The sequence below is a fragment of the Bombyx mori genome, chromosome 6 (genome assembly GCF_030269925.1).
Source record: "Bombyx mori chromosome 6, ASM3026992v2".
Classification (NCBI taxonomy): domain Eukaryota; kingdom Metazoa; phylum Arthropoda; class Insecta; order Lepidoptera; family Bombycidae; genus Bombyx; species Bombyx mori.
In genome coordinates this window covers 11,693,285-12,270,000 of record NC_085112.1, presented here as the reverse complement: position 1 = coordinate 12,270,000, position 576,716 = coordinate 11,693,285, and the positions used below count along the sequence as shown (strand labels likewise).

Genomic DNA, 576,716 nt, shown 5'->3' with positions numbered 1-576,716 from the left:
AAATTCAGGTCTGGTCAAATACATACAGGTAGAGCCCACGAGCTCTTGGGCTATTGGCATTATTATTGTAGGTACCTGTTCATATTGAAAAATTACCTGACTGCATCGATATCATGGGTGCATATTTTGATTGATAGAAATAAATAAATAAAAATTGAAAAACTGCTAAAATTCTGTATACTAAACGACAATTACGTAATTAAATAACTAATATAATAACAACAATCGACACTGTATGCGATAAATAATATGTATGTATGTGTATGTACAACAATAGGTACATATTTCCTTCAAAGTTAACATTTTAATTTAGTTAACTGGAAAGTGGTAATTGTAAAATATTAGTTGTACAATTTTCAAATCTGAAACACTTACCTGTGAAAATACCTCCAAAAAGCGACCTTAATAACATTTTAAAGCAAAAAAACTAAAATACCTACATAGTTCATACCATGAGCTTAAGTCTTAATAAAATTGGCTTGTTAAAACTCTGTTAACGTCATGTGATCGTCGTATTTATAACAGTAATTGTTTTTACGGGATGAAATTATTGCGGGTTAACCTCAGACGTTTTCAACATCGAGCTCAACAAGGACGGGTGGTATTTACTGACAGCTGCCAACTACTGAACCAGGATCCTGACTTTCTGAAAAGGCCCTACGAGAAACTCATCGAACTGCTGTTATGAGCATTTTGACGATTTCGACCAGTAGAGTCACCTGTGTTATATCTACTCCTAGCTTTAGAATTAGAAGCGTTTAGTAAGGTAACATCCTTAAGGACGTGTTTAGGGCGTCGACGGTAAGTAACTGGCGCCTTTTTTTTTATTGCTTAGATGAGTGGACGAGCTCACAGCCCACCTGGTGTTAAGTGGTTACTGGAGCCCATGGACATCCACAACGTAAATGCGCCACCCACCTTGAGATATAAGTTCTAAGGTCTCAGTATAGTTACAGTTCGAGCGGGGGCCACAGAGGCGGATCTCGCCCAAGCCCTGGCCCTCTAAATGTTTCGGGTAGCCCTCATATGTCGGTCTAGGGCCCGGCGAAGGGGGCCTAAGAAGACGACGTGCAAGCTGCTCTGCACGCGTTTTACACAAGAGCATCCGGGTAACAGAAGGCTGGCTATCCTCGACCCACCACGCTAGTTCTGACCCAGCGGGTGTATTCCATACGATAACCCATTCTAACCGGTGCCATCTAGGCGGGCTTCGGATAGCCTGCCGACCGAAAAGTTGTTAATATTGTAAAGTGTTTGTTTTAAAACTTTTTATGGATATTTGGAGGAAGAGAGCTCCCGAGAACATCAGCGTGGGGTGGTGATGGTGTGCATCGATACGAAATGGAGTTAATAAATTTGAAAGATTAAATTAATTTTCCGATCAGGCAGATAGTGCGAATTTGGACTGCAACGGCCTTTTGGTAGAACCCGAAAAGTCTAGCTATTGTGCTTCAAAAAACCACACCTATGAAGATACTAAACATCTCATAAGCTGCAATTATTATGATTTTAAATGTCGAAGAAACATTCTCACTACATAGTATAAAACAAAGTCGCTTTCTCTGTCCCTATATCTGTCCCTCTGTATGCTTAAATCTTTAAAACTACGATACGGATTTTGATGCGGTTTTTTTAATAGATAGAGTGATTGAAGAGGAAGGTTTTTAAGTATAATAACATCCATTAAATAGTGGAGAAATCAATAATAAATTACAGTTTCCGAAGGGAAGCGAGGGCGATACAAAATAAAATAATTCACTTAACTTCACTCCACGCGTTCAAATCACCCACAACTACCATTCATTTTTCAGAACTAAAAACAACAGAAATAAAACAACATTTTTATTTTGTGCTGTTTATTCATTTTAACAGTTATAATATTTTACCACAGTCGTTATTAGTTCATGATGGTATATATTTTAACATTTCTCTAATGTTTTGTTTTTAGTATGATTTACGCTGTAACGAGACTATTGTTACTGCGATGGTGGTTTGCGTTTTTTTTTTGCAACTCAATTCTTGCGCGATACATTCAGCACGTACCTTTTAGGTTCTCCATCTAAATTTTAACATTTGTTATTTCTTATGAATTTGTTATTTAAACATTTTTATTATTATAATTTTAATATAATAATTTGGATATTAAGTTATTTTTCTTTCTAAACGGTTAAATATGAATGCAAAAGTTTGAGCATAAAAATTCGAGTGTTGAATTTAAAAAAAAAAACACTTTTAACTCCTATAAAACTTTTAAAAGATTAAAATATTTCCATAAATCTAATACGTTAAATATAACAAAAAAATGTTAATAATATTATATTTAAAATATAAATAACAATTTTGCAAACAATAAAACTAGTATTGGAATGTATGCATTGAGACGTTAACTTGTGTTATTCACAACATTAAAACACATTTAAAATAAAATCATTCAACATCAAAACTTAATAATATCCGAATATGTGCACTAGCTTTAAATCATCAAATAGTTTATAATACTTAAACCTAAAGGTGTAAGAACACCTTTGCACAAACATCAAAATCTATAGTCTATGACTACAGAAAAAATAAAACGATATTTACTACAAAAATGTATCAAGAAAAAACACTAAAATTTTTCATATTTATAACAAACAAATATTTTCATTTACATGGAAACTATTGAATAAATTTTGGATTTTAAAGTTTTTAAACTAGCAACATTCGTAGATAACATAAAGTGCTACTGAAAAGCACACCATTCGTACAATAAATAATCAATTTACGTACATAATCTTATTTATAGATTAATTTATCTAGGTTCCACCGTCTATAGGTTATAATTAGGAAAGCTTAATAAGAGATTACAAGTTAAAAGGAAAAAAAAGTAGTGGATAACAATTTCTTAAATTTGACTGTAATTTGAACTTATTTACTTAAATTAATAAAAAATAATATTAAAATGCAAATTTTCTAAAACGTCATTTTTAAATTAATAGTTAAATCATAGAATTTCAAAATTATTGCAACACCTTCATACCAGCATGTTGTCAAACATTTTAAAATTCTTTTTTATTTAAACATCAACCTTTTTAATAAATTTAGGGTTACCAGTGGCTCTTGAGTATTCTAACTACCAGAATAATTTTAAAATTCTATGAACATTAACTATACAATAAAAACAGAAGACGAATAGCATTCCGAAGTTTAAAACGATTTCTACTTATTCTAGATATAATTTATCATTTCAAAAGTAAAAACAGTGAAGTAGTTAAGTTTTATAATATTTGTATAGTAAACTTTTGCTACATAATATTATTATATACAGGAATGTAGTGCTCCAAGTGAAGGAAAGAAGAATTCCAGTGTTAGATACATTTATGTGTCTACTTTGTTTCGTCACTACTGAAATTCAACGTATTTTAATAATAAATATATTAAAAGGTGCCGTGAAAATACGTTCCCCAAAACGATTTACTTATAATAAATTCACTCGATCCCACCAATCCATTATCCACGATCCAGTAAATCAGAATTAAAATTGAATTCTGAATATTTCTCGTCACACGTTCAAAATCCTCAAAACTAAAGAAACTCAAAATAGGCACCTTCTAAATAACTTAAAGCGTTTTTAAGAAACATTTAAGCGGAATAGTACTGACTCTTTAGCGTTCGCAACCCTGTGATTTCTAATCGATAAACATGACTCGAGTCGATAAATGAAAATCCAACTATGGAGATGCGTCTAGTGATTACAAAATAAAATACCTGTTCAAAGAAAATAAAACTAATTAAATAAACAGTTTCAAATTATTTTCACTTATCCCTAAGATCGTTAATACACAGTATTATTAATTATAAAACTGAATTCAGGAGAACTCTTACAAGTCATGAGCCTGGGATACTTGTAGAGTGCAACAGTAATGATAACACACCACTGCTTTCAATGACAAAAAAAAAAAGATTCAAATGTCATCTAAATAAAAAGAATTGTAAGAAATAGCATAAACGATAACCATGAAATTTAAATGAAAAAATTACAACAAAAGCGGAGTAAGGTCGTGAGCCCGTTACAACGCTAGCTCCGATTTTGGTTTTATCTAGATTATTTAAACAAAATATATACAAAAAAAATATGAAGCGACTTATAGACGTACACCACATACGACCACAGTTCGACTTCATTGTCTACTGCGTATTCACGATCCCTAAACTAAACGCACAACACCGAATTTATCTAGACTACTATTTACAAATATTCAGATAATTTATTTAAAAAATTATAATATAAAAAAAAAATTATAATCACATACGAATCCGAACCAAAATTGTTAAAAAGCAAAAGGCGCCCCGATCTTGCTGACGACAAATTATTTGCGTGTGTTTATTTATCGATTCGTTGTACCTTAATATAATTTGCTACATAGAATTTATACCTAATGCAGCAAATCATATTTAGATTACCTTATACCTAACCTTAACTTGAGTAAGTACGCTAACGGGCTATAGCAGGGGAGAAGGTTCGTTCACTACTATTGGTAAGGTTGGACACAGATCTACTTTGGAAAAATCCAAAGAATTCGTCATCCTGGCATTCCTATATCGTACGAGAATTCTGTTGAATTTTGAAAGAGCAAATGTGCCCAACCTTGTGGGACAACTGCCGACGGAGGGTTCTGTACAGAATCGGCAGAAGGTGACTCGTCATCGCCGAGAGGAATACCGTTTTGTGGTGGAGAACGAAATTCGATTCGGTGATGACTAAGGATGGAAGCGGCTTTGAGCCTTAATACCTCCACTCCTTGGAGCAAAAAGCTCTTGCGTGTCCGCGTGACCCCGGAATGGGGGTCGGCAGGTTCTGAGGCCTCAAAGGCCTCACGCGGACGCATCGGGTCCGTGGTGTCGCCACTCACCAACAGCTCGCCACAAGCTGCCCTGCGGGCTGTAGTTGTCTTCGCGAATAAATATCCAGAGAATAATTTAATAACTTTTTTTTTTCAACTACTTTATTTTATATCCTACTAAAATTTGTTTGTTCTTCGTTTATGAATGAGTATTAACTATGTGTCCTTAACAATATTTTTTGTTCAAAATATCTTATATGATAGTAGTGAGTTATCAATGAGCATGCTAAATTGATTGCAAATGTGAAGACGCATTTCTATAGTTGGAATAAAAATAATAAATAGTAGACGTTAATAGTATATTATTATGTTAGAAATAGATCCTTAAATATTTATTTATCGAAGAAAACATTCTGAACTACAGTAATCTAAAATTTAAAATTATTTATATAAGATCTAATGTATATAATAGTTTATCATGTACATACATTGATCCAAAATTCATGATCCATTCGATTTCCGATGTTGGTTTTAGTCGATAATTTTTTTTTTCTAGTTGAGTTGTTATTTGGCACATTAATTGTATTTGAGCGTCGTACCAATATATTATTGCAAGCTTTTAAGACTTTTCAATACTAAACTAGTTGTTACTTTGTTATATTAATTAATCGATTGTTATATTCGAGTTTTTTTTATTATTTGAATTCTATCGATAAGAATCGATTATCGATTTAATAATCTTAATTATCAATTATTCGTTAACTTCAAACATGTTTCGTCGATACATTTAACAAAACAAAAAAAAAACCTAATTAAACTAATTTCGATAAATGATCACAACGATTTACTAACTCAATTAAGTAACGATGTCTTTTGAATTATTTTTTTGAATTTGAAACAGTTAAACGCTACGAAAAGTATTTTTTTATTCTATTTAATTAAATTCTATACAGTGCATTTAAATTCTTGATCTTTGTCCAAAGTTAGTGTCTTTTCGTAGGTAAATCTCATTTCTTTAGTGCTAGTATGAAATCCTACTTTCAAACGAAAAAAAAAAGCACTCTATAAACATAGTAATGTGGAAATAACAGCACCCACTCATGTAAATAATTCTAGTTAAATGTAATATTGTTTTTTTTTTTATAGCATTTCCTTCAGTATTCACGGGTCACACAATTTAAAACTAATTTCACGATGTAAAATCGCTTTTATTATCTCCCTGAACTTGTAAGCGCTCAGTGAACGTAACACCTATGTATTAAGTTGGTGTAATTATTCGAATCTTTGAAATTATTATTTCGAGGGGTGAAAGACATTTATATTTGTAACTAGCTGATCCGGCAGACTTCGTAGTGCCTCAATCGATAAATAAAATACCTAAGCTTTTGTATCAAAATAAACTTAAAACAAACAAAAGGAAAAACAGAATTATTATTTTTATTTAATTCCGAGCATTTTCATATTTATCTACCTTTTAAACCTTCTCGGGACTTACAATAATGATTCAAGAGCAAAATTAGCCAAATCGGTCCAGCCGTTCTCGAGTTTTAGCGAGACTAACGAACAGCAATTCATTTATGTTTTAGGATCAGCAGTTCGATGTTTTTAATTGAACTTCAATTATGTTTACTTCATTCAAATCGCTGAAGAAGTTTTAAGCTTTAAATGTCTCGCCTGTAAAGTTTCAAAAATATCTCTTAAAACCACTTTTCACCCCTCGATATAATATACTTAAAGGTTATATTAACAAAAGAGCTTACATCGTAAAATTAGTTACATTTATTTTTCATATATTCTTATGGCACTCAATATTACGATGTTATTAGCTGTGTCCTTACACACATCACATTTTCTTTCTTCTTCATACTCAACAAAACAGTATTTTTAAACGAACGAAAATAACGACACTAGAGGTCGCTACTAGTGATCGAAATCCTATTTTAGGTGAAGGTACATTCAATTTGATTTAATGCATTTCGAACATACATATATTCGCACATAAATCTTAATTTCCTGCACTACTTCTCTAAACTTGTTTTAACTATACCAAATTCTCACCCTTGTATGTGCGCGCAATGTACTTAAAAGTGGTACAAAGTTTTTTTTTTTTTTGACAATTTTCTTTTCTACATAAATACATTTCAAATTACAAAATTAATGTGAGTCGAGGTCGAGGAGGATAAAGAAACGAAATCACTTCGCGTTGAAGTCAGAGGCCGCGGTTCGAATATATCGTGGGTGTACGATGTACATTGCTGCGTGGGTACGTACGGACGAGGTACCCGACGCGTTCAGACGATATATTCGCGTTTGCTCTAAGCGCGGTCACGGGCCGGTCAGTAGACCCACGAGACGGGCACCCACTGCGGGTTGGAGCGCACGCGCGCGATCGCCGCCTCTAGTTGCGCGATGGTGTCGTCTATGTCGTGGTTCACGACCGTGAAGTCAACGTAGTGGCCGTAGTTCCGCCGCAGCTGTTCCGTCTCGCGGCCCAGAAGCTCTAGCGTGGTGCCGTCGTACATGGCGCGGACTTGCTGTTGACGCGGGAAACTTACTTTTTTTTCCTTACCTATACGCTGGTAGCCTAAGCTCACGGGCTCAACCCGAGAGAATTTGCTAGCACTAGCCCTAACAAGAGCAGTGCTACGCAGACTCTACCACCGGATCGGCAACGCGATCCACTGAGAAGATCCGGCGAGAAATTCAGTGGGCTGTGTCTGTGGGTTAATTTACTCGGCGAGCCCTTCGTCGCAAGCGACGGGTTCGGCGAGGACGGTAACCGGTGCTTGAGGTACGTAAAAGCACCGTTAATGGATCGGGAGGATCCGAAACGACGTGTTCAGGGTGACGTCGACTGTTTACCATTCGGTCCGCAGGATCGGGTATGTGCTAACACAACCCATCCGTTGCCATGGTAACGGCGATCATTACAGCATGTGCACCGACTGTGTCCACAAGAGTGCGCTAGCTACTTCTCAACCCATCTGTTGCCATGGTAACGACGATCATCACAACACGTGCACCGACTGTGTCCGCAACTAGCCATTGCACAACCTATATGTTGCCATGGTAACGACGATCATCACGACACGTGCGGCGACTGCGCGTGCACAAGGCGCTGTGGGGGTGCTCACCTCGCTGACAGTGTGCGGCTCCGGCGAGGCGACGAGCACGACGAAGGGCGCGAACTCGGCGGTGCGCAGGATCTTGAGGGCCTGCGGCTCGACGTCCAGTATGGCGACGCGGCGCTCGGCGTGGATCCGCCGGATCGTCTCGATCTTCGTGCCGTACATCGCGTCCTCGTGCGTGCCTGAACGAAGCGGACGGGTGCGTTCAGCGGCCGTCGGACCGTTGAAGCCGGTCGGAGCGTGATGCGTCAACGAAAGAAATGAGAAACGCAAAAAAAAAAACAACTATACCTACAAATAACGAACTCTCCGTTATACGAATACGAAATGTGTAAAATAAATGTATGAATCGAAGGCGAAGGAGAAAACTACGAAGAATTCTAATAGGGTTGTCACATTGGCAAATCAAATAAACAAAAACGAACAATTTTTTTTTATTTAATTTTTTTTTAAAAACTCATCACCGATTTCAATGTTACGATATTCGGGCTCACGCCGGCTCGCGGACACCAAACTGTCACAGGCATCGGTATTTATAATTATTAATCATTATAGCCAATTGTTTTGTTTTAAAATACATAAGCACAACATTGACTTGAAATATATCCATGAAATGTATACCTACCGATCTCTTCATCCGGGGTTGCTGTGAATGTTAAATTAGTGCATGAAAAAGCTTACATTAACATGAGATTCGCGCGACCCGGCTGTTTCTTAGCGCTTACGGTTTCGCTGTTTGTTGGCCCATTATTTACGGGATTCTAAAAAAATCTAGTCACGGCGACTTGTATATACATGGTTTACTCAATACCTATTGATCATAAATGAACTCGAGCGTTTGTTTGATTAGAAGCCGGACACGATTTTTTTTTACCGTATTCCAAATATTCGTTGGCCGCGATATCAGCCATCATCTCATCGTGGCTGATGAAGTAATACTGTCTGTTGCTCTCCTCGTCCGGACGCGGCGGTCTCGTGGTGTCTAGAACGAGGAGACAGCAAAAGAAGTTCATTTTTTTTTAAAAAAAAAACGTCATAGCAAAGCTTAGAGATTCTGATGTCGATAATTTTTCCAATGTAATTACGGGGGGTAGAAGTAATGAGAACTGTCTTATACGAGAGATAGATTGAAAGTCTTCTGCTGTGAAAAAACAAAAAAAAAAAACATCAATACACTTAGCGCGTTGCGGTATATAGCAGTTGTAAATCGAGTGAATATAAACTTTTAGGACGCCATCTTGGAAATTACATCACTCGCTGCTGTGGCGCCGCCCTGATCGGTCGCTTCTCGACGGATGATTTTCCATTCACAGATAATACGCTCCTTACCTCAATTACCTTCGCTAGGTGTAATACTCACGCGGTATAGGATAGGCGTACAGATCAGGATGTCGGGCGATTAAAGTGTTCTTGATGTGACGTCTGCCGACTCCGTGGGCGCCAAGCAGAACCAGCGTTTTTCTTTGGAACGCTGTAATTCAATAATCCATCTTTATTTATCTTTAGCTATCTTTTTTTTTAAGATACAAGTGACCGATAATTATCATGACAGGGCGTATTGTGAGTGCACAGACACTAAAAACTTAAATTACTAAAACTTAAGAACCGCCGTATATTTCATCTCTGTATGTCGCAGAGGTAATAATAAATACAAAAAAAACAATACAACCAAATTTTTCCCAACCAAAGCACAGATTAAGATGATCTTTAATTTCTGGTAGCAAAAGTTTGTTTCGATGCACCTGTAATATACTTTGGGCATATTTGAGAAAAATCGGAACCACGCAAGCAATATATTCAATTTAATTTACCTAACAATAAAATAAGAACAGTCGATATCAACCGATCAGTCACAAATTTTCCTTCTTTCGTTTCCCATTAAGTACCAAAGGAATACATAAATAGCAGCCGAAAAACATTACCTTAATTAAGAGTTGTCGATACACGAATCTGTATTACTTACAAGGCAGTTTGACGACTTCCTCGTATGTGACTACGTCCAGTTGATCGAACACCGCGTTGTGCTTAGCGAGATACTTGTCCTTGGACTGCTTCTTCTTGCGGCCGAATATAGAACAGTTGACTGTTGAACAAAACATTACGTCTATATCTAAAGATATCATTTTTTAAATTAAATCTAATTATCATTTGTTAGTTAGTTTCTACTTTGGAAATTGGCTTATTATCCAATCTTGCCAAAGACGTGTGAAATTTCCTTGATCTAGAAATGCAATTTTTTCTTCCAATTATTTAGGACTACGATTCCTTGTAGGTGGATGAGCGAAGTGAAAACCAGGTGTTGAGTAATTATCGAAATGCCGCCACCCAAGCTAATCCAAGAGGTGGAAGACTATCCGTGCGCCAATGCTTGTAGCCATGTAGCCATTTATAAAATTGTCGAGTTTGATTTTAATCAAAAATCAGATAAAAACCATGCTTGATTGCGAAAGTGACGTTGAAGTCATTCACGAAAACAATGCCGGTACATATTTAATTAAATAAAAATTGGAAGCTGTCTGCGGGGTTTGAACATCAAGATGCGACTGGATAGCTTGATACGAATCTACTGAGCGTATACTTTAGCTTTTGACGATTTTAACTTAGGTACATAATAGTTCTAATTAAAAAACCCAATATTATTTCGGGATCACGAATACATTACACATTCGAAACTTTCAAATATCTGGAAAATATTCTTAATATACTATATTATAATATTAGTAAGAACTTAATGGATTCTCAAACCTATTTACATAACACAACAAGAGCTATTTTTATCTAATACTATATACATGTAAATTTTTGTCACGACCTACCTGTATTCTCACATCCGTCGGTATGAGACACGCAGCCTTCTGCTCCGGCGGCAAAAAATTACAAAAAGTTTCATGCAAGCTCAAGGTATTGATTGGGTATCACTAAACGATGGCTGGGTTCGTGTGAACAGGGATTGTTCAGTCAAACATCGACAAACAGTCTTACGAATACCAATTATTCGGGAAATCATTAAGTAGTAGTAGTACCAAAGAGGAAGTGGGACGGCTTTATTAAGACAATCACTACGATTTTTCAAAGGGTTTTAAATGTGGTTATCGAAACAAAAAAAAAACAAAAAAACAATTTCACTGATCTATTAAAACTTTGAAAGTAATCTGAGATTTAACAAATTCTAAAAATACATATTATAATACATTTTTTTGGTTGCAAACTGTAATAGCCTCAGCGAACTGTATATTTTTACATATTAAAGGCGAGGATTTTCTCAATTACATTTACTAAAAAAAATACACTGGGACCGATCGGACGTTTAACTCTATCTCATGCTTAATGCATCAAAATCGGAAAGGGCAACTTTACATGTGAATTCACATTGGATTTCTGTGACTTTCGTCAAATTTTTTACGATAACAATAAAATAATATACGTACCAACAGCTGTTGTATCCGGATATTGTTGGCGATCGAAAAGAAAAGGTCAAATTAATTTTGAATGTTTTAAAAAAAAAACCTTTTTCCGTCACCAGCGAAGCTTTAATTGCGTTCTCTAGGACGATTGAATTAAGAGATCACATTCGAAAATTTATCGTCTCAAGACTCAAATTCATTTCATTTAGTACATGCTCTTTTTTTAATATTGTCATATTTTACTTTTTGTAAGCGCGAGAGAAGTTTATTTGAAAAACAATTTTAAAGTTTGTAAACAGATAAAGATAAATGAAATAAAAGATAAAAGAAATGATAAACAAGCAAAATGACATGTGAAATAATCGACTCTGAAGCTCTATTAATTACTAGCTTTTGCCCGCGACTTCGTCCGCGTGGGATAGTTCACAAATAATGCTTTATTTTAGAACAAATTTGGTTAGCATAAAAAACGTTATAGTGAGCCAACCTTAACATATATACATATGCTGTCGCGGACTTTTTTATATCTTTGAATGGGGAACAATTCTGTCATACATTATTTAGCGAAACTTTAACCGTTTCTGCAGCGCACGCAGCGGAAGCTCTCAAAACGGAAAAAAAACGGATTTTGAAACATTCTTTATTGGTGCTCCGCTTGTATTGGTCTTAGCGTGATGTTATAATATAGCCTATAGCCTTCCTCGATAAATGAGCTATCCAACACTGAATTTTTCAAATCGGACCAGTAGTTCCTGAGATTAGCGCGTTCAAACAAACAAACTCTTCAGCTTTATAATATTAATATAGAAGTATAGAACAATCTTCAGAGACTTAACTCACCTTGGTCGGTGCTAGATTTTTCTGCGGCAGCACACGCAGCCCTCCATTCCTGCAACTCAGGACTGGGTATGAGACCAGCCGAGCCGCCAGAAGCGTCTTTACGAGCTTGCCACCAGTGAGAGTCATCCTTGCTGATGATCTGAAAAAAAAGCATGTGTGCAATTCACACGTGGTAGAAGGGAAATCTTCAAAAATTTTGCCTTTTAGACGCATGTAAAATTTCGGGTAAAGAATAATTGTAGGTTTTAGTAATGATCATAGCGATACAAAGTTTGATACTTAATTATTTTACATTTTATTCGGATATACGAATATACTAGCCGTACTCGACCGCTTCACTGGGCATTTAAAATTAGCATTATTATTTATTGTCATTATTATTACGGAGTCCAACACTCATATAAATATTAGCCTATCCATTAAGTACATGTATTTTCTACATTGATACCAAGTTTCAAGTCAATCGGATGCATGGTTCAGTAGTTATAACGGAACATCCGTAAAAACCACTATAGATTTATATATTAGTATAGATTATATATATTTATTCAGAATTTATTAAGTACGAATATTACATACGAAACAGAGCACAAAGAGAACCACGAATATAAGAAACACTGTATAATGCTCCCTATCACATTTTCTCCCACGTTAAATCTTATAAATTTATGTGTGTGTCTCTTTTTATTGTCGCTTTTTCGTTTCATCGACTTATGAAACACAACGAGGCTAAAGAAGTTTCCCTTTAAAAAAAGACGTATTGAATTTACTGGTGGTAGGACCTCTTGTGAGTTCGCATGGGTAGGTACCACCACCCCGCCTATTTCTGCCGTGAAGCGTTTCGGTTTGAAGGGCGGGGCAGCCGTTGTAACTATACTGAGACCTTAGAACTTATATCTCAAGGTGGGTGGCGCATTTACGTCGTAGATGTCTATGGGCCCCAGTAACCACTTAACACCAGGTGGGCTGTGAGCACGTCCACCCATCTAAGCAATAAAAATAAATTTTGATCTCCAATATATTCGTGAATTTGCAACAATTATACCCATAATACACAACTAACCTGCAATATGTCGCCGGTGTTGAAGGCGATGCCTGCTTGAGCACACGGGATTAGTTCGTCTTCCAAGGGATCGTAATCAAACTGCGCTCGAACGAATATCTGAAATAGTTTTATCACGTAATGTATACATCTATATAGGACCGTTTATTTTGAAAGTGGTGTAAGTCCATTTTCTTTTGTTTCGAGAAAATTAAAGGTTACTACTATATTTGTTGATTTAAAAATACAGACAAATCATAATATGAGGTCTGGCTATGCCACCTACCTCTGTCAATTGGACTTACACCACTTTCATAATCGATGATTATGCAATTTCATTTACCGACCGATTTTAAGTTGTACAAAACATGGGATTTTTTTGAGAAATTAAACACGGACTAGTTATATAAAAAATTTACATTAAATTAAAGCATGAATTACGTGATAGCTCATTTTTCTCAAAAATTGACTTACACCACTTTCAAAATAAACGGTCCATATATTTTTTAAACTACGAATCTTTATTTTTTTAACAGCAAATTGTCTTTTCGCATTAAATGTGTACAATTTCCAAAAATATTCGAAATTGATTTAATATGCGGAATTATTTGGTATCACCAGTATTTTTCTCATAAATACTGACAAAAGAGCGTAGTTCAGTTTTAGTTTTTTTTTTTAGTTTACCTATGTTTTGTCTACTATTAACAAAATTAATACATAATTTTATCTTACTTTAAAAGACAGATAATGTAACTGTTAAAAAATTAAAAGTAAATGTTGCAAAGAATATTAATAAATAAAAATATCACATGTTAAACCTTTAAAACACTCTCCTGTAAAATTAGTAAGTTTTGAGATTATACAGTTTTAATGCGAGAAGACGAAATATGAATGCAGCCGCCCGCAGATAAATACTACAAGGGTCGATATAGCATTGAAACGTCTAGTCTAATCTTCGATTTGAAACTAATTATTGATTCGCGAAAGGAATACAAGGGCTGTTGATACCCGCCCGTGCAGACCTTCAACAGACTCTACCATTGAAATATTAAGAGGTTAGAGACTTAGACAGGAGAGTAAGGCTACTGGTGCCACGAGTGCCAAAAACGTAGGCACTGTTAGTATGGGGTCCAGTGTGCTTAGTGCGAGTTTTTTAACGTTCTCGATAGCGTAAAAGTTAACTCAAATTTGTATGCAGCTGGAATAGCGCCCCTAACGGAAAACGTAGGCAAACATTCTAGCTCCATACAAAGTTGAGTTAACTCTTACGCTGTCGAGAACGTTAAAAAATGTGTGCGTGTACTAGTGTACACACGTAAGAAGTGAAACTTCTTTATGGCCTTATTTTTCGAAAAATGATCTACATGCAACTTTCTAGAAATTGGTTAAATAAAGTTAAATTAGATAAAGTTTAAACAAAAGGATTTTATTATCATAGACATGAATACAAAAAAGTTAAATTAGATAAAGTTTAAACAAAAGGATTTTATTATCATAGACATGAATACAAAAAAGATGGCGCGTAACGGAAAAATGTGACGCGTAACCGAAAAATGTGACGGTAAATTTTTTTCCAACGCCGATAAAGAAGTTTCACTTCAAAAACTCGCACTGAGCACACAGGTTCGTCATATACTCGCTACAGACATGATTACATTCATAATTGATAATTGAAGAACAGATATGTAAATATTTAACCAGGAATAAAACAGTATACGGCAATAAATCACCAGTTGATTCACGTACGTTTCGACTGAACTAAATGATACAAATGATACAATATAGACAGGTGAAATGCTATTTGGTTAAAACGATATTAATGCAATTTTACAGGAGAGCCATCTAAAGATTATAAAATTAGGAAAAAATATCACCACCAAAAGAACTTCTTCAGTTATTCGAATTGAGTAAACTTATATGAAGTTCAATTAAAAACATCGAATTGTTGATGCTAATCACTACATAGTATAAAACAAAGTCGCTTTCTCTTTCCCTACATCCCTATGTATGCTTAAATCTTTAAAACTACGCAACGGATTTTGATGCGGTTTTTTTTAATAGATAGAGTGATTAAAGAGGAAGGTTTATATGTATAATAACATCCATTAAATAGTGGAGAAATCAATAATAAATTACAGTTTCCGAAGCGAAGCGAGGGCGGGTCGCTAGTATCAAATAAAACGGACCGTTAATGACAAAGTTAATATGGTGTATTAAGGCGAAATGTCGCTCCAACCAAATAGCATTTCGCCTCTCGATTTTATTTTAGTTTTTAATATAGACAGACGAAAGCGGAATTGTCGTAACTTGAAAAACCCAACTTTAAACCAGAGCCTTACATATAAAATAATATGGTACAAAGTGATTTAACCCAAAATGTTAGTTACGACATTAACGCTTTCTCCCTTCGATTATATACATACAATAAACAAAAACGGAGAACATAATTGCGGATGCGAAAAAGAATCGTGACAAAAGTGAGTGTGTGAAGCGATGACAAAAAGGACAACAAGCGCACAGAAACGGAGGAAAACCGCGGGGGATCCAGCCATGCCCAGGCGACGGTGTATACCAGCGGTCGGGGAGCCGGGGTAAATTATCCCAAATGAGGTAACATTAAATTTTGGGGGGTAAAAATTTACCCCAAATGGGGTAAAATGGAATTTTGAGGGGGGTAAAATTTTACCCCAAATGGGGTAAATGAAATTTTGGGGGGGATAAAAATGAAACTTTTGTAGGTAAAAAGTTGTGAATCGTTGTGATTTCACAAACTCGATGAAACGAAATGAAACTTCTCAACTGTATATTACTTAAATCACTATTATTACCGTTATGTATTACTAGGTATTACATTGATAAGTTCAATAAATGATGTTTAAATTAAATTTTTAGTTATTTTTTCTTTTCAAAATTATCATGGGGGCTATAATATGAAAGATGCTAAAAAGAAGCGATTTCGTCTTTTTTTTTTGTTCTTCGCCATGGGGTTAATATCAACTTACACAAAAATATTTTGGGGTAATAATTAAAAAAAGTTCCCCGATCGCCGGTGTATACAGACAGATACATAAACACAACATCGAACATAAAAAAAAACATAAATACATAAAGTAGCAACTGGATTCGCTACTTACTAGCACGGGCGAAGGCTTTATCCGGAAAAGCTATTAAGAACAACAAAAGAATAAAATTCAAATTTTAATTTTCTCTGTGTTAGATACCAATTTATGCATAGGGGACAAGCATTGAGAGTGATTTATGTGCGCTTGTCGACTTTACCGTTTTTAACAAGCGTTAGTATCACACTACCAAACTATAGTGTCAGTAACAAAAACTAGTCTTGTTCGAGTGTGGAACTTTACATGTCATTTAAAAAAATATATGCATTTAGTTAAACTAGCCACTACTGAAATCACACGGCTTGGAAATTAACAAGTTTAGAATGCAACCAACATTATTATTATTATTATTTGCATAATTTTAATTTGTTAAATACAGATTAGTAGTAGTAGTAGTAGTAAGTTATTTGTTTACCTCGCAGGGTGGTGGTGCCGAGCGGTAGGAAGGTACGATCTTGAAAGTGACGGAGCCGCGAGCCTCGCGCTGTGGTAACATTAATTTTTGACGTTTTAAAGTGAAAGTTTTGTTACATCGTCTCAAACTTTTTCGTCTGTGTGTTGCATGTCGCGTGACGGTCGGCCGCGATGTAGGGATAAAGTGAAAGGCGCTCGGACTCACTCGTCAGAGCAGCCAAGGCCAATATGGCGGCGCCTATAGTTCGCAGCAGCTGACCGTGTATTGTATAGGCTATTACTCATTTGAGACCAGTGCTCCACGCTATTTTGTTTGTTTTTGTCAGTGTTTAATGCAAATGTTGTTGTTTGCGAAAAAAAATCACTTTTACCGTGGTTTCATAAAACCACATAATCCTTGTTTTTATAACATCACAAACCATTGCTGAGTTTGAATCCATTTCAATTCAAAGAGAAAACACAAAGCGAGCAATGTAACGAAAAGAATACGTACCAGCATTCTTTGTAGTTGAGCGACAGATTGATTTGCGACAGGCGTTCCGTTAATCTCTTTAATCTCGTCACCGACATGCAGCGTCGCCTGGCGATGTATCATACCGCCGTGCATAATACGAGCAACGATGCAACGTCCGTCGTCCGCTAGTTTCAGAGTAATTCCCTGAAATGCGTCCAGAAGCATCTTTGTAGACAGCGCAGAATGAGGCACTAAAAAAGGTATGGCATGTCTAATTTTGACAAAGTATAAAATGCAATCCTCTATTATTATTATTTTTTGCTTAGATGGGTGGACGAGCTCACAGCCCAGTTAAGTGGTTACTGGCATAGACATCTACAACGCAAATGCGCCACCCACCTTGAGACATAAGTTCTAAGGTCTCAGTATAGTTACAACGGCTGCCCCACCCTTCAAACCGAAACGCAGCACTGCTTCACGGCAGAAATAGGCAGGGCGGTGGTACCCGTGCGGACTCACAAGAGGTCCTACCACCAGTAATTACGCAAATTATAATTTTGCGGGTTTGATTTTTATTACACGATGTTATTCCTTCACCATGGAAGTCAATCGTGAACAATTGTCAAGTACGTATTTCATCAGAAAAATTGGTACCCGCCTGCGGGATTCGAACACCGTTGCATCGCTATATACGAATGCACCGGACGTCATATCCTTTAGGCCACGACGACTTCTAAAATTGTATTGTCTTATTGCTTGGTTGTGGCTTTTGAAAGCTATGAAGAGATCTAAATATTTTTTTATAGAAACATAATTGATCAAACCATTGGCTCGTCGGTGTTTTTCTGGAACTGCACGAGGCGCACCCTGGTCACGTTCTCGAATTCGGGTTCGGCGTCGTCTTCCTCTTCGGGCGGCGGTGCCGTCGTGCGACCGTTGACCGGCGGCGGAGAGGCACGCAATGACTCCTCACCGTACACTTCTCTGGCGACCACATCATGCGCCTGTAGAAGGGCCTAAAACAAAGAAACAAATAAATTGTGTGGTGTCGTGGGATACCGGATAGGAACTTCGTTCCTTATTATAAAAATATTAATTTTAAGTTCTATTCGACGTATAAAGAAAATAAAACTGGAGGTTTCGCAACAACCCCCGGGCATTCGGTAACGTGCGAACTTATTGTGGTACACTTCATTCACGGTTGTTTGCATAAGAGTTAGTGTATTGCGCAAACGGACGCTCTGAGATCGTGGTCAATGAATGATAAAAAATATTTTATTTTTTGTACGTTATTACAAAGTTAAGTCGTACACTGTGTGCGTTACTAATAAAAATCTTACGTTACGGACGTTTTTTCCCGGTTAGGGTACCCCCCTCCGCATCGTCCCATAAGGAACTTCGTTCCAAAAAATTGTATTATCTACATACAATTCTCAATAATCAAAGTTTACATTTAAATTCAATATAACGTCCCGACTCAAAATCAATTGAAGCTAAAACGTTGAACAACCAGTCTTAATTCAATTAATTAGCAAATTAAACGTATCCACATTAATTTGGTAATTAAATTCGATTCACTGATCACAAGCATCGCAGAGGAAGAAAGATAATTTAAAATGTTCTCGTCCGATTCCATTTTCCCTTTCATTTAACGTCTGAGTGCTTTTGGCATCCGATTGTGAATGTAAAGTGGGATATACCCAGCGGCCGGGTCGTAATATTGCAACGATACGGTAATCCAGAAAGTGTACTGACGACCGCAACTGATCCTCGGATTTTTAGTTGCTACCGAGAGAAACAAAAAACTCATGGAATATCATGAACGCAGACTGATTTATGATGACTAACGCAATAAACTTGATCAATATTTAATTAATTTTATAGATTTAAGCTTACATACTTTAATTTACCACGAGAATATTTTCTACTACCCGTACTCGCCCGCTTCCCTGGGCATTTAAAATAAACATTATTATTACGGAGGCCAACACTCATATAAATATTAGCCTATCCATCAAGTACATGTATTTTATACATCGACACCAAGTTTCAAGTCAATCGGATACATTGTTCAGTAGTTATAACGGAACATCCGTAAAAACCGCGGTAGATTTATATATTAGTATAGAATAGATTAATCAGACAACGTTTGTATGTTTTTATACGTCATCAACCCAACTATCAAAAATAAGTTCACGGACTCATCAAGTCTGGATATCATTTTTAACCTCTATATGGTGTAACGATACAAAAACTCCAAAAGTCGTTTTGGTGGATTCAAGGGTGCCGGCGACTAAATGATAATAAACTGTTTCTTCGTTCGATTTCTTGTGCTTATGAAACTAAGTTACATACATTGATTGGGTTTCACTTGGGCGGAATTTTGTCTGTCCGTGCATTCAAAATATATATTGCATTACACAGAGTACAACAACCTCTACTATCGTCTACTTCCACACTAATTCCCGCAACGGAAATTTCCATTCAAATGATAATGCCAACTGCAACGGCACTCCCTCCATTGTTTCGCAAAGTCTGACATATCCTGAGTTTTCAACTGTAACACTGTTAATCCTCGTAAAGTGCTAACGTGTTTTGTTTACGCGCACGGGCTTCGTGGAACGCGTAATATATTCTGATGTCTGATTTTCGGATTTACAAACTGTAGTTGCGATGAGCGCGCACGGAAAGATAACAAGGAAATTTGCATAAAGATTGATATTTTCGCGCGTTGTGTATTCTCAATCAATTCATGTTTCGTTATAATTTTGTGACAAAGTTTAAATATAGTTCATTAATTTTTATATATTCATACGTGAAGCAAAAAAGTTGTACCCCTTTTTACGAAAATTGCGCGGACGGAGGAGTATGAAATTTCCCACACTTATAGAGAATACAGAGAAGGAGTGCACATGCTAATATTTTTTTATAATAATGCATAAAAGATACATTAAATCAATAAACAAACATTACACACACTGCCATGTATTTGACACACACACACACTTTGTTTATTGTCAAACTTTAGTTAATGCTTAAAGTCTGTGGTCAAATTGAAAATAGGTTAATATTGTTTATCTTTTATATTATTTGTCTCTAGTGTAGTGTTGGCGAAATCTGTGATTATAGAATTATAAGAAATAGTTTTTGACAATATAACCATAATAATGTTCAAACTTATGATTTCAATTAATTATAGTCGAATTTGGACTACTGCGGGACCACTACTTTTTATGAATATAATATATTTTCTTAGCAATTAAATATTTTTAACTCTATGGTTACTTGATTGTCTATCTAACATAACAAAATGTAACAAGACCAGAATCAAACAACTTTAATATGTGTTAAATAACAATACTATTTCTCAATTGTAAAAAAATAGAAATGCTTGACAATTACTTTAAATTTCCATTTATTTTCTAAAATATTATATTTACTTTCGACTGTTTTTTTTTTTAAATGATTCAGTTATAAATAAAATAAATTTTCTTCTTGCACGAATAAAATATTGGGCATACAAGTCCACAATATTAGGCACACAAACGATCGGAAAACACGGACACGAAATTCGTCGCTGTATCGATACATCGATATCATTTAATATCAGAAACATGCAATAGCTGTGTCGACAAGCAATTCGGTCGGCAGCAAACAAGATGCGCCGAATCGTAATAGAATCGATGACCGCAAATGCTTATCGAAACTTCAGATTAATATCGTTATCCCAGCGACATGGTGAGTCAGAATGTCGTCGTATAAAAATGATATATTTGTGCATATTAAAAAGGAGTTTTTGGTTGATATAACAAAAAAGAAAACAGAAGTTTTATATTATAGACAGTGCATTTGTATACATGATAAACATCAATTGCAATTGTCTATTTACATAATTATATATTATACAGTTATGATAATATTATTAGTAGCGTCCGTATTTACTCACTAGTGGTCCCCCGGTAGTCGAAATTCGCCTATAATTAATTGAAATTATAAGTTTGTACATTGTTATGATTTTATGGTTTCTTCTTCTTCTCAATCGTATCACTCTTGACAGAGTGGTCGTGATCGTCATGTAGTGTTGGAAGGGGCAGACTTGATGCGTCTCACGATGTCGCGCCATCTCTCCCTTTTATTTTACTATAAAAGACTATTATACTTCTATAATCACGGATTTCGCCAAGACTACACTATAAAAATATTTACAAAGACAAGCAATATTTCATGTATTCTCAATTTGACGATAATCTGCACAAGAAAAGTTTGACAATAAATAGTATGCATGCGTGTGTGCGTCAAATACATGGTATGTAGTGTGTGTAATGTTTTCTTTATTGATTTAATGTATATTTTATGCATTATTTAAAAAAAAATTGCATTGTGCACTTCTTCTTTATATTCTCTATAAGTGTGAAAAATTTCATACTGCTCCGTCCTCGCAATTTTCGTCAAAAGGGATACAAAGTTTTTGCTTCACGTATTAATAATATATAGATATGGCAAATCAAAAATAAACCGACAAATGCACTTTAGATCACAACATTTTACCGAAAATTTCGAAATATATTTGACCTAAGCTTAGGCCTTTGTCAATTTGTCGAATGTATTCGATGCAGTGCTATGTTAATTTCTACATGACAACAACCAGGTATCTCTGGTAGTGCAGGCGCTACGAATTCAACAGTAAGATCCTTCGTGTCTCACGTGACAACTTCGATTGAATTTGCATATAGTTTACTTAGCTAACAATGTTGATCTTGTGACGTGTGTTCGGGCATTAACGAATTAAATTGTGACATTATAACTTTATAGTTTAAGTTTGAAGTTATATTGTGCATCTAAATTTGAATGAAGGTCATAATGAAAATATTTGTGCTGTATTAAAAATAGTTAAAACAGATAGCATCTATAGTGAAAATAGATAATTTAATTTTATTGATTTTACCGTAACCTTAAGGAAACAGCGTTGTAGCAGTCAGTTTATTCCTATAATTTCCAAATAACATGATGAAAAGCGAACACTACTCGTAAATAACAGGACATGCTTAAAAACTTGTAGTGAAATCGATCAGAGATTTCCCCGAATGGGTGATAAATTAATTATTATTTCGTTAAATTATTTACTCGTGAGTAAAATAATTATCTGAGTTTTGATTCAAAGTTTAGTTCTTTAGTTTTCTTCTCTTGGTTAACAGTGATGTGGATAAGTTATATTATTTTTAGCTTTTAATGATCAGAGCCCCAGTTGACAGGTTCTTTGAAAACTCTATGACATTGAATAGTTATACGAAGACTTAATGAGAGGATTTTAATCGAAAAGTTATTTTCTTATGCATTTTTAGAGGAACGTTTAGTGCCTTAACTGAGCTTTAAAATATGAATATGTATTAACAAAATGAATGTATTATGGTTATAATATAATAACATTCTTTATTTTATCTTTATTCATTGGAGTATGTGTATTTACATATGAACTTAAATACTATACTAATACTATTGAAATCGTACAAAGCGTTGTTATTATAAACTACTAACAAAGATTTAAAGATGTTATAAATGTTTTATAATATAATATATATATTTCTTACCACCGCCCTGCCTATTTCTGCCGTGAAGTAGTAATTAGTTTCGGTTTAAAGGGTGGGGCAGTCGTTGTAACTATACTGAGACCTTAGAAATTACATTTCAAGGTGGATGGCGCGTTTACGTTGTGGATGGCTATGGGCTCCAGTAACCACTTAACACCAGGTGGGCTGTGAGCTCGTCCACCCATCTAAGCAATAAAAAAAAAATATAAGCATAGAATCGCCATGTACTCATTCAAGAAAGTTTTTCCCGCAAAGTAACATAATCGTATTTTATTCCCCGAGAATTCTTCAAGAAATCTACTTGTCAAAACAACCACGGACTATGTAGAAAAATCCTAAGTGGGATAAAGTAATGAATGTGTCGTATGGAATCCCGTAAGCTTTCCTGCTGTGATGAAAATGAAATTTATTTTCTTCGTCGTATTTCGTCTGTGATTCATTAGTGGCTCTTAAAGCAACATATCCTAGTCTCTACGGGCTAGATTTTTTCACACATATATTAAAATAATATCCATCCGTGTTGCTATTAGCTTGTTAAAGGCTTATAAAGTCTACAAAAAATGTTTTTTTTATTGCTTATATGGGTGGACGAGCTCACAGCCCATCTGGTGTTAAGTGGTTACTGGAGCCCATAGACATCTACAAGGTAAACGCGCCATCCACCTTGAAATGTAATTTCTAAGGTCTCAGTATAGTTACAACGACTGCCCCACCCTTTAAACCAAAACGCATAACTGCTTCACGGCAGAAATAGGTAAGTCAGTGGTACCTACCCGCGCGGACTCACAAGAGGTCCTACCACCAGTAATTACGCAAATTATAATTTTGAGGGTTTGATTTTTATCACACGATGTTATTCCTTCACCATTTTATTTTAGTTTTGTTTCTTTTTATTCCAGTTTATAGCTATTTCGGGGACACTGCAAAATCGAAACCATTATTTTCCCTATTCTATTTCCCTTTTGATCACCGCAGTTCCAAGATTTAAGTATTATATAAATATGAGATAAGCCACTTCGTTTTTTATATCGGCACTTAGGTTCAACCGAATTCTTTACGAGATATTTAAGTGTTTAAAAGTTCGGGTGTCTCTTTTATTACCAACTTATTTTACATATATATTCGTTACAACTTAATATATCGTGTTATTAAACATCCAATAAGCATTTCAAGCTATTGATTTTAATTTTTCGAATATTTAAGAAGATTTTTTTATTTCATTTTCTTTAAAAAAAAGATATGTATTTTGTAAAATATGAAACAATAAATAGTCCAGATATATAATCCCGACGACGTCAGGCCAGTCTCGCGGCTTGACGTCCGACATAACGTAATACCGACCTTTTAACGGCGAAAAACAACTAAAGCCTGCTCGTAAATGAAATTTGACTAAAATATTTGGTGTATATTTAAAAAATTGATTTTTTTTATTGCATATCTTGGTGGACGAGCTCACAGCCCACCTGGAGTGGTTATCGGAGCCCTCAAACATCTACAACGCAAATGCCGCCACCCACCTTGAGATATGAGTTCGAAGGTCTCAGTATAGTTACAACGGCTGCCCCACCCTTCAAACCGAAACGCATTACTGCTTCACGACAGAAATAGGCAGGGTGGTGGTACCTACCAGTGCGTACTCACAAGAGGTCATACCACCAGTAATCACGCAAATTATAGTTTTGCGGGTTTGATTTTTATTACACGATGTTATTCCTTCACTGTGGAAGTCAATCGTGAACATTTGTTAAGTACGTATTACACTAGAAAAATAGGTACCCACCTGGGGTTCGAACACCGGTGCATCCCTAAATACGAATACACCGGACGTCTTATCCTTTAGGCCACGACAACTTGACGAAATGAATTTATTTAATTTTTTTATTTATTTTAAATTTGAATTACAGTGAATCATTGGATTAAAGATATTTTGTCGATTATTTTCTTTAAGAAAAAATCACATCACATGAAATTCGAAAAATAAGAGTCATTTATAAATGAGAAACAGATTACGAAAGACATTGCTGACTGACTTAAAATATTCAAATATTTCTTAACTACCTTTACATTTTCCAAAACACAACCTTGAGTCCATTTTTAAATCACAGTTGATAAATTCGAAAAAAAAAAAAAACAATACTTTATATTAACTCCGGTACGAAATTAATTCTAATTTAGCATAAATTTTAAAACAAGTATAATATCACTTATGAAATAATTTATTAAGCGTTCGTGCTTCAGCAGTATCATGCGTATCTCGTACCATTGAATTTCAGATTTTCTGTAATAGACAGTAGGTATAGCGTGATTTGTGTTCACGACTATTCATTTTTGTTTGTCTCAGATTGTTAATGTCATGAATAACGAGAGCGTTTATGTCTTTTGAAGAAAGATAATAATAAACTTTAATCATATTTACTATCGTTATTATTCATTAGATACCTATACTAATAATCACTAGTAAAATAATCTGTTAAATTTTCACATGATTCTAAATATAAGCCAATTTTGAAAAACAGCAACCCAATAACTTTACAAATTATTAAATCGAAATAAAAAGCGTAGTTTTATTCGTGTAATCTCATAAACGACTCATTGAAGTTCCAAAATCGCTCAAACCAGATGTTGACGAAAATAAACTTCATCTTACACAAAGCAGACAATAAATAACAATATTTTCTTTCTTCGCGTTCGTGTACACTACTTGAACTGTTTGCATGAAAACATAGATTTGTATTCGTTGCCAACACCACAGAGCATACAACGATACTATTCGTATAGCCATCTGTACTCAAGCAAAAAGATGATGCTTACAAAAATATCCATCAAAATTCTCACTTCACTCACCGTCTGTGTTTATCACACACGAATAATAAATGAAGTTGTTTTGGTAGAGAATCATTATGGGGAGTACATTTATGAACAAAAAAATCACTTAGTCGAACAGATTAAGTTTTATCAGTTTATCGAGACAGTTTAATGCTATAATTACCGCATGGTGTTAATGAAAAAAAAAAAAATCGGTTGTCTGTAAAGTCGGTTTACTGACGATAGTTGAACGTGACAATGTCATAATAGAGCAAGAGCCCGCGACAGCCAGACCTTCGTTATTTTATAAAAGCTGAAAGTTTCTCTGTGTATGTCTCCAACACAGGTAAGAACGACTCGCGATTATAGAGTTTCGATTGTGGTTACTTGGGCAGGTAACAGGCAGTAAAGGTATATAAAATAGTACCTTAAATTCGTTAAAGTATAAAGGTTTTTTTTTTTAATATTTACTCCAGAATATCTTTAGAAATCATCATATCCGTTGCCGGACACTTTTTCCAGTTGCTACCCCCTGCCAGACACCCCTAAACTTTAAGAAATTTTAATTATACTTTCGTTATACTATAAAAGCTAAATTTTATATATGTTACTTAGGGACTTATAAAAATATGTTACCCCAATAGCCGGACAGTTTTAGTGGTTCTTACATCTTGCCAGACACATTGAGAGCCCGCTGTAGGTGCGAGCGCGAGGTAGCAACTGTTCAAGCGGGTGTGAGCGAGATAGAGTGCTTAGTCTATTGTGATCTTTTACTGCACATCAGCTGTCGTTTATAGGATTTATCCGTTCTAAGCAGTGATATCGCAAACACATATATCGATCCGCAAACACATGAAGTCAGTGTCGGAACGTTACTTCGATAAGGCTATGCGTCATGATAATCGCCTTATCGTAGCCGCCGCTGACTACTCCTCGAATCCTGATCATGCAGGAGTCAGTCACCGTCGACGCCCTAGACACGTCCTTACGGATCCATCAGATCCAATAACCTTTGCATTAGACGCCTTCAGCTCTAACACTAGGAGCAGGCTTAGGGACCCCGGTAACCGTACTCGTCGAACTCGACAAAGAGTTCGCCGTGCAACCTAACCCATGCATCAGCCCGCTGAGTTTCTCGCCGGATCTTCTCAGTGGGTCGCGATTCCGATCCGGTAGTAGATTCATTCGCGAAGCAATTGCTCTTGAGTTGTTAGGTCTCCTTCGGAGGCGCTCGGGCACTTGTTAGCAAATCCCACCCCTCCTGGCTGAGCCTTTGCTCGCCCACCTGTCCTGGTGAAGCTGGAAAGGCCTCCGGGCCACCAGTAATCTTTCAATCATAAAAAAAAGGATTTATCCTGCGTTCTTCAGGAAAGGAAAATTAAAACCATACAAAACATTTTAAAAATATCCAGAGTACCAGGAAGCTTTCAAAAATTTCCGTAACAGCGAATCAATTGAAAATTTAGATCAACAACAAAACATCTATAATAGAGGTCTATATGCAATGCTTACAATATCCGTAATGTAATTGATATTGATGCTGCTCGACTTCAATTATTCATCGACTCCTATACAGTCTCTAATGTAAACGAAGCTTGTGACCGAAAGAAATTGTGAAATTTTGACGTTAGCAATCTACCACCTTGTAAAAGCGAGCTATTGCAGCAATTTTTGAGATCAAATTCTGTAGTATATACAGGATACATTTGGAATAATGCTCATCTAAAAAATCCAACCTCATATGGAACCGGATAATGATGGCAGGGTATTGAAAGATGACAAACACCAAGATCTACTACCGAGTTATGTTAGAGATTCGCTCAAAACTCAATCAGGTATGTAATTATTATGACAAATTATTGTACATATTTTTTTTATTATTCAAATTGTATAATTTTTCTTAATTTTTTACAGAAACTGATGAATAAGGCGATATCAATATCGCCTTATTCATCAGTTCAATATCGACGACAATGAGGAAAATTATAAGAACAATTAAATATTTTTCTTTGACATGTAATATTTTGTTTGTACTTTATAATATTAAAATAACATTTTTTATTTTCTATAATATTGCTATGAACGTAATAAAATAATTTTTTTATTGGATATCTTAAAAGATCACAATAGACTAAGCACTATCGCGGCGCTATCTCGCTCACACCCGCTTGAACAGTTGCTACCTCGCGCTCGCACCTACAGCGGGCTCTCAATGTGTCTGGCAAGATGTAAGAACCACTAAAACTGTCCGGCTATTGGGGTAACATATTTTTATAAGTCCCTAAGTAACATATATAAAATTTAGCTTTTATAGTATAACGAAAGTATACTTAAAATTTCTTAAAGTTTAGGGGTGTCTGGCAGGGGGTAACAACTGGAAAAAGGGTCCGGCAACGGATATCATGATTTCTAAAGATATTCTGGAGTAAATATTTAAAAAAAAAACCTTTATACTTTAACGAATTTAAGGTACTATTTTATATACCTTTACTGCCTGTTACCTGCCCAAGTAACCACAATCGAAACTCTATAATCGCGAGTCGTTCTTACCTGTGTTGGAGACATACACAGAGAAACTTTCAGCTTTTATAAAATAACGAAGGTCTGGCTGTCGCGGGCTCTTGGGCTATAAGAAAATACGCCTCAGAGCGAGGTAACGCCGCATGAGTCATGTTTTTTCGTGCGTGCAGCCGGCTCCATCGAATTATAAGACGTTGTCACGTCAAAAACTATAAAAAATACACAGATGCTATAACTGATATTAGTATAATCCGTGTAATGTAAATGGTTGTGTTTAACGCTTACATGTACAAAAAGCGCCCATTTATTGTAGTAACTAAACGCTACTCCACCTGTCGTGATCGACATATTTCTTAATAAAAATTATACCAAATTTCATCATGATCCGATGAATGAATTAAAAATGTATAGAAACATACATTTTTATTTATATATGTAGATAGAAGCTGAGTATTTGTACTTACGAAAAAATCTGACTCACGAATTCGTGCAAATAAATCGGTGTAATTCGAAACAGTACACTAACATTTACTCTTCTAATAATCAACGAATTTTCTTTTTGTTTTGTAGACAGCTTTTGACTATATTTAGCGGAGAAACCAGTTTGTTCTTCAAAATGTCAATAGCATAGCAAAAGAAAATCTAAACAAAAATGGATCTTGAAGTATCAGTTATTATGGTCGACTTTCGAATGTTGGGCGAACAACCCAAAGACAATACGAAAGAAAATCTAAACAAAAATGGATCTTGAAGTATCAGTTATTATGGTCGACTTTCGAACGTTGGGCGAACAACCCAAAGACAATACGACCACCAAAGAGTTTACGTTGCAAAATTTCAGTGCGCGTTACATAATTTTGTAATTTCTTGGTAAACAACATCCCGGGAGAAACTGCTAAGCTACACTCGCTCAAATATTATGCACGAACACCGCAACCGAGCATGAGTGTTGCAATAATTTCTTTTTTTTCTTTCTTTTCTTTTATTGCCCTTGTAGGCAGACGAGCATACGGCCCACCTGATGGTGAGTGGTTACCGTCGCCCATGGACTTCAGCAATGCCAGAGGCAGAGCCAAGCCGCTGCCTAAAATTCACTAAAAACTTCCGAGATAAAGCTGGAAACAAATTATCGGACGCAGCTGATGGCCGTGATCTAGAATAAGAGTATATACTGAGCTGTGCAAACCCTTGGAGGAAAGTCGTGGACGTAACCTTTGACTGACCTTGAGCGTTCGGACGTCCGACAGAAATCTGGTTCGCCGGATGTTTTTGTCAGTCGAAAACGTCGGCGGACAGTAGGCGCGGGGTGCGCACACGGGGTACGTAACAGGGAATTACTTTATAATCATACATTAAAAAAGCTTCTTTTTATTTTCTTTCTGGGCAGACAACATAAAGCAGCTGCCACTAATTCTAGAAAGTTCTCACTTTCACTACTCGATATGTTTGCTCGTCTACACTTATTTGTAGAATAGACATTAGAACGCGTCCGCAAGCAGCGTCCCAAAAGATGCACAGTCTTTTGGGACGCACACTTATCAGTCGCGACTGTTAGCCGCGTCCGATAATTTGTTTCCTGCTTAAGACTCGGCACTAGGAAAAAGACGGAACGTTGTTCTTTATATTATTATAGTCAGCGAGCTACAAATTGACTGTTCAGTTCAGCAATTGTAGAAGTTTCTGTGTAGTTTGTTATTAGAGATATACGTTTATGTCAAGGAAAAGTTCTCTCAATGTAGATACGGTATAAGGTTGTATATTTTAAAATGAATAACTGGGGACAAATCACGCACGGCCCCATTAATCAGGATTCGCTGTGTTTATTTGTATGCAAGATTGATACACATACTTATATACATTTAAATATATAGATAATAAACACTCACTCAGACAAAGAGAAAAAATAACCTGTTCATTACACGAATGTTTGTCCGATGTGGGAATCGACACCACGACCCTTGGCACAACAGTCAGGGATTCTAAAAACTGCACCACTGAGTCAGTCGTAAAATAAACATAATAACATAAATATAAAAAAAAATGTGTGGTGTCGTGGGACACCGGATAGGAACGAAGTTCCTTATTATAAAAATATTAATTTTAAGTTCTATTCGAGGTATAAAGAAAATAATTATTCGGGTATACATTTTTTTATTTATAAAAATAAATAAAAATATGTTATTTTTTGTACGTCATTACAAAGTTAAGTCGTACCCTTACATTCGTCGTCGTACATTACTAATAAAAATCTTACGTTACGGACGTTTTTTCCCGGTTAGGGTACCCCTACGCATCGTCCCATAAGGAACTTCGTTCCAAAAAAATTTCCTTTTTGCATACCATTATTATGTACCTTCATTTTTATAAGCTGCCAAAATCGGCCTATTTTCTTAAAGTTTGAAACTCTTTTACACAAAATAATATATTATTTACTACCAAAGATATAAATCACAGGAAGGACGAAGAATAAAAAAAATGCCTGTTTAATATTTTTTTTACGGGATTTCATTTTGTACGGGTCTTAATATAGGGTCAGAGATACCAAGTTCAGTACAAACTTGTTGAAAATGTTTACAGCGAGGGGAGCTTTATAATGGCCTTATTCAGCTCATTCGATTTAACATTACAAAACTAGTTTACTAATGGTAAGAATTCTCATTTAATATTACATATTTTTAACCGACTTTAAAAATGGAGGATGGATATTAAAACACGTACAGTAGTTTTTTACAGACTAACTTTTATTAATATTTTAACACAGTAGGTAGGCACACATATTGTTTATAATTATGTTACCCTACAACAACACCACCACTTAACATAATAATACCAAAAAAAAAGTCAAACACAAATGCATCTTAAGCATGTAACATTACAACACCCATCTTGTTCATAAAATAATAATGTTTATTTTTACTTAAGCTTTTTGTCAATATATCAGCTGGCATTTCATTTGTTTCTAAATATTTTACAACAACTAATCTGTTACCTACTGCTTCCCTAATAAAATGAAATTTGACATCTATGTGTTTACTTCTTCTATGATACACACAGTTTTCAGTTAACCTTTTAGCGCTTTGACTATCATTATATAATTCAATAGGAATATTTCCTCTATCTATTAATTCAGTTAACAGTTTTTTTAAATAAATAGCTTCCTTACTTGCTTCACAAACAGCCATATATTCGGCCTCTGTGCTAGATAAGGCAACAGTTTGTTGCTTCCTACTTTCATGAGAAACTAAACAGCCTGAATAAATAAAACAATATCCAGTGTATGACTTACGATCTTGATTATCTGATGCCCAATCAGCGTCAGCATAACCAGCTATGTCTAAATGATTTTTAACATACAATAAACCATAATATTTAGTGCCACTCAAATATCTCAACACTCTTTTTGCATGTTTCCAATGTGTTTCAGTATTACAGTTATTAAATTGACTTAAGTAACTTATACAGTATGAGATATCGGGTCTAGTTAGAACAGAGAGATACATTAAGCTGCCTATAAGCTGCTGATAAGGGAACTTAGAATGTGTCTTATCTCCTTTCTCAAGCTTTAGATTAGTTTCCATAGGCGTCTCAACATTCTTGCAATTTTCTAAATTAAATTTACATAATAATCTTTCAATAAAGTTTTTCTGACTAACAAAAATTTTATTTTTATGTATCTTAATTTCCATGCCTAGACACTGTCTAAGCTGGCCTAAATCTTTTAACTTAAATTTTTGGCTTAGCTCAACTTTTAAATGTTCTACATCTTTTTCATAATTAGAAAAAATGAAAAAGTCGTCCACAAATAAAGCCACATATGTTTTATAATTTTTTGTTGATTTTATAAACAAACAATGTTCATACATAGACTTTTTATAGCCTAACTCCTGTAAATAATCATCAACTCGCTTATACCAGGCCCTCGCTGACTGTTTTAGTCCATAAATGGCCTTTTTCAATTTCAAGACTTTATCAGCATTAGGTTTACATTCAAAACTCTGAGGCAATTGCATAAAAACAGTTTCATCTAGGTGACCATTCAAAAAGGCCGTCGTTACATCCAAATGGGTTATGCTAAGATTCAAGTTAACACTAATAGCAAATAACAGTTTTAAAGTGGAATATTTTAGCACTGGGGAAAAAGTTTCTTTAAAGTCTATACCCTGTCTCTGGCTGAAACCCTTCGCAACCAACCGTGCCCTATATCTCACTGAGTTGTCACTGTTAAGTTTCTTTTTATACACCCATTTGCATGCCACAATATTTTCACCACTGGGTCTGTCTACTAACTCCCAAGCATCATTCTGATGGAAAGATTGTATTTCCTCTTTCATGGCTTTTGACCATTCTTCTTGTTCTGATCCTCTCATTACATCCTCATAAGTGAGAAGATTGTCGTCCACCTCCTCACTGCTCTGACATATGTTATTGTACCCATACCAGTCTGGTTTCTTCCTAGTCCTCTTTTCCACCTTAATTATTGGCTGCAGATTTTCTGACTTGTGATTCGATTTACTATCACAGAATTCATCTGAGCTGGTGGTACTGGTATCATCTGGTACATATGTAGCATCATCTGTCATGTATGTGCTATTTAGTGAGTCACAAGTGGAATCTTCACTTGTCACAGCACATTTTTGTATTCCTTCTTCACTTGGAATAGTTTCTTTTTCTTCCACTACTGCTTGTATCATATCTGTGTCGTTGATTTTCTCCATGATAACAACATCCCTGCTAGTGGTAATATTTTTTGTTTTTACATTGTACAGCCTGTATCCTTTGGTACTCTCTGAGTATCCAATCAGGATGTGTTCATTGGCCTTCTTGTTCCATTTAGTCCGCTTTGCTTTGGGGACATGGACCATTGCAGGACTACCAAATATCCGTATATGACTTAGATTTGGCTTTTTACCACTCCATATTTCATAAGGTGTTTTCTGAAGTCCTGCTGCCAATGTTCTATTTCGTAAATAGACTGCTGTGTTGATTGCTTCGGCCCAAAACTTTTTATCTAGGCCTGCTTCAAACAGAAGACACCGAGCTCTCTCCACGACAGTTCTATTAAGTCTTTCACACAGGCCATTCTGTTCTGGTGTATGAGGGTTTGTTGTTTGATGTACTATGCCATTTTTCTTCAAAAACTCATCAAATTCTAGCGAACAAAACTCTCCACCATTATCTGTCCTTAAGGCTTTTAGTTTTCTGCCTGTCTGTGTCTCAACCAGAGTTTTGAACTCTTTAAAATATTTGAAAACTTGGTTCTTGGCTTTGAGAAAAAACACAAATGCCATTCTACTGTAGTCATCTACAAAAAGCAAAAAATACTTTGATAGTCCAATAGAAGGTTGTTCCATGGGTCCACAGACATCTGCATGAACAAGTTCAAGCACATTTTCACTTCTCGTACCTTTATGTGAAAATGGCAACCTTGACTGTTTTCCTTCACAGCATATGATGCACTTGGACATATCAATTTCAGCTTTATCCATGTATGATATCCCATCCACAGCACCATTCTTCATAATATTCAAGCTTCTACTGTTAATGTGTCCTAATCTTCGATGCCATATCTCACTAGTCACAGTTGTGGCTGAGCACGCGAACAAACTGTCTGACTTAATGTCCAATTTATAGACTCCATTCACCAGGTTTGCTTTTCCTACCAGCACATTCTGTCGATTGCGTATGTAACAAACGTCTTCTTCGAAGCTCACTTTGTTTCCATTACGAATCATCTGACTTACTGATAATAGATTGGTAGATAAGTTAGGTACACATAACACATCATTAACAGGAATGTTAAATTCTGAATGACCGACAATCGTCGTTATCATCGTGTTTCCTGAGCATTCTACAGGTAATTTGTCTTTATTTGCAACTATTATTTCCCTTACTGTGTGGTTATAGGAAACATTCTGTAAGCAACTCTTTTCTGTTATCATATGTGAGCTTGCGCCTGAGTCTATATACCAATTATTCTTATGAAAACTTCCATTCAAAAATATTGCACTAAATGCATTGCTTTCACATCTATTTTGTATATTTTTACATTTATTCATATAATGCCCTAACTCTTTACATTTATAGCATCGGATTGCTTTATGATTAACAGAACTAGCAGCCGGCGATGACGTTTTTTGTTTAGACCCTTTTTTCTTGTTCCGGTGCTGCCAACCTTTCGACAAAAAGGCATTGTTAGTTGCAGTGTTGCCAACTTCTGAACTCATGTCCAGTAATTTTGACTTGATGGCATCCGTACTGATGGCTAATCCAGAATGTTCAATGGCCATTATCATAGGAGCAAATGTATCTGTTAGGCCCGCTAATAATAGTGAACCGATCCACTCATCAGTGATCTGAAAACCCGTACCTTTAAGTTTTTGTGCAGTGTCGACCATTTGCGTTACATATGCTTCCATTGATTCGCTATCTTCTAATCGAATTGATATTAGCTGACGAAGTAGACTGATGCGACGCGTAAAGCCACAGTCATCGTACAGGGCTTTTAAACGCTTCCACACACCTTGTACTGTTTGCTCGTTTTTAATGTGAACATAAATTGAAGAGTCAATTGTCATAATAAGTTTAGCTTTAGCTTTTCTTTCATCAATAGAACTAGCATCGGTTGATGATTCTAACTTATGAATATCGACACCTTCCAACATCAAAAAATGTTCAGCTGCAAACGCCCACTCGTCGAAGTTTTCGCGACCTTTCAATTTAGGCACGTTGACAATGTAACTTCCAGCCATTTTGTATTATCGTCAAACCACACACACGGTAACTGATTGTCACACACAAAAAAGATTAATTAGGAACGATTTTCACTCTTCTTATATAGTTTATCCAAAAACAGTTCACTGATAGTCCACCAGGGATAGTTTTAAACAAAAAGACTTTATTTAAACACGAAATATAACACTGGGCCCATAACCTATTAAAACACGTACAGTAGTTTTTTACAGACTAACTTTTATTAATATTTTAACACAGTAGGTAGGCACACATATTGTTTATAATTATGTTACCCTACAACAACAGTCCCCAATTCGCCTGTATTAACCCAGAACCTTTTTCTAGAACCGACTTTGATGATTCTTTTGTTAATTTATTTTAAAATTTTCAAGTTAAGGTCTGATCAATGGTTTTTATTTTATTTTTTATTGTCCTTGTAGGCAGAGGAGCATACGGCCCACCTGATCGTGAGTGGTTACCGTCGCATGTGAACTTCAGCAATGGGTAGAGCCAAGCCGCTGCCTACAGTTAAGTACTCTCCAGAAGCCTTTTTTCAAAGAAGAACATGTCATAGCGCCCAGGAAACCGTTTAAGCAAAATTAAGTTTTTGAATTAACCTTAATAATAGCATTTTAATTCACTTAGATTACTTTAATATTCTCCCTAAAGTTATACTCACTTGATTTTTGATGTCGATTTTATTTTTTGTTAATATTTTTTATGATTAGACGAAATCGAAATGTGAAATATCACAAACGACATGTTACCGTGCCCCGATCTATTCAAAATAATTTAAATAGTACAAATAAACTCCACGGCAGCGGTGCGGACCCTAGAACGGATAATACAAAAAGGTCTAAACTATTTGTAGTTCGTAATAAATCAGGGAAAGGATAAAAGGGAACAATAAGTTCAAAGGATTTATGTTATATATTCACTAGTGTAATATGTTAATTTCATTTTCGGAAAGGCATTAACTGCTTCGTCATGTTAAATACTGTAGAAAGAACGTTTTTCACGAAAATAAAAAAAAACATATTTTTATTTTATTTTTAAATATTTGTTCTTGAATTTGGAACATTGTGGAAGCCAAATTTTTATAATAATATACAAAAATTATCGAAGAAGAATAATTCGATCCAAAACCATTAAAAGCATTGTCAAGGGACACACACACATTTCCACGTAAACAAAATGGTGAGGTGAATTTATTTAAGGGTGTTCGTAACGTCCCCTAAGTAGGATAAGCGGTTACAACGTAACGTTATCGCTGTCACGACTCAGGGAAGCAATTGTACGGGTTTATGCTCATTGGGGATTTGCTTTTTCCACACATTCTGTTACAATAAACAAACTATTCGGGTCTTCCGGTCGATAAATTAACCTTGTAATTTTTCAAATTATATTTAACTTCTTATTTGATATTGAGCATCTGTCAATTTTAACATTGAATTCGACATTGCCTAAAAGATAGGATACCCGGTATATGCGTATCGAGCGATAAGATTATGTCGATTTTCAAGGCCTATAGGTCCAGTATCGTGAGAAAATACGTATGTACTTAACAGGTTCATGGTAAAAGAAAGTAATATCGTGTAATAAATATAATAGTAGTCCCCCAAAAACATAAATTTACATGGAACGTATCGTAAGCCCGCACGGGTGGTAGGCATCGGCATCCTTCTTATTTCTGTCGCGAAGCAGTCATGCGTTTCGCTTTGAAAGGTGAGACAGACGTCATACAATTTATTTGAGACTAACGCTTGTGCCTCAAGATGTGTGTCGTTTTTCACGCTATGCTATCTTTAGGCTCCGGCAGCCACCAAACACTAGATGCACTATGAGCCTGTTCACACACCTAAGTAATAGTAAAAAAAACAGATAAATTTATAACGATCTATAGTATAGACTATAAATAATATATCTATAGCACTATTGTTTTAGATTATATCCAGCATAGGAACTGTTCGATAGTGGCTATAGGAATAAAGGAGTATTACGAGTTGTTACGCCGGTAAGAGCAACGCAATTTATCGTCGAACAGCAGAAACGAATATTAAAAGAACTAGTAAAATCGAGGACGATCAAGAAGTGCAACGCCATCTATTATAAAATAGCGGAAACACATATAGAAACAAAGGCCTTAATGAGAATGTTCTCGATAATTGTGGAGGCGTCGTATCCACCATAAAAGCGTTGCAGAGATGACACGAGGGCAGTTAGTAATCGGATCTATTCGAAGCGAAACAACGAACGGATTATCTGAAGCGAGGTGGAAGAAGTGAATTACGAAGTGTAAAGTGTTCTGTAAGTGTTTTAAGTGTTAAATATAGTTTTAATCTGTACTTCAGTAGAGTTTTTATTTATGCCAAACCCCAGCCAGTAACAATATTATGCGTCATTTGATAGCATATCACTATTTATGCATTTCGTAACAAAATAAGATTGTTTTCCATTTGTTTTGTCGTTGTGAGGAATATTGGTAACAGCGTCTCAAAGCGGCTTCGGTAATAGTCCGTTGGTAATATAATTATCTTTTACGGCCTGAAAAGGCACTAGGCCCAATTGACGATGAGTAGTCATCGTCGCTCATTGTCAACAGTAATGTCAGCGACGAAGACAAGCTACTGCCAACAGCAGTGGACTCTTCAGGGCCAGATAGGTTTGTAAAAAAAATGATAAAAACTCTTTGAGAATGAATGCATTTATGCATCTATGCAATATAAATAAACTCAGCTTCGTGCGATAGCGCAGTAGTGGAATGGTATATACGTCGAATATACGGTATAAAACATAAACTCAACCGTCTTTCCAAATCCCCAGGGTTCCACACGATTTTAATTTATTGTTTTATTTAAATGCTCGCGATTGTAGACGTAATTAAACCTACTTTACTGTCATTATGTTTCCAACGTTTTGATACTTAACCTAATTCTCGTGGTGACGAACAAACCCTACCTCAATTTCAACTTACTTAAATTGGTTACTTAACTTAGTTGAAATTCCGGACTAAAGTAAAAAAATCAACATTAAATTAACAAAAAGTAATTAATGACTTGACTTAGTAGCACAAAGTAAGCCGAAGCGGTTCAACTCTGAGATAACATGCAAAGCCCACTTTTGCCAACAGAATGTGTCTGTTTAATAACTGTATCAGGAAGGCGCCTAATCATAAACTTTCGGAATGAGAAAGATCAAAACTGAATAACTCATGCAAATTCAAAAGTTAATATGAACGATGCTGTCAAAACTTCGGGAGTCCTCTAGTTTGTTTTGTGACATTCGATTTCTTTTGCAGAATTCTCGACTGGCGTGAAATAAACTCGTGAAATTCGCTAGTCCCGTGGTGGATTTATTGAACGGTTAAGTTTAATGCTGTCTTCGATAAGTTCGCCTAACATTTTTTTATGAGTTAGAATATTTATGAATTTAGTACTCGCAATAAAAAATCAACTTTGACTGTTACTATTTCTGTGTTGTTCCAAAACTAGGAATTCCCGTTAAAATTCTACGCGGAATAACCGAGTAGAATTTTGGTGTTAGATAGAACAAAGATATTGGATTTTTTTAAACAATGACCATAACTTACCATACTATATGGTAAGTAGATATTGTAGGTATTCAATAGTTTTTGCGGAATGAGCGCAACAGTCAACCTCTAGTATTTCATTTATATAGATTAGCTTAAGAATTTAACGCATGAATCGCTCGTGACCTGATGGGTAAAACGCTCAGCAAATTCGTATCGAATTATCGGGCTACGAGTAGATACTAATGGTCAGAATTTCGGAAGGCCCATACACGAAAGATTTCCAAACTGAAGGAATATTATCATGTATTAAAAATATACCAAGCAAAATTTTATAAGCTTTTGTAATTAATGACTGGAGATAGTATACGGATCACCACTGTTTTATATGCCGCGAAAAATTCATGCGTTCCAGTTCGAATAATATAACAGCCGTGTATAATATGGTCTCTGATTTTTACTTGCCTGGTTGGCCATGAGCTCCTTTGTCCGACTATAGCAAAAAAAAACAGAATACTTCTTTCAGTTAACTGCTAATAGAATACCGACCAAAACAATCGGCGAGGTACGAGAGTTCTGTAACATTTGCTAAGACAACTGGAAAATTACGTAAAACGAGAGACAAATACGCACATATTCATCGACATTCCGAAGATAGGGCGGATAAATATACGAAAAAGAGATTTTCTTTATCCGACAAATTATTCACAAGGTAAACAATCCGGACAGGGTCTATGCGGTAGTAAAATAACATCGGCTAAGCAAACAGCGAGTGTTTAGGCAACCAAAACATGTATTGATAGAAAAGCCCAAATGTTTGCTGTAGCTACTTAGGGTCGCATTTGTTTTTCGCTTCCCTCGGCTACATAAGTCTTGGCACAATGGAGCACTTGAGGCGCTTAGCTCGTTTCGAAAACGTGCCCAAGATCGTGGCCTGTATGTGGAGCACTTTGAATGTGGAACTGTTGAAGAGTGAAGAATTGTGTTAAGACAAACGCGGCGCGGAAAGTGGATTCCGAGCACAGACTGAAGTAGTTTTTACTGTTTCAAAGTTCAAAGTTAGAATGAACTATGTAGGTTGCAATAGTAACTCGTTCAATCCAAATAATTAAATTGATTTCAGAGTAAATGTATATCTAAATATCAAACTATTAAACCGCCATTTTAACAAAACAAAAAAAGGATTATAGAATTTCAGAATCACCAATGAACAATGAAGCATTCATAATAGCTGTCGCACATTGAAACACTGGTTTTGATGTCAAAAGGCATTCTATTGTCATTAATCTTTTGGAATTGCCTTCCCTGGCGCTGGCTCATCTAGAACTATGCGTTAAATAGAGTTACAATTTCATTTTATGAAGTAATTATAAAATAATGTTAGTCAGTAATTCAATGAGATAAAAAGAGTTACAAGAGATGAGAAATCTATTGTATGGGAAAATTCACAGGATCTTTAATGCGTGAATGTTTTCTATATGCGGCTGCTGAAGTATCTAAAGATTTGTTAGTAACTTAAATGTGATAAGGAATGGATAAAAAGTACCTAAATAAAACTTCCTAGCCCGAAGAATGTCAATTTTAAAAGCGACCACGAAAACTCACCGCTGTGTTCGTAGAAATGTTAAAAGATTCACCATCATTAGAAAAGTTATATTTTTAATAGCATTACTGTCAGAGTTATGACATCACAATTACATTGTTAGATTCAATAGTATAACGACTGTCTCAGCCTTCAATCCGAAGCACATTACAGTTTCACGGCAGAAGTCGGCAGGGTGGTAGTACTCACACGTGCAGACTCAAAAAACGTCTTACCACTAGTACACATAATTGTTATACATATAATGGTGTTCAAATTGTTTATCGGAACATTCTTTCGAAAGAGCATTGTTGGTCTGAACATAATATTATGTATTGATATTCTTATTTTGGATAGTTTTACAACATCAAGAAATAGTAGCTGACATAAACTCCATAAATTTTATAAAAAATCCTCGAAGAGCTTAAACTAAGAAGTAAAGCGCAAACCGCAAGAAAAAACAAGTTTCCTGAGCCAAATTCGATGCCGACATAACTTGTAGAGCTACGTTCAGCTTGTTCACAGAAGCAGTTGGTGATGCAGCTTATGCAAATTTTATTGGCAAGCATAACACGACTTAACTCCATGTGTACATGTTTGTTTTATGAAGAAAAAAGTGCAATATGGTACAGGTTAATTTAGACTAATCGAATTATCAAGGCGATACGAAGATATTTTATGAAAAAGGCTATAGCCCTTATACAAAAGTAGAAAACCAAGAGACGACCAAAGACTCCAGGGTAAACAACAGTTAAAAGTTACATGGCAACAGCCCGGAATTATCCTAGTGCCTACGAAAGAAGTTGACTGCGGTGCAAGACTAGGCAGAAAAAGAAATTACATTATTTAAAATACTAAGTACCTATCCAACATTGCGCAGAAAAATAAGAAAATAATTGCATGTTCCACAATTTGAAAAAAACAATCAATGCAATTGCAACGACAAAGTAATTTCAAATGACTTTGTTGCTCCGGACAGGTACTCAAATCTATGTAGTCATAGTTATAAATAGAATAAAAAAACCCAAGTCTAGGCGAAAATTAACACTGTTCAAACCAGAGGCAAAACGAACATTTGAAATTGTTACAACGGTGTCCGTAACGTATGGAATGGCCTTTTGTGGGAATGCAAACACGCTTTTGCGTTCACAAGTGCATACTGCGTTATTTGGTATTCCTGTATGCTATTTGTGTCCGATGCTTTCGGGATCTGTTATGTCATAATAAATATGCAAGACTAAAACTATTCGTCCATTTAAATTTTATCTATGTACATTATACACGTCCATTTATAAAATATAATTCCGTAAAACTTCTGGCAAGTTTAAACTTTCTAAACTTGGAGAGTTCGAGCCACAAATCATGTTTTGGAAACGCAGAAACATGGGCGTATTGCAAGAGACTAATTAACTAACTTAAGAAAGTATAGTTCGCAGCTGTCAAACTTGTAAAGCCTTCGAGGGTAACGACAAATATGATTAATACCTATGTAGTCACGATAATTAACACGAAAATGATAAAAATGATAACTTAACTTTAAGAAGATGAACGATGTTAATTAATTGGTAGCTAAGAAATCATTAGACAAATTATTCCGGCACAAATTTTGGTGGACCGTATTTTTAGAAGCAGCTCATTCAAAATACAACTGTAAGTGAATATTTTTAATTTTAAAATTACTTGTGAAATGTAATTTTTCGAATGAAAATGTTCGACATTAATTAAGGTCTTGAAAGATTTATTTTTATATCAGCTAAGAGTGTGATGTTGCTCGCATCAATTTGATGGTTTGGTGAGCACCCAGCTCAAGGAGGAAATTGAGGAAACCAAGCGGCAAAGTCAATGATGATCGATCGATACCTTCTATTAGCTTGGGGAAGCCGCCATACGTATATTACCTAATCCATTGGTTAGCTTTACTAGGAAGTAGCAAAATCGGAACAAAAAAATATTATTTGGCTATATTAGTGCTCTGAGGAATTGTTCGAGATGATACCGGCATCTCGTTTTTACCATCGCATCGTCCGCCACCGGAGTAGAGTTCATCCATACTACCTGGAGCGACTGCGGTCATCCATAGTGCGTTTCCAGAGATCTTTTTTGCCACGTACCATCCGGCTATGGAATGAGCTCCCTTCCACGGTATTTCCCGAGCGCTATGACATGTCCTTCTTCAAACGAGGCTTGGGGAGAGTATTAAGTGGTAGGCAGCGGCTTGGTTCTGCCCCTGGTATTGCTGAAGTCCATGGGCGACGGTAACCACTCACCATCAAGCGGGCCGTATGCTCGTCCGCCTACAAGGGCAATAAAACAAAAAAAAATACTCATTTGTATTATCATGATAGTATGCGTTCTTTTCTATTTTTATTTTTTTATTCTTTGTTTAAGATTAAGTAAACAATTTATATTAACTACAAAGGCCAACACACTAACCTTTGTTTATAAAATCATATATTTTTTTAAAACTTGAAAATTTGTACAGTTGTGATTGGCTCTTTTTCATTGCAGCTGATGGTAAAAAACAAAGCCGATCCGATGTAGACATTATTACTGTCGTACGCAAAATACACGTACCCCAGTTAAACTAGGGGAATGTAGATGTTTTAGTCGGTGTTGCAAGTACGCATCGGTTCACGGATTAGTCGAACAGATTATTCGCATGGTGTATTCGTTTCAGTAAACGATATTTAAATTTCAGCCATAATCGTCAGGCTGTAGGTCATATTTTCCTTTAATAAAATTTTCTATTCATGACTTCCATTTTGCCTATACACACTTTCGGTATGTAAAATTATATTACAATAGCTTTTAATATTGATTATGATTTTAATATTACTAGTGGTCCCCGGTAGTCGAAATTCGACTATAATTAATTGAAATTATAAGTTTGTACGCGTACACTATTATGGTTCTATTGTCAAAGACTATTATAATTTTTTAATCACAGATTTCGCCAATACTGCACTTCAGACATCTATACTAATATTATAAAGAGGAAAGATTTGTTTGTTTGTTTGTTTCGAATAGGCTCCGAAACTACTGGACCGATTTGAAAAATTCTTTTTCATTAGAAGCCGACATTGTCCTTGATGAACATAGGCTACTTTTTTAATTATTTTTTTATTTTATTTTTTTGGTTTCATGTGTGTTTTAATGTTTCCGAAGCGACGCGAGGGCGGGTCGCTAGTATATTAATAAAGACAAACAATATTAATTTCATATATTCTCAATTTGCATTAAATTTCAATCATTGCACAATTTCAGCAATAAGAAAAGTTTGATAATAAACAAATAGTATGCATGCGTGTGTGTGTGTCAAATACATGGTAGTGTGTGTAGTGTTCTTATTAATTAATTTAATGTATTTCTTGTGCATAATTTAAAAAAATATTAACATTCTGCACTCCTTCCGAAAATTTAATACTTCTCCGTCCGCGCAATTTTCGTAAAAAGGGAAACAAAGTTTTTGCTTCACGTATTAATATATAGATTATGATTTTAATATTATTAGAAATATGAAACAAGAGATTATAAAACAAATACCAAATTAAATATTTAGATCAAAAACTGAATATGTAGACCCCAATTCTCTCACTACATAATATACCCAATACTAAGTCAGGAAACTGGTTAAGACTTAAAGAAACATAACAAGTGGAGTCATCACATAAAATAGGTAATTTTAGTGAAAGCCCAAAATTCTTAGAGCTTAAAAACGCGAATGAGACAACTCAATGGATAACATCAGAGCGTGATTTAGTAGCTACAAGGACGTCGTCGACAGGAAAATTTGTTCGTGCAAAGTGACCAAACGCGAACACGAGAAAATATTTAAAGTCACATCATGAGGCGACATTCATGAAACTGGTACTATATGGATGAACTAAAACTTATTTTAGGTTACGTTTTATTGCAAATTATTGTTGATTAATTATTGTTGGCATCAGTTAAGCTTTTAAGCTAAATTATTATATATTATGGACTAGCTGATCCGGCAGACTTCGTAGTGTAGACTCAATCGATAAATAAAAGACCTAAACTTTTGTGTAAAATAAACTTAAAAAAAACAAAACAAATCCGTCCGACGGGGGACACATCAAAGAATTTTTTAAATTTAATTCCTAGCATTTTCATATTTATCTACCTTCTAAACCTTCTCTGGACTTCCACAAGTAATTCAAGACCAAAATTAGTCAAATCGGTCCAGCCGTTCTCGTTCGCTTTTATATAATACATATATATTACCATGTTTCGTTAAATAATAATTTTAAAATTATATATTAAGTAAATGTATTTTTGTGTATATATTTGTAATTTATTTTAAAATTCAATACACCTACGATTATTTACTCTGCACCATCTTTGGTTGACTGGTAGAGAATGCCTGAGGCATTAAGTTCGCCAGTGTAAATATTACATGAAGTGTAATAAATAAATAAATAAAATGGCTAACCTTTACACGCTGCTTTGCTCTAGTAAATTTTGAAAAAATATCCTTCGAAAACTGAACTTTTTGTCTCCTGATAGGTTGCCCTGTCCTGTTCCACACATATGATAACCATAACAATAACCCACTTGTCCTGGTGAAACTGGAAAGGCCTTCGGGCCACCAGTAATCCTTCCTTCATAAAAAAAAGCTGTTACACAATACGTGTGCAAAGTTTTGTAATGATCAGTTGAGTACTAGGAGAAAGCTTGACAAGCAAAATCATATTTACATTTATAACACATATTCATTATCGACAATTTATTGGTGGTAGGACCTCTTGTGAGTCCGCACGGGTAGGTACCACCGCCTTGCCTATTTTCGGCCGTGAAGCAGTATTGCGTTTCGGTTTGAAGGGTGGGGTAGCCGTTGTAACTATACTTGAGACCTTAGAACTTATACCTCAAGGTGGGTGGCGCATTTATGTTGTCGATGTCTATGGGCTTCAGTAACCACTTAACACCAGGTGGGCTGTGAGCTCGTCCACCCATCTAAGCAATAAAAAAAAACGTTCTATTAGACCCGGCGAGCCGTGTGGTTATAATATTATAGTGTGTTATCGACAAACACGCGGGCGGGGACTTAACTGTCAATGTCATCGTCTTAGTGATGTATCACTACGACTGAATAACTCAACTAAATCAAGCCTGAAATCTTGGCGAGGCCGGAAAATGTTCTTCGCGACTCCCAAAACAAAATTATTTACTATCACAAAGTCGTTTTATTAGCGTGGTAGCACACATTTAGATTTTTCCACGACGATATTTTTCAGAACGGCATATCTATACTAATATATACATCTACAGTGGTTTTTACGGATGTTCCGTTATAACTACTGAACCGATTGACTTGAAACTCGGTATCCATGTAGAAAATACATTTAATTAATGGATAGGCTAATATTTATATGAGTGTTGGGCTCCCTAATAATAATGACAATAAATAATAATGTTAATTTTAAATTCCCAGCGCAGCGGGCGATTACGGCTAGTTATTTATAAATGACGATATAGTTTTAAGTCATTTGATGAAAATAATAAGGTAATTTTTGTCATTACGAAAATGCAAATGATTTTCTCGCTGACGTACCAATATTACTTACGAGATACGATTTTTTTTCGAGACGCGAATGCTACTAATGTTCCTTTTGCTGTTTAAGTCTTCGTTCATCTTATAAAAATCACAGTTTCAGAAATTCCGAATACTAAAGGCACAAGTTTTTCCCTTGAGCCTTTCCGAATATTTCCAGCAAGAAATTTAAATCATATCATATTCATATTACTGTCCCCGCATATTAAGGTTTATTTATCAGCGGTCTCACATTACCTTGATCGATGAGTGGCTTTAATGGATAGCGTCGGTCAGATCACGTGACTAAAAGCAATGATCGACCTGTAATCGATATCTGGGGCGCATACGTAATACGGTGAAATAAGTTTTGCTAATAATAACCGAAATAAATCGGTAGCTTTCTACGCAGACCGTGGAGATCTTCAATAATTATTTTACATTTTGTATATCCAATATCCAATTTAGTAATTTGTTCAATCGATTAGTTATCTATGTTGTTTGATTAAAAGATCATCATTTTTTTATGGCATAGACGGGCGAACGATTTCACGACTCACATGATGTTAAGTGATTACCAGACTGCGCAGCCATCAACAACATGAATACCATCAACCCGCCGGTCATCGCTCTCGTCGAACCCGTCGCTTGCGACGAAGGGCTCGACCAGTAAATTAACCCACAGACACAGTCCACTGAGTTTCTCGCCGGATCTTCTCAGTGGGTCGCGTTTCCGATCCGGTGGTAGATTCTGTGAAGCACGGCGCTTGCTAGGGTTTGTGTTAGCAACGTCGTCAGGTTTGAGCTCCGTGAGCTCACCTACTAGTTAAGGTTACGCTGAAATAGCCTCTCAAGGCTATCAGCATAGGTAGGAAAAAAAAAACCGTCGCCCACCTTGAGACTTCAAGTATTTGGCTCAATTGTATAGATTTTGATCATCATCAGTCTGCATCTCTCCACTGCTGGATGTAGGCCTATCCTGTAGTCAGCCACAATGAACGATCCTCCGCCTTCCGCATCCAATCTTCTCCAGCCTATTGCCGCAAGTCATCGGTCCACCGGGCAGGGGGACGCCCAAAAATGCGCTGCGGACTGGGGACTACGTACCGGCAAGCGCAGATTTTGATAACACCATGTTATTCCTTCATGGTAAAAGTCATAAGTGAACATGAATTAACATCGCACTTCATTAGATAAGTTGATTATCGTCTGCTGTAGTATGATTTGTACTCTGACATAGGCACATCGCTCGGGTGTCTTATTCTTTAGAACACGACAACTTTTAAACATAACGATAAAAATTGTAACAAGGAACACTCAGTGCATAATGGGAGACACGCGAATCCTTTCTGTTTAATGACATACTATTAAGAATTAACAAAATACGCGGTGGGAAAGTTGTGGAAGTGTAATTTGTAGCTAAGCAATGTATATTCAGGATAAAAACTTATGCTTTCTTGTTCCTCCCGTATACTTACTATATTATACCTATGGTACATACATTAAATATTTAAACAAAAAACACAAGTTTAGATTGCCTTATCTTAGAATGCAGTAGCGCATGATGTTTTTTTTTTTTTTAATAATTATTTTTAAAAAATAAATAAATAAATAAATATTTACCAACAATCACGCCACGTTAACTGGTCCCGTGATAAGTTCGTAAAGAACTTGTGTTACAGGTACCACATAACGGATATAAATGTAAGATTTTTATTATACACATACATATATTTAATAGACATCCATAACCCTGGAAAAGACATTTATCACTACACCAGACGGCCGTTACTAGAGCCCATAGACATTCCAATGTGAATGTTTGCACCCACCCACTTTGAGACATGAGGTCGAGCTCATGTCTCAAAGTGGATCGGATTGACTGCGCCCCAGTCGAAATGGAGCATTTCAATTAAAATATTATTTTCAAACATTCTTATTAAAAAGCAAGTAAAAATATGTAACCATTACATTAGTATCTTTTTAGATTCAATACATAAACGTTATATTGAAATTGTCGAAACATTACACGTAGACGCGATAAATAGCCGGGGCCAAACTGGTTGTATTAATAGAATTAATGGCAAGGTTGCATTAGACCGTGAAGATCCAGTGAGCCCAATAAAAGTTAAGGGAAGTTAGGCTTCTTCCTCAACTGATCTAGCATCGATCAAGTTACGTTAACATTAGTCACGCTTCAGTCGACTTCAGCGAACCTACTGTTCTCCGTTATTTTTACTCGTGTTTTCGCTTTGTTTTACAGAGCTGTGGATCTAATTAGATTTGGTTTTGAAAAAAGAAAAAAGTGAAGTAAAGAAGTATAGTACAGTTTTGATTAGATTTTGCGCTAAACTAATTTAAATTAAAGAAGAAAAAGCGATCAGATAGTTTCACTTTAAAAGGAAAAAGAAACTACAGTGCGATTTGCACGTTTAGGTCAAAATTTCACGTCCGATGAGAATTTTAAACGATAGGCAGCGGCTTGGCTCTGCCCCTGGCATTGCTGACGTCCATGAGCGACGGTAACCACTCACCATTAGGTGGGCCATATGCTTGTCTGCCTATACAGCAATAAAAAAAAATTGATAGGAGCTGAACGAAGAGCGGCGCGACGGTATACAATAAATATTGTAATGTTTATTATGACAATAAATGTTGTAATATTTATTAATTAATGTAATAAATATTGTAATATTTTATTGTGGGCCGCTTAAATTTACTACAATGGATTCAAAATAATTTAGTCCGTTTGTTGATTAATTTCCCTCGTTGCGATGCCGTATTTTATTTAGATTGATACATCGTAAATCTTTCACAGTCCGAAACCTATTTCGAATCCGCAAAGCTATTTGAAGAAAAAATATTTACAATGGTAATAAGTTAAAGTTGTTTCGGATGGTAGTATCATAAGAATTCTTCTACAGAATACAAGCGAAACATTTATTATGAAATATTTTATTATTGAAAATTCCTTTATACAAAAGGATTACTGTTAACTTGTGACAAAGCAAACAAGAAAGGGGTATATTATAAATTCAGTTCGGAAATTACAGAATACGATTACTGAATATTCAATAACGAATTTAAGAAACAAGCGCCATAACAAAGACGTCTAAGAAAATGAAATGAAATGAGTTGGAACCAATTTAAAACGGTGATTTTTTTTTAAAACATTTATCGGACACAATTTACATTTTCAAAATATTTTTTAGATGTTTCCAGCATGATTGGCGTCGTGCTAGTCCAATTCCCGCCCACTGAGTTTCTCGCTGGATATTCTCAGTGGGTCGCGTTTCCGATCCGGTAGTAGATTCTGCGAAGCACGGCTCTTGCTAGGGTTCGTGTTAGCAACATCGTCAGGTTTGATCCCCGTGAGCTCAACTACTAGTTAAGGTTACGCTGAAATAGCCTCGCAAGGCTCTCAGCTTAGGTAGGAAAAAAAAACAATTCACAATATATTCAAACATTAACTCTCTTTCACTCTCTCTCTCTTTTCCAAGCCTCAGTGCTCTCACTTATAGTCGTAGTTTTCTTTCTCCCTAACTTTTCGCTGGTAGCCTAAGAGGCTATTTCAGCTACGCCCGGACGGGTGGGTGAGCTCACGGGCTCAACGTGAGAGAATTTGTTAACACTAGCCCTAAGCAAGAGCAGTGCGTCGCAGAATCAATTACCGGATCTACAAGCGTCTAAAGTTGTCCACGTTTATTTTCGAAATATTTATCTTCCAGTCAGAACCATATCGCTGGATAGAAAATTTAATAAAAAAGATATGTAGTGTCGTGGGACACCGGATAGGAATGAAGCTCCTTAAAAAATATTAATTTCAAGTTATATTCGAGGTATAAAGAAAATAAAACTGGAGGTTTCGCAACAACCCACGGTTATTCGGTAACGTGCGAACTTATTGTGGTACACTTCATTCACGGTTGTTTGCATAAGAGTTAGTGTATTGCGCAAACGAACGCTCTGAGATCGTGGTCAATCAATGATAAAAAAATATGATATTTTTTGTACGTTATTACAAAGTTAAGTCATACACTGTGTGCATTTTTTTTTTATTGCCCTTGTAGGCAGACGAGCATACGGCCCACCTGATGGTGAGTGGTTACCGTTGCCCATGGACTTCAGCAATGCCAGGGGCAGAGCCAAGCAGCTGCCTACCGCAATACTTACTGATAAAATACAATTACAATACAATTACTGATAAAAACCTTACGTTACGGACGTTTTTCCCCGGTTAGGGTATCCCTCTGCATCGTCCCATAAGGAACTTCGTTCCAATAATAACGCTGAACAAATCAAGCACAGTCTTCCGGCCGAAATTAAGCATTCCTTTTATTATGGGTACCAGAGACGTTCGTCAGTCTTACATACGTTTAAATATATACATATATATATAATAAACGCCCAGAAAAAGAGCAAACAAGCTTGTTCGTCACACAATATTTGCCCCAGTTAGGGGCGCTAATTACTGCATCACCGAGTCAGACTTTAATTTTATTATTGTAACTACAGCCACCACAAATTTAATAAAAACATTTTTTAAACGATCATGAACGCGACGCCAAAACGACAATTTGTGGAATGATAATGCACTTATGAATTGCCTTAAGTGTGATTCAAATCTAAAATTAGACTTATGAGATTCGTGTTCGAAAATATCAGGAATAGAGATCTCATTTGGTACAAGGAGTTCGAAGAGCATTAAAGTATTAAGGTTTAAAGGACGATGCTTCGAGGATCCCTCAAGTCGTAGGCTAGAGACGAAGCCAAGCCGGCTTTACAACTTAAACACTATGTTTAATTAAAACTAGACTTTCTGGTATTCGAAACTCAATACAATTGAGAATTGAAAGCCCACGAGAACGTATCATACAATTTTATGTAGTTATTGTTCTATATAGGACATTATTAAGATCAGTATCGAATTTACGTGATGTGTCATTTCTTAATTAGTTCAGTTAAAAGATTGGACAGTAAAAATATCTACTACTAGCGGCCCGCTCCGGCTCCGCTCGGGTCTTGAACAAACATTTTAGCGATATTTGACGTTGTTTTATTTTTTTAAATAAAAGAACACTTATTGCGGCATAACTATAATAGTTAGACATATACAGTCGCGACACTTTTTGTAAATAATAATGTGTTCTACAAAGTCGTAGTACATTATTTTATTCTATCATCAATAGTTTTCGCAGGGCACGCGATGTAAAGAATATTTTAGGTAATTTTTTTACCCCTTGGGTTACATTATTGGAGTTTTAGTAGGGATTCCTAATTTTTTTCAAAAAAGATTATAGCCTATGTCACTCGGGAATAGTGTAGCGTCCAAACAGTGAAAGAATTTTTCAAATCGGCTCAGTAGTTTCGGAGCCTATTCAATACAAACAAACAAACAAATCTTTCCTCTTTATAATATTAGTATAGACTAGCGATAATCGAAGAAGATACGAATACCAAAGGACTTTTCGCAAATTTTTCCACAAAATCTAATCGTTTTTCGAAAGCCCCACAATCACATTTATACTCTGGAACTTCTCAAAATAATTCGAAGCGTAGCTTCTTGATAACCAACCCCTGCTAAACTTCAACTTCATCCAGTCCCTCTCGAGTACAATTCTGATAAAGGTATATCGAATACAATGATCAAGTAATTTCAGTACACTACGATGATTTGTTTTATGCCTACGACAGATGGATTCAACGAATAAAACCGGTTCGTAAACCGATTTCAAATCCTTGTACCGACGTCGTGCCCGAAACAATCGGATTTGAATGTTCAACGGATTTAGTACAAGGCGAACGTTTAATCAACGGAATTAAGCGGTAAGATATTTAACCGGCATAGCTCTGTTTTGCTTGAGACCATTTATCAGAGGAAGCACAAGCAAATCCACCGACCAACCCTTGTTTACCGTACACTCGAACGTGAACTAGGAGTCGTGCAGTACAAACAGTGACAACAATAAATCTTGCAACATGACCGGATCCGGATTAAATACATCCGGTCGACAATATATTCCCAAGTGGAAATTTCATTTAGCTAACTAACATATCTACCTAGATACAAGTAATTCCTCATAACGAAATCATAAATTTAATATTCGGCAATTTTAGCCAATAAGTTTTATTGTCTTAATACAAGATCAAAAGATAAACAAATATTATCAAATGAACAAATATAATTTCAGTAACGGATGAAAGTTAAACAATCAAGCAGTAGTGATGTAGGATGAGTATGAGATGAGTAGTTGAAGGCGGCAGGATATCCGCTGAATGCAAACAACCTATTTCGAGCACAGGAGATCTGAGTGCTTAGTGAGAGTTTTTTTTACGTTCTCGATAACGTAAAAGTTAACTCGATAGCGTAAAAGTTAACTCAAATTTGTATACAGCTGGGACAGCGCTCCTAGCAGCAAACCGGGGCAAACGTTCCAACTCCATACAAATTTGAGTTAACTTTTACGCTATCGAGAACTTTAAAAAACTCGCACTCATCAAACTGGGGACTGAGACAGTCAAGCAGTAAGTAAGCAGCAGCAAGAACTCGAAGAACTTCTATTTGCTTAAATATTGCATTATATAATATTCACTTAGAAATATTGTATATCGAATAGTCTATAATTAAATACGCATAATTAAGCAGTCACAATAAACATTTTAGACATTAATAAAAAGTAAACTTGTAAAAATCATGATAACCTTAAATAAATTACCGAAGCAATATACCATATACATATTCACAAAAGCAGCAAAATCTGAAAAGCTTTAAAATACAAAGAACAAACATTGCTAAATATTCCCATCTAAGCCTATTATACGTTTGAGAGCAGACAGCCTTGTCTGTCAGAGTTCAGGTGGGCGTGCAGAATGATTAAATATTAAATAATACGTACGTTTATTCTATTGTAAACGTTACGAATTTCGGTAAACAATAACTTGAGAGCCACAATAAATCCCGGGATACCTATCTGGCCGGACAAAAAGAGAGTAATAGCGATTTTGTGAGTATTTATCGTGCTCAACACGGACAGTTTTTTTTTTTACTGAACGAATCTTATTTGATGATTTTAGTATGAAAATACTGTTACGCGCTGGGGTTCGGGATAAATTAAAAAATCTACCAAAGTACAACTTAAAACTGTATTCAACACTAAGAACACTTAAAACACTCAACAAACACTTTAAAACTCTCGATTCGCTTCTTCCGCTTCGCTTTAGGTGATCCGTTCGCTGTTTCGCTTCGAGTAGTTCCGATTACTAACCGACTGCGTGCCATCTCTGCAATGCTTTTATAGCCGATACCACATCCAGTTATCATACAACACCAGTTATCGAGAATATTCCACACATTTCGAGTATTGTTTTTCCGCTATATGATAATAGATGGCGTTGAACGCCTCGAGCGTTCTAGATGTTACTAGATCCTTCGATATTCGTTCGGCTATTCGGCGATAGATGGCGTTACTCTTACCGGCGTAACAATACCATTCAAAACTAAAATAGAAAAATAATAATATTTAATACATTCTTTTTCTCAATGTCACTCTTGACAGAATGGTCGTGATCGTCATGTTATGTTGGAGGGGGCAGACTTGATGCGTCTCACGATGTCTCGCCATCTCTCCCTGCTCGAGGCCATTCTACTGCACTCAGTTAATACATACATTAATAAAAATTTAAAGGAATTAGTGTGTCACTATAATTTGTAAAATACGCGAATAGGCAATAAAAAAAAACTGTTTAATTGGAAGTTTTAGCCAATAGTTATCTATCAGCTTTATTAATTTTATGTTTTAAGATACCAAAGGAAGTTCTTATCTGATTAAAAAATGATCTATTTCGTCTACCAACAAAACTAAAAAGAAGTATTTAATTCAATACACTAACTATTAGAATGAGTATACGTAGCATTCCTGTATGAAGAATTAACTTTAGTACGCAGTCGCCAAATTAGTCTAACTAACGGCAAGTTGTAAACTAACGAATGTGATATGCCAACGAATGAATAAGTAACCAGGCCCCCATACGCTATAGCGTATGGGGGCCTGGTTACTCTATAGAGTATTTTGTACAAGCACTTGTTTCAAATTTCTCGACTATGATAAGTTTAGTTATTTTATTTTTATTTATACTTATTGTACACACTAAGAAAATACAATAAAAAACAGATTTAAAGAATGTCTAAATACTATGTACAAAGGCGAGCTTAACTCATTCATGAGTTTTCTTCCAGCAAACCAATAGTAGAGTGAAATACGATGTATAAGAGGGGAATAGTGTACAATATAAAAGCTATTAAAGCATGATTTTTAAACTAAGCTTTAAAAAAAAAAAAAAAACTTATACTTAAAAAAGCTAAGCTTTAAAAAAAAAATAGTTAAATTGAATGTTAATAATATTTTAGTTGGATTGGTAGTTTAATGTACATTCCGTCAAAAAAGAATCGGAAATGAATGATTTCTTTATGGTGCGAAAGTAATTTTTTTGTTTTTTTGCTGTCGTTGTTAGATTTACACAACTGTTTTCCATTCTGGCGCGGGATTTGAATCTGTTATTTAGATTAAATACAGTGCTTGTTTTAGTTTTGTTTTATCTCATATCTAGTGTGTATTGCGAATTTTATAATGGATAAAAACATCAAAGATAGTTTGTTGCAAATTTTGCATCGCCAATGGAGTTTCTTGTTCGAAGTGACTGAAACTGTTACAGAAGGCTTACACGATGAGTCATCATCATCATCATCAGCCTTTATCTGCCCGCTGCTGGAATAAGGTCTTCCTCAATGCCTTTCACATAATGCGGTCCTCCGCCTTCCGCATCCAACGGCTTCCCGCCGGTCGCACTAAGTCATCAGTCCACCTGGTTGGAGGACGCCCCACGCTCCTTATGACATCCAAATTCGAGGACTTTCCTCCCACACCTGGCGTCGCTGGCTCGACAGATGTGACCGGCCCATTGCCACTTTAGCCTGCTAACTTTGAGAGCTATGTCGATGAGTCAACCTCATCAAAAACATTTGCTTGTGAGAGTGGTACAAAGCATTCAAAAGCTGTCGAGATGTGATGGAATATTTGCCTGGTAGGTCATCAATGTTTGCAATTCAAGTTAACATCGCAATAGTGACTGAAAATCTACATTCAAGCTTGAGAGCGATAGCCGCCAAATATCCTGTGTCTCCCGTATCGATCTGTAACATTTTAAATAATCAATAGGCGTATGAAACACATGGCCGTTCGGCTGGTTCCAAAAGAACTGAATATTCAGAGTAAACACAGTCGCTGAGGATATTGTTGGAACGAGCAAATTCCATCCCAACATTCATGAAACCGCATTGTTACTGATGGTTACTGGTTTGACATGCAAACTAGTCAAAAAGCTTCAAAATGGGGCCTTCCAACTGAGCCAAAACAGAAAAAACCACGCCAAAGTCGAGCAAACGTCAAAGCCATGTTGACTATTTTGTTTGACTAATCACAGTGTTTTTCTCTCAGAGTTCTTGCCAGAAGGTCAAACTCTGGATAAAGAATACTATATGAGCGTTATGCACCGTTTAAGAGAACAAATTCAAAGAAAGAGGTCAGATAAGAGTGATCGGTTGGTGGTGTGTCGCATCCCGACCTAGCAGGTGGGTTCAACCCAGCGGGGTATCCCGGAACATCAGTCCAGTTTCACATAAGCCATTGGAACCTGATAGAAGGTTCGGCGGCTCAGAAAAAAAAGCTCTTTTTTACTAATATGGATGGATGAGTTCACGGCACACCGGGTGTTTAATGGTCATCGGAGCCCATAGAAATCATCCACGTCAATGCCGCCACCCATCTTGAGGCATGAGTTCTAAGACTCAAGTCTCTTCAAACCAAAACGTATTGCTTCTTCACGGCAAAAACAGACAGGGTGGTGGTACTTAGTCGAGCGGGCTCACATAACGCTTTACTATCAAGGTATCAAGTATCAAAATTTTTAATGAAATACGTACTTAACATCGAATGACTTACACAATGAAGGAAAAACATCGTGGAATAAAAATCAAACTAGCAAATCTTTAAATGTACGTAATCACTACGTCGGCAGAGGGTAAGCTCGTCCCGGTAGGTATAATGATCCTGCCTATTTATACCACGAAGTAGTATATCGTTCCAGTTGAAGGATGGGGCGCCAGTTGTACAACTAAATTAAAATTCTGACGTGATATCTCTAAGCAGATGACAGTGTTCATGTTTTTTTTTATTTTTTATTTTTATTGCTTAGATGGGTTGACGAGCTCACAGCCCACCTGGTGTTAAGTGGTTACTGGAGCCCATAGACATCTACAACGTAAACGCGCCACCCACCTTGAGATATAAGTTCTAAGGTCTCAAGTACAGTTACAACGGCTACGCCCTTCGAACCGAAACGCATTACTGCTTCACGGCGGAAATAGGCGGGGTGGTGGTACCTACCCGTGTGGAATCCCAAGAGGTCCTACCACCAGTAATTCTGCCGTGACATCTCTAAGCAGATGACAGCGTTCATGTTTACTGTCTGCAGTATCCTATAATCACTTTACAGTATAAATAGAACTGCAGATCGTTTATCCATTTAGGGCAATAAATTTTGTATAGATTTTACTCTAGAGATGATAGCATCACTGAAAAATCATACATATAATACCCAGTTTCTAATTCCAATAATAAAACGGGACAAGTATTATAAATTTTAAGGTAAGCAATTCATTCACAAGGAGCACTGACGTCAGTGTCGACTGTCGCAAATTATGACATATTACGCTTTACACGAGCGTTATATCGAGATGAAATTATAATTTGTAATTAAAAGCAATTTGTATTGGAGTATTATTCAGCTTTGTGATAGAAATTGTTTACCCGTTTAATATTAATTAAATTCAACATAATAATGTCTATATTGAACATTATATTGAATTATTTGTCATTATATTTGCTACATGAGTATATCCTGATAGAAATGTAGGACAGTCTTTAAACATTAAAATTGAAACCTATACCTCGCGTATCGAGATGGGCTCCTCTACTTACGTTATTACGACCATTAACACGACCAATTGATGGTTTCGATAACCACATACCAGCTGGGGCGTTAGCTAGTCTGCCAATGAACGACGCTACAAACAAGCTACGACGATCGCAAGAGACCACTTTTTATTTGAAAGCAAAGAGCAATACAACGTTTCCCTCTATTTCATATGTTTCTATACAATGAATTAGTGAAGTGGCTATTAAAAACATTAATTATCTTTATATATTATACTAGCGGCCCGCTCTAGCTTCTCTGGGGTTTTTAACAAAAATTTCAAAACTAAAAAATAATAATACACACACATCAAACGCTCTATTTGCGTCAGGTTACTACAAAAAAATTATAAAGTTAGTTTGAATATTATTATTTTATAATGGACTTTTATTTTCATTTGAATATGTTTTTTTTATCTCTTTTATTGTTATTTTTATATTATTATTTTGCTAATATTCGTAAAAAGGTCTTACATACAAAATAAAAGCCATTGAGTTTATTGAGTCAGAGCTTCCCTGTAAACGATATTTGACGTTGTTTTTTTTTTTAAAGAACACTTATTGTGGCATAACTATAATAGTCTATACTAATATACTAATTATAACTATAAAAATGTGTTCTATGACTTTGTAGAACACATTACATTATTTATTATACATTATATTATTTTATTCTATCATCAAGCAGCGAACGCGATGTAAAGAATATTTTAGGTAATTTTTTTACACCTTGAGTTACATTATTAGTTTTAGTAAGAATCCCTAATTTTAAAAAAATAATAATATAACACTCAAGAATAGTGTGCTTCCAAACAGTGAAAGAATTCAAATTCAAGCTCATTCAGTAGTTTCGTAGTCTATTCAATACAAACAAACAATCTATAATACCTACTATATAGAATATATTATAGATATATCTTTTAAATTGTAATTAAGTGAAATTATATCGCACATACATCCCATAAAAATACAATGTTTATTACCCAGCTTCATTTATAATTGTTATTCGATAACCTGTCGTAATGGAATCAACTCATTCGTGCATTTGGTCTAATAGCCAAATTGTGGTATTTTATTCCTGTCGTTTGAAAGACAAACTTCTGGTCCATTCAGTTTTAAGTGCAGCTATTAGACACTACGGGTCGAATATCAAATGTATTGTTATAACTTTAATCTTAAGTCTTTAAGGTGGGTGGCGGCATTTACGTTGTAGATGAATGAAAGAATAAATTAATAAACTCCTATCCATCAAAACGTGTAGGTACTTCTGGGTTTGCGTGTGCAGACTCACATAACCAACAGTAATTTCTAATAACTAGAGGTCCCGCAGTAATCGAAATTCGACTATAATTAATTGGAATTGTAAGTTTGTACACTATTATGATTGTATTTTCAACGCCAAGACTACACTATAAAAAAATATTAATAAAGACAAACAATATTTAATCTATTCTCAATTTGAACACAGACGTCAAGAACAAAAGTTTGACAATAACTAGTATGCATGCGTGTGTGCGTCAAATACATGGTATGTAGTGTGTGTAATGTTTTCTTTATTGATTTAATGTATCTTTTATGCATTAGGTATTTTAAAAAAATATTAGCATTGTGCACTTCTTCTCTATATTCTCTATAAGTGTGGAAAATTTCATACTCCTCCGTCCGCGCAATTTTCGTAAAAAGGGATACAAAGTTTTTGCTTCACGCATTAATATATAGATAAGAGTTTCTATCAAAAGTATATACCTGTATATCTACAGTAGGCACGTACTGCCTGTCATCTATAAATCCTCCAACTACTATACCACTTTATTTTGGATTATTATTTTTTATTGCCCTTGTAGGCAGACGAGCATACGGCCCATCTGATGGTGAGTGGTTACCGTCGTCCATGGACCTCAGCAATTCCAGGGGCAGAGCCAAGCAGCTGCCTACCGATCTGTTGATCGATTGGGCGAAACGTGGATATTTTTTAAAAGCAAGCCACTACTTCAAGGAAACCGAAATCTACGTTATAAACACAAGATTCTCAACAATCTGCTGCTTTTTTTTTTTTTATGGCGTCACTCTGAAACTTTACCCACACCGAAGGCGCTACCCTCCCCGAAATTATTAAATTGTATTTTAATATTTCGCTACTTTGTTGCTAATAGTCTAGGTTAGCAAATACTATTATGGGTACTGCCATAAACTATACTATCAAGCGCGTTAATAAGTTATGACTATTCCAGGAAACTAACGTAAAAGAGATATGAAGTCGTTAAGATTACAATCAAACATAGTACGGCTTTTAAGCAATAATATAGTTTATAGTACATACTTTCTTCTTCAGAAATTAGTGAGACATTTTTAAAAAAATACTTATTTATTTTCTTTTTTTCCACTATCTATCAGCTCACATACGTCCACTACAGGACATAGGCCAAAGTTCGTAATGACGACCGGTCCGACCGATTCCTTATTCTTTCTCTAGATCGTAATTCCTATTAAAAATAAACTTCAACTACTAAACAAACGTAACAATGAACTTACATAACAAAGCATCTCGGTAGCAAATGCATTTATTTATCAATCGACATCAGTATTATGAATGTTCGGTTTGAAAATTCAAAACACGTATTAATCCGATAGTACGTGCTTAATTTTCTGTTTCGTTCTATATTTAAATTGGCTTCTTTATAACTATTCTGTGAAGTAAGACCTGATGTGTGACACGTATTTCGATAAAGCTTGGTATGCGTTAGCCGATCAAACGACTGAGACGTGCACGCGGCGCGGCGCCAGTATCTGACTGAATGAAACTTCGCACAGTTCTCACCCTAGCCCGGTTTACATTCTACACTGAAACATGGATAAGGCCTACATGGCATAAATATTTTCAGAACCTTCGTAAGCTTGGGGGTAGAACTTGGATTAAATTTGCGAACTTTGAACATGCTTTTAGATAAAATAAAAAATGTAATAAAAACATAAGAACGTAATAGGGTTTTATTGTAATAGAGCATTTTATCATTTACATACCAGTATCTAACTGAATGAAACTTTTCACCCTAGCCCGGTTTACATTCTACACTGAAACATGGATAAGGCCTACATGGCATAAATATTTTCAGAACCTTACTAAGGTTGGGGGTAGGACTTGGATTAAATTTGCGAACTTTGAACATGATTTTAGATAAAATAAAAAATGTAATAAAAAACATAAGAACGTAATAGGGTTTTATTGTAATAGAGCATTTTATCATTTACATACCAGTATCTAACTGAATGAAACTTTTCACCCTAGCCCGGTTTACATTCTACACTGAAACATGGATAAGGCCTACATGGCATAAATATTTTCAGAACCTTAGTAAGGTTGGGGGTAGGACTTGGATTAAATTTGCGAACATTGAAAAAGAACATGCTTTTAGATAAAATAAAAAATGTAATAAAAAACATAAGAACGTAATAGGGTTTTATTGTAATAGAGCATTTTATACATTTATATATATTTTGGCGTAGATGTTTATATATTTGGGGAGAACACGTTCATTTTGAACGGGAGCGATGAAGCCACCCATTGTACTTACTGCTTTTTTTTGTTATTTTTTGATAATAAATAATAATAATAAGCCTTTTATTTCATGCAAATAATAGGTTACATACACATTTCAAGTATGAAGAAGAAATTATAAAGAAGAAAAGAAAAAAAAAGAAAAAACCCTCTAAATTTATATTTATTTAACTTCACTGAAATAAATAGATAGATAGATAGATAAAGAACATTGCGGGAACAAAACGCACGATGTGTTAGCGCAAGTCGGATAACTACCTCGCAACTAGATGTTTTGGACGTGGAACCATTAACAATGGCCAAAGTTTTCCAATTGCTTTTACGTGACTGCACACCAACAGAGATACTGCATTTCAAGTTTCAATCATTTTCCCGTGAAAATATCGCACGTTTATTTTTTATATTATTTTACATAATGTATGATTCAAATTTTAGAATTGAACATGTCGTATCGTCCTGTAGGCCACACCCGAGGCGCTAACTAGAATTTTGTTTGGTAACTGTTCTAACATCATTATCGATTACTTTATGTTTTATTTATTATCAGTAACCAATGTGCTTTATGATAAATTAAATCAAAATTTTCTGATAAAAGTTTATTGGTAAATATTGGTATTGAGAGCATACTGCATAATATAAATTCATTTTCCAACCATATCCAGGCGGAGATATTATTTCATTAAAATCTGGGTCTACGTTACCTGTTTTATAAAGTTTATATGCGTATATTTTCGATTGAGCATGATAAATTTTTATATTTATTCAAATATTCGTGTATGGAGTTTTACTATTGAACGCCTGTTTACAATGAAAACGAATAATCTATTCGCTGTTACTTTGCTATTACCTTTCACGGTTTCTCTGTTAAACATTATGAAATAGTGTACCATCAGAATTACACTTAGGACTTTAAATGGCATGGCATGGCATGGCATATTGTAAGCCTGCATAGGTTGGTGCCACCATCCTTCCTATTGTTACGCCGGTAAGAGTAACGCCATCAATCGCGGAATAGTCGAACGAATATCGAAAGATCTAGTAGCACCTAGAACGCTCGAGAAGTACAACGCCATCTATTGGCAGATAGCGGAAATATAATACTAGAGCTATGTGGAATATTCTCGGTGATTCTAGGGATGTGATATCGACTGTAAAAGCGTTGCAAAGATGGCACGCAATCAATCAGTAATCGGAACTACTCGAAGCGAAACAGCGAACGGATCACCTGAAGCGAAGCGGAAGAAGCGAATTGAGAGTTTTAAAGTGTTTGTTGAGTGTTTTAAGTGTTCTGTGTTGAATACAGTTTTTAAGTTTTACTTCGGTGGAATTTTATTTATCCCGAACCCCAGCGCGTAACACCATTTTTACCGCGAAACCAAGTCTGAAGGGTATAACGGCCTTTATACAATACCTCATGGCTTAAGATCGGTGTGGCGGCATTCACTAAAAACCAAAGGTATTTTCACAAGACGCATCCTCGTGCGCCCTGCATTCCTTTGTATCGAAGATGAAAGAACCACGTTTAATCTTCCCCTCTAGCAGTCAGCACATTATCTTAGTATGCTTTACGCTGTTATTTCGATATTTTATGTTGGTATTATATTTCTCAAAAATTCATGTTACAATGTTATGAAGTCCTATTTTTATTTATTCACTGCATATTTGAGATAGCGAAGTTCTAAGCGTTGTAAAGCGATCATCGGAGACCATGGATATGACGACGAACTGTCAGTGACACATGAGTTTGACCTCATCATATTTATCTCAAATATATTTTATTATCACAATGGCTGTCCCCTATGAAAACAAAACCTACAAATACATTAATACTTCGAGGCAGCAAGTAAAACCCTCGATTAATATCTTTCAAGTCCTCGTGTATCGGAAAGATTATTCCTTCTTCTTTCTGTTAAGATTCAGCAATACGTTCCTATTTATTAAATGGAAAAGATAATAATACAAAGTAATGTTTTGTTCAATCATTCATGGTGAGGAAAAGTTACGGCCACTTTAATCTAGAGTTCCCATTTATCACTAGTCCATCTTAACTCCCATGTTCATTTGTAAAAAGATACGGAGAGATAAAACATAAAGGTCATAGAAAATTGACCGCAAAAACGAGGGTAAAAGTTGCCTTGAGACTTTTTTTATAATTATAACCGTGAATGTGCTAATGACGCTGAAAAATGATTTTACCTAAGTTCGTTAAGACGAAAAAATAACTAATTACAATTACCGAAAAACGTTGGTAAGTTATGTCCTAATTTTTTTGTAATGTTTATCCATAAAAACATTTTAGGTAATGGCTTATGGAAAATAGCATCAAAAATGTTTAGGAAATTTAAGTGAAATTAAATGCGAGTCAACGTGTTTGCGCGACAGATACGTCGCATTATGTTAGGAAGTGTGATATTATTGCATTCCGACTAGAGTCATCGAGAAAAGCAATAATAGAATAATTGTACCAGTTGCCAAGTGACATTTAGGTTGAATATTAAACAAATGTCGACTTAATTGTTTTACAGAATTACAAAACCTCGATGCTATTCAGATTTTAGTTTTTTTTTTTTTGCTTAGATGTGTGGACGAGCTCACAGCCCACCTGGTGTTAAGTGGTTACTGGAGCCCATAGACATCTACAACGTAAATGCGCCACCCACCTTGAGATATAAGTTGTAAGGTCTCAGTATAGTTACAACGGCTGCCCCACCCTTCAAACCGAAACGCATTACTGCTTCACGGCAGAAATAGACAGGGCGGTGGTACCTACCCGCGCGGACTCACAACAGGTCCTACCACCAGTAATTACGCAAATTATAATTTTGCGGGTTTCACTTTTATTACACGATGTTATTCCTTCACCGTGGAAGTCAATCGTGAACATTTCTTGAGTACGTATTTTATTAGAAAAATTGGTACCCGCCTGCGGGATTCGAACACTGGTGCATCGCGCTCAACGCGAATGCACCGGACGTCTTATCCGTTAGACCACGACGACTTCAACGATCAATGACATAAAAAATTTTATTGTTTGTTGTTGTTGATATTAGAAATATGGAACGTAATTTTTACATTCATCAATTGAAGAAACCACACAAATGTATCGTAATTACTTTTCCGACAGGTCCGTTTAGAAATACAACATGACATGAATACAAAGTGGTCTACAATTTTTTATATCAAACAATGTATACGTTTTTGGAGTGTTTCACAAAATCATGGGAGTATACTCTCGAAATGATTAATTAAGTGGACATTATAATTCATTGTGTCAACTGTGAAAAATAATGTAACGGGAGGCGAGCGTTTTAGACGAATTATAATACAAAAGAAAACAAAAATTAAGATTTTGTCTTTTAGATCTTGTGGATTTCATTTAATCTATATATAAGTATATGTCAGCGTTAAGCCAGGATTTACACACATAAGTTCTTTTACAATGAAAATACAATACAATTCTATAAAACTTTAACATTACTTGTTTACAACAAAAAGCCACGCCTGAGTTATTCAGTGGTTTTTACACAATTGGCCATTTTGTGTTGGTTATAGCAACTACAACTTCTTTTATACAAACAAATGTAATTACTGCGAATAAATTCACAAAACATAGCTTAATATTCAAAATACATATTTTAGTGATTTTACATGACTCACATTTAATTTATTTTACATGAATTACTTTTAAGTAATATTAACTAACATTATTATTATCCAGCCTGATAATAGATGGCGCCAACAACATCATTGCATAACAATTACAATACTTAATTAAATTATTAGTACTGTTAATTATAATATAAATTATTATTAATATTTATGCTTTATTCATATTTAATCATTTATACAGTAATTTGTGTTTTTAAACAATAACATAAACATTAAACATATTCTGAACATTTTCACATCAAAACAGTGTCTGCTAATTATTAAATATGGTAGAATAACAGTTTTGTTGCTAATAATTAATAAATATTAACATATAATAAACTAAACTATATATTATTATGTTAATTATTGCCAACAGTGGCGTTTGCGCCCATACGGCCATACTGATTCCAGCGCGTCCCTTGCGCTGTTTTAGAATTTCACATAACAGTAAACAAGGCATATCCCCTACTGGGATCTACCCAACACACAAGGCACCATTCACCCTTACGAGATCTAGCTAACACACAAGAGGATTACCCAACACACAAAGCATCACCCATACGGGTCTAGTTAACTCGCAAGCCATCACCCTTACGGGATCTAGCCAACTTACCAGGCATCACCCTTACGGGATCTAGCCAACACACTCGGCATCACCCATTCGGGATCTAGCCAACTCACAAGGCATCACCCACTTGGGATCTAGCCAACCCACAAGGCATCACCCATTCGGGATCTAGCCAACTCATAAGGCATCACCCATTCGGGATCTAGCCAACTCATAAGGCATCACCCATTCGGGATCTAGCCAACTCATAAGGCATCACCCATGCGGGATCTAGCCAACTCATAAGGCATCACCCATTCGGGATCTAGCCAACTCATAAGGCATCACCCATACGGGATCTAGCCAACTCTCAAGGCATCACCCATTCGGGATCTAGCCAACTCATAAGGCATCACCCATACGGGATCTAGCCAACTCTCAAGGCATCACCCATACGAGATCTAGCCAACTCATAAGGCATCACCCATACGGGATCTAGCCAACAAGACCAGGATTAAGGATTCGCATGGTGGCCCGCCAGCGTTTTAGGAAGGATAATTGGATAGGAAAATAAAAGTAGCCACTTTAACAAATTATCAATCATTTTACAGCAGAACAAATCTCTCTGCCCATACGGTCAATTTTTCAGTTATCAGAATCCTCTGACATTAAGAGGATAGATTTACCTGTATCAAACCTTTACCTTTACCTTTATCAAAACACATTGGATGGTAGAGACCGCTCGTCCATCCATTTCTCACCAGCTGATTCAACTTCCCCTAATTCATCATTCAGCGGACCATTTCCAATTTGCTTTATTTTAATGGCAGGTAGGGAACATCATCCTCCTAATGCCTCTGCATTTTTGTTTTATTTTTGTGCTGTAGCTTTTAATCAACTGTAATTCTTAAAGCTGCCTGTTAGAGCTTATTAAATTATATTTTATAAACATGTGACATTTATGACCCATCAATAGTTCAGCATGCCTGTTGACCATGCTCTCTCTCTTTGCAATAATGTGGTAATGAATTTCATACTGTTCACAAGTTTTTGAAACTTCTGAATTATCTTTTATCTTGGTGATTTTTATAAAAGTGACAGGGTTCCAAAAATGTAACTAAGATTTTTAAAGCAGAAATCAATACAGAGATCTGTGCAATCCTTTTTCTTGACTAATAATAAATTGGCATCCCCACTAGAAACCTAGGGTGCAGAGAGTTAATCACCCACTCATCCAAAAATAAATAATTATGAAAGGAAAAGTAATAATATGGAGCTACTGAACAGGGATGAGCTGTCTCTTATTATGACATTTTATTAAAAGTTTATTTGTATTGTAATATGCTTGAACTCCTCACAATAAACAGGAGACATACAGTATGTACAGCGTTGTACTATCCTATCCAAATTAATTATTTCAAATCCAACTTTTATCTGCCTGATCACCATCTATGAGACATGATTTGCAAAAGTTACATGATGATTGAATAATGACTCCAAACTTGAGCGTTCACTGGATAGAAACTTATAAAAATAGATAAGTTCTCTTCAAAGAGTGCAACACTGAGAAGTTATTTTTTAAAAGATTAAAACCTATTAGGATGTCAGCAAGACTGTCAGTATTACCATATGAAACTCTATAATAGTTCTAGTATTTTTCTCCATTAAAAGTCACAATGCTTTGTTTTGAAATCAGTTGACCCCTTATGCTCAAAAACTTTACATGAAGTTGTTTAGCTTACTAAACTAGATCTGCAATGATTTAAGTCTTATTAGTTGACCCCTTATGCTCAAAAACTTTACATGAAGTTGTTTAGCCTGCTAAACTAGATCTGCAATGGCTTAAGTCTTATTAGTTGACCCTTTATGCTCAAAAACTTTACATGAAGTTGTTTAGCTTACTAAACTAGATCTGCAATGATTTAAGTCTTATTAGTTGACCCTTTATGCTCAAAAACTTTACATGAAGTTGTTTAGCCTGCTAAACTAGATCTGCAATGGCTTAAGTCTTATTAGTTGACCCTTTATGCTCAAAAACTTTACATGAAGTTGTTTAGCTTACTAAACTAGATCTGCAATGATTTAAGTCTTATTAGTTGACCCTTTATGCTCAAAAACTTTACATGAAGTTGTTTAGCCTGCTAAACTAGATCTGCAATGGCTTAAGTCTTATTAGTTGACCCTTTATGCTCAAAAACTTTACATGAAGTTGTTTAGCCTGCTAAACTAGATCTGCAATGGCTTAAGTCTTATTAGTTGACCCTTTATGCTCAAAAACTTTACATGAAGTTGTTTAGCTTACTAAACTAGATCTGCAATGATTTAAGTCTTATTTGTGGTGATACCAGGTGATACGTTTGTCCTCTTGACGGCGGTAACAAGTTTTCTCGAAATGACGCAAGTGACGCAGTAACCACATTTAAAACCTTAGTGTTACTAAAAGTGCCACGAAAACTGAAGGAATCATTATGTGATTGTGATAAAACTGAGTTATGTTTAGATTATTAACATTATATTTACAGTATATTTTCAATTTGACGCTTTCGGAACGTTTTTAGAATCGATATTATTTAGGAAGCGAAATACATACCACAGCGTATTTCTCAATAACTTGGATCGAATAAATTTAAGATAAATACCTGAAATCAGTATTTTTACCATCTCAGCGTCAGTAGTTTTTCCAAAACATCCACGGTCTAGAACTCATTTTAAATATCCACATCCTTACTGAATGCATGGATCAGTTCTTCCCTCGCTTGCTCCAATGCGGTTCAATACAAAGACCAGATATCGGCTTATGTCTTGCTTGCTCTTTTGAACTCGATGTTCATGCGATGAAACAATTAGCTTCATGATAGTTTCGTCCACATTTCCGCATCGGTATTGATGTCACGCCCTCATCGGAGTTGAACGGCGGCAAATAAAAGTTATAATGCCACCACAAGGGTACAGCATTTGCAGCTATCATCACTTTTCGCCTTTTTAATACAGGTTGAGAGACCCATCACTTCTTCAACAGTGGGTTACTTCATTCGGGGGCTTACGATTAATTTTGGGGCTGTGATCCCACTTCTGATGTCAGCGTTAAGCCAGGATTTACACACATAAGTTCTTTTACAATGAAAATACAATACAATTCTATAAAACTTTAACATTACTTGTTTACAACAAAAAGCCACGCCTGAGTTATTCAGTGGTTTTTACACAATTGGCCATTTTGTGTTGGTTATAGCAACTACAACTTCTTTTATACAAACAAATGTAATTACTGCGAATAAATTCACAAAACATAGCTTAATATTCAAAATACATATTTTAGTGATTTTACATGACTCACATTTAATTTATTTTACATGAATTACTTTTAAGTAATATTAACTAACATTATTATTATCCAGCCTGATAATAGATGGCGCCAACAACATCATTGCATAACAATTACAATACTTAATTAAATTATTAGTACTGTTAATTATAATATAAATTATTATTAATATTTATGCTTTATTCATATTTAATCATTTATACAGTAATTTGTGTTTTTAAACAATAACATAAACATTAAACATATTCTGAACATTTTCACATCAAAACAGTGTCTGCTAATTATTAAATATGGTAGAATAACAGTTTTGTTGCTAATAATTAATAAATATTAACATATAATAAACTAAACTATATATTATTATGTTAATTATTGCCAACAGTGGCGTTTGCGCCCATATATATAAATGAATGCTGTTCGTTAGTCTCGCTAAAACTCGAGAGCAGCTGGACCGATTTGGCTAATTTTGGTGAATTATTTGTGGAAGCCCAGAAGGTTTAAAAGGTAGATAAATATGAAAATGCTCGAAATAAAAATAACAATTTTGTTTTCCCTTTGATGTGTATCCCGTCGGACAGATTCCTTTTGTTTGTTTTAAGTTTATTTTACACAAAAGTTTAGGTCTTTTATTTATCGATTGAGGCACCACGAAGTCTGCCGGGTCAGCTAATTCATTTCATAAATAATTTAGTTAAAAAAAATTGTAAATAAATTTTATGACACGGAAAATTTATTTTCCCGATATCTACTACAATATGAAATACGTGTCTTTCAATGTATTGAATATTAATTTCCTTTTATTACGCAAAAACCTTTTTCTCTTTCAATTTAGTGGAAAGAACAGACTAAATTTCCGGGATTGTGAATCCTTTTCATAACAGATACCAACTTGAGTTGTCGCTGTTTGTCCTAGTTGTGGCACCAACTTGGACGTTACAGTTTAACTCGTAACCCCTGTAGGTCAGTGGCGGAGTTGTGTAATTAACAATTCATAAATGCGAACCGGAGAGAAATTAAATTCATTAACGATGCGTGGAATTCTGTCTGTGTGTGTGTGGTTTGAACAACATAATATTAAATAAAGCACATAGATTGAAGCGTTGTCACGTAATATAAATTTTGTACGTGACGTTACTATTAAACGTCGGGCAAAGCTGGAATTTACATTTGCTGCAAAAGGAACGCTCACTAATATAATTCGGCTTTCAGGATTCGAACATGGCTTAAGCAATAGCTGTTTGAATTTTAACCTTAGAAGCGTCTCTAAAATGTCAGACTAACAAAGCTATTGTTAAAATATTTATTTATTTATTTATTTAATAAGTTGCACCAACAAAGTGATCATCAATACAAAACATTGACAGATTGACAAAAGTTCATGGCAGATGTCACCTCAATTATAGGTGCAATCGACATTGCATTAACATCAAAAATAAAAATAAAATATACAGCTAAGATTTGGATACATTTCATTCATTGCTTAAGATTAATTTAATTGGGAGATGATCCGCGACAGATTTTTCCTGTAAGTAGTGAGACAATTTGAAAAAACATCTATTTCACTTAAAATAAGTTCAGCGCAATCGGACAACTCCGAAGGAACATTGACGGAGACCGCGCTACCGTGGACATTATTGTAGTCCCAAAGGATTCTGTATTGTTACAATTAAGCTGTGTGATGTCGATCTAGAGTAGTACAAACCTCATCAGCAGACAGTAACATTGTCCGAGCATTATACCAACATACCGCGATCGCAAATCGGCATTTATGAGTGGTAGGATGGTATTGTAAACCCGGACGGATACGTTTACTACCATTCTATTTCTAGCACTAAGCATCTATACGTCACCGTTTGAAAGATGGGAAAAGCGTTTTACAGTACAATTGAAACTTCGACCTACCTGAAGGTTTATTATTCATAAGGTCTATTATTTATTTATTCTACAACCTTATTTTCTTAACAATTGGTTTATTCGTGATTCCATGAATTTTAACCTATTCACATACTTTCAGTCTACTGCATACTGATTACTGTTTCTTGTTATTGATGTTAAGAAATATGTCCAGGCTAATTAAATGAGTACAGTTATTGTAACGTAGTTCCTTATGGGACGATGCGGAGGGGTACTCTAACCGTCCGGAAAAAACGTCCGTAACGTAAGATTTTGATTATTTATGTATAGTCTTAGTATGATGGCTATACAGTGTCTAATGTATAGTCTACGTGATGACGGTTATTATTATTATTCATATAAATAGCTGTTTCTTTGTATATTATTATTATATAATATATTTATTATAAATCATTGTCAATAAAATAAAGTTGATAGCTTTGTAAAGTAGCTTTTTTATTTTTTTTATCAATAAAAAAAATCATAATAAAAAATGTATACCCAAATAATTATTTTCTTTATACCTCGAATAGAACTTAAAATTCATATTTTTTATAATAAGGAACTTCGTTCCTTTCCGGTGTCCCACGACACCACAAATCATTTTTTTCTTATATATATATATATTTTTATATATAGTATATATTTCGTGACGTGCTACTTCCTTTAGAGCACGTGCTTTATGACTCACGGCTCAAACAACTTCAGCTCGTAAAATGCTGCTAGAATTTCAAAGCTTAAATACACTGAGAAAATCCTTTCGAGGACACGCATCGGAATGTGTACTTTTCTTGTTGGCATCCCGATAATTTGCGCTGCGGTTCGGTCGTCTTTGAATACCCGAGTTGAGAGAGCATGTTACGAAAACCACTTCAGTGTTTGTAAACTAATATCGAACGGGTTATTTGTGTACGCTTCGCAAAAGGACACGTGTATATATATATACGATATACGAAGTGTACTTTGATTCAATTCAACGTAATATATTTTTTATCTCGTCCCTTCCCTCGTTAGTGTACCGGTGCGAAAACTTATTTTAACGATGCCTTTTTTTTTAAACGTATTTTACGTGTTGTTATTATTGAAAATGTTTTGATTTTAATTTAACAAAAATAACATTGCCGAGGCTTTTAGTTTTACCATAAAAATCTATAAAATTAAACAAAGTTGGGGCGCTCAAATTTCCGTTTCTCATTTTCCGTTTTCGATTACAAAATGATTATTAAAGAAAAAATTATTTACAAAGTATCTTTCTAAAGAGTCCCAATAGACCCACCCAAAACAAGAATTAGAAAACTTTACTAACAAGGTTATTAACGCCGTCTGGAGCACGATTCCCACTATTTCCCACAGATGCGAAACATGCCGAAAGCCTAACTAAGAAGTATGTACATATATACACGTACCACACATTTAAAGTTAATAAGACATATACAAAATGTAAGAAACGGTCATGTTAGAGAAGCTTAAGTAATCACCCACTACAGCAACCCTTAATGGTTGTGTAATAGGCAAAGACTTCCGAAGTAGTTATTAGTAAGCCTGTGAGGTGAAGATGAAAAGTTTAGTCGAGTAGTAAGATGAGGATAAGGATTTGAATAAAGTCCTTAAATACTTTTTTAATTAACTAAAGATGAAAACTCAGCATTCAAAATTCTGGAAAGCGGTTTTAGCTTGGCAAATAAATTGAAATGGCCTTTAGCAATAAAATTTGTATTTCATCAGCAATATAACAGATAATAAGTAAAAATAATCATAATCATTGTAAAGGGTTATTATTTTTTATTGTTCTACAATTATTTTCTTTATTTTCGTACTTATTGAAAAGTAAAACAAATTCTATGTTACAGACCGACCTGAACACTTCATTAGAGAATTCAGAATCGTTCTTCCAAATCGTTGATCCAATACCGTGTTAACTCCGAATTAATCGGATAAAAGTTTCAGCAAAGAGAAACTCGATAAACGAGCCGTTTTTAGGTTGATAAGCGTAATCATTACATTTAAATAACTAAATTTTAATTAATTTACAATTACATTTAAATGGTGTTTAGTTGTAAGGTTAGATTTAAATAGTTAAAGTTCATTGTTTGTCAAAATAAAATAAAATAAAATAAAATAAAATAAAATAAAATAAAATAAACCTACCTAATATCGCTAAGTGTTGTAACTATGAATGTAAATGTTTATGTCGTTTTAGATAACTAAGACGCACCATAATTTTTTGACACGAGGATCGTTTCTACTTTTGTTGGTATACATATGTACTTGTAATTCATTAGTTGACGCAAGATCAAATCAGCTCTCTAATGTCTGTCGATACCTTTTTTTTTTTTTTTATTGCTTAGATGTGTGGACGAGCTCACAGCCCACCTGGTGTTAAGTGGTTACTGGAGCCCATAAACATCTACAACGTAAATGCGCCACACACCTTGAGATATAGTTCTAAGGTCTCAGTATAGTCACAACGGCTGCCCCACCCTTCAAACCGAAACGCATTACTGCTTCACGGCAGAAATAGGCGGGGCGGTGGTACCTACCCGTGCGGACTCACAAGAGGTCCTACCACCAGTAATTACGCAAGTTATAATTTTGCGGGTTTGATTTTTATTGCACGGTGTTATTCCTTCACCGTCGAAGTCAATCGTGAACATTGCTAGTTTTGTTAGCGACCTCAAATGTAGTCAGTCCATAAACAATATCGGAACAAGCGTTTTGTTACGATTTCCTTTCATAAATTTATAAACGCAAAATATAATATATGGTGTTAGAACGACTTGTGAGTCCGCACGGGTAGGTAGTACCGTAGTTAGTACCACCCCGTCTATTTTCTGCCGTGAAGCAGTAATGCGTTTCGGTTGTAACTATGCTGAGACCTTAGAACCCATATCTCAAGGTGGGTGGCGGCATTTACGTTGTAGATGTCTATGGGCTCCAGTAACCACTTAACACCAGGTGGGCCGTGCGCTCATTCATCTAAGCAACAAAAAAGATATTTCAATGTTATTGCACGATCGTATTTACTGTAAACAAAAAAACGAATGTCATAAACGTCTACTAAAAAGACAGTATATTCAGTTCCTCCTTGTCAGCAGTGTTTTACATACGCATAAGCTACAACAAACAAAAAAAAAAAAAGCCCAAACACATCCCGCATCTCGACACATTTAAACATTGATCTTGGCTCCCTCGTCTCCATACATTCCTCCCAAACATAACAAAGATATAAATTGGCCGTAAATCCACGACCTTATTACCGGGTCGAGAGTCTCGAAAAAAACTCTTTACACTTGATAAAACTTCGTTACTCCAACTCGGCTACCTTCTTTCTGTCTGATATATCTTAGATACGATGTGACTTCACCTTTTATATGTACAACGAAAACCCTGCGATAGACCGTTCTATTCGTTCTGAATTACTGGATAATAGTTGTGCAAATTATCGTTTCGCTTCTGATAACTAATAACGTTGACATAGTTTACTATTAAGCATTAAAAACATTTTCTTAAAGCCAGACTTATTATAATTCATTTTAAAACGAACAAAGGTTAAATGTAAAAATAGTAAAAAAAATCCTACCAAATCGATTTTCAGCTTAAATCAAATGAAAAAATTGAGTTAAGAACGAAAAACGTAGAAGTAGATGAGAGTTAATAATTCATAAAACCAAAGAGTTTTAATGTACGCACTAAATATAACTTTTGTAAATGACGTATTATTTGGCGATATTATAATCGGATATACATTATTTTAACTTTCCAAAATGTAATTAATTGGTTCCAAAACATACATGTGGTGCATCCATACATGTGCGATCATTCAATATTAATATCAGAAAAACAATCTTCATATATCGAGTGAAAGGCTTTTTATTATTTTGTTAAGTTGTTACCGGAGCCCATAGACATCTAAAACGTATATATATACGGCAGAAATAGGCAGGATGGCCCAGCGTGGACACGCAAGATGTTCTACCATCAGTAAAAGTAATTAATGGGTATTAGCATCAACAGTTCGATGTTTTTAATTGAAGTTCAATTAAGTTTACTCCTTTCAAATAGCTGAAGAAGTTTTTTTTGTTGTTATGATATATATTTTTAATTGCAATTAAAAAAGCAATAAAAAAAAGTCGGTTGACGGACGAGTTTTACGTGATGACGTCATAAAGGAACATTGATGAAAAATTGCATACTTTTATGAACTAATTGAATTATTACAGTTAATTATACATTTGTGTAAGTCTAGTTTTTTACTTTTGGAACGAAGTTCCTTACGGGACGATGTGGAGGGGTACCCTAACCGGGAAAAACGTCCGTACCGTAAGATTTTTATTAGTAATGCACTCAGTGTACGACTTAACTTTGTAATAACGTACAAAAAATAACATATTTATCATTCATTGACCACAATATCAGGCCGTTCGTTTGCGCAATACACTAACTCTTATGCAAACAACCGTGAATGAAGTGTACCACAATAAGTTCGCACGTTACCGAATGAGCGTGGGTTGTTGCGAAACCTCCAGTTTAATTTTCTTTATACCTCGAATAGAACTTAAAATTAATATTTTTATAATAAGGAACTTCGTTCCTATCCGGTGTCCCACGGCACCACATTTTTTTTTTTTTGGTAGACAGCGGTTTGACTGCGTCCCTGTGTGGCATTGCTGAGTAATAAACAGAGTATTACATTAGAGTCCAATTAAGGAAGATCATAGTGTTCAATAGCAGTGTCGTGAGTTTTCTTGTAACGTATTGATAAAGCACAAATACTTGTTCGTTTTTTATGTCAGGGGTATTCCAATTACAAGCCTTCACATTTTCATCGCGGACGGGTTTGCGAACTCAAAGTCTCAGCTGGAAATTCTCATTACGTGAACTCAAATTGGAGTGCAAAGTAAGCCCGGCAGATGTCACTGAAATATAATTCTTCGAACTTTTGTTTGAGATGTTTTAGTGTCATAGCTTTCAGGTTCAGATTGAATGTATGAAAATAAAAATATTAATGCACGAAAAAAAACCCCGGAAAAATAGATTTTCACGAGTAAATTTAATTACGATATAACGACAGAGATTGTTCCAGCTTTCGGGTTAAAATAGTGACGATTATTTAAGCCAGGGGTCGGGGAACTTTTTAAATTATTACCCCAAAATATTTTTGTGTAAGTTGATATTACCCCATGGCGAAGAACAAAAAAACGAAATATGTAGCTTCTTTTTAGCATCTTTCATATAATAGCCCCCCTGATAATTTATTCAATATATCAATGTCATACCTAGTAATGCATAACGGTAATAATAGTAATATGTGTAATATACAGTTGAGAAAATGATAATTTCTTGGTATTTTATAATTCATATGATATTTTTTTGTATTATTAGACGAAAAAACTAGTTTAAATTTTATACATATATAGCCCCATAAAAAAGCTTTTTGAATTTAAATGATTTTTTTTGGGAAAATATAAGAATAGATTATAAATCAAACAGAAATGATTTTTTAAGAATAAAGCTTTAAAATTATATAATATGTATTTTATTCATTTTATAGCTATTCGATTTTAAAGAAAATATCAGGGCATCATTTTCGTCATAAAAGCGAATTTACTTTTTACTTACAATAGTTTCATTTTTACCCCCCAAAATTTATTTTTACCCCATTTGGGGTAATTTACCCCGGTTCCCCGACCGCTGATTTAAGCCAACAACGATTATCAACTTCAGACTGCAAGTACCTATGTAATAATCGGACCCTTTGCGTATGATAGTGACGAGACTGTCAGTCGTTTCCGAATGGTATTAATTCATGCATTGCATGCTAGATGGCGCTGTCATTAATTTTTGTATCTTTATTATTCTTGATCCTAAGCTCTTGTCACCTTTCGCCAACCCACTATATAAGACATACAAACAAATTTTAATACAGTTACTGTATTACACATTTGTTATATGTACAGAAAAGTATTAGACAATAATAGATCAGTTGAATTAATATAACATACCTAGCTACCTACATGGTACAGTAAATTATTAATTCTTTACATTATAAGATTTTTTAATTTTTTTATTGCTTAGATGTGTGGACGAGCTCACGGTCCACCTAATGTTAAGTGGTTACTGGAGCCCATAGACATCTACAACGTAAATACCGCCACTCACCTTGAGACATTTTTACTGGTGGTAGGGCGTCTTGTGAGTCCACACGGGTAGGTACCACCACCCCGCCTATTTCTGCCGTGAAGCAGTAATGCGTTTCGGTTTGAAGTGTGGGGCAGCCGTTGTAACTATACTTGAGACCTTAGAACTTATATCTCAAGGTGGGTGGCGCATTTACGTTGTAGATGTTTATGGGCTCCAGTAACCACTTAACACCAGGTGAGCTGTGAGCTCGTCCACCCATCTAAGCAATAAAAAAAAAGTTCAATATTTATGTGTGCAGATTTTATCCAGTTGTGTGAACCTAATAAAAAAGTGTTTACGAAACAGAAGAAATGATATCGCGACACCTGTCGTCAAATTATTGTACGGAAAATAAGCCCTGAGGATAAGCTCGTCAAAATATACTTTAACTATTCTCTCCCCTGTAGATGGCGCTGTTAGGATTGGGACGCCTACCGGTTTCAAAGTTACTTAAGAGATGGCGTTTAAGCTTTTCCGGGATTCGTAGTTGCTCCGAAAGACGGAACATTGAAATTTAATTTAATTTTCATTTCAGAGATAGATGGCGCTCCTCTTGTTATAATGATGAAATTCTCTATTCGGGTCGCACGTGTTCTGATTACGTTATATCTATTGTATTTTTTCTTGATAATAACATTCTCTTATTTAAACATCTCAAAAATTCACATCGGATTCCGCTTTGAAACGGAGCCAACTTCAAGCACAGATTTTGACTATTTTAGTTTTACTTTTTAAGTGCCATAAAGAAATTTTAGAGAACGCTTTGTTAGTGCTGTTAGTACAATACATAAGTTATGTGCCTCGTACAATCTCGTTTACTTTGATTTTCATTGCGAATTTTTACCGTACAAACAAAAGAATACCAGTCTATAAATCAGGCACATACTAAAAACAAAATAGTAGAAGCAATGAAGGTAGGAAAGGTGAGGTACGATTTTGTGTTCGTTGTTGTTGTACCTTCGTTTCCCGAGATAGCTAGCTGATTTTTTTATCCCTACCTATTCTCTGGTTGCGTGAGTGGCTATTCTAGCTACGCCTGGACGGGTAAGTGAGTTGGCGGGCTCAACCTGACAGAATTTGCTAACACTAGCCCTAGGAAGAGCAGTGCTTCGCAGAATCTACCACCGGATCGGAATCGCGACCCACTGAGAAGATCCGTGTACTTAGTGTGAGTTTCTTAGCGTTCTCGAGAGCGTAAAAGTTAACTGTTCTAAGTACATACAAATTTGAGTTAACTTTTAGGCTATCGAGAACGTTAAAAAACTCGCACTAAGCATACCGGCGAGAAACTCAGTGGGCTGTGTTTATGAGTTAGTTCTTTCGTCGAACTCTTGGTTGTAATCAACGAGTTCGATGAGGATGGTGACCGGTGCTTGAGATGCCTAAAAGCACCGAGAGTGAATCTGGGAGATCCGATAAGACATGTTTCGGGCGACGGCGGCTTTGCGTTGCCCCGTCGCGATCGGATAAATAATTTGTGGCAGCCACGACAAGAGAGCTTTCGTGTCGCACCGCTTTGTCGAAGTAGCGTTCTGACGTTTCCTTAAGGTACTTACGTATCGGTACTAGATTTAGGTCGTCGTGAAGATCTACATTTCTCACCACCACTACGGTTCAAAAACCAGATCCTGCAGAAACGGGATTGGATGGCCTGGAGTGAATTAATGTGTGTACAGGCCGCGGCACTACACTTGCATACCTTGTTATGAAGGGACTTACGAATTTACTTCGCTTACAGATCATGGGATAGAGTCGATCAAGTAGGAACGCGGCTCGGTTGCCTACTGGTTTAATGTAGGGCCCGAATGTCATCCTTCGAAACCCACGGTATGGCCTGGCCAAAGATTTTAATGGCGGGATTGGAGTTACCGCGCCAAATCCGTGACGTGATACTAGCAGTAGTGTCGGGAGAACTAGCTGATTGAAAAACTTGCGACGGCCTTCACTTTTTACTTAAAAATGTACTTTTCACTCGGATTGGAGGACTTGCGGAATTATCGGTTAAAAGTTTGAGCGCAAATGGCGGGTGAACTTTTGTATTTACTTTTTGTAAAGAGCTGTGCACCGATGAGACTATCTTTAGCAGTGTCTTACATATATGCACATTCACTGACTATTTATCACCTATTGGTGGGTACCCGTATCGGTTTGTTACCTGAAACAAAAAAAAAAAAACAAATTAGTATTTTTATTTTTGTAGACTTGTCCTTTGTTTGGCTACAAAATTCGTAATTTGACATCTGATACCGTATTCGCAATACGTTTGAACGAGATCTAAGATGAAAATGATAAACACTGAAAATAATCGTGGAAAATTTAATAATCTCCGGATTTAGTCCCCAGATTAAACGAGTGTCCAGGGACCAAGACGAATGAAAGTGGGCTTGTTATAATCCCCCTGAACTAAAACGATCAAACGATATTCAAAACAAACGCAAACAACAGGCAATCATCGGAAAACTCGCTCTCCTTTTCTTATAGAAATAATTAATGGAAAATTTTGTGAAATGCACGCGGTATTATTTAGCAAAGGAATTTTATAAATTTAGCTGTTGCCAAAATTGGTCATAAAGCTTCTTTGTTTTTTGGTGTTGATTTAAAAATACTAGAGGTCCCGCAGTAGTCGTAATTCGACTATAATTAATTGGAATTGAAAGTTTGTACACTATTATGATTGTATTGTATACTTCTATAATCACAGTTTTCGCCAAGGCTACACTATAAAAATATTAATAAAGACAAACAATATTTAATCTATTCTCAATATGACAACAGACGTCAAGAACAAAAGTTGACAATAAATAGTATGCATGCGTGTGTGCGTCAAACTCATCGTATGTAGTGTGTGTAATGTTTTCTTTATTAATTTAATGTATCTTTTATGCATTATTTTAAAAAAATATTAGCATTGTGCACTTCTTCTCTATATTCTCTATAAGCGTGGGAAATTTCATACTCCTCCGTCCGCGCAATTTTCGTAAAAAGGGATACAAAGTTTTTGCTTCACGTATTAATATATAGATAAACAATTAAAACGGGTTAGGACAAAACTATCGTCTTACACTTTTCCAGTTTACTTTTCAATACAAAACGTTAAATAGGCCACAACGAATCCCGTGAGGCGTTCTTGTTTTGTGCCCTTATACGATATTGAGGAAACGGGTACAAATATCAAAACAACGACCATTATTGTTAACCCTTGCTCCCCATGTAGTACCGTACTTAAAACGTATGGTACTATAGTTTCCGTGCGATAGCATCATGGATGACCTCTCGGAGACCGTTCATAACATTCAGTGGGTTCTTTATAACTTTTCTACAAAAAATCTAAGTGTACAGATTCTTGATACGAGAATTCGGAAGGATATATTCATTTACGTCTAAGTGAGTTATGTTTGCATGATTTTGTAACATTTTCAACAAGAAAACAATCGCAGAACATTACAGTTGTTGAACGTTTAATACGGATTGTACATTATCAATTACCAAAAACTTGAGTGTAAATGCTACTAGTTGCTCCACTTCAGAGAAGAATGGCGACTACTAATAATTTATTGAATATCGGCCAATTATTAATACGCTTTTACTATCCTGTGGTTGTTGAAAGCGATAATCGTACGAATAGGTTTTTAAACGCATACCACACCTCACCGGTCGCATTTGTGAAAATAGTCACGTGTCAACAAACCCATACTGTTACGCGCTGGGGTTCGGGATAAATAAAAATTCTATCGAAGTATAAATCAGAACTGTATTCAACACCTAGAATACTTAACGAACACTTTAAAAGTCTCAATTCACTTCTTCCGCTTCGCTTCAGGTGATCCGTTCGCTGTTTCGTTTCGAGTAGCTCCGATTACTAACTGATTGCGTGCCATATCTGCAACGCTTTTATAGTCGATACGACATCCCTAGATTTATCGAGAACATTCTGGGCAAGTCGAGTAGCTTCGATGTGTGTTTCCGCTATCTGACAATAAATGGCGTTGTACTTCTCGAGCTTTCTTGACGTTACTAGTTCCTTTGATATTCGTTTCGGCTATTCGGCGATAGATGCCGTTACTCTTACCGGCGTAACAATACGTTATCCACATGGCAAATATTCATGTCATAGTGCTCTTAAGGATTGTGTCTTTGACTTTTGATAGATAGATAGGCTTCAGAGTGTTTCTTATTTAAAAGAAAGTATTCTGAAATTTCATTTGACCTAGTACAAAGGAATTTAAGAGCACGTATTAAACGGACCACCGGCTGTGTTTAATTCGATTATGAACGTCACATAAACTCGTGTATTGTGATTTATAGACTCACGAAGCATGGTGTAATTAATGACGGAGGCTGCGAGTAGGCTGTTTTCGCGACCTCCGATGTCTTTTGTTAAGTCGACCACGCCCCCTTTTACATTAATTTGGATTGCAAATGGGAAAGCAACAGATACTCTCTTAATTAAATGTTTTATATTTTGCTCCTTCGATATTTCATGTAGCTCGCATAGTTTTAAAATATGCTAAGAATAAAGTTGGGCATTGATCAAAGTAATTTTTAAATTTTTGAACATCGGCGCTTACTTTGAATGTTATCTTTTACAAATTTTCAAGAATGTATAAAAGGAAAATTACCATTAATTCGACCCGATCAATTAACTGACTTTGAAATTTTAAATTATGAAATTCTAACCGATGTCTCAAATGTAATCTAAACTATGGTGGCATCTACGCTGTAGATGTCTGAGGGCTCCGGTAACCACTTAACACCAGGTGGGCCGTGACTGCCGTGAGCTCGTCCACGCATCTAGGCAATAAATTATTTTTTGTTCATTCTTTGTATATAGGAAAATCAATTATGAATATTGATTTAGATTCGATTCAGTACTTTAGTATTTATAGTACTTTACTTTCTATGGAAGTCATAACGGTCGTTTAATAAAAAAAAACTGGCCGGTATTTCTGTTTTTTTTTAAATTTTCGCCTTTTATTTTCAAATACACGCATTCAAAAGAAAAGCTAGAAAGGATCACCGTTCCATGTCGATCGGTACCATGCATTTCGAAATATACACAACCACCACCGTGTTTAGTGCTGATTGTCTCTCATACAGGCAACACAATGCGGCTTTTATCATTTGTTCCGTACGTTTCTGAAACACATTCTGAAAGTTTGTACACACGGAGTGCTTTCCGAATTATTGCGTTCGAAGAATACAATATTTCATATAAAAAAATTAACCGAATCATGTGATGGCAAAGGAATATTAGAAAAAAATTAACACATGTCTGTAAAGTCGGTTTACTGATGATAGTTGAACGTGACAACGTCATAAGAAAATACTGATGGAATGGTTACATTTTTCAAAAGAATATTTTAATTTTTAGTTACCTTTATTTGTACGCATAAATACAATTATGTCGCTGTGAACGCTGCCGAACGCGGAGGCCGATTGTGCCTCTTTGTCGCTCGTTACGCGCTCTGGCTTGCACTTCATGCCTAAAATGGAACGTCTCAGAGCGAGGTAACGCCGCATGAGTCATGCTTTTTCGTGCGTGCAGCCGGCTCCATCGAATTATAAGACGTTGTCACGTCAAAAATGTGTGACTTAGGTGAATATTAAGACATAATTTTGATAGCCCCTATTCTCGGAAGTGTGTGACAGTTCGCTCACAACAGATTCTATTACAACTTAATAGAGATTTATTATAAAACGATAATCGTTGCCCCTGAATCTTTTAATCATTAATTAGAGTTTCCGAGTCAATAAATTAAAATTTATTAGAGAATACAAAAACACTGAAAACGCGTAGTCATCTTTTGCGATAATAAAAAAAAAAAACAATACAAAATGTTAATACAACGATTCAAACTGTTTTCCGAATGGGCGTAGCCGTACCGCACTTTTTTTAAAAGGATAAGATAAATGACTATTTTATCCCGAGCAATCTTTTCTTATCCACAGGAGAAAAATAAGGCTTATCGTGGACATTCTATGCTAAACAAAGCTATCCCCGACATCATGATGGATGGAGCAGTTTTGAATTGTAATACGTCAAACGTTACGTCGTGATGCTAGTGTCCATATCTGAAATTCACGATGAGTATCTCAGACAACAAAAAAACTTATAGGTTTTAGTTTAAAACTATTTTTGTTGTAGAATTTTGATAAAATTCGTAATACCTAATTAAATATTATGATGTATTTTCCCCTAATTTTGATTAATTGTTCATGAGATATAATAAGCTCTGAGAAATCACAACATATTTAAAAATTAATACTTCCGAGCAGACTACGAATGATTCGAACGAATTTCAATTTGCATAACATTTCGTACAGCAAATAAAAATGCAAACTTGAGTGAATCCGAAGAGAGCGGCAGTAAATTCGCTGGAGATTGCGCCATTCAGCTCCATAGTGCCGAATCGGCCTCTCGGTCACGTCTCAGCAATTTCTAGCCATCGTTGAGTCATCAGAGTCTCGTGTGGATTGTCGGACCATGATGCAATCTATTCATGATATATCACATAACAGGAATGAAATATTTTCCTTTACAAATTAAAATATGCCACTGAGATTTGTTTTCTATTATTGCTAACCGTTTATGGTTGGACGAGCTTCCGGCCCACTTAGCGTTAAGTGGTACTAGAAATCAATAACGTAAATTTCGTTATCCATCTTGAAATGTGAGTTTCACAGTACAACGGTATAGTTTATCGTAATCCTGTGACTAGCGTCAGACACAAGCGATTTCATCTTGGTAGACCATCATGATATTGTTTATTAAATACTAGTCAATTTTACTTATCAAACAATTATGTATTTGTCATACCTACTTTTATAGGAGACTGGCTTGACACTTTTATAATAACCAGTGGTCGCCCAGTAGTTGATATTCAACCAAGTTATTAATTTAAATTATACGTTTGAATATTATTATGGTTCTATTGTCAAAGACTTTACTCCTATAATCACAACCTTCGCCAAGGCTACACTTTAGACAAATAATATTATATACTAACAATATTCATCTATTCTGAATTTGACCACAGACTTTAACAATAAACAAAAGAGTATATATGCGTGTATGTGTGTGTGTCAAATACATAGTAGTGTGTGTAATGTTTTTTTTATTGAGTTAATGTATTTTTTATGCATAATAAAATAATAAAATAATCTGCACTTCTTCTCTATATTCTTTATAAGTGTGTGAAATTTCATACTCCTCCGTTCGCGCAATTTTCGTAAAAAAGGGGTACAATGTTTTTGCTTCACGTATTAATATATAGATATTACGATCGACGTTGAAGGATAATGAAATTATAATTTAACATATATTTGTAGACAAAGACAAAGTATATATTATTTTAATCTATTTAGACTTATTTGAACTTTCCGACAATGTTATAATAAATAAATAAACAATTAATAATCTCTATATCCTATGCCATTTCCTTGTTCAAATGAGGTTCTTTGAAATGCCGATATCAGTGGAATCTGTTACTAACAAACAAGTCGTTTGAAGCTGATCTAATATTATGTGGATACAAATATTACAAAAGTCTCTGACAACATCCACTACAAACTTCAATGCGGTGTTTAGTTGGACGACATTAATGACCACGTGGTCTACTAGAATTTGGCTCAGCCGCCAGATATACCCCGAACGATGCGTTTCAATTTGTGTTGCCAAGGTCGGGTTACATCATGTCGGAACCAAACACAAGTTAGATAGAACCAAAAACAAGATAGATAGAATTCGAAAACATGAAACATTTGAATAAGGAAGCTATAAGGTGATTGATAAAAAGAAAAAAACCTTTAGTACATTAATATCTAAGCGAGAGTGTAAGTTGATCGCATTATGATGACTTTCGTTACTGAAGAAGCAAAAGAAGTAGCCAATTTGTATAGAGAAGTAAACGAATGTGATAACGATATAGAAAATGCTTCTTGCCTCGTTCTATCAATCGCCAACACCATAAAACAAATGCAATATAACTAAACGGTCCGCTATTTACGATACCAACGCCTGTGAAGATCATTAATGACAACTTAACATTAAACGTCAAACTATCTCCAAGTATACGCGAGGTTCGTATTCTGATTGTTCAATAACCGGAATGTCATCAATTTGCCTGACATCAAACTATCGAAAATCCTATAAAACTTACCCCGGAACGAGTTAAGGAAACAGTCGTTTATCTCGAGGGTGTGGTCGGGAGCCACTAAATGCAAAGGTCAAGAGGTCCGGTTACAATAAAGTATCAACCGATTTGTTCCAAAAACAGGCCGGAGAGCCGTGGTCGGACTGAAGTCATTTATCTTCCGTTTAGACAGTTTTAATTTATCGTCAATTTATGTTAACAGGAGTCGATTGCAATTTGTACAGTGTCGTGAGCTATATGTTATTTCCTAGCAGACTGCGCCAAATTTATTCTAGAAAACCACCGGTATGTTAAGATTAAAATAACAATGATTTTAACAACTATATATTGTATATCGTGCCTGTGTCTAAGGGTGCCCCTGGTATGATGACGTTACATGAGACCCAGTCGCGTCACTCCCCAAAAGGTGGTCTATGGGTCGAGAGACACGGGGCCGAGTCGCACCACTTCTACTTCGGAACGCCACTTCATTAGGTGTGACGTTCTTTTTGTTCAAAATGTATGAACAAACTATAGATCCGATACACATTTGCCTTACGATTCGCTATATATGATTTCATGCGTTGTGGTTGGTGTTTCAAAGGTGAGAATTTTACGATCTTTTTCATAACTAAAATCATAATCTAAAACTTTTTTTAGAATTTATTATTTAATATGTATTTATTTATATTTTGCAAGTAGTTCAAGCATAGATATTAACATAGTATGTGTAGATATTAACTTTTAACAATCATTCAGTGTAGCGACGTAATGTTTTCAGTTTTACTCCTATTGGAATTGATAATTATGTATATATATGGGATCAATTATCAGTTAACGCCAAAGTGCCACCAGTAAATGTTGATTGGCGAAGGCAGTAGGCTGGTATACTTACTTAGAAAACGCTGCTACTCTTTCCCCGGTGAATCATTTAAACGCGATGTCCCTAGAATTTCTTCAAAATTACGTTCGCAATGAAATACTCAAGATTAATTATGTTCCAATTCCCAAATTGGATGTTCCACTTTTGTTTTACCACATCCAGTCGTTTCATTTCCGTTGACAGCTCATTTGTCTGGAGGGTGGTCTCGAGTAGCATTGGAATATGACGTGACTAATAGCATTACACGGAAGATTTATTGGATGGAGTACTCGGTGATGGTGCAGTCTAAGGGGACTTCAGTTGATTACTATCTGCCAGTTTTGACGGACTTTCTTCTCAAGTTTTAGACATCATTTCGTTTCGTAGGTATGCGTACCTTTGTGTCAATTCTGTGAACACTACTGTTTCGGAATTTTTCAGTTTTCTGACTTTACAAGAGTACGAATACCTACTTTATTTTTCGTTCCAGTGGTTATGAAAGACAAAGAATTGCGCTGTTATTATTCCAATAAGTAAAACTTTGACATTTACGTTTCTTTGCATGCAGATAATCTTGATTATCTTCCAGTCTGGTAGTTCTTTTTTTTTTACTAAGCTGAATAAGAGCTTACATGGTTTTGTAGTTACCGGAGCCTATAGAGATCATAATCACAGCGTGAATGCCTTCCCCCAGCTTAAGATATGAGGTCGAAGCATGAATTGAAATTGTGTGACCAATATTTGTACCATCAATAGGCAAGATGGTGTTATCAGTAAACATAATTAAACGCACTGCGTACATATATTGTTTGTCAATCAGTGTTTTATTAGATGATTAGACAGGTTAATTTAACATTTAATATTTTATTTTCCTACTTTAATTAAGGTGGTCTTAAACTTTTGGCCTGCAGTGTATGTCGTGGGTTTTGGTAGATCAGATTATTTCTCCGGGTTGCCACCAGTGCGGGTATTCGGACGATGACGCTCAGCACGCACTCGAAGCGTGCCCGCGTTGGGAGCACTCGCGGCGGGACCTCATCGCGGTGCTGGGGAGAGACCTCTCCTTGCGGGCTGTCATCGCCCGCATGCTAGAGTACCAGAATTCTTGGGACGCCACGACCAGTTTTTGCGACCTGGTCATGGCGTTCCGTGAGGCTGAGGAGCGAGAAAGGGAGTAGGATCCCTCTTCGGCTTCTCAGCGAAGAAGGCGGCGTGGGCTGCACGGGCGCGAAGCTCCCGTTCATCTCCCGTAGGGGCTGTCGGGTGCCGGGTGCGGGGGCGCCCGGTACTCAGTTGTCGGTCCGATGATGAGACGGTGAGAGGTGGCTCCTGTGCACCGCTCACGGTGTGTCTCCCGAGACGACGTCCTGCGGGATCTTCCCGGGGATGGAATCCCATCCCACTGTCAGGTTGAGTACCGGCGACGTCGAACCTTGGGCGCGCACTGTGCGGTACCGTGAGTTTCGTGGAGTCGGATTGGTGGAGCTCGATGAGGTTTAGTCGGTAGTCGGTTTTGCGGGGTAGCTCTTGCGTGCCTGATACCGTGCAGCGTCTCGCACGCCTTTCTCAAGGCGTAGTCTCCCGGCAGGAATTGGAAGAAGAGGAGAACCCCGGTCTTCTTCTTCTCCCTCTTCTTTTCTGGAGGCGCCGGGGTCGGAAATAACCAGGTCTGTTACCACCCTCGACCGGGTATCCGTAAATGGATTCCCCAGCGTATATTTACAATTGAAGACTTTTTTCCAATAGGTCATTACACTACCTAGTTCTCTTTAAGAAATATTTAAATTTTATCAATTTCTACCAAGTAATGGTAACATCTACCCTTGAAGACTTACATTATGGTTGATGAACGAAGAAAATCAACTACTCAAAACAAAATAGGCCCACTCTAAGTTAATCTCGAATTTCGTCTAAAAAAAATTGTTTGGTAGTAAATAGTGAAGTTAAACATTTCGAAGTATTGTTGACATGTTTATCTAACGTTATCAATGTTTTAAGTCAGGAATTTAATGGTGTGTAGACAAAAAAAGTGAAATACTCCAAAAAACGTCTATTACTCAAATTCTCAGTCGTTTGTACCTTCAGTCACGTTCTGAATGTTAAAGTCGCACGTGTACTTTTTTTCATTTTGACTTGATTTCGGTGTTGCTCGCGATCATTATGCCTGGTTCTCGGCGCCATATGGATGTGGAAACAGCAACAAGACCAGTGTTCATGCTTCAGGAGGGAGAATCTCAGAGATCAGTGGCAAGACGTCTTGGTGTGTCGCGACGAGCTATTCGAAACGCGTGGGAACACTTTCTAGAGTCAGGTAGGGTCACGAGGAGATCTGGATCAGGAAAAGCACGAGCTGCAACCGTCCAGGAAGACCGGTATATCAGATTGACTGCACGTCGAGAGCGTACGATTTTCTCCCGTGTCTTACAAAATCGACTGCGGCAATCGACTGGCACACGAATTGGTGATCAAACCATTCGAAATCAGCTCCATGAAGACGGACAACGTTCCAGATTTCATGTAATTCGTCTAAAATTGACAAGAGCGCATTGTGCAGCACGTTTGAGGTATGCTCGCGAGCACGCGGAGTGGACAACGGACAACTGGAGAAATGTACTCTTTATGGACGAAAGTAAAGTGAAGTTTTTCAGCGATGATCGTCGAGTGCGTGTGTGGAGAAGAGAAGGAGAACGTTTTTCAGAACCTTGCATACGTGAAAGGGATCGTTTTGGGGGTCCAAATGTTATGGTGTGGGCTGGAATAAGCTTGCTCGGTAAAACTGAGCTTGTAATTCTGGAAGAAGGCCCCATAACTGCCTCCCGGTATGTCGATCGAATAATTCGGCCCCATATCATCCCATTTTCACAAAGAGTGGGTGAAAACTTCGTTTTTATGCAAGACAATGCTCGCCCACATACAGCGCGAACAACCCAGAGAGCTTACTTCGTCTTTATGCAAGACAATGCTCGCCCACATACAGCGCGAACAACCCAGAGAGCTTTCTCTGAGGCCAATATTACGGTTTTACCGTGACCGGCCATGAGTCCCAATCTTAACCCCATTGAAAATTTATGGGACCAACTGAAAAGAAGCCTTAAATCGAACTTCAGTAATGTGACTAATCGACAAGAGCTCATAAACGCCTAAAATTGTGTTGGGGCCGAATACCCAAAGAAAACATCACCCACTTGATTGAAAGTGTCCCAGATAGGGTCAGAGAGTGCATACGGAACAGAGGAGGACCTACTCGCTATTAAGCACCATCAAACTCATTGATTTAGTCAATAATAAAAATCAAAATGAAACTTTACTTAAATCAATAATTTCTGTCAACTTTCCTAAAAACTGTAAATTTTGACTAAATTCCATAAAATTGGCAAAACTTACTCTTGTTAATGTTTACACACTTTCAAAAACCTTAATTTATTCATTCTTAATCATAAAAACTGAAAAAAGAAAAATAATCTGTAAAATTCATTTAAAAAACATGGTGGGCCCTATTTTGTTTTGAGTAGTTTACTTAAACTTTGGATCAATATTCAACAATTATTTGGGCAGTTATCTTTCGCATTAAGTTCGGTTTTTAGCACTTGTGCTTTTTATACGCTATTATTAATAAAAACAAAAATGACATAGCGTCACCTTAAAATTGTGCGAAACAAACAAAAATCAATTTGATTTGATGAATAACCGAAATTCGATAACAAAACAGCATCTTCAATAAATCGATTCCTACAAATTGAATTCACGGAATGTTCGAAAAACAAAAGCAATAATACTGTTTCCTTTTTCGTTTGTTTTCACAAAAAAGCTCCGAAATTTTCAGTAGAAACATGAAAGATCGTCTAGAGATTCCTTACTTTATAACGCGGCCTTCGAGATTTTAATTATGAAGTTGCGTTAACTTTAATAATTTTCCGGAGAATTAGTCAAAAGGAAACTTTAATTAGGTTATGTGCCGAAAAAGGATGCTAATTAACGTGGTTAATTTGAAGTTATAAATAAGCGAATACAAGATTTAAAAAAAAATATATTTCATTGTTCTGAATTTCTTTTGTGTTCATAAATTTTAACATAACGCATTTTGTTTCAAAATATTTCACTATTGTGGACTATTCAATAACTAAGAAGCCAAGTTAAGCCGAGAAGCTCGACAAATTTCATGAATTAGATCTAATTTTCTTGTAACAAATAGTTCTAATAGTTCGATTGCTTCTAGAAAAATCTTTTTTTTTTATTGTTTAGATGGGTGGAAGTTCTAAGGTCTCAAGTATAGTTACAAGTATCTCAAGGTGGGTGGCGCATTTACGTTGTAGATGTCTATGGGCTCCAGTAACCACTTATCTCCAGGTGGGCTGTGAGATCGTCCATCCATCTAAGCAATAAAAAAAAAAAAAGATACAAGTTCTAAGGTCTCAGTATAGTTACAACGGCTGCCCCGTCCTTCAAACCGAAACGCATTACTGCTTCACGACAGAAATAGGCAGGGTTGTGGTGCCTACCCGCGAGGATTCTATCTATACGACTAGAAAATACATTTTGAGACCATTCATTCGGCTTCGAAACGATACGTGACCGCACACAAGATACGTGTAGAAACGGTTGACCTACATCCTCTCCTACAATATCAGAGCGATTGAATGGGACGATCTTAAATTATTGTCCTCACACATATGACAGCTCCGACTCGTCCCACAATACATGTCAGGTATTGATATACCCAGAAATATTGTTATACAATTTATGTTTACCTACATCGGTATTTGAGAAACTTATTGAAGTCCGTCATTTCGATTTTCCATTAGATTATATATGGCTCTGTCGGACGTGTTTAATGTTTAAGAAATACACACATATTATGAACATGTGTAAAAATTGCTTACATTAAGTTAAAACTCTTAACACGTTTTAACGGTAGGCAGCGGCTTGGCTCTGCCCCTGCCATTGCTGAAGTCCATGGACGACGGTAACCACTCACCACATCAGATGGGCCGTATGCTCGTCTGCCTACAAGGCCGATAACAAAATGTGGTGTCGTGGGACACCGGATAGGAACGAAGTTCCTTATTATAAAAACACAAATTTATAATAGTTATTACAAAATTAAGTCGTACACTGTGTGCATTACCAATAAAAATCTTACGTTACGGACGTTTTTTCCCGGTTAGGGTACCCCTCCGCATCGTCCCATTAGGAACTTCGTTCCAAAAACGTAATTCAGAATTCGTAATACCAATAAGTTTCATTCAAACAACCGGAATGTTTGAAGTCAATGAATCAAAAAAACATAAGTTAAGTCGTACACTGTGGGCATTACCAATAAAAATCTTACGTTACGGACGTTTTTTCCCGGTTAGGGTACCCCTCCGCATCGTCCATAAGGAACTTCGTTCCAAAAACGTAATTCAGAATTCGTAATACCAATAAGTTTCATTTAAACAACCGGAATGTTCGAAGTCAATGAATCAAAAAAACATATAAGAACAAAATAGCGCGTTGACTATTTGTTTAGGCAACTGTAAACGCCGAATGCGAGGAAGACAGGCGTTAGTTAAAGCGACAGCGACATGAAGGAAACGACCGTGAACAGCAACGGTCCTTGTGAACGGGGAACGTGAATCTAACATATTTTGTGTGTATGTAGTTATTCTGAAGAACGAATCGCGGTGGGTAAAACAAAGTTGGTCCATATTTACTGTTTTCCATCCAAACACGAAAATGTACTTATTAAATTCGTTTTTCTTCATGTGGTTTACCTAAGTGTCTTTCGGGAATACGACTGCTGCACTATTAGTTCGCTTAGATTAAATATATTTTTCATTAGATAATAAAGCAACCCAACAAATGCTCAAGATTGACTTCCGCGCTGAAGGAATAATATCGTGTGATAAAAATCAAACCCGCAAAATTATAATTTGCGTAATAACTGGTGGTAGGACCTCTTGTGAGTCCGCATGGGTAGGTAGCACCGCCTCTGCCTATTTCTGCCGTGAGGCAGTAATGCGTTTCGGTCTGAAGGGTGGGGCAGCCGTTGTAACTATACTTAGACCTTAGAACTTGTATCTCAAAGTGGGTGGCGCATTTACGTTATACCCGTAGATGTCTATGGGCTCCAGTAACCACTTAATACCAGGTGGGCTGTGAGCTCGTCCACCCACCTAAGCAATAAAATAAAAACTCGAGCAAAACATTTTTATCAGTTTCATCTTTACCTAGAATTTCATCGAGTCATCATCCTTAAAATAAATAAAAATAATCATTGACCAAGCAGTGCCAAGCCAAAATCATTTTCGTTTTAGGGAACGACGGTCGTATATTCTAAGTAATTTTCAATAATATTTCGATGACAGAAGGCTTTGACCGTTAAAATGCAACAGAAGTGCCATTTGTCCTTATCTAAGTGCCATTAGGCAGCGACGATGAAAGTTTATGACCCGTCGGTATACGATATTTCGTGTTGCAACTCGCTGAGATCCAAGAAAGTAAATGGATATTAAATGTTGGGACATTAACGTTGTTTCAATAAAATTATAGAATAAACATAAAATACGAATGCATCATTTATTATTATTCAATTGTTTTTGTTCATACTCGTAGTGGGATCGAAAAGAAATATCCAGTGACGTGCTCCACATGACAAAGCCATTGTCCCGATGCATTAGCGCATTATTTCATGATTACGAATAAAATTCGACCCATCATCAAAACACATTTTCGTGAAACAGTTTACTGATATCGTGTTTTGGATCAATTAACGAACGGTTTTTCTTATTGAAAAACAAATAGAAGCTGTAATTATATGCCATCTCTGCAACGCTTTTATAGTCGATATCACATCCCTAGAATTATCAAGAATATTTCACACATCTCTAATATTGTTTCCGCTATCTGACAATAGATGACGTTGTACTTCTCTAGCGTTCTAGGTGCTACTAGATCCTTCGATATTCGTTCGACTATTCGGCGATTGATGGCGTTACTCTTACCGGTGTAACACTATCAAACCTTTTTCACTCAGTGATTCGATTTTTTTTTATACTCAAACGGTATCGAGTATTGTAGAGAATAGCGTAAAAATACTAAAACGAATTCTCAATTCTCTCTCGATTTTCATCAACAACACTAAACGTTCTCTATAAAGAAATAGTGGCAGAAAGTTTGTATGAGTTAGAAAACATTTTCGGGGAATTATTCAAAGGGAAATATTCAAAGAGTTACCGATGAGCGCGGGTACAATATATTCGAGTTTCGCATCGATTATGTTAAGTTTCTTTTTCATATTCAAATGTGCGGTCGAAATGAAAATCCCAAAAATACACACATGAACGCATTTGATTCTGCGCATTTTTTACACTTTCATAATATTGTCTCAAATAGACGATATGTTACATGATGAATAGTTGGCTAATGTATGATAATTTAGCCATGTTATAAACACAGGTGGGCATTAATTAAGTAAGGATTCAAGTTAACATGTCAATTGACGGTAAGCTTTCCGATTTTGCCCCACCAACCAAGAGTTGTCGAACATTTTCTATTAAAATAGGAATACTTAGTTATGTCCAACGTGGTCAGGTAGTTGTGCCTAATAGTACTATTATTAAAACGTAAGAGATTTTTTCTATTATGCTAATGAAGATATTTGTAAATCCCGAAATTAGTTTTTGTTTTTGCACATTTTCAATTTGTTAAGCGTATTTCGAAATTATAAATGCTATTATAATAAGCGCCCTTGGCCTTAAGTTCGTCATTATATTCGAGAACACGCAGTGTGAAGTTTACAGTTGTCTTCATAAAAACTGTGCATGATTCATAAAACAGGGTATAACGTCATTTATGAAACATTAATTAATCAATCAAGACACCAGAAAGCAGTATTGATCGACCTTAGCACTGTGACATTCAACGAAGGGTCACATTCATCTTGTGGATTTAATATATTAATAACTGCACCCTCACAGCGGTCCGACGTTGACACGCTTCACGACAAACTAATGTTCGATCAGACAATAAAACTGCGATGTAAAAATATTTCATAAAGTTTACAAGGAGAATGACAAGGTACACGTGATTTTCTATTTATATTTGATATCTTATTTAGCGTATATAATAATTTATTTAACAATAAACCCCTGAAAATACTACCAAGTAACTTGTTTACTCCACTTTTTTTTTTTTTTTTTTTTTCTTCCTTGCACACACCAGAAGACAGGGGCGACCAAAAACGAGATGGAGTGATGATATACGCCTAACCCTAGGACCATACTGGACCAGAGTTGCAGAGGACCGAGCCCAATGGAGAGAGCTGGAGGAGGCCTATGCCACGAGGCACGCCGAACTCCGAGATATACTACAAGAAATAAAATGTAAAAAAAAAAAAAACACAAAAATGTTAAATTTCATGGTTGTAGTTCGGAATTAAAGGGCTTTATTATTATTATTATTTATTATTAAATACTACCAAGCTTTTGCTATTGATATTTAAAAAATTCGAAAATAAATACAAAAATCAAGATAGACAAATCTACGAGTAGGTACATACAAATAAGCCTATAAAACTACAAAAATATTACCAATTTTAGATGTACGACACAACGATAACATGGTAAAGGACAAAATTGTCAAAAATACAATCTCTGCGATAACGCTAAAACAATGTCGAAATCAACCAAACAACGGAGCGTAAAGTTTTTATGAAATTCCAAACTCGACAGGAAAAAATGTTTCAGTAGCCCATCGATTTATGAACGCCGGAACTTTAGACGACACGGGGCCTACTTAATCGAATTCTGTCGAGGCTTCGGTCCGGCTAATCAAATCACGGAAGCCACCGTCCGATTTGGAGCAAGTCCAAAATTTTCGACTGTGTACGTACGTTACCTACGCTACTTATGTACCACGATTAACAACACACAATGACATCTTGCTTAAACGACTACAGCACGTACGTGAAATGAGTTTACAAAACAAACAAGAAAAGACGTTGTTTACTATAATGAACTCAGTGCGATTTGAGTGAGTTCTGCTTTATATTCGCACGAGATTTGAGAAACTTGCACTCTCAATAATACTCTCCTTCGTACAGAGTAATTGCTTTACCGTAAGAACTAAAAGTCCTACCCATTTATTATTTCTTGTTACTTGTTCGTTTAGTCGCAAATGCTTGTATTGTGCCGAATGTGTGACTGAAACAAATTTTACAATAAACTAGCAGACCCGGCCACATGCTGCTGTGGCTAAGGTTTTTGTTTCTAAATAACACGTGGCCGACTATGCTAATACCAAAAATTAGCAAAGTAAGAACAATTGGATTTCACTGTATTGCGTTTACTACAAAATATATTTCACTTAATACTTTAGCCTCAGCAACACGTGGTGTTTAGGCAATTAAATTGTAGCTTATGTGAAACGTTGGTATTTTTAACACAGCTCCATCTTTGAGATATTAATGTCAGACAGCATTACAATTGTCTGTGAAAACTGATTTAAGGCGCCATCTGTTTTAGTCTTATGAAACTTACAATTAATAACAATAATCAACATAAGAAATAATTTTATTATTAATTAGTAAATATTGCGACCATTAATCGAAATAAAAATCATCCTATGGCATAAGTTGGAACAAAATACATAATTTAGAAAAAAGTTAAAATCGGTTAAGTAGGTAGTTTAGGTGTCTATCGCGGACAAACAACGTGACACGTAATTTATATATATTAAGATTACATTACGCTCCAAGGCATGTATAATGCAGGTATGTATTAACAGACCACCTTTTCTATTGAGGAATAATCAAATTAATATGAACTGTTTTAAATTTGTCTCTTTTTTTCACATTCTCCTAATAGATCTCTTTTTAAATTTGTAATCAGAACACGAGCGGACAAAGGCTTAAAACGGGTAAAACAAAGGCTATCCGCTTTACACAAAGCTGGTTGACCAAACTTACTGTTCGGAACTACCCATTTAAGCTATTACATATTACGAACAACATGTTTCTAAACTGTTCAGCGAGAAAAATTATCGATCTAATTGATTGCTTTTCTACGGCAATAGTTCTTCATACTCTTGGATGATAAATAGGAAGTCTTCAATAAGTGAAAAATAACACAACATAATATAGTCGAATTATATTTTTCCCTGTTCTCCATACATTTTTCCGCCCCAATACTACCTTCTATTCTTATCTTAGCTCTACACATTAACGAGGCGACCTCTCAGTTTACACGGGTTATCACCACTGTCCTGAAGAATATCGTGGGTTTTATTTAGTACGTCGAGCAAAAAGCCGATTTGAATACTTTTGTTTCACTTCCCAATACTGGCCTGATAGAAAGTTTACACAAAGTAGCAATGGAATTTTAATTAAAACCATTACACAGCCAAAGGGGCGACTTTAATGTCTCGATACATTGTTGCAACAAACAACGGGCAGGCAGGGCTTACGTGAAATAAAATTTATTGACTTTTAAAAGAACATGAAACTGTCCAAGTTACTTTGTTATTATTTATTTAATGAAGTTCACGTGTAATATAATTTATTATTAAATATTCTGCTTGACGTACCTATCATAAGATAATTAGTTAGCCTTTAAATAACCCTTAGACCCAGTTTTGAAATGATAGAAAAAGTCATTCATTCTCCTGCCCTTCTCCCTGTCACCTAGGTTCGGCGTAACATGTTTTCTCCTTCCATACTCCTCTATCATATACCAGTTCTTCGCTCACTCCTCTCTTACACATATCGCCTTTCACGCAATCCATCCATTTCTTCTTAGGTCTACCTCTTCCTCTATATCGCACTTCTCAACTTCTCTGTCACAGGTGCCACTTTCAGACTTTCTCTAACATATTCATCGCGTATTCTATCCATTCTCGTTACTCCACACATCCATCGCAACATTTGCATCTCTGCTGCATGCAATCGCCTTTCATGAATTTCAAATGAAAGTTCTTCTTCTTCTCAGTCGTGTCACTCTTGACAGAGTGGTCGTGATCGTCATGTAGTGTTGGATAGGGGAAGACTTGATGCGTCTCACGATGTCGCGCCATCTCTCCCTGCTCGAGGCCATTCTACTGCACTCATTTAGGGGACCTCCCACTGCAGTTTTAATTTGGTCGGTCCACCGCATTGAAATGAAAGTATTTAATTAAAATTAAAAGTCCCTTGACCGCAACTTGTGGAAGAATTAGGTGACACTGACTATTTGTTTCAACGGATCCCCGACCATGTCGTTCGTGATCGAATGAACTGTCAGCGGTATCTATTAATTATAAGAATTGTGAAATGAGGGATTAAAAGATTTTTTTATTGCCTCTATAGTGAGTGGGCCGCCGGCAATTCTCGGAGACGGAAAGGATCGCTAAGCACAATGCGGTTAACGATTACGTAGCTCGCTTTTGAACATGCAAAAGTACTTAGTTGTGTATTAATCATTCATTTAATACAGTGAGTTTTCATTTCAATTCACTTCTTATTTTTGCGGTTATTCTGATGTTGTCACAGATTGTATGTTATTATGCGGCGGTCTCGGATAAGGATTTATATAGGTCTGTAGCCTTTTTGCAATATTGTAACCTAATTGCGTTACCACCACTATGCTCTATTATCTATTAAAAAGAAGTAGTAGTAGTAGCTTACGACGGGTTAGATAAAAATAAATAAAAAAATAGTTTTAATGTCACTAATGGCCGAAAGTATTTGGAGTGATTACTCAGAACGACAGTCCGACAAGGTGGTTCAAACAAATCCGCACCACACTAGGGATCCCATTCCACGAAGCCCTTCATGCAGCCAATGATCGGAGGCGCTGGAGGGACATTGCAAGAAGTAAAATCCTGTCAAAATATGATGGCCACGACCCTCAGCAGTGTCAAAATGACGCGAGCAGGACTCTGAATGAATTCTACGCGTTTTCGCATACTTCTTGGAATATACAATAAGTGCAACATATAGAGTAAGGTAAATATTGCTTAAAGTCAAGTAGATACTACGCTTCACTATATTCTTTCTTGCGAGTTCCTAATTTTGTCTTAATCAGAATGTTAATGAGAAATGAGTATAATGAATACATTTTCAGATGAGATAATTCCGTAGCTGAGTTACATTATTATTTATTATAAATTACATAGACATTGGTTATACTTGAGAATGATTCGTAGTGTTACGCCGGTAAGAGTAACGCCATCTATCGCCGAATAGTTGAACTAATATCGAAGGATCTAGTAGCACCTAGGACGATCGAGGAGTACAACGCCACCTATTGTCAGATAGCGGAAACACAATACTAGAGATGTGTGAAATATTCTCGATAATTCTGGGGATGAGGTATCAACTATAAAAGCGTTCAGGGATGGCACGCAGTCAGTCAGTAATCGGAACTACTCGAAGCGAAACAGCGAACGGATCACCTGAAGCGAAGCGGATTGAGAGTTTTAAAGTGTTTGTTGAGTGTTTTAAGTGTTCTAAATGTTGAATACTGTTTATAAGTTTTACTTCGGTGAAATTTTATTTATCCCGAAACTCAGCGCGTAACAGTAGCAAATTATCTATTTGTGTGTTTGTTATTTTATTAATAAAAAAATATATCATTAAATGATGTTCTTGTGAAAAATGTTATAACATTTATGAAATTCTCATAATGGTATAAAAATACTTACATTAAACATGACAATATTCGCATTATGCACCTTTATTGAAATACAATTCCGTGATCGTTTTTAAAGCATTCAAACGTTTACAGCTGAATCATCTCAGTAAATAAATTTCGAAATTGTTCAAATGTATCTCGAGATCCTTCACCAAATCCTATTATTACAAGACCTTCTCACACATAACGGAAAGTGGAAATTTATATTTTTTCGACGAACTTCTCTAGCACAATGTATTACCGTTTCTATACATATAAATAAAATTAGAGTGTCTGTTTGTAGTATTGAAATAACCGCTTTTTACTACACGTATATGAATATACACACACACACACCAAAATAACATTTTTTACATTTATTGTCTGTCTGTCTGTTTGTTCCGGCTAATCTCTGGAACGTTTGGACCGATTTTGATGAAACTTTCACTAATAGGTAGCTGATGATATAAGGAGTAACTACTACTAGCTTCGCCCCGCGGCGTCACCAATCAATAATAAACTTTAATGTTTCCGAAGTGAAGCGAGGGCGGGTCGCTAGTCGTAACTAAATACAGACGAGTACATACCTATGTTTTGTTTTGTTTTAATTTTTCGGTTTTGAAATTATAGTAGAAATGTTGATTTGATAATTAAAGTTCGGAAAGAAAACGTCATGAAAGCTGACAGACAACTTAAATCAGTATAATATTCAAACTGAACCGAAAACACTATTAATATTTAGTATTTAGATTATTCAATCAAGCCGAAGGTATCTGGACAATGCTCCCTCACGTTCCACAAAAAATACATACAAGCGGTTTCAGTGTATGTATTAGACTAAATGCGTTGCAAAACCAATTCTCGATATTGAGCACTTATTTGCTCGAGTTTCGAAGGTAGAAGGGTCTTTTAAAAAAACAGCACACACTTCGATCTCGTGTATCAAGGTGGATGACAATTCAGGTGAGCCGTGAGTTCGTTCACCAGTCTATATAATATTTAAACATAATTGTTCCACCCGGATGTGTTAAAATTATGTTTTAAGCATAATCATTACTAATAAATCCGTGCTTGTGTAATGTTTCTTTTAGTAGCTACGACAGGACTTTAGTATTTAAAAATAATCGGTGAACCAATTAGAAAATACATTACATAAAACGAATCGAGTACTTACTGTCGAACTTCGATTATTGGACGAACACTATTTTTAGTAATAAGTCTTATTGCTGTGTGGTAAATTAAACTCTTTGCTCCGAGTGTCGGATATAGATAGCGTTCACGTGATATGGTTTGACCATGACCTCCGCGATATTTTTGTTTAAGCATACTGCACATTTCAAGCCTAAATTATATTTTCATTTATTATAAGTGCAAAATCTACAAATATGTCGTTCAGTGGTGCTACTCTGAAGAAGCACACTGCTATTGTTATTTATTATTTTGAACAGCAACAGTTTATCAATGATGAGCTGGAGATTGACTCAGTCAATAAGTATCTACAGTCGGCATCATTGCGCCACTTTGAAAAGGCGGCACGACATGAAAACCTTCTTGTCTTGGGAATTACATACCCGATCCTGTAGACCGAATGGTAAACAGTCGACATCGCCCTAAGCACGTCATTACGGATCCTCCCGATCCATTAACGGTGCTTTTAGGTACTACAAGTACCGGTCACGGTTCTCAGGGCTCGACGAGTGAATTAATCCATAGACACAGCCCACTGAGTTTCTCGCCGGATCTTTTCAGTGAGTCGCGTTTCCGATCCGGTGGTAGATTCAGCGAAGCACTGCTCTTGCTAGGACCAGTTTAAGCAACACTCCCGGTTTGAGCCCCGTGAGCTCACCTACACGTCAAGGAGAAGCTGAAATAGCCTCTCAAGGCTATCAGCATAGGTAGGGAAAAAAAACAGTTTAGAAACAACTAGAATTAATTTGTCAAGAAATACGCATAGCAGCATTATCATTTTTAGAGGACACAAATCATTTATAGATGATAATCAATTGAATTATTCAATCCAATAAATATTACGTCTTCTGTATGACCGGTTTGAACAAGGCATTAACAACGGTTATATCTCTCAGGTATAATTATTATTGTACACTAAAATAATCACAATGTTGTTTTGCTATTCTTCAAATTCAAATTATCTCCGCATCGGCGACTCGATATTTTCAACGAGTGTTTCTGTTGTGTAAGCGATCGCATTCGAGTACGCCGCTACACACGCCTTCTCGTATTTCATCCGTAAAATTACAATAAGCCCATTATTGTATTCTCAGATAAATCAAAATTTAAATCTGCCGACTTAAGTCTTAAACGTAAAATCCGCTAACTACTTTGAGACAGGATATTGATTTCTCAACTGAATTTTCATGTCATTCACCAACGCGTGACCGCTTAGTGCAAAAATACTTCAAACGGTGGTCAACAAATATTCACGATTGACTTCCACGGTGAAAGGATAACATAGTGTAATAAAAATCAAACCCGCAAAATTATTATTTGCCTAATTACTGGTGGTAGGACCAGCCCTGCCTATTTCTGTCGTGAAGCAGTACCTAATGCGTTTCGGTTTGAAGGGTGGGGCGGCCGTTGTAACTATACTTGAGACCATAGAACTTATATCTCAATGTGGGTGGCGCATTTATGTTGTAGATGTCTATGGGCTCCAGTAACCGCTAAACACCAGGTGGGCTGTGAGCTCGTCCACCCACCTAAGCAATGAAAAAAAAATGGCACACTACTGTTCATTCTTGTTGAAAGTTGTTTATGAACCCATCTATATATATATTTGGCTATTTGGTATCTGCTTCTGTTATCCGTATCCGAGTTTAGTCGTTTCACTCGACAACGGAAGATTCTAAGAACTAACGTAAAATTTAGTTGCTAAAACTTAGGTACATTTAAATCTGAATTTTAGTTTACACAAAAAAAAAATTTGAGGAATTTCATTATTGCCTTAGTTAGTAGTGCACACAAAATGAAATTTCGTATTCATCGAAATATAAGGAAACGTTCGGTAGCTGCGATCTTCTCATTACATCGAACAGGATGTAATAAGAGAGCACAAGAACGACCGCTTTCATCGAACTGTTTGTTCCAATGGCAAAATCTATTTGGTTCCGCCATGTAAACAGAGCGAACTGTTCTTGCGACCTACAGCGATTGAATAGTTAATAAATGTCTTCATCTATTTTCACTAAAGCCTAGGCCCAATCTAAGCTTCGAGCAAATTTTCAAACTACCCTCAGCTATAATTGAACAGAAATGAAAAAAAATAATTGAAAACATATTTTCTATTTTTTAGTTGGATTTTCTATAAAAGCTTATTAAGCTATTTTTCATTTTTCTTTAATAAGTATACCAAATTTTCGAGTTAATCCGACATTTTGAAGGGGGTCAAAATCATGTTCAAAGATTCCGTTACATACATACGTCTGAAGCTAATAAAAGCGTATTAAAAAATATGTGCCGTTCATTCCAAGGTGACTATTTCGGTGGATCATATTGCTACCTAAATATTGATCATACGAAAGGTAAATTTGTATTTAATCAAGCAACACCAAATCGTGATTTATGATAAATCTGGTACATGAAAGGGTTCCATTTATTTTACATTCCCAACATAAATATATATTTTATATAATGTATATACGCGGTGCTTCAAACAAATTTCAGCGTAAAAGGAGGCCTCCTCCCAGGCACTCCGGCAATCACGACACTTGACTTTTTCGTTGAAGTGAGAAAATCACAAAAGCGTCGTCGTCTGAGCAAAACGTAGACTACAAATAAGAAATATTTTATACTCAAAGCGACTTTGAAACGTAGCGTCACACAGTTTGAAAAGAGTCTCACATTTTTATTTGGTACACGAATACGCCACGATGTTTCGTGACTAGATCTTAGAATGTGAACTAATACAATTTGTATCTACTTCCAGTGGGAAGTAGTACCACATACGTACAGAATATAAAACAGTAACACATTGAAAATAACGAGTGAAAGGTTACATGTTTAGTTCAAAACTAGTTCAAACTTACCGCAGTGTTGGATTAGAAGTTTTTACACTGTAACCTTTATGCTCTGCAAAGCGGTTGTAGCTGCACAAATTAATTTAGTTGCAAACCAAGTGAAATCGTGGTGAAGTTTTTCATCATTAATCTTTTGGAACGAAGTTGCTTATAGGACGATGCGGAGGGGTACCCTAACCGGAAAAAAACGTCCGTAACGTAAGATTTTTATTATTTATGTTTAGTCTTAGTATGATGGCTATACAGTGTTCTAATGTATAGTTTACGTGATGACGGTTAATATTATTATTCATATAAATATCTGTTTCTTTGTATATTATTTTTAAGTATATATTTTTTATAAATCACTGTAAAAAAAATAAGGTTGATAACTTTGTAAAGTAGTTTTTTTTATCAATAAAAAAATCATAATAAAAAATTTATACCCGAATAATTATTTTGTTTATACCTCGAATATAACTAAAAGTAATATTTTTATAATAAGGAACTTCATTCCTATCCGGTGTCCCACGACATCACACAACTTTTTTTTTATTACTCTTGTAGGAAGACGAGCATACGACCCTCCTGAGGATGAGTGGTTACCGTCGCCCACAGACATCAGCAATTCCAGGGACACGGCCAAGCTCCTGTCTACCGTTGTGTACTCTGCGTAAGCCTCGTTTGAAGAAGGACATGTCGTAGCGCACGGGAAACACCGCAGAGGCGAGTTCATTCTAAAGCTAGATGGTACGTGGTAGAAAAGATCTGGGGAAACGAACTGTCAGCGTTAGCCAAAAATCTTGATATTCAAACCCTCGACAGTAATTCATTAATTAACCTATATAACGAAATCAAACTATGAGCATATTTTGAACGATTTTAAATGGAATCATACCTTTTTTTTATTGCTTAGACGGGTGGACGAGCTCACAGCCCACCTGTTATGTGGTTACCCACCTTGAGATATAAGTTCTAAGGTCTCAAATATAGTTACAACGGCTGCCCCACCCTTCAAACCGAAACGCATTACTGCTTCACGGCAAAAATAGGCAGGTTGATGGAACCCGCGCGGATTTAAAAGAGGTCCTTTTTTTTTATTGCCCTTGTAGGCAGACGAGCATACGGCCCACCTGATGGTGAGTGGTTACCGTCGCCCATGGACTTCAGCAATGCCAGGGGCAGAGCCAAGCCGCTGCCTACCAAAAGTCCTACCACCAGTAATAAGTCAAGAATACGTACTGTACAAATTATAAGGCAGTTTTCTAACATACAAATTAGGAATCGCAAGCTTGTACATTTAATGTGACATTAGGTAAAACCATTGTGTTTCGAAATAGGCACTCACACAACAATTTGTGTCAGGCATCCGCATTGCGCTTGAAACTATTGACTTCCCCTTTTGTACAGAAATGTGTAAGTGCGCGTATTTTATTTGGCTAGCAGTCAGAAGTTATGTCAGCGAAGGAAATTTAGTCTCGTCTCTCAAGTATGCTGTATCAACATTTTAAAGAATTTTAACCTTTGTTTTTTCGTATTTATTACAAAGAAAATCGGTTGTTGGTTGTGTAAAGTCGATCATATGTTATTGCCTTTCAAATGTAATAAATTTTATGAAAGAAAAAGTATATAGTCATAAGTTGCAGTGGAACAAAACTATTAGTAATAAAAATGTGGGTGTCAGCTCCGACGCGTGACTGGAGTTTTCTACTTGAGTGCGATTCTCTTTGAATTTACAATAGGATATACAATAGTTTATTCGGTAAAATACGATACATTTCAATTTGAAGGGTATGGCAGCTATTGTACTGTAAAAACGGAGATCTTAAAACTCAAATCTCAAAGGCGGAATATACGTTATAAATGTCTATGGGCTTCAGTAACCACTTAGCACCAGCTGAGTCGTTAGTTTGTGCACCCATCAAAGTAATGAAAAAAAAACTCTCACTCGACACCAACCTAAGGAACCCTAATTTTCCCAATCGAATGTCGGTTCAGTGGTCATACTTCGTTCCAAGTGTACAACATCCAAAGGTCTCATTTAGAGGCTCGCTCCGAAAGAGTCCCTTACTTTATACAGGGGTTTAAATCACATAGTTCCACAACATTTTAGGAGAAGGTCTACTGGTCTTCGTATTCTCATTCACATAACATAGCCCACAGTAAAAAAAATATATTCTTCTTTTCCTCTACCTTGTCCCACTGGATGGGGTCGGCATAGCTAATTTTTCTCTTCCATTCTCTTCTATCAGCCATCATCTCAACACTCACTCCTCTCTCTCTCATATCGTCATTCACACGCTCCATCCATGTCTTCTTCGGTCGACCTCTTCCCCCTCTACCTTGCACTACCATTTTCATACATTTCCTAGTCACATGCATCTTCTCTCTACCCATCACATGTCCATACCACGCTAACAGTCCGCTCTTTAATTTTTTGCTTACCGGGGCTACTTTCACACTTCCTCTGATATACTCATTCTTTATCTTGTCCATTCTTGTCACTCCACACATCCATCTCAACATTCGCATCTCTGCCGCATGCACTCCTCTTTCATGCTTCCACGGTCACAGTAAAAAAGTTCATTATGAAAAAATCAGAGATATTGAAATAGTCGTGCTTTATTTTCAAATTAAAAACTCATTTTAAATTAGAACCATAAATATTATTAATCATATTCTAAAACATGTCAGGCTTAGAGTTTAATTCCGGTGTGCGAGAGGGAAAAGCGCCAAAAGCGAGGCCCGGTAGTGGCATCGCGCCAGCCGGGACTGCGACGACACTCACAAAACGGGTCGCCTTCAGGAATTTCATTATTAAAACTATTCCATTCACGAAGGTAGTCGTATGATTTGTGGGGACGATATTTGCGTGCGTGCGTGGCTCGAGCTATGACATTTCATATGATTGAGGATATTTTAGTTTCCTTTACGCTTTTCCGACCAAAGAGTATTTTACGAACTATTAATATTTACGATTCATGAATGTTGATGAAAATAAATGTGAATGATTATGATACTTGCAATGAGATACATCATACCTTTTTAATTACTAGTTAGTTTTTTCATACAATTTCATAGCGATCGTTCAGTTTTCGAAGTTATCCGTAAGTAATGAAAGAAACCCATTAGAAGTTGGGAGTTCCGAAATTAAGTTCGCCGAATGCTAAATCCAGTAAACGACAATGGAACAAAAGATTTAACTCGACGACAGAGGCGTGGCAGATCGTAGTTAGCGAGACTTTACTGTATTGGAAAACGATAGTTCTCTTTAAGACGAACTGTAGAATGTTCTTGAAGATTCGAGTAAAACAGTTTCTCTTGATGGATTATTTATTGTCGTCTGCGATTTATAAATTTTTTTATTACACTTAAATAGTGGTATAATTTTTGTATTGAAAGTGACACTAGTGATCTGGGTGGGCACAATCAACTCTCTTATTTGGATCGTGAAAAGCAGTTCTGGTTTGAAATGTACAGATATTGCATAATACAATTTGGGATATCAACCTCATGTCTCAAGGTAAAATACATCATTTTAATTGGCAGTACCTACCTGGCCACGCAGACTAGTTAAGTAGGTTGCGAATTTTTACCACGAAGTAGTAATGCGTTCGGATTAAAGCGTCGAAGAGCCCTTATAGCTATATAATTACTGTATTAATTATATATATTGGTATAATTTTGATGGGTCACAAACGGCATTCACGTAGTAATTAATGTCTATAGGCTTCAGTAACCCACTTAACAACTGGGGGATCGGAAGCTAATACAACCACCTTTATTAATTATAAAAAAATACAAATTATGGCGGCCCTGTTCTCGACCACACACAAATAATATATTTTAAATTGAGTGACAAGCAAAGTAGCGATGGTATTCTTACCATTTTATATTGAGATTAATACAAATACATACACATCGAATCAAAGAGTCTAATAATGGAGCATTCTGTGATGACATAAATCCAAATGATTTGGTGTCAGATATTGCTCAGAGCAGTGATGTTATTGTGAACACAATAATATTAATATGCATAATTAGCGCGTGTACCGCTGAAGCTTACTCCTTTGAGATGTAAACACAGAATAATTACGTCAGTACAATTGTAGCCTAGTTTGCAACTGACAGTAGTATTTGTTACATACTGAGACTCCTTTCATACCTTATTCGAAAACGCACATGTCGTAGCGCATAGGGAGAAACCACGGAGAAAAATTAAGTCAAGAGCCGGATCATGCATGGCAAAAATGATATGCACTAAGAATAAACTCATTTACGTAATTCTGAAGTTATAGTCAAAGTTTAAACTCCCCAAATACTCATGTTACTACGGTACTGCTACTGTGATTTTAATCAGAATAGATCCCTTTTTAATCGAGTTAAAACAGGCTACAATCGTATCGTAATCAAGGTTTTTTATTCAACTCCGCCTATGACTCGACTAATACAATGGAATAATTATGATTACTACGAAAGAAAATAAACTTGAATTCCGTAAAAATATCGAATATACGTCCAGACGAAAAGTTCACGAAGTCATCGCTCGCATCGACGACTTTTCAATTTGTTTTTATGCAGCACGATCGAGCATCGACATCGGGATCGATATTTAGATATTGCGCTACGTATACAAATTGAAATTTTAACCTAGTTTCTTACCTTACTAGAGTAATACGAGGAAAAATTGTGTTAGTTTTTTTCTTATTCATAAAACATATTTTTTCGATAAGCAGGCAGAAATGAAGTAATTTATTTCTTTAATCTTTAATTTAATAATTATCTGTTAAACTATTGCCATAAATAGCATTATTTAATATCAATAACATAATCGCCAGAAAGTAGTAAGTATATCTGTCATTCATTAAACTCTATTCATACTTATTCATAACAAAGACTTAAATTTTAATTAAGCGATAGTGGTTTTTTATAAATTCAGGTACATTCTAGAAACATCGTAGAGCAAAACTCTGATTCTCATTTAAATACATTTTCTTTTGTTTCTGACGTTGAAGAATCTTTCTCATATACGAATGTTGGACGCACACTTGTATCTTGTTAATTAAGTTCATTAGTGGCTCTTTTGTTTCTTGGCTCTGGTGCGATTCTAAAACAATAGATTAGGGTTCAGGGGTTGTGAAATATAATTTAAAAAACTTTTTTTTATTCCTAACCTAATCGTTAGTAGCCCTGGGGACCATTCTAACTACGCGCGGATGGTTACTAAGTTGTTCTACTATTCCTATTTTGTTTAGTGGTTACCGGAGTCCGTATACATCAACAACGTGAATTTCGTCACTCAGCTTGACACATGACACTCGAAGTCTGAACGGTATTATATAACGGCTATTCCACTCTAAAATTGGTTCCTACGCATAAGACTGTTTTGCGGCAAAAATAATCAGTATAGTGCTTGCTACCTACCCTTGCGTCCTTACAAAAAACGGCCCATCATAATTAAATGCCGATTGACGGTCGCGGTACGCCGCTATAATGCTCGGAGAACCCTGTTTCTCGTTGATAACTCTTTTGCGAGCCCCAGGGAAAGACATGAGGTGGTACTAGACAGACATTACACAGCCAATTAGCATATTCTTGTAATATGAACTGAAACTACAACGTAAGATTGAGATTACAACTAGTTGACGTTTTTAACTACCTTCAAATATATATATATTAATATGTGAAGCAAAAACTTTGTATCCCTTTTTACGAAAATTGCGCGGACGGAGGAGTATGAAATTTTCTACACTTATAGAGAATACTGAGAAGAAGTGCACAATGCTAATATTTTTTTTAAATAATGCATAAAAGATACATTAAATCAATAAAGAAAACATTACACACACTACATACCATGTATTTGACGCACACACGCATGCATAATGCATACTATTTATTGTCAAACTTTTGTTCTTGACGTCTGTTGTCAAATTTTTGTTAATATTTTTTATAGTGTAGTCTTGGCGAAATTTATGATTATAGAAGTATAAAATACAATCATAATAGTATACAAACTTACAATTCCAATTAATTATAGTCGAATTTCGACTACTGCGGGACCTCTAGTTAATAATAAAACAAAAGTAAGAATGTAATGTATCGACTTAATCTGAAACTTGAGTGATTATGGTCGAATTACGACTACTATTGTTTAAATATTATTTATTACATAGAAATCAACCAACTCATGATACGTTAAAATGAAATCAAATACTTTTGATAACATTTTACATCAAACATTACGTACGTGACCTGAATGTAAATCGTGAAACAAAATGCGAAAGCAATTTTAAAAACATTTTCATTCAATGTAAAATCCATCAATGTTCCTCCTCCCCTTTAATAATTGAAAATGTCAATGGCATGTGTCGCACGTCAGGATCGAGGAATATTAAAAATATAACTTTTCGAATATCACGATTTCACATGAATTATTCACGATATCTACCGATACCTAACGTTACCTTCAAAAATACACGATGTGATTCCGTTATTTTTAACGCAATTTTACCTTATCTAAATTTATTATTCAAACAAGAAACACCTGCCATTTTCCCGGATCAAAAGTTGCTTGTCATTCTTCGTTCTATAATAGGCACTATCTCTTTGTAATAAATCGACACGATCGTTAAATTGCTGTGCAAAAGAATTACTAAACAATAAAGTATATTTATATACTCTCGAATGCATATAATTGTTTTAATTTTAAAATTTGAACAAACCAATAATTAACTCTGAATTGTGTTTAAGCGCAACGATTTTTTTATTGCTTAGATGGCTGGACGAGCTCACAGCCCACCTGGTGTTAAGTGGTTACAGGAGGAGCCCATAGACATCTACAACGTAAATGCGCCACCCACCTTGAGATATAAGTTCTAAAGTATCAGTATAGTTACAACGGCTGCCCCACCCTTCAAACCGAAACGCATTACAGCTTCACGGCAGAAAAGGCAGGGTGGTGGTACCTACCCGTGCGGACTCACATGAGGTCCTACAGCCAGTAATTCAGTTTTCACAAAGTTTTTCATTTTAATTTTAATAAATACCTATAATCATATTATATGTAGTAACTATAAACACCTCATCAACTCTGTTATACACTGAAATATAAACTTATCATAAATATCGATTGATTAAAATGTTTTATTATCTGAAAATTGAGTTTGCCGAGCCTATTACCCCCATGCGGCCTCTCAATAAATGAAGGAACACACTTTGTGGCGACAAAATGTTACCGGTATGGTTACTTCATTATATAGAAGTAAGCTACAAAACCGAATGTTTTTTTTTTAATTAATTTCCTTTGCAACAAATTACAAATTGATGCCAAAATGTTAGTGGCACACCTATTAGATCGAATCTGGTCCAATCTAATATTCGTCTCAATTATATTTTTTGATCATTATTCTTATCTTGAATTTGTTCTCAAATTATTGCTTTTAATGGGTACATATGCGAATACTATTAAATTTTGAACTGTGTAAATATTATTCAGTTGATTTTGAAATAAGAAGCTAATAATGTCTTCATTTAAAATAAACGCTTTAAAAATTCTTGGTTAATTACTCAATGAGAAAACTAAGTAGTCTAGACTTGAGTAATGGAGCTTCTTGCTGGCAACGAAATCCAAGAAAAAAAAACTAGAAAAACTAAATTAGTATCTTCTAAAATAAATGAGTATTATAATATCAACTCAGCCCTTTAAAATTGTGAAATTTCGAAACTCAAATGCTGAAAGACATTATTAAAATTTAATATTTATGCAAAACTTTAATTAAAAAAGCAATCATCAAAGCTGAAATTTACTTAGCCGTGGTTAAGACTACTTTTACGATTTAATTTCGCGTTTATTGTCCACGCTTCAAAAAAAATATCTAATTACACAATGAAGTATAACATTGCGTAAAAGAATGTTATGATACTATATATGATATATATATACAACGTGTTACAAAATACTCCGTAAAAATCAATTATCAAAGCCAAAAATTTTGTCAAAACTAGTAAGCTGTCATGTCAGGGACCCAGATTATTTAACACCTACGTACCTATTTTACCTAATAATTGTCTACTTTAGTAATAGTTTTTCTACTTTTCATTCAATAAATGTTTGCTACCTCAATACCAGGATGTCGCTCAAGTACTGGCTGCAGAAAATGTCAAGTTGGGAAAACAAAACCCGTCATTTTCAAATCTTTTAAAATTTTTGTCGTTCCGCGAATCAGGTAGAAATGTAGGTACATTCTGCGTAGTTTACTCTTTAATTTTACTGAAATAGAGTTTGCACATCGGTGAAAATAATAACATTTTTTATTTTTTTTTGTGTTTGTTATACAGCGTTACTACGGTTCTTAAATAGTGGGAATTGACTCGTTATAAGGCCCCATTTAATCTCCTTTCGACTTTACGGGTAGCTATGTATCACCATATATAATAATATAATGTTTCGGATACTAACATCTCATCATACGTATCATTGAGAAGTAGTTTGGCATCAATTCATCAATTCATAGCAATTGAGACCTATTTCTAGTACATGAACGTCGACGGACTAACCCTCAGACAGCCCACTGAGTTTCTCGCTCCGATCCGGTGGTAGATTCTGCGAAGCACGGCTCTTGCTAGGGTTCGTGGTAGCATCGTCGTCAGGTTTGAGCCCCGTGAGCTCACCTACTAGTTAAGGTTACGCTGAAATAGCCTCTCAAGGCTCTCAGCTGGGTAGAAAAAAAAAGAAAAAAATGTCGACGGGTTGGACAAACATTGTGAAATCTATAGGGTCCCGTAACCACTAATTATATAAACATGTGCTCGGTTTCGCAAGTTTGCTCGTTGTTGTAATAATTTATTATTTTGAACCATCAAAATGATTTGTTTGGTCGTCGATATGTATCCTCTTCGTTTTATTTGATTTCGCAATGTATGTCCTTGTCATTCTCTGATTCGTAGTCGAAAGGGTGACAGTGTTAATTAAACAGCTTCAATAGCACATTCCTGTCTAGATTGTCAATCAGCCGACGGAGGGAGAACATCAAATGTATTGTAATCTAGCAATAAGCTCGGATCACTTGTTTTTATCTTGATTGGAAATCAAAGTGGAGTAGCGGTATGTCGTCTCGGAATTTCATGAAAACTTATAGCTATTTACGGATATTCCCGTTAAAGAAGAAAAGTTACAAGTGGAAAATTATTCGAAGAGTACCCACTGAAATGAAACCATACATATGTAGACTGTATTATATTACGAAAATCTACCACGATTATTGGAAGAGTAGAAAAATCCAAGGAAATGAAATTCTCATATTCCAACTCAAGTAAATGACGTACTGGATCAACGAATTTTTAGCTTTCACTATTTTATTAAGGATATTAAACAAATCTACATTTAAAAACCGAAATTTATAAAAAAAAAGAGGATCCCTCATGTCTATTTCATACGAGGTAGTAAATAATAATCTAAGAGAAAAGTATTTTCCAAAAATATAAAAATATATACAACAAACATAGCCGTTTGCTAATAAACAACAAACATTCACCCACGTACGTGTAGTAAATAAATTAAAAACTTCCACTTTATGTAGAGCTATACCAGAAACCGAAACAGGCAGTACACTGGCTTGCACAGGATTAGTCTGGTGTTGCCAGTTACGTACTTAACGAGCACAGAAATACTTGTCCCCAATCATTTTCATAGCTTGCACGCGAGCTTGCCTTGTTGGATGTTGGTTGTTTTTTTTCCGACAATACTTTTTTGTATGTGAACGCAAATCTAAAATTTCACGAAAATGCCTGAACAAGAGCCCAGTCTTCTCAAGATACTATTACGGCTTCACCATTCATAATGTTATCGGCACTGATAGCTCCTAATGTTTTACGTCGTCGTGGCCTAAAGGATAAGACGTCCGGAGCATTCGTATATAGCGATGCAACGGTGTTCGAATCCCGCAGGTGGGTACCAATTTTTCTTATTGAAATACGTACTTAACAATTGTTCACGATTGACTTTCACACATTCCGATAGAGGCACCCGTCACGTGCGGACGTGCTCATCGTCCACTCGATCGCCCGGTCTTTGTTCGCCCGGCTTTTGTTAGCCCGGCCATTGTTCGCGCGGCCTGTGTTTGTGGTACATCTGCCGACTAAGTGCTCTTTCTGGAAGTTTTTATTTGTTTTGTTTCCTTTTGTTGTTTCTGTGTTCGTGGTACATCTGCCGACAAAGTGGTTTCCTGCAAGTATTTATTTGTTTTGTTTCTTTTCGTAATTTCTGTTTTGTTGTGCTTTTTCTTTGTCCTGTAGTAATCGCGCCGCATTGCCACCTGTGTTCAATAGAACCGCTCAGGTCCGAGTAGTTGGGGCCTCGCCGCAAGGCGAGTGTTTTCAAGACCCGGGGCCGCCCCACCTGGGTACTCAGCGATCATGGACGCTGTATTCGCGGAATTCCTCCGACTTCGCCATCCACAGCTCGCCTCGGAGTTTTTGGCCTTCAAGGCCAATCACACTGCGAGCCCTCTCGAGGACTCCGCCGCGCTCGCTGCTCCTGCGTCGCCTGTACCTGCGTGCAGAGCTTCTGCATTGAGCACCGCAGCCTCTGTCGTGCCTGCCGCTCCCGTGTCGCCTATACTGGCGAGAAAAGCTGCTGCGTCGTCCGCCGTGACCATCGTTTCAGCTGAGCGATCATCCGCGGCCTCCGTCGCGCCCTCTAAAACACCTACACTTGCTCGTAGGTCGCCTGCACCCGCCTCCTCGTGCTCCGACTCTGACTCGGACATGGAGGTCGACCTCGCCCCCGCCTCATCGACGGATGGATTCACCCTGGTACAGAAGGGTAAGAAGCGTGCCGCGGAGTCTCGAGCTCCCGCGGCCGCTAAAATTAGCAAAGCCGTGAACGCGTCGCGCCCCCGCCCTCAGACTCCCGTTGCGCCCCCAGCCCGTGCCACTCCGTCGCCGCGTCCGGTGGCACAAAATAAAACCCAGACCCCTCCCCCGGTTATCCTTCAGGAGAAGGCAGCTTGGGATCGAGTTTGCCTGGCCCTTAAGGCCAAAAATATAAATTTCACGAATGCCCGTAACCTCGCGAACGGCATTCAAATTAAGGTTCAAACACCCGACGACCATAGGGCCCTCTCTTCTTACCTCCGTAAGGAGCGTATAAGTTTCCATACGTATACGCTCCAGGAGGAGCGCGAACTCCGCGTTGTAATACGCGGAATCCCTAAAGAGTTAGATGTAGAGCTCGTAAAAGCCGACCTGTTAGAACAAGGCCTACCAGTGAATTCTGTGCACCGTATGCACACCGGTCGCGGTAGGGAGCCATATAATATGGCTCTAGTCGCTCTCCAGCCTACCCCCGAGGGTAAGAAAATCTTTAACACACAGACCGTCTGTAGGCTCTCTGGTATCGCTGTCGAAGCCCCCCATAAAAAAGGCACTCCTAGCCAGTGCCATAACTGTCAATTGTACGGGCACTCTTCCCGTAACTGTCACGCGCGCCCCCGATGTGTTAAGTGTTTGGGCGATCACGCCACGGCCCTCTGCGCTCGCGACCAAAAAACCGCGACGGAACCGCCTAGCTGCGTCCTGTGTCGAACACAGGGTCACCCCGCGAATTACCGTGGTTGCCCCCGAGCCCCTAAAATAAATCGCCGCGTCGCCCGCCAAAACCGCCTCCGAGCTTCCGGCCCAGACATCAAAGCCTCGGCACCCTCTGCGTCGCAGGCTAAGCCAGCGTTCGTTCCGGCGGCGGTGCCCAGTGTCTCGGCCTGGGCAAAACCGCTGCCGTACACGAACACGGCTACAACTCCCTCCTCCGCGATTCGTCCCGCCCCCGCGACTCGTCCCTCTCCCGCGACCTGCCCTCCGACCGCGTCCGACAATCTCGCTTTAGCGATCGACTTCTTTCAGTCGATCAACTTTGAGCGCGTTAACGCTTTGGGCGACGCCATTCGCGCTGCCTCCACTGCACAACACTTTATCGCCGTTGTGCAGGAATACGCCGACGTATACGCGTCATTAAATACGTACGTCCTCCCCTCACTCCGCCGGTAATCAATGGCGTATATAAGTAGAATATAAGTAGAATAAAGCCCCTATCCGTAACGATAGGATTTTTTAACGCTTACGGTCTCGCAAATCAACGTGATCAGGTTTCTGACTTTTTGCGTGACCACCAAATTGATATCTTTTTAGTGCAGGAGACCCTACTTAAGCCCGCGCGCCGTGACCCTAAAATCGCGAACTATAACATGGTCAGGAACGACAGGCTCTCAGCCCGTGGTGGTGGTACCGTCATTTACTATAGAAGAGCCCTGCATTGCGTCCCGCTCGATCCTCCCGCGCTCGCTAATATCGAAGCATCAGTGTGCCGAATCTCACTGACGGGACACGCGCCGATCGTTATCGCGTCTGTTTATCTTCCACCGGATAAGATCGTTCTAAGCAGTGATATCGAGGCGCTGCTCGGTATGGGGAGCTCTGTCATTCTGGCGGGCGACCTAAATTGTAAACACATCAGGTGGAACTCACACACCACAACCCCGAATGGCAGGCGGCTTGACGCGTTAGTCGATGATCTCGCCTTCGATATCGTCGCTCCGCTAACCCTGACTCACTACCCGCTAAATATCGCGCATCGCCCGGATATACTCGACATAGCGTTATTAAAAAACGTAACTCTGCGCTTACACTCGATCGAAGTAGTTTCAGAGTTAGATTCAGACCACCGTCCCGTCGTTATGAAGCTCGGTCGCGCTCCCGATTCCGTTCCCGTCACGAGGACTGTGGTGGATTGGCACACGCTGGGCATCAGCCTGGCTGAATCTGATCCACCATCGCTCCCGCTTAACCCGGACTCTATCCCGTCTCCTCAGGATACCGCTGAAGCCATAGACATCTTAACGTCACACATCACCTCGACATTAGATAGGTCATCGAAACAAGTTGTAGCGGAGGACTTCCTTCACCGCTTCAAATTGTCCGACGATATTAGGGAACTCCTTAGAGCTAAGAACGCCTCGATACGCACCTACGACAGGTATCCTACCGCGGAAAATCGTATTCGAATGCGTGCCCTCCAACGCGACGTAAAGTCTCGCATCGCCGAAGTCCGAGATGCCAGATGGTCTGATTTCTTAGAAGGACTCGCGCCCTCCCAAAGGTCTTACTACCGCTTAGCTCGTACTCTCAAATCGGATACGGTAGTAAGTATGCCCCCCCTCGTAGGCCCCTCAGGCCGACTCGCGGCGTTCGATGATGACGAAAAAGCAGAGCTGCTGGCCGATACATTGCAAACCCAGTGCACGCCCAGCACTCAATCCGTGGACCCTGTTCATGTAGAATTAGTAGACAGTGAGGTAGAACGCAGAGCCTCCTTGCCACCCTCTGATGCGTTACCACCCGTCACCCCGATGGAAGTTAAAGACTTGATCAAAGACCTACGTCCTCGCAAGGCTCCCGGTTCCGACGGTATATCCAACCGCGTTATTAAACTTCTACCCGTCCAACTCATCGTGATGTTGGCATCTATTTTCAATGCCGCTATGGCGAACTGTATCTTTCCCGCGGTGTGGAAAGAAGCGGACGTTATCGGCATACATAAACCCGGTAAACCAAAAAATCATCCGACGAGCTACCGCCCGATTAGCCTCCTCATGTCTCTAGGCAAACTGTATGAGCGTCTGCTCTACAAACGCCTCAGAGACTTCGTCTCATCCAAGGGCATTCTTATCGATGAACAATTCGGATTCCGTACAAATCACTCATGCGTTCAACAGGTGCACCGCCTCACGGAGCACATTCTTGTGGGGCTTAATCGACCAAAACCGTTATACACGGGAGCTCTCTTCTTCGACGTCGCAAAAGCGTTCGACAAAGTCTGGCACAATGGTTTGATTTTCAAACTATTCAACATGGGCGTGCCGGATAGTCTCGTGCTCATCATACGGGACTTCTTGTCGAACCGCTCTTTTCGATATCGAGTCGAGGGAACCCGCTCCTCCCCACGACCTCTCACAGCTGGAGTCCCGCAAGGCTCTGTCCTCTCACCCCTCCTATTTAGCTTATTCGTCAACGATGTTCCCCGGTCGCCGCCGACCCATTTAGCTTTATTCGCCGACGACACGACTGTTTACTATTCTAGTAGAAATAAGTCCCTAATCGCGAAGAAGCTTCAGAGCGCAGCCCTAGCCCTAGGACAGTGGTTCCGAAAATGGCGCATAGACATCAACCCAGCGAAAAGTACTGCGGTGCTATTTCAGAGGGGAAGCTCCACACGGATTTCCTCCCGGATTAGGAGGAGGAATCTCACACCCCCGATTACTCTCTTTAGACAACCCATACCCTGGGCTAGGAAGGTCAAGTACCTGGGCGTTACCCTGGATGCATCGATGACATTCCGCCCGCATATAAAATCAGTCCGTGACCGTGCCGCGTTTATTCTCGGTAGACTCTACCCCATGATCTGTAAGCGGAGTAAAATGTCCCTTCGGAACAAGGTGACACTTTACAAAACTTGCATAAGGCCCGTCATGACTTACGCGAGTGTGGTGTTCGCTCACGCGGCCCGCACACACATAGACACCCTCCAATCCCTACAATCCCGCTTTTGCAGGTTAGCTGTCGGGGCTCCGTGGTTCGTGAGGAACGTTGACCTACACGACGACCTGGGCCTCGAATCAATTCGGAAATACATGAAGTCAGCGTCGGAACGATACTTCGATAAGGCTATGCGTCATGATAATCGCCTTATCGTTGCCGCCGCTGACTACTCCCCGAATCCTGATCATGCAGGAGCCAGTCACCGTCGACGCCCTAGACACGTCCTTACGGATCCATCAGATCCAATAACCTTTGCATTAGATGCCTTCAGCTCTAATACTAGGGGCAGGCTTAGGGACCCCGGTAACCGTACTCGTCGAACTCGACAAAGAGGTCGACGTGCAACCTAACCCATGCATCAGCCCGCTGAGTTTCTCGCCGGATCTTCTCAGCGGGTCGCGATTCCGATCCGGTAGTAGATTCATTCGCGAAACAATTGCTCTTGAGTTGTTAGGTCTCCTTCGGAGGCGCTCGGGCAGTTCTTAGCAAATCCCACCCCTCTTGGCTGAGCCTTTGCTCGCCCACCTGTCCTGGTGAAACTGGAAAGGCCTTCGGGCCACCAGTAAACTTTCAATCATAAAAAAAAAAAAAAAAAAAAAAAAAAAAAAAAAAAAAAAAAAAAAAAAAAAAAAAAAAAAAAAAAAACCCGTAAAATTATAATTTGCGTAATTACTGGTGGTAGGACCTCTTGTAAGTCCGCACGGGTAGGTACCACGGCCCCGCCTATTTCTGCCGTGAAGCAGTAATGCGTTTCGGTTTGAAGGGTGGGGCAACCGTTGTAACTATACTGAGACCTTAGAACTTATATCTCAAGGTGTGTGGCGCATTTACGTTGTAGATGTCTATGGGTTCCAGTAACCACTTAACACCAAGTGGGCTGTGAGCTCGTCCACACATCTATGCAATAAAAAATTTAAAAAAACTCTTCTTCTACGTTTATATCAATTAAAGTATTGTTTTGATAACGACTAAAGTTCAAGATTTGCTGACTCATCCAATTGTTGATTGCCTAAATTGTTCTCATCGTCAAGGTGAATTTCGACGCATAGTTTTGTACAGAATAGCCATGTTCCATAACGAATTGACTTGCGATCCTCCCCGTGGAACGCACACTAAATTTATCATTCTCGCGACACCAGATAAACGACACGACAAACTCCAAACAAGACTGAAGAATGGACATTTCAAAAGTTTCGAGTTTAAAAATCTTTCAACTTATCAAACAAGTTACAAACTCCATCGCGGATGCACGTTTCCTTTGCATATAAAAAAATAACTTTAAAAATACAGACGATCTTTCGTCAGATCATTGTGCGATGAATAAACAAAGTTTAAGTAAGCGTTTGAAAGATAAAAGTTAGATCACTTGCTGTATACGAATTATAGTTTTTAACTTATTTTCACCATCGACACTTTCTATTATTATTACTAATACGCTAGTTCGTCTGTCGTTAGCTAGTTAAACTATATATTTGACTAGCGACCCGCCCTCGCTTCGCTTCGGAAACATTAAATTTTATTATTGAGATAGTTGAGTCCCGCGATGTTACCCGCGGTTATTATCGTACCGTGGGTGACGCCGCGGGGCGAAGCTAGTCTAAAAAAGTTACTAGTAGCCTAAGTTACTCCTTATATCATCAGCTACCTGTCAGTGAAAGTCCCGTCAAAATCGGTCCAGCCGTTCCAGAGATTAGCCGGAACAAACAGACAGACAGACAGATGGACCGACAGACAGACAGACAAAAATTGTAAAAAATGTTATTTTGGTGTATGTACCGTATAAATATTCATATGCATGTAGTATAAAGCGGCTATTTTAATATTAAAAACAGACACTCCAATTTTATTTATATGTATAGATTAATTGCCTTGTTGTCAGACAAATGTTAATGTTTTCACTTTTTTATTTGATTGAAACAGTGAGCTAGCGGGTCAAATTATGTTAGATAGTAGTGAAATCCAGACTTTTCCACGTAAACGCCACCATCAACTTTGAGACATAAGGTATACATACATACATACGTAGTCGCAATTGGTTTTATCACTTTACCAACAGAAAGGCCCGACTTCTTCGCGGTAGAAATAAGCAGGATAGTATTAGTTGGGTAAAGTAAGGTTAGGGTAAAACTCTAGTATGCTCACGCTCCGTACGCCTTACTAACAATACCTTTATATTATACTAGCGACCCGCCCTCGCTTCGCTTCGGAAACATTAAAACACACATGAAACAAAACAAAAAATTTTTTTTTTTAAAAGTAGCCTATGTTCCTCATGGACAATGTCGGCTTCTAATGGAAAAAGAATTTTTCCAATCGGTCCAGTAGTTTTGGAGCCTATTCGAAACAAACAAACAAACAAACAAATCTTTCCTCTTTATAATATTAGTATAGATACATTCGTTCATCTTTACTTAAGTACTGAAATTCCATCAACGTAATAAAATACTATTTACCAAAATGACAGTATTCATTCGCGATTGTTGTATTACAATAAGGTATTTTTTTCAAGTTTACTATCAATTTAATCCCTAAAAAATTAACAATCTTGTAATTTGATCCATTATGTGCAATAAATAGAATAACTGTCAGAAATATTTACTTTCTTCGCTCATATGAAACTATAAAAATAAATAAAATTGGAGTGTCTGTTTGTGATAATAAAATAACCACTTTTTACTAAATGCGTTAGTATGTATACACAGTACCTTTTTTTTTTTTTTTTTTTCGGGTAGAGGGCCGAACCTCCTACGAGGTCCCCGCGCAAGAGGGGCGCGCGGGGTATGTGAGACTCAACGATCTGCATGGTGTTGTGAGCAGACCGCGGGCCCAAGGATTTTAGAGCCCACCCACTAAACGACTCCTCTGCACTCTTACACCCGACGTCCGATCCCCTCCGAGGTCAGAACCCGGATGAGGTAGGGGGGCTACCGCGGTCAACACTACAACCAGACGGCGCGGCTCACCCCAAGGACGCCCAGCCGACGGAGCCTTCGAGGCGAATCGAAGGCTCTGAAACGTCGGCCGTCTCGGTACGGCAGCCCGTCGGGCCGCCCAGACGGTGCCGCTGGTGTCCCGGAATACCCCGCTGGACCAGAACCAGCCTGCCGGGTCGGGACGCGATACACCGTCGACCGGTCGCTCTATTCACTCCACGGCAGCGCGCTAGAGTGCTGGTAGCGCGCCGCGCGGCCTCACCCCCTCAGGTCGCCCCTTGACCTTCACCGGGGGGAGGCCGCCACCTACAGGATGTATACACAGTACCTACACATACAAAAATATCATTTTTTTTTACTTTGTCTGTCTTTTTGTCTTTCTGTCTGTTTGTTCCGGCTAATCTCTGGAACGGCTGGACCGATTTTGACGGGATTTTCACTGATAGGTAGCTGATGATATAAGGAGTAACTCACCCGCGGTACGACAATATGAGCGAGTAACATCGCAGGATTCAGCTAGTATTAAATAAAATACGTTAAATAATCGGTTTATACATAAATTCAACGGTTATCTCAATAAAACAGGCGTCGATGAGAGCAAAAATTATTCATTTTCGCACTTCAATCGGTACATAAAGCGGAAGGGTAAGCCGGATAAATATTGGACTGGTGTGGGTAAAATTACCAATGAAAACGGAGGTCAAGGAAAATCACCTCTTTACAGAAGTAGACTGCATAGTTCTAGCGTTCGGACGTATTATACGGTATAGCTTTTTTATATTGCTAAAGCGGGTGGACGAGCTTACAGTCCACCTGGTATTAAGTGGTCACCGGAGCCCACAGACATCAACCACGTCAATGCCGCCGCCCATCTTGAGACACGTGTTCTAAGTCTCAGTTTTTACAGTATAACAGCTGCCCCATCTTTCAAGCCGAAACGCATTGCTACTTTACGGCAGAAAGACTCTGGGTGGTGTTACCCCTCCCCTGAGGATTCACAAGACGTGCTGTCACCAGTTATAAGGCAAATTATAGTTATTTCGGCTTTAATTTTTAATAAAAGAGAGAGAAAAGGAGAGAGAGAGAGTATTCTTTATTGTACACAAAAAAAAAACAATGCGAAACATTAAATACAAAAAAGTATAATTGGCCGTTAAAAAAAGTGAAGATGTTATTCTTGGGATGAAATTTGGGAGGGAATTTGTCAAATTTCATTTGGAAAATTGGTACAAGCTGCGTGATTCAAGCACCGGCATCGCCTGATACGAATTCACGGGCCGTCTTGTTTCCTTACGCTTTCTTCACTATAACTAAACAAATTTAATCAAAGTATCAATCGTTTTGATATCAATTTTATAAGATTATTATTAATTACAGTTACACGTTATAAAGGCAAAATTTTACCAGATTCCAACAAAAAACAGAAGGACATTTATAAAACGGTATTTATCGATCATATATTAAAACTTTGCTTCCCCCGGGAAGAGTTACAGTGAAAACAAAATCCTTTTAGCTTTAGTGCCGCGAGTTTCGCCACACATTTCGTTACTCGGAATCTGTATTGTGAGCAGTTACATAAAGGAAAACTTTGGATACTGGTTATGACAATGTCCGCCAAGATATGTTTCAGTTGACGAAACATTTGTGATTGCGAATATTATGTTTTAGGTATTAGTTTCCTCCAAAGATTTTTGAATTTGTTTATTGTCATTCTCTCGTGCCTTCGTGTAGGTGAGCACAGCGGCCATATTGTTTATCATGCTAGTCAAGCTGTGCCTAAATTCTCCTTTTTTTAAATGTGTTTTTCTATCAACATAAGTTGTATTTTATTGTTCCAGAAAATGAAAGCAGGTTGTAGTTTTGGTAATGCTTTGATACAATTTTATACTTAATCTAGCTTTTGCCCGCGACTTCGTCCGCGTGAACTATTGTTCACAAATAATGCTTTATTTTAGAACTAATTTGGTTAGCATAAAAAACCTTATAGTGAGCCAACCTTAATATATTATCGACATATGCTGTCGCGGACTTTTTTTAGATCTTTTAAAGGGAAACCAATTCTCTCATACATTATTTTATCGAAACTTTAACCGTTTCTGCAGCGCACGCAGCGGAAGCTCTCAAAAGGTAAAAATAGCCCCGATTTTGAAACATTATTTATTAGTGCTCCGCTTGTATTGGTCTTAGCGTGATGTTATATAGCCTATCCTCGATAAATGGGCTATCTAACACTGAAATATTTTTTTAAATCGGACCAGTAGTTTCTGAGATTAGCGCGTTCAAACAAACAAACTCTTCAGTTGTATAATATGTATAGTGTAGATTTCAGGCTTAGAAAAATTCAGATAGTCATACATTGTACCAGCTGCTACAAGAGAACGGCGAATGTCATCCGCCTACCGCAAACACTTTATGTTACCAGATATACAATATATTAAATTACTTAAACGACACGCCCTCATGCTTGACTGTGTCAATAGCACTGAAACTAAATTCGTTAAGCACATGTTTGAACATTCACTTTTTTTTTTCACACTACATTTTTTACAAAACTTAAGCTATTGTAAGTTTTTTTTTTTCATCGCAGGACTGTTCTAAAGTAAGTGTGAATAATTTGGGCGAATGCTAACCCTAATGAATATTAGTGATGTGTGGCGCGACGCTATAGTGGGAGAACTTCAACGAGTACTGTATAATGAGAGTGGATTCTCAGTGATGTGAGATATAACCATCGACATGTCTTAGAATTATAATTTATTATGAAATACTATCCGTGGTAAGCCCTTTGTAACTTATAAAAGGACATTTTCTCTGAGACACAAGTAGGCAGACTAAATAAATAGAAAGCTAGATTGTAGTAATGAGAATACACTGCTTGATTACGGTTTCTATTAGATGTTTTTAGTAAATTTATTACTATTCTTTATTTTGCGAATGTATCGATGAGGTGTTTTTTTTAATATATTTCAACGGAATATAAGAAATACAATTCGTGAAATAGTGAAATAAAAAAAGACCATCAAATTTTCCTTTTTATAGTATATTTTGTCAATTGATATACAAAGCAAAAGTACAACATCACTACTAGCAACCCTTAAAGCGTCGAATGAGACCTCATTTGCAATCACTACATGTAAGTCGGTGTTACTCAGCGCGCCATCCTCACCTTTGTAATTTTGATTCCCGGCGGACCCCCCCTTAATTACGGAGAGGAATTCCAACAATTGTCCGTCTATTGCTTAACTTCGACCCTGTAATTTCGTCGTCCCGAAATAAACTTAATATGCTAAATAGTGTAAATTTTGTTCTCAAATCCCTGGAGGGTTTAAGTGTTATTTACTGTTACGCGACACCGAGGGTGCGTTAGATAAACAGCTACAAACTCTCGTTGAATGTTTTTGGAATTAATCACAGTCACTTTCCTATCTGAATACCAGATAAGCTGGAGATGCTCCATATTATCAGTGGATAGGGAGTCCGGATGTAAATTAATTTATGTTAGTGTCAGCTCAGTGATCGAAATTCGACCCTAATTACGGACACCTCTAGATTTAGATTCATTCATGGATAGTTAAAACTAATTTTACAATTTAATCTCGTGTTTACTTATTTTTATTTTATTATTATATCCGACGTCTCCAACACTTTAAAGTTTCCGTACTCCCGGACAATTCGTTAATGTATTTACATCCTATCTTTTGTATTGTTTTGACTATTGAAAAATACAAAAATTCAACTATAATTATAATTATTATAACAAAAAATTGCAAAAACACTAGCATAAAAAATATCAAGTCAAAACGACAATTGACCAAAAGAGGATAAATAAGTACTTAACTATTTTCTCTTTGCTTATTTATATACATCCATACATTCGTGTATATACATTTATATACATGAACAAATTACTGTAAGAGTTGTAAGACGAATGGCAGCATTTACAATGTCTATGAGCTCCGGCAATCGGTATATACAATGATTAACAAAAAACTGAAAAACCAAAAGAGATTGGTCCCACCTGATTGGTGTGATAAAAAAAACAGTCGAAATAGTTCTCCGATAGAAAACCGATGACAGCAATTTCAATTAGCGTCTGTACTATGACGAGTATAGTAGAATAACTCAACGTGCAAAGGAATTTTAATTTGCAGTTCACGAGATCGAGGTTTCGAGTGTAACAAACACAACTTGCGGTCAACGAGTTGACGTGTTTTCCAGCATCTAGCTTCTGTAGCAACCCGATTTAATTAAGAGTCACTTGTGGAAATCGAATTGTGAAAGGAACGCGAGCTACGTATTGTTATATCGTTATAATAAAGCTAAGACTATAACAATTTTTTTTTATTTCCCTTGTAGGCAAACGAGCATACGGCCCACCTGATGGCGAGTGGTTACCGTCGCCCATGGACTTCAGCAACGCCAGGGGCAGAGCCAAGCCGCTGCCTACCGTAATTATCGTAATAATTAAACTAAAAAAATAATAATTATATTTAAAAAAAAAACTGTAATAATTATTATCCATTATTACATACGTTACAGTACGTACGTGCGGCCTATGTGATGTTGAGTCGCCCCGTCGCTTATGGATCATCAGCGATTCCATGTGTACAGTTCAAAAGATAAGCCGCTTCTTTTTAAAATTCGTTTAAAGAATTAAATACCAAAGAAAAACTACGGAGGAAGCTTTATTAAAAATTACAAATGCTAGTCACAAAACGGCACATAATTTAAATTCTGCAGATTTAATTTTTTGTACACGGTTATTCGGAATCACTCGCAAAGATGTATTAGACACATAATGCCTACTACACATAATACAAAATATACGTATGCGTGCAACACGCCTGCCTTGCTCGCTAGACAATGCACAATGGAGTGATCGTCGACCACATATCTGTAGCTTGAAAATACAATGAAAATAGTTTTTGAGTATAATTTTTTTAATTAATGATACATGCGGTAACCAACCACCCTGTCTATTTCAGCCGTTAAACAATCGTTCTTTACGGTTTGAAGAAATGGGACTGCCGTTATACTTTACACTTGAGACCCATTTCAAGGTCTGTGCTATTGCTAGACCCATTGCAAGGTTCGGGATAAATAAAATTCCACCAAAGTACAACTAAAAACTGTATTCAACATTTTGAACACTTAAAACACTCAACAAACGCTTTAAATTCTCAATTCGCTTGTTCCACTTCGCTTCAGGTAATCCGTTCGCTGTTTCGCTTCGAGTAGTTCCAATTACTGACTGACTGCGTGCCATCCCTGTAACGCTTTTATAGTGGATACCTTATTCCTAGAATTATCGAGAATATTCCACACATATCTAGTAGTAGTTTCCGCTATCTGTCCATAGATGGCGTTGTCCTTCTCGAGCATTCTAGGTCCTTCGATATTCGTTCGACTATTCGGCGATAGATGGTGTTACTCTTACCGGCGTAACAATATTTATAAAAAACCAGCAAACACAGCCTGTTCTGTTCGGTGAGACAGGGCGACCACAGTCCGGGCAGATGGGGTTGGTCCAAGGACCGAACCCGTAAGGGATCACGAGGACCAGACGAAATCGATGATCCAGCTTTTCATTAGAAGAAAAACAATAACTACGGGGCGATACATAAAGCGCGATAAGATATTCTCTCTCGAGGAATTTTGTTATTAGGATTTGCATGAAACATTGTCTAACGTGTTGACATACAATTATACAAACAAACACGCCAGGTTAATTAAGAAAACCAGGGTAACGTGTATACGTAACCTTGTGTGCTGTATTCATAAGATGTAAGGCTTTCTTCACAAAGCCTGATTTCGACGTTGATTATACACATCTGTGTGCCTGAAATTTCAACGATAAGGCTGTTTATACATATATTTTTAATAAATATAAAAATATCATGTTTCAGGAGCATGTTACTTTACGTAGATAGGTTTTAATAAAGCCTAACATAATCCTTCCTATCATTTTTAATTGGATTTTGAAACAAATAACATTTTACACATTTCAAGCATTATCTGCTGACATAGTCAATTACTAGTCATAGGTTGATACCGCGTCATTTTCATATGAACAATTAACACTGATATAAATTGCATGATGTTTGTTTTTATTAAAAAATTGGACACGAAGTTATTTAGTCTTTATTGTATACGAAACGATGCCCATAATGTAGAGACGGGAATTACGAGTTTTCTTTTTGCAATTTTTAAATGAAAACACAATGCGGGAAGCCTACAAACTTTTGGTCAATTTAATTAATGATCAAACGAATGGGCCTTGTACAGCCCCACGTAAAGTACAGAGAGAAACTCGACCCTGAGGGGATTGGGAAAACAATCTTATTATAGGCCTCATGCTTATCACTTCATATACGGTGGGCTTTCGGCTTTCGGTACAAGAATTATGGTGTTTTCGGATATCATGTTTATTATGTTTCAGGAAAATAAGCTAAGGGTTCTCGCATTCGAGAAGATAATTAAGGGATAAACGCTTGTTTTCGTTATGTGTTCAGCTTCTGTCCTTAATATATTTAATATCATGTTTATTATTTCGGATCTTTCGAATTATTTGATTTTTTTCGTGGTCACGAACTAAAAACATACAACACTTAAAGATAAAACAGTTTTCTATCCTTTTCACGTCTCTTTGTGAAACATTTAAGAAAATTTCTAGCCCAACAAGAGAAGAAAACAAATAAATAATAGTTTAAAAAAACTAACAAACACGCTTTATATAAAATTCAACTAAAAATAGAAAATAAATTTTTATAAATTTAAATTGAAAATAGTGTAAAAAAAATATGTTTTATTGTAAAAAAAGCGTGGGGTGCTTTTTAAGATATATTTTTTTTTTATTGCCTTTGTAGGCAGACGGGCATACGGCCCACCTGATGGTGAGTGGTTACCGTCGCCCATGGACTTCAGCAATGCCAGGGGCAGAGCCAAGCCGCTGCCTACCGCTAAAATTGAAACCTATCGAAAAAATAATTCTTGTACTCATATCTGTCAGAAAAGTATTTATAACTAATAACACCATGCACCCCACGCTTTTTTTACAATAAAATATATTTTAGTTCAATTTTATATAAAGCGTGTTTTTTAGTTTTTTTAAACTATTATTATTTTTCATTTTTTAGTTGAATTTCACTTCTTTTTTTTTATATTGAATTGTCATCGGTCCTCGATAAATCTACAAAGTTTGAATGAAATCTGGCCGTTTAAAGTGGGTCAAAATCGCGTCTAAAGGACTCAGTTACAAACATACATACAAGTGACGCTAATATAAAGAGTGTAAAAATAGGATCATTACCGCACAAAATGGTCGGTGATTGTTGTTGAATTTATAGTGGGCAAACAGTACCAAATAAAAACTAGTCTTAAACCAGTATGCTGATTTTGATGTATTTATTTGAAGAAAAGTTTATAATTCAGTAGAGTATATATTATAATAGTACTATTTTTCCTAATTCTGACTACAACCACTAATAGTAATATCTGTATTACTATCTTACTCGTGCCGTGATCACTGAACAGCGAGATAACCATTTTTCAAAGCAACATTTAATATTTCAAATTTTATCAATGACAGTGGCACGGTCTGGTATCTGCATAACATCAGATAGAATCTGTCTTTGGCGGCCCTATATACCTATATAAAAATAGAAATCGAAATATTTTCGTATTTATTAGAAATAATATAAAATATTGAGTACATTAGAAAGAAACCTATTAATATTATGGGTTAATATTACTAATGGGATCATAGCACAGCATATACCGTTCGGTCACTCCTGACACTAAAATTTTCCACTAACTTGACACCGAAATCTGAATAAGCTTCCTGGCATAGCAATTTTGTTTTATTTTGACTTAAGTTTCAAAGCGAAAAGGAAACGAATTCAATTAGTTCAATGAAGTTACAATAAGAAGAACCAAAAATAATAGAGCAGTAAGTGTAGGTGTTTCTACTATGTTTATGTATATTAGTTCATATTATTTATTTACATTACACACCTACTCAATATTTTATATTATATCATATTTATTTACGTATTCTATAACACACTCTCATACAGTACACCAGTACAGTACATTACCACTATACAGGTCTGTCTCTAGATATACATAGATCAACAATACACAAATATAGTCGATGTATTTGAGGACGCTCGCATTTGGAATGCAATATGTAAATTCAACTACAACCTCGGTCTGTGGGATAGTTACGTACGGAATGTAAACCTCGCAGGTTGTGTGAGACCGTATATAGCTAGCGAAACATTTAGTCGAGACGAGCTAGAAATTTAGTTCTAATAGTAGGAGAGCTGGCACCAATTTTTGCCATTTTTTATAATTTTTTGCAAAAAATTTTTGCACGCGTCTGGTAATGTTACAACCCCGATTAAATTGTCTGGCTATTTTTTTTCGTATTTATTAAGTATTACAATGCAACATATATAAATTGCGTATTGCCTCAAATATATTTTTGGGGAAAAAAAAAATATATTTTAAAAAATGTAGGGGTTGATTTAGCCCCGCTACTCACCAGCCAGGTCTGCAATTCCGTGTTGGAATATAATAGGTATGTGACAAGTTTTCAGCTTGCCTCAAATACCTACCCAAAAATTGGTACCAGCTCTCGGACTATAACTTAATGTTGGTTTAGTAGAAATATCGAATAATGTATTTGAGAATTTGCCTCGTGTTCCGAAAACGATAAAGTTATGCTGACTTTTATTAGTTCGAGAAAAAAGGGTCGACTATGGCTTAAATATTAATACGGAATTTATTTATGTACTATAAGCGAATGGATTTAGAAGAAACAATCCTTATTCTTGTTAACAAAAATAAATGTATGAACGTCTAGTTCGAGTAATTTGCTACGCCGTAGAGACTCGCTGCTGCGTAGCACCTATAAATATAGGCTACGCGCCTACGAAATAAAAGTGCAGTCTGTGTTTGTTCGGAAGGATCTTTTGTTTTATGTTGGCAACCAAAAATAACTATTGGAATTTTATGCCTCTATTATGTAAATATATCTTACGGCATTCAGAAATGTATTTAATCTATAAATCTTCAATTTACTAAACATTCTATTTCTTTTGTTAGGTAAACTAAATATCATATATCAAGATAATCAAGATATTGATTAGTAACTACTCGTAATTGAAATAAAAAAATCCATTCGAATTAAAATGCGTGTATTTTTCATCGACATCAGAACAAAAAGAAAATAATATCCATTGTGGCAAACCCGAGCTTGTAATAACGAAGTCATTATAACCAGCAGGAAGTCAGCCAGCTCGGTAATTGCTTTGTTCACTGTCAATAACAGACTGGATGGAGGTAAAAATCAATATTAGATAAAAGTACTTCAAAAGTTCAATGACATATAAATAATTATTGTTACCATTTTTAGCGTAGATGTGTCGATATTATTGCTCACCTGGTGTTAAGTTATTAATAAATTTTACAAAGTCAAGACGTGATCGTCTACCTTGAGATAAGAAGTCGACGTCTGAATTCTATCAAAATAGCGTCTATACCTACTCCCCTTCGGATAGGAAGCGTTATTGATATCAATCATCAGCTCCGGCGCCGGTACACCTGGTTAGATAAGGAAAAACCAACCAGAAAGAGGAGGGAAACTCTTTTTTTCATGCTATGTTACTGCCGAACCTTATCGACGGAAATATGGTCATGGTATAGTCGCTATAGTGTATTTTCGTGGTGGTAAATAATATTTATCCAGTTTTAATAGAACAATACTACACCTTGTGCTGAATAAGACCTTGTACAATGATATTTACATTTGATATAGTCACCAGAGATCTAAGTTGGTCTCACTGTGGGGTAAGGTTTTATTCTCAACACCTCCTCATTTCAATAAATGTTGTATAAAACAAGAATGATTGGTAAAATGAAGATACTACTACGGAGAAATGATGAGTAAGTAACAATGACAATAGGATTACGGAATGGGGATCATAATTCCATACTTTTTGATTAATAACCAGATGGAGTATTAATTTTTTTATTTACTATAGCCTTACTTTACTATATCTGAGGTTTACTATATCTTTTAAGTTACAATGATGGAATTTTTAAATGCAATCTTAAAATGCAGGCGTTTCATATAAGATACCGCGGGGTACATTTACTAATGTTTGAATAGAACTCAAACATTGTTGTTCTTGATTTAGCATTTATTTTAAAGTGCAGGAAATCTACTCTCAAGTTTTACCTGCCTTTGTATACTATCCTACCATCATTAAAAACGAAACTTGTTGCAATAACACAAATGCAATATGGATTAATGAACACCACAAAGAACTTAACCAGATTTGACGAAGTGATAAGTGGATCAGTTTTGAAACGATATTGCTCACTCCGTGAGTACCCACCCTATTGTCAGCAAAATCTTATAAGCTCATATATGTCAGAATGACAACGTTGCGTTTTAATCGACGACTATCAAAAAGGATAACTGGAATTAATAAAATTAATATTTTTCGATCCAGAATTCCTGATCAGGTAAACATTTTATATAACCAACATAATAATACATAATTTCTTGCACTTTTCAATACATTTTAGCTTACTTCAATTTAATAGAAAGAGATAGACGAACTGTTCAATTCTTAGTTAGTCTGCGAACGTATTGTAAATCCTAACGACGTGTATGTGCCAATCGCAGTCAGGAAATAATCTATCGCTCGAGTCAGGCAATTGGATCCCATAACGTTTATTCAACACAGAAGACACAGGCTGAATAATTTGTGGATTACGTGAATCAAAAATTCTCATTGCTTTTAAGTTGTGAGGAATGTGCATTTTTTTTTGTCGGTATGGCACTAAAAACTTATAGAACGGTATCTAGTAGGATCATGATAAAGGTATCATGTAACTACTATAATCGACAGACGTCATTATTGTCTTGTTAGGTTCAGAAGATTTTTACTGCCTTAACCATGTTTTTATAGAGTTTTTCTAAGATATCGGTTACTTAAATAACCTGTTTCTAATACAAATTTCTACATATTTCTTCTTATGTGACTCAAGAATACACAAGAAACATTTAACTTTCGAATATCAATCTCTAGTATATGTGTTAATATTATAATATACCATATACGTATATATACAAATTTAACAATTAATTTAGGATTCTAATGTGGTTTTTAATACCTTTGTAATTGCCTAAATGAAATTCTATTTTAATATCTAACAAATGTAAATTTTAACCAAAATTAATTAGATCCACTTTTTTTTTACAACTTATTTCATCGAAAACAATTAACGGTACAATATTAATCAAAGCTTTATTTTACTTTCATCGCAGAACAAATATTGAATGAGGCTCGTTTTATAAAATCGGTTTAAATCCGATTTGGCAATGTATTTAATCCTATTCACAGAATATTAATTTACATCCGAAATAACGGTATGTTTTAATTGTATGAATGTTAAACAATTCAACGTTATAATTAATAAAACCAATTTAGCCGCAAAGGTACCGCTAAGGTAGGTATTGTACTACATCGTATGTTTGGCACGGTGCTGACGGATTTTGCGACAAAGCAACTGCATTAACGTACGATAGTTAGTCTTATTATTATTTGGATGTAATTTAGACATTATTTAAAATGGTAGGTGGTGATTAGCGAGGACAGTCAATTTATCAGTTCTTACGATTTTTTTACTAGCATGAAGTGAGTTTATCTGTACCCAGTAAATGTTGTGACTGTCAGCAATTTCCTGTATAAAGTTGACGAAAATTTCGTTTTTTTTTATTGCTTGCTTAGATGGGTGGACGAGCTCACAGCCCACCTGGTGTTAAGTGGTTACTGGAGCCCATAGACATCTACAACGTAAATGCGCCACCCACCTCGAGATATAAGTTCTACGGTCTCAGTATAGTTACAACGGCTACCCCACCCTTCGAACCGAAACGCATTTCTGCTTCACGGCGGAAATAGGCGGGGTGGTGGTACCTACCCGTGCGGACTCCCAAGAGGTCCTACCACCAGTGAAAGTACCAGTACACCAGCTGCAACATATTAGTCTGCCAGTATATCCGAGATGTAAAACAGAAGTGTATTTACTGGTGCTGGTACGTGAAGAGCCTGATTTAATCTTACGTATCAAACGTATTTCGCTTAATTATCCGTTGTTGTACCTATGAGCTTCAGTGATCGCGTAACATTAGGTGAGCAGGATGCCTTTCTATTTTCTAACAAAAAGTCAAACTCTCATTAAATATTCGAGTAGAATCACGTTAATTAATGGCGAAGTACCGTGCCAAATCATGGTGGACCAGCTGTTCTCTACATATTTTATGGTCGCTGCCTCCAAGTACAGTGCTATTTCTTTGGCGAAACTTTATCGTGTTTTAATTAAACGAGAATTAGTTCCATTAAATTTACTGAATGGGTGGTATCGACCTAGAATAGCAGTGTCCCATTTCTTCACGCGAGTGTCGTAAAAGGCGATTTAGGGATTCACCGGTGAATGAGCAGCTCAGCGTTCTCTCAGTAATATACCAATATTATTATTTCCAGCCGGCATTTAGCAGTGATAGCGCGTACTGTAAGTCTGCGCGGCTAAGTTGTGTACTGCCATACTGCTTCTTTCTAACGCCAAGCAATCATACTTTCCGGTTCGAAGGGTCGGAAAGCTGCTATGACTATACAGTTGAGGCTTCAACCTCATGTCTCAAGCTAGGTAGCTGTATTGAAGTTGTAATATCCACGGACTCTAGTTATCAATGAATACCCAAAAGGTCTCTCAAACAAAGTCCCAATTAAATTGTATTTCAAACTAACTGACCCGGCAGACTTCGTAGTGCCTCAGCGATAAATAAAAGACCTAAACTTTTGTATAAAATAAACTTAAAGCATACGCAACAAAGAAATAACAAAATTGTTATTTTTATTTAATTTCGGGTATTTTCATATTTATCTACCTTTTAAACCTTCTCTGGACTTCGACAAATAATTCAAGACCAAAATTAGCCAAATCGGTCCAGCCGTTCTCGATTTTGAGCGAGACTAAAAAACAGCAATACATACATATATATATATATATATATATATATATAGATGACACACACCTTTACGTCGAATCGCATAACTAGTTCACGGCAGAAATAATCAGGGCGGTGGTACACAACCTACACAATACGCCCCACCAACAAACCATACCATAAAGTAGCTATATTTTCTGAAAACAAATTCGACAAAACAAGCCTTCATTTTTATAAATAAACTAAACCAGCCTACATTACAGGAATAAAGCGAGCAGGTGCGACCAATATTTTTGTCGTGAGTGTAAATTCCCAAATTGAATACGAATGGCTGTTTCGCGTTCAATTTCGGCTCGAGTCCCATTCGAGCTTTAATTGTTTGTTTCCCATCAAATTTTATACCTTCAATATTTATATTAATCAACATACGAATAAACAATCATCCAAAAATAATCTAGTCTAAATGGTGTATTCAATGTAAAATTCCCTTTGCCTGCCGTAGAGCGACTATGGTAATTTTTGGCTAGAGATATATTTGTTTTTAAAATGATGTTGCTGATTAAACAAACGCATTAAAAAAAACTGCATTTCTGCCGTGAAGCAGTAATGCGTTTCGGTTTGAAAGGGTGGGGCAGCCGTTGTAACTATACTTGAGACCTTAGAACTTATATCTCAAGGTGGAGATGTCTATGAGCTCCAGTAACTACTTAACACCAGGTGGGCTGTGAGATCGTCCACCCATCTAAACAATAAAAAAAACATTTTTAACAGGCCATTTATAACGAAAAAATTCAAATAATATTCCAGAGGAGCTAGAATATATTCCGTAGCAGCTGTGACAATGACTACAGATTATATTATTATAATGAGCATTCAAATTAAAATGACGTTAGCGCGAACTTGAATTATTTCAGCTTACACACACGGAACAGATTATGAGTGAAGCATTGTCTTCACTGAATATTGTCAATCTCCTATTAGCTACGTGTAAGGTTCTCTGGATTTCGTATGTGATACGCTTATCTGTTATCATCTTACAAGTACCCACCCACACAACCTATATATCATTAATTCCGAGTTAAGACCGTAAAAGGTACCTACCAATCACTAAAGCGCAAATCCATACGACCGTCCTGGCAGGTGTCAGTCCAATCGCCACACGATCAGTTTTTATTAACGTCGCTCCGTGGATTTTAGCGGTCAGCTTTGCGATTAAGGAAGGACAGGATTTCCTTCAACGTGTTTTTAGGTCTATGTATTTTTAGCAAAAGAAAATCAAAGTATTCGACTAGTAAAATAACCCTTTATTAGAATAATTTACTGGTGGTAGAACCTCTTCTGAGTCCGCGCGGGTGGGTAGGTACCACCACCCTGCCTATTTCTGCCGTGAAGCAGTAATGCGTTTCGGTTTGAAAGGTGGGGCAGCCATTGTAACTATACTTGAGACCTTACAACTTATATCTCAAGGTAGGTGGCGCATTTACGTCGTAGATATCTATGGGCTCCAGTAATCACTTAACACCAGGTGGGCTGTGAGCTCATCCACCCATCTAAGCAATAAAAAGAAGCTTTTTTCTTCAAGTTTTAAGTTATCAATGTACTAAATAATGTCGGTAAAATTATTATGTAATTTCTGAATTAGAATAAATTTTAGACTAAATTTCTGCGTGGACTAGCTAAAAATTCGAAGCAATCTTCTCTCAAAACGAATTCCCAAAACTTAATTATCGTACTAGATATTCTAGTCAGTTCCAAGTAAGTTTCGTTTAGAAATTCCTAGCTGAAAACGAAATTTCCGAGAACAAAGTATGTACCTATTACGGATTTCAAATAAGTGTAAATCAAATTTGGGCTTACGCGTCGATCGTTGATGTTGTTTTGTACAACTTTAAATTGTGTATCGATGTCACTCTCTTTAAAAACGAGCGATTTTATGAATTCTGTGCACTGGTTTAAAAATTGTACATTGTATTATAAAAAAACAAGAAAACATGTGACGTGGATCACGCAGGTATTTTCAAATATAATATGCAATGCTAAAGCCTTCGTCAAACAGAACGCGTAATTACCGCGCGTCAGAGCGCTAAGCAGACGCCGCGCTATGACGCCGAGATGTGTTGTACTACTATGGTAACATACCGTCAAGCAGAGCCCCAGCGCTATATGTACGCAGCGCTCTGTCGCGGCGTTAGGACGCTTTGACGTCAGGCGTTGTAATTTTTTACAAATTTTATTTTAGCGTCCGAGTGAATGTGTATTAAAATACTAGATAATGCCCGAAAAAATTATATAAATAGTTAGAAAATACTCATGCTTATACAATGCCACATCTGAATCACTCGATTTCTTATTACTTTTAAAATTTCACACTGCTATTGAAAGGCACTATGATTTGGCGAATGCGTTGCGTCAAGGAGCGTTAGACTCATCTAGTCAATTAGAAGAGCGCGACGTTAAGTACGCGGCGCTAAGTACGCGTTCTGTTTGACGAAGGCTTAAGACAACGCACCTTAGCATTCACTTTAAATTAACTTTTTTTAACTAATTTAACTATTTTTTTTAGTATTATATACTTCGAAAACCTCTCCCGGCATTCCACGTTCAACGCACGATAAACTTGCTTTTGTGAAATAACGACTAATGCATAAATGAGAAAGGACTAAAAGCATCTAGGCTATTTACGTCTGAAGGTTCTTCAGAGGGTAATGTTGAAACTCATGAACTCGGTTTCATTTCCATTCAAAGAAAGTCGGGAAACCGACTGCGAAAATCTCCGACTGGAGAAAGAGCGTGACATTGGGAAAAAAGGCTTTACTTATTTGCAGAGCAAGGGAAGGAAGGCTCTGGAATAATTTGTCATGCACCTTGACCTACTTTCCCGAGCCGTTACGTACAAAAGAGGGGAATAATTTAGTGAATCGCCTTTACCTGTTTGCGTTGAGATTTCGGAATTATGCGGCTGAATTGAAGGTAAAATTGGCTTCGTTCATTAACTTCCTCAATTTAATTCTATAAAGTATACGGATTCAGCTACAAGTCGGATAATAGACAGGAAAGCGGTAATATGCTTTTGTAGTAGTTAGCGGCGTTAGTCTTTTGTAAGTGGGTATTTAGCTACTGCTACTTTACTGGTGGTAGGACATCTTGGGTGTCCGTGCGGTTACCACCCTTTTTTTTTTTTTTTTATTTCGGCTAGAGGGCCGAACCTCCTACGAGGTCCCCGCGCAAAAGGGGCGCGCGGGGTATGTGAGACTCAACGATCTGCATGGTGTTGTGAGCAGACCGCGGGCCCAAGGATTTTAGAGCCCACCCACTAAACGACTCCCCTGCACTCTTACACCCGACGTCCGATCCCCTCCGAGGTCAGAACCCGGATGAGGTAGGGGGGCTACCGCGGTCAACACTACAACCAGACGGCGCGGCTCACCCCAAGGACGCCCAGCCGACGGAGCCTTCGAGGCGAATCGAAGGCTCTGAAACGTCGGCCGTCTCGGTAGGGCAGCCCGTCGGGCCGCCCAGACGGTGCCGCTGGTGTCCCGGAATACCCCGCTGGACCAGAACCAGCCTGCCGGGTCGGGACGCGATACACCGTCGACCGGTCGCTCTAATCACTCCACGGCAGCGCGCTAGAGTGCTGGTAGCGCGCCGCGCGGCCTCACCCCCTCAGGTCGCCCCTTGACCTTCCTTCGACCGGGGGGAGGCCGCCACCTACAGGGGCCGGGACGTACGGGCGTATTCCCGCCTCCGGCCCCCGGCTCGACGGCGACGGATCGGTGCGGAAAGGGAAGAGCTCTCCCTCTCTCGCTCCGCCGCCTCCTTCTGCGATATGGTGGACTCGCAGAAGTCGAGCATCGCCTTCCAGGACGCGTCGCTGCCGAGCATCGTAGCCACGACGCGCGGCAGCGAGAGGTCCTCTCCTATGACCGCGACGAGGGCGGCGCGTTGCTCGTCAAATCCAGAGCAACGCGCCAATGTGTGTTCCGCTGTGTCTTCCTCGTCGCGGTCCGCGCAGTGGTGGCACTGCGCCGTCGGTTCCCTTCCGGCTATCTTGTGCAAGTACCGGCCGAAACAACCATGGCCGGTAAGCATCTGCGTTAGCCGGAAGGTGAGGCATCCGCGGTCGCGGCCCACCCAGTCCGCGAGAACCGGGCGGACCGCCTCGACGGTTCGGAGGCCGGCCGACGGGTCCGCCAAGCGGCGAGACCACGCCTCCAGCACGGACCGCCGAGATTGGAGCCTCCGCGCTCGAACTACTCCTTCGCCGGGGCGCCCTTCCCTCCTAGAGCGGAGGTCGCTACGCCACCGGTAATCGGCAGCGAGCGCCTCCGCCTCCAGGTCCCAGGGTGGCGCCCCGGCGAGCAAGCACGCCGCCTCGAAGGAGACGGTGCGGTATCCTCGGATCGCCCTGACCGCGATCGCGCGCTGCGGACGTCGCAGCGCGGCGACGTTCTGGCGGGTCAGGGCGTGGCACCATACGGGCGCGCCGTATAGTGCCATCGACCGCACCACCCCCATGTAGAGGCGGCGCGCCACCTGATCGGGACCCCGACGTTTGGAAGGAGCCGGCTCAAAGAGCCGGCCGTTGCCATCAGCCGAGGGCCCAACTTCTCAAAGTGAGCGCGGAAGTTCCACCGACCGTCCAGTTCGAGGCCGAGATACCGAAGACCGGTCACCCCGACCCCGACGCGGACGCCTCCGATCACGAGGTGGGCACCCACAGGCGGCGCTCGTCCCGGCCCGTGAAACATCAGGGCCTGGGTTTTGTCGAGCGCCACCTCGAGCCCCAACCGTCGGATCCTAGTGACGACGTGTGCCACGCCTGCGCACGCCAGACGGGCAGACTCCCGGTAGTCCCTCCCCGGAGCCACGACCAACGTGTCGTCGGCGTAACAGATTACGCTCAGCCCGGGGAGGGGTCCCCGAATGACGCCCCGCAGGACCCAGTCGTAGCCGATGTTCCACAGCAGGGGGCCCAGGACGGACCCCTGCGGAACACCGCGCTCGACGGGGAAGCGGTACATCGCCCCACCGTGTCCGATGCACTGGATCGACCTGCCCTCGAGATAGGAGCCGATCAGTCGGCGGAGGTATGCGGGGACGCCGTGATACTCCAGCGCCCCCGCGATCACCGACCAGGGCAGGGTGTTGAAGGCGTTCCTTACATCTAAGGATAACGCCATCGCCACCCCGCCCCGGGATACGGCTTCATCGGAGAGGGCCCGCACGCGCAGAATTGCGTCGATAGTCGAGCGGCCCTCTCTGAAGCCGTATTGCTCCGCCGAAAGATCGGGACCCGTCTCGGTCAGGTGCCGGACGATGCGGGCCGCGACGATCCTCTCGAGCATCTTGCCCGCTTCGTCTAGCAACACGATGGGGCGATAGCCCGCGGGTGAGTCCGCGGGGCGCCCGTCCTTCCGCAGAAGGACCAGTCTGCCCGTCTTCCATTTCGACGGGAACCGTCCCGACTCGAGGCACGCTTCGAAAAGCCCCCCGAGCCGGTCCCCTAGGGCCTCGAAGGCCAAGCTGCAGACCCGGCCGTGAACGCCGTCAGGGCCGGGGGCCGTGTCCTTCGCTCTCATTTTGGACACGGCCGCATGGATCTCCGCCCCCGTGATAGGGGGAGGGGGCTCCTCGGCAGCGGGAACGCTGGGGCGACGCGAAGGCGTGCCCCACGTGGCGTCCATCTGGGGGGGCTCAAAGTCCCCCCCCGCTGCCGGCGGGAAAAGCGCAGAAACTATTTCCCGCAGCTGCCGAGGCTGGAGCCGCTCGGTCACCGGGAGCGCCCACGGCTGCAGTTTCCTGCGAACCATCTTGTATGGGCGCCCCCAGGGATCTTCGTCGAGCGACTCCAGGAGAGTCTTCATGCTCTGCTTCTTGGCCTCGCCGATGGCCAGCTGCAGCGCCGTCTGCTTTTGACGACAGTCAGCGTGCAGCCGGGCCGCCGTCTCCGCGAACGTAGCGTCGCGACGACGGCGGCGGCGGTGGCGTGCGCTCCGGCGGCGCGCCCTCACGCACTCCTCGCGGAGTCTTGCGATCTCGGGCGACCACCAGAACGCACCCCCACGTGGTGCTCGGGGGCCGACCCGGGGCATGGCGGCATCACAAATGTTTGCCATGGTGCCCCGGAACCAGTCGACCTCCGCATCCACGTCCGCGAGCCGCACGGGTTTTGGCGCCCACGCAGCAACAGCGGCCGCCTCCATCAGCAACTCCTTGTTCATTCGTTTCAAGGCCCACCTGGGGAACGAACGGGGCGCACCTTGCGGGAGCTCTTCCTCACCGCGGGCGCCCGCGGCTGACGACGACGACAAGGAGGAGGCGGAGAGCTCAAATCGGACATATCGGTGGTCCGAGAGCGTCTCCGCCCCCTCAAGTACGCGCCAGCCGCGGGTGCGGCGCACGGCGGACGGGGACGCGAACGTCACGTCCACGTGAGATTCCCCGTTCCACCGCACGCAAGTCGCGACCGTGCCTCTGTTTAGGAGACAGAGGCCGGTCGCAATCGCCCACTCCGAAAGGGCCTCGCCTCGCGCATCCGTGCGGGGGGAACCCCAAGCCGTGCACTTGGCATTGAAGTCCCCCGCGACGATGACAGGGCGGGACCCGAGGCGGTGTAAAAGCGCCTCGAGCCCGCCCAGAAACCGCTCGAACTCGGCGAGGCTCCTGTTCGGAGAAAAGTACGCCCCGATCACGACGGTCCCGTCGATCCTAGCCGCGACGTACCCGGGTCCCCTGGCCACCATATCCAAGGGGGGTAACGCCGCGGACTGTCTTAGTACGATGGCCACGGAGCCGTCGACGTCCCCGATCCAGCAGTCCTGGTCGGTGGGGACGAAGTACGGCTCCGCGGCGACAGCGGCGTCGATTGACCACTCCGCCATGGTGTGGACGAGGAGATCCTGTGCCCTGGCGGAGTGGTTCAAATTACATTGGAGGAAGCGATGGACGCAACCCATTACGGGGCTACGTCCATCGCTCCCTCGTCTGTCCCGCTCTGCGGCTCGACAACAGCCGCGGCGGGAACTGACTCGCCGGCTGCCCTTATTGCAGCCGGCTCTCTCCTCTTTTTATTTTGCTTTCCGCCCCTCCTCGTTTTGGTAGAGGAGGGGGCGGATTTACACGCCGGGCCCCCGGCCCGGTGGTCGGCCTTCCTTTTAGCCGCGTCGCACAAGACGCAGTGCGGCGCGGCTGAGGTGCAGGAGGCTGCCTTGTGCCCCGGTTGGCCGCAGCGGAAACACAGGTTGCTGCGGTCCACGGTCGAGGGGCACTTGGCGAGGCCATGGCCGGTGCCGAAGCACCGAAGACAACGCCACGGCCTGCTCTCCTGCAGTTGCACGTGGGCCACTACCCAGCCCACGCGCAGCCATCCTGGGCTGTCCGAAGGCCGACCCTGTGGAGGGGTGGCCAGGAGGTTCGCCGTTGCGATGGGGCAACGCGCCCACGCCGTCCGGGTTCCGGAGTACGTCACCCGGAGCTCTCCGACTTTGACGTCGGCGAGGGCGCAGTTGCCCTGCGACGCGATGGCCGCGGCGACCTCCTCCTTCGTGGCGCATTCGTCGAGGCCCGTAATCTTCACCTCCGCCATTTTTACGGGCCGCGCGATGCGCACCACCTCGGGGTCCGGCAAGATTTCCCGCAAACGGACCGCCAGCTTTTCTGCCGCGGCGCTGGAATTCGCGCCGGGACATTCCACTAGGCGGGCCCCGTTGGCCGTCTGCCGGACCCTCAGGCCACCCTCCACGCCGAGGGCGTCCACATTTACGCCGCCGCGCGCCTGGGTCATCACCTCGTGGTAGGTGATGCCCTTTTCTTTGCCGGCCGGCAGCAGCTCCACTACCACTGCAGCCGACCGCGGGGCGCGCGGCCTCCTTCGTCCAGTTCGGCCCCTAGGCTCCGCTCGACCCTCTTGGCGGGGAGCGGTGGCCGCAGGGGCGGGCTTGGGGCGCGGCGCGGTAGGCGCCGCTACCTTTTTGGGCCCTCGCCGCACCACCGTCGTCCAGGCCTCATTCATGTTGGCCGGGGCGGGGGGCAGTGGGCGGGGCTGGGGGGTCAGTGCCGGTTTGGCGGCGTTGACGCCTCCCTTCTTCTTTGTCCGGCTCCTGCCGGGCCCTGCTTTCGCAGGCTGGGGCGGGGCAGGAGCGGACGCCGGTTTTCTTGTAGGGGCCGTGGGTGCCGGCACCCCCGCAGCCGCAGGTGTAGGTCTAGCCGCAGCGGAAGTTCGCGCGGGTGTTGTTTTTATCTTCTGGCTGGGCTGCACCCTCCTGCGGGGCGCCGGCACAGGCGCACTGCTTTTCGCTTCATGGGCGAGGGGCGGTCTCGCGCGCTCCACGTTGGAGCTACGTGCCTCCTGTATTAGGAGCTGCCGCCTCAGCTCCTCGGCCTCATTGGCCTCTTCGGTCTCGAGCGGAGTAGGTACAGGGGCCGAGTTGCACTGCTTCTCGATTAGGTCGTTGACCAGTGTGCGCAACTCGGCCAAGTCCACCTTCATCTGCCCGTTCTCAGCGCGAAGATGACCGTTCTCCGCGCTGATTTGGGCCAGTCGGACGTGCAGCAGATCCACCGATTTGCGCAGACCTTCCGTCTCCCCATCCTTGGTGCGCTCCAACACCTCCACCATTACTTCCTCCATGGAGGAGGCGGCCGATTTTAGGGCCCGCACATAGTCGCCCTTTAGGCCTGCACTCGACTTCGTCGCCACCGTAGAAACAATTTTTTGGCTGATGCCATATCTACGGAGGGGGTCATAGGGACCCACCTCTGTCAGGGAGCGCTCCAGTCGCTCGACCTCTCCAACCGTTGCCAACCGTTTATGTGCCTCACGGCACGCGGCCCTGGACTGCGCCGAGGAGGCAGCATCCAGTCCGCAAGATGCTCTTTTGTCAAAGCCGGTGGCGGGCGACGCCGCAGCAGTCGCCGGCCCTTCCGCCAACGCCAAGTACTTTGCGCTGGTAGGCTCTCCTTCCGAGGAGTCGGACGGAGGGACAGATGCCGGCTGACGAGCCGACTTCCTCTTCCGTCTAGTGCGCTGTCGAGCACTGTCCACGAACAGCGCTGGCGTCTCCCGCCCACTGGACGCGTCGCCCCTTGCGGAGCTCCGCGCCGAGTAGAGCGAGATCAGGCTCTCACATCATCAGGTCCTCTTGTCCGCACTGGTAGGTACCACCACCCTGCCTATATCTGCCGTGAAGCAGTAATGCGTTTCGGTTTGTAGGATGGAGCAGCCGTTGTAACTGTACCTGAGACTTTTTAGAACTTATGTCTCAAGGTGGGTGGCGCATTTACGCCGTAGATGTCTATGGGCTCTAGTAACCACTTAATATCAGGTGGGCTGTGAGCTCGTACACCCATTTAAGCAATAAAAAAAAAAAGCTACTTGTTAAAAAAAATTAAAGTGCATCTAAGCAGAAATACAGCTGAACGTGGTTGATAATTGCAACTGCAAACAATGACCATCACAAAGCTCGGTTCTAAACGCAGCTGCCACATAAGATGTTGTTAATATCGAAAGCTTGGCGCTAACAGTTGTTTCCAGAAAACTTGTAATTAACTTTTCGAATAGTTCAAGTTCTTCAGGAGATGTTTAAATTTTAAGACCAGAATTACTTAATGAAAAAGTTCATATCACGATGTTCATTTAAGGCAGCATATGTACAGTTTCAAAAAGGAAAATAGTGGTCGTCCGAAATAGTTTTTGTTTTTTTTTTTTTTTTGCTTGATATTTGTTTCAATCTTGAGATTAAACTATATAGGGCACTATTACGTAAAAAACTTCGAACATAAAACTATGTAGAGAAAAGCTAGTCATTTAATTCTGTAAACTTTTTGGTGAAAACTTAGCGTAGAAGTAATTGATTTAAAAATAGAAGTCACAGACACACGACCGTACGCCGCAATGTTTTATAGGTGAGATATTTGAGCAGAAAAATTCATTACCAACAATTGAACAACACGTACAAATTTAGGCTTGTAAATAATTGTAAGTACCACGATTCCTAAAAAATGAGTGTCGAAGAACAAACGTAACGTTTTGACAGTCCCACCGAGGTCATTAATCAACCCAACGTTATTACTGGTTTGGGAATCCGTCTTAGGGTGCCGCTCCTTCTTCGAACACGACAGAAATCTTCAATAATTTCGAAATCGAATTTTAGCTGTCGACATGTCTCGGATAATTTACGTAGCCTGAGTAAATTTATATGCATATAACTTTGGTATAGGTGTTTGGTATTGTTCATTTTGTTTCAAAGGCCTTATCTATTTCACTTCCTACACTAGAAAACAATCATAAGCTGGCGATCATACTGCTTATACCGTTGAGATTCTATTACTTATACAGTTCCTCTACTTATTTATAACGGTAAACTTACCGAATTTATGAAACAGTATGTCAATTTGTAACTTCAAATTTTAGTTAAAATACCTTTTTGGTTGGATTTACTTTATTTTTATTAAACTATTTATTACAACATACTATAGATATAGACTTATTATTAAACATAAGTGATTTTTTGTTGGTCAGTGATTTCAGAACATTTTTTAAGCGATTTGAAAAAATGCACTACCAATAAATTAAGACAGCTATATCTAATCCGTAAGAAAATCAACCTAAGAACGAACAAAACACCGCATTGCTTATTTTCTCTGAAGCTCGTGTAATTTTATCAGATTAGCGGAGAAGTTAGCTATTAACTATTTTATATTAATTATCGCGTCGTTCTGAGGGACCAAAACGATTTAGAGGTTACGTGACAGAGAAAATGAAAGATTTAATATATACTCAATACGGGTATGTGCAAAGAGCAATTAACGTGGATATAACAATAGAATAATAAATTAGGACCGATACGATAGTGTGCTGTGAGAACGATTGAACTACTAATAAGAGGAATAATCCTTTCGTTAAGAACTCGTCAACTACTTTTAATTACCTGATACCGAAATAACATGGTCAGTTTTTTACATTTTTGCAAATATGCAACTATCGCCTAAGTATAATGAAGTGAATTACATTATTGACACATTACAATAACGCAAGGATAGGCGCTAAGCAAGGTTCAATAATTGTGTATTTTTATTTAACTTTTATGATGGTCACAATAAAGTGCAGCCGCGTAATTTATTAGTGCGTAAATAATTATATTTTTAGCTATTTAAATAATTCAAGTTCGAATGAAGGATCAAATTTGTTTGTTCGCATTTTTTGCTCTTTTCACATTTTAATAATTATTTAAGGGCGTAAATAAGTCCTTATTTTATTCTAATATGAAAAATACGCTTGGAAATGTATTGCAAAATACATCGTAAAGTATCAAAGATCAAAGGATTAAAACGGCTCGTAACATGACATAATAATCTTTGAAGGGTAAAAATTATTCACTGAGCACACAAAATGGACAAAAAGTAGCGTAATGAATTAAACAAAGCATCGTTGCTTAATTTGGGGGCTATCAAAATGCTGTAAGTATTAAAAAATATACCCTCATCTGGCACCTGCCCTTTAGAATTTGTAAAGATGACGACGGGACGTGCCATTTCAGATTCCATTAAGGACTGAGCTTTGTTTGCAACTAGGTTTGTCTAATTAGCGTTATCTACAGACCGGCAGGCTCTTTTGACAGAAAACGAAAGTATCCCCGACGAAATAATTCATTTAATTAGTACTTTTACTGACAAACATTTGAGTTTGATGGCGTATTTAAATAATACGCTCGACTTGCTCAGCGGACTAACTCGAGCTATACAATTAGTCAGTGAAAAACGAAACGTTAATGGTTACTCATTTGTGGATTACAGCTCTTAGTCTCACGAACGAACCGAGTCAATTTATAATATATTTTGTTTCTTATCGTAAGAATTTAGGCTCGAATTTCCTTTGTTCCATAACTGATGTTAATAAATATTATAACGAATTTGCTTTTCTGCGAATGTCTTCAATTTTATCAGCTTTCAGAAATATTTAATAAGTAGAACCTTAAATGAAGGCTTACTTAATTACACTGATTTTAAAGGAGATTCCTGGTAAGAAATTTCGTTCGTAAATGTTAAATTAATATTCGTTTTCTTTTTTAAAAATCGACTGGAGTTTTTCTTTGTGATCGTATAAGCTGTTGTAATTTGTAAGCAATCTTTAAAAAGATTTGCAAAACAACAAGAAATAGTTATTTTTATAAATACAGAACACTACAGAAGATACTTGTATTTGATAAGCTCATACGGATAACCGATACTAATATTATAATTTGAGAGTTTGTATGTATGTTTGTTATTTAATGACGTAAAAGCGATTGAACTGCGTTGAATACCCAGACCCGGGTAAAGTCAGGTATATTTGCTATAGTAAACATGACAGGGGGTGTTCGCTGGTTCGTGATATTATGTACAAGTCGATCTGTAGATCGCAAAATAGACTGGAACACAGAGTAATAGAAGCAACTTTTTATTCAAAGAAAATGGAACGGTTTTTATTATATTTGGCTCACAAAAAGCCGGTGCAATCGCGACACTCATTGTGTGCATCAATTACAAAATTTTATTAGTTCCTGATTATTGTTTTCATTAGATGTGGAGATGCCTTTAATGAACACATTGAATCAAACGCAAACAGCATCTTAAGACACGAAGGTCTGAATATATTAGAGTAAAACGGCCACCCAACACATTTCGACAAGAAGGCACGAATGCTTCACTGTAAGTTAAATTACATGCTTGCAATACAGGCTGGCTTACCATCAATAAATAAAGGGATGGGGATGTAAATGACGGGGCTAATGCTACTACGGACATATCAGTAGTGACTAGACGGTCGTTGTCTCGTATCCGTATCTACACACAAACACCCGACCCGAATATCATTCATATTATTATTAAGTGATTGAAAAAATCGTCATCCGAGATATCTATTGATCGTATCCCAATCCATTATATTAGACGCGAATACACTACCTCATCAAGTCGTTGGGTTGAGCGGACACGAACGGAAAGGGGACGACCTTAAAAATAATTGGGAGATAGCGTTACATACAAAGTCGGACACTACACGAGTTTATTGGTATTGTTATGTTTCCATTTGCGTGAAATTGTCTTGTGTATGAAGATAATATGATGTCTTCAAGTATTCGATTGCTTCAGCAAATCCGTAATAATGTTATTTCAAACCTAATACTGTATTATTTTAAATAGAAAACGGACATTTTGTCTCAGATACTTTTATTATACTTCTATGGATCACCCGGGCATTTTTTAATCCGTAACTCAAATTCCCTTTCTACACAACTACGCAAATTGTGTAGAAATTGAACGATCAATGTGTTGAAAAATCAAATACAGACAAATTATCACAAGGAACACTTACAAAAGGAATTTTCTTTGAAATTTATTGAGCAAAACCAACTCTTTTTTTGCGAGTTAAAACAACACGAATTAAACATACAAAAAGGAACAACTAAACAATGAAACTCGTCAAGCTACCGCTCGTAAATAAAAAAAAGTACAAAGGGCACAAAATTTATATTGTTACTGAAGCCGGTGTTGATGCAAAGTGAATTCAGAGTGTTTCTTGAATTTCGAAACAGGACAAAAATTCATATTTAGTGTAGTAGCATTCAAAACGACTTCTTCTGGTGTGCAAAGATGAGTGCTTTTGAGAGCCTTCAACTTATCTCATTTGACAAAGGATAATATATCTATACGCTTAGTACACATTTAGAAGGAGAGATCGTTTTCGGAATGGTAGTTGTTTTAGCTAACAGGAAAGAGTTCTTCTGCAGAGGCGGCAACAATGAATCAAGCTATTCCTTGGAGAGATTATTAAAAGAATTGAATTCTATCTGATCTTCTTTATCATGTACCACAAAGCTATTTGTTTAGGAAGAACAAAACACTAAATCTTCAGTTTCCAACGACACCTTTGTATCATTTCGCTACACGCACAGGTTTCGTTAAGGCCAGAACAATTAACGTTTAAAATACTGTTCACTATATTTCACAAACGATTTAATTACTGTTTGAAATCGTATTTCCTCTTAAACGCCCTAGACATTTAAATTACTGTCGTGGTATTGTTACGTACGAAAATGTACGTTTTAGATGGGGCGTTATTGTGAGTTGTCAGGTACCTAGTTGGTGCAAATTGTGTCTGCGAAATTGGGTCGAGGCAACCCTGGAGAGGTACACTGCGGGGACACACTCAATCGATTCTCACCTCAAATAATTGTACGCGTCGAATATACGTAGGTACATATGTATTGAAAGCGAATTGTTGAATTACGATCGGCTTCTCGATCACGTTCAATCTGATTGGAGTTACAATTATAGAATGAATTTGACTTTTAATTTAGACACAATATTTTTATGTCTCGGAATACGAAATTCCGAACGAATATACTATTTACTACCTTTGAAATAATAACTCAAATTAACATTTCTCGCACAATTCCTAGGATTTCAAAATCCTATTCTCATTTGAATTTCATTGAAAAGGAGGTCACATCTACAGCGTTGCTCGCTTTAGTAGAAAGAGAAATGGATACAGTTGTTTATTCGTGAATAAGCAAAGTTGAACTCGAAGAGAAACTTTTTGTTTCAACAGCTGCTCAGTTCCCATTAGTCTCATGTACTCTATAGTTTAATATCTATTATAATAGTTTCAAAACCTATAATCCTCTAATCCTAAAATCCTCCCCGTATTTACGGAGTAGACCATAAGCAGTAGGTTTTAATCGTATTAAGATTCTTCAGGGATATAGAGAATCTAATATTTTGTATTTAAAGTATAAGTCGTTTTTTTAATTAATTACATTCTTTACTTTATAAATGTTTCTATTTTACTATATTTTTAATGTATTTTTTTATCAGTGGTGGGCATACCTAGCCCGTACAATTTGATATCACCGTTCTATTTAGGTATTAATATACTTTCGATATCTTTCTCGAAATCGATAGCTTTCTTTTTCGAATACACACAGTGACGTACAGGACGTTTTCAGAAATAAGATTAAAAATCAAATTTCATACTTTACAAATTTTAAAGGTGCTTTAATCAAGCATGATTTCGTTTAAATATAACGAATCACATTATAAGGCCCGGGCGGATCGTTGTACACAGTTGTTAAATTAACATTTTATTACAGAATTTGATTACAAGTAATTCAAAACTTTAATCAAGCGCGAAATTACGTTAGCAATAAATTAATTTGGGATTTATTCACAAGAACGGCTCATATTAACAAGATCTTTTTTAATTGATAAGTAAATTTACCTAATATAAAATAATCGAGAGGGTGTCTAGAGCTGTCGTCGATGTGAGTTTGGGGTCGCTCCGAACACTGGTATCTCGGCGTTTACGTATTGGTATGTTACGTATTGGTGTTAGCGAAAGCTGGAGATTTTATTCTGAGGAGCGGCCGACAATTACAGTAAACCGTCCCCGTCAGTAAGTATCTACAGTCGGCACCGCTGCGCCACTTTGAAAAGACGGCACAAACCCTCTTGTCGTGGCCGCTGGAAACTACATACCCGATCTGTAGACCGAATGGTAAACCGTCGACGTCGCCCAAAGCACGTCATCACGGATCCTCCTGATCCATTAACGGTGCTTTTAGGCATTACAAGCGCCGGTCACCGCCCTCGTCGAACCCGTCGCTTGCGACGAAGGGCTCGACGAGTGAATTAACCCACAGACACAGCCCACTGAGTTTCTCACCGGATCTTCTCAGTGGGTCGCGTTTCCGATCCGTTGGTAGATTCTGCGAAGCACTGCTCTTGCTAGGGTCAGTGTTAGCAACTCTCCGGTTTGAGCCCCGTGAGCTCACCTACACACGCTAGGGTAAGCTGAAATAGCCTCTCAAGGCTATCAGCATAGGTAGAAAAAATGGCGCTACCGTAATTCTTCCCCAGTGAACCTAGTAAGCACCAAAGTTAACAGAAGAGAAAAGAAGACGTTTATGGACCCTATGAACGCCCACTAAAAACACTATTATTCACTAGGCCGCAGTCGTGATCTATCGAAAAATCGGCAACCATCGTATATAACTCAATATCAATTCTGCACTATAAACAAATTAACCAGCTGCATTTGTTAAATTGCATCAGCAATTGAAGTAAAACGTTCAAACAAGCCCGGATAACCGCTGCTTTCTGTGCTCAATACGCGATAAAATCTCGAAAACGAGATTCCAGACGATTAAAATCCAGTCCTCGCCCAGAAAATACTTGTAAATCACGGACTGCACAACAGTTCTATTTGAGGGAGAGGAAAGCTAGATTAAAAAGGTCACAAGAACAATCTCTCGATATCTTCTCGATAATTAAGTGTTAAGACACTTATGACTTGAGATCATATGAATACCAAAAAGTTGGTTGGAAATTTAAGAGTAACGATCTACTTTATAAATTCATAACAACTTATGTAGTATAATAAGTTTAATTACTATTTAACTATGGTACGAAAGTACTACCGACGTACTGTTTAAAACCACACAGTTCAGAAATCGTAAAATTATTAGTGATTTTATGAGACTAGGTCGCAAAAGTACGTGAACACCAACACGAATTCATTCTCGCTTAAGTCTAATTCGGATCTAAGTAAACATAATCGCGCCCTAGAGCAAGTTGTTCACTTAGATTTAGATTTTCCATTCAACTATATCAATGACGATTGCCATCCCATTATGTCAAAACGACTAAGGGTACCTGCTTTGAAATATCAACATTTCATAATGAAAATCTTAAATCTTAATGATCTCATATAATGCTAATTCTTTAAAACACATAATATAAAAATATACATATATTAAAAGCGACAGTTTATCGTTGATTTCTTTTTACGGTTCTCACTTCTTTTAAGTATATTTAATTAAAAAAGTCATAAAAGAAAATTCGAAGCGTATAATTCCAACGAATATCTTTAGGACAGCTGAAGTGTTTTTATTCGAATCGTCTTCTGCTCGGAATTTAAATGCGTATTTTTAATTTTCTTAGTTGAAAAAGTCTATTTGTCGCTCGTTATTTCGCCGTAAAGGAGAGAGCGCATTGCAACGGGTTCGGACCGTGAATCAGAATTATTAAAGAAGATGTGTGGTGTCGTGGGACACCGGATAGGAACGAAGTACCTTTATATGAAAATAATAATTTTAAGTTCTATTCTAGGTATAAAGAAAATAATTATTTGTTAGGATATAGGTTAGGATACCCCTCCGCATCGTCCCATAAGGAACTTCGTTCCAATAAAATGTGTTTCTCTTGTCGATTTATGTGTCATATTGAACAATGCAATGCAGTGCCAAATGAATGGTTAACGAACTACCAAGGAGCGTACGATTCTAATTTGAAATTCACTTGAAAATGTATTGGAATTTGAGCGTAAATTCTAAATATTATGTAGACTACGCGCAGTTAGCTGATATCATTGCTCTAGTTATATAATATGTACATATGTCGGGAGCTATTGGAGCTCTATTTCAACTTGATAATATCTTGGTTCTTGAAATAACAGGGACGAATGATAACTATATCTAAGTCGGGTAGACTGAGCATTCATGCTTGTTCATTTTATAATATTCATCAAAACTAGTTTTAGTTTTTATCAGTTTTGATCAGTACAATTTAAATGCCTACTGTTTAGGTAAAAAAAATTAATATGGTCATGTAAAAAGTTTTGTTGTCTAAAAAAATAATATTAATGGTTAATGTTCCTAAATGAAAAGACATCAATGATGAAGATTTACTAAACCTATAACGAAATATTATGTGTAATTAAAAAAGTTGTTCTATACTACACTAGTTAATACAAACGTTTTCCTAATAACTTTACTGAAAAGAAAATTCCCCAATATAATTGCGTGGTATATTGTTGCCACAATAACAAAGCTAGTAATAGGAAGATCTTAAAGATGTACCTAAAAGATTAACAATTATTTTCATACTAAATATGGTTAATGCTTTTGCAATGGTTTGGTTTGCAACGTTTTTAATATTGTGTATTTGTATGTATATTTACAGATATATGTATGTATGTTTATGTGTATGTATATCTATCTATTTCACTGGATTGGTACATCGCGCATAATTCGTTTCCAAATGATTCTTGTCCACCTGATGGTGGTCTGAAAGAGATCGCTCTTAGCGATAAGACCGCCAATTGTACTTTTTTGTATTTAATGTATCGCATTGTTTATTCATTTTTTGGTGTACAATAAAGAATACTCTCTCTCTCTCTCTCTTTGGTCTACTAGAAAACTGTTTCTTTTTTTTTTATTGTTTAGATGGATGGACGAGCTTACAGCCCACCTGGTGTTAAGTGGTTACTGGAGCCCATAGACATCTGCAACGTAAATGCGCCACCCACCTCGAGATATAAGTTCTAAGGTCTCAGTATAGTTACAACGGCTACCCCACCCTTCGAACCGAAATGCATTACTGCTTCACGGCGGAAAATAGGCGGGGTGGTGGTACCTACCCGTGCGGACTCACAAGAGGTCCTACCACCAGTGATTACGCAAATTATAATTTTGCGGGTTTCACTTTTATTACACGATGTTATTCCTTCACCGTGGAAGTCAATCGTGAACATTCGTTGAGTACGTAATTCATTAGAAAAATTGGTACCCCGCCCGGGATTCGAACACAGGTGCATCGCTCAACACGAATGCAGTTTTCCACAGTGAATCAAGTGTAGACACGGCCATCAATATTCCGAAGCGATATTTCAACGCTCGTTGCTTTTTACGGTTACTTCGCTAGATGTTCATCCCGTGTTCGGTGGTTGTAGACGACGGAAGCGAATAATTTATGGATCTTGGTATCGGTAGGTAAATCCTGTTTAAGGTGTGACTTCATTTTACGTTTTAATAACTATGTTTTCGTAAAAAATATTTTAACATAATCAATGAAGTATTTATTACATACTAGCTGACCCGGCAGACTTCGTAGTGCCTCAATCGATAAATAAAATACCTAAACTTTTGTATAAAATAAACTTAAAACCAAACAAAAGGAATCCGTGCGACGGGGGACACATCAAAGGAAAAACAAAATTGTTATTTTTATTTAATTCCGAGCATTTTCATATTTATTTACCTTTTAAGCCTTCTCTGGACTTCCACAAATAATTTAAGACCAAAATTAGCCAAATCGGTCCAGCCGTTTTCGAGTTTTAGCGAGACTAACGAACAGCAATTGATTTATATATATATATATAGACTACATATAAAAGTTTATGTACCTTGTTGAATTTTTAAGTAATATAATCTAAATAATATAAATTAGCTGATTCTTCTTCTTCTTCTCGCTTCGATTTTCTCAATATTGAGGGTCGTGACCACCTCACCGCAACAAGAGTTTATTCTGGATCATTCTACGCCATTTGCTCTTATCTGCCGCCGAGTGTGAACTGTGATGTCAAGAGTAGTGCGGATCTGGTCATTCCAACGCGTCGGGCCTCTACCTCGTGATCTTTTTCGGTCCAGCTTGTCAGTGACCATTAGCTTATTCCAGCTGCCGTCATCCATTCTGGCAATGTGGCCTAAGTATTCCAAAACTCTTCTTAGGCAGATGGTAGAAAGCCTCGTCCTTATCTGGTCGTATCTGGAATTCTTGGAGGAACCACACATTGTGCGACGTGCTGTCCAGGGAATTCCTAGCATCTTTCGCCAGCACCACATCTCAAATGCATCAATTCGGTCGCGATCGGCTTTCTTTAGCTGATAAAGGATGGGGAATTGTCGTTTCGATGACAAACCTAACTTTAGCTCGGAAGAATATCTGATGGTCACTATTACGAAAGTACTAAGCACTCGTCAGATGCCATCCAGAAGGTAACTGCGAATATAATTTATTTTTAATTTTTCGTTGTTAAACCCAAAACATCAAGCCGGCTCAACAGTTGCTCAAGAAATATTTAGTTAGCTTGGACTTACAAACTTTTGCATCCGAGTTTGTTTTCTTTGCTACGTAAGTTTACTCATGTTTCGGAAAGTACGTTCACTGGGAGGTCTATGTCCAGCAGTCGACGTCTGTGGGATGATAAGAAGAAGCAGGACGAATGATGAAATATAAATTTATAAAATTTTGTTTGTGACCGACATTAGCCGGACGGCATGTATGTAACCTAACCTTTTTTTTTTTTTTTTTTCGGGCCGGGGCCGAACCTCCTACGAGGTCCCCGCGCCTAGGGGGCGCGCGGGGTATGTGAGACTCAACGATCTGCAGGTGTTGAGAGCAGATCGCGGGCCCAAGGATTTTAGGGCCCACCCACTAAACGACTCCCCTGCACTCTTACACCCGACGTCCGATCTCCGTCCGGGGTCAGAACCCGTTCAGAGTAGGGGGGTTCCCGCGGTCAACACTACAACCAGACACGCGGCGCCACCCCGAGGACGCCCGACCGACGGGTCGTCGAGGCGATAGTCGACGACCAACGACGTCAGTCTCCGCGGTACGGCGGCCCTACCAGGCCGCCCGGGCGGTGCCGCTGGTGTTCCGGGATACCCCGCTGGGCCAGAACCAGCCTGCCGGGTCGGAACGCCGACCGGGTTGCTCTTCAACAGTATGTTCGGCGACGACAGCGACGACGAAAATGCGGACCGCATCGCAGTCCGCAGCCGCCGACGCGCCGTCCCGTCCTCCTGGTGCCAGCGCGCTAGAGTGACGGTAGCGTGCGGCGCAGCCTCAACCCCCTTAGGTCGCCCCGTGACCATCACCGGGAGGAGACTGCCTCCTCATATGTAACCTATCCTAACCTAACCTTAACAATGGGTAAAAAAGTAAAAAGTTTGTTCTCCTAATAAATAAACTTCAACTAACTCGGTGGTGCAGTAGTTAGAAACCCTGACTGTTGTCGAGGGTGGTGGGTTCGATTCTCGCTTCGGACAATAAATTCGTGTGATGAACAGGTTTGTTTGCTCTTTTTCTCGGTTTTTATTATCTATATATGTCTATATTTAATCTCATATAGGTATGTATGTCAATCTCTGGTACCCATAACACAGGGGATCCTGAATTGGAACCGGATGACCGAGCGTGATTTGTTTCCAGTTATAAGCCATGATGTATTCGAAATTCAGATTCAGCGCTCAGAAGAGTCCAAAAGATACTAAGGGCTTCCTCATTTCCAAAACAATTGTCTAGCATTACCGTTGATATTGGACGCTCATCAGTAAAGGAACTAAAAAGAGCAGATACAGATCTGGATTATTGAGCAAATTGTTTCCGTCTAGAAACTATTATTTTCTTATGTTAAAAGTTGTGATACTTGAATTACAGTTATCTAAACCAGATATCCACACGTTTTAGACTTTAGATTATTCGTCAATACGCAATATGCAAGGGTTAAAAGAACAAACAATAATCAATAGATTGGTTTGTTGTCACAATTTTAACAGGTTTATGTGATTGAATAGATTGAGCGTGAAAAGCCATTTTTTATTTATCCGTTTCCAGAGCTCGCCCATTGTTTGCGATTGTTTCATTGTTTTTTTAAAACACACGCATAAATCTCAAACGTTTTGATGACAATCAATCGCGACTGGTACTAAAATAATATATTTTCACGTACAGTACGTATTCAGATTATGCTTTCCGTTAAATGTAGATATTAATTAAGCGAAGATGGTGAATAGGCATTCAAAGATTGAAATTGATATTAAATTTATTATAATACTAGCCGTACTCGCCCGCTTCGCTGGACATTTAAAATTAATATTATTATTTATTTTCATTACTATTAGGGAGTCCAACACTATAAATATTAGCCTATCCATTAAGTACATGTATTTTCTACATGGATACCAAGTTTCAAGTCAATCGGATGCATGGTTCAGTAGTTATAACGGAACATCCGTAAGAACCACTGTAGATTTATATATTAGTATAGACAGAACGCTAGGAACGTTGTGAAATCATCAAGATTAATAAAACAAGGTTTTTTTTATGATTGAAGGATTACTGGTGGCCCGGAGGCCTTTCCAGTTTCACCAGGACAGGTGAGCGAGCAAAGGCTCAGCCAGGAGGGGTGGGATTTGCTAACAGCTGCCCGAGCGCCTCCGAAGGAGACCTAACTACTCAAGAGCAATTGCTTCGTGAATTAATCTACTACCGGATCGGAATCGCGACTCGCTGAGAAGATCCGACGAGAATCTCAGTGGGCTGATGCATGGGTTAGGTTGCTCGTTGACCTCTTTGTCGAGTTCGACGAGTACGGTTACCGGGGTCCTTAAGCCTGCTCCTAGTGTTAGAGCTGAAGGCAAAGGTTATTGGATCTGATGGGTTCGTAAGGACGTGATAAGACAAGGAATGGACAAATGACTTCCACGATGAGTCCCTTAATGACATCATATAAAAGATAATGCTGCAAAATTTAAAAAATTGCGTAATGTACTGTGAGCTCACTTGGGACACACTTGATATAAAAACCAAACGAATTAACATAATTACAATCTTCTAAATATCACTTAATAGCATAAGTGGCTACACTGAAAATCGGATTGCTTTTAACTCGTGCGAGTGAGTGACTCACACAATTTCAATCATAATTACGCATAACGTTATCTAGAGATTTCGCAAAAATAAGGCGAAACGACATGTTTTACAGCTGCCTCAAAATCCTATTTATTCGAAAGCAAAAAAAGGAGATCGTCTCGAGGTTTGCTGTATAAAACGTATGCATATCAGGAAATTAGAATATATACAGCCTATGTGTAAATTTATTTTTGTTTGAAAGTTCCATCTTTCAAATCTATCTAATCTATCTAATGCATTCGGTCTATACATTTTGATATCAACAGACACCAATTCCAATTAGATGCCAAAAAAATTTAAGGAATCCTCATAGCTTTAAGGACATTTTTTTCAATTCTGCGTAGTCGCAGTAAAAATCAACGAAACCCATCAGTCGAAATCCAATAGGCTTAACCCGATATGCAATTTGGGCTCCACTTTAAAAAAATGAAGAATTTCAAATTCAAGTTCTATAACTTTGCCACACCTCAAATTCATTCCCCGTCCTCCAATTAAAACATTTCCACGTATGCGAGTATCTTAGAGCACGAGTTATAGAAATCAATAAATGCATCTTGCATTAAATATTAATGATTTAATTGAGAATGGAGAACGCTAAGCAGTATATCAACAAACGGCTGTAAAAGACATTGCTTTTATTGAGAACCAAATCAAAACAAGGCCAGTCGACAACCTTTCAAAAAATAAACCAAATATCACGAATACATGCCCTACCATTATAACCAGGACAATGCTAGCGTTGAAACACATTTCAGGCCGCCTAAAATGCTAACTTTTCATCAACTACCATAATATTTAACGAGGTAAAGTTATCTGTATGTCACAGCCGGGTAACAGGCCACTGTTTATACGCCCCTTCATATCACACTCGACCATAAAAGCGGAGGTTCCCCAAATGAGGACTAAAAGGTTATGACCCCGCCATGAATAAGGAACTCGATATTTTAGTGCCTTCCGCACTTTAAGAGTGAGAATATTCATTGTTGTCTAAATTTTATATCTGACATCAGAAAAATAATATACGATTTCTAATGTTCATTAATGATGGTGATTTACATTAAACATTAAATTAAAATCAAAGCCTACATAACTGGCTATTTTTTAAAAAAAATTTATTGCTTAGATGGGTGGACGAGCTCACAGCCCACCTGGAGTTAAGTAGTTACTGGAGCCCATAGACATCTACAACGCAAATGCGCCACCCATCTTGAGATATAAGTTCTAAGGTCTCAACTATAGTTACAACGGCTGCCCCACCCTTCAAACCGAAACGCATTACTGCTTCACGGCAGAAATAGGCGGGGCGGTGGTCGCTACCCGCGCAGACTCACAAGTGATCCTACCACCAGTAAGAAAAATAAATAAAAAAATAAATAAACAAAATGATACCAGACTGAATTCCGTATCGAAATGATTTATCGAGATTCGCACCACTCACATATGAATTCGTAAATACATAATATAAAGAAACGTATTTTCCTGCGGCGGAAAACAAACGCACCGCTTATATGGCAGTCCCGCACAGGAAATTAAGCAGCAATACGTACGTACATAAATCAAGCGAAGTGAGACTTTTCATGCGCCATTACCTGTAACAAGCAAAAATGTGTGTTATATTTTTAATACTATATTTTTATGGCGCGGTATTCGTTACGTTGCCGTTCGCAATACAATGCATTTCGACAAAGAAACTCTATAAAAGATATATCTTTTAAGAAACCACCGATGTTAGTGATTTAGATAAAAATACATATTGACATTTTCGTTGCCTGGGGACATGTGTGGAATTATTATACGTATACAACAACTATGATCCGAATTCTAGGGCAGATATCGTTTTAAAGTAAATATGTACTATTATTATTATATTTTCAACTTTTTTTCCACGATGAATAAACAGCATCTCGAATAAGAAGCAAATGCACAGATTTTTAAGGAAACATTTTGTGAATCTGCATGTATTATTAATTACTATCGCGATTTTATTTTTATTTTATTGTCATTGCATCACACGTGCATACGGCCTACCTGATAGCGAATGGTTACCGTCACTCATGGACGCTGACAATGTCAGCGGCAACGTTAAGCCGCTGCCTATAAAGCCTGCGTCGCAAGATCCACGCATTTCAGTTCGAAAGTAAGGAGAATGAAATGATCATTAGAATTAATTATCAACCTTATTCATTAGAGCAGGCGTACCTACGTTATGTTGTTTATGCCTTCCACTTAGTCAGATTCCAAATCCATATAATTTTATCAGATATTTTTCTGTTTGTTTGTGACTTTTAGAAGCCGAGCGTTTAGAACGTTATGTAAAAACTAGTGCAGTATGTTTGGATTTAAACTTTTATTATGATTGTCTACAAGCCCATGCTACGGTGACTGATATTTTTAAAAATCATTTAATAAAATCATACAATAATCCAAAAAAACTTCCGCTATCTGGATAGAAGTATTTCAACTATCATTTTAATCCCCAACTTGCAAAAAAACTATTAGATTTTGCTTGGCAAAACTTCGTCATATCAGAAATGCATAGTTCGTTTTCAACGTAAAACTCGCTGAGCTTGCACTGAATAATAACTAAAGCAATTGCATCGAGTCCGGCGCGACGTGGTCACACGTTAATGAGCTTGGAGCAGAACAACGACCCGTGACACGGTAACCGTTTTATGTTATCATCATCATTCACTATTCGTCATAAAAGTGACTCGTAAAATTTAAAAAAGAAGCAAAATGACAATAATAACAAATTTAAATTGATGATGAAATACGATGATGATAAATATTATGTGAGAATGGATCTTCCATAATACTATTCTGGTGAGTTAAAAGATTAGGTATACTAGCAAGTAATAACTATAATAATAATTATCCAGCTGGGTTAGGGGCTTAATACAGAAAGCAGTTATCCTCGATACTGTGCGCATTGTCAGGAGGTTTCTCACTCTAGTTGGCTTGTGTCGTAGACACCGCCATCAGCTGCAATCTATTTGTACGTAGTATTTTTTTAAAACAGTATATATAATCTTTTTAAAAAAATATTGTGTATTTTTTTTTATTGCCCTTGTAGGCAGACGAGCATACGGCCCACTTGATGGTGAGTGGTTACCGTCGCCCATGGACTTCAGCGGCTTGGCTCTGCCCCTGGCATTGCCGCTAATAAGATTTTAAATAAATATAAATAAATAATAATAAAAATTACTATATAAACTACTAATACTGTTAGTGATTTCGTGAAAAAATAGTCTGCGGCGTCCGATAGCCTACTTTTTAGATTTAGAAGAAAAAAAAACAACGAATCGGATAAACAACCGATTCAGCAGTTTCACAAACTAAAAAATCTCATAGATGGCGCTGTATTAAAATTTTTCGACACTTCCGTTGCATGCCTGCGTGACGTTACACCTGTAAAAAATTTACCCTCATGCGCCTAAAGAAGTTTCACTTCAAAAATGTGAATTTAAATTTGAATTTCTATTTTTATTCTAAGTCTTATTGTGTTTATCGATGGATTTTGAAGAGAATAAACTAATTTTCACTTCCAGTTTTATATTAAGTTCCTATTATATTGAAAATCAGCATAACAAATATGATATTCAATATACGTGTAGTATAGAGACAGTACTGGTAATATAAGTGAACGAAAACAAAAACTGCCAAGAGAATACCAATGTAACAAGATGTCAGAAGAGTTTAGTTCATTCGAAATAGAGCGAGATACGATCTTGAGCTTCGAACATTCGATTCTCTAAGTCCCCAATGACATAATACAATGACGTGAGAAATGAAGTTTTCGAATTGATTTGAGCTTATTATTTATCTTGATGATGTACCGATGTAGTAATGTCTTAAAATGAATTCGTTTTTTTATTGTTGTTGTTTTTTGGTGTTTTTTTTTGTTGTCCCCTCGCTGTTACATACCAATTCAATTATAGACATAATAAATATCGGTTTGAAGGGTGTGGCAACCGTTGTAACTATACTGAGACCTTAGAACTTATATCTCAAAGTGGGTGGTGCATTTACGTCGTAGATGTCTATGGGCTCCAGTAACCACTTAACGCTAGGTGGGCTGTGAGCTCGTACACCCATCTAAGCAATAAAAAAAGGTGGTACCGCTGCGGCATTGATAATGTAAATTGTAAATAAATAAACCAACTTCGATTCGTAAGTCAATAAAATTGGCGTGCCTTTACGAACCAATCTCTTTGAACAGGTAAATAAACTTTCATTAAAACACACATCACGAGAAGCCACCTAATATTAATTTCTAACGCTCCGAGATTTACATATCATATTTGTCTATCCGTCTGTCACGGACGTTCAACTTTACTTTTACTCACTTTTAGCTGGGTGTGTGTGTATGGGTGTGTGTTTTTTTTAAATTGAAAAAGTAGCATCTTCTGAATGTTAACACCTCAATTTTGGACGAAAAAAACATTAGTCAATTGCTTAAAAAAATGGTAATTTTTAACATTAATTAAAATCCTTCAATTAAAGTTTATTTGTAATACAAAGAAAACATTTAGCTAAAGATTAAATTATTATTTTTTTAATTCAGATGATCCAGAAGGCTGTTCTGATGGTCACCCCAAAGTACTTACGACTCGTGGAAAATTTTCGATATATTGTTTTAGTAAAAACATTAATAACAACCTCTGTATAATTAGTTTTATAAAATATAATCTACTATTTTTTTTAAAATAATTGAAATTGGTGTCTTTTTACGCTTACAACTGCAACTACCTCCTTAAATCACATATTAATAGACTCAAATAATTTAAGAGAAACTAAAGTACGAACTTAATCAGGAAATGGCACGATTCCTACAAACTATCTGTTCGAACATCAAGTGCCCTTGGTAACACAGAGGGCGATTCAAAGTGATATGCAATTAAGCGAAAGCGGCAGAGCCGCTGTCGCTTGAAAATGCTTCACATCGATCTGACTACGGAATGTGATTAATCAAAAACTGCAAAACGATTTGATGTGCGATCGCATAAATCTATTGACGCAAGGCAAAGCTTATGACGTCAATTTTATCAAGATGATCCATTACAAATACTCATCATCATCATCAACAGCCCACAGTCGTCCACTGCTGGACATAGGCCTCTCCCAATCCACACCACTGAGCCCGGTCTGCGGCTCTCCTCATCCACTTCTTGCCGGCCACCGTGCGGAGGTCATCGCACCATCTAGCCAAGGGGCAAAATATAATATAATACAAATACTCAATTACTTCCTTATAATTACCGATTTCTCAACTGTACACACTAACCTACTTCGCTATGCGTTTGGCTAAGTAAAACTAAAATCTTGTTACAGTGTCAATTATAGAACTTTAAATATTTTCAGGAAACATGAAAATGAATAAACTAGATGTACGTGTTGGATAAACACACAGTCAAGTGCTCATAGTTGGTATTTATGTTTTGGCTAAAATTTCAACGTGAGCAATAGAAGATTCATGGCAAATGATTACTGAAAATAAGTCCTTTGTATTATTTTGAAAGCACTTGAACAATTATACTTTAATTGTCTGTATATGTATTATTATTAGCGGCTATTAATTGTGTATAGCTCTTGATCTCTAATTTATTTGCTATTACAGTCAAAATCTGTTATAACGACATCGAAGGGACTGCTCATATTCAGTCGTAAAAACCGATAGTCGTAACAACCGGTGATGTTTAATGTGTATCGTGCAAGTACAAACAAATCGATAGGGAATTATTGGAAAAATATATTTACATAATACGCGATTTTTCTTCAATATTAATTTGTTTTCCTTTTCTTTGCGACATTTTGAATGTTTCACGAATAACTCCACAAAGTTTTGGTGCGTCTTGTGTATAGATAAGTAACAAACTAACTGAAGAGATATGAAGAGCGGGCTTTGACTCCCGCATGCACGTGTTTTGTTTCTAAGAATTAGAAAAGACCCTACACTAAACTAAATCCTATTGTTTTCTTTCTTGATTTTAATAGCCATTGAAGACAAATGTGGATACCTATTCAAATTGTTTACAATACAGCTTAGCCGGTCGTTCTAACAGATCTAATTCTCCGAAATATTAGTTAAATGTGGTCGTTTTATGGGGTATGTCGTTATTACCAATGTCGTAGAAAGCAATATTTTTAATAAGGCGGTCATATGGCATTCAGCCGGGACCTTTGTTCTTGGTTATTATAACCGGCATGTTGTTCTAAACGATGTCGCAGTAAACGGTTTTGACTGTATATATTATTATCTTGCAAATTCGATACAATATTTCTAAATAATCGAATTCCTAAATAATGAATTGTAACATTCTCCTTATTAAGATCTCAATTGTTATAATAAACTTTTGTGATCTCATTCTTAAATCAAATCAAATCAAATCAAATCTTAAATTAAATTTATCTTAATACCTAGTTTAAATTAGCTGTAAGTTTCTCCTTAAAATTTGTATGCTAATAGGCAGAATGTAGTGGGATTGAATATATTTTATACTTAGACCATACTTATACCTTATACAAATAAATGAATTAAATGAATACTTAGAGAGGGCCTATGAAAAATTGGTGTTTCAATATAGGAACAGATGAGCATATTGATATTATTGCGACTCCAATTGTTGTCACTTGGCAATGGAACTCCAAAAATTAATATACTAGGCAGCAAAAAGGGCGACTTTCAAACTTGGAACGAACCGTAGAATATTTTCACAAATGCGAGAGGCAAACAGGTGCGTTATGAAAGTTTTACGTTGGTGTTTGTAAAGCGAGCAGAGGTAGGGCGACTCCGTGCTTATGGATATAAAAGTACGTTCATACCTTCAGACTTGATCGTACCATCATGTGAAAGTTTCCTAAAAATTAAATGTTAGACAGAACATAGCAAATACGGCTCTTTCCTATGTTTCATTAGATATCATTGTGAGGATACTGTTTTGGGAAAATGACAAAATGAAGTACATATTATTATTTTTTGAATGAGAAGCAGTGCGCGTGCCTGAAGACAACGTTTCACTTCCAAATTTTTTTTTTAATAAAATTTAATTAAGGTAAATTATATTTTATACATCCATTCATGTAGACTTCATTAGGATACATTATCGCTCTGTTCGAAATCAACGAGCTGAACACCGCCATGATTACCTTAATAACCATTCTTTTATAGAATGATAAATCTTGTTCGAGCATCGACAACTCATAAATATTAGTAGTATTATGTATTGATGATTCGTTTTATTTTACTATTTTATTGGAATAGATAAACAGACAAACCGTTTGCTGACACTGTCACAGTTACGGTTACCGATTACCATAGTAGTATCATTGAAATCATATTGCCAATGTTGCACTTTATTATTTGATCGAAATTTGGAATGCAATTTATAATTACTATTACACCTCGCATCGCAGTTTCCATTAAGTATTTATACGTAATTAAATTAAATTTAATTACCCATTGAAAATACAGTCGACAACAGCCCTAGTCGCTTCACTCTATACTGACAAAAATTGACATTTATTGTAAAGATTGTATCAAAGTGGCAACGAATTGTATTTTTTTTTTCTCTATATTTATCTGCAATCGGCTATATAGCCATAATCAGATGCGTTCCAAGAGGTTCGAAATGAATTGTAATTAAATAAATTACAATGCGGTGTTTAATTGAGCAAATATCAAAATTGTATATCTATTCGCCTATTAAATTGATTAGAACAAATTTTCAATTCCAAAAACAAATTAAACCAGATTCTTTTAATATTCTTTAAATTCTCCTCTTGCTCTCACAGTGCCTGTTACATTCGACTTTGCTGTTAAATCTGTTCTCGTTTCCTCCGCATCCTGAATAGAACATTTGCATGCATCGTCTCCTCACAACGTCGAAGAACCAGACCAAATGCATGCCATCACAAGGTCCTTTGGAGGGAGGTTGGTAACAATAGTACGGTACGTTTTTTAAACTCGATGGAAACGGACCATCGACTGCACCTGTAATTTTATAATTAAAGAAATGGAATTTACGTGTAATAAAAATCAAACCCGCAAAATATATTTTGCGAAATTACTAGTGGTAGGACCTCTTGAGTCCGCACTGGTAGGTACCACCACCTTGCCTATTTCTGCCGTGAAGCAGTAATGCGTTTCAGTTTGAAGGGTGAGGCAGCCGTTGTAACTATACTGAGACCTTAGAACTCATATCTCAAGGTGAGTAGCGGCATTTATGTTGTAAATGTCTATGGGCTCCAGTAACTGTGAACTCGTCCACCCATCTAAGCAATAAAAAAATTAAAAAAATACAAATTTCATTATATTCTAATGCCAGACCCTGCTTTGGGAAAATTAGATAGAAGAACAACATTAAGAATCTTTATGTTTTAGTTTCTGTCCAAAATTATCTCTTTTAACGTTTAATCGTTACAGCGAAACAAACAAATAAATCACTCGAATCACTAATACGAACAAATACAGCGTGCCAGAAAGAAAAGTTTCTCACAGATAAGTAAGCTATCTTCTATGTTTAGATTTTTCTGGAATATTTGTTTTTTTTTTCGTACCTATTCGCTGGTAGCCTAAGAGATTATTCCAGCTATGCCCGGACCTGAGAGAAGTTGCAACTCTAGCCCTGGCAAGAGCGGTGCTTCTCAGAACCTACCACCGGATCGGAATCGCGACCCATTAAGACGAACCGGCGAGAAACTCATTGATCTTAGTCACAGTTAACATTAGTAATAGAATGCTGTAAATACAAAGACAACGAATGAATACATAACATTCACGAAACATCATGATCTTTAGCTTTGGTGAACTCTAATTCCATGACGATTGACTAAATTGATAGATTAAATGTTCAAAAAATAATAATTAAATTAGGGGCTAAAATAGTCAAATCGCAGAATTTCTTTTTTTTATTTTAACAAAAAGAGGAGGCGGAACTCACTGACAATCTTGAAACTTGAAATTAAAAAATGCTTCCTTAGATTTACTGCTGCGATAAAAATTTCCAGGATATTATGAATTACCAGACTAACAATAGAATAGGTAATACTCCTGATATTCCTGATATGTACTCATGATAATACTTTAGACGGCAATCAAAATAAAAGTCTTAGAAAATAAAACTCAACTTACGTCCGTCTTTCACATAATCATGCATGTCCCTATAAGGTAAGAAAGTGCATTGAGTTATTAAGAACAATGCAGGCACGTACAACAGCAAACAAAGCGAACGCATGGTCGAATTAATTTTCAACGCGAAGCCTCGATGATCACCAATCAACACGATCGCAATCAGAAACAATCACATTCCGTTTTATTGCTTATTGAATTGCGATAACAGATTGATTGGTCTTCCGCTGTTTGTAGTCTCGACGAACAAATACTAAACGCCTTTACGAGAATTCCTTTTGATTTATCTTATTTCTTGTTCAAACTGTTTCATCGCATGTACCTAATTTTGTTGCTGGTATTATTCTTCGCTTTGCCTACTAGTGTTATGATGAAAGATTCCAATTCATTATTTATGTTCATTAAAGCTTGATTTACCTTAAGCGCGTACCGGAACGTAATGCTTCGGTTAAGGTTACTTAATTTTTAACAAATTTGCTGAGAATTTTAGCACATTTGAGCGTCGGAATTCACTTGCATCTGGACCGAGGTGACTATCAACGCTGATATGTGTTTTATATAATAATGTTATACTAAATTATATTGTATGTATATTCTTATTTTTCTGAGAGCATGGTTGGATAATATACGAATGAAAATTTTCTGTCAGAGAATGATATATCAAACTTGGCAACATTATTGGGACTCGACTGAAATCGTTGTCACGATTACATATCTAACGTTATACTCATGATTCTTGACTTAAGCATTCTCAAATGTGACGCCGAAACCCCATATCGTAAAGACGAAACGGTATACTCCGAGGCATTTTTACAATTTTATATTTATAAATCTAAAACCAGCAGGGGAGTTAAAATAGTTTAAAAAATCAAAACTTGAATGAATTCTGTACCTTTATTTACAGTAAACTCATATTTATAAAACGGAATTTAATAACAGTAGCATCTAAGATGAAATTTAAAAATCAAAGGTGCTTCTCTTTTTAAATTACTTTTAAAACTAGCACTCCATTTTTCATAAAAGCGAGGTGTAGTGAAATCATTAGCTGAAAGTAAAAAAGACTAACCAAAGTAAGGAAAATCGTTTTTAACGTGAGTATCTCGGCCGCACTTTTCACGCGATGAGTTACTTGACGGTGACGAACCTTTCCTATCTGGTATTACACAACAAAGACAAGACTAAATAACTAAACTAGATAACTAAACTTTTACAACCAATACGTCTAGAATCAAGTAGAATTTATTATCCGTATCAATATAACGGACAGGCGAAGGATCGAAATCATTTATCAGGAGTAACATGTTCGTAATTAATCAATAAGACGGATCCTGTAAAGCCCGGCGTCACCATGACAACGTGCGTTAAGGCCAAATAATAATTACAATCAAAATATCTTAGATTCACTGTCGGTTTCGCTCGTATGAAATTTATTTGCATATATTTCGTTACTTGAATAGACATTAATGCTGGAGGTAGTACTGATGTATTCATTTTTTATTTTATCAGACAGATAGAAACATTTCAAGCGAATTAATTACAGGAGATAAACACTATACCAATGAAGTCATATAATTATAATAAAATTACATTTTTGCTATTGTTAGATTTCTAAGTGTGTCAACGGAGATTTGGCTGGAACATTCCTGAGTATTTAAAAATCTTAATCCTGAAATTCTCGGGCAAGTAACTTCGGTCTTCCTCCTCTCCCTCTTCTTCACTGAAGGCGCCGGAGTCCGACATAACCCGATCTGTCCCCCCGATGTCCCCATCGATCGGGTATCAGTAAAAGGATTCCCCAGCGATAATAAAGAAACAGGTAATCCAAACGAAAGATAAATAATTGGCCTTAAGAGTCCGCAATGTACTTAACTAGAAAATAATCCAACTAGCTCCGACTTCGTCCATAGCAAAGTGGGAGAGAATGAAATATGAAATATGGCGATTCACCAGAAACTGAGAAAAGTATCAGTCGAAAGAAGCTCAACTACCGTATACTCGTAGATGTACCATATACAATAAAGTCAAGAGACGCTATAGATTATTCATTTCCGCAGCCACGTTACTTTGTAAGAAACTTTAAACTTTATCGCAAAATATCAGCCATTTGGTTAGCTAAGAACCACATAGTAAAACTAATCTGGCCTTTATGTGGGTTGTAATTCTACTCTAGTTGCCGCAATAACTCAAGGGGCATTAATTTTCATTCAAATCAACGTTTTGGGTCAACCTATAACTGTTATATCCCACACTAAGCATTCTGTCAAGGTTTTGTACCGAAATAGTAAGAAAAGTAATGGTATTTCGGTTTTAAGCAAATTAGGCAAATATAAATAAATATTGGAGGCAACTCTATTTCCGTTCTCTGAGTATTCATTAAATTTTATATTACAGAGGAAAATTAATTTGTATCGTTCATGTTCATTGAAATACTTAATAATACCCTATACTTTGTTGACTACCACTGTATTTACTGGTATAATACATATTTATAACTACAGCTGTAGTAGATCAATGAGATGAGTTCCATATTCACAGCAATTGCGTGCAGTGCACACGAGTAATGAGTTCATCAAAAAAATTTCATTCAAATAATACCTAGTTAACGTCAAAGATATAACGAAAAGCCGGTACATAATAAATTCGGATGTCGTAAAAGAAAAGTCGATAAGAATACTGGTACGTCCCGAGTTTACGACCGACCGCACATGAGAATTACTCTCACATTACACAAGTTTCATTAACTATACCAACAACTTAGTAACACGGCTCAACACAAACAATTGAATGCTCACATTCAAACACAGCACTTGCCAATATACGTTAAGGTTCATAGTTACTGTTAGAACACAAATTATAATCACAACGAACATATGATGAAATGTACAAAGCTGTTACAGCGACCAATAATTTAATGAAGCGTTCAGCTGATAAGTGAGGCTTGCTGAATTTGTAGACGTCAATACACTTTAAGATATTTAAACGTAGCTCCGGGGCAATTGAATGGAAAGGAGGGCACCGAGAAGCGAGCAATAATGAATTTGAACAAGTCCAGTTTTTGTTCTCCGAACCTGTTTATTTCGGATTTTAGAAAACAAAATTAGCAATAAAAAACATTCGAGTTAATAATATTTACTAATATTAAAACAATGGGCATTATTTAAAATTTAAAACATTATTACTCAGAAAGTAGTTGAGCCAGAAAAATGGGCCTGTCACGAGAAAGACACGACACTAATTACCGAAGTGAGTCTGTAACAATTTGTCTAGAAGAAACAGAGCTGCATAAAATATTGCCCAATATTATATAGTGTGTTAGCACGTTAATGGTTTTTACATTACAAATTGTCTCATAAATTGGAATCATTTGACGTTATCGTCTAGTGTAACGTTTCATTGAATAGTTAACAGAACAGAAAGTTTATGAGAAAATTTTGTCGGTGGCACCTTTTGAATTTTCTTTGATATTCCTTCTAGAATCAACCCAACAAAGGCAAGTCTGAAGAAGTTAAATATAGTTAAAGATCTAAAATATACTTACATTATTTCATTACCTTTAGTACCGGATTTCTTTGAGATAAGAAAGATTAAATTCATCGATAATGGTATAACCCCAATCGTGCGACAAATTATAATTGCCTTTGAAATCGCCAGACAAGACTACGACGCTCAATCCTTTCAAATTTTCACGATACTATGACGCAATATATTTTGGCTTCATAAATAAAATGGTGTCAGGTGCTGTTGTTGATTTACGGTTTACGGTTTTGTTTTTATATAGCCAAGAGCTTTTTCTTTATGAAAACATTAGGACTTTAAAATTACCGTAATCTTTATGAAAAAATAAAAAATATATGATTCAACGACTTTTGTTTCGTGTGCGACAACAGTGTATATACAACTTTTCGCTTTCTACAACTTACCATGACCATAAAACGGCTTTCTAAGTGGAAACTGCTGCCGCTTGAATAACATTTTAAGCCGTAGCTTGATGGAGTTAAAAATAATTTCTCTACTATACTATATTTTTAGATTTATTACTAAAATAAAGGCTTATACCAAAAATTCTCGAAGATACAAAAAACCATTCGTGTTAAGTACGTTTTTCCTTAGAAAAATTGGTGTTTTTTTTGAGGGATTTAAGCGCCGATATAGTCACCTCGCTTGATACAAGTATACCTGGCGTCTTATTATTTAGGCTACGATAACATTCTTCAGAATATACTACTGAGACTTTTAATTTTCAAGGTGAGAGTTTCATTCGCGTTTGTTATGTCTATGGGGGGCACACTGAACCAATACAACAAAAACACCCAGTTGTAGAAATACTCGCATGACAAATCGTAGTTTGAGGAGGTCATGCTAGAAACATTACCAAAAATGTTAACAATAATTGATGAACAATCTAATTTAAGGACAACAGACAAAGACGAAATTAGCATTTTTTGGCGAACAAAACCTACATTTGATGCCGTTAGTATAATTAAATTTAACCATCTGCCTTGTTAGGAAGGTGATTACAATAACTGTCACGATTGTAAAATTAAATCTAAAGACTTTTGTTTCGTCGTTCATCAAATTAAAAGGCACTCCGTCGAAGACGAAGATAGATCATTTGTCATCTGATCTCATTTAGAAGTTTAACTTCACTGATCTGACTTTATCTTGGAAATTACTGAAAGTTTCAAGTCACTTTTGATACCATCAGATTTATAAAGCTTTTGTAAATACAAATTTAGATTAGTCTTCGGTCTAAAGGTTGGTACAGCCGTTATGGAATCAAATGAAATTTCGTCCTCATATCTTAAATTGCGTGGCAATATTCAGAGTGTTTACGTCTAAGGGCTTCAGTAACCACTTAACCTTCTTTTTACTACGGCGCCACTCGTCGCTGGAGTTGGATTCATGTTCTCTATCAAATCATCGACTCTGGATGGTGTTTCTCGACCTCTTAGACATATTTCCTCGTCTGAAGAGAGTTATAAGTGTCCTACAATGACTATCCAGTGCTCTGTTATTCTCAGTAGGGATAATCGTCTATGCCTTCAACGGCAATTTCGAAGTTATTTATATTTCGCCAGTAATTGATTGTTCATTCGCTTGTTAAGAAATCCAGCAGCTGACCAGAAGAAAAACCATAAGACCCAATAAAATGTACATGCCACGTTTACATAATGTAATTTTGTTAATTAGCCTTAACTACGTCTAGAATTGTGTAAACGCAGAGTTGAGACGCGTGACAAAGGAAACACTGTAATTCGTACCAACTCAAAATCGAGATTTGTATTTTTTTTACTTGATGAAGATCGAACTGTACACAATTCTTATTTTGCAGTTTTAGTAATGAGTATGAACGGGTTCATTGTAAGTTATGCGAGACCTACTTATACCATTATAGTTTGTTTGTCTATCTATTACTGCACTGCGTTCCGTATTTTAGTTAAGTTCATTGTCTACTGTGCATATTTAAAAATTATTAACTTTAGGTCTACCTAAGGGCAATTTCATAGGTAAAGACCTATTATGATGTGACATGAGACGTTCACAACATGTATACATATGTATACTTATACTGTTTATTATAGGGTATTCTTCACTGGGGATATCGTCAATGAATATAATGCATCAGGTTTATTGTTTGATTAAAAGATAAGTTTTTTTAATCATTGTGCCTACTAGGTCGTTTGATTTTATGAACTACACTGCTTAGTATCATCGGAGCTACTACATTTTATACTATAAAGCAACAACGCGTTCTGTTCAAATGAGCATACCTGTAATTTTAATCTAATCGTCAATCTAACCTCAATTGTTTTGGCCGGTTGGCGGCATTTACTTCGTGAAGACTATTGCCTCCAGTAGGCCATAAACTTTCTGTACAGGTATTGAGTACACCTTACCTATTCACATGATTAAAATAAATTTAGTTATAAATATGCATATTTGAATTTTGGTTTATTAAAAGTAAACCTTTTTACTTCTTCTTCTTTTTCTCCACCTTATCCCACTAGGTGGGGTCAGCACAGCTAGTTTTTCTCTTTCATTCTCTTCTATCAGCCGTTATCTGAACACCCACTTCTCTCTTTCTCATATCGTCATTCACACACTTCATCCATTTCTTCTTCGGTGGACCTATTCTCTCTCTACCTTGCACTACCACTTCCATACATCTTCTAGTCACATGCATTTTCTCTCTACGTATCACATGTCCAGAATACGCTAAGCGTCCGCTCTTTAATTTGTTGCTTACGGGGGCTACTTTCACACTTCCTCTGATATACTCATTTCTTATCTTGTCAATTCTTGTCACTCCACACATCCATCTCAACATTCGCATATCTGTCGCATGCACTCCTCTTTCATGCTTTACTTTCCTCGCCCAACAAAAGTACCGCTTTCATGATCTAGAAAATTTACTTAGTTAAGCAAAAAGGATGCAATCAACCGCAAGATTTATTAAGCCAAACGATCTAAGAATTTACAAACTATTGGTTAACAAACGAACCAACCAAAGCCGTAGCTACCGAAGGCGCAATCAAACGAGCCACGGTCAATAATTTTACTTCAAACGGCAACATCTTGACGGTAATTGTGTTGGGTTAGAAACCTTTTTGCTTGTCTACGTCGTGCTCCAAGACATTTTTGTAATAAGCTTTTAAATGTACTTTTTTTAATTGGTGAAAGAACTGTAATTACCATACCATTCTTTGTCTTACTACGAGTATGTGACATTTAAGAAAGATAGTCTCAATCTGTGGATTTTTCGATCCATACAAGTTTCCGTGTAAAGTGAATATAAACATTGGCTGTTTTTATGGCAAATTTATTCATGTATTTTTTTCCTCATAACTATTACTGAAAATAATGGGCTTTCATTCGAATTTGTGTTGTTTAGGAAATGCAATTCTAAACTTATTACATTCGGGAAAAAAACCTTGTCTAACGTGTTACATCTATTTTCATCTGTGTTCAATTGAATATAGGATCTATTACTCGCGTACACCGATATTAATTTTGCTCCAATTTATTTTAATAAGTGTCAATTTTTCCCCCTACCTATTCATCGATAGCCTAGTCCAGCCTAGCCCGAACGGGTGCCGTGTAAAATCGCATTCAACTATGTATTAGTCTTTTCGCCTTAATCCAGGCTTTTTTCTAAAAACCTGATCACTTAGTTGACTTGAGTCACAATTTGTAAGCGTAAATTATGTTATGACTAGCCGTTGTAATAGCAATTAAAATGATGAGATTTAGGCGATGCCAATATATTATAATTTCGATACTGTGACAAAGTTATAATTATAAAAACAAAGGTTCTAGTATTCCAATTAGAAAACAGATTTAAAAAATTGTTACACATATTTACACTGCTACACACATTTACATACATCCTTTCTTTTTACTTTACTCTTTGGATTGTACACCAATATACAAGTATCAGCCACATTTGTTATGGTTGGTATTTAGTTTGACGTCATAATTCACAGATTTTATTTAATGTATTAAAATCATTAGCTTTTTATGTCGGGTATTCGTTAATTCTTTGATTATTTTTAAATGGTATAAGCTAAAGTATCGCATTTACACATCACAGATCAATTTCTATCAATACAAAATTTTTTATTTTATCAGAGTCAGAGAACTTCATGAGTTTATTTTTTGAATCCTATATAGAATGATATGTTATGTTCATTAAGCACTGTGTTATGATTTTCTTTAGTAATATTTTTTTGTGAATAATGAAGAGTTAGAGAGAATAAAGAGTTAATTGGTCACTGGTCTACTACATTGCCAGTGTTAGAAAAAATATTTCTCAGATCTATGCATAAATTATATTCCGAAAATTAAACAATGTTACATTGTGAGACCATCCAGTAAAATATTGGACATTTTTTTAAAATGTGGGCAGTTCAATAGCCACGCTGAAGACATCTAGAAAGTACGTCGATGTGTCTATATATTTATTGTTTTACTTCTTTATTATGAAGCATTAATTGAGACTATATTGGGATTATATTGTATGTTACGTAATGAACTTAAGACAGATAATATCGCTCGACGAAACCGAAATTAGCGGATTGCCTCTGTCTGAACTAAGTAGATATATTTTATCTCTGGGACTTTAGACCCTTAGTGTGACCTGTTAACAAACATTATATAACAGAAACAACTATATATAAGAATTTTTCCATGCAGTGGATTTCATGTTGCTTTTACATCCTCTTGAATACACTCTTATACAATTCTTTACATAATAGTTAACCAATAATTTTAAAATTAATAAACAATAACTTTCTATTTTTTTATCTTATTAGTTACTAGCGACCCGCCCTCGCTTCGCTTCGGAAACTGTAATTTATTATTGATTTCTCCACTATTTAATGGATGTTATTATACATATAAACCTTCCTCTTCAATTACTCTATCTATTAAAAAAAACAGCATCAAAGTCCGTTGCGTAGTTTTAAAGATTTAAGCATATATAGGGACAGATATAGGGACAGAGAAAGCGACTTTGTTTTATACTATGTAGTGAAGCTAGTACTAGTGTTGCGCCGATATATGTACCTGTATCTAACACGGTTTGAAAACTTACATTTTCGTGGCCGTTTACGAAAACAAGAGCTTGCATAATATATACAAATTGTTGTTCGGGGAACAAACGTACATAATATGAGTTAGTTGAGACCAGTTAAGAGAGCGTAGATTACTTCGGAACTCTGTAGGGTTAAGATGAAAACAAATCGAGCCTGATTTTATTCTCATAAAACCATTGAGGATGAAGTTCTGTATTTAAAAAAAGAAATAACTTTTTATTGAGCTGATTTTGAAAACGTTTTACTTATAGATATTAACTTACTGGAAAGTTTAGAATGCTCTGAGGAATTGCGTGAGATTATGCCGTCATATCGTTTTTGCCATCGCACCGCCTGCTAATGGAACAGTTTATCCATACCATCTAGAACTATTGCGTTTATCTACTGTGACTTCTGGAGGTCATTTTTACTACGTGCTACGCTTCGGAATGAACTTCCCTTGTCGGTGGTTTCGGAGTGGTATGACATGTCTTCCTTGAAATGAAGTTTGCAGAGAGCTCTCAACGGTAAGCAGCGACTTGGCTATGCGACTGGTATTGATGACGTACATCAGTGAAGGTAACCACTCTCCACCAAGAGAGCAGTATTCTCGTCTACCTCAAAAGGTAATAAATAAATAAATACATTGAGGATTGTAAAAGTGTTCCTAAGATTACTGCAGTGTCAATCTCAAGAGTTGGCACGTTTCAAGTTAATGTAGTCAGTCTACATCTTAAACAAAAAATCGAATGTTTCATTTGAGGGGGTTTCTTTTTCAGGTTGCAATAGGTACATAATTTAATACGCGTGTGAGGCTTCAAAACCAGATCGAGGGTAAACGCCCATTCTGATTTATTATTCTTTTTATTTCTGAATTGATTCCAATTCGTCGGCGTCTCATGCGTTCCATTTTCTTCTAAAGCAATTTTGGTTTATTGGATGGTAAACTAGATTATTAAAGTTGTGTTTATTACCATTGTGTTAGACTCTATCCTCAACACACTTTACTCTCTATAAACATCCACTTGTTTCTAACCTAAACCTTGTTCAGAACATAATTATTGCTAACGTGTGTGATTATTTCATATCTTTCGTCAAATAATTTAAAATTTAAAACGGTAACACACTATCTTGTTTAGAAAAATCGCTTCGTGTCCTATGGTACATCAATCTCTCCACATTAGGGCGCATTATAGATGAGGTTTCCATCAATCAAGAGCAGCTGCTATTTGCCGTCAGGGCCGCATTAATGTGATATACGAGAATCCTTAAACGTACCGGAAAATAAAAATCGAATTTACCGTTCTCAATAAGATCATCGTACCTAAAATAGTTAAGTCTGAAACGTTCAACAGCTTCCTGAATGTAGGGAGAAAGTGCTATTTCATTACCGGTTTAATTAAAAAAAAAATTATGCGTGTTTTTATTTTTTTCACACAGCTTTTCTAGCTTAACTTATCAATGAGTTATTTTCTGATGTTTTTACCTCAATTGTCAATCCAAACAAAGTAGGTATGAATGCGCTTAGTGCAATATAATCGATTTCTTACTAAATCAGCAAAGTCAAGTTTTTGCCCAACCATCATTACAAGTTCATCAATCACTTCATTCACCAAACTACAAATTGAGGATGCTATAAAACTTTCCGGCAAATTATAATTATAGCACGATTAGCATTAGGTTTAAACTAATAATAATAATAATAAATTAATATAAAAATGAATTGCTGTTGGTTAGTCTCGCTAAAACTTGAGAACGGCTGGATCGATTTGGCTAATTTTGGTCTTGAATTATTCGTGGAATTCCAGAGAAGTTTTGAAAAAATATGAAAATGCTCGGAATTATATAAAAACAAACATTTTGTTTTTTCTTTTATGTGTCCCCTGTTGGACGGATTCCTTTTGTTTTTTTTTAAGTTTTTTTTATACAAAAACTCAGGTCTTTTATTTATCGATTGAGGCACTACGAAGTCTGCCTGGTCAGCTAGTAATAAATTAAACGTAATGTTCTTATATTAAAATTACCTGTGAATGAGCTGCACAATATTCAGGGGTTGGTTGTCTGAAAGGACTGTGTACCGGACACGAAGTCGCGTGCTGCGCGTGCGGCATATGGTGAGCGTGCGCGTGCTGATGCGCGTGCGAATGGTGAGGATGGGGCGGGTGGCGGTGAGCGAGACGGGTCGACTGTGGCGCGTGCCGTGCGCACAGGTGTGTCGAGCTGCCATGATGCTCGGCGAGCGACAGCGTCGAGCAGGACGGCCGCCAATAGCCACCTTCCTCCATGTCAGGCCCGGGGGGGCATCGCGCCGCGCCGCAGCAAGCGCAGCGCCGCGCGCACGTCAGCGCATGTCGCCGCGCCTCGTGCGGACACCAGTCGTCGCGCTCGCGTCCCGACACCCTTCCCGCTCGCCACTACCTCTCCCGCTAGCGGCTCCGCTGAGCGGTCGACTGCCAGTCGTACATCCTCTCATCCGAACTACGCCAGAATAATAGAAAACACTTAAAACTGCCCTTCTAATTCTTTTGGGAATTTCTTCTGGTTCTTTGTCTTGTTTTGCTTCTGAATCTTCTACATCTGCAAGACTTCATCACTTAGCACTTCAAAACCAAAAACCATACCGATCTTTTTAAAAAAACTGCTATCTTGAAACAGAGTAATTTTGAACAATTAATTTAAGTGATTGCACTTCATTCTCGTAGTTATCGTTTCCAAAAGTAAGATCAATACTGAACACCTGAATAATATTTATCCGAGATTACATACATACATAGGCCAGCTGGTTTTTTTTCGGGTCGTGATCCGAATCGTCTACTAACTATCCAGACTAAGGATACGTGAGACTGTCGTCACAAAAAAAAAGAGTTCGTGAATTCTGTGAATACCGATAAAGTTGAAAATGTTGTCCTTGTTTTAAACTTTCTTTTTGCTGCAATAAAGTATACTAACAGCAAATTGAGTAACAATTTAGAAAATATTTACCGAGTAGTAACGTACCTTTACAAATATTACAACCCTTACAAACATTCGTTTCTATTTCATCTACTTCGCGAAACTCAACCGAATTTATATTTTTATTCAAAATATATGCTCCACCTCAACATATCGTTAGATGTTTCAGAAAGACCCTAAAAAAATGAGCCCCAACTACTAGACGTTAATTAAGTAGACAATTATAAGCTTTAATTCAAATAAGATTGCGAGACACGTAGTTCAAGCCTAGAAACTGGCATTACGTCAGTCAGGGTCAATAAATAAAGTCCTCACGTGCAAGACAAGTGAGATAGGATCATAATAGCGCACTAAGGTCTTCGAGGACCTTTTGTTGCTGCGGTAAGCAGGAGTTTAGCTCTAAATCGTTTCATACCTTTTCAACCTTGCAAATACAGGTTCGATCGTGGTTCATTCGCTCTTGTAATTTTGCTTAAGCCTAAACTTCAAATCCAAACTTTAATGACTAGACATGTTTTCAATCGCTCTTGTAACTTTGCTTAAGCCTAAACTTCAAATCCAAACTTTAATGACTAGACATGTTTTCAATCGCTCTTGTAACTTTGCTTAAGCCTAAACTTCAAATCCAAACTTTAATGACTAGACATGTTTTCAATCGCTCTTGTAACTTTGCTTAAGCCTAAACTTCAAATCCAAACTTTAATGACTAGACATGTTTTTAATCGCCCTCGTAACTTTGCTTAAGCCTAAACTTCAAATCCAAACTTTAATGACTAGATAGATTTTCAAATTCATCTGCATTCAAAGTGATTAGTGAAACCAAAGAGTTTTGGGGTTAATCAACAGTTACGATCCAGGCGCAAAATAGTAAAATAGGAAGCAGAGAAAAATCTTAAGCACAATGTTTTAGTACTACCGGTATTTCCCAGGGGCTACAAGCATTAAATATTCAAGTCGTGCACTGGTTAAAGAACCGCTAGAAATGCACGATATTCATTGAAAAAAAGAACTTTTTTTTCTATTTAGACAACGTACTTTTTTAATTTTAATAATGCATCTAACGTAGTTAGTCAATTTTAAGAGCAAAATGGAGAAAGATAAGTCTGTAACAAAACAAAGCGATCAATTGCGTTGTGTTGATACAAATTACAGGCGAACCAGCTTCTGTTACTGTTACGAAGCCTTGACCTAAATGTGATTCATTAAATTTCACTGCTTCGCTTATTCGACGACAATTAAAGGCAACCTCGGAGTAAGAAATAACGACAGTGAGAAAGTAGACTTTTTTATTATTCTCATACCAGCGTTTATGAGCAGTCCTAAATGAAAACGCTGTTACAGACATAATTTGGACAGTAATTTCACATAGCTTTTAAATGAGGTGAATCTTAGTCTCCGTTTAATACTTTTCCATGTCAATAGTAGCTCACAGCTGTACTGTTCAATTTAAAACAATATTTGTAATTGTATTATAACTATCGACTCTTTTACTTTAAACTTTCTATTAAAAAATATCATTAACCATTTATTTCGTATTCCCTTTAGGTTTTTTTTGTGTTGCATTTTTCTAAATCTATATGGAACTAACTGATTGTATACGAAATAAATTGCGTTGATTGAAATAACTGATTCTAATTTCGTCAATATGAAGATGCACTGGAAGCATCAAGATTCATGAATATGTATAATTTGTTCTCCGATGGAATTATTGCCGAAACTGAAAACGAATAGTAAAACGTACAGACTAACTGCTGCAGTCCAAAATTGGGTTAGTGGGCCATCATTTCATTGTCGCTATCATATAGTGAAAAATCACTGCAGCTACCGACGTCTGCACAAACTCTTCAGCAACAAAAACAAATCGCATTAATTATTAAACGTTAAAAAACAATAAAGAGCTTGGCAGCGTTATTGTCAGTTTGTTTAAGTCACGGACCCCGCACCCTCGACAATCTGGGTCGAAAAATATCATCAGAGGGATAATGAAAATAAATCAGTAGGACGCGGCGTGCCTTTGCATCGTAAAAAGTTTATACGAGCTAGGACGAGACGGGCAAAGCCGCAGTCACCGTTCAGTTCAAGGGTTAAGTCAACAAGCTCTAATGGAAACATAATACGATGTTGAGGACGACGCGAACCCATATTTTCGGGGTTAAAAAACCGAAAATGATGCGAGAGGGCTTCTGTTTATCCTTTATTTGTTTTATTCTCGGAAGGCATGCTCAGCATTTCATTTCGTACACGGTTTCGGTGCCAAAATCTCTAGTGGTCTCGAATTTATTATTCGATTCCTATGGGTATAAAAGAAAATAGAAATGTTTACAATAAGGGCGTTGTGGGAAATAAGTATCGACGAATTTCTTATACAGGACCACTGTTCTGAAGAACTTTTTTTTTTTAATTGCCCTTGTAGGCAGACTAGCATACGGCCCACCTGATGGTGAGTGGTTACCGTCGCCCATGGACTTCAGCAATGCCAGGGGCAGAGCCAAGCCGCTGCCTACCGCTGAAGAACGCAATAATTTTAAATTTTGTGGTTAAACAAAAAACGCCTCTCTCAGCATTGAATTTCCTCGCTTTATGTTAAAAGTTTTCCTCCCGTCTCAACATATTTCATTATTCTATATTAGGAAAAATGGAAAAGTAAATCACCATTCATTATAATGTTTTACTTCCTTCATGTTATCCTACAAAACACTAGTCCACATTGCAGTCAGTCAATAAGCTTAAAATTAATTATCTATTCAAAACCATTGTCCAAGAACATGTATTGTAATGTTTGTACACGTATTTCAAAACATTTTTTTACATTAAGCTGCAAATGTCATATATATATAAAATACCTCGTAGCCCTCAATAAGCAGGTCATGATCTTCGGTTCACGAGTGGTGAGTTTCCTATAGACTTCATCTTGGGCGTTTTTAATATAATATTAATATACTTATTAACTATAATTGACACCTTAGAACTTATATCTCAAGGTGGGTGGCGCATTTACGTTGTAGATGTCTATGGGCTCCAGTAACCACTTAGCATTAGGTGGGCTGTGAGCTCGTCTACCCATAAAAGCAATAAAAAAAACACTAGATTCTACCTAACTAACTAACTTATTGACAAGTAATTTAAAATAAACTTTAATATTAAGCTTCTACCATGGGATTTTTTATGCGGTAAATCAATGTAATTGTCACCTTAACCTTTTAGTTTTCTTTAAATTGTGATAAATTAAGAAAAAGACTATTTTATCATCGACAAACTTTAGATCACTCAAATCACGTGAATTTCGATTCTGACTTAATCCAATTGATTAAAATTGTAGTCTTAGTGACGACCTAAATTTATTACAATTGTATGGCTGATAAAAACGCTTACTATACCAAACATAACCACCTACTACATTAGTCACTGCTAAAATTTAAATATAATTTGGAAGGCGTAAAAGTTCATTCAAAAACTTGCCGAAAATTTACCTCAGTTACACCTATCTCAGAAATCCAGAAAATGAAAGTACCCAGCATCAGATTATACCTCTGAAACGTATCAACGAAGGCCTTCATGAAGAGGGTAAGGTAATGAGGTTATACATTTGCGAGGCGAATTAAGTTTCGGCGGAGAATTTTAATTTCGAAATTTAACCTACCTGTTCTAATCAAATTAATTTGGTAAATGTCTTTTGTGTTGCTATCGTATTCTTAATGTTTTATTATTTGGAACAATAGTTGACAACATTATAATTAAGAGTTGATTGATTCTTTCTTTTATCGGTTCTTTGCTTTAAGATTTTCTAATTTGCTTTATTTTCAAAAAGATGGTTACCGATTTCTCCTTTTAAAATTTTGATAAGGAATCGTAGAAAGCGAAGCTACTAAAAATGGTTTTTAATACCGGTTGCTTATTATTCTCTGTAATTAAAGATACATCCGATATTTGGATATAAAGTGATTAACGGCTATTTCGCCCTTAAAACCCGACCAAACCCCGAGACCTGCTTTTCTGTCGTGATTGATTCATGGCAGAAACAAGTGGATCGGTGGTGTACAGGCCGCCTAAGGAATCCTGATAGGAATTAGGGGAGAAGAGTAAATGTTAAGTAGAAACATAACGCTAGGGTACAACGAACGGTCGATGAAGAAGTAATATTAGTGGTTCGAAGAGACGGAATCGCATCTGGTTAATAACATTTATAATGTAAGATCTTTGGGCCTATAAGATACACACTAAGACCGACTGGATTTAGGCTTATTCGGATTACGACAGTTAACACAAGACTTAGACAATTTCGATCGATGTCGATCGCTCTATCTATACTGTATACTGAATGCTAACCACTTGCCAACTGGCAGGATTATCGAGTGCGAACGTAATAAATTTTGGCTTTGATGCGGGCATGCTGTTACGTGGAGTATTCAGAACATATGTTTTTTTAACAATTTTAGTTTTTAATGTATCCGATTACGATTTTCTTTAATTGATCGATCCATTATCCTTCATGTCGTAAACTGTAAATTTACAAATCAAATTGCATTTTTTACGTATTGTATAAAGAATTTTGGACTATCTTCAGAGTAATTTCTGATCCTATAAATTAATACAAGAAAATATATCTAATTATTTTACATAACAAAATATTGGTCAATTTATTATTAGCTCGGCGGGCAGGCGGATAGTGTGACCACTTAAGACGGACCGAGACATTACTGTTTAGATTGAGAAAAGCAATTCTCCGTTGCCTATATAAATTAATGGAAAAATATTCAATTAAATCGTATTCGATCACATTGTACAACAGCTTGTATATAACAGTTAAGGATTATCTAATGGAAACCATAAAAGCGACGAAATGTGCTTGTTCCTGATGTTAATTCTAACCCTAAAAGTATAATACTTTTTAAAATGTACTTTTAAATTGTAAAATCTGACAAGTAATCGTTTAGAAGTTTAACTGTCTAAAATGTGTTTAGACTCGAAAACTAGTTTTGCTTGATCGAAACGATTTACAATACTCTCAATAACTTTTGAATTAAAAAAAAAATCGTTCGAAAACCAATTCATCTAATTGTTCCAGGTAATGCTATTAATTCTCTAATTGGTATTTAAGGTTGTTATTGGCGCGTATTCAGTTGTCACGATACACTGGCATTTACGACCTCCAGACAACGCCGCGACGCAGGTGTCGACGACCAAAACGTTTACTAAAAGCGCATCATAAATTTTTATCGTTCCAAAAAGAAAAAAAAACCTAAAAGAGCATTTTTTTTTTAAAAAGATCGATATGTTGAAACAAACGATTTTTCTTCTTCGATCCAAATATTGATTCCTGTACTTTTACTTACGAATGAATTGTAGTTATTTATGCACACGTTTTGTGTCACTGTTTCATGAAATGTACGTATTACCGGGGAACGTTTGCGTGATGGTTCCCGCTGGGCGCGACGTCGACTGGCGGCCGGGAACATCGGAGGCTGCGCGGAGCTCTTGGCTCCTGCCCCCGCCTTCATTCACCGAGGCCGGGCTCTAACAGCCGGACTTTTAATGCGGCATGTGCTCTTTCCACGGGGAACATGGGTCGCCGTGTCAGCATTGCCGATTCAAGATCAGATGCGAAAGGATTTATTATTTCGCCGTAATTAGTATGTATCGGGTGTGCGAGACTTATTCAATGTTCACCATTGATTTAGGATTTTTATTACTTCATTTTAGGAAACTGGGCGGGACGTGTAGCGATGTTACATGATGAAAGATTGTATCAAAAGAGTCGCATCGTGGAGTGGTCCAGGGGGAAAGCGACACAGAGGTAAACCTCACACAAGATGGCAGGATGACATCACAAGGACAGCGGGCCCAAACTGGATACAGGTGGCCCAGAATAGGGATATTTTTTTTTTCGTTGAAGGAGGCCTCCACTCGAGAGGGTTCTTGTAATTAAGTAACAAAAAGAGTATATATTTATATTTATAATATTTAAAATATTTTTTAAATGTAACTACTGCTATTATTGGTTGCAAGAAATATATATTGACTTTTATTTATATTACTTCATTTTTATTCATTGGTTTACGAATGATGTATGTATTTCAGAAGCAATCATATTTTGTTACGATATGTACATTTTCAGTTTGAGGCAAGAAGACTCTAAATTCTCACAGAATTCTTCGTTATAATATTTCTACTATATTATCGCGTATAATGTGCACAAACCAAAACCATTAACGTTCCTTTCACCCCTTAATTATGTCGGCAATGTGTGAACGATTTTTATCTCTCTTTAATACGAACAAATATTAGCTTTGTTATCTTGTCCTCAACCCACATCATACATTACTTTTGACTCGAATGTACACGGTCTTACTTTTATTATTATTATTATACCTTAAGAAGTAAGTACCAGAAAATAGGCAATTTTTAGCGTAAAAAAGTAAACACATATTGTAGGAATAGATTTTGTAGTCGTCGTGGCATTCGTGTTGAGCGATGCACCGGTGTTCGAATCTCAAGCGGGTACCAATTTTTCTAATGAAATACGTACTCAACAAATGTTCACGATTGACTTCCACGGTGAAGGAATAGCATCGTGTAATAAAAATCAAACCCGCAAATTTTAATTTGGGGTAATTACTGGTGGTAGGACCTCTTGTGAGTTCGTGCGGGTAGGTACCATCACCCCGCCTATTTCTGACGTGAAGCAGTAATGCCTTTCGGTTTGACGGGTAGGGCAGCCGTTGTAACTATACTTGAGACCTTAGACCTTATCTCAAGGTGGGTGGCGCATTTACGTCGTAGATGTCTATGGACTCCAGTAACCACTTAACACCAGGTGGGCTGTGAGCTCGTCCACCCGTCCAAGGAATAAAAAAAAAAGATTTATTACTATATGATTTTAAAAGTTTAATAAATAGAACTTGTTAAGAGATATCTAATGGCCCCAGACTGGCCGAGTTTATTAGTCATTCAAGAAATACATTAATCACCTTCCAGTTTCATTACGTGACCGCCTCCACGCTACCATATTTTACATTCACAATAATTAAAAGTGGATAAAAACTGAAATGGAAGATTCAATTACATTCCTATTCCAGATTTGTGTATCTACCACCTATACTTACTAATATATCATAATATAATAATACATACTATTATATTATACAAATGGTTTCAAAAATACGAATACTCGAAAAGCTAATTTTTAAAGCATGTAAAAAGGAATGTTAAAGCATGTAAAAACCATACAAAGCATCAACACAATATTGTAGTTTCAACTGAAAAATGCGCTGTCATGTTTTTCATTCCAAAAAATGAACGCGACATAAAGCCATTGACTCGCCCCCGTGCTCAGTAAAAGGGACAAGAGAGCAAAAAAACTGACTGACACAACAGCTGCTGGACGTCTGAATTGAGAGAAAAATGACCGGACAAGCGAATCCAGAGATGTGGACCTAAAATAATGGCCAACAAACTCATGACATTTTACGAGGTCCTGTCTTATAAATCAAATTTTCGTTGCCATAACGCAACGCAACTATGCAAATTGCGGAGCCAACGTTCAATGGATAGCCGAAAGGAGGTAAGCGAACTGGAAATAATTAAATTTTAGGGCCGATCACAGCTGGGGTGACTCGCTCCCAGATATGTTCATAAATAAAACAAAACAAACATAGAAGCGACGAAGCTTCGTCTCTAAACGTAGATTTAATACGCCTCATTTTGAATGTCACAAGTCATAAGTAGAATGAGGACGAAAATTATAATCCATTCCTTCAGTGTGCTTGTCCCACTCTCTTTTATTAAATTTTCTTACTACCAATTTAAAACAGATTAAGGTGCTAGGAAAAAACTTCAAGACTTAACTGATTATATTTTTTTTAAACCTGGCTCAAGGGATTACTGTGTTGTTACATGTAGATTCGACTATCATTATCCCGATAGTTATCTCGGCACCCGGTTTGGTAGCGACAAGGTTCGACCAATGCCTTCAGAAGCTTTCACTATCCAAATGGGTTCAGGGCGTGATGTAGAAAGTAGACATTCTTGACAGGGCGCGTTTCGTAAAGAGATTTCTCACTTTCTAGCCCTTGCAGCGATTGATGGTCTCCTGGCTGAGCTTTTGCTCGCCCACCTGTCCTGGTGAAACTGGAAAGGCCTCCAGGCCAACAGTAATATAAAAAAAGTGATTGATGGCTTATGTCGTAAAAACCGTCACCAGCGACAATTTATTATTTCTATTTAAGTTGTGTTTTTTAATCCCATGAAAATAACAATTAATGTAGATTTGGTAATAGTTTCATAAATATATAAATAAATCTACACATTTCAAAAGTGGACAGTATTAATTCAAGATATCAATTAAGGTTTTGATTGTTTTCGCTAAGGAATATGTACCTAAAGGTTGGGAGCTATATGACTAAGTGAAACTGTATTTATTATGTGATGTCACATTGTAGTACCACCATCAATATCTGAAAGACAAAAAGCCTTAGTACTAAGACGTTGCAACAATAAAGAACGTAGGTATATCATCTAAACTATTCTAAACGGAGAAAGGTCTGGCCTTCGCCAACGAAGCAAGCTGGGTCGTAAAAAATAATTTCAACTTCTCTTGTAACTATTAGGGTTGCCCCGGGCTAAAATCGTTTCGTCTTATTCACAAAAATGTCACGCTTGTTAAAGAGAAATTCGGAGGACGAAACTTACATTTCGTACCTAATCTAGCGACGTTTCTGTGATAAGAATATTGTCTGTAGGTATGTCTTTTTTTTTGGTAGATAATTTGATGATGTTACATTGGTGGTAGGACCTCTTGTGAGTCCGCACGGGTAGGTACCACCACCCCGCCTATTTCTGCCGTGAAGCAGTAATGCGTTTCGGTTTGAAGGGTGGGGTAGCCGCTGTAACTATACTGAGACTTTAGAACTTATATCTCAAGGTGGGTGGCGCATTTACATTATAGATGTCTATGGGCTCCAGTAACCACTTAACACCAGGTGGGCTGTGAGCTCGTCCACCCATCTAAGCAATAAAAAAAAAAAAAAAAAATTATCGAAGTTTTGTGGTTGCTGTAACTGTTAGACCATGCCCCGACTACATTGATGGATCATGTATAGTAAGAAATACAGTGGGGAGATGTAGGGTGGGTGCGTTTATTTTCTTGTGTACTTCCTTGACTCCCCCTTCTGCTGAAGGAGAGGGACTACGTGTCACCACTATTAATAATAAAAATGAGTTGGCGAATAACGATAAAGGCATAATTTACAATATCGGAGTTGGAAAAGAGACGTAACGGCAGAACTAATCGATACCAGCTGACACGATCTACTACCACGATAAATAAAGGGAACAAAATTTGATTTAAAAACTAGGTGAAAATACTGTTACGCCGGTAGGAGTATCGCCATCTATCGCCGAATAGTCTATAAAAGCGTTGCAGAGATGGCACGCAGTCAGTTAGTAATCGGAGCTATTCGAAGCGAAACAGCGAACGGATCACCTGAAGCGAAGCGGAAGAAGCGAATTGAGAATTTTAAAGTGCTTCTGAAATATTTTAAGTGTTCTAAGAGTTGAATACTGTTTTAAGTTGTACTTTGGTGGAACATTTATTTATGCCGAACCCCAGCGCGTAACAAGACTAACAGTATTGTACTACTACTACGGACGAATGAAAAGTATGTAGTGACGTAATACTATTTTCTGGTAAAAAGCATCACTAACTTATTTCACGTTAATCGAAAAATTTACAAAATATTATGCTTATTTAAGGAAAGCAAATTTAACATTCAGATTCCAATATTAGTTTGTACAGCCCTGTTTACGAACTACAATTTGATATGAACATAGTGGAAGGGTTTCATCTGTATGATAATTTGTAGAACTCCCAAACTAAAATTCGGATGGAAGACAAGATCAATTCTTAGATTTATTGGCTGCCTTACGTAAAATATGAACGTCTTCGGTGAGAAACCTCCGGAAAACGCTGAAATAATATAGATGTAACGTAATAGATTGTTTTGATCGATCGAAGTATCGAAACTCGAGACAATAATGTGATTACATATTGTTCAGACGGAGGTCAGTGTCTGGCGTAAAACATAAACGCATTAGTATGATGTTCGATAACATAAATACTTGGATCTTCAAGAAAAGGTCACATAAAATTTGCAAACAAAACGTTAAGTGGCCCTTTTAAAACAACATCAAAGATAATGTTCACAATTCGTTTTTGTCGGTTACAGGATTTCGCAATGTTATTGATTTTTCATAAAGTTTAATAAGCATTTGTGAACTAAGCCTTATTTTTTGCCTTCTAATGAAGGTTATGTACATTTTTAGAAATCGAAAGATGAGTGGTGAAATATGATTTTTTAGGCGATTATCATATTATTATTTTATAATATCCACCTTCCTGCTGTGAGGCAATCATGCGTTCCAATTTAAACGACAATACCGTTATGCGAAACAATTGAGAGTTAAACCTCATGTCACAACGTGCGTTTACAGAGTCAAAGAAGGAGGGACCAGTAATGACGTAATGTACATTTAAGGGTTCGACCTTCGTAATAACGATAGGGCCTCCTAGAGCTGTTACCACATCCGTGTCATCCTCTTGTAATGGTCTAATGACGTGGTTCTTTTGTACCAAAGCACAAGTGCAGCTCACAAACATTTCTATTTCTGTAAAAATACAGAATCTTATACCTTTAAACGAGCAATTCTTGTATATATATATATAATCTGAATCTCGGAAACGGCTCCAACGATTTTCATAAAATTTAGTATACAGGGGATTTCGGGGGCGATAAATTGATCTAGCTACGATTTAATTTCAGAAAATGTTGTTTTATTCGTGTTTTCAATAATCAACTCTTCCCGACATCTATTGGCGAATAATAATACTATTTTTCTTAACTGAGGGCAACTAACCGCTTTAAAGAAACAACAAGATGGCGCTATCAAAAAAAAACCGGGCAAAGCTCGGTCATCATCTAGTTAAGTATATTTACAATATGTCCTACCAGAACTTAAGCAATCAATTCATTTCGCGAGTTTGATTTTTATTACATGATCTTTACAGTAAAAGTGGTTCGTGAACAGGGAATAAATACGTATTTCTTTGAAAAAAAAAATGGTATTTTCCAGCGGGGTTTGAATACAGGTATCGCTTTATACGAATGTACAGCGCGCCTTATTCTTCTTCGACTTCGAAACAAATAACGAATTCAATTTGTAGTACAATTTCTTTAATATTCAAGACTTACGTGTTTTCATTATCCTTAAAATGGATTTTTTTAAGCAATCTGTCTCAAACTTTTGGGTCATTAATTATTCAATGTCGAAATTAAGTTTATTTTATGACTATTGACGAATATTGACGTGTAACTGGACTTTTCAAATAATTTTCATCAAGTTTTTTTAAAGTAATGGAATTATATTCTGGATCGGATACATTTTCTTGTTCAAATGTTAAACACATTTTAACATTTGAACAAGAAAGTTGTGGTTTCTAATCCCGAAGACATTCTTTTGGGTTTTTTTCTCTTTCTTCGTTGAATATGATGCCAGCCATGTGTATGGCGTGATAAATCGGCTATATCTTGTCTAAGACATAACAAAAATATGCCTTGCGTTTTTACTATTTTATTTTATTTAAAAATCACTAAAATTGGTAGAACATAATTTGAAGCAATCATGAAATTTAAGTATTCATATTCCAATTTATTTCTTCAGACGGAAACATTGTTTTCTTGATCCGAGAAAGTTGAATTATCATATTTATGGCCGGTCGTCAAGATCACGCCTCCGAAAAAGTATGGCTTTCTCTAGAGTATGAGGTAAATTTTAAGAAACAATATTACACCAAGCGGAAAAATCTATTTTTAATATTCTAATAGTATAATATAAGGCAATCTTGTTGCCAATATATTTTTTGTGTAACTAGTCCGAATCTTGGCATGAGATTCACACGCCGAAGGGGCAAGGGTGTATGACGAGGGACTGCTGTAAAGGTCTACTAAATGACATCTCCGCACAGCCGTCCTATTGTCGGATCCCCACCCGAGACGTCCTCTGGTAGAATCATTGCGGTCAATCCTGCAAGCAAACGCGCGGCCCTCACCACAGATACCTGACCGGCGGAATCGTCCAGCCGCCTAGACAGTGCCACTAATTCTAGGATACCTCGCTGAGCCAATTTGCCGGGTCAGATGGCACGACTCCGCCGTCCGGTCGCTCTTTAGTTTCAAAGGTGTAGCAAAAATGGGCCGAAATGGGGTCGTCCTAGGAAATATAGGCGGCGTGCGTTTACCCCGTCATATCCCCTTCGCAGCTACGATGGTGACACTCCATCGCCGGCACTCTCCCGGCAGTTCAGCATTGTTTATTTTCAGACCATTTTCAAATCAATCAATTCAAACGTTTTTGGGCAGACATTTTATGTTCTAGAAGGTTGGGTTACGGATTGGTGTACATTGTAATAACTGCCATTCAGTCAAATGGTAAACACCTACTCATGCATAATGTGGTTTCCCATTTTGGCGGTTTATTTATCTATTAAATAATTTATTTTTTTCATCGCGAAATTGGTACCACGACCACAAAACAAGTACCGATTTTCTACTTGAATTAACTTGTTACAGAATATTACGTTTAGGGATTTAGTTAGAGTATGGATTTATTTCATTCGATTTCGGATAAGTATACAACTAGATCAACTTTAACAAAAACAAAAAAAAACTCCCGATGTATTTTTCACTCTGTTAGCTTTGGCCAAGTGCAAGGTACTTACTTGTTTTAAAGAAACCAAGAGCTCCTTCACGTTTTTGGCATGATGAAGTAGGCTTTCATGTTGAGTGAGATATTTTTATGAATTACTTTTACGTACGGAATTTCATCTTATCATATTTCAAAAATATTTTTTTTTGTAATTATTGTTTGGTAGTAACTGAATATTGTAAATAATTTCAAATTCAGACTGACTAATTTTTTATTTTCCTCAATTAAAGAGGCTTGCCATGAATGAAACATTATCCATCAGCTCGTCACCTTTGCCAGTAACAATACGGAACAAAAAAACTGAATATGAACGACCCTACAAGAATACGAGTTTGAGATATAATTTGCCTTAAACTCCTATCTTCCTTTTCCTTTTAAGATGAAGTCTGTGCCTTGCGTCTTTATGTTTCATTTATCTTTTCAAGTTGTCATGTACAGAGATTTTGTCGTGCCATCTTTCATACAATGCATTTATTTTGGTATTCAACCCTCTTTGTTGCCATTGTCATATTCGAAATTAAACAAATTCAATTTTAAAAAAACACCGTTCGTCTAAATTATGTATCTGCCGTAAACCTTTATCACAACGAAGATATTTATCTTAAAATATTAATTACTATATAAGCAACTTAAAAATAAGTCTTATCAAATTTCAATAATAGTTCTAAAGCTCATTAAGAACTTCAAATTAGCATAAAAAAATTTTTTTTTTTTGCAAGTTATGATCAGTACGAATGTTTTCCGTGAATGCTATTAAGCCCTTAAAGATAGATAAAATTTGTGCTTTGAAAAGTTACTGAATGTTTATTCAAAGTTCCAACCTCCGGTCAGATTTAACATTACATTAGAACCGTCCAGATTTTCTGCCGCATCACAGTTCTCGCATCCAAACTCTTCATTTAATAAGCGTAAAAATTTGTAGCCCTTGAAATTATCCTCCGTCACAAAAAATAACGCACCAGCTGTTACGATAGTCCCGTGAGTTAACAGTTTCAAATGAATTTCCTATTCCTCGAACATCAAATTTAGCTAATCGCAATGAGAAAAAAAATATAGATTCGATGAAGTTACCGTTTTTCAATAATGGCTAATCATTTGAAACCTAATTTATGTATGACATATTTTTTATCAATATCGTAACGATAAAAATATGAGTTCCGTTGCGGTAGCAAGGGCCCCAAACGGCTCACAGCATTCATGACGTGTACGGTGGGAACTATAATACTATAAACTACAAACGAACGCACGACTCGTTATTGGTTTAAACGCTTTGGACGTTGAACTTTTTATCTAAAAAATGAGCGCTGTCGTCGCCCACAAACTAAAGTCAACAACGACCAATTAACAGCGATAGTAGAAGCTGACGGCAGCAAATTCTCCGTTGAGTTAGCGGCAGCTTACAAGTTTGGCATCAAAACAATATTGATCAATTTGGCAAGATGAAGAATCATTGATAAGTGGGTGCCGCACAAACTGATCGATCGCCAGCGCGATTAACGCCTTAAGCCCTTGTAGCCGCTTAAGTATCCCTTGCATTGTTCTACAGACAGAGACAGAAATTTTGAACCGCATTGTTACTTGCAATGAAAAGTTGATAATCGTAACCATGTTGAATATACTCTGGTTGTCACTTAATATAAACATTAAGTTTTGACAAAACAAACGTGCCTTTAACTCATCAATAATAAAGGTCTCCGTTTCAGTTTAAATCATGTCGATTATCACGTTTCAATAGTGAGAATTGTCATACGGCATTTCATAGTATCTGGGATTGTGGTGTCGTGATGTGTCTCCGGTCGGACCCTCATCAGTTTTGGTTGTAGATGTCACAGAGACTAGTACTCGACAACTATTATTGAAATTATATGAGTATTCGAAAGTTTAATAGAATTATTCGTTAGTTAGTCTTGGCAATTTATTTTTGAATAATTAGGCCATAATCAACCTTGTTGTTGCTAATTCATTAAGGACAAAAGAAAAATTCACAGGCCAGTTAATTTGAGAATCAAAAACCTTTAAAACATGAACCATCGTACCTAACGCTCACAACGCAACGTCCCAAACAAACATTCCCAAGTTGTCCTCAAGAGCCTGTAGTTGACTTATATTAATTAAGCAATTAGTCAGCGGAGTGCAGCTCGGTGCCGGCATTAATTCGATCAGACCTAACAAACTGTGCCTTAATTCATTCAAGCCTCAACTTCAGCCGTGGCTAATCTGGCCTTAGTCTAATAACACCTGGTGCATACGGTAACTAAATTATCCCTCAATGTTAGATTTTAACGTAGGGGAGAACGTTATAAAACTATAACTAAAATAATTTAAGTCTTACCAAATCGATTAACATCCAATACGTCTTTTCCTAATTTCGACTGAAGTAGATTATAGATAAAAAAAACATGTGTATTTCTCAATTTTTGTTAGGATTTAATTAATTTAGAAAACAAGCCATCTAACCCTTGAAATATATGCAGATAAACAAATACTAAACGGGAAAATGGCCAACGTAAAATAGAACCGAAAAGTTTCACCTCCATCGTTAAATGGCCACTTTCGATAATGGGACGCTGTTCCAGATATTGGATCTGATTGGCCCAACCATCAGTTTTACCGGCATCTCGGGTTAATTTATTTTAGTACGTCTTTCACAATTTCTATAGTTTTGTAAGTAAAAGCTTCCAAAACGAATCAATCCTAAATATTACAGAACATACATATAATCTTCATTGGGAGATTTCATGGTGGTATTTAAGTACGCAGAAGCATGAAGGTTTGGTATTGAGTTTTCAATTTAAAAAGGACTGAATGCGTACTTACAATGAAGTATCGATAACATCATGCTATAAATATAAAACCTGGAGAAAAAAAACATAGTTAGGATGGTACGAATTTTGAAAATACTCCGTGAACCGAATTATTGATAGTTTAGTTACGATCATAAATAGTTACGGTTTTAAAATATCTCAATATCAACTAGAAAATGTGTTCTACTCTCGACCAATAATATTTTATTTCGTAAGCGTAAGTAACAAAGTATCGAGAGCTTTTACTGTATGTGTTCTTGAAAATCCACTCTCACTTTCCCTTTTCCAATTTAGGTCAAATGAATTATAAATTCAAATGTCAAACCTCTTTTCGAACTCGCTAATTCAAATATGCTGAAACAGTAAACTAGCCGAGGTTCCGACCTATATTTAAAACCTAAATGACAACAGTTCAAAAGGCGAATGTTACTTTTCTGCAAAGATAAAACGAGAAAAACTGAAAGGAATGCATTAGAACAGTAAATTCAACAAGAGAGCACCTCAAGTTTTTTCATTAGCAGTTGTAACGTAAGCCTTTTAGCGTGGGGTAGATATTATAAGATATTTACTTCGAAGTATCAGTGTGTAATTTGTAAAGAAACTAGCTTCATACAAGCCTTTTAGACTGTGTGTTGTTTAATTGCATTTTATCATATTTTTAACCTAAGCGATACTAGTTACAGCATGGTGGTGCACGGTTAAAATCTAGCAATACGCAAGTATAATAGCTTGGTTTGATGACAGGATAATCACAAAAAAAGGGTGCGTGTACTTATGTACGCGCGTAAGAAGTTATACTTTATTTTTATTAAATTTGCTCCATTTTTTTTATTTAAATTTTAATTAATTTGAAAAAAATCGATTAAACAACATCCTCAAACACGCATATTGGATATCCCTTTTCTTGACATCGTATAAATTCGGTAATTCTCGGTACGGTTCGGAAAGTTCACCTGCGGCTACATTCAGACTCGCCAAGTTACGTCGGTCGTATTGTAATGAGCGATTTAGTGGCCAACTTCATTCTGTAATTTTGTGTCACGGTGCGCGCGCATCGTAAAATTTCACTCTCATAAAATTTTCATAACACGCCTAAAGAAGTATAACTTCAAAAATCTTTAAAATTTGCAGGTTTTCCATTGAGACACTACAATTCAATGAAAATATGGGAAAGCCAATTTATCAAACCCAAAAAATATGGGAAAGAATTAAAATAAAACGATCCGTGCGAATAGGTCGCCATTGATCTATTGATAGAATCACGATGTCCACACTCGGGTTAATCGCGGCCTGAACATTCATTGATGTCGTTAATATCAAAGCTTAAAGCTCTAATCACCATTCGGTCATTTCCCATAGCTTCGTGCAAGCTTATGGAATTTACTGCGACTCTTTCACATTTTTTTTCTCCTCATCTCTGACCAGATTACTGGTACTAAATATTTAATACTGTTTGAATTACTTTTTGAAGGGGGGCGAAGCTTTTAATGGAGTCTTTCATTTTGATGTTCCTTAGATCTTTAAGACGGTTCATTCAAGTGTATTTAATTTGAATACACTAACCATCTGTATATTAATAATTGTGCGAGAGTACTAAAAGCCAAAATTACTAAGCGTTCAAAGTCATCAGCTAAAGTATGAGATGTTAGATGTATATTATGTATCGAACGATATGACTATGCCGGTGTTCAAATCGTGTGAGGAGATACATCCCATTTTTTTCTAGAGCAATCAATTCACGAATTACTGCCACGATGATTTTAAACATCATAACATTGAGTAATTATTTACCTTCAAACCTTAGCTCTTATTTCGCTCTTTTTTAATAAAGACTTTTCCTTGGTTGGCTTTACTTCATTTATAGAGTAGCATACATTACATTACACAATGACAACCAAGAAAGGAAAAATGAAAAGCAGCGTCTTTTCTAATATTAAATTCTCATGCGAGCGAGAAAAATGCATTACCATTTAAACACGAGCAGTGAAAGAAAGCGCAGAAAATACGTTACAAGACCCTCCAGGCAAGACTCCACGCCATATGAAATATCACCTCGGGATGACTTCATACAAACGGCGGTTACACAATTTGTACCATATTTTACTCGCTGTTTTAAGCGCGAATCCTAACATGAATATTGTGATAAATCACATATTTTTCTTTATGTTTATATAAATGTTTTCGGCTAACTAAGATGTTTACGATATCAACTTATTTATACATGTCGCTAAACAATCGTGCTCTTTGAAAAAGCGAACATTTCATATTCGAGTTTTAGCTTTAATAAATTAAGCCATTATAAAGTAGCAGCTGAAACGTAAACCTCAATTTATTAATGAGTTATAAGTATTATAGTTTCGATTTCACGTAAAAGAGAAATACATAAATTTACATTTTTTTCGCTCCATCGTAGCCTGAAAGAGATCCATAGACCGTTGTTTTTTGACATTGTCAGTAGATCGTTTTTTTATTATGGTAGGTACAATACAGTTATGGTTCGATCTGAACCCAGCGCCCTCATGGCAGCCTAGGGCTCCGGAAACCAGCACGAGGTGCCCGTCGAACATGTGCCGCGATCCGCCGCGCCGTATGTACTATTTTAACAAAATATCGTTATATCTACTATTTTATCAAAATATAGTCGCGAAGGCACCGTCAAATCGCGACCCGTGTTACCGAGGTAAAAATTCAAATACCCACAGATTGGTTTCGAACACTAATGTTAGTTCTGAACGTAAGTAGCCTTTTTGACTCGTTAAAATGGAAGATACGCCGTTATGGCAGAGACACACCGATGCGCCGCAGCTTAAGCAGCTAGGTCCCGCATCAACGTCACCTCAGAAAGACGAAGAGAAGAAACCCAACCTTCAACGTCCTAAGAATAAGACAAGAAAGAATATTCTAGCACCGATTATGAAATCTATTAAGCAATCACCATTAACAAATGATCCGCTATGGATGGACTCCTTCGTCATCGAAGGTGAAACTGTCTTCGTCAACGTGAATTCGGCAAAGGGTTTTCAAGCAGACACAGCGGGTTACATAAATTTGGTTGAGGCTGAATAAGCAATCAGCGACTTCGACAAGTACTACGCTAAGTCAGTGCCAGCATCCGCGCATGCCTACTAACATGGTTTACTCTATTGGTATGAGGTTGTGCTCATTGCACAGAAGAACGGTACTTCACACGATCAAGACAAGTTGTGCAAGGCCATGGAACTGCGAAGATAGTTTCAGAAGCAGGTTAATACGTTGAAGGTCTTGGTGATTTACAGGACGCAATGGGCGTTAAGCACAATATACATGCAAATGAACCAAATGCTTAGGGGCATTTTGGCAGAATCACTTCCGTAAAACACGCTCTCTCTGAGACCCTGCCTGCCCCTGCAATACTGTGCTACCGACAAGAGCAATATTACAAATTTTTAAAGTTTGCAGCATTATCATTTACAACATAATGCTATTTGTTCATTGTGTAAGTCATCCATAAATACGTATTTCCTTAAAATGTTAGTAGTAAGTACTAGCTGCTTGCGGGCTTTGAACACCGACACAGTCGCATCGTTTGTAGGTATCAAACCGAGTTTTGATACGAGTACACCAATCTTACCTGTTAGGCCAACTCATTTACAAGATACAAACGTTTTATAGCCTAGAATAGATGGTACTCACAAACATGTGGTTCCAATAGGATGGCGCCACTTGCCTAAAGCACGGGAAACATTAAATTTATTGGATGAAAAATTCGAAGGCTTCGTCTTCTCGCGTGATGGCGACATCAACTGGCCACCGAGATCGTGTGACTTAACACTGCTCATACTACTTTCTGCGGGGTTATGTGAAATCTCAACCATACCTTACGCTCTTTGTTAAATTAAGCCTCATTTATGCGAAGATGTCAAACAAAATTGGTCCACCAGGATACACCAACTACAGCAGCGGAGTCGCGGCGGCCATTTGGCTGAAATTATATTCCATACATAATTTCATCTAAAGCCCTTTAAAATAAAATAAAAACTGTCGCAATATCACTTAAACAGGTTATTGTATTTTATTTTTAAAATAAGTTCGAGCACTCCTAATGAAAAACCCTTTATAAAAAAAATTCGTATTGTTGTCGACGGCCAGTGACAATCACCATCTATTACATCACTGAGAAATAAAGTCGAAATTTATTTGAAAATTTCGTCCTGCACGGTTGTTGATAAAAATAAAAGATTGAATTTTGTGTATATAATTAAAAGTCGCCTACCTAAAATTCAAAATGAAGCGTTTACGCGCATGAATATATTAAAGTCGTCTAACCGTATACAAACCTGTCGTTGTATTTCGGGAGCACAATCAAATTCAAAGTGAATTTCTGTTTAAGCAGCGTTTTACTAACGAGGGCGGTGCGCGTGGGTGCGACTCCTAATATTTCAACGTGCAACACCCACGTTTCACATCGACGTGCATAAATCTATTTCTAACAAACTTACGTTTTATTTACACACATTATTCGATATTGATTCCTTTTATTTCATATTTTTCCTTTCACTTCGAATCCTGGAGCCAGTAGCAATCTATATATATATATAAATGAATTGCCGTTCGTTAGTCTCGCTAAAACTCGAGTACGGCTGGGCCAATTTGGCTAATTTTGGTCTTGAATGATTTGTGGAAGTTCAGGGAAGGTTTAAAAGGTAAATAAATATGAAAATGCTCGGAATTAAATAAAAATAACAATTTGGTTTGTCCTTTGATGTGTCCCCCATCGGACGGATTTCTTTTCTCTTTTATTTATCGATTGAGGCACTACGAAGTCTGCCGGGTCAGCTAGTTTTCTATATAAATACGTGCATACATAAAACATGTTCACGAAAGTACTTTGACAACACCGTGTAATATAATATAGACTCCAAAAATTCATAGATTTAATTTTCAGGGCGACTGGCGTGTAATGTAAGGCCTAATAGTTATGTAAGTGGCAACATTGGGCTTAATTTTGACGTAAATTGGTCACGTGATCCAGTCTCAATAATCACATTTACCATACAATCCACAATTCAACCTCATGTCTTAGAATGGGACCGAGGACTTAGGCGGCCACTTATTACGGAACCTTTCCGCTTGAGAGTACGAGTCGAGCTACACAGGAGTCATTGGGATAAAATATTTGCTGATTTAACAGGACCACGAACAATTCCAGGAGGCGCCTCAAAATAATTCACATCATGTGAACTATTTTCACCAATATTCAGCGATTTATTCAGTTTTTTTCCCGTCATTACTTGCATTTTAATAAGTTTTGTCGTATTCAAATAATGTAAAAGTAAGATAACATTTTAAAAGAAGATGCATATAATTCTATCATTAACTTATTTGTGTTGATTTCCAAACACAAAATCAAATTGAAAACTAGCAGATTATCAAACTCTCTTGTCACCAGACTTAATCTGTTTATATCCAAAAATAAATCTATTTATAGCAATCCCGAGGCATAATTACGTTTTGGAGCTATTTACGTTAAACTCCTTTACGGCCTCATAAATGAAGCCTTAAATGATTACCTTAATAACATCGCCGGCGCAAGACCTAAACTTTGTTACGATTTAATTAATCATTGTAATCATCTAATGCACCGTCGCAAAGACAGTTCCGGATTATTGAGTACTACTCAAACGGTTATCTACATATTAATACATGAAGCAAAAACTTTGTATCCCTTTTTACGAAAATTGCGCGGCCGGAGGAGTATGAAATTTTCCAAACTTATAGAGAATATAGAGAAAGAAAATAATGCATAAAAGATACAATAAATCAATAAAGAAAACTACACACACTACCATGTATTTGACGCACACACTATTTATTTATTGTCAGACTTTTGTTCTTGACGTCTGTGGTCAAATTGAGAATAGATTAAATATTGTTTGTTATTAATATTTTTCTATAGTGTAGTCTTGGCAAAATTTGTGATTATAGAAGTGTAATAAGCCTTTGAAAATAAAATCATAATACCGATTCGACTACCGAGTAACCACTAGTCTCTATTAATATTCAATTATTTGTACAGTTTAACAGATTACTATGATAACATTATCGATATGTTTTCATAGATGCCAATTTAGTAGGGTAATTGAGCAGACGAGTTCACGGCCTTTCTAGAGCTAGTACAGATGATTAAGTATGTATATTGCATGCAAACACATATGAATAAAAACGTTACAGGTCAAAGTCAATCTAAATTATTTTTATTTTTGCTATACGCTTTTTTTAGCTTGGTATACATATTACATGTTTGTCTACAACGGAATTTTTGAACAGTTTTACCGATTTCAAAACGTCCAATTAACTTGAATATTCATTTGCGCACGCATCAAGGGCAGATGACATTATAATAATTTTATATCTGCTATCTAATATCCTCACCAGTATCAACGAGATAAAAACAAAAGATTAAATTCATCGTTAGTTCGGTTTGCTAATTAAGTGTGCTTATTTAATTTTTCTTTTTGTATTCGGAGTTTTAAGTAAGAATATGGGTATCTTCAGTCAGAGCTGCAATGGTGTGTATCGCGTTCTTTTCGGGGACATTCGAGAGGGTTTCTTCTCAATTATTCACTGATCATTAAGTGAACACAATTAGTATTAAATAAATACCCGCTACAATTAGAAAATCATGTTGATGAAAAGTACTCAATATTCTAGAGGACTGTAGCGTGAACATTGGCATATCGGGTCGCACTCGGGCGTCATCGGGCGCGATCGGAATTTCCGAACGCGCAGGTGTCCTCTGACGTCATGACAAGATTGCTCGCCGATCATAATAAAATGTTCATTATAAAAATTGAAATTTTAGTTTATTTTTTATCGCATAGTGCCTAGCGTCGTTTACTCCTTATTGTTAAATTTTAATATGTACACATACATCTGAACATTATAAATAATATTGAAATAGAGAGTTGACTTCTATACGAGGAAAATTTCCCGCGAATACGGAGAACAAATAACCAACCACAGGAGCATTATTGTTGCCTACGCTAATCCACGACTCCGTCGGTTAATTTCAAGAACTGTATGCATTTTATATAAGGCAAGGAGGATTCTGAGGCGAGAAAAACGAAAGACTGCATACTGACTTGTTTACTAGCTTCCTTCTTGGCACGTGGGATGACCATGGAACTGGTACTTTACGCTTACCTGTAACAAATAAAAATATCATTAATTTAAATTAACATTCAAATATTTTAAACAGAAAGACCAAATATATTTGGGTTATGTAAACCTAAAACAAAAGAGGAACGTTTACAATTCGTGTCTTATCCAGGTTTTTTTAATTCCATTCAAATTGTATTCGAAGTCCTAAAACGTGTGAAAGTGTTTTTCGTTTTCACAAAATTCTAGTTGCAAAAAATAATGGTATACCTTTGATGAAATCCAAAAAAGATACGCCTTTTTATGTAAGGTCACAAATAAAACATTCTTTTTCAATTTTCTGAGCACGTACTCCGACACAGATATGAGTATCGGATACAATCGTGTCACGGAGAATGAAATCATCTGTAGCACAAATGGGTACATTTGCTCACGGCACCAATAATTCGGTATTTTATAGCAAATATTTTGACTGAAAACGCATTGTCAATTCATCATAATATAAAATACAGTAGTATATTCAATGATACGGTACATACTTCTCAAACAAGCAATATCGAAAATAATTGGTAGTTATGGCTAATATCCACGGAACAGCAATGATCTATTATGGTTCTATATATATTATCTATTATGATTTGGACCTTTTCGGAATGTTAACTATCATTTTACAACTACCAACCGGGTTTTATCATGCTACTACCGACCCGCCCTCGCTTCGCTTCGGAAACTGTAATTTATTATTGATTTCTACACTATTTAATGGATGTTATTATACATATAAACCTTCCTCTTCAATCAATCTATCTATTAAAAAAAATCGCATCAAAATCCGTTGCGTATTTTTGAAGATTTGAGCAAATATAGGGACAGATATACGGACAGAGAAAGCGACTTTGTTTTATACTATGTAGTAATATTGTATAACTTGAAAAGGCATACAGTCTAAATGTTCTTTGGAATTAGTAGGAACCTGGACCTTAATGCCGCAGCTTTCTTGGAACGCGAAGACGGATTATCAATGAATTGGATTTCCAATTATACATCTAAAAACCGGAGCGTATAATTGGATAGCGTTAGAAATAAGCAGGCAGATGGGATCGAACTATGCGTGGTCACCACACATCATAGCACTACAACTCTCGTCCTCATTCGAAAAAAATGTTTTTCGGTCGATTCACGCAAGGCACTGTGAACGTTACATAAAACATATACGGTCCTTGCAGGAGCACAGACGAGTGTACCGCGGTATCAATATGTAACACGCCACTGTGAATACGTGAATGGACTGGCTGTTTGTCGAGCTTTAGAATTGCAACCGCCCACGGCTTCAGGTCGGCGGCTGTCGTGAACTCTAGTGAACCACATTCCGCAAGGACACGGCTTTTTTTTTTCGTTTTGACACCATTTTTGTTTACGCTATCGCTTACTTTGTGTCGTTTTTGTAATGATAATAATAAAGTTAATAACAATACTTTTTATGGCATCTTTAAGATTGGTAATTAAACTTTAGTACCAATTTAGATTAAAAAATATAACAGATTCATTATTACTTTTACTGGTGGTAGGACCTCTTGTGAGTCCACACGGATAGGTACCACCGCCTTGCCTATTTCTGCAGTGAAGTAGTAATGCGTTTCGGTTTGAAGGGTGGGGCAGCCGTTGTAACTATACTGAGACCTATATCTCAAGGTGGGTGGCGCATTTACGTTGTAGATGTTTATGGGCTTCAGTAACCACTTAACATCAGGTGGGCTCTGAGCTCGTCCACCCATCTAAGCAATAAATAAAAAAAGATTTTACTTTAAACAAAAACTGTTTATTTTACATTAATTCGTGTGCTTTGGCCACCGAATTGCATTTGTGTTCAAGAAAGTAATATTTTCCAACATTCTGGATACTTCAGAGTGCTTTGTAGCGAAAGCCTCTTTTCAGGCGCCAAAGAGAACCGAGCTCGCGATCGTAATGAACGCTGCATATATTTTGAAGGCTTATGTAGTGCCCGTTTAATGGAACCTTCCAGAGCCCGTTGCGCTTCGACTTCGAGAAAAATCGGTTGGAAAAAAAAACATTAACCTTATAATTTTAGTTACGTTTAAATAAATAATATTGGTCGAAAGTATCCCATTAATGGTATCAAACAAGAATAATAGAAACCTTTTACTATGGTTGATTTCTCAAACAATGTTATAGTAATTAGTAGGCTATCGACAATAAATGATAACATAAACAATATAATCATGAACGAACTTGCAACGGAATTTATTTTTGCTTTAATATGAAACGGAGAAAACGAAAATATGAAATAGGCAATTAAGATTGCGACCGCGATAAAGCAATTTAAATAAGAATCCGCAAACAAGCAGTGTTAGGATTGAAATGGAATACTTAAACAAACGAAGGTGGCGAGCCTCTTCAAATAAGATGGGTTCCGGTTACAAAAGAAAATATATCCGACATCTAAAAGGACTTGTGTCAGTTTCAATTTGCCATATTCGATATAAATAATTAAAAATAAGTATAACTCAATACTTATAAGTATAACTCAATATTTATTTTAAATTATATATATTATGCTGATGCTCCCCTGAATAATTATTATTTACATAATATGTAGACTGAGAGTGAGATCATAAAACCATCAAGTTATCTTTTACATTACATTACATATACATTAATACATTCAAGGTTCATTTTCAAGGTGGTCGGCGCATTTACGTTTTAGATGTCTATGGGCTCCAGTAACCACTTAACACCAGGTGGGCTGTGAGTTCGTTCACCCATCTAAGCAATAAAATAAAAAAATCCATGTGTGGGTGTGTTTGTCACTGACCTTTACCGAAAAGGCTGGAGCGATTTTAAAGGAATTCTTTGTCCATTGATTTAAATTTACCATGGATCCTACAAAATGGCTAGGTAATTGGGATTTTGGTTTTTATTAAGGCTGAGAAACGTCTGTCGAGCCTGCTAGTATGCAATAAAATTACACGGAACTATAAAACATTGTACGTTTCGCTGAAAACGTTCGCCGCGTTACATCATAGGACGTAAATCTTAACGAGAGTTTACAAGTTAGTCAAAGTCGCACGTACGCCTAAGCTTCTTTCATCGCATAAAGTTAAATGAAAATAATAATTTAGACGTTGTAGATACGTTGAAGTACGTTTTCAAGGGCGTTTTCTTGAGTGAATAAAATATTTACCCTTTGATTGGTGCGCTTTTAAAATACACCATCACCATCTTGTTTTATACGTAGATGATGACCGAGCTTTGCTCGTTTTTTTTTTTTTTTTTATAACTCCCTCTTGTTGTGTCTTTAAAGCAGAAAATAGTATTATTATTCGGCAATAGATGTCGGGAAGAGACATAAAGTTGATTATCGATAAAGTTGATTATTGAAAACACGAATAAAACAACATTTTCTGAAAATAAATCGTAGCTAGATCGATTTATCGCCCCCGCAATCCCCCGAATACTAAATTTTATAAAAATCGTTGGAGCCGTTTCTGAGATTCAGATTATATATATATACAAGAATTGCTCGTTTAAAGGTATAAGATATACCACTTATTCACATCATCCAATTGCGATGTCCTGTCCAAATCCCGCAAGCAGTTACTATTTATTCTAATGAAATACGTACTTAACTCACATTGTGTAAAAAGAAACCCAAAAATTCTAGTTATGTAGTTAGTATACAAATGAGATATAAACCTCAAGTTCTAATATGAATGGCGGAGTTCACGTTGTTGATGTCCATGGGCTCCGGTGACTCTTTAACACCGCGTGGAACAAAAGCGCGTGTACCAATCTAAACAAAAACATTGATCCGTAATAGTAGTTCACTTTTTTTTTTCTACCCATGCTGATAGCCTTGAGAGGCTATTTCAGCTTCGCCCTAACGTTTGTAGGTGAGCTCGCGGGGCTCAAACCGGAGAGTTGCTAACACTGACCCTAGCAAGAGCAGTGCTTCGCAGAATCTACCACCGGATCGGAAACGCGACCCACTGAGAAGATCCGGCGAGAAACTCAGTGGGCTGTGTCTATGGGTTAGTTCGCTCGTCGAGCCCTTCGTCGCAAGCGACGGGTTCGACGAGGACGGTGACCGGTGCTTGTGGTGCCTAAAAGCACCGTTAATAGATCAGAAGGATCCGTAATGACGTGCTTTGGGCGACGTCGACGGTTTACCATTCGGTCTACTGGGTCGGGTATGTAGTTTCCAGCGGCTACGATGAGAGGGTTCTCATGTCGTGCCGCCTTCTCAAAATGGCGCAGAGTTCACGTTAAGGCTGAAACGTTAGCGATTTTGACCAGTTTTATGTTATTTATTAATAACTCTTATAATAAACAATTTACTGAGCAACACAGCGACTAAGCAATAACATTTAGTGAGATTCTTTACTTCGCCTACGCAATGAAAAAAAAATTAAATAAAAATAATAAGTGTCTACAGTAAAAATATCCAAAACTCTTTTCAAACCTCACAGGGCACGATAGGAAAGGACATGACAGAAGTTCAATAAGCGACGTTTTTCTTTTATATTTACCAATTGATGATTACAGTAAATGATGCTAATTGCCGGGTTGTTTGATCAGGACCGGATCGGTACCCTTTGATTGAAAGGCAAATGATAAAAGTTCATCAAGTATAAAAAATTTGAAAGTTTATTTTGGAAACCAATTTGAAATCACAGATATTGCCCAATGCCCGTTTAAATTAAAATAAAAACGATTGGTGCATTTAAATGGAACTTTAAGCTCTACTAATGATGAAACAGGGTTGATAATTATATGTACACATATAAGTGTGAAGTAGGTATTAATTAGGAAAAAGCTCTACTGATGATGAAATTTTAATAAGGTCGATAATTATATGTATTTAAGTGTAAAGTAAGTGTTAATTATTACTTTTTAAACATCGGTGATGAAGGTCACGGTCGAAGATCGTGTTAAAGTGCGAACTACATATAGGTAACAGGCTGCACTTACAGAACAACAATGTTGTCATATTATAAAAAATCGAACAATGTTTACGTCGCTGAAATTTGATCAAAAGAGACAAATCGGTGCCGGTTACCTCGAAGACCCTTAAGCTGGTTTGTTTGTAAGGTTTACCAGATACCGTAATAGTTACGGTCTGTGGGTCTTCACAGAAAGGCACTGACGTCAGACTTAACAGTGTTGAATAATTCTCAGATACTTTTCGTTGGTCCTATAGTATCAAAATATGAGTTTTTATTAATATGTTTTATACCATTTTTGGGAACATTATATTTTGAACTTTTTTTAAATGAAATGTCATTTTTTTTAAATGTAAAACAAAGTTTTTGCAAGATGAGGAAAACTAGTAAACAATATGAAATCTTACGAACATATTTCTTTTAAATGCTATTAAATAATTTGATATTTATTATAATTGGTATTTAACAGACTCAAAACTAACCTCATTCTATTATCATTGACTTAGAAAGATTATAGTGAACTTCAAGATCAGTTTACCTTACATATATCTTTAAACTAGAAACTATAGTGATGATAAAAATAAGACGTTCTAACACTGAACTGAACCCGTTCGTGTACTATTCAATTCGCTCTACATAATCCGTTTCAAGCTTTGTGTTTTCACAAGGTTACTTTTTATTTTCGTCTACCAACATCAGGGAAATTCGATAACTTAAAAATTTACTCCCAATACGGAGGGGATTTATAAAATACATATATCCTCAAAAACCGACTGCTTCGTAAGAACGAAATTGATAAATCCGCGTATCTTTGGGTTTAAATTGGAATGCTATTTATTCAGTGAATTAAATCGATCAAAACAAACTTGTTGTTGTTGTTGTTCGAAAAACATACAGGTATGAATTTAAAATTGTTTGTTTAGAAATGAAACGGAAATGTTGCCATGACAGGATTGAGTAAATTGCATAAGTACATTTACGTACTCTTTATTGATTAGGAACGAGATCGCACTCACATCGGTTTTCTTTCAAAGCTTTCAGGCTACATCGTTATTTTCAAACAAGGAAAAAAAACGACCAAATAAGAAACAGTATACTCTCACGAACGAATACAACTTAACAAACCTAACAATTTACTTCCCGAAACTATCCAATTTATCACCTTAACACCTTTTACCTTCACGGACGGAAACAGACATCGAACCAAGCGTAACGAACTCCATTAACGAACCACGTGGTCCTAGTTTAGTTTAAAAATTGAATTTCCACGACCCAGTTTGTATGGCTCGGTATAAACCGTGCCTTGGGATGAAATTAACCTCACGAGTTTCTTAACTATGTTTTATATTAAATATACAAGAGGGCATGTTTTTTTGGGGAAAAAAGTTGTTCCAATTCTTACGTAATTAGTTTTACAAAGACATGTCGTAAATGAAAAAGAATACGTATACAAATATTTGATTAGCAAATACTCTCGAAGAATAATAGGACAGATACAAGTTTTTGTACATGTTTTCACAATTAGTTGCTCTGGTTTCTCTTACTGTCTTAAATGGACTCGACCTATTTCATGTTGAAGAACTATTTATTGTTGAATCAGAGCATATTTTTATTAGCTATAGTTCTAATAAAGAAGATGCAGATGATGAGCATGCGCTCGTCCGGTGATTAATCACCTTTGCTTACGAGCAACCGCAGGTTTGCAGCCAAGTCGCTAGCTACGTCTAAACGTCCGAACCTCGCCAGGATGGAACAGATAGCCACCCCATGATAGAACCGAGGGCAACTGACTGATAGTCGACGCAGAAGTCGTCGTGGCCTAAAAGATAAGACGTCTGGTTCATTCATTTACGTTGTAGATGTCTATGGGCTCCAGTAACCACTTAACACCAGGGGGGCTGTGAGCTCGTCTACACATCTAAGCAATAAAAAAAAGCAGTTTTAAGTCGGTTACAACAATCGACGGCTCGCCAGGGCGTCAAAACGGATAATCCGTTGAAGAGTCATGTCTGAGCGCGATACATCGCCAGTCCATCGCTTTTTAATATGAACCTTGCACCCGAGTTCGGTACCACGTTTGTGGCCTAGACCTCTGATCGCCTCGACCCGGATCACTAAAGGAGGCGGCCTCCAAAGCGTTCATTACATACCTACATATCAGCGTTGAGGGGTTACTACCCAAATAATAAGGGTATAAATTAGCTAATATGTTCATGATTTAAAGCGATTATTTCATGAGAGATAAATGCTTAGCGAAAACCTAGACGAAGGCGAGCAATAGCATGTGGATCATTCATACAGACTCACCTGCCTTTGTAGGTAAACTTCTTTACTTCAGCATTATTCTGATGAAACACCTCATTGATCTAATTGTTTGGTACATCTTTGTACTCAACTTAGGGGAAGATGTATTTTATTCACGTCAGCTTATTTTAGGAGCAAAAGCACTTAGTGTAAGTACCTACTATACATGATTGGAGTGCCTGTTTAAACGGATAAATAAAGAGCTTATGGGCGCAGCATTACACGGCCGAGTGGAAACGTTTCCGAAAATTAGGACTGGTGATTAGTGACTGGCAATTCCTAACGCGATAATCACTAAAAAATAACTGTCGAAACATTTCAATAGTACTGTTTTAGTATAGCACGCAATGTAGCAATATAAAAGTTGACGTGGTGAGGCTAAGCTCAAGAGAGAGTGAGGCCACCTGAATTCGTGCTGCATTGCGGATTTACGAAACACGAACTTACTAAAGCATATTTTTATACATCGCTGTACTTTTAACTTTTTTTCGTCTATGACAGTGTATTAGTTATTCCCGTTTCGGCTTCCTATATTATTATCTTTTTTTTTTCCTGCCTATGCTTGATAACCTTGAGAGGCTATTTCAGCTTCGCCCTAACATGTAGGTGAGCTCACGGGGCTCAAACCGGAGTGTTGCTAACACTGGCCCTAGCAAGAGTAATCTACTACCGGATCGGAAACGCGACCCACTGAGAATATCCGGCGAGAAACTCAGAGGGCTGTGTCTATGGGTTAATTCGCTCGTCGAGCCCTTCGTCACAAGCGACGGATTCGACGACGATGTTAACCGATGCTTGTGACACTTAAAAGCACTGTTAATGGATATTGTTTTCCGTTAATGATAATACAACATACATAATTTTTGACCTTACGAAACAACGAAGTTGTTCCAAATGAAGCAGTCACTCAAATCAATTCCCACTTAGATAATTTACAAGCCCTCGTAATAATACTCTAGGTTACGTAAAAATTAAATCAAATGTAGCTATCGCGTCCGTAATATATATTTTACCGTCACAAAGGCAAAGGACTCAGAGGCTTATCTGCTTACCGACGCATATACGAATATAACTAGTCAGTCACAATATGCATAATACGTATATTTTTGTATCAGCATTCTTTATGAAACTTGCATTTAATAACGTTGGTTATGTGTTTTTCAGTAAGCAGCTGCTGTGGGCAGTAAGTCACGGCTGTGCCTTCAGCGTTGTTGATGTGAATATCGACGGTGACTACGTACCATCAAGATGACCATGGCTCGTCTACCTACAGTGGCAATAAAGCCAAAACAGTTTAGCAGGAGCTTGGCTCTGCCCCTGGCATTTCTGAAGTCAATGGGCGACAGTAACCGCTCACCATCAGGTGGGCCGTATGCTCATATGCCTGCAAGGGCAATAAATAAAAAATACATCCCGTACTGTATCTTTAATATGAATAGCAAAGTGTAATTGTCATCCCGAAAACCAATTACAAACAGGAGTTCACAATCTGTTTTGATTTATCGTTCAATGCTACAGTAATAATCTTGTTTTATAAATGTCCGTTCGTGGCACTTGCGTCGTTTGTAATTGCTGCAGATTCAACGAGGGAAATTTATGCGAAACTTCCTTACCGGTCCCTTTTAATTTCAACGAAAATTAATGTTACAATCATTATACCCCCTCGATAGATTGGAGCATGTAAATGCGTCTTAATCTCTTTGTGTACGCGCGCGAAATTAGATCCTTAAATTCAATTTTCGTAAGTAAATTTAATTGGTTAATTATGATATTGTAGACTGAATTAGATTCGACGCCTTATGATGGAATCAAAACAGTCACAAAACCTTACACATTGTTTAGAGTTAAAAAAACCAAAAGCTGTTTCAGACAGTTTGATTTTCTATTCAAACTATTTTAACATGCTTTATTGAAAACTAGCTGACCCGGCAGACTTCGTAGTGCCTCAATCAATAAATAAAGACTTAAACTTTTGTATAAAATAAACTTAAAAAAACAAAAGCAATCCGTCCGACGGAGGATACATCAAAGGGAAAACAAAATAGTTACTTTTATTTAATTTCGATCATTTTCATATTTATCTACCTTTTAAACCTTTTCTGGACTTCCAAAAATAATTCAAGACCAAAATTAGCCAAATCGGTCCAGCCGTTCTCGAGTTTTAGCGAGACTAAAGAACAGCAATTAATTTTTATATAATAGATAGATAGATTATGAAATAGTAGATGTACATCACACTCGGACGTAAATTAATAGCTTTACAAGACCCTTTGATGTATAGATCAACGGGATTGCCTTCATAGAACGTCCGGCTTCAAACACTTGAAATTTATTACATGCGCTATGACTTGAAGCGGCGTGGCTCGCAAACAAAGCTTCCTATTCCAGTTTTGTTATAACGGTGCAGCAGGAGAGCGAGTAGCAACGTAATTCACAATACAAATGTGTACATTTCGCTAGATTAATTTCAAATGGTTTAATTAAACATAATTTTTTTTTTTTGCCGATATCAATTTCTACGGATAGTTTTCTGTTGATATGAATTATTTTTTTTGCTACCTATGCTGATTCTCGTTGACGTGTAGGTGAGCTCCCGGGGTCAAGCCGGAGTGTTGCTAACACTGGCCATAGCAAGAGCAGTGCTTCGCAGAATCTACCACAAGATCGAAAACGCGACCCACTGAGAAGAATCGGCGAAAAACTCAGTGGGCTGTGTCTATGGGTTAATATACTCGTCGAACTCTTCGTCGTAATCGACTAGTTTCAGACTACTAAATTAGCTAGTATCATCGCAAACGTATACTGAGATAGCGACGACACTCGCATCGGGACACTGAAACACGACTTCGTCGCAAGCGATGGGTTCGGCGAGGACGGTAACCGGGTGCTTGAGGTCATGTTTTTAAATAATCGGTCGCTATTAGCGTTCTCAAACTCGATCGTTTGATTTACAATTTAATCCGCTCAAAATTAACAAAGCAAAGTTAAAATCTAATATAGAGGAGGACGTTTCGTGCACGTGAACAATGGAACGTAGGAGACCCAATTAAAATTTGATTTCAGTTCACGTGGAAGCAATTAAATGTCGAATGGAAGATGCCGTTATAACAATCCCCATTACTAACTAGTATCCAGCAGCCAAATCAATTTAGCGAACGATAGTTTGATGTTTATCGGGAGAGAGAGAACTTTGGAAAATAACTTCATCTTGTTCTGTCTATAGACCTTAACTACGACAAGTTAGTGTCGAGCGGTAATTTTATGTACCTTGTTATATATATGTTATATATAAATGTTGTTATATAAATGTTATTTTATCGCACGGAGTCGAACTATATTGCATTTTCATTTACCTTATTCGTTTATCGTCGTATCGTTACTAATCTAGTAACTTAATTCTCAAGCATTGGTGGTAGGGCGTCTTGTGAGCCCGCACCCGTGAGGTTACCGGATAACCTACCCTGCCTGTTTCTGCCGCGAAGCGTAAATGTGTTTCAGTTTAAAAGGCGAGACCCTGCTTATTTCTGGCCTGAAGTACTGGTGGTAGGAGCTCGTGTCAGTCCGCACGGGTAGGTGCTCCACCGTCCTGATTATTTCTGCCATGAAGCAGTAATGCATTTCGGTTTGAAGGGTGGGGCAGCGGTTGTAACTATACTGACACCTTAGAACTTATATCTCAAGGTAGGTGGCGCATTTACGTTGTAGATGTCTATGAGCTCCAGTAACCACAACACCAGGTGGGCTGTGAGCTCGTCCACCCATCTACGCAATTAAAAATAAAAAAAACAGTCGTATAATGAGACTTAATCATGTATCGAGGCGAAAAAACAGCCGAAGAAATCGTGAAAGAAACTGTGTAATTATTATTTTTCAAAAATAGGACAAGTAGCATTTGCGTCAATTAAAACAAAGGATACGACAGCCGTAGTATGAATCTGACCTTTTATATCAGGCAGCATTCACGTGACATGTTTTCTCCACCAATCCTGTGTTCATGACTTAATAATATAGCGTTTTCTGCTATTTTATTTCACAGAATTCTGACCACAAATCCAAGCAAGTAACTAATCTAAAACTGCATTTCCGAATCTCTTTTAAATCCGGCTGACTCTGCTTCCCGAAAACCCCCACACTCGAAGTCATTAGTCTTTGATAAATGAGTTAACCCGAGGATTATGCGCAAAATGTGCACGAAAAACCCTATCTGCGGAAAGAAAAAATGAACGAACAATTTGTAGGTTTTTTTTTCCGTATCTAAAAGTTTCAAATTAATAATACCGCCGTATAAAGTTTTGAATTCTTTAATTTAGACGATGGGGAGTGTCGGCGGAATATTAAATAGTTCCGCCCAATTTTCATGGATAATTTATGTTCGTAACCGAATTAAAACTGAAGCGTGCCCATTGAATTTGCTTTCGACGCGTAAAGACTTCGAACGGGTCGAGAAAAATTTCAAGAGTTTTGTTACGAAACGAACATATTAAGAGCTCGTACCTATGCCTCATTCGCTGAAGTAATGCAGTAAAAATAGAACGTAAAATAAACAGAGGAACCATTTTAACGAAAATCTACGACCTGAAAACTTGAGTCAACAATGAAGGAAGACTCGATTACTCGGCAAACGTATTAAAATTCACCGAAGGAATGCTTGCTTCGTAAGATAGAAATATAAGACCGAAATGTGTTTAATAAATTTCAGTAACTTATTAGAAATGAAAGCGATGGCAAATTAACGTTTAGATTTAAGTCCAAATAGTTTACGAGATACATAATCTAAAACGTATTTGAAGGATAAGCATTTAATTAATACTATTGTTAGGACTTTTTGGTGGGAACGCGAGGAGTGAAGTTGTGTGATTTGTTTTATTTTGTCTATTTAGTGTTTCTTCGGATTTAAATGTGTAATAATGGTGGTTTGTTAACTGTTTAATATCTGTGAAAATGTACAAATGTGGGAAAATGAAACAAAGCCGCTGGACGTAGCTTCTCGGGATCTTCAAAAAGTCCACTGAAAAAATCTTAGTAAATGACCACCATTTTACTGAGATTATATTTCATCTTATTTCATTTCATTTAATTTCATCCCAGTTGATTAATGTCTCAAATTAACCATCTTCATTTCATTTCACTCCATAATATCATTTTTCATAAAAATATGAATATAAATTAAAATAAGACATGACTTAAAGGTCTTAGTTACCAGGTCATAGAATCCCTTAAAAAAATACTATTGTTACGTTTTAATCTCGCATTAATTATTTATTATTATACTATTTAGGTACTTATTTCCAAAGTAATTTAATAATGTATTTAGTAACCACCCTCTTATTTTCTCTAAACATTAACGTTTTCGTTTCTTTGCACCCAAAAAAAGCGACAGTACTCTTGAGTTCGGGCAGTTTGTTTGACGTCGGTTTTCATATTTACGATAAAAAAGATCCCAGGTGTAAGATAAGCGATAATTAAATATTTCATTTAAAAGTGGGTATTAATGAAAAAAATATTTAAGGATATTCTATTTAAAGGAGTATCGAGGATGATACAACGATGAGGATTTATATCGACGGAGTAATTGGTGCTTTCGGATACACAAAGCTGAAAAAATCTGCGGTATGAGAAAGAACCAATGTAGAACGAGAACTAAGAATAATACTATCAAAGGTTACTTACTACTTAACGTTATTACGAGATAAAAAAAAAACAATACGAATTAAGGCCGCAAATAAATTTTTGGGTAGTCAGAATAATTCCACGTTTAAACTTGTCGGATTCTCTCCGGAATACACAAGGTCTAAGCGTGTAATATCATACGACAAGACCTCCAAACTTAATGCCATTCATTAAAACGAATGAGGGTACGACATTTTGCAAAGTTTAGATAAATTATGAACAAGGCGAAGAGTGCACAACGTTTGTTCATTAATTTGCGTTGGTTTAAGATCAGAAAGGTCAGTATGTTTCGTTTTAAAAATATCACGAATAATCATAATATAAAGGAGTTCGATTTGTTATTAACTGGATTACTTTATAGAATCTGTACTAATTGAAAACACATAGATTTTTGGGGGTAGGTGTCAAAAGTGAAACAAGTGCTTTAAGTTTGAAAATTAAAATTAATTCATTTTATTTACATTATAAAGATTTTGTGATCCTTTTGTGTGTCGTTAAGTATATATATGCATTTTGGCAATATTTACATGATTTAAGCCAATAAAAATACCACCTGCCAGCACCCCTTGAAACAGAAACATAACTATGTCGCAATTATCTGCGATTGAAGTTGCTCAAAGAAACTTGGAAGAGTGCTTCACGAAAAGAATGGCCGATCTTGAGGCACAGCTTCATGCTGGAGGGCCTGCGAAGGATACAGTCTCCAAGGTTGCGGAGGAATTCCGAACATTCCGGGAACTTATATTCTCTATGTTGAAACTTCTTCGACAGCAGATTGGTGAGTGCACTCGACTGGTTGATGCGATCGAGACCAGACATCGTCGAAAAAACCTCATCTTTTTGGGAGTCCCTGAAGTTCAAAACGAAGACTGCACCGCTGCCATCTTGGATATTTTGCATAAAAAAATGCTTCTGAATACCTCTGCTGCTGACTTCAATGTGTGTCACCGTATAGGAGCTACTAATAAGGATCATCACCGCCCAATCCTGGTCAGATTCAAATGCTTAGATACACGGATGTCGATTTGGAGGACGAAGTCCAAACTTAAAGGTTCTCCTGTGTCCATCAAGGAATTCCTTACAAAATCTCGACAGGCGGTGTTCGGCAAGAGCCGTCAGTATTTTGGTGTGCGTCAATGTTGGACGCAAGACGGGGTCATTATTATCAAGGCTGCGGATGGAAATCGTCACAGATTGACCACTATGGATGAGTTTAGCGACCTCGCAGTTAAATATCCTATTGTGGATGGTAAGCCAACATCAGCAAAGGGCAGCGTCTCTAAGGCGGCACCGGCTATCACTGTGAACTCGAAATTGCGGAAGACCTAGTGGCCTGTGTTTGTGTTTTTGTTTTTTTTTCACTTTAATTACTTAAGATTATTCGACTTTCACTAATATATTTAGTCTTATGACTTCACAACGTATGTATATCATTATTTTCATTTCACAATTTATGATTTGATGATTTAAATGTTTATCATTGGATTTATTATTTTTCACTTTTACTTTTATTCACGTATTGTTGATGTTGATGTTGATATGTTTCGTGGGTAGATTATTGGCATCACGGAGTATAATATTGTCATTGGCAAATGTTAATGTGTTTGTGGGTAGTCTTGTTAAAATAATTAATTCTGTAAATTTGACACTTGACAGACTGTTTTAATTGACTGCGTTCACAGATAAAATTTGCCTTGTAGTTTACTTTTTTGAAGTTTTAATCAGAATATTGTTGTGGAGATTTGTTCTTCATTATTCTAATTAATTGTTTTTTTTTATTGTAAATTATGGCCTTTATTATGTTTTTCGTTATTAATATTCTTTATTTTCTGTTTCTGTTTTATAAGGTATTGTAATTTAATTTTTTTTTTGTTTTGTATCATCATCCTGTGTATATCAGCTGGCGGGTGGTGCAGAGACATTGCGCGTGCATTACTTTTAAACTTAATCCTTATTTTTATTTTATGGTAGTATAGTTATATTTATTTTAGTTTATTTTATATATTTATTTATTTTATTATAATAGTATAGTTATAGTTATATTATTCTGTTATATTTAATTTGTATACAATGGAATGTATTGATGATTCGTTTCTTTCTGCTAATGATTCTATGCTGTCATCTGATAACGATAGTTATTGTTCACTTCCCGATTCCCTCGGAGACTGTATACGGCAGACGTTTGATAAATCATCTGACTGCCTTTTAAATGTATGTCACATTAATGCTCAAAGTATACCAAGTCACTACAATGACTTATTCATTACTTTCACTAACACTAACGTTCATGCTGTCTTGATTTCTGAGAGTTGGCTTAAGCCTCATTTACCTTCTGCTATCTACCCTCTCGATGGCTTTACTTTAATACGGAATGATCGTATCGATGCCCGAGGAGGCGGCGTTGCTATATATCTCCGCAGTAACATTTCTTATAAAACAATAGCTTGCTCGTCTGCTGATTCTTCTACACCTGAGGAATATATCTTTCTTGAAATTTCTATGAAGGGAGCAAAAATTGTTCTCGGTGTCGTATACTGTCCCCCCAACGTCGACTACTTCTCCAGTATCGAGCCGATTCTGGAATCTTTAGGGTCAGATTATTCACATCACATTATCATGGGTGATTTCAACACCAACTTCATAGCTCCTTTATCCTCTCGTTCCCGTAAACTTCAGGAAATCATTAGGTCTACTGGTCTTCATGTCTTGCCTCTACAGGCTACTCACCACAACATTAATGGCGATGATACTTGGCTAGACCTAATGCTGACCTCCACTCCTACCTCTGTACCCACTCACGGTCAATATCCTGCTCCTGGTTTTTCCCATCACGACCTCATCTTTTTATCCTATACGATTAAACCTCCTAAACCACAGCCCAGGGTTTTGTCCATGCGTAGTTTTGGTCGTATGAATAAGGAAAATCTATGCAAAGACGCTTCTAAAGTGGACTGGGACCAACTAATATCTTCACCCTCGGTAGATGAAAAGGTTCACATATTCAATGAGGTTGTCCTTGGGCTTTACAACACTCATGCGCCTATCAGAAAAATTAAACTGAAACGCCCACCAGCTCCTTGGATGACTGAAGGTATTCGGATGGCTATGAGGCGCCGGGATCGGGCTTTTCGAAAATTTAGGAGGAATCGGTGTAATGATAACTGGACTAAATTTAAAGTGTCGAGGAACCGGTGCAATCAGATGATACGTAACGCTAAACGACGCCACATTCTAGAAAACATAAATTCCGCTTCGCCTGCCGATATTTGGAAATTCCTTGGAACTCTGGGTATTGGCAGACAGCGTCACTCTGATTTTCAGGCGACGATAAGTTTGAATGACATCAACTTTCATTTCTCCTCTGCTACACCACTAAATAATCAAACGAAATGTCGCACCTTGAATTACCTGAATGGTTTGTCTCGACTTAATGTTGACTCCTTTGAATTTTCTTCGGTTGCTGTGGATGAGGTCAAAAATATTATCCTGTCCATAAAATCGAACGCCGTGGGTTGTGACAATATAAGTCGCCGTATGATCGTCACAATCCTGGATCATCTTCTGCCAGCTATATGGCACATCACAAATTTTTCCCTATCATCAGGCTCTTTTCCTTCATTGTGGCGTAAGGCTTATGTTCTTCCTTTACCTAAAATTCCTAACCCTTCCCTTCCAAATCACTTCAGGCCCATATCTATTCTTCCCTTTCTATCCAAGGTGATCGAGGCCTGCGTACACAAACAATTGTCGCAGTTTATTTTCCGGAACAACCTATTGAGCCCTTACCAGTCTGGCTTCCGACCAGGTCACTCCACCGTTTCCGCTCTCCTTAAAGTGGTTGGCGACATTAGGACAGGTATGCAAGACACTAAAGTCACAGTACTGGTACTAATTGATTTTTCAAATGCGTTCAATGCCGTCAATCACGATATCCTCCTATCTATTTTGTCCTATATTATGATCTCTCCTACAGCACTGGAATGGTTTTCATCATATCTTCGGGGACGCCAGCAGTGTACTCGTATTGATGACACCTCTTCAAGTTGGTGTAGTGTCAACTCTGGCGTGCCCCAGGGCGGTATTTTGTCTCCATTATTATTTTCTATTTTTATAAATTTCTTAACACATAATCTTCAGTGTGCGTATCATCTGTATGCTGATGACTTGCAGCTTTATAGACAGACGACTGTGGAGTCTATTTCTCAGGCAATAAACCAGCTAAATAAGGATCTGGACTACATATGCAGTTGGTCGACTAAGTTTGGCTTAACTGTGAATCCAACGAAATGCCAAGCCATTATTGTGGGCAGTCCTCGTATGATCCAACGCTTAACTACTATGTCACTCCCACCTATATTCTATAATGGTACAGCAATTCCCCTAAGTTCCGTGGTTAAGAACCTAGGCCTTTACATAGACTCCACACTCGACTGGAAAGCTCAAGTATCTTACGTTGGACAAAGAACCTCTGGAATTCTTCGTGCTCTGTATCGCCTCAAGAATTTCTTACCATCAGCGACCAAGACTATGCTAGTACAAGCCTTGATCTTCCCTTTAATTGATTATGGTGATGTGTGTTATTTTGACCTGAATGCAGACCTTCTTAATAAACTTGATCGTCTTCTTAATAACTGCATTCGATTTATTTTTAATCTTCGTAAATATGATCATATATCTTCCTATCGTGCTCAGCTCAAACTTCTACCGATTCGCCAGCGTCGTAATTTACGTGCACTGACGACTCTTCATTCCTTACTTATGTCTCCCGAACCTCCTTCCTATCTAACTTCCTATTTTCAATATCTTCACTCCAGCCATGAGCGGGCCCTACGTTCTCTCAATAGCCTATTAATTCGTTGTCCCACACATAGTTCTAGTTATGTTCGTAACTCTTTCGTCGTGCAATCTGTTCTGCTATGGAATGCGCTTCCTCTCGAGATCAGGACTATTACTAACCGCTGCACGTTCAAGTTAAGGGTTCGGCGAATGCTGTTGGAAAAGTTAGCGGAATCGTCATGAACTTGATGAAGTTATTTGTTAAGGAAATTTATTAATATATTCCTTTTAATACTGTATAAACTATTATATGTATGTATGTGTGTATATATGTATGTATGTATGTATCTATATGTATATGTGATTTTGTATATATGTAGATATACTTTTTTTGTATGTATTCGTTACCTAATATAAATTTCATTGCACCTACCACTATTTACTCTGCACTACCTTTGGTTGACTGGTAGAGAATGCCTTAGGCATTAAGTCCGCCAATGTAAATTTTACATGAAGTGTAATAAATAAAAAATAAAAATAAAAATATTTTTAAGCAAATTCGCAGTCTTTAGAAGTTTCAAACCTATTATTGTTCATGTCTATAGCACACATCAGATGTATCGGTTAAAAACTTATTATCGAATATGATAAACCATACCAAAAAAAAAAAATTAATGAACATTTTCGAATTTTCAGTTCAAAATCAGAATCTATCAAGTTGAAACTTGGCAAGCGTCGTGTCAGATGACCTAAAAGATTATCCAGAGGTGACTGGTTGTGATAGGCGACGAGTCGTGTTTAGTCAGTCAGGACGAAATGAAAACTATGTACTGGCGCGTACGAAATGTACATACTTTAGTATTAATTTTTTTAAGCGATTTTATGACCTGGTAACTAAGACTTTTTAGGTCAAGTCTTATTTTAATATATGAAAAATGATAATATGAAGTGAAATGAAATGAAGTTGATTAATATGAAACATGGCATGAAATGAAATGAGATTAGATGAAATATAATCTCAGTAAAATGATGGTCATTTACGGAGACTTTTTTAAGTGGACTTTTTGGAGGATCCCGAGAAGTTACGTCGAACGGCTTTGTTTCATTTTCCCACAATTGTGCACTTTCACAGATACTAAACAGTTAATAAACCGGCCTTATTACACATTTAAACCTGAAGAAACACTAAACAAATAAAATAAAACAAATCGCGCAATTTCACTCCTCGCGTTCCCGCCAAAAAGTCCTTAGTATTTAATAGTGTTCGTAAAATCAGTTAGTTATTCATAACGTGTCGTATACCAAACATAATAATAAAACAGCTAGTTCATATAGCACCAATGCGGTATATCATTTACATTTTCTATCATATAGAGCTGAATACTTGACCTATTTCTTCGATAGAAACCTTTTTATGACGATAATAGTACAGATAGGAAATTAATAGTTTCTATAAAGTTACCATGATTTCAAGAAGTTTTAATTTTGGAAACACTCAAGTTAATTTGTTTCTTTATACCTACTATTAAAAATTGTTTTCTTTATTCCGCTGAGTTTATTCAATAAAAGTCACAGTTGTATGTACCTAAATGTTTCTTTAGAAAATGACGTTAGACCTGCTTCTTTACCATACGATCAATAATATAAGATTATTGGAACGAAATTCTTTATGGGACGATTCGGAGAAGTACCCTAACCGGGAAAAACGTCCGTAACGTAAGATTTTTATTAGTAATGCACACAGTGTACGACTTAACTTTGTAATAACGTAAAAAAATAACATTTTTTTATCATTAATTGACCACGATCTCAGAGCGTTTGTTTGCGCAATACACTAACTCTTATGCAAACAACCGTGAATGAAGTGTACCACAATAAGTTCGTACGTTACCGAATGACCGTGGGTTTTTGCGAAACCTCCAGTTTTATTTTCTTTATATCTCGAATAGAACTTAAAATTAATATTTTTATAATAAGTAATTTAGTTCCTATCCGGTGTCCCACGATACCACACATCTTTTTTATATTGTTATTCCATTATTTTTGGATTAATCTTGAAAATACTGTAATAATCGTAATAAATAGGTGGTACAATATGGTGAACCAAAATCTTAACGTTTAAACAGGTATTTTCAAGCCGTATCGCAGTTGCGTTTTAGTACTCTATCCCGGGAGCTCTAAGTTTAATTTTAAATACATATTTTCCAAATCTCTCTCTGTCAACGGTACAGTTTCTCTTGATTTGAATCTACATTAAATCGATTCGTGATTCTATATTCAAAGAAAATCGAAAATCGAAACTACCATTGACCACTAAATCGAATTACCATTGAAAATTCATTGTCAATTGTGAATAAAACAAACCCTTTCCGCCCGAGGATATTTGTCTATCAACGCCGTGACGCGCTAAGGGACCGCATGTAAATGAAGAGTAACGATCGCATAACGTCAAATATTTATAAGAGCGGCCACGGCGAACGCGTAAATATGTACATAATAAGTACGGTAAATAAGATTCGATACGGCACGAACTTCTAGAGCTTGAATAGACTTTATTTACGATATCGCCGCACCTTTAGAATTATAAAGACCCAACAACAAAAAATGTGTTTTTTTAGGAAAATATCGAAAGTTCTCGAACCGAAAAGACGTAGGGGAAGGGGACGGAGTGAAAGAGACCGATGGATAGCTTTGTCCCTTTATAAACTGCTTTTGGTCGTTTGATTACGAATAGTCGTTGAAAAGGGTCCTTTTAGTTCCATTTTTGTATTAGACGAAATCCAAAAATTTCGAAGTGGTCTTTATAATTCTAAAGTTGCGATATATTCGTTCATAAAATCAATAGGTACATACACACATACGTGATAACTCTTTTTTAATTTCAATTTAAAATTAAGTTACTGAGCCGTTTCAATGCTTTAAAGAGTTTTTAGTCAGTTCCAAATATTTCATTCGAATTTTTTTTATTTTTTTTTTATTGCTTAGATGGGTGGACGAGCTCACAGCCCACCTGGTGTTAAGTGGTTACTGGAGCCCATAGACGTCCACAACGTAAATGCGCCAACCACCCTGAGATACAAGTTCCAAGGTCTCAAGTATAGTTACAACGGCTGCCCCACCCTTCAAACCAGAAACGCATTACTGCTTCACGGCAGAAATAAGCAGGGTGGTGGTACCCACCGCGCGGACTCACAAGAGTTCCTACCACCAGTAAAAACGCTTGAATTTGGGATCAATCGCAATCATTTGTAAAAATGAAACGAATTACAATTTTTTTTTGCGCATCGATGAAAAACATCATCTAGTGGTGTCATGACGAAAGAAGATTTATAAGATTCGTAAAAGTTTTGCATTTTGCAACAAGCATTAGATTGTCACCCTTAGGGAGATATTCGATAACTTCAACACGGGGTCTAGACGACGAGCCTTGGTCTGTTTGTTACATGTCTGTAATTATAATAGTCTGATAGATGGCGCTGAATTCAAATTTCAAATTATATTTGCAATGTCGTATCCGAGTCGGTTGTAACTTTTTTGAATTTAAAGAAACAACATCGTATCGCTGATGTTTGCAACTGGGCATTTTTCAAAGCCACCCAAAAGCTTAAACACGATACATAGAAGAAAAAAAAACAGCTTTAGATATTTTTAATGTAACTAGTGGTCCCCAGGTAGGTAGTCGAAATTCGACTATAATTAATTGAAATTATAAGTTTGTATACTATTAAGATTCGGTTGTCAAAAACTATTATACTTCTATAATCACATTGGAAGTCATCGTGGCCTAACGGATAACACGTCCGGTGCATTCGTGTTGAGCGATGCACCGATGTTCGAATCTCAGGCGGGTACCAATTTTTCTAATGAAATACGTACTCAACAAATGTTCACGATTGACTTCCACGGTGAAGGAATAACATCGTGTAATAAAAATGAAACCCGCAAAATTATAATTTGCGTAATTACTGGTGGTAGGACCTCTTGTGAGTCCGCGCGGGTAGGTACCACCGCCCTGCCTATTTCTGCCGTGAAGCAGTAATGCGTTTCGGTTTGAAGGGTGGGGCAGCCGTTGTAACTATACTTGAGACCTTAGAACTTGTATCTCAAGGTGGGTGGCGCATTTACGTTGTAGATGTCTATGGGCTCCAGTAACCACTTAACACCAGGTGGGCTGTGAGCTCGTCCACCCATCCAAACAACAAATAAAAAAATTAAAAAGCGTCACACTCGATAAAGGGATGACATTCCGTCCCCACATCAAAACGGTACTCGACCGTGCCGCCTTCATATTGGTACGCCTCTATCCCATGACTTGCAAGCGAAGTAAATTGTCCCTACCTAATAAGGTGACACTCTACAAAACTTACATACGCCCCGTCATGACCCATGTAAGCGTAGTGTTCGCTCACGCGGCCCGCTCCAACCTCTTGCTAGGGTTCGTTTGAGCCCCGTGAGCTCACCTACTAATTAAGGTTACGCTGAAATAGCCTCTCGAGGCTGTCAGCTTAGGTAGGAATAAAAAAAAACCCGCACCCTCTTGAAGCCCCTTCAAGTAATTCAATCCCGTTTTTGCAGGATATCCGTCAGAGCACCATGGTTCCTAAGGAACGTGGATCTCCATGATGACCTGGAGCTTGACTCAGGCAGTATTTACAGTCGGCATTTTTGCGCTCTTATACTCTTGTCGTGCCCGCCGGTAATTACATACTCGGTCCTGTGGACCGAATGGTAAACAGTCGACGAGAAGGGTTATTTTGATAATATCCTGAAATGCACCCCACGCTTTTTGACAATAAAATCATTTTTTCTTACACTATTTTTAAATAAATATATTAAAATTTATTTTTTATTTTTAATTTAGATTTTCTATAAAATAGCGTATTTTGTTAGTTTTTTTAAACTATTATTTTCATTTTTAGTTGAATTTCAATTTTTTCAATTTTTTTTAAATATTGAATTGTCTTCGGTACTTAATAAGTATACTAAATTTTGTGTTAATCCGACGTTTTGAAGGGAGTCAAAATCATGTTCAAAAATTCCGTTATAAGCCGCGCCAATAAAGAAACGAATCGAAAATGGCGTCTATGTACTTGCACTGACAGATGGTAGGGTCAACAAATAAAAAGAAAGATAGAAAGAAAAAAATGTTTATTGTAAAAAAATATAAAAAAAACAAATGAGAATGTACTTTACTTTACTTTACTTTATGCCTTGGCAGAGGGGGAGGTGTTTCATCTGAGATGCAACTTGCGTAGACACTTTTGCTGCCAGTCATTTAAGTCGCACAACTCGAAAGTGAAAAAGCTCGAACTCAACAACAAACTCAGAACTAATTTTTTTTGCATGCAGTACGCGCCATGTGCGACTAAAGACAACAATAGTTTAGAGTGAGAGCGCATGATCGCCGCCGCCATTTTAGATTCGTTTCTTTGTTGGCGCGGCTTATACAAACATACATACGTCTGAAGCTAATAAAAGCGTATTAAAAAAAAAATAAGAGTAAAATATACCTTAACGTGCGGCAGAGCGAGCAGGCGGCGCAGGTCGTGCACGGCGGCGGCGGTGGCGGGCGCGGCGGCGGCGGGCGCGGCGGCGGCGGGCGCGGCGGGGGGCGCGGCGGGGGCGGCGGCGTGGCGCAGGCGCGTGGTGGCCTCCAGCGCGTGGCGGGCGCGGGCGCGACCCTCCGCCGCGGGGGCTCGCCCGCTCGTCACCACCACAGTGCACGCTATGCGGTCGTACACCTGTACAGATTAATTCACCATTTTGCATTTTGAAAGATGAAGCAGCCATAATAAAATCCATTTATTGAAGTGAAACTTCTTTAGAACGTTGTGATTTCAAACTCGATGAAACGAAAAAAAAAGATGTGTGGTGTCGTGGGACACCGGATAGGAACGAAGTTCCCAATTATAAAAATATTAATTTAAAGTTCTATTCGAGGTATGAAGAAAGAGAGAGAGAGAGAGACAGACAGACAGACAGAGAAACATGCGACGCCGCACAGCTTACAATAGCTTACTATAGCAAAAAGTGTCGTGACAACTTTTCGTAAGAATTTATAGCAAAAAGTGTCGTGACAACTTTTCGTAACAATTTTTTCCGTCTAGCCCCCTTTCACAACGCGCGATAAGGAACTTCGTTCCAAAAATAAGTCCATAGAGACACAAACACATTAATGTATAGGATTCCGCGCGCGAGAGAATAAGATAGAGCACATTAGACGTTCTCGGTCTCCTCTTTGTGCGACTATTCGTAGCATCGCCACTATCGTCTACTAAACATTGTCTATATGTATGCTCCTGTGTAGTGGGATAGTCAGTATATCTATATCTTATTTACAAGTTTCACTTCTACCGTGTGTGACTTATACATATACACACTTTTTTAAATTAAAGCATGAGTTCACCATTTTAAATTATAAAATCCATTTATTATTTCTATATCACGCCTGAGCGAAAGATAAGTTTCGAAGTCTACACAATCGTCGTAGTATACACGAAATCGTCTTAGCTATTTTGAAATGAAGAGGTGAATTTAAAAAAATTAGAACTCCGACCGTATGTCTTGTATGTTTAGAAGCAACATTTACGATGTGTCCTCAGACTCTACGACATTTCGCTTAATATCCGACATTTATCTTTGTAATTAAATCTGCGTTGATTTGGTATCAGCATCAACAGCTCGATGTTTTTATTTGAGCTTCAATTAAGTTCAAATAGCTAGAGAAGTTTTTTTGTATGATATTCTTTCCAAATTTTAAACTTTAAATAGCTCTCCAGTAAAGTTGCAAAAATGTCGCTTAAACGCTTAAATAGCCTTTCACCCATCGACATTATTATCTATATATTAATACGTGAAGCAAAAACTTTGTATCCCTTTCTAAGAAAATTGCGCGGACGGAGGAGTATGAAATTTTTCACATTTATAGAGAATATAGAGAAGAAGTGCACAATGCTAATATTTTTTTTTAAATAATGCATAAAAGATACATTAAATCAATAAAGAAAACATTACACACACTACCATGTATTTGACACACATATACTCTTTGTTTATTGTCAAACTTTTGTTATTGCTTAAAGTCTGTAGTCAAATTGAGAATAGGTTAGTATTGTTCATTTTTAATATTACGAGCATTTGTCTATAGTGTAGTCTTGGCGAAATTTGTAACAATAGGACCATAATAATGTTGAAACTTATAATTTCAATTAATTATAGTCGAATTTCGACTACTGCGGGACCACTAGTTACCATAATTATGTTAAGTAGTGAATTACGAGCGTTTACCTCTAGTAGGGCTCTCAGTTGCAAATCGTCGAGCACGCTGTGGAAGAGGTCCGGGTCTATGAACAACGGACCGTCCTGGAGGACAGCCACGTCGTCCAATGACTCCACGACGATATTCACAGCTGCCACAAAATATATAGATATATGAATAGTCAAGAAAGAGCAAAGGGATAGGCGGAAGAAGGCCCAGAGGCAGAGGTCCAAATTACTGGTGGTAGGACCTCTTGTGAGTCCGCGCGGGTAGGTGCCACCAACCTGCCTATTTCTGCCGTGAAGCAGTAATGCGTTTCGGTTTGAAGGGTGGGGCAGCCGTTGTAACTATAGTGAGACCTTAGAACTTATATCTCAAGGTGGGTGGCGCATTTACGTTGTAGATGTCTATGGGCTCCAGTAACCACTTAACACCAGGTGGGCTGTGAGCTCGTTCACCTATCTAAGCAATAAAAAAAATCATAATCAGACCTGCAGCGTTGGCCTCCTCGAGCATCGCCTGTTTGCGAGTCGGCTGCTGTTCCTCCTCCTCCTCGTCGTCGGCCGCGGCGGCGCCGAGAGTGGCAGCCCTCAATCGACGACGACTATTAAACTTCTTCAGCTCCTCGACGGTACCGGCCAGGTGGATGCGGTTCTGTTTTTCGCGATCCTAGAACAAGCTCAACTTGAAACTAACAGAATGTTTTTTTTTTTGAACGAAGTTCCTTATGGGACGATGCGGAGGGGTACCTTAACCGGGAAAGAACGTCCGTAACGTAAGATTTTTATTAGTAATGCACACAGTGTACGACTTAACTTTGTAATAACGTACAAAAAATAACATATTTTTATTATATATTTTTTATAAATCATTGTGAATAAAATAAAGTTGATAACTTTGTAAAGTATTATATTTATTTTTATCAATAAAAAATTTATAATAAAAAATGTCTACTCGAATAATTATTTTGTTTATACCTCGAATAGAACTTAAAATTAATATTTTTATAATAAGGAACTTTGTTCCTATCCGGTGTCCCACGACACCACACATCTTTTTTGTTCACGGGATTTTATGACCTGGTAACTAATACCTTTAGGTCAAGTCTTATTTTAATATATTTTTTTGATATATGAAAAATGATAATGTGAAGTGAAATGTTGGTCATTTACTGAGACTTTTTCAGTGGTCTTTTTGGAGGATCCCGAGACGTTTCGTCCAGCGACTTTGTTTTATTTTCCCACATTTGAGCAATTTCATAGATACTAAACGGTTAAGATTCGATTTCGAGGACGTATGGGGACAAAAGACCTAAGACATCGATTCCGATACGGTAGTAGATTCATTCGCGAATATCATAGCTACTCTTGTGTCGTTAGGGTCTTCTTTGGAGAGGCTCGGGTAGCTGTTAGCAAATTCCACCATTCCCGGCTCAGACCTTTGCTCGCCCACCTGTCCTGGTGAAACTGGTAAGGCCTCAGGACCACCAGTAATTATTCCTTCACAAAAAAACGGTGCGCGTGCAACTTGGTACACGTGAATGAAGTGAAACTTTTTTTTCGATATGTAGTATTGCGGTTTTCTTCATTTCACATCCTTAAATCAGATTCCTCTGGTAATAGGGAATGCTGTGTATAAGAGATGCGACATCTTCAACATATATATATTTGAAATTATAGATAGAAAAATAAATATATATACATATATACAAGATTTACGGGATTTATATATATATTCATTCATTCTCGCTCTGTCTCTTTCTATTCCATGATAGCGTTAAACGTTTAACGCAACCTTTCAGAACTCATATTTCAATGTGGGTGGCGGATTTACGTTGTAGATGTCTATGGGCTCCAGTAACCACTTAACATCAGGTGGGCTGTGAGCTCGTCCAACCACATAAGCAATAAAAAAAATAAAAAAAACTTCCATTTCATTAATAGTCATTCATTCATTCACATCTGGAACTGTCCTAATAATTACGATTTACACAAAAATACAAAATTACTTTTATCCATCGATGATTGAGCACGTCTTGAATGTTGATCCTCTGAGTGTGATCGACGGTGAGCATGCGTTGCACTAGATCTTTGGCAGCATCGCTTACATCATCCCAGAGAGGAGCGTCGAACTGTGAAAGGAATATAAATTAATATTGTTTTTTAATTTAAAAAACGTATATATAAAATATATAAAATTCTCATATCACAATGTTAGTTACCATACTCCTCTGAAACGGTTTGACCGATTTTTATGAAATTTTATATGCATGTTCAGTAGGTCTGAGAGTCGGCTACTATCTATCATTCGTACCCCTAAGAGATCTCGTGGATGAATCCCCATGCGTTGGACTGATCAGGTGAAAGACCTTACTGAAACCCCACTTAACGAGTGTGTGCGCCGGGCCTCGGTTCGCAATTATGGAAAACATCTGTCAAGGCTTTAATAAGCAAGAATTCCACATAACCACGACTACTCTGTCAAGAGCAACCAATTATGATGATGAAGTGATAAGGGTTGTCCACCAACACTTCCCACACTTATCTCTATAAATTTCATACTCCTCCGTCCGCGCAATTTTCGTAAAGTTTTTGCTTCACGTATTAATGAATAGATTAAATATTATGTCGCAATCTTACCCTTAATCTCCCCCTGCAAATAGCCTCGAACAGGCGTTCCCTTGTTCCGGCGAAGGGTAGATATCCAACAAGCAGTACGTGCAACAATATACCCGCCGCCCACACATCGACGGGCTTCCCGTACAACTGGCTGGATACAACTTCCGGGGCCATATAGTGAGGAGTACCGATACGACCTAAACAAAAAATAAAATCGATTATTTTCTACGAGAATCGATTTTATTCGACATTTCTCCTAATCGATAATACATTAATATTTTACTTATATTGGTTTTAGTGATATTAATTTAAGAAAATTTCAACAGCGCACAACTTTAAAATATTATGGTTAGTAAACATTTTAATAATTTTGACTGTTTATAAACAAAGCAATGGTGCATTTAGATATTAAATTAATTAAACACGAAAAACGTTTATTTATGTCTTAATTACCCACACGTGTAGTGTAATGAATCGTACATACTGTGTTATAAATTATGGCGATGCAATGTGTTATTTAATCAGTAACCGAACGCACAAAAGAACTTAAGTCTATGCGAATTTATTTTCGAAATTGAAAAAAAAAGCAATGGACTAATTATCTCAATACTTTTTGTCGAATCTTGAGTCAGCTCATTATTTCTTTTGAATTCGATATTTTTCTAGAATCGCGTAAGCTCCGAAATCAGTGACATTTAGACAACTTTTGTGCATTCGATCACAAACATCAAAACAAAACAAGCCTTTCCAACTGCTTCAGTCTGTCGTATAAGACGGATCGTGATGTCATCTGTGATGATATGATAAATGCGTGAGACACAGTGCGCGATTTCAACATTGCATTTTATTTCCATGCAGTTAGGGCTCAGAATTGCTCGACACCGAGTCTTACCGTACTCATCGGATTTGAGATAGGCTTGGCCCATCGGACCCATTAGCGGTCGATTGTCCATCACCAGTTCTGTGTGATAGAACTTACAGTCAACATTTTTACCTTCTTAGCAACAAAAATAAAATATTTATTGGTAATTCAGACAAATATTTATATTATTTACATTTGAAAATTTCTTATTTTAAATCGCGCCATTAAAAAATTATCAAGGCTATGATATATATAACCGGAAGGGGAATGAACCTGAAGAGAAAGCCTGAAGTGAGCGGACATAAAAAAAATCGATTTTCTAAAGATTTTTTTCAGCACGCCATGTAACGCAAAAGATCGTTGTAATGCAAATTTTCTATCGTGATTTTTAGGGTATCCTGTTATAATCACGAATACGACCATATCTCTCCAATGCGATTTTAAACACGGAGTACAGTAGTATAAAATATACAAAGATTTACACTTAACGTCTTATATGAGATTGTATACTGATTTATAATTATTAGTACTATAATATGTGTGTATTGTTGATGGTCTGTTATGAACTAAGTAATTATATTATATTTTTTATTTACTATACTTTAATTATTAACATTGAACTGACACAAATTTCATAAAATATACCAGAGGACAAATGTGTGGGTGTATACGTTGACTTTGAAATTGTTTAAAATAATTCATAAATTAAAAGTATCAAAGATTATAGGGCATTTCTTTGTTTGACTGTACATCAGAGAAGAGAGTGCTGTATTTAGAATTTTCATTATACGCCGTTATCACTTTTAATAAGTCAATGTAAATATTAAGTGTTATCATGTCTCTACAATACTAATATTAAAGCCATTATTTCTGCAGTGAACATTTTATTAATGATAGAAGAAAAAATATGATATCTACGTCTTTGGTTATAATTTGATGAGTATTTTAAATATGAAAGCAAAACCAGTATATTATGTTGATATCATTTTTCCGTGCTATGCGTTAACGAATCTCGACCTTATGACCTCCCTGACATAAGTGCTATTATAACTTGTTGAATTTTTTTTTATTGCTTAGATGGGTGGACTAGCTCACAGTTCACCTGGTGTTAAGTGGTTACTGGAGCCCATAGACATCCATAACGTAAATACGCCACCCATCTTGAGATATAAGTTCTAAGGTCTCAAGTATAGTTAGTTATAACGGCACCCTTCAAACCGAAACACATTACTGCTTCACAGCAGAAATAGGCAGAGTGGTGGTACCTACCCGCGCGGACTCGCAGGAGGTCCTACCACCAGTAACAAAATATGAAAACGAAACCAGTATATGTTGACATCATTTTTCGTTACGTTAACGAATCTCGACTCTATGACCTACCTGAAATAAGAGCTATTATACATTGACCGTGTACCTGGTGGGGCTCGATGCGACGTGGGCGTTGGCAACTGGGCGGCCACGCCGAATCCCCCGAGCTTCACCGGCGCGCAGTTGTCCCTCCCGGCCAGCAGAACGCAGTGAGGTCTGACGTCACGGTGCACGATGTCGTTCTCGTGACAATAGCGGAGCGCTTCGAGAATCTGACGCATGTAATGACTGAAACGATATTCATTACATAGTAATAATACTCGTATAGTCTTACAAAATCACCTGTCAGACATACTAATACTACTGATTTTTTCATGTATTGCTTAGATGGGCGGACGATTAAATAAATAAATAATAAAAAATTAATAATAATGTGAGAGAGAGAGGCAGAGCATTCTTTATTGTACACCAAAAAAATATACAATGGGAAATATTAAATACAAAAAAAAACAATTGGCGGTTTTATCGCTAAGACCGTCTATTCCAGACAATCATCAGGTGAACAAGAATCATTTGGAAACGAATTGCATTATCAAAATATTGCAATCATTAAAAATAAATAATAAAGAGTCAGTATAAAATATGAAACTTATCACATAAGACATGAATAAATACTAATAAAGTCAGTATGTACTGCAAATGAATTTCTGGAACATTAACGGAAAAAATTTATAGCGCTATTTTATTTATTTCTTATTATATATTTTTATATTTTTTTGTTTCTTAGATGGGCAGACGAGCTCACGACCCCTTTGGTGTTCGCCGCTTCAAGGCAAATATAGGCAGGGTGGTGATACTGACCCACGAAGACTCACAAGTTGCCCTACCACTAGTAAAGTCCCACCAGTGACTTGAATGAATAATAGAGAGAATTGTGAACGCTTATTCTGTTATATTCAAAAACGAAATTAAAAATGTCTACTTTTTAAACATCAACGACCATCAACCATTGTTGTGTGTCTCTATGCGAAGCAGTCATCCGATTCAGTCTGTAGCGTGCGACGGTCGTCATACACTAGTAATGAGGCTTCGATCTTATTTTTAAAAGTGAGGCGTTGACCTGGTATGTCTATAGACTTCAGTCACCACTTAAAACTACCATCCATTCGTACAAGGCCAAACAGCAAATATTGTCTGAGTTTAAAACTACGAAGTACTGAAAATTTCACCTTTAAAATTTAACTTTTATAAGTAGGTAAATGTAATTTTCCTACATTTTCCTAATTCCATGTTAGCCTCAAATTTGTCGATAAAGTGCATTCTAGGCAGTACCTTATTGATTGGTAACGATTATTTTTCTGATCTGAATGTTGGGTGACGAAAGTAATGCATGAAAGAGGAGTGCATGCGGCAGAGATGCGAAACAAACAAGATAAGGAATGAGTATATCAGAGGAAGTGTGAAAAGTAGCCCAGATCATTAACAAATTAAAGAGCGGACGGTTAGCGTGGTTTGGACATGTAATGCGTAGAGAGTAGATGCATGTGACTAGGAGATGTATGGAAATGGTAGTGTAACGAAGAGGGGGAAGAGGTCGACCAAAGAAGACATGGATGGAGTGTGTGAATGACGATAAGAGAGAGAGAGGAGTGAGTGTTGAGATGACGGCTGATAGAAGAGAATGGAAGAGAAAAATTAGCTAGTGAGATAAGGTGGAGGAAAAATTTGCTAGTGAGATAAGGTGAATAAAAAGAGGACGAAGATTATTTTTCACCGAATTTTATTTGATTTAATTACCATGCCACCGCTTCGCTGTAGACGAACCCGGCAGAAGCTCGTCGAACCACTTCGAAGCAAAGGTCAGAGCCATCCATACTGAAAAAAAAAAAACAAATAATGATAAACTCCAATCGACTATAATACATAATTGAACTGAGCCGCTTTAACTGTTGGGCCGAGGGTTGTGAGTTGAATTCCCACATCGAGCAAACATTCGTGTCAGAAAAGTTTTTTTTGCTCTTTGTCTGGGTGTTTATTATCGATATATGTACGTATTAACCGTATATAAGTACGTTTATAAGCCTTTGGTACTCATAACACGGAAACAAATTTAAGCCGGATAACCGTACGTGAAAAAATTTATTCTCTTTTACGCAATCTAAGTATAACTGTTTCCGATAAGATATATATTCTTCATATGAGGTTTCAAATGGAATGGCTTCACAACAATGATGAACATGGTTGAGTTAAACTATAAATTTAGCTAAAATAGGTCTTATTCTTGATCGCGTTGTTCATTTCCTAATATCTTCGCGCCTTATATGTTTTTTTTTGTTTTGATTTCAAAAGTTCATGCCTCTATTTGGATAAATTCTGGACAGTTCTAAGGGCCTAGGTTAGTGATCAGCAAGGCTCTAGACAAGACAGGGTAAAGTAGAGACAACTTGTGAGGGCCCTATGTACCAGCGGGGTACCCTAGGACTACACCAACAACAAGGCTCTAAGCTTGAGGACATATTTTTATGATGGTACATGCAACACTTCTCATAGACGATCGCATATATACACTATATTTTTTATAGCCTTGTGTTTCAATGCTGTTTATTCTCTCTTACGAAGCAAGATAATAAGTAATAATTTCGTGCCGGTGTTAAATATTTCGCGGAAGGGCTGTACGTCGCAAGGGGTTAGAGATCCGTATGCCGACCACTAGGCCATATATTATATATTTACAGGCAGCTGAGTTTCTCGCCGATCTTCTCAGTGGGTCGCGTTTCTGATCCGGTGGTAGATTCTGCGAAGCACTGCTCTTGCTAGGGTCAGTGTTAGCATCACTCCGATTTGAGCCCCGTGAGCTCACCTACTAGTTAAGGTTACGCTGAAATAGCCTCTCTAGGCTATCAGCTTAGGTAGAAAAAAAAGAAAAAAGGGCCATATACAGGCTGTCGCTACGTGTTCACGACAACGGACAGGTGATCGGTAGCGAGATCTTTTGTTGTCTCCTTTTCCCACTACAAATATTCTATCGAAATCGCCACATTGCCCGTGGGCATTGCGGCCGGATTGGCCCAGATTCCTCTGTGTATTGTGGAATTTTATCTTAAATTTCTAATAGAATCAATGCAGTAGATTAAGTTTATAACGTCAAAGTAAACATTTTTTTTTTTCTGTAAAATGAACCAAAATAATATATTAGTGTTTTAAAGTATGAAATTGCCGATTTGTACTGAAAAATTGAAATTGGTTTTTTTTCATTTAACATATTTATTTTATCAAAATATCTACCATTATTATCTATACATTGCTCCCATCTAATAGGAAGGACAATTTTTTTTTTTGTTTATTGCCTTTGTTGGCAATAAAAAAAATTTTTTTAATTTTTTTTTTCATTTATGCCTTTACGATAGAACTCTGGTGATCTAAATTCTACAAACTGTGTGAAAGCATTTTGTACTGCCTCCCGGGGAGATAATTTTATATCACGTAGAAAATTGTCCAAATCACGAAAAAAATGGTAGTCCGTTGGAGCAAGGTCTGGCAAATACGGAGGATGATGAATTGTTTCTAATTGCAGTTGCTGTAGAGTTAAAACGGTTTCTCGTGCTGTATGAGGTCTCGCGTTATCGCACGGTGTGTTCATTGGCAGTCCCCTCTCCAAATGCAACGTTGATATTGGGAGCTGTTTCTGCAGCGTTAGTTCCGCGTCGGAACTCGCAATAAAAATCACTAGAATTTTCGAAGTATCCATCTTACTTGTCTAAGCTGAATAAAAAAAACAACAAAGTCGATAATCGAATGTTGCACAGTTTTAAAAGAAGAACCTCGTAGGTACCATTTGAAAAAATATTCACTCAAAAATCTGAAACCATGAACGTTGTAATAGAATCAATTCGAAGTACCTATTACAATAAACCGGCAATTTCATACTTTAGCCCCTATTATTACGGATAATCCGTAATTGTAGTATTTACTTTGTTTTGAATCGCGTAAACGACCCCTTACGTTTTGTAATTTTGAAGGGCGACAAGAAAAACTTCGATAGAGTAAAGAGTGAGAGTTAGTAGCTATTAGGTAATTATGGAGATCGAATATTTCTACGAGTAGTAGCTTTCTTCGAAATTTTATGTTCATGTAACTTTTTAACCGACTTTAAAAAAGGATGACGTTCTCAAATCAATTGTAATTTTATGTGTGTTTGACCGACTTTAAAAAAGGATGACGTTCTCAAATCAATTGTAATTTTATGTGTGTTTCTCATGTAGCAGCGTTTCAATTTTAACATTTCACCAGTAACTTTTATATTATCCTTTAAAATGCATATTTAATGAAGTGAAGGGAGTGCTCTGAGGAATTATTTGAGATGATTTCATCATCTCGTTTTTACTATCGCACCGCCCGCCACCGAAGTAGAGTTCATCCGTACTACCTGGAGCCACTACGTTCAGCTACAGTGCGTCTCCAGGGATCTTTTTTGCCACGTACCATCCGGCTTTGGAATGAGCTCCCCCCTCCACGGTGTTTCCCGAGGGCTATGACTTGTCCTTCTTCAAACGAGGCTTGTGGAGAGTACTCAACGGTAGGCAGCGGCTTGGCTCTGCCTCTGACATTGCTGAAGTCCATGGGCGACGGTAACCACTCACCATCAGGTGGGCCGTATGCTCGTCTGCCTACAAGGGCAATGAAAAAAAAAAAAAAAACTTCGACAACATTAATGTTCTGTGTGTAATATTTATTTAATTGAAGTCTGTTTTCTTTTTTATTAAATTTTTTTATACTATGAATTAATTTGATTAATATAATAAGACTCTGTAGAAAGGTAATGTTGAAACTCCGATAATATAAATTTGATTAGGTACGGATAAAAAATTCATGTCTTTATTTATAAAAGTCGAGACTTAATTACGCGGTTTACGCTCTTGAATCTTCAGATCAAATCAAGGAATTAGGTCAATCTGTCTGATTTAGTTTGCGGGTTTGCTACTTCCGTATAGGTATACCGTAGACGCTTCCTCTGCGGCAATAATTCGCTAAATAATAATAAGGTTTACTCATTGCATCGGAACGATCAAGACATTGTCTAAGTTTTAAATGTTTGCGATGCCAAAACTGTGCCCACGTATGCTATATTATCAACATATCGAGGGGTAAAAGACTATTTCGCTTAATACGTCAGATTTATCTTTGTAAATAAGACTCCGTTTACCCCCATTCAAAAAGCTGAAGAAGTTTTTTTTGTAATGATATTTTTTATTTTATTTTAAACATTAAATGACTCTCCTGTAAAGTTGCGAAATGTCGCTTAAACCAAATCGCCTTTCACCCCTCGATATGTACCATTGATGAATATTAAATTAAAATTATTTAAGGTGGATAGAAACTTTGAACCTTTTGTTCCATTTTTATTATTAATGTTCGTTCGTAATCACGACGAGCAAATTTCCATGGCGACTTAACGCAGCGAAATATATTTTTTTCGCACTCAATAATTCAACAGTTATCGCTCCAATCAAAATCTGCTTCAAACTATCCGCAAAAATAACAAATATGTATTAATTAATTAATTATACATATTAAGTGTGTACCTACTGGAGAGATTCAAAATGCGTCATCGAAATTTGTACAAATGGATCTGAACAAGCTGCACAGTAAATTTATATAAAACCAGTTCTACATTCATGAAATCACCGGTGCATAATATTAATTGAAATTTAAACAAGTCGCAAACAGGAATCTCTTCAAACGATTTTCCGTGCGTACACTGTACGAAGGATCAATAGAGGTCGGGCATGAATGGGTAATTGGAAATATCTACCCATAACAATATCGTATATAGAAAAGTAAGTCTGTCTGTTAGGTTTTCACACTGAAGCCCCTGTAACGATTTTCACGAAATTAGGTATAGAAATAATTTGACCCTGGGAACGAATTTAGGCTACCTTTCGTCTCAGTAGCCAAGTTTTTTCTTTTTTTTTATTGCCATTGTAAGCAGACGAGCATACGGCCCACCTTATGGTAAGCGGTCACCGTCGCTCATGGACGTCAGCAATGCCAGGGGCAGAGCCAAGCCACTGCCTACCATACGTACGGGTCCTCGCTCGCAATAAAGAGATAATAAATAGATATGATATAAATTACGGTATACACGGGCGAAGCTGTGGGTACTGTTGCCATATTTTTTATTGAATTGCATTTTTTGTTGAATTCATAGTATGATACGAAAATTAATGAATTATACAGGATGACCATTTACTAATGAACCAAGACGATAAAATTCTTGATATCATCATCATCAATGGATCATAAAACGAATTGTCTGCAATTAAGATGACGAATATAGTCTCCGGATTATTACCGTCGTGTTTCAGTGTCACGATGCGAGTGTCATCGCTATCTCAGTATACGTTTGCGATGATACTAGCTAATTTAGTAGTCTGAAACTAGTCGATTACGACGAAGAGTTCGACGAGCAAACTAACCCATAGACACAGCCCACTGAATTTCTCACCGGATCTTCTTAGTGGGTCGCGATTCCGATCCGGTGGTAGATTTTTTTTTATTGCTTAGATGAGTGGACGAGCTCACAGCCCACCTGATGTTAAGTGGTTACTTTAGCCCTTAAACATCTACAACGTAAATACGCCACCCACCTTGAGATATAAGTTCTAAGGTCTCAGTATAGATACAACGGCTACCCCACCCTTCAAACCGAAACGCATTACTGCTTCACGGCAGAAATGGACTCACAAGAGGTCCTACCACCAGTAATTACGCAAATTATAATTTGCGGGTTTGATTTTTATTACACGATGTTATTCCTTCACCGTGGAAGTCAATCGTGAATATTTGTTGAGTACTCTTGCTAGGACTGGTGTTAGCAAATTTTCTCAGGTCGTGCCCGTGAGCTCATCCACCCGTCCGAGCGTAGCTGAAATAGCCTCTTAGGCTACAGCGAATAGGTTGGAGAAAAAAAAAACTCATATCTGAAGTTGGGTGGCGGCATTTACATTGTAGATGTCTGGGCTGTGAGCTCATACACCGAGATAAGCAATATATATATAACTGTCACTAAACTTATAAGTGAGTCGACTATTATCAAAGCCGGCAATCTGACTTTTGGACAATGATTGGTAAATCAGAAAAACGAATTATTGACTTTGTATTCCATTGGCAGTCACAAAACTCTTCGGAACAACATCTTAGATAAATAATAGGTTAACTATTAACCTTTATTTAATGCAGGTTTTGAACCGTATTCTTTGAAGGAGACGATTATATTCAAATCAATCTGTATTGACATATCAATAATTTTTTTTTATCCATATGCACAGATTGCCACCTTTGATAATAGACGACTCAAGTATACTAGCCGTACTCGCCCGCTTCGCTGGGCGTTTCAAATTAAAATTATTATTTATTGTCATTATTATTAGGGGTCCAACTCTCATATAAATATTAGCCTATCCATTAAGTACATGTATTTTCTACATGGATACCAATTTTCAAATCAATCAGATGCATGGTTCAGTAGTTATAACGGAACATCCGTAAAAACCACTGTACATTTATATAGTGTTAAGATCCCTCAATCATTGACTTTGTAATTAAATAATTTTAATAAACTATTATATAACACACATGGTTTGTGAGTACTTACTATTCAAACACCATATATAGCATGCCTTCGGAGCTGTAGGTTTCCAGCAGTTCCACTATATGAGGATGCTTCAACATATGACATATTGTTGCTTCTCTTTTCAAATCTAAAAACGTAAACAAAATATGTTCCAATCTAATGTAATTAATTAATCAGTTAATAGATAAGCTTTATGTATTTTACTGTTTTAAAATTAAAATGGGAGCTCAGCATTTTTTAAATTCAAAGTTATTGTTTTTATGTATTTTATTGATTGATAACCAAAAATTTATCTTAAATTAAATAATAAAATAACATTATGACTTATAACTAATCATGGTATTTATACTAAAATAAGTTTAGTACATATTTGTTATTCAACCACAAACAGCACAGAACACTGCATGATAAGAGGTCATAAGAGCAGTTTCACAAGAATTGAGACAGACTTAAAATGCCAAATTTACAATTAAGAATATTATCTGTTTTAAATTAAATGGTATACCTGCAGTGCTAAGTCCCGGACTAGCAGTGAAGCGGGCCACATCCACAATTTTCACTGCAAACTGTTGTGCTGTTTGCCGGTGCACACAGCGACGAACCAAACTGAATGGACCCCTGATTTCAACAATTACATACAATTGAATGAGAATTACAATGAGAAATCGATTTACAATGACACTGATGCTATTTACAAGTGTGCTCAGGAACAACAATATTTCCTTTTAAGAATTTATCAACCAACATATTTAGTAGAAGTTTGCGATCCTTGAAAACAGCCCAGATGTCTGTTATTTTTTAATAAATATAGATGAACTGTTTGGCGAACTTTGTATGTTGGTCAGTTTTAAAATGATATAGAGATTACTAGTGACATTTGTCTACTTTAGGAGAGATAGGTGCTGACCATCACTCCAAAGTAATGACGGTTTCCAGTGTGAAATTGCCACCATACTATTCGTCTGAGATGATGAGTACATCCTTTAAGCTGGGTTAGGCCAATCATAGTGACATCTCATTACACCAAGTATCCACCTGTCCTTTTTAGAGTATTTCTGATAACTTGTTCTCATATCTGTTAAAATGTGTATGTTAATGAAATGTGCAGCTTCAATATGTAATATATTTTATAGTCTATGGAATGTGCAACATTTTCAGAAACAGAACAAGTGCTCTTCATATATTTGGTACATACAAGACCCTCACACTGTCAGAAATTCATGAAAATTGATTCAGGGCAAGATCCAAATTCCATACATATTTTTCTAAGTTTTAAGATTTAATCAGAACAAAAATATGGTAGCACCTTATAGGTATACAAATAATTCTGTCAATTGAAAAAATGTAGCAGATATGTATGGACTATACAGTCAGGTTACATACAGCTGATTTGAAAAAGTTTCATTTTATTAAAATTAATAAGAGCTACAGTAAAATAATGTACTACATATATTGTAAAATGATTTTTTGCTTATAAATCAAACCTTAGGAGAAAAATGGTCCAAGGTTCCTAAGGTACCCAGATTGTTCATAATTCAAAAATGAACATCAGAAATTGCTTCAGAATGTACATAAGTTAAATATTGTAGCAATTCAAAAATTATCAAAATTAATTCCATTTTTATTTTGATAATGTTCTAGACTTAACATTTTAACCGTATGCCAAGAAATACGTAAAAACGAACTTACTTTCCGATGATTTCGCACAATTCGTACACATCGTCGAATAACACTTCGTCTTCGGCCATTTTTACACAAGTTATGACCACTGCGTTTCAGGAAAAAATATAAATAAACATTTTAGCACAGCCTTCGATCCGTTTCAGGGCTGGTTACGCCCAGGGACAAACGTTGTATTTATAAGGACACAATACACTATAGGAACACAGAATGATATTTTGACGTATCTTCAAAAGATTTAGTCAAACTTAGTTCAGAATAATATATGTAGAATAAAACTTTATACATTTTATTTAGTAAAAGTAGAAGCACGTAAAGTTCCCAATAAGAATCATAAATACTTGAATCAAAATGTTCAATAGAAATAGAATAACTTATTAATAATAATAAAATATGTGCACATTTGTAAATTTAAGTACAAGGTGAAATTGTGAAGTTTATGTAAATTAAGTCTGTATTTTTAAAAGAGCGATTTTACACAAATTTTTATATTTGATTTTGACATTTCCAGGGTTGGTTGCTAAAGTATAGCATGAAGCTAGCCGAGATTGTCGTCGAAAAATTGACGCAAGTGGCAATGCTGCCAGCTAAATAAAAACTAATTTCAACACTACTGAATTTCGGGAATCACTAAATAGTTGTAAATTTTATTCAGTTTAAAAATAGAGTATTTTTGTTGAACCACCTGTTATACTATGCATCCGAGCCAAATTCAGGCCAAAAGCAAAGCTTATCATGATAATTTTGTTTTTTCTTCTTCTGTTGTTCCTAGTTTAGTCATTCTTACTATCTAAGTAGAACACAATGTTGTACAGCAGAATCAAACTAAGGGTGGCCCTGTCGGATTGATTGTAATAACTTCATTTAACTTTTAATATTACGCTTTAATTATTCAATGAGCTGATCTTCAATGATAATAACCTAGCAAAACTACGCAACGATCTCAAATCTTTGGTTTCCTTGGAAATATAAAAAAAAAATTACATTGATAGATATATTAACTCACTATTGCTCTGGTGTGAGCACTTTGTGAATATCGTTAATATTTAAAAAGAAAGGATACCACCTGCCCCAGGGCTGGAGGTTGAAATCTATTATTATATTAGTAAAGTGACGAACCTAGGTCGATTGCAGATTCAATCTTCGATGTTGTTTCTTGGGTTACATAGAACCTTCATTTGTTGTTTTTTCAAACAATAAATCCAACAACAGTATAATCGTACTATGCCGAGAAAACCAGGTGTTGTAACATTTAGAATGTGAGCACTAAACTTCATCTCGCCTTTATTTCTATTTTTGACGATTTTAAGATGTTTCATAATTTATAACAGTGACAACAAACCGTAAAAGCAATATTTACGGTGTTTATGATTCTCGAAAACCGAAGAATACACAAAAATGCTTCGGTTGCTGGGGTGCTGGGAACGAATGTCCAACATATAAATAGAACAAGTGAATAATATTTTCACTTCTTATCAATTACCTATCCTTTGAGATGAAAAATAAGTAAAGAATCATTTCTGTTTTGCAATTTTATTATTCCATATTGTAATAAATAAAACAAATTAAATTCTAGAATTAAGTCTTTTTATAATAATGATTCCGTATACATTTATTTACTTGGTTAGTTACGAAAACAGTCTTAATCTCATTTTGTTGCAATTTTACTCAATTCAAATAGATCTAAGTTTCAAAATAACTTGTCTATGATATCTATACATTTAATGTCAAAGTTATTAAGTAGAATTAGTACTATTAATACATCTTATAAATGTTACTATTATAATAAAAAAACGAAATTTGAAATTACGAGTCACACGTTATGGCTGTAACATTAACTTTTCTTTTAAAATACTGACATCCAGGAATTGTTATAACGAGCTCTGATTCTGGTATTTTATTCTTCCAGGATCTGTTCACATTTACTTTATAGCTGCAGTGGTAATCCAATTCATAGAGTTCAAACGTAGATTGCTGAAATTTCAGAATACATTATATAGCTGTATGTTTTACTATTTTGACAAACCTATATTTTTTTGGGGAGTGAGGGATCAATGGTGCGAAGGCCTTTTCAGTTTTACCAGTACGGGTGGGCGAGCACAGACTCTGCCAGGAGGTCAACCTATCCGATAAAGTAAAATTAGTATTTTGTTTTTGCTAATATTTGTTTGTAGATTTTTTGTGTTGTTTGTACCTTCAAATCTACGTACACTTGCACTGTACAAAATAGGTATTTCCAGGGACCTTACCCTTATTTCGAAGGAACCTTACTTTACATACTGTATAAAGTGTGTTTTACAAAATTAACACATTTTATTGCACTTATAAGCAAGAGATATGAAAAAAACGAAGCTATTAACAAAACAGACTGCACAGTTATTTTATATGAGTAGGAAGACATACTAATTCTTAAAGGTCCCGTTTATGCTTTTAATTTTACTGGTAGAGGTGAATTATTTTGGATTCAGTTTAGAAAATTAGGTCTTAAGTTTGGGAATTTTAACTCTACGGCAACATTGCTCGTCTTCCCACCACCTTCCCATTTGTTGCTATGTTCATTTTATTCGTAATGTGAGCACCGAGCACTTTTTGAATTATAATAGAATAAGATTTGGAAAATCAATAATTACCGCTGTGGTCGCCGCTAAGTCTTTCATGGGTTTATCTGTTTTATTGCATTTTATAGTTTTCCAATGGACGTAATATCTGAAAGAAGTAATTAAAACATTAATTGGCATAAATGACCTTCGATTGAGTTTAAAAATAAGCAGGCTGTGTAGGCATAGTCATAATCTGCGAACTAGGTCTGAATCGATCACATGAAAAACTTAAATCGCGTAAAGACGCGATTTCAGTTATATATCGTTAACTGAAAACGCGACTGAAAAAATTCCCAGTCGCGTTTTCTTAGATAAGTGTGCTCGACTGTTTCAAATGCTTTCAATTTATTATTGAAATAATCATGTTTATGTACCGTATTCCCGAAATAAAGGTAACTTTATGTTAAGTTGCTTTCAGATTTTTCTTGCGAATATTAATAAAGTGCATAATCATAGATTATATACCAATATGAATCGTTGCAACGTGTAGGTATGTACTTATCTACATACACGCTTAGTACAATAAGTGGGGATTTTTGACACTGTAATTCCTAATCGCTTTATCAAAATATTATATTACTAATCCCAATCATAAAATATACGTAACTGGGAAAAATACTCAACACAATAAAAATGAATGTACCTAAACAGGCTTTATTAAAGACATTTTGTGGGATCGAATTATGAAAGCGTTGGTATGTTTGTCGCTCTTAGCAAACAAATATATTTGAAGAATGATTATAAGAAGTAATGTATAAGAATGGTTATAGTTAGAAAGTATGTAATTGAAGAGTTTATTTGTTAACAACAATCAACATAAAATCGATGATGCTTCTCCCTTATCGTAATATGATTGCCTTATAGGTCTATTGGCAGATTACCTTGGCTACTATTAATGGTAGACAAGATCGCTGATATCCTTCAGGGACGTTGATCATTCATTATCAGAGGCAGGGGTCATCGCCCGTCAGACATTGAGACGAATAAAAAAACATGCAGTTAACCAACCCATAGCATTGGAGAAAATCAGTTGCATATGAAGCATTGGTTTCAGTTGATTAATTCATAGTGGGATCGTATTATAATATTAACATTCACGACCCTGGCTTCTACTATCTTCAACCATCGAGTCCCACATAGGTATCCCGCGCGCCCCCGTAGACGAGGGAACCTTATAGGAGGTTCGGCACCTGGCCCGAAATTTAAAATGGACTCTGCCCCCGGCATTGCTGAGGTCCATGAGCGACGGTAACCACTCACCATCAGGTGGGCCGTATGCTCCTCTGTCTACAAGGGCAAAAAAGGCCCACCCACAATCGTACAATACTCTTTTCAGAATTCGATCCCGTATCTAAAAATCTCGGGCTTTCGTTAAAATGCCATATAGTTACCTCTCTTGTGACCTTCCGCCACTGTTTCCACTAGGCACTGATTCCCATGAAATTCTCGCTTTCAGTCTTTGATTGTTCCAAACTATTTTATTCAACTTCAAACCCTTTATATATTTGTCACGTCTGACTAAAGATTCTGGTACAGAATCTGAGACAAAAAGAGAAAAAAGTTCGAAGTCGATTATGATGTCATCATGTATACGAGAATTCTGGAGTATATAGGCAATCATATATATTATTATATACTCTCGAGCTTTCTAGAAACACCTAGAATTCAAACCAATCACTAGCTAGGATTGGAAGATTTTTTTTAAACACTCATTTTGATAATACGAGCAGAAGAGATATTTACTGTAGTAATTCACAACCTGTTTTGTTGCGGCACATTTCAACATGGAGTACTTACTGACACTAGCCATAGAAAGAGCATTGCATCGCTACCGCCGGCTTGGAATCTCGACCCACTGATAAGATCCGGCGAGAAACTCAGTGGGCTGTGTCTATGGGCTAGATTAGATATGTACTCTTCGTCATATTCGACGAGTTCGACGAGAATATGGTACATAAATTACTGATCTATTGACTTATTCACAGTGGACAGCGAGAAAGAGTCATCGACTTAAAAATCGAAATAATAACATAAGATAGCTAACAACATTTCTTTCACACTCACCATTTCCTACAGAACCAGTCGTGTTGTAAAATACAGATGCCTTATCGCTTCGCAATTTACCCAAACCAAATTGACTGATCGTTTGAACTTGCAAAAAGTACATAGAATTCGGTTGTAAATCTTTTATTTCGATGTGGTTTTGATCCTGGAATCAATCTTCAGTTTTATTAAATTTAAAAGCCAACCCTACCGGACTACCAACATAAATACTATTATTAGTGCAATTATTTTAGCCAAATCATGATGAGACGTAAGACCTATTTTTACTGTATATATTGTTACAATTTTATATTGCTGTCATGAGACATGTAATTAAATTATTTAACAGAAGATGCGGGGATCTGATCGCTTTGATCTGTTGCTATTACTTAATTATAAATAATGTGATAAGAGGTCTGCCATTGGGCGCGTATCTAGTAAAATCTACTAGATCCATTTTGATTGTTTTTGAATTATTGAACGGACACTTTTGATCAATACTAAATTGAAGAAAACTACTAATGCTCTGTTCACTTAACATTAACTGACTATAACATGACTATAATAGTAATATGATTAAAATACATGCCAAAAGAAAAAATAATCCGATTCGAATTTATTCTTATGACGAAGTCAGTTAAATAATGGAGTTTTTGTGTAAAATGAATTTTAAGTATAATTGCACTCTTTTTTAATAGTCGTTAAAAATATACTAACAGAATAGAAAACAGTAATCATAACCAATTTTGCGGTCACCAATCTACATTATAGATCGGTATTTACCTACCACCTATACGATCTCAAGATCGTGATAACGACCAATCCAATTTTAAAAAGACAATAGAATAATATTTTTTTCGATAATGTTCTTTTTTTTTGCTATGAGAATTACACGAATAATTTTATATTTCAAACCTTTGAAACTGTCTGATGATTGACAAGAACGGAATCTAGCTCTCCGCCCAATCCTCTTACTCGTCTACTCCAGAATACCTTGTAGCGCATCACTGGCAGATCAGAACGAGGCTCCTTCCATTCAAGTCTTACTGTCATCGTTCCTGAACAACAAATTGCTTAAATTTACTACAACAAAAAAAGCAGATTATAACAAAAAACAACATCAGATTTTATTAAAAAAAAATCTTTTGTTTTTTATTGCTTCGATAAGTGGACGAGCTCACACAGCCCACCCGGTGTTAAATGGTTACTGGAGCCCATAGACATCTACAACGTAAATGCGCCACCCACCTTGAGATGTAAGTTCTAAGGTCTCAGTATAGTTACAACAGCTGCTCAACCCTTCAAGCCGAAACGCATTACTGCTTTACGGCAGAAATAGGCGGGGTAGTGGTACCTACCCGTGCGGTCTCAGAAGAGGCCCTACCACCACTATATTAATAACTATGACATTTCATTAAATTGTAAAAGGTATGATTTTGCTTAGCAACGAACAGTGTCTGTTCGCGTTTTCAAATCAAGAACCTTTACTAAACAAATCGATGAATTTTGCTTCCAATCCAAAAAACATAATATCCATTGAAGGCGAAATAGTTCCAAGAACGGACGTAGCTAATCTTCGTTCTATAATTAGGCCGGAATGCATTGATTATGGCCTCCACGATGCATCAAATTTGATTGGCAGTATTTCTGTTAATTCTTACAATTTTACTGGAAGTCTTCAAGGAAAATAATAGCATGTTATATGAAAAACGTATATCGTGTAATCATTTGTAATTAACTATTCCCGACAACTAGTTAGTATTTCGCTTTAGGGTTCAAAAGCTACAACGTGGTGCGAATGTTACGCGGAAACAGATAATAATATGTTCATACCTAAATAATGACTGTAGAAAAATTATAAAATACTAGCTGACCCGGCAGACTTCGTAGTGCCTCAATCGATAAATAAATGACCTAAACTTTTGTATAAAATAAACATAAAACAAACAAAAGGAATCCGTCCGACGGGGGACACATCAAAGGAAAAACAAAATTATTATTATTATTTAATTCCGAGCATTTTCTTATCTACCTTTTAAACCTTTTCTGGACTTCCACAAATAATTCAAGAACAAAATTCGCCAAATCGGTCCAGCCGTTCTCGAGTTTTAGCGGGACTAATGAACGGCAATTCATTTTTATATATATAGACTTTAAGTACCTAAATAGCATAATTGTTACAAAACTGTTCTAGTTTTCTCGTAGCCCTTACGTAGAATATGTCACTATTTAGGATTCCCTGTGTTATGGGCCCCAGAGACTGATAAAGGTATTTATTTTTATTTATTTATTTATTACACTTCATGTAAAATTAACATTTGCAGACTTAATGCCTAAGGCATTCTCTACCAGTCAACCAAAGGTAGTGCAGAGTAAATAGTGATAGGTGCAATGAAATTTATATTAAGTTACGAATACATACGCAAAAATGTATATATACAATCACATATACATATACATACATACATACATATAATAGTTTATACAGTACTAAAAGGAATATATTAATAAATTAACAAATCATCATCATCTTAATAAGTTCATGAAATATACATACATAGATAATATTACCCAGACAAAGAGAAAACAAATCTGTTCATAGCACGACTCTTTGCCCGATGCGGGAATCGAACCCACGACCCTCAGCGTGACAGTCAAGGGTGCTAACCACTGCACCACCAAACCAGTCAGAAAAGTAGGTATTATAAGAACAGTATATAGCTACCGTTATCCATTCTCATTGGTCGGACTCTCAATTTCTTCGGCATAGGAGGAGGACGGGGTCCACGACGTGGTGTAAATGGAGGACTGGGATCGGAGAACCCTCGTGTACCAGCTGCGCTAATAGCAGCAACACGGAACCGATACCAGCGACCTGGTTTCAACAGATTCCTCAGCGAAACCTTTGTCCTGTAAATATTAACAGTAATGATAATTAATGAGATAATCCCAGAATATTAATGAGATATTTTTTTTGATGGATGGACGTGCTTATAACCCACCTGGTGCTTAGTGGTAACCGGAGCCCATAGACATCTACAACGTAAATGCGCCACCCACCTTGAGATATAAGTTCTAAGGTTTCAGTATAGTTACAACAGCCACCCCGCCCTTCAAACCGAAACGCTTCACGACAGAAACAGGCGGGGTGATGGTACCTACCCGCGATCTACCCTACCCGTACTTAGCATTGAATGACAATGTCTTAAAAGTCTTACGCAACCACTTTAAGACACAGTGAGAGCATCCTCTCCTCCCTAAAATATTTTTAGGGCTAGCGTTAGCACATTTTCTAAGATTGAGCCCGTCCGAGCGTATAGGTAAGGAAAAAAATCTCTAAAATCTATTGTCAACCTACACGGCTAGCTATCACTATCCTGCGTATTTCTGCCATTTCACATTGATACCTTTTGATCTACGGTAGGTATATGATGAACATAATATATTATTATTTCCACCTCCTATCTCAATACGGCAGCATTCACTTTGTGATCTAAGACCCTTTGTATCCGTTTAACATCAAACCGTGAGCCGACGTCTACGTGTCTAATCCGACAAAAGAATTAACGAAGGTCGGCGTATAACTAATCTATGAAGTATTTTCTACAAGTTAACATGTTTATGTCGAGAATTACACGGATTTTTTATCATTTAATTGCTGTATCTGGCAGCGAGTTGTTACTATGATACAATCCTCTTGGCTGAGCCTTTGCTCGCCCACCTGTCCTGAGGATATCCTTCAATCGAAAAAAAAATAATACTACAATCCAAATGAACATGAGGTAGATACCTGATTCTGGATATTGCTTCAATGTATCGATAACATTGAAGCAATATCCAGAATGCTAGTGCCCCCATATGTAGGTCCACAATAAGCTTTAGCACAAGTAATTGCGCTCATGTTATTATTTCATCGTAGAATGAGTTTTTATTATATGTAATTAATAGCTGCCCCAATATTCGAATTGCAGTATAATCTAAATAATTCTATGATGACATCACTGTAAGGTACAGGGGGAAGAGGTCGACCGAAGAAGAAATGGATGAAGTGTGTGAATGACGATATGAGAGAGAGAGAGAGGAGTGAGTGTTGAGATGTCGGCTGATAGAAGAGAATGAAAGAGGAAAATTAGCTGTGCCGACCCCACCTAGTGGGATAAGGTGGAGAAAAAGAAAGATGACATCACTGTAAGATCCCTTAGCTGCCTACCACACACAATGCTTTATGAACACACGCTATCCACTTAGAATGCAAATATTCATGGAAAGCAGTCGACGTCGCCCCAAAAACGTCATTTCAAATCCTCCCGATCCACTAACGGTGCTTTTAGGTACCTCAAGCATCGGTCATCGTCAGGGCTCGACGAGTAAATTAACCCTCACACAGCCCACTGAGTTTCTCGCCGGATCTTCTCAGTGGGTCGCGTTTCCGATCCGGCGGTAGATTCTGCGAAGCACGGCTCTTGCTAGGGTTCGTCTTAGCAACGTCGTCAGGTTTGCGCCCCGTGAGCTCACCTACTAGTTAAGGTTACGCTGAAATAGCTTCTCAAGGCTCTCAGTTTAAGTTGGAAAAAAAAGCAAATATTCCATTAGGCCGGCTAGAAATAGTTTTACACGAGTATACTTCATGCAAATTTTCATAGGACTAAGTAATAGAATTAGAAGTTTATGTAGTTTGCCTTCAATCGTTGACATAGTTTGTAACTGAATTTCCAAGTGGCGAATCTGACAAACCTCCAGCTAAACTTGAGTAATAAGTTCATGAACTTTAATTAATGAAAGTTCTATTTGGATTTCAGGTATTGATTTTTATCATATTATCTCTCGATAGGAGGGTGAATAATTTTGTATCATCAATGGTGTATAATCAAAATTATACATTTGGATTTTCGAATAGGATATAGTTAGGATTGACTTCTCTAATGTTAGATAATAGTTATAGTCGTACATCCCATAAGCAGTGACCAGGCTGAATGCAACTAAATAATAACAGGCTTATTTCTTACAAATACCTTTTATATTTCTTAAATGTATTAGTAATGCGTTTCGGTTTGAAGGGTGGGGCAGCCGTTGTAACTATACTTAGATCTTAGAATTGATATCTCAAGGTGGGTAGCGCATTTACATTGTAGATATTTATGGGTGAGCTCGTCCCTAAGCAATAAAAATATATAATAATAATACAGGTGCACTACTGAATTTTTAATTAACTGTAAGCGGATTTGGCAGAGTATCGGCAAAGTGCCAACAATGCTCGCGGTAATGTGACAAATGTAACAGTTGCTAACGCATCCGGATAACAATGGTACAATTTTAATTTATTAAATAAACTAATGCGGACTCTGCAAATAGTCAGTAATTTAGTGTCGTTCACAACCCCTTGTTATCTCAGTAGAGATCTTTTGCATCACTCCTCTGAACGTTGAAGCTTCTTCTTCAAAAACTGCTCGGAGAAATTACTTACATAAATAACTTATTTACTAATCACATGTTGAAACATGAGATTCTCCTTACAAACTAGGACGCTTGACGGAAAAAAGAGGATAGGCTACATAACCCAATGTGCTAAGTCACTTGTAAAAAAAGTATAAAGTGTTTTTTAAAATAGTCTTTATGTATTTCTTATGAATCGTGTTCTTAAAATTCCTAATAATAAGCCACACAATTGATCCACTACTACCAAAAATATCAATTAGCTATTGAATAACAACACTAATAACTATTAATATCTCTAATTACGCAAGCAAGAAAACTTCGAGGAAAACCATATCTAAATATAAAGTTTGTTTATCACTTACAACACTGCATACGCAGGTTAGTTTTCAACACATATCTAAGTGCTAAAGTGGAGCAATTTCTACTTACATACCTCGCTATGAAATACCCTAGATAAGAATGATAAGTTCAAATTAGCTGAGGCTTGTTATTGCAGTATTGGTTTTTTTCTCATTAGTCCTTTTATGTTTATTTTGAACTACATTAAGTACTACGTGCCTTGGGAGGGAAGCACTCTAAGGAATTGTTTGAGATGGTCTTCTTTTTATTAGCGCCATCCACCATTGGAGCAGAGTTCATTTATGTCTATTTTTTTATTGCTTAGATGGGTGGACGAGCTCACAGCCCACCTGGTGTTGAGTGGTTACTGGAGCCCATAGACATCTACAACGTAAATAGGCCACCCACCTTGAGATATAAGTTCTAAAGTCTCAGTATAGTTACAACGGCTGCTCCACCCTTCAAACCTAAACGCATTACTGCTTCACGGCAGAAACAGGCAGGGTGGTGGTACCTACCCGCGCGGACTCACAAGAAGTCCTACCACCAGCTTTCTATATGAAATTCTCCTCTTCGCGGTCTTCCTGGATGCGATGACATATCTTTCTTCAAACTAGACATTAAAAACGTCGATGTAATGGGAATGTATACGAACCTGTTAGTACGTAACATGAGATTCCAATCGCCAAGCCTAGACTGCTCATATTTAGGGCCCAAATGATGTTGTTCCTCAAGCAGGTAAAGGACTCGTCCTGGAACAGCCCTCGCTGTATCTCCTACGCCGTCTGACCAGCGCAAAACGACGGCTCGTCGCTTCTCCTTTGGTTCTTCCATTGTAGGAACGGCTGGAAGACCTGGAGTGGTTGTGGGAATAAATATATGACTGAACCCAGTTTGAAAGTTTTCTTTAATGTACTTAACAAGCTGTGCCGGTGCAGTTGAGCTGTGACCCGTTGCTACCTATTGCAACAAAGTTTTTTGATGTGACATTACGATGAACTTATACGAAAGCTTCTTTTGTTTACTGCGGTCGTTTTTGGTGTCATGCTTTGGTAGAAGCATAATTAGAAGAATTTTGGTTTAGTGGTAAGCAGCGGCTTGGCTCTGCCCCTGCCATTGCTGAGGTCCTTGGGCGACGGTAACCATTCACCATCAGGTGGGCTGTATGCTCGTCTGCCTACAAGGGCAATAAAAAACAAGAACTAATTTAATGGATTCGCCCACTGACACCTAGCTCCACTTTGTCGGCTACTGGCACAGACACGGTTACTGGCTATATTTATTTATTACATTTAAAAAAAAAAGTCTAATATTTTAAAAAAAGACATGCCCGCTGAGTTTCTTGCCAGTTCTTCTCAGGACGGAGGCTAGTTCTTGTGAATTGGCGGTAGTTCTTTTTGACGTTCAACAAGTATGTACTTTCATTTATGTTGAATAAAATTTTGTTGATTTGATTTGATTGATAGAAAGATAAAGTATCCCTAATTACCATGGACGTGAGTGCTTTAGTTTGAAGAAGTCGGAATTGCACATCCGTACCTCAATACTATGTTCTGTTGATGGAACCAACCTGGTAAAGTCAACAAATCTAAAGGTTCACTGCAAGTAGATCCGCATCCGTGGTGACAGCACCTCTGTGTGCCGTCGCATTGGGAGTCGGAGTTGCAGGCCTGCACGCACGCCGCTTCCCATTTCGGCGTGTCCGAAACGGGGCATGTTCCCGGCTTGTGCTCTTGATTCCGACATTGGGAACGACACTATGGAGAAAAAACGACTATTTTAAACGAACTCCTAGATTATAACAATTTAGATGAAACCGGTGTTCTAAATTCGGCTAAAAATCATTAATCAGTTTCATTTTGTATATTATATTTTTACTAATTAAAAATCTCCGGTGACCACTTAATTCCAAGCGGGCCATAGACCCGTTCAATAATATACGTAAAAAAAATTATAAGCACACGTTCGTCCAAGCTAAATTTTATATAATGTTTTGTGAAGCAACTACACCTACCTATATTGCGGTAATTTGTCGCGTGAAGTTAACACTGTTACACTGTAAGAGAGACAGTGAATTTACTTCTAAAGAAAATAAATACCACGAAATCAGTGAAGTCGAAACATTATAGATATAAACTCAGTACTAATTTCAGACTTTTTTGAACTATTTATAAATAAACATGAATATAACCAAATTTTAATTTTCGTGAACAACACACAATTCGTATGAAGAGATTCATTCATTATGTAAAATTCCGTTCAAGTGAATTTTTCTGCTTAATTAGTAAAACACGATTAGCATCTTATCATTAAGTACTCCTTCAGGTTTTCTTTGAACTTACGTGACTCATTGCTTCGAGCATAACGTTTTTCTATTTCTAAATTCTATAGAACAATGGATGTTCATGTTTCAATTTTTTTTATTGTTGAAAGTTTCTGTTTTCTTTTCTCATGGGAATGATTAGTTGTATTCAAGTTAAAGTTCGTGAAATAAATATGACTATTAGGGAAACCTTTTAAATCATAATATTCGATATAGTATTATGCTTTAAATTTTACGTTCGACACTCGTGTCAATTTATAGAGGATTTTAATCTCCTATATTTCGAATATACTACATCCGAGACAAGTGTAAGCATTTCATTTCAATATATAAACATTAAAGATAAACTCTTCATTTAATCAATGCTTTTAAATAAAAGGGCAAAGTCCCCCATTCATTAAGAATACATTTATCTCAGGGTCAAGACCGCTGAAGATTTACATACATGTAACTCAAAGTCGACAAGGACAAGGTAAGGAATGTGCTTATCAAAGGAAGTGTGAAAGTAGCCCCGGTGATTGACAAGTTAAGAAGCTGACGGTTAGCGTGGTATGGACATGTGATGCGTAGAGAGGTGATGCATGTGACTAGGAGATGTCTGGAAATGGATGGAGTGTGGGAATGACGATATGAAAAAGAGAGGAGTGAGTGTTGAGGTGACGGCTGATAGAAGAGAATGGAATAGAATAATTCGCTGTGCCTACCCCTCCTAGTGGGATAAGGTGGAGACAAAGAGAGAACTCAAAGTCGACACCGCTGTTAGATTATAACAAGACGCGGTCATCTCTCAATATTAGGCAAATAGTAAGGAGAAAGAAAATAAGATGTTTTGGTTTTCAGAACTTCTCTGCATAGCAATCATGCTTTGCAGCTTAAAGTTTATTAACTTTCAAAATAAATAATAACTTTGTGTCTCGGAATAGTTTCTGATGTTTCAGATGTACCTTGTCGTTTTTATGAGGTTCGATAGCCGTTTCACTCCAAGAGGGAATTTTTGTCAGAGGTGATTCATAAAACCATAATAACATATTGAAACAACAGAAACTCAATTTTATTTTTGAACTTAACAAATATTCTCAGAGCTGACTGTATTTAAATTGATAATAGAACTTAATTATAAAAAGTGAGCACACATGGCACGTCAAGCCCGAGGATTGAAGCGACCAAAGGGTTTCTAGTACAACCCTTTATTCTGCGGGTCCATTGTATAATTTAATTATGACGAATAAAGGCTACATACAGGGTTTTAATAGGATCAACCAAAAAGTGTTTTGTAAAATTGTTTCTATCTAATAGCGAACGTTTTCATTATTTTGAATTTCAATACTACTACTACTAACCTTTAAGCCCGAAAATACTCGAGAGCTAAACAAGTTAGTATATTAATGAACAATATTTTTTTATGGCATAAAATTATAGGCCTCCGTAACTCTTATCTGTTGGTATGTGGTTGGTCATATAATTATAACTTTGTAGTTAATCGTTTTAGTTGAAGAGCATACTTGGAACCTACACAACATGAAACAAGACAGTACCAATGCTACTGACCTTAGGTCATCTGATAAGCAAACAAGTCTATTCGTTTTTAAACGGTTTTATTTAGCTCGACCTGTACGGAATTTGTTTTTTATTTATTTGGGTCAAAATTAGAAATTGAAATTTAAGCACCTTCCCGTTGTCAGATTGATCTGAAATTTGGTACACACATTTAATTTAGATGACAATACAATATAATAAAATCAATGACATTATAAATCTAAGATGGCCGCCGATACAAAATGGCGGATTACATATTTTTCCTTAAACCCCTCAATATGGGTATCAAATGAAAGGGCTACACTAGTAAAACACGATGATTATGTCAAATTTAAAATTCAAGATGGACGCCGTTCCAATATGGCGGACTAGGTACATATTTTTCCACAACCACCACAATATGGGTATCAAATAATAGGACTACACTAGCAGAATACTGTCATTATGTCAAAATTTCGTATTAGATGTTACAAGTTGCAAAATGGCGTATTAGGTGGGGGCATGATTAGTCGTGTCGAGAACAGTTGCGTCCAAGATTGTGTGACGTTAGAGGGGCAGATAAAAAAAATTAGGTAATTAGATAACTCGTTAGTAAGCGGTAGCTATACCACCCAAGTTAAGGTAATAGGTTAAAACGTGCCGAGGACTGTATGGCATTAGGGTGGGTAAAAATGTAATGTCGTCAGCGCTTCCCCCTCAAGATTGGGCGCATCTTGTTGTATATTAAGCCTTGCCCCTTTGCTGGACTTCTCGCGGGGTCGACCGTCAAAATGCCCTTTAATCGTGGGAACAACATGGTAACAATAAATAAAAAAGCAAACAAAAATAAAAACGAAACTGCTACACAACGAAAAAGAAGGCTCGAAAAGGCAAAAGAAAAGTATAGAACGAAACGTGCAAAGGAAAGTGAAAATGAAACCCACAGTTGACTACAGAAACGAAGAGAACGGTTAGCAACAGAAACACCTGAGCAACATGATACCAGGTTAATAGCACAACGTGAGAGACAAAGGCAGCTGGTAGAGTCAGAAACACCTGAGCGTCATGAGTGCAGGCTAGCATCACAACGTGACAGACGAAGAGAGCTAATAGCGTCAGAAACACCCGAGCGTCATGAGTCCAGGCTAGCATCACAACGTGACAGACAAAGAAAGTTGTTAGCATCAGAAACTTCTGAGCGTCATGAATCTAGGCTAGCATCACAATGTGACAGACGAAGAGAGCTAATAGCGTCAGAAACACTTGAGCGTCATGAGTCCAGGCTAAGATTACAACGTAACAGACAAAGAGAGCTATTAGCGTCAGAAGCACCTGAGCAACATGAAGCCAGGTTAACAGGACGGCGTGAGAGACGAAAGGAGTTAGAAGCTTCAGAAACACCTGAGCAATGCCACGACAGGTGCAACGCAGAGCTGAAAATCATGTACAAGCGTTTGAAAATGCTATTAACACATCGTGTATACACGTTTGTGACATTTGCACGAAGCATTGTTATCCTAACCAAATTCATACTGTACGTTACAACACAGCTGCATTAGGATATCTACCTGCAGAACTGTCTTCAAAAACAACATTACTTTTATGTTCGCGCTGCCAAACACATGTGACCAGTAATAAAACAATAGCACCATCAAAGGCGTACTGGAATAATCTGGATCCAGGTTCAATACCAGATGAGATTCAAGCGCTGACGCAAGCAGAGCAGCGATTGCTGTGTAGAATCATCCCGTTTGTTAAAATCGTAAAATTTACTGGGCTATACGGGCAGTACGGTTTCCGCGGACAAGCAGTGTTGTTTGCCCAAGATATCTTTGTGGTCAGTGAAAGATTACCTAATATGCTTCCAAGATCTTCCAGCCAGGTGGGTATCGTTGTAGTTACAGAACGTTTTGAGAATTTGAACATCACAAGAGAATTCACAATATCTCGCGAAAAAGTCTACAGCGCTTTAAGATGGTTAACTAGAAATAACCCGCTTTATAGAGATGTACGCATTGACGAAAATGTCCAGATTAGTTAATAAGACTTAATACGACTTAGTGTGCTAGATATACCTGAAAACGGTGAACCTGAAAGAATTGAAATTCCAAATGTATTCATTAGTATTAATGACGTTGCTAGAATTATTCGGGCTTCATGGCATCAAGGTGACCACAGCTTTTTCACTTCGGGATTTGCCGGCGTGCAATGTAACGGCATGCACGTTATTGACCCTAAAGCCATACAGTTTCCAGCAAAATTCAATTATGGTACGGCTGAAAGAAAGATGTTGCCCTTAGTTTTGTCATGGGCATCCACCGTCCATAAAATGCAGGGCAGCACCGTCGACCACGCAGTAGTATATTTGGGCTCAAAATTGTTTGAGGAAGGATAAGCATACGTGGCTCTAAGTCGAGTCAAGTCTCTGGAAGGGCTATGTGTTGAGGAATTAGATTGTACTAAATTATCAGGTAAGAAACCATGTAATAATGATGCACTGAATGAATTAAATAGAATGAGGAATATTCGGTAGACAATTTCACTAAATACTAAAAACAAGAAAATAAAAATCGGTAAAAAACTTTTAAGTTAAACGGTTTTATTTTATGTGCACTGAAAACTACAAAATAAATAAATAGTTACTTACCTTTCAACCTACGTAGGTGATCTCGGTCATTAATGTCTCTGATGGTAGTGGTTGTCATAACATGAACCATGTCAGTGGCCGAAAGGCAGTTCATGAAAGAACACTAACACCAGGGTTTACTTGGTAGGTAAACTAAGCAGCCCACACTATAATAAGTAGGTATTTTGACCTTCTAGTTCAGAAATATTTTAGTACTAGGCCGAATAGCTTTTAGGCATATTAGACTAAAATAAAAACGTGGGGCCCCTCTGAAATCATACCTATGGCAGAGCATATCTTATACTTTGGTAGATCATGAGCTCGCCGTTCGCTGGTGAAGCCGCCACGGCTGGTTATTGATGGTCAAAACCTCCAGTTACGATTATAGTAAGTCGATTCAGCGGACCCTGGACTCCGGAGCTATGAGGTTTCGGATGCGACCGGGATAAGCCGCTAGGAGGATGATGATGATTATAATAAGTCGATACAATCCACACTTAGTATAGTAGAAAGTAATACAGAAATAATAATGGGCCCCACGTTTTTATTTTAGTCTAATATGCCTAAAAGCTATTCGGCCTAGTACTAAAATATTTCTGAACTAGAAGGTCAAAATACCTACTTATTATAGTGTGGGCTGCTTAGTTTACCTACCAAGTAAACCCTGGTGTTAGTGTTCTTTCATGAACTGCCTTTCGGCCACTGACATGGTTCATGTTATGACAACCACTACCATCAGAGACATTAATGACCGAGATCACCTACGTAGGTTGAAAGGTAAGTAACTATTTATTTATTTTGTAGTTTTCAGTGCACATAAAATAAAACCGTTTAACTTAAAAGTTTTTTACCGATTTTTATTTTATGACTAAAAAATATCTTCTTTATTTTCTAAGTCACTAAAGTTTTAGTCATGAAATTCATTCTAAGCAATTTATTAATATAAATATTTTTTAATATAAAATATCAGTTGAGGAGAAATCTTGAAGTGTGCTTACTTTATTTTAACTTAAATCTGTGGAAGGAATGTTTGAGGAATGAATGAAATCACAAATAGGCAGAATGGTGGTCACTACCCGTGTGGGCTTAAAGTACTCCATGAGCAAATTCTTCACGCTGGTATAATATTAAAGAAAACACCACTGCTTATTCCTCAGTAAATTCCGCCTCATTAAATTCGCTTGTTAAGACATCCACGAGAGAAGATGGGTTGTGCTATATATTGTAGGGGACCACACCACTTACCCAAAATGAGCGATTTAAAGATTACATTCAAATGTCTATTGAAAAATAATCCCCATTTTTCATATCGTTAAAGTGCGTTTTGATAACAATTATGGGAAAGGATCGTAAAAGTCTTGACACAAAAGTAAATCTTTTTGCCACTGGGGAAAAGGCAAAAATGAATTAGATATTTCAATATGAACTTAATGTTTTGTTGTTCTCAAATTTAAAACCGCCCGTTAACAATGAACGTTTTGAAACATTCGCACACGTCCTTATTCTGTGGTCTCAAATTAAGAGCAAGTAAAAAATCCAAACAAGACTCCTGTCGACTACAACTTCGGTTCAAGGATTCAGCTCGTTAACTCGACAGTCGCAGCAGATACGATCGGTAACGATTGTCTTTTGTCAACGTAACTTTCAAGCTTCATAAAACGCTTTTGCGGTCCTCAAAATATCTTCCGGGGCCGTTCCGAAGGAATTCCCAGTTTAAGAACGACATTTTAAATTTTGTAACCGTCTTGATTTCGTTTCGTTGCATTCATTAGCCATACTATTTTGTTACTTGTTTCGTTGTTTCGTTCGAAGCGATTGTTGAATCGTGATCATTGTTATTATGACTTTTTTTTTTTAAGCCGTCTTTATCTTGATTTTTTGTATAGGCCTTGTTGCTATTAACATTAACAGTTTGAAGTTTTTTTTTTTTTTTTTTGGCTTGTTCTTATAGATCAAGGGTCACCAATTAGTTTCGCGCGGGGTCCATTTTAAGGAATGAACCATTGCAAATGTAATTACGGAAATCACAATGGCGTTCTTTTAACATATCAATGAGAAACATGTAATTTTTGATGTCCAACTATCTGACTGAAGGTTGCTGTAAAATTGGTGCACGAAGGAATGACATGGTGAAATAAAATCGAATTAACTAGTAATATTTATCGATTTGCACAATTAGTTATCGGATCTATACCACCAACCTTTCTATTTTTGTCGCAATGTCATATGGGCTTTAGAACATTTTGTTACGCAAACTAAGTCAATAAAAAAGCTGATTGTGGAAAATGTAGTTTTTTTTAATCCTTATTAAGGTAGGCTTTCGGAAACACTCCAAATTTGTTAATTACGTCTTTATTCGTTCGGTAATTTTGTACATAAAATTATCGTAGCCACTATTTGTACAATTAAAACGCATTAAGCCATTTAAGTGTCAAATTAATTTACAACTTAAATACCTACAACAAGTCAAAAGACATTCCCTTCTGAGACAATCACATAAATAACATTTTCTTCCTCACTTCAATAATTGAGCATGAGAACATTCTGTTCACGATTGAGTTCAATGTTCTCTGTCGTAAGAGGAACGTGAGAAAACTTTCCATGTCCAACAATTAATGAGAACTTGATGTAATTGAACGGCTAATATTGAAAGAAAATAAATTAATCTAATACCTACTACAAGCAGCCGATCATTCGTCGATTCAACTAGTTAAGTCTTTATTGATTGTATTACATTTAAATAAAAACAATATAAGCTTAAAAGTTATTTAAATAAATAAATCATAAATATATCATTTATTCATGATATTCATAAATAGTTTTAGTCTATACTCAAAAGATCAAACGAAAGACACATAAAAGCAATATTTGAAAGAGGTAGATTCAACCCTACATCTTACATATCAAGAAAATATCTATTCTTTATCCATTTACTATTTTCCAGACTGATCGTCTTTTATATTTAAAATAAATAAAAAATACATCATATATGAGTAATGTATCGTGATCTGATAATATTAAATCAATATGTGTGCGTGCAGCCTCGCCCTAAATAATTTATGAAGGCAGTTATATTTATTGCATTCGGAAATACTGGTTTTTAATTGACGGTTCTTTAACTGTTTGCCCTAAAACACATTTAAGGTTTTCACAAAGAGCAAATATAAATAAATCGTTTGAGTAATGTTTGATTAATAATTCAAAGGTGAGGTAAGAAACGGTAATTCTCAACTAAATTCATTCTATAATTAATTTTGAATATATAATTGTTATTTCTAGATTATTTTCATTTATCATACCAGGTCCTCTATTTTTATTAAACAATACATTTTCTTCAAATACATTTCCCATGTAAAGGTTCGAATATCCATTGGTTGATAAAACTAATTTATACCTATCGTATCGCCTCAGTTAAATATCATAATATTTTAGTTATGGTAGTTTTCTCAGCAAGTGATTGTTGCAATCTTCTGGTTTTGGCCGATAGATATCTAACTACTGTGGTTGAATCATTCGAAAATAGTGCCGATAAAAAAATAATTATAATACTATTTTCATAGAATAAAACCTCACAAATAATCTTCAGAACAATACAATTTTACTTGTATTCAGTTTCGATTTTGAAAAATACTTTTAAATGTTGTCGAATCTTGATGAAGAGTAGACAACAAGAATATTTGTTCAACTCACCGTTCCTTTAGTTTCCTTATCCCTGTCAAAGCACATCAGATCGCATCTTGTCTTTGATAAAGCATTAGGTTGCATTCTCGAGTATCTCCGCGCCCTCGCTTGGATCGCAGGAACGAGAGACGCCACCACCATCACCGTCAACAGTCTCATCAGCATTTTTGAGCTCATTTTCACCAAACACAAAAAGATTTTGTTTCTAGCACATTTCGCGTTCACTACGAAAACGATTTAGATCACTTTTAAATCACAACTACAATCTGAACGTCCATTTGTATTTCAAACTAGCGACCCGCCCTCGCTTCGCTTCGGAAACATTAAATTTTATTATTGATAGTTGAGTCCGGCGATGTTACCCGCGGTTATTGTTATACCTCGGGTGACACCGCGGGGCGAAGCTAGTCTAAAAAAGTAGCCTAAGTTACTTCTTATATCATCAGCTACCTATCAGTAAAAGTCTCGTTAAAATCGGTTAAGCTGTTCCAGAGATTAGCCGGAACAAACAAACAGACAGACAGACAGAGAGACAGACAGATAGACAAAACTGTAAAAAATGTTATTTTGGTGTATGTACCGTATATACGAGTATATTCATACGCATGTTTTTTTTTTTTTTTTTTGCTTAGATGTGTGGACGAGCTCACAGCCCACCTGGTGTTAAGTGGTTACTGGAGCCAATAGACATCTACAACGTAAATGCGCCACACACCTTGAGATATAGTTCTAAGGTCTCAGTATAGTCACAACGGCTGCCCCACCCTTCAAACCGAAACGCATTACTGCTTCACGGCAGAAATAGGCGGAGCAGTGGTACCTACCCGTGCGGACTCACAAGAGGTCCTACCACCAGTAAATGTACCAGCATGTAGTAAAAAGGGGTTATTTTAATGTTACAAACAGACACTCCAATTTTATTTATATGTATAGATATCACGTTTTGTAGGTACTCTATTACTCCGCTGACAATGAGAAAATATTCTATCTTCTGCCTAATTTATTAGAGGAACAGATTGTTAAGTTCACTTACGGCATATGTTTTTGCCGTTGTAGGCAGATGAGCGTATGACCCACCTGATGTTAATTGGTCACAGTCGATCATAAACAACACTAATACCAGGGGCAAATCTAAGTCGCTACCTAGTAATCATCATTAAATACTTCATTATTCAAACCGCATTACATACATTAACATCCACAAAGAATAAATTTTGGGTGTCTTTTATTGCACCGAGACCAGTACTCTATTTCTTCTTCTTCTTTGTCTCCACCTTATCCCACTAGGTTGGGTGGGGTCGGCACAGCGAATTATTCTATTCCATTCTCTTCTCTCAGCTCATCTCAACACTCACCCCTCTCTCTCTCTCCTATAGTCATTCACACACTCCATCCATGTCTTCTCCGGTCGACTTCTTCTCCGCCTACCTTGCACTATCATTTCCATACATCTCCTAGTCACATGCATTTCCCTTCTACGCATCACATGTCCACACCACGCTAACCGTCCGCTCTTTAGTCAATCGCCGGGGCTATTTTCGCACTTTCTCTGATAATTCCTTTAGACCAGTAAGTTACTCTATTTAAATAGCTTAAATTCCACAAGCGATAAGAGCTTTCCATACGCCATTTGTGCATATTTTTACTGTAATTAGATAGAAGAGCTCACAGACCTACTACTGATATGTTTACAAAAACCCACAGATACAACGTTAATGACGTCACTCAAGCTTGGATCTGAGGTAGTATTCTCTATTGTATTGCAATATAAGGCGGTGATCGCATACCAGTACTTTTGATAAACGGCCTATTAATTTACGATCTCTGCGCGTCTAACAGGCGTCTTAAGTCTGTGGAATGCCCGCTATGTATTTTTTTATTCCCTTTGTATCGTTACTCATGGAAGTCAGTAATGACAGTCGCGCGATCCAGTCGGTATCTACCTCTGAGCATACTTCGCAAATCATATTTGAAGAACATTTTCTGGGTCTGCGGAGGGACTTTGGTTGTGTTTCCCGACGGTTATGACATGTCCTTCTTCAAACGAGGCTTGTGGAGGGTGTTAAACGGTAGGCAGCGGCTTGGCTCTGCCCCTGGCGTTGCTGACGTCCATGAGCGACGGTAACCACTCACCATCAGGCGGGCCGTATTTTCGTCTGCCTATAAAGTAATAAAAAAACATGGCATAGCGCTCAGAAAACACCTTGGAGGGAAGTTCTTTCCAGAGTCGAATAATACTAGGTAAAAAAGTTGTAGGTAGTATGAATGAAGTTTGTTCCAGGAGTGGGCAGTGCGATGGTAATAAAGTCATGATGCTGGCTGGACACCGTCTTGCGTATTTCTGGCGCGAAGCTAACTTGCTTTCCGGTTTGAAAGGTGGGCCAGTTTTGGAATTAAGAACTTTGTACTTCATGGTGGGTGAAACATTCACCTTGTGATTAGTGGCGCCTATGCCTTAATGTTGATCATGTACCATTAAATAAGCCGTGAGCAACATTCACCTTGTGAAGCCTATGCCTTCTTGTGATCATGTACAATCAAATAAGCCGTGAGCAGGACCCATAAAAAACCTAGGCGCTTCAATTTTGAAGAGCACTATAAAGTTTGGCTTTTCGTTAATAAAGCAAAAAAATTTCGAAAAATTTTTTTTCATCTTTAATTCAAGTCTTGTATGAGATCTGATTCTGTTGCTAAATTAAATCTAAAACTGATTTCGGTTAGTCGCTGGATCTATTCCAAGGTTCATATTTCTTTTTTACTTTTCTTGCCCTAGATGCTTATAATACATATAATCGTCAATTTCATCGATGTTTAGGATTGTATATGTGTTGTGTTAAGTCCTCTAAAACATCGATAGCCTCGAAAAAAATATTTTAAATACTTAGAAATACAACATCATAATGAGTATCACGTATCAACAATTGATTTTATAAATAAATTTTGAATGTGTCATTAGATGTTAAACATACAAATATACTATAATGCCGATTGTTTCTAACAATAATAGGGTATTATTGTTTTTTTTTAAACTGCTGTAGAATTAATTCGTATCGCAAAAAATACAAATACCGAGTATCGAAATTTACAGACGTTGATATTAATCGATATTTTTGAATCAATGTTAACATCGGTCATCCCTACCACGAATAAGTACACAGACGAATAGAGATACCACCCGGTTAATGTTTCCATAAAAACATAAAGTCTTCAAGTTTGGTAGCTTGTTGCGGCTGCTATTGTCAATGTCATTGACAGTTTTAAAAAGATTAGACAAAACTTTTCCTCATCAAACAATAAGATCGTTTGTGAAAGCAATTTTTTTTTATTGCCCTTTGTGCAGACGAGCATACGGCCCACCTGATGGTGAGTGGTTACCGTCGCCCATGGACTTCAGCAATGCCAGGGGCAGAGCCAAGCCGCTGCCTACAAAGTCTGGAAATTCTTTTTTTTTAAACTTACACGTATGAACTGTGTGGATTTGTCTAAAAACAATATAAAAAAAATTATATAATTGAAACATTTTTAATATGAATTCAAAGAAAGTCCCTCAAGTAAATGATTATTAATTTCTTATGTTAACAAGGCGTTGCTCTTTTATCGCATAGATTGCAATTAGCGATTAAATAACAATACCAACTAAAAGGTTATCAACCATATATTATAGTATTAAGATAAGAAAAAAATACTACTAGTACGAGTAATAAATGCACATCGACTCTTGTGCGAATTTCAATCTTATATTTAGGTATTTTTTTAAATAGCGCCGTTGTCAATCTTAAAATGCCTAATTTTGGGTAATTTATCTCCCTTGGCGACTCAGACTTATGCAGTTCCAAGTATAATTTTCTGTTTTGAGTGATTATGTCTATATTTGTCACCAGTATTCACAATTTAGGATTTATTTTTCATAAACGTATTGACAGAGAATATATTTAGGCAATTTAATCTTACGTTGCTTTAATCAACAACAAAAAAAAAAACGATTCTGGGGTTATTTTTTTATCGTCAGTAAATGGTATTTAAGACCGACGAATGAAATTGTGTGATTTTAATTTTCGGTAGAATTAAAGTTTATTTGATAGAAAATTTCTTGTTTTTTCTTACTAACCTTAATTTTATTTTATTTCATTCAAAATCGGTTGGGCATGACAAGATAATTCTTAATTTTCAAGATATGTATGAAATCGCACGTTCTCTAACAATCGAACTGCACTGTATTATACAACTCTTGAAGAGACATACTAATAAAGAAATAAATAATAATACGTCTCTCCTAAAATGACTACAAGAAAATATTAAAAAAAATGAAAAGTTTTCTTGACAAAATCATTTTTTGGTTTCGGATTAAATTGATACCTTTGAATGCATTAAAAGTAATACTAAGAAATTCAAAATTATTTTGTAATCTTCGAACGCTACAAAATATCGATAACAAAAAAGTTTATTTGTAATAAATACCATATAATTATACCGATAAAACAATAAATGGTCCATAAATGTAACTACTTCCTGCATCAAAACACTAATCCGGCTTCACCTTAAAATCTCGTGTGATGATCGATTATATTTTAATCAATTAAAACCGTAACATAATCGATATCGCTGTCATTGACCCCGTTGGAGTTACGACGGGCGATAGCCGTCTATATCGTCTGAAATGCGCGGCGGCACTGACGTCTTGTGACTGCGCTTGCGATGCTCGTCGCAACGACGCTTCGTGTTCCAACTTCATTAATTCGCATCGATGATGCTTTCCTGTCTGAATGCGAATGACGGAAGGCTGCTTTTGCCGGCCGGTTTCCTAATAAAAAAGTAATTGTCAAGCGCTATCAGCAGCTTCAAGAGAGTGTTCTGTACATATTTAAACTTTGATAGAATTGATTTCGAAACTCGCTAAGGAAAATCAATCGGACAGAATCGAGTCGTGTTGATAATAATGATAATGATAATAATGATGATTTATACTATATTAGACAAATAAATTATATAAAATATAATATGACCTTTTTGGTCTTTCTGTGGATTTGTTTTCAACTTTCACGGCGATACCTATTTATTGTTAGTATTTAACGGCTTCTTATTAAAATTTTAAAATTAAGTGAATTCCGGATATTTTGAAGCACTTGGAAGCACCGTGATCACTGTTAGAAGATCATACTGAAGAACTAGATTTCAGTCGATCGGAGCCTAGAAAAATATTCCAATAGTCTGAAATAATGAACCGAGATAAAATCATAAAAATGCTTTTTAAATTCATTGACGGATAAATGAGGTCACAAATCGTTTGGTGTTAAGTCGTTACCTGATCCCACATATTATGTCATACCGTGAATACCACCATTAACCTTGAGACATGATCCTACCTATGTGTAAGTCTCAATTATATGTAACGACTGTCTCTTCGCTTAATCCCTTCGATCTACATCACAGTCATCTCACAAAACGCCCTAGCACCAGTGTGCTTAGTGCGAGTTTCATAGCGTTCTCCCACCTGCAGATCGTCACCGTTCACCGTTCCCAACAACTGCAGATCATCAAGTCCCGTATACCCCGCGCGCATCTAGGCGCGGGGACCTCGTAAGGGTTTGGCCTCCGGCACGAAAAATAAAATAAAAAACAAAAATCTGTATGCAGTTGGAAAAGCGCTCCTAGCGGCAAACGGTCCAACTCCATACAAATTTGAGTTAACTTTTACGCTATCGAGAACGTTAAAAAACAAGCACTAAGCACACAGTACTGTATATCTATATATTAATACGTGAAGCAAAAACTTTGTATCCCTTTTTACGAAAATTGCGAGGACGGAGCAGTATGAAATTTTCCACACTTATAGAGAATATAAAGAAGAAGTGCACAATGCTATTTTTTTTTTAAATAATGCATATAAGATACATTAAATCAATAAAGAAAACATTACACACACACTACATACCATGTATTTGACGCACACACGCATGCATACTATTTATTGTCAAGCTTTTGTTCTTGACGGGGGGGTCAAATTGAGAACAGATTAAATATTGTTTGTCTTTATTAATATTTTTTTTATAGTGTAGCCTTGGCGAAATTTGACCAAATTTGGTGATTATAGAAGTATAAAATACAATCATAATAGTGTACAAACTTACAATTCCAATTAATTATAGTCGAATTTCGACTACTGCGGGACCTCTAGTAGGTACTAATTATATTTATGCGAGTGTGATATTTATTACACGACGTTATTCTTTCACCGCGTAAGTCATTCGTGCAAGCGTGCTGATTTCGTATGTCTTTTACAAAAATTGGTATATGCCTGCGAAATTTGAACGTTGGCACTGTCGCTTCGCCCGATAAATATAGACTGGGTGTCTTATATTTTAGGCTACGATGATTTCATAAGCAAATAAATAAAAAATCAGATATTTAGTTTATTTTTTTTTAAGTTAAAAAATACGAACGATCTCACGGCTCGGATAATACTTAAATAAATTTATTTGCTCATAGTTAACGCGCAGAAACAACACATTGAAGCTTGATAAAATATAAACATTTTATTCTATAATTTTACAGTATACGCATCCCTAAATCTCGCTCTTCCTGGTGACGACGCAATGCGTTTTTCGATAGCATTCATTAAAATAAAACATATAGTGATAGTATTCGTTGCGTAATTGGAAACAATAGCACGTGTTATGTTTACGTTGTACGACTAATAATTAAAAGCATAGTTGAATCGACTATTATCAAAGCCGGCAATCTGACTTTTGGACAATGATTGGTAAATCAGAAAAACGAATTATTGACTTTGTATTCCATTGGCAGTCACAAAACTCCTCGGAACGACATCTTAGATAAATAACAGGTTAACTATTAACCTTTATTTATTGCAGGTTTTGAACCGTATTATTTGAAGGAGACGATTATATTCAAATCAATCTGTATTGACATATCAATAATTTTTTTTTGTCCAAATGCACAGATTGCCACCTTTGATAATAGACGACTCAGTTTAATTAAGTTAAAGCATTTTTACTGGTGGTAGGACCTTTTGTGAGTCCGCGCGGGAAGGTACCACCACCCCGCCTATTTCTGCCGTGAAGCAGTAACGCATTTCAGTTTGAAGTGTGGGGCAGCCGTTGTAACTATACTAAGACCTTAGAACTTATATCTCAAGGTGGGTGGCGCATTTACATCGTAGATGTCTATGGACTCCAGTAACCACTTAACACCAGGTGAGCTGTGAGCTCGTCCACTCATCTAAACAAAAAAAAATACCAAAGAAATTAAGAGACGATTTTCATTTTAAGAAAAAACTAAAAGATAATCTTATTAGTGAAAACTATTATCACATAAATGATTTTCTTAGGGACGACATTGAAAATAAATTGATTTTTTAATAATTAGTTGAATGATGGATGAAAGAATGGTAAATTATTTAATATCATAATATCTTGCACTGCCCTAAAATTCGCATGTCAAATAACGACAAAGCATACACGCTGCTTTTAATTTATGTAATAACTCATTTTCACTATGCTTAGCGAGTGAATAATTTATTTCTCACTCTTTCTTTCTTTCTTTGAAAACGTTACGAAATTTTACTTTTCGGAAATAGGATCTCTTTTTGCTGTGGGTACCGAAAACACATGTGAGAATAGGAAAAGGCGTACCTAATAAAAAATCATCATCTTTCATTTCGATCGGGAATCAAACCTGAATTCATTTCGCTTTTGGTACAGCGTATTGTAACGCACCTTGAACAAATTTTCAAGCGAAACAGTTCATGAAAATTGCCTTGAAATATTTCGTTACATACGTACGTAAATACAGGTTAAGTTCATAAAACCGTGCTAAAATTACATAAAATATAGAGATACTTCAGATATTAAAAAAGCGAAAAACGATTAAATAATCGCAAGGATCAACCACTCCGCAATCCAATGGAGCAGCCGCACCCCAGGGAAACCGCCTGCATGATCACAGTACCCTGACGCCAGGTAGGTACAATTAATCAAGAGAAATACGAGAACCTCTATCAACTGTGTAACATCTCGTCACCGCGATTCAGGTATTGTTGAATCTACGTGCAGCGACATCTGTTGATAACAAACTGAATATATATAAAATAAACATGGCGCGTAACGGAAGAAATTAAGATGGCGCGTAATCGAAAAACGTTACATACGTTTTTTCCTCCCTACGTCGATAAAGAGGTTTCACTTCAAAAACAAAACATAAATAGCATTCTAAAGTTATTACTGTCAATCATTGTTTCTATAAAGTATAATCGATAAAAGAAATATGCAATGTAATTCAGCGTTTTCTGACGATTTTGATAAGGATCAGTCACGCGTAAATAGCATTTAAACACGCAACACTTCAATCGTTACTTGCAACATCGTTACGATCACCGATGTTCAATACACTATCAGTACTATCATACATTAAGGCCGGCTACAATTATTATTTAATTGTCCAGACGGGTGAATGACCTCATGGGCCACCCGGTGTTAAATGGTCTTTTTTTACTTTTTTATTGCATGGATGGGTGGACGAGCTCACAGCCCACCTGGTGTTAAGTGGTTATCGGAGCCCACAGAAAAACTTTCATTTCTTTTTGACCGTTTCGGTTCTCTGTTGTAAAATCAATTCAACAACTGAATTAGGTATCAATGGTATATGGTGTTAACATGAAATTGTATATGGTATTATGTACCACTCCAGATTGAGAGCACTTTAAAGTTTACATCACTGTTAAACAAGTTTAATCCTTGGCGGGAGACAATAAGACGTACGTTTCTTTAGCTAGCTCGACAAACGCAGAGTACCTACGTAAGAAGTATAAAAACGTTTTTAGTACTCATACTCATTTCAAAAATAACTCACGCAGCGTTAATCTTTGACATCATTAATAGGGATGCAACAGAAAGTAATATTAAAAAGAAACCTTTGCCTTTTAAAGCAGTTGTTAAGTCTTCATGTTAGTGGTGGGTTTGAGGGAGAGTGCCTAAGCAGTGGGAAGATCTCGCTGTCATTCTTGCATTTTAATAGCGGTGATGTCAAGGAGTGCTTATCCCGAAACTTCAATGGATTTTTTCTAATTTACTTCGGAATGGTCCTTCATTTTTTTCAGATTTCGATTTTGAATTAAATAATAAAAAATAAGTCAACATCCCTAATGTATACAGACAAACATTCATACACTGCATCAGTACTAATTAAGCTTTTGAAGGGCATCCGGCGCACACACCAATCAACCGGTCGTTGGTACTACGAAGCTACTCCTCATGTACAATCACAGACATATTTGGTTTATTCTATTTTTTTTTTTATTAATTTTATTATCTTATTATTTTAATAATTAATTCATATTTATAACTAGCCGTACTCGCCCATTTCGCTGCGCATTTAAAATGAACGTTATTATTTATTGCCATTGTTATTAGGGAGTCCAACACTCATATAAATATTAGCCTATCCATTAAGTACATGTATTTTCTACATGGATACCAAGTTTCAAGTCAATCGGATGCATGGTTCAGTAGTTATAACGGAACATCCGTAAAAACCACTGTAGATTTATATATTAGTATATTTTTATAAAAGTTTCAATTGCTGAATTATGGATAGTTGACGTATTAGGATTTGAAATCAACGTATACATAATTAATAGGTCAGAATCAAAAATACGGGTGCACAGGGAATCAGTAGACTTCATCTTGTTTTCTTATTCAATCTATTCCTTTTCTTGACAATCCATTTAGGCTAGGCCTGTTGGAGAGTACTGATGCATGTAATGCTCTGACAATTGCTTTTGAGTGGTCCCCTGGAAAAAGAATATGTACAGGTTGACTCAACGAACATTGGAGGTAGTGTGTAGCAAAAACCTTAGGCGAATAGAAAATTAATATCCTGGTAGACGAAGTAAGACATGAATCGAAAGTTATACCCCATTAAGGGTTGTAGAAGTGCACGAAACTATGAATGGTTGATATTTCTGGTTGTTTCACAGTAACAATAGTCTCACTTAGATAGTTTAAAATTAACCGGCTTTAAATTGCAATTCATCAGTTCTATCGATAGAATATTGTGGTTGCGTAAATATGCCTATGAAAAATTTAATTGGCAATTAATTATGTCGAATTTGGCTCATGTAATTTCTTGTTGACTGCCCTTTATTTTTATATGTAAAATAATGTATTGAGTATGTTTCTGTTATAAATAGTTTTAACATATTATTTTTCAACACAGTGGTTTATTGTTTGTTTGAGTCTTGTTTTTTTCTCTTCAAAATGAAAATTGTTAGTTGAGTGTTCAATTTTTGATTACCATTAAAATTAAGGAATGTTGGCTTGGTGTTGCTGTTGACTTTTACTCTATATCATAAACAAAAGTTCCAGATGGTACAAAATAACGTAAGGTTGATTATGAGATATCAATTGATCTCTGACCTGCATCTCTATGTGCTATAGCTACTGAATCGGTCTATAGTAGGAATATTCTCATCTCATTTACCTACCAAACAATATAGACAAACCAGCTGCTATGCGTTCCGAGTTTGAAGGATATAACAACTTTTAAACAACATAATTAATTAGAGACTTCATATATCAAGGTGAGTAGAAGCATTCGTTTTCAGATATCTATGGGCTCCACTCAATACGAGGTACTCTGTGAGCTAGTCACTTAATTAGGTTATTAAAATAAAAACTGTCGGTTCATGTCTAATTGGTGACCCCCGTCTTGCCGATTTCCCGGCAGCAGACATGCATTCCACGGTGGAGGGTTGGGTATGGTTGGATAATGATATGATTGGATAATACAATTAACCTTTATTTGAAGTGGGATCACGTCACGTCTACAAAAATACCTTTTAGTCGTCTCAAATACGGAAGAGCTTACGTCCTACCGAATTAGAACACCAATCGTGCATTAAAGCCTCTGTGTACCGTCGAGATCTTTTTTCAAACTTAGCTGGAAGAACCACATTTATTATAGAGGTTTTAAGAAATGGTACTTGGTAATACAGATGAACAGCTTATACGACCCATACTATGTTTTTTTTATAGAATTAAAAATATTAAATAGGAGTCGATTGAAAGGATTCACACGTCAGTTGGCAACAATGTCTTCAAAAGCTCAAATTCAGACAAATTAATTTGTTTGCATTTGTCAAAACGAATCACATAGCGTTCTCTGGAAATGTGACGCCGACATCACGTTTACTTCATAATTCATCTTCACACATCCTCGTTCATTATTGTCGTGCAAAAACGGATAACAATACCTAAACGAGGTCCGCGATTGTGACTCGATGAGAATGAGATACGTCTATATTTATAGGACTCTTTAAGCATCGAGCTTTGGCAAAGTTCAAACGCCCCGTCCTATTACAATGGAACAAGGAAAATGCATCGTTCACAGATGAATGATTCTCGCGGATATGTTTTGAGGCTTTTGCACAACGGGGTTATGAATAATGACTGGTTTTTGTGTGACAAATCGGAAAACGACTGGACAGCTCGTAAAATATGTTCTTTTCAGTATGCTGAATAAAATCGTTCAGAAAAAGAGTCTGTTTGAAATAACTTTCTTATTATCTAGTATATCTAGTTCTATTAATTTATTATTTATGAAACTGTACTTGGCTAGATTGGTTGATATTATCGTCCGTAAAAGATGGCGACTAGGGCAATAGATCTACAACCCATCGTGACACACACATTTAAATAAATAAGAATACTATTCAGACAATACAACACAAGAACCTTTAATTTAAAAACAAAAATATTGTACAGGACGACGATTTACAGTAAATTGCCATTTCATTTCCTCCCGATTGGGTATCGCTTGAATTCGACTAAGTACAGCGTCAATTCCATTGTTATTGGACGTTAAAAAATTTCAACAAAAGGCCAAAGATCCCATTTAGTAAGAACAGAAGAAAAAAAAATTGCACTTCCATGTTCTTTTTTTATTTATTTTTATTAACAATCACGCCACGTTAACTGGTCCCGTGCTAAGTTCGTAAAGAACTTGTACCAGATAACGGAAATAAATATAATATTTTTATTTTACACATACATATATGTAATATACACCCATAACCCTGGAAAGACATTTATATTTATCATACAAATATCTTCCCTTGGCGGGATTCGAACTCGCGACCCCCTTGTGTAGTGACCATGTCACTTACCACTACACCGGACGGCCGTTTAATAGATCAATTATGTCGATAAGAAGCTTTGACTTGTCAAGATTAACGTTTGCCTTATAATTTGGCTGCGATGTATGACGCGTTCTACGTTCTTTATGAATGGAAGTAAAAAATTGCGTAGGCAGTGCACGGTTCTCAAGTTTATTTAAATAAACACGTGCAAGTATTGTGTTCAATCTATTCTTAGTTAAAGCGAAAACAGTTTGTCTGTCATCGGTTTTTTGCTCTACTCAAAAAAATATGTTTTATTGATAATTGTTTCAGATGTATTGGAGTGTTGTAGGTGAAATAAAAGAGAACTGTTCAAGTCGACAATTCGTGTAATACTGTTATAATTTAGTGTGTGCAGTTACAAATATAAGGTTAGGTGAGCTGCACACTACACCTCCCCCCTTTTAAAAAAAAAGATATTATTACATCATTACTTTTTTTTTTTTTTTACTTAAACTAAATTACACAAAATATTAAACTTCTTTGTCATTAATACTTGTCACATCTTTAATAACAAGTAACTTGGGAAAATCTTTCAAATGGCTCATTTCCTTTATAAAATTGTCTACAAATCGTTCATAGCGCTTGCTTTTAATTATAACGAGCAGGTTTACTTTGATTTGCTTGCAAAAACGTTATAATTCTCTCGTTAACACACTTACGGTAGACAACGATTAAGAAATTATAAAAATTGCTGATTTTTCAGCCACGAATTTGCAGTTACCATTATCACTAGTAAAATGTTTGAATTTTTCTATCTGTTTTAATGTATTTTTATTACAAAATAGCATCAATTCAACGCCGTCAATTGGTCGTTTGAGGATTTCCACTACTTTAGGTTGATCAGGCCTTGGAGTAGAGGATACCTCCGTAGTCATATTATTGTTGTCACAGTCAATACGTAACCTACGAGCTTGTACTCTTGTCATGAACGATACTACATGCTGTTGCATTTCCTTTAAGCTGTTCGATGTAATAGGTATCCGGCTCAATGCATCTGCAGCTGCGTTGTGCAAAATTCACATGATTAATTATAATATTTAAATAAATATATCCCATAGACTCTAAATTAGAACTAATTTCTTCTATAACTATCTTATCCTGTTGTACTAAATTCAATAAACTCTACTAAACTAGCTGCACTATCGATTAATAAATTAAGATCGATATTACTATTTTTAAGTTGACACTTAATTACACAAAATTAATATAACTAAAAATCGAATGAGTGCACTGTTTAGGTACGAAAAAACTCTAAGTTGTCATAATTATTTGCGTTATCGTTGCGCAAGTTGTCTTGGACATTGGACTCTTGCGTATTATGCTGTACACGCTGATTATTCATCGGCCGTCCGCGAAAATGCTGACGCTGGCGTTGATCGCCTGAGTGTTTACCTCGATTTACGATATGTGAAGTTCTTTGACCTGTACTATTTTCATAACAATTATAGTTACGATTATAATCTGTCTTATTGTTATAAAAATGGCTATCTCCTCAGCTTCAGAAACCTCTGTAGTTTTCTCGTAGTTGCATAACCTGCTCTTGCGGATAGAAAGACATAGATTTCCTTAAACTGAATATTGCCACTCATTACCGGCAACAGGGAAATTGCAGTTTTGATGTCAAATGAGTCTGACATTTTTGTACCACAATTCGAATATTCTATCATTCTGACATAATTTCCTTAAACTAAATATAAAGTAGTTCCGCATGAACTTAATAATAAAATATAATACAGAACATTAAAATAACTTTAAAAAAAATTACAATATCAGAGCAAAAACTTACATAGCAGTAAGCACGTATTTACTGTCAACGTATAAGTAGGTCATGACGTCTTACGTAGCATGGGTGAATGAACTCCTCAGCATTGGACTCGAGCTGACTCCTAGCTGCTCCACCTCGAACCCGTACAATTTATCTCCCGGCGCCCTGCATATCCTCTCATCATAAGGCTTGAGCATTCTCCCGGCTCCCGGCAGCAACACCCTTTTCTGTCTTCTTCTATTGTTCTCATCGCTTCATCCAAATCAATCTTCTGTGAGGGTTTTTTTTTTTCTTCTTTAGTTTTTCATTTTCGGTTATTTGAAAATCTTCTTTCCTCTTCTCGTTTTACAAACTTCTATTCTTCATAATATTCTTCATAATTATATTTCTTCATATTTTATTTAGCTACTCTCGTAATTTATGTATGTTGCAAAATTTTAACTGCTGGCTAAGGGTCGCCATGTATTGGAGTGTTGTAGGTGAAATAAAAGAGAACTGTTCAAGTCGACAATTCGTGTAATACTGTTATAATTTAGTGTGTGCAGTTACAAATATAAGGTTAGGTGAGCTGCACACTACACAGATAAAGAATTATTATTGTTTTGGAATGTAGTAAGTGCCCACCGGATATTGAGTGACGCCTAACGAATGGGTTACTGGAGCCCATAGACATCACGTAAATGCGCCACCCACCTTGAGATCTAAGTTCTAAGATCTCAGTATAGTTACAACGGCTGCCCTGCCCTTGGACCGAAACGACCGAAACGCATTACTGTTTCACGGCAGAAATAGGGAGGGCGGTAGTACCTACCCGCGCGGACTCACAAGAGGTCCTACCACCAGCAATTACGCAAATTATAATTTTGAGGGTTTCATTTTCATTACATGATGTTATTCCTTCACCGTGGAAGTCAATTAATTAGAAATTATTATAAGAGTAAGGCCCGGCCACGATTCACTGTGAACGACTGTGAACTGTATGAAAAATTCGTTGTTTTTTGTTTTATTTTTAACGTGCTACTTATCATTGATGCTAATTAGAACATAAAATGTGTCTGGAGTGTCAAATGCGACTAAACTAAGTTTCATTACAAATTTATTTAATGATTTAGGAACGTAAAGAAGATAAACATTTAATCATTCAATTTCATAGATATTTCTTTTTATTTTTTATTTGTTGATGCACAAAACAAATTACAATAATTACAGTATATATTAGCTAAATCGTACAAGTAGTACATAGATCTAATTCTGGATTGCAACCTAAATAGTATGTGCACTCAGCAAAATCATATTAATGTGCATAGCTCTGGCTATTGAAAACACAATTGAAATTACAAATATTGTTAACTAATCATTGTTAAATAGGATATCCTTCACACATCTGACAAATGAGTCTGGGTTCAAAGATATTAAGGTTACCGTGACATTTAGCCAAATAATTATACTGTCTGTCCATTCTGACCATAGGGTTATAGTATGATTGCTGGAAATGAACAATAGATGATTATTAGATAGGGCTTAAATTTGTTCCATTAATCGACAACAGAGATGCAAAAAACACGCAACAATATTATCATTGTAAACACTAGTGATTGATGGTTTGAATTAAAGCTTTATAGATATAATTGCCATTGAATGTTGATAGATGAGATGTGCTTAGTTGTTGCCTTGATGTTTTAAGTATACCCACAGTAATAAGCTGTTGCTTCCTTACGCTTATCGTAAAGAGATAGTTCTGTAAAAATAGTTACGTAACTATTATATAATTTGTGTTATCTCTAATCCAAATAAAATGAAATTTATGTTGATTGCTGTGTATAACCATACTCGGGCGGTAATGTGAGTTGAAAATATCGCGAAAGTGAATAAATCTTAAATGTATTTATTATTTTTGTATTTTTATTTTGTATTTTTGGTAGGTGAGTTCACGGGACTCAATCTGAATGTATTTGCTAACACTAGCCCAAGCAAGAGCAGTGCTACGCTGAGAAAGAAAAATCATTTTTTTCCTACACTATTTTTAATTAAAATTAATTAAAATTTGTTTTCTAAAAAAGCGTATTTTGTTAGTTTTTTTAAACTATTATTTATTTTTAATTTTTTTGTTGAATTTAAATTTTTTCAAATTTTTTTTAATATTGAATTGCCATCTGTCCTTAATTACCAAAATTCGAGTTAATCCGACGTTTTGAAAAGGGTCAAAATCATGTTCATAGATTCCGTTACATACTAACATACATACGTCTGAAGCTAATAAAAGCATATCAAAAATGAAGAACGAAAGGAAATGAATAACAAAAAAAACGTTGATAGTTAGCTGTAGCTCTATTTACCATATCAGAGCCGCTTCACTGATCTGCTGGAACAGCTGAGGTGACTTCAGACACAGAACCAGAAACATGATCTTGTCGTCGTGAATAGCGGGTGAGTTATACAAAACTTGTATAACTGCATTGGGCTTTGTGTATTGAAAACAATGAGCAATATGCTATGTCCTACTAGATATGAAGGTTCCGTATAGTTTTGTTTTCTCGAGGAGTCTGATTACCACAAGCACCGGTCACCGTTCTCGCCGAACCCGTCGCTTGCGACGAAGGGCTCGACAAGTAAATGAACCCAAAGACACAGCCCACTGAGTTTCTCGCCAGATCTTCAGTGGGTCACATTTCCGATCCGGTGGTAGATTCAGCGAAGCACTGCTCTTGCTAGGGCCAGTGTTAGCAAAATTCCGGTTTGAGCCCCGTGAGCTCATCTGCACTACAAGGAGAAGCTGAAATAGCCTCTCAAGGCTATGAGCATAGGTAGGAATAAAAAGAGTCTGATGCCTAGTGGTAATCGGGGTCCTAGAACTCCAAGCTCTTAATTAGCTGCCAAATGATAATGATAAAACAATATAAAACTCATAATAATCAACACTAAGGCTTAATTTCACTTTTTTTTTATTGGCCTTATATTATTTTCGAAGTTTAATTGTCGACGAAAAACGCCTTAGTCGTCCGTAATCACAAACATAGCAATGTATTAGAAGAGTCAGAAAAAAAAAAAAACGCTAGATTACCATAAATCTTAAAAGCATTCATATCTCGCGAAAAAACAAAGAAAATATAATAATTTAAAAGTCTTGATAGTCAATGAGTATTAAAGAAATCTAAAATAATAAGTTTTTTTTAGTAAATGTTAGTATTTAATTCACGGAATCTAATCTTCTATCCAGTCGTATTTTCGTTCAAGCTTTGGCCGAATTATGTAGTCTGAGCGGCAATTTCGCAAGTGCTCTCCTGTTCCCTATTAAGGTGGAATAGTAATAGTATCCTAGCTTTAAATTAGGAAAATGTGGTTGCTTCGTAGCAGAAATAGGAATTCTACGCACGCTTACAATAGAACTACGCATACTCTCACCTACAGCGTTAGGAAAATGTTGAGGATTTAATAATTTCACAAAATTGTTTCTTCTCGTTGTTCGTAAACACATTAGATGCAGTTCATGATGGTCTACAGTAGTTACTTCAAAAGTAATTAATTACATAAAATTACTTCTCCCATAGTTTATGTTAAAACAATTATGCAGTACAAAATCACTTAATAATTTTCTCGTTATTAGCGCAATCAAAATTGTAGGTAAGTTTACATATAATATATTACATATTATTATAATAAATGCGATAATAATAATAATGAACGAATCATTTTTACTAAAACTGTAGCTAAAATTAGTTAGCACAAATTAATTGTATCCGACATATGTATTTGTCGATGTAAGTCATCGTGGTCTAAAAGATAAGACACCCGGTGCGTTCGTATCGAGACGCGATTGTGCCGGTGTTGGAATCCCGCAGGCAGGTAGGTGAAAGAACAATATTGTGTAATCAAAATCAAACCTGAAAAAAATATTGCGTGCATACATATATTATTATATGTAAAAATATTGTTGGCGAGCTCAATCAGCTGGGTATAATTTTATTGCCCTTTTATGCAGATGAGCATACGGCCCACCCGATGGTGAGTGGTTACTGTCGCCCATGAATTTCAGCAATGTCAGAGGCAGATCTAAGCCGCTGCCTACCAGGTTAAGCAATAAAAAAAAACTGAAATTTCAAGTTTGAAAGTAATTTTTAAATTATCTCCAGAATGCTTATATTTATAACTAGCTGACACGGCAGACTTCGTAGTGCCTCAATCGATAAGTAAAAGACCTATACTTTTGTATAAAATAAACTTAAAACAAACAAAAGGAATCGGTCCGACGAAGGACACATCAAAGGAAAAACAAAATTGTTATTTTTATTTAATTCCAAGCATTTTCATTTTTATATACCTTTTAAACCTTCGCTGGACTTCCACAAATAATTCAAGACCAAAATTAGCCAAATCGGTTCAGCCGTTCTCGAGTTTTAGCGAGACTAACGAACATCAACTCATTTTTATATATATAGAGACATGTTGATATGATATTTAAAAGGACTTCACAGGCATTTTATGTTGCAAAAGAAAAACAACTCGAAGCATACGAAATTTCGAATAGTTTAAATTATTGCGTAAAGTGATTGTAAAATTTTTAAGCTAAATTCTTTCAGTGACTCTCGTCTGATTTATGTTAGAATTATCTATACCTGAATAGGCCAAGTTGAAATAGTTAAGTTCTCTTTATCGTTGTCAACCGATATTTTTTAATAGCTCTATTAGCAAGTGTTAACAAATTCTATAGTTTTGTTTTTAAATAGCCAGCTTATTTTTATGTTTAAAATTTTATTCACAATACAAAGTGAAATATTAATACATAAATTGAATACAAATCTTGAGATATCAACGTTTAAGGTCGAATTTAGATCGCTTGGCGGACTTTAGTAATAATAAAAAAGATGCTGGTAGAGATGGACAGACGAACTCACGAAACATGAGGTCCAAGTCTCAATTACACTGAAACACTGAGTATCCTCTCTATCTGACGAGCGTGATGAGACGCTGAGCGTCGAAATGTCAGTTCCGAACTTATCTTTTTAATCAAATCCACATTTTCATATGACCTAAAATTAGCATCTAATATTGAATTTGATGAGTTTGGACTGAAAGTGATACTCCTCCTCGCGTCATTTTCCTCATTACTGAGGGTCGTGACTCCCCCGCTGCATCAGTTTCTCCCGTACGATTTCCCTCCATCTGCTGCGATCCTTAGCTTCATGAAGGGCATTGTGGAAGTTGTTGTTTAGATCGTATTTGGTCCGACCATCTCGTGGGACTGCGTCCTCTGGGACGTTTGCCATTTACCTTTCCTGTCACCATCAGCTGTTCTAGATTGTGACCCTCTTTACGAGCAATATGTCCGAAGAATTCCAGCACCCTACGAAGGCATATAGTGGATAGTCTGGTTTTGATATGAAGCTCTCTCAGAATAGATACGTTGGTGCGAAAGGCGGTCCATGAAAGTGTTAACAGTCATCAAGTTATCACTAGAAATCGTTGCCAATAGTTGTATAGTATTAGGAACATTAATATTTTATACAACTGTATATAACTGTAATACAATCACTATCTTCGTATGTAATGAGAACCCTTATAAAATATTTCTGATTTATTACTATATCATGTGTATAATCGCTTTCAAGTATTTATAAAAAATAAATATAAAAATCACACAAGATTAAATTTATTTTCCCGGTGCAGGCGTCGCAGCAGCCGGCGCTGCCGCCGCCGGAGCTGGAGTCGCTGCGGCAGCTGGTGCTCCTGCAGCCGCTGGAGCTGGAGTTGCCGCTGCAGGTGCCGCCGCTGCAGGTGCCGCTGCTGCAGGTGCCGCCGCTGCAGGTGCCGCCGCCGCAGGTGCTGCTGCTGCAGGTGCCGCCGCAGCAGGTGCCGGTGCGGGCGGAGCCGCCACAGCTGGCTCGGGATTCGTTGCAGCTGGAACCGGCTGAGCAGCTCCAGCAGCTGTTCCCATCGTGGCCCCCGATTGCGAAACGAACGGAATCATGCTGACCTGATATGCTCCACTCACTTGTGATATTGTCATATTAAGCCCATTTTGGGCTGCTGAAATGCATAAAATTATATCATTTTAATACGCTTTTATTAGCTTCAAAGATATGTATGTATGTTTATAACGGAATCTTTGAACAAGAATTTGAACCCCTTCAAAACGTCGGATTAACTAGAAATTTGGAATACATATTAAGGACCGATGACAATCCAATATTTAAAAAAAAACTTAAAAAAAATAAATTGAAAAAATTAAAATTCAACTAGAAAATTAAAAATAAATAATAGTTTAAAAAAAACTAACAAGTTGGATTTTCAATAAAAGCGTATTTTGTTAGTTTTTTTAAACTATTATTTATTTTGTTATTTAGAAACATTCAACATTTAAAACGTAAAGATGATTTGACATTCCATCTGTTCCTAAACCGAAGACCATCAAAACCTAAACGCAAAATTTCGTTTCCATGTTCAGACATTGAATTGACGTCACCCTTGCAATTGTACCCTTCAGTAACATTAACTCAATAGTATCATGCATCTAATGCGAGATATTGCAGGTGAGACTGTGTTACATTTACCCAATTACTCTAACATCGCCATAATACGTAAGTACGTTACGCGAGGCATAATATTGAGGGCGACGTTCACATACAATTTTGGGAGGTTTAACTATAAAGGGAAAATATTTCACCGAGCGAGTGCTATTGTTCGTAACTTGTATAATGTATAGGTATATGGAAGTTTATCTTGAAAATGTCGTAAACTAGATTCAGGTATCTGTCAAACATCTTGGGTTCTATGGTGGCTACCCACCAAAAAGACAGGAAATTATTATTTTGGTCCAAAAAGACAGGAAATTATTATTTTGGCCTAAATTCTATTTTAGAAATGAGAGTATAATATTATCTCAATTGTATCTACAGGGTGGCCCATAAGTCCTTTGAAAAGTAAAATTTGAATAAAACGAACAGGGCGCGCGTGAGCGGTGCAGGGGAAGCGTGGGGAGTAACTTCGGTTTCTGGGAATTTAGTCGCGATCAGGGGGGTGCAACTCCCATACAAAGGAAAAGAACATTCAACTAGCGCCATCTCTAGGAACCGGCGAGGTCATTTTTGAAACGTTTTGGCCTTAATGAACTAATAAACTCACTAGATGGCAGATACGAGTTCTGACTCAATAAAAAATGTAGCGTACTTTGAAGCAGTGCTTCCACTTTTAGGGAATTCTCCCTTTTTTAGGGAAAAATAGCTGATATTTTGGATGATAAAGACAATTTAAAAAATACCAGGATTTAGGATATTTCGGGGTAAAAAGCAAAGCCTATACTAGTAACTGTTGTGAATTTTAAAATAAACAATAATTAAAGTAAAACAATGAACATTTTATTTTATGGAGAGAGAATGACATTAAGTCGAGTTGACAAGTAAAAGAATAAAACAGAGTTGTGTATAAAAACTATAAAGGTTTGATTCAACAGTAACCCTCTAGTAAAGTAAATCATAGATTAAGCCACTGCTTTTTCTTAGGGATTCCCCAGAATCCCAATAAGTATAATCCGCCAAATTTTTATTTACCTATTTTCGTTGATGTCACCAGAACTTACTTGTATTGTAATATACAGGTACTTCATGTACCATGAAAGATTATCATGGTAATTTCATTTACGAAAACCTCGTAATTGTCATTTCACTTTTGCTAGCAGTTCCTTCTTCAAAGACTGAGGTGGAAAGATTATTCAGTGTTCTCAAATTTAAAAACTGACAAAAGAAACAGGCTTTCTAATGAAACCCTGAATGGCTTGCTTCATAGAAAGTTCCCAACTTTGCCAGCAAACAATTGCTCAATTTTAGAACCGAACAGTGTTAGGTTGTGCAGCAAAAGAATATAAAAGCAATGCGTCGACTTCCTTGAAAATTCTAATCCTATAGATCTATGATCTTCTGGGGGCGTTTATATTATATATACCTACATTAAATAATATGCTGTGGTTTATTTTCTGTATTTTATTTACGCTTTCTATATAAAGGATTTATGAAAGTTGTCTAGGAAATTTTAGGGTAAATTCAAAAGAAACTAGGGTAAAATGTGTTAAAAAAAACCTAAGTGGAAACACTGCTTTGAAGTTTTCAAAATTCCAGGGCCGTAAAACAATCTCAAAAAAAAAAAAAAAGTTTTCAAAATGTCGTAACGATTTAATTTTTTAAATCGTTTTTTTTTGGTCTTGGTGTGAGTTATTTTACGTTGTAGTATTAATTTAGAGCAACTTTTAGCTTTATGAGAATATTAGACGATTAGACATTGAGAAACTCTGTTTTGAATTCTCTTTAGACATAACTTGGCTCCAATACTTTTTTCTTCGTTAGCGTTTCGTAAGCCCGTGTAACTATTTTCATTTCTTACAGAATGTTTATTATTAAAAATCAGCATGCCTCGAAGATCGAAAATGAAATGCTATTTCGGATGCCTTGATAACGGTGAGTTTACACTATTTTCCCGGTATATTATTTGCTAACAGAATTATTATTCATAATATAATTAAATGAATTAGCACCAACTAATGGTCCTTCCTATTTCTGCTGCCTAGCTATCATATATGTTAAGTTTTGATCAAAACAGTCGGTATTAAGTCTCGTACTATCACACACACACCTCAGATAATAAAATTGTCTCGAGTGGGTGGAAGTATTTATGTTTTGCAACTCAGCGTATTATATGCTTATTGTCAAGTGGGCCCGAACTAGTTTTTTGGAATGATCAATCAGTCATGCTTTCCTGTTTAAATAAAATACAGCACAATTGATCTCACATCCAAAGTTAGATGATGGCATTCACGTTTTGTTTCCTGGTGTTTGATAACTAAGTTACACCAAGTGGCCTGTGACCACGTTCATCCTTCTACCCAATATAAAATAATGTTTTTATTTTTGTAGACAAAGGTTTGATAATGACAAAATTTTATGGAAAAATTATAAGGAGCATTAAAATGTCTGAAACATGAAAAGATTGATGCACTATATTTGAACCAGAACGTGTTATGTAATATATTAATTTGTAAGTAAGATTACATTAACACTAAATTTTTCATGGTCGTATTTTTTCAATATTTGTTACATACTTAAGATACTTTGTTTCTCCGTTTCAGAAGAGAAACTGATTCAGCAAGGAACGTGAACTCTCAAGGGATCTTAAATTTTTTTAAATATGTTTATAATTGATAAATTAATAATTGAAATAGTTCATAAGAACTAAATTGATGCCAATTTTGTTTTAAAATAGGTTGTTTAGTTCTTATAGTTATAGTATTACGTTTGAATAGTTGTAATTAGTAAGTTAGTAATATATGAAAATACTGATATAATTTTTTGTAAATAACCTTTTGTAAATTCTACGAGAAGATTATTTTAATTAATGATCAAAAGTCAACGGTCTTTAAAAGCATTATTTGCAATTATTTAGATTAACTGTGGAATATATTTGCTAAGTTGTGTTTTCTGTATGAGCAGATATAAATGAAAATGCCCAAACATGATTATGTTTCTTACATTTTCATTATGTGAAATCAATATGCTTGTGACTGAGTATATTAATAATTTATTAAAACTTAAGTGATAGACAGCAACCCCTATGTCACTGCTGAAGTTTATAAGCACTGGTGACCACTTATCAAGGGCCGGATTGCGTGCTCGTCTGCTGTTGAGTGCAATAAAAATTTTCGAAACCCTTTCTATTATTTAGATGTAATATTAGTGTACATTTAATTTGGATTAAAAGATAAATTTACATTTTATGTTTGCATGTGTATGTTTATAATTCATTTGCATGTAACAAACACCAGTTTCTTTTGTAACAAAATGTAAACTAATGGTTTGTAATGAATGTAATTAACTTTAAGATGATTTTCTTTCAATCTGCTGTTTGTTTCATCTAGTATTACCAAAGCTAAAGCATCAGAAACGTCAGAATAGAAATAATTTAGATAGGGAATAAAAGCATAACTATTGTAATCATGTCTAAGATTACTATAAGCGTCATTAAGTACAAACTATCAATATTTAAGAGTACTTTAAATCATCATTACATTTTTTAAACATTTTTTGTTTTTTTTTTTGTTTTTCAAATCATGTAATAAAACGTTTGTGCAGAACAAAATGTCACATGTTATGAACACGATTGTGGGTTAATCGTTTTTTAAATTTCTAAATGTTTATAAGAATGCTAAGAATAATTTAGTATTCACTTTAGTGTGTGTATTATCTCTACAATGCTAGTATAAATGACAATTATTGTATGACGAAGCATAGGTAGTGTTTATAGATGTAATATTTTCATACAAGGTCATGATCTGTCACGATCAACTTTAAGCAAGAACTGCTATAGTTAAGAAACAAATTTATTAAATTTAATTCAAATTGTCTACTATGTTTGTAATGGAAAGCTGACATGTTTATATTTCGCACAAATGACTTAAGTGACATTGAATGATTTGATTATCTAGACTTAATTAACTTTTAGATAACTTTCGATTTAATGTGTACGCTAGTAGGATTATTCTAGAGGAGTTATTGTTATTCGAAAATTTATACAATTGTACGTTCATACAATCTTTTAACAGAAAATTGTTTGTAATATAGGGAAATTAAATAGCTTACAGAGAATTACAGCTTTTTATTTTAAAAAACTGTTTTCTCTCTGTATGAAAAGATCTTATCGATTAGAATGCTGAACACAATCAAACATTCCTTAATATCTCATAAGTACTACCGGGAATTTCAGCGATTCTAAACGATAAGATTTTTTCATAAAGAGAGTTATTAAAAATATTAAAATTACTAAAAAAGCCACCTGGTGGGGGGTAGGGAGACTAATAATCGACCGTAGCGACGCCTGCTGGACCGGGCTTTAACTAAAGCAAAAATAAAAATGAGAGTTGCGCATCTATCTCGAATATATTAAGTGTATAATCTATGGTCGCGATGGAGCGTTTTACCGGAGCGGACCGTGCGTTTTGTGTGCGCGAGTTTTATAAAAACGACAATTCGGCAACCGTTGCGCGGCGTAAATTTCGAGAACACAAAGGTTTACACAACTTTGACGACACTCCAACTCTTCAAACGATTAAGAACTGGGTTGCTAAGTTCGAGGAGACCGGTTCGACGTTAGATAAACCGCGGTTGGGTCGCCCAAGGACGTCACGTACGGAACAAAACATAGACACAGTGACACAGTCTATTCGCGAAAATCCGACACAGTCAACTCGTAAGCGATATGTGGCTATGATCGAAGAGTTTTTCATACCAGAATTGCAAAACTTTTCAGGCTTTAATGCCAGGACGTGGTTTCAACAGGATGGGGCCACTTCTCACACCTCTAACACTGCTATGCCCGTTATCCGTCAACTTTTTCCTGGCAAAGTTATCTCTAAGAGAGGAGACATTTCCTGGCCTCCACGTAGTCCAGATCTGACCCCGATGGATTTTTTTTTGTGGGGCTACCTTAAGGCTAAAGTATACGACACAAACCCGCGGTCAATTGAGGCCCTAAAAGAAAACATCCGCAGAGAAATGACAAGCATTTCAGCAGTGACGTGCCGCGCAGTCATCGACAATTTTAGACGTCGTTTGCAAGAGTGCCGTGATCGCAACGGATTACATTTAGGAGATGTTATTTTCAAAAAATAATTCCCGTTTTTTAAGCTTTTTATGTAAATAAAAATTTAATTCATAATGTAATTAGTTTTATTTTAATAATTTTTTTTCATATCAAAGGACTTATGGGCCACCCTGTATTTTAGAAACGGATGTTGGCAGAAACAGATAGCATGGTGGATACTACTGGTTTATAATATAAAAAAAAAAACTTACATAGCATCAAATTTGGGAGCATAAGTGCTGGGGCGGGAGATACTGTGGTGGTCGTCCGTCTCCGGGGAGTGCAGTCGTCACAGTAATCGTAATCGTCAGAACTGGATGTCGAAGAGTAATCCTCGTCGCAGAACAAATCGCACCAGAAACCGACACCGAAGAATGGCTGAATAAACGTGAGGTAGTTCTTGTGAACACTGTTATTTATGATTTATATGAACATAGCAAAAAAGTATGAATAATTAAAGAATTTTCTTAATTCAGTGTTGAATTTTCCATCAAGGGCGTCCAATATCTATATACAGAATACTTATGCTAGATAAATATGAAACGAACAAAAATCAAAACCTGATTGTATAGCTTTACAGCTTGGACTTGGAACAATAAAAACATAACGTCAATAGGTATATACCGTAGTTAATAGAAATATAGTTTAGTGAACAGTAAAAGAGGAAATGTTTTGTCTTAATAAATCTGGCAGTACCCGTTTTCATTGCCAAATCAAAGGTTCCATCAAGCTTTTTGTAAATTTATCAAATACTTCGAAAATCTGATTAGGTAACCTTTTCATTGTTACATTGAATTTAGTCTTCAATCTAATAGTAGCTATTATTTTTGCTGATATTTCAAATATGTACAAGAGTAAGCTGATTGAATTAAAATGGCGTTTGGACCAGTTTGCATATTTTTATAAAAAATATATCTGAATGTATTATGTGTATTACGTCATTGGCTAATGAATATTATTATTAAAAAAATAATCTAGTGTTATATCTTGGAGAAAAAAATATATACATTATAATTTACAGTTAAATTTTTAAAGATTATCAAAACAAGTTAACAACAAAAACTGTGGAGAAACTTAGCAACGAATTGTGAAATCAAAATAACGAATAGTAAACCAATATAAAAAAAATTAAATAAAATTTTAATAATCATCGTTTTATTAAAATAAATATTGAAAAAAACTATTTAAATAAGATTATTTATACTATACCTATATCACTAAGCTAGGCAATTTGTTTTGTGTTTGATTATTTTTAGAAAACAGTCTCCTAAATTTACTGCTTTCGTCGACACATTCTAACTACTATCTTAAATACTTAAATCAAACAAAATACACTGTTTTATTATTATTTTTATTATTTTTAACTAATTATAAGCAACGGACTAACCTTTCCTGTGACATTCTGTAAAGTCGCGTATATCACGAAAACGTACACACACAAACGCGCGGCCATGATCGAATGTTCGTTTTCATGAAAGAAAAAACGTTCAGTACGTTTTATTTCTTACTTATAAACGCGGCTTTTGCGTAAGACTGCGGTACTAATGTATTGCCAAAGAATATATGCGATGTTTTAGTTGGATACGCGTAAAGGACGCTTACCCAGGGTCGGCAGTAGGTACTCACATCCTATTGTTTCATACTGTATCGGCTTATGCTGTTGAAACAATATGGTTTTTAATAAGAGTGAGTATTGTGAGTTCGCACGGGCAGATACTATAATCTTACCTATTTCAGCCGCTAAATTGAGTGGTGGTCTTTTAAAAGTCTCAAGGTGGTTTTGTTTATGACCTGAGTTCGCACAGGCAGATACTATAATCTTACTCATTTCAGCCGCTAAATTGAGTGCTGGTCATTTAAAAGTCTCAAGGCGGTTTTGTTTATGACCTGAGTTCGCACAGGCAGATACTATAATCTTACCTATTTCAGCCGCTAAATTAAGTGCTGGTCTTTTAAAAGTCTCAAGGCGGTTTTGTTTATGCCCTGAGTTCGCACAGGCAGATACTATAATCTTACCCATTTCAGCCGCTAAATTGAGTGGTGGTCATTTAAAAGTCTCAAGGCGGTTTTGCTTATGACCTGAGTTCGCACGGGCCGATACTATAATCTTACCTATTTCAGCCGCCAAATTGAGTGCTGGTCTTTTAAAAGTCTCAAGGCGGTTTTGTTTATGCCCTGAGTTCGCACAGGCAGATACTATAATCTTACCTATTTCAACCGCTAAATTGAGTGCTGGTCTTTTAAAAGTCTCAAGGCGGTTTTGTTTATGACCTGAGTTCGCACAGGCAGATACTATAATCTTACCCATTTCAGCCGCTAAATTGAGTGCTGGTCTTTTAAAAGTCTCAAGGCGGTTTTGTTTATGCCCTGAGTTCGCACAGGCAGATACTATAATCTTACCCATTTCAGCCGCTAAATTGAGTGCTGGTCTTTTAAAAGTCTCAAGGCGGTTTTGTTTATGACCTGAGTTCGCACAGGCAGATACTATAATCTTACCCATTTCAGCCGCTAAATTGAGTGCTGGTCTTTTAAAAGTCTCAAGGCGGTTTTGTTTATGACCTGAGTTCGCACAGGCAGATACTATAATCTTACCCATTTCAGCCGCTAAATTGAGTGGTGTTCATTTAAAAGTCTCAAGGCGGTTTTGTTTATGACCTGAGTTCGCACGGGCCGATACTATAATCTTACCTATTTCAGCCGCTAAATTGAGTGGTGGTTCTTTTGAAAGTCTCAACGTATTTTTGTTTATGGCCTACAGTAATCAAGTGGCTGTAAGCTAATCTTCCATTATAGGGCGATATGTTGAATCGTGAATAAAATTAAGTTATATTGTGTTTGGTTTCAGGGGACGTACGAGTGCTGAAATACATTTGTACCGCATTGAATTTCAAGCAGAGGTCATATATGTTTTCAGAAATTTATTTCGTCTCACACCTCTAATATTAAGCTAAATAAAACAAAACCAAAACTCTCTTATCTGCAGCATTACTTCTCATTACGTACCCTCTTCTATATTCTGATGATGATTGAAGAGAATTGGTAAATAAAAAAAATCAAATCAAAACTTCAAGGGGCATAATATATTATTATGTATTATGTAACATGACAAATAGGTACTTGTTTACTTAAATTCTTTTTTAAATAATATATAGATATTATATATATATATATATATATATATATATATATTAAATTAAACTAATGTTTGTTTAATATATATATTATTATTATAATATATACGATAATAAATATTTTATATAATAAATGTATGTCAACTTTATTATTTACTGAACTTGTGTTTACATAATGTGCATAATGTAATATAATAATATTACCTTTAAATACCTTCTTACGTGGATTTTTTTTTCAAACAAAATTATATATTTTTTCAACATTATGACACACATAATATAAAACCTACTGAGTTTCTCGCTGGATCTACTTATTGGGTCGCGATTCTGCTCCGGTGGTAAATTCAGCAAAGCACTGCTCTTGCTATTTCAGACGTTAGCTGTCTCTCAAACTGACCCTCGTGAGCTTCGCCTAAAGCCAGAATAGCTCCATGCGCCTACTTCCAGTAAGTAGGCAAGAAAAGCATAAAGTAAACGCGTTTGCTATAGTCGTCGTTCCTCGTTCTGAAGTCCATCCATAAGATTTGGAACCTCTTGCAAAACAATTAAAGTGTACTCCAGCTTACTTCGTGGTAGGTGTCCCATCCACTTTGTCTTTTCCAGTGGAAAAAGGGCATTATAGACTCTTCATGAAGTTGTCGTGGCCTAAATTACGGATTAGCCGTCCGGTGCATTCGTATCTAGTGATGCACCGGCGTTCGAATCCCGTAGGCGGGTACCTACCAATTTTTCTAACGAAATACGTACTTAACAAATTTTCACGATTGACTTCCACGGTGAAGGAATAACATCGTGTAATAAAAATCAAACTCAAAAAATTATAATTTGCGTAATTACTGGTGTTAGGACCTCTTGTAAGTCCGCGCGGGTGGGTACCACCGCCCTGCCTATTTCGGCCGTGAAGCAGTAATGCGTTTCGGTTTGAAGGTTGGGGCAGCCGTTGTAACTATACTGAGACCGTAGAACTTATATCTCAAGGTAGGTGACGCATTTACGTTATAGATGTCTATGGGTTCCAGTAATCACTTAACACCCGTCTAAGCAATAAAAATAATAATTTCTGAGGACTACAAGAAACGTGCCCGGCCTAAACTCATTTAAAGAGCTTAGCATCAAACCGTGGGCTCATCTACCCATTTCAACAGTTGTCAAATAATGGGTTCGACCCTCTGGGTTAATTCCTAAGAACAGTTTCATTCTATTACTACGTTTTTTTGGATGACTATTACTTTCATCATTTCGATTTTGTTTTATAATCAAAGCCAATATTCAAATAAACGTAGTGGCGTATATAACAATACAAGACTCCTTATGTATTTCGTAACATTCACATCTTCAGTCTTGTGTACATCACCTTGGGGAAAAACATGAAAATTCAGATAATGACAATTGTTAAACATTATCGTTCCGCTTGAAACACTACTTCGTTTGTTACGGTTATGTTTCAATATTAGACACGGTCAAGTTCGAATGTCATAATATATCTATGTACGTTATACCTATGCTGTCTTTTTAATAAAATCTATAGGTATATATAAAAATGTATTGTTGTTCGTTAGTCTCGTTAAAACTCGAGGGGGCTGGACCGATTTGGCTAATTTTGGTCTCGAATTATTTGTGGAAGTTCAAAGAAGGTTTAAAAGGGGGACAAATATGAAAATGCTCGGAATTAAATGATAAAAATAGCAATTTTGTTTTTCCTTTGATGTGCTCCCATCGAACGGATTCCTTTTGTTTGTTTTAAGTTTATTTTATACAAAAGTTTAGGTCTTTTATTTCTCGATTGAGGCACTACGAAGTCTGCCGGGTCAGCCAGTAAATAATAAAAACACTTCAGAGGTGTCAAGGGACACCCGGATGGAACGAAGTTCCTTTCGATTAATTAGTGAAGGAATTGTATATATATTTTTTTAAGTTATAATAATAAATTACGGCATTATGAAGAAGAAAAAAACAATACTATGAACTAAATTACTATTGTTGAAACGCTATCTCGAGAAACTGTACTCATTACGCGGACCAATCGGATACGAGCAATGTCACGCGATAAGCGCCTACACGTTGATTGGTCAGAATGACGGATCTAAAAAGTGTCGTGACAACTTTTCGTAAGAATTTTTTCCGTCTACCCCCCTTTCACAACGCGCGATAAGGAACTTCGTTCCAACTACTAAGTCAGTTTCGGTAACCACTAAACTCTATAAAAAAAATAATGTGAGCCGTCACGGGACGCCTGGCAGATGTGAAACATCGACATTATTTTGTAAAAGTAATATGCAGAAAAGAACAGATTGTGATAGGAACTAAATATGTCATAATGATAAAATAAAATATTACGGAAAGAAAAAAATTGTTTTCAAGTAAAACACAGGTTATCTGTACTGTAGTAAACAACACTGTATACACTACGGAGTATACACTATAGGTATTCGAGCTCAGTGTAGCGAGAGAGATGGCTTAACGCCGGATCGAGTGGGAGAGAATCGCACAGTCGATTGCGCATGGCGACGCGTCGCCACACCGTACACACTACTGCATATAGACTGTATATATATACCATCATATAGCCACACCAGAAATCGGTTTTACGTGCGGCTATAGATGTTTCACATCAAAATTAAACAATTACTTTCCGTTGCACACATATTTTTCTCTCGCTAAGAGAGAGCTCTTAACCATCAAATTGTAATGCATGTGTATTTTGCAGTGTATGAGACCTTGCGAGATGCCCTTTGAAACAAGCCGGTTAGGAAATGGGTAACAGTTGCTTGAGGAATTTGGCAATGCGTTTCTCTTAACAACAACAACAGTGGCGTATAATTATTATTGAGATCCTATGTCCAAATTGAAAGAGAAGTAGTTAACGACATAGCCTTAAAATTTGTGTTTGTATAGTCAATGTAATGGTAGGAATTGTCATTATCGCAAACTTACAAAAGTGACTACCGCCGTTTCTATACGGTAGCAACACGATGTGTGATGAGTACTTATGAGTCGACTATTATCAAAGCCGGCAATGTGACTTTCGGACAATTATTGGTAAATCAGAAAAACGAATTATTGACTTTGTATTCCATTGGCAGTCCCAAAACTCTTCTGAACGACATCTTAGATAAATAACAGGTTAAGTATTAACCTTTATTTAATGCAGGTTTTGAACCGTATTCTTTGAAGGAGACGATTATATTCAAATCAATCTGTATTGACATATTAATAACATTTTTTTGTCCAAATGCATAGATTGCCACCTTTGATAATAGACGACTCTTATCTCTTCTGGCTTGACCGATAAAATTCTGTTTCGTGTTATGGATTTTTCAACCACGTCATAGACGATTTTACGCTAGTACTGTAGCTGTGGTATGTCTTCATCCCGCAGAGGGCTGGACTTAGGAAGAACTCAGTCTGTGAATAAAGGCCATAACCCTAAAGATACTCATAGCGAAGGGCAATAGTCGCGATGTAGTTTGGACGAATCTCACACTGTAATTCGCAAACCGTCTTCGCCAAACAAACTGACCGCTCAGTCACCTGTAGTTAGATTTTTTCTATTTCAATGTAAATTATGTATGTAAATTAGTTCGTGTTAGGATCCCAAAGAATACTAATGATGTACACGTGTTCTATCAGTAATATGCATGCATATATTGTGGATGTGCTTACTGTATACAGGGTTTTTGATTAGCTGTGGGTATTACTTACTTACTTACGGAGCACATTCTTGACTTCTTGTGGACTCAGAATTTTATTGTGAATCTAGTACCTAAGTATATGGGTACGGCATTTTTTTATTTTTTTTTTATTGCAGAGATGGGTGGACGATCTCACGGCCACCCTGGTGTTAAGTGGTCACCGGAGCCCATAGACATCTACAATGTAAATGCCGCCACCCACCTTGAGATATGACTTCTAAGGTTTTAGTTATAGTACAACGGCTGCCTCACCCTTCAAACTGAAACGCATTACTGCTTCACAGTAGAAATAGGCAGGGTTGTGGTACTTACCCGTGCGGACTCACGAGACGTCCTACCGCCAGTAATTACGCATATAATAATTTTGCGGGTTTGATTTTTATTACACGATGTTATTTCTTGACCGTGGAAGTCAACCGTGAACATTTGTTAAGTACGTATTTTATTATAGAAATTGGTACCCGCCTGCGGGAATCGAATGCATCTCATCTGCGGTGCATCGCTAGATACAAATGCACCGGATGTCATGTCCTTTAGGCCACGACAATTTCTACCATGAAGCATTAGCTGGTTTCGTTAGCCGTTATTCCAATCTCTATTTCAGACTTCATAGACCACAATTTCCTGTTTGGAGCCATCATAAATGCTTTTTGGTGACGAAGTATCCATTAAAGCATGCGAATGGTGGATGGTTGTTGATGGAGGTTTTTCCGCTAAATTAACACAAGCCATTAGTTAAAAAAATAACAATTTTACGAAAAATCTTTAATTTTTCAAAATAATTAATATAATTTAGTGTGAATTAAGCCATTATTTCTTTTACAACATAATTTAATGACCGAAGACTTTGTAACTGACAGATGGTCTTATCAGTTTCTTGCTCTGGGCATCCAGCATCAAGGGTCCGAAGTTAGGGTTTGGGGGTTTCACGGCGCAGTCGTCGTGAGGGATCGCGAACACATAGTTGATGTCCACTTCGAATCTGAAACGTAATGGTCATACAATAAAGACGAATTTTGAAAGGCTTTTGTTAGTTTGGTACGTTTCTATCTACTAGTGGTCCCGCAGCAGTCTAAATTCTACTATAATCAATTGGAATTGTAAGTTTGTACACTATTACGATTGTATTTTATACTTCTATAATCACAAATTTCGCCAAGGCTACCAACAAATATTAACAAAGACTAACAATATTTAATCTCAATTTGACAACAGACGTCAAGAACAAAAGTTTGACAATAAATAAATAGTATGCATGCGTGTGTGCGTCAAATACATGGTATGTAGTGTGTGTAATGTTTTCTTTATTAATTTAATGTATCTTTTATGCATTATTTAAAAAAAAATAGCATTGTGCACTTCTTCTCTATATTCTCTATAAGTGTGGAAAATTTCATACTCCTCCGTCCGCGCACTTTTCGTAAAAATGGATACAAAGTTTTTGCTTCACGTATTAATATATAAAAACTAATTTTGAAAGGCTTTTGTTAGCTTGGTATCTTTCTATCTATATGACGGAACCTTTCAAAATAATAAATATCATAAGCTTCAAAACGTCCGATTAACTTGAAAACTTACACACGCATCAAGGAGCAATGACGTTACAATAATTTTGTAACTTCGTCCTAATATACTGACTATGATAAACAAGATGAAACAATACATAAGGCTTAAATATTTTATTCAAACTAATTCTTTGAACAATAACTACCCTTCCACTCTATCACACTCTTACAATCATCTTAAATCAAAACTATCGATGCATTTATCTATAGATTTGTATCCTACGATGTTAGATATAATGTTAGGTCATGTGAGAATGTTGTTTGGATAAAAATTATGGTCTCGATTTCTCTGGGCCTCTTATCACGCTCGGCACATGGATGAGAAACCCAGCAGTCATGTGTAATTGAGACTTTGTACTCATGTTTCTTGAACAGGTTTGTTCATCTCCACGAATTTGTTTTTACTATTACTAGCCTTTGCCGAAATTATCGAAATTCGAACAATATCATTGATACCTCAAGATTTATTTACCTTTTCTCTTATGTGTCGTTATTGACAGTTTTTTCCGTGGTATAACAATTTGTCCAAAAAATAAAAAAAATAATGTCAGGAGTGGACAACCCTTATCACTTAGGGGTATGAAAAATAGATAGTAACCGATTCTCAGACCTGGTCATGCATATAAAATTTTATAAAAATCGGTCAAACCGTTTCAGAGCAGTATGGTAACTAACATTGTGACACGAGAATTTTATATATAAGACTAGCTGACCCGGCAGACAACAAAAGGAATCCGTCCGACCACCGTCACATCAAAGGAAAAACAAAATTGTTTGTTTTCATATAATTCCGAGCATTTTCTGGACTTCCACGAATAATTCAAGACCAAAATTAGCCAGATCGGTCCAGCCATTCTCGAGCTTTAGCGAGACTAACGAGCAGCAATTCGTTTTTATATATTATCTTATATCTTTAAACGAGCAATTCTTGTATATAAATATATATATAATCTGTATCTCGGAAACGGCTCCAAACAATTTTCATAAAGTTTAATCTACAGGGGATTTTAGGGGCGATAAAACCATCTAGCTACGATATATTTCCAGAAAATATTATTTTATTCGTGTTTTAATAATCAACTTTATCGACAATTATGATTTTTTCTTTAAATATTTTTCCAGTTCATATTTTTTTATTATTCTGTCGGTAAGATTGAAATGTATAATTCCTATTTCATCATTTTATCAATATGTAATTCGTATTTAAATATAATTTCTAAAAAACACATTTATAAAAATAACAAAAACCGAGCCAAGTGCGTCATTATCTAGTATAGATTTCAGTGCACCACGTAGGGCACTTGTGACTTACACCGCAGTCAAAGGGTTAATGACATCATCATTGACGGCTACAGTTTTGTTAAGGAATCGAATCGCAGATTCTAGATCATGTTACCTTGGCAGCTTGTCTCGCAGGTACGCCATCACGTTCTTCTGCAGTTTCGTTGTCCTGGAGAGAACGAATGCGGTGAGGTAACGAGCGCCTTCCGTCTGCTCCGCGCAGTGCAGCAGTAACGCCCAAGTTTTATATTCTGTGTCTATCACGTACGTATTGTAAATGCCGTCATCTGCGAATGGGAAAACGTGGATGTGAAGGATCAAATTAACCAATTCTGCTCAATCCTTTAAACGAGCAATTCTTGTATATGTATAATCTGAATCTCGGAAACGGCTCCAACGATCTTCATAAAATTTAGTATACAGGGGATTTCGGGAGCGATAAATCGATCTAGCTACGATTTATTTTTATAAAATGTTGTTGTATTCGTGTTTTCAATAATCAATTCTTCCCGACATCTATTGGCGAATAATAATACTATTTTTCTTAATTGAGAGCAACTAACCAAGAGGGCGTTATCAAAAAAAAAACCGAGCGAAGCCCGGTCGTCACATAGTTATTGTTTAAGGGACTACGGATTTGCGCACGTATTTGGTAAACCGTTGAGTACATTTCTGGTTGGTTGAGTTTTTTTGTCACTAACACAGATTTCCGTTCTTTGTCTTTCTTGTCACTTAGACGGGTGGACAAGTTTATGATCCACTCGGTGTGAAGCGATGGAGCCCATGACGTCACAACTTTAAAATGCCCAAGTCGTTTGACAGATGAGGTCGATGTCTCACTTGTATTATTTAATGATTATCCCTCCCTTCAAACCAGAAAGCGTTATATTCCTTGGAAGAAATAGCCAGAGTGGTGCCAGGTACTTATAAGACCTTACAATACCCCCCAACAGCAGTAAATGCAGTTGGAAATCGAAGTATGCTGGTAATACTCAGAGAAGGCCAATGCCCATGCTCCGGTAAGTCCCTTAGCTACATTCCGCGTTACCCACATGAAGAGGTAGGGGTTCAGCTAAATCGTCTACCAAAACCAGGCTTTGCACAATTTAGTTAATTTAAAATGTCTTCACTGATTCACCAAGCTCTATTCAAATAAGTAATAATTATCAAATAATAACGATATAAAGATAATTATTTTTACATCATAAAAAAAAGCACATGTATTGTGACGATAGTGTGATTGACAGTTCTCGTCGACTCGCAGTGCTGTAGAAATAATTGATTCTTTACAAATTGGAATATACAATACGTAAACGCTACCTATCTCAAGATATAGAATAAAATGTATAACGTCGTTGTCAAACCAAAATCTGTTATATGCACTTTTTGAGATTTTTACTTTTTGACCTTTTTGTATAGTTCACAGCCCTATCTACTGTATAAAAAAAAACTGCTATGTGTCTATAGCTTTAATATTTATCTATAGCTTTCATTTGATATAGTTCTTAAAAATTCACTTTCACATAAAATTTTATACAAAATTGCACATAGCAGATTTTGGTTTGACAGCGACGCCAAGCTATAGAAGTGTTTGTTGTGAATCGAGTGTGTGAACAAGCCTCTTGGATATTAATTTAAATACTGACATGTGCTTTCAGCGTGTGTCCAGTGCGCAGGCTGGTTCAGATCGATCTTCCAGGTAATGTTTCCGAAGAGTGTCTCGCCTATGGGGTCGTCCGCGAACCGGTACGTAAAGTTCATGGTCACTCCTGGCGTCCACTCTATTGTACCATCTGAAAGTAAGGTCTTATTTGTATATTTCAATAGTGTAGTGAACCATTAGCCTGTTTCATTTAAAACAGTTACAGCATCGATATATTACCACCATATATAACATTGTGGTAATATATCGATGAATTACAGCCTTGTTTCGGCTGGGAGAGAATAGAACTAGAGCCTGATATATTTCAACGTTTTTATTTTATTGCCCTTGTAGGGATACGAGCATGCGGCCCACTTGATGAGTGGTTACCGTCGCCCGTGGACGTCAGCAATGGTAAGGGCAGAGTTAAGCCGCTGTTTCCTGTTAAGTAGGTACGCTCCACAAGCCTCGTTTGAAGAAGGACAAGTCATAGCACGTATACATAACTATACATACAACGAAAGTGTACTCGAAGTTTATTCAAAAAATTGTGTGCAGTTGAAAAATCTAAATATGTATATACGTTAGTTAAAATTCGCAAGTACCTCTAATTGTCCTTGGACTCAGCACGTGACATCCGTTACAATTTACACAATACATAAAACACAATATGTCGACTTCATATTATTATGATAAGAATGCATTGTCCGACACACAAGTCTTATTGTTACTGTGTATGTATGTGAGTATGTGTAGTAAAAATAGCAAAACATGTTTATTAAGTACATATTATTTGCTTTCCATGTTTATATGTAAACCAAAGAAAGAAGTGTAGTTCACTTTTTTCTGTCCATATTTGGAATCTTTCGGAATAGGACGGGCTTAGTTTTTCAAAAAATAGCATCCAAATGAATTAATTTATAATTAAATTTTTATAGGTTGCTTTTTGTTCCTGCATTTTTGCTTTCCAAGCATAATAGGCAATGCTTCGCAGAATCTACCACCGGATCGGAAACACAACCCATTGAGAAGATCCGGCGAGAAACTCGGTGGGCTGTGTCTATGGGCTAATTTAGTCGTCAAGCCCTTCGTCGCAAGCGAACCCGTCGCCGCGCCGGCGAGGACGGTGACCGGTGCTTGAGGTACCTAAAAGCACAGTTAATGGATCGGGAGGATCCGTAATGACATGTTTAGGGCGACGTCGACTATTTATTAGACACCTACTAACCAGATTAATAATTAAATTAATACTGAATGCTATTAGATTTATAATTTTAGATACTACAACGTGTCTACAAAAATCTCTTTGATATTAACACTTTCTATAATAAAATTAAAGCTTCACCAACCTATGGCGGGTACGTGATCGTCCTGAGTAAACACGGCTTTCATACAACTGTATGAGAGCGCTTCTTCAGCACTCGCGTAGTACTCAACCACATACCAGTCTCCCAGTATCTGAAATGGAATTTTAACTACATCAAAATAAAGTCGTATTTCAGTTTTACGTTCAGTCACAATTCCAGTCTAAGCTTCACGGAGAATGCGCGACGTACTGAAACATCACAAGTTATTTAAAATTCTTAATGCAAGTGACTGTCGACCGTAACTAAATACATTAAGGAACGTTTTTCCTAGTTTGCTATTTGAGTCTAAGCATCAAATTAATACAAAGGAAGCGCCTGTTAATTTAAATCAGGTTTGTTACTGTAATTCTCGCGATCAATTTTAACTTCTGAGCATGAGAAATAAAACCGAATTTTGCATATCATCATTTCAAACTTTAAAACAAAACTAAAACACGAACGCATGTTATGACAAAGTTTATATGAAGCAATTTGCTCAACTTGTTATGTTAGGCGCTTTGTTTTTACAAACGATAATATCAGAAACTATTGTATTAGTACATATTTACGCGGTATTGGATTTTGTTAGATAAGAAGTTTTAATGTAAATGAGGAAACTAGCTATAAGTTATGAAAATGCTATCGAATACTTCTATATTATAATGTTTAATCATTTATAGTACATACAGTGGAGGAATTTGTTGCCAAGAAGTCTCGCGTCTTAAATAATGTGTGTATATAAGTGTATATGTGTGTGTGTAATAATAATAATTTATGATCTCGCGTTTTGAGAGCCGGAATGGCTAAGTTCTGTTCTGGAAATGAGGGTAGTTTTTTAAATTATTATTTGAACGTCTGCCGATTAGTCATAAGTGACGGATGAGACATCTTTCATTAGAAATTCGCGGTACGACGTACCTTTACCCCGATAACTCCTGACCACCATGTAGCCTGTAAGCTTATTGTGCGAAACATAAAAAACATTCTCTGATATCACATAAGCCATCACCACCATCTCTTACAGAACAAAACCTGGTATGAACATAACGTTTTTACCTGTCTAGATTTTAATATGTACTTTGACCAATTTTATTTTTTATTGCTTAGGGGTTTTGACGAGCTCACGGCCCTCCTGATGTTAAGTGGTTACTGGAGCCCATAGACATCTATCCTACCGCCACCTACCTTGAGATATGAGCTCTAAAGTCTTAGTATAGTTAGTTACAACGGCTGCCCCACCCTTCAAACTGAAACGCATTACTGCTTCACGGCAAAATAGGCAGGGTGCTAGTACCTATCCGTGCGTACTCACAAGACGTCCTGCCACCAGTAATTACGCAAATTATAATTTTGCGGGTTTGATTTTTACTACACGATGTTATTCCTACACAGGGGAAGTCAATCGTGAACATTGTTACTTAGGCATTTAGCCATAGTATTAGGTGTATCGCTAGATACGAATGGACGGAACGTATTATCCTTTAGGCCACGACAACTTCAAAATTATTAATGATTTATTAACTATTTGACTAATTAACTAATGCTTTGAGTTTTTATTAAATGATTGAATAGAAGAAGATATAACAAAAGTCTATGCTAAACAGTTCTTATTTAATGAATAACTTACTTTCAAACTTTAACCATGTTCAAAGTATAGATGATTTTAATGTAATTATGATTTTTTGTGATGCACACGGATACTAACGCCCTGCCTATTTCTGCTTCGAAGCTATCGTGTTTTTGGGTTTTAGAACCAGCATTGTTGATACTTCATCATCATCATCATCAACAGGCACTGCTGGACATAGGCCTCTCCCAATCCACACCACTGAGCCCGGTCTACGGCTCTCCTCATTCACTTCTTGCCGGTCACAGTTCGGAGGTTATCGCACCACCTAGCCAGGCGGCGTCCCACGTTACGTCTTCTGCTGTTGATACATAAAGCATGTGTATTAGGAATTTAGATTATGTTAGAAGGAATAGTCAAATTTTAACCTCAGGCCTCCAGTTTCGGCTCCACCACCAGCTACAACTAACTATAACAAGAACCTAGACATTTTAAGGTCGCATACCGCTACACATTTACATAATTAAATATATTCATTTCAAACTTACGACCTGTTGACATTTACATAAAACGATCAATACCTGTTAAATGGATACATAGCTTTTACCGGAATACAAAAAAGAAATTAATTTGTATAAACATAAACTTTAATATATGGAGATGCTTTAAGCACGGTGACCTGTGCTATGCCTGCTGCTAGCGTTAGAACTAGTAGTGTATAACATTACCGAGAGTAGATCAGATTGATTTACCCCTATTGAACTGCCAGCTTTAGGTTAGCTTAGCATGGAAGATTTAATTGCAATATATTTTGTAACTTAAACGCTTTATTATAATAAAATAGTATACACAGTGGGCATCATTGGGCCCCTTTGAAAAGGCAGTACGTCACGTAAACCCTCTTGTTGTGGCCGCTGGCTTTTACATACCCGATCTTGTGGACCGAATGGTAAATAGTCGACGTTGCCCTAAACACGTCATTACGGATCCTCCCGATCAATTAACGGTGCTTTTAGGTACCTCAAGCACCGGTCACCGTCCTCGCAGAACCCGTCGCTTGCGACGAAGGGCTCGACGAGTAAATTAACCCATAGACACCACTGAGTTTCTCGCCGGATCTTCTCAATGGGTCGCGTTTCCGATCCGGTGGTAGTTTCTGCATTGTTCTTACTAGGGTCAGCGGTTTGAGCCCCGTGAGCTCACCTACACGTTAAGGTGAAGCTGAAATTGCCTCTCAAGGGTATCAGCATATGTAGAAAAAAAAAATTGTCCGTCCAGTTTTTGATTGTATGACAGCAGCCACTCTTTTCGGCATTGACTCTACAAGCTTAAAACATTCTTCTTTGAACAATTGTTGCCACTCTTCCTTAAAGGCAGCCAGTAGTGTGTTTTTATTAGTTATCGTGTGTTTCCGTGTCTTTCTATTTAAAATATACCAAATATGCTCAATCGGATTGATGTCCGAAGCCAGTCTATAATACGAACTGTCCTCGAGCAGAATGGTTAAAAAATATCCGAAACGTATATGGGGCTTATGAAGGTACATCATCATCATCATCATCAGCCTATATCAGTCCACTGCTGGGCATAGGCCTATCCAATTGCTCGCCACTGAGCACGATTCTTGGTTTCTCTTATCCAGATACTGCCAGCCACCCTGCGCAGATCGTCACTCCATCGAGCCTGAGAGTATCCTGCACTTCGCTCGCCAATTAACCAGCTTCGTAGGTAACCTCATAACATTATAAATGTACATCGTTTCTTAAATATTTTTAAACCCACACAGTAATTTTCAGCAAAATTCAAATTATAAATAGTGTTTTTATGGCGTGTCCGTCAGTCAGTTATCAATGACAAGCGTCCGGCGCCTACGCAACTTGCTCGGACCAATACTGACCCGTTTGTGGCTTGTTGTGTGATAGTTCACATTAATCGGCTGATACTTCTTATGAAGAGGAAACAGCTAGCAACTTCAAAACCGTTAATGTAACAAGGAATACGCTCAAGAAGATTTACATGTGCATCTTCTGCATTTGAACAATTAATTTCATTTGTACATAAAATTAGTCTGATGTCCTGATCGTATGGTGCAATCTCGCCTGGGGTCGTAGTACCGTGCTGTATATTTCTACAAGCGTACTTTGCAGTTTGAAAATTAAGATGAAACTATAGTTTAAAAACGAGAAAATACGCTTTGATAGCCAACCTTTAATAGCAATTTGATTTTTTTTTTTGTCTTAATCAACCTAATGCAGCCCAAGTAATAAAATTATTGTACTGTCGTCGGTTCTAGAATGTGTGTTCTTTTTTTCTGTCTTAGTAGTTTTAATAATTTTTTTTTTATTGCTTAGGTGAGTGGACTAGCTCACAACCCACCTGGTGTTAAGTGGTTACTGGAGCCCATAGACATCCACAATGTAAATGCGCCACCCTCTTACTTTACTTTGTAAGATTCATGACTATAGATTAATACAGGTCAAGCTAATAAAAACGTGAAACAAGAAACTGCTCTTTTGAATCCAGTTTCTTCCGAGCTATACATATTGTCCCAAAATGGGTTATTGAGAAATAATTATCTTATATGGTATGTATCTTCGTATCGCACGCGGAATCCAAGTCCGGAGACAGATGACCGTGTGTGATTTGTTCCAGAGTTTTCATTATTATGACGAATCGTTGGGTGAGATCTAGAATTTAAATTTTTGACATTCGAGGTCGTTTTTTACATGAATTTTGAACACCTTCAACTATTAAACGATCAGAAACAATATTTTGAATTTTGGTACAAATTATAGTAAGGTGATTAAAAATTTCATTATCTATGTTACCGGTTCAAGTTTTTGGTCATTAATCGCAATAGAGGGGTGAACGAACTCATAGCTCACTGGAATCGAGGTACACATAATGTTAACAACCCACCCTGAGACATAAGATCGAAATTTCATTACTTTACCTTAATATATACTGCCACTTCCACTCATCAAACTGGACTGCATAATAACTTCTAGAGAGAAATAAATACCTTTGACATTTCTTTAACTTTTTTTTAAGGGATTTTATGACCTGGTAACGAAGACCTTTAGGTCATGTCTTATTTTAATTTATATTCTTATTTTTATGAAATATGATGATATGGAGTGAATTGAAATGGAGTTGACTAATTTGAGACATTAATCAACTGGGATGAAATATAATTAAATATGATATGGGATGAAATATAATCTTAATAAAATGGTGGTCATTTACTGAAAAATTTTCATTGGACTTTTTGGTGGATCCCGAGAAGTTATCTACGTCCAGCGGCTTTGTTTCATTTTCCCACATTTGTGCACTTTCACAGATATTAAACAGTTAATAAACCACCGTTATTAAACATTTAAATCTGAAAAAACACAAAATAGACAAAATAAAACAAATCACACAACTTCACTCCTCGCGTTCCCGCCAAAAAGTCTCTTTAATTGACTATAAACAAACGTTGTTGCCAGTTTGTTACCATCAATGTAGTTGGAATGTGACTGAGGGAGCTTCAGTTGTTTCACATCTCTTATTTCGTTCAATTGACTCGTATTATTGGGAGCTTAATATCTGTAATTGAGTGTGCATTAATCTGAGAGACAAGAACGCGATCACGAAAACGTTAAGAAGAACGTTTATAAAAACGATTGAAGCAGTACAGGTTCGTGTTAAAGATTTGTATCTCATAAATTGATTTTTACCCTCAAAATATTTTTTGCTATACAAAATATCATAAAAGTATTTAAATGGTCAGAAAATCTGTAATGTACACCTTGAAGGATTAAAATATATATATAATAAAAGTATAGAATATATCTAAGCATTTCAAGTTCAGAATATTTTGAACAAGTGTCGGTAAATGTGAAAATAACGCTTAGATATTCTCATTTGCTTCAACGCGGCCGCTATAAATATTTTTTATCATTTTTATTATTTATTTCTTTTGAAAGATCTAGCTATTTTAATTTTTTTTATTGCCCTTGTAGGCAAACCAGCATACGGCCCACCTGGTGGTGAGTGGTTACCGTCGCCCATGGACTTCAGCAATGCCAGGGGCAGAGCCAAGCCGCTGCCTACCGTTTAAAACTCTGTTTGTAATTTATATAATAATTTGTTTGTAATCAATCGATTTAAAATTGTTGTCGACAGTAGGAGATAAAAAAAAACTATACTTGAAGTTTTGCGAATAATAAATCACAGTATAGACGTAAAAACTAATATTTGGCAGGGTTTTCTAATAAACAGTCTAATTTGTTCAATGTTATGTTTATACTTAAATAGTTATGTAACTAAATCTTCGCAACATGTTGAAAAGCAACGCCACGTGCTGCAAGACTACGTCACGTGTAGCAAATCTATACAACTTGTTGTAAATATAAGCAATTTGTTGAAAAGCAACATCACGTGTTGTAAAACTACGCAACACGTTGAAAAGTAACGCCACGTGCTGCAAAATTACGCAATATGTGGTAAAGCATCGCCACGTGTTGCAAGGATACGTCACTTGTGGCAAATCTTCGCAACATGTTGAATAGATACTTATATAAATACGTATGTATGTTTTACACTAACATATATTATGTTTTAATTCGAATCCTTTATTACTTACTAAGGCGTAACAGACCCACCTTGTATAAAATGGCTATCGGAGCCCATAAATATCAACAACGTAAATTCCACAGCCTAATTTGAGTCATAAGTTCTAAATCTCATTAGTCTAGTACAATAGCTGCTGCACCCTTCAAGCCCGAATGCATTATTGCTTCGCGGCAGAAATAGGCAGCATATGTATGTGAAATCTTCTAAAAAATAATGATGGTTATACCTCTGATTGACAGGGTATAATTAAAAATCTCGGTCGTAACATTTTATAGTGAAACGTGTAATACAGATATATTATTAATAGTATACACAAGCACAAAGTCACCTCGTGCGACGGCACGAGAATTGGACTACCTACAGTTAGCGGATTCATGAAATATTAACTTGCTAACACCGTATTGTACACGTTATGTTTACTTTAGCAAATTAACACTTTTTTTCTGGGTAGGCACTAGACTATTTCTATATTATACTGAACATATTCCATTCAATATAATGTGGATATAAAAATGTATATATGCATATCGACATCGTAAAAAAACAGCAAAGAAACATATTTTAGAAAATGAAAATCGTCGATCACAACTTTCTTCATGATTAAGTCATAATGTTAAGAAAGTATGTAAAGTGACTTTGAACATTAAATGAATTATGTCCTATTGGAAGTGAACGATGAAAATGACGGTTGTAATTCTTCATCTTGAGGGTATCATCAAATTTTACGAGCCAATAAACTTAAACCAATACTAACCCCGGGCAAATCGAAGTGTGGTACAGCTCGCACCTCTGGGCACTTTCTTTTGTTTACAATTTTTCCGATCACCACGTTCGAAAATAACAAAAACACAATAAACATTAAAAACTTCACCATTTTCATTACCGGGAACTGTCAATTTCGAAAATGGAACAAACGCTAACTTTTTATTTTTCGTGTTTTTTGTTTTAAATCCAGAACTGACCAACGAAACGTATCGATTATTCCACTGATGCTGTCGTACTAACAAAAAGGGAATTGTTATCATTTTGTATGGGGACATTTGTTAATGGCCGTAAGGACACTACTGGCATACCATTATCTGTGTGACTCATTACAGATGAAGCGACAAAATAAATATTTTATTACTGTTGTTTTGTTTGTATTCAATTTAAATACAAGGAAGCGGGAACGCTTTTATTGCTTCTACTGAATTAATGTATAAATTACATATACCAAGGCTTTTTAAATTAAAATAATAATCATGTAGATTTATTAATTTAGTACAGATACGCACTGGCGTAAACGCTGGTGACCGTGGGCGGCGGTGAATCACTTACCATCAGGTGACCCGTCTTGCTCGTTTGCCTCTTAGTTGTTATAAAAAAAAAAAAAAGATAATCTTACATTCTTTACCTATTTTGAGTATATACTAAATAGTTTTTATGGGTAATTGTGAACAAGTTGCGTAGTATCAACCTACCTACATAGCGATGCAAATGTGAATTCCAACTGTAGGGTAGATACCATTTTAATTAAGAATCACATGAGTTTTTTTTACATTGTAGTGATCGCTTAACAATACTTGGCCTAAAGCAATAAAAACTCGAAAACCAGACAATCGTTAATTTAAATATTTATTTTGTTGCTAAGAAATCTATTTACATTACATTTACAGAAAGTGACACTAATTGTTTAGATTAATGATATTTTATTCAAAATTATGTATGCTCTCATAAATAAATGATGCTTATTTACATTTTAATTTTATTAAAATTGAATATCATTTACAAATTCGAGCACAATTTTTAGTGTTGTCTGTTTTTCGTGACTTATCGATGTTTTTATTATCGTGATCATAAACGGCTGGTAAGTAAGAAGAGTCGACGTACCCCCTGTCGGGGGCACGGAACGAGCCTCGGGGTAAACCCCAATGCCCGGGCTGAAGCTCCCTGCCACACAGGGCAGGGGTGATGTGGGTGCAGGACGAGAATAAGGGGGGAGTGCTGTCCGCAGCGTGCACGGCTGCACAACATCGACAAAAAGTATGTACTTATATATAATACGACGGGCTGGTCTGGTGACGGCTCGATGCCCGCGGAGGAGTCACCCCGGCGCCGGCTGCTGTCCTCTGCTTCTTAAATTTTTTTTTCCCTATCTACTAACTATAAGCTATAACTACAACTAACTAATACTAACTATTAACTACTTACTATTTAAAATATATACAAGCCGGGACAACAGTCAACACCGTGGGGCCCGCCGCTGATCCCATGCCGCGGCCCTACCTCTACAAACTAGAGGGGGGCCGCGGCACTAGTTAAGCGCTCACCCGCTCAGGGCTCCCTTACAGCCCACTGAGTTTCTCGCCGGATCTTCTCAGTGGGTCGCGTTTCCGATCCGGTGGTAGATTCTGCGAAGCACTGCTCTTGCTAGGGTCAGTGTTAGCAACTCTCCGGTTGAGCCCTGCGAGCTCACCTACTAACGTTAGGGTGAAGCTGAATTAATAGCCTCTCAAGGCCATCAGCATAGGAAGGGCTCCCCAGAAGGGGAAGACCGTCGCGGGGAGGGACCGACGTAGAAACACTCCCCTTACGGGGGATTTGAAGAATATGTTATTAAAAATTATATTTCTGCTCAAATAAATAACAATCGCGCGGGCGCACACATGTAGCCCGTCTAAATAAAAAGTTTAATGAAAGTTTTAAGTAATACATTTTCTGTTACATTCAGAAGTGGAAAAATAATAATGTTCATCAAAAATAATAAAAATAATATGGGTATATGTTTTTATTGTACTCGTAAAATGTGTTTAATGTGAACAATCAATTTATGAAGGGATTTATTATAATTTGGTTTGAACTATTTGCTGTAGTGACCGTTATCCAGGGTGGAATACAAATGGATTTTTTTTTTCAGGAAGAAAGGATTAATGTTGACTCGAAGGCCTTTCTAGTTTCACAAGGACATATGGGCGAGCAAAGGCTCAGTCAGGAATGGACTAAATGTATCGCGGCTTCCCTTTTAAGTCCAAATAGACTGTGATTATAATGGCCTGTAATAAATAAAAACACACACACACACACATATTAACTATGTTAAGCAAAACTTTCCGATTCGAAAATTAAACTACTTTTTTACTGGTGGTAGGACCTCTTGAGTCCTCACGGGTAGGTAACACCACCCTGCGTATTTCTACCGTGAAGCAGTAATGCGCTTCGGCTTGAAGGGTGGGGCAGCCGTTGTAACTATACTGAGACCTTAGAACTTATATCTTAAGGTGGGTGGCGCATTTACGTTGTAGATGTCTATGGGCTCCAGTAACCACTTAACACCAGGTGGGCTGTGACTCATCCACCCATCTAAGCAATAAATAAAAAGAAACTAGAGATAAATAACTGTGCTCATCATTGGCACGATATATTTTCGTATGCAAATGAATGCTATTAATCATTCGTAAGCTACGATTTTACATCTTTCAAATATGAATTTCAACGTCATTTTATAACTAATTTTCATATTGTATTGCGAAAATGATTTATTTTATTGTATTTACCGTTAATAGTATAGAAAATAGTGCGAAATTTTCGTAGAAACATTCCAGGTTAGCAATTAGCAATGCAATTTTATCTGTTGCTCTTTTTGGGATGGAAGGACTTCTGTTCGCACAGAGACCTTCCCTGAATCACCAGGACGGAAGGACGAAGTCAAAGGCTCGGCTGAGAAGGTGGATTCGTTAACAAACTATCTGAGCGTCTTCAAAGGAGGCCCAACAACTCAAGGGCATCTGTTTCGCGCATCGCTTCCTTAAACCATCTGAAACAAGTTTATTTTAAGTAACAAAGACGGTAGATTCACGCATGGCTTATAGAATTAATAAAATTTATCTTTCTTATTTTTTATTGCCCTTGTAGGCAGACGATCATACGGCCCACCTGATGGTGAGTGGTTACCATCGCCCATGGACTTCAGCAATGCCAGGGGAAGAGCCAAGCCGCTGCCTACCGCTTAATACTCTCCACAAGCCTCGTTTGAAGAAGGACATGTCATAGCGCTCGGGACACACCGTGGAGGGGAGCTCATTCCATAGCCGGAAAAAGACCTCTGGAAACGCACTGTCGATGAACGCAGCGGTTCCAGATAATATGGATGAACTCTGCTCCGATGGCGCGAGGTGCAGTGATAAAAAGGAGATGAAGGGATCATCTCAAACAATTCCTCAGAGCACTCTAATTTAGCTATACCCTTATGTAATTGGAGTTTGTAACTTATTTACGGTTAACGGCTGTAGTCTCAATTAAAATATTTTTACGGTTTAATCTCGACTTCCTTCCGACATTTCGAATACTTTAGAGTCTTCGTGATCACGAACTACTGGAGACTTGCTCGCTTAATTGGGATTATAATTTGTGACTCTGACTGCGGCACCACAAGATTCGAATTTATTTTAAGCAGGAATAACTATCTTTATTAAAATACTAGCCGTACTTGCCCGCTTCACTGGGCATTTAAAATTAGCATGATTATATTTTGTGGTCATTGTTATTAGGAAGTCCAACACTCACATAAATATTAGCCTATCCATTAAATAGCTCGTTCAAACAGATTGACAATTTTCTAGTCAGTTTTAATGGCAAGACTCACAATACTGGTGAGTCGGCACGGGTAGGTACCACCCCCCCGCCTATTTCTGCCGTGAAGCAGTAATGCGTTTCGGTTTGAAGGGTGGGGCAGCCGTTGTAAGTATACTGAGACCTTAGAACTTATATCTTAAGTAGATGTATTTTCTACATGGATACCATGTTTCAAGTCAATCGGATGCATGGTTCAGTAGTTATTAGTATAGATAGTATTAGTATAGATTTGGTAATTTTGGTAACCTGGGTCCCGCGTGTTCTTTATTTAAAACATTTATGTCCGAAGTCCGCATCACTGGAAGTAATTCCTCATGTATGATATTTAATTTTAATCCTTAATCCCCACTTAATTCTGATAAAGAGTATACCTAGAGCAGCGTCTTGAATATGAAAAAAAAACATCGCGCAGTGGAGTGTATTGAGAATCCGTAAATATTCTGCCTATTTCGGTTTAGTCATGTGGAACACATAATTCTAACGTTATAGAGGGTAAGAAAGCAAGCATTATATTAAATAAAGACACACACGGCTCGATGAAGAAACGTAATAACGATTACGTAACCACTCTAAATCCTACTTTTGCTGATAAATGAAACAGGATTGCGCCTCCATTTATCCGGAGCTAACACGTTGAGCATACAAATGTTTATTTGATGTGTGGGAGAATATAAATATTCCGACTGCCTGGGGGAAAGTTTACGAATCTTTGAAACTCCACCCACAGTAAATGGTAGAATGGTAGCTAGCTTCTGATCACAACGAAAACCATGGTAGAAGATTGTTTTTTTTTTTTATTTGTTTCGATTTTAAAATACCTGATGTATCTGCGTAAGGGCTCTAGAGGGCCATGATTTTCGAGTCAATCCAGAATCGATATTAAAATATCTGATGTATCTGCGTAAGGGCCCCGGAGGGCCGTGATCTTCCAGTCAATACCTAGTCCAGAACAGAATACAAGTTGCAATTAAACTTGGCTACAACTTTACAAATTAATAATGTATTTCTGTAGAATATTGGATTAGATGTTATAAAACGAAGACATAGACTTCATATTTCACAATGGCATTCGCGTTGTGTGTACCTAATATATGATGTGGAGAAATATTCCATTGATTCCTGTAATTATTTAACGCCAGACCGTTCACGAGCTCGTCCATTCATTTAAAAAAAAATTAAGTAAAGCAACGAATATGATAATTGAGAAAATTTCCATCGCCATTGAATTGAGAGGATTTGTAGGGAATTATGTAAACTTTTAAATTAGAACCTCTAGTAAAATGAATGGCTACGTGATCAGAGTCCTTGTCGGTAGACGAAAGCAACGTGACTGGAGTTAATAATGCTTTCTAAAAAGCTTTCTTCATTAAAACGGTGTTCATTAGTAATTCCTCTGTCACAGGAGTGTTTCAAGAAAAATAAGTAAATGTTTATTTTACGAAGCACGTTCGACAACGCAGTCCGATGTTTGGTTTCGTTTGGTTTCGTTCCTTCGACTATCTATCTATCATACATATCTACAGAGAGATATCTATCATACAGATCTATCTATCATACATATCTATCTATCATACAGATCTATCTATATTAATCAGTCAATGAAGCAGTAATGCGTTTCGGTTTGAAGGGCGGGGCATCCGTTGTACTGTTAAAAGTGAGACTTTACAACTCACGTCTCAAGGTGGGTGGCGGCATTTACGTTATAGATGTCTATGGGCTCCGGTAACCACTTAACATCAGGTCGGCCATGAACACGTCCACCCCTATAAGCATGGAAAAAAAAAGATTACACAATATTAGAATGCGTTCATTCTTTCCATTTTGAAATTTGAAAAACTGAAAAAAGGACGAATACACAGACAATAGATGTGTGTTAGGTTTGGTCTAGACTACTCTAGACAGATCTTCTTAAGACTCGCTCTTTTTAAGCTAATACTAATTTAATAGCAATTTAAAATTCTCGTGACTTATAAGTTTTACAATACTTCAAAAATCATCAATCAATGCTCGGGACTATTGTCGTATCAACAATTACAAATCTTATGTACACATGCTTGCTTTAATTGAAGCAATTTCTTTCTCGACGCCCGCATCATTAATGAACAACGGGTCCAATAAAACTGTTTTAATTATATATTTGAGCCACATACCTCTTCTTAACAGGTGTGGCCGTGGACAGGTTCCGTTTTGTGAGTATTAGCAAAATTCGTGCCGCCATAACAAGTTTAGATAACCTACTTTTTAAATTTTCTTTAGGTTATTAGTTCGAAGATCGTGTGCTCTTTGTAGATAATCGTAGTAAAATTAAAACGTTTTGATAACAGATTAATGAAAACGTATTGTAGGATTATAGAGTAGTAAATTTTACATAGAATAGAAAAGCGAATTTGGTTTGACAATATAATTTATCTTTTACTGGCATAAACCAAGACGGGAGTGGACAGGGCGCATTGCTCAAAGAACAAATGGTCACTCCATGAAAAAGCAGCGTGGGCAGGTGAAAAGACGAGTTGATAAAGTCGGTGAAGGACTCTGAGATGAGGTCTTTGTCCAACAGTGGGCGTCTGTGGACTGAAAAAAAGAAGCCAGGTTAATCTGTAGTGTATACGACAGTTGAAAGTTTGAAAGATAAAAACTCAAGTTATTTTTTTATTTTACATGTACTATAAAAATAAGCCGTGTTAATCCGTAGTGTATCTATACGACAGTCGATAGTTTGAAAGATGAAACTCAAGCTAGTTTTTAATTTCACATTTACTATATTTTAAGTAATCTACATATAAATAAAAATGAGATTTTGTTCGTTGGTGATCGCATTATTTGAGAACGGCTGGATCGCATTATTTTGCAGTCGTCGTGGCCTAAAGGATAAGACGTTCGGTGCATTCGTATCCAGCGATGCACCGGTGTTCGAATCCCGCAGGCGCGTACCAATTATCCTAATGAAATAGGTAAGTACTTAACAAATGTTCACGATTAACTTCCAAGGTGAAGGAATAGCATCGTATAATAAAAATCAAACTTATATATCAAAATTTTGAACAGATTTCTTCATACAATACCTACGATCTAAATCTGCCACTTGATTTTCTAGATTATAATTATGGTAACAAGGTACATTCTAAAATTTTCCATATTCTCCCGTTCTCAGATAGCCAGTAATCCGATGTCATGAACAAAACGAAATAAAAAAGACCGACAAATCGAAACTACAACAATATTTTCAGCAAATACTAAATGTGGTCCAGATTTTGATTTTGAAGTACGTGTGAATTTCGTGACTTAGTCGAAGAAATACAAATGAGGGGCTAAGCTTTGAAAATTTCTTCCTGAGATTTCTTGGCACACATGTTTCTTCTATCATCTATCTATATATATAAAAATGAATTGCTGTTCGTTAGTCTCGCTAAAACTCGAGAACGGCTGGACTGATTTGGCTAATTTTGGTCTTGAATTATTTGTTTCAGTCCAGAGAAGGTTTAAAAGGTAGATAAATATGAAAATGCTCGGAATTAAATAAAAATAACAATTTTGTTTTTCCTTTGATGTGTCCTCCGTCGAACGGATTCCTTTTTTTTGTTTTAAGTTTATTTTATACAAAAGTTTGTCTTTTATTTATCGATTGAGGCACTACGAAGTCTGCCGGGTCAGCTAGTAACAAATATATTTAAATAAAAATCAATTTTTGTATGTATATTTGTTCTATATGTATTCCTGCTGTTGTTGGTACTCCTCGCAAGGTTTCTGTTATAGTCAACATATTTAATAGGTGGCGAACGGTTAACTTCAAGAAAACGACGTTGTTATGAAATTATCGTTAGCCTTTTTCATTGCCTTTTTGGGCAGATGAGCATACGACCCGATGGTGAGTATTCACACTCGGTCATGGACATCAACAATGCCAGGAGCACAGCAAAGCCTTTGCCTACTGCTGAGAACTCTCCTTAAGCCTCGTTTGAAGAAGAGTTTCACTCATGATCATCATCATCTTCAGCCCTTTAGTACCCACTGCTAGGCATAGGTCTCCCCTTCTGTATGCCACAAATCTCATCCACATCTGCCACTAGTTTAGTTATATATGTATTTATATCTTTTTTTATTATTGCTCTGGATGGATGGATGGATGGACGAGCTCACGGCCCACCTGATGTTAAATGGTTACCGGAGCCCATAGACATCTACAAAGTAATTGCGCCACCTACCTTAAGACATGATTTCTAAAGTCTCAATTTTTAAAGTATAGCGGCTGCCCCACTCTTCAAACCGAAACGCATTAGTGCTTCACGGCAGAAATAGGTAGAGTGGTGATATCTACCCGTGCGGACTCACAATACGTCCTAGCACTAGTAAAAATCTATTATTACATCTATTATTCAGTCGATTTAGTAGAAATATGTAGACTTATTCAGTTATTTTTCCATCAAATGTTGTAAATAAATTATAGACCTTTCTCGGGTGTCGTCCCGTCTGTTACGAAGATTCGATTTCGAAGATCCGTCACGTAACATCATTCACAGCGAATATAAAACCGCCGAATGTGGGTTTAGTTGATGAGTTCTCGATTTCACGGCGACCGTTCTAGCGAATTCTTTTTCGTGCCAATTAACAATCGATGTTGCTTATTCCAGTTAGTCAATAAAAATAGCGGACGGCAGCCAACCGAGAATATTGCAATGCCAATAACTGTGGATTAAGTGGGTAAATTTTGATGTAACGGTTGTTATTGATTTAAACGGATCGGATTAAGAAGTTATTTGTTTTCAATATCTCGCAAATTGAGGTGCGGATATTTGCTATATTTGACCAGCGACCAGGTAAAAGTACGCCCGGATGCAACTAAATATTGAGTAAGGATTACACATACAGATACTCAGAAATATCCTCCTTAATTTCATAACATTTATTGACTTTTATTCAGATGTAGTTACTTTAACATTAGCTTTAATGAGAGGCTACGGGTAGGCTTTTTTATTTACCCACTCTAACCGGCGCCATCTAGGCGGGCTTCGGACAGTCTGCCGACCGAGAGGGCTGGTGGTCGTGGCGCCGACGACCGCCAGTCCGGCGTCCCGAGGGGGAGGGTGATGGGAGAGATGTGCTCCGCACTAAACGCTTCACTTTCCCCCCTTTGCCTTGTCATGAGTTCTGTCTCATGCGAGGTTTGGACGTTGGTTGTTGAGCGACAGGAGGTTTTAGTCAGTTCGACTCTGACATACCCCGCCCAGTATCCCCAGAAAAGGGCGGAAGTCCGGCGATTTCCGCCTGACCAAAAAAAAAAAAAAGGCTTTTTTTTTTCGATTTGTATAACGAGAAATTCGGTTTTGATTGGATTCAATATTCTTGTTGAATAAATTTAGTATTTAGTAGGTACCTTATCCCACTAGGTGAGGTCGACACAGAAAATTTTTCCTCTTCCATTCTCTTCTATCAGCAGTCATCTCAACACTCACTCCTCTCGCAAGAAATAGTTAAAAAAATGTGTAAGCTATGATTACAAACGTGTAACAATCGGACGTATTTTTGTTAGCTATTAATGTTTGTACAAATAAAGAAAGTGCTTTTACTTTTCAACCTGAATAAACGAGTTTTCACCAATCTGCTTCCAGTTATCTCAAGGCGGTCAGGAGAGCGTTTGATATTACTATGCACGTCAACGCTCCGCGATGCACATTCAGTGGATCGGATGCGTACTTTTGCTTGTAAACATCGAGCTACGAATGTATGGACTCGTTATAATGTTTTGATTATGAAATGTCAACTGGTTAATAGAGCGAACGTTCCGTATATTCGTACTGAGTGAGTCTGAACTATGAATGCCGCAGAAATATCTAATAAAATTTTGACGAACGACTTTCACAACGAATAAATTAACATAATTAACAGAGGTAGGGCGTATTGTGTGAGAGTCTTTGCAATGGAATAAATGAGAAAGAACATACAAAGAAATATATTTTTGTAAACGAAATTTTCATATTTTGATATCGCTCAGTTTACGGTAACTCTTTTTTTTTGTATATCTAACATTTGACCTACTATGTTCTGTTAGCAAAAAAGACTACTCTTTTTTATATTTTACCAAATAAATTGTACCTTTTTCTAATATAAATGTTATTATGTTTACAAAAAAACATAGATATATACAGCTTGAGCTTCACTCAATCTTATTTCAATATCCGAGAAAGCCTTTTTTTCGGGCCGGGGGTCGAGTCTTTTGCAAAGTCCCCGAGCCTAGGGGGTGCACGGGGTATGTGGAACTGGTCCGCAAGAGTGAATCACGGGCCCAAGGAAATGAAATTTAGGAACCTACCCACTAAACGACTCCCCTGCACTTTCACACAAGCATACGATCCCCCACCGGGGTCACTACATGCAGACAGCGCAGCTCACTCCAAGGATGCTGGACCGATGAAGCCATCGAGACGAATCGAAGGCTCTGAAACGTTAGCCGTCTCGGTACGGCAGCTTGTCAGACCACCCAGACAGTGCCGCTGATGTCCCGGAATACTACCCCGCTGGATCAGAACTAGCCTGCCAGGTCGGGATGGGATACACCGCCAACCGGTTGTTCTTTTATCAAGTTGATGATATTACTTCACGGCAGCGCCCTAGAGTGCTAAGTAACGGTAGGTAACGCGCCGCGCAACCTCAAGCCTCTCAGATCGCCCCATGACCTTCACCGGGGGGAAGTCGCCTCCTGCAGGGGCCATAGCGTACGATCGTATTATTTCCTTCGGACCCGGCTTGGCAGCGACGGATCGATGCGGAAAGGGAAGAGCTTTCCCTCTCTCGTTCCGACGTCTCCTTCCGCGATATGGTGGACTCGCAGAAGCCGAGCATCGCCTTCCAGGACGCTTCACTGCCGAGCATCGTAGCCACGACACGCAGCACCGATAGGTCCTCGCCAATGAACTCGATGAGGGCGGCGAGCTACTCGTCAAATCCAGAGCAACGCGCCAATCTGTGTTCTGCTACATCTTCCTCATCGTGGCCCGAAAAAACCTATTTTAAACTTGTTTTTAAACTTTGCATTCAATATAATATGACACATAACTGCGTCATTGCAAAAGGAGCTGAATCGATGTGGGAGATGGTACCTTGCTCACAATGGACCACATTTCAGTAATAAATAATTTAAAAAAAAAACAAATTTCATTCACCTTGCAAAAAATTTAAAAAGTACGGAGATTTGCATGAAAACGGCTCCATGTTAGAAAAATCGTACATATGATAATGTAATAAAATGAAAAGTGCTCACATGACCTAGTATTATGCTAATGCCATATCCACTTTTCGCGTTCCACTGACTGCCCGTACACCAGAATCTCCGGCGAATCTTAATGAGATTACGCGCTAAGAATCGCGAAACAACGACTTTTGTAGCGAATCCATCGCAAACAGAGCACGTTCGAGGGTTACTTCCACACTTTCTTAACATTCCGATACGTGTTACTGTCCTTGTGGGTTGTCAGTGGTACTTAATTACATTAAAATCTGATCGAAATGTTTCAAAAATATATTTATGATTTTTGTATCTATACTAATACCTATATTATAAAGCTGAAGAGTTTGTTTGTTTGAACGCGCTAATCTCAGAAACTACTGGTCCGATTTCAAAAATTCTTTCAATGTTAGATAGACCAGTTATTGAGGAAGGCTATAGGCTATAACATCATGGTAAGACCAATACAAGTGGAGCACCAATAAATAATGTTTCAAAATAGGGGTTTAAATAGCTCTATAATTCAAAAATATTTTCACTTTCTACGTAAATGAAGTGAGGGGTAAAATTTAGCGTTATGCCAAAGTAACGTAAATTCCACGCGGACGGAGTCGCGACTAAAAGCTAGTTTAGGATAAGAGCCGTGAGAAAATTATTAAATATTAATGATTCAAATTTTTATCGCGGACTCTAAGTACAGAGTTTCATTTACTCTTTGCTAAATTGCTTTTTACATACGTATGAATCCGTATGTGGCTGTTTTTTTTTTTTATAGATTTGGTGCTGCTAGTGGGCTATTTTACTACTTTTTACAAATGTAAACCACTGTTCCGCCCATTATTGTCATGAAGTCTTTACGATTTTGGATGGAGAGATGGTCGATGTACTCATGGGATTAAAGCTTCGATCATTAATAACTAAGGGGTCGTAGCATATTGGGCTGCTAGAGGTAGTAGCTTTTTTTGCGCCTCATTGCTGGTATCCTAAGGAGTTATTCCAGCTACTCACGAACTGGATGGTGAGCTCACGGGCTCTACATGAGAGAGCTTGCTAACACTGGCTCTAGCTAGAGCAATACTTCGGAGAATCTACCACAGGATCGGAATACCGAACCACTGTGAAGATCCGGCGAAAAGTAGCCCTTCCAAAAGTAGTATGAACTTGTCTACGACAGTTAGTGACGTAAATAATAATTTAGATATGTATGTCAAATTCACAACTACCAAACAAACATAATATTACTATGGTAGCATTGAACCTGCAGTCATTTTGCTAGGGTTACGGCGAGCCTGCTTATTTCTATTAGATGATTTCGAAGAGTGTCCCATCAGCTCAAACATAAACCTTTAACCTTACCTTGAGACTTTAAGCTCATGTCTAATGACAACCTCACTCCCCAAAGGTCATGGCGCGTCTGGTATAAACGATACCAATTAAAAATATTAACAAAACACAGACTGCAATTTCGCGTGTCTAGACAAGTTGTCTCCAATAATTCAGGTTATAAGATCAACCAGTCTGCATGGCCAATGTGACCCGTTTTTTAAGAACAAATATCCAAGAAACACACGTTTCTAAACGGCTCCATGCAAATCGCTTTCAGTAAGTCAACGCTCTAGAAAATTGATGCAAAAATATTACATGCATTCAACTTAATGTAGTGACATTTATCAATCGCTGCTTGCTGAAATTGTGTGGTTGTATTTGTGACTCAGTAAAACTGATTTGAAACTTATGTGTAGGTAATAGAATTCATTTGTGTTTCAAACTACTTTTATGGTTTAATCTCGTTTTTATCGTTTGCATTTTACAAGTTTTGCTATTTGATAATACATGATCGTTTTCGTATTGAGCTCATGAAGCGTGAACGAAAATTTCAAATTCGAGATTAAGAAAAGTCGTTTTAAAGAAATTTAGTATCTCATTGATTTTCCTCTTAATAACTTTAACTTTCTTGTTTTGAGTTTTTTTAGATCTACATACACATTTCTAAATATAATTTTATATTGACTTAATACGGTGTTACGTACGCCTGGATTGCACCATGAGTCTGGCTCTGCCCGAGTTCTTCTGGGAAGAGATTAGACATCGGGTGAGAGAATGCAAGGAGAGTAATTTGGTCCTAAAACATATTTGATGCACGGTCCGCTCCCAACATCTGCGGACCGTCAAAACCGACACACCCCGCGCGGAAACCCGATGCATGAGAATTGGTAACCTGGCCAAGAAATCCCCTAAAGAGGGATAAAGATAAAATGTCCCCTTGTTTTAACTTCTTAAGCATGTTGACCGTCACGTTCTCTTAGCGATATAACATTTCCTTCTATAAATAACAGCAGCGACTTAACTAGTAGGCAATAGGTTCATCTATCCCTTTCTCTCATTATCTATTAATGAAAATTTAATGTATATTACTGGTTTACAACTAACTATTAATTTGAAACTTTGTTTGTTGACATGACATTACATACAGTCGTGTATCGTTAACCCCTCTGAGTTAAGAGTTTGTAAAGTTTTTATTTGCGCTTCTGGATTTTTTTTAACTGATTTTGAAGATTAGACAGTTGGTAGGAGAACTTTCAAGAAACCGGTGTTTGTTACGTTATGACAGACTAACCAGTGAAGTTTCATTAGTCTTAAATATATTTAAATAATACAAAATTTTAACAAAAGAATGAAACCGATTTCAGCATAAAATAGTAATATCATCAATGTAGTCGAAGGTAATTAAAAATGCATTATTAAGGCTAATTCAAATACTACTTGGTCAGACTTTTAATATTTTTTTATGAAACAACATGAGAAGTACGACCTCCTTAAAAAAGAACCATGAAAATCGGTTCACCTAGAAAAAATCTCAGGTAATAATAATATACATACATAAAAAGCTATAGCGAAGAGCTCCTACTTTTCTTGATATCGATTAAAAAAAAACTAACATTGAGATTACGCTTTATATAATTGTGTAAATTTGGAACAATTCTTCAATAATTTAATAATTTACCAAAAATAATTATCCAAGAAATAAAACTAAACTTTTTTTGTCTACTACTTCTTTGACTCCACCAAGATAAACATCTTAATTATTGACGCTTTCCCTATCACTGGGAGAACGAGCCTTTGTTTCAACTGCAAATATTGTTTTGGGAGAGTCTCGGCCCACACGATTACCATTTATTTGTAGTTAGAAATTAAGACAAACTAGAAAACTGGTTGTTAAGTGTACGAGCGTGGAAAGTGCGTTCAGTACAGTTTTAATACCAATTTAATAGATGGTGTGTTAAACGAAATAGCACATATTATATCGCAAGTGTTTGTCAATTATTTCATGTGGTTAGAAATTGGTTCGCTTTTTATAAGCGATTATAAATAAAATCAAATCTATGGACTTCAGCACGCCGTGTATCCTCACATATCTTCTATCTTCTATCTTCTATCTTCTTCTTCTATATATATAAAAATGAATTGCTGTTCGTTAGTCTCGCTAAAACTCGAGAACGGCTAAACCGATTTGGCTAATTTTGATCTTGAATTACTTGTAGAAGTCCAGAGAAGTTTTAAAAGGTAGATAAATATGAAAATGCTTGGAATTAAATAAAAATAACAATTTTCTTTTTCCTTTCATGTGTCTTTTGTTTGTTTTAAGTTTATTTTATACAAAAGTGTAGGTCTTTTATTTATCGATTGAGGCACTACGAAGTCTGCCGGGTCAACTAGTAAGCAATAAAAAAAATGTATTGTTGTATGTTAAAAGAAACATGAACAAATCGAGTAAAATGTAACTGCAAAAGAAGGTAGCTCTACTGGGCTATCTGATATTGACGTTTCAAGATTATTTCACGTTTTAACCTCGAAAATAGGTTAGGTTTATTTTTGGTTTATTACTCAAAGAAAATGCAAATTACGTACTCCATGAAATACTAGTATGGGATTAAAACGTCCCACATATTGGCCATAAATATTTTAGAGCGCAAGAATTCAAACAAATCAGTAGGGCCAAAATAAAATGCTTTCACTTAAATCAGCGACAAGCTAACAACTCACCTACGAGATATTTAAAAATTATCGATCAAAATTTAATCGATTAATAAATCAAAATAATGATTACAGCCCGTTGCCGGAATGCTGCGTAGGTACTAGTCGAATATTTTCTAAGAGAAAGTGAATGATTTTGTTGCGAATACCTTCAAAACAGGTTTTGGGCGGCATGTATTAATCGAATTGCGATTTTAAGCGGAAACATACCGACTCATCGATTATTACGTTTGATATTCGAGTGATTGCCGGGTACGGAATTTAATGGGTATTATTACCTTAAACGTTTCGGTACAACATTGTATTTATCGATGTTGCATAATGTTCAATAAAATTGATTGCTTCGGTTCGTATTGTAGTACTGTACGTTGCCTTTCAAAACATACTTTTTATTTCTTTACGTTGGTAGATGAGTTTTCAGTCTACCTGATTTTATGTGTTACTGAAACTTTAACACTAAGTCTATGGGTTCAAGTAACTTATTAAGAAAAACATTCGATTTTATTTCCCTATCGCCTTAAGTGTAACTGAGCTCACAGGGCTCAAACCGGGAGCGTTGCTAACACTGGCTCTAGCAAGAGCAGTGCTTCACAGAATCTACCACCGGATCGGAAACGCGACCCACTGAGAAGATCCGGCGAGAAACTCAGTGGGCAAACATTTGAATGGTCTTTAAGTTATATCGGGAATCTGTCACACAGTGGCTTAGTGTAGTCGAAGTGGCCTAAAGGATAAGACGCCCGGTTTAATGGGATCGAACCATATGACTATGCCGACGTTCAAATCCCGCAGTCAGGTACCAATTTTTTCTAATTAAATATATACCTAGCTCACATTCACGAATATCTTTCGCGATAACGGTGTGTGGTAAAAATCAAAACGTAAAAATTGTTTTGTGTAATTATTGTACAATTATAATAAGATAATCATTTCAAGTTTTAAGGCACAGTTCGTGTTGTGATACCTATAGGTTTCAGTAACAATGAAACAACAAATGGGCCGTGGCGTGGGCTCGCTCATCGTTCAATGCAATAAAAATAACAATAGAAAGGCTTCTACTAAAGTTTAAATACACATTCTTTGCGAACATTACGTGACCGGAGACATGTGTGCAATTTGAAGTGTCCAGTGGCGATTTGCGTTACCGGCATCAACGTCCCATGCACAGCCATTCATTTGCGGTTAAAACACCACAAACACTTTCATACTTAACTTTTCTCGATTTTCTCTGCTAAGCACTCGGTTGAACATAATGAAATACATGTAAGAAAAAAAAAGAAAGCTACGCCAGATCCTGTATTCAAATTATAAAACACTAGCGGCCCGCAACGGCTTCGCTCGGGTCTCTAACAAAAATTTTAACGATATTTGACGTTGTTTTATTTTTTAAAATAAAAGAACACTTATTGCGGCTTTTTGTAAACAATAATTTGTTCAACAAAGTCGTAGTACATTATTTTATTCTATCATCAATAGTTTTCGCAGGGCACGCTATATAAGAATATTTTAGGTATTTTTTTTACACCTTGCGTTACATTATCGGAATTTTAGTAGGAATTCCTAATTTTCTTCCAAAAAGATTTGGCTTATGTCACTGGTGTTGGGCACTGAAGCGCCTGAATAAGGAGCTCCTGATGGAAGCCTCTACAGTGGCGGCGTGGGCGCCCATGCGTCCACACCCGGTCGAGGTCGAGGGCGAGGCAGGGTGGTTTCGGGACACGATGCGTCGCATCTGTGATGTGTCGATGCCCCGGATGGGCCCTCGACTTCCTAATCGCCAGGCGTACTGGTGGTCGCCCGAAATTGCGCAACTCCGCGTGGAGTGCGTTCGGGCGAGGCGCGAGTGCGCCAGGCATCGCCGCCGCCGCCTGCCGCGGCGCAACGATCCAGTTGCGTTCGCGGCGGCAGAGGCCCGGCTGCACGCCGCATTTCGCGTCGCACAGAGGGCACTGCAGCTGGCCATCAGAAGAGCCAAGGATCAACACATGGAGGGTCTCCTGGAGACGCTGGATGAGGATCCGTGGGGGCGGCCCTATCATATGGTGCGCAATAAAATGCGCCCATGGGCCCCCCCGATCACGGAGCGTCTCCAGCCTTAGCAGCTGCGGGACATCGTCTCGGCGCTGTTCCCGCAGGAGCGGGAGGGATTTGTCGCGCCCGCTATGGACTCGCCGCCGGAATACGACGGCGAAGTCCCTGCCGAGGTGCCCCATATAACGGGGGCGGAGCTCCGTGTGGCCGTGCGCAAAATGTGCGCGAAGGACACTGCACCCGGCCCGGACGGTGTCCATGGCCGGGTTTGGGCCTTGGCTCTTGGTGCCCTGGGGGACCGACTCTTGAGGCTTTACAACTCCTGCCTCGAGTCGGGACGGTTTCCTTCATCGTGGAGGACGGGCAGACTCGTGCTGTTGAGAAAGGAGGGGCGCCCGGCGGATACTGCTGCCGGGTACCGTCCCATCGTGTTGCTGGATGAGGTGGGCAAGCTGCTGGAACGCATTCTGGCAGCCCGCATCATCCAGCATCTGGTCAGGGTGGGACCCGATCTGTCGGCGGAGCAATATGGCTTCCGAGAGGGCCGCTCAACGGTAGACGCGATCCTTCGCGTGCGGGCCCTCTCGGATGAGGCCGTTTCCGGGGGTGGGGTGGCTTTGGCGGTGTCACTCGATATCGCCAATGCGTTCAACACCCTGCCCTGGTCCGTGATGGGGGGGCGCTGGAACGACACGGAGTGCCCCCCTACCTTCGCCGGCTGGTGGGTTCCTACTTGGAAGACAGATCGGTCACGTGTACCGGACACGGTGGGATCGTGCACCGGTTCCCGGTCGTGCGCGGTGTTCCACAGGGGTCGGTGCTCGGCCCTCTTTTGTGGAATATCGGGTATGACTGGGTGCTGAGGGGTGCCCTCCTCCCGGGCCTGAGCGTAATCTGTTACGCAGACGACACGTTGGTCGTGGCCCGGGGGGGGAGTTTTTGCTGAGTCTGCCCGTCTTGCTACGGCTGGGGTGGCGCATGTCGTCGGCAAAATCAGGAGATTGGGCCTCGACGTGGCGCTCAGTAAATCCGAGGCCATGTGGTTCCACAGGCCCCGGAGAGTGCCACCTGTCGATGCCCATATCGTGGTTGGAGGCGTCCGTATCGGGGTCGGGGTGCAGTTGAAGTACCTCGGCCTCATTCTAGACAGTCGTTGGACCTTCCGTGCTCACTTTCAGAATCTGGTCCCTCGTTTGTTGGGGGTGGCCGGCGCGTTAAGCCGGCTCCTTCCCAATGTTGGGGGGCCTGACCAGGTGACGCGCCGTCTCTATACAGGGGTGGTGCGATCAATGGCCCTATACGGGGCGCCCGTGTGGGGCCAGTCCCTGGCCGTGGGGGTAGCGAAGCTGCTGCAACGGCCGCAACGCACCATCGCGGTCAGGGTCATCCGTGGCTATCGCACCATCTCTTTCGAGGCGGCGTGTGTACTGGCTGGGACGCCGCCTTGGGTCCTGGAGGCGGAGGCGCTCGCTGCTGACTATCAGTGGCGGGCTGACCTTCGTGTACGGGGCGTGGCGCGTCCCAGCCCCAGTGTGGTCAGAGCGCGGAGGGCCCAATCTCGGCGGTCCGTACTGGAGTCATGGTCTAGACGGCTGGCCGATCCTTCGGCTGGTCGTAGGACCGTCGAGGCGATTCGCCCGGTTCTTGTGTACTGGGTGAATCGTGACAGAGGACGCCTCACTTTCCGGCTCACGCAGGTGCTCACTGGGCATGGTTGCTTCGGTGAGTTCCTGCACCGGATCGGAGCCGAGCCGACGGCAGAGTACCACCATTGTGGTTGCGACTTGGACACGGCGGAGCACACGCTCGTCGCCTGCCCCGCATGGGAGGGGTGGCGCCGTGTCCTCGTCGCAAAAATAGGAAACGACTTGTCGTTGCCGAGTGTTGTGGCATCGATGCTCGGTGACGACGAGTCGTGGAAGGCGATGCTCGACTTCTGCGAGTGCACCATCTCGCAGAAGGAGGCGGCGGGGCGCGTGAGAGACGCACAGGCCCGCCGCCGTCGAGCGGGGGCCAGGGAGGCGGATATCGCCCAAGCCCTGGCCCTCTAAGTGTTTCGGGTCCCCTCACATGTCGGCCTGGGGACCGGCGAAGGGGGCCTAAGAAGACGACGTGCAAGCTGCTCTGCACGCGTTTTATGCATGAGCATCCGGGTGATGGAAGGCCGGCTATCCTCAACCCACGCTGGTTCTGACCCAGCGGGGTATTCCGTAGGATAGACCATTCTAACCGGCGCCATCTAGGCGGGCTTCGGATAGCCTGCCGACCGAGAGGGCTGGTGGTCGTGGCGCCGACGACCGCCAGTCCGGCGTCCCGAGGGGGAGGGTGATGGGAGAGATGTGCTCCGCACTAAACGCTTCACTTTCCCCCCTTTGCCTTTTCATGAGTTTTGTCTCATGCGAGGTTTGGACGTTGGTTGTTGAGAGACAGGAGGTTTTAGTCGGTTCGACTCCGACATGCCCCGCCCTTCATCCCCAGTGAAGGGCGGAAGTCCGGCGATTTCCTCCTGACAAAAAAAAAAAAAAAAAAAAAAAAAAAGTGTAGTATCAATAGTTTAGCTTCCAAACAGTAGTTTCGGAGCCTATTCGATACAAACAAACAAATCTTTCCTCTTTATAATATTAGTATAGATAAAAGTCGCTCTAAAATGTGGAACTAAAACGGAATTAAGCACGTAAAGTGGAACGTACCGTCCACGGAACACGACCTTGGTTCGGAAGATTCGAATTCTTCAAATGAGTGTCCTAAAAACAAACCGACCATAAAATCCAAATCCAATTCATCACACAATCCGGTCTAATCATGTCGCGATGCCAAGCGAATGTTAAACTATTTGAATCTTTAATACGGCAAACGATAAACGTGAATCTAGATATTGACCCATGATTATTGAAGAGACTACTTATGGCTGATGTTAGAGTGACTGGTGAGCTCGCCTGGAACCAGCTATCAGCTATTTCTGCCGTGAAACAGCCATGTGTTCCGGTTTGAAGGGCGGGGCAGCCGTTGTAGTATACGTTGTAGTGACTTTCTTTTTTTATTGCTTAAATGGGTGGACGAGCTCACCACCCACCTGATGTTAAGTGGTTACTGGAGCCCATAGACATCTACAATGTAAATGCGCCACCCACCTTGAGATATAAGTTCTAAGGTCTCAAGTATAGTTACGACGGCTGCCCCACTGCCCTGCTGTCAAACCAAAACGCATTACTGCTTCACGGCAGAAATAGGCAGGGTGGTGGTACCTACCCGCGCGGACTCACTAGAGGTCCTACCACCAGTAATTACGCAAATTAAAGTTTGCGGGTTTGATTTTTATTACACGATGATATTCCTTCGCCGAACTGAGATTTAGGACTCATGTCTCAAGGCAGGTGGGTTATTTACGTTTTTAATGTTTATGAACTTCGGTAATCACTTAATGCCATTAAAGGGAGAGCTCGTCTAAGTCATAAAAAGTAAATAATAAAACACTAACGTGTTCGCAATACCGGTCACTCGAGATCAAAGTGTCAATTGTATTGTGCTTACGTCTGTCTCGTATCTTAAACGTAAAACCTAGACATGAATTAGGTTCGACTAGATCACAATTAGTACTAGGTGGGAAGACTAGCTCACAGTCCACGTTACGTTAAGTGATTACAGGAACCCATAGAAATCGACAACGTAAATGCCGCCACACCTTAAGATATGAGTTCTAAAGTTTCAGTTTTTACAGTACAACGGCTGCCCCACTCTTCAAATTGAAACGCATTACTGCTTCACGGCAGAAATAGGTAGTGTGGTGGTACCTACCCTTGCGGACTCGTATAGTGTCCTACCACCAGTAGGACGTCTTGTTAAAGACGTTGTCATCATAGGCCTCTTCACCTATCCCCACATAAACATTCGTACCGCAAGAGAATTTTTTTTTTATTGCCCTTGTAGGCAGACGAGCATACGGCCCACCTGATGGAGTGGTTACCGTCGTCCATGGACTTCAGCAATTCGCCGCATTCGTCACATATCGCCGCTGATAGCTTAAGCTAAAAAATCCAATGATTTACCAGATCACTTGTTATAACACTTAGAGTTGCATTTGTTAGTACGCAAATAAAACCTTGTTGAGTTGTGAAATGTGTGTTAGTGTGTTGTAGGCAGCATCGTCCGGTTACAAGGGCCGACCGAACAGGAATTAAAATGTTACGAGACGTAAACACGGCTAGTGGGTGGTCGGCGCGTGAAGTTTCTTATCAAATTTTATATCGCCCATAATACAGGATTTTGTGTTTTTTTTATTGCTTAGTTGGTTGGACAAGCTCACAGCTCACCTGGTGTTAAGTGGTTACTGGAGCCCATGGACATCTGCAACGTAAAAGCACCACCCACCTGGAGATATAGGTTCTAAGATCTCAGTGTAATTACAACGACTGCCCCGCCCTTCAAACCGAAACGCGTTACTGCTTCACGGCAGAAATAGGCGGGGCAGTGGTACCTACACGCGCGGACTCACAAGACGTCCTACCACCAGTAAGATAGTTGGTACGTGTATTATACTTTTTGTACGAAAATAAAGATCGTTTATTTTATTTAGTAAGTAAATAACAGAGCTCAGCGGTGGTTCGTTTGTTCATTGACGAAATTGAGATTAATGTCTTCATTGAATTAGAACAGCGGCTGGGGTGTTTCATTACAGAGAGGCGCGGGATAGTATTGCCAAACTGTTCGGGCTTACAACCGTCCCGCTCGTGATTTAGCTTAAATTTTACACTTCTTTTCGTAAATTGAACACGTAATTATCCCTTTGCCGTGAAAGTTGTTATTCGTAAATATGAAAGCTGCACGTAATTTAGACTATAAAGATACTTTATTTCAGTACGTTACAATTCCAAATTTGTCACTTTTGTGTAGTGTAGCTCTGCAAGGGCCTAGGTGCAAGATAAATAATATTTACAAAAATTAGTAACTACCCCAAGATCAACCCATCCATTGCTGATCATCCATTATCAGTCATTTTTACCTATTATTCAACGAATTAAAACTGATTCAATTGTTTTGAACTATTGAAATGGAAAGTGAATCATTTGAAAGGATACTTGCATCAAACCTAACCTTTACGTTTAATCCGATTAGATTGATGGCATCTCGAATAAAGCCTAAGTCGGGTCCGAAATATTAGCATTAATTAAACTAGAGTTTCACCGGTTTCCGCGAAAGTTTCAAGTCCTTTGAAGACCTTAACGCGATTCACGTATTTGTTTTTGCTGCGGCTCTCTCCCCGAACTCATTGCGAGTCTCTTTCGAATTTAAATGTCAATTAACATCGTAAATATTTATCGATGCATTACATGCTCAGATTTAATTACAGATAACCATACATCTTCAAGGTGAGAGGCGCTGTGTTAAATGATAACGTTAATACAGAAGAAAATTACATTCTTGAGATCGAGCGTTTAAATAATATTTAATGTTGTAAATATTATTCAGAGAAGGTTCATGTTATTGATGGATAATTTGAATTTTGACTTTAAGTTCTTTTGCTCATCTTTGTCAGGCATTTTGGGGAGGGTTTTCTATAATGGCCACGCTTGGCATGCGGGTTGGGGAACGCAGTATGTTGTTATAATATACGGAGAACGTTGCTGCCCAATCTCTGGAGCATCCCTTAGAAACCTTTTGAGACAGATGCTATTACTTCTCAAGGCCAATATGACCTGGTTCCGAAAAGTTGAGGCCGAAAAGTTCTCAGGTAGCGACCAACGGTCAGATAAATGACACGGCAATCTGCTGGATGTGGTCTCCTCTGGACCGGTTACTGTAGCGAGGCGTTGGGTAGATAGTTGGGTGGGTAGAACTGTTGGGTAGGTCTAGCTTTTTTTTTTTTTTTTTTTTTCGGGTAGAGGGCCGAACCTTCTACGAGGTCCCCGCGCCTAGGGGGCGCGCGGGGTATGTGAGACTTAACGATCTGCAGGTGTTGAGAGCAGATCGCGGGCCCAAGGATTTTAGGGCCCACCCACTAAACGACTCCCCTGCACTCTTACACCCGACGTCCGATCTCCGTCCGGGGTCAGAACCTGGACAGAGTAGGGGGGTTCCCGTGGTCAACACTACAACCAGACACGCGGCGCCACCCCGAGGACGCCCGACCGACGGGTCGTCGAGGCGATAGTCGACAACCAACGACGTCGGTCTCCGCGGTACGGCGGCCCTACCAGGCCGCCCGGGCGGTGCCGCTGGTGTTCCGGGATACCCCGCTGGGCTAGAACCAGCCTGCCAGGTCGGAACGCGATACACCGCCGACCGGATTGCTCTTCAACAGTATGTTCGGCGACGACAGCGACGACGAAAATGCGGACCGCATCGCAGTCCGCAGCCGCCGACGCGCCGTCCCATCCTCCTGGTGCCAGCGCGCTAGAGTGACGGTAGCGTGCGGCGCAGCCTCAACCCCCTTAGGTCGCCCCGTGACCATCACCGGGAGGAGACTGCCTCCTCATAGGGGCTGGAGCTGGACAAATGCCCTCCTCCGACCCCCGGCTCGACGGCGGCGGCACGGCGCCGAGAGGGAAGAAGAGCTCTCCCTCTCCCGTTCCGCCGCCTCCTTCTGCGAGATGGTGGACTCGCAGAAGTCGAGCATCGCCTGCCAGGACTCGTCGCTGCCGAGCATCGTAGCCACGACGGTCGGAAGCGACAAGTCCGGTCCTATTTTTGCAACGAGGACGCGGCGCTGCTCCGCGAAAGCGGTGCAGTACGCGAGCGTGTGCTCCGCCGTGTCCTCGTTGCAGCCACTGCAGTGGTGGCACTTCGGCGTCGGCTCCCTCCGGGCGACGAGGTGTAGGTAGCGACCGAAACAGCCGTGTCCCGTGAGCACCTGCGTCGCTCGGAAGGTGAGACGTCCTCGGTCGCGATTCACCCAGTCCGAGAGGACCGGGCGGATCGCCTCGACGGTCCGTCGCCCGTAGGCGGGGTCCGCCAGGCGGCGAGACCACGCCTCGAGCACGGCACGCCGAGATTGAAGCTTCCGCGCTCGAACTTCCGCCGCGCCGGGACGCGGCTCCCCCCTGGAGCGGAGATCGCATCGCCACGCGTAATCCGCAGCGAGCGCCTCCGCTTCCAGGTCCCAGGGAGGCGTCCCAGCTAGCACGCACGCCGCCTCGAACGAGACGGTACGGTATCCACGAACCGCCCTGACCGCAATCGCGCGTTGCGGACGTCGCAACGCCGCAACGTTGTCGCGGGTCAGGGCGTGGCACCACACGGGAGCCCCGTACAGTGCCATCGACCGCACCACCCCCGTGTAGAGGCGGCGCACCACCACGTCAGGCCCCCCGACGTTCGGCAACAGCCGACTCAGCGAGCCGGCGGCCGCCATCAGTCGGGGACCTAATCTTTCAAAGTGAGCGCGAAAGCTCCAACGACCGTCCAGTACGAGACCGAGGTACCGCAACCCGGTTGCCTCGATCTCGACGCGAACGCCTCCGATCACGAGGTGGGCCCCCTGAGGCGGCGCTCTCCGGGCCCCGTGAAACAACAGGGCCTGGGATTTATCAAGCGCCACCTCCAGACCCAACCGTCGGATCCTGCCGATGACGAAGGCCACCCCCGCGCAGGAAAGACGGGCAGACTCTCGCAAGTCCCTCCCCCGGGCCACGACCAAAGTGTCCGCGTAGCAAACTACGCTCAGACCCGGGAGAGGAGTGCTTAGGGTGCCACGCAAGACCCAGTCGTAGCCGATGTTCCACAAGAGAGGGCCAAGGACCGACCCCTGTGGAACACCGCGCTGGACGGGGAAGCGGAGCACCGTCCCACCGTGCCCGGTGCACACGACCGACCTATCCTCGAGGTAGGACCCGATCAGCCGACGGAGATACGCAGGGACGCCGTGATACTGCAGCGCCCCCGCGATCACCGACCAGGGCAGGGTGTTGAACGCATTGGCGATGTCCAGGGACACCGCCAGTGCAACCTCGCCCCGGCTGACAGCCTCATCAGAGAGGGCGCGCACGCGCATCACCGCGTCAATGGTCGAGCGGCCCTCCCTGAATCCGAACTGCTCCGCTGACAGATCAGGACCCACTCCCGTCAGGTGCTGGACGATGCGGGCGGCCACCACTCGCTCGAGCAGTTTTCCCGCTTCGTCCAGCAACACGATGAGACGATACCCCGCAGGTGAGTCCGCAGGGCGTCCCTCCTTCCTTAGCAGAACAAGTCTGCCCGTCTTCCACTGCTTTGGAAACCGCCCCGACTCGAGGCAGGCTTCAAAGAGCCGCACGAGCCGGTCCCCAAGGGCACCGAAGGCCAAATCCCAAACCCGACCGTGAACACCGTCAGGGCCGGGGGCCGCGTCTTTCCTCAGCATCCTCGACACGGCCGCACGCATCTCCTGCTCCGATATGCTCGGAGGGACCACCTCAGCAGGGGCATCACCGCTCGCGTCAAGGCGTGGCGGCACGCCCATGAAGGGGGGCTCAAAGTCCCTCTCCATCCGCGGGAATAGCTCGGAGACAATATCCCGCAGCTGCTGAGGCTGGAGACGCTCCGTCACCGGGAGCGCCCACGGTCGCAATTTCTTGCGTACCGTCTGGTACGGGCGCCCCCAGGGATCCTGATCGAGCGTCTCCAGGAGCGTCTTCATGCTCTGAGACTTGGCCTCGCCGATGGCCCGCCGCAGAGCCTCCTGGTTCTCACGGCAGTCGGCATGTAAGCGGGCCGCCACCTCCGCGAAATCCATACCGCGAAGACGGCGACGGCGGTGGCGGGCGTTTCGGCGGCGTGCCCGCACGCACTCCTCTCTGAGGAGTGCGATCTCGGGCGTCCACCAATACGCACCGCCACGTGGGGCGCGGCCACTGACCCGGGGCATCGCAGCATCGCAGACGCGACGCATCGTACCCCGGAACCAATCGGCCTCCGACTCCACGTCCACTAGACGCGCGGGCAACGGCGCCCACGCGGCCACTGTGGCCACCTCCACCGCGAGCACCTTATTCAGGCGCTTCAGTGCCCATCGTGGGAATGATCGGGGAGCGCTACGCGGGAGCTCCTCCTCACCGCGGGCGTCTTCGGCCGGCGCATTCAACGAAGTGGAAACGGAGAGCTCAAATCGAACAAAGCGATGGTCCGAGAGCGTCTCCGCCCCCTCGAGAACACGCCAGCCACGGACACGGCGTGCGGCGGACGGAGACGCGAACGACACGTCCACGTGTGATTCCCCGTTCCACCGCACGCAGGTCGCGACCGAACCTCTGTTCAGAAGACAGAGACCGGTCGCGAAAGCCCACTCCGACAGGAACTCGCCGCGCGAGTCCGTGCGGGGGGAGCCCCACGCTGTACATTTAGCGTTGAGGTCCCCCGCCAGTATCACCGGGTGAGACTCGAAGCGATGAACCAACGCCTCGAGCCCACCCAGGAACCGTTCGAACTCAGCGAGACTCCTGTTCGGAGAGAAGTACACCCCGATCACGACGGTTTCATTGACCCTAACTACGACGTACCCGGATCCCCTGGCCACCATTCCAAGGGGGGGTAGCGCCGCTGACTGTCGCATCACGATCGCCACGGAGCCATCAACATCTCCGGCCCAGGAATCCTCCCGGTCGGGAGGTACGAAGTATGGCTCCGCAACGATCGCGATGTCGATGAACCACTCCGCCATGGTGTGGACGAGGAGATCCTGCGCCCTGGCGGAGTGGTTCACGTTCGCTTGGAGGAAGCGATGGACGTGATCCATTATTGAGGTGTCACGTCCATCGCTCCCTCGTCTTCCGTCCCACCTTGCGGCCCGACGGCCGCGGCGGGAACTGACTGGCCGGCTGCTTTACACGCAGCCGGCTCTTCCTCTGCTATTTTCTTCTTTTTCCCGCCACGCCTCCTCTTTGTGGAGGAGGGGGCGGAAAGACAGGCCGGGCCCCCAGCCCGATGATCGGCCCGCCGCTTCGCCGCGTCGCATAGCACGCAGTGTGGCGCGGCGGCTGCGCAGGAGACCGCTTTGTGTCCGGGCTGGCCGCAGCGGAAACAAAGCCCGCTGTGGTCCACGGCCGATGGGCACCTGGCGAGGCCGTGCCCGGTGCCGAAGCACCGGAGGCATCGCCAGGGGCGGGCCTTCTGTAACTGCACGTGGGCCATCACCCAGCCCACGCGCAGCCTCCCTGGTGAGTCGGCGGGCCGACCTTGTGGAGGCGTAGCCAGGAGCGTGGCCGCCTGCATAGGGCAACGCGCCCACGCAGTGAAGGCTCCAGAGTAAGAGCTTCGCAGCTCTCCCACCCTGACCTGCGTGAGGGCGCAATTGCCCTGCGATGCAATGGCAGCGGCCACTTCCTGCTTTGTGGCGCATTCATCCAGGCCCGTCACTTTGACTTCTGCCATTTTGACGGGCCTGTCTATACGCACCACTTCTGGGTCCGGCAGGATTTCACGGAGCCGGGTTGCTAGCTTATCCGCGGCCGCACTGGTGTTGGCACCAGGACACTCCAGCAACCGGGCCCCGTTGGCGGTGTGCCGGACTCGGAGGCCACCCTCCACGCCCATAGCATCCACGTCGACGCTAGCGCGCGCCCGGGCCATGACCTCCCCATAGGTGAGGCCCTTTTCCTTGGCAGCCGGCAGCAGCTCCAATACGACAGCCGCCGACCGCGGAGCGCGCGGTTTTCTTGCCTTGCGCCCTCCCTTTCTTTTCCCTTCAGTTGCTGCTCGACCGACTACCTGGGGAGCCTTGACTGTCGGGACGGGACGGGGGTTAGGTACGTCTTGCGCCCTCCTTCGACCCCGCTTCACTACCGTCGTCCAGGCTGCGTCCATGTTGGACGGGGCGGGAGGCAATGGACGGGGCTGGGGGTGTTGCGCTGGCTGGGCGGCATTCACACACCCCTTTGGATTGTTGCGGCTTCTGCCAGGCCCCGCCTTCGCAGGCTGGGGCGGGACAGAAGCAGCAGCCTGAGGCCTCGCAGGCTGGGCGGGTGTTCGTCGCCCAGCAGTCTTGGACCGTGTAGCCAGTTTGGCCGCAGTGGCGTTCGCGGGCGCCGGTGCAGCCGCGGTCTTAGGCGTTAGTAATACCTGCGCTGGCTGCTCGTGTGCCAGCGGTGGCCTCGCACGCACCACTGTAGAGGTGCGAGCCTCAAGAATGGCTAGGCGCCTCTTGAGGTCTTCGATCTCCTTATCTTTTTCCGCCACTATAGCCTCTTGCACTTGGGGCGGTGGTGGTGGGGAAACCGAACTGCCCCGCTGTCTCCTTACACCATCAATGGCCACACGCATTGCGGCCATCTCCTCCCGCAACTTTACACTCTCCGCCCGAAGCTCTGCATTCTCACTCTGAACGCAGGCGTACAAAGCCTGTAGGCTCTCCAGCTGCGACCGCAGGCCAGCTGTTTCCTCCGTGGCCGTGCGCTGGAGAAATGCCTCTAGGAGCCTACCCATGGCAGTGACCACGCAATTCAGGGCATGCACGTACGTGCCCTTTAAGGAGCCTGATTTGCTCGCCACCTTGGAGACAATATCCAGAGAGATATCGAAGATTTTGTGCAGGTCAGTGGGTTCAGTCTCCATAAGGGAGCGGCACAACCGCTCAACCTCTCCCTCCCTGACTCGTTCGGCCTTCCCACAACGGGTTCTCCCGCCTCGCAGCGAGCCGGCTGCCAATCCGCCGCAGGTTATCCGAACATCCTGTTCTTTGGCGGACGACGCCGCAACAGTCGCCGGTCCTTCCTCGACCGCCAAAAACTTGGCGGGCGCGGGTTCAATTTCCGAGGAGTCGGAGGGAGCGGAAGTCACTGGTCGCTTGACCGTCTTCCGCTTCCTCCGAGTTTTCGCATCAGCGTTGGCTCTGCTGGCGAGCCGTCCGGTAGTATTCCGGAGCAAAAGCGGCGACTCTCGACCACTCGACGCGTAGCCCCTCGCAGAGCTTCGCGTCGAGCGCAGTGAGAGTGCACTGTCGCAACGCTCAGGGTGCACGAATAGATCGTTTTCGCGGCTCGTGCTGCCGCCTCCTTCCTCTAGGCAATTGTTGCCCCCCCCAGAATACGAGGGGCAGCGTGCCTCCGATTGCTCGGAGGCACGGAGGGATTCTCCTCCCGCTGAGCGGGAGGTACCCCTCCTGGGGTAATACTGTTTCGCAATTGTCCATGTTCATTTTTTTTTTTCCTTTCTTATTTAACCAGGGGTGAGGTCCCCTGGGATCAGGTGATGCCCTCGGGACTGGACTCCCTCCAGCCATTCATCCCTTCGCCGGGCATCGGAGCTTGGGATTGGGGTATTTTTTATAGAGGTTTACGTCCTCGCGACCCCGTGCCTTGCGGCAGCGGCCACCGCCCCCCACTCAGTGAGGATTACGGGTTGGTCGGCAGCCCACCGGGTGCACAGGGCAACTCGGCAGACCACCGCCCGACGCTCGAAACGAGCGACCACGAAGCCACGCCGGCGAACCGGTACCCCCCATATCTGGGGGGCGTTCCCCTGTAGCCGAAGCCGGGGACATAGCAACCAGCGGTCAGCAGCTGCGAAAATGCAGCGCTGACTCACTTCCACGATTACGGGGCACAGGGTGCCACCGCTCACGGCAGGCCGGCGAACCAGTGCCGTCGGAAGCTGCGATCTCCAGAAGGAGCACTCTTCACTTAGTAAAGAGTGTGGAGAGCGCAGTCCTTCCGCTCCTCCTAGTGCTGATTTTGGTCCGCGTCATCCGATCTCTTTCGTTGCAAAGCCTATCTAAGCTATCCTAAACCTAACCCTAAACCTAGGACCTTAACCTACATCTAACCTAATCATATACCTAGGACCTTAATCTACATCTAAACCTAACCCTATACCTAGGACCTAAACCTAAGAATCCTTGCAACGAAAAAGATCGGACGATACCTCTGGGAATGTCGCCCAGAGGATCCCGTTATCCGCCACCTACGGACGCGCCACGGTGGAAGTCCAGCAAAACTCCCCCACAGACGGAGCCCCCGGCCACGCAGAGTGCGCACCGGGGGGCCCGCCCAGGTCCCGGGTGGGTAGGTCTAGCTAGTCTAACTCATTATTGTTTCGTTCAAAGTATATAATGTAGTACAAAAAAACCATTTAATTTTAGCAGCAAAATGAATACCGTGGAATCGGTACAGATTCGAATGTTAAGCACAACACAAATAATTATTTTTGTGACACTTCGTCTCCCAATTGATTGGCATATAAACCTAGAAAAGTAGAAATTAAGACCTGTTTCCAACTTTTATTTACGATCGACTAATTTAAACTGGCAACAAGTTCTTTCTACAATATTAAACTTCAAAACATCGATATAATTTTGTAAGCAATAAAATACAATACAATATCTTCATCTTATTTTTGTAGGAAACATTTTATTGAGTTTTCACCAAAGTCAAACCAAACGTTTATTTAAAATCAAATTTCTTAATTTACGATACATGTGATCTGTTATCACGAAAACTTTGTATTTTGCGAAAGTTTTATATTTATATATTTATGCAAAATATAATAAAATAAAAAGAAAAACATATTTAGGTAGTTTGTGTTTAAACAAATTCGAGATATTTTTAACAAAGCTTGCTCGGTTATTTGATCGATTATATTATTGGCTTCCAATTCCAATTCCATTCTCGTAGAGCACTGGGATTTCCAATAAAAAAGCTGCAACAAGTTATAGTTTTGACAGTTCACTCTTTATGTTAATTCAACGCTACGTAAAAGGAATTCTGAAAAAAAACCGAAACAGGTGAAAAACTGACAAGATCATAGTCAAATGGTCGATGCATTAACGCTTCTTAACCGAGGTTTCTCAATTTTTGCTCAGTGCTCTTTAAAATGTATTATAACCAGCCAAATGTTAACAAAACAAAAAACGACAACTTTTTAATTTTTGTAATACAAAAAACTTTTTATCGACCTAAAATATCAGCCAAATACTAAATATTCACAAAAAAATACGACTATTTTGTAATACAAAAAAAACTTTTTTTCGACCTAACTTATCAGCCAAATACTAAATCTTTACAAAAAAGTCTAGTTTATAATTTTGTAATATAAAAAAACCTATTTTCGCCTTAACGTATTATCTTATTTGCAAACAAATAAGTAGTACCAAATTGTAATTTCTAATAGTAGCAGTCTCTGGAAATAGATGACTAATTTCGATAGAACCTACAGCATGAGTAACATTATGAAATCGAAAATCAAAAAGACTTTCTTGTTTTCTCGCTCCATTACCATACATTCTCTTCATCAATAATTTAACCCTTTTCATTATTTAATGGCATTTTTAAAGTTTAGCGAATTCCGTATTTCATTCCCTGCAAAACTCTGTCAACATGTAAAAACTATTTTATTGGACTATAGCAAATTTCAATCATAGTATAATTTACCATACTGTCGAAAAAGTGAAAAAATAAAGCAAACACCTCGGTCACAGATAGCGAAAGCTTTTATTGACAAGTTGGAAAGTAGCCGGGAGTACACTTGAAAAAATGGGCAGTCGATTCTAGTCTCTATTGCTATAGTTATAAGGGAGCGTAGATTCACACATCCGAAGGCGGACCTTTTTAAGACTTATTTAGGTTGAGTAAGCAAAAGGTAGTGAATTCATCATTATATATCTTGCTATATTCATCATTATATTGCTTGATATTCATCATTATATATCTTATATATCATTATATAATAATAATGGTACCCTGTTGATCGATGATAAAAACTATACTATATGAACAATATATTATTATTATTATTTTAATGATTTAATCTTTCTTTTAGCTACTACATTTGTTTTTTTTCCTACCTATTCTACTATTTTAGCTACACCCGGAGGGGTACGTGAGCTCACAGGCTCAACCTGAGAGAATTTGCTAACACTAGCCACCGGGTCAGAGTCGCGTCGCGACCCACTGAGAAAATTCGGCGAGAAACTCAGTGGGCTAACATTTGTAACATCATTGTTGAAAGTAAGTAATATTGAAAATTTAATATTAATTTAATTTAATTCAATGTTTATCTACCTAATAATAGATATCACGATGTCAATAATGCCACGCCCTGTGTTATGAGGCCGAAATCCTAATTAGATAGAGTTATGACTGTTTTATCTCATAAACTGGAAGGTATTACTGCTTTGGTGCAGAAATAGGCAGGAAGCAATTTTTTAATAAATAAAAATAGTGTTAGTCCAGGTGCTCACTTGTTTCAAAAGTGTGTCCTGATGCTCTTTGCAGATGGAGAGATTACCTCCTTGCCAAGGTTGATACAGCCTCATTGGAGTTTTCCACAAAGTATAGCACCGTTCAAGAAAACCAAAGATTGTATATAAAAGCAACGATAGGGTTGTGTAGTGGATTTAACTCAGGCATTTTACCTTATACCTTCTGAATACTTGATGATCCGAAAATGAAATATCGAGAAAAAAGTCTCTCAACACTAGGTTTCCTTTCGTTTGTCGTGTCACTCTTGTCAGAGCGGTCGTGCTCGTCATTCAGTATAATTGCTGCGGGCAGATGCTATGCGCCTTACGAGCAAGCCACTCCTGCCGGTTTATGGTGAGTCTGGTACATTCATGCAAACAGTCGCCAACTGCCGACTTGGCTTGGTCGGTCCATCGCATGAGCAACTTTCCACGCGATCTGGTGCCTTATACTTTGCCCTGAACGGCAAGGCGCTTTATGGAGTCATTTCCTCGCCGGGAGACATGTCCAAAAAATGATAGTATGCGCCCATGCACGAGAACATGCTGCTTAATGCCAACACTAAGTGGGTATCGGTAAAGACATGACATATCACAACATAGTATAAAACAAAGTCGTTTTCTCTGTTCCTATATCCCTTAGGTATGCTTAAATCTTTAAAACTACGCAACGGATTTTGATGCGATTTTTTTTAATAGCTATAGTGATTGAAGAGGAAGGTCTATATGTATAATAACATCCATTAAATAGTGGAGAAATCAATAATAAATTACAGTTTCCGAAACGAAAACGAAAAACAACACCGAGTTAAAGGAAATAAGTCTACGATGATCAAGCTATAGATACCAATTTGCCTCTATTTGACGTTTTACACGTAAATCTCAATAAAAATCGATTTTTTTCAACGTTAAAACGTTGGCTTGTAGTATCACTACATAGTATAAAACAAAGTCGCTTTCTCTGTCCCTACATCCCTATGTATGCTTAAATCTTTAAAACTACACAACGGATTTTCGATGCGGTTTTTTTTAATAGATAGAGTGATTGAAGAGGAAGGTTTACACGTAATCTCGGATCCTCCCGATCCACTAACGGTGCTTTTAAGTACTTCAAGCACCGGTCACCGTTCTCGTCGAACCCGTCGCTTGCGACGAAGGGCTCGACGAGTAAATTAACTCTCAGACACAGCCCACTGAGTTTCTCGCCGGATCTTCTCAGTGGGTCGCGTTTCCGATCCGGTGGTAGATTCTGCGAAGCACGGCTCTTGCTAGGGTTCGTGTTAGCAACATCGTCAGGTTTGAGCCCCGTGAGCCCACCTACTAAAGTTAGGGTTACGCTGACATAGCCGCTAGGGCTATCAGCTTAGGTAGGTAAAAAAAAAATAAAAAAAAAAAGGAAGGTTTATATGTATAATAACATCCATTAAATACAATTAAATCTAATAAATTACAGTTTCCGAAGCGAAGCGAGGGCGGATCGCTATTTTAAGTATATAATAGAAGACGTCATCACAAAGTATTTAAGTGATGTTCTAAAACATATTCTCCGTGGAACTTACAACGACATTAAAAACATAGTGGGTCACAAACAAACTAGAACTGGTTTTTGGAGACGACACCTCGTGAATTTTAATGCTAAATTTCTCTAAGCGTATTATTTACCTATTCGTTAAAAAAAAAAGCTTCGTTTCGATACAACGTAACATAATTTATTCGTGCATAAAATAAAGTATGCATACGTTATGTGCTTCTTAAATTTTTTATGTGAAAGCTTAAATGCGATATGGGAATTTTAAAATAAATTAAAGCTTATCTCTATATTTTCTAAAATTAATTAAAAAAGGTAAAATTGTCTATAATTATGTTATCTATGACTTGTTAGTACTAACAGACAGCTTTACCTTTCTATCCTATTTTTATTGCCTTCGATATCAGAAGTGGCTGTCGCCCACGGTCATCACCAATGGCCAGGACACAACCTAGTCCAGTACAGTCGAGAGCTCTTTGCAAAAGTCATCAGAAGGCCATATAAATGGAATAGCCTCTTAGGCTAACAGCGAATAGGTAGGGGGAAAAATATCCTAGCACTTGAGAAATACTAATACCACGGTAAGACATATTGTTATCAACTCGTAGCAACATCGTAAAACGAACACCGCTGTTATTATTACAATGCCGTTAATATTTTGAACTTTTTGTTTTTTTTATTGCTTAGATGGGTGGACTAGCTCACAGTCCACCTGGTGTTAAGTAGTTACTGGAGCCCATAGACATCTACAACGTAAATGCGCCACCCACTTTGAGATATAAGTTTTAAGGTCTCAGTATAGTTACAACGGCTGCGCTAGCCTTCAAATCGAAACGTATTACTGCTTCACGGCAGAAATAGGCAGGGTGGTGGTACTTACCCGTGCGGACTCATAAGAGGTTCTACCACCAGTGAACTTATGTCTTGAGGTGAATAATAAAAAATGAATAGAGGACAAATAGAGATAAATAGTTCCCATATAACAATACAACCTCTAATTCACTTTAACCGGAGCAAATATAACAAAACATCGGTACATGCGTTATCTTTTATTTCTAATCAGAGGAAGTATAGGAGATATCTTACTTTGAAAATTCCGAACATTTATACAAACCTTACTGTATTAAGCTTCCTTTAATAGTGATCCTGCTTTAAGAGTGAAATTTCGAAAAGTCATAAAAAAGGCATCAACTGTGAAAATGTTATGATTTTAATCCCAGACCACATTGATGAATTCATCAATCAGAACAAGTAATTACTTACACACGTATGGACAGATGAAAAGTTCATACTACATACGGTCACGTCCTTACGGATCCATCAGATCCAATAACCTTTGCATTAGATGCCTTCAGCTCTAATACTAGGAGCAGGCTTAGGGACCCCGGTAACCGTACTCGTCGAACTCGACAAAGAGGTCGACGTGCAACCTAACCCATGCATCAGCCCGCTGAGTTTCTCGCCGGATCTTCTCAGTGGGTCGCGATTCCGGTCCGGTAGTAGATTCATTCGCGAAGCAATTGCTCTTGAGTTGTTAGGTCTCCTTCGGAGGCGCTCGGGCAGTTGTTAGCAAATTCCGCCCCTCTTGGCTGAGCCTTTGCTCGCCCACCTGTCCTGTTGAAACTGGAAAGGCCTTCGGGCCACCAGTAAACTTTCAAACATAAAAAAAAACTACATACGGCAAAATATTCCCAGTTCAAAATTATATGAGAAACGACCTCTTTATAATGAAAATAGGTAAATATTTATAAAGACGTCAACACCACGCTTGGCCGCATTTCTGACCTCATTTCCATAATTAAAATATCGTTCATTAAAGGGTTAAGGCGCTAGTTTCAAGGAGGGTCAGGAAAGAAAACCTTTTTTTGTTACTCACCGTTGCATATTCGAGTTTTTTTAACATTTTTACATTCGGTTACGCTCCGTTGTAACTATCGTTAATTGTATGAAAAGCATCGATTTCTTGCATCTGCTTGCGTTCCACCAATCTTAACCTGATAATACTAGATGATAGAAACCTTCTTTGAAGTGATGATAGAGTATCTGTAACAAGTTTCATCAAATTCAGAACAAACATACACATACTGTTACATACATATGTACATACAATCATACATACTATCACACGTCATCTCGGATCCTCCCGATCCACTAACGGTGCTTTTTGGTACTTCAAGCAACGGTCACCGTTCTCGTCGAACCCGTCGCTTGCGACGAAGGGCTCGACGAGTAAACTAACTCTCAGACACAGCCCACTGAGTTTCTCGCCGGATCTTCTCAGTGGGTCGCGTTTCCGATCCGGTGGTAGATTCTGCGAAGCACGGCTCTTGCTAGGGTTCGTGTTAGCATCGTCAAGCTGACGGTATTTAGTATCACACCTGCCTAAAAACATCACAATATGGTAACGCCATCTAGTTATGATATTGCAAAAGATTACCAACTTATAAATCCTTATTTCAGATTGTTGCATTTTAATATATATTATCTGTGACACTATTAAATTTACCCCCAAAAGAAGACTTTTTGGCGGGAACGTGAAGACTGAAGCTGTGTGATTTGTTTAATTTTGTCTATTTAGTGTTTCTTTAGGTTTAAATGTTTAATAATGGTGGTTTATTAACTGTATAATATCTGTGAAAGTGCACAAATGTCGGAAAATGAAACAAAGCCGCTAAACGTAACTTCTTGGGATCCTCCAAAAAGCCCACTGAAAAAGTCTCAGTAAATGACCACCATTTTACTGAGATTATATTTCATCCCATATCATCTCATCCCATTTCATTTCATGCCATGTTTCATATTAATCAACTTAATTTCATTTGATAATATCATTTTTATATAAAAAAGTTTACATTAAAATTAAAATAAGACTTGACCTAAAAGTCTTAGTTACCAGGTCATAAAATCCCTAAAAAAACCGCCAAGAGATCAAGGAGAGATAATTGTTAATAAAAAAATTCGTAGTCTCGCATGTTTTAAAGCAAGTTACATAATCGTGGTTCGCTTTCACCTCTGAGGTTGGGAAAAGGCAATAACGCACCCGCCCACAAAAACTGAAGCACACGTATACGAGGAAAAACCTGGACAATTTAATGAACGGTCTGTTCTATGTATCACCTCATAATTATGTTACAGTTATAAATTAACTGTTTATCAAATACAGTTCAGTTTAATTCGAATGTAAGAAGTTGAAAGCAGGGCACTGAATTTTAGGGTTGATTTGTTGATAAAACCCTCGGAGCACTTTTAACGTATGTATTATTCATGATCATTCAGGGGGAAGAGTTTTTTTTTTGTAATCTTATGGCCTAGTTACTAGACCTTTAAGCCAAATCTTTATTTTGATATTGTCATAGCGGTTAGACTGGGGAAGAGAGGAGAGGGAACAATTGTGTTACCAGCTTAAAAGTAACTGAGTTTTGATACAAAACATGTTGGATAGAAATGCCAACACCGAATGACTATTATTATATTCGGTTATTGACACGTCGGGCTCTTTCGTCTTAGTAATTACACGATCTGTTACATTATATCTCATACAATAAGAACCTTAAGATGTCCGAGACAACAGACGAACATCTACAATCTGCTGCTACGATCATTGCGACAATAAGGGCGTAACTTTCGGGCCGGCAAAAAAAGCTATGTGATTATGAAGCGTTTAATCTTTTGCAACTACCGACAGTATAGTAATTTTACGGCTTAAATACATTTTCACATTTAGCGAATACACGATATTTCGGTAAAAATAACACAGTGCTTTAGTAAATAAGTGTTAATTGATTTTACAAGATACTAAAGTCAGACATTGAGAGTACAAAAGGACAGACCCGGTTAGTGGTGGTAGGAACTCTTGTGAGTCCGCGCGGGTAGGTACCACCACCCTGCCTATTTCTGCCGTGAAACAGTAATGCGTTTCGGTTTGAAGCGTGGGGCAGCCGTTGTAACTATACTTGAGACCTTAGAACTTATATCTCAAGGTTGGCGGCGCATTTACGTTGTAGATGTCTATGGGCTCCAGTAGCCACTTAACACTAGGTGGGCTGTGAGCTCGTCCATCCATCTACGCAATAAATAAAAAATAGTTAATTTGCTGGTTTATACGTTTTTTTGTAGGTAAATAGAATTAATATTTTAAAACGTCGTGTTATGATATCCTCTAAATTTAAATAAGCTCTGCTTCATTTCACTCGCACCTGATCTTATTATATTATATCTTATACCTTTAAACGAGCAATTCTTGTATATTAATATATATAATATAATCTGAATCTCGGAAACGGCTCCAACGATTTTCATAAAATTTAGTATACAGGGGATTTCGGGGCCGATAAATCGATCTGGCTACGATTTATTTTCAGAAGTTGTTGTTTTATTCGTGTTTTCAATAATCAACTCTTCCCGACGTCTATTGGCGAATAATAATACTATTTTTCTTAATTGAGGGCAACTAACCGCTTTAAAGACACAACAAGATGGCGTTATCAAAAAAAAAAACCGAGTAAAGCTCGGTCATCATCTAATTAATAATTACAATAGAACTGTTTAAGTTTCTGTGATTGCACTATAGGTACGCAATGGTGTTTCGAGTTGTTTTTTTTTTTCACATTATTCGTTCCGAAAAACGAGAGCAAATTTTAAATAGAAAAAGGTTGGATATGTGGTTTATGTGGACAGATAAGGATGTATGTATGCGACTTATAGAAACGCGGACCGCATCCGGGCCGAAGGAGGCACGCGAGACTAGAGCTTTACAATTAAACTACGCTCTCTAAATAAATGTGCTCTGCTTTTTGGTGCGTATTTTTACTATTTTCTTCATAATTTTTATGTATTTATTTTTGTGGTAAGAAGGGCTTGGTTTATTGTATATACTAGCTGACCCGGCGAACTTTGTTCCGCCTTAATGTCAATAAATAAGCAGATTTTTTTTTTATTGGAAAAAATACAAAAAAAATTAAATTTCTACATCAATCATTCATAATTATTTCTGTATTTTAGTACATAGGTTGCTCTTCATTTAAGTACCTTGTGATACACGACATTTTTTGTTTTATTATCAGGCGCAAAAACAAACAACGCAGATGGTCTTCCGACCCGTGAACATGCCACGTATAATTGACCATGGGAAAAACATGAATGTTCTAGATTTGTGGAAAAAAAGAGAAAGAAAAGATTGTGGTGATTGTCTTAGAAAAGTTTGTGGTTTAACCACAAACTTTTAAGGATTGGCCTTGTGATTTGTTGATGGTCATGGCAAATGCAAGACGTATCGGAAATTGAAGTCTTTTAAATTCAAACGGCATATCGGTTGGGATCATCGGTATCCTCGGAATGAGAACTTCCTCACCTTTGAATTTTCCTATCATTATCGTAGCGTAAATAACATTGTTCATCAATTTTCTAACCACCAAACGCGTACCGTTGCACAGTTTTGGTTGGTTTATGTTTCCAAGCATGATTACTACGGAGCCAACCTTTAGGCGTAAATTGTGCGGTGGTAAGCCAGGCACGTCCAAAGAGTTTAAAAATTCAATTGGATAGTTGGTGGCTTCATCTTCATTTGTGACGCAGTCAATAGATTTGAATGAATGCATTGTTCCAATGATCTTATTTTGAATTATGTAGTTTAGGTCATCTACATCTTTATTCTTAGACGCTAAAATTGCTCGCTCGCTCATCCATTCATAATTTTTGTAGTTAGAAATAATTTCTGGAAATACATTGTTGATAAGTTCGTCTTTTGATGAGACAAAATTACAGAAATTATTTGGAAATGATATTAATCCGCTCGATTCATCGACAGGTACTTGACCATTACCGATAGTCAGCAATTGCTCCGAGAAATCTTCAGCAGATGTATCATTAAGCAATGTAACTCTCATGTTTGTTGTCAGTTGCAGTTTCTTCACATGGCGCTATAGATTTGACGATTTGAGGCAAGCGTTTATTTCGTCGGCAGCCGTAGATCTTGGAATTACTGGCAGTATTTGGCGGAAATCGCCAGAAAGTAAAATCATTGCTCCTCCAAAACATCTCGAGTCATTGCGTAAATCTTTTAATGTTCGGTTAAGTGCTTCTAATGCACGTTTATGCGCCATTGTGCATTCGTCCCAGATGATGATTTTCGATACCGCTAAAACTTTGGCCATTGCTGAGTGTTTTGCAATATTACACGTTGGTTCTTCAATAGTTTGAAGATTTAACGGTAATTTGAAAGCTGAATGAGCCGTACGGCATCCTTCTAACAATGTGGCTGCTATTCCAGAAGAAGCAACTGCAACCGCTATGTTAAATCTCGCCCGAACAGTTGCTAAAACTAATGACATGAGGAATGTCTTGCCAGTTCCACCAGGGGCATCTAGGAAATATAAACCACCATTTTCATCATCGATTGCCTTCATTAAAGTATCATAAACTTCCTTTTGTTGGTAATTCAACAGGGGTACATTCGTTTGAACTACTAAATCTAATTCCTGGTGATCATATTCACGTTCCCTTTCCAATTCTCGATTAAATGCGTCATTCATTTCACGATATGGTGCTGGCATTCCTAACCTGATTAATAAATTACCGCACATGAGGTAACACATATCTTCGATCAAGAGTAAAGCACGATTATGTATCTCCTCATTCATCTCAATATCGTGATTTCTGGAACTGACACGAATTTGATGTAAAATATCTTCTGACATATTATCCTTGTATTTGTGCCACAGGTTACATGGGTTTGATGGAAAACATGTCGAAATTATGATAGCGAATAATGTGCGTATCTGACTTGGAGATGCAGAGATAATGGCTTCAGCGATTGTCGTATCCCAATGACTATCGTTTTCTAATAACTTCAATTCTTCACATGCAGCACGATATGTTGGGAATATTACACCATTAACAGTTCGTAGTGACTCAAATGACGTTGGCCCACGCACATTTACCAGCAACAACCGCAAATAGAAACATTCATTATTCTTTGGATGAACTGTATACATACGACCAAGAGCATCAGTAGAACGCACATCTGGATACCCAGGAACCGCATCGCCTTGCTTCCGTCTTTGAAAATTCTTCGATGAAGCATTCCAAGTATAATAACGTGGCATCTCCGAGTAAAGCAAAGTTCGTGCAAACTGATCGCTTTGGCAGATTGAAAAAAAACTGGTCAATGTAGTTGCTGGAGGTGTTTCAGCACGTTGCGTAGCATTCGAAGCCGTGAAATATACTCATTGACCATTCTCCAGATGCACCGCCAAATGTGTAACAGTAGGATGACGTTCGTGAATGGGAAATGCGAATATACGCCAAATCGCTTCATTTTTTTTTTTTTTTTTTTTTATGATTGAAAGTTTACTGGTGGCCCGAAGGCCTTTCCAGTTTCACCAGGACAGGTGGGCGAGCAAAGGCTCAGCCAAGAGGGGTGGGATTTGCTAACAACTGCCCGAGCGCCTCCGAAGGAGACCTAACAACTCAAGAGCAATTGTTTCGCGAATGAATCTACTACCGGATCGGAATCGCGACCCGCTGAGAAGATCCGGCGAGAAACTCAGCGGGCTGATGCATGGGTTAGGTTGCACGTCGACCTCTTTGTCGAGTTCGACGAGTACGGTTACCGGGGTCCCTAAGCCTGCCCCTAGTATTAGAGCTGAAGGCATCTAATGCAAAGGTTATTGGATCTGATGGATCCGTAAGGACGTGTCTAGGGCGTCGACGGTGACTGGCTCCTGCATGATCAGGATTCGGGGAGTAGTCAGCGGCGGCAACGATAAGGCGATTATCATGACGCATAGCCTTATCGAAGTATCGTTCCGACGCTGACTTCATGTATTTCCGAATTGATTCGAGGCCCAGGTCGTCGTGTAGGTCAACGTTCCTCACGAACCACGGAGCCCCGACAGCTAACCTGCAAAAGCGGGATTGTAGGGATTGGAGGGTGTCTATGTGTGTGCGGGCCGCGTGAGCGAACACCACACTCGCGTAAGTCATGACGGGCCTTATGCAAGTTTTGTAAAGTGTCACCTTGTTCCGAAGGGACATTTTACTCCGCTTACAGATCATGGGGTAGAGTCTACCGAGAATAAACGCGGCACGGTCACGGACTGATTTTATATGCGGGCGGAATGTCATCGATGCATCCAGGGTAACGCCCAGGTACTTGACCTTCCTGGCCCAGGGTATGGGTTGTCTAAAGAGAGTAATCGGGGGTGTGAGATTCCTCCTCCTAATCCGGGAGGAAATCCGTGTGGAGCTTCCCCTCTGAAATAGCACCGCAGTACTTTTCGCTGGGTTGATGTCTATGCGCCATTTTCGGAACCACTGTCCTAGGGCTAGGGCTGCGCTCTGAAGCTTCTTCGCGATTAGGGACTTATTTCTACTAGAATAGTAAACAGTCGTGTCGTCGGCGAATAAAGCTAAATGGGTCGGCGGCGACCGGGGAATATCGTTGACGAATAAGCTAAATAGGAGGGGTGAGAGGACAGAGCCTTGCGGGACTCCAGCTGTGAGAGGTCGTGGGGAGGAGCGGGTTCCCTCGACTCGATATCGAAAAGAGCGGTTCGACAAGAAGTCCCGTATGATGAGCACGAGACTATCCGGCACGCCCATGTTGAATAGTTTGAAAATCAACCCATTGTGCCAGACTTTGTCGAACGCTTTTGCGACGTCGAAGAAGAGAGCTCCCGTGTATAACGGTTTTGGTCGATTAAGCCCCACAAGAATGTGCTCCGTGTGGCGGTGCACCTGTTGAACGCATGAGTGATTTGTACGGAATCCGAATTGTTCATCGATAAGAATGCCCTTGGATGAGACGAAGTCTCTGAGGCGTTTGTAGAGCAGACGCTCATACAGTTTGCCTAGAGACATGAGGAGGCTAATCGGGCGGTAGCTCGTCGGATGATTTTTTGGTTTACCGGGTTTATGTATGCCGATAACGTCCGCTTCTTTCCACACCGCGGGAAAGATACAGTTCGCCATAGCGGCATTGAAAATAGATGCCAACATCACGATGAGTTGGACGGGTAGAAGTTTAATAACGCGGTTGGATATACCGTCGGAACCGGGTGCCTTGCGAGGACGTAGGTCTTTGATCAAGTCTTTAACTTCCATCGGGGTGACGGGTGGTAACGCATCAGAGGGTGGCAAGGAGGCTCTGCGTTCTACCTCACTGTCTACTAATTCTACATGAACAGGGTCCACGGATTGAGTGCTGGGCGTGCACTGGGTTTGCAATGTATCGGCCAGCAGTTCTGCTTTTTCGTCATCATCGAACGCCGCGAGTCGGCCTGAGGGGCCTACGAGGGGGGGCATAGTTACTACCGTATCCGATTTGAGAGTACGAGCTAAGCGGTAGTAAGACCTTTGAGAGGGCGCGAGTCCTTCTAAGAAATCAGACCATCTGGCATCTCGGACTTCGGTGATGCGAGACTTTACGTCGCGTTGTAGGGCACGCATTCGAATACGATTTTCCGCGGTAGGATACCTATCGTACGCACGGATCGAGGCGTTCTTAGCTCTAAGGAGTTCCCTAATATCGTCGGGCAATTTGAAGCGGTGAAGGAAGTCCTCCGCTACAACTTGCTTCGATGACCTATCTAATGTCGAGGTGATGTGTGACGTTACGATGTCTATGGCTTCAGCGGTATCCTGAGGAGACGGGATAGAGTCCGGACTAAACGGAAGCGATGGTGGATCAGATTCAGCCAGGCTGATGCCCAGCGTGTGCCAATCCACCACAGTCCTCGTGACGGGAACGGAATCGGGAGCGCGACCGAGCTTCATAACGACGGGACGGTGGTCTGAATCTAACTCTGAAACTACTTCGATCGAGTGTAAGCGCAGAGTTACGTTTTTTAATAACGCTATGTCGAGTATATCCGGGCGATGCGCGATATTTAGCGGGTAGTGAGTCGGGGTTAGCGGAGCGACGATATCGAAGGCGAGATCATCGACTAACGCGTCAAGCCGCCTGCCATTCGGGGTTGTGGTGTGTGAGTTCCACCTGATGTGTTTACAATTTAGGTCGCCCGCCAGAATGACAGAGCTCCCCATACCGAGCAGCGCCTCGATATCACTGCTTAGAACGATCTTATCCGGTGGAAGATAAACGGACGCGATAACGATCGGCGCGTGTCCCGTCAGTGAGATTCGGCACACTGATGCTTCGATATTAGCGAGCGCGGGAGGATCGAGCGGGACGCAATGCAGGGCTCTTCTATAGTAAATGACGGTACCACCACCACGGGCAGAGAGCCTGTCGTTCCTGACCATGTTATAGTTCGCGATTTTAGGGTCACGGCGCGCGGGCTTAAGTAGGGTCTCCTGCACTAAAAAGATATCAATTTGGTGGTCACGCAAAAAGTCAGAAACCTGATCACGTTGATTTGCGAGACCGTAAGCGTTAAAAAATCCTATCGTTACGGATAGGGGCTTTATTCTACTTATATACGCCATTGATTACCGGCGGAGTGAGGGGAGGACGTACGTATTTAATGACGCGTATACGTCGGCGTATTCCTGCACAACGGCGATAAAGTGTTGTGCAGTGGAGGCAGCGCGAATGGCGTCGCCCAAAGCGTTAACGCGCTCAAAGTTGATCGACTGAAAGAAGTCGATCGCTAAAGCGAGATTGTCGGACGCGGTCGGAGGGCAAGTCGCGGGAGAGGGACGAGTCGCGGGGGCGGGACGAATCGCGGAGGAGGGAGTTGTAGCCGTGTTCGTGTACGGCAGCGGTTTTGCCCAGGCCGAGACACTGGGCACCGCCGCCGGAACGAACGCTGGCTTAGCCTGCGACGCAGAGGGTGCCGAGGCTTTGATGTCTGGGCCGGAAGCTCGGAGGCGGTTTTGGCGGGCGACGCGGCGATTTATTTTAGGGGCTCGGGGGCAACCACGGTAATTCGCGGGGTGACCCTGTGTTCGACACAGGACGCAGCTAGGCGGTTCCGTCGCGGTTTTTTGGTCGCGAGCGCAGAGGGCCGTGGCGTGATCGCCCAAACACTTAACACATCGGGGGCGCGCGTGACAGTTACGGGAAGAGTGCCCGTACAATTGACAGTTATGGCACTGGCTAGGAGTGCCTTTTTTATGGGGGGCTTCGACAGCGATACCAGAGAGCCTACAGACGGTCTGTGTGTTAAAGATTTTCTTACCCTCGGGGGTAGGCTGGAGAGCGACTAGAACCATATTATATGGCTCCCTACCGCGACCGGTGTGCATACGGTGCACAGAATTCACTGGTAGGCCTTGTTCTAACAGGTCGGCTTTTACGAGCTCTACATCTAACTCTTTAGGGATTCCGCGTATTACAACGCGGAGTTCGCGCTCCTCCTGGAGCGTATACGTATGGAAACTTATACGCTCCTTACGGAGGTAAGAAGAGAGGGCCCTATGGTCGTCGGGTGTTTGAACCTTAATTTGAATGCCGTTCGCGAGGTTACGGGCATTCGTGAAATTTATATTTTTGGCCTTAAGGGCCAGGCAAACTCGATCCCAAGCTGCCTTCTCCTGAAGGATAACCGGGGGAGGGGTCTGGGTTTTATTTTGTGCCACCGGACGCGGCGACGGAGTGGCACGGGCTGGGGGCGCAACGGGAGTCTGAGGGCGGGGGCGCGACGCGTTCACGGCTTTGCTAATTTTAGCGGCCGCGGGAGCTCGAGACTCCGCGGCACGCTTCTTACCCTTCTGTACCAGGGTGCATCCATCCGTCGATGAGGCGGGGGCGAGGTCGACCTCCATGTCCGAGTCAGAGTCGGAGCACGAGGAGGCGGGTGCAGGCGACCTACGAGCAAGTGTAGGTGTTTTAGAGGGCGCGACGGAGGCCGCGGATGATCGCTCAGCTGAAACGATGGTCACGGCGGACGACGCAGCAGCTTTTCTCGCCAGTATAGGCGACACGGGAGCGGCAGGCACGACAGAGGCTGCGGTGCTCAATGCAGAAGCTCTGCACGCAGGTACAGGCGACGCAGGAGCAGCGAGCGCGGCGGAGTCCTCGAGAGGGCTCGCAGTGTGATTGGCCTTGAAGGCCAAAAACTCCGAGGCGAGCTGTGGGTGGCGAAGTCGGAGGAATTCCGCGAATACAGCGTCCATGATCGCTGAGTACCCAGGTGGGGCGGCCCCGGGTCTTGAAAACACTCGCCTTGCGGCGAGGCCCCAACTTCTCGGACCTGAGCGGTTCTATTGAACACAGGTGGCAATGCGGCGCGATTACTACAGGACAAAGAAAAAGCACAACAAAACAGAAATTACGAAAAGAAACAAAACAAATAAATACTTGCAGGAAACCACTTTGTCGGCAGATGTACCACGAACACAGAAACAACAAAAGGAAACAAAACAAATAAAAACTTCCAGAAAGAGCACTTAGTCGGCAGATGTACCACAAACACAGGCCGCGCGAACAATGGCCGGGCTAACAAAAGCCGGGCGAACAAAGACCGGGCGATCGAGTGGACGATGAGCACGTCCGCACGTGACGGGTGCCTCTATCGGAATGAAATCGCTTCATTACAGTTCACATAACGACCAACTTGATAGCGTGAAATTTCATCGTTGGTATTCGAGGATTGCAATCCAAAAACCGCCATATCACTGCCTTTCGTGACATATTTGCAAATATATTTTATGGACTTAACTGAATTGCAGTATTCAACGTTGCAATGTGTCTTGAACGATTTAGAAATAAGTGGCGAATATGGAACAATCCAACTGTTGTCGACAACGAAATCCATTCTTTTCACTTTCGTTGTGACAGTTCGACCGTTGTCATCTGGTGATCGACGCCGATACAGCGGATAACCATCATTGCCAGTGACAGTCTCCGCCGTTAATTTCCGTGGATATCGTTTAGAGCACTTTCCATCGACCATGCAAGGTGATCGGGGATTGATGGCACCACACGGTCCATGAATCATATTAGTAGTAACAACATCATGTAGGTCTGGATCGACTTCATAATCAGGAATCTCAGCACATATGATATCATCTATTTGGTCAGGCTGAATTCTTTCCACTAACCAAATAAGAATGTGTGCGTGCGGCAGGCCTCGCTTTTGCCATTCGATTGAATACATCCAGCATCGAGTATCTCCAAAGACGCGTTGTTTAACAATAAAGTTCATCAGGGACCGAATTTTTTGTAAAAATTTATTCTGTGTATCTTCGAAAGGTAGTAATGATCCAATTCGATGATGAATCTGTCCTTGTATCTACAAAATAAAAACCAGACAGTATTAACTGGGTTATAAACACTTTTTTCGGTGGGAGAGTAGAGTTCAGAATTAGCAAATATACTACATAGGTACCAATAGATAAAGTAAGTTATTCTTCCACTACATTGTATATAAGTACAAAAATAAATACCTTAAATGTCGGATTAAATCCCCGTTCTTCGATAATATCTGCCCTAAATGACGTCATCTGGAAACAACCATTGTATTTTTGAGTATTTGCAAGAAAGTGGCGTGATTCTTGTGTTTCGCCACAAAGCAATGAATACAATGGCTCAGGTGGCGGAGTCAACAATGGCAATTTCACTTTACCATTAAGGCAGCATAATCCAGGCGTTTCTCCGGAAAACTTTAATGCACCACAATACTCGCAAACTACGTCCATTTGCCCAATGCAAACGCTAGGATGCAAGCTGTAATCATTGCTGCAATCGTATTGAAACGCTGCTCGATTCAAATCAGCACTTGATAAATATCTTGTTCTGCGTCGCAAATTATCTATTTGTTGACCTCTGTTGTTCGCTCGACGATTCTGCATTGCCAACCGAGCTGTTTCACGGGCTGCTTCACTTTGCTCTCGTGATTGAGAAGCACGAAGTCGAGCCATACTATCGCGGCGCTGTTCACGTGCAATTTCTTGTTCTTCTTCAGTCCTTTCATTTGCAGTATTTCGTATTCTTCTTGCATCACGGCTTTGTCGGGAAAGATTCGATCGTCTTGGTCGCGGCATTATTAATTAAACTTCACTTCACCTAAAAACTTAAATTTTCAACCATACCGAGTTTTATAGTTCACTTCACTGTTTATACGAATGGGCAATTGGGCAATAATGTGAATTATTTATTTAATAGAAATAGTTTTATTATTGATTTCTTACAAATATCAAATTGTCATCCATACGTCATTACATAGCTGTCATTATACGTCAATTTTGTTATTCCAAGTCTGATTCTTTTTTGTTATACCACGTTTTATAGTGACTGACGTTAAATGTCAAGTCACACGGGAATGATGTCGAACGGGATAAAAAGTATCCTATGTCCTTCTCCTGGCTCTAAACTACCTCCCTGCCAATTTTCAGCTAAATCGGTTCAGCCGTTCTTGAGTTATAAGTGAAGTAACTAACACGACTTTCTTTTATATATATAGATTATATTTTATTGATCGGCAAGTCGCTTTGGCCTAAAGAATAAGAAGTCTGGTATATTTGCATCAACCGATATGACTTTACCAATTTTCCAATCCCGCGGGCAAGTAGGTGCCAATTTTCGTAAAGAAATATGTATTTAACTCAAATTCAGGAATGACCTCCACCACTATCACGATGAAGGTATAAATAACATCGTGTAACAAAAATCAAACATACAAAAATTGTAATTAGCGTAATAATTTGAGCCATACAATTTAAGTCTGAAGACGAATGGCCGCATTCACAATGCGATATCTATGGGCTTCGGTAACCACCATATCAGGTGGGCCATGAGCTCTATCGCCCATAAAAATAAACTAAAAATCTTACGCTAATGTTAAATAATAATAACAAAATCATTTATTGTCTTTCACACTAAATAAAATAAAATATAAATAAAAGAAAACAAAAAAAAGAAAAAGGCAAAAGAAGGTGGCTCAGCTAATGCTGTTCAAAGTCGATAAATCGAACAGCGCTGATTTTCAGTCACCCCCATTTCCCTTTGATTCATTGCTGGAATGAAGGCTAGGTACGTGTGCACAAACTTAGAACATGGTATGAGTGAGTTTAAATGAATTTAATGTTGCAACTTAATTTTTACTTATTTTATTTTGTTTATTTATTTATTTATTTATTTATTTATTAGGCTCACAATACACATCTCAAGCTAAAAATATACATAAAAACACAAGTAAAAAAAAACAAAATCTGGCTTGCAACATAAGTTATGTGCGCACGACAAAACAAGACATATGTAGTTGCTGAATTTGTACAACAACGCTCCTTACATTTACGACAAAACAATAACGAAAACTAATCTAACTTGTAATGTAAGGAAAAAAAAACAATATAATACATTAAACAATTACATTAACCTACCTATTACTAACATTTAATTTGTTTAAAACAACAAAAATATTATTTATACAGCGCACGTGTATTTAGCGCACGTGTAACGAGCACGCGTGTACTCGTAGATAGTTGAGCGAGAACAGCCCAGTTGTGCACATCCTAGTGCCGACCTTGGCGACCGACATGCCCGTGTGATTTCACTTCCTCGACGCGTGCTCGACAATTTTGAACATGACACTCTTAAGTGACTTAGTCGCGGCAGATCTTTATATTGTTACACTAAAAATATTCAGGAATCTTCATTGTTAGTGACAGATTATTTAAATTATCATGCGGCATGGTTTTTTTTTTTTCATTAATGTCCGCGAGTCACAAATGTGATTAATGGAAAGTTATATTTTAAATAAAAGGCTAAATTTAATGGTGCGTATGTCATTAAAAGTCGCCGTTTCATTACTCTAGTATCGGTATTTTCTGAAGGTCTGTCGTTAAATGTTTCGCTCTGAATTTTCATTGAAACTTGAATTATTGAAACATCCACCACACGTGTTAAGGTGAATGACATCTAAAGCTTTGTGTTCACCATTCAATTTAAAAAAAGAGGTTAAGTACATTATCAAGCGCATATGTATCTCTGTCGAGCATGAATTTAAAATACCATTAGCTTCCTTATAATTTTCAACAGATATTAACTTTGTTTTAATTTAACGCGTAATTATTTGTTGAAATATAAACAAATTTAAGTCATCATGCAGGTCGTCGTGGTCTAAAGGATAAGACGTCCGGTGCATTCGTATCTAGCGACGCAGCGGTGTTCGAATCCCGCGGGCAGGTACCAATTTTTCTAATGAAATACGTACTTAACAAATGTTCACGATTGACTTCCATGGTGAAGGAGTAACATCGCGTAATAAAAATCAAACCCGCAAAATCATAATTTGCGTAATTACTCTTGTGAGTCCGGACGGGTAAGTACCACGGCCTTGCCTATTTCTGCCGTGAAGCAGTAATGCGTTTCGGTTTGAGGGGTGGGGCAGCCGTTGTAACTATACTGAGACCTTAGAATTTATATCTCAAGGTGGGTGGCGCAATTACGTTGATGATGTCTATGGGCTCCAGTAACATCAGGTGGTATGTGAGCTCGTCAACCCATCTAAACAATATAAAATAAATAAAAAAGGTAATACTTGCACCAACAATATTAATGTCTCGAAGAAATGAATCGAAATAAATGCAGTAAAACGTTTTTAACACACGCCGTGCTGCGTCCGGTGAAAACGTATCCTCTTTCGAGAAGTTTCGAATTTTAACTCACAGGAAATAGATTTGGTTGCATAAGCAAGTTTGTTGTGTTGACTGAGCCAGGTGTGCTTAAGGGATAGTTAACACTTAAGAGTTTCTTTTCATTTATTACTTACTGACTGAATAGTACTTACGAACTCGTTTCTAAAATTTTGTCTTCGCCTTTATTGGATCAAAAAATCACTTATATGACTGAAGCAAGAAATGAGTGGTTACTAGCCTGCCCTAATACTGATCTGCCCACGGTCCCGATTTCTCAGCCATTGTGGGATGAGCCGCTCTGTGAATTAATACGTAAAAATCTACTTGACTCATGTAGAGATTCAACAGAGCATGCTCGCCTCCTCGCAGTTGCAGAATGGGAATCGGGGCTATGGTTGCAGGCCCATCCATCACTTCACACCGGCACTCTAATGTCCGACAATAGCTTTCGTTTAGCAACCTGTCTTCGCCTGGGGGCACCTTGCTGTGTTCAGCATCACTGCCAGTGTGGCAATATTGTCGACCGCTTTGGTTACCACGGGCTCTCATGCGCGAAAAACGCTGGCAGAATATCCCGCCACGCCAGCATAAATGACATCATCCGTCGGGCCCTTGCACCATTCTAGAACCGAATGGTTTGGTGCGAGGCGATGGTAAGAGACCAGACGGTATGTCGATTATTCCCTGGAAGATGGGTCGGTCGCTCGTTTGGGATGCGACTTGTGTAGATACCATGGCACCGACGCATCTTCCTGGGACTAAGTCTAACGCTGGCAGCGCTGCTTCAATGAAGGCCTCAATCGGCGGAAATATGAAAATCTCTCTAAAGATTTCATTTTTGTTCAGTTTGGGGTAGAAACTTTGGGCCCCTGGGGCCCATCTGCTAAAAACTTTTTAAGGACCTTAAAAAAAACGATTTGAGGCCTCGGAAGACCAGAAGGCCGGTACGTATTTTGCACAAAGAATTAGCATTGCTATCCAGCCTTCTGGGAACGCTGCCAACTGGCGGTGGGCTAACGCAGATTTTCTATTTATAAGTAGCTTTACCTAAATAATTATTAGTAGTACATAGTTTCTTTATTTAAATATTTATAACTAAGCTGTAGAGTACTCTTAAAAGAAGGAACAATGATGAACCAAACGATCTGACGATGATAGGAAGACAAGGATACCGTAAAATTAGATTAATTTTGTCTGTAGTGAGTAAGTAGCCTTGGAGAAATTTTGAAGATATTGAACCATTTAAGATGCTCTTACCCAGTAAGAGGACTTGGCAATTTTTTTTATTATATTTTTATTGGTAGATGGGCAGAGTAGCTCACACCCACAGCCACCTGGTGTTAAGTGGTTACTAGAGCCCATAGACATCTACGACATAAATGCACCACCCACCTTAAGATATAAGTTCTAAGTTCTCAAGTATAGTAACAACGGCTGCGCCACCCTTCAAACCGAAACGCATTACTGCTTCACGGCAGAAATAGGCAGGGTGGTGGTACCTACCCGCGCGGACTCACAAGAGGTCCCACCACCAGTAAATCCAGCAAATACGGTAATGACGGCATCATCTTCATCATGGAAGCTTCTTAAAAACAAATCAACCTCGGTATTTACATGTACTCATGATATTTCAATACGTAAAATACGATTCAATCAAAACTTTGAAATGTTAATACTCGTATGTGCTATGTCTATCATGATAAGGTTTTCGTTAGTAAAACTAAAGTCCCACGTTACATGTCACTACAGAAGATTAGATTGATTCATTGTATCTATATAAGTATAGTGTGAGAGGTATCTTAATTGCTATTAAATCTGTAATCATCTGATATGAAATCAAGAGTTTTGTGAAAGTTTTCTGATACTGTATTCTTGATCGATGGAATTAAACTCCTGAGCCAATAAACAACGAAAGAGGATTAGTACCAAAAGCGTAATGTCTGATGTTTTTTTTTACTATAGTGTCCTACGAGTCCATTATTGCCACCATGGTCTTTACAAAATTATCAATTTACTATAATATTTTCATACATACAACATGAGAAATTACATAGCGGATCAGACGAATTTGATTTATATGAAAATGTAATCAATTTTAATGAAATCAAACACAATAAGATATAATAAAATAAAATAAAATGTTTTAGAGAAACGGCGGGTATTAAATGCGAATTTATTGGACTTTTTTTGAAAGCCCGAGAAGCCACGTCCAGTGACTTTGTTTCATTTTCCCACACGTGTGCACTTTCACAGATGCTAAACGCTTAGTAAGCCATCATTATTACATGTTTGAATATGAAGAAACAAATAATCGGCTCACACAACTTCGCTTTTCCGACAAGAAATTTAGATACATTCCTTCAAAGTTCAATACAGCATCATCTTTTAGGTCCTGTTGAGGATATGTTACGTATAGTGCTTCATAAAGGCTTATGATAAAAAAAAAATTGCTTAGATGGGTGGACGAGCTCACAGCTCACCTGAAGTGGATACCGGAGCCCATAGACATCTACAACGTAAATGCGCCACCCACCTCGAGATATAAGTTCCAAGGTCTCAGTATAGTTACAACGGCTACTCCACCCTTCGAACCGAAACGCATTACTGCTTCACGGCGGAAATAGGCGGGGTGGTGGTACCTACCCGTGCGGACTCCCAAGAGGTCCTACCACCAGTGATTACGCAAATTATAATTTTGCGGGTTTGGTTTTTATTACACGATGTTATTCCTTCACCGTGGAAGTCAATCGTGAACATTTGTGGAGTACGTATTTCATTAGAAATAATTGGTGCCCGCCTGCGGGATTCGAACATCGGTGCATCGCTACATACGAATGCACCAGGAGTCTTATCCTTTAGGCCACGACGACTTCTAGAATATTATGCGTAATAATTCCATTCTGCAGATTTTGTGTATGAGAGCGTCCTTTGGCCAATGTAGCTCGATTCGAGTATGATTAGATTAGATTTGAATAATCGAAATTTGAATAATTGAATGAAAAATAATCGATGCATCGATTAATTAACTTATGTAATAGCACAACGTAGATTTAAAGTAAAATGTTTATAACATTAATGGATTTTGACTGCCTGAAGAATACTTTTATTATTACATAATAACAAATACATTAAAACATGAACTGAACCCACTGTTAGGGAATATAATATAGGATGAAGAGAAATGTGAATTACGAAACGGTATTAAGGAAAACGTGCTCTAATGTAGGTACTATGCTAGTTCACGATCATTTTTTCCGGCTTGCCGTCAATAAATAATGTTGCTAGACTGACTAATTTCATTTATGTACTTAAAAGAAATATTTAGGTATGTCATAAGTAAAAGTAATATCCAGCGACAATCAAATTCACTTTTACACGAAACATTCGCTTGCATCTTTATAAGGATTTGTCTCACGGGCTTACGTAATCCTTTTCAGATCTCATATCTGACAGTGATGAATGCAACGTCGTCTCCAACTCATACGGCGTGATAAACTCTCGTACAAACCGCCGCGACCTTAAGATTCATTCATCATACTTAAATCCACCGGCTCAATCAGTTCGGAAATTTGGTATGTATGTAGGCAGACTTTCTCCGGGAGAAATGGGTGTGAAGAGAGGGGACGACCTTGTTAGGGGGAAGCTGGCACCTGCGCAGTAACCACTTGTCACTCTCCGGTCGGCGCGCGCGCATCGCCGCCATTGATTGTAAACACGCGCGCACGTGCAATCAAACATTTTTTTTTCAAGAAAAAACAAAAATCGTGGAACTTATTTTTGTGTGAGACTGTGAGTGTGTCGGTGGTTCCGGGTTGGTGACTGTACTTTTAAATTTGGAAGATTAGAAGGTATGTTTTATTCTAGTTTTAATTAATTGGCGTATGAAGAAAAACAATGGAGTAAACTAAATTAGGTAGTTAAGAAAATAAAATATACGATGTGTATTTGAGTTGAGTTTTGTTATGACCGTCTGACCTGGAGGCGTTTGTAGAGCGAACCGCTAGGGGTGTCTCTTATCCATCCCTGTATGTTACCTACATGTGCGCTTTGATTTATGACTGATGGAATCTTCAATTTATTTTCAGCTAGATAAATAAATACATGTAATTAATACTAAAGTTTTTAACAGTGTTCAATTACGAATGACTTTTTTATAGGTATTCGATATTCCAAATTATTCTAAAAGATTAATCGAGATTGTGACGACCTCCTTTTTAGTATTTTTTTATATATTTAAGGTACATTGCATTTTTGAAGATTGGTTTTGTATTAAACTTGTAGTCATATCTCAAACGAACCTTGACAAGATTATTTAATGATAGTCAAGTTGACTAATGAACATTACCATAGATTGGCCACCAGTTGACTTGTGTTCATGTAAAGTTACAAATAATTTTTTTGCTATGTTATAATTTGAAAATGATAACCCTTACGGCCTGGCCACGGGGATCGGCGGTGCGAACAGCGAAGCGGTGGGCGAGGCGACCATTCGCGCAGCACCGTTTGCAGGCCACGGGTACTCACGTTCGCCGCCGCGACTAGTAAGGAAGTCCGACAGCGAAATGTCTATATCGAAATTATCTCGATATTGCTTACAAATTAATAGTTTTTTGGTTCAGGACCTATTATTTGGAAAAGATTGTGAAGTACATGATTTGAATAAGAATCGGAGTATACCTATAGATGGAGAATTCCACAAGAAGTACGAGAAATACTTTGGGTGGCTAGACTTCCAAATAGCTGGTCTAGCTAGTATTTCAGCTATTTTATTTTTTTATTGCTTAGATGGGTGGACGAGCTCACAGCCCACCTTGTGTTAAGTGGTTACTGGAGCCCATAGACATCCACAACGTAAATGCGCCACCCACCTTGAGATATAAGTTCTAAGGTCTCAAGTATAGTTATAATGGCTGCCTCACCCTTCAAACCGAAACGCATTACTACTTCACGGCAGAAATAGGCAGGGTGGTAGTACCCACCCGTGTAGACTCACAAGAGGTCCTACCACCAGTAATTACGCAAATTATTATTTTGAAGATTTCATTTTTATCACACGATGTTATTCCTTCACCGTGGAAATCAATCGTGAACGTTGAGTGTTGTTGAGTACGTATTTCATTACAAAAATTGGTACCCGCCTGATATTCGAACACCGGTGCATCGCTCAACACGATTGCACCGGACGTCCGTTAGGCCACGACGACTTTAAAAATATAAAATAAAAAATAAATAAAAAATATAAAAATTTCGGCGTTAATTTTTCGCGGCGAAAACAACTAAACTCATTTAATCACTGCACTATTCGCCGCGACTACCGCTCGACTCCGTGGCTCGCGCCGTCCGTATTCATGCATTTGTTTTGCTCGCCCGCCGCATCGCGCGATTCGCTCGGTACATTTCGCCGGTCGCTTCGCCGGTCGCCGGTGCGCGTGGCTTGTTAGGTACATTTCTATGCGCTTGTTTTAGTCGCTAGACGCTTCGCCGTTCGCACCGCGCGAATATTCGCATCGGCGAATGTCCCGTGGCCAGGCTGTTAGATAAACCTTAATTGAATAATAAGGTCATATGTCAGTAAGCTCTTATTCGAAAATTGATTCAATTCTCAGCACCGTAAAAACGATTTAATCCTGCAGTGTTAAGGTTAGGACGTAGTGTTAAAAGCTCAGTGTGGCGGATAGTTGACGCATATCAATCAGCTGAACGTAATGCTCATTGATTTTGATCTTGAGTAAGAGTACTTAATAACGCCTACTGTAATGTTCAATTTTGAATAGCAAATGTCAATAAACGTACTGTTTTACCCAGTTCTGTGTGAACCTATTTATTAATGGCGTAAATATTTGTTAACTTATGTTCTCGTGTTGACCGCGGGAACCCCCCTACTCTGACCGGGTTCTGACCCCGGACGGAGATCGACGGGTGTAAAAGTGCAGGGGAGTCGTTTAGTGCGGTGAGGCCCCTAAAACTCCTTGGGCCCGCGGTCTGCTCCCAACATCAGCAGATCATCAAGTCCCACATACCCCGCACGCCCCCTTAGGTGCGGAGGTAAGAAACAGGATATAAAATTAGATGTCGTATTAAACAAAAGTAAAAAAATTTCAAACAAAAAATCGGGATCAACTAAAACTTTTAATTGTCAGGTAAAATATGATCGTAGCTTCGATTTATTGTAATTTTTTTTAATTTTTTTTTTTTAATTTATTTATTTAAGGTCGCTTTTTAACAACTAGGGTCATTGACGACCACAGTTTAATTAAATACTAAACCTCTAAAATTATGGAAATGTGCGTTCGTCTAATCATGTAAAATTTATATTAATATTAAGAACGAAGACAATCTTCACGGGTCATCAACTTTAAATTTCGCCATCACAGCATGTTCATTTGAATTTCATTGTAGAATCCCATCACTACACAAAAACAATAATCGATATTTAAGGTGATAACATCGTAATAGCTCTATAATATAATTGAAACCCATACTTAGCTTAACTCGCAATCACAAATCGATAATCGATTATACGACGACGTCTCAATGTAAACAAATCGATTCAGTCGATAGTCTGTGAAATCGCCCGTGTAATTTCGTTTCTTTGAGTTCAATTGTTAATGGCATTCAGGTGCTGTTCAGCCAAATGTAATTGGATGTTTGAGTTAGATCAGTAGTAGAATTGGTGTTTAAATTTAAATGGCGAATAAACTGACCTCTCATTTTATAGACAGTTAATTAGTAATAAACTGACCTCTCATTTTATAAACAGTTGAGTATTAATGAGTAAATTTCGTGATTGTTTTATATGTTATGATGATAAATAGAAATAAAATTGATGCTATTATAATATTATTTACGCATATATTCCAAAATAATTAATCAAAGGCTAAAATTATTCTTTCAATTTAAAAATCGATTTTTTTCACAATTACTTGGTAGCGGGATCTTTAAGCTTATGTCATTTATTTCAATTTTATTTAATATTTCTATCTGTATTTTCTCACTATATGTAGATTTCCCACTGATGTACTTTTATAATATATGTACATAATTTGCAGAAACATCATTCATTCATTTTAAGTAGTTCAAACATCATTCATTCAAACATCATTCGAGTCTGAAACTTCAGAAAGGCCCTGTACAATAATTGCGTGATCATATCATATTACCAACGCTGTCATAACTGAACTGGTCTAAATAGCATTTTCAGAAAAAAAAATAACAGCACTGAAACACAGACGGAGAAAGTACAAGTCAAAATGTCAGTATTGAAAGTAGCTTATAAAAAAAAAATTGCTCAAACGAGATGTTAACTGAGTACAAGTGAAGCCAAATTAAACTGTATTTAACATTCACATTTAAATTGCTTGAGTTTTTTGTTTTGGAAAAGGAAAGGTCAATGTGTTAAAACATAAGAACGTCTGGAATGGCTAATTTTTTTTTACTAATCTGTTAACCGACAAGATACCATAGATTGAATTTGTAGGTACCCGCTAAGCAATTAAAAAAAAAGAGATTGAAATCGTAATTGCATAGAAATATATACTAATCTATACTATCTATACTAATATTATAAAGAGGAAAGATTTGTTTGTTTGTATTGAATAGGCTCCGAAACTAAAAAAACGTTTTGAAAAATTCATACTCTGTTTGGAAGCTACACTTTTCCCGAGTGACATAGGCTATAAACTTTTTTGAAAAAAATTAGGGATCCCTACTAAAACTCCAATAATGTAACCTAAGGTGTAAAAAAATTACCAAAAATATTCTTTACATCGCGTGCCCTGCGATAACTATTGTTGATAGAATAAAATAATGTACTTTGTAGAATACATTATTATTTACAAAAAGTGTCGTGACAGCATATCTCTAACTATTATAGTTATGCCACAATAAGTGTTATTTTATTTTAAAAAATAAAACACCGTCAAATATCGTTCAAATTTTTGTTAAAGACCCGAGCGGAGCCGGAGCGCGCCGCTAGTCCCTAATAAAAAAAGTGGCTACACTTCGCTTTATATTATTATGAGTACTTCGTCACCACGCATTTATACTAATAATCTTCTCCACTTTTGCGTCATGGCCCATCAGCATGCTTCACGGTATCATAGAATCGTCATTCAGGAGATTACTGTTGATTGTTACCTTGCTTTAACCTTGTTTACGTTTAATGGAATCAAAGTCAAGATTCTTAGCAACCGGGGAGGGTCACGATTTCGTGCCGTTTATTTGTCTACTGAAGTAAACATAAACAATAACAGTTGTTCCAATTCGGAAATTAATGAAATAAACAGGATAACACCAAATACCTACCCGTGCCGGCTTATAAGTTAAATTACGGTTCTGTTATCTCTATATTCAAGCCTCGAGATGATGCCTTCGTCTATTTTTAGCTGTGGCACCATCCACCACTAGAGTAGTATTCATCTTTACTACCTTGATCGATTGCGCTCATTCACAAAGCAGTTCTAGATTTTGCCACATATTAACCTGCTCCGAAATGATTTCTCCACTACGGTGTGGTCATAAGCGCTGTGATATCTCCTTCTTCAAATGAAGTTTGAAAATAATAAGTCCTGTACTGTGTAGGCAGTCACTCAACATCAAGGACCGCCTTAGTAGGCTAGAGAGAAAAACGAAGTTAGTTAAACTAAGCTACAGAAAAAAACTCATTTAGATTAGAATCGATTGATCTAGAAATATATTACCATTGTTTTTAGTCATACGTCTAGAATTTGTAACCGAAAAATATTGACAACAAACTTTATTAAAATACTAGCTGACCCGGCAGACTTCGTAGTGCCTCAGTCGATAAATTAAAGATCTAAACTATTGTTAAAATAAACTTACATCAAACAAAAGGAATCCGTCCGACGGGGGACACATCAAAGGGAAAACAAAATTGTTATTTTGATTTAATTCCGAGCATTTTCATATTTATCTACCGTTTAAACCTTCTCTGGACTTCCACAAATAATTCAAGATCAAAATTAGCCAAATCGGTCCAGCCATTCTCGAGTTTTAGCGATACTAACGAACAGCAATTCATTTTTATATATATAAATTTGTCCCCATAAAAACTAGACCAAATATAAAGTAGACCAAATATAAAGTAGTAAGGATCGATTCCAAAAATAATTTCACAGCGAGGAATTATTTTAAATTTGTTTAATATAAGTAAAACACCAATTTGATCGAAACGATTACCATATTTGTGTTTTGTTTTAACGTGGTTTTCAATGTCTTTTATCAGCCATTACAACCATGTTTTGGCGATTTAACTGCACAGAGCAGTTACCGGCTCCGTTGTAATGTTTTGTTTTGTTCCATTTAAAACAATTTATTCAAGCTATGGATTATTTTATTACTTCTGTTTTTGGGGTCATCGCTTAGTCTGTTGCGCGGAATATTGAAATTAAACATTTTATGTTTATCTTACAACTAGCGTTTGCCCGCGGCTTCGTCCACGTGGAATAATTACTTTGGCATAACGCTAAATTTTACCCGCGACTTTATTTACGTAGAAAGTGAAAATATTTTTGAATAATAAAATGTTAAGGAGCTATTTAAGGTACCAAAATCACGCTTTTTAACCTACTTCAAAAGAGGAGACTATCAATTCGACCACCATTTTTATCTATGTATGTTCACCGATTTCTCGAGAATGCTTGAACCGATTCTGATAATGCTCTTTTCTATTTTTTGTTCGAAAGGGTAGACTTCCCGAATTGTCCTTATAGCTATGTCCTTATAGCTTTTATAGCTCAAAACAATCTTTAATGTTTTTTTACGTACTCTCCTCTTTTTGTCGTGTTCCTCAATGCTGGTGGGTAGTGATCACCCTACTGTATCTCTTTCTCTCGCACAATTTTACTCCATCTTTGTTTTTGTTTTCGCATACAGTAAAGTAAAATATTTATCTGTAGTGTGAATCAAGCAATTGAATTTTATAACGAATGGAGTGCTCATCTCATATTTGAAAATAGTTTAAACTATTAAAATATGTTGTAGAACCCACTTTGCAGATATGATTGGACCCGTAGCTAGATAGATCATATATAAATATATTACAAAATGGTTAGCGTTGGTTTTTCAATCATCAAAGTCTTTTGTTGAATTAAAGTGATCAATTATTAGAAATTCTGATGACCCGTCAATTTTAATAATGTTTAACATTGACCCACTAAATTAACCTAATTCCAAAAAGACATTTGTTATTTTAATTCAAAACAACCGAAGCAGCTTGCTGGATAGATTCTAATCAATGAATATAATTTACATAAAAAAAATTAACATAATTGTTTTTGTTGATTTAAAGACTTCAGCCCGGAAATGGCTCTTTTATCGATCTAGTACCTATGTTTAAACATCATTGATAGTTTAAACGGCTTCAAAAAAAGGACACCTGTTAATTAAGCTGTTAAGTTAATCTACCGCATTAATAGAAGACATCTTTCTTTCGAAAACTTTTTTTTTTATTCTTTATTTGTACACACTGTTAATATAATACAGTAATTGCGATAAGCTATAAAAAAATGGCGAGCTTAACTCAACAATTGAGTTATCTACCAGCTAACCGTTCTCAAAGAAGGAAAGCTTTACATGAGTGGGTAGATGAGTACAATCTAATTAATTCTTGTTCTAAAATTTCATTGTATTTGTTTTCTAGAAACTAAACATCTCAACGAGAACCAACGCTTAGATTCCCAGAAACGAACACTTTTACTATTCGTTCATGTTCGTGGGAGAATCTCAATAAAGGTGCGATCTGTTTTGTATCTAATTTTTTGAGGCTGTAAAATGGAAAGTAGCTTAGCGAGTTTACACATGCGCTCTCCGCGTTTATTATGTCGTATTCATTTTAATTAGAAGCGTGAATTTAGGCGTGTCTGTGACAATAAGACTTTTAGTTTGACAGGTGGGAAAAGGCGGGAAAAAAATGAAAATGCTATGAAAAATGCTAAAATAATATAATAATACATTTCGTGTGTAATTAATATAAGATATTAACTCTGTTTGTTTTTCCAAAGAAAAATCACTTAATAGACGTACAAAGTAAATTATCTTTAAGATAAGGCTAAATATTAAGCATTATACGAAAATGGTGAGATTAATAACAAAAATCCGAACGTAAGACTTAATTAATGGATGTATTTTGGTTTATTAAATTAAAAAGATACGATATATTGGAAGCGAGCTTAGGGTATTTGTAACTAACTTAATTATTTGTGGAATTGGACTAGTAGAGATTTATTTACCGTTAAGATATCGGACATTCGTTTTTACAAAATAATCAAGGATTAGCAAGGTCCGTATTGAATTGAGATCTCACTCTCTACCTCTGTAACTTTTTAAAAACAACTATGTTTTCCAAAAATCAAACAACTAATCAAGCAATTAATTTATATTTCCCTAACGTTATAAATTAGGCCCTCGAATTCCTAATTTCTTATTTAAAATGATTTAATAAAATGAGCTAATAAACCTACAGCCGGTATTTGATCAGTCGTAGAAACGTCGTGTGGAGAAAGTCTATGTACAGGGGTCATAAGTATCAAGACAATATTGATGTTAATAGACTGTGCTTATGGGATACGCTAAGGTTGCCTTTTAATTTTTTGAAAGTTGAAAATGAATTCTATTCTACTGTGCAAGAAATAACCAACTCGGAACGTGTTGGATCGATGACATTATGCAAAAGATCTAAAAGCAACATTCTCAGATTATATCAGTTAATTCCAGGTCTATCTTTGATTAGTATTATGACTTTTAAGTGATCTTTAAAAACAGTTCTTATTATCCTTGCTCTTAGCATCACTAATACCCACGACTTAAGGGCCGTAGGGACCACTCAAGAACTAGACAATAGATCTTCTAAATCGTTTATTAATCTTTGTTTTTTTTTAATTTCACTAAATCTTAATCGTCACGTTTTCATAGAAAAAAAAAACGAAACAATGGCCACAACTTAACTTTCAAATGTAACTTTGACCTCTTCGAAATAGATAAAAACTATCTCCAATGTCATCTAAGTCGTTCTCATCAATACGGAAATAATAAATAATGACCATTTTAAGCCCATTCACCGCGGAGATACGCGGTACATAAAAACTTCAATGAATTTCCAATTAAAATGTTTGATTACACAGCTGTCTCTGTAAGTGACTCAATAATAGTGCGTCCACGACGACTGACTTACAACGAACGCACTTCTTTCAAAATGTATTGGGTTATAATATTAAAATTATTTAGATATTTTAATATCATTTACTTTACCCCACATACTTTTAAATGTGTAATCCTATAAAATATCATAACGATATGTCCCTGTTGACGAAAAATTATTCATTAAATTTACTGGTGATAGGACCTCTTGTGAGTCCGCGTGGGTAAGTACCACCGCCCTGCCTATTTCTGCCGTGAAGCAGTAATGCGTTTCGGTTTGAAAGGTAGGGCAGCCGTTGTAACTATACTTGAGACCTTAGAACTTATATCTCAAGGTGGTTGGCGCATTTACGTTGTCGAAGTCTATGAGCTCCAGTAACCACTTAACACCAGGTGGGCTGTGAGCTACTCCGCCCATCTACCAATAAAAATATAATAAAAAAAAATGCCAAGTCCTCTTACTGGGTAAGAGCATCTTAAATGGTTCAATATCTTCAAAATTTCTCCAAGGCTACTCACTACAGACAAAATTAATCTAATTTTACGGTATCGTTGTCTTCTCATCATCGTCAGATCGTTTGGTTCATCATTGTTCCTTCTTTTAAGAGTACTCTACAGTTTAGTTATCCTGAGTGTATCTAAATGCGTTTGTCCATACAGCACACACATGTGAGCTCGTCCACATACAAACGAAAATGCTATCGTAAAATTTCACTGGTATGAATCGGTTGTTCCGGCTTCCGACATTTTGTTCGTAATTCGACAAATGCTTGCGCAAGTCAATCGTTACATTAATATTTGGTCAGTGAAAATCATATTTTTTGTTCGTCATCTCGCATCGTCACATTCAATGGTTTTCTACGTCAGTCATATTGTGTATTGGATCGGAATTGTGTCAATCGAACGACTAAGAATTTGTGTCGATAGATAAAATACATAGTTACATGGTGTCAGTATGTTGACCGCTTTTATTTATGATTAAATGATTGTATTGTTGAATTATAATAGAAATAAAACTTGAATAATTCTGTGTAGTTTTGCTTCGGGCAACGATCTATGTTTATCGTAATTGTTATTTGAATGTACGTGAAGATTTAACTGGGAACCTCTTTAAACACGCGCATAGAATACTGTTGAAAAGCACAGTTAAATTTGCATATTTTACGTGATGTACTCAATTCAAATTGTATTTAAGATACATACACATTTTCTTAAATATTTAAAGAGGATTGCATGTTATGAACACTTCGTATTTGTATGTTTTTTTTTTGTGGATTATAATGTGTTTTTTTTGTGGATAATTGTTTACTAAGGTTTTCATCGCCGCGTCTTAAAAAAAAGAATTAAAGGAATGCAAAAAAATATTCTTTAAAAAATTAGAAAACTTCGTTTAGTGAAAAGATTACTACGCTACGTCTACATTATTGTAACCGTAAATTAAATGTCAAGAAAACCTGCCGCCGGCACAAAATGTACCAGATGAGAAGGATCTGACAGGAACCCTTTTTATTTTTAAAACTAAGGCCTTTACTTTGAAAAACATCCTACATTAGTTTATTGTTTTTGTTATTGGTCTTAATTTTATCAATTGTGTAAGTAAAAGGATTCATTATATCATATATTTGTTTCTAGTCAATCCAGGTTGTTTGATTAGTGCATTACTAATTCTAATATGTTATAATCTAATATGTTCTTCTTTAATCGAGATAAAGTGCTTAGCGGGAAGTTGCTCTTGCTATTGCTAAAAGCCACAATCGTGAGTGATTTTTCAGCATCAGGAGGCCCCCATTAAAGTCCGATTTAAATGACCATAAAAACACTAAAAATCGTATTCCAAGACTAACGTGATAAAAAATAAATAAAAGTTCCTCGTCTTATCTGAGTCGAATTGAAGACAAGCTAAAAAATCGGCGGATAAAAAGCCTCCACTTGAGTCTTGACGCGAAATTTTATCCTCATTCGAGTTGAGGAAGAAACAGAGCTACCTTGAGTTTTACTACAAAATATTCATTCATCACGTCTTAATTATCAGACTGCCAATTGAGAGCGCTTAAGACTAGAAAATATTACCCGATATTAGTCTCGTCTATTAACAAAGTAGAGTGGAGGAGATAGGAGTGTGCGAGCCCAAACATTTAGAACTATTAAACCTGTTACTTAGTATACTATACATTACAACCTATCAATCCCCCTCCTTAAGTTTTAAATATTTTATGCGAATAGGCTTCCACCAGCTATCGGAGAGTACTTAGGCAACGACTTGGCTGTGTGCATTACTGACGTCCACAAGCGACGGTAATCACTCACCACCGTATGTATGCTCGTCTGACTACAAAGGCCATAAAAGATCAAAAATCACTACAAACACGGAATTGATGACGTCATAATTTCAATAAATCTCAAATAAGCTGGCGCTCCAATAATATACACGCTTTGGGTCACGCACGTGTATTTTGCTTACGTAATAATTTCTAATCGAATTGTAGCTATTGTTTTAGAGCCGATAATGTACGCCCGCCCAACCGTCTATTACTATTGCTTACTTATAGTACTGGTTTAACACATTTGAAAGATTTTGTGTGACGTGTGATATATTTCGAAAAGAGTTCTCTCAATTTCTTCCTGATTCTTCTCAGTAAGGAAAGTACAATCGAAATTAATAGTGACGATTTGTAAGTCTAATTGAACTATAAAATTTTTGATTGATTTGATTTGATTTTGATTTATATCCCACTTGAGTTAAGACTTGACTTATCGAAGACTCAATTCATCATTACGAATTGCAATACACCGACTATCATAAAAAAACACCTCGAAACGATTATTCAAAAACAGCCTCGTAATTAAATAAAAACGATTAAAAGTTACGGGTATATTTTAAAATGCGTTGTAATACACGAAGCGAGCTATTAAACATTCGAAGTGACACGTGATAAGCTCTGAAGCGCCGCCCAATCGATTACAGCTCGTCGCGATGCGTGTACGCTTCAGCGGATCGCCTTTTATAGTGACGCAACACCGTCGATAACAAACTATCGACAAAATGTGATTAAACTTTTAATTCTAGTAAGTGATAGCTTCAAGCGCGCTTAAGAACTGTGATTTTTCAATCGTGACGTATCGTAAATCGTAAGGGAAAATGGATTCTCAAGTGCTCAAGGTTGGACAGGCGATGTGGTATTGAAATTGATAATAGGCAACGATTGAAAGACGATATGTCTAAGAGGGAAGTGAGCGAAGAAACAGTATCTTATAAAGGAGTATGGAAGGAGAAAATATGTTGCGCCGATCCCAGGTGACTGGGAGAAGGGCAGGAGAATGATGAATAGGCAACGGTTGCGATTTATAGCAAAAGCTTGGAGTATTCCATAATTTATTAGTGATCAGTTGGCAGCTGGAATTGGCTTTGACCAATTGGCTTTGAAGAAACCAAAAATTGAAAAGAATTGTCTTCAGATATAATATTTTTTCGAGATAATGATCAGTCGTCGTTTCTTTATTTTTATTGCTTAGATGGTAGGATGAGCTCACAACCCACCTGATGTAAAGTAGGTACCGGGGCCCATAGATATCTACAACATAAATGCGCCACCCACCGTACCCGTTCCCAATACGCCTTCTACTAAATTAATGAATAAATTGTTTTTCAATTAAATCAAGCTCACTACTTCACACCGTATTCTATCTTCACGCTTGATTAATGTGAAATGATTCATCCCTACTATCGAAATATCGATAGTAACGCTATCGATATCGATGCTAGCACCACGGTGGTCTTGTAAATATCGATACGTGCAAACGCTAATTAGCTCCGGTGAAAGTTACCGACCGACTGACCAAAATCCAATGTTTCGACGGTGCCGATTTTAGATCAATTCTACTTTCGTTTTTGACTGCTCTTACACGTTCACTAGTGTCGATTTGTTCTGTGAACAGCTTGGTACTTGACCACAATGTACGGGCAGCCGCTGTGGGAAATGAATTAATTTTCAATTCAGCCTTCGTTTGCATTGACAAACACATTGTGTGTTCGAGTGTATTGTTTTATGTTGATCAATTTATAAAATATGTTGATTACGCGAAACAGCTGTTACGTAATGCAATGAATGACCTTATAACAAATTAAACTTCTGCAACAATGAGTGCCAATAACTTTACCAATATTTCAAGGAGAACATTGTAAGACAAACAACGAGCAATCAGTCAGATTTAGAGTCGATTAACCATTGACTATTAAGAAAGTTTAAATAACTTTAATTATGCCATCTAAATTAATAAAGGCTAGATATCAAACACTGAATAAGAATCATAAGATATTATAACAATAAAAATATAGTATTAGTAAAAAATAAAAATAAACAATTTCCACTTTTAAATTGTATAATGGGTATGGTTCAATGCATTAATTCATCAATAATTAAGGACACCCTAGTAATTATGATTTCAAAACGAACGAATTCAAATACTGTTGGGGATGGAAGTGTAAATTGATTGAATGAATTCAATTAAGGTTACGAGGAAAATTAATTGTAAATTTGAAAAATAATTTTGATAAAATTACACCGTTTTTTAAATTCGAATTCTTTCTTATTCACATTTAAAAAAATTGTTATGTAATTCACATGACGTCAGTTTAATATCCTATTCTATTTGGATCAGTAAAAAAAACTCTTTCACACGTTGTACTAGAGGTTAGTTAGTCTACTGAAGTATTCCGTTTCTCGTTTGTATGGCATTGGGTCTGCTATGTGGGCTTGCGAGACAGGTTTTATTAGAAGTATTGTTTGTAACTAACCGTTAACTATTCCTAGGATTCTGTGCGAATCTACGATACGATACAATAGACTTCATTATGTTTTGTAAGTTGGTTTAATTAAGACGATCGATTTTAAATAGCGGTGTTTTAATTTCATTGGTAAATAAAATAAAAAAAATTGTCACTTGATAAAATTTTATTGATATGAAAAATAGGGAAATTATATGTAAAATGAATGATTGTTAAGCTTGCTAAAATATGTAAGTAAGTATTAATATGGATCCTAAAAATAAGATATTATAATCATTTTAATGTATAGCCCGGAATTTTTCGTAACCATTATCCTAATTTAGGATAAATATCCTGTATCAATTGAATTTATGTTTTTCAACAACATAGTCATCTTCAATAAAAGAAGACTGATATCACTGAAATTCCCTTTACAAACAAATAGCTGTCGTAAAACAAAATACGAACCAATTAAAGCGTAACATGACAAAGCTCTCGACGGTAAAAGTTTAGCGAAAGCAAAAGTTTTATTATCCAATGTCATTGTCCAACGTCACGACATGCATTTTTGACCGTCAAATATATTGAACTAGCGACGTGATCTGTAATAACTTTCACGTATTTCAATTTATTAAAATCCTGTGTTTCAGACTGGAAATCAGAATAAATTCGTGTAATCTATGTATACATATAAAAATGAATTGCTGTTCGTTAGTCTCGCTAAAACTCGAAAACGGCTGGACCGATTTGGCTAGTTTTGATCTTGAATTATTCGTGGAAGCCCAGAGAAGGTTTAAAAGGTAGATAAATATGAAAATTCCTTTTGTTTGTCATAAGTTTATTTTATACAAAAGTTTAGGTATTTTATTTATCGATTGAGGCACTACGAAGTCTGTCGGGTCAGCTAGTTAGAAATAAAAATCCGTAATTAAATAAATAAGATTTTTACCGATCGATCTATTTAAAGGTTGTTTAATTGAATTAATTCACTCAGTTCTTTCTTATCTGATTTGATTGAAAACATTAAATAGTTTATGATGCGATTATTACTACTTCAAAGTATGAAAATAAACACGTTTTCGTTTGCAGGGTGGGGCAGCCGTTGTAACTATACTGAGACCTTAGAACTTATATCTTAAGTTGGGTGGCACATTTACGTTGTGGATGTCTATGGGCTCCAGTAGCCACTTGGACCCGGGTGGGCTGTGAGCTCGTCCACCCATATCCGCAATAAAATAAAATAAAAAACTCTTCAAACTGGAATGCTCGACTATTGCGCAGTGGAAATATGCCAGATCGTAGTGCTTGCCTGACGTGAGCTCGTGTGAGGAATGAAGTTATTTTCGGAACTAGAATCTCTTATGTAGCCCATCGGAACGAGGCGCAGTCAAAATCCTAGAAATACATAGAGAGAAAGCGCAAACTTGCTTAAGATATTAACGTGTTACATTGACGATATATTTACATTGCTTGTTACTCGAACTTTTAGGTTTTTTGACATTGATATGTACATATATAAAATAAATATATGGACAGCGACTGGTTACTGGAACGAGAATCTAGGTGTGTGTGTGTGTATTTCTTTATATCAGAGCTAGTGTGTACTGTGCTGATTATTATTATTTTTTAGGGCTTAGTTGGGTGGACATTGCTTAGGGTGGACGAGCTCACAGCTCACCTGGTGTTAAGTGTTTACTGGAGCCCATAGACATCTACAACGTAAATGAGACCTTGAGATATAAGTTATAAGGTCTCAGTATAGTTACAACGCTGTCCCACTCTTCAAACCGAAACGCATTACTGCTTCACGGCAGAAATAGGCTGGGTGGTGGTACCTACCTGTGCGGACTCACAAGAGGTCTTGCCACCAGTAAAAACCACATACCAGATACCAGACGTCAGCGATGCTTACAAAAAGATTCTTTTTAAATCACATTTGATGGTGATTACATTTTGTTTTGTTCATATAACAAACAACAGAATCTTTAATCGAAGTAATAACAATGTTACACGCGTATTGGACCACATTGTCGCAATCTGCTTTCGTTTTCGTTGATCTGCGCGTGCGCGGGTTCAACGCCCTCAGATCTAGTCCGGAGATACGTCGTACGCTGCGCTAACACGGTCTAGACCTTAACTAGACTGTTTTTCCGCTTTATTGTAAACAAATATAATGATTGCGACAATATCTTTAAAAAATATATTAGCTAATGAAATTAGTTCGAGATTCAAAAGGAAGATTCGTAATTCGCAAATCACTTTATTTATTTTTTAATTGTCACGTTTTTCTTTTAAAATGTCATTTTAGGTACACTTGGCAACTGGCAATAACTAGTTACCGTCGCTGACGAACATTGGAAATCTGAGAAGCGTGCAACAATTTCAATGGTGCAGAGACTACGATGTCCTGATTGCTGTCCGGCAATTGCATGAAGCAGAGATGCAAATGTTGCGATGGATGTGTGGAGTAACGAGAATGCATAGAATACGGAATGAATATGTTAGAGGAAGTCTGAAAGTGGCACCTGTGACAGAGAAGCTGAGAAGTGCGCGTTTGGGATGGTATGGACATGTGATGAGACGAAATGAAAATTAGGTTGGTAAGAGAATGTTAACTATGAATGGGGAAGGATATAGAGGAAGAGATAGACCTAAGAAGAAACGGATGGATTGTGTGAAAGACGATATGCCTAAGAAAGGAGTGAGCGAAGAAATGGTATATGATAGAGAAGTATGGAAGGAGAAAACATGTTGACTGGGAGAAGGGCAGGAGAATGATGAGAGACTACTGTATCCTGAGTAGAATCGCAGTCGGAATCAGTATCTTTGTGAAAAATGTATTCCTAATACAGAAGATACTTCGAACTTGGGGCCGTCGTTTGCAGAACTCGATCTATATGTACTTCTTTCAGAATGGGTTGCTGTCATTGTAGCATAAATCTAAAACAAGATTAGTATCTTTTAATAATTTTCATATGTACAGCTATAATCGCAGTAGAGCGTAACCGAGTGATACTTAATAAAAATAAAAATTAGGCACTACATGTGTATCTATGGTAGCCAATGGGTGTTTTAATATAATTTTAGATAATACATAATTCTTTTATATCTTAAAGAAGATAAACATGATAAGGTAAACCTATAATTTTCTTGAAGAGAAGTTATCTGAATTTTATATTTAATAATCGTAAAAGATTATCAACATTCAAACACATTAAGAATATTCGAGATATTTGAACGGAGGTCCGGTGTAATCAACTAAGTGAAAGTTCATGTCGTACAACATAAGATGACCCTTCAAATGCACAGAGGCGATGTTCACGTGGGAGTATTTTTAATTTAGTCGAGTCTTGAAAACATCTAGTAATAGGTGAGCCACTGTAAGTATGGGAACGCATAGAAGCAAAGTTCCTTTATTTTTGGTTAAATATGAGTTCTTTTTTGTTATTAATTTAGCGTTGAATAGGTCGTTGACCGTGGTAACTGGCATTGAATTTGTAAGTAATAATTAATGTTGTTTAAAAAAATAACAATAACTATTTCGTTGAATGAAATCTCATTGTGAAAGCAAGTGAAATCGTACTTGATCTTGTCATGAGGTTATTGAAATTAGAGTCAAATTTTGTAAGGCAGCGAGCGAGTCATGAACCTTCACCCTATATCTTACATCCTATTGCTGCTGTGAAGCAACCAGATATTCCATTCTCCAAGTCCCGAAATTCGTTCCAGGGAACGGAAATACTTGTTCTTTGACTATGATTGCTAGAAAGACTCCGTACAGACTGACTTCGGCGGTTGTGAAGTCAATAACCGCCAGTCCGGCCTTCGTGAGATGATCAACAAAAGCTAGCGTTCCCCGTTGCCCTTGAGCTTTCGAGTTCTGTCAAGCATCAAATGCTTGGTTGGAAAAACTAGGATGAAGTTGTTTTTGTATTCAAAAATGTTTCTTTGACCACCCTGCAATCGCGGCATGTAAGGTGATAACCTTTTGCCCGAGCAGATCCAATTTATATCTTGCAATGGGCTACTATTATATGTTTTTTTTTTTTTTTTTTTTTTTTTTTTTTTTTTTTTTTTTTTTTTTTTTTTTTTATGATTGAAGGATTACTGGTGGCCCGGAGGCCTTTCCAGTTTCACCAGGACAGGTGGGCGAGCAAAGGCTCAGCCAGGAGGGGTGGGATTTGCTAACAGCTACCCGAGCGCCTCCGAAGGAGGCCTAACAGCTCAAGAGCAGCTGCTTCGCGAATGAATCTACTACCGGATCGGAATCGCGACCCGCTGAGAAGATCCGGCGAGAAACTCAGCGAGCTGATTCATGGGTTAGGTTGCACGGCGAACTCTTTGTCGAGTTCGACGAGTACGGTTACCGAGGTCCCTAAGCCTGCTCCTAGAGCTGAAGGCGTCTAGTGCGAAGGTTATTGGATCTGATGGATCCGTAAGGACGTGTCTAGGGCGTCGACGGTGATTGGCTCCTGCATGATCAGGATTCGGGGAGTAGTCAGCGGCGGCTACGATAAGGCGATTATCATGACGCATAGCCTTATCGAAGTATCGTTCCGACGCTGACTTCATGTATTTCCGAATTGATTCGAGGCCCAGGTCGTCGTGTAGGTCAATGTTCCTCACGAACCACGGAGCTCCGACGGCTAACCTGCAAAAGCGGGATTGTAGAGATTGAAGGGTGTCTATGTGCGTGCGGGCCGCGTGAGCGAACACCACACTCGCGTAAGTCATGACGGGCCTTATGCAAGTTTTGTAAAGTGTCACCTTGTTCCGAAGGGACATTTTACTCCGCTTACAAATCATGGGGTAGAGTCTACCGAGAATAAACGCGGCACGGTCACGGACTGATTTTATATGCGGGCGGAATGTCATCGATGCATCCAGGGTAACGCCCAGGTACTTGACCTTCCTGGCCCAGGGTATGGATTGACTAAAGAGAGTAATCGGGGGTGTGAGATTCCTCCTCCTAATACGGGAGGAAATCCGTGTGGAGCTTCCCCTCTGAAAGAGCACCGCAGTACTTTTCGCTGGGTTGATGTCTATGCGCCATTTTCGGAACCACTGTCCTAGGGCTAGGGCTGCGCTCTGAAGCTTCTTCGCGATTAGGGACTTGTTTCTACTGGAATAGTAAACAGTCGTGTCGTCGGCGAATAAAGCTAAATGGGTCGGCGGCGACCGGGGAATATCGTTAACGAATAAGCTAAATAGGAGGGGTGAGAGGACAGAGCCTTGCGGGACTCCAGCTGTGAGAGGTCGTAGGGAGGAGCGGGTTCCCTCGACTCGATATCGAAAAGAGCGGTTCGACAAGAAGTCCCGTATGATGAGCACGAGACTATCCGGCACACCCATGTTGAATAGTTTGAAAATCAAACCGTTGTGCCAGACTTTGTCGAACGCTTTTGCGACGTCGAAGAAGAGAGCTCCCGTGTATAACGGTTTTGGTCGATTAAGCCCCACAAGAATGTGCTCCGTGAGGCGGTGCACCTGTTGAACGCATGAGTGATTTGTACGGAATCCGAATTGTTCATCGATGAGAATGCCCTTGGATGAGACGAAGTCTCTGAGGCGTTTGTAGAGCAGACGCTCATACAGTTTGCCTAGAGACATGAGGAGGCTAATCGGGCGGTAGCTCGTCGGATGATTTTTTGGTTTACCGGGTTTATGTATGCCGATAACGTCCGCTTCTTTCCACACCGCGGGAAAGATACAGTTCGCCATAGCGGCATTGAAAATAGATGCCAACATCACGATGAGTTGGACGGGTAGAAGTTTAATAACGCGGTTGGATATACCGTCGGAACCGGGAGCCTTGCGAGGACGTAGGTCTTTGATCAAGTCTTTAACTTCCATCGGGGTGACGGGTGGTAACACATCAGAGGGTGGCAAGGAGGCTCTGCGTTCTACCTCACTGTCTACTAATTCTACATGCACAGGGTCCACGGATTGAGTGCTGGGCGTGCACTGGGTTTGCAATGTATCGGCCAGCAGCTCTGCTTTTTCGTCATCATCGAACGCCGTGAGTCGGCCTGAGGGGCCTACGAGGGGGGGCATAGTTACTACCGTATCCGATTTGAGAGTACGAGCTAAGCGGTAGTAAGACCTTTGGGAGGGCGCGAGTCCTTCTAAGAAATCAGACCATCTGGCATCTCGGACTTCGGCGATGCGAGACTTTACGTCGCGTTGTAGGGCACGCATTCGAATACGATTTTCCGCGGTAGGATACCTGTCGTAGGCGCGTATCGAGGCGTTCTTAGCTCTAAGGAGTTCCCTAATATCGTCGGACAATTTGAAGCGGTGAAGGAAGTCCTCCGCTACAACTTGTTTCGATGACCTATCTAATGTCGAGGTGATGTGTGACGTTAAGATGTCTATGGCTTCAGCGGTATCCTGAGGAGACGGGGTAGAGTCCGGGCTAAACGGTAGCGATGGTGGATCAGATTCAGCCAGGCTGATGCCCAGCGTGTGCCAATCCACCACAGTCCTCGTGACGGGAACGGAATCGGGAGCGCGACCGAGCTTCATAACGACGGGACGGTGGTCTGAATCTAACTCTGAAACTACTTCGATCGAGTGTAAGCGCAGAGTTACGTTTTTTAATAACGCTATGTCGAGTATATCCGGGCGATGCGCGATATTTAGCGGGTAGTGAGTCGGGATTAGCGGAGCGACGATATCGAAGGCGAGATTATCGACTAACGCGTCAAGCCGCCTGCCATTCGGGGTTGTGGTGTGTGAGTTCCACCTAATGTGTTTACAATTTAGGTCGCCCGCCAGAATGACAGAGCTCCCCATGCCGAGCAGCGCCTCGATATCACTGCTTAGAACGATCTTATCCGGTGGAAGATAAACGGACGCGATAACGATCGGCGCGTGTCCCGTCAGTGAGATTCGGCACACTGATGCTTCGATATTAGCGAGCGCGGGAGGATCGAGTGGGACGCAATGCAGGGCTCTTCTATAGTAAATGACGGTACCACCACCACGAGCAGAGAGCCTGTCGTTCCTGACCATGTTATAGTTCGCGATTTTAGGGTCACGGCGCGCGGGCTTAAGTAGGGTCTCCTGCACTAAAAAGATATCAATTTGATGGTCACGCAAAAAGTCAGAAACCTGATCACGCTGATTTGCGAGACCGTAAGCGTTAAAAAATCCTATCGTTACGGATAGGGGCTTTGTTCTACTTATATACGCCATTGATTACCGGCGGAGAGAGGGGAGGACGTACGTATTTAATGACGCGTATACGTCGGCGTATTCTTGCACAACGGCGATAAAGTGTTGTGCAGTGGAGGCAGAGCGAATGGCGTCGCCCAAAGCGTTAACGCGCTCAAAGTTGATCGACTGAAAGAAGTCGATCGCTAAAGCGAGATTGTCGGACGCGGTCGGAGGGCAAGTCGCGGGAGAGGGACGAGTCGCGGGGGCGGGACGAATCGCGGAGGAGGGAGTTGTAGCCGTGTTCATGTACGGCAGCGGTTTCGCCCAGGCCGAGACACTGGGCACCGGCGCCGGAACGAACGCTGGCTTAGCCTGCGACACAGAGGGTGCCGAGGCTTTGATGTCTGGGCCGGAAGCTCGGAGGCGGTTTTGGCGGGCGACGCGGCGATTTATTTTCGGGGCTCGGGGGCATCCGCGGTAATTTGCGGGGTGACCCTGTGTTCGACACAGGACGCAGCTAGGCGGTTCTGTCGCGGTTTTTTGATCGCGAGTGCATAGGGCCGTGGCGTGATCGCCTAAGCACTTGACGCATCGGGGGCGCGCGTGACAGTTACGGGAAGAATGCCCGTATAATTGGCAGTTATGGCACTGGCTAGGTGTGCCTTTCTTGTGTGGGGTTTCGACGGCGATTCCGGAAAGGCTACAGACCGTTCGGATGTTGAATATTTGCTTACCCTCGGGGGTAGGCTGGAGGGCGACGAGAACCATATTATATGGCTCCCTTCCGCGGCCTGTGTGCATGCGGTGTACGGAGTTAACCGGTAGGCCTTGTTCGAGAAGGTCGGCCTTGACGAGCTCGGCATCCAACTCTTTAGGGATGCCACGTATAACGGCACGGAGTTCGCGCTCCTCCTGGAGCGTATATGTGTGGAAACTTATACGCTCCTTACGGAGGTAAGAAGAGAGGGCCCTATGGTCGTCGGATGTTCGAACCTTAATTTGAATGCCGTTCGCGAGGTTACGGGCATTCGTAAAATTGATATTTTTGGCCTTAAGGGCCAGGGAAACTCGTTCCCAAGCTGCCTTCTCTTGAAGGATTACCGGGGGAGGGGTCTGGGCTTTATTTTGTGCCACCGGACGCGGCGACGGAGTGGCACGGGCTGGAGGCGCAACGGGAGTCTGAGGGCGGGGGCGCGACGCGTTCGCGGCTTTGCTAATTTTAGCGGCCGCGGGAACTCGAGACTCCGTGGCACGCTTCTTACCCTTTTGCACCAGGGTGAATCCATCCGTCGATGAGGCGGGAGCGAGGTCGACCTCCATCTCCGAGTCAGAGTCGGAGGACGAGGAGGCGGGCGCAGGTGACCTACGAGTAGGTGTTTTGGACGGCGCGACGGAGGCCGCGGATGATCGCGCTGCTGGAACGGTGACCACGGCGGACGACGCAGCAGTTTTACTCGCCAGTATAGGCGACGCGGGAACGGCAGGCACGACGGAGGCTGCGGTGCTCGATGCAGAAGCTTTGCACGCAGGTACAGGCGACGCAGGAGCAGCGAGCTCGGTGGAGTCCACGAGAGGGCTCGCAGTGTGATCGGCCTTGAAGGCCTGAAACTCGGAAGTGAGCTTTGGGTAGCGAAGCCGGAGAAATTCCGCAAATACAGCGTCCATGATGTCTACATGCCCAGGTGGGGCTACCCTGGGTCTTAGAAAACACTCGCCTTGCGGCGAGGCCCCAACTTCTCGGACCTGAGCGGTTCTATTGAACACAGGTGGCGATGCGGCACGATTACTGCAGGACAAAGAAAAATCACAACAAAACGGAAATAACAAAAAGAAATGGAATTAAACACTTCCAGGAAGAGAGTTTGTCGGCAGGTGTACCACGAACACAGAAATAACAAAAGGAAACAAAACAAATAAAAACTTCCAGGAAGAGCACTTAGTCGGCAGATGTACCACGAACACAGGCCGCGCGAACAATGGCCGGGCTAACAAAAGCCGGGCGAACAAAGGCCGGGCGATCGAGTGGTCGATGAGCACGTCCGCGCGTGACGGGTGCCTCTATCGGAATACTATTATATGTTCTGCTTGTGCTGTCTAAGACATTTAGGAACTGCCCCTTCGAAATATTAAGACTGAGGAGCTCGTTTTATATTTCCTAATAAACTATTTCAATATATTGACTTCAAAAATTCAAACTTTGAAACAAATTATTCTTTTATTGATTCAATTCAATTAATAGCATGATGTGCTTTCAGTAAATTTAAGATAACATTGATATGTTGTGATTAGAATGGTTTTTTATCCAATTGGCAGATCTGACCACTAAGGCTGATCGAAGCCAACTGTTAACTTAATAAATTTAGGAAGTTATCAATTAGCACATACATACATACGTAATATATGAACCGCAAAACAGCACCAAAAGTGTATTTAAAAAATATAAAGAACACCGCGACGGCTAATAAAATTAATGACATGCTCCAGCAGCCGTTGATCCGTTAATAACCGCCTTCAGAGCGAGAAACCTGCCAATAAAACATCAAGCCGGGGGCACACCACACCCTCTAATTATCGAATATTCGGACTGTCGCAAAAACCGACCGCTCTTACACTTTCTCCCAGTCACATGGCCTACTTGCCCATAAGCCCAACCTGTCAGGCAGGAACAAGCAAAATATTTGGTGATTAAAATTTCCGAGTGTGCCTGCAGCTTTACTTTCGCTCCTGCCAATTAAAGCTGGGTCTTGTTTTTGTCGGTACTTAAAATTGAATGGAAACAATGTGCGAATGATTTTGCTGCAACAATTTCGTTGGAAAATTAAACGTAGGTACATTTTGTAGGTGGTTTTGTTGTTTAACTATGTCTAAATAATCCTTCAGAATTAGATTATACTTGTGTAGAGAAAACTAATGACTTGAACGATTTCCATGATTCACAAGCTATTAGATATGGAATAAAGGGAAAGTCTTGAGCACACCGTGACCGCTTCGTCACGGCAATTTAGCTAAACCGCGGGTATGAATAACAACGTTGGATGGATCTGATAGGATAATTGGAGGTGATTCTACAAAAGGTGTACAAATAATTAATTTATTTCTATTTTCAATCTTAATCATTGCAATAATTATCTACCATATAACGATCTTGGTTTTAAGTTATTTTTTATTAAATTATAATTATATTAAAGTTTCACAAATAGCTTTTTCCAAAATATATATAAAATTTGACCATTTGTATTAAACATTCACAGGGTTTGTTCAAATGAATTATATCTTGTTGTTCGACGTTGAGATGTTCCTTAATCAACAGGCAAATACGTAATATGAATCACCTAAGGGAGATTGGAATCTTTGCGTGAATTTTCCCCGACCCACGCTTCCTTAGAAACTCGAGTTCAAGGGTGAACAGGTCTGTCGTTACCTTGTCGACGATTTAATAGGGTGACCAAATTTGAATGCGATTCTTGAATTTCTTTATTGGTGTGAATACTGTACGAAAATATTTGCGATATCATAAATTAGTGCAAAATGTGAATTTGTAGACTACTTAGTTTCATTACTTAACAGAGCATGTTGTCCGTCTGACCGCTCATACATGTCCTTTCTAAGACTGAATTTATACTTTGCTTTGTTGTTTGTTTCAATGTTTCTATTATAATGTTACAATTGTATTATAATTCTATCACAATGTTTCCGATACCCTTTTTTTATTCCTATCTAAGCTGATGGTCTAGAGTTACAATATCCGCGTCACCGAGCTAGTAGGTTAGCTCACGGGGCTCAAAACTGATAACGCTGCTAGGACGAACCCTAACAAGAGCCGTGCTTCGCAGAATATACCACCGGATCGAAAACGCGACCCACTGAGAAGATCCGGCAAGAAACTGAGTTGGTTGTGTCTGTGGGTTAGTTTACTCGCTGAGCTCTTCGTCGCAAGCGCCGGATTCGACGAGAACGATGACCGGTCCGATACACAGTTTACATACTAAACATGGGTTGATTACAAAAAACTTAACAATTACTATTATTTCTAGTAATACAAAAAAATCCATTCAACGATTTTACTAACTTTGATAAGCTAAGAGGGATTCAAATTAGAATTTTGAAATTAGGACCTTCAAAATGTTACACAAACTTGTCGAAAATTTACAAGTTAGTTGAATTTGTGCTGACCCTACTCTCGGAATCCCTGTTACTTAGAAACGAGCTTGAAAGGAAAAGTTTTGGATCGAAGCGAGCTCTTTGATTTCGTTTGTAAATGTTTACTGGAGGTAATGTGTTTTATTATTTGATTATCCGTTTCAATAAAAGCTATTATTTATGATCGTACCTAATTATTTGAATTGCGCAGACAATAATTTTGTAGTCTTCTTTAATTACCATACCGATTGTTGGTTAGATACTAATTAGTTTTAGACACTCAGTCTAGTCTTTTGCTACAAAGAATTTGTTCGGCCAAAGTAAAGGCTATCCTTTTCACAATACAATTAAGAGTTCTATGTAAGTATTCTCAAGCTAAGTTGTTTATGGACTTCAATAACCACTATTGTGTCAGCTAACCCGTCTAGTGCTATATTTTTAGACACATAAACTTTATTGTTTATAAAGGGTGTTGTTACATGTTATTTATTATTACGATGAGTTATGTCATCTATTTAGTTATTCGAGTAATTTCTAGAGCAATTTAGGCCTGCAATACCTCGATTGGAATATCAATTTATTTCATAATTAGTTCTTGTATTAATTACATTCATAAGTCACGCGCCTAAAAAATATGAAACAGTTTTGTATAATGTTATACAAAATTGATTTAATTCTATCTAAGATTTAATTAAGTAAGATCGATTTCACTCTCACTTTCTTCGATTTAATGAACTAATTTTCGAGATTTATTTTGACTGCAACTCTAAATAGTTAATGAAACAATAACCAAAAGTACTTTTAATTTTTAATCTGGAGTTTTTTAATTGTGAGTTTATTATTTACGAAGTTTCAAATACTTTACAGCTTTCCTGGTCACGGACGACTAAAGTGTTGTTCGTTAAAATTTCAATATTTTTGTAGAGCGCGTCTGTCAAAAAAAAAAAATCTAGACTTTTCTATCTTCAGGTTAGTTATAAGAGGTTTTCAGGTGTTAAAAAAAAATAAAAAATCATACCATAAAAGTAGTCAATCTCAACTACAGCCTCACAATCTCACAAAACGCTTAGTTAAAGATATATTATGCTTTAAATATTTCCAAAGACCAGTTAAAGAACTGCATCAGGCCATGTTTGCTGTTTGAACACGGTTTGTCACTAATTCCTCCCTAAGTACAAAAAAGTTGACTCCAAATAAATTATGTACCAACTTTCTAAATTAAAGACCTCGTGCATTGCCAACAAGTATGTCAATAGTTCGGTTTTAAATTTTACATTCAAAATGTAAAAATATCATGTTTCTCGGTTCCGAAGCGTGACTTCAACTTTCTATACGACTGAGTTTGGCACTCAACTAAGGTTATCTGGTAGTAAGACGTATTGTGCGCCCTTGTAGGTAACATCCTGACTCTCAGGCTTACGTATCATGCGTTCAAAATTGAAGATTGGCAGAGCGAGATTTCGACCTCATGTCTCAAAGTGGATGGCGGCAGTCACGTTGAGACATATATGTACAATTTAATCAATTAGACACCAAGACACATTCCAAGCCAGCCTTGAATTTATTTTTATTTTTTATTACTTAGATGGGTGGACGAGTTCACAGCCCTGATGTTTAATGGTTACTGGAGCCCATAGACATTTACAACATAAATGCGCCACCCACCTTGAGATGTAAGTTCTAAGGTCTCAGTTCAGTTACAACGGCTGCCCCACCCTTCGAGGCGAAACGCATTACTGCTTCACGGCAGAAATAGGCGGGGTAGTGGTACCTACCCGTGCGGACTCACAAGACGTCCTACCACCAGTAAAAAACCAGAACTTGTTTATTTTATATTGTTTATATTATAGAGCAATAAAATAGTGTTTTTTATTTATTTAAAACTTCAATTGTGTTCAATTACATTGCTTATGCTATATTATAGGTGCTGTGCATGTATTTTAAGCCAACAATTTAATTGTTTCTATACTTGTTCACAGTTCAGAATGCGGCTAAGAAGAGGTCTCACTATAGGCATTCTACTCATACTGCATATGGTAAGGAATAATTTAATTAAACGAAATCTATTGTTTCAATCTCACATTAAATTTACAAATAGCATAAGTTCGGACAAGATTTTAAGGTATTTTGGCCTAATCTCTATTAGAAAGCAAGTTTATCGTTGTTTAAGAAGTTCAAGATTTCTATATTTATCATAAATGCCTCGATCGGGTTTAAGTCGGATTAAATTTTTTAATCTTTTTTAAAATTTTATCTTAATTAAATTAAATTTATTATAATAGATTGATAACATATTAAACTAAATTAAATAAAATGAAAATCAGAAATTTGATGAAGTAAAGGAAGTATAAGTTCTAAGGTCTCAAGTACAGTTACAACGACTGCCCTCCCTTCAAACCGAAACGCATTACTGCTTCACGGCAGAAGTAGTGATTCATTCGCTTTACAAAAAAATTAATTACAAGTTGAATAATTAAAAGTCTATAACACAAAGCATAGTCGAAACAAGACCCAAAGTAGACCGGCGCTCATATGAAAGTTAATGATTTTTAATAGTAGCTCCGTTTAAGGTACATCACTTGTCGGCTGCTATCGAATCGTTGAGTTTTCACTAAATTACTATAATCGATTAACGTCGATTATCTCGGATGCACATTTCGATTAACAACTCGTGAGCATAGGTAACGTTTTTGCTACGATTTCCTGTAGGAAAGCGATAACGATTAGTCGTAGTTCGGTCTTTTTTGTTTTTATTGCTAGATTACCGGTGGTAGGACCTCTTATGATCCCGCACGGGCAGGCACCACCACCCCGCCTATCTCTGCCGTGAAGCAGTAATGCGTTTCGGTTTGAAGAGCGGGGGGCCACAAGAGGTCCTACTGCCAGTAATTACTCAAATTATAAATTTTGCGGGTTTGATTTGATTACCGTTGTTATTCTTTCATCCTAGAAGTTATTCGTAAACGTGTATTAAATACATATTTCATTACAAATATGTATTGGTAATTATAACTGTGATGCGAACACTAGGGTTAAGTCGCAATTCGATACGAATGGACCTGGTGTGTTTTCATTTAGGCTACTACGACTTGTTTAATAAGTTTTTTTATACACTATTATTGTCACACTCGGGTCCGAGAATTTGTTGACATACTAGTCCTGCGCACGTGTTCAATCTTTGATATTTACCTCTAAAGGGCTTACAACATGCCACTTGAAATCATAAATGTCGAGTATCGGTTTTTACAATATCGTTTTTTAATCGAGAAAGTCGTTCCTCTGGTTAGATATATTTATACTAATGGTATGGCGTCTTGTGGGCCCGCACGAGTAGGCAACAACCCTTTGCCTATTTCTGCCGCGTAATGTGCCCGCTTTAAAGGGTGGGGCAGTATAATACAATTACAGCCCACTGAGTTTCTCGCCGGATCTTCTCAGTGGGTCGCGTTTCCGATCCGGTGGTAGATTCTGCGAAGCACTCCCCTTGCTAGGGTCAGTGCTAGCAACACTCCGGTTTGAGCCCCGTGAGCTCATCTACACACGTTAAAAGGGTGAAGCTGAAATAGCCTCTCAAGGCTATCAGCATAGGTAGGAAAAAAAATACAATTATAACTTCGACCTGACGTCTCAAAGTGGATGGCGACATTCATGTTGTGATGAATGTTTATCTATAGGCTCCAGTAGGCCGAGAGTTCGTAAATCCGTCCACACAAAAATATACAATTTAAATCAACCATAATGCTGTTAGCAATTTATTGTGTCATTTTACTTTTTTTTTTTTTTTTATTGCTTAGATGGATGGACGAGCTCACAGCCCACCTGGTGTTAAGTGGTTACTGGAGCCCATAGACATCTACAACGTAAATGCGCCACCCACCTCGAGATATAAGTTCTAAGGTCTCAGTATAGTTACAACGGCTACCCCACCCTTCGAACCGAAACGCATTACTGCTTCACGGCGGAAAATAGGCGGGGTGGTGGTACCTACCCGTGCGGACTCACAAGAGGTCCTACCACCAGTGATTAGGGTTGAGGTCTGTGTTCACTTTATATTCGTTAAAAATGAATAATCTACAAGTGCAGAAATGCTTCAATGAAACGGAAAAAAATATCGTGATAAAAATCAAGTTAGCAATTTATCATGTAATTTTACTTAAAATTGAAGTCTGTGTTCACTTTATATTCGTTATAAATAAATAATCTAAAAGTGCAGAAATGTTTCAATCCAATGGAAAAATATCGTGATAAAAATCATGTTAGCAATTTATCGTGTAATTTTAGGTAATTACGGTTGAATCTGTGTTCACTTTATATTCGTTAACAAAAATAATCTAAAACTGCAGAAATGCTTCAATCAAATGGAAAAAAATATCGTGATAAAAATCGAATCCGGCTATCGGGCAGCAACCCCAAATATGGAGACGACACACTGCACTGACAGACGAGGTTGGTTCCGCTAGCATCGTTTACCTGTTTATCTTACTGCAGGCGGCGAGGGGGTAAAACAAAACAAGACATTGTAACCATGGAAACGTTTTGTTCGACTCAATTCCGCGAATCGAAGTAAATTGCATTGATTTCACAGAGATTTTTCTTTACGAGAACCACATAAATGAGGTTGTTCAATTTAAGAATAATTTTCATACTACTTTTTTTCAATTAACATACATACATAAATCATGTGGTGATTTCATATTATATTTAACGGTATATATCTATTTATTGTATGTATGTATTTTCTTTAATAATCTGTTGTTAATAGTACACCGCAACATACCTACCTCATCTTTATCTGTCCAGAATTTCGGGACATTAAAAGTTTGTCTGGAAGAAATCTCTTTTAGCGATAAGACCACCTATAGTACAAACGTATCTGCTTGTTTATTGTTTTCTGATGCTAATTGTGTTTTGGTGTGCAATAAAGTATGTTCTCTCTTTTTCTCTACACATTTAATTAAAATCGTCGTGTTGAAGTATTTTGCTAAGCAAAACTTGAAACAGGGCTGCTAAAAGCGACAATTTTATAGATGAATAAAAAATCAAGAAAATATGTATTATTATCATTTGACTTCTTTAGGTGGTCTACCACTGTCTACAACATAACTAAGAGGACGCTCAAGCTAAAATCTCAATTGTACTTAATATAACCGGCCTAGTCTTCAAATAAAATGACAGTTAAACCCAGAGATACGCGCGGGATAATCATCGGTTTTAATTCTAAATGAAATAACAAGTAAATACTAACTACTAACTATGTAACTAATCTATACTTCTATACTAATATTATAAAGAGGAAAGATTTGTTTGTTTGTATTGAATAGGCTCCGAAACTACTGAACCGATTTGAAAAATTCTTTCAACGTTTGGAAGCTACACTATTCCCGAGTGACATAGGCTATAATCTTTTTTGAAAAAAAATTAGGTATTCTTACTAAAACCCCAATAATGTAACCCAAGGTGTAAAGAAATTACCTAAAATAATATTTACATCGCGTGCCCTGCGAAAACTATTGATGATAGAATAAAATAATGTACTACGACTTTGTAGAACACATTATTTTTTACAAAAAGCGTCGCGGCATGTTTAACTATTATCGTTATGCAATAAGTGTTCTTTTATTTAAAAAAAATAAAATATCGTTGAAATTTTTGTTAAAGACCCGAGCGGAGCCGGAGCGGGCCGCTAGTCGTAAAAATAACGGCCCAAGTCACAGCTAAACGTATGAAGACGTCGACATATCGAAACTCAGTAGACAGGTTCAGTAGTAAACAGAACTCGGACCGATTTATGACAATGGTGGAAAGAGTTGAGAGCCGCTTTCCCGATAGCCCGGTCACCTGACGACCTACAGCAACGACACACATCGTTTTAATATCCTGCTCACGACACACTATTTTGCTGACTTACCTTAGTTTTTGCGGTATCTGTAATTATCCGCAATTACCGCGCCGCCGGAAGTCGGCTGCCCGTCAATTTGTTTATGGTTTTGATTAATGTACCATAAATGTTGAAGCGATTGTTGTCTCGTTTAAAAATCGCGTACGGCTCAATTAAAAGTTTGCTTGTTACAACACATATCGAAAGTTTCAAGAAGTTGACTCTAAATACCATTTACGTTCGATTCAAATTTGTTTACGTTTATTTCAATTATATGATTAATAGTTGAATATTGTATAAGATTTAAACAAAATTAAAGAAAATATCTGTGGACGTATTTAACAAGAGCAGCTGTGGTTTTAAAACTTTTAAACAGTCTGTTGTTATGAATGTATATAACATGTAATTAAATGTACAATAAAAACGTATTTTATAATATTTTTTTCAAATATATATATTTTTTTTTTTTTTTTTATTGCCTTTGTAGGCAGACGGGCATACGGCCCACCTGATGGTGAGTGGTTACTGTCGCCCATGGACTTCAGCAATGCCAGGGGCAGAGCCAAGCCGCTGCCTACCGCTTAATACTCTCCATAAGCCTCGTTTGAAGAAGGACATGTCATAGCGCTCGGGAAACACCGTGGAGGGGAGCTCATTCCATAGCCGGATGGTACGTGGCAAAAAAGATCTCTGGAAACGCACTGTGGATGACCGCAGTGGCTCCAGGTAGTATGGATGAACTCTACTCCGGTGGCGGGCGGTGCGATGGTAAAAACGAGATGCTGGTATCATCTCGAACAATTCCTCAGAGCATATATAAGCAATAGCAGCAATAGTCTCAATTTCAGTATTTCAACCTGAACATAATGAATTACAAATAAATATAACATAATCATACAACGGCGATACCATCGCTAAACGCGATTCTGGACAAATTTGAGAAACGAATATAGTCCTGATTAACTTAAATCTTTGGAATTCTTAATCCTTTGGAATTTGAATTTTCAATATTTTTTATGCATGGTACACTACTGTAATTTAATGTGTGTATGTGTGTTTACTATGTGTTTTAATGCACGTATGAAGTTGCACATAACAAGATATTTCTTTAGACTATTTGAATAATTTAAGAACTCAATACTCACAGAAATTATTTATTGACGTATAATTTTACTCATAAACAATACTTACATTAAAACGGCCTAAAAATTCCCTTTGTTCTATTTTACTGAGGGCACTAAAAGAGATATAACTTAAAAAAATATTATTGTAAGACCATTACAGCTATCATCGAATTTTCGTGACATTACCAAGTTACCCAACTTACAGTCAATAATTTTTTAGTGAAATAATTTTAAAATTATGTCCTAACCGTACCTATTTCTGGCTATCATCAGAAATTTAAAAACAAAATACCCCATTTATTGCGAACCTAACAGATTACAAGTTTGTTGTTGAATGCTGACACAGATAAATGTATTGTTGCTGTCAACTTGACTATAAAGATGAAAGGAAAATCAGTACGCCGGGGGCATTGACCTACTACTAAGTCTTAGTAGTCTTAGTCTAGGAACATAGTTGTAATTGTTTGTTATATTCATTTTAAGTTCAGAATAAATTAATACACTAAAATTAAAATATTTAGATATCTTACAAAAACTTTGCGTTGATAATTTTTTATTCATGTTTTTCATTATTACTTTTTTAAATCAACTTATTTTAACTACTTTTGTCACAGGCTTAGGGACACTAATAAACAAGTTTAGTCTTCAAGCGGGTTTCATAAGTCTTCATAGAAGTTTCAAGATAGCCACTGGCTTGCTGATGACCAAGGGCGGCGATGGTTATTGTTAATCAGAAGGCCTGCAAGCTCACTTGCCAAATGCGGAAAATATTTCAATAGCAGAACCTATCTCAAGACCTATCTCAGCAATATTATATCAATTAGAACACTCATTTCTCGTCCAAAGGCACATTCATATATGTAGTTACAACTCGATAGCTATAAGTCGACTGGTCACAATAAAATCACAATAATTTTGGTTACAGTACATTACGTTTCCTATACATGTATTTATGTATATCCAATAAGATCTGGAAACACCAGAAGTTTTAAATAAAGTAGTTTTTAGGCATAAGGTTTTTTTTTAAATTATTTATATACTATTTCGTCTAAAGAGGGTTATAGATAAACGAAGCAAAGTAAATTATAAGGTGCAACGACCTGTACTTGACACAATGCACTTGTTATTGAACAATTGTACTGAATTCACACGTCTTTATTTCATTTGGTATGCCATGACTGTCCAACTCCGAACTTTAATCATAAATTTATTTAAAAAATTTAGAAAACACACTGCACACACTTTATTTTAATTTTTTTAATTCAAGTATTTCTGGTCAGAACCAGGTTAGGAACCACATTGTATTGTCATCGTTTCTTGATCATGTACCAATATTGAAGTTAATTAGACATTCATTTTATTGAAAATTAAGTAAATTGAACGAGGTTTTGGTGTCATTCGACAAGGAAATGTCAAATTTGGATTTAGCGGAGCAACAGCTCACGCCAGATCAAATGCTTTAACTTTACAATACTGAAGTTAGATTTCGCATGAACCACTACCCTTAATTTTGGGCTGAGACTTCCAAATCACTCTTGCTTCCATTCTCGGTCCTCTTCAAAAACTTGCCGTTCCTATCATCAGGGAAATTAGATCTGTTGTTATTTGCGGACGAACTTTGGGTCTCTCAGTAGGCATCTCACCTCTTTTTACCTCTGTGGTGTTAATTCCTGTATCCGAAATCTCACAAAGAGTTTCTGCGTCTTTGAGTCTTACCAGTGAACTATAAATTATCTTACTAGTAATTTTAACTGTAAAGATTTGTTTTATTTCTGATAGAAAAAAAGCAAGATTAAGCCGCAAAGGTGTTTTTAATTATGTCTACTAAATGGCAAAACTGAAGAAAATACCATATTTAACTTAATTATCGGAACTATTGTCGCCTGGAAACTGCATTAATATCACTAAATTTTTTTGAAGTATTGGTGACTTTGGACCTTATCCAAACTGTTTCAGGATGATTTGGCCAGTGTCCAGAATGGGCCATAATCGAAAGAATTGTTTGTCATCTAAAGAGTTTGCTTGGTTTTTCATTTATATATCATGATAGAGGTAGCGGAGACATTAGGAGTTGAAAATTGAATAAATGAAGAGCGAGATTTTAATCGGCTTACTGTAAAATGTAAGCTATATCTATGTTTATTGTTTAACCAGTATATAACGTACTATACTGTCCAATTTTTATTCAAGATCAATACTATCGTAACGGTACATCTAGGTAGTTTTCCAATTACAGAGCATAATGCGACATAATGCGTGCTCAGTGGCGCACAATGCCGAATTATGCTGAAGCTTAATTGGAACGTGAATTAGTTTTCAAATGCATCAGCAGAGTGCGCTAAGTTAGCACAGTTTTAATTAACATTGATTATTTTTAAGAAACTATGACGACACGAAAGCCTTAAAAATTTTTTCAACATTAAATAATATTACTAACGATAATATAAACAAAATTTCGATCAATGCCAATTTAAAGAAAAAACACTTGTTAATTGTCTGTCTGTTATGTTGGTATCGATTGCACGTGCAATAAAAATCAAACCCGCAAAATTATAATTTGCGTATCACTGGTGGTAGGACCTCTTGGGAGTCCGCACGGGTAGGTAACACCACCCCGCCTATTTCCGCCGTGAAGCAGTAATGCGTTTCGGTTCAGAAGGGTGGGGTAGCCGTTGTAATTATATTGAGACCTTACAACTTATATCTCGAGGTGGATGGCGCATTTACGTTGTAGATGTCTATGGGCTCCAGTAACCACTTAACACCAGGTGGGCTGTGAGCTCGTCCATCCATCTAAGCAATAAAAATTAAAAAATAAAAACGCATCACGCACAAACATTACTTTTGAGAGCGCTCGATTGTGCGAAGCGTTGCTGCAGTTGGAACATTCAACGTTGAGCATTATGCCGCATAATGCGATCTTGTGCTGTAATTGGAAAACAGGGTTAGTGAATTGCCTCTGAGATAAAGCACAAATACAAAATCAATTTACTTACAATTATTCAACTCTGCTACATACAGCTTGTGGAACGAAACATTTGTTGATTGAAGGACTAGATAATTACTATAATCAAGATAAAACTTCGACTGAGAAACTTTCTCCATTTTGATCAGGTTCGTATTATGGGTATGTGGAAAAAAATATTCAATTTGATTGCTCTTTTCGTCCAGACGCTTGCCCGAACGCCCGAGGTCTTAAGGTCAATAATTATCACTTACCACCAACTTCGTTTTACGTAATTTAAGCTTAGGAGGCAGTTTTAAAGGACATTTATAGAAATTCTGCAATTAGACATTTCAAATATTTTTTTATTGCTTTAATGGATGGAAGATCTGACAGCCCAGCTGGTGTTAAGTGGTTACTGGAGCCCATAGACATCTACAACGTAAATGCGCCACCTATCTTGATAGGTAAGTTCTACGGTCTCAGTATAGTTATAACGGCCACTCCACCCTTCAAACAGAAACGCATTACTGCTTCACGGCAGAAATAGGCGGGGTGGTGGTAGCTACACCCGTGCGGACTCACAAGAGGTCCTGCCACCAGTAATTACGCAAACTCAACCTCACACATTCAACGAATATAATTGACACGCTATTAACTACTTCACTCAGTTTGTGTATTTAGTGCGCGAAGATTCCAAATGTGAATGTCGATAGAGAACACGATAAAATAAAATTGGTTGATTTGTAAAGTACTGTACTTTGCAGTGCTCAAAGTTAAAAGCAAGTAACACAATAAATTCGATCCCAAATCATCGACAGATTCAACCGAACCTTTATGAAGCCCTCTCATAAATCTTTATCGTAAAAAAAAACTCGTATGCGTCCGTTCTAATACTTTCTAATTTCGTAGCTCCGAGCTAAACAAATAAGAGCAATAAAGTTTCAGATACGACGAGGATTGTGGTACTTCTTTGATGGGATATTGAAAATGCACTGTCATTCTCTTATTGTGTACTTGAATTTTTGGGTATAAATTTTGGTCGAACTGACTTTCTGACATTACGTGTAATGCTTACACGTGTAGCTTGTAGCAAACATTTTAATATTTATGTTTGTAGTATAAGTTTCAAGATTTATGTTCATACTTTTGTTGTTGTGGTAGTAACAGTACGAATGGTAAGCCGTCGACGTCGCTCAAAGCACGTCATTACGGTTCCTCTTGATCCATTAACGGTGCTTTTAGGCACCACAAGCACCGGTCACCGTCCTCGTCGAACCCGTCGCTTGCGACGAAGGGCTCGACGAGCGAATTAACTGCCCACTGAGTTTCTCGCCGGATCTTCTCAGTGGGTCGCGTTTCCGATCCAATGGTAGATTCTGCGAAGCATTGCTCTTGCTAGGGTCAGTGTTAGCAACTCTCCGGTTTGAGCCCCGTGGGGTCACCTACAAACGTTAGGGTGAAGCTGAAATAGCCTCTCAAGGCTATCAGCATAGGTAGGAGAAAAAAAATAAGGTAACAGTAACTGTTAATTTGTGCAATTCTATTTCTGAATACGATAATATAATTAATCATATTCTTTATTCATTTTTTCGAATAACTAACTGGATTTTTAATAGAGTTTCTGAATGAGCTTGAATATTAATTTGGATTTGGCATTGTTGAAACAGTAACTGTCATCAAATTAACCGAAATCTAAGAATTGTCGTGGCTTTACATAACCTGTTCTATGAAAGAATATGGGCAAGTGGAACATTCAAATCTGTGATGATTTAAATCAAGAGGAACCAGAATGAACAACTTTCACATGTTCAAGATGTTTGGAGAAAATCTTCTAAATCAATGAAGTGCTAATTTAAGTACCTACGTTGGAGTCGTTGATGTTCTAAAATATTTTGAAATTAGCTATCGGATACTATTACATATAATAAACTATAGCTGGTACAGGGAAGATAGTAGGGAATCTTCTAGAATGTAATCGGTATATGTGATGGACTTGATAAGTCTGTGATGTTAACTTGTTGTACTTACTGCTGCAAAAATGCAATAGCTCTGTCAGTTGATGACACGCTGGCGCTGAAGGTTGCAGTTTTGCTATTGTCTTTTGTTGAAGAGCACTAGGTTACAGGAAACAAGGTCATGTTTTTTAATGCAATGGGATGATCTCCTAAATTGAATATCTTTGGTCGGTTCTCCGACTACAAATATAGTTTCGTTTTAGAGCTGATTTCTATGTTTTTTTTTTAGATTTTTGGATAAGATAACGCGTGTCTATTTAAATGAAAGCTAATACTAAAAACACGTGTAATTTAATCATCTTCGTCTTCTGATCTCACAGTATTTTGTTTTCATTTTGTTTTTTTTACTTGGTATGTGGACGAGGTCACGGTCCACCTGGTGTTAAATGATTACCGGAGTCCATAGACATCTACAACGTAAATTCCGCCACCCACCTTGAAATATGAGTTCTAAGATCTCATACGTATAGTTACAACGGCTGTCCCACCTTTCAAACCGAAACGCATTACTGCTTCATTGCAGAAATAGGGGGGGGGGGTGGTGGTACCTACCCGTGCGGACACACAAGAGGTCCTAATTACCATCAGTAATTACGCAAATTATAATTTTGCGGGTTTGATTTTTATTACACGATGTTATTCCTTCACCGTGGAAATCAATCAAGAGCATTTGTTAAGTACGCATTTCATTGAAAAAGTAGTATAAGTGTATCGTTAGATACGAATGCACCGAACGGACATCTTATCCCTAAGGCCACGATCGTTTCAAAATTGTGTGCGATTCCTCTATTTTTTTATGTAAGTAAGCTGTTTTAGCTTCTCATTAAATCCGCCATTAGCAACACAATTTTTATGTACCCTCAGTAAGACCGTGGACCCTCATGTATACGGGTAATACGAAAAATAAAAATAATATTTCATAGAATAGATATTTCAATTTCTTCTGAACTGAAATCACATCATCATTTTTTTGCATACTCATTACATTTATGAGTCTCTTGAGGAAAAAATAAAGAAGAAACAAAATTATATGAAAATACAAATCGTAAACTTAGTAAAGCTGATTTAAAAATTCACTTTTCGAAATATATTCCTATAACTTTATCTATAAGCCTGAGTGAAATATGTAAAAGGGTCAGTGTGTCGTATTGAATAACTATATAAAATATTTACTATGCGACCCGTCGTACGTCAGTGAAAGCTAACCACTAAAAACAAGAAAATTTTCCGTCGCTCTATCGAAAGTCATAAATATATTTTTGAAATTTTGTCTAATCTCATCATTATAATGTATGATAAATGTCAAGTATAAATATATTAAAGTGATTTTACGATTTTTGCAAGTCATAAGCATAACTGAAGTTACTTTTAACGCATAGTCTCGAGTTTTTTATTGTCACTGGATTTATTTACGACTTTTCAAATACTTTAGAGTTTCCTTTGCCAAGAACGACTGACTGATTGAATTGTGTGTGTTTTGTATGCAAGCTAGTTATATTATACTTATATACTATATATTATGTACACATAAAGGTAATGATGAAATATATTTTTACAGAATAGGACGTTGAAATAAATAGGATAATTTTCTTTAGAAAACAAATGTTCATAGCGTTTGACCAAAATATTTAAAGTATATTTTAAATGAATAATGCACAGTCATTGAGTTTTATAAAACGAAATACTAGATTTTTTTTACTCTTAATAATGGTATTAAAAAAGTAATATAATTAGGAGGATGAGGATGATATATTAGAAGACGAGCTCACGGCTGAAGCTCACGGCTGAATTTGAGCCCACTGAGTTTCTCGCCGTCGCGTTTCCGATCCGGTGGTAGATTCTGCGAAGCACTGCTCTTGCTAGGGTCAGTGTTAGCAGCACTCCGGCTTGAGCCCCGTGAGCTCACCTACACACGTTAGGGTGAAGCTGAAATAGCCTCTCAAGGCTATCAGCATAGATAGGAAAAAAAGAAGAAGCTGAATTTGTATGGAGTTGGAACAGCTTCCCTTCATTTGCCGCTAGTTCGCTTGTACGTTTCGCGCTGTTCCAACTTCACACAAATTTATGTTCACCTTACGCGATCGAGAAGTTAAAAAAGTCGCACTAAGCACACCGGTGTTAAGTGGCATACACGCCATTCACGTTACTCAACTTGTGACAGGACGTCTAAATTTCATTTATATTAAATAAAGGTAATCCCATCCTTCAATCCGGAACTAGCTTGCAGACAAAATAGGCTGAATGGTGCTAATTACCTATGGAGGATTACAACACGTCCCATCAGTAAACCGTTCACTTGTCTGTTATTTTTCACGTACATTAATTTAATTCAATGTACATATTTCATGTTTATGTCCAACACATATTTTCAATGGTTCTTCTTAGGGTAATGCCAATAAAATTGAGATTAAAATGGTTCCGGAGGCTTAAATTTTTATATACGATGCGTTATTAAATTTTTATATATGGACTCATTATCATATATCATTACAAAATAAACACAAAAACTGGAAAACTAGCTGGACCCGATTCACCTTGGCTTTGGGGTGAATCAGGCTACGTATGGGGACAATACAGTTTTTCGATAGGGCTGGCACTATTTAGTTTTTAGGTAGGTACCTAACTTTAGGTAATTCACTTTTTCATGTCTTTAATGAGTTACAAAACTTTGAGCTATTTAATATTCTTAAGGACAAAATAAAAGTCATTTTCAGTTCAACAAAGTTAGATCTAAGAAGTCAACAAAACTATTGCGACATCCCAGATTTGTCCCTATTCTAACTCTAGTCTCTATTACCCCCAATCTACTGTAGGTACATCTTCTTATCGGCCCACAGACGTTCACTGCTTTACTTAGGCCTCCCCCAAGCCTCGCCACAAAGACCGGTCATGCGCTGTCTGCATCCAGCGGATCCCCGCGAACCTCAATAGATCATCGGTCCATCTTGTAAGAGACCTACCCACTCTACGTCTTCCGGCACGCGGTTGCCACTCTAGAACTTAGTGGCCCCAACGGCCATCCGTTCTACGAGCAATGTGCCCTATAAATAAAAATCGTATTTACTCCATTGCACTTTTATTAAATTCAATTTCCATATTTGATTACAGAGCGGAACTCTCAGTGACCAGCCATCCAATGAGAATAACAATGCAGGCGGCAAAGGATCCGACTCCAGCAATGCTGTAGAACCTTCATCCGATCAACTAGCAATGGAGTCTGCTGAACGAGACGCCCCAAGTCACGCATACAATGGACCTCCTCCTCCTGTTCCACCTCCGCATAATAGACGACAGAACCCCCCGCATCACCAGGCGCATCATCCCTTGAGTAAGCTATAATTTTGTCTCAATAAAGATATAGTTTCCTATTGGATACGACGCCGCGGGTACTTGTAAAAGCAATGTAACTACGCTGGTGTTCCCTCAGACTGAACTTAACATATGTTCACGAATTACATAAATTTTTTTTCCCAGCTATGCTGATAGCTTGAGAGGCTATTTCCGCTTCTCCTTGACGTTTAGGTGAGGTCACGGGGCTCAAACCGGAGTGTTGCTAACACGGGCCCTAGGAAGACCAGTGCTTCGCAGAATTTACCACTGGTGCATTCTTAATGAAGGCCCATAGATATAACCCACTGAGCTTCAATGGGTTGGGGTCCCAATCCGGTGGTAGATTCTGTGAAGCGCTGCTCTTGCTAGGGCTAGTGTTAGCAAATTCTCTGAGGTTCAGCCCGTGAGCTCACCTACCCGTCCGCGCGTAGCTGAAATAGCCCCTAAGGCTACCAGCGAATAGGTAGGAAAAAATAAATAACAATAATAATAATGAACTAATAGCATCGTGACTACTGGTAATTAGTATAATTTAATTGAGTACATATTTGGCCTTATGTCTCAAAGCGGGTTGGCTGCTAGATCGTCTGCTCATCAACACGTCATGCATACGAATTTTTCAATTTTGTACTTTGTACAAATGGGACGCAACCCAATTAAGTATCTTGGTTGTGGGGCAATGTAGTATATCTTTAATTCCAACTAACATAACATGATGAAATATGAAACATGATGTTTAATCAATTCAGAAGTAGAGTCAAAATCTGTTGCGTATTTTATTGTTGCTTTAAGTAGAGGCTCGTCTACCCTGTTTGTAATCAGTCACTATCTTACATGGGCCTCATTTATTTAGATACTTAAAAATGATTTTAGTTTTTGGATACTAAAACAACATCGCAAAAAATGAGTAAAGTCGACCTTCTATTTTAGTTTCATAATACTAATTCAACAATAACAATAACATCGTCTTATTTACAATTACATTAAGTAACAAATTCGTATTATTTCGTTTCAGGCATAGCTCGAATTCCAAACCACCACCCGATGCACACAAAGCAGTATGCTCTTGGACCTCCGGTTAACCACCACAAAAACGAACTAGGAGCCGGTTTCCGCGGACCACCACCCCCACCTGCTCCACCAGCAGACGCTCAAACATCAGCCAGCGAGAAAGTCTTCAGTGGCGCTGGCGATGTCTGGCCAGCACCAGCCCCAGATATGCCGAAAATCGTATCTTTAGATGTCAAATGTGAAAAGAACGCCATGAGAGTATTCCTTAGCTTCGATAAGCCATTCTTCGGCATCGTATTCTCAAAGGGACATTACTCGAATCACCAATGTGTACACTTGCCACCTAATCTAGGAAGAAACCAAGCTTCCTTTGAAATTGGGGCACATGCTTGTGGAACTGCGGGCAGTGGTGACCCCAGATACCATGGAGATGTCGCAGCAGCCGGCACGTATTTCGAAAACGTTATCGTAATACAATATGATCCTCAAGTACAAGAAGTATGGGATCAAGCCCGTAAATTGCGTTGCACGTGGCACGACCAATACGAGAAAGCGGTTACCTTCAGACCATTCCCTGTTGATATGCTAGACGTGGTCAGAGCAGACTTCGCTGGTGATAATGTCGGATGCTGGATGCAAATTCAAGTTGGAAAGGGACCCTGGGCCTCGGAAGTTTCTGGACTCGTGAAAATTGGACAAACCATGACTATGGTACTTGCTATCAAAGATGATGATGCGAAATTTGATATGCTCGTTCGAGATTGTGTAGCGCACGATGGTCAACGCGCCCCTATACAGTTAGTCGATAGGCGAGGCTGTGTGACACGACCGAAATTAATGTCCAGGTTTACGAAGATCAAGAACTTTGGTGCTAGTGCCAGTGTGCTCTCTTACGCTCACTTCCAAGCATTCAAATTCCCGGATTCCATGGAGGTTCACTTCCAATGTACCATCCAGATTTGCAGATACCGATGCCCGGATCAATGCTCTGAGGGAGGACCGAATGTTATAGCTCACGCGGAATATGGGCCACCTCAAATTGACTCGTATCCTGTTGGAGCTGAAATCAGGAGAGACGAGAGAAGAGTCAGGAGACAAAGGCGGGCCACATCTCCTGAAAAAGAAGTGGGAGTTAACAGAGTTATTCGTGTCGTTTCGGCTGGCGACCTCAATTTGGATGCATCTGAAATCAACTCCGCACCGAAGGTAGTGCCTTCTCCTGGTCTCGTGTGTATGACTACTCCAGGGTTCGCGGCAACTTTAGGAGCCCTTCTCGTTACGTTAGTCTGTTCGTGTGCCGTATCAGCAGTTCTATTCCTGAAGCTGAGGCCTATAACTAAGCTGAAGAAGAAGACGATTGCCGTGACGACGATAGCCAGGCCTCACCCACCGACCGCTCACGTCATATCAAAGAGTCGCTTCTACTCGTAACAAAAACGTTAGCATGTGCTAAACTTGTAAATATTAGTGTGATGAGACTGACTGATGTATGTAGGTCATGCCAATTTTATTTATGTGCGTGAACGTTTGTGCGCTCAAATTTCGTTTAAAAATTATGTTTAAAGGCGTCGCGATTAATATTGTTATTTTTATTTATTTTTATTTACTTATATTTTATACTTTGGTAAATCTAAATTCTACATTTGTAAGAAATATAAAAATTTCCGACGTCACAAATGTATTCCAATAAACAAATATTTAGTCTTAAATAAATAATGATAATATGATAAGTACAATATTTTTTTCTGTTACCTCTTTTCGAATGTTTATTAGAAACAGAGGCAACGGAAATAGAACGTGGTGTTTCAACGTTTAGGTGAACCGCTAGTTTTAGCTTAAAATAACTTGTCATTAGTATTAAATGATTATTTATTTTAATTAAGTTATTTATAGTCATTTTGTAAGAATAAAAATAATTTATTTATTTAACGCCACCTGAGTACCTCTTCGTAGTATTCTTTATATCTTTTGCATTTAACAGACGGTTTCAGTTTTGTTTGATCCGTGTCGGATTGTTTTTCATTAAGTATATTTGTATAATTAAGAAAGATTGTCATGAACGGAAAGTATGGTTATGTAATAGTTATTTGGAAATACTTATTAAATGTTAAAGCAGAAAAATATTGTTTTTTCTCTCTCTCTTTTTTTTTGACAGACATAGTATTATTGCCAGTTCCTCTTTTCTCCCAGTACTAAACAGGGTTGAGCACTTTTTGGACCGGTATGATGAATCCTGGACACTGACGGCAGGGCTGGCCCATAAGTTAAGAGTCGCACAGCGGGCGATGGAGAGAGCTATGCTAGGTATTTCTCTAAGGGACAAAATCCGGAACGAAGAAATTCGACGGAGAACCAAAGTCGACGACATAGCTCTCAAAGCTAGCAGGCTGAAGTGGCAATGGGCCGGTCACATCTGTCGAGCCAGCGACGCCAGGTGGGGGAAGAAAGTCTTTGAATGGAGGCCACGAATGGGTACAAGGAGCGTGGGGCGTCCTCCAACCAGGTGGACTGACGATTTAGTGCGCACGGCGGGAAGTCGTTGGATGCGGAAGGCGGAGGACCGCGTTATGTGGAAGGCATTGGGGAAGGCCTATGTCCAGCAGTGGGCAGATAAAGGCTGATGATGATGATGATGATGAATCCCGATTCCTTGCTTCACCTATTATTGACTAATGGAGTGGGTATAAAAGGAAATAAAACCATGACCGCTCGCATCGCGCAGTCGAGTGTTGTGTTTCAATAAGTGGTTTAGCAAGGCATTGGAGGATAGCGAAGGGTACATATAGTCATGCATAATGCAACCCATGCTCCACTAATCGTGATACCGCCGACTGCGAATGCGATAACGCAAGCTCGGTCTTCAGATTTTATTACATTTCGATCGGTTAAGGCCTGAGGCGTGCCTATTTTGTTTTCTGTTTTCCCTACCTATTCACTAGTCTAAAGAGCTAGTCCAGCTATGCGCGTACGGGTAAGTGAGCTCACGGTCTCAACTTATAGGAATTCAGTAATACTAGACCTGGCAAGAGTACCGCTTCACAGAATCTACCACCGCATCAGAATCGCGACCCACTAAGAAGATCCGGCGAGAAACTCATTGAGCTAGAGACATATATTTTCTACTGACAATTCACAATTTGGTCGTTGACAATGGAGAGCGGAGGGACCAGCCAATCTACCGAGATGGCTTGCTGCCGAAGCTTAAGGAGGGCCTTGCATCTTTCTTGTGGTAGCCGCAATGTAATGTGTATGTAGTCATCGTATTCATGGCTTTGTTCAAATACGTAACAGCATCATGAAGCGATGACTGAACCACTCTCCAGTCCTTCAGCAAGTATATACAGTCAGCATCAATGCGCCACTTTGAGAAGGCGGCACGACACGAAAATCCTCTTGTCGTGGCCGCCGGAAATTACATACCCGATTCTATGGACCGAATGGTAAACAGTCGACGTCGCCCTAAGCACGTCACCGTCCTCGCCGAACCCATTGCTTGCGACGAAGGGCTTGACGACTAAATTAGCCCATAGACACAGCCCACGAAGTTTCACGCCGGATCTTCTCAGTGGGTCGCATTTCCGATCCGGTGGTAAATTCTGCGAAGCACTGCTCTTGCTAGGGCCAGTGTTATCATGAACTTCGGCTTGAGCCCCGAGAGCTCATCTACACGCTAGGGTCAAGCTGAAATAGCCTCTCAAGGCTATCAGCATAGGTAGGGAAAACCAAAAAAGTTGAGTCCGATGATAGCGGTAGCGGTGTTTTGGTTAGTTTTGGTAATTGCTGTTTCGGAGGAGGCATTGCACGCAGCAAGCACGTACTGAGCTTGGGATCAATGTGCTCATCTAGAATTACTGGTGGTAGGACCTCTTGTGAGTCCGTGCGGGTAGGTACCACCACCCTGCCTATTTCTACCGTGAAGCAGTAATGCGTTTCGGCTTGAAGGGTGGGGCAGCCGTTGTAACTATACTTGAGACCTCAGAACTTATATCTCAAGGTGGGTGGCGCATTTACGTCGCAGATGTCTATGGGCTCCAGTAATCACTTAACAACAGGTGGGCTGTGAGCTCGTCCACCCATCTAAGCAATAAAAAAAAAACTCGTTCATTCTTCAAAAGTGTTTATAGATGGGATTCTCTTCAGAACATATAGTAAACAGATTACCATATAAATAGAATATATTTTATAAATACTTAGTCTGGCCATAAATACTGTTACAATTAAAAATAAAAATAAACTATTGCAAATAACATTTATTACTTTTACAGTGTGTTAGTTTAATACATAAATATAAAACAACTTAAAGTACAAAAAGCTTATTCGAAGTGGTCTCCATTGGCTGCAATACAGTCCTTTAAGCGTTGTGGCCAGTTATCAATAGAAGCACGTACTCTTTCCATGGGAAAATTTTCCTCTTATAGGCTGCAAGTCCTAAGTCATCTTTTAAAATACGCGACATGGTTCTAGGTGCTATCTTCATCTCCCGAGATAAAATCTTTTGCTTTCGGACAGGATTTCTTCGAATTCTTTCCCTTACTGCTTTGACCACCTTTTTCGTACGAACACTACGTGGACGGCCAGATATTTTTCTGTCACTAGCAGAGGAGGTCTCATTGCACCTATTAATAGCCCGGTACACAAACATTTTACTAATACCAAGCGTATGGAGAGTTTTAAAAATTGCATTTGGCTCCATACCTACTTTGTGTGATGCACTCACAGCGATTCGGTTCCCTTTATCACCCCACTCCATTTTAATATCGCAAAATATTGTACAATATATCGGCGCCAAAATGAGAAAACTCAATGAGCAATCATATAAAAATGACAGATTCCAAATTCAAATGTAATATTTTGTTTATTTTTAATTGTAACAGTATTTATGGCCAGAGTAAGAATATATATGTTAATTTTCTATGTAGAAACGGCATCCGTGGAGCGATATAACTGTTTGAAAAATACATATATTATATCAATAGTATGATAGTATGATAGGAAGGGGTAGTCGGTATAATTTCCTACCGACTACGTTAGAAGTATAATTTTATTGTAACTAAAAAGCAAGAAAGTGATTTTGATATCTTTTCGTATAATCTTCAACGTTTGGAATAACATTACCGGTATTGAATGCTATAATATTAGCCTTATTACCACTACTACTGTACTGTGTTCTGTAATTCTGTCTTTGTTAAACAGATATCTCAAGTTAAAGAAAAGTAGACCTCGACTTGGTAAGTGAACGGCGACTTCAACAACTTACTACCAAATGTTCTTTAAGATCGTCTGATTATAAATCAGCTCAATAAAATTTTTGATGAAAAATAAACGACACGCTGTGAATACTCTCAACATATTATATTTAATTCCTCTAAACACAACAAGTGCTTTTACAACTTTTACAAAATTAAATAAATATTTTTATTTATCAGAAGAATGTTACATAAATAATACCCTAGAATATAATGTAATTGTAATATAATATAAACCACCGAAAGTACCTTTACCAAGTATCAGAATATAAAATAAATTGCACTACTAAATGAAAACGAATTTGATATTCCATGTAACTAAAGTATTATTAATAATATTAAATAAAATTAGTAAATACTAAATTTTTGGGTGACATGCTCAATAACGTTAGTTCCACTGATCTTTCTAAATTAAAACATCATTTACTGACGTAAACCACGTCACATTCACCACGATGAGCAATGATTGACATTTATCATTAATGACGTAAAATAGAGTATTCTAGAACAATGTTCAAGAGACCGTGTGTGAACATTATTTTAATAAAAAATGCAAAACTTTGAGCTAGAAAATGTCGTATTTTAAAATCGAGATTATTATATTATTTAATAAATCTGGATCAATACAGACTTTCCATTTACAGACGATCTCTCATTTAAATACACATAATAATATAACTACTAACCCTAGCTTAATAATGATAAAATTGAGCAATAGTATACGAAAGGTATGTTTAGTAGAAAAATAAATGCAAAATAAATGCAGTCCTTAGGTTAATATTAAAAAACTAAACTAGCTTAGACATTCATTGGTGTTTTATTCACATTACCCTAATTAATTTTATTTATATAAAAAAATTATAACATGTCACAATCACTGGTGTGTTGAAATTGAAAAAATGCCAAATTAATATAATGTTTAATGATTGGTTTCTGCAAATCTTTCACGTAACCAGTGAGTTTTTTTTAAAATGTAAAATCGTTTTAATTACAAACTAATTTATCTAAAAAAAAAAAAACTATTAAAGACAAAGGCTACAGTTACTGAGTTTTTTTTTTGGAGATTTTGGATTTTCATACAAAACGAATACGGAGATTTACAGTTATTTATATATCGTTGAATTTTTCCTTTCCTATGTAGTATCATTTGATTTTTGAATAATTATAACTTAAAACTAATGGCATGACTCGATCATACATAGTTTACTTACAGCTAAATCTTTATAGCTATAGCTTTATAAATATACTTTAGTAAAACCTCTGTTAAAAAAAGTCTGTTTCAGTAGGAAAGTCAAAGAAATAAGTGTAGGTATGTATGCGGAGCTTTATTCTTGAGTGTGTGTCTAATGAAATTTTATGGTTTAATATGTTCATGTATTTTTTTAATATTTTTAAATTCCAAATACGCGATCGTATGATGATGGGTATCAGGAGCGTGGGGCGTCCTCCAACCAGGTGGACTGACGACTTAGTGCGCACGGCGGGAAGTCGTTGGATGCGGAAAGCGGAGGATCATATTATGTGGAAGGCATTGGGGAAAGCCTATGTCCAGCAGTGGGCCGATAAAGGCTGATGATGATAATGATGATGATGATCGTATGTACGATGTATGTATTTAGTTGTATTTTTCTCTAATGCGTATATTAACAGTCGATTCATGGTAGCATATTTTTAAATGTAACTATTTTATTTATACATTATATTTCTTTGAGTATAAAAAAAAATATTCGACAAGTTTCCAATAGCATTAAAATTCTATGGACACCCAGTAATATATTTGTCATGAGTTGTATTGATAAAGTAATAATAAAAATAACGTAAACGAAGACAATGAAATTAATATTCAAGCAAATAGGTTTGCAGTAATATATATTTTTATCGATTATTTTTCAACGGGAATTCTGCGATAACATCTTTAAAAATACGCAAGATTAAAAGATTACATTTTAATAATAATAATAATAATAATATGTACAACGATAAATTCTTTGTCTTCGTTAGTAAATAAATGTTTGTGCGTTTGATTGTATTGCTATGCTTAATTAATGTAAATAATCTGTACAAATAAAGAATATTTAAATGTTTTTAACGACTGAGTCCATAGTACGACATAGCTCCATTAGGTCAATTAAACTACTAGAACCATATTTTCCTTACAAAATAAAAAATAAATAAAAAAACGATCGCTAAAATAAACCGTGATTTTAAAATAATTCAGTTTATATTTTTATTATTAATGAACCAGATTTGATTAATTTTGGTTTAATAGTGTATAAATATTTATGAAAATATTTAAAAAATAAAGAATATCATTTGAATATGACATTTCTTCTGTCAAAAATATTCATAATTGATTCGAAAGAATAAATCTAGTTCATTAAATTTTAAAACCTTATTCAATGACAAGACTGACCTCGCAAAGAAACTTAAACAGGAGAATAAAAAAGTAAAAATAAATTTATTACAAAATAATATATATCAGGTATCGAAAACTCTGTTCACATATTAATTACTATATATTTTTTCATAAATCAGTGGACATTTATTATAATAAAGCATTATACTAAAAATTAAAAATACACTTAATAAATTTAGAAACTGTATTATTTGATAGACAATAAATAGATTTACATTGGGGTTTATCCACTGTAAAACTATTTTTTTTAATCACAACTATGATTTTTTTCTTTAAATATAAATTTGGAATATTCCTTTACATTTAAATATTCAATTAACGTATTTGCCTTCAGGCAAATTGGGATAAGAATTAATGGGAGGTATTAAGGATTCATTTACACACAGAGTTTTTCGAGAAAGAGCGGTGAGATTTTCGTATACAATTATAACATAGGAGAGAGTTTTCACACAGACATCGATCGCCATAAGCCATTTATATTGGATGATATTCAAGGTAACAATCATCTTACGTATAACGTAGGGTTTGTTTGCATGAAAATATAGACATTTTTAGTCACATTAAAAAAAATCTCCATGTGTAGACTTAGACACAATTCTTATGTTGGAAGACGAGTAAAGAACATTACGGACGAAAACGGAATAACAATCTAATACGTCATCATCCCTCGCGTGACATATGCGGGTGTGGAGGAGAGCCTAAAAGTCTCAAGGCCATCCAGGCGGCCAGGGAGTGCGCGGCGAGGGGCGGGGCGGGCGGCGCGGGCGGCGGGGGTCTCCGCGTCCGTATTCTGTGCAACATGATCGCGGCAGCAAACGCCGCCCCCGCCGCAGCGCCGGCAGCCGACGCGAATAATGCCCCGAAACTTACCGCTCCCATACAAATGCCGTAGACCACCTATCAAATACAAAAGTGTATTTATGATCAGCGATGGATGTATTAATTTGGTTTTTTTGGCTTAAATATGTGGATGAGCTCACGGCCCACCTGACGTTAAATGGTTACTGGAGTCCATAGGTATCTACAACGTAAATACCAACACCCACCTCGAGACATGAGTTCTAAGGTCAGTTTTCACAGTACAACAGCTGGTCCACCGTTCAAACCGAAGCGCATTATTGCTTCATGGCAGAAATAGGCAAGCTGGTGCTACATACCCGAGTCGGACTCACAAAACGTCCCACCACCAGTAAATTTAACACAAGACCTTAATAGAGAAAAGCATTCAGTACCCTTGTCTTTGCTTATTTCCATGAGCGACGGTACCTACTAACGTACGTAACGTAAGTACGATATTCTGCCATCATACTCAATAATTATTTGAGAAATTCTTAAAAATTTCATAAATCTACGAATTTTCTAATGGCATTTCAGGGAGCATTCATTAAAACATTTAACATTGCTTTCACGAGTTTCAGGAAAATCGAATACATATTGGTCCATGTTCGTCTTCAGATCTGCAACTTCTTCATTCTAAGACACGAGCATGGAGGAGATCACTGCCGTTTAATTCTTTGTTTAATAAGCCCTTTGCCCTTGAATGCCCTTTTGTGAAACTTTTCCACCACGTCAGAGATGTCCTCTGTCATTTTTAAAATACTATAACGAAATCCTTCTCAGCGTAATGATGACTTACAAACAAATTTACTACCATACTTACCATAGATGCCACGTCCAAGCAGGGTCAATTAAATTTGGAATTATTTTTTTAACAACTACTCAAATTTAACATGATACAGTAAATGGATTTTACCTCTTCTCGTATCCTTCCGCTAAAGACAGTAACCGGTTCTTTGGTTGGTCCACTTGGCCCAAAATCTAGGTCAGCCTCAGACACTACTTCATAAATGCCAGAAACGCCAACATCTGCAGACCTGGCGTCGCGGACATTACGCCTTTTCCTCAAAGACCTGGGGCCAGCGACAGCGGGACTAGGAGGCTTGATCATAACTTCTTCTCCGAGATCAGGCTTGGAGTTGAAGTTGCGTGGGCCATGTGGGAATCTTTCTCGATCACTGAGATCCGTGGGATGGTCCTGAGAAGATAATTTCAGTTTTTATTTAAAGTCAGGCAACTGCACGTAACACGAATACCTATTATTATATTAGATGCTTTCTTAATTCAACTTTCATTACTCAAGAATGAACTAGCATATAGGCATGTATATGAATTGAAATTCCATTATTTCAACATAACAAAACTTTCTAATGATACATTCTTCTGGTAGTGATACATTACCGGCGAACTGATTTACTGATAGACCAGCAAGTTGGAAAACTGAAGACTATTGATATGAGCAAACGATATCCACTAAAGTGACTAAAAGTTGTGGGGATGATTGGTTACATGCTTCTGATAGCCTTCATAGACAGGTATTGGACATATTCCATTTCCACCTCTAGTCACACCTTTCATAGTTTTAATTCTTGGGTATGCTCGCACGTGCCCCTGGCATTTACGTACCTAATTCTGCGGCGAAGTAATCTTGGGTTTCGGTTACATCAGAATGATAGGTTATTTATTGCAATCGAGTTTTTAGAATTGTGAAAACTTTTAGATTCCTTTCCTTTCCTTCTCTTCTTTTCCTTTCTTTTAGTTTCAGTTTTTCCCAAGCGCTATGACTTGTCCTTCTTCAAACGAGGCTTATGGAGAGTACTCAACGGTAGGCAGCGGCTTAGCTCTACCCCTGTCATTGCTGAAGTCCATGGGCGACGGTAAACACTCATCATCAGGTGAGCCGTATGCTTGTCTGCCTACAAGGGCAATAAAAAAAAACCGCCAAGATCTTGATATCATGTGAGCCGTACGTCATAACGGAACTTACATTGAAAGGCCTGGACAGAGCCTCAGCTAATTCCTCAACAGCAGCAAGATGATCTGTGTCAGGTTCGACGACGGGTGCTGGTGATCGCTGCAGCAGTGGTACCGGAGCGGGTACCGCTTCACCAGATACTTCATCACCGAATGCCTCTTCTAATGGCAGCCGTTGGTTTTCGATCATACTTGTATCATCTTCGGCCGTTGAGTCACTGGAAATGCAGATATTAATGCGATTCAGGACTTGTACTTTTGGTAGGTTAATTAATTTAATTTGTTATTTGAATCGGGAATAAGATAATCGATTAGTCACATTTTGGGCTCTGGTGGTCGAGTGTTGTAAACCTGCAGAGCTACGCACCAGCGTCTTAACTATTTTGGCCGTCAAGCAATCATGTATTTCCCTTTAATGGCTTAAAATTCTGTAACACAAGTGATACTTCCATCTGATGTCTCAAGATAGGTGTTGGCATTCACCTTGGTATATGATTGATAAATGCATCAAGTCTACAATGAGCTCTCGTCTTTCTATTTTAATTAAAGCAATTGAAAAGGAAAGAGGAACAAAAAATTAACAGACGTCTTAAATATGCATGAAATTCAGACTTCGACCACGCATGCCAGATCTATTGGCTACGTAGCCACTTTGCATTTAGGTATATCCTACAACAACCTTCTACAAAATAAAACTTACTTTATCTCATTATGGTCTTGATGAGTTCTGTCATCTTTCCTATCCAAAGCGCCGTGTCGTTGAGGGGAGAGGCCGGCCAGCTGACAGTGGTCCAGACATCCGTGCCTGCAGATCTCCACTTTACATCTAATATGCACGCTCAATGCATCCGGAAATTTGAAAGCATGGAAGAACGCATAAGTTATGACCGATGCCCTTTCATCTGCCGCTTTCGCTTTAAGGAATCTGTAAGTTACAAAGCAGAGAAGATTTAGTTTCAATTGGAATATTCAATAGAAATCCAAATTTCAAACAATCCTTTATTTAAGCATAGAGAACATAGAGAACTACACGCAATGTACGCTGAACAGAAATCCTCTAACCAACAGGTCAACGATCTCCCGCGACCCGGGGCATACCTACTAGTGCTTATTAAAATTTTTAGAAGTATGATTATCAGTCTCTGGTTCCTATAGTGTAGCCTTTCCCAAAGTGGGCGATAACGCTCACTTGTGGGCGCTGCAGGCCTAAAGTAAGAGATCCAAAAAAAGGGGGCGTTGTGTAGAGGCTTGGGAGGCGATTTGTAATTACATCTAGGAGGACCCTTAGACACCGATTGAACTCTTGCTATAGTGGTTTTTAAGTAGGTGAAAAAATGGAGGTGCTAAAAAGTTATTTATTCTCAAAGTGGGCAGTAGACAAAATAAGTTTGGGGATCCCTGGTGTAGAGAATAGCTTGGAGGCAGGTGACATACGCCTGATTTGTGACCGATAAAAAAAGGTTATTACTATTACCTGGAAATCATCTTAGGCCTCAACACGCATCCATATTCGTCGGATAGCTGTATGACATGACCTGAGCCGTCTGAGGCAGCGCACGACTTAACTCTCATATCAAATTCACCTGAAACAAAGACAATGCAATCATTTGTAAGACGGACTGAATTATTGAGAAACTTAAATCATATTTTTTTCTACCTATTCTAGCAACCTCGAGGGGCTATTCTAGATTCGCCGAGCCAGTAGGTGAGCTCACGGAGCTCAAACCTGACGACGTTGTTAACACTAACCCTAGCAAGAGCCGTGCTTCGCAGAATCTACCACCGGATCGGAAACGCAGCCCACTAAGAAGATCCAACGAGAAACTCAGTGGGCTGTGTCTGTGGGTTAATTAACTCGTCGAGCCCTTTGTCGCAAGTGACGGGTTCGACGAGAACGATGACCGGTCAAATCAATGAGTCCACTATGTTCAATGATAGCAATCCTTTTTAAGCTGATAAGATTAGGTATTGCAATAGACACTTTAAGTTCGCGTGTCACGGTGTATATTCACATGGCGCTAGCCTTAACCCGTATTTTGCGTCAAACGTTATAATACCTGATAATAATAATAATCAATAATTTTATACGCAAGAATTTTATACAAGATTTCATATTCTTATTTCCCCTAAGCTTTCGATTTTCTTCAAACTCATTTGATAATTAACGCGGAAGAATATCTACAAGATGTTATTTGTTATTACTTCGACTATTTACAATGTTTGTCATTGACAAACAATTAACCACTTAAAACGGTCCATTCGGAAACTCGTTAGCTTAAAGATTAACGCAAACGCCACTCCTTCAAAGTAAATTATGTACTAATCTTTAAAACGAAGACGGAAATATGTTACAACTAAAACAAAAGAAAGTGGGTGAAACTTTTGTTTTTAGGAATTTGTCCGGAAAATCGGTTTACAAGGTGCTCTATTGTGTGTGCGTTAGTAAAAGATGGGTTTCAGCCCACTGAGTTTCTCGCCGGATCTTCTCAGTGGGTCGCGTTTCCGATCCGGTGGTAGATTCTGCGAAGCACTACTCTTGCTAGGGTCAGTGTTAGCAACACTCCGGTTTGAGCCCCGTGAGCTCACCTACACACGTTAGGGTGAAGCTGAAATAGCCTCTCAAGCTATCAGCATTGGAAGGAAAAAAAAAAGATGGAAAGGCTTTGCCTTTGTCAATACTTGTACAAACTTGCATGTATTGTTTAGACGATTATGAGCGTTATCTTCTATACATCAAAGTTGTTTTGTGATAACAATTATCCCGCCTTTAAGAATAGAGTCCTCGACTGAAAAAGTCGGACAGGGGTATGCAATCTTGCAGAATAATAACTCAGTGCTTTCCATTGCTCAAGATAGGACTCATATAAGGAATTAGAAATAAAATGATATCTAAAAATTTACAAATTTAATTGAATAAGCACACGGGTTGTAATCAGGCCTATGTATATTTTTACCATCAGTTTGAAGGTGGGTCAATCGCACGTTCAGACTTCGACATGTCTGAGCCTTAGGTTCCAAATTATATAAAATGTGAGAAGACTATGGATTTACTACATAATTTTTTTGGTCACGGACTACACTGGACATTAAAGAAAATAAACGCAATAGTGAACAGGACATTTTATTAATCATTTAAAATAGAAACACAATGACTACCTAGTGCTCCTGTATATTTTAAGATTGAAAATTTTTATTACATATTCACGCTTAAAGATTGTCGACTTTATGCGATAAGAGGCATTATGTACTTTGTGAAAAAAATGCTTTGTGTCAAAATTAGTTTTTCGTATTTTTTTCGGTGTGCCAACTTCTACGGACTATAATAGTTAACGGAATAATTTAAAGATATTATTATAGAGATAATATAATTGAATATCAAGGCGTAATGTCTATAATACATATTTTTATTGCATAGTTGCGATTGCTTAATGTGGTAATCGGAGCTTATAGATATCATAAACATGTATACTGGCATGTTGCGTCATGTCGTCGAAGTCTTAATTATATTGTAAAATAGCTCTCCCACTCTTAAAACTGGAACGCCTCACTGCATCATAGCAGTAATACGTAGAATGATTTTAATTACCCAAATGGTATTAAAAACGATTGCAATTTTAAAACTTCATTTTCAAACGTGAAATTATGAACATAATTATGTTTTTGGAGTTTACTCCTTTAGAATCGATTTACATATATAGGCCCGGGGTATGAAAATTATGGGGACCAAAATCGTACTAGCATGTCACACGAAATGCGTTATGCGCCTGATTGGCTCCTGATTGCGTGATGCGTGCGCGCGCCAATCAAAATCGTACTAGCATGTCACACGAAATGCGTTATGCGCCTGATTGGCTCCTGATTGCGTGATGCGTGCGCGCGCCAATCAGGAGCCAACGCGCGGCCGCGTTATTGCAGGTGACGCCGGGCTGCTGCGCCGGCAGTCCGCCACAAAGCCTCGTACTGATCGCGCGTTTCTCTCATTATTGTATTTTCATATATTTGTTAGTCGTTTGTTTTGTGTCTCGTTAATTTGTTAATAATCTGTAGTGTATCGTGTTGTCGTAATATAGAACTATTTCTCGTATTGTTTCGTTTAATTTTTTATATCCAGTAAACTCCAGTCGTGCGTCGGAGCGGACACACACACTTTTTTTTTTTGATAATGTTAGTAGACGATTTTTTGTTTGATAAATCTTTGTTGACGAGCGCATTAGACTCAATAATCGAATTGTTAATTTCTACATCGAATTACGTCCGCAAGTAAATTTGAATTAAGGCAGACATATTTCAACAATTGAATAGTTAGAGCGAACGTGTTCTTGACGTCTACATCGAATCACATCCTCAAGTAAACTTGAATTAAGGCAGACATAATTAAACAATTGAATAGTTACAGCGAACGTGTTCTCGACGATGTAAAAACTCGCATCGTATTCCCGCAACTCTTTTAGAGGTATGAGCCGAGACGTGAATAGAAACTTGGCCCTTCGAAACCACTTACACAAACCTACCGAACTTTGAACGTCAATTATCGGACATAATTTCCTCGAACTTCAAAACAAAACTTGGTCGAAAATGTAATCTTAGCTATACTTATACTTAAATAGCAGCGTACTTTAAACTAGACGTTTCAATGATATACCCTTCGATTTCCGAGTGTCATTGAACCTTAATTTTACATAATTAATCAAGAAATACCATCAAACTTCCGTCCGCATTTATACCGAAATAACCTCTCATTACTTTTACATCGTAAATACCGAATACTAGTTTTCCCGGTTTTTTGTTGTTGTTATAGATTCGCATACAGACAGCCTCATGTGAAATGAGGTGGAGACCATGGACATCACGAGGTGATTGCAGGTACCCATCTTGAGGCACGAGTTCAAAATCTCAATGGTTACAGATAAACGCCGCCTTATTCTCTAAACTGGAATAGCCAAATAAATTACCCGTACTTTGTTTAACGTGCTAAGTGAAACTTTCCAATAAGTTTCCACAAAACGATTAATTATAAACCTTTTCATATGCTTAAGAATTTAGTCAAAGAACGCTTACACGACATGATATTTATTATAGACTTAACGATCAGCTATTAGGTGGAATTTTTCAAGCTACCTATGTTATTGTTGTTGTGCTAGATTAGGTACCGTTTTATTTGTAATATTCGAGATCTACAAATTAATGAGCGGACGGTTAGCTTGGTATGGATATGTGATGCGTAGAGAGAAGATGCATGTGACTCAGAGATGTATGGTAATGGTAGTGCATGGTAGAGGGAGAAGAGGTCGACCGAAGAAGACATGGATGGAGTGTGTGAATGACGATATGAGAGAAAGAGGAGTGAGTGTTGAGATGACGGCTATGCCGACCCCTCCTAGGATAAGGTGGCGAAAAAAAAAAGAAGATTGGTGATCAAAACCAAACCAGTTATGTTTGTTTCGCCGGTTCTTCAAGAAAACGACGGCTCTTGTTGAGACAGGCGATAAAGTTAATTTTAACATTCAATAAATGCGGTAATATCTTTGACTTTCGCGATTCGCAGACATATTATTTACATTATCACTGGTGGTAGGACCTATTGTGAGTCCGCACGGGTAGGTACCACCGCCCTGCCTATTTCTGCCGTGAAGCAGTAATGCGTTTCGGTTTGAAGGGTGGGGTAGCCGTTGTAACTATACTGAGACCTTAGAACTTATATCTCAAGGTGGGTGGCGCATTTACGTTGTAGATGTCTATGGGCTCCAGTAACCACTTAACACCAGGTGGGCTGTGAGCTCGTCCACCCATCTAAGCAATAAAAAAAAAAACAAAAAAAACATTAGCGTTTTCTATTGTCATTATATCGAGGAGTGAAAGATTTTTTCAACTTTACAGGAGAGCCATTTAAAATTAATAATTTAGAAAAAATATCATAATAAAAAAAAACTTCTTCGGCTATTTGAATGGAGTGAAACTTAATTGAAACTCAATTAAAAAACATCGAACTGTTGATGCTAATACCAAATAAAACTCACCTTTAATTACAAAGATAAATGGCGCGTATTAAGCGAAATTACGCTTAAACCAAAAAACCTTTCACCCCTCGATATTATTTTTGACGTGCTCACGAAGACGACTCTCAGAGTTGCGAGATTAAGCCGTAACAGTTGGTTTGGATTATGCTCAATAACTACGTTAGGGGACATTGAAACAAATCCTATGAAATTTGAAGTCGTCGTGGCCTAAAGCACAAGACGCCTGGTGCGTTCATATGTAGCGATGCATCGGTGTTCGAATCCCACCAGCAGGTACTAATTTATCCAATGAAATACGTACTTAACAAATGTTCACGATTTACTTCCACGATGAAGGAATAGCATCGTGTAAAAAAAATCAGATCTGCAAAATTATAATTTGCGTAATTACTAGTGATAGGACATCTTGTGAGTCCGCACGGGTAGGTAACACCACCCTGCCTATTTCTGCCGTGAAGCAGTAGTGCGTTTCGGTTTGAAGGGTGGGGCAGCCGTTGTACTCTTAAAGCTGAGGTTTTACAACTCATGTCTCAACGTGGGTGGCGGCATTTACGTTGATGTCTATGGGCTCCGGTAACCACTTAACACCAGATGAGCCGTAAGCTCGTCCATATCCATCTAAGCGATAAACAAAAAAAATGATTTATGATTTTTAAAACAACGAACTTCAAATACGTGGCGATAATTGTGAGACGGGCGGTCCTGCTTGGCGGGTCCGTTAAGTAAATTCATTCGTACATATTTGTCCAGTTTTTACTATTCTCTGGTACCGTTAAATCGTGTTTACTCAGCATTACTGCCCTGAGCCAGTACCAGTTTCGGTTTCGCGTGTGAAATACGCGTTCCTATGATAATGAAAGTTACGTTTGACTTCTATGCCACTGATCCTCTTGTAGAATTCAGAACGTGTATTTTTTTTTATTACTTAGATGTGTGGACGAGCTCACAGCCCACCTGATGTTAAGTGGTTACTGGAGCCGATAGACATCTACAACGTAAATGCGCCACCCACCTTGAGATATAAGTTGTAAGGTCTCAGTATAGTTACAACGGCTGCCCCACCCTTCGAACCGAAACACATTACTGCTTCACGGCAGAAATAGGCAGGGCGGTGGTACCTACCCGCGCGGACTCACAACAGGTCCTACCACCAGTAATTACGCAAATTATAATTTTGCAGGTTTGATTTTTATTACACGATGTTATTCCTTCACCGTGGAAGTCAATCGTGAACATTTGTTGAGTACGTATTTCATTACAAAAATTGGTACCCGCCTGCGGGATTCGAACACCGGTGCATCGCTTCATACGAATGCACCGGACGTCTTATCCTTTAGGCCACGACGACTGTATAATTTAAACTCGGCCCAAATCACTGACACCCCAAGGATTAGATTAATTTTACGTCACATCTTCTCTTCGGTTTTGTTATTTAAATTGGAAACAAAACTGAGCATTGCCAAAACAATTTATTATAACATTAACGCTCGAAAAACCAAACAAATCAACAAACTAAAGCTAAACAAAACAAAAAAGAAGCACAACCAAAAAGTTTTGTTGTTTTTCTATTTAGGCAATTAGAGATTTGTATGATTGTAATATAATTGTTACGCTGTCTACGCTTTGTATCAATCTGAGAGATCGGGTCGGTAATAACCAGATTAGACGCCAAGCAAAATTTATAGATGTTGGTAAGAGAGTAGCGGATCTGAAATGGAGTTGGACTGGACACTTAGCAAGTAATAACAGATGGAGTAAGGCAGTAACGGAATGGCGGAGATTAAGTCGTAAAGGTGCCTAAAAACCCACGGCTTAGGAGGTGGAAGTGGGCGATCGAACATTATGGTATTTAAAAGGGTGGCCTCCCCTGCCCAACTATGTGTATCAAAGGGCTAAAGATAAATAAATAAAAGATATGTGGGACACCGGGTAGGAACGAAATCCCTTATTATAAAAATATTAACTTTAAGTTCTATTCGAGGTATAAAGAAAATAAAACTGGAGGTTTCGCAACAACCCACTGTCATTCGGTAACGTGCGAACTTATTGTGGTACATTTCATTTACGGTTGTTTGCGGGAGTTAGTGTATTGCGCAAACGAACGCTCTAAGATCGTGGTCAATGAATGATTAAAATATATGTTATTTTTTATACGTTATTACAAAGTTAAGTCGTACACTGTGTGCATCTATATCTATACTAATCTATACTAATATTATAAAGAGGAAAGATTTGTTTGTTTGTTTGTTTCGAATAGGCTCCGAAACTACTGGACCGATTTGAAAAAATCTTTTTCCATTAGAAGCCGACATTGTCCCTGATGAACATAGGCTACTTTTTTTTATTTTATTTTTTTTGGTTTCTTGTGTGTTTTAATGTTTCCGAAGCGAAGCGAAGGCGGGTCGCTAGTTACTAATAAAAATCTTACGTTACGGACGTTTTTCCCGGTTAGGGTACACCTCCGCATCGTCCTATAAGGAACTTCGTTCAAAAAATATAGTCCAAATTAACTTGATTATATTTTGACCCGCATCGCATCTAATATCGTTGTAGCTCACAAAGATCCTATAATCGTTTTCAAGATTACTCCTAGGAAGTTTTCAATAATTTGAGGATCACGTCATCACAGTCACACACACCACACACTTACCGGTCGAGTTGAGTGTTTGTCGGAACCCATTCATATCACAAACTTGAATACCGCCATTTACACTGAAACATGAGTCTCTTTATCTCATTTGTATACTGCAATGGCAATCCCACCCTTCAAACTGGAATGTGAGGCTGGTCGCGGAATTAATATTAACGAGCCAAGCGGAGTCAAACAATACCAACTAAACAAGCAAATTTATGATTTAGCCGTTAAAATACCTCAACGCACATATTACGACGAAGCTATGGAAAACCATAAGCAATACTTTTTCACGTTCCAATAAATTTCTGTATTCCGGGCGATACGTAGTACGTACACTCACAGCGGAGTAGAAAGCTGACGCCCACGTGGTGTTGATTAAAAAAATCGGGTCCCATCTATACTTTTATAATAACGGTGACGAATGTTCCGGCAACGTCGGTTTCTTTACGCAGATCATGATTATAAATCGTAAAAAATAATTTTGTTTTTGTACGGGATTCCAAAATTCTATTAAGTATTTTTAATGATTTATTATATTCAGTCTTAATGATCAAGAATTCATAAGCATTTGTTTCTATTTAACGTTCTATCAACAACCTGTGTTATGCGTTAAACCATCAAAACTGTTGTATAATTAAAAATATTTATTTATAATATATTTTTTTCGGTTTATCTTGGCGAATTTGTAGTCGGATTGATTTTTTTTCCTACCTAAGCTGATAGCCTTCAGAGGCTATATCAGCGGAACCTTAACTAGTAGGTGAGCTCACGGGGCTCAAACCTGACGACGTTGCTAACACAAACCCTAGCAAGAACCGTGCTTCGCAGAATCTACCACCGGATCGGAAACGCGACCCACTGAGAAGATCCGGCGAGAAACTCCGTGGGCTGTGTCTAAGGGTTAATTTACTCGTCGAGCCCTTCGACGCAAGCGACGGGTTCGACGAGAACGGTGACCGGTGCTTGAGGTACCTAAAAGCACCGTTAGTGGATCGGGAGGATCCGAAATGACGTGTTTGGGGCGACGTCGACTGCTTTCCGTTCTTTCCGCAGGATCGGGAATGTAGTTACCGGCGGCCACGATGAAAGGGTTCTCGTATCGTACCGCTTTATCGAAGTGGATCGGATTGATAAAACATGGTTTGAAGATCATAATAATAATCCCTGCAACCTTCCGAGAGTATCGGGATACTTGGGGTCGACATTTCGAGCGATGTCCAGTTTCGGAGTCATTTGGAAGGCAAAGCCAAGTTGGCGTCCAAAATGCTGGGAGTCCTCAACAGAGCGAAGCGGTACTTCACGCCTGGACAAAGACTTTTGCTTTATAAAGCACAAGTCCGGCCTCGCATGGAGTACTGCTCCCATCTCTGGGCCGGGGCTCCCAAATACCAGCTTCTTCCATTTGACTCCATACAGAGGAGGGCCGTTCGGATTGTCGATAATCCCATTCTCTCGGATCGTTTGGAGCCTCTGGGTCTGCGGAGGGACTTCGGTTCCCTCTGTATTTTGTACCGTATGTTCCATGGGGAGTGCTCTGAGGAATTGTTCGAGATGATACCAGCATCTCGTTTTTACCATCGCACCGCCCGCCACCGGAGTAGAGTTCATCCATACTACCTGGAGCCACTGCGGTCATCCACAGTGCGTTTCCAGAGATCTTTTTTGCCACGTACTATCCGGCTATGGAATGAGCTCCCCTCCACGGTGTTTCCCGAACGCTATGACATGTCCTTCTTCAAACGAGGCTTATGGAGAGTATTAAGCGGTAGGCAGCGGCTTGGCTCTGCCCCTGGCATTGCTGAAGTCCATGGGCGACGGTAACCACTCACCATCAGGTGGGCCGTATGCCCGTCTGCCTACAAAGGCAATAAAAAAAAAAAAAAAAAAAAAAAACGTGATATAAATGTTGAAATCAGTGCCGAGAATTGATGACGTATTCTAACCCAATGCCATAATTTTAATCATTGTAAGAAGGGGCAATGACGCATAATATATCCAAAATGTACTTTTTGATTTTTACATACAAAAATATCTACAAATAAACTGGTAGGTTATAGACCAGAGAGTGCTACAAGCAGCTCTTTATCCTGTGCCGTCCATGCAGCGTGTTTCATAAATTACATATTTAGAACTCGAGAAAGCGCAAGGGGTATTTATTAGTAAAGTGAGAGAGAGAGAGAGAGAGAGAGAGAGAGAGAGAGAGAGAGAGAGAGAATACACTTTATTGCATACCAACACAGTTTACATTCAAAAAAACAGTGGACGCCTGGACGGTGAATGAATTGTCAAAGAATGATGATGAATGCACCGGCATTTTCAGTCTCAGGCTATCCGATGATCTCAGAGAAAAATTATGCGTATCACGTAGGAACTCGAAACGTTCTTTGAGATATATAGGGGTATGGGGGTTAAAGAGAATACAGTATAGTAATGAAAGGACATGAGTATTGCGGCGAAGGCGAATTGGTAACCACTTGAGTTTAAGTAATGGTTATCATTACACAGAACGCGATATTAAAATAACGCAACACATTCAAGACGTCACGAATAACGTTCTAGCGTTTCTTAACTATTTAAGTTACGCTGCGGGTACTTAAAGTGGTTATTAATTTAAATTACTTAGTAACCGCAGCCACCGCAAGGCGTTTCTGCACATTTAAGACCTTTCAAAATCGAACAAGCCTTAGCAATGTTAATGCTTAGTAAACAATGTGAGTGTTTGTACTATGTCTAGCTGTGTATTTTTATATTTATATTATGCACATATCTATTGTGTTTATTAATAAATGAATATCTAATATTAAATGATATAGAATAATAATAAAACCTTTTCTGTTTGTACTTTCTTTTCAAGTACGCAGCGGCTTGGTTCTGCTCCTGGCATTGCTGAAGTCCATGGGCGACGGTAACCACTCACCATCAGGTGGGCCATATGCTCGTCTGCCTACAAGGGTAATAAAAAAGTAATCCTAGCTCTTAAAGTTGCTTTTAAAAAAAAAAAAAATTTTTTCCTTTTAAATTCTAGAACATTTTTTGTATTTTTTTTTGTTGTTGTTTCTTACTTAATTATCAGTAGCTTCAAGGAGCTCAGCCTGAGAGACTTTACTAACATCAGCCCTAGCAAGAGCAATGCTTCGCTGAATCTACCATCGGATCGAAATCGCGACCCACTGAGAAGATCCGGCAAGAAACTCAGTGTTTGAGCCACAGGTTAGTGGTAATTTTATTAAACTACACAAAGTAGCAAGAATGAAAACTATGATAGAAAATATTACAACGATTAAAAAGTGAGAACTTTAGAAGACATGGCTCTCGAGAAGATTAGGCTTTAACACGTATTATGATTCAATGTTTATGACTACCAGAACTCCGACTTTGAGAGCAAATTCTAATTGCGAATCGCTCTTTTTTTGTAAGTGAAAACTTTTGAACGCTGCTGTAATTTGAAACTCGATGGTACGAATATAACAGTAGTAAAAAAAAAAACTAGAGACAATTACACAAAAATCTTTAGAACTTAGCCTGCGAGTGACTGATATAGTTTTTTAGGGATTATATTTAGTATATCGTCGCTGTCAAAACAAAATCTGCATTGTGCAAAAACTCTATTTTAAATAAACATTTGGGTATAAATTTTTTTATGAAGGTGAATTTTTAAGAGTTATATCAAATAAAAGCTATAGATAAATATTAAAGCTATAGATACATAATAGTTTTTTTATACGGCGGTTGATAGGGCTGAGAACTATACGAAAAGGTCAAAAAGTAAAAATCTCAAAAAGTGCACATAGCAAATTTTGGTTTGACAACGACGATATAGTATATTTAATATTGGCCCCACGACACCACACATATTTTTTTTACTTTTGTAAGTTTCACTTCCACTGCATAATGTGAATTGTACACATTTTTTAGAACTGAGTTTATGTTTGTGTAGAGTCAGAATGTGACATACATAGCACAAAAAAATAATGTCAAACGAGTTACATTAATTGTAATTTACGATGTAGGCGATTCTGAAATGTTTCCTCTGCCTTCCGTAATTTCCGTAAAACAATAGGTTATTTCTACGTACTGTAATAAATGTGTAATTACGTAGAACTAGTTCATGATTTTTACTGTTTTTTTTTTAACGTGGGACCATCGAAATTATGCAGACGAGTTTGAGTTTAATACGCGTTTGTGTTTAGTTAAAACTGAAGATAGTTGAAACTTTAGAGAATTCACTTCGTTCGCTCAGATCGAACCGGCTGTGTGAGGAGACGATTCTGAAAATTTTTACAGGCAACGGTTCGAAGGACTTGGGCAGCCGTAACATAACACAGTGTACGCTTGTCTCAAGCTCGACCTCATGTCAACCTTGAGGGCTGCTAGACCAGAATACCAGATAGATAGAACTTCTCCGTCAACAAAAAATAAATATTTAATTTATTTAGGTTCTAAAATTAATTGATCGTTTAAATTTGAAAGTGGTGAAATACATTAAAAATTAAAAATCGATACCAACATCGAATAAAGCGAAGTAACTCGTTACATTGAAATCGATAATCGAATTTTACTTTGTTATTGACGTGATACGTCTAACGGAATGGACGCACAATAGAATTTATAATGAGATGTAAAATCGATTCACAAGTAAATCGTATATTATCGATTTAAAAAGAAGAGAGTATTTAACGGATTTCCTGGATACAAAAGACGTCAATGCTATATTCGGGATATATTATTATATTGTATAGTATTTAAAGATTATAATTTGAAAAAAAAAATCTCAGTAATAATAATATTAATACTGGAATATGCGATTGCCTCACGTCGGAAATAATTATAGGTGGCACCTACGGGCTACCCATTCTTTGAATATATTGTACAATCTAATTAAGACTTCGAGCTCACGCTGTAAGTGGTCGACATATCCATACGTATTACTGGTGGTAGAACCTCTTGTGAGTCCACACGGGTAGGTACCACCACCCTGCCTATTTCTGCCGTGAAGCAGTAAAGCGTTTCGGTTTAAAGGGTGGGGCTGCCGTTGTAACTATACTGAGTTGTAACCTTAGAACTGATATCTCAAGGTGGGGGGCGGCATTTACGTTGTAGATGTCTATGGGCTCCAGTAACCACTTAACAACAGGTGGGCTGTGAGCTCATCCACCCATCTAAGCAATAAAATAAAAAAAAAATACAATGTGAAGTTGTGCATCCATTTATAGGTCGTCAAATCGTGTGTCAAATTCTTTCAACCCTAAACAAAATGATAAATACACCTTTATTAGACTGACGTATTAGATTGCTCGGAATATGACCGTGTCTACGGGGCCCATAAAGCTAATCACGGTACTTCTGCCGTCTAATTTAAAGCAGAGTTCTCTGGTTTAATAACGTCTACGACCTACTAGACTGTTTAAGTGTGTATTATAGTTTATGATACTAATTTAAGTACTTTATTCCTTGGATACATATTAACAGGCTTTGCGATAAAACTTTGATGCTCTCGCAGCTATGTGACCGCATGTTATTGTCCGCTTCGGCAATGAAATATAGGCTTAAATTATACTGCTTTCCTGTAAGTATAGGTTCCGTAATTTAAAAGCTTAGTGATACATGACTTAAGTTACAATTTTAAAAATTCAGTATATTTAATTTTCCTTACCTCGATAGTCGTTGATGGCCACGACCAGAGTGAGAGTGGAGCCTAAGGGGACTATACCAGAGACAGGAGGAGCCCAAGGCCCCTTCCCAGCTTGAATCTCCATCCAACAGTCCACATTGTCTCCTGAAAAAAAAGAACACAAATTGTAACTTTTTGGATATCAAATTGTATTGGTTTCATTACAATGAAATGAAACCGATTTAATTTTTATCTGACACTCTATGCAGTCACTGGTAGAGGTAGAGGAGAGGTAGTGAAAGGTAGAGGGGGAAGAGGTCGACCGAAGCAGAAATGGATGGAGTGTGTGAATTACGGTACGAGAGATAGAGGAGTGAGTGTTGAGCTAACCGCTTATAGAAGAAAATGGAAGAGAAAAATTAGCTGTGCCGACCTCACCATCTAGTGCAGCGGTCAGGGAACCGGGATAAATTACCCCAAATGGGGTAAAATGAAATTTTGGGCGGTAAAAATTAAACTTTTGTGAGTAAAAAGTGTATATTGAAGTGAAACTTCTTTAGAATCGTTGTGATTTCAAACTCATAAAAATATCATATGAATTATAAAATAACAAGAACTTATCATTTACATATATATTCTCTGATATGGCGATTTTTTTCCTCAACTGTATATTACTTAAATTACTATTATTACCGTTATTACTTATTAATAGTTATTATTACTAGGTATTACATTGATAAATTGAATAAATGATGTTTAAATTAAATTTTTAGTTAATGTTTTCTTTTCAAAAGTTATCATGGGGGCTATAATATGAAAGATGCTAAAAAGAAGCGATTTCGTTTTTTTTTGTTCTTCGTCATGGGGTAATATCAACTTACACAAAAATATTTTGAGGTAATAATTAAAAAAGTTCCCCGACCGCTGATCTAGTGGAATAAGAGGAAGAAAAAGAAGACTCTATACAGGCGCATAAATGATTACAATTTACCTCTGAAGTCCAATTGGACCACCTCCAGATCAGCGATAACCATGGGGGGCTTCGAGGCTGTCTTCTCATAGTCGTTGAACCACTCGCAGCGGAGTCTCTTGGCTTCGTCCCACACTTCCAGCAGATCTTTGTCGTACTGCACCACAACCGTGTTCTCGTAGAACTGTCCGTGCAGATCTGTAAAATGCGGCCCAACTGATTCAAGTTTTCCCATAACGCACCGGTGTTCCCGCATCTTTTCATCGAATCATTAACAAGACAAGATATTATTATATATACTAGAGGTCCCGCAGTAGTCGAAATTCGACTATAATTAATTGTAAGTTTGTACACTATTATGAATGTATTTTATACTTCTATAATGACAAATTTCGCCAAGGCTACACTATAAAAACTTATGAATAAAGACAAACAATATTTAAACTACAATTCCCAATTTGACAACAGACGTCAAGAACAAAAGTTTGACAATAAATATTACGCATGCGTGTGTGCGTCAAATACATGGTATGTAGTGTGTGTAATGTTTTCTTTATTGATTTAATGTATCTTTAAGGCATTATTTAAAAAAAAAATTAGCATTGTGCACTTCTTCTCGATATTCTCTACAAGTGTGGAAAATTACATTATAAAAATTACATACTCCTCCGTCCGCGCAATTTTCGTAAAAAGGGATACAAATTTGCTTCACGTATTAATATATAGATAATGTTTACTGTATGCACTAGGTTTGTGTCCCTAATTCTTTTTTCCTTCTGTGGGCCTACTGGAAGAGATTTCAACATGAAATAAGTGGTGCCCTTGTACTCTGTATCCTTATTGTCGTGTTTCTTCTTACAGCTGTGTGTACAAAATATATTTAATAAATAAATAAGACTATTATTGTCATCTTAATCGTAATGTAGCTATTATTGTGAAAATCTTGATGCGTACAAGCACTTTTCTCTATCATAATATCTCTCTCTATGTAGTAATCTTGCCTAACTGCAACATAGCCCCCTAATTCTTGACCCCGAAGACCATGTTGAAAATATTAGAAATAAAGCATATTGTGAGCTAGCACGGAGAAGTTCTACTAAATTACTGTTTTTATTGTCCGACCGCTGAAATAATACGTTCCTGACGGGGTCGTGATCACAAAGATGTAACTTTGATATGGCTTTGAATTTACGATCGAATACTGTCTTATTAACATATACTTATCATCAAAAGATAGATAGAGAGATATAGCTCCTTGTGTAAAAATTGTATAAAGTCATTTTAATTACTGCTATCATTTTACTTTAAATTGAACCTGAAGTCGATTGTATTGACGTGCTGTTCGAAAAATACTTGTGCCGAACCCACTGAGTTTCGTACAGGATAGTTTAAGTGAGTCGCGAATTCGATCCGCTGGTAGATTCAGCGAAGCATTACTTTTGCTAGGGCTAGTGTTAGCAATTTCTTTCAGGTTGATCCCGTGAGTTCACCTACCCGTCCTCGGAAACTGGAATAGCCTCTAAGGCTACCAGCGAATCGGTAATGAAAAAACAACAACTACCGCAAAACTCTGCCTATTTCTGCCGTGAAGCAGTAATGCGTTTCAGTTTGAAGGGTGGGGCAGCCGTTGTAACTATACTTGAGACCTTAGAACTTATATCTCAAGGTAGGTGGCGCATTTACGTTGTGGATGTCTATGGGCTTCAGTAACCACTTAACACCACGTGGGCTGTGAGCCCACCCATCTCATCCACCCATCTTAGCAATAAAAAAAAACAACGACATAAGGAAACATCAATTTTATGTTGACTACGCTCAATAACTCAAAGCCCGTTTTAGCTTACATAAACTGCCCCTCACAGATATGAGTTCAGAGCGAGTTGCGGGTACAACTAGTAGAATCGGCTTGGTCGACGATTATCAATTATCATAACGCGTGGTATCAACAAAACGTCGTGACTAAAACCGAAACCTGAATAGCGAACACACAAAACGTGCAGAGCGGATCGCACCGATCGTGGATTTGTAGAAAGCAAAGCACTAACGGAATTTCTGGTGTGTTGGTCGTATATTTGTTTAAAGTTCTCATAAAATGCTATGATCATGGGGCCATGCGTTATCTTAATGAAACTCTGCATAATTATCGTGTGTTTTTTTCGATGGCTTATTATGTATTCGTGAATGGCCTAGCGTGACTAATTTCTCTTGTAAATAAAATTAGGCCAAAATTTTACTTAACATTTTATTTTTTAATTTATTTTAGCAGCTATTCAATGCTTTGTTGTTTATGTGAAATTGTGATTGTTTGCATTTTATAATGTAGTATTTTCAATTATTCCTTGATTTCATAGCGATATTAGGATTATCCAGGATATGTCAATTTGTAAATGTTATGTGTAGATACTCAATTTGTGGTGCATCTGCCTATTGTATTATACATAGTATATATATTCTTTTAATTTACTAAATATAAATCAAAATATTGAGATTTCATTCTATAAAATTAATAAATAATTGGCCAAAATTAATAAATATTTATTACTATACAAGACTAATATAGTTAACTATACTAGACTAGTATAGTTAGTTATAAATGCAGTTTGAAACTCAATTGTTTTCGTGGCAAGCTTGTATCATACAAGATCATGAAGTCGCCATCCCACTAAAGAAGTTTGTATATAACTAGAAATCTCGAAAAAAAAAGAAAACTGAAAAATATATACAGAGCAGAGAAAGAGAAGAAAAGCGCGTTGTAAATGATTCAATCCAATTCAATTGAAAATAGAACATTGTTTCTCAAAGTGGGCTAGAATAACATAAGTTAATTTAGCTTCAGTAATCGCTTAGCACGGTGTGCAACACGGTGTTAGCTTGACTATCACCTAAACTTAGAATGTTATTGTTTTAACGAATACAGTATATGTAAGAAAGACGGAATAAAGTAAATAATAAATGTTAATATGTAAGAAGTACACATCAAATTCCAAGTCCGTTTTACGAAGAAGTCGCTACGAGCATATTCAAACACAAAATTCTAAGAAAAAACTAGAACATAAAGTTTTTACAAGCTCTGAATTCTAAGAGATCACGATATAACTTGAATCAAAGAGGTTTAATTTTGAAATCCTTATTATTGCTAGGGCTGTACCTAAGCGGACATACTTCAACAAAAAACTTGATGCGGGCCTAAGAACGCGGATCAGGCCGTGCGCAGGCCATACAAGCGAAACAGACCTTTAAGCGCTTCCAAGTAACCAGAGGATTCACGGATATAAATCTTCGAACATTGAAATGTCGGCGATGTGTTTAAGGATGAAAACGGTTTGTAGCTATACGAGGTGAAGTTGTAAGGAAACGTTCAAAGTAGTTGAGGGATGGCGTCTTTCAGTCGAGTTGCAATGGGAATATGGGCTTTGTGCGATGCGCAATGTGGTCAAGCGAGAAAGGATTCCGAGAAACAATGCGACACGCTAGGGTTGCCCGCATCTTAAACATTCTCTACATGCAGTTAAATGGTTTCTATATTCGTTGTACATTAATGATTTGGTTATTTTTATTATAATCCATGGTCAGAATGGTGTTAAAGAAGCAATTGGGATTAAAAACTAATCAAAACCAAGATACCTTAAGATGTAAGTTTGTAGTTAGCAATATAATGATAAAATGGTTTATGGCAATACCAAACGAAGTGTAAAAGTTATAAATGTAATGATTATGTTTGTAACTATGCTTATTAAACGTATGATGTTAGTTGAAAATAATTTTAAATTATTGACCAAAAATAATTTAAAAATTAATACGTATTACTTTTGTTATAAATAACCAGTTTTACTCAACTTTTAAAAGGCTTAACAATAATTTTTATGATACAACGTATAAGGGCTTTCCGAAAACTTAACCGGGGCAACCCTATAAGAAGCGCGCCAATCTCCGTTACACCCATAACAGTAAAAGATTCAACTAAGAATCTACAAGAAAAATTCTCGCTACTGGGTCTGAGATCTGTAAGCATCATAACTAGGAACGTATTTATTTTCAAATTCGAATGCTTATCTTTTGTTTATTTTTAGATTTCTTATTTATTGCTTAGATGTTTGGACAAGCGTGTTAAGTGGTTACTGAGGCCCATAGACATCTACAACGGCTGCCCCACCCTTCAAACCGAAACTCATAACTGCTTCACGGCAGAAATAGGCAGGGCAATGGTAACTACCCGTGTGGACTCACAACAGGTCCTACCACCAGTAATTACGCAAATTATAAGTTTGCGGGTTTGATTTTTATTACAAGATTCCTCCACCGTTGAAGTCAATCGTGAAGATTCAAATCCATATAATCATTAGGTTCATTTCACTGTATGTTTTATGATAATTTATCCGTCACTGAACCAAGTGTTGTGAACAGAGTTTTGTTGTATTATGTACGTTTCTATGTTATTCATAAATATGAGGAGAAAAAATACCATTAACAGTGTTTGTTGGATGTCCAAATATATCTATGTCGGGTTGCGAAAAGAGCCACAATCAAATCCAGCGGAACAAACACAAATGGCTAGTTAATTTTTATTCTAAAATAACTATTATGTACCTTTTCATTGCAAGTTCAACTTATTTTCAATAGAGAAAATAATAAAAGTATTAATTAATTTATTTATTTTTCAATTAAAAAATGTAATCACTCGACAAGAACTCCTCATTACCACATCGTGATGTCAAGAAGAAAACTATCTTTTATAAATTTTACTTCACAAAAATTCCTTGTTATTTCTTGGGATTAAACATTAGAAGAACTACTATATATGTGAAGAATTTTAGCGAACCATAATCTAAGGCATAGTTTTTCGCTAGCATCCATCCATTGTAATATGTATTTTAGTATTGATTCTGTATATAGCAACTGATATTATACTGATGAGCTTTAAAGGGGATGTCACGAGACGATTCTCGATCGATTCAAAATATCGATTTTGAGCGATCGATACACTGCTGATTAGAATCTAGAACCAAAATTTGAAATTTAAATACGCCGCTCGACAGCCCTGGATTTGCTCAGACAAGGAGCGGACACGGCGCCGTTACACCCATAGCTGTAATGGACTTGAATCGAGATTAAAAAAAAAAAAAACATTCGTTACTTTGTTGAAAGGAGACCAGATCCAGACCTCTTCTACAGATTTATAGCTAAATTGTTGTGAACAACCGATACTTTACGAGTATTAAGATACATTGTAACATGTTTATTAATCTACAGAGAATGCTTCTGATATAGACATAACGAGGTCGGATTTAAAACAGTTTTTCAATAAATATCATCCCATAATATTAACTAACGCAGTTTTTGTATTTATATGGCAATTGAAAGAAGTTAATCACGGAGTTATAATTCATAAATCTATCTCTCTCTATATATAAAAATGAATTGCTGTTCGTTAGTCTCGCTAAAACTTGAGAACGGCTGAACCGATTTGGCTAATTTTGGTCTTAAATTATTTATGGTAGTTCAAGGAAGGTTCAAAAGGTAGATAAACATGAAATAGCTTGGAATTAAATAAAAATAATAATTTTGTTTTTCCTTTGATGTGTCCCCCGTCGGACGGATTCCTTTTGTTTGTTTTGAGTTTATTTTATACAAAATTTTAGGTATTTTATTAATAGATAGAGGCATCACGAAGTCTGCCGGGTCAGCTAGTAATCTATAAATATATCCATTAGCTAATGCGATTGTCAAATTGTTTTTTGTATTTTTTTTATGTTTTGTTTGTTGCATAGTTGAGTGAACGTGATCATGGGCCGCCTAGTGTAGTGTTTCCGAGGCCCATAGACATCGCAGTTTGGATGCGGCCACCCAATCTGAGAATTAAGACTCAATAGTGTTCTATAATGGCTTTCCTATCCTCCAAAATGGAACCCATGACTGGTACGCCGCGGAAATACGTAGAATGGTACCTAAAACCTTGCGTAGGAATTATGACACCTATAAATGAAGCAAATTCCTAAAAATAATCTATACAAATAAATAAAATTGGATTAAATATTAATTATTGAAATAAATAAGATTTTGTGTGTTTGTAATAATAAAATAACCACTTTTTACTAAATACGTAAGTATGTATACACAGTACATATAACAAAATAACATTTTTTTTTATTTTGTCTGTCTGTCTGTTTGTTCAGACTAATCTCTGGAACGGATGGACTGAGTTTGATGGAACTTTCACTTATAAGTAGCTGATGATATAAGGAGTAACTTAGGCTACTTTTTTAGACTAGTTTCGCCTCGCGGCGTCAGCCGCGGTACGACATTAACCGCGGGTAGCATCGCGGGACTCAGCTAGTCACACATATAATAGCTAATTAAAACAAATTAACATACTCTTTTCACTGGGAGGATAAGGTTAAAGATATAATACGATAGAAGTTGACATCAATCGTTTTCTCTGATAAATTAGAAACTATCTATTATGTTGCTTGAATTTTAACGAATCCTTAAAGGAGTTTCGGTTATTCGATTTATTCACCGTTATCTGTTTGTTATAAAACATTGTTCCATGTTATTTATTACTCACTAAAAACATGTTGTCGCCATGAATCATCGTGTTATATTGACATCATGTTATGTCAAACCCCACTAAGTAGGATAACGGCAAAGAGAAGATGACGTTAGATAGTAAGAAAACACAGGAAAGCATTTTCTCACATCATTTAAATCCGACGTTACTTTCATTTTAGGTTTTTTTTTTCTGTTCGAGTCAATCATTTTGAGTGACAACACAAGGTGATAATTCGATTCTCGGCCGTTAAAAGCGAAGTACATTTGTCGAGTGACGTTACAAGAAACAAAATTTAAATGCTGCTCACCCAATCGCAATTAAAAGAAAAGTTTTCGCTTTTTACTGAGCACTAGGTATTGATGATTCCGCAAGCGCGATAACTTTAAACACATTTATTATTGACAGTCGATTAACGTTTTGAACGTAATAAGTGAGTCGTCTATTATCAAAGGTGGCAATCTGTGAATTTGGAAAAAAAAATGTTATTGATATGTCAATACAGATTGATTTGAATATAATCGTCTCCTTCAAAGAATACGGTTCAAAACCTGCATTAAATAAAGGTTAATAGTTAACCTGTTATTTATCTAAGATGTCGTTCCGAAGAGTTTTGTGACTGCCAATGGAATACAAAGTCAATAATTTGTTTTTCTGATTTACCAATAATTGTCCAAAAGTCACATTGCCGCCTTTAATAATAGTCGACTCAAGTATTCAAATGAAAAATGCGTATTCAAATTTGAAATATGTCGAACGCTTTCGACGGAACTGCAGAGTGATTCCAGAAAATTCTGTAAAACGACCGTTGCGCGCTTTTCAAGCTATTATTGAAACAGCAATAAAATAATATGGTAGGTACGCGAATGTATTAGAAGGGAAGCGAGTGCTATAAGGGAATGCGGTGGCGTGGCTCGCAGCGACGACTTCCATTCATTTGTCACATAAATTATCCGACCAGTGTGACGGAAACAAGGAGCGCGGACGATGCGCCACAGAAAATGTTACATCCCTAGTTGCTATATGCATTCTTTTGTAATGTCCAGTTTGTAATGTCCAAACTACGAAGACGATTAAATGAAGACACCAATTAAAAAAAAATCAAAGTAATTGAAATACATATGTTGCAGTTGTATTTAAAAAAGAAAACACGTGTGGCACTCGGGGACTGCCACGGTAAAGTTATTGCATAGCATTTATTATCAACTTATGCAATTATAATTAGTATTAAAACAATAATAAAAAAATAAGACCACGCTATATTTATAAAGCATTAACCAAAAGAAAACATTAACTGTCCCCTTGACACTCATAAGCTAGACCGCGCGAGAGAGAGATGGGCAGACTTTTCATGATGCGCATGCAGTGCGACGTCACGCTGCGCGCTTTTTCACAAACACTACGCAAGGCAACGTGTGAATGTGTTGAACGCAAGCCAAATGGTAGGCGGAGTGGGGGTGTTATGTTTTATTTTCGTTACGGAATTTCTTTATTCGGTCGCCGCGCTCAAAGCCCGCGATAAAAGCTATGAAATAACTTAAAACCTAATTTTTTTTTTATTGCTTAGATGTATGGACGAGCTCACAGCCCACCTGGTGTTAAGTGGTTACTGGAGCCCATAGACATCTACAACGTAAATGCGCCACCCACCTCGAGATATAAGTTCTAAGGTCTCAGTATAGTTACAACGGCTACCCCACCCTTCGAACCGAAACGCATTACTGCTTCACGGCGGAAATAGGTGGGTGATACGCAATACGAACTAATCTTCCTCATTTTAATTCCCTAAATATTCAAACAACTAATCGTATAATAACAATTCTCGATGTATGTTTCATTGACACAGTCCACATTTATCACAGTTTTAAATTGCCGATTTATTTGCCGGCCGACTTCTCGTCATTTTCACAGCAAATAACAGTGTAGTTTCTAACACGTTTCAGAAGCGGTAATTTTTGAAGCACGCGCGTATATCGTATGTGTTTAATGCGACCGGAGCATTTCTCTTTTCTGTCGTACAATCCGTAACGCTAGTCGTTATACTGTATGAATTACTACGGTGTTAAGCTCCAACACCATTATGACGGCACGACGTTGTATTTTCTGTTTTTATTTTCAATTGTTTTTTTTTGTTTTACAAGACACGTGGGTGATTGAGTTTGTTGTTCGTTCGGTTTGATTACGAAAATTCAAAATAATGTTCCTTAGAAGTAGTATTGTTTTGATAATATTTCAATATGGCCACTACAGCGACATTCAGTGATTTAACAATGAGTTCTATTGGCCGACTGTCAATATAATTACGGTGTTAAAGACACCGTTGAAATAATTATGTGAAACTTGCAGGAATTATCGAACGAATGTTGCCATATAGATAGAATATGATAAATGTAGGCGAATGAATCCAAAACACAGACAAATTGAAGAGTCATAAAAGTAAACAATTAGAATGGCCATTCCATTGAATCAATCATAAAAAACTCTTAATTTTTTTACATCGTTTGCCGCAAGATGAAGAAAATTAAGCGTTATTTGAAACACGGCGGAAAAGATCTTAAAATTAATAGCAATTAGTGTTCTTTGTATTTAATGACGTGTCGATTTACTGCGGTGCTGCAGAAATCACTAAATGAAAGATTCTAGAATTCTAAGAAAAAAATTCTAGCTTCCGGCAGTTTAACGTTTTTTTTATTGCTTAAAAGGGTGGACGATCTCACGGCCCGCCTCGTTATAAGCGGTCACCGGAGCCCATAGACATCTACAACGTAAATATCGCCACCCACCTTGAGATATAAGTTTTAAGCTCTCAGTATAGTTACAACGGCTGCTCACCCTTCAAACCGAAACGCATTACTGCTACACGGCAGAAATAGGCAGGGTAGACTCGTGCGGACTCACAAGATGCCCTACCACCAGTTCTACGCTGCTTTAAAAAGGCAAACACACCATAAAACCAAGAAAGATATTAGATTATTAAGAGTGAATCGAATCCACTCCCGAAAATAAAGACAGATAGTAATACATACTTCCAACTTACCATACTTCTTATTCAATAGAGTTAATTTAAGAAGCACTTGACCTCATGCGTCAGTTGATTTTGAACGTATTCCATTGCGTGCATCGCCCAAATACATTTCTTAGTTATTAAGGTTAAGCACTACGATACTAGTACACTACAGAGTAAGCCATACCCACACAATCCATACTAATATTATAAATGCGTAAGTAACTCTGTCTGTTTGTTTGTTTGTCACGCTTTCACGCCAAAACTGCTGCACCGATTTGAATCAAATTTGGTACACAGATAATCTAGGGCCTGAGAAAGGACATAGGGTAATTTTAATTTTGCGAAAAAAGTGTTGTAAAGAGCTGAAATTATCTGATAAAAAGTTGTATGGAAGTATCGACATTTTTAGGGTTAAAAGCTTGAAACTTATTTTTTAGGCTGTGGTTTCGATATAAATAATAATAACACTAAGCTTACACATTAGAATAACACATAGGCTATAATTAAAAAAATGTGAGTTATCAAAAATATAACGATAATAATTGTCAAGTAAAAAAGAAAAAAATCTGCCATCTGGGAGCTATTTTTGCGTGCGTTGCAAAAACCGTTGGAGTTAGACGTATATAATGTAAAATGGAAATGTTTATCTCAAATAGTCCTCCAAAAAAGCTCTTGAGGGCATATATAAGTATGTATCTTTAATTTGTAAGCCATTATCGCCATTAAAGTGAACCCTAAATGTAAGAAGAGGAAAGATTAGATTTTTTGTTTGTTACGTCCTTTTTTTATTGTGCTTGTTACTGTCAGGACCAGATTTGTATAATAGAATTATTCAATAAGATCAATAATAAATTACAGTTCCCGAAGCGAAGCGAGGGCGAGTCGCTAGTGAATATTATAAATTTAATGAATTGATTATTATTTATTCAAAACTAGCTGACCCGGCAGACTTCGTAGTGCCTCAATCGATAAATAAAAGACCTAAACTTTTGTATAAAAAAAACTTAAAACAAACAAAAGGAATCTGTCCGACGGGGGACGAATTTTGTTTTCAAAGGGAAAACAAAATTGTTGTTTTTATTTCATTCCGAGCATTTTCATATTTATCTACCTTTTAAACCTTCTCTGGACTTCCACAAATAATTCACAATCAAAGTTAGCCAAATCGTTCCAGCCGCTCTCGAGTTTTAGCGAGACTAACGAACAGCAATTAATTTTTATATATATAGATAAATATTTTTTGGTGAATGTAAATCAGATACGGGGACTAGAAGCCCACTTGGCGTTATGTCGTGACCGGTGTACACAGTCATGATAACATAAATGACCCATCCAGAAACACGAGGTCAAAGTCTCTGCTAGCTAACCAGCTAACCAGAGCACCCAGTCTACCCATACTTCAAACTGGTGGTATCCGCCCCTGCAGGCAAAGAATACGCCTTATCGCCAGGCTATTTTCTGCGAATTTACTCTTTTACAAAATATCTGTTTAATTTAAAATAAGACTTTCAATTTCCTATTGATTGGAGAATAAAAAGGTTTGGTTCGTATCATTACAAAATAGAAATATATTTACTGATTTCACAGCAATAGTTCCGGTTCGTTTAGTTGTATTAAACCGTAACGAGATTTGATTATCTCACTGCTAATGGCGTTAGAAAATAACTTAAATTGCGACATATTGACAGGAAGAAAAACTGTTTTTTTTTTTAATTGGAATCGAGACGTATTTACGACTCATCGTCTTATCCGAGCCCATAGTTATCACAACGCGAATACCGCCATCCTATTCGTGACGGTCCTATCACACCAATCGCTACAGGATTACCATATAGACACATCGCGCTCGTCCATCCTTCGTTTCCAGGTTACCCATATTTCTTTGGATTGAACGGTTTTACCAAAGTATTACCAACACGAACAGTTTTTCTTTGAATTAGGTTTGAAAAACGACCATGAATATCTGTAAACACTCAGAAAGGTATTCTCGTCTGTCTCTTGAGGCAACGAATAAGAAAATACATGATTAGATATGTAGTAATTGAAGGTATTGAGCTGAGATCAAAACACGTACGTGGCTATTTTACATTTTTAGATATGTGACTTCGAGATCGTCTACTTGCTAATAATATTTTCTCTGCACCCATCAGTAGAAGTAATTACCCTTCGTTATTATCTAGCCTAAGTCACTTTCTGGCAAGGCTCGATGTAAGTCCATTCGAATCTGTACTTGGTTTAATTCTCTTTGACATGAAGCTAAAGCTTCAATTACACTGTATGGCGACTATTAAAAACCCTTAAAACTGGAACACATTAATGCTTCACGGCATAAATAGGCAAAAGTCGTCGTGGCCTAAAAGATAAGGCGTCCGGTGCATTAGTATATAGCGATGCACCGGTGTTCGAGCCCTGCAGGCGGGTACCAATTTTTCTATTGAAATACGTACTTAACAAATGTTCACGATTGACTTTCAAGGTGAAGGAATAACATCGTGTAATAAAAATCATACCCGCATTATTATAACTTGCGTAATTACTGGTGGTAGGACATCTTGTGAAGTACCACCACCCTGTTATTTCTATCGTAAAACAGTAATGCGTTTCGGTTTGAATGGTGGGGCGGCCATGTTACTATACTGAGACCTTAGAACTCATATCTCAAGGTGGGTGGCGCTATTTATGTTGCAGATGTCTATGGGCTCCGGTAAACTTAACATAAGGTGGGCCGTGAGCTTCGTCTACCCATCTAACCTATGAAAAAATAAAAAAAGGGTAGATATTCATTATTCTCAAACTTCAAATGTCACAAGGTCATTCACCTGAGATTTCTATGCTTTGTTTTTTTTTCACAATGTAAACCCGTAACTCTGACATTGGTATACAGATAAATAATACTGAAATTTCTTACCTGGTTTGGTCCCGCACTTGGCGTACGCGATCCTGAACGAGAAATACGTCTGGCCCGTCGATGGTGGCACGTACACGCACCTCGGGTCACCGTGCTGACCTGCAATCACGGACAGCTGTAAACGTGCTTCATAACAACGTTGAGGCCATGATTTATTGGTTTCTAAAATTAGACGGGTCTTAATGACGCATTAGTAAATTGTATTTTTTTTTTCTTATTATTTCGGCAGCTACTTCGGACGTTAACAAGGTACTTATTGTCCGGCCGCTGAAATATAGCGTACCTCCTTTTGTTTTTAAGGGATTTTATGACCTGATAACTAAGACCTTTAGGTCATGTCTTATTTTAATTTATATTCTTATTTTTATGAAAAATAAAATAAATAAAAATATGGAGTGAAATGAAATGAAGATGTCAACTTAAAATAAACAGTCACAGCTTTACCTTAAACGGCAATCGCAATGGCAAATAATAAGAAACGCGCGGAATAAGATTTTGAAGAATAGTTTTATATTTTTTAATTCTTCTTCTGTTTCCTTCAAACCTCCAGTTCTAGTGTAGGATAACAGGATAAAAATAATTACATAAAAGTTAAAATTAACATAAATCTCGGAATTTTAGTCAATTTTAATGGTATTTTTGTTTTTCAAAAATATTTGTAGATACAGTCAGTGACCATATATTATTTATACTTTTTATACTTTTACTTATAAAGTGTATTTTCTGAATGATTGAATGAATGAATAAATGAATGAATATTTGGTTTAATATTATTAAGGAAAATCCACTAGTTTTTTAATACTTGTAATGATTTTAACATTGACATAGCTTTTGTAGGATATAGAGCGTATGGTATAACATTCTTGTTCTGGTTAAAATTTTCCGTAAAAAACGTAGCCCGCTCATCATCTCAATATAATGGGTGCGGTAGTTCGTTATCTCTAATGATGTTAGATGTTAGACTACAAAAGAGAACCGGTAAGACACATGGCCCGTCAGATTTATTGTTAATTACTAATTTCATATTAATTCTTATTCTCTAATTAATAACGGGAAGATACCGTTTTAATGTTTAACTTTTATAGTGAATTTAAAACAGGGCTATCTGTGTAAATAATCTTTCGTTTTAAAAAACTAATTAATAACCACCCACGATAGGGCTCAGCCGCTTTGCCTTAAGCCAAAAAGAACCTAATAAGTGTGTCAAATCAAACTGCGTGAATCAATTTCAAGAAGCGATACTACGTATTGATAATTACAGTAATTTAAATATTCATTTGTACAGCAATATTAATATTAACGCTCTTTTTACAATTTAAAACATATACACTATGATACAGACTATAGCTGACAAGGAATTACTAAAACTAGTCTACATAAAAGGTTGACTTAATCCTTTATTTGAAGACTTTTCGGCGGGAACGCGAGGAGTGAAGTTGTGTGATTTGTTTTATTTTGTCTATTTAGTGTTTCTTTAGGTTTGAATGTGTAATAACGGTGGTTTATTAACTGTTTAATATCTGTGAAAAATACACAAATGTGGGAAAATAAAACAAAGCCGCTGGACGTAACTTCTCGGGATCCTCCAAAAAGTCCAATGAAAAAAATCTCAGTAAATAACCACCATTTTACTGAGATTATATTTCACCCCATATCATTTCATTTGATAGCATTCCGGTTGATTAATGTCTCAAATTAATCATCTTCATTTAATTTCACTCCATATTATCATTTTTCATAAAAATAAGAATACAAATAAAAATAAAACATGACTTAATGGTCTTAGTTACCAGGTCATCAAATCCCATAAAAAAAAAACCTTTATTTTTTAATTAATTTAACCAGCTCCTCTGTAGTTGTTGAGACGTTGTCGGAGCACATAAATATTATATTGTCTTGCGGTATAACGGCTACCTCACCCTTCAAACAAGTATAGCAGACTTCTTCGCGGCCGAAAGAAGTAGAATGGTGATATCTACATTTTGGAATTTACACTACGCTCTACCGTCAGCGGCGATGCAATAAATTTCGCGGGAAATCATTGGAGAACTATTCATATTTTGATACTTGGATGGGTGGACATGCTTACCTCTTATCAGTGTGCTTAGTGCGAGTTTTTTAACGTTCACGATATCGTAAAAGTTAACTCAAAGTTGGCTACGTTTGCTGCTAGGGGCACTGTTCCAACTGCATACAAATTTAAGTTAACTTTTACGCTATCGAGAACGTTAAAAAACTCGTACTAAGCCCACTGGTGTTTAGTAAATACCGGAGTCCATAGACATTAACGTAAATGCAGCCACCCACGTTGAGATATGAGCTCTGAGTTTCGGTTTTACAGTAGAGCGGCTACCGCACCCTTCCAACTAAAACTCATAACTGCTTCACACCAAAAATAGGCAGGATGGTGGTACCTACCAGTGAAGGCTCACCAAACGTCCTAGTAACGAGTGTATTACGCGATTACCAAAATAATAATTTTAGCGCTTTTAATTTTTATTACACGATGTTATTCCGAAAGTAGTTCGTGAATATTTGTCAAACATGTATTTCCATAGAAAAAATTCGTATCTGCATTCGGGATTTAAACACAGGCATACGTGTATGGTTTGATACAAAAATGGCAGGCATCTTATCCTTTTGGCGACGACAACTTAAACTTTGACATCCCTGACTTTAACCTTTTAAATTCAGCAATATATATATCAATAAATATAAAATTATGTTGTCTAATGAAATATTATATACCATATACATATTATTATATTATTTAGCGATAATTTTAGGTTAGTAAAAATATATAAAAATCAATTCACACGTGTCTCTATAGTATATGACATTATTCTTTTGATATTCAGATAGGTGTAATTAATAAATTTACCCATTCTGTCTACGCGTATGTTAACTTGAAGAACCGTACGCGGCCGGTAAAGATCCGCAATTGGGGCGTGCACCGTATTAATAATTCAGTTCTTAACAATTATAATTGTCAGTGAAACCTTCGTAATTACTGTTACAATTAGCGTCGGCGCGGTCTGAATACGACATGTGCTGGAAGCAAACAGTACAGTTGATATTCTTCTGTATTTTACCTTATAAGTCTCATGTTTTATTATCGCTCACATTCAATTTATCATAGCGGCTCTCTGACTGAGGCTCGTTTTTAATAAAGACTTAGGAGACTTGAATTTTGAGTTTAAAGATGAACACGTTTTAATTAGCGACCTAATTTCGTTTCTTTTTTATTGCTCTAGTTAGGCAAATAAATCCAAGGGCACTATTTTTTTATTTTTTTATGCTTAGATGTGTGGACGAGCTCACAGCCCACCTGGTGTTAAGTGGTTACTGGAGCCCATAGACATCTACAGCGTAAATGCGCCACCCACCTTGACCTGAGACCTTAGAACTATATCTCAAGGTGTGTGGCGCATTTACGTTATAGATGTCTATGGGCTCCAGTAACCACTTAACATCAGGTGGGCTGTGAGCTCGTCCACACATATAAGCAATAAAAAAAAAAAGATAGAAGTTCTAAGGTCTCAGTATAGTTACAACGGCTGCCCCACCCTTCAAACCGAAACGCATTACTGCTTCACGGCAGAAATGGGCGGGGCGGTGGTACCTACCCGTGCGGACTCACAAGAGGTCCTACCACCAGTAAACTACTACTACCACTATTTGTGTTCATTGAGCATTTGAGAATATAGACGTCATAAATATGAATAGCGAAATTGAAATGTGACGTCGGCGTCGCAATGGTATTTTAAGATATCTATTCGGCCCTTCAAACCGAAAGACCTAGCAGCTTCGGTCAGGGCATTTTATGCTTATAAATAAATAAATAAATAGCTGGGAATAATAATACTGATAAATAAATCACGCACGGCCATCTATCTGTCCCCAAAGATTTCCTGTGTTATGGGTACCAAAAACTGACATACAAGTTTGTGTACATTTAAAAATATATACATATAGACAATTAACAGACAGACCAAGTCACAGAGCAAGCGAACCTTTTCATCACACGAATGTTTGCTTAATGTGGGAATCGAATCCACGACCCTCGGCGCAGCAGGGGCTCTAACAACTGCACCACAAAGTCAATGGCGCTAGTTAACGTTATAAATTTGATTCTACTATACGATGTAAATGTTTCATACCGTATTCATACATTGTTGAAACTAAAACAATCGTTGCTTTCTGCGCTAGTCTGTATCTAACATTCAATAATGAATGCTATAAGCTTTACGGGAACTAGGTCGGATACTCTAACGGATTCTACTAACCTTTAGACGAGACAATGCCCTCGAAGGGATGCGAGAACGTGAGGTGCACGTCCATGTGGTCCTTCCCGCACATGACCTCTAGTGACTGGATAACGGGCATACCCTCCGGCCTCTCCATCGGCCATAATTCGCCAGCAGATACTCGACTCTATGAACAAAATGATACAGCATAAAATATCTTGGAAAATTATTCAGAAATGTGAGCCAATTTGATCGCTTTTAAATTTAATGATTCTCGGCAAAGGTTTTAGGGATCGTATGGACTTGTGATGAGACGAAATGGAAATAAAGTAGGTAAGAGAGTGCTAACTATGAATGTGGAAGAATAAAGAGGAAGAGGTAGACTTAAGAAGATATGGATGGATTGCGTAAAAGACGATATGTGTAAGAGGGGAGTGAGCGAAGAAATGGTATATGATAGGGGACTATGGAAGGAGAAAACATGTTGCGCCGACCCTAGGCGATTGGAAGAAGAGCGCGATTGGAAGAAGAGCAGGAGAATGATAATGATGACGCCTTATATGACCAAAGTATTTTTTCTTGAATAATATTTTGAGACCATTTGACCAAAAATTTAGGTCTTCATTCTATCTATTTTGGTATATTGCAGATATATTCTGAGCAAATGTTGTAGCAAACATTTTCTAGGTCAATCAGTGCCAATATAGATGAAATCATCAAAATGTAGCTATTTAATAACTTAGCAGAAAGGAACTATCGAAAAATATGCTAAAAACGAAATCAAGCAAAATCGATTTCAACAGTAATCGAATCGCAAAAACTTCTAGAACTTGTACAAACCTGTCATGTATTTATGTAGATATCTATAAGCGTCAAAGAATGACAAGCTCTAAGCGACAATGTGTGAAGGAATACATAGAATTATCACATAATACGACAAGCAGTATAACGTTCTCTAACATCGATTCGCAAGATTTACGACAGTCCAAAGACTTATTGTTTCGACCATACGATAACATGTTTAGTGATGTTTTCATTTATTACTTCTCAATTGTATGCTAGATTCAGTCGTAAGAGGGAAATTGTTTTTTTTTTCAATCCACCTGTATTAATTGTTTAGCTCAAACAAGTAATAGACGCGTAGCTGCATTTTGTAAAACACGAGTTTGGTAGATACAAAAAATGTGTGAAAAATCTCTCTACATTATTTTTTTTGCAATATACCTAATTATTTTCTCGTAGTAATCTGTCTTTTTTAGTTAACAGTTAATAACTCTATCAATTATGTAATTTTTTTATGTTATTGATCTACAAAGCGAATGTTTCAATTTTTGTGATTTCAAAAACAAAGAACGAACTCCTTGCATGTCCTTGTCATTGTCGATGTCTGTGTCACCACCGTGACCTAACACCATCAGATTGGCCGTGTGCTCGTCTGCGAATAATCTTTTCATTATCAATAGATAAAAAAAAGATAGATAAAATAGATTCTAGATAAAAAAAAAGAAAGGAAAACGACTAAGAATTGTATAAAAACTTCATTAGTTAACACCGTACTGCGTATTTCTGCCGCGAATTTCAGTATCTCTGAGCTCTGTTGGTCGTTTAGCTTGGCTAACAAAAATCCATACAATAACATCAAAATAGTCATACCCTGTTTATTCTTTTAATGATGTATAAAATTGATTCTAGCCGTGACATAGTGTAATATGTACATAGATTATTAACAAATTAGTTTTTCAATGGTCGAAACGTATTTCGTTTCAAAATTATATTCTACTAGCTGTCCCGGCAAACGTTGTCTTGCCACATATAAGATTTCCAGAGAATTTCTAGTGTAGAAAAAAAATTACTAACTTATTGGAAGTGTATAAGGATGTGGAATATGAGTGAAAAGGGCCTGGAGCGCTGTGAACGATGAGGGAATGTTGTTTAAAAATAACAAAACATCAAAAATTAAAAAAAAAATTTTTTTGGTGTGAACACCCCTTATCACTTAAAGGTTCGAAAAATAGATAGTAGCCGATTCTCAGGCTTACTGAATATGCATTAAAAATTTCATGATAATCGGTCAAGCGGTTTCGGAGGAGTATGGGAACGAACATTGTGACACGAGAATTTTACATAGGTATATTAGATTTATAAATAAAAAACAAAAAACAATTGTTTGTGTTCCTAATTGTTCTTTCCTTTTGCGGGCCTACTGGAAGAGATTTCAACATGAAATAAGAAGTGCCCTTGTACTCTGTATCCTTATTGTCGTGTTTCTTATAACAGCTGTATTAAATTATAATATATTAAAATATATTAAATAAATAAACAATAATGAAAAGTTGAACAGCTTAAAAAATTGCAAAACCAAACTTTCTACAAATTTTAGACAATCCAAAAAATAAAACGGCTGTTGTACAATTTGTAATTTTTATAGAAAAAAAAAATCAATAAACACTAATCAAAAGGCCCACTTTCACTACGTTTGAGTTGGGAGTTACCGAGAGCATTAGCATCCTAGAGGTGAATGTCATTGAGAACGAGGTTCGGCTCGGAGGTATTTAAAAAATTTGGAATCGCCGCATTAGTTCACATTCAATATCTGTTCACAGCAACACTGACACGTGACATCCGATGCGGCACCTTTGTAGCCGACTTCAAAATAAGAGGGGGTTCTCAATGAGACTATACTTTTATGTGTGTTTCGGCCAAACTTTTTCCAAGGTCAACCGATATTAATCATTGTTTAATTATCTAATGCTGATAACTGATAGTGAAAGAGAGAGAGAGAGAGAGAACATACTTTATTGCACACCAAAACACACAGCACCAGAAAACAGTCAACAAGCAGATACGTTTGTAGAATAGGCGGTCATGTGCTTCTCATGTAGTCCCATTAAAATTTTATCAAGGTCCGACCAGTAGTTTCTGAGTTATCTTTAATAATAGGTACATACTTAATTAACTTCAATTATGTCATTGATGATATTCTCATATTATTAAGTAGAAATCGGTTTTCTTTTTTGCTAAATTTTAATAGTATTGACAATGTAAACGTAAATATTATGAAAGTAATTGCGATTGGATTAATTTAGAAGATTTTCCGGTAAAAAAATATCAGAGTTATTAGCGAATGTGTCAAGTATTCATACAAAGCCATGTTGCATACCTTACAAACTGAATTACCGTCATTAAAATTCTTTGTGCGTCAGTTTTTGATACAGCGTTTCATTCAACGCCAATATACATAGCCATCCTTATACTAAATGCAAAGCAACGTTCGTAGATTGATCACAATTAATTAAAATCTTTTAGTTTTTGTAGGTTAAGCTAAGCCGCAACATAATTATTACGAAGTCTGTCAGAGCAAACTGCCTTCCCTTGACGCTCGTCAGATGTATCTAATTGTATTTCATATCGTGCAAGGCAAAGATAATAACAAAAATTCAAAACTCCTATCACAAGTTTCAAGTAATTTTATGGGATCAAGATTTACAAGCACTAGCTTCTTCCTTCGATTTAAAAAATTATAAAGTCCGTTCTAAGAAATCAAATGTATAACAATGCATTGTTTCTACTATTTCAGAAATAATCCCCGAAGTGCCAAGAATAACGACAATTAACAAAAAAAACCTAGGAGTACTCATTTAGACATTTTAAATCATTATAATCCTTTCTCACTTTTTTCTGAGCGCTATGATAATAATATTTATGATGATTGATGATTCCACAAACTACTATTCATGAATGTAATCAGTCTGATCGAAGCGGTTTGGCTGTGCTCCTAAGGCTATTGATATCCATCACCGAAAATGCAGTGTGCCAATCCGAAGTTGTCGTGGCCTAAAGGATAAGACGTCCGGTGCATTCGTGTTGAGCGATGCACCGGTGTTCGAATCCCAGGCGGGTACCAATTTTTGTAATCATATACGTACTCAACAAATGTTCACGATTGACTTCCACGCTGAAAGAATAACATAGTGTAATATAAATACAACCTGCAAAATTATAATTTGCGTAATTACTGGTGGTAGGACCTCTTGTAAGTCCGCGCGGGTAGGTACCACCACCCTGCCTATTTCGGTTTCGGCTTGAAGTGTGGGTCAGCCGTTGTAACTATACTTGAGACCTTAGAACTTATAACTCAAGGTGGGTGGCGCATTTACGTTGTAGATGTCTATGGGCTCTAGTAACCGCTTAACACCAGGTGGGCTGTGAGACCGTCCACCCATCAAAGAAATAAATAAAAAATCAATATTTTAGCGGTCAAACACCACGAGCTCTACGAAAAATACAGATACCCCTATAAACCAATAAATGTTTACTTCATACTTCACTTTAAAACAAGAAAGCCGAATTTTAAAGAACCCGCCAATTCGTGCAAACAAGGAATTCCTTAGTGAAACGCTTATAAAATTGACTGACAAGAAAAGAAAGCGATATATGAGAATGACTCACATTAAATGTGTGTTTACTGTTTATTCTTACCGGCCACGGAACTCGTGAAATATTTGAGATATGTGTTATACTTCCGGAATCTTTTTGCGGCTTTATCCCTAGTAAAATATTCAAATGCTAAATATTCATTAAACTCTGGTATTACGAAGCCTTAATAAAGGTACTCTATGATGTATTAGAATTAGATGGGTGGACGAGCTCACAGCCCACCTGATGTGAAGTGGTTACTGAAGCCCATAGACATCTACAACGTAAATGCGCCACCCACCTTGAGACATAAGTTCTAAGGTCTCAAGTATAGTTACAACGGCTGCCCGACCCTTCAAACCGAAACGCATTACTGCTTCACGGCAGAAATAGGTAGGGTGGTGGTACCTACCCGTGCGGACTCACAAAACGTCCTACCACCAGTAATTATGCAAATTATAATTTTGCGGGTTTGATTTCTATTGCCCGATTTTATTCCTTCACCGTGGAAGTCAATCGTGAACATTTGTTAAGTACGTATTCCATTGGAAAAATTGGTGCATGCCTGCGGGATTCGAACACCGGTGCATCGCTACATACGAATGCGCCGGCCTTCTTATCCTTTAAGCCACGACGACTTCAGACTTAATTTATCTTCATTTATCAAATATTTTCATATTCACAAAATCAAAGTAGAAAAGATAGAAAACAAAATCACTTTATAATGTGATCGGGAAGTACCTCAAAAATCATTGTAAAAAGAGGTCGATTTTTGACGTCGTTTATTCATTGTTACACATTTTTCGGTCTAGATCCTCAGTCCGCAAACAAAACGTGCAATAAGGTAATCCTCTCCAAAATCGCCTAAAATAAATGTAACAAAAACGCGTGCTTAGTTAAAAAAAAAAACCTTCTGCAAGTATGTATTATATAAATTAAAGAAACTAGGAAGCGGCACCGTTCTCTACATACAGAAAAAACTATTTAAATTTATAAAACCCTCGTAATCCACGGGTAAGAATTAATTGGCACTAAAACTGTTTTTTTAATGCGCGACCTGAACGTTACCATGGCAACAAGTCTGGTTTTTATTTATGTCTTTCGGAGGTTTCGTCATCTACAAAAACTTGAAGAGGTAGCAAAACTTTAGTAACAAAGATTATCGGATCGATTCCAAGAGGTTTAAACAATCTCAATATTTGGATATAAACAATTACGTTAAAATTACCTAACGTAAGATTATGAGGTTTGCTTCTTAGAGCATCGTCATTGCAGGAATATGATAACGTCTTAGCTCATAAAGGTCATACAATTCCGCACATAATAAAATCTCTTTTGAAATCACACAAGTCGTTCTCAAACTACGAAGACAGGTTTGGGGAACTTGATTTTACTGAAAAGAACTGTACCAGTCCACTTAGAGTCCACATAAATTACAAATAATGTACTACTAAATCGTCTTCGAATCCACCATAGTCCTGGATGTGTGATCTCAATATTTTTAGTGCGGTCAATAAATATTATTATTAATTAGTAGAAGTCGGTAACCACGACGACTGTAAAGTATTCGAAACATTCGAACATTAAAATAATAGATGGGAAATACATATACATAAATATACATCATAAAATTCGTTTTTAATTATATGAATTACAGTTAATACAAATAAGTGGAGTGGACCAGTATCGCTTTGTTGTGTACTGTACTGATCCCTAGTGTTCAACTGAGAGAAATGTGAAGACTGCAGCTAATTCATTGTCAACAACTTTGTTTTTCTCGGTTACCCTCGACGTAATTATATTGCTGAATGATTATATGGAAGGCTATTTTCTAAATATCATTAGCGCCATTCAGATTCCGGCTGGATTTCTGGAAGTAGTTCACGAATCAATGGAACGAAACAACCAGGAATATCGAAATTTGAAATATATATAAGTAAATTGAACGCATTTTTAACTCTAAGCGACAGTTAATAGAAAAAACTTGCCGCCCACCGCAACATTGACCGCTCCTAGACTGGACGCATGACGCATTTTAGCGTGATTGTAAATCGAATTATCGCCTTGAGGTTCGTTGCGAATTATTACCGGAATAAAAAAGAAGGCGGCCGTAATTACCGACCGGTAATAGATTGTGTTTATTAATACGTTAAACTTTGCTAGTTTTTTTTTTTTACTGAGCGCCCAACCTTTCCATATTTCGAAATCATTAATAGAGATTTTTTGAGAAATTTATCTTTTTATCTATACTTAATACTAGAAACGCGAAAGTGAGTTTGTTTGTTTCGCTTTCACGATTGAAATGTTCAGCCAATAATTATGAAATTGTATCCGCGTTGTCAAGGTTATAGAAAATGAATGAGGGTAGGTTTCGTCTAGATGAAATATATATTTTTTTAGTTTATAACCAAAAAAAAACCGCTTAAATAGCAAAGTAAACCAACAATTTGATTTTATCTTTTTTTTTTCTTCTTCATATCTGTCAAAATATTAGAGTGAAGTTATAAAAACTTATCATTGGTACTTGATGTGTGCGCAAATTTTCAAGTTAATCAGACGCGTTGAAGTCAGTGAAAATTACATTCAATTACATTCAAAGTATACATAAAAATACTTTTGGGGCAGCCGTTGTGACTATACTGAGACCTTAGAACTATATCTCAAGGTGTGTGGCGCATTTACGTTGTAGATGTCTATGGGCTCCAGTAACCACTTAACACCAGGTGGGCTGTGAGCTCGTCCACACATCAAAGCAATAAAAATATATATATATATATATATATATATTCGGACTATATATATATTCAAAGATTCCGTTACAAACAAATCATGCGGAATTTGCCAAAAAGCTTAATAGGCTTAAACTTTCATTTTCGTTTTCTCTTCAAGAACGGCCTGTTTATCGACTCTAATTGAAGTACGCTAAATAAAAAATTTAAATCAATTTAAATTAAAATACTTCCTTGTTTTATATTTATGATGATAAAATTAAAGTAAAATATATTAATACGTGAAGCAAAAACTTTGTATCTCTTTTTACGAATATTGCGCGGACGGAGGAGCATGAAATTTTCCACACTTATAGAGAATATAGAGAAGAAGTGCACAATGCTAATATTTTTTTTAAATAATGCATAAGAGATACATTAAATCAATAAAGAAAACGTTACACACACTACATACCATGTATTTGACGCACACATGCATGCATACTATTTATTGTCAAACTTTTGTTCTTGACGTCTGTTGTTAAATTGAGAATAGATTAAATATTGTCTGTCTTTGTTAAGATTTTTTATAGTATAGTCTTAGCGAAATTTGTGATTATTAGAAGTATAAAATACATTCATAATAGTGTAAAAACTTACAATTCCAATTGATTATAGTCGAATTTCGACTACTGCGGGACCACTAGTTAAAGTAAAACTTTAAGCGTTCTCTTTATGACACTTTCGTGAGAGTGTATCTATTTATATTTCTCGAAAAACAAAAGAGATGCTACAATAACAAATTCGTACAATATAAGATTAACGTTAAATTGCATAGTGATATCGAAATAAACAAGTTTGGGACGGCTGCGTAATTAATTAATGCTAATCACAATTATTAAATCTTCCGTGAAAGTTTCACGTAGGCGTACATTTAAAGACTTGCGTATATTTCTCTTTTCAAAAACAGGATTTACATCTTTTTGCGTCATCAGTGACGACAATACCGGTGTATGTTTTATTGTTTAGATGGATGGACGAGCTCACGATTCACCTGGTTTCAAGTGGGTACCGGATCCTATATACATCTACAACGTAAATGCCGCCACCCACCTCGAGACATGAGCTCTAAGGTCCCAGCTTTTAAGGTACCACGGTTGCCTTACCCTTCAAACCGAAACGCATTACTGATTCACGGCAGCAATAGGCTAAATGGTGGTACCTACCCGTTCGGACTCACATGACGTCCTACCACCGGTAATTGTAGAAAATATCTGTGATTGATGTTTGATATTTCAAAAAAATATTATGACACATAAATCTAACATCAAGAATTACCTCAGTTGACCTCATCAGAAATGTTTTAATTTAATATCAAATGTTATATAAAGTAATGAAATTTTCTATTCAGTGCAGATGAGTTTACATTTTTTCCTAAAGGAATTAAAATGAATGTAGATATGAATAATAACATTAAGCTGCGGTAGCTAGATAAGGCTCGTTGTGCTCACAGGTTGTGTATACTAACTACCTTCTTTGGTGTAGAGTGCTCATGGCAAATCTGATATTAAGTTGTTACTGAAACCATGTGCAGTAAAACGCATATATTGTGCTTTACTAACCAACACCAGGTACTTTCAACATCAGAATGGAATTTGTCAATAAACAATTAAGGACCACGTTTAATTAATGTATGAAAGCGTAATATTCGAAGACCAGATTATAATAATTATTATATTATGACTAGCCGAATGACCAGAATGTGAGTCGGGTCGTATCAAGCCACTAATACTAAGCTATTTAAAAAAAGTCTCGAATATCAAATTGAATTTCTAAATCGTATTTAAGCTTAAAATATGAGCAATCTTAATATATTTATATCCAATTATAATGAAAAAGAAAGTAAAAGACTAAAAATATTCAAAGGTAATCATATTTATAGAATTTTGATTTCACTTTTATTTAATTCAATTGACTCCTAACACGGAAGTTCAATGACACGGTGACAGTTGTGGAACATTATGAAATGCATTGATTTGAAAAGGCACTAATCTAACGAGCGTAATATGCGTATTGATTATAAAAAATTAGCATAGATTTATAATAATTAAATCCAACTTTAATGAATTCGTAATTGATCATCTCACATCACAATAAATTATAGTCTATACGACAATAAACTAGAAATGTAGGTGCGGAGTCCCGGCGGACTTTTGTTAGCTTATTTTAGTTCTCAACCACATGTCAAATTCCTTTCCCGATTTGACGATCCCAAGACTTAGCTTAAAACCTAGATTTACTACCAGTAAAAATGCTAAATAAGAATTGGATTAATATCGGCTCGTGTATAATTAACAATTGCATCTAGTATTTTCTTCAGTTTTCACGTTTTTTCAAACTCACTTTTACGTCCGCAATCACGAAAAGTCAAATTTCTTTGAAAAGTCTTGATTATTATTTCCATTACTAGATATTCAATCAGAAGTGTATCTAATACTTATGATGGTGGTGTAGATTTAATGATGTAAAAGGATTAGTAGTGGTTAAAATGACTGCTGACGTAGTGATGTAGTTGAACAAATTTAAATATTCTTTTGATTAGTTTTTCTAACAAATATTTGTTCTTTCATCGTGAAAGTAATTCATCAACAGATTTTACTGGTGGTAGGACCTCTTGTGAGTCCGCACGGGTATGTACCACCACTCTGCCTATTTCCGCAGTGAAGCAGTAATGCGTTTCGGTTTGAAAGGTGTGGCAGCCGTTGTAACTATACTTGAGACCTTAGAACTTATATTTCAAGATGGGTGGCGCATTTTCCTTGTAGCTGTCTATAGGCTCTAGTAACCATTTAACACCAGGTGGGCTCGTCAATCCATCTAAGCAATAAAAATAATAAAGATTCTACGGATGTTTTTTTATAGATAAAAATTGGACTTTTATTTATCTACATCATTCGATATAAATATACCAGGTGCCTTCTTCATTAGCCTCCGACAACTACTGTCCTGTATTTATAAGGCAAACAAAACGTCATTTTATCACTAAGCGGAGAAATACATTCTGAGGTGTAGTTATAATTGAAACCAATTGAATTTACCAAATATTAAGTGTTAGTAATAGATTAATAGGTCGCAGCTTAGGAATTTATTCGCGTGCGAAAATCGAAGTAATTAACGGCAAATAGGCGAATCAAACCTCATTATTGTGCCAAACATAACAACAGTTCATCTGACATTTGATAGACACTTGAGATAGTGTTTTTAAACAGCTATTATAATTCAAATTGTTTTATCATTAAATTAATAATTGTAAACGATTACAAACTAACTCATTGAAGCGAAAAACTGTTTTATCCCATTTGTATCTTAGTCGAAAATGCTTTGGGACGATTATTTTGAGCCAAAAAGAGTCAACCACCATTCTCCTTATATTCGTCCACAAGAGATTTATCTGTTTCAACAGATAATAAAGGTAGCCGGGGTTGCTAATCAATATCTCCTGACTAATAGTCAATCTAATAATCGGTCAGAGATTTATCATTCAGATTCTCAGACCCAGCCCAACCTTAAGTAGCTTCCACGTTAAAAAAAGTGTAATGACTTGAAAATTTTACTAAACATACGAATAGCATTTTCATTCCACAATATAGCCTAAGTAGCTTATATGTATAAAACCAGCTGTGCTCGCGACTCCATTCGCGTGGAATTTAACAAAACATTACTTTATTTTAAAATACATTTATAATACATGTATTAGAATTTTGTAAATTACATCAGCTGTCTGTAAGTGAAAGTCCTGTCAAAATCGATCAAACCCTTCAAGAGATTAGTCGATTAGTAGAACAAGCACACAGACAGACAGGCAGTCAGACAAAAATTGTAAAAAGTGTAATTTTGGTATATGAGCCGTACATACATTCATATTATTATTATGCATATAGCAAAAAACGTTTATTTTAATACTACAAACAGACACTTCAATTTTATTTATTTGTATAGATGTTAGTAATAATAACAATCAAACCAGAAACACTAAAAGAAGAAGCAAAGAAGTCCTTCGCTATGGCAATTGCAATTGTAATAGTTATATGAAGATAAGCTCCAAGGAAGGTTTACATTCGGCGTAAAACTCACGCCAATTCCCTATCCAGGATAATAATTAGACATGCTACACTGACCCGATATGATAAGGAATAAGGGTATGAAGAAGATGGAAGTATAAATACAATTTTCTTCTGTTTTTCGTGAGTCGTAAACATATTATAGGAAAGTACTTTTTCGATCACACCTCCCGCCACCGGAATAGAGTTCATCCATATTATCTGGAACCACTGCGTTCATCGATATTGCCTTTCCAAAGATCTTTTCTGCCACGTACCATCCGGCTTTAGAATGAACCCCCCTCCACGGTGTTTCCCGAGCGCTATGACATGTCCTTCTTCAAACAAGGCTTGTGGAGAGTACTTAATGGTAGGCAGCGGCTTCGCTCTGCCCCTGGCATTGTCGACGTCCATGAGCGACGGTAACCTCTTACCATCAGGTGGGCCGTATGCTCGTCTGCATGCAAAGGCAATAAAAAATCTTGTGTTTTCTATTACTTTTTGATTGTACTTAAGTATTGTTTGTTATAACTAACAGTATTCGCGCTTACAGACGTCCGTATTTTGAATAGGTTCGATGTAATATAATAAAAATAAAAAAACGCGAGATTATACAGTAAAAGTAATCTTAATCAAATTAATTGCATTAGTATTTATAATGAGCTACACGAAATTTATTTAAGGAATCTTCAATAAAATTACTTCCTTATTAGATGTAATCAAATAACAATTTTAAATAAACGTTCTTACTTAGAATTATGGGACAATATAAACATTTTGACTCATATTTATAGCATAGTCCCAATGCAAATGATCGCATCGTTAATGAGTTTATTAGTATTAAAAGGATACGCCGACCGGTTTTATTGAGCACGTGCTCAGCTTGGTTACTACTACTATAAATTATATAGTTTTAGTTTTAATTAATGAACTAGGAAAGGTCTCATTGAACTGGTTTCCAAACTGTCGTATGCCCGCAGGAAATGTTAATTGGCCGAGAACCAAAAGTAAAATCTATTATTAAAAAAAAAAACTCATTGGCCTATACCCGGCAAGTATACCATCTATCGAGATAGATCAGGGCTGTCCCAACCTTTTGTGAGTCCGCACGACTAGGTACCACCACCCCGCCTATTTCTACCGTGAACCAGTAATGCGTTTAGGCTTGACGGGTGGGGCAGCCGTTGTAACTATACTGAGCCCTTAGAACTTATATCTCAAGGTAGGTGGCGCATTTACGTTCTATATGTCTATGGGCTTCGGTTTTCAGTAATAAATAATATATATAACATACTTTCCGGGAATTCCTTCAATAATAGTAAAATATAGCTACACTTTTAAATGATGTCATGGGAACGGTATGTTACAAGAATAAAGATAAATTAATACAAATATTTGATTATAATAATATGTTTTGACAAAGAATCCTATTATCCATAACTATTTTGTGATTAAAACATGCTTTGAGGGCCGATGCTGCGCAGCCCTGTGTGTGCTAGACAATGAAGCAACCGCGCGATCCGGCTTCAACGATGCGTCGATACAATTGAATATGCAATTTCGAAAAGGGCATATGTCGCTTATTTTGTCAAATACGTTTTTCATATACATGTAGTTTTGAAGCTTACCTACACCCATTTTATAATAATTCCACTAATTTTCTGCTAACTAACACTAAAATATATCTCAATAGTTAATATTTTAAATTTTACACTGCTTTAGAAAATAATCAGTTTTTTTTTTCATTTCCTGAACATTTTACATTTTCAGAGATGTGCCCTTTTCGAAATTGCATATTCAATTTATTTGATAGTTCGACTAATGTCTCGACGAAGCCAGCATACGGGCTCCGGTAACCACTCAAACCCACCCGTTGTGACCTCGTCCACCTGTAAAGTGCAATAAAAATGCTATTAACGACTCCCAACTGTCCATCCGTGCGGACAAGAACATATTTTACCAGTCTTTAATGTCTCCCTTGAGGTCACAGGTGCATGACTATATTTTCTAAGAGGCTTGATAATAAATTGCTATAAACGTTTTTAACTTCAAATTAAATTTTATAAACATCTTAATTCAATTCTGTAATCAACAAATTCAATTTCTCTTCCAAGCTTAGATTTTTTTTCTTATTATTATTCTTTTAAAATACAATAAAAATCTAAAAACAAATAACAGAAGAAAATGTAAAAAATACTCGTCAATTGAATATTTTTTTTATTTTTTTATTTAACTTGATGCTTTATTATAACATTGAATTTGAAGTTAAAAACCTATAATCACTGGTAAAAGGGTGTTGGAAAGCTTTTAATTTTTATCATTAGCATGTATGCGCCGAGATTATTTTAGAGTGCACCAGATGTTTCGGCGAAGCGCAGAAAGAACGATGTACAGCTAATTGAGGTCAGCTCTGTGCTAATTACGGGTTGAATTTAAAAAAATAAGAAAAAGATAAACCTTAAAAAAACTTGTCTTATTCGGATAAAAAACGAAATGATGGTTGAACGACAGAAACTACTCGGTATGACATGAATGCGAATAGAGATGGGATTTCACCATTTATTTATATATTTTATTTTACATTTTATGCGAACAGCCATGCCCTTGAATAATCCATTAATAATAAATATCCTAAAGTAGCTAATGTCTGAATTACGGAGATCCAATATGAAAAACTAACTAACGTTTTATTTTTAACTAGCTGAGTCCCGCTATATTACCCGCGGTTACCGTGTTATACGTACCGCGGGTGACGCCGTAGGGTGAAGCTAGTCTAAAGAAAGTAGCCTAAGTTACTCCTTATATCATCAGCTATCTATCAGTGAATGTCCCGTCAAAATCGGTCCAACCGTTCCAGAGATTAGCCGGAACAGACAGACAGACAAACAGACAGACAGGCAAAATTTAAAAATAATGTTATTTTGGTATATGCACTGTGTGTATACATACTTACGCATTTAGTAAAAAGTTGTTATTTTATTATAACAAACAGACACACCAATTTTATTTATTTGTATAGATAAAAGTTTATGTTTTACGTTTTTTTTTTCATACATTTATGTATTTTATAAGCTACACATAGACTCTTAAATTTAACATTTAACAACTGCAAATTAATCAAGCAACCCGTATAGTTTGTAAAAGAATAAATTTGTAAATTATTTCCCATAAATTATTATTATTATTATGTTCGAAATATTTTTGCAAGGTCTTCGATAAACGGTTTTTGGGAAAAATCGAAGCGTCTCGAAAATTGAATTAATAATCCATCCACAACTGTATTTGTGAACATAAATAAACGATAATTATTATATTTTTGAGACTAAGCTAACTAAAAACTTAATAAAATTGGCAGCCAGTTATGTTAATGAAAAAGTATTTTGACGTGTTTCATAAAACAAATTATTTGTTCTAACGAAATAAGAATCATTTAATATTTAACGAAATAAACATATCTAGTGGTCCCGCAGAAGTCGAAATTCGACTTTAATCAATTGAAATTTTATGCTTAAACATTATTATGGTTCTATTGTCAAATACTATTGTACTTATATAATATAATCACAGATTTCGCCAAAACTACACTATACATAAATAATAATAAAGACAAACAATATTCATCCATTCTCAATTAATCTCAATTTGACCACAGACTTTAAACACTAACAAAAGTTTGACTATTGACAATAAACAAACAGAGAGTGTTGTGTCAAATACATGGTAGTGTGTGTAATGTTTTCTTTATCGATTTAAAGTATCTTTTATGCATTATTTAAAAAAAATTATTAGCATTGTGCGCTTCTTCTCTATATTCTCTATAAGTGTGGAAAATTTCATAGTCCTCCGTCCGCGCAATTTTCGTAAAAAGGGATACAAAGTTTTCGCTTCACGTATTATTAATATATTATAGATATCAACTCCATATACTAAAATCGCCTTAAGATTTTGTAATCAAAACAATAACCAATTTTATGACTCATAAATCAAACTGGTTTAATATATCTGAAATGAAATCACAGTTCATCCTAATACGGACACCTGTTTAACTGTATGGTAGTGAGTTCGTCAATTATGAGCGCCTCTTAGACCATTCGTTTATGTGGGGATCAGTGATTTGGTCTCCCTGAAAACTATGAGGTCGTTTATACACGGTTTGGTGGACGATAAACGTTTTCTAGGTAGTAAAATAAATAAGTAAAATAAATAGAAAATAAATTAGTAGAGTAGAGCTCTATTAACACGTTGACTGCCATGAAGGCTAGCGGTACCCTACGTGGCGCACTGATGTAATTATGTCGATTTCTCTCTTCGAATATCTAGTAGACTCTGGGAAAGACGAATGTGAAGATACTGAGAATGAATCTATTTTTAAGAGACCTAAAAGACTAAACATACATTAACAAACAAAAAACGGCAAAGTTAGGCAATCCAGGGGCTTAGAAAAAGAAATCGACATAATTACTACAGTGCACCGCATAGAGCACCGGTGACCTAAATTTTTTTTTTATTTATTGCGTAGATGGGTGGACGAGCTCGCAGCCCACCTGGTGTTAAGTGGTTACTGGAGCCCATAGACATCCACAACGTAAATGCGCCACCCCCCTTGAGATATAAGTTCTAAGGTCTCAGTATAGTTACAACGGCTGCCCCGCCCTTCAAACCGAAACACATTACTGCTTCACGGCAGAAATACGCAGGGTGGTGGTACCTACCCGCTCGGACTCACAAGACGTCCTACCACCAGTAAGACCACTACCAACATGGCAGTCAAAGGGTTAATTTCACAAAAGTCACAGTATCCACCTCTAATTCGACCAAGACAGGGTGTAGCATATGTCAGTGATTATTTTTTGCCTACCATAGAGAAAAATTTCATCATTCACAATTTCAAAACAGATGGCCTAGAAGAATAAACAGAACTTTTTTTGCTATTGTTATAATATATGATGCTAAGTCGTTACTGGGATTCCCAGACATCACAAGGTGAATTCAGTCCCAGTCCAGTTAACATTCCCCTGTCATTTACCTTCCTATCGTGAATACGCTCGGTAATAAAAATTATTACGGATTCCTATAAACTCATAGAAATTGCTAAAGGCACAGATAGAACAGACAGAAACGTATTTAACGATTCATCTTCCAGTCAAAAACTTGTCAGACCCAAAAAAACCGGCTCCTTATAAATATTTGATAGCTGAAACCGAGACGCGCTGGGACAAAACGTTTCGTTGTCAAAGTGACCCAACCGTTAGAATTCCGAGGCGGGTCGTCATCATGAGATCTGCATATTCATCAGAAACGTGGATAGGTGATGTTGTGACCGTTACGATTGCAACATTCGGATCACGTCGCGCGCCGCGTGTCTTATTGTTAGCAAAACAACCTTGGATACATTATTCATGGATGCACCGCAAATTGCAAGTTCTGTTGCATCCGAGACGAACAGACCTTTAGTGCCGCACGTTGAACTATATTTCGCTTGGGCCGACTTTCAACACGGAACTATGATTTTAGTTGACAACAATGTTTATTGTTGAACTGGGTGCTTAGTGCGAGTTTTTTAACTTCACGATCGCGTAACAGTTAACTCAAATTTGTATGAAGTCGTCGTGGCCTAAAGGATAAGACTTTTTTTTTTATTGCCCTTGTAGGCAGACGAACATACTGCCCACCTGATGGTGAGTGGTTACCGTCGCCCATAGACTTCAGCAATGCCAGGGGCAGAGCCAAGCCGCTGCCTACCGCTTAATACTCTCCACAAGCCTCTTTTAAAGAAGGACATGTCATAGCGCTCGGGAAACACCGTGGAGGGGAGCTAATTCTATAGCCGGATGGTACTTGGCAAAAAAGACCTCTGGAAACGCACTGTCGATGACCGCAGTGGCTCCAGGTAGTATGGATGAACTCTACTCCGGTGGCGGGCGGTGCGATGGTAAAAACGAGATGCCGGTATCATCTCGAACAATTCCTCAGAGCACTCCCCATGGAACATTCGGTACAAAATACAGAGGGAACCGAAGTCCCTCCGCAGACGTTCAGTGTATTCGCACGATGCATCGGTGTTCGGATCCCGCTGGCGGATACCAATTTTTCTGATGAAATATAATACGTACTTAACAAATGTTTACGATTGACTTCCACGGTGAAGGAATAACATCGTGTAATAAAAATCAAACCCGCAAAATTATAATTTGCGTAATTACTGGTGGTAGGACCCCTTATGAGTCTGCACGGGTAGGTGCCTATTTTCTGCCGTGAAGCAGTAATACGTTTCGGTTTGAAGAGCGGGGCAGCCGTTGTACTGTTAAAACTGAGACCCTTACAACTCATGTCCCAAGGTGGGTTGCGGCATTTGCGTTGAAGATGTCTATGGGCTTTTTTTTTTTTTTTTTTTTTTTTCGGGGGGAAATCCTCATGGACTACCTTCGCCTAGGGAAAAGCGAAGGGGCGTGCCGGACTCCTACCGGCTAAAACCACCCCGGTGTCCACCCACACGTGCGCGCAGGGCCGCGGGAATCCAAAATTCTTCCGCAGCCCCACACCAGTGCTGGCCCGGTCTATCCAGGCCTCGTCTCCTGCACGGAGTAGTGAGGCGTTCAGCTACTCCGTGCATCGCCTCAGAGGCACGCGCCGACACCCGCATGCGCCTCCGTCTCAGGTCCATCGAATAGGGGGCGAGGGCTTTCCCAAGTCCCTCGCCCCTGGACCCATTCATGGGGGGCGGAAAAGGGCATTGTCCGCCCTTGTTCTGCGCCCGGTGCGCCTTCTGCGGCCGGGAAAGGGAGTCGAGATCTCCCTCTCCCGTTCTGCAGTTTCCTTCTGCGACATCACGTCCTCGCAGAAGGACACCACCGCGTCCCACGACTCTGCGCTGCCGACCATCCTCCGCACTACGGCCGGCAGCGACAGATCGCTTCCTACTTCATTTGTGAGGACACGGCGCTGCTCCTCCCAAGCTACACACTCGGCGAGCGTGTGTTGCGCCGTGTCCTCCCCGCAGTGGACGCAGTGGTGGCACCGAGCGTCCGGCTCCCTGTCTATGCGGCACAGGTACTTGCCGAAGCAACCGTGCCCCGACAGCACCTGTGTCACCCTAAACGACAGGGATCCGTGCCTTCTCCCGAGCCAGTCGTCGAGTACTGGCCGGATCGCCTCGACGGTTGCGAGGCCGGCGGTAGGGCGCAGAAGCCTTTGCCGCCATTCCTCCACCAAGGCCAGACGGAGCTCCTCTCGGCGCAGCGCGATCTGCCGCTGCACCAGCCTCGAGCCCCGTGCCCGCTCTTCCTCGCGCCATCGATATAATGACGCGAGTACTTTCGCCTCTAGGTCCCAGGGCGGGGATCCGGCCAGGACGCAAGCCGCCTCGTAGGAAATCGTGCGGTACCCGCGGATGACTCTGACGGCCATCACCCTCTGCGGCTTACGCAGAATGGCGAGTGTGCTGGCCGTCATGTCCATCGCCCACACAGGGGCCCCATACAGGGCCATGGACCGCACGATTCCCACGTACAACCGCCTACAGGCGGCGCTCGGGCCCCCCAAATTGGGAAGCAACGTTGAAAGCGCGCCCGCTGCACCCATCAGCTTGGGCACCAGCCGCCGGAAGTGGGGCCCGAATTCCCATCGGCTGTCGAGCACCAATCCCAGATACTTCATGGTGGACTCGACAGCTATCCGGGTCCCACTTACCACGATGTGTGATCCCGGCGCCGGCGCACGTCGGGGGCCATGAAACACCATAGCCTCCGACTTGTTTAGGGCCACCTCCAGGCCCAGGCGCCGGATGCGGTTCACCACCAGTGACACCGCAGCCGCGGCTATCAACGTCGCTTCCCTGTGCGAGCTCCCCCGGGCAGTGACAAGCGTGTCGTCCGCATAACACGTCAAGTTGGCGCCCGACGGGAGCTCGCCTCTCAGCACCCAGTCGTAGCCGATGTTCCACAGGAGCGGTCCCAAGACCGATCCCTGTGGAACACCGCACGACATGAGGTGCCGACCGGCACCGTCACGTCCCCGATAAGTGACGCATCTACCCTCCAGATAAGCCCCTACCGTGCGGCGGAGGTAGGGAGGCACGCGATGGTATTTCAGAGCCTCCCGAATACAACTCCAGGGTAGGGTGTTGAAAGCGTTGGAGATGTCTAAAGACACCGCCAGTACCACCCCACCCCGGGACACCGTCTCCTCCGCCAGGGCCCTCACGCGCATGATGGCGTCTATGGTGGAGCGCCCCCGACGAAAACCAAATTGGTTGTCATCCAGGTCCGGCCCCTCCCTGCACAAGTGGCTGACGAGGCGATCTGCGATAATGCGCTCAAAAAGTTTGCCCGCCTCATCGAGCAGCACTATGGGCCGATACGCGGACGGCGAGTCCGCGGGGCGCCCCTCCTTCCTGAGCAGGACCAGCTTCCCCTCCTTCCATACACTAGGAAACTGACCCTGCTCGAGACATGCCGTAAAGAGCCCCCTCAGCTGGGGCTCTAGCTCCTTCAGAGCCAGGACGAGTGCTCGACCAGGAACTCCGTCGGGTCCCGGGGCCGTGTTCTTAGACCGGAGTCGCGACACGGCCGCTCTCATTTCTGCTTGCGTCACCTCGGGGACATCGGTGCTTTCCTCTTCTCGAGAGTCTGTGGCTGAGGGTGAAGCCATCGCCGGGGAAACGTATTCCGCTCGCTCAGGGAAGAGGGCCGATACAACCGCTTCTAGCAACTGGGGTTGCATGCTTTGCGCCAGTGGAGGCGCCCAGGCACGCAACTTGCCCCGTACCCAACGGTAGGGGCGCCCCCACGGATCCCGATCTAGGGACCCCAGCAGCTCCTCCCTGGCACGCGACTTAGAGTCGCCGATGGCCAGCCACAGAGTCTCCTTAGACGCGCGGTACGCCTCATACAGCGCGTCTTCCTCGACGGAATCCCGTCGACGTCGTCTCCGGTATCGCGTGTACCGGCGGCGAGCCGCGACGCACTCAACGCGCAGCCGCGCGATCTCGTCGGTCCACCAGTACACCTGGCGCCTTGCGGACTGTTGGTGGACACGGGGCATGGACGCGTCGCAGATCTGCGTCATCGCCCCTCGAAACCACAGCGCCACCGCTTCGACGTCGACGGGACTGTTCATTGTCGACTCCCAAATCCAGGACTGGACTAAGGCAGCTTCCTCGAGTAGCTCCTCGTCGATGCGCTTAAGTGCCCAGCGTGGGCCGTCGTTAATCGGGGCGGTTGGCTGGCGGCCGCTCGCGGTCTGGGCAGAGACGTCGAACCGGATATACCGATGGTCCGACAGCGTCTCCACCTCCACGGCGACACGCCAGTCGCGGACTCGGCTGGCGACAGAGGGGCTAGCAAACGAGACGTCCACTATCGAGCCGCCCCGCTGCCGCACGCACGTGTATTCCGAACCCCGATTCAGGACGACCAGACCAGTTGTCACCGCCCACTCTTCTAGCACCTCGCCCCGATGGTCAGTGACCGGAGATCCCCACGCCGATGACTTGGCGTTGAGATCCCCGAGCACCAGAACGGGACGAGGGTGATAGCGGCCTACGACGGCGCCCAACTCGACGAGGAACCCCTCAAAGTCGGCGAGACTCTTGTTGGGAGAAAAATACGCCCCTACAATGCCGATACCGTCCGAGACCGCAGCAACCCAGCCGCGGCCCCGAGACGGGTTGATCAGAGTCTGGCCGATAATGGCCACCAAGCCGTCAATGCTCCCCAGCCAGTTGTCACGGGCGGGGACAAAGTACGGTTCGGCGACCGCAGCCACGTGGATCGACCACTCTGCCATGCTCTGGAGTAAAATATCCTGAGCTCTGGCACAGTGATTGATATTGCCCTGGAGGAAATGGAATTGTGCCATTATTGACATTCCATTCCCTCGGCAACGGTCCTGGGCCGGGAGTCGGCTACGGAGCTACTAGCCTGCGGGGGTGGCGAGGTTTCCCCGGCAGGTTTTGAGTTCCTCTTCTTCTTCTTGGCCTTGCTGGCTGGTGCGCCACAGGCTCCTCCACCCAGCCTGTGTCCCGCTGGCTTCCCTGCAGCTGAACACAAGCTGCAGTTGAGCGCCGCGGAACACTGAGCCGCCTTGTGGCCGGGCTGACCGCAGCGATAACAAAGGTCACTGCGGTCAACTTCAGCGGTGCACTTTGCCCGGACGTGCCCCTTATCCAGGCACCGGAAACACCGCAAAGCCCGGGGCTGTAGAAGTTTCACCCTCGCTGCAACCCAGCCAACCAGCAATCTGCCGCTTAAGGCGATCTTTTTCGCCGACGCTACAGGGCACCGAACCCAGACCACGCCGAGTCCGGTGGCATCGGTGCGTATATCGCCGGCCCGCACCTTGTCCGATGGACACTCTCCACTTCGGGCAACGGCCGCTACCACCTCCTCAGAGGTCACGGAGTCATCCAGTCCAGCAATCCGCACCTCTGCGGTTTTCATTGGCCTGGAGACCCGGACGTCCTCGGGGCTGAGGACCTCCCTCATCTTGGCGGCCAGAGCGTCCGCCTTTTCGGCACTGCCACTCGTAGTACCAGCCACCTCGAACAACCGTGCACCCGTGGCAGCCTGCCTGTGGGTGACGGCCTGAAGACCAAGATCTGATAATTTGATCTTGGCCTTTGCTTCGGCGATGACCGACTGGTACGTTACGCCGCGCTCCGCAGCTCCGGGCTGTAGCGTGAGCGTCACAGCTTCGGAACGCGGAGCACGTATCTCCGGTCCTTTGCGACCGCCTTTGGCAGCCCGCCGCGCAGGCTGCGCAACCGCCTTTGCGGTTTGGCCGGGCGCATGCGTTGCTGCTGAGGCCGCCTTGGCGACCCTGCGTGCCTTCTTGCGGCCCACGACTGTAACCCAGGTCTCACCCTTAGACCCAGCAGTCGTGGGCTGATCGCTCGATGGGGCTCCCTCGACGGGCTTTTTGACACCCTCCGCGGGCTTCCCCTCCCTAGGCTTAGGTCTCGGCGGCTCCTCAGCCCTCCGCCGTGTATCGGCCGCTAGTGGCGGACGGAGGATTTCCGCAGGGAGGCGCCGAGAAATTGCCTCCATACGAGCATTGACCATGCTCCCGCACTGGAGCATACAGAGCCGGACAATGCGCTCGACCTCGTCGTCGGTATGAGTGCTTGTCGGTCTCGGTGCGGGAGCCGGGGTCACTACCGATGCGGCATCAGTGGACGTACGCCGCTGCTGCTGCTCGCTCAACGCAGTGACTCGTCGCCGGAGGTCCTCCATATCATTTCGGAGACGGCTGTTTTCCTCCTGCAACTTCGCAACCTCGTCAGAGGCCGTCCTGTTGAGGAGGATGCCAATCGCCTCCTTAATGTCCGCGGCAGCTTCTTTCAGACCGCGGGTAAACGTGCCCTTCAGGCTGCCGGATTTGGTGGCAACCTTCAGGACTAAGTCCACCCCGTCCAAGGCAAGCTGACTTAGGGCCACCGCAGATGGTTCCCCCCCTTCCGCCGCTAGAGTAGCGCGTCGCTCGCGTGCGCGTCGGGCCATTTCCGACACTTCGTCGGCCGCGACAGCTTTGCGCTGCTCTCTTCGGGCGGCGTTGATCTCCGCCTTTGAGCTCCCTAGCGAGGCACAGCTCTCGCCACCAGGGTCCTCGGTAGTGACCCCCATGTCACTATCTGCTTTGCTGGCAGCCGGAGTATTGGAGCACACGAACCTACCCTGTGCGTTCCTCCGCGGCCGTGAAGCACTCACTCCTCTCGAAGCCTGCCGACCTCTCCTCGTGGTCGGTAATTTCTTGGGGGGCAGCAAGCCTTCCTCATCTGAGGACAGATCCACCGACCCATCTCCCACTGGAGCATTGTCGCGTGAGCGTTTTCTAACGGAAGACGACCCACGCGGTCCTCCGTCAATATTTTCAAAATAACTGCTTCCAGTAATATTATCAGCAACAGGGGCCTGGTCGCCTACTCCTGCGCGTCCATCGGTAACCAATTTATCACTCGCAGGCCCGGGTACCTGCGAGCGCCGGGCGTCAGCCGGGTCGCATGACAAATCTCTCTCATAGTTAGCCATTTTCATATTAAAGAAGTGGGTGGTACGCACATAACTTCCCCAAGGCGATGTGGCCGCTCTTTTTGGGAGGGTGTTTGATCCTCCCGAGGCCCGCAGATGCCTCCGGTGCAGGATATACCGCCCGCTGGTCGGTATCTACAAGCAATTTTTTTTTTTTTTTTTTTTTTTTTTTTTTTTTTTTTTTTTTTTTTTTTTTTTTTTTTTTTTTTTTTTTTTTTTTTTTTTTTTATATATATATATGAACTAGCTAAACTAAACGAAACTAAACTAACTTAAACTAGCCACCACCCGGCACCGTGGTTTAATCACCTCGCCACGGATGCCCCTAGGCCGCAGGTTGAGGAGCAACCCACGGTCTTCTCCACCTCGATCACCGCGACGTACACGTAGCGGAGACCCCTAGGCCACGAACTGTAAAACAGCCCGTGGTCTACCCCTCCTTGCTCCCTAGTCGTGTACTCTGCAGCTGCAGAGCGCAGATAGAGAGCCCTCGGGAGCGACTCCTCCGCCCCGGCAGAAATTCGCCGTGGGCAACAATCTCCTCTTTCTCACCCCTCACGAGGAGATTGTTGCCCACGCCCAGGGTGCACCGGCCCAGCGCCTGCTCGTCCTCTCAAGAAAACAAAAGGACCAGCAGCCACTGAACACTCGGGGAGGTTTTCTGCCAGGCACCCCAATGCCTAGGCTCCTTATAAATATTTGATAGCTGAAACCGAGACGCGCTGGGACAAAACGTTTCGTTGTCAAAGTGACCCAACCGTTAGAATTCCGAGGCGGGTCGTCATCATGAGATCTGCATATTCATCAGAAACGTGGATAGGTGATGTTGTGACCGTTACGATTGCAACATTCGGATCACGTCGCGCGCCGCGTGTCTTATTGTTAGCAAAACAACCTTGGATACATTATTCATGGATGCACCGCAAATTGCAAGTTCTGTTGCATCCGAGACGAACAGACCTTTAGTGCCGCACGTTGAACTATATTTCGCTTGGGCCGACTTTCAACACGGAACTATGATTTTAGTTGACAACAATGTTTATTGTTGAACTGGGTGCTTAGTGCGAGTTTTTTAACTTCACGATCGCGTAACAGTTAACTCAAATTTGTATGAAGTCGTCGTGGCCTAAAGGATAAGACTTTTTTTTTTATTGCCCTTGTAGGCAGACGAACATACTGCCCACCTGATGGTGAGTGGTTACCGTCGCCCATAGACTTCAGCAATGCCAGGGGCAGAGCCAAGCCGCTGCCTACCGCTTAATACTCTCCACAAGCCTCTTTTAAAGAAGGACATGTCATAGCGCTCGGGAAACACCGTGGAGGGGAGCTAATTCTATAGCCGGATGGTACTTGGCAAAAAAGACCTCTGGAAACGCACTGTCGATGACCGCAGTGGCTCCAGGTAGTATGGATGAACTCTACTCCGGTGGCGGGCGGTGCGATGGTAAAAACGAGATGCCGGTATCATCTCGAACAATTCCTCAGAGCACTCCCCATGGAACATTCGGTACAAAATACAGAGGGAACCGAAGTCCCTCCGCAGACGTTCAGTGTATTCGCACGATGCATCGGTGTTCGGATCCCGCTGGCGGATACCAATTTTTCTGATGAAATATAATACGTACTTAACAAATGTTTACGATTGACTTCCACGGTGAAGGAATAACATCGTGTAATAAAAATCAAACCCGCAAAATTATAATTTGCGTAATTACTGGTGGTAGGACCCCTTATGAGTCTGCACGGGTAGGTGCCTATTTTCTGCCGTGAAGCAGTAATACGTTTCGGTTTGAAGAGCGGGGCAGCCGTTGTACTGTTAAAACTGAGACCCTTACAACTCATGTCCCAAGGTGGGTTGCGGCATTTGCGTTGAAGATGTCTATGGGCTCCGGCAACCATTTAACACCAGTTGGACCGTGCGCTCGGCATCCATCTAAGCAATAAAAAAAAACTGAAATATTTTTAAGCTTAGTCAAAATATCGTTTTCTTTTTTGTCTTTCAGATGATATTATTGTAACGATTTAACCTAGACAGAAAATCAGAAAAAAATCTGAAATACATTCAGTAAAATCTTTTGCTGTGAGAATATCAAAACCTGTGTACGTATGTAGTATTCGTGAAAACAAAATTTATATGTATAATTCAAAAGAGATTTTTATCGGTCATACAAAACGACGCGTTTGTCGGTAATACCGGCAGATCTTATCGACGCTGTATTCACATCTTGAATGCAAATCACTTGAGAGGCAATGCAGCTAAAATGTGTTTACATTATTATTTACGTTTTCTTTCTCTGCTCCAGGCGAAATGTCTTGTGATGTTAAAAATTCGTTTACTTCTGACTGAAAATACAATAATAAATCCAATTCACATGGAATTAATATCTTTAGAAGTTTGACGATTTAGTGACAATTTCTTTAAGGCTACAAAAAAGTTTTTTCGTATTTATATAGGACATTTCAATAAAACTCATCAGTTAACATTCTACATACTCCGTATGCAGTACAGCAATAATAAAGCGAAAATTACGATAATTTATTTAATTTAGCAATAATATAAATAAATAAAACGGAAACCGTGTAATTCCGACGATGCCTGGCGAATTAAAATTCCCAGACTGATTTGCGACAATTTCCTTTTAACTATCATTGCATGGTTTTAACTGGGTCGTCGTGTAATTAGCAAACGGATAATCGAGTCGATGGGACATGACGTACACAATGGGTCACGTGATATGTTCGCACGACTTTCACGTAGGCGACAAGTTCAGGATGTGTATTTCAATTTGTCTATGAACTAATGGTACGGTCATGTGTGTGAATAGGTGTATTAAGTAAACGCTGATAGACGCTTTTTACATTAAAAAAAAAGAATTTTCAGTCTAAGCTTTATGTAGGCAAAAATATTTTTACATAATATTAATCTTTATTTCTATGAATAGGAATAGTTATATAGGTAAAACTTTTTTTTTCTACCTGTGCTGATAGCCTTGAGAGGCTATTTCAGGAAACATAGCCCGTACTGATATTGTTAAATCGCTTGTAACTAAAGCCGTACTTATTGTCAGTTACTGTGTGAAAATTTATGAAATAAAATTTGAAAAGATGAAGTTCAGTAATTATCTTTCTTTTTCTTACCTAAGCTCATAGCCTTGAGAGGCTATGTCAGCGTCACCTAACAAGTAGGTGAGCTCACGGGGCTCAAACCGCAGTGTTGCTAACACTGGCCTTAGCAAGAGCAGTGCTTCGCAGAATCTACCACCGGATCGGAAACGCGACCCCCTGAGATCCGGCGAGAAGCTTAATGGGCTGTGTCTATGGGTTGATAGGAATAGTTAAGTTCTTCCGATGTAAAGCAACCCCGGAGCCCAGAATCGATATAACTTTGAATTAAATTTTAGGCATAATGACCTGAATAACACAAACTGTCTTAAAACTTGGGGTCAATATCTCAATTATATTGTGTAATGGCTACCCCACACAACAATACGGAATGCAAGACTACTTTTTGTATTGCGTAAATTTAATTTTAATCAAACTGTTTTTTTTTTTTTAATTCTTTTAATTTTTTTATTGCTTAGGTGGGTGGATGAGCTCACAGCCCACCTGGTGTTAAGTGGTTACTGGTGCCCATAGACATCTACAACGTAAATGCTCCACCCACCTTGAGATATAAATTCTAAGGTCTCAAGTATAGTTACAACGGCTGCCCCACCCTTCAAACCGCATTACTGCTTCACGGCCGAATAGGCAGGGTGGTGGTCATTACCCGCGCGGACACACAAGAGGTCCTACTACTAGTAAACTACCATCAGTTGAAACAGCTCTGACCAAATTTTAACCTGATCGAGATAATTGTTATTCCTATTTATTTACATAGTTTATTTATGACCGTTGCATGTTATGTTCACATTATATTCGCACGTATTTCGTCCGAGTCACCGTTGTCACATCGTTTTCAATTTTCCCCCTTCCCAGCCGCCGGAATAAACTAGCATTAACGCTCGTATCTAGAAAATTCTTTTAACCGCGAACGCGCCATCCGTATGTTTTTACACGGGTGCTCCAATTTCAACGTGTGCAATATGTGGGATGCGTGCCGGATGCGACCAAGCAGAGCGGACAGATAGCCGTCTCAATTAGAAAGTCACTTTAGAGCGTTGCGGTTAATTTGTTGCAATACCAATATCGATTTGCCGGGTTACCTCGGCCTCGTCAAGGCCGGGACTACGATTCTGCTTACCAAGCACCGGGTCGGGTTTTTGTTTAACGCGGATAGAATCAGCGTTTGTTTACGGTTGCTGTTCTATTACATATTTCAAAACGGAAATTAATGAAAAATATTTTTCATTTTAAAAAGAGCAACTTTTTTGTGATAATAATTTAATGGAATGGGGTCATCATTTCGATCGATTTCTGACTGTTACGTGATAAATTTGAATAACCGTTCATAATTAAGATTTAGACTCGATATCCGAAGGCGAGGGCAACATTCAAGTGGCGAAGTCCATGGGCTCCAATATTTACTAAATTAAATTAAACTAAGAGGGTTCAATTGTATGTATTAAAACTAATTTTACGGTTTAATCTTGCGTTTCTCATTGTCTTTTTATTTTTACAGCTTTTATAAATGCATGATGGATGCACTAACAAAAGTATACCAACAACAAAAAAACTTACAAATTCGTAATATTTTTTCTCACAAAACAATTGAAAACAAATTGCCAAAAACAAAAACAAAAAAAAAACATTCACACGTTACTCAATGAAGAATGAAAGTGTGCTTATTGATTCGCCGCTCAGAACCTGCTGTATCATTTGTAAATCATTTATACTGTGTTCAATTGAAATTGAACGATGCTAGATTTCTAGACTGGTGAGAAAATGATGTGTCATTGCGTGATAATATGACGCTATACTGTTTGTACAAATTGAAAGAAAACATTTTCAATTTGTATAAATATTGGTTAAATTCTTTATTGCCTTTGTTAGACAAACGTACATACGGTCCATCTGGATGGGGAGTAATTACCATCGTTCATGGACATCAGCAATACATAGAACACCAAGCCAATGCCTACCGCTAGTAATCTCGCGCCAGAAATATCCAGAAGAAGATCCATGGGTCTTACAACACACCCACCACCAGAAAATGATAATTGGCGATCGTAATCCGCTGATATAGTATTCAAAGAAGGCTGCTTCTCAACCCTTTAGGCGGGTGGTAGAGCCTAGGTTGCTCTTATCGAGAAGATGGCAGCTTTCGGTAGGCAGCGGCTTGGCTCTACCCCTGACATTGCTGGAGTCCATGGACGACGGTAACCACTTACCATCAGTTGGGACGTATTAGTCTGCCTACAAGGGCAATAAAAAAAAAAAGATGAAAACCAAATAATCTGCATGCAAACAAACCACTAGATTTCATGTTCTTATTAGTTCTTTCTGTGTACCAAGAAACTTAAATAACACTTGATATTATTATAGAAAAAAATACGGTAGATAGTAAACAAAATATTCAAAAATCTATAATTTAGACTTCGGTCTTCCTAGACCACGAAATATTCGAAAGAAATAAATAAAATAACAGTAATTTTAATATATACTAATAAGAAGCATACAGTTTCTCACGAATGCTCTTCTATTTTACATTCATAATACTCACATTTATTAAAGCTAAGAGAAGCCATAGCGCTATTGACTTTTTTAGATGTGACGCAATCGATGTCATGTTGTACCTGTAACAATAATACAATTAATTAGTATGTGATTATATATTTCGTGATTATATTATTATATATTATTTAAAAACCAATTTCTGACAGGTAGAATTTGTATTTATTTGAAAACATTTTAGTTAGCGTTTGACATAAGAAGCGTTGTATCTAAATTCATAGATTTCCGTAATTACTTGTTGCAAGTCATATAATACACATGTCAAATAATATAGAATATCAGCCACAGAACCTGTCTACTATGAATATTTTATACAATTGTTACTTCGAATGCTGGCTCCAGTAATTATTTACGCCTGCCTTAAGGAATAAAAACGTAGGTATGATAAGAAAACAAAATTATGCTATTCCTGAAAGCGAATATTACGTCAGTATCACTGCTACCCAAACGCGGCTTAATATTATAAATGAACTTCGAAAAGAGAGAAGGAATCTCTCAATTCTACTGTTTTTTATGTGCATTATCTCAGAACTTTTTTTTAGACAAATAGATTTTATGAATTTTGAAGCTATTGCATAGCATTTACCGCGGGTTTTGAGCGCGGCGACCGAATCAAGAAATTTCGTAACGAAAATAAAACCTAACACTCCCACTCCACCTACCATGTAGCTCGCGTTCAACACATTGCGCTTATGAAGTTTTTGTGAATAAGCGCGTGGTGTGGCGTCGAAATCTTTTGCTTTCGTTAATTTTTATAAATATAACGTGGTCCTATTTTATTATAATATGAAATTATTATTGTCTAATTATAATTGCAAAGTTGATAAAAAATACTATGCAAAAGCTTTACCACGGCAGTCCCCGAGTGCAACAAGTGTTTTTTTTTTTAATTATATGAAAGCTGATACTTCTCTTGTTGTTTCTAGATTTCGTCAGTAGTTTTTGAGTTATCCTTAATAATGCATATATTCAACGACGCCTACAACTTCATTGATGATACTCTCATTTTATATTAATAAAGTCCTTTTTTCAATACTCATTTTATATCAATTATCTTAACACACATAAAAACTGATACATCGTGGTATGTTTTAAAATATCTACTTACATGTAACCTTACAAGTGTCGATTTTAGTTTATAATTCCGTTGCTGGCATTTGGTACATACGTGCCTACGGGACCATGTGCAACAACATAGCGTTAGAAGGATATGCAGTTCGATTTCTTTAAAGACGGCTACTTGTACATTTAAAACTGTATCTTGAACGGAAGATAGGAAAATTGCTAGCACTAGATCATCATGTGGCCGTTAAGAACGCTATTTTTGATTCTGATGTCTGACAATCTCCGACAAGCCGATAACTTAATGTGTATTAGTTAGTAGTAGTATTAAATGTTCACGATTGACTTCCACGGTGAAGGACATAACATCGTGCAATAAAAACCAAACCCGCAAAATTATAATTTGCGTAATCACTGGTAGTAGGACCTCTTGGGAGTCCGCACGGGTAGGTACCACCACCCCGCCTATTTCCGCCGTGAAGCAGTAATGCGTTTCGGTTCGAAGGGGTAGCCGCTGTAACTATGCTGAGACCTTAGAACTTATATCTCGAGGTGGGTGGCGCATTTACGTCGTAGATGTCTATGGGCTCCAGTAACCACTTAACACCAGGTGGGCTGTGAGCTCGTCCATCCATCTAAGCAATAAAAAAAAAGTAACATAGACTATGACAAGATTGAAATGCCGCAGCCTAGTTTAAGACAACTTACCCATTAACAAAATCAATATTATTCGGATAACGTTCAAGTAAGATGGTCTCCAAACTAGGTTAGCCTGCGTGACTTAAAAACACCAAAGACCATTCTTATGTCATAATACGATTACATTCACAATAAGACTGTATTTAAATTCTAATAAGATATTACATGTAAAAAATAGCTTTCAAAACTATTCACTTTCACGCTACCCAGGCGTGATCTAGTATGTAAATAGCATTTCACGACAGCGATGCGTCAAACAATTTCACTCAAATAATACCGTACTGACAAATATAGCTTTTAATTTATGAGACCAAAGAATGAATGTCGAGGTAAGACTATAAATAATATGCTAAGACGTGTGAGTTTGGTTTTTAATTAGCAGTCGTTTATTGGAACGGAGTTCCTTATGGGACGATGCGGAGGGGTACCCTAACCGGGAAAAAACGTCCGTAACGTAAGATTTTTATTAGTAATGCACACAGTGTATGACTTAACTTTGTAATAACGTAAAAAAATAACATATTTTCTTATCATTCATTGACCACGATCTCAGAGCGTTCGTTTGCGCAATACACTAACACTTATGCAAGCAACCGTGAATGAAGTGTATGTACCACAATAAGTTCGCACGTTACCGAATGACCGTGGGTTGTTGCGAAACCTCCAGTTTTATTTTCTTTATACCTCGAATAGAACTTAAAATTAATATTTTTATAATAAGGAACTTCGTTCCTATCCGGTGTCCCACGACACCACACATCTTTATTATAGCCATATAGTTGTATACAGCCACCATAGCCCATAGACGAGACAACGTTGACGCCGCCAATGACCGAAAGATCTGAGCATCGAATTCTCAATCGTCCCGGCCATCAAGCTGAGACACACGACTGCGTAGCACCTCCTTGCATCGGTTTCCTCATTACTGAGGGTCGTGGTCATGGCCTTGAAACAGTTTGTTTTTTATAGTACACCGCCATCTGTTCCTATCTGCAGCTGAGTGCAAAGCATCGTGCACTGTGGTATCCAGGGCTGCACGAATTTGGTCCGTCCAACGGGTCGGGTTCCTGCCTCTTGGTCGCTTGCCCTCGACCAATTAGCACCATAGCAAGGTAATTACACGATATTTTTCTTTCATCGTAAATTCACTTGTGAACACCTAATAGCTGTGTATTTAATATGAAAACCGCACAATTTAACTTTACGAACCTGTAAAATATTTTTATATTTCGAAAACAACAATGAAATAATTAGAATTCATCTAATGTAGTGTTTAGTCAAACCGATGTTAACGGCATGATATGATGACGCGGTCCTCATAAATAATATAAATTTATTGAATTTACTTTTTTTTTAATTGTAAATAAATAAAAATATAATCTAAACATTACATTGTCGGCGTGAAATAGTAAATGGTAATCTCGTTTGTATAAAAAATATGCGGAATAGGAACTTTAATAATGATTTCATAGGAATATGTCCTAATTCTTTGTAATTACTATCAAAACTTATTTAACTTAAACAAAATTTTGATAAATTTTTTTTAAAAATATAATTCAACTTTAATTTTATAATATAACAAATCAAAATAATTTAACATAAATCAACACACACAGTAGAACAAATCTTCCATTGCGCTTGAAGGAGGCACAGTTCCCAAGATACTGGCTACGTTACCTCGTTGGACAGCCAGACTCACTCTCTGTGCAAAGTACAGAACGTACTTAAACAATATTAGTTTTTAATTATTAAATCGTTTCTTTGTGAACAAAGCGAAAATTTGTAGTAAAAACTGGTTCGGAAATTAATTAATAAAAATTCTATAATAATAGATGAAGTTTATTTTTTAATGTATCCAAAATCTCTTAGATAACGAGCTTCATAGGTCTTCGAAGCTCCCCATTCGGTCGCGGTATGCGGGGCGTTTTCATCAATCAAATACACGAGTGTCGGCACAAAGTTCTGAATCTCATTCGGCTCTGTACATACTTGTATTTTAAAATCGATTGGTTTATATTTTATTTTTATTACTTTCATTATTTTTTTATTGCTTAGATGGGTAGACGAGCTCACAGCCCATCTGGTGTTAAGTGGTTACCGGAGCCCACAGACATCTACAACGTAAATGCGCCACCCACCTTGAGATATAAGTTCTAAGGTCTCAGTATAGTTACAACAGCTGCCCCATCTTTCAAGCCGAAACGAATTACTGCTTCACGGCAGAAATAGGCAGGGCGGTGGTACCTACCCGTGCGAACTCACAAGAGGTCCTTCCACCAGTAAAAAAAAATCGTTTAACGCAGAACAGTTCCAAAAAAGAAGAGAGAATCAAGGTCGCATTAAACCAGTAGCTCACCCTGGAAGCCATGTAATTTCTCTTTAATATTATACCTTTAAACGAGCAATTCTTGTATATGTATATATAATCTGAATCTCGGAAACGGCTCCAAGGATTTTCATAAAATTTAGTATACAGGGGATTTCGGGAGCGATAAATCGATCTAGCTACGATTTATTTTCAGAAAATGTTGTTTTATTCGTGTTTTCAATAATCAAGTCTTCTCGACATCTATTGGCGAATAATAATACTATTTTTCTTAATTGAGGGCAACTAACCGCTTTAAAGACACAACAAGATGGCGTTATCAAAGAAAATACCGATCAAAGCTCGGTCATCATCTAGTATTTACTTATTTGAATAGACACGTTTTTTTTAAATTAATTAAACTCACTTTAAGAGTTCCGTGTGTAATAGCCCTTACAGCGGACACGATGCGTACTCAAATCATATTAATGATCGCTCGTGTGCATCGAGAAGCGGAATGAGTACCGACATCGTGATTGTAACAAATTATTCTCATTTACAATGTATCTGAGGAACATCTAAATTAAATTTGACGAATCATTCAGGCAAGCCACGCCTCGATCATCGCTCGATCATCGTAGGAGTTCATGCTCAATCATTCACATATGTATATCCTTTAACGAAAAGGTGATTATTCAAAATTTTAACAAAATAACAAAAAAATCGATTACAACATTTTCTCGTTACACTATAATCGGACATCGAATCAGGACTTAGATCTTGTCTTAAACTAGACAGCGGTATTTCAATCTTGTCATAGTCTATGCAACTAATACACATTAAGTTATCAGCCTGTCGGAGATTGTCAGATGTCAGCATCAAAAACAGTGCTCTTAACGGCCACATGATAATCTTAGCAATAGTGTTGGCAATTTTCCTATCTTCCGTTCAAGATACAGCTTAAACTGTAACGGGTAGCCGTCTATGAAGAAATCGAACTGCACATTCTCCTAACGTTATGTTGCACATAATCGCGTGAACACATTTCTACCGAATACCAGCATTTTTTTTTACCTTAGATGGGTGGTCGAGATCACAGCCCACCTGGTGTTAAGTTGTTAAATGCACCATCCACCTTGAAAGATAAGTTCTAAGGTCTCAGTATAGTTACAACCGCTGCCGCACCCTTCAAGCCGAAACACATTACTGCTTCATAATATAATAGGCATATATAATATAATAAAGAAATAGGCGGGGTGGTGGTGGTACCTACCCGTGCGGACTCACAAGAGGTCCTACCACCAGTAAAGTAATTGTAAATTAAAATCGACAGCTCTAAAGTGTACGTTTAATTAGGTATTGTAAAGCATTTCACGATGTATCAGTTGCTATGAGGAATAATAAAAGAGTTGATACAACAAAATATTCGAAGGAAAGGAAAAAGGATTTTAATAAAATAAAATAAGGGTATCATGAATAAGGGTATCATCAATGAAGTCGTAGTCAATTAAAATCGGTCAACCTAGAAAAAAGTTGAGTGAGGCAGCGCATATAGAAACAATACAGTCTTCTACACAATCTTTGAATTCCCTTTTTTGAAGTCAGCTAGTATACATATGAAAATATATCATTATGCAATAGGCGTAAAAGTTGTTGGTATCTTACATGTTTATCGGAGATATTGTGAAGGGTCGCGAGTATGATCATAAGTATTAAAATATTTTTATTTTATAATCAATAGCAACCCGCCTTCGCTTCGCTTCAGAAACTGTAATTTATTATTGATTATGAAAATGAGATGGGAGATTTTTTCCTGCTTACTTGACACTTATCGTTATATTTTGAGTAAATTACAATATATATTTATAAGTAACATCCTATGTGTTATTCTGATGTGTAAGCAAGTAAGTAAGTAAAGTTTCATCAAAATCCATCCAATAGTTTTTGCGTGAAAGAGTATTAAATATGCATCCATACATACTTACAAAGTTTCGCGTTTATAATATTAGTAGGATAAATAAATAACAGGGAAAAAATCACGCACGGTACCAGAAACTGACACAGATACTTATATGAGTATATGTTTTTTAAATGAATACATAATATAAATAATAAATACTCACACAAAGAGCATTCGTATGATGAACAGGTTTGTTGTTTATCACACGAATGTTTGCCCGATGTGGGAATCGGACCCACGACCCTCAGCGCAACAATCATCACCGACCGTCAACAAGGGCCACCGTGTCAATCAATATTTATTTGTATAAATATAGTATATAGTATCATCTATTTATTTCATATTATACCAAGGAAGTATTTTGAAGTCGTCGTGGCCTAAAGGATAAGACGTCCGGTGCATTCGTGTGTAGCGATGCACCGGTGTTCGAATCCCGCAGGTGGGTACCAATTTTTCTAATGAAATACGTACTCAACAAATGTTCACGATTGACTTCCACGGTGAAGGAATAACATCGTGTAATAAAAATTAAACCCGCAAAATTATAATTTGCGTAAACACTGGTGGTAGGACCTCTTGGGAGTCTGCACGGGTAGGTACTACCACCCCGCCTATTTCCGCCGTGAAGCAGTAATGCGTTTCGGTTCGAAGGGTGGGGTAGCCGTTGTAACTATACTGAGACCTTAGAACTTATATCTCAAGGTGGGTGGCGCATTTACGTTGTAGATGTCTATGGGCTCCAGTAACCACTTAACACCAGGTGGGCTGTGAGCTCGTCCACCCATCTAAGCAATAAAAAAATAAAAATAAAAGGAATCTTACTTATAATAGAATTGTAAATATAGGCCAAGATTACATACACACATTTTGATATGAACGAAATGAATTTCGATATGAATGAATGAATTAACTCTAGCGCTATGACATGTCCTTCTTCAAACGAGGCTTGCGGAGAATACTTTATTGAATACAAATTTTTTTTATTTAGAAATATGTTAATCTCATAGTATTTTTTAAGAGCATCTATATAGTAAATTCTTCTTGTTTCTATGGAAATGCGACACGAAATGAATGAATCAGTTATAAATATTTATTGGTCAACGTCCCGTTATGAAATGGTAGAACGGTATAGCACTAATGAGACCGGATATTCGTTCTCTTCTCAGTTTTATACAAAATTTACATAAAACTCTAAACACGTTTTACTGTTTATTATCTATATAGTTTTTTAGAATTTTGTAAACACATTACTTTTTATTGCGTACTAGCTGACCCGGCAGACTTCGTAGTGCCTCAATCGATAAATAAAAGACCTAAACTTTTGTATAAAATAAACTTAATACAAACCAAAGGAATGCGTCCGACAGAGGACACATCAATGGGAAAACAAAATTGTTATTTTTATTTAATTCGAGCATTTTCATATTTATCTGTCTTTTAAACCTTCTCTGGACTTCCACAAATAATTCAAGACCAAAATTAGCCAAATCGGTCCAGCCGTTCTCGAGTTTTAGCGAGACTAACGAACAGCAATTCATTTTTATATAATTATAGATAGATGGATGTGGGTGATTTTTTATGATTGAAAGATTACTGGTGGCCCGGAGGCCTTTCCAGTTTCACCAGGACACGTGGGCGAGCAAAGGCTCAGCCAGGAGAGGTGGGATTTGCTAACAGCTACCCGAGCGCCTCCGAAGGAGACCTAACAGCTCAAGAGTAGCTGCTTCGCGAATGAATCTACTACCGGATCGGAATCGCGACCCGCTGAGAAGATCCGGCGAGAAACTCAGCGAGCTGATTCATGGGTTAGGTTGCACGGCGAACTATGTGGGTGAACGAACTCACGGCCGACCCGCTGTTAAGTGGTTATCAGAGCCCATAGACATGAACAATGTTAATGCCACCACCCATATTGATACTTGAGTCTAAGTATCAGTTTCTACATTACAACGGCGGCACTACCATTCAAACCGAAACTAATTACTGATTTTACTAATTACTAATTTCACTGAAATAACGTCGTTGTACCACCTATGTAACACCTATGCTTGTGGGCTCACAAGATCCCGTACCCCACCAGATTCAAATAAACAAAAGTATATCTAAGTAGAGGTACTCTAAATTATGTATTACTCGATAAAAGCTCCATTAATTATCAATACCGAAATTTTACTCTTTTAGGTTTATCACTATTTTACCAGTTAATACATGAATACACTTACCGACATTCGCACCTCCGCCGCCTAATATCCACTCTTGAACAGTTCATAATTACTACACTATCATGCAACCACAACTGTCACCTTCGTTTAGCCTTCGTCAGGGTGACGTCACACATACTACCCCTTATTTTGAATCACTGCACTATACCGGACCAATTAAAATCTGAAACAAAGAAATGATACTTAATATGATGTCAAAATACATATTATTCTTTTGCTTGCACAATTAAGAGGAGTAGCTACTCCATCGCTAATACCACCACCCGCCTCGAGCAATGATTTCCCAGCCTTTAAAACCGAAGAAAATTACTGCTTCGTGACATAAGTAGGCAACCTCCAACATTTGTACTAATGTATATTGTATTCTTAATATATAAATGAATTTACCCGATCCCATACCTACACATCACAAAACCAATACCACTACTCATCGTGAGACACTTGTCATGAATACTATTAAGATACAGCATTACCCGCATCAGAAAGTGTAGTGAAAAACCATCAATTTCTACCTTTTAATAGTGATTCACTTTGTTTGCTTCGACTACTAAAAATTGTGAAACACGATGATTCATTATTTTCGAATCTCTCACACTGCTAAGTCAGATTATCAGATATCTATTTAATATTTAATCGACGGGTCATCAGAATCAAAGAAATTATGAAAACGGCTAGGTGCCGTCGCGTTTGTTAAAGACATCGTAATAACGCTTCGGGCATTAATCAATACAATAGTTGATATTTTCGTTACGACTTTCTAATTCGCAGAATAGAAAATTCTTAAGGTAAACAAAACTTAATTCCGCTGAACTTTGTTCGAGAAAATCGTAGAAGCTATTCCGAATTCGGGTTACGGATAGTTAAATTAACATAGATTTGCAGATAAGACGTATACGGATTTAAAAATACTTCGTAGGAAACGAATTGTTATTCTAATATAATAAGTATAATAAGTTTTTGTTGTTATTTGCCTGCGGATACTAGTTTGTCAATTGGCAGACAAAAACTCATATTAAGTACGTTATATTAATTTTTAATTGATATAGATAAACGAAGAATTTCACTGGCTATCCAATATTAAGTAGTTCCCGGGACAGAAAAATAAATACCGTAGCGCTCACCTAAACAGCTAGTTCCAATTCGCAATCAAACAGATATTGTAATTCTAATCTTCAAGTACAAACTTGCCACTAATCATATTTCGTTTAGTGACAAGTTCGATTAGGGACAAAAGGGTGCCTTTTTATAAGCATCATGACACTAACGCCGCCACCCACCTTGAGATATGAGTTCAAGTCTCAATTCTATTGTATAACAGCTATCGCACCATTCAAAATGGGATGCATCACTGCTCCATTACAGAAATAGGAAAGATTGCGGTACCCACCCATGTACATAGTCGATAAAAGAATTAACTCGTAACCGAACAAAACTATTTGACATTCCTTCCTCTTATCTATATATTAATACGTGAAGCAAAAACTTTGTATCCCTTTTAACGAAAATTGCGCGGACGGAGGAGTATGAAATTTTAGAATATAGAGAAGAAGTGCACAATGCTAATATTTTTTTTAAAAGAATGCATAAAAGATACTTTAAATCAATAAAGAAAACATTACACACACTACATACCATGTATTTGACGCGCACACGCATGCATACTATTTATTGTCAAACTTTTTTTCTTGACGTCTGTTGTCAAATTGAGAATAGATTAAATATTATTTGGCTTTGTTAATATTTTCTATAGTGTAGTCTTGGCGAAATTTGTGATTATAGAAGTATAAAATACAATCATAATAGTGTACAAACTTACAATTTCAATTAATTATAGTCAAAATTCATTCAACCTTTAAAATAAAAGACAATTGGAAACTAAAACAACGGGTAAAATTTTAACATGATATTATAATTATACAGCATCAGAAAAAGTTGAAATATTACTTTTTAAACGTTAACTATTCATTTTATTAGTTTCATAATTCGCACACCTATCACAACTATGAACATTCTACATTAAGCATTCGGTTAAAAACCAGTCGTGTTTTGAGTTCAAACACACAATCGATTCTCAATTTTATTTTAACAACGATAAAGTCCAAACGAGAAGTTGAATTGTTAACGAATTTAGATAATGAAGCACGTCTCATACGATGATACGTATTAAAGTGGACTGCGATGTAATTACTACTGTCGCACACAGCGCACTACTCATCTCGTACAAGGCACAAGAGCAAGAATATTGCAGTAATCTTGAACACATCAAAAATATAATCTAACGAACGCTAACTTAGGTTTTAATGATTTAATGGGTGAAAGAGCATACGACAATCTAGGCGAGGTAGCACCGTCTAATCTATTTCTATATCGCGGCAGAAGTAAATAAGATTAGGTAACGGTAAAATACGTTTCGGTGACTAAGGAAGTTGCTTTTTTTTTTTGTAAGAACCTTCCTAAGGTATCTCTAAGCATCCGAAAAAGGCTCTCTTGCATCTGCCGGGAACGCGTTATGAGCTTCTTCGGACACATCGTGCGGTCTCCCAGATATGAATTAGAGAAGCTCATAATTGCGGGTCGCATAAAAGGCAAGCGCGCCGTGGGCAGAACACCAGCTAGATGGTCAGATCTAGTAAGAGAAGCACTTAGTAATATGTACCATGCGGTCAATGCCACCCATGATCGAACACCTTAATTTTTTTATTTTATTGCTTATATGGGTGAACGAGCTCACAGCCCATCTGGTGTTAAGTTTACTGGTTACTGGAGTCCATAGACATCTACAACGTAAATGCGCCACCCACCTTGAGATATAAATTCTAAGATCTCAGTATAGTTACAACGGCTGCCCCACCCTTCAAACCGAAACGCGTTACTGCTTCACGGCAGAAATAGGCAGGGCGGTGGTGCCTAACCGCGCGGACTCACAAGAGGTCCTACCACCAACTGTATAGACCTGCTGTATAGACTGGACGTACTGTTAGTATTTTTTCCACAGTGAGAACACCTCAAGCCCGCGGCTCGGACTTCGGTAACGGTACACACGTGCGACGCGTACGCAATACGGTATATCGTAAGCACATCGTAAGCTACTTCACATTAAACTGAGCTTTTTTTTATAGAACGTATTAAATTGATTGACGTCTTTAATATTTATGAACCCTTTATAACGACAAATACGGCACATAACATCTATTATTATTATACAGTGGATCTGTTTTTGATACTTTAATTAGTTTTCGCCATCTTGTCCAAATTTGACCGTAATCACTGACACCTCAAGGCTTAAATTCATTTTGTATATTATGACATCTCTTTTTTTTTGTTATTATTACTAGAGGTCCCGCAGTAGTCGAAATTCGACTATAATAATAATTGGAATTGTAAGTTTGTACACTATTATAATTGTATTTTATACTTCTACCTATATAAGCTTTTTTTTTTTTTATTGCTTAGATGTGTGGACGAGCTCACGGCTACCTGATGTTAAGCGGTTACCGAAGCTCATAGGCATATACAAGGTAAATGCGCCATCTACCTTGAGATATAAGTTCTAAGGTCTCAAATATAGTTACAACGGCTGCCCTACCCTTCAAACCGAAACGCATTAATGCTTCAGGGCAGAAATAGGCAGGGTGGTTGTACCATCCGCGCGGACTCACAAGAGGTCCTTCCACCAGTGACTGGAAAAGCGGTGTTGCAAACACTTTGCGATTAAAAGTTATTTTAAAAAATATTATAATTAATACATTCAATGAAAATATTTATTTTAATCATTAAAAATAATAGGAACAAATAGTTGAGGTATTTAGTTACGGAATCGTAGTTATAAGTAACAAAAAATCTGATCGCATTATTTTTTAAGGAATCTTACAAGTCACTCTTTTGAAACGCGATAATCTTAAGTCGCGGAACACAAAAGCGGCAGTCGATAAACAAATACGATAGCTCTTGCCGCAAACGACTCACAACACAGAACTATGTTTGCGGAACAAGCAAGTCATTGTGGAAAATGATTTGGTCAAATCACACGATATACTTTGCTCCTATATAAGGCGTATCTAAACATTCCTGTCGAGAAAGACATGTCAAACACTTTTAGGTAAATAAGGCACGATACAACTTTTTTTTGCCTTTGTGGGCAGACGAGCATACGGTCCACCTGATGGTAAGTGGTCGCCGTCGCTCATCGACGTCAGCAATGCCAGGGGCAGAGTCTAGCCGCTACCTACCATACCTACCTACTATACCTACAAATATTCAAATTGTGGTGTTTTAATATGAAGGTGTACTTTGTGATCTAAAATCCAAGTATCAATTGCTTGATGAAACGACTATTTTACCTACTCAAGATACAGTTTCAAATCGACTGATCTGTCAATTTTTCTGTCTGTAGGTATTAATAGCCGCCCACTGTCGAAATTCGCCCATAATCACTACTTAAAGATTAAGACTTAGTTTATTCAATTACAGTTTGCCTTTTTTTCTAGTAGAGGCTTAAAGTACTGTTGCCAAATATTTTTTCAACGTTATCACTAAACTCGTCAATAACCAGTAAACGAAAAAAAGGACAGTCCGTTAACAAATAGAAGATAAAAAGGTGCGGCCTTGTTTTGCCTTTATACTTATACTAGCTGGCCCGACAGACTTCGTAGTGCCTCAATCGATAAATAAAAGACCTAAACTTTTGTATAAAATAAACTTAAAACAAACAAAATGAATCCGTCCGACGGGGGACACATCAAAAGAAAAACAAAATTGTTGTTTTTACTTAATTCGGAGCATTATCTACCTTCTAAACCTTCTCTGGACTTTCACAAATAATTCAAGACCAAAATTAGCCCAATCGCTCCAGCCGTTCTCGAGTTTTAGCGAGACTAATGAACAGTAATTCATTTATATATATAGAGATGAAAACAATGAAATAATGTAGTTGGTATGATACTGTCAGCCTACATCATCCCGGTACAATCATTATGCCTATTTCTGCTATGCCTTCAGTTTTAAAGGATCAGTTAACTTTCACACAATATAACAAAGTAACAACATTAAAGTTGTGATGTCAATGACCTCTTAACCACTTAACAACAGGTTTATTAATTTATTTTTATTACTGTTTTGAATTGACGACCATATGGCTTAACCGATAAGTGGTTACTGTGGCTCATGGACATCGGCAAATGCCAAGAACCAAACCCTTGCCTACAGCAATAAAAAAACCTAATTAGTTATCGAAAATACTGGAACTCCTCGTGAGTACTCGAGCGATTCCATTAATTCATCTCAAACCTTCTTAAGTGGTAATAGAATTTTCAATAGATCTCCGAATCGTCGTCTATCAAAGTCTAATCTCGTTACTTCTATTGTGGAGGAGTACCTTCCATTGTTATCAGATGGAGCGAGTACGAATAAATGTAAGGTCGGCTTATTAATGATAATGGTATTGTAAGCCATGTTTTTGTTATTTCCTAACCAGACGAACTAGATGAATGTGAGCTGCTACATTCTCCTTGTGGTCACCACCTAACTAAAAACTTAATACCGAAATTTCAATTTTACCGTGTAACTATTAATTTTTTTATGGAGATTTGTTTGGTTATGAAAACTCAATAGACCTTAAGATCGAGGTATAAGTTGTAATTTATAACCGTTCCTCCAGCCCTTCAAACAGCAACGCGTGAATGCTTAGCGGCAGATATAAGCGAGATAGCGGTTACAATTCGGGCTCATTAAACGCCCTCGCTGGATCTTCTCAGTGGGTCGCGTTTCCGATCCGGCGGTAGATTCTGCGAAGCACTGCTCTTGTTAGGGCCAGTGTTAGCACCATTCCGGTTTGAGCCCCGTGAGCTCACCTACACGTTAGAACGAAGCTGATATAGCCTCTCAGGGCTATCAGCTTAGGTAAGGAAAAAAACGCCCAGCAGTAAATGTACGTCATAAAGTGACTTTTACAAGAAAACGTCTAGGGACGTTGATACATTTTAAGATACAGAAGTATCTATTACTGTATTGACAGTTTGACGACGGTACCATTTTAATATCGATTGAGCTGTAAGTTCTTCTTTATCTACGTGAACACAAAAGCAACGTAGCAGCCTTAATTTGAAAATATATATATTTTTTTTAATCACCAATATTTTTTTTAAATATCCCCGCCATTACAAAAGACCAGTCTGTGTGAGATTATCTCAAGAAAAGGAAAGTTACGAAAGTGCTCAATATACGTTGACAAAAAAACGTTCGTTGGCTAATAAGTTCCAATTCATTATGCTGAAATACCAAAGTTATCATGGGGTAAAACTTGGCAAAAATATAAACTGCCTAATTAACTAAGTCGTAGATGAACAAATAAAAAATAATATTTGATTCCATTTAAGCCTTAGCAGGCTAATGACTGTGACTATATTTGAACGCGCTTCGTTAATACAAGAATATAAACGATATATTAGGTTAAACTAATTTAATTACTACAAAACGACATGGATTTGATATACCCAAACAGAAATAGCTAAGTTAGAATCTTTCCTATTATTTGGAGGTAAAGTACCGTGACCATCAAGCACAAACCATTCTATTACAGATATATTTGTAGGTACATGTACCATTTCAATGATTGTTTAACCAAATAGCATATTTTAAAAAATCACACACATTTCCGTATCGGAAAAACACGTACGTGGATAAACGATTAAGCCTATCACACACTAACATAGAATCGGGTCGCTAGAATTAGAATTAGATCCATGATACGATTAAACATATCTGCACAAAATCAAACAATTTATATTCCTTAACTAAAACCGCGACTGGAACATAATGGATTCCGGAATGGGCATCAGATTCTCAACAGCATATTATAATAATCTTTGTTCGTATGCATTAACATTGCATGAAACATTGTAAGCTAAAGTGACCCTGAAATAGCCAGCTAATACAAATTATCCACATTTGTAAACAAATACATTAAATTTCAGAATGAATCCGACGCGAAAACGCAATCGACAGTCAAAGGATACATAACTTTGAGACCTTAGAGTAGAACGATTTGGTGAATGCTTATCAAGTACTAGAAATGTTGCATATCATTGAATATTAACTAATCTCAGGTTTCAGTGTCATCAAGGAACTTGTTTAAGTCATATTAAATATTTAATCACACACAATGTTTTATTGTCTATATGGATTGTGATTATATACAATGGGAGAGCACATTGTCACCCCGCGCTGCCGGGTGGCCGATCTCTTCCTCTTCTTATTGACCTTAACCCTCAATATGTATGGTCGACGCGGCGGGTCCTGTTATGATGGTGCATAGGGGTTTGACATGAGTTTTACGACCGGCCACCTGCCTAATGTCAATCCTCCTTGGTTTACATTTTCGTAACATATCCATATATAGGTATATGCCACAGGGAGGAAATTGTCTGTATCTTCTTTTGGTATTTCTTTTATTACACCCGTTTTTGATTCTTTGATTTGCATTTTATTATTATAAACAAGCGCCTTCTTATCTCTATTATCAGATAATTTCGAATAAAAATCGTAATTAAAATTCCAAAAATAATAATCATTCCGATTTAATGTCCTGAAAGAAACAAAATTCACATTGTTTATGTCTATGGACTCCAGTAACCACCAAACTTTAGGTGCGTCTGTCTATCCATTCACAAATATATATTTACTTGATCTGATGTAGTTAGTGCGTTGAAAGCAGGTTTGATGAACAGACATATTATACAGATTTACAGACTGTGCTAACCACTTGATGTTTTAATTAAAACTTAGTTTACATTTTAATCTCGCGCTTTATATAATCATTATATTATTTCTGAAATGAAAATGAGGTTATTAAGAGAGTGTTAACTATGAATGTGGAAGGATATAGAGGAAGAGGTAGACCTAAGAAGAAATGGATGGATTGTGTGAAAGACGATATGGGTAAGAGGGGAGTGAGCGAAGAAATGGTATATGATAGAAGAGTATGGAAGGAGAAAACATGTTGCGCCGACCCCAGGTGACTGGGCGAAGGGCAGGATAATGATGATGATGATGATATTATTTCCGATGTTTCCAATGCTTTATGACTCACGCAACTTAAAGATAATAAATACTAAAGTTAACGTCAGTATCAAACCGCATTTGTTAAAAAAAATTACTTATTAATAAACAATTTACATTTGAAACTCTCAAGTCATCAAGCTCTCGGTCTGAAATAAATATTGGACTATCACAAAAAAAAACAAATTCTGACGTACATAATCTAATTCACTTTCTCTGTCATAAACCGTCTTTCCTTACACGAAGTCACCACAAATGGCTAGTAATAATTCGTTTGTACGTTGACTCGATTTGTTATTCAGTTATTGAATGTCTTCATCGCTCTAAACTGACAAGTCTACTCGTTTGCAAGGCTTCGGGGCGTATCCACCAGCCATTCAATTATAGTGGCCGAGCCGCCTCCGTTATGTTATATCGTTGGTAGTTTTTATTGTCTGACGTTCGTGAGGTGTGGCAGGTTAGAAAATTTAGATTAATTTCATTTTAAACAAAACTTCAATACGCGCTCAATGGAAATAATCGATAAGTATATGAAAAATATATGGCTATCAGATATTATAGGACCACAGGTCAATCTAAAGAGTATCTGAAAATTTTATCGAAATCTGTCCAGCTAGTGAAAAGTGAAACCCGCAAAATTATAATTTCCGTAATTACTGGTGGTAGGACCTCTTGTGAGTCCGCGCGGGTAGGTACCACCGCCCTGCCCATTTCTGCCGTGAAGCAGTAATGCGTTTCGGTTTGAAGGGCGGGGCAGCCGTTGTAACTATACTGAGATCTTAGAACTTATATCCCAAGGTGGGTGGCGCATTTACGTCGTAGATGTCCATGGGCTCCAGTAACCACTTAACATCAAGTGGGCTGTGAGCTCGTCCACCCATCTAAGCAATAAAAAAAAAGCTGTTTCGGAGTCCGTAGGGTGCAACTTATAGTTGCTGGATAGGTCTACTCATAGACATATACATATACGTATATATAGTTATATATATGTAGTGGCATACTAGAAAAATTAACTATGAAACCTCGAGCTAAGATTTGTTAGTGTAAATAAACCAGGTCTCTTTTTACGCCCCTAAAAAGTAATCGACTTATACTTCTGTGGGCTGATTTAATTATAATACATACATAATTATAGCCTCGAATCCTTTAATATTTGCAAAAAATTATGCCTTGAGCGAGGGTAACTTAGGCACACGCCAAAGGTTATTACTGGTGGTAGGACCTGCTGTGAGTCCGCACGGGTAGGTACCAGCACCCTGCCTATTTCTGCCGTGAAGCAGTAATGCGTTTCGGTTTGAAGGGTGGGGTAGCCGTTGTAACTATACTGAGACCTTACAACTTATATCTCAAGGTGGGTGGCGCATTTACGTCGTAGATGTCTATGGGCTCCAGTAACCACTTAACACCAGGTGGGCTGTGAGCTCGTCCAACCATCAAAGCAATAAAAAAAAAATAAAAAAAAAAACACGCTTTATGCCTCGATTTCTTTTCCCAAACGTTCCAAATGTATTTATAATATGTATAAATTTTAGATATATTCATTTTTCTTCGGTACCTAAAAAGTGAAGTGATTTCGAACTACTTCAAGAACGAACCTAATGTCAATAACCCTTCATGAGAACATTTGCTCCTACGCATGACCAAAGTTGATGACGCTAATTCATAATGACAAGTAAAACAATGAACTTATTAAACCACCCAATAGCTCTTGTATTGAGCGTTTAAAAACTCAAAACGTATTAAGAGCCATTAAAGTCACTCGTTAAATTTACTTTAATTTCTAGAAACTAAAGTTGATTTTTAAAGTTTCGGTCAAGGTCCGTCTGAACTTTTTACGATGGAGATGGACAAACAAATTGCCCAGTTGGTGCTAATTGATGAACCAACGTCGTCTTTATAAGGTTTTTTTTTCTTCAAATGCAACTAAAACTGCTAAAACTAAGTACGTATTTAGTAAAAATGACTTTTACTTCTATGTCCAATATTAAAGGTACTCCAATAGTTACGTACCAGACGACAAGTAGGTATGCCAAAGTTCCGTTCAATATTTCCTGAACAAAATTAGTGTCTCTTTTTCATAACTCAATTTAGAAGCCACTGAACCCGATAATATTGATAATTATTTTGTTAGCTTGAATGTTTATTTGTCAAATGAAGCTAATTTTCAATTTCAAATACATATTTTTGGTTACATTTATCCTTAAAAACCCTCAAAGCTATGCAAAAGTAATTCTTCTAACGTCATTACACATTAACGCGATCTAACAACAATGTCTAATGTCAAAAACCTGTCGTTTAAAACACAATCTTATCGAAACAGAAAAAGCTCCTAATACCAATAATCTTAATCCCCAAAGTTGTATTTAATTACGATGCGTCCAGTACCGCTTGTTTCACCTTTCACCCCGAGAAAGCTCAGTAACTTGGAATTTCAAGCTCTCGCTTTATCCCGTCTCGCTAACACTTAATACATATTTTAGTTTACAATGAAATGCGGCAGAAAGCCGCTATTAAAACGTATAGAGAGTCAACAGCAATTGGCATGCTTGATAAATTAGATATTTACAACACTATTATCCCATTCTCGTGATATTAGCGCGATATCAATAAATAACATAATGAGTTTTGCGCCTTTTAACTAATGATGAAAATCGCATAACCTATGCATTTGTTCGAGGCACCTATTTTGTACAACATTTTTTTTTTGCTTAGATCGATGGACGATCTAACGTTAAGTGGTTACCGGAGCACATACTACAAGGTAAATGGCGCCACCAACCTTGAGACATGAGTTCTAAGGTCTCATTTTAACAGTAAAACGGCTGCTCCACCCTTCAACCCGAAGCGCATTACCGCTTCACGCCAGAAATAGGCAGCGTGGTGGTACAAGACGTCTTACCACCAGTAAAAATCAACTAAGTCATTTCCTTTTGTTATTTTCTCACTCACTTTTTTGGTTAGGTGTTAAAATCTCTGTGAGAGTTTCTTTATTAAAAGCAATATATACATGTTTTATTTATTTATCTACATATGTAAAATCAATTGCCACATGTTTGACAGACTTGAGAATGGCCTATTTAATTGATTTAACGTTGTGCGGCGTGGATCCGTGACCACAAATCCTGCCTGCTTCTGTCACAAAATTATCATGCATTCGTTGAGAATTCAAGCCAATATGTCAAAGTTCGTGATCATACGTTGTGATTTCTATCCAATTAATACCAAACGGACTATTAGTTCGTCTAACCATAATCTAATAATTATCAAAAAAGAATAGTTTAACCACAGATTTTTTTACGACACATCCAGAAAGAGATAGCCTTGTGCCGGCTTAGGCAGACGCAGCCAACCCACAATACATGTTTGTAATCTTATTAGCATTTGTGATCCAAAATAATTCAATAAGAACATAGTGTTTAAAATGTATATGAAAAAAATCCCATTTGGCCAACCCAAATCATTTTATCTTCGAACAGAATCAATAATAAAAACGCTAATAAAAGTAACTCAATTCACCGTAAACAATTAAACGTTATTAGTCTTATATACGGATCACGACTCTCGCATCGATACGAATTGAATGAAATTCAATTAGAAAGAAACAATATACGTATACGGCATTCCCACGGTCGGAGACTCAGAGTACAAGCTCTGTTTGTACCAATTTACTGTGGCTTATACTATGTCAAAGAAAAATAAAAATTCGCATACTATCGGGAGGTCCAATGAGACCCTAGCGAATTTTTTATATATTCGCTCGCTCTAATTACATTTATTCAACATAATATATTTATGATACATATTATATTCATTTCCACCACTTAAATTCACAGCGGCAACGACAAATAAATATTAAACAATAAGGTTAAGGTAACCTAAGGGAATCTCCCCTACTCTGACCGGGTTTTGACCCCGGACAGAGATCGGACGTCGGGTGTAAGAGTGCAGGGGAGTCGTTTAGTGGGTGGGCCCTAAAATTCCTTGGGCCCGCGGTCTGCTCTCAACACCTGTAGATCGTTGAGTTCCCACATACCCCGCGCGCCCTCTAGGCGCGGGGACCTCGTGGGAGGTTCGGCCCCCGGCCCGAATAAAAACAATAAAAACATAGCGCCGCGAGCTTAACCAAAAGGGAATATGAGCCGTTGAATTCGTCGTAGCCTAAAGGATAAGACGTCCGGTGCATTCGTGTTGAATGATGCACCGGTGTTCGAATCCCAGGCGGGTATTGACTTCGACGGTGAAGGAATAGCATCGTGTAATAAAAATCAAACCCGCAAAATTATGATTTGCATAATTATTGGTGGTAGGACCTCTTGTGAGTCCGCACGGGTAGGTACTACCACCCTGCCTATTTCTGCCGTGAAGCAGTAATGCGTTTCGGTTTGAAGGGTGGGGCAGCTGTTGTAACTCTATTTGAGACCTTAGAACTTATATCTCAAGGTGGGTGGCGCATTTACGTTGTAGATGTCTATGGGCTCCAATAACCACTTAGCGGCTTGCACTTGTGAGCTCCTCCACCAATCTAAGCAATAAAATAAAAAGGCATTTAGATTCCGACTTCTTTCTTATTGAAAAGGGCTACGTGCGGAGTCACCACTATTCTCAGAAAATTTCTACCACGAAGTAGTCATGCTTCCGTTTTAAAGAGCGACACATGAAAACTGAGATTTCGACCTCATGCTTCAAAGCGAATCACGGTATTCACGTTAAAATGTCTATGGGCTTCTGTAGAACTTTTACACTAGACCTCATTAAACTGGGTCAACCACCTTTTTTTATTTTTTATTGCCCTTGTAGGTAGACGAGTATACTGCCCACCTGATGGTGAGTGGTTACCGTCGCCCATCGACTTCAGCAATGCCAGGGGCAGAGCCAAGCCGCTGCCTACCGCAAAAATGCACCTATGCAATATACAACAAAAAAAAGCATCCGGAAGTCGCCTGAGGAAAAAATCTTTGCTGTTCTTCACATATCCACCTTTGTTTACCTTTATAGTGATTTGAAGCTCCAACTGTTAGTCGCCCTGAAATAAACAGCGTCAAAACCCACGCGTAGGTCTTAAAATATTTTCTATACCCCGAGGCAACATCCATTTCGTTTATCAAAATTCAAAGATTACTAAGTAGCTGTGTATAGTAAATGTAAATTTTTAGGCCAACAATGAATTATTTATATTTACTGTCTAACTGTACAGTTGACACTTACATGTTTGATTCTGTTCCGACGACTATTTGTACAAAATGAATTTTCAAGTAAGACTTTTTACGTGTTTGGCTTACGGTACGAGATGTTGCGGAACATGAGTAAATATTAAATATCATATTAAATATAGATTATTGATGTGAAACATCTATAGCCGCACGTAAAACCGATTTCTGGCGTGGCGACGCATGCCGTGGCGACGCGTCGCCATGCGCAATCGACTGTGCGATTCTCTCCCACTCGATCCGGCACTAAGCCATCTCTCTCGCTACACTGAGCTCGGATACCTATAGTGTATACTCCGTAGTGTATACAGTGTTGTTTACTACAGTACACATAACCTGTGTTTTACTTGAAAACAAATTATTTTTTCGTAATATTTTATTTTATCATTATGAAATATTTAGTTCCTATCACAATCTGTTCTTTTCTGCATATTACTTTTACAAAATAATGTCGATGTTTCACATCTGCCAGGCGTCCCGTGAGGGCTCAAATTTTTTAAATACGAACACTGGGTTCAATATTACCTTAAGGGCGAACAAAAGTCAAATTCTTTAGTTCCGTAATTGCTTACCCCTTTTTTGTGCCGGATCCGAACCTCCTACGAGGTTCCTGCGCCTAGGGGACGCGCGCGTATAAGGGACTGGACGATCCGCAAATATTGGAAGCGGACCGCGGGTCCAAGGGATGGAATATAGGAGTACTTCCTTATGCCCGGGGTGAATTGTTAGTAACAAGTAACATTTGAAACTTCTTACTTTTAGCATTAATTATTTCAAATTGTATTTTTGGTCCCTCCCTGAAAGTAATTGATCATAAAGTAAAGAGAATACATATCGAGATCCCAAAAATAAACACGGGACAAAACAGGAGCGCTTTATGCAAAAAAAGAAAAATAAACCCCGCCTTGTGTAATGATTCGCAACTTAGAATAAATACTCTTAGACGTTTCTGTCAAGACTGGTTATTGTGATTGGCGGTCATCATCACTACCACGAACACATTCTAGTTCTTTTTATTTTTATTTTTTTATTGCTTAGATGGGTGGACGAGCTCACAGCCCACCTGATGTTAAGTGGTTACTGGAGCCCATAGACATCCACAACGTAAATGCGCCACCCACCTTGAGATACAAGTTCTAAGGTCTCAAGTATAGTTTTTTTTTTTTTTCCACAGGAGAAAATCGCCGGATCCCCACCCGCACGGCGGTATGTGGGAGTTGAACCTCACTAAAAACTCCTGCCGCTCACAGCCGGCGCCCTACCCCGGACCGGGTGGGAACCCAGTCGGAGCTATTGAGACGGCGGGACAGGGTTTACGCAGAGCATATTACATCCATCCCGCCGTCCCCCAGACGCCGGACCAGCGGCCGCCAGCGACACGACCGCCGGTTCCCTCGGTCGACGGGCCAAGAGCCCGCATTGATGGCGCCGCGCTACACCTTCCCCCGGAGCGGTCGGGGGAACGCGGCTTACCACGCTGCCCCACGCCTAGGCTCCTTCCCGCACAAAACGGGTGGAGCCCGAAGCTCTTAGGGGGCCGGGTTACGGACGAGACCCCGGTCCCAACCCCCTGCTCGGCGGCGGCGGATTTCTGCGTAGTGAGGAGAGCTTTGCCTCACTCGCCCCGCCGCCTCCTTCTGCGAGATGGTGCACTCGCAGAAGTCGAGCATAGCCTTCCAGGACTCGTCACCGCCAAGCATCGACGCCACGACGCCAGGCAGCGACAAGTCCGGTCCTATCTTTGCGACCAGGACACGGCACTGCACCTCCCAAGCGGGGCAGACAGCGAGCGTATGCTCCGCCGTGTCCAGGTCGTGTCCACAATGGTGGCACCTCGTCGTCGGCTCAGCTCCTATCCGGTGCAGATACTTTCCGAAGCATCCGTGCCCAGTCAGCACCTGCACTAGACGGAAGGTGAGGCGTCCTCGGCCACGATTCACCCAGTCATCAAAGACTGGGTAAACCGCCTCGACGGTGCGTAGACCCCACGTGAGGTTGGCCAACCGCCTCGACCACGATTCGAGCACGGACCGCCGAGAATGGGCCTTCCGCGCCCGCAGCTCACTTAAGGTCTCAAGTATAGTAACTATAGTTCATCGCGTTCCTCACCACATCGCAGAATTTTTGAGTAGATTCTTCGTCTTTGAGCTGGTGAGTCCACCGGCCAAGTGACCATTTGCCTTTGGTATTTCTAATAACGATGAACTCTCAAAGGGATATATATGATTAATGCTAAAAATTATTGCTGTGACTGTTATTGCTGTTAAATTAATTAATTAATTAAATCAAGATTCGTAACCGAAGGCATCGCTAGGATTGGTTATCTAAAGAGATTTTGATAAGCATGAAATTTTCAACATTAAAAAACCCGTTGAAACAAGCTGCTGTCATGAACACAGAATAACTTTATTGAAAAGGAGTCTAGAAAGTTCCTTGAAAATTACTACTGATCTATCCACTCATTTCACGGTAGCTAATATTTTATCCCTTAGTAATTTTAAATAGAGAAGAATTTGACAAAAATATATTTTTTTAATTATTTCTCGATTTTGCATATTTGGTCTGGTTCGAGTTTCAATGTGTTCATAGAACGCATCAACGCAAGATTTTGTGCTGTATTTGTATTCAAATGAGTTTCTTTTTCGGTGTCTTTGTATCATCGCAGGCCACGTATAATAAGTGATATATCACGAAGGTTCGTCGTCAAGTGGGAAGCATGCTTCGCCATATCACGATAGGTAGGATTAATTTTAACGACTATTAAGCTAGTTTTACAATTACTTCCGCTGAGCAGCGTACAATACGGAATTTTTCTTGAGTGCCCTTTGTATAGAAGTTATTTGTCACCCAACATTATGATTCATACAGAAACCATCCACTTTATAGAGAAGACCGTAATTAGATTTTTTGAACATTTACTTATTCGGAAAATTTGCTCTTAGTTTTTTAACTAATTTGAGTTCAAAATTGGCTTCTATAAATCTGATACTGTTGATGGCCCCACAGATTGTTTGCAATCTCTTGTCACTTTTCTCTCTTCATAATCACTCTCATATCAGTTAAAATACATTTTCTAACAACCACAGATTAATTAGTAGACACGGATATAATAAAATTTCAAAAACTTTTGGCAGGTGGAAAACCAAAATTCGAGGACATTTGTATGTATACACTTGCGTTCTTAACAAAATATAATTTTATATTTCGTTTACTGTAAATCATTTAGGGTGATTTTTTTTAAGCTTAGTACGAAAAAAGATACGAAATAGCCTTAAGAACCAACTAAACACTACAAATTACTCTCGTGACATGGTGCTAATATTTAAATTTGAAATAGCGGACCAATCTAAACTTTAAGTGAGCAAAAATACTGTCTAGCACAAACATAGTGAACATGTCTAAAGCAAAACTAGCTTTTAATATTAAATTATCTCATTGAAACAGCATTCAATATTGAAGTTTTCCTTTTAGGCATTGCTTCCGAAGTATCGAGTTGTTTGCTTAAAATCAACAAAGTGGACGTTTAACAAAACACTCACACGGTGTTCCTATTTGCAATCGTCCATTGATTATTTAGTTTACTTAGCAAACGTGCGGTGAATTAGATAATTAGCCTTCCTTTGTCCTAGACAAACTTAAAAGTACCGTTTTCGTTTTGAATTCGAATTGATTCGAATTTGAATAACATCGATTCGCCTGAAAATGTTGGGCAAACAAATTAAAACAAATCAAAACATTTTTTAAGGGATTTTATGACCTGGTAACTGAGACCTTTAAGTCATATCTTATTTTAATTTATATTCATATTTTTAAGAAAAATGATATTATGGAGTGAAATGAAATGATGATGATTAATTTGAAACATTAATCAACTGGGATTAAATGAAATGAAATGAAATGAAATGAGATGATACGTGATGAAATATAATCTCAGGCAATTGGTGGTCATTTACTAAGATTTTTTCAGTGAACTTTTTGGAGGATCCCGAGAAGTCACGTCCAGCGGCTTTGTTTCATTTTCCCACATTTGTGCACTTTCACAGATATTAAACAGTTAATAAACCACCATTATTACACATTTAAACCCGAAGAAACACTAAATAGACAAAATAAAACAAATCACACAACTTCACTCCTCGCGTTCCCGCCAAAAAGTCCTCACAAATCGAAACATAAATTTGACGTTGACACCTGACATTACAAAATAAATCTAATACATCATATGTATAAAAACATCGAAATCGTTTATGATCGAAGTAAATGATTCGAAGCACGAATTTAAAATTGAAGCTTAACATTTTGAATAATAAGTAAAATAGCAGCACATAACATCAGGCGGGCCCCGTGGGATGGCCCAATTTAAATCGGTTCAGATTTTTTGCTGAATGGTGTTTAAAAAATCCACAAGTATACCGTGATAAATACCATAGATACTAATCGTATTTTGCTACACTTAAAAATAAACTTCATATTCTAAATTAGAAGGGCTGATGTAAAAATGACAGAAATTGAGTTTTTTTTATCGAGCGAAGTTTACTGGTGGTAGGATCTGAGTCCGCACGGGTAGGTACCACCACCCTGCCCATTTCTGCCGTGAAGCAGTAATGTGTTTCGGTCTGAAGGGTGGGATAGCCGTTGTAACTATACTTGAGACCTTAGAACTTATATCTCAAGGTGAGGGGCGCATTTACGTTGTAGATGTATAGGGGCTCCACTAACCACTTAACACCAGGTGGGCTGTGTGTTCGTCTCCCATCTAAGCAATAAAAAAAAAGTTTAGAGGAGAAATAGAAGGAGTACTAAAAATTCGATTTCAATTGCTTTACATATATTAGCGATTTCAGTCAGAGACACTATTTTCTCTTTCGTGCTCCTTTCGGTTATCTCAAGGAGACCGATTCATTTTCTTCATAATCCTCAAGTTTCTCGGTACCCGTGTCTCTTCTTAAAATCTAACCAATATAATCTTGATACTTGATACCTTATTAGGCAATCACGGAACATAACGCTTATTTCATCATTAAATGACTATACTTAACACAAATTTACTGCTCATAAAAGCTCGCCTTTACCTACCCGTTTCTAAAAGATATGTTTTAATATATTCTATAACGTTCATAAAGTTGTCGACTTTATACCGTTTTACGTAACCATTGAACCCTGACATTATTTATATTAGTTCTTCTGAATAGCAACTTTTCACAGACGGACGAATCAGCAGATAAAACAACAACATATTTATTTTGTCCTTCAAAATTTATATAATTTTTTGGAATGAAGTTCCTTATGGGACGATGCAGAGGGTTTTTTTTTTTGTCAGGAGGAAATCGCCGGACTTCCGCCCTTTTCTGGGGATACTGGGCGGGGTATGTCAGAGTCGAACTGACTAAAACCTCCTGTCGCTCAACAACCAACGTCCAAACCTCGCATGAGACAGAACTCATGACAAGGCAAAGGGGGGAAAGGGAAGCGTTTAGTGCGGAGCACATCTCTCCCATCACCCTCCCCCTCGGGACGCCGGACTGGCGGTCGTCGGCGCCACGACCACCAGCCCTCTCGGTCGGCAGACTGTCCGAAGCCCGCCTAGATGGCGCCGGTTAGAGTGGGTTACCCTACGGAATACCCCGCTGGGCCAGAACCAGCGTGGGTCGAGGATAGCCGGCCTTCCATCACCCGGATGCTCTTGCGTAAAACGCGTGCAGAGCAGCTTGCACGTCGTCTTCTTAGGCCCCCCTCGCCGGTCCCCAGACCGACATGTGAGGGGGACCCGAAACACTTAGAGGGCCAGGGCTTGGGCGAGATCCGCCTCCCTGGCCCCCGCTCGACGGCGGCGGGATTGTGCGTCTCTCACGCGCCCCGCCGCCTCCTTCTGCGAGATGGTGCACTCGCAGAAGTCGAGCATCGCCTTCCACGACTCGTCGTCGCCGAGCATCGATGCCACAACACTCGGCAACGACAAGTCGGTTCCTATTTTTGCGACGAGGACACGGCGCCACCCTTCCCATGCGGGGCAGGCGACGAGCGTATGCTCTGCCGTGTCCAAGTCGCAACCACAATGGTGGCACTCTGCCGTCGGCTCGGCTGTGATCCGGTGCAGGAACTCACCGAAACAACCATGCCCAGTGAGCACCTGCGTGAGCCGGAAAGTGAGGCGTCCTCTGTCACGATTCACCCAATCCACAAGGACCGGGCGAATCGCCTCGACGGTCCTACGACCAGCCGAAGGATCAGCCAGCCGTCTGGACCATGACTCCAGCACGGACCGCCGAGATTGGGCCCTCCGTGCTCTGACCACACTGGGGCTGGGACGCGCCACGCCCCGGGCACGAAGTTCAGCCCGCCACCTATAGTCAGCGGCGAGCGCCTCCGCTTCCAGAACCCAAGGCGGCGTCCCAGCCAGTACACACGCCGCCTCAAAGGAGATGGTGCGATAACCACGGATGACCCTGACCGCGATGGTGCGTTGCGGCCGTTGCAGCAGCTTCGCCACCCCCACGGCCAGGGACTGGCCCCACACGGGCGCCCCGTATAGGGCCATTGATCGCACCACCCCCGTATAGAGACGACGCGTCACCTGGTCAGGCCCCCCGACGTTGGGCAGAAGCCGGCTTAGCGCGCCGGCCACCCCCAACAAACGAGGGACCAGGTTCTGAAAGGGAGCACGGAAGGTCCAACGACTGTCCAGAATGAGGCCGAGGTACTTCAACTGCACCCCGACCCCGATACGGACGCCTCCAACCACGATATGGGCATCGACAGGTGGCACTCTCCGGGGCCTGTGGAACCACATGGCCTCGGATTTACTGAGCGCCACGTCGAGGCCCAATCTCCTAATTTTGCCGACGACATGCGCCACCCCAGCCGTAGCAAGACGGGCAGACTCAGCAAAACTCCCCCCCCGGGCCACGACCAACGTGTCGTCCGCGTAACATATTGCGCTCAGGCCCGGGAGGAGGGCACCTCTCAGCACCCAGTCATACCCGATATTCCACAAAAGTGAATATCGGGTATGACAATGCAGAGGGGTACCCTAACCGGGAAAAAACGTCCGTAACGTAAGATTTTTATTAGTAATGCACACAATGTACGACTTAGCTTTATAATAACGTACAAAAAATAACATATTTTTTTATCATTCATTTACCACGATCCCAGAGCGTTCGTTTGCGCAATGCACTAACTCTTATGCAAGTAACCGTGAATGAAGTGTACCACAATAAGTTCGCATGTTACAGAATGACCGTGGTTTGTTGCGAAACCTCCAGTTTTATTTTCTTTATACCTCGAATAGAATTTAAAATTAATATTTTTTATAATAAAGAACTTCGTTCCTATCCGATGTCCCACGACACCACACATCTTTTTTTTCTGTATTTACATCCACTTATCTGCGAAATTCAAGAATTTTTAGTACGCAATTAATAGTATGGAGAATATGACGAAACAAAATATCATTAATTTTCTAAAAAGTCAATAGATATTGAAAAAGACGAAAATGTACCAAAGGTCTAATCTATATACATTCTTGTCGTATTTGCACGATCGCATCTGACTGTGGAACATCTGCCGTATCCAGATTGCTTATGTAGTACCTACGAGTATAATAATATAAAGTATCATTGTAAACAGTTTTTTATTATTTTAAATTTAAATAAATTTAATGGTCCTACTGTATAACAGTTTCTATATTTAATATATTAAGCACGGGTTATGATTCATTGCTTTGTTTAGATATTTTTTTCAATGACGTATAGGCAGACGAGCAAACGACCCATGTGATGGTGAGTGGTTACCGTCGCTCATGGACGTCAGCAATGCCAGGGGCAGAACCAAGCCGCTGCCTACCGTTTAATACTCACCACAAGACTCGTTAGAAGGACATTCATCCACAAGGTATTCCGACGTGAAAGACTAAATCCAATACAAGACAATAACCGTTGGGGTAGACGTGTTCTGGAGTGGAGACCGCGAACCGGCAAACGTAGTGTAGGACGCCCTCCTGCTAGACGGAGCGACGACCTGCGCAAGGCAGCTGGCAGTAACTGGATGCGTAGAACCGAAGATCGAGTTCAGTGGCGAGCTTTGAAGGAGGCCTATGTCCAGCAGTGGACTGCCGCAGGCTGATGATGATGATGAAAGACAAAATTATTTTTAGTTTGTTTGTACGAGTAACGATACTAAAACTAGTGAAACGACTTTGTATTAGAAGATGGATAAGATCCTACTGAGATGACGAAAACGTCTTACGTATAGAAAATATATTGCGGACAAATGCTCGTATCAAAATTAAATATTGAAAATATAGCTGATAGTCATGAAGGATGTACTAATATAGAAAATTGTATGTCTATTGCGCTCACGTAAACAAAAGAGGAAGCAATTCAAAAGCTAACATTAAAACACTGCTAACAATGAGCACTCATGATAACACATCTCAAGCACCGGTCACCGTCTTCGCAGAACCCGTCGCTTGCGACGAAGGGCTCGACGAGTAAATTAACCCATAGACACAGCCCACTGAGTTTCTCGCCGGATCTTCTCAGTGGGTCGCGTTTCCGATCTGGCGGTAGATTCTGCGAAGCACTACTCTTGCTAGGGCCAGTGTTAGCAGCACTTCCGGTTTGAGCCCCGTGAGCTCATCTACGCGTTAGTGTGAAGCTAAAATAGCCTGTCAAGGCTATCAGCATAGGTAGGAAAGAAAAAAAACTTATAATACTTTATATACTTCATATACTTTATATATTCTCGACTTTAACCAAAATCGAATATATGAGACGACCGAAATACCTGGTAAATTATATTTTAAATAAGGTACTGTGTATTTTGAAGTACAATTGGACTGAAAAAAATCAACACGTGCCTCTATAGACATCGTATTTATTGGATCAAATTAAACGTCTACACGAAAACGTGACAAAAATCGGCAAGACCGCACAAAATCCATTACCTACGGCATCTGTGACTAAACGAGAGGATTATTAGTTCCGGACCACACTCGGGTCTAAGATCAGTTCCGGGCTGGTGCGGTAGTAAAAAGTATAAAAAAAAATTTATGCTATACATTTCGGGTTGATTCTTTTACGGAAACCTCGATTTATACAGTAGCAAACAAAAACAACGCCGAGAACAGAGGAAGATGGCGAAACATCATCCAAAGAAGGATAATGGGAGGAGATGGTCACGACCCTCAGACATGAGGAATGCAACTCAGGTAGGAGGTGGGAAACAAGTTCTAATTTTAAAGAAAAGGGTCCTCGACCTCGGAGAGATTTTGAAAATTTGATAAAGTCATTCAGTTTGTCAATATGTCTCAAAACCCTAAATAGTCCCAATTAACATTGATAATTACGAATGCTATTTAATTCTTGGCATAATCGCCTCATAAATTTAAAGTGGCAGACAAAAACTTACTTTTTTTTTTTATTGCTTAGATGGGTGGACGATCTCGCAGCCCACCTGGTGTTAAGTGGTTACTGGAGCCCATAGACATCCACAACGTAAATGCGCCACCCACCTTGAGATATAAGTTCTAAGGTCTCAGTATAGTTACGACGGCTACCCCACCCTTCAAGCCGAAACGCATTACTACTTCACGACAGAAATAGGCAGGGCGGTGGTACCCACCCGCGCGGACTCACAAGAGGTCCTACCAAATATCGGTGATTTGACATTTATATCACAATTTTATTCTATATGTATAAAATTATCTCAATATAAAGGCAATTGTCTGTTTTAGAATCGAATAGATTAAGAACTTAAGAGTTTCTTTAATTACAATACAAACGTTGAAAATTAATATTTACATACTAATCTAAAAATATGAAAAATAAACCGTCTGATAATGATTCTTGCAAAGTATCAAAATAAATCAATAGATCAATTGATTAATTGGAATAATATGAAGTTTCTTCACTAAGTAATTAATGACTATGTGAAAAAATTATTAGTAATGACTAAGTGACAAAAAAAAACAATTTTACCGGTAAAATGTTGTTAAGTATTAATTACATGGAAATAAATAATAAAAAATGGTAAAATATAAAAGCAAACAATGTGATATAATGTAATGTAATATAATAATAATGACTTAGTTTTTTTTAGGTTACATAATGCTTCAGCACAAATTTGAAAAATTTTACACAATGTTTTATATGTAAAATTTTAGGGATTTTATTTTTATTGTATACACGCATGAACGAGCCTAGCTTATCTGCTACTAAGAGGTTACCGAAATCTAAACACGTCGCAAGTGAATTCCGTCTAGGTATTATAACCTAACCTAATCTATCTTAAGAAGGAGGGTGCCTAGAGATCAGTAAAACAGGTCTTTGAACCTAGTACCGACCTCAGCTCTTTCAAAGCCTTACAAATTTTGTACTGTAAGACAGGAGGGCGATGTTCCAATTATGTGTTAGGAAAATAAATAAATATTTACTAACAATCACGTCACGTTAACTGGTCCCGTGCTAATTTCGTAAAGAACTTGTGTTACAGGTACCAGATAACGGAAATAAATGTAAGATCTTTATTATACACGTACATATATATACTAATATAATAAAGAGGAAAGATTTATTTGTTTGTATTGCATAGGCTCCGAAACTACTGAACCAATTTGAAAAAAACTTTCACTGTTTGGAAGCTACACTATTCCCGAGTGACATAGGCTACAATCTTTTTTGAAAAAAATTAGGGATCCGTACTAGAACTCCAATAATGTGAAAACTATTGATGAAAGAATAATATAATATACTACGACTTTGTAGAACACGTTATTTACAAAAAGTGTCACGACAGCATATGTCTAACTATTATAGTTATGCCGTAATAAGTGTTCTTTTATTTAAAAAAATAAAACAACGTCAAATATCTTTGAAATTTTTGTTAAAATCCCGAGCGGAGCCGGAGCGGGCCGCTGTTTAATATACATCCATAACCATAATTTTTCTGTGTAATGGACGTACGCGGGCCAAATAGGCAAAATTAGACCCTTCTGTGAATTTCCATCTCTTACTCTCTTGAGCTAGACGCATCGAATTCCCCATGACTCAGACCAACTATTTATTATATTTCGTCTATCTTATCTGAACACTTTGACTTTTAAATACAGTAAATATAGTACTTCGCGCTAAAATAATTTATTCAATAATGTGAAAGCTGTTGAAATTCCGTAAGGCCTTCTTAAATTATTATGACCGACTCATTATTATGAGAAACCCGTTAAATGAGCAATAGGTGAACATTCACATAGATTTAGGTTCGAAATACCAATAGCACGTGACGTATGGGGAAATAAAATTTTATGTTCCAAACTGTTTTCACTCTAGGTCAGGGTAAATAACCTTCTGAATATTCTTAATTTAAATGAATCTATATATTAATACGTGAAGCAAAAACTTTGTATCCCTTTTTACGAAAATTCCGCGGACGGAGGAGTATGAAAATTTCCACACTTACAGAGAATATAGAGAAGAAGTGCACAATACATACAAAAGATACATTAAATCAATAAAGAAAACATTACACACACTACATACCATGTATTTGACGCACACACGCATGCATACTATTTATTGTCGAACTTTTGTTCTTGACGTCTGGTCAAATTGAGAATAGATTAAATATTGTTTGTCTGTATTAATTTTTTTTTGTAGTGTAGCCTTGGCGAAATTTGTGATAATACAAGTATAAAATACAATCATAATAGTGTACAAACTTACAATTCCAAATAATTATAGTCGAACTTCGACTACTGCGGGACCTCTAGTACGAATATATTTTGTATATGAGATAATATATTTACGAAGGTGGCACGATGACACCTACATATTTTCTAAACAGTTTTCTTTCATTTAAATCTCATTAATATCTGGTATGCATCTTCACGAACGTTGCGTGTTCAACAAGATATTTTACAGAGCAAGAAAGCGAAATTGTTCACTAGCCTTGAGCAGATACGTTATTAGAACAGTCGGCCAGTCAGCCGGTGGTATTTAACTCAAACGTTGAATGTTTCTGATAATTATATATTTTTGAAGTGAAACTTCTTTAGGCGCATGAGGGTAAAATTTTTACAGAATGTCACGCAGGTATGCAACGGAAGTGACATCAAACTACTATTGAAATTAAGTACTTGTCAAATGTCAGTAGTAGTAGTTGTTGTGTTTTTCCAACTGGAAAGGCAAATGTATCATACCCTACAGCCTAATATTTTATAATTTTTTTGTGAAAAATGTTAATAGGAATTGAAATGAAAATAATTTGGAACATTAATCAAATAGCATGAAATTAAATTAGTCAATTCAATTGGCAAAATATTAGTCATTTACAGTTTAGAAATCTAAACATAATGTGACTGTCAACATTGAGGTTTGAGATTGACATTTGACAGACTTTTGGCGGGAACATATCTTCCTTTTTCCCTTCTTCTAAGTCTCGGAAATCTAAAGTTTTAGATTTGTATAAATATAAGCAAGACTTATAAATTAGTTCGCCAAAAAAGTTTCACTTCGGACATGTGTACTTTGTACGCACGCACTTTTTTATTTATTGCTTAGATGGGTGGACGAGCTCACAGCCCACCTGGTGTTAAGTGGTTACTGGAGCCCATAGACATCTACAACGTTAATGCGCTACCCAACTTGTGATATAAGTTATAAGGTCTCAGTATAGTTACAACGGCTGCCCCACCCTTCAAACCGAAAGGCATTACTGCTTCACGGTAGAAATAGGCAGGGTGATGTTGCCTACCTGTGCGGACTCCTCAGAGATCCTACCATCAGTAATTACGCAAATTATAATTTTGCGGGTATGATTTTTACGATTACGATGTTATTCCTTCACCGTGGAAGTCAATCCAGAACATAAAAATTTGTTGAGTACGTAGAAATAAGCAGGGTGGCGGTACCTACCAGTGCGGACTTACAAAAGGTCCAGTATAATATAATATATATTTAAATAGACAAAGATAAAACACTTAAGTACACTTTTTTCGTATATTCTTGACGAGCTTTCAGTATTTTTTTTTAAACAAATTTCCTTAACTTGGCTTGTGGTGAAGGATAAAATTGTCACGTCACGTAGCGAAAAGTCGTTATGCGCTTGTTCCTTGACTTAACCATAAACAAATTCGACTTTTAAACATATTCGTGTCAAGAAAAGATTAAATTCAGATACACCATCTATGTAACTATACATGTATTAATCTCGATCTTATTTATACCTGTGGCGTTACATGACTTAATAAGAAAAATTAATGCAGTACGATAATATACTATTAAACTTACAATCGACTTTTTTATGTTATTCAAAATTCACTGCTCTATAGAATATTTTTTTTATAATAGTACCCTTTTTGTTAACAAGAAAATTCGTTTCTGACAAAGCATACATACGTTTTTCAAAATAACATTAACACAACGACAGAATCGTCCCTTCGATGATCACCCACCGTGGTCATCCACCGATCCAAAAAACCAATGAAAACTTTTGAAAGCGCTTACCCTATTCTCTGACTTACGCACCACTGTTACTTAGACCCATCTATCTCATCACTACATAGTATAAAACAAAGTCGCTTCCTTTGTCCCTATGTCCCTATGTATGCTTAAATCTTTAAAACTACGCAACGGATGCGGTTTTTTTTTTTTCATAGATAGTGATTGAAGAGGAAGGTTTATATGTATAATAACATCTATTAAATAGTGGAGAAATCAATAATAGATTAGTTTCCGACAAGGCGGGTCGCTAGTAAACTAATAAAAAAATATCGAGGAGCGAAATATTATTTGGTTTAAGCGACATTTCGCTTAATACGCGACATTTATCTTTGTAATTAAAGGTCCGTTTTATGTGGTATTAGTATCAACAATACGATGCTTTTAATTGAACTACAATTAAGTTGATCCCATTCAAACAGCTAAAGAAGTTTTTTGTTACGATCATTTATTCCAAATTTTAAACTTTAAATGGCTTCGCTTCTGTAAAGTTCGGAAAATATCGCTTAAACCAAATAGCTCTCGACGTCATAAGAATGCATTAAAATACTTTGACGCAGCAGTGAACAACTTTAATCATAGAAAAATTCTAAATTCTCCACTTTCATTTTCTAGGTTAATAAGGAATGCTACCAACAGCATTCACTCAGCTCAGCTAACCTGCGTATTAGAATTACAAGCGTCAAGATAGTTACTTTTCAAATTATACACGATCAAAGGAATCTAATACAAATTGAGGAATTAAACAAACACAATAGCGTTATGGAAGTGTGGCTCTTCTGATGGTATGATCACGAGCACTTGGCTTGGAAATACCGTCTTTCAAGACAGTCATGCGTTTCAATTTGACAAGTCTTCGACTTAATGTAGCGATATTAATTATGGAATTTACGCCTCCAAGCCCTAGGCGCGATTACTCATAAATACCATTGAAATGGAGACACAAATTAAAATTATACATATAATGTTGAAATCGTCGTAGCCTAGAGGATAAGACGTCCGGTGCAATTGTATCTAACGATGCAACGGTGTTCGAATCCCGCAGGTGGGTACCAATTTTTCTAATGAAAAATGTACTTAAAAAAGGTTCACGATTGACTTCCACGGTGAAGGAATAACATCGTGTAATAAAAATCAAACCCGCAAAATTATAATTTGCGTAATTACTGGTGGTGGGACCTCTTGTGAGTCCGCACGGGTAGGTACCACCACCACCCTGCCTATTTCTGCCGTGAAGCAGTAATGCGTTTCGGTTTGAAGGGCGGGGCAGCCGTTGTAAATATACTGAGACCTTAGAACTTATATCTCAAGGTGGGTGGCGTATTTACGTTGTAGATGTCTATATCGTCCACCTATCTAAGCAATAAAAAAAAATGCCGTACTGCTATCGTATTATTAATAAAAAGAATATATTAAATACAATACAAAAATCAATTAAAATGTCCCGCTACTCGCTACACTTGTGAGTACAGCGCGCACGGTGGCCGCATCTCAAACGAGGATATGCTATGGGCATCGGAGCGTAAGGCCCATTTAGAAGAGAGAGCGACCACGATGAGCTGTATAACATTAATAAATTAACGATGATTTTATGGAATTCCGTCGGTTCTGCGCTCGCAATGCACACCCGCGATACTTTGGATTATATATTGGATTTTAATTTGTGTTACGGCGACAAATTTCAAACGATATATCGCCTTTTCGCATTAAAAGTGTACAATTTCCAAAAATATTCCAAATTGAGTTAATATGCGTAAACGTTTGGTATCACCAGTATTTTTCTCATAAATAATGTTAAAAGAGCGTAGTTTAGTTTTAGTTTTTTTTTTTTTTTATCTATATTTTGACTACTATTAACAAAATTAATACATACTTTTATCTTACTTTAAAAGACAGATCATGTAACTGGTGAAAAATAAAAAAGAAATGTTGCAAATATTATTAATATTTAAAATGTTAAACCTTTAAGACACTCTCCTGTAAAATTATTAAGTTTTGAAATTATACAGTTTTAATGCGATAAGATGATATGTTTAGTTCCAGTTCGAAGTCAGAGGCTTTCTTTTTCCCGAAAATTTAACGGCTTTAATAAAACGATTGTCGTAATTAAAATATTAGATAGTTAAAACTTGACAAAATTATTATTTAAAAAAAAAAACATTCACAGATTTCATTATCGATATATAGAGACTTCGTGTTGAATCGAGACGTTTCGTACTGACTACGTTATGGAGCGTTGATAATTATGATGTCTGACTTTTACTTGTTCTGAATTCAAATTCAAATTCGAAAGCGGATTGTTTTGAATAAAATAAAAAAAGATTATTTATTAAAATTAACTCTAATGCTCCCTAAACGTAAAAAAAAAAAAAACTGTGGTTTGACAAAAAAAATCGAAATAGTTTTCTTTTAAATGCCAACACTAAAAATAGAAAATCAATACCCAAAATGAACTCGAATATTGGTTAAATAAATTATGAAAAAATAGGTCACTGTGTTATATTTACGTTTTGTAATGAATTTATCGATTTGTGAAACAAAGTGTGTATAAATATTAAACACGACAATCAATGTAACATGTTCTACAAATAAGTCACTGATAAAGTGATTAAGAGATTGTGTTCCGGTTTCCATTATTAAGCAGGCAGTAGTGAAATAAAACTTTCAATGCATACAAAATTTTTAGTAACTAAAAAATAAGACAATAAAAAACAAGATGAAAAGGAAAATTTAGGTTCGAGCGATCGTCTCAAGCTTTTAGTACACTTACGTGAAAATCGTAAAAATCACAACACAAAATATCCGAACAATAAATCCTTATTCCTCATATCCTCATGTTAAAATATATCCTCATGTTAAAATATATCCTCATGTTAAAATATATCCTCATGTTAAAATATATCCTCATGTTAAAATATATCCTCATGTTAAAATATTCGCTCAACATTTAGAGGGAGATCAAACAACAAGCTTCACCTTTTCATGGATTCTTAGTACCGTCCGCAATTCCCAAGACGTCTTAACTTAAGCAAGGTAGCCTTCGTTGCACATAAATCGTCCTATCTCAATGAATAATTGCAGGTTTATATTTGAATGAATATATTACCGCCGATTACAATAACGAAGGTTGACAATTTGTTTAGCGTTCAAATAAGTACTGGTTGCAATAGGAAACTTGCTTTAGAGAATGCAGGTGCTATGTTTATGTTTCATAGTGGAAAATTGTTTAAATAAAATGTTTGTTTAGAATAACTTCCTTAATGTATAAATAAGCACAGTAGTTGGCATAGGGTCGGATAGCTTTTTTGCAATTATAGATATTTATTTTTTCAATTTTTTAAAAAGTCTTCGATTTTAAGCAAAATTTATAATAAATATTATAATAATAGGTGAATCAGGAAGTAATTTTGTTTCAACAGAGGCTGATAGTTGTATTTACCAGCTCATTAGTTTCTTTGAATTCGTACGAGATATTTTAAGGTTGAAGTGATTCGTTAGTTGTTAATTATTAAATCTTTTTTTTTTGCTTAGATGGGTGGACGAGCTCACAGCCCACCTGGTGTTAAGTGATTACTGGAGCCCATAGATATCTACAACGTAAATGTGCCACCCACCTTGAGACATGAGTTCTAAGGTCTCAGGTATAGTTACAATTTCTGTGAAGTATTGTTATATTTCTTTTGTATTATCCAAAATGTTCTCCCCTGATTGCGTAGATAATCTTCAATGCTGAGGGTCGTGGCCTCATGAGGCTTTCTTGGGGAAATACACATGGTGAGGTCCCGCGTCCTTCCACGGCATTGATTTTGGAAGAGATTTAGTTCTTCGCTGAAGCCTTATTTAGGTTCGGCTAATTAACCGCCGTCCGACATTCGGCGTTGACTCTTTTAAGGTGTATTTTTCAGATTTTTTTAAAGTAAGTAATTTTAAAATTTGGTTTTAATTTAACATAAACTTAACTAGTAACGTAAAGTAGAAAATTAGGTAATATTCGAAGATCCGTACTTGATGTAACCGTATGGCTACTAAACAGAACATTCACTACCTAATTAGGTATTTGTGTTTATCCAAAGACAAGATGAATCGAGCGAGATATAATTTCAAGAATGATGTTATTTATTTTTTATAATTATTGTTAAACATTTAAATACAGTTTTTAGTTTTTTTATTTATTTATGATACTTAAATGGTAATTTTAATATAATTTTTAAAATATATTTTCATATACACATGGACTGGTTTCTGAAATAAACGATTTTAATTTATGTCAAAGACTGATAACGTCAAATGTGGCACACATAAACATTCATAACATTAAGGATGTTGTCTGAATGTTAGGTTATTTTAAGCTTGCATAGATAATACTACTAAAGTGAAATGTTGTTGTTCTGCTATCTCTTTCCTATAATCACGAAGTCTGGATCAAAGATCGATCTTGTGTTTGAAGGTGGACAGCGGTATTAATGTTTTTCGTTAAAGCCCAAACTGGCACTACTGTCTATACTAACATGCTCTGACACTAGTGATCTAATATATATAAAACCAAATGTTTGTTTGTTGTACGTAATTTATATGTTTGTTCGTGCGATTCAAAACTTGATTATAATCAATAGCACTTAAGAATAGGGGGAATAAGTGATCGGCGTGTTTCAATGAATTTTAATATATTTCATACTAACTGACCCGGCAGTCTTCGTAGTGCCTTAATCGATAAATAAAAGACTTAAACTTTTGTATAAACTAAAAACCAAACAAAAGGAATACGTCCGAGGGGGGACTCATAAAAGGAAAAACAAAATTGTTATTTTTATTTAATTTCGAGCACTTTCATATTTCTCTACCTTTTAAGCCGTCTCTGGCCTTCCATAAATAATTCAAGACCAAAATTAGCCAAATCGGTCTGGCCGTTCTCGAGTTTTAGCGAGAGTAACGACCAGCAATTCATTTTTTTATATATAGATAGAAGATATTTAGCATTACCAGCAGTACAGTGTGATCAAGAATAAATTTTGCAGTTCATCCCGATGTACATACGTCGGTTTTCACATTATTAGTACTTATAACATGGAGACACTGATACATATCTGAAGATCGAGACACGACAATGACTTGTACAGCTTTTGACCTATTAGTCAACAGACCCTTCCTTTTTTAAGCGCATTACCACTTTTAATGAATTTCGATTAGACTTTTAAGCCCACCTATAATTGATCAGATCATGAATCCTGATAATATTGTAACTGATATTATATTTAGTTACATCGAGATGGTTTGATGAATCCGCCTTATCTGAGCGCGATGGAGCATCGAAAAACCGCCCTCGACCGAAACATGTCTTGTCCCTCAGATTCACTCTCGGTACTATTAGGATCCTCAAGCACCACCTCGTCGAACTCTGCGTCATAATCGAACTAGCCCATAAACACAGGCCGCTGAGTTTCTCGCCGGATCTTCTCAGTGGGTCGCGGATTCCGATCCGGTGGTAAGTGGTGATAGATTAGATTCTGCGAAGCATTGCTCTTGCTAGGGCTAGTGTTAGAAAATTCTCTTAGTTTGAGCCCATGATCACCCGTTCGGGCGTATCTGGAATAACCTCCTAGACTATCTGCGAATAGGTAGGGGAATAAATTTAAACCGAAACGTGGGAGGATTAGTGACACTCGAATTTGGACTCATTTAACTTTATCAAGCACTATTCAGAAAGCGTGTTGTTTTTTTTTTTTAAATTATTTTCATTTTCGTTACATTGCTGTACGAAGGCTCGTGACGGAATCATACCGCGATACGCACAGTGGTTATCAATGTGATACTTGTGTACCCAGCATGAAATACAAGTAGACAAAATACAATTATTTTTACTGTTACCCGCTAATGCTGTATTTTGCTACGCCGCTAATTCGTGGTTTAATTACAATATGCGTGTCGGTCAATTTTATTAATTAGTTTGTTTAAATTTTATTTTCGTTCGTTAAGGGTTCAATTTAGATTTAATTGGCCAAGATAGGCAGACGTACCGACTAGTAATGTAACCCGTAGACGATTCGAAGTGTAGATTTTGGAAACATATATCATGAACGGCCTTCCCTCGAAATCCTTATTCAAATATAATACTGTTTAAAATATGCTTTAGTAGCCGCTTACATTAGTAGATAATCGGTCCCTGCTATCTTTCCGAATAGGGTAAAAAGAGACTTCGTCGTTATCCTTCGATTCTTGTTTATAGTACAATTATTTAAAACTCAACACAGTCGTCAAAAGCTACGAACATTTATTCAAAAGTTTTTTTTTTATTTTATTACAGAGACTCGGACTTCAATTTTTTGATAATTTTCTACATTTAATTTTTATTTTTTTTTTATTTTCGATAGTACGACACATATCGATACACGAGAAATTCAATTTAAATAAACACGAAAACTTGTCTTTCATAAATAAAGAAAGTCTATCGCTATGTTAATCATATGCAATTAATTTTAGCCGAAACTTTCATCTTGCGGACTCTACTTTAAATTTATATGGGAAAAAAAATACTTTACAGATTTAGTATGCGAACTCGAAATTCAGATTGCACTTAACGATACGCCCAAGATTCATCGAGAGGCCCATCATCACGTCGGCAAGCCCAATTATATGACTGCCGATATTTTACGAAGGTACTAAAGTTTAAAATCGAGTCGTGCGAAAACGTTGTTGAGCATTTTCTCAGTTTCACATTTCGATTACGCTTTAAACGAGTCTGGACCGTAATACCGGTGCTCAAAAAAACTTGCACACAAAACTCGTAAAACCACACGATGTATAATGCAAACTGAAACAAGTGTTTACTGCATGCGCGTTGATGTCTTTTATACTAGCTTATTCGCGCTGCTCCGTACTACATATTTATCGATAAATCTTCTCATATTTTTTCCGATAAACCAATACAACACAATACTAAAATTGGTTAGATATGTATATTTTATAATTTTTTTATTTTTAATAATTATTATTATATTATAATACTTTGTGTATTAATTGTATGTATATTTACGGAGATATGCATGTATATATGTATGTGTACATACATGTATATGTATTTCACTGGAATGGTACACCGCGCGTAGTTCGTTTCCAAATGATTCTTGTCCACCTGATGGTTGTCTGGAAGAGATCGCTCTTAGCGATAAGACCGCCAATTGTACTTTTTTGTGTTTAATGTATCGCACTGTTTATTTGTTTTTTGGTGTACAATAAAGAATACTCTCTCTCTTTCTCTCTCTCACTCCCTCTCTCTCTCTTTCTCCCTCTCTATATTAAGCTTGACGTTATTTATGTTGTAAACTCAAACTCGTTTAAAAATATAACTAATAGAAACGTGTGTGAACAAAGTATGTGGAACGCGTCAATTGATTCGTTCGCGTTCCAGCTCAATCGGTTTTTTTTTTTCTTAAACTAAAACGCGCATAGTAAATTACAAGTAAAAGTATCATTAATACCTTTTATTTACACGTTACACTGACCCACTTGAATACGAGGCGTATTTAAAACACGTCTTATAAGTATTTTAAAACGTATCGAATTGCCGGAAAAAGTTACCCGTATCGATTAGTAACGAATTACAGAATTTCGCACCGAAATCAAACATAGCCGCGGCTTGACGCGAATATAAAAAAAAGTAAAAAAAAAAAACTCACCGCCTTTATTTACTATTACGAACTTAAGTCCCCGGCACAAGTCCACAGAACACAATCCCGAATTAGAACAACGGATTAGGGTTGCGCCACGCACGTGTCGATGGATGTGGAATTAGTTGGATCGCCGATATTGACGTGCTGTCGGAACAACGGCCGCGGGAGACTGGCGCGCCGTCGCGTCTGGTTGGCACCTGCACTACCGTAGCTAGTGACGGTCACTTGTCGATGTTATCGATAAATAAATTACCTATATTACTTCATTTTAGATTCATATCAGGCCTAGATAGATAAATAAATATCCTTACAAGTAGTTACGTGTGTTGTGAGACCGTATGGGTACCACCTCCTATTTCTGCTCTGGAGTAGTAATGCGTTTCGGTCTGAAGGGCGGGGCAGCCGTTGTATGTACTATGTATAAAACATAGACTTAGAACTCTAGACTAGGTGGCATTTACGTTGTTGTTATCTATGAACTCGGGCAATCACTTTACACCAGGTGAGCCATGAGCTCGTCTACCCATCTAAGCAATAAATAAGCAAACATGGATTTTGGAAATTTGTTCTACCATTCAATTGGGTTTCATTCAGATTCAAAAATCAAGCAAAAAATATGGCTGTACTTTTTTTTCCTACCGAATCTGATAGCCTTGAGAGGCTTCGCAGAATCTACCACCGGATCGGAAACGCGACCCACTGAGAAGATCCGACGAGAAACTCAGTGGGCTGTGTCTGAGGGCTAAGGGCTGTACTATTTCATGTTTAAACTAATAGTACACCCTATGGACTCAACGATCAATAAATGCATAAAGAGGTACCTACTTAAGGTTTTACGTCACGAAGCCATATTTTTAATTCGAGGAATCGAGTCGCCTCTTTAAGCGGTTTCCCTACTGTTTTTGGTATCAAACGCTGAGGTATTTTATGGGCAAACGAGCTAACTACCGTTTGTGTTAAATGTTTACCGTAGCTAACAGATATCACAAATGTTAATACCTCATCCTAAGTCTTATGGTCGACATCAAAATCGTGTATTAATTACGTAAACTATAAATTTTCATCAGATTTCATTATTACTACACGATTTTAGTCACACAGATTTTAATTATGAAACAATTTTAATGTAACAGAGATTATTTACGACGTTTTACCTATTATTATGCATAAGATCATTCTCTATATATCATGCAGGTTTTTTTAATCCCGAACATTTGACGAAAATAACGCAACGATTATTGATAAATTGGTAAACTTATTTGATTAATTGGTAAACCTAAAAATCTTATTTAGGTTTTGTATTTTAATTTTATAGTTGCTCTTAGTCTGGCGAGGCTTTGTTCGCGCTGCAGGAGTCGCCACGGGCGGCAGGACGCGGCAAGCTCTGAATGACAGGGGAAAGCAAACTCATTTATCTGCCGCGTGTAGGTTTGATCTTGACAGCTGAAACACGATCCGAGCCCGCAGTGATTGGCGAGATTCATGTTCGATACCGGCCGGTAAAGCCAGTTTGTTGTCGCTGGAAGACCGCATAAAGGTCTGTTAACGATTATATCGAACTGTGTTTTATAAAATCAATTGCTTTTTTTATAATAGTTAAAATTACTTTAATCTCCGCGGCAACTCTTAGTCGTCCGTGACCATGAAATATTTAAAGTATTATAAACGTCGAAAATAATTTTATGAGAAAAAAAAGAACGCGATGCTAAACTGTAGAAGTATTTTTAATTGTGTCTACCATGAACATACTTTCATATTAATTTCGATAATATAAGTTCATCGACTGTGTCCATCACTAATCCGTTCGTACGCAACGTACATCGAATGATCAAATTAATTACCGCCTCATCTCGGCTCGGACCAGCTCTCAGCCGAAAAACCAAGCTGACCCTTCCGTCAGTATTAAAAAAAAACAGTTGAAACATATACCTATCCTTTTCTGGCACGTTAAAAAAGACTTCGTTCGTCGGAAGGTAGCGTGTATTGAATGTGAAAAGTAGGTTTCACCTGCGGCTTGTGAATGAACTGTTGTTGCGCGGCATCGTTTGATGTGTGAAACAAACGTTTGACAATTGACAGTAAGTACTCTAGAAATAGGCTAAGACAGCGGCTCTCAACCGTCACGACAGCCTAGATTGTTTATAATAAAAATTGTATTTCGTAGATAGCTGCCGGTTTGATCACGCAAACCTCATTTTAATTTATTTGTTAAATATTGTAGTTTAGGCATAATTTATTGGCATAATTTATTAATGAGATATATATTTTGTTAGGCATTTTTTTGTTAGCTTTGTCTTTTTTTTTTTTTTTTATTGCCTTTGTAGGCAGACGAGCATACGGCCCACCTGATGGTAAGTGGTCACCGTCGCTCATGGACGTCAGCAATGCCAGGGGCAGAGCCAAGCCGCTGCCTACCATTAAAATGTCTATTTTAAAAGTTTATTATCTCGAATGGTATTTTGGTCTATTTAATAATTAACTACATTTTATTTGTAGCGCGTTCAAAATCACATAGCATTATTTTCTCTTGTGACAAAACATTGTAATTTGTTTATGAAAAGTCTCACAATTTAAGGAAACAATATTTTAAGTTTTTGCTGTTCAAAACCATTACTGGCTAAATTGTTTTTTTTTAATATAAGTTGTTCTTAGTTGGACGTGAGAATAATATTGTAAGGCAAAACAAACACATGCAAGATATTACTACCGCCGTATGAATTGTATGCCTTTGGAAGTGTCGATTCGTTACTATTAATAGTCTTAGATTACTAGCAGATTATTATGACTGTGCTTTAAGACCACTTGGAAAATTGTTCAAATCACTACCAAAATCTAGATTTGACGAGCATAAAATTTGAGAACCAATGTGCTAAAGGAAAATGTAATAATGATAAGTTTCTCACTCAAAGTTGGAATTTCTATGTAATGACATATTATATGAATATTGTTTTGCCTTGAGTAAACCTCAGGTGCTCAGCAATTGACACGGCACTGTTATTACTTGAGAATGTGTAAGTGATCTAAAACAACCACATCATAGCTTCTGCCCACATTTCTAGAGCAAAATCTCATTTTAAAACATCATTCACAACGGACACTGTTGCCAATACTACGATTATTTTTCTTCATTGTATGGTTACGCTAGCTCACAGCCCACTTGATGTTGTTGTGGTCTATAGGATACGATGCCGGTTTACAAGTATCAAGCGATTGTGCTGGTGTTAGTATCAAGGGATAAGGCCTTAGGAGGCAGGTAAAAATTTTCCTTAATAAATATGTATGTATTACAGAATCCAGTGACTTCTACTATGGAAGATTAGCAGTGTGTACTTTTGTTATACAGGCATATTATGCTTACTGTAGGAAACTAATATGGCCGAGCTTGTTCTACATAGAATTATTTCTGAGTAGTGTATTATAAGTTTATCAAAAATTGTCAAATGTAAATCTTCTACACTAAGATCCAAATAAACTTGTTGCATAAAACTCTTCAATATTGCTATGGTTTTAGAAACATGGAAATAAAACCTTTTGAAAAAGAAACTTTCATTGAACTTATTATTTAAAAATAGAAATGTATTTCTCAGCATAAAAAAAACATTTGGACAAATGTTTATAATTTCAATTATTCAGATTTGATTCTATTACATGTAATTTTTAAAACATGGTTTTTAAGATTAATCAGTATAGAATTTACAGTTTAAAAGTTATCATTCCAAGAAATGGAATTAAAATTACGCACCAGTTACATGGTGATTAATTTTAATCCTTATTAAATTTACCTAATTTAAAACAATCAGTAAAACTGATTTTTGCATAAAGTGATTCTGATACAATGATTCTATTGCCGAGTTTTCCTTTGACAACCTTAAAACTAGTATAAAGCAGCCTTTAGGAGTTTTCAGTTTCCTTGTATCTGAAAATAAATAATACTTTACGATATTATCTTGTACGATGTGTTCTTTTTTAAATTAGGAAATAATTTTATTTTTGAGATAGTAGTTGCTTACAAGATCATTATTATGTCCAGTTTTATATTACCAAGGAAATTTGGCCACAAGTTGCAATTATTTTCCTGTCTTAGGCTAGTGGTAGGGTCCAATTTTATTTAATACAAGTACAGATATTGATGACTTGCTCATCGAAATACAAATAAATATTGTAATTTACATACTTGCACTTTATACATGTGTAGAAAACTGTTTGTCCTTCATCGGCCGATCGTAACTGTAGAGTTGCATATGACATTCTGTCGTAACCGCATTTAGCGCATTTTCTCTCCACAACTGGACCCTCAGGACCATCAGTATGTAGTATATTCTCATTTGTGATCACAGATATAGTATTGAAATGTATTGTGTATTGAAATTTCATTTTACTATAATCTGTAAAAAAAGAATTTCTGAATAAAACATTTTTTTAAGTTTTTATTTTATATTTCGAAAACAAATACAACAGGTTCTTTCTGGATTTCATAAGTATCACTAAAGTTTTTTTATTTATTATAAATTTAATAGTGAATATTCGAAAATTATACAAAAGCATAACGCTGAAAAATCGTATCCCGTTTATATGAAAGTAATTTTTTCATTGGCAACTATATACTTACTATCAGCCTCATAATGTGCTTTACAAGTGTAGCATTTCACGGAGCCAAACTCTTGTAGCAAGGGTAATATGGACCCACAGCGAGCACAAAACGCTGTACTAGTTGATAACGGGCTTTCAGTGGACATTATTTCTAAAAGTAAACACAATTATCACTAAAAGGGTTGTGTATTTTTGTTTAGAATATTAGGTTATTTTAAATCTTTATCTATTAGTACTAAACATAACCAAAATATATTTTTAAACCAATATGAAGCATACTATATATTTTTGTGAAGGGTTTTAGACAGTTTTAGTGTATACATACCCTAAGTATTTGCTATACAAAAACCTATTTTTTTTTTACTATAATGATAAATTCATTACTTACGTACAATTTTTTTTAACTGTTTGACAATTGACAAAGGAAACATAGCCCATACTGATAGTATTAGATCACTTGTAACTAAAATTTGAAAAGATGAAGTTCAGTAACTGTTTCTTTTTCTTACCTAAGCTCATAGCCTTGAGAGGCTATGTTAGCGTCACCTAACAAGTAGGTGAGCTCACGGGACTCAAACCTGATGACGTTGCTAACGCTAACCCTAGCAAGAGCAGTGCTTCTCTGAATCTACCAGCGGATCGGAATCGCGACCTACTGAGAAGATCCGGCCAGAAACTCAGTGGGTTGTGTCTGTGGGTTAATTTACTCGCCGAGCCCTTTGTCGCAAGCGACGGTTTCGACGAGAACGATGACTGGTGATTTGAAGTGCTTAAAAGCACCGTTAGTGGATCGGGAGGATACGAAATGACGTGCTGTAATTAAAATAATGAAGATTGCACTTCTACGTTTTAGTTTTGGTGGACTTTTTGTCTCTCTACCACAGTCTGTGACAATGCCTACAGAACTACAGAACGCTCCCAGTAGCTGTAGATATAACCACTACAGTCTACTACAGCTCATTTTTAGCTCTTGCTCTTTACACTATTACTAACTCCACTCTATAAACGAAATTATAAACGCAATTCTTCAATAGTGGATCTCTAAAATCAGTCATCTTCATTGTTTCTCATATATAGATTAGTAGGTATTTAGGAAATATGTTGACAACTGTCGTCGTTGCGGATTAAACTCAAACTGCAGTATAGGAAGCATTTATTTATTCCACACGCACCTTAAAATCGTATACATTAACAATCAATTGATTTTTATCTTTGAACCTTTTAAAAACGTAAAACACATTTTTTTATATCATGACATTTTTCCCTCAAACTGACAGCCTGTCTTTTGAAGTGAAAACTTCTTTAGAATCGTTGTGATTTCAAACCGGATGCAACGGATAAAACGACAGGTAAGAGACACAAATACAAAAATGTGTAGGATGAAGCCAGCAAAGAATGAGACAGAAATATACATACTATTTAATACAGCGCCATCTGTGAGATTTTTTAATACTAACGCGTGTATGAAAGTTCTTGTAGTGAATTTTAATTTAGGATTATACGTGAAATTAAAATAACAATTCACAGAGGGCGCTACCTTACAATTATTTACTAATGACAAAATTTTACATATACCTAGTCAGGTCATAAGTATTGTCACACAGTAAAAACTTTTCTTTTAAAATGCTGGCCACAAAAAAAGTTTATTGAATTCGAATTTCGAATTGTTCATGAAAATAAAAATGTATACTTTTAGAATTTTACTCATTTTTAAATATAGAGTGGACGCTTAAAGAAGACCATGTTGCAGGTATTGCGTTGCATCGTTGCGGTTACGCGCCAATTCAAATTTTTAACATACTGAAAATTTTGAATATAACCAAAAGATTCGTTTATCGTACCATCAAACGATACAATGAAGACTCTAGTGTAGATGACAGGTCAAGAAGTGGTCGCCCTCGGTCTGTTAGGACTCCAGCAGTGATAAAAGCTGTGAAGGCGCGAATTCAAAGAAATCCCAAACGTAAGCAGAAACTGTTGGCCCTTCAGATGGGGTTAAGCAGAACCAGGGTGAAAAGGGTGTTAAATGAAGATTTAGGGCTTCGGGCATATCGAAGAAAAACAGGACATCGTTTGAATGCTCGTCTAATGGACCTGAGACTGAAGAGATGCCGCGCTTTGTTGAAGCGGTACGCGGGAAAAAAATATCGGGAAATTCTTTTTTCGGATGAAAAAATTTTTACCGTAGAAAAGAGCTACAACAAACAAAATGATAAGGTGTACGCAGCGTACATAGTGAAGAAGCGAGCAACCGTATTCCGCGTGTCCAACGAGGTTATTTTCCATCCTCGCTCATGGTATGGTTGGGAGTTTCTTATTGGGGCTTAACAGAGATACATTTTTGTGAGAAAGGTGTAAAAACCAATGCAGTTGTGTATCAAAATACATTCCTGACGAACCTTGTGGAACCTGTTTCTCATACCATGTTCAATAACAGGCACTGGGTATTCCAACAAGATTCGGCGCCAGCTCATAGAGTAAAGAGCACACAAGACTGGCTGGCGGCGCGTGAAATCGACTTCATCCGGCACGAAGACTGGCCCTCCTCCAGTCCAGATTTGAATCCGTTAGATTACAAGATATGGCGACACTTGGAGGAAAAGGTGTGCTCAAAGCCTCATCCCAATTTGGAGTCACTCAAGACATCCTTGATTAATGCAGCCGCCGATATTGACATGGACCTCGTTCGTGCTGCGATAGACGACTGGCCGCGCAGATCGAAGGCCTGTATTCAAAATCACGGAGGTCATTTTGAATAAACTTTAGTGTCATAAGAATCTATGTTTTGTTAAGTTCATTTTGGTATATGAATGATTACATAATGAATAAACTTGTTTCAATTATTTTACATTAAACATGTGACAGAATTTATGACCTGACTAGGTATTTATGACGTTTAGGATAATTGTATTTTAATTTTGGAAGGTTTCACTTCTACCACGTGTGAATTGCACACATGTATTTTTTTTATTTTCTTCGGGATCTCTCCCGTTGTTAGTCTGTGTGTGAAAAAACCATTCACCACAGGTATTCTATAAAATAAATATGTGAAATTATGAAATTCACTATAAATAAATACAATAAACACAGCCTAAAAGACGAAATGCCCAATGATTTTAAATTTTTTTAATTGATGTTTGGGTTTCAAAATCCGAGATTTCATTGTCATAGTACTTATAGTAATGAAATTGTCCGTTAGTACATTTAGGTAGAAAGACTTCAAACTGCTTATGTTGGAAACTTAACTTGGAAAAAGTCGAAGGAGGGAAGAACGATAGATGAGAGTATCTAACAGATGGGGAGATAGAATAAAAATGTCAAAGACTTTTATAAAACTGTATTGAGATAATAATTTCAATTCTACATTTATGTAAAAGAGGATTTTATTAAAGGGGGTTTCTAGATGAAGGATCAGGAGCCTTTTTGCACGGAAGTTGTGTGCATTGTTTTATTTGGTACTTCCTCAGGTTGAAACTTATTATAACAGTTGCTTATTAAACGTTCAATATTTGTAAAAATAAAACAAAACCACTGGACGTGTCTACTTGCGTTCTTCCATGAGCTCCATAGAATTCAATAAAATTGCTCTAATAAACTAAGAGCTTACTTCATTTCATTTCACCCAATACCTGCAGTGCTATCTAATGTCCCTCACTCAGTCCTATTAATTTATTTCTAAATTTAGTTTTATTTTACTTTTTATTCCATACGGATGATTTTGGTTATTTCTTATAAAATTATGACTGTATAGCCGAAGTACTCATTGCCTTTCTAGTGGACGAATTATTCGAACAACAATGTCAAATGCCAAATTATGAAAATTTGAGTCCGCTGTGCAATTCTAGGCTTCGAAAACTTATTGGTACCTACTTTTTTTCTATTGTGGAACACGCTTTACCATTAATTTAGACATTTATCTCATAACTAATGGATGAATCACTAGAAGCAGAGCTATCGTTCGCAGAAAATGCTCAACCGGCACAACCCATGGAGACTAGTCAGACGGACAACACTTTAGCTCAACCTGGAACTGTTGTTCCCGGCGGGAAACCAGAAGAATTTTCTGTGGAGAAAATACTTGACAGAAGGGTTAAAAACGGGAAAGTCGAATATCTGTTAAAGTGGAAAGGGTACTCTAAGTAAGTTCCTACGTTAGGTACCTACACAATGTTTGTAAACATGCTTTGACAATAGGTACTAGCGGATTTTTTACCTTTCTAGAATGCTACCCACATACTGTTCAATTATTTTGAGCTTTACGCATGTCTGGAAATTAGATTTCTAATGCATTTCGAATTTTCTCTATCAATAGCAATATATCTCAGCAATAGTTTCAATTCTGTCTGAAACACTGTTCTTAACTTTAAGAAATCCACATTTTCTCACATGAATATTCAGGTAGTGTTAAGTTTTTTTCATTTGAACATTAATTATTTCTTTCACCTACAGAAATCAACAATTTGCAGCTAAAATAATTCTTAAAGATGCTTACATAAATAATTTCAGTGAAGACAACACTTGGGAACCAGAAGACAACCTTGACTGTCCTGAGCTGATATCAGCATATGAAGAAGCAAGAATGAAAAAAGAGAGAGAAGCTGCGCAAGTTGTACCTGATATATCAGAAGAAAACTTAGCAACCAGGAAAAGATCTAAAAGAGGATCCAAAAAGAAAATTGAGGTGAAGTAAATTGTAAAATATTCAACAGCTTAATGTAATGTCATTGAATGTTTTGCATTTTTCTACTTTGTCGCTATCTCATAAAATAACTTTCTTAATATGCTTAAAGAATACTTCATGATTTTCAGTTTATTAAACCAATCTGTTCTTTTTGTTTTAACCTTACATTCAAAGGAGTATAGTTTTTTTTCTCGTACCTATGCTAATAAATAGCCTTGAGAGGCTATTTCAGCTTCTTGACGGGTAGGTGAGCTTACTGGGCTTAAACCAGGAGTGTTGCTAACACTAGCCCTAGCAAGAGCAGTGTTTCGCAGAATCTACCACCGGACCGGAAATACGGCCCACTGAGAAGATCCGGTAAGAAACTCAGTGGGCTGTGTCTATGGGTTAATTCACTCGTTGAGCCCTTCGTCACAAGCGATGGGTTCGACGAGGACATTAACTAGTGCTTGTGTACCTACCTAAGTAGTACCTAAAAGTACCGTTAGTGGATCGGGAGGATCCATAATGACGTGTTTAGGGCGACGTTTACCATTCGGTCTACATGATTGGGTATTTAGGAGTATAGTAATGCTTTTTCAGAATGATATGTATGTCTATTGATTTGTTATATTATATCTTAAAACTTTTTGATGAATTTCAACTTACAAAGTGTCCTTTAATTTGTCTTAATTGTTAGAGGGTCAATTTACCTATATTGAAATATTTTTCAATATTATAAATTTGCTAACAGAAACACAAATAAATGTAGTATAAGTATTGCTCAGAGGAAAGAAAAGAAATAAAACGTATTTGCGTATTAAATTTTAAACATCCCAGTGTGCAAAACTTAACTGTTTTATTATAATTAACATATCTACTCTTATCCAATATTAACTACCTTCCTTTTTTAATTTTTTTATTATCATATGGTGAGACAGTATACAGCCATTAATATAGTACATAAGAGTTACGAATTTGTATAGATAATACTAGTTAATACTATTACAATAATGCTTATTATTAAAATTATTATGTACAAATTATATTAACATAGAAAATAGATAATAATATCAAGTATAATATACTACATTTTATCATGTAGTCTATCTATTCCATATTGTCTGTAATACACAGCTTAAGAAAGTTCATGTTCTTTCAGGAAATTGAAAAGCCTAGAGGTCTTGCCCGTGGCTTGGAACCTGAGAAGATTTTGGCTGGCCAGCTATTCCATGGTACACTATTTTTCTTGGTGAAATGGTAAGAAGCAAATTAGTCAAACAAACACCCTTACTTTCAGCTTTTAATTTCGTAATCGTTTCATTTTCATTGAATAAGCTAAACCAAATTTCAAAATCTGTCTGTCTGTTTTATTGACTCTGTAGACAGATGAGCACCCTGACCTGACCTGATGATGAGTGGTTACCATCGCTCATGGATGTCAGCAATGCTAGGGGCAGACTCAATCTGCTGTTTACTGCGGAGTACTCGCCATAAGCCTTGTTTGAAGAAGGACATCTCATGGCTCTTTGGAAACACCATGAAGGAGAGATAATCCATAGCCAAATGTGGCATCATATATCCCCAAAAACGTATTGTAGATAAATGCAGTAGCTCTTATTAGTAGGGATGAACTCTGCTTCAGTGTCAGGTGATTTGATCATAAAAACGAGATGATGGAATCATCCAGAGAAATTCAAAATCTCTCTAAACCCAGAATCCTTTATCACATATTCTAAACTTGGATATTTATTATCTAGCTGTTCGATTTATTTGTATAACATTACATTAATACTCCTTGTATGTAAAGCGTTACGGTCAGTTGCTGTCATATTTCTATTATTTTAAATATATCAGTCAATGTCATAGAAAGTGCTACACAAAACACACATATTTTATTTCAAATATCAAGCCACTCAAAACACAACCTTATCACCTCAACACTAGCATATATTTTTATTATTATTTATGGGAAATCTTTCAACTTTGGTTAGTTTGATTTTGTAAATAAAGGAAGTTAATTTCTGATGTAATTGAAAATGATCCCATATAAATCATACCTGTTAATATACATACATCATATATATATAAATAATTTTAACTGCAACTTTAATAAAAGTATACAATTTTGCAGGCAGAATTGTCTTGAAATGGATGTTGTACCAGGACACAATTTAGGCGAAGCATTTCCGGAATTTGTTATTGATTACTATGAGAAATGTGCACCTTTCAGTGTTAGACATAAGGACATGAAAGTTTTTAGAGAAGCACCTGAGGTAACTATTAATTAACTATTTGCATGTTATTTCCTTAATACAACTTATTGATGTCTTAGTGATATTAAAGATAACTTGGATTCTTACAAGGACCACTTAAATCATACAATGGTGTAGACTTAAACTTAAATTCAACTCGCAAATGTATAGGTACCCAATACAATAGTCATAAATTAAGATTTGTTTTCACAAAATCATAGCACATCTGTTTTGATCTATACAAGTCATTGTTGTTCAATTGAGGACAAATTGTGTAAATGTATTCTGGTTAGTAAAACTTTTTAGGAAGGAAATTTTGACAGCTCTCTCTATATCTCAAGCTCGGTGGTGACATCTATATTGTAATGTCTATGACTTCCCATTACTATAGCAGGTAGGCGCCTAGAAGCCTTTAAGATCTCAGATTGAATAGTTTATTAATACTAGTCGTCGTGGCCTAAAGGATAAGACGTTCGGTTCATTCGTGTTGAGCGATGCAACGGTGTTCGAATCCCGCAGGCGGGTACCAATTTTTCTAATGAAATACGTACTCGACAAATGTTCACGATTGACTTCCACGGTGAAGGAATAACATCGTGTAATAAAAATCCAACCCCCAAAATTATAATTTGCGTAATTACTGGTGCTAGGATCTCTTGTGAGTCCGCGCAGGTAGGTACCACCACCCCGCCCATTTCTGCCGTGAAGCAGTAATGCGTTTCGGTTTGAAAGGTGGAGCAACCATTGTAACTACCTACTTGAGACCTTAGAACTTATATCTCAAGGTGGGTGGCGCATTTACGTTATAGATGTCTATGGACTAAAGTAGCCACTTAACACCAGATGGGCTGTAAGCTCGTCCACCCATATAAGCAATAAAAAAAACTATAAGTGTTCATGGCCCCTGGTAACTGTGTCGTAGCTGAGTATTTAAAAAATATTATCTATTATAATTGATCAGAGCTTATACCGTCTGTTATATTATTTCCAGTTACCTTCAGACGATCCAACTCAGCCTGAAATGGAAACTTCTACCAAAGTGGCTGAAGACACATTAACTAACAGTGAAGCAGGTAAATTAACAATTTTGTAGCAAAACCCGTGACAGTTGCAGGAAAATAACATTTATTTTTTCTTAACTCAGATGAGCCAGCGTCTAAGTCTTAATTCACTACTAATCTCACTTATTAAATCTAGTAACTTGACTATAATTAGCTAAAGCTTTCGGCTAACTGTGATTAGATGAGCTCTCATTTAAAAGACAGTCATTAATGTAAAACAGCGGACTAAGTCTGAGGATTGTGGTTACAAATTTGCCATATTATATATTTTGTTAAAAGAATCAGTAAGGGCATTCAACATATACAAAGGTTAGAGTATAAACTTAAAAAACCTTTCAGCTTCCTCCTACACTTATTGGTTTTATCTTTGTAAAATATAATATCAAAATCTATATATTAATATGTGAAGCAAAAACTTTGTATTCCTTTTTACGAAAATTGCACGGACGGAGGAGTATGAAATTTTCTACACTTATAGAGAATATAGAGAAGAAGTGCACAATGCTAATATTTTTTAAAAATAATGCATAAAAGATACATTAAATCAATAAAGAAATCATTACACACACTACATACCACGTATTTGACGCACACACGCATTCATACTATTTATTGTCAAACTTTTGTTCTTGACGTCTGTGGTCATATTAATAATAGATTAATAATGTTATTATTAATTAATAATTAATAATGTTTGTCTTTATTAATATTTTTTATAGTGCAGCCTTGGCGAAATTTGTGATTATAGAAGAATAAAATACAATCATAATAGTGTACAAATTTACAATTCCAATTAATTATAGTTGAATTTCGACTACTGCGGGACCTCTAGTATAATAAAAATCATAAATTGATATTACGGAACTAATTTAAGCGTACTTGTTGCGAAAGCAACAATATTTTTGGAACGAAGTTCCTTATGGGACGATGCGGAAGAGTACTAACCTAACCGGGAAAAAACGTCCGTAACGTAAGATTTTTATTAGTAATGCGACAGTGTACGACTTAACTTTGTAATAACGTACAAAAAATAAAATATTTTTTTATCATTCATTGACCAGAGCGTTCGTTTGCGCAATACACTAACCCTTATGCAAACAACCGTGAATGAAGTGTACCACAATAAGTTCGCACGTTACCGAATTACCGTGGGTTGTTGCGAAACCCCTAGTTTTATTTTCTTTATACCTCGAATAGAACTTAAAATTAATATTTTTATAATAAGGAATTTCGTTCCTATCCGGTGTCCCACGACACCACACATTTTTATAACAACAATCCTTAACAACAGTAATTTTTTTTTGTTTAGTTGAATCGCGAGTAGAACCTCCGTCTTCTGTGCCAGTTGCTGAGACGGCGTCTCCAACCTTAGAAGTGCCTGTCAACTGAACTAAATAAAACCGACCACGACTGCCCGATAACATTACTTTTCAGTTAGAACAATCCAGAAATAATTGTATGTATTTTGTATTTTTTTAATACGCTTTTATTAGCTTCAGACGTATGTATGTGTTTGTAACGGAATCTTTGAACATGATTTTGACCCCCTTCAAAATGTCGGATTAAGTCGAAATTTGGTATACTTATTAAGGACCGATGACAATTAAAGATTTAAAAAAAAATTGAAAAAAAAAGTTGATAAAATTGAAATTCAACTAAAAAAAAAGAAGTTAAAGAAAAAATGGTTTTATTGTATGAAAAGCGTGGGGTGCTTTTCAGGATATTATTAAAAATATATATATTTATAACTACTTATACCACGCACCCCATGCTTTTTTTTACAATAAAATCATTTTTTCTTACACTGTTTCTAATTCAAATTTATTTACTATTTTTTAGTTGGAGTTTCTATAAAAGCGTATTTTGTTATTTTTTTTAAACTATTATTTATTTTTGTCTTAAGTAAGGTATGTTGTCATCATCGCTCATGATCAATACTGCCACTACCCATTGCGATTTAAACATATAATATTTTCTGCTATTTAATACTGTATTGTTTTAACTAAAATAATATGTTTGTGGCTATTGTGAAGTAAACATAAATTAATGTTTAAAATTTTGATAATTGTGTAAATAGAAATACAAGTTTATAATAATTATTTTTTATATCAAAGTCTTATGTAATGTTTAAATGAGTATAGTAATTTTGTGTATACTGTTTCGACATAAGGTATTGGTGTTAAGGAATAGTGTAAGCACAAACTGGTGATTGGTATATAAATCTCTGATAACGAATTAAACTAATGAGTCATATGAGAACAAGTTTATATAGACAAGCAGAAAATCCTTGTATAGTACTAGATACTACCAGGCGACATCAGACTTGAGGTCTGTGTTACAACTATAGACTGGCTAAGTGGAGGGAATAGTTTTCTTTTGCTTTTAAGCGAATTGACGATGAAAAAATTAACTGTGTATTATGTCCCCCTATCTACCTTTATATGGAGGACATGGTACTAGTTCATCATTTACACGTCCGATAAACTTTAAATTTGAAATAGATTTTAAATTTAGATTTAGATTATAAATTTAAATTTGATATAGAAGTTCCAATCTCCCAATTGAGGCCGTTAGCGCAAAAGTGGCCTAAGCTTATCATAGTTAGTATGGAGACAATTAGGTTTGAATTTTCATGAATTTGATTATGAGTAAGCAAAACAACAATCCGCGCAAAAACATTGTTTACAAAGCTATGTGTTATGTATGGATGAAAGTATGGATAGGCCGCTTTTGCATTCAAATTAATTATATTTAAAAAAATCCGATATACGTCATATAAGCTTAAATATAAAAAAATGTGGGTTAGGCCACTTTTGCGCTGATGGCCTCAATTGGTTTTTGTTTACTAACGTAAACGTAATGGACAACGGGAGCCAGCAGTTGCCATGGTAACCATTTACTGACCAGACATCAACACTATAGTAACACTTATAGTAACCATAGACAATGCGTTGTATATAAGAACTATTTATTCCAGAAAAGGCAGTATTTCATTCTTTCTGATGAACGAATTGCAGTGAGTCAAATTAGTGGCAACGTATCGTTTACTTCTAAAAAAAACGACTATACTAAATAAACTATATAAAGAACTATATATAAAAACTATATAGTTTAGACTATATAAAGAAATACTAATAGAATCGCTTACAATCTTCTGAGAAGGAATGTCAATTTGTATCAGTCTACAGTAATAAATAAATATATAAACTTAATTTTAACGCTATTACATTATTTCCATGTGACATCTGTTTTTTAATAGAATGGTTGTCAAATCTTTTGCCGAACTCCGGACATCGGAATATTGCGTATTCTAACGCGTTCCTTTGAAAAAAAGAAGAAATTTCCAAAAAAAAAAATTTTTGGTTTTGTGTATTGTTATATTTAGGATTATAAGGCTGAAGGAATCTTCACTACAAAATGTGATATATTGACTACAGCTAATCGCAAAGTGTGTTCTGATGAAAATGTATGTTTTGTTATTCAAATTTACTGTGACACGATTACTGTTCGCATAAAAACCCTTAATCGGAGTTAGTAAGAAAATATTTCTCTCCATTTAGCAATTAGCACGTTTTTACTGTAAATTTATATATCAAAATATTCCATAAAAACAGTGAATCGATTCTCGGATTCCAGAACGCAATTTTTACGTATCAGTATGGTCTGAAAATAATTCGTATTGTGAAAACATGTTTTTGTGGTAAGACGAATAATAAATAAACAAAAGTAGTAATGCCCATCTTTTATTTTAATACATAATAATATACATTAGTGACTTACGCCTAGTCCCTGTCTTGATAGACTACGCAAAAAGCTAATTAAAAAATAAAATAATCTTACATTAAAATTAATAAATGCTTTGGTATGTCCGTTGGTTTATAAATGGACCAATGACGTAAACTTAATGTAAATGCCGCGCCATGTTGAAAAAAAAAATAGATTAGGAATCGAAATCGATATTATATATTTAATTCATAATATTTTGCTTAAAATAGCCATTGACTAGATTGAATGTAGTAACTGTATTTTTTGTTAGTGTACATTTTTCGAGTGCCTACGATAAAACTACATAGGTACGTTTTGATGATAATTTTTTTTGATGTCGAAAATTATCGAATTCATTTACATAAAACTTACGTCCATCAATCATAGTTATCAACGATCGGTCTTAAAGCTTATTCAGGAATGGAGATATGGATGCGAAGCTTTCGCATTCCGGAATGTCTTTGCCTCTGGCTTTGATGCAGGACTCCGCGCAAAGGGATCCCTCGAACCAAGGGCCGAACATTTTTTTGCATTGCGCGCAGTTCTCGATGCAAATTTCCATTGCGTCGTAGCTGGATGCTGTGAAAATAAGCACATTAAAATTTTCATTCAACGACGCGACACTAGTTTCAACTACTACATTATCTGTGCGCTTGTACCCTCTAATCTCCAAAATATTGAACCAATTCAAATTCGGTTCGAAAATAACATTTATCTAGACATTTTATAAATAAAATTGGAGTGTCTGTTTGTAATATTGAAATAACCGCTTATTACTACATGCATACGAATATATATACGGTACATACATCAAAATAACATTTTTTACAATTTGTTTGTCTGTCCTGTCTGTCTGTCTGCCTGTCTGTTTGTTCGGCTAATCTCTGGAACGGCTGGACCGATTTTGACGAGACTTTCACTGATAGGTAGTTGATGATATAAGGAGTAACTTACGCTTTTAAGCTAACTTTTTTTTAGACTAACTTCACCCCGCGGCATCACTCGCGGTACGACAATAACCGCGGGTAACATCGCGAGACTCTGCTATTAATAATAAAATTTAATGTTTCCGAAGCGAAGCGAGGGCGGGTCGCTAGTATTTAATAAGTTCGAATCGGCTAATTAATCGGACACGCCCGTTACAATATATTAATAAAATTGAGAGTTGTTTTAATTCGTACAAAAATAAAATTCATCGATTCATTCAAGCGTAGATCGTTCGCGGAATGAATATCTTGGTATTTCAAAGGCCTTGACATTACAAAACGAACCACCCCGATACTTAATAGATATTCGTTCTCATTGAACTGTCGTTAGCGGGTCAAGTGTAAAACATCTAAGGTGAAATTGCGTAACGAGTAGGTAGCGCGGCGAAAGTTTGCCAAATCGCATATTGGGGTCAATGCCTCGTCGCGAGAGCTTCATTGATGCTTCGTACCATATAGCATGCGTTTTTTTTTATTTATTGCTTAGATTGGTGGACGAGCTCACAGCCCACCTGGTGTTAAGTGGTTACTGGAGCCCATAGACATCTACAACGTAAATGCGCCACCCATCTTGATATACAAGTTCTAAGGTCTCAAGTTTAGTTACAACGACTGCCCCACCCTTCAAACCGAAACGCATTACCGCTTCACGGGAGAAATAGGCAGGGTGGTGGTACCTACCCGTGCGGACTCACAAGAGGTCCTACCACCAGTAAAAAATAGTGGTATAGCATGTACATTTGCTAAGATGAAGTGGCAGAAAGGACATTGCTCGTAGAACAGACTAATAATGGGACTCAAGGGTTCTTGAGTAGCGGCCGACTGGTTCCATTCGTTCTCACTCTGGACCCTTAACATCCAGGGGCGGTTCGTGCACTGGTACAAAGGATATCTTATCTTCAAACCCGAACGCACGAACGCTTCGCGGGACAAGTGAACAATACGGTGGTCCTGATCCGTGGAAAGTTTTACGACATGCCTGCCAGTTAATAAATTAAATGTTACTTTTTCGATTACTTTGTGCTCTGCGTCGTGGCGGACGCTGCTAGCGGACATTGAATTTCGATATTTAAAAAGTACCCTGAGAGCATCGTAGGCGCCTTATTACGCCACAGACGCTTCTAGCACATATATCTTACAAGAAAACGTTTATGGAAGTTGAAAACGCTACAAACGTGTTTCTACGCACGTGTTATCTGTTATTGTGTAAAATTTTGCTAAGCTAATCTTGCATAATTCACCGATCGAGTGCGCACGTGAGGTAATTTCGCGAAGGTTCCACAAAGTTAGCACACGTGCGTTTGACTAATGTTCATATAACTATGACGGACAATCGATGTATCGAAATTAATTAAGGAGTCAAGTAAATATCTACCCCGATTGAAAACAAAAATACAATCATCTTCAAAATTGAATCAATCATGAAAATGTTGTATCGTATGATTATGCTACATTTAATAATTGAAACAAGACAGCCCGAAATAGTATTGTTTTCATATTAAGACTAGCTGTACCCGTCCGCTTCGCTGGACATTTAAAATTAACATTATTATTTCTCACCTCCACAAAGATTCTCATCATTAACGCCCCCGCAACCGGTGTAGGGAGTCCAACACTCATATAAATATTAGCCTATCCATTAAGTACATGAATTTTCTACATGGATACCAAGTTTCAAGTCAATCGGATGTATGGTTTAGTAGTTATAACGGAACATCCGTAAAAACCACCGTAGATTTATATATCATATTAAGATGCTCTGAACAACACAATACATCGGAAGCAAAGCTCGTGCTAATGAAAGTCGACTCACGTTGCGAACAAAAACAAAGAAAATCATTCCTAGACATATTACAGTGCTAGTCAAATTCGACTCGCTTTTTTTTCTGACTTTGCTCCGATCGCTACCGAATTTCACGGGATCACTCGCTAAGCCAATCTGTTTTTGTGGACAAACTACATCGAGATTGGTCCAGTCGCTACGGAGTCTATGGGGAATATACAAACATCGACATTTCGATTTTAGATTGAGAAAAGATTGGTAAGATGGATTCTTTAACCGATACTATGATCTGAGATCATCTCACTCAAACATTACAAATACTCTTGCCATGTAGAGTTTTCATATTTTTTTTATTGCCCTTGTAGGCAGACGAGCATACGGCCAACCTGATGGTGAGTGGTTACCATCGCCCATGGACTTCAGCAATGCCAGGGGCAGAGCCAAGCCGCTACCTACCATTAAGTAGTCTCCATAAGCCTCGATTGAAGAAGGATATGTCATAACGCTCGGGAAACACCGTGGAGGAGAGCTCATTCTAAAACCGGACGGTACGTGGCAAAAAAGATTTAATATTTCATTAGTAATTTAATTCGGGTTCGGAAATGAGTGGTAAATTTTATGTATCTTTATATCTGAGATATATTGGAAAATAAGGTTTGAATACAAATGAAAACAAATATAAATTTTTTACAGAAACCAGTTGAAGGTTGTCTTGGCTTATTGATGTGGGATCCTCTATTCGATTTGGGCTAATAAAACGGTTGACTGCTTCACACAAACGTGATTCCGTCTTTATTACAGCAAAGTAAATAAAATATACACGTCTTCCGTCTTCCAAGTTATAGCCCGTCTATCCCTTCAGGTCGGAGTAAATACCTTCATTGCTCCTCTCGCTTAAAAGAAAACTGTATGTGTGACATTCATTCGCTATCTCCCTTACCTTCTAACACCACATCTCCTATCTCTCTCATTCAGACATGCTCCATATCAGTCCTTCATGCATACATTCCGTTCCTATATTAAAATCGTAAAACATAGCAATACCAGGAGCACATTGAAATAGCCACCACATTTAGTGTATCAAGTGTTCAATTTTAGAGAAAAATCAAACTGTTTTAACCGCATCTTAATTTTTACGTTCAAAATTGTTGCGTGAGAACGATTTTATTTCTTCTAAAGACAACAATAAAATCGAATCGTAAAATTGCAACACGTATAGATAAATTTGAGCGGCTTTCATTGTTTGAATTAAACAATTCATCACACGCACTAGCCAAGGATCATGGAAATCTACATCAATTCCTAGATTGTTGACGATGAATAGATTTTTTTACGATCGTATCATTATTAGCTATAATCTAATTCACAAGGAAATCCTAAACTTGATTAAACCGCAAATGATTATCTAATCATTTTAGCTGTTTTGTAATCTTTGAATAATGACTATAACGCGACGGCAAAAAGTAATTGCGTCAAAAAATAACTGTGGTAGAAAAATAATAGAGTATTTGTACAAAGAAGAAGATATCGTATTGAGCAATAAAAGGCTATATATTTGGTTTAACCGAAATTTCGCTTATTACGCGACTTTTATCTTTGTAATTAAAGGTCCGTTTTATTTGGTATTAATATCAACAATTCGATATTTTTAATTCAACTTCAATTAAGTTTTCCCCTGAATAAAATAGCCTAAAATGTTTTTTGTTAAGGTATTTTTTCCAAATTTTATTCTTTAAATGACTCTCTTGTAACGTTGCTAAAATGTCCTTTAAGATGGCCTTTCACTCCTCTGTATGAACTAAATATTAAAACACAATTACAAATACATCTATCATCTACGCGAAGACCGCTCACGAATACTCTTAGGAGGCAATCTAATCATCTATACTAGTATATAAATCTGCAGTGGTTTTTACGGATGTTCCGTTATAACTACTGAACCATGCATCCGATTGACTTGAAACTTGGTATCAATTTAAAAAATACAGTCAATGGATAGGTTAATATTTATATGAGTGGAGTCATAGTTATATGAACTGGTGGATTCCCTTCACTAGTTGCTGGGGCGTTAATGATGAGAATCTTTGTGGAGGTGAGAAATAATAATATTAGTTTTAAATGCCCAGCGAAGCGGTTGGGTACAGCTACTTATTTATATTTTTAATTACAATTTTTCGTTGCTGAACTAGATTTTAGTCTAAAATGTCGGAATACGAACCACGAGACCTTGAGACATGAGGTCCAATTTTCAATATTACATTGCATAACGGCTGTCTCATACCTCAAAACCGGACAAAACAAAATTGAAGTTGCTGCTCGACTATAAATTAATTTATGAATAAAATTTAAGGGTTTTGATTTCAAGATGCCTAAATACGTAAGTATTAAATTAGATATTGTTACCCGTCTACCGGACAAAAGCTTCTCCCATAGCGAGAATATAAAAATATATCCAAATATGTACTACCTATAAGATATATGAAATTGTGAAGTATGCGTTCCCGAAAGGCATATAAACTACTAACTTTATACAAGCCGAAAACAATATTCATCTACTTATTCAAATATTAATCGTGTTACTTTGCTTTACATTGCGCGCTGAAAAAAGAATTTGAAATTAATTTTATTCTAGACTAGCTGTGCCCGTCCGCTTCGCTGGGCATTCAAAATTAACATTATTGAAGTGAAACTTCCTTATCGGCGTTGGAAAAAAATTTACCGTCACATTTTTCGGTTACGCGTCACATTTTTCCGTTACGCGCCATCTGTTTTGTATTCATGTCTATGATAATAAAATCCTTTTGTTTAAACTTTATCTAATTTAACTTTTTTGTATTCATGTCTATGATAATAAAATCCTTTTGTTTAAACTTTATCTAATTTAACTTTATTTAACCAATTTCTAGAAAGTTGCATGTAGATCATTTTTCGAAAAATAAGGCCATAAATAAGTTTCACTTCTTACGTGTGTACACTAGTACACGCACACATTTTTTGTTTAAAATTAACATTTGTCAATTATTATTTCTCATCCCCACAAAGATCCTCATCATTAACATCCCCGCAACTAGTGTAGGGAGTCCGACACTCATATAAATATTAGCCTATCCATTAAGTACATATAAAATATATGCATACCAAGACATACACCAATACATGGATACCAAGTTTCAAGTCAATCGGATGCATGGTGCAGCAGTTATAACGGAACATCCGTAAAAACCACTGTAGATTTATATATTAAAGTATAAATTGTACGTCTTAGGATATAGCCCTATGTAATTTATTTCAGCACCCTCGCCCTTTGTACTTACCGATGGCAGGGCTGCAGTTGGCATAGTCCAGGTTGACCATGAATGCCACGGCGAGAGCAACAACGATGACTGCGGTCAGTTTGTTTGCCATTTTTAGGTTTCTGAAATTAGTTTATCATAAAAACATGATATCTAGGTACTATCTCTAATAAGATGCGTTTTAAAATCAATCAAGCCCGCACTGGTGGGCCCCCAAATCACGATGTGTTACGTTATGATCTTCGGTAAGCATTTAACATCAGAAGTACCGTGAGTTCGTTTACACGTCCATGCAAAAAAACCGGTATTCAATGAAATCAAAATTACAAAATAAATAAATAATATAACTAGCCGAAATCAAATGCGAAACATTAACATGAACTAAACGAAACATAAATCGAATATATTTATATTATCATGTTAAAAGAAATTAAACAAAATACTTACGTGCAAAAAATAAACAGAAGCAAAGACCATGAAGTCTACATGGTCCTAAATAATTTAAAAAAAAACACGAGCACACTAAAGCACAGATAATCACAAAATCGTTCATAATATGTATAATAATAATCGTTAGTGAAAACAGTACAGAATAAATATATAAATGTAATTTTTTTTCATACCACGACCGCACTTTTATGTCGTTCGCTTAAATATGTAAGCCGTTGTTTATATGTAAGTGAGGTGGGGCGAACGAACGAAAGGGATATTCTAGGAACCGGATCTGTACCTTTGCGAAAGCTCCAAAGTTCTAAGTAGGAAGTTCATAACTTTGAGATGACGATAACGTGGATAACGCGCATTATATTGTATTCTTTTTAATCTCTTTAACGATGCAGCCTCAGAGACGTACGTATCGCGCGACATGCAGTAACATTAAGCAGAGTATACGATTTTTTTGAATAATTTTGAATATGTAGAAAACGAACTAGTTTTTTTTTTTTAAATAAAACACGAATCGAACAAAGAATCCACATGTAATAATGACGTTATTGATGATCTATAATAAAATACCGGTTATTTTAATTCGATCAAATCGTATGAGTAAGCCCAGCTCAATTCTTCCGCATCAAAATCCTAATTACGGAAAAGACGCAAATGCTAACTTTACGAATGAAATTGCGACTCAAGGCCTTACGGTGTACCGAATGAACCCAAGGTGCATTAGCTAAATATTTCTTGGGAAAGCGTGACGCACCTTCCAATTGCGAAACAAAAGGCTGTAGGCGACAAAAAATGTTACCATAAAATGTGATTCAATCGTATAAATTTACACCTGCAATAAAACGATGTAGAAATTGAAGTTATGAAATCGATCAAATGCCTGTATAACTCTTGATATTTAAACATTAAAGATAAAATACAAAATAAAAAAAATAAAGTTCACATTCTTCCAAAAATATAATGAGAGAATCGAAATGGTATGTCAACATTAAACTTTCACGTCTTCTTTTACCGACCCGGTTACCTTCAGCGGGTAGCCTGAGGCGTCTGTGCGTGGATGATACATTAAGGGTTATTCTCTTGTTTATTTTTATAATTTTTAAACAATTTCTTTTTAATTTTATTCCAAAAAAAGATTAACATAGAATTTACAACGCAAAAATTAAAAAAATAATCTTTATGAAACACTAATAGTCTTCTTTCTTTTGCCTACTTATGCTGATAGCCTGGAGAGGCTATTACAGCTTCACCCTAGCGTGTAGATGAGCTCTCGGAGCTCAAACCAGAAGTGTAGCTAACACTGGCCCTTTTTTTATCGCTGGGGAATCCATTTACGGATACCTGGTCCGGGGGGGTAACGAACCAGCTAACAGCAGTGCTTCGCAGAATCTACCACTGGATCGGAAACGCGACCCACTGAGAAGATCAGGCGAGAAACTCAATGGGCGCTAATTATAATTGATAAAACTATGGCCCAATTATTACGCAAAGTAAAATATAATGGTATAGATCTCGGTTGCAACATCTCTGACCTAATTGCAAGTGAACAAAGGAAATGGGATAGCATAATTAAGAAAGGCGTGAGTAAAGTCTTTCCCGGGCCTCGGGAATTAATCCAGAATAATACAGAATGCCAATGTGCTCACCGGGTGCAAATGGAATCCTGCGGTTAATACGACTAAATCCATCCTTATTAGGAGGTTTTATATTGCAAAGCGTGCGAAATAATTCAGGCATTTATTTATTATGAATTATTCACGAATACAAAAAGGATCGCGTGACACATATTATAAATAAATAAAAGAAACAAGAATGCAAATATTCGAATGTAACGAATAAATTATTTAGCGTGTCTCGAACGAGCTTCGCAGTCGTAAAAATAGCTTATTTAAATTTGTAAACAACAACTATGTGACTAATAATAATATTACAAAAGTTTCCAGAAGGCGTCTTATAGAATTACCACCACTTAGGATAAGAGAACTTTACTTCCGCAATAACGAAAAAAAGTCAAATGTAAATAACCTCTAGACACGAGTTTCGTATTGAGATGATTAAAACCGTCTACTGTTCCGCTGTAACACATCCATTGAGCACTGTAAAGAGTTCATTGTCCAAGGAAAACAATTACAGTACGCGATGTAGCTCATACAAACGTAACTAACTTGAAATCTCGTTTCGGAATCTGTGTGAAGGAAGTAGATCTCGTTATCACTTGGATCGAAATATCAATAATTGTTAAACTAAACTCAATCTCAATACTTCCTAACATAAGATAATCCTGCCGGATACAATACGTGGCATGATTGATTCGTCCACAAAATATGCTTCCGCATATGAAATCATTGCATACAAAAAAATATATGGAATGGTAAACTATTCGACAGAGGGCTCGATTGAGCTTTTATTCGAATCACTGTCGATTCGGGAAGCTGTTTGCATAAAACCACTGGTCGGATGTAAATTGTATTGAAAAAAATGTCACGACATAGTTTATTTGTAGAGGTTCGACCTTACGTTAGTCGCATAAATCGAGTTATTTTATGTAAATAATAATTGTTGTCGACATAAAAAGTAAAAGTGAATACTATTATCAATACACACTCTGATCCAAAATATCAGATTTCTTTCAGGAGCGTAAGACGTAAAATTTGATATTATTAATAAATTTATTAGAAAACAGAAGTGCTGTACTTACATTGGTTGAATGTTTCTTGATGCTCTTCTCTAGACGATTCTAGTTCAGAATGTGAGGACTCAGAGAATTCTCTCCGTTTTATACTAAAACTAGACCACTTACTGAAACCAAGCGTGTCGGAGACAGCGGGATCCAATCTCAATTATCCGTATGGATCTGATAATTACGTTTGGAGTGCGCGGGGGGTGTCCTTTCGCAGATTTTTTAAGTCCATCTAAGCTGAGACAATTTGTTCCTTACGAATTTAATTTTTTTTAAACTCGATTGATTCGACAGAAATACTAGTAATGTTTCAGATTTAAGTTTGTTCTCGTGGAAATTTGGGTTGCCTTTAAAACTATAAGTAAACGAATTTTTACCAGCAGTTTGAATTTCTAAAATCTAATAAAATTAAGACTAGACGATGAACTTAAGACTTCGGGTAACGACTTTCTTTTGACCTGAGAATTGTAGTGAAACATATTTTATGAAATTTTAAAATGCTTTATTTATAAAATTTGTAGTAAACGTTCAGTATCAAAATGAAAAATCAAAATGAAAAATCAAAAAGAAAATTATAAAAATTACGATGCAGATCGGTTAATTTTCCACTTTAGGTACTTCATCAGCCATACTGGCTAAGATGAGATTTTTATCCGTGCCCTGTGGTCTCTTGGGTACTAAAGCAGCCCTCATTTCCAGCGCTCGAGTATCAGTTTCCAACGATTGGTTTTTGTCGTTGAGGTCCATCGTGATTTTAATAGATGCAGCCTCCAAGGCATTGTAGGTTGCTCTGAAATTTTAAAATCTTAATTTTCAGGAGAGGCAGATGATACTGGTCCGGTGCTTATTCCGCGCGAGTAAATCCTACTACACTGTCTATTTATGCTACAAATTCATGCGTTTCGCTTTTAAAGGTAAAGTAACAAGAAAAGAAACTTTCCCAAAACCCTCTTATAGCACGATACGTCTACAACACTATAACGAGATTTTTCTTTAAAAAATACATTATGCATCATGAACACACAATATATGAGAATAACCGAAATTTGATTGCTTATTTTTTATGTAAAATAGGTAAAAAAGTACATACAGGCATAGTTGAAGTGTTTCATTCAGAAAAACTACTCTCAATTTTTTATACTCATATAACATAACTCTGTAGTCTCATATAACACCATTTCACACAACACGGGATTTTATAGGAACTTACTGGTGGTAGGACCTCTTGTGAGTCCGCGCGGGTAGGTACCACCACCCTGCCTATTTCTGCCGTGAAGCAGTAATGCGTTTCAGTTTGAAGGGTGGGGCAGCCGTTTTAACTATACTGAGATCTTCGAACTTATATCTCAAGGTGGGTGGCGCATTTACGTTGTAGATGTCCATGGGCTCCAGTAACCACTTTACACCAGGTGGGCTGTGAGCTCGTCCACCCATCTAAGCAATAAAAAAAAAAAAAAAAAAAAAACTTATCTACCGTGTTACTTCCTAGGACTATCTGCACTGTAAAATTGACTTAAAATTTAGATGCCTACGAACTCTGGCAACTATTGGTGTACTTACCTGTTCATTATCGAATAAATGTACAATACTAATGCGACTTCGATCTTCGTGTTAGAGAGAAAGTGGACAAAGACGCAGTAATGCTTAGGGAAACCGGACAGACGTAATATCAAGTGGGCTGTGAGCTCTCCCATCTATCTAGGATACCAAAATCGACTATTAAATTTACAGATAAAATACGCACTTTGCACAATCTAATTTCTCTTGAAGTTGCCTGATGGTTTCCCTTAAACTGTGAACCTCTTGCTTCAAGCCAACGTCCGCTTCATCAGCCGCAAGTTCTATTCCTGGTCTATAGCCTCTAGTTTCCAAACGAGTCTCAGCTACTTTCAAAGCATTTACTTTATCAGCAAACTGTTCGCCCATAGTTTTCAATTCGGTACCCAATTTTTCCATATTTTCTTCCATCTGAAATTTGATTTTAAACATGACTGCTATTCTCAGAAATAAATTTTCTGAGAGGTTAATAAGCTCTTTGATAAGTAATTAGTACCTTCTACTAATTTATAATTTTAGTTTTTGTTTTAATACATAGAACGTTTAAGTCCTTTTAGGGGCCATAACGCTATTTTTGTTGGAAAGTAAAAGGTAATGTTAATAAGTGGTGTTTATTTTTTGGAACATTTTTGTTTGTAATTATGGATCGAAAACTTCACGAATGAGTTTCGCCACAAATATTATAACACCATCCGAGGCATAGTGAGACGTGATTTTGGTAATTACGTGATGAGACTATGATCCTAGGAGTTAGGGCGTATTGGAAGATTTTACGGGAGATGTCGTCATTCTGTGTATTTCTGTCGCCAAAGCTTCTAGTCTGACTATTGTCAGCGCAACTGATAATTGAACCTCACGTACTGCAGCAAAAAATCATGTTGTTTTTACCGTATTATTGGGTTCTAACAGCTAAATAACATTGGCGTCCCATGAGCGATTCTGTCCATATATTGCAGTAAAACAACCCTTACTTTCATTTTTTGCCAATCAAGCTCGTTCCTGGCACGCTGAGTGTCATAGATGCGTCTACGGAGCATATAGTTTGTCACATCAGTTTGAGCCTGAAGTGCGTTCCTCGCGCGACCCCTGGCTACGAAGAGAGACTCCCTCAGACGCAACGTGTCCTGTAGTTCATCTAAGGCCATTTGTTTCGTCGATTCGCATTTTTGTAACCATTGCTCATATGTTATCATCCTGATCGAAGATGTTATTAACGGTATCATTTTTAGTATTTTCTTTATCAAATACATTATTAAAACTACTTTTACGGTTTGATCTCGCGTTTTTTACTGTTATATTATTTCTGTCCTCTGTGACCAAGAAAAGTATAAAGCATTCGAAGAGTCAGATAATAAAATGACAATAAAAATTCGAGGGTAAGCCGTAAAAATCATCTTAATTACGCTGCTATTTTTGTATTATAACAATGCATATTCCATTATGCAATTGAATTATTATTTAGCTATCATATTTTAATGAGAGCTTTGCTAATGACAAATAATTCGTGCATTTTATTACATAACACTACTTTGGAATAATTTAAACGTGAACCTGAACAAGTTAAATTCATTAAGAGACCGAGAGGTCCGAATGGTTGATGCTTCCGAGAAAATTCGTGATCCTCTTCGTATTAAGTTTTAGCGTATTTTGTTTTGTTAATAGGGACGTTGGCACTGTGGCGTACCTTTTAAAGGTGTCTCAGGTGCACCGAACCCAGCGTAATATCGTAGCTCTCAACAAATTAAATTTTTTTAAAGTGCCTACGTAACAACAAACTTGTAGTGGAAACTTCAGTTTGGGCAAAAACCGCTTTGAGACCTCGTTCTTTGCTTGAAAAACAATTTATTTGGGCCTTAAAAGATCGACATTATTTTATTTGAATAGAGTGCTCAGATAAACTCATTTAGGCTACATAAAAAGCAAAGAAAAAATTTAAAAACATAATTTTGTTTATTGAAAAATTTTCTATTTTCAAACGACCCAGGGTATTGAAAAGAATAACCGAAACAAATTTAGCGGTGTTGTCATTTTTATGATCTTATAATTAATAGTAATAATAAAATTAGGCTGGATAGCGATTCTAGTTCATTAAGCCCATAACACACACTACCTACCTTATATTTACCACGCTACCCTAAAGTATTATGTTATTATCTTTACTGAATAAGTAGCTTAGTTTTGATTTAATTCAATTAACCTTTTGGGGGTCTTCAACGAATCAGTTTTGTATGTTATATTAGCACAGTCTTTATCCAGACTAAGCATGTCCTTGTCGATTTGTAAAGCTTCGGTTTTATCATTCAGGTCTAACTGAAGTTTGAATTTCACAACTTCTAATTTATTAATTTTCTCCCAAGCGGATTGACAACGATCTATCAACATCTTCTTGTTGCTTTCTGTTACGCAAAGCTCCTGCAAGTTTTCAAACGTAATCAAAAGTCTTCATTTTAACACAATTTTTATTCTTGTATTCTTTTCGAAGTTAAAATTGACTTGTTTGTCAGTATTATTTATTTATTATATGGAGCTCGCTGCCCGCCTAGTAGTTATAACTAGAGCCCAAAATACAAGATATAAAATGGAAGTCGCTATGGTTTTATATAATACAACTGACGTATCTGTCAGACCATTAGGACAGTGGATATCACCATCTCCAGTCGATAGCACTATATCAGAAGCCCTACGAACTAAACGCCTTGGTACTGCTAAACTATTTATGAAACATTCACGACTGGAAAACTAGATTATCCTGAAGAAATGTGATGTTTTTAAATCAAATTATGAAGCGAAATCTTAGCAGAGGGATTAATAGTAAATTTTACTACAGATAAAACCCACCTTTTTCAATTCAGTATCGGCAAGATCGTAGGTCAACTCAGAACTTCTTCTACCGTCACGGTTGGATAGACATTCTGAGCAGACTAGTAGAGGAAGATTCAGTTGTTCAAGCTCCCTTTCGGTGGAAGCCTTCTCTTCTTTCAAACTTCCCATTTCGCGGTCAATGCGGTCAAGCAATTCTTGGAGCGTGGACTTCCATTGTTCAATTTCGTAAACCCTGCACACGAAATGATATTACTGGTGTCTTGTGTGGTCGAAATGTAACCAGCTAAAGAGTGTTGTATAATGAAACAATGTTTTCTTTTCACGTCCATATTAAATTCCTTTAAATACCCTTAGCTCGTAAACTATGCCTTTAAATACCTACTTATCAAAAAAATTACTTCAGGCAGTATGTGTTGATGATTTTATTTCATCAAATACGGGTTAATATAAATTACTAGCTGTACCCGCCCGCTTCGCTGGGCATTTAAAATTAACATTATTATTTCTCACCCCCACAAAGATTCTCATAATTAACGCCCCCGCAACTGGTGTAGGGAGTCCAACACTCATATAAATATTAACCTATCCATTAAGTACATATATTTTTTACATGGATATCAAGTTTCAAGTCAATCGGATGCATGATTCAGTAGTTATAACGGAACATCCATAAAAACTACTGTAGATTTATATATTATAGTATAGAAGTATAGATGTATCTTTGTCAGAAAATATCTTGTTTAGTCGCTGTTTTCCCAGTCAGTGAAAACCGTTCCTTTGTATTTTGTTCATCCTGCTAGAATTTATAGGCACTTATAGTTATTGTTAAATAACTGTAACACGACCGATCATAAGGTGGATTTCTTACGGCATGGAAAAGAGGAATTTCAAGGGTACGCCAAATGCTATAGACCGTTTTTTTAATCTCGTTTGAAGATAGAAATTTCAAAACGCCCAAGTACCTAACAATGTAGGGGAATTTAATTCCAAAACTAAAAATATTCCCCTGTCTCGTTTATTAGATGTTACTGGTATTATGAGTTCGAGCTTATTATCTATATATTAATACGTGAAGCAAAACTTTGTACCCCTTTTTACAAAAACTACGCGGACGGAGGAGTATGAAAATTTCCACGCTTATAGAGAAGAAGTGCAGAATGCTAATATTTTTTTTAAATTATGCATTAAAAATACATTAAATCAATAAAGAATGCATTACCCACACTATCATGTATTTGGCACACACACACACATAGTCTTTGTTTATTGTCAAACTTTTGTTATTGCTTAAAGTCTGTAGTCAAATTGAGAAAAGTTAATAAGTAACTGGTGGTAGGACCTCTTGTGAGTCTGCACGGGTAGGTACCACCGCCCGCCTATTTCTGCCGTGAAGCAGTAATGCGTTTCGGTTTGAAGGGTGGGGCAGCCGTGTAACTAGACTGAGTGAGACCTTAGAACTTATATCTCAAGGTGTGTGGCGCATTTACGTTGTAGATGTCTATGGGCTCCAGTAACCACTTAACACCAGGTGGGCTGTGAGCTCGTCCACACATATAAGGAATAAAAAAAAATGTTTATCTTTCTTGGCGAAATCTGTCACTATAGAAATATAGTAATATTTGACAATAGAACCATAACAGTGTTCAAACTTATGATTTCAATTAATTATAGTCGAAGTTCGACTACTGCGGGACCAATAGTTATGATAATTCCGGTACTAAAGTAATCTTTTTGTATATATGTACATGTATGTATTAGCTGAGCTCAAGGGCCAAACGTCATCATTTTGTTACCAAAGCTCCTAGACATCATAGCGTGAGTATCGCCACCAATCTTTTGACCCGAGGTCTAAGTTTCGGTCTTATAGAATATTGTTTATTCCACTCTTTACATACTCATTGTACGCGTGACTACTCGCGGCATAAGTGAGCAGGATGGTAATACTTTCATACGGGCTTACAGTACGTCGATCATCATCATCATCATCAACAGCCCACAGTCGTCCACTGCTGGACATAGGCCTCTCCCAATCCACACCACTGAGCCCGGTCTGCGGCTCTCCTCATCCACTTTTTGCCGGCCACCGTTCGGAGGTCATCGTACCACATAGCCAGGGGGCGTCCCACGTTACGTCTTCCGCTGCGCGGTCTCCACTCGAGAACCCGTCTGCTCCCAGCGATCGTCAGACCTACGGTATATATGGCCAGCCCACTACCACTTCAGTTTGCTGACTCTTTGAGCTATGTCTATGACTTTACTTACTAGTACGTCCAATCACCACTAATAACGCAAATTTATAAATTCGCAGTCAATGCTTGCCTTGCACTTAGTCGGTTATTGTTGTGGTAGCTGTCCCATTCGGTCTTGATCCTCGTCTCATTTCGGAGCTGATGGGCACTGTGCCTCAAGTCAAAAGCGTCTGCTCGTCTTGTATCGGCAGTCACCTGTTTGTAACAAAAATTATTAATACCACCAATGCTCGTTTTGGGACGAGACCTTAAAATAAAGTTATAATCGCAAAAAAGCGTGCGATTATAATTATAACGATTTTCGATTTTTTTTGCCCCTATCGACATTCTATGCGCAACATTTATTTATGAAAATTCGCTGTGAGATTTCTGGTTTAATATAAGCTGCAAAAAAATAACTAGATATATTTATGGGTATAGGCATTTATGGGTGATAGTATTACCGGTTTTTCTTCTTGACTATTATAAAGTCGCTTAGTTCTTGATCAAATCATGCATCACTTCCCTTCATGCCCAACTGTGTTTAAATATACGGGGACTGGTGTAAGATATTATTTTTTTAAATATTTTTTAATACTGTTATACTAAGTTGTTTGACCTGTCTAATCAACCCTGACCAAAATTTCTACAAGCTATCAGAGCCAATCGATGTAATTTTCTTAGATTGAGATAATTCTAATTTATCAATACACAAACCAAACGAGGCAGTAAGCAAAGGAAAAAGAAAAGTAAAAATAAAAGAGGAATATTAGCTTCGTCAAAAATATTTCTTTTACAAGTTAAGTTGAATTATTCCTTAAACCAGAAACGGATAATTCCTTAGGGCAGGTAGCAATTTTTAATGCATTACGTGCCTTATACGCGTTTATCAAAAAGTTCCAAGATACAGGATTAACATCATAAAATATAATAAAACCAAGCGCCGGTATGTAATCGGTAGCGAGGCTTTTAGCCAGCCCGCATTGATAGGCACCACCCTCACGCCTACTTCCATCCCGAAGCCATTGCATGTACCAGTCTGTAAGGTGGGATAGCTGTTATACAACGCAATTCAGACAGACATCAACCTCATATTTTTGAGGTGGAACCTGAATGCGACCATTCAGGTCGTTGCGCTGATCATGTGGACGATGAGCTAGTCCATCCAAATAGTCTTATCAAAATACATGTACATAAATCATACGGGACCTTTTCAAGTTTGTAGGTCACCGGTGCCCTACCCTACGTGGCGCACTGAAGTAATTATGTCGATTTCTGTTAGTAAGCTTCTGGATTGCCTAACTTTGTCTTCTTTTGTTTTTAATGTACATTTTAGTATTTTAGGTATCTTAGAAATTAGGTATCTTTCCTAAAGTCTACTAGATATTACGGAGCCATAGTAAGAGAAAGATCGACATAGCTGCTGCAGTGCGCCGCGTAGGGCACTGGTGACGTACATAGCAGTAAACGTATTTTTTTATTTTTTTTTATTTCTTAGTTGGGTAGACGAGCTCACAGCCCACCTGATGTTAAGTGGTTATTGGAGCCCATAGACATCTACAAAGTAAATGCGTTACCCACCTTGAAATATCAGTTCAGTATAGTTACAACGGCTACCCTACCCTTCAAACCGAAACGCATTACTGCTTCACGGCAGAAATAGGCAGGGTGGTGGTACCTGCCCGTGCGGACTCACAATCGGTCCTACCACCTACCACCATACCACCTACCTACCACCTACCACCACCTACCGTCATTAATCGAATTCCGAAAGTCGAAACCATAAAATTATTAAGCGAGAGCTATCCATGTTTACAAAATTTTATATTAGTCGCCCGGGACAATAATTATCCCATGAATCTCACACTCGTGACCGTAATGTTCAAAACAATGAAAAGTGAGTTTGTTGTGAAATTGCCACGTTATCAAGTAAATTTTTTTTTTCAGTTGAAATGTTTATATGATATATCTTGTCTTTATTGAATTTGTTGGGCGAACGAGCTTGCAGCCTTCAATTATAATAATAATAATAATAATAAATAAATATTTACTAACAATCACGCCACGTTAACTGGTCCCGTGATAAGTTCGTAACGAACTTGTGTTACAGGTACCAGATAACGGAATAAATGTAAGATTTTTATTATACACATACATATATTTAATATACATCCATAACCCTGGAAAAGACATTTATATTTATCATACAAATATCTTCCCTTGGCGGGATTCGAACCCTCGACCCCCCTGTGTAGTGACCATGTCACTTACCACTACACCAGACGGCCGTTTTGGTGTATGATCATAGCTGAACTCGAATCTGTTGTTAATTGAAAGGTATAGCAGAGTTTCGTGTAGCTATTTATATTTTCAATAAATAATGAAGTGAACTCTTTTTTTAATACTGTGTACGAGTTTTCAATATATTTTTTTCTGCCTATGCTGATAGTCTTGAGAGGCTATTTCAGCTTCGCCCTAACATGTAGGTGAGCTCACAGGGCTCGAACCGGGTGTGTTGCTAACACTGGCCATAGCAAGAACAGTGCTTCGTAGAATCTACCACCGCATCGGAATTGCGACCCACTGAGAAGATCCGGCGAGAAAGTGGGCTGTGTCTATGGGTTAATTCGCTCGTTGAGCACTTCGTCGCAAGCAACGGGTTCGACGAGGACGGTGACCAGATATACGAGTTTACAGTCCTCCTAACGTTAAGTAGTTACTGGAGCCTATGGGCAACATAAACTTCCTTTTGATACGGCTGGGGCCCAATTGTTTGCAATAAGAATAGTCCTTCCTTTTCAGTAAAACTAATAACTGGCTGGCTTTCTGGCAGTACTAGCCAGGACGATAATATCCACTCAGAATTTCCAGAGCAAAAACCAAAGCCAATTTAAAATAGAACTCACAACTCAGATAGGCAAACTAAAGCTGATTTAAAAATTTATTGTTTCAATTTTGTTTATGGTAGACCACGAAGACTTGTTTCAGAACAATTGGCACTACATCGGTATTGGATTTACCTGCAAACCGTACAGTCGTGCATCCCAATCAGGCAGGCTCAGATGTGGAAGCGGTTTCTCAAACGTCACAACGGATTGCATTGCGAATATTAAAATGTTAGGTAGCAAAAGAAAATACCAAATTTCCAAAAAAATATTAATGACTAAAAATCGAGGCTGTCACATTTTGACAACTTTAAAACATAGAGTACCTATTCAAATATATTTTTTGTAATTAATAAATTATATTTAAAACTTTTTCGTGTATTCAATACTGTAATTTTATTAAATTGTAATGTGAAATGTTAATTACTATTAATATTACAAAAACATAGAGAAATGAATAAAATGTGACATTTTAATCTTTTTGGTATGTGAGAATATAAATTTTAGTGTAAGGGAGTCCGTATAGAGAGAGTCCCTTCTGTATTTCGCGGGAAAATCGTGTTTTTGGATCACTCATAATTAACACCACTGTTGAGACAATAGAAGTTTTATTGTTGCAGCGGCTTACACAGTTTTAAATTATACACATTATTTTTTTGTCCTATGTCCTTTTTTAAATTTTTGGCGGTAAAAAGGTCCCGTGTCATAGACTATCTTCTTTTTCCCACTTCTCGTGCGTTCCGGCTTACGCATCATAGAAAGGTGCGTTCTCAAACGTCACAAGTGGATATGTTCATAATAATAAAATGTAAATGATAGAACCAAAAAGAGATTTTTTTTTTTTATTGCTTAGGTGGTTGGACGAGCTCACAGCCCACCCGGTGTTAAGTGGTTACTGGAGCCCATAGACATACACAACGTAAATGCGCCACCCACCTTGAGATACAAGTTCTAAGGTCTCAAGTATAGTAGAGAAGAAGGAAACGAATCATCCGAAAAAAAAAACTGGAACGGTTCGCCATTCCAATTACTGCTTCGACCCGGAAATAAGCAGGAATGGTGGTACCTACCCGTTTGGGCTCACAAGACGGCGATAATAGTAATTAAAAATTTAAATTCAATTAAAAATCTTTTCGGGTTTTATTTTTATTATTCCGCAATATTATTCCTTCATCGTTGAAGTCATTCGTGAACATTTGATAATTACGTTTTTCATTAGAAAAAAATATAATTCTTTTAACATATTTAATTTTTTTTTTTATTATTATCTATTACAATATGAAGTCATTGGACGTCTTAACCTCAGGACACGACGACTTTAAGTACTAACTTATACTCATTTTAAGACCTAAAATACTCTTTGTATCAATTTAGATAAAATCAAATGTAATGTTATAGCTTTACAAAGATTATTAATGAATTACAAGTCGTGAACGATGTTTACATTAAAAATAAAATCATGAAAATGTCGCTCTGATTGCTTAACACTTCGTTTGAAGAATAATAATATTATGGTTGAAATGAAAGCAAGACGTACAAGAAAGCGATGAAACGTTGGAGGTCAAATGAAAATTGCTTTACGGGAAAATTATGAAATGTTTTCGATCCGTTTCTGTGAATTTAGCGTTTCTTAATATATTGTAAGGAGGCTATTTTGGTAATTGCGTTCGAGTATTAATTAATTTAATACAATAATTTTGAGTTGGAATTTTTAACTGTAATCATTTAAGACGGTTCTGTCAATTTTTATACGACCACATGTCAAAGTTCTACACAAATTCTAACCTGGCTTCACAAGAACTAGATTTATCTTTTACTAACTGTTTAATTAGAGAAAAAAATATATTAGTGTAGGTTCAACACTATTTCCCAAGGCCGGAAAAAAAAGGTTCAACATTATTTCGGGCAGCCGTGGCCGTGGGCGGTGAACCGTTTGGTGGGTAGGGCTCTAAGAATATCCTTGAGCCCTCGGTCAAGACCCCGCACACCGCCTAGGCGGAAACCTCATACACGAGGTTAGGCCCCTGTTCGAAAAAAACGGCTCAAATGACTTTGTAGGCCACGGCTTGGCTCTGTCCCTGCCATTGCCGACGTCCATGACCGACGGTAACCACTCACCATCAGGTGGACCGTATGCTCGTCTGCCTACAAAGGCAAATGAAAAATAAATAAAAAACAATTATAGTTGTACGATAATATTAATTTAATGGCGAACGGCTTGTGAAGTTCGCACACGTATCAAGAGTCGATGACGATTCATACAATAATTTTATAACTTCGCTCTAATATCCTGATCAGAATCAACAAGGTTAAAAGAAATTGCTTACAAACGAGCTCACGGCCCAACTTGTTAAGTGGTTACCGGAGCCCATAGACATCTAAGATCACACTATTTTAACAGTACAACGGCTGCCCCGCCCTTCAAACCGAAACGCATTACTGCTTCACGGGAGAAATAGGCAGGGCGGTGTAACCTACCCGTGCGGACTCACAGACGTCACAGACTCACAGACGTCCTACCACCCGTAAAGTGCCACTACTAAAAATTAATTATTAGTTCGGCTTACTATATAAGTTTATTTGTAGTTATTAAACTAACACATTATTTATTTTCTAAAATATCAACGCACACATTTTTTGGATTTAATGTATCTACATATAATGTAAATTTGACGTGGACGCTAGGCCTGTTTACAGACTAGCGTGAGGGGGCCGAAAGTTAAAGTTTGGCCCACTTTTCCTATTAGAAAAGTAAGTTTGTGGCCTCAGAGCAAAAGCCTTAGCGTGCGTGACCATAAATTTAAACAACATTCCCTTGCGGATATATATTGGCATGGCGCCAGATGCTCTATTTTCGAGACAATGGCAAGTCTTCGTCTATTCACATCGATTGTGTTAAGAACTTTCGGATAAACTTTGGATTGTGTGCATCAAGGAAAGCTCGTCCCGAACTTCCTGTTTGTGCTGTTTTCGAGTTGAGAACAAAAGGTAAGAAGGCGCTTTTAAAAATAGACAAAAAAAATATAAGAAAACAATTAGTTATGTAAATCCTGTTTAGTAACTTTCTTCTGTTGTTTTTTATTTGTTGTTTTTCATAATTTAAAAGTTTATTCTAAAAGGTGGCATATTCTTCAAATTAGTTACTTTGAGGTTCTACGACAGATCTAACGTTAAATTTGACTTCGGAAATCTTATATCTTTAAACGAGCAATTCTTGTAAATAAATATATACTTATAATATCTGAATCTCGGAAACGGCTCCAACGATTTTCATAAAATTTAGTATACAGGGGATTTCGGGGGCAATAAATCGATCTAGCTACGATTTATTTTCAGAAAATGTTGTTTTATTCGTGTTTTCAATAATCAACTTTATCGATAATCATAAGTTGATTCTCATGAAATTTTTTATGCATATTCAGTAAGCCTGAGAATCGGCTACTATCTATTTTTCATACCCCTAAGTGATTAGGGTTGTCCACCCTTAACATTTTTTTTTTATTTGGATTTTTTTTTTGTTATAATGAGGTATTATGTGGTTGAATGAGGTTGTGGTACCAACTATAGTTTTGTTGCAGTGAAATGATACCACTAATTACAATTTTATATTTAATTAAATAGCGATCAAATAATACAAATGTTAATAGCGAAGCACCAGCGTATGTTTTGTCTCGAACTCAACCGAATGAAAACATTTTGCGAGTACCGACGAATATTATATAAAGTGCGATGCTCCAGCGCAGGGCCGTACTCAGCGCAGGGCCGCACTCAGACTCGCTACAGCACTCCCCTCCGAGATCGCTACGGCGATCGAAGTTCTGCTCTAGCTAACCTTGGTAGTAGTCCGGGAATCGCACTCGTCTTCCACTTCTTGTCTTCTTCTCGGACTCTGGTGCAGGTAACAAAGTGGTTGCTGGGGATGGAGTAGGAGGTGTATCTGTAACATTTATAGCTTCTCGAGTTATAAAAGCTGGCTTCAGCCGATCTAATGAAAGATTGACCTTTCTACCGTGGACTTCAACCTTAAAAAATTTTTCATGACGTTTCAACACTTTGTGTGGACCAGAATAGGGCGCTTCAAGGGGTCTGCGAACATGGTCCTGTCTCACGAAGACATGGGTAGAAGTTTGCAGATCTTTTGGTACGTAAAATGGTCCTTTTCTATGCCATGCCGCTGGTGTAGGTGTAAGGCTAGACATCTGTTTAGCTAGGCGTACCGCGAAGGAAGTAACATCACTGGTAGTGTGATCTTCGTATGGAAATAGAAATTGTCCTGGTAAGCGTAAAGGTTCCCCATACACCAGCTCGGCAGCAGAAGATTGAATGTCTTCCTTCCAAGAAGTACGAATACCGAGCAGCACCAGTGGTAAAGCTTCGGTCCATTGGCTAGTATTGTGACACATTATTGCTGCCTTCAGCTGGCGATGGAGTCTCTCAATCATCCCGTTAGAGCTTGGATGGTAAGATGTCGTACGGAAATGCCTGGCTCCCACCATGGACGTGATGGACTTGAAGAGAGCTGATTCGAACTGTCGACCCTGGTCGGTGGTAACTTGAGTGGGACAGCCGAACCTGGATATCCATCCTGATACGAGAGCAGTTGCGCAAGCTTCAGCAGTGATCTCCATCATCGGTATTGCCTCAGGCCATCGCGTAAAGCGGTCGATGACGGTAAGGCAATATCTGTAATTAGCAGAAGGGGTTAGTGGTCCTACAATGTCGAGATGGATACAGGAGAATCTCGACGTGATCAAAGGAAAACGGGAAAGTGGGGCTGTTGTGTGACGGGTAACTTTGCATCGCTGGCAGTGCAAGCAATTCCTCGACCAATCTCTGCAGTCACGACGTATTCCAGGCCATACAAATCGTTCGGTCACAAGTCGGACTGTAGCAGCACCACCTGGATGGCTAAGACCGTGCAGTGAGTCGAAAACTTGCTTCCGAAAATCAGGTATGACGTAGGGTCTTGGCGGTTGCACTGACATGTCACAGTACAGTTCCGTGTGTGATCCAGCTGGAGCTATCTTCCGTAGCTTTAGTGACGATCCCTTGCTGAGTAGGTTTTGTAGTTCGGGATCTGATTCCTGTGAGAGGGCTAACTGATGGAAGTCGATGGCTTGTACCTCCTCTATACGTGACAACGTGTCTGCCACAATATTCTGCGTACCAGGTATGTACCTTATATCAGTGGTGAACTGTGCGATAAAATCAAAATACCTGTACTGTCTTGGAGAACAATTATCTTTTGACCTAGAGAAAGCGTAAACAAGTGGTCGGTGGTCAGTGTATATACTAAAGTTTCTAGCTTCTACCATATGCCTAAAATATTTAATTGCTTCATATATTGCTAGTAACTCCCTGTCATATGGGCTATACTTCCTCTGACTTGGACTTAATTTTTTGGAGAAGAACCCGAGTGGTTCCCATTGGTCTCGTACACGCTGTTGTAAAGTCGCTCCAATAGATACCTCAGATGCGTCAGTAACTATAGACAACTCAGCTTGCATATTGGGATGTACCAGAAGTGTAGCCTGAGATAATGCTCTTTTGCATTCTTCGAAGGCTTCCAGCTGTAGTGGGGTCATGTGGACAGGCTGTGACCCTTTTACCTTATCTCCTGCTAACATACTGTGTAGAGGTGCTTCAATAGTCGCTGCATCAGGAATGAACCTTCTATAGAAATTCAACATACCGAGAAACCTTCGAAGCTCCTTCACTGTTCGCGGTACAGGAAATTCCTGGATAACCTGGACTTTCTCTTGAAGAGGACGTGTACCTTCAGCAGAAACATGATATCCGAGGAAACTAACTTCATTTCTACCCCAAGAACATTTGGCTGGGTTGATTAGAACGCCATATTCCTTAAGTCTGGCAAGTACCTGTCGCACATGGGTCATGTGAAGATCACGTGACTCGGAAAAAATTAACAAGGTTTTTGTTATTTTTATTATATATTTCCTCATCGTTCACAGCGCTACATACCTTTTTCACTCATTTACCACATCCTTACACACTTACAATAAGTTAGTTTTTTTTCTACACTAGAAATTCCCTAGAAATCTTATATACGGCAAAACAATGTTTGCCGGGTCAGCTAGTATAATATACCTAGTCAGGTCATAAATTCTGTCACATGTTTAATGTAAAAGAATTGAAACAAGCTTATTCATTATGTAACCATTCATATACCAAAATGAACTTAACAAAACATAGATTCTTATGACACTAAAGTTTATTCAAAATGACCTTCGTGATTTTGAATACAGGCCTTCAATCTGCGCGGCCAGTCGTCTATCGCAGCACGAACGAGGTCCATGTCAATATCGGCGGCTGCCTTAATCAAGGATGTCTTGAGTGACTCCAAATTGGGATGAGGCTTTGAGCACGCCTTTTCCTCCAATTCTAAATTCGAATTCTATAAAATTTTTTGGGGCCAGCATTCTAAAAAAAAAAGTTTTTACTGTGTGACAATACTTATGACCTGACTAGGTAATATCATTAAGTAACTCGTATTTAAATATAATTTCTAAAAAATACAATTTATCAAAAATCCTCTAGTGAAGTCTAGTGTCATCCTCTAGTGTATATTTAACAATGGAACTTGTCGGCTGAAAAGCCACTGTAATCCATTATTGTTTTCGAATTACCCCAGTGATTGAAAACGCATAACGCGATCTTGATAACATCATCTACATCTAAATCGCTATAAGCAAAATATTCAAGTGAAATGAACAAAGAATTCACTGAGCATCATGTATAGTATTGTCAGGCAAATAACCAGTCACCCGATAGCTTGCCGCCGAGATGTATTATAATAAAATCAATATCCAATATCAACATAAGAATACAAAACAACATCTTACCTTTGTACGATTACAATACACATTTCAACAGGCACCTGTCTAAAAATGAAAAAAGTACATTATGGAAACATTCGGTTACTATACCGTGAATCTTCCAATAGGTTTACATAGAAGAGTATGCGTCGATATTTTCACTTATACGTATTTCGAGTTTGTTTGATGGAAAACTATGTACGGTAGTCATTCTTTATAATACGTGACGCACTTTCCATGTTTTTTTTTATAGTCCTTGTAGACTTCAGCAATGCCAGGAGCAGAGCCAAGCCGCTGCCTACCGTAATATAAGATAACTGAAGCGAAACACTACGAAGCGACCATATATCGTAATTGTCAGTCTACGGACCGCTTTTCCGATAATTATGTTTAGTTATAAAGTATATTTACTTTATAACTAAACCACTTTATGGTCATTGTCGCTTATAGATATAGTAATGCGAGGGTTAGTGTCAAGAGCTTTTTTAGAACATTGAACAAGAAAAAAAAACTTTAAAGGGGAGTTTTTTTCATAGCCGAATGGTCCTTACAGTTTAGCCAACTGAGCAGGATCTTTTCAGTGAATCGTTATTCCGATGTAGTGGTAAATAAAGTCGCGAAACCGCTGTGCTTGACCTATTATAAGCCTTCCTCCGGGCGCGCTCGGGCAGCTGTTACTAAGACTTCCCTCCTAGTTGAGTTCTTGAGATCCCCCAAAGGCCTTTTCAGCGTCACCATGAGCTGTAAAGGTTTCCGGGCCACCAGCAATCCTTCCAATTCGAAGAAAAGGTACTTCGTGAAATGATCTTTGAAATTGCATTGTACATAATCACAGTAGTCACTATGGAGACTTTTTTTTTAATTGCTTAGATAGACGAGCTCACAGTCAACCTGGTGTTAAGTGGTTACTGGAGCCCATAAACATCTACAACGTAAATGCGCAACCCACCTTGAGATATAAGTTCTAAGGTCTCAAGTATAGTTACAACGGCTGCCCCACCCTTCAAACCGAAACACATTACTGCTTCACGGCAGAAACAGGCAGGGCGGTGGTACCTACCCACACGGATTCACAAGAGGTCCTACCACCAGTAATTACGCAAATTATAATTTTGCGGGTTTGATTTTTATTACACGACTAGCTGCCCCGCCAGACTTCGTAGTGCCTCAATCGATAAATAAAAGAGCTAAACTTTCGAATAAAATAAACTTAAAACAAACGTCCGACGGGGGACACATCAAAGGAAGAATAAAATTGTTATTTTTATGTAATTCCGAGCAATTTCATATTTATCTACGTTTTAAACCTTCTCTGGACTTCCACAAATAATTCAAAACCAAAATTAGCTAAATCGGTCCAGCAGTTTTCGAGTTTTAGCGAGACTAACGAACAACAATTCATTTTTATATATATAGATATTATTCCTTCACCGTGGAAGTCAATCGTGAACATTTGTTCACGATAATTGAATAATCGATGTTCCAGTAGTCGAGGTTGTGGCGATAAAAACGAGAGGAGGATGACGAAAAAAAAATCTTCAATTCAAATCTATTCCCTCTTTCCCGAACCATAATCTTTGAAATTATAAAAGTTTTAAATGAAACAGGCATTAAATTTTAGGCTGAAACTGCTTCTGTTCCATAATACAATATTTGTCAATAAAAGCAAGTAGCGTTTATTTTACGGCTCTGACGACGGGAGAAATGCAAATTGTGTTGTAAAATTTCGAATTATGCTTAATCCGTTGAACCAATATCTTAGGATTAGATTAACCATATAATAACAATATCAGGTTGTTTAAGAGAAATTAAGATCTGTACACTTATTTAAAAAGAAAAAAGTATATCTACAAATCTATAACAAATGTCAATAATTGATATTAATTTAGAAAAAGTGTTCTCTTGCCTGTCTAGAGTGTGTTCTTCCATATCCGTGCCTCCGACGCCAGTTTTTGGGCGTCGAAGGTTTTAGTCCGCCCGGTACTCGACACCAAAGTCTGGTAAGGTAGAGTTGCGTTGTAGTACCGGCGTACCTCTTATAGTAGTGAACTAGAGAGAGGGAAGATATTGCGGTAGGTCAATGTTCATTGGTTTGGTATCTGCGAAGGCGGACCCGTGGCGCGCACATGGCGGTACTGGTGTTCCCGCTTAGCCGGAGTGGGGGAGCTCGATGAGGTTTAGTCGGTAGTCGTTTCCCAAGGTGCAGTCTCCTAGGATCAATCGGGAGAGGGTGAGGACTACGATCCGCGTGCTCTTCTTCCTGTTCTCTGGAGGTGCCGGATTCCAACATAAACTGACCCGCTACCCCCGTGGCGGGGTATATGTAGACTGTGACTCCCAGCGTTTAAAAAATTTAGTCATTTTAACTCCGGCAAGGCCACTCCGAAATCGTAAATTTCGGTGATTGCTTCCTCTCATTGAAAATTTTCGATTCGATATTTAAAAAAAAATCAATTTATTTACGACTAATACTTAAGTTCTGTAATTATTTTCATAGACATAGCACATTGAGTTTCTCGTCGAATCTCCTTAGTGGCTCGCGATTCCGATCCGGTGGTAGATTCATCGAAGTACTGCTTTTGTTAGAGCCCGTGCTAACTACTCTCTCACCTCTCAGGTTGAGCCCGTGAACTCACCTACCAGCCAGTGCGTAGCTCTAATGGCCTCTTAGGCTAGCAGCGAATAGGTAGGGGAAAAAAATAAAAACTACTTAATTTTTTTATTGCTTAGATGGGTAGACAAGTTCACAGCCCACCTGGTGTTAAGTGGTCACTGGAGCCCATAGACATCTACAACATAAATGCGCCATCCACCTTGAGATATCAGTTCTAAGGTCTCAGTATAGTTACAACGGCTACCCCACCCTTCAAACCGAAACGCATTAGTGCTTCACGGCAGAAATAGGCAGGGTGGTGGTACCTACCCGTGCGGACTTACAAGAGGTCCTACCACCAGTAAGCGTATATGCTTTGTTCCCATTGTATTTACCTAAAAAGAATTCTGAAACTCAAAATATCGAACTATCCGAGAACATAGTCATCCTACATATTTAGCCTTGCCCTTCTAGCTACAAAAATTTAGAGTGTATCTTATAAAAAACTCGTAAAGTTTCTCGAGAGTATCTTGTATACTTTATATTAATATATTATATCCACGACCATTAACTGATGAATAGAATTTGTCAGGATTTGTTTGAAATATTCGAGTGTAAAGATGACAGGATGAGTAGTGTGTCTACAGACAGAGGAGATCCGTTATATGACTGGTATTTCTCTGTGGACCGATCGAGCGAAACGTAAGTTTTGAGCTTTAAAGAAATCAATACTTCTTTGAAAAGTTATCTATTTTATTGTAATTTGAGAAGTCGAGTGGAATATTTTGGTTTATGTTGACTTTGTATTATTTTTTATTGACCTTGTAGGCAGACGAGCATACGGACTGATGGTGACTCTCGCCCACTGATGTCAACCATGCCAGGGGCAGAGCTAAGCTGGTGTCTACTGTTAATACCATTAAGACTGAAGATAAAATTAATATTATATTTTTAATTTTTCTATTGCTTAGGTACAAATATTAGGTAAGTATTAGGTAATACAGTATAAGTAATAAGTATTAGGTAAATATTAGGTAATACAAAAACGAGATCACACGATCTCGTTTTTGTATTACATGGTAATTATTTGTCATAAATTTTTCTTTGTTAATTAATTTGTACTACAAAACTGCAAATGATGAGTTCAGTAATACTATTATTCTGTTTATTCAGTATCATAATATTATGTACTGGGCGACAGTCGCTTAGCTATACCCTTGGCGATATAGATTTTCGTTAGCGACAACTTACCCTCAGGTAAACGGTATGCTCTTCCTACAATGCCAGTAAAATTTATATTATGACATTGTAACCGTTCTTGGAAACTTATATCTATTTTCCGCGTAATAATATCAACTATGTATGATTGTATTATAGATAAGGTATATTTGAAAATGTCCCTAGTATTCAAAATGAGACTTTCGGAGAGGATTAAATAACATTCTAGGAAACTCAAGTACTCTGAAGACTACAAAGTTTGTGGGTGAAGCTAATAATACTACGTAAGCTAGCTACGAAGCTAGGTTTTCTCGGAAATTCATTGCTTGTATTGCAGCCACGTTCGCTGCTCGCGTGTATTAACTACATTTACTAATTTGGAGAAGGCGGTGGTAACGCTGAAATTTGTTAGCGATAGAACGTCAGAGTTTTCTTTTATTGGCCCCCGAGTTTGACTCCGTTCTATCGAATGTGGGTCGGTTAGGTCCCCACAGGCTGCCTCTCCGGCGCCAACCCTCCTCTTTTCTCATCCGGGCTTAGGACCGGCAATGGCAGAGTTAAACGCTATAATATAGTGCCATATAGTATAGCAGCGTATACGTCGTCTATTATCAAAGGTGGCAATCTGTGCATTTGAACAAAAAAAAATTATTGATATGTCAATACAGGTTGATTTGAATATAATCGTCTCCTTCAAAGAATACGGTTCAAAACCTGCATTAAATAAAGATTAATACTTAACCTGTTATTTATCTAAGATGTCGTTCAGAAGAGTTTTGTGACTGCTAATGGAATACAAAGTCAATAATTCGTTTTTCGGATTTACCAATAATTGTCCAAAAGTCACATTGCCGGCTTTGATAATAGTCGACTCATATAGTACAGTACAGTGTGACGTATCCATAACAATATATGGCGCGCGATATTGTTGTGCTATGAGCTAAATACTATAATTACTATATGCTATTACATTATAGCGTAGTCTGAAAGCAGCTTTAAGAGCATTAATGAATTGAGAACCTAAACAGTTGTGATTATATTTATTTCATTGACGAATACTATTTAAGAAACTAATCGATTTACAATAATTTAACAAAAACATTGCATTATCTTCGGTTTTAACGAGTCGAAGACGTAATTAAAACTATGTATTAGAGAAACGTAAATATAAAGAAGTATTTTTATAACAATTAGACATTAGTCAGCACAAAATGTCGACGGACAACATCTTAATCGTCCATGACCACGAAGATTATGAAGTATTACGTATAAACATATTATTAATAACGCTAGATGAAACAATAAGATTAATAGACAAAACATATTAATACATATATAACGTACCTATATGCATATAGTTATATTGAATGCTAATCAAGATAATCTTTAAATGTTTAACCTTTTCAGATATGTATTGAGGATTCTTGATTTAAAACCATAAATGGTACTAATAAAGATGCATTTACATTTATATGTTCGCGGATGTAAAACATTGTTTTGAACGAGCCGTTTTAAAGCTTCACATCTACCCACGTTCGAAAATATTAAAGTTCGACGGTTTCTTACCACGATTTTGAAATTAAATCTGTTTTAGATATTGAAATTGTAATTGTACTGTTCTAGGCATCGTTATATCGAAATCATATTCGGCCCCCAATGGATTCTAAATTCTGACTGACTATTGAGTTCCTGTATTGTAAGCAACTTTTTGGCGGGAACGTGAGGAGTGAGGTTGTGTGATTTGTTTTATTTTGTCTATTTAGTGTTTCTTCAGGTTTACACGTGTAATAACGGTGGTTTATTAACTGTTTATTATCAGTGAAAGTGCACAAATGTGGGAAAATGAAACAAAGCCGCTGGACGTAGCTTCTAGGGATCCTCCAAAAAGTCCACTGAAAAAATCTCAGTAAATCACCACCATTTTACTGAGATTATATTTCATTCCATATCATCTCATTTCATTTCATTTAATTTCATCCCAATTGATTATGTCTCATAAAAATAAGAATATAAATTAAAATAAGACATGACTTAAAGGTCTTAGTTACCAGGTCATAAAATCCCTTAAAAAAATGTACTGTAAGCAACAAAAATTAATCAGGATGGGGGTAGACAGCTTCGTCTGCTCCAAATACCCTAATTACGGTGTTCCGTTTACCTAAGACCTGGTTTTTGCAGAAGTTTGAAGTCTTCGTTAAAGAATTTGACGTCTGATGCACCTACTTATATTCTTTTTCACGAATAACATCCATGATGAGGAAATAACATCGTGTAATTAAAATTGGAACACACCAAAAAGACATTAATTAGATTATTACTATACAATTAAGACATACAACTTATTACTGGTGGTAGAACCTCTATGAGTCCACACGGGTGGATACCACCACCCTGCCTATTTCTGCCGTGAAGCAGTAATGCGTTTTGGTTTGAAGGGCGGGGCAGCCGTTGTAACTATACTGAGACCTTAGAACTTATATCTCAAGGTGTGTGGGGAATTGTCGCAGATGTCTATGGGCTCCAGTGTCCACTTAACATCAGGTGGACTGTGAGCTTGTCCACCCACCTGAGCAATAAAAAAAAATACATGTGTGCAATTCACACGTGGTAGAAGTGAAACCTTCCAAAATTAAAATACAATTATCCTAAACGTCTTAAGTATATGTAAAATTTTGTCATTAGTAAATAATTGTAAGGTAGCGCCCTCTGTGAATTGATATTTTAATTTCACGTATAACCCTAAATTAAAATTCACTACAAGAGCTTTCATACACACGTTAGTATTAAAAAATCTCACAGATGGCGCTGAATTAAATAGTATGTATATTTCTGTCTCATTCTTTGCTGGCTTCATCCTACACATTTTTGTATTTGTGTCTCTTACCTGTCGTTTTTTCCGTTGCATCCGGTTTGAAATCACAACGATTCTAAAGAAGTTTTCACTTCAAAAGTCAACTTTGGTTTCGCGTCATACGTCATCGATTAGAATTCACACTGTTTATGTGGCCGCACCCGAAATGTTATATGCAACTCAATATTTATGAACAAAAGCTCGCAAAACCTCTAAATGTATTATTAGATTAGTAGGCGAACGTGTTATTCAAATAATATGCTCGGAATTTCGATTATGAACCAACCTTATTCTTGATAATAATTATTGTAGTTTAAGCAACTAGACGAGTTCATGGCTGAACTTATCTTAAGTGCGTGTCAATAGACACCAAAACGCGAAACTGGCACCCACCTTGAGGCAATACGCGATCCTGTGGATCGAATGGTAAACGCCCTAAACATGTCATTACGGATCCTCCCGATCCATTAACTTTGCTTTTAGGTACTACAAGCACCGGTCACCGTCCCCGTCAAGCCCGTCGCTTACGACGAAGGGCTCGACGAATTAACCCATAGACACAGCCCACTGAGTTTCTCGCTGGATTTTCTCAGTGGGTCGCGTTTCCGATCCGCTGGTAGATTCTGCGAAGAACTGCCCTTGCTAGGGCCAGTGTTAGCAGCACTCTCGGTTTGAGCCCCGTGGGCTCACCTACACGTCAAGGCGAAGCTGAAATAGCCTTTCAAGGCTATCAGCATAGGTAGGGGAAAAAAAAGAGACAATACGTCAAAGTCTCGATTATATTGTATTACGATAAACTTGCTCTTTAAATCGAAAGGATCGGCTGTTTCGCGGTCGAAATAGGCAGATAGATGGTCGTGTTTTTTTTCTGTGTGTTGTAATTGTTTCACTTGTGAAGTTTAATTCAAATTCGAACTATTCACGAACTCTTCTCAACTCAGTACTTGGTCAACCAAACAGCCAAGCCAACTTTCAATTCAGTTCATTCTCATTCAGTTCAGTCTGCGAGTGAGCGTTGCGTGCGGTGGTCGTGTGCGTGTTTCGTTCATTATATATTCGCGTAGTTGATTATCGAAAAACTTGAAGACGGAAGTGTGTTTTAACCTCAAAATGAATACTGTTAGTGTTGGACTGTGATTAAAGAAACACTAGTGGTTGTCATTGTTTTTTTTTAAGTTTACGTGTTTTTGCAATATTCCAAGTGGATTATCAAATTGACCGGCAATTTAACGCGTGAGTATTTCTACAAACTTCGAGAATTTTAATTTTTCGATCGACCATCGTATTTCGAACGAAAATTTGTTTGCTTAGTTGTTTTTTTGTTAATACAATCGATTCCTAACGACCTTTGTTTGAATGGAATTTTTACCGCAATTTGCGTGATGTATGAGACTTATTAGTTTTGCCGCAGACATGGTAATGAATGAAATCAAACCGGATATCTAAGACCACGACATGGAACAACGCGTTGTTGAACAAGTGTTATAACAGTGCGTTTATTATCGCGCATTCGTACGTTATCGTGTTATACTGATAATGAATTGGAAAGGACAATTCACGTGTGATTAAAAACACAAATATTTGACAAAGTGCTGCTATGTGCAAGCATTACATTTTGGAATTTTTAACAAGGAAACGATTTTATAGTGTACAAATTTTATCTGTGTTGGTAAATATTGTTAATAATTGTTAGTTTATCTTCGTAAGAGCTGAATATTAAAAGTATAACACGACAAGAATTTGAAAAAAAAAAAATTTGATCTGAACATCTTTAAACTATTTTTGATTATTAATTTAAAAAAAAAACAAAACAAATAAATTATCCGAATAGAACGGGCATGTAGACAGACGAATTTGGATAATTTATTTGTTTTGTTGCTATAAGATTTATAGAAATCGTGGACAAATCTTTAAAAAAAAAAAAAAAAGTTTTTTCTCAATAAGTACCCACAGATTTTTATTTTCGGAATGTCGCCTAGTATTACTGTCCGGCCCGTGTACCATTTCCATGCAAAAAATCTAGGATCCCCTTTCTCCATTGCCTCATGCAAGAATGACAAATAAAAAACATACTTTCACTTCAATCATATTATGTGAAGTTGAAACTTATAACAGAGTACTAGACAAAGCTTGTAAGCCTGATATTAAGACGACGACTTGCATATATTGGATGAATGAATGGATCGCTATAAGACGGCTAACCTTGAAATACACAAATAACCTTGAATTAGCATAGATCACTTTTCGCGGCTACGAAACGACTTGACTTCGGCGTGTGAAACCCTGTTTTTAAAAGTCAAACATCACAACAACACGCATTCATTAATTGATACAAACATCAGTAACCTAATGTTATATGATACGTCACATATGATTTGATCCTGAAACGAATTAGCAGGTGCCTAGGTACCATATTTTTAATTTTTTTTTATTACGTACTTTGTGACTTCAGCGTATTTTATACTATTACTGACGTCCATAGATGTATTGAAGTTGTTACACTCAACCGCCCTAACACATTGACTTGTCTTTTTCGAATATATTTTAAGAGAATATGTGATTGTAGGATGACTACCACAGAAACTGGTGGTAGGACGTCTTATGAGTCCGCACGGGCAGATACCATGCCATTTCCGCCGTGAAGCAGTAAACCGTTTCAGTTTGAAGCGTAGGGCAGCCGTTGTACTGTAAAAACTGTCACTGTGAATTAATGTCTTGAGATGGGTTGCGGCATTTTCGTTGTTGATGTCTATGGGCTTCCGTAACCAGTAAAGTAATTTAACACCAGACGGGTCGTGAGCTCATTCAGCCTTTATCTTCTTCTTCTTCTTCTTCTCTATATATAAAAATGAATTGCTGTTCGTTAGTCTCGCTAAAACTCGAGAACGGCTGGACCGATTCAGCTCATTTTGGTCTTGAATTATTTGTGGAAGTCCAGAGAAGATTTAAAAAGTATATAAATATGAAAATCCTCGGAATTAAATAAAAATGACAATTTTGTTTGCCCTTTGATGTGTCTTCCGTCGGACGGATTCCTTTTGTTTGTTTTAAGTTTATTTTATATAAAAGTTTAGGTCTTTTATTTATCGATTGAGGCACTACGAAGTCTGCCGGGTTAGCTAGTAAGGAATAAAAAAAGTGTGTGTGTCCGCTCCGACGCACGACTGGAGTTTACTGGATATAAGTAAATATAAATTTGTGTCAGTTGAATACAGTAAAATATGGAAGTTACGTATTCTAGTGAGAATGATCCGGGAGTTGCGGAACACGTGGATGCGGTAATTAAGTAAGTCTATATAATTCACTTTTACAATTAATATATAAGTTGTCCATTCACTGATAGAAGGAATTGTTTATATTTAATAAGCTTTACTAATAAATGATTTGTAGCGGGTTATATTCGGGTATCAACCCACTAACAGTTGATACGTTCAGGAATCGAACCCGAACGGCGTCCGGCCACAAGCAAAACGATGTCGGTAAATTAAACGAAACAATACGAGAAATAGTTCTATATTACGACAACACGATACACTACAGATTATTAACAAATTAACGAGACACAAAACAAACGACTAACAAATATATGAAAATACAATAATGAGAGAAACGCGCGATCAGTACGAGGCTTTGTGGCGGACTGCCGGCGCAGCAGCCCGGCGTCACCTGCGATAACGCGGCCGCGCGTTGGCTCCTGATTGGCGCGCGCACGCATCACGCAATCAGGAGCCAATCAGGCGCATAACGCATTTCGTGTGACATGCTATACTCTCTAGTACGATTTTGGTCCCCATAATTTTCATACCCCGGGCCTATATATGTAAATCGATTCTTAAGGAGTAAACTCCAAAAATAAATAGACCCTTCAAAATCGAAACCTAGGGAAATTCCAAATTTTCATACATTTTAGATCAATTAAAATGAATATGAAACAAACAGAGTATTTGAATGCTTTCTTTCAGTTTTGACTCTTCATTCAAACCAAATTAAAATAGGATGTGGTTTTTCGTAGCGACTGTAAACTATAAGACTATTGTTTTCTTCCTTTCACCTTTCGTCGGTTTCCTTAATAATTAATAATCTCATAAGTTAAGTCGTCGTGACCTAACGGATAAGACGTCCGGTGCATTCGTGTTAAAGCGATGCACCGGTGTTGGAATCCCGCAGGCGGGTACCAATTTTTCTAATGTAATACGTACTCAACAAATGTTCACGATTGACTTCCACGGTGAAGGAATAGCATCGTGTAATAAAAGTGAAACCCGCAAAATTATTATTTGCGTAATTACTGGTGGTAGGACCTGTTGTGAGTCCGCGCGGGTAGGTACCACCGCCCTGCCTACCTCTGCCGTAAAGCAGTAATGCGTTTCGGTTCGAAGGGTGGGGTAGCCGTTGTAACTATACTGACACCTTACAACTTATATCTCAAGGTGGGTGGCGCATTTACGTTGTAGATGTCTATGGGCTCCAGTAACCACTTAACACCAGGTGGGCTGTGAGCTCGTCCATCTATCTAAGCAATAAAAAAAAAAAAACTCAGATCCTAACCAATAACATACATTTTATTTTTGTAGTTTGCTTAACGGTATTAGCGGTTTTTTTTTTGATAAATTGTGTTTTTTATAGAAATTATATTTAAATACGAATTACATATATTATATTATATTATTTGTTATTTTCTTTCAATAAAAAAAAGTTTATGTTTAAGTTGATTATCGATAAAGTTGATTATTGAAAACACGAATAAAACAAAATTTTCTGAAAATAAATCGTAGCTAGGTCGATTTATTGCCCCCAAAATCCCCTGTATAGTAAATTTTATGAAAACCGTTCGAGCCGTTTCCGAGATTCAGATTACATATATAAATATATTTATATGCAAGAATTGCTCGTTTAAAGATATAAGATAATGACTATAGGTGCACTGTAATATTGCTAATAAAACCGCCATTACTAAATGACTTGGGAGTCATAAACCTGGAAAGGAGTTATAGCATCATCTACCTACCTTCATAAAAAAAAAATTTACTACATCCAACCTAAAGGTCTGACCGTAGGTCATTATGCGTTGATGATATCTTGGTGTAGATTACTCACGATAATGATGCTGTTACATATATGGACTACATACGAGTATTCTATAGGTATTCTAGTCATACTAGATATTAGCACCATATATCGAGGGGTAAAAAGGCAATTTGGTTTTAGCGACCATTTTATTTAAATTTGTATTTAAAGTATAAAATTTGGAAAAAATACCATAAGGAAAAAATCTTTTCAGCTATCCTAACGGAGTAAACTTAACTGAAGTTCAATTAAAAACATCGAACCGTTAATGCTTATAAGTAATAAAAACCACCTTTAATTTTGCAAAGGTTAATGCCGCGTATTAAGCGAAATACTGATTGATTTAATATAAATAAATAAATAAATATTTACTAACAATCACGCCACGTTAACTGGTCCCGTGATAAGTTCGTAAAGAACTTGTGTTACAGGTACCAGCTAACGAATATAAATGTAAGATTTTTATTATACACATACATATATTTAATAGACATCCATAACCCTGGAAAATACATTTATATTCATCATATAAATATCTTCCCTTAGCGGGATTCGAACCCGCGACCTCCCTGTGTAGTGACCATGTCACTTACCACTACACCAGACGGCTGTTTATGATTGTATGCTAGGTACACCCTTTGCTATGATCTCTTTCCTAAGTACAGTATTATAGTGGTATTGGTTACGATGATAGCATTTGAAAATTAATTTTAGGACATTGGAGAATGCGCAATGGCTCTATTAGTAGATACTTATGTCTTCCGCTCCGGTAGTGGGTGAGTTTTTAAAACAAAATCTGAATGATGATAGTTATTGTCGAAGTCTATAAAGATCATAGGTCGTAATGAGCCCGTGCGTATACACAGATACTACCATCCAGCTTATTTCTACCCTGAAATTATGTTTTGGTTTGAAGGGTGGTACAACCATAACACGATACAAGTGAAAGCCGATCTCGACTGTATCAACGTAGGAAGCGTTCACCTTGTAATGTCTATGTCCGGGAAAAGTCAAACGTCCACACTTAGATGCAATAAGACAAAACAGTCCAAAACAGACGGTATGGTGGTAACTTATGATTATCTTAAAGCAGCTGCTTGTTAGGTCTCCTTCGGGGGTGCTCGGGAGCTGTTAGCTAATCCCACCCCTGGCTGAGCCTTTGCTCACCCACCTATCCTGGTGAAACTGGAAAGGCCCCTGGGCCATCAGTAATCCTTTATAAAAAAAAACATTATCTCTTCTTTATTAGTTTTGTTCTCTTCACCAAAACGAGACAATGATAAGGTTGTTTAGTTTATGTATTATTTTATTATATCACATTTTTAAGAGTGATATTTCCAGTATCCTTGGGTATCCGATGACCGTTCTAGAACGACTAATAACTGTAGTATCCAACGGCACGGTACATGTGGTTTTACGGTGCTATAAAAAGCCAACGCTTTATCGTTAGGTAAATGTTCAGGTAGTAGCTATTAAATTTTTTTTCTCAGTCGAGCACTTTTCTTAGAGTGGTCTTTGAGTGTCGTTTTTGCACCTGGTGATTGCTCTAAATATTCTCTTCCATTCCTCTAAATTGTTGTCTTGTAGGATTTTGCTCTTGTGGGACATTGCGTTTTTTTTTTTTTTTTTTTTTTTTTTTTTTTTTTTTTTTTTTTTTTTTTTTTTTTTTTTTTTTTTTTTTTTTTTATGATTGAAAGTTTACTGGTGGCCCGAAGGCCTTTCCAGTTTCACCAGGACAGGTGGGCGAGCAAAGGCTCAGCCAAGAGGGGTGGGATTTGCTAACAATTGCCCGAGCGCCTCCGAAGGAGACCTAACAACTCAAGAGCAATTGTTTCGCGAATGAATCTACTACCGGATCGGAATCGCGACCCGCTGAGAAGATCCGGCGAGAAACTCAGCGGGCTGATGCATGGGTTAGGTTGCACGTCGACCTCTTTGTCGAGTTCGACGAGTACGGTTACCGGGGTCCCTAAGCCTGCCCCTAGTATTAGAGCTGAAGGCATCTAATGCAAAGGTTATTGGATCTGATGGATCCGTAAGGACGTGTCTAGGGCGTCGACGGTGACTGGCTCCTGCATGATCAGGATTCGGGGAGTAGTCAGCGGCGGAAACGATAAGGCGATTATCATGACGCATAGCCTTATCGAAGTATCGTTCCGACGCTGACTTCATGTATTTCCGAATTGATTCGAGGCCCAGGTCGTCGTGTAGGTCAACGTTCCGGGACATTGCGTGACAGACTTAATAAAAAGAAGTCGTCTTATTGGAATTTTGTCTTTGATAAACGTTCTGCGTTGATGGTCTCGGGTGATAAGATCTAAAAAGACTAGGCTTAGTAATTGCCTTCATTCGTAAAATATACGTGTGAAAACGTAGGATAGAATAGTGATATAGATAGTATAGTATAGATAGTAGTAGTAGTAGGATAGAATAGGTGGATGGCGCATTTACGTTGTAGATGTCTATGGGCTCTAGTAACCACTTAACATCAGGTGGGCTGTGAGCTCGTCCACCCATCTAAGCAATGAATAAAAAATAAACAAATAAAAAATGACATTTTTTGTTTATTCATTACAATATTTTTTTTTTAATACTACTTGCAGCTGTCGTGACCGAAATATTTTGTTTGTAAGTACTTTTTTATATTTTTTTATCGCCCTTAACAGTCTAGCATACGGTCTGCCTGATGGTGGTTACCGTTGCCCATGGACTACAGCAATGCCAGGGACCAAAACCAAGTCCTGCCTACCGTTAAGTACTCTCCACAAGCCTCGTTTGTTGTATTATTATATGCTGTACAAATAATATAGATCAAAAAAGTTTATCTCTTGATTTGCAAACGTGATATTACTGTTTTTCCTCAGTACAAGAAGAAATAAAACTAAAATGTCATTATAGGTTTGTTTCTTCTTTTTGATGATAATCTCAGGTATCCGTAGGGATCTGAATCTGATATAGTTAATAACATTTTATTCATCAATCTGTGTAAGATATGATCAACTTATCAAAAAACATGACATTTACCACAAATTACATGAATACAAATTATATATAAACACTTAGAAATAGCGTGTCACATCGCTTGTGTATTAACTGGTCCCTTGTCCGAAAATACAGAACCGGTACTTGGCATCGATTGTACGATTAGATCGTTACAGAACATTTTTGGACGCTTTTGCTTCCTTGCTGTAGGAAAACTTACGTCTTATCTAAGCGGATAGAAGGGTCGTCGAATGTGGCTGCTAACTCGCCTTTATGGTTGCCCTTTAGGGACTTCATACATACATATAGATCGAGAAAGAAAACGAAGTATTATTTAAATACACTACATACACATTTAATCACACTAATAAGATTACCGATATTAAATTGATCACATAATTTGAATGTGAATAAAATGAAATTTGAAACCTATAAAAATAGTACGTTAGAAACAGCTCTATTGCTAAATTTGCAAATGATCGCATCGCATATGCCATTTGATAATAAATTATAAACTAAACAATGTTATTATGACAAAATATATATGTAAAATGTAGGCTAGTGTTTTGGATTAGTTTTCAAACTGTTTAAACAATCTGTATCCATTGATTTTTTAACTTTAAATGCTAATGGCATATATAAATAAACATTTGAAAAAATGCAAACTTCTAATTAGAAACAATGAGAAAGTATGTTAAAATCGATCCCAAAATTTCTCGACGAAAAAATACAGCCCGAATTGCGAATCCCATTCTTTTTCAATTATGGACCGTTGATAACAGATTTATTAGGACCGTTCTGTAATTAGGGAAAATGAATTAATATTGAAATTGAGGGATTTGTTTTTGAATAGTATCTGTACTTACTTACTTACTTACGTTATGCAGGTATAAACTGAACTTAATGTTATAAATATTGCTGGTTCTAGTTTAAGTGTAATAATGAAGGAAAAAAACATGATTTTTAGTTTGTTCGGATATCGGTGCCGGATTACCCATTACAGTTTTAGGAAATTAAAATTTTGTGGGTACGTAATCTATATATAAATTAATTGCTGTTCGTTAGTCTCGCTAAAACTCGATAACGGCTGGACCGATTTGGCTAATATTGGTCTTGAATTATTTATGGAAGTCCAAAGAAGGTTTAAGATAAATATGAAAATGCTTAGAATTAAAAAGAAATAACATTTTTGTTTTCATTTGATGTGTCCCCCGTCGGACGGATTCCTTCTGTTTGTTTTAAGTTTATTTTGTACAAAAGTTTAGGTCTTTTATTTGTCGATTGAGGCACTACAAAGTCTACCGGGTCAGCTAGTCTAAAATAAATATAAATCCACGCCTAACTCAAGGTCGACGATTCCCGGGCGTTCTCTGAGTTTGTGAGTTAAATTGCGTACAATTCTAAATATATATTTAGGATTCAGAACAAAACCATTTAAAAAAAATAACAATTTAAACATTACAAAATTTGTTATTCTCAAACTCTAATAAATTGACTCTAATTCAACATAAATATTGACATAAATCACCAAATAACCAGAATACAGAATAAACACTTTGATATTATCGTGAATGTTTCGAGCAAAGGCATTGCTATTTATAGTACCACACCATAGCACTGTACCCTCTACATTATTTTTAAATTCGTGTTTCCTAAATATATTATTACCAAATCAGTGAAATTAAGATAGCTTTGAGAAAATTGTTACATTCATGTTTACTTACAATTTTCAACGGTATATCTTTTCAGTATTGTTACGCCGGTAAGAGTAACGCAATCTTTCGCCGAATAGCAGAAACGAATATCAAAAGAACTAGTAAAGTCGAGAACGCTCGAGAAGTACAACCCCATCTATTATCAAATAGCAGAAACACATATCGAAACTACTCGACTTGTCAGGAATGTTCTCGATAATTCTAGGGATGTGGTATCGACTATAAAAGCGTTGCAGAGATGACACGAAGGCAGTTAGTTATCGGATCTACTCGAAGAGAACAATGAATTACGTAAATTTATTTATTATTGAAGTTACATTTATTTGAAACGTATATTGTTCGCCGCAATGTATATACTTAAGTAATAAAAGTCACAATTATTTAAAATATTAGTTTTTTTTATAAATACACAAAGAACATAAATTATTGTTGAGCTGGTAAAATATAAATTTTTTAACATAATGCTTAGTTTTTCTTGAGTATTCTAGTACGAGAATCTATTTGTTTCATTTCAATCAGCTTAATAAAAAGTAAGATGTTTTTCTTAATTAAGTACAACATCCAGCCAGCGACAATCGTTCAATGAAAGAGGTTCGTTTTGTAGTTGAAAACATTTACGTATAACATTTCTAAACGTTTCTCCTTAGCGTAAATAATTTACGAATATACACATAATTTATTTATGAATGTAAATGAATATATTGTACTGAAATTTCATGTTCGAAACACGAGTTCACGGCAGTGACTTTAAACTAACATGGTTTATGAATCTGCATATTCAAATACATTTAATATGTTTTATAAGACTCTTACTTAGTGTTTAGTGAGATTTTATTGTTGATTTTAATTATCTGTGGCCGTCCATATAGTTAATGATGACATGGTATTCGTATGATTCAATATAGAATCTGTGTAGATTCCATATTGAAATTTTCAAACTGTGATTCGGCAAGATAAGTAAAACCGAGCCCATACTTCTGAAGTTATGATTTGCCAATGCTACATTGCTGCAAGGCCGCATTGTAAAGCGCTTTATTCACGATCCATCACGGCTGTACGTCAGCTCAAGGCCGCGGTGCTGGATGTATCAAGCGCGAACAGAATAAATCGAACGAATTAAATGAGAAGGTTTTAATTTATTTAAAATGCCAGCTGTTTTATCAAAACGCCAAAAATAGGAGTCCTTCTGATGTAGTCAGCAGCAGCAGAAGAGAGGCAAAAAATAGCAATATGTTTTATTTTTTTAAACGTGCAGAGTATACTCAAATAATTAATATCATTTTTTACGCACGCCATCAATCCTTGCAGCTTCCCCTAAAATAGGCCTAAAAATTGTAATACGTTTATTATTTTTTGTTTATTTATATAGTCTGCGCTTGAGACATTCCACAAACATGTGGAGCTTATATCTTTCAATAAATCTTGAAAGTGTTTCACGATCCATTTTGACGTGCAGTCTCCTCTCGAAACATCGTGCATCGTGCGTGGCCTTGGCGGGACGTACAGCAAGATGGAACGTGAATAAGGCGCTTAAGAGTTAGGTGGATGCAACACAATTGCTTGACGATTGTTACAAGGGACGGTCTCATCTTTCAAATTTTTGACATATCAGGGAAAGGATTATTAATAAATCAGTAAAAAAAACAAACTAATAATTCGAAAATCGACGATTGACTTACGTCCTGAAAACGGTCTGCTTGGACTATAACTGGATGGTCATAAAAATAGTGTTTTGTGGTCTGAACGTTTTAAAGTAAATAATTAAGAAAATGACACAGTAGCATGCGGTATTTGTGTTTTAAGCGTCTAACGCCAAAAGGCAACGAGATCTTAGTAATTAAGTTAAAACCATATTATATTATATGATAAATATAATATGTATTTGTAACAGAGCCCTATCTGTTTGTCCTGCCATACTTTTTACGCAGATGTTATCGGCAGTGTGGATGAAATTAAATTGGTGTCTTTTATAATAAAAAAACGATCCCATGTCTCAATGTGGATAGCGGCATTCAATTTGTGATTTTTCTAATCTCCGGCGACCACTTAATAGGATATCGGCAGCGAGATAGTCTACAGAAACAAAATTATTCTATACGGTGAAGAGTAATAAAAAATAAAAAAAAAGTGCCATTAACGGTGCTTTTAGGTACCACAAGCACCGGTCACCGTCCTCGTCGACCCCGTCGGTTGTGACTAAGGGCTCGACGAGTGAATTAACCCATAGACACAGCCCACTGAGTTTCTCGCCGGATCTTCTCAGTGGGTCGCGTTTCCGATCCGGTGATGGATTCTGCGAAGCACTGCTCTTGCTAGGGCCAGTGTTAGCAACACTCCTGGTTTGAGCCCCATGAGCTCACCTACACGTCAAGGAAAAACTGATATAGCCTCTCAAGGCTATCAGCATACTTAGGTAGAAAAAAAAACTTCTTTCTTCGCTACTCTATTTGATTGATTAGTAAACATTTTGTGTTTTTTTTATTGCCTTAGCAGGCAGACAAGCGTACGGCCCACCTGATGGTAAGTGGTTACCGTCGCTCATGGCCGTCAGCAATGAAAGGAGCGGAGCCAAGACGTTGCCTACCGCTTAATAATCTCCACAAGCCTCGTTTGAAGAAGGATATATCATAGCGCTCAGGAAACACCGTGGAGGGGAGCTCATTCCAAAGCCGGCTGGTACGTGGCAAAAATTAATTATAGTGTATGTTATATATGAAAACATTGAAGTTCGCGTAAACACGCGGACGATGATCCGAACTGATGGTTTCGCGGCTAAACCGGCAACGCGGGTTTTTTGTCGTCGTCACCTTGAATCTTGAGGTAACCTGATAATACAACAACAACGCAATATTATTTTTTCTTATACCAATAAATGAAAAGCAGCTAGTTAAAATTATTAAGAATGTGATCACATGTTTTAATATTTTGCCAGATCGGCACATCGATTTTGTTGCAAAGTAACAGGAAAAGGGCATGCTATTGAAAGGTCTATAGCACTTGAAAATGCTTCGTAATCCTCTCTAATCATTCCATTGTTTTAACCGCCTCGTTGGCTCTGTGACCAGTGACACTGAGAACTACTTCACGCAATCGTGAACGAAATACGTACTTGTTAAAATATTACTTATTAAAATGTTAATATATTGTAAAATATAAAATTTACATTGGAGGGATACTCTCTGTTTTCACAAACTTCACTCCCTTTACAAGTACTACGTTCAATACTAATTGTTACGATAGGACTAGTTTGATGGGTTTTTGAGTTGGAATTTGCTGCTTATAGCTTTGAAACTTTTTGAACTATTTCCCCATATAAGACCTCCTTACCTCTATCCTTCATAGTTGTAACCAATAAAAAAAAATGTGTGCGTGTACTAGTGTACACACGTAAGAAGTGAAACTTGTTTATGGCCTTATTTTTCGAAAAATGATCTACATGCAACTTTCTAGAAATTGGTTAAATAAAGTTAAATTAGATAAAGTTTAAACAAAAGGATTTTATTATCATAGACATGAATACAAATAATACAATTATTTCACTTTACCTTTTTGCTACTAAGATTATTACAGCATTTTAATAATACATCTCTTTGATATCATAATACCCTGGTACTTTTCTTCCTATAAATTAATAATAATAGCACGGTCCACGTGGTGTTAAATGGGGTTCCTGAGGTTCGTGAAGTTTGACCCACCTTGAGACATGAGGTCGATTTCTCAAATCCGAAACCATGCTTCAGAACATACCGCCGTTAATTATTAATAAATCTCTTTGCTATCATAATACCCTGGTACTTTTCTTCCTATTATTTTACGTAATAACAGTAATAAATAGCACGGTCCACGTGATATTATTAAGTGGGCTCCCTGAGATTATTGGAATTACAAAATGATTTCCGTAATCCACCTGGAGACATGAGGTCAATTTCTCAAATCGGAATCCATACTTCAGAACATACAGCCGTTAATTAATAAAGAAGGCTGTACGTCAGAGTAAAGTTATAATAATACATCTCTTTGATATCATAATACCCTGGTACTTTTCTTCCTATTATTTTACGTAATAACAATAATAGCACGGTCCACGTGATATTAAGTGGGTTACCTGGGATTATTGCAATTACAAAATGTATTCCGTGACCCACCTTGAGACATGAGGTCGGTTTCTCAAATGCGCATCCATACTTCAGAACATACAGCCGTTAATTAAAAGATGGCGCGTAACGGAAAAATGTGACGCGTAACCGAAAAATGTGACGGTAAATTTTTTTCCAACGCCGATAAGGAAGTTTCACTTCAAAAGTTGTTTGGATGTCAAATATTGAGAAATGTCATTGAATGTCAGATCTGTGCAAAGGAATGCTAATTAGAAAGTCAAAATATTATCTATGAATAGTTCATTTCTGTATTTCCATTATAATGATACGACATGAACTTGACCAACATTCGTACATTTCCTAGAAGGTATTTAAAGGGCCTTATAATTTAAGTTAATAAACTTTGGCCAAGGACATACACACACTACGTGATTGAAATTTAAATGAACTAGTTCTATTTAAATACATTGAACTTTGGCCTCTTGTTTTTATTCGGTTCTGTATGTAGTGAATTATCTTTGTCACAAAAAACCAATAATGATCGAGGCAAACTGAGTCAATTTACATAATTACTAGTCGTAGAGTTTAGTACAATGTAAATATCTTTCCTATTTCTGCCGCGAAACAATTATACGCTTTGGTTTGGAAGGTACGGCAGTTGTAATCCAAACTTTTCTTGCGGTATACATAGAAAGAGATAAAATGGTGGTACTATATTACGAAAATTCAGCTTGGTAATTTTTACTTTTAATGAAACTTATTACAGAAGTACAAACATGAACCAAACTTAATAAAATTATTCATTACTTAAATTTATTAGCATATTAAATCTTTAAAATGCTTTAGTATATTGACCGTAACTTTTAGAAATATTTAATGCTAATTTTAAGAAATATAACCGAAGATTGTTCGTGGAATTCGATTGTCGAGACGTCTGTGAATTTTTTGGTTGTTGTTATTCTTCGAATAAAAGTTCCTGTTTAAATATCAATGCAACTTAAAATTATTTTAGAGCTTTGTGTTACATGCGTTCAACATGCGACCATAAGGACTTAGGATTCATGTCATGTGAAATCAAATCAAATTGAGGGTGAAAGGATTTTTTGGTCTAAGTGACATTTTTGCAATTTTACAGGAGAACCATTAAAAGTTTAAAATTAACTAAAAATACTGTAACAAAAATAATTCTTCGGCTATTTGAATGGGGTAAGCTTAATTGAAGTTCAATTAAAAACATCGAGCTGTTGATGCTAATATTAAATAAAACGGACCTTTAATCTTCTATCTTCTTCTTCTATATATAAAAAATGAATTGCTGTTCGTTAGTCTCGCTAAAACTCGAGAACGGCTGTACCGATTTGGTTAATTTTGGTCTTGATTTATTTTTGGAAGTCCAGAGAAGGTTTAAAATGTAGATAAATATGAAAATTCTCGGAATTAAATAAAACAAACAATTTTATTTTCCTTTGATGTGTCCCCCGTGCGACAGGTTCCTTTTGTTTGTTTTAAGTTTATTTTATACAGAACTTTAGGTCTTTTATTTATCGATTGAGGCACTACGAAGTCTGCCGGGTCAGCTAGTTACAAAGATAAATGTCGCGATAATTAATAGCGAAATGTCCCTTAAACCAAATAGCTTTTCACCAGTCGAAGTCGATCAAGACTTCGGGCATATCTATGTTTTGATTCAATGTCTTAACATTCACCTTGTGTCTATTGGTAACTAACAGCCTCAAAGGAAACGCGCACACTTGATATTTTTATTTATTGCTTAGATGGGTGGACCAGCTCACAGCCCACCTGGTGTCAAGTGGTTACTGGAGTCCATAGACATCTATAACTTAAATGCGCCACCCACCTTGAGATATAAGTTCTAAGTTCTCAAGTATAGCTATGCAGCATATGTTGACATGTATAGTAACAACGGCTGCCCCACCCTTCAAACCGAAACGCATTACTGTTTCACGGCAGAATTATCTTAGCACACTTATCCCGTCGAGGAGAAAAGCATGAAACACATCTACAAGTGCAAGTCCGTTAACAAAGTTTCCCCACAAAATAATTAAAGGGCCGGTTCTTAAGAGCACACGTGCAACTCGAGATAACACCGGGTCCTTATATTAACACTCAAATTACTAATTACTTAGTTGATAAGTCGTCTCATACAAAGGGTTGAGTGTTGTCCGTGTCAAAGAGCAACACCCTTAAGCTTAATGAATTGACCCAAGTACAAATTGAGAGGATTATATTCGAACAGAGTAGGAATTAACTAAGAAATTGTTCTATATGTATAAGATAATGGTTCTTGATTGTTTGTGGAATGCACAATTGAAAACTTCGCCTTAACGATTCAATAATGAGTCCGCATGTACATACACATACAGTTAGGCATGAAAATTAAATTAGTATATATTTTAAGGATTACCTAATGAATGTGTAATGTTGTATGATTATGAATAATTTTAGGGTTTAGGAATGCAGTAACTTTTTTTACTAGGTATCTGGGTTTTTAGAGATTGTGTACTGGTGGTAGGACCGCGTGTGAGTCCGCGCGGGTAGGTACCACCGCCCTGCCTATTTCTGCCGTGAAGCAGTGATGCGTTTCGGTTTGAAGGGTGGGGCAGCCGTTGTAACTATACTGAGATCTTAGAACTTATATCTCAAGGTGGGTGGCGCATTTACATTGTAGATGTCCATGGGCTCCAGTAACCACTTAACATCAGGTGGCCTGTGAGCTCGTCCACCCATCTAGGCAATAAAAAAAAAAAAAAAAAAAAAAAAAAATATGAAGTATATATAGAACAAACGGAAAATAAATTAATAATAATATTTTTTTTTTTTAATATTTACTAACAATCACGCCACGTTAACTGGTCCCGTAATAAGTT

At 37.8% G+C, this 576,716-nt stretch overlaps 12 protein-coding genes and 1 long non-coding RNA gene across 36 annotated transcripts; 3 read left to right on the top strand and 10 right to left on the bottom strand.

Moving 5' to 3' along the window:
* Positions 1 to 1,839: 1,839 nt before the first annotated feature.
* On the bottom strand, positions 1,840 to 221,033 carry LOC101744976 (peripheral plasma membrane protein CASK). 7 transcript variants are annotated; one of them, XM_062669170.1, is made up of 14 exons: positions 180,396 to 180,496; positions 174,135 to 174,687; positions 18,049 to 18,240; positions 17,264 to 17,428; positions 16,772 to 16,840; positions 16,372 to 16,401; positions 13,259 to 13,357; positions 12,196 to 12,334; positions 10,768 to 10,806; positions 9,915 to 10,034; positions 9,312 to 9,422; positions 8,826 to 8,933; positions 7,958 to 8,133; positions 1,840 to 7,357 (listed from the first exon to the last, which is right to left on the bottom strand). In XM_062669170.1, exons 2-14 carry the CDS (start codon positions 174,393 to 174,395, stop codon positions 7,160 to 7,162), a joined length of 1,707 nt encoding a protein of 568 aa, XP_062525154.1. In that variant the 5' UTR covers positions 174,396 to 174,687; positions 180,396 to 180,496; the 3' UTR covers positions 1,840 to 7,159. The 7 variants fall into 7 exon arrangements, with proteins under 7 accessions (XP_062525154.1, XP_062525156.1, XP_062525155.1 ...); XM_062669172.1 differs by lacking the exon at positions 10,768 to 10,806; XM_062669171.1 differs by lacking the exon at positions 16,372 to 16,401.
* LOC134199098 (peripheral plasma membrane protein CASK-like) lies at positions 220,668 to 237,403 on the bottom strand. The gene is made up of 12 exons (XM_062669246.1): positions 236,842 to 237,403; positions 235,658 to 235,770; positions 235,174 to 235,279; positions 229,317 to 229,394; positions 227,626 to 227,807; positions 226,242 to 226,310; positions 225,371 to 225,546; positions 224,740 to 224,862; positions 223,223 to 223,400; positions 222,761 to 222,882; positions 221,075 to 221,214; positions 220,668 to 220,737 (listed from the first exon to the last, which is right to left on the bottom strand). The coding sequence occupies exons 1-12, from the start codon at positions 236,898 to 236,900 to the stop codon at positions 220,668 to 220,670; spliced, it is 1,416 nt and encodes a 471-aa protein (XP_062525230.1). The 5' UTR covers positions 236,901 to 237,403.
* Positions 237,404 to 238,349: 946 nt separating this feature from the next.
* Positions 238,350 to 262,166, bottom strand: Kal-1 (protein). 9 transcript variants are annotated; one of them, XM_012697812.4, is made up of 10 exons: positions 261,933 to 262,166; positions 257,405 to 257,707; positions 248,821 to 249,007; positions 247,906 to 248,104; positions 244,201 to 244,385; positions 242,391 to 242,533; positions 241,497 to 241,641; positions 240,824 to 240,971; positions 239,463 to 239,538; positions 238,350 to 238,806 (listed from the first exon to the last, which is right to left on the bottom strand). In XM_012697812.4, exons 2-10 carry the CDS (start codon positions 257,570 to 257,572, stop codon positions 238,639 to 238,641), a joined length of 1,419 nt encoding a protein of 472 aa, XP_012553266.1. In that variant the 5' UTR covers positions 257,573 to 257,707; positions 261,933 to 262,166; the 3' UTR covers positions 238,350 to 238,638.
* Positions 262,167 to 276,910: 14,744 nt separating this feature from the next.
* Positions 276,911 to 284,526, bottom strand: LOC101744399 (nematocyst expressed protein 3-like). Its single transcript, XM_004923515.5, has 3 exons — positions 284,363 to 284,526; positions 283,188 to 283,353; positions 276,911 to 277,380 (listed from the first exon to the last, which is right to left on the bottom strand). Exons 1-3 carry the CDS (start codon positions 284,426 to 284,428, stop codon positions 277,004 to 277,006), a joined length of 609 nt encoding a protein of 202 aa, XP_004923572.1. The 5' UTR covers positions 284,429 to 284,526; the 3' UTR covers positions 276,911 to 277,003.
* On the top strand, positions 279,446 to 282,164 carry LOC134199066 (uncharacterized). The gene is made up of 4 exons (XR_009973412.1): positions 279,446 to 279,552; positions 279,729 to 279,800; positions 280,257 to 280,377; positions 280,469 to 282,164. It is a non-coding gene; the product is annotated as an uncharacterized LOC134199066 (long non-coding RNA).
* Positions 284,527 to 290,548: 6,022 nt separating the features above from the next.
* Positions 290,549 to 302,931, bottom strand: LOC101739113 (uncharacterized). Its single transcript, XM_004923480.5, has 5 exons — positions 302,571 to 302,931; positions 295,636 to 295,744; positions 294,291 to 294,437; positions 292,760 to 292,931; positions 290,549 to 290,780 (listed from the first exon to the last, which is right to left on the bottom strand). Exons 1-5 carry the CDS (start codon positions 302,694 to 302,696, stop codon positions 290,630 to 290,632), a joined length of 705 nt encoding a protein of 234 aa, XP_004923537.1. The 5' UTR covers positions 302,697 to 302,931; the 3' UTR covers positions 290,549 to 290,629.
* On the top strand, positions 300,623 to 399,569 carry LOC101739351 (uncharacterized). 3 transcript variants are annotated; one of them, XM_062669125.1, is made up of 4 exons: positions 300,623 to 300,878; positions 383,123 to 383,179; positions 396,216 to 396,435; positions 397,453 to 399,569. In XM_062669125.1, exons 2-4 carry the CDS (start codon positions 383,129 to 383,131, stop codon positions 398,877 to 398,879), a joined length of 1,698 nt encoding a protein of 565 aa, XP_062525109.1. In that variant the 5' UTR covers positions 300,623 to 300,878; positions 383,123 to 383,128; the 3' UTR covers positions 398,880 to 399,569. The 3 variants fall into 3 exon arrangements, with proteins under 3 accessions (XP_062525109.1, XP_012553311.1, XP_062525108.1); XM_012697857.3 differs by lacking the exon at positions 300,623 to 300,878 and adding an exon at positions 356,389 to 356,772; XM_062669124.1 differs by lacking the exon at positions 300,623 to 300,878 and adding an exon at positions 368,035 to 368,375 and having other exon boundaries at positions 383,068 to 383,179.
* On the bottom strand, positions 341,590 to 342,267 carry LOC101744255 (ATP-dependent DNA helicase pif1-like). The gene has a single exon (XM_038011837.1). It carries the CDS (start codon positions 342,265 to 342,267, stop codon positions 341,590 to 341,592), a length of 678 nt encoding a protein of 225 aa, XP_037867765.1.
* Positions 399,570 to 402,781: 3,212 nt separating the features above from the next.
* On the bottom strand, positions 402,782 to 514,428 carry LOC101738967 (uncharacterized). Its single transcript, XM_004923478.5, has 12 exons — positions 511,466 to 514,428; positions 477,035 to 477,197; positions 468,776 to 468,848; positions 439,903 to 440,050; positions 435,617 to 435,715; positions 423,176 to 423,352; positions 422,227 to 422,349; positions 409,396 to 409,504; positions 408,622 to 408,846; positions 407,935 to 408,139; positions 406,864 to 407,145; positions 402,782 to 406,007 (listed from the first exon to the last, which is right to left on the bottom strand). The coding sequence occupies exons 2-12, from the start codon at positions 477,079 to 477,081 to the stop codon at positions 405,771 to 405,773; spliced, it is 1,725 nt and encodes a 574-aa protein (XP_004923535.1). The 5' UTR covers positions 477,082 to 477,197; positions 511,466 to 514,428; the 3' UTR covers positions 402,782 to 405,770.
* Positions 514,429 to 515,014: 586 nt separating this feature from the next.
* On the bottom strand, positions 515,015 to 517,283 carry Znrd1 (transcription-associated zinc ribbon protein). Of its 5 annotated transcripts, XM_012697817.3 has the most exons (5): positions 517,222 to 517,283; positions 516,438 to 516,512; positions 516,069 to 516,200; positions 515,634 to 515,844; positions 515,015 to 515,375 (listed from the first exon to the last, which is right to left on the bottom strand). In XM_012697817.3, exons 2-5 carry the CDS (start codon positions 516,478 to 516,480, stop codon positions 515,351 to 515,353), a joined length of 411 nt encoding a protein of 136 aa, XP_012553271.1. In that variant the 5' UTR covers positions 516,481 to 516,512; positions 517,222 to 517,283; the 3' UTR covers positions 515,015 to 515,350. The 5 variants fall into 5 exon arrangements, with proteins under 5 accessions (XP_012553271.1, XP_021201852.1, XP_012553274.1 ...); XM_021346177.3 differs by lacking the exons at positions 516,438 to 516,512; positions 517,222 to 517,283 and adding an exon at positions 516,559 to 516,873; XM_012697820.4 differs by lacking the exon at positions 517,222 to 517,283 and having other exon boundaries at positions 516,442 to 516,464.
* A 2,497-nt stretch (positions 517,284 to 519,780) lies between these two features.
* On the top strand, positions 519,781 to 527,758 carry LOC101738835 (chromobox protein homolog 1). 2 transcript variants are annotated; one of them, XM_062669127.1, is made up of 7 exons: positions 519,835 to 519,911; positions 520,014 to 520,188; positions 520,556 to 520,730; positions 521,872 to 521,969; positions 522,844 to 522,985; positions 523,956 to 524,037; positions 525,335 to 527,758. In XM_062669127.1, the coding sequence occupies exons 1-7, from the start codon at positions 519,854 to 519,856 to the stop codon at positions 525,412 to 525,414; spliced, it is 810 nt and encodes a 269-aa protein (XP_062525111.1). In that variant the 5' UTR covers positions 519,835 to 519,853; the 3' UTR covers positions 525,415 to 527,758. The 2 variants fall into 2 exon arrangements, with proteins under 2 accessions (XP_004923534.2, XP_062525111.1); XM_004923477.5 differs by having other exon boundaries at positions 519,781 to 520,188.
* On the bottom strand, positions 527,753 to 537,048 carry EH (eclosion hormone). 3 transcript variants are annotated; one of them, XM_012697815.4, is made up of 3 exons: positions 536,995 to 537,048; positions 533,874 to 533,974; positions 527,753 to 528,369 (listed from the first exon to the last, which is right to left on the bottom strand). In XM_012697815.4, exons 2-3 carry the CDS (start codon positions 533,962 to 533,964, stop codon positions 528,194 to 528,196), a joined length of 267 nt encoding a protein of 88 aa, XP_012553269.1. In that variant the 5' UTR covers positions 533,965 to 533,974; positions 536,995 to 537,048; the 3' UTR covers positions 527,753 to 528,193. The 3 variants fall into 3 exon arrangements, with proteins under 3 accessions (XP_012553269.1, XP_037867323.1, NP_001037307.1); XM_038011395.2 differs by lacking the exon at positions 536,995 to 537,048 and adding an exon at positions 534,300 to 534,846; NM_001043842.1 differs by lacking the exon at positions 536,995 to 537,048.
* A 408-nt stretch (positions 537,049 to 537,456) lies between these two features.
* LOC101738694 (tektin-B1) lies at positions 537,457 to 546,789 on the bottom strand. The gene is made up of 7 exons (XM_038011840.2): positions 546,605 to 546,789; positions 543,676 to 543,800; positions 541,372 to 541,588; positions 540,731 to 540,945; positions 539,505 to 539,727; positions 538,721 to 538,944; positions 537,457 to 537,766 (listed from the first exon to the last, which is right to left on the bottom strand). The coding sequence occupies exons 1-7, from the start codon at positions 546,683 to 546,685 to the stop codon at positions 537,574 to 537,576; spliced, it is 1,278 nt and encodes a 425-aa protein (XP_037867768.1). The 5' UTR covers positions 546,686 to 546,789; the 3' UTR covers positions 537,457 to 537,573.
* Positions 546,790 to 576,716: the final 29,927 nt, after the last annotated feature.

Coding starts and splice junctions, on each gene's coding strand:
- LOC101744976 (XM_062669170.1), bottom strand. CDS start 174,395: ATGGAGGAAGGTGGCTATTGGCGGCCGTCCTGCTCGACGCTGTCGCTC. Junction 16,402..16,771: donor CGGCACCACCACCCTGCGAG/GTAAACAAATAA, acceptor TGTTCTTAATAG/CTTTTCCGGATAAAGCCTTC. Junction 12,335..13,258: donor ACACCGGCGACATATTGCAG/GTTAGTTGTGTA, acceptor CTTTTTTTTCAG/ATCATCAGCAAGGATGACTC.
- LOC134199098 (XM_062669246.1), bottom strand. CDS start 236,900: ATGGCCGAAGACGAAGTGTTATTCGACGATGTGTACGAATTGTGCGAA. Junction 224,863..225,370: donor TTTGCAGGGGGAGATTAAGG/GTAAGATTGCGA, acceptor TTCCTTTCACAG/TTCGACGCTCCTCTCTGGGA. Junction 222,883..223,222: donor CGAGGAGGCCAACGCTGCAG/GTCTGATTATGA, acceptor ATTTTGTGGCAG/CTGTGAATATCGTCGTGGAG.
- Kal-1 (XM_012697808.4), bottom strand. Junction 241,642..242,390: donor ATCATCAGACAGTTTCAAAG/GTTTGAAATATA, acceptor GATTGATTCCAG/GATCAAAACCACATCGAAAT. Junction 239,539..240,823: donor GGCGGAAGGTCACAAGAGAG/GTAACTATATGG, acceptor TACTTCTTTCAG/ATATTACGTCCATTGGAAAA.
- LOC101744399 (XM_004923515.5), bottom strand. CDS start 284,428: ATGGCCGCGCGTTTGTGTGTGTACGTTTTCGTGATATACGCGACTTTA. Junction 283,354..284,362: donor TACAGAATGTCACAGGAAAG/GTTAGTCCGTTG, acceptor ACGTTTATTCAG/CCATTCTTCGGTGTCGGTTT. Junction 277,381..283,187: donor GCTCCCAAATTTGATGCTAT/GTAAGTTTTTTT, acceptor TATGCATTTCAG/CAGCCCAAAATGGGCTTAAT.
- LOC101739113 (XM_004923480.5), bottom strand. CDS start 302,696: ATGAAAATGGTGAAGTTTTTAATGTTTATTGTGTTTTTGTTATTTTCG. Junction 295,745..302,570: donor CACACTTCGATTTGCCCGGG/GTTAGTATTGGT, acceptor ATTCCATTTCAG/ATACTGGGAGACTGGTATGT. Junction 294,438..295,635: donor CGATCACGTACCCGCCATAG/GTTGGTGAAGCT, acceptor CCTTACTTTCAG/ATGGTACAATAGAGTGGACG.
- LOC101744255 (XM_038011837.1), bottom strand. CDS start 342,267: ATGAGAGTTACATTGCTTAATGATACATCTGCTGAAGATTTCTCGGAG.
- LOC101739351 (XM_062669124.1), top strand. CDS start 368,296: ATGTCTAAGAGGGAAGTGAGCGAAGAAACAGTATCTTATAAAGGAGTA. Junction 368,376..383,067: donor ATATGTTGCGCCGATCCCAG/GTGACTGGGAGA, acceptor GCTATATTATAG/GTGCTGTGCATGTATTTTAA. Junction 383,180..396,215: donor TTCTACTCATACTGCATATG/GTAAGGAATAAT, acceptor ATTTGATTACAG/AGCGGAACTCTCAGTGACCA.
- LOC101738967 (XM_004923478.5), bottom strand. CDS start 477,081: ATGAACTGTTCAAGAGTGGATATTAGGCGGCGGAGGTGCGAATGTCG. Junction 435,716..439,902: donor GGGCATTGTCTCGTCTAAAG/GTTAGTAGAATC, acceptor CCGTGATTGCAG/GTCAGCACGGTGACCCGAGG. Junction 409,505..422,226: donor GGCCATCAACGACTATCGAG/GTAAGGAAAATT, acceptor TCTTTGTTTCAG/GTGAATTTGATATGAGAGTT.
- Znrd1 (XM_012697817.3), bottom strand. CDS start 516,480: ATGTTTCCTTTGTCAATTGTCAAACAGTTAAAAAAAATTGTAC. Junction 516,201..516,437: donor ACAGTTAAAAAAAATTGTAC/GTAAGTAATGAA, acceptor GTTTACTTTTAG/AAATAATGTCCACTGAAAGC. Junction 515,376..515,633: donor TACACATGTATAAAGTGCAA/GTATGTAAATTA, acceptor ATTTATTTTCAG/ATACAAGGAAACTGAAAACT.
- LOC101738835 (XM_062669127.1), top strand. CDS start 519,854: ATGCCAAATTATGAAAATTTGAGTCCGCTGTGCAATTCTAGGCTTCGA. Junction 519,912..520,013: donor TAGGCTTCGAAAACTTATTG/GTACCTACTTTT, acceptor TATCGTTCGCAG/AAAATGCTCAACCGGCACAA. Junction 520,731..521,871: donor GATCCAAAAAGAAAATTGAG/GTGAAGTAAATT, acceptor ATGTTCTTTCAG/GAAATTGAAAAGCCTAGAGG.
- EH (XM_012697815.4), bottom strand. CDS start 533,964: ATGGCAAACAAACTGACCGCAGTCATCGTTGTTGCTCTCGCCGTGGCA. Junction 528,370..533,873: donor CAACTGCAGCCCTGCCATCG/GTAAGTACAAAG, acceptor TTATTTTCACAG/CATCCAGCTACGACGCAATG.
- LOC101738694 (XM_038011840.2), bottom strand. CDS start 546,685: ATGCAATCCGTTGTGACGTTTGAGAAACCGCTTCCACATCTGAGCCTG. Junction 543,801..546,604: donor CACGACTGTACGGTTTGCAG/GTAAATCCAATA, acceptor TGTTACAAACAG/GTGACTGCCGATACAAGACG. Junction 539,728..540,730: donor TCGTTGAAGACCCCCAAAAG/GTTAATTGAATT, acceptor ATCTTCGATCAG/GATGATAACATATGAGCAAT.